Genomic DNA, 480764 nt, shown 5'->3' with positions numbered 1-480764 from the left:
GCTCTCGGGGGCTCGCTCACGTCCACAGTGAGCCGGGACGTCCCCGGCGAGTGCAGGGCCGTGTGGAGACGTCCGGCATCTCCAGGAAAGGTGTGGCGGCCTTTGAGACGGTGGGGAGGGTGTGCAGGAGGGTGGGTACTTGAGCCAGTCCGTGGTGTTTAAATAGGAGTTCGGCAAGGAGCGAGGCAAGGGAAGGACGTCGCCGTCGGAGGCAGCGTCAGGAGCGGAGGGTGGAGACTGAGAACAGGGGCCGCTCGGGCCAAGGCGGGCAGCTGTGAGGACACGGGAAGGCGGGGGTGGCGAGGGGGGTCGGTGGAAGGTGAGTCTAGACCAGCGGCTGGAGAGACCGGAGGGCCCCCCCCGTGTCCTGTGGAGAAGAGGGAGCTGTGGGGCACGTCCGGGGCTCCGCGCGTGGGTGGGATGGCCCCATGTCTGTTTGGAGGAAGACGGCCGCCGGCCAGGACCTGAATGAGAGTGACAGCCTGAGGCCGGCTCGCAGCGGTGCAGAGAGGCAGGGACGCCCCCCGTGGGTGCACGCGCCCAGTCTGAGCGGCAGGTGGCGCCGACCAAGCCCCGCCCCCGCCAGGTGGCCGGCTCCTGCCCCCAGAGCTCTCCTTGACCTGGTCCTGCCTAAGGAAGGGCTGGCACGGGCAGGAGACGGCCCCAGCTGCGGGGCTGGCCGGTCGTTGGACAAGACGACCCTGGGGTCCGAGGAGCCGCCCCTGGCGAGGTGAGGGGGGGCCCGCAGGGTGAAAGTCCCGCTCGACAAGCAGGGGGGCCGGGTCTGACCCCGGGTCGGCGAGAGCTGGAGTCGCTGCACGAGTATGTGGGACCCAGGGACGTCCAGGTGACCCAAGTGCCCGCCCAGACCCACCTTCCAGGGTGCCCCTCGCCCCGAATTGTCTCCCTGTGGTGTGGGGTGGGGCCGGTCCCGTCACAGATGGCGAAAGGGCCTTTCGTTCCATCCGTCTTAGGTGGAGGGGGGGGGTCTCGGCATGGCCGTAACCCTGTGTAACCCCACGCAGGAGCCGGGACAGAGCCTTCCCTGCCCCAACATGAGCCGTCCCCCCACCCCACCCCGGGCAGTCTGTCCCCCGGGGAGATTTGGTAAGTCCGCGTTGGCCGAGGCTCTTTCTCAGGTCTCGAACACAGGTCACGCCCCACTGGGTTGACGAAGGAACAGGAAGTGCCTCTTTAATTTCTTTTAAAGCTCAGCCAGAAGACCCCAGAGACGACTCAGGATACTCATCATGTGCGTTATAACTTGGGGTGGGGGGCGGGCGACACAAAGCCTCACCAGCGTAAATCAGGAGCCCAGCTCCTTAAGGGGAAGCAGGGAAGACGTTAGCTGGTGTCTGGGATCCAGAAATTTCATGATGGGAACTTCATCGATCTTATGATGAGTGGCTGTCTTTTCGTGCAAAGGGACCAACTGGTCAAGAAGGGGGGTGAGAGACACAGGAGGGGTGCCCACCCAGTGCAAGGGGTCAGGTACGCTCACCTCTTGACCTGGGAGGGGGCTGGTGCCAGCCAGCCCTGACCTCCCAGAGGGCTGGTCTGTCCTCGAGCTGTGCACAGGGGTGGGGGCGCACGGAGCTGAGGGCTGCCTGCTTCCTTCCCGGGGGGCGGCCAGCCTCACCCCTGGACACACAGACTGCCCTCCCGGGACCAGCCAGTTCCTGGAGATGGTGAAGGGCTCGCCCGCGAGCACGCTCTCACGTGCAGACCAAGCATTCTGGAGCCCAGCCCCCAACCGCCTCCATGTGGGGCCCCTACGCTCTGGGCCACCACCCCCTTCCCTGGTCCCCGCAGGACCTCTGCGGCCCAGAGCCTGCTGAAATCCCGGGCCTGTCCGTGCCGGCCCACCTGCTCCTTCCTGTGAACCCGGTTCTCCGGTCCCTGTGCCTCCTGACTGGCCCCGGTGCTGCCCCGTGTGGCCCTGCCGGTCGGCGGTCTCCGGTTTGAATTCTGCCTCGTTCTCTTCTTTCTTGGTGTCTGAAGTGCCATCTGGCTTGTCTCTGAGGGGGCCTCTCTCTGTGCCTCGCTCGTCGGTGGGTGGACATTAGAGGGCCGACTGGCGGCCGCGGCCGCAAAGGACTCTGGGGCCCGATGCTCCGAGCCCGACGCTGCTGCGCGTCTCCCGGGGCCGGACGGAGCAGAGCAGCGATGGGAAGGCCCGACGCTCCGGGTGGCGGTGCATCCTTCCCGAGTCCCTCCAGCCACGGGAGAAGCACCTCATCGGGCCTGACACATTCGGGCCCCGACCGGTTTTGTTGAACAGACTCTCCTGAGCACCTGGCCAGGCCGTCCTGGGCGCTGGGAGCACAGAAATGGGTTCGACCCGCTTCCACCCTGGGTCACAGCAGGCAGTGGCCGGCGGGGAGGGGGAGCAGGCCAACAGCCACGTCCTGCGCCCAAGACTGTTCTGGACACAGGGCGGGCGGGGGACGCGGACGGACCGTGAGGGTTCCCGCTCCCGTGGGGCTGAGCTTCCCGAGCGCAGCTTGGGCAACGATAAAAAACAAACAGAAACACTCAGCCTCGAAAAGTTCCAGCATTCGGGCCGAGGGAAGCCAGGCCGCAGGCCGTAAGGCAGGAACGAGGGGCCGTCACGGGAGAGGGCAGGGCGGGCGCGGCGGGAGCACAGACCACGCGGGACCCTCAAGCCCAGGGGAGGTGGGGCAGCTCGGTGCTTTCGGCTGCGGGTCAGAGGGGACACAGTCCAGCTTTGGTGACTGGGTCCCCGAGCAGGAGGTGGGGCGGTCAGCACCCCGTCCCCGTCAAGGAGCCCAAGCCTGTGTGCAGGCACAGCTGCGCCCGTGGAAGGGAAGGCCCGGTCCTCCCCACAAGTGCTCCAGGGGTGACGTCTCTGAGCTGTGGCCGTTGCGGCCACCATGGGGTCCACCCTGTGCAGACAGAGCAAGGCTCCCCTGAAGAGGGGCTCAGGGAGGAGGCAAATGCTGAATGGAGGAAAGGGGGTGCTGCTGGGTTGGGGGGCTGGGCTGGGGGCGTGCAGGGGGGCGGGGGCAACCAGCAGAGGCTGCTTCGGACGGAAAGGAGTTTCCCGGTGGGGCTGGAAGGCCCTGGAGGGTTCCAGGCAGGGAAGGGAAGTGTTTCAAGGCTCTGACGACTACACCAGGCAGAACTGGCCACGGGAGGTGGCCGAGGCCACAGGGAGGCCAGCCGGACGCACGCACGACCACGCCTTGTCCCCCAGCTCCTCCCCACCGGCAGGCCCCTCAGGTGGGCGTCCCCCACATTGCAGGGTCGGCCCGTCTTCTCGGGGAGGCTGAGGGTCCCCACGACTGCCGTATGTAAGCTTCGCGCTGCGATGGGAGTAAAGTCATGGGAACTGGATGCAGCTGGATGCCAGGCTGGGGGTCCTGGGGCACTGGAGGGGGCATTTCAGGGGGCCCAGGGGTTCCGGGGCGCCCAGGCGGGGGGTGTCAGGGGTCCCGGGGGGCCCAGGGCGGGGTGTGTCAGGGGTCGCGGGGGGCCATGGTGGGGGGGGTCAGGGGGGCCAGGGGATGTCAGGGGTCCTGGGGGGGCCGGGGGTGTCAGGGGCACCAAGGGGTGTCAGGGGTCCAGGGACACCTGGGCGGGGGTTGTCAGGGGTCCCGGGGGGCTGGGGGGGTGTCAGGGGTCCTGGGGGGCCCGGGGGTGTCAGGGACACCAGGGGGTGTCAGGGGTCCAGGGACACCTGGGCGGGGGTTGTCAGGGGTCCCGGGGGGCTGGGGGGGTGTCAGGGGTCCTGGGGAGCCCCAGGGTGTCAGGGGCACCAGGGGGTGTCAGGAGTCCAGGGACACCTGGGCAGGGGTTGTCAGGGGTCCTGGGGGCCCAGGGGTGTCTGGGGCACCAGGAGGTGTCAGGGGTCCTGGGGGGCCGTGGAGCAGGAGTGCGGGTAGAGGAGGCAGCAGGAAGCAGCAGACCGGGCAGCCAGCCCCATCTTCCTTCCCCCACCTCCTCCGCCTACCCCGCCCACGTCTGTCAAGCCGATCTAGACTCTGGATCTAGAATGTTCCACGGCGTGTGTCAACTACGCACCTCCCGAGACACTGTCCTTCCCATTTCTGGCGGTGGGCACGGGACTCGCTGTCCCCAGTAGGACCTCTTCTCCCCACGGGAGCCTCGGCCTCCATATCCCACCAGGCTTGAGGGCACCTTGGGGAGCGACCATCGGCACCCACGAAACGGTAGAAGGCGCCAGAGTGGCAGGGCCTCACCCCTTCCCTCCCGCCTTCTGACCCAGGACCCTGCTCCATCGACCCTGCCTGTCGTGGCTGGCCTGCCCCGCGTTCCCCCCCTTCCTCCCTTCATCTCAGAAGCGGTGCTCCCGGGGCGACCCGGGGACCCCTCTGTACCCGGTGCCATACAGGTGTGTGTCCCCCCCCCGCCCCGCCCCAGTGCCCAGGTGAGCTGCTGCCTCAAGCCACGTGCATGTGGCTCTCCTTTCGCGTCCCTCTGCGTGACCCCGACAGGATGAGCAAGAAAACCGGCAAAGCTGCGGCTCCCGCGCCTGTTCCTAAACGCGTCCCCGGGGCTGGGGGCTCACTCGGGGCAGGCTCTGGGCCACCCGCTTCTGGACCTTAGCCGCCTGGTGTGGGGCTCGGCCCGGAGAAGCCGTTCAGAAACACGGGTGTGACAGCGGTGCCTCCACCACCATGGCCAATGGTGACAATGACAGCCACACCCGTCCCTCACTTGCCTCATGCACCAGAGGGACGGGGCGCGGCCTGTCCTGCAGCCCCTGAAGCTTTGGACGAGCTGAAACCACGTTCTTTCCCGACAGACGCTCCTGGGCCCCGAGGATTCATTCATTCGCGCCTCTCATTCATTCCCCCGAGGAATCATTGATTCACTCAAGGAATCATTCACTCACGCCTCTCATTGATTCCCCCGAAGAATCATTCATTCACTCACGCCTCTCATTGATTCCCCCCAGGAATCATTCATTCACGCCTCTCATTCATGCCCCGTTTGGTGAGCACCCACTGCCTTTGGGCAGCGCAGACTCACGAGGAGCAAGGCTCAGGAGTCCCGGCCTCACTGCTCCCCGGGCCCAGCGACCCGGGTCGACTGGGCAGGCCTAGCGCTTCGGGTCGCTAGACCAAAGCGGAGGTCGCGGGAGCCCGCTGAGTGGCCGGCATCTCGTCCCGCAGCCGCCCGGGTTTCGGGCAGATGCGCGGGGACCGTTGACTTCTTGCTCTGCTTCATCTCCGCGTTTATTCAGGTGATCGATGCTCCCACGGCCCTTTCCCCCTCGCCGGTCCCCTGCCGTCAGAGCGCTCGCCGTCGAGCCCCCTCGGCTGACACGAGAGCGGGGTGGTTCCTTCTCGGAAGGCACGTACACCTGCGGCCTCGAACGTTCCCAGATCCCGGACGTTGTCCAAGTTCCTTGACAAATGAAAGCCAGCTGGGCCGAGCCGCGGCCGGACCCTTGGCGACGCCGAGCCCCCCGTCTCTCTGGTCCCCCGGACCTTCTGCCTGCGAGCGACGCGCGAGGGAGGAGCCTCAGCCCCCCTGCAAGCGTTCTGTCCATTCCGTCCTTACCCTTCCAGTCCAGAAACGTGTGCGGAATCTGCACGCTTGGGCTTTTTCAGCTCAGTCTGTGTGGACCAACGGCCCCCCGACCCCAGAGCGCTCGCAGGGTCTCTTTCGGGTCTCTTCCTCTCTCCGTCCCCGTGCCTTTATTTTTCAGACCCCCGCCCCGCCCCCTCAGGGGTCGCCGCTCCCTTCGCTGAGAGCTCTGACCCACATTATTTTCCACACGAACCTGCTCGTGTGCCCTGCTCTACGCCCCCTCCCGCCCAGCCTGCCCACTTCTGTCCGGCTTCCGAGAAGGGATATTTGCTTGCGTGTTTACACCCAGGCACAACGCACGCGGTTTCTAAAATTTCCTCCAGCTTCCTTTATAGGCTCATCCGGAAAATATGCCTTTTCTCTGCATCCACAGGCCAGCCTTCCAACCGCCTTGGGCCAGGGGGCTGTCCACCTGCCCCTCCCCCGTCTGTGCCTGCTTTCTGTTCCAGGTACTTAGCCTTGAGGGAGGAGCGCCCTCCAGACCAAGCGTTTTCCGGAGCCCCGGCTGCCCTGCTGCGTTCCATGACCCCCAGGATTGAGGCAGGGTCCCCTCTGATCCCACATTCTGGTGTTGACGCTGCAAGACGAGCGTTGACTTCTGCCTCACCATCAGCCTGCTGTGGTTGCTCTTTGTCTCCAGTGTAGGGGCAAACAGTGGCCCTGACTCTGGCTAGGGGTGAGGGTAGGGGAGCATGTGACTCAAGACCAACACCGTGAGCTACAGGGGTTCCCTCCAGGATGGCCATGTAACCTGATCAGCACCTCTAGACTTCATGAGATGAAGGTGCCAAGTCTGGAGCTACTGCAGCCATTTTGTGACCCGAGGACAATGATGTGTATGTCCCTAACACCTGAGCGGCGGAAAGTGGTTGGGAGAAAGGGAGCCACGCCGGAAGTTTTCCACGTAACTCTGTGACTCAAATCGCCAGGGGAGCCTCCTCGCTGCTAGAAATTTTACCAACTTCCTCAGCAAATCCACTTCCTCCCTCTCCCGGATGACGATTTCACACCTTCTCCTGTTTCCCTGACCCCTTTTCCTGCCTCATTTGTCATTCCCTGGAAACACAGTGCAGTTGGAAGAGAAGCTCTAAACCCAGGTGCTTCTGTGCCTCCCTGTTCCCGCCCGGTGCAGGCCCTCTGCTCGCACTTGGGCACTGGTCCTGAGGTATGACCGCAGAGAGGCAGTCCCTTCTCTCCTGACACACCGTCCCTCTCCCCTCCTCCATTTGCTCATTCCCATCCGCACCTCTTCAGGAAGCCGTCCCCCATCGTCACTTTGCACACAGCTGCTGTCCCCCCTCTCCACTGAGTCCCAAGAAAATTCTAGAAACATTACTATATACACTGGCTTTAGTGCCTCGCCTTTGGTGACTTCCTGGACACGTTCATCCTCACGTGGCCCGGAAGCCCCCTGCCTGGCCGCCTCCCCGGCCGTGCTCTGCCCTCACCCACCAACCTCCTCTGTAGGAGCTGTGTGGTCACAGGGGGGCTGGCGGCTCCTAGGGACGCTCACTGGGGACCTGACGTGGTTTCTGGGCGCCTTGCTGCCCTCGACTGTGGGACGGGGCTGCTGCTGGCGGCTGGCTTTGCGAAACTGCACGAAAAGTGCCTCAGCGGACTTGGCACGTGGCAGAGACTAAATGGGAGCTGTCGTCATTATTGCGGTCACCTTGTCCTCCTCACCGCCGTGCTGGCAGGCACCGCCTCCTCAGCCAGGACACTGTTGGATCGTGACCACAGCTGAGCGTTTGGGCCACAGTCGTGTCGGCTGCACACGGCGTGAATGATCGTGTTTTCCCAGCAGCGGGCCAGGGCGCGTTCTAGAACGAGCGAGGAAGGGCCGTCTGCCGAACCCGGGAACCGTGTGTGACCAATTATGACGCTACGGGGATGCCAGCGGGTCACGGGCACGCGTCAGGACAGCGCCCGGGCCGGCGCACTCAGCGCCTGGAACTGGCGACTCTGAGCTCCCTGGGCTCCAAAAGCCACCGAGCCTCACGGGCAGCAGCTCGTTCCAACAGCGAGGCGCCTGGGGAGCCAACGGGTCGCGGCCCAGGAGAGGCGGGGACCGTGCCCGGCGTTTGAGCCACCCGCTGCCAGCCAGCGGGAACCAACGGCGCTTGGCGATCGTTGCGGCAAACTGAGGCTCGCGGGGCGTTTGCGCGTCTAAGGCCTGTCTGGACCTGCAGGGGCGGCTGTGCGGCTGCCGGGGCCCCTCCCCCACCACATAAGCAGGCAGTGTCGTGGGAACCGAACTCCTGGTGGGCGGCTGAGCAGGTGAGCTCCTGCCCTGGCCGCCCCGTCCCGGCGCCCGCAGCCCGATCCCAGGGCCACGGCCGCGGAGAGGGTGCCCTGTCTTCCAGCGCCCATGACGCCCGGGTGTGCGAGCTCCCGGTGTTTGAGGCACCTGCTCCGGGGCAAAGCCAGGGAGTCGGGCTGTCGGCTCCCACCTGTCCCCATGCTCTGTCGGCCGGACACGGCTTCAGGCTCGCCTCCTTCTGGAAACGGGGTGCGAGCACGTGGCAAATGTGCAGGGGCCTGTATGGAAGCTCGGCGTGGAAGAGAGAAGGGAAGCAAGAGTTTTCCCAAGACCTCACGGCTGAAGGTCCCAAGCAGCTGTGGACACGCCGGGGGCCGGCCTCCTGGCCCCTCAGAGACAAGCCAGGTGGCACTTCCGAGATCAAGAGATGGTTGGGGCGTCTGGGGGCCTCGGTCATTTGAGCGGCCACCTCGGCTCAGGTCACGATCTCGCGGTCCGTGGGTTCGAGCCCCGCGTCGGGCTCTGTGCTGCCCGCTCGGAACCTGGAGCCTGTGTGGGACTCCGTGTCTCCCCCTCTCCTGCCCCTCCCCCACTCACACTCTAGCTCTCAAAAATGAATGTAAAAAAAATTAAAACAAAAAAAAGAGAGAGAGACACAGCGGGCCCAGGACTGTGCTGTGTTGCACTGTCAGCCTCCTGGCCCTCAACCTCCCGGGGCCTCCGCTCCTCATCTGGCAAATGGGCTGATGCTTCCGGGCCCTTCCGCTAGCCATGAAAGCTGCATGCAAGGACCTTACAAGCTGCTGGGGAGGATCGTTGCTTTGCAGGTGACATGTTCCTGATCCAGTGACCCTGAAGGTTAACGTCATTGCCACCTGCTCCCAGCGTTAGGAACTGCTCCTGGTCCCACTCCCAGGGGCCTGGAGACCACAGTCCGAGCGGCCTGCCTGTGTGTACATGTCAGAGTTGAATAATCGCTTCATAATAAGGCAAAAGCTGATTATATTCATTTAATCTCTGTTAAAAGCATCACAAGTGATTTATTGATTTTTAAAAAGGAAAAATAAGAAAGGATTTTTCGCATCTTTGTTATGTGCATATACCAAGTGTGGGCATAGCCCGGTCGAATGGAGCGTTAGCTGCCCACCGCAGACCACACCTTACCCCCAGGTGCCTGTACAGCAGATTCGTAGAACCTCAGATGTATAACCAGACGATCCATAGCCCTACATGTTGATCTATATGGTCATGGGGATGGAGAAGTAGAAGGTTATCTCAGATGCCACCTAATTCCCAGGCTCTCGGGTCCACACACTCAAAATACTCTTAATAGAAACAATAACGTAAAATACGAGAGAAACACCAATAACTAAAGGGGGAGAAGAATCCCTACCCAAACAGCAGAGAGAATGAAGTTGAGTGGTCAAGGAAGGTCAAAGGGGTGGTCACCTGCAGGCACTGGTGAGCTGGGGTGGGGGAGGGGCACTGTGTCCAGGGGACTCATGCTGACCGTGACCTTGGCTCTGGATGGTGCCGACAGGTGTCTGACCCTGTGTGATGCTCATGGGGCAGGCTGGGTGGGGGTGGACGGCAGGACACAGGGCTCCCTAAGGTGTCTTTGAAGACTGCAAACAGGCTGGGGGGTGGCAAAGGTCCAGAGAGTGCCAGCCGGGGATCCCACGCCGACCTCCCCAGCGACGCGTCCCCCGGTCTCTGGGCCCCAGCCCTTCCCCAAGGAGGGTCTTAAGAACAACTTGCAGGGTGACCTCTGGAGGGGGCCCAGGAGCCCCAGCTGGTGAGTGGCGGCCCGGGGAGAGGGACTCCACCACCTGGCGTGTGACACACAGTGACCCCTTCCTCCTCGCGGCCTCAGAGTCCCTATTTGTGACACGCAAACACTGAGGGACTCCTGTGCGCTGGGGGCTGTTGCGGGCACGAGGGTTTGTCCCTGGGTCTCCCCTCCTGCAGGCCTTTGTAAGGGAAGTGAGTTAATGCCCCCCAGGCTTCATTCTGGACTCACCAGCAGCCAGTGAGCTCCCAGGCTGAGCTCCGGTGTTCCCCATCGCCTAGGGGGAGACCCTGAGCCCTGCCTGGGAGGGGAAAGTGGGGGGGAGGGAGGGGGGGAAGAAGAGGAGGGGAGGAGGGAGGGAGGAGAAAGGGAGAGGGAGGAGGGAGGGAGGGGAGAGGAGGAGGGGGGCGGAAGGGGGGAGGGAGGAGACTACTGACTTCGGGGTTCAAGGCAAAAGGTGAACACCTCCCCCCTGTATATTCACAAGTGTAGACTTAGGCTAGCGTCCCTGATTCTAGGCGTCTGTGAGTGAGTGGACTCACTGTGCACCGGGGTGCAGAGGGCTAGTCCCTGGGGCACCTCTGCTACTGTCTTGCTGTGTGACCGTGGGAAAGTCACCCCTGTCTGGGCCTCAATTTCTCCAACTTCAAAATGAGGGGCACGCTCCTGGACGGCCCTTCCAGTTCCGCCATCCGAAGCCTCTTCTGGTCCCCGGCTCCTACCCGGGTTCCCCCAACTGTAAGGGGGCGCCGGGCCCTTGGTGCTTCTCCAGGCGGTGCCCCAGGGGGAGGAGGAGACCCCAGCGGGTGGGCGGGGAGCCCGGGGAGCGTGCCACCTGCTGGCCGGCTGCAGAAGTGCAGGCCCGGGCTCCGGGGGCAAAGCCGTCAGAGCACCTGTCCCTCTGGAACCCCGGCACTAAAAGAAGGGTCCCGAGAAGGGGGCTCTGACAAAGCAACCCAGACGGCTACTGCCTGACCACAGAGTACAAAGTTGAACAGCCCCCGACCCCCAGAACGCAAACAGCTACCTAAAGAGGTATTTACATTATCTGCAGTTTAAAAAGAGGCGGACGGCGGGAGGCACGGAGGGCTGTGTTGGGAGGGCCCGGGGCAGGGGTGGGGTCTGGGTCACAGTCCACTTTCTGGACTCTGCAGGGCGGCCCCCGCCGAGGGAGGCCATGCAGGTAGGAGCCGCCCTCCCATGGGTATTGAAGAAGAAAGAGGGGCTCCGGGGCCCCCCGTGCGGGGACAGGGGCCCACGGTGCAGGGTGACCGGCGGCCCCGGCAGGCGCACCTCCCCGTCCCCAGGGCGGCCGGGCCTGGGCTGGGGCCACGGGCTGTGGCGCAGCGGGGGCAGCCACGCGCGGCCCGGGGACAGAGAAGTGCCCGGTCGGGCCGGGGGCGGCGGGTGGCGCCGTGCGCCTGGTGTCCAGGGGGGTCGGGGGTCAGGCCCCCGTGCGTCTCGCGGGCTGGGCGGGCGTGAGCTGAGGAGAGGGGGCATCTGTCGCTGGACGAGGTGGCGCTTCCGCAGGCCTCTGAGGGGACGCGGGTCCCAGCACCGGTGCCCTCCGGGGATGAGACGGCGCAGAGGAGAGTGTCCGGGGCGCGGGCCTCGGGGGACATCAGCTCACCAGGTAGCTGTGCATCTCTCGGGAGTTGATGCTCAGGACCACGCCGGAGTGATTCCCTAGGAAACGGACACGGCCGCCCGTGAGCACGCCCCCGCCTCGCCCCCGCCACAGGGGGCGACGGGGACCCTGCGTGTGGTCTCAGCAGCGCCGCGAGGCCAACGTGCGGTGGGCGTCCCGCGGTTCCTGGAGTCGTGCGGGTGGTGCCGTGCGGGGCAGTGGGGGGAGGGGAGGGGGTCTTTCCGTCTCCTGGGTGCGCGACAGGGTGGGCTCTCCCGGTGCCGGTGCCGTACCGAGCGGCGGGCCCCGGCAGGGGAGGCCAAGGCCACGCGCGTCGCGCCCACTGACCTGCGACAGGGCGGCCGGCGTGCGGCAGCAGGGGGATGCGGGAGGGACTGCGCCCCCTCCCGGCAACGGGCGCTGCAGGGCGCGGCGTGAGCGGCAGGAGAGAGAAGGGGCGCGGTGACATCAGAACGCGGGTCTGGGTGGGGGACGGGGGAGGGCTCTGTGGGGAGGGGGGAGGAGGGTTCTGTGGAGGGGGAGGGTTCTGTGGGGGGAGGGGGAGGGCTCTGCGGGGAGGGGGAGGAAGGTTCTGTGGGGGGAGGGTTCTGTGGAGGGGGGAGGGTTCTGTGGGTGGAGGGGGAGGGTTTTGCGGGGGGAGGGTTCTGTGGGGGGAAGGGCAGGGCTCTGCGGGGTGGGAGGGGGGAGGTTTGTGGGGGGAGGGGGAGGGCTCTGTAGGGGGAGGGTTCTGCAGGCGGGGGGGGGGGTGGGTTCTATGGGGTAGGGGGGAGGGGTCTGTGGGGAGCGAGGGGGAGGTCTGTGCAGGGGGAGGGGGAGGGTTTTTTGGGCGGGGAGGTGGGAGGGCTCTGCAGGGGGAGGATACTGCGGGCGGGGGGGAGGGTTCTATGAGGGGAGGGGGGAGGGCTCTGCGTGGGGGCTGCATCAGGAGACGGAGGCCCCGCCCGGTTGGAGCGAGGAGGGGACAGCCCTGGCGTTGCCCGCAAGCCACCTTCCCCCACGTCCTTGTCCGGTGCTCGGGGAGAGCGCGGCCGACGGCTCTGCGGCACCTGCCGGGCTGGGGCTCCCCGGGCCCACCAGCCGGACTCGTGGGTGAGACCCTCATCGAGGCCCGTCCCCTTGTGGCCTTGCTTTTGCCACATGTCATGTGTCACAGCGTCTCAACGCCGCCCTTCGAAGACCGCCTGGGGGTTACGTGGGGAAATGCACCTGGCGCATACTAAGCGCTCCCTCAAAATGACCTGTTAGTTTTATGCTCTGGATTGTTCTTCGGGACCTTGGCGGTAAACACACGCCACGGGCCGGAGAACAGGGCTCGATCTTCCCAGGACACCCACGCCCTCCACCCGAGCTTGGGAAGACCCCCGTGGGCTCCCAGACTGCGCAGCTGCCGCTGTCACACCGGGTTGTGAGGTCACCTGCATGGGGGGGGGGGGAGGGCGGGCTATGTGGGAGGCAGCGTGGAGCCCCCGTGGAGCCCCTAGCAGGGGAGACACCTGTGGAGGGGTCCCTGAGGAGGCACAGGAGAGCACCCCAGCCTGGGGGCTGCGGTGGGGGGAGGGGAGGGCACAGGCTGGGGAGCCGCATAGCCGGGCTGGAATTTGGTTCTCAGCTAAGCGACCGCTCAGAATCTCAGCTTTTTTGTCTGCCTCACCGAGGTCCCTCAGCCCGGCCGGGCTCAGGACCCAGAGCTGTCACCACGTCCCAGGAGGGGGCGGAGGCACCACCCTCGGGGAGCACAGATGGGGGGGGAGATGACTGGCCGTCCCGCAGCAGGGACCCTGCCGAGGTTGGGGGACGGACAAAGGTGGGGTGGCCTCCCCGGCCGCTCTAGGGAGAAACTGAAGGACGCGGGCTCTGGGGTCTGGCCGGCCTGGGTTTGGAGTCGAAGTCGGCCACCTGGGTTCTGTGCCGCCTGCGTGAATGACTTCACCCCTCGACCCCCGAACAAGTGACACACTGGTTTCCACCTGTCCCAGCTCTGAGGGCAGGACAGACACAGAGAGGGAGACAACGGACCAAGAGTACTGACAATCCGTGGCGGCAGTGACACCCTCAGGGCGTCTTCCGTGCCGCTGTGCTCCGGCTGCTGGCCTGGGGGACGTGGGGGCCGGCCACCGAGAGTCGGGGCGCAGACAGGAACTGCCCTCCTGGGGGACGTGGGTGAGAAGCATGAGCGCCGACGGCCGTGCACGTGGGCAGCGGCCGGGGGTGACAGGACTGCCCGCCAGGCACGGTCAGCAGCCAGTGAGACCACAGCGACCAGAGCACTTTGTCCGCTGTGAAGCGCGGTGCACAGGTGGTTACGTCCGTGTGCGTGAGGCTCACGAAGTCCTCAATCCTCGTTTCCAGCGAACAGGACGGCTGGGAGCACCGGGAGCAGAGCTTCCCCGCGCAAATAGCCCCCCCCCACCAGGGGGCGCCGGACGGGGCGCTCAGGCGTTGCCAGATGTGGTGGCCGCTGTCCCCAGGCCGCCGATTTAATCTCCGGTCATCCCCTCCTCAGATGGAGGGGACAGAGGGCCACCGCCTGCCTGGCCCTGGGTCCCGAGTGCCTGGTGGCCCGAGGCCGCCAGGCAGGGACCCACAGGAAGGGGGGGGGGAAGGTGGGTTTTTGGGACGGGTGTTACCTAGAGTCTGTGAGTCGAGATCATCATCTATAAATTCCTCACCCTGGATGACGCTCTGGACGCCTTGGCTGTGGCTCACGGGGCTCGTCATTTCTTGCTCCTTCTCATTGTGCATCTGGGCGTACACGGTCCTGCCGGGGCGTTTCCTGTGGGGCAGAGGTGGGGCTCGGGGTGCCGCGCAGGCCATCTGCCCCCCCCGGAAGCCCCCAGACGGCTGCGCCCCAGACCACTCCCGCGTGTGGTGCGGACAGGGCTCCTGGATCTCGTCCCTTGCCCCATGTCTGCTCCAAACCACCTCCTCCAGCAAGCCCTCTGTCCTGTGAGGTCTGCCGCCCTGGATTTCCCTCTGCCCCGGGGCACGGGTGCTCGCGGTCTGTCTCCCCTGGTACCTAGACTGAGATCACATTGCAGGAAGGGGGTATTTTACTGTCCTGTGTTTCCCAGTCACCCGGCATCTCCGGGAGACCAGCGTCCTGGGCTCTGACTGGGTTGGTGAGACACGCTTTCCCGTGAGACACAGGCTGCCGACCTGGCTCTGAGAGGCACCTGCTGAGTCCTGCCGGGGTCCCAGGACCGTGTTGTCTCGATTTCCTGTGCCTCTGGGGCCGGAGGGAGAGGAGACCGTGGGCACAGCCCCCTCTGCCTCAGCTGGGCACCCCTCTGGGCCAGCCTCCTTCCCGTTCGATACCTCGTTAGCCTGAGCGAAACCAGGAGGAGCCCGCGGTCCCCCGGGAAGAGCAGGCTTTCTCGGACGCCGCTCCCCAAGCCCTGCCCGTTCTTCAGGGACAATCGGATGGCAGGTGACCTTCAGGCCTCTGGGCTGGGCCAGACCACGTGGACAGTTCTGCCCACCGAGGGCGGATAAAGGTGGCACGTGTCATCTCCAGGCTGAAACACTTACGGGATGGCTTGGTCCCTCCAGAACTCTCTTCCCTCTGCTGTGCCTCCGGCTTCTCGAAATGGCCCTGCCCCTGAGCCACTACGGGAGGCCAGCCCCTCCCAGCCCCAGGGGACAGCCCGAGTGAGGAGTCAGCCTCTGGCGGCTGTGAGCCCCTGAGCCGTGGGGCTGCTTGTTACGGCAGCCGAGCCCAGCCCACGCTGACTGCTACGCCGCCGGGAACGGAGCCAGCTCCCCGGACCCGCACGTACCGTGTCGGACCCTCGGGCCTCAGGACCCGAGAGGCATTTCTCTGCTGCCTGGCACCAGTCTGTCTCGCCTTCCCTGCAGGGCCTGGTGCTCCGGGAGTGGCCACCCGCCCCCTAACCGTGCTCTACTGTTTCCAAGGCAACCCCGGGCTCGTGATCAGTTCAGGAACAGTCCTCAGGGTGCCAGGCAGTGGACCGTCACTCCCTCCCTCCCCCGTTTGGGGCACCTTCTGGGCCCACTCGGGTCCTCCCCTTCTGCCTCCTCCCACCCCCTCCTCCGGGTCCAGCTGTTTGTGGAGCTGCTCTCTGGCCCTCAGGGGCGTCCGAGGAACACAGTTCAGGAGGCCGGAATTCTGTCCCTTCCATGGCCTTGACCCACCAACCCTGCCCTGGACAAAGTCCAAACGACCCCCCGCATCCGTGCTGACGTCCAAGGGGAAAGAAATGGGTGGGGATGTGCCCAGCCGCTGGCCTCTGGCACAGCTCCGGCTCAGAGAGGTGCCTCACCTGCCATCCCTGCAGCCTGACACTCATCCCCCCACCCCTGCAGCGTGACACTCATCCCCCCACCCCCCTGCAGCCTGACACTCATCCCCCCACCCCCCCCCCCCGCAGCCTGACACTCATCCCCCCACCCCTGCAGCCTGACACTCATCCCCACCCTCCCCACTCCCCCCAGGCTCCGGCCTCCCTTCGTGGGGTGGGGCATCTCAGCTAACTGCCTGGGGACCAGAGAAGGGCACACAGGAACACACCTGCAGGGGCTGCCCCTCCCCCTCCTCCCCTCCCTTCCTCCTCTTCCTCCTCCTTCTCCCCTCTTTCTCCCCCTCTTCCCCTCCCCTCCTCTCCTCTCCTTCTCTTCTTTTCCTCCTCCCCTTTCCCTACCCCCTCCTTCTCAGTCCCCTTTCATAAATGAGGAAGCCAAGGCAGGCCCTGAGGGGAAGCCCAGGAGAATGGCCCCTGCCTCAGTGCTGGGCCGCCCTGCAGTCTGGACAGGGCCTTGCACTCAGGGTGAAGTTTGCTCCAGGATGGACACCCAGACGTGGCTGGAAGTCTCTGCTTTTTCCTTTAATCTCTGCAAATACACAGGACACCGGGTCCCCACCCCACACGTGTGCGGCAGAGGGGGGCTGGCAGGACACCCGCTCTTCACACCCTTGGGAGAACCAGCATGCCCATTCCACAGATCTGGAAGTCGAGGCTCTGAGCGAGTCCTACCTGGCACGGCCACACCGCTGTGGCCCGTCTTTGGGGGAACTGAAGTGTTGCAGCACTTGGCACAGCATGGGGCAGTGAGAACGGAGTGTGCAGGGAGAGCAGGGACGCCCTTTAACGGGGGGGGGGGGGTGGGGGGTGGGACTGGGAGGCAGCCCTGTGTGCCTCCAGGTAAACATCAGGCCCCCTCCTGGCTGAGCCTCGGGGATCAGCCTGGTACCCGTGTGGACTGTGGGCCTGGGGCCAGCACCACGGACCTCGGACACCTGGCATCGGGAGGGGAAGACGGCAGAGCTTTGAGGCCGAGAACACTCTTGTAACGGAAGTCACGGGACCCCCGCCTCGATAAGAATACAGTCAGCAGCTCTCTGCCTGGCCCACGATCACACCATGGAGGCCAGGGGTGTGTGACCTGCCTCTTAAGGCGCCAAGCGCATCTGTCATGCACCTGACGACTGCTCAGGGGGGCCCAGGAGGGGCCTTGGCCAGCAAGGGGGCCCTTCTGCCCCGGCCCGGGGGAGGGCCTGGAGTTACATTCCCTGGGGCTTTGCCGGTACCTGCTTTAGCCTGACTCTGTTTGGGGTGGGGAGGGGCCCTGCCTTTGGCCCCAGAAATCCTGGTCTCAGAGGCCACTTCCTAGCTGTGACAAATCCCACTTTCAGAGTGGCTGTGGGTGTCAGGCCATGTCACCCAGGCTGAGGGGAGGGAGCAGACAGGGAGGAGGTGGGGTTCCTGACCCCGGCACCGGGCAGAGGGTTGTGTCCTTCGTCCAAGAGAGGCTTTTTGGGGCAAGGATCTCGAGTTTGATTTGAACTTGAGGTGCCAGCGGGGGGACACCCAGGTGGACCTGTCCACCAGAAACCAGTGCCTCTACAAGCATAGACACCAAGAAAGGCCACAGCCTGGCTCCTGTTCTAGCCTCTCTGCTCAGCAAGTTCCTACTTTTCCTTCAGGATCCCCACTCAGAAATCCCCTCCTTAGGGAAGTCCTCCCAGATTCTCCAGACCAGCTCAGGTCCCTGTTACACACTCTCAGAGCGCCTCAGGCCACCCATTCGGTTGGGACTGATAAACAGTTGGGACTGTTCGATTGGAACAATAAAGCTGGGGACCCACACAGAGGAGTGGGGTGCACATATGGTCACCACTTAAAAGACCAACCAAAGGAGCTGGGAGGGGTCTGGAGATGGGTGAGTGGGGCCCAGGGCCTGGGGGAAAGATGGGGTTGGAGGAGGGACCCTTGGCCTCACAGGAGCACGAAGGGAAGGGTCAGCATGTCTTGGACTGTCCCGAAGGGCGACCCTGAGGCCGCTGGACCTGAGCCATCAAGACAGGAGAAGCAGTGAGGTCACAACTCGAAGCCGCCTTTTGAAGAATGAGTCTGGTGACACGTCTGGTTCATTTTGCTCATTCTCAGGTCCAGGATCCGGGGAAGTTCAGCTTCACCAGCCCCTCCAGGGCGGCCTGGAGCCCCAGCATGGTGGGTTATTAAACCCATTTTACAGATGGGGCCCACAGGGGACGAGAGTCCCCGCAGTCCCCACTGAGGACTGCATACTATGCTTACAACCCCTCCTGGCCTCAGCAGAGCCCCCCGCCAGCTCCCGCCCTCTCCTCGCTGGGGCGCTGGGGCGCTGGGGGCAGGGATGGTGAGCGCGGGAGGAAGTCTGGGCCAGCCCGGCTCAGATCCCCCTCCTCTGTTCACCAGCTGTGTGGCCCTGGGCACACTACACGACCTCTCTGAGCCTGGATCTCCTCATCTGTGAAATGGGCGGGGCCTCCCTCCACGTGAGATAAGGCTGGGATGTCAGCAGACAGGAGGTGGGGGTGGAAGATGGTCGTGGGGCTGTGAGCCGCTGGCCGCCTCCCCGCCTCCCGGGACCGCGGCCGTTTGGAACCTGGAGCCCGTCTGGCCTCTCGCCCTCCCCGCCGCAGCCCATCGAGGATCCTGCCAGAAAGCCGCTGCCCGATGCCCGACCTCACGCCCGGCCTGCCAGAGCGGCCGGCCGGGTGGCCTTGCCTTTTGAACTTGTAGAGGATGAACACGCCCACCGCGAAGAGTCCGATGACCACGAGGACCGCCACGGCCCAGTAGCCGCCACCGCCTCCCAGCCTCTGAGAATCTGTAAGGAGAGCAGTGGTGCTCAGTGGGGACCCACCGTCCCCCACCCTGGCCTCCTCGGCTGGAAGACGTGGTCTGGCAGGTGCTCCCGGTGTGGCTGAGTGGCGTGGGCAGGCGTCGGGGCAACCCCGGCCCCAGGTCCCCCGCCGGGCTCCTGCTGTGTGCGCGAGGGCCCCGGACCCTCCTTCTGGAAGGCGGACCGAATCGCTGGCGGGCGGTCAACCTGCCACGTTTCGCGATGGGCCCCGTGTCTCTACAGGGCAGAGGGAAGCTCTTCACTTCTGCAAAGATTCTTTCCCAAACAGGAAAGGACACACGCGTGACCGGAGAGGACGGTCCCATGTGGGGGCGGGGACCCTAAATGTCCATGTCAGTTAAAGCCAGGGCTGTATGTGCCGCATCTGCGGACAGAGCAAGGCCCTTGGGTCTGACTCCCCCTGCCTTGGGTTGTAATTGGAGGCGACTGTCCAGCCAGGAGGAGCTGGTGGGTGACTGGGGGGTCCTCTGCCCCCAGTCCCCGGAGTAATAGTGTCGCCTGAGGGGGTTGCACACCCCCTCGATCCTGCAGGGGCGAGCACGGGCCAGGCCAAAGGAAGCCCCCTGCTTCTCACCTGTGTCTGTGTCCCTCATGGCCACCAGGATCCGGACCCCACCTCGCAGGAGGAAGCTGATCTTCTGTGCCTTCAGCACCTGCTGGATGGCCATGAGTCTCTGAAAGCAAGAAGAGGAGAGTGAGAGGGTCCTCTGGAAGCCACCGGAGGGAGCGGGAGAGCTGGGCAGACATCTGCTCTGACCCTCCAGAGCCACAGGGTTGCCGGGGGGGGGGGGGGGGGGGGGCGGCACTCAGCTTCTTTGGGTCTCAGTTTCCTCATCTGTAAAATGGGAATACTTGCCAGCTTGCACTGAGAACCTACAGAGGGGCACGAAGGTGACCGAGCTGGGGCCTGACCACTCTCGTTCTCGTTGGGGCCATAGACTGTGGTAAAGTTGGGGAGCCCAGGAGGCCCCCAGACCTGGCAGTGGTCAGGGAGGGCTTCCCAGAGGAGGAAGACCAAGACGAGAACAAAATGGGGACAGGACAGGTGACCTGGGCCAGGGAGTGACCGCACCCCTGACGGAGAGCAACCCCAGGAAGTGATGTTGCTGGATCATGGGGTGGGGGGCGGCTGGCCTCTTGGAAAATGAGGGGGAGTTTTCCTGGTGTTCAGAAGGGGACCAGCTGCCCCATGTGGCTGCCCAGGTGTCATTCCTCTGCACAGGTGGGTGTGCAGGTGCTGGGGAAGGGGGCCTCCCACAGGATGGTGGTCCCTGGGGCTCCCCTTCCCAGGGTGCCCAGGATGCCTTGGGTGCCAGACATTCTGGGGGCCAAACTCGGCCTCCACGAACAGCAGCTTGGCACCCGGTGTTCCCTGGGAATGCGGGGTCTGCGTCTGGGACTCTGCTGCAAGAGTCAATGCCTCCGGCCCCGTGCCTGGCACACGGCAAGGGCCAGGCGGATGCTGTGCGGTGATGGGTCCCTAGGATTTTTCACCATCCTCAGGCACACGGTTTACCCTCAGCTCAGGACAAGGGGGGTGACAGTTCCCCCATGTCCCTCCCCATCTCCTTCCAAATCTCTCCTGAGCGCCCACATCTGACTCCTGCAGGATCTGCCCATCTGCTCTCCACCTCGAGGGCCGGGGTGGGCGGGGGGTGCTGTGGGCCCGAGTGAGGGAGGTCCCCGAGGCCCACCGCGCCTTCCCCAAGCTGTGTGGAGCCCCTGTGGTTAGCTACCTGTCTGAGAAATGGGTACAGTCACTCTCAATCCTCTGCTGTCCCACCCCCCAGAGACACGGCAGGGGCCGGGGGCTTGGCAGGCCGGGGAGCCCTCAGGTGCCGATGCGGATGCCCTTTGGGAAACGCTGTGGGCCAGGCCCCAACAGTCACGTCTAACCAGGAGGCAGCGTGGGAGTGGTGTGGAGCAGCCACAGTGACATGGGACTCCCTGTCCTCTCCGTGGTCCTGACGGTGCCCCCCGCCGAGACCCACTTCCCTCGTCTGTAAAATGAGACGCTATCAGCCGCCCACAGGGCTGTGCTGTGCCCCGCTCAGCGCTGGTCAGTCTTTCCAGACGGCCTCCAGGGGCATCTGTCTCACGACCAGTCCAGAGGGGGGTGGGGCTTCTGATTCTCTTTTTTTTGTCTTGAGATAACATTTGCTTTCTTCAAGCGTACAAATCGGCACTTTTTAGGGTACTTATGGTCATGTAGTTATCACCGCTGTCTGACTCCAGAACATTCTCATCATCCCCAAAGGAAACCCGTGCCTGCCAGCCGTCTGCACCCCCCGCACCTCCCCAGCCTCTGGCAGCCGGAGCCTGCTTTCCGCCTCTGTGCGCCTGCCCCTTCCGGACATTTCCATCAACGCAGGCATCCAGCAGGCGGCCTCGGTGATGACCGGCTGCTTCCCCTGCGCGTCCCGTCTGCCGGGCCCATCCCAGGGGCAGCAGGTGTCAGATCAGACCCGCATCCCTTTTGACGGCTGCATAAGACTCCATTGTGTGGACGTCTGGCTCGTGGCCACTCTGGGGCTGCTGTGAACACCTGTGTGCCTGTGCGTGTGGACGAGCATTTCCGGTCCTGCGCACGCGCCTCAGGGGCCGTGCCCGACGCTGACCCTGCCTAACCTTCTGGGGACCTGCTGGTCGGCTCGGTACAGGGCTGTGCTTATAGTGCCCTGGGTCCGATTTCCGCTCTCCCCCTCCACCCGAGTTTCGGTCTGTTTGGGGAAGCGTTACAGCCACCCCAGGCACCCCAGTGGCTTCAATTTATCCCTGGGTCCCCATCCTGTGCCCGCCACACGGCAGGTCTTCTGTCTGCCCAGATGAGGGCTATTCTCTGGAAGCTGTCCCATGCAGTGAGGACATTGGCTAAGTGGATGGGCGCTGATTTCCACTCTGTCCCGAGACCCACACCCTGGGTGCTCAGGCCAGTGTGACCAGCTCTGGCCACCGGAATGTCCCCCTGGGGGGTGGTCCCACCCCAGTGCCCTTGTGCCCTGCCATTCCCCAACACAGTGACCTTGGAGGCCACCGGAGTCCCAAGGGTGCGGCCACGGAGGGAGCAGAGCCGGCCACCTGCGTCAGGCAGTGATTGGTGAGATCACTGGTGATCTGGTGAGTGACTGGTGGGCCTCTACGTGACAAAGAGCCCCCGAGACTCTGTGCTTGCTGTGACTTACCACCAAACCCTGGGCACTAGGCCACCAAACCCTTGGCGGTGCAGGGAGAACCTGGGTCCAGCGGCCTCAGGAGATACCTTGTCACTTGTGAGATTCCTCTTCCTCGCGGGCCCGGGAGGGGGCAGGAGCACGTTCAGGTCGGCCACGGTGGGCAGCCCCGGCTTTACAACGGTCACCAGCAGCTCCTCGGGGACGCTGGTCTCCTGCAGGGACACGGACAAGCCCCCCTGAGCCGCCTGTCTTCTCTGTCCCCTGCCATGCTCTGGGGCCCCCAGGAACACCCTCTCTCTCCTCTTGGCCTGTCCAAGTCCTGGCCACCTGTCCTTCGAGCTAGTCCTGAGCCTCGCACCCCACAGGGATGGCCCCCGAGCCTGGTAGCCCCCTGACAGTGGCCTCCCCCAGGCCAGGCCTGCTACCTCCAGATCATTCCTCACACTGAGGGTGAGCAGAGCCCTCTCTGGCTAAGCTCCTCCCAGGCGTCAGGGCTCCTGACCAAATAGTTCCTCCAACCCACAAAGCTCAGCCTCCACGGGTCCCTCTGCCTCCTGAAAATCCCACTCTGTGCACTTCTATCTGGCAAACTCCTATTCAGCCTTCAACACCCAGGACAGTATCACCAGCATTATTAACTGGTTGAGGAGAGGCACAGCCAGAGTGGGCCTCAGCCTGTGACAGCCTTGGATGACTGTGGGGGGCTGGTCTTTCCTTCACTGAGGGACCAAGGGCCCTGAGTGGCCTAGGCCCACCCTGGGGCACCGCCTCGGTCTGCTGTCTGTGGGCTCCCCAGGGGCAGCAATCACATGGATTCTCTCTGGCTCCAGCCTCCGGCCCAGAATAGAAACTCCGTGAATAAATGAATATCATACTAAGGAGCTTCTGGGCCATCAGAGGACAGTGACTGTGTCCTGTGCAAACAGCTGGTGCTCACTCGATGTGCATGGAGGACGTCGGCCTGCCCCTCCCCGGTGAGCTGGCGCTCCAGCTGCCTGTCCCGCAGAGCCAGGGCAGCGGGCCCTAGCTGTCCCCGGAGCACCGGGCAGACAGCCTGAAGACCAGGTCACCGGGTCAGCTCCACCCGCCCCGCCCCACCCCGCCCCTCCCTCGGTGCTCTGGGGCCCCGCCCCTCCGAGGCGCCCGCAGGTGCTGGGGAGGCTCTGGGGGGGTGGGCTGGGGCACCTTGGAGAGCAGCCGGGTCACCAGCAGGCCGACGTCCTCTCTCCACTCAGGGGTGTTGGGGTTGTGCACATCCAGATCCGTGGAAAACCACAGAGGCACTACCTGAAATTGGTCTGAAAAGTGGCAGAGACGGGCGAGCTGGTCAGTCCTGGGCAGCAAGGCTCCGCCCTCCGGCAGGAGGCCACGCACCCTGGATAGTCCAGGACTGCCCTGGCTTCAGATCCCGTGGGCCGCTTTGGAAAACAAGAGTCCTTCCTGTGCCAGCCACCGCCCGGGGCAGGGCCCACCTCACTGACTGGCACCTAATAACGAACATTAAAACCCCTGTGCCCACCGGGGAGGGAGGGCCCGGCACGCGCCAAGCCTGCCCTATGAGCTCCGCCCCGTTCACTCACAAGGATGGCTACACCCCATTGGGTCGGGCTCCCTTCCCCCGGGGATCCATGGACTTCAAGGGCACTGGTCTCCCCACCAGAGTAAGAGTCCCTTGAGGGCAGAGGTCCCACCTTCTCTTTCTCTCCCATTTGCCAGGGTCCCCAACCCAGAGGCCCACTCTGGAGCCCCGTGCAGGTGGTTGTGAGAGGAGCTCGCTGTAGTCTCTCCAGGTTCCTCCTGAGCCCCATGAAGGAAGGAGGCTTTGTTGGGGCTATGCGGCCCAAGGGACAAGCGCTTTGTGAACTGGGAACCCAGCAGCTTACGGCAGGGGAGGCAGTGACTATTTCAAAGCCCTGGGCTCAGGACCCTGTGCACATGTGTTTGCGAATGGAGGAACAGCCAAAGGCAGGCCCACTAAATATTTAACTGATGGCTGCTGTCCATAGGAGAGGCTGTTGGTAAGCAAAATGAGGTTTTATCAGTGTGATGACAAGGGCAATAGTACCCTGGGAGGGGGGCTCTCTTCCATTTTTAGGATTAATCTCCTATTGTAAATGTCTCCCATGAGGGACTTGGGGCCCCCAGTGAGTGGGATCCAGAATGGGAGTCTCAGTAAAGGCTATGTTAGGGGTCCTCTTACTTTAAACTAGAATCATGTGACAAGGGGGCAGGAGAGGTCAGGCTGCTGGGAGGCTGGCAGACCCGGTGATCCCGATAAGTCGGTCACTCAGCCACGTCCTCTTTCTGTGCCGTGTGAGGCCCATGAGGGCCACTGGACACAAAGACTCGTCTGTGTTCATTTTACAGATGGGGAAACTGAGGCCAGGGAAGCTGGGGAGCGTCAGAGCTGTGTTCACCGGCTCCTCTCCCTAGCCTGCGCTGCCCTGCATAACCAGATGCCACACAAACCCAGCGCTCCCGAGAAGGGCGAGACGTGCCTCCCGTCCCTGGGGAGGGGGCTCACCCAGCACGCGGACCACCTTGGAGTCCTGCAGCACCGAGTTTCCGCAGGCGGCCTGCACAGTCACACGCACGTCCCCCGTGTCTGCAAACCGCGTGGTCACAGAGTTCTCCAGGGAGAGCAAGGGCTGCGGGGACCACGAGCACGGTCAGGGCAGGTCCATGCGGGAGAGCCTGCCCCACAACCCGCCCGCTGCCCAGGGCCTCACCCAGAACGTTCACTCTCCCCCGCTCTGGTCGGGACATGGGGGCAGCAGGGGGGGACACGGGGAGGGCCCCCCCAGAGGCACCAGCTCTAAGTCAGGGCAGCCTGGACCCAGTCTCCTAGGGGCCCCTTCCTTCCAGACCTGCTCACAGGGCTGGGCTGGGAGTAGCGGAGTTGGGATTTGAACCCGGAGCTCGGCGCCCTCCTCAACCCCACCCCCCATTCCAGGGAAACGCGATCTGGGGCCTACGGCTCCTCCCGCCCGGCTTCTGTGTCTGGGCCTTCAGCGCTGTTGGGGTCTTTCTGCCTGGGGTGCAGGGCTAAGCTTACTGAATGAGGGAAGGATGCCCCTCTTGAGGTCTCGAGGGCTCCCAGGCTAAGGTGGGCAGCCCTGCCCGCAGAGACCCTCCAGCCCTCCTACCAGCGACTGTCTGTGGCTCCCCACTGCTTACGGGGTACAACCCAGGGCTCTGGGGAAGGCTTCTGAGATCAGGTCCGGCCCCCGTGACCCCCTCCTCCATGAAGCCTTCCCTGACTACACCCAACGCCCAGACTAGAAACGGCCTGATCTTCTGGAGCTCGCAACACCTCACCGGCCCCCTTCCTGTGATGCGTATCACAACTCGGGTCACCTGTCGTGTTCACACCTCTCTCCCCAGGAAAAGGCAGTGTCTGGTCCACTTTATCCGGCGTCCGCCACACTTAGACTCAGCCAAACACGAGCAGGTGCTCGGGAAGAAAGGCTGGTGGGTGCTCACCTCAAGTCCACCATGTGTCCCTTGGTGGGACACCCTGTGTCCTTCTGCCCAGGCCCCGGGGCACTGCCCGGCCCCACTCTCACCCAGGTGCAAGCCTGTGGGTCCCGGGGCCAGCGCACCTGCAGGCTGTGGCCGATCCACCAGTAGAAGACGGTGAGGTTGGGGTTCAGGGGCAGCAGCACGGCTGTGAGGTTCACCTCCTGGTTGAGGCCGACGACAGGAAGCACTTCGAGGTGCAGGGCCTGCAGGGGGGCTGCGGGGTCCGGGGAAAGGCCGGGGTTAGACGGCGTCAGGGCACTGGCATTTCAGAGGCTGCCTACTGGGCACTGTCACCATCACCTTCGTCACTTCCACCAGCATCATCACCAAACCCACCGTGGCACGGAGCACCCGGGGTGTGGACCTGAGCCCAGCCTGCCCGTCTCCCTGCCCCTCGGCCTGCCATCCTGAGGACTGGGGTCCTAGAGCAGGCCCGAGGGTCTCCCTGCATTCCCCCCAGGACCCGGGGCCCTCTGCCCCGGGGAGGGACTCTTGGCCTCAAAGGGGCGACGGACTTACAGTTGACCTGGACAAAGAGCACCGCCTCGTCGTGCCCCGCCACGTTCTCTGCCCTGACAGACACGCGGTAGACGCCGGGGCTCTCGTAGCGGTGCCGGATGGGCTCCTCGGTCGACGTGAGGTTCACGTACACGGCCTTGAAGCCATCCCCGAGGTCCACCTGGTACTTGGTGGTCAGGACATCACCCTGCGGGAGAGACCACGAGGCCACTCAGGGGCGGCCGTAACGCGGACGGGCCAGCAGCGGGTCTACTCACTCCTTCCCTCGCTCCTTTCCTCACACGCCGTGGGCCCGGGCCCCCAGGCACCTGCCTGCCCCGGGGACCTCCGGCCTGGCGTTCCGGCTGAGGAGGGCAGGCGCGGCCCGGAGCTGTAGAGACGCAGGAGCGTGGGAGCAGGGCGGCGGGCCCGGCGGGCAAGGGACACCCACTGAGGCCTGAGCCAGGGGCCGGATGGATCTCAGGGCAACGGCCAGAAAGATCCTCTGCACGAAGGCTCCTCAGGGGCCTCCCAGCAAATTCGGGAAACGTTTTCCCTTCTCTGATGCCGAGCGCCGCAGTTCTGGGGTGTTTCTTTGATCTTGTTCTCCGTGGAGCAAGCACGCAGCTCGGACGCACAGGGTCCGTGCAGCACGGAGCTCCCTGCACCTGCTGTCCCTTCCCGGTGTTTGAGCCGCTGGGGGTCGTCTGACGGTCTCCGCTCGGGACTGGGGGTGCCAGTCCCCACAGAACCACAGCTTCCTTACCAAGGCATGGGAAATCCAGCGGAAAAAACCCTGATTTTCTCCAGTTCATAGCGAGAAAGCGTTCTTGCATTCTGTCTCATGCCCACTCCCCTCCCTCCCCTGCCTGCCTCCCCATTCCTGCAGGAACACCCTGAAAACCTTGTCCCGGTGACCAAGAACGACAATTAGCACTGGCCATGTACGAACCTCTCATTTTACGCCAGCCAAGCCCTTAAACTTACAGAGACCTTTCATATAAATTCCTTTTGTTTCACTTTCTCCACAAATACAGTCACTGGCTTGAACAGCATCCACCCCCTCAAGTCCACGCCCCCTCCCCCCCCCCCCCCCCCCAGGAACTCAGAGCTTGGCCTTATTTGGAAACAGGGTCTTTGCAGAAGCCATTAAAATGAGGTCATGCTGGGGTAGGACGGGCCCCATCCAGTGGCCGTGTCTTTTCAAGAAGAGGTGGGGGTTTTGGGACACAGAAGAGACATCATGTGGTGACAGGGCAGAGACTGCAGGGACTCAGTCATGAGCCAAGGGACACCGGCACCCAAGAAAGTGACGAGACAGGGAAGAATCCCTCCCCGGAGTCTCCAGCGGGAGCCAGGCTCTGCTAACACCTTAAATCAGACTTCTAGCCTCCAAAACTGAGAGAGAGGCATGTGCTGTCTTACATTTGCAGCACATGGTCACTTGTGACAATGGCCCGGGGACCTTACTCACATGCTGTTCTATTGTCCCCACATGCTGGGCTGGAACCTGGAGGGTCAGGCCGGCTCACTGTTCAGTGCTCCCCGTGGACAGGCGGCCTCACGGGGACGAGGGGAGCGGGGTCTCCAGCCCACCTTGGCCTCTGTGCCCGCAGCCTGCAAGCCAGGCGCACCTTGGACTGGACCCGGCCTGTGGCTTCGAGGATGCGGGCGCTGCATCCCGCCTTGGGACCCCGCGTTCCTGTCCTTGGGCCACCCGCCAGGCTAATGCACATTGAACTACTCAAACATTTTACTCGGTTAAGAGGACTTGCCGTCTTTCCCCCTGATGAGAAGGGAGTCCAGCCTCAGTGCCGGCAAATAGGAAACACAAGGGCAGAGAGGAGCTGGGCCACCGTAACCCCGCCCCCTGCACCTGCTGTGTCTCCTGTGCTCCTGCTTTTGTGTGCTGCTGAGCATGTTAGGAAGAGGGGACGGTGGGTTCAGAGGCAGCCCCCAGTTCCCACGCAGCGAAAGGACCCGCACAGACCCCGTGTGCCCCGTGCCACACGCCCAGGGCCAACACCCGCTGGAACCACAATCTCACACCCGGGACACAGACACGGTCGCAGCCGGGGTGCAGAGCCACCCAGCCGCCACGGGCACCACCAGCAGCCCCACCCGCTCCCTGGTGGCCACTCATCTGTCCCCCGTCTCTGCAATCTTGTCCTTTCCAGAAGGTCCTATAAAGGGAGTCAGGCAGCACGGAGTCCCTGGGATTGGCTTTTCTCAGCGTAATTCTCTGGAGACTCACCCAGGTGGTGACGCGTGTCAGTGACCTGCTCCCTGTCACCGGGGAGTCGTGTTCCACGCCGTGGCTGCACCACTGTTCGACCAGACGCCCCCTGGAGGACACCTGGGCGTTTCCGGTTTCTGGCTCCCGTGCGGTAAGGCCGCCGGGACTCCCGTGGGCGGGCTCTGCGTGAACACGAGTCTGCGCGTCCCGGGGCAGACGCCGGGTGCGGAGTCACGCGGTGGTGGCTTGTTCTGCTTGGTCAGAAACTGCCAGACTGCTGTCCGCTGCTCTGGTCCCATCACCACCCCCCTCCGCCAAGGCCACGTGTGAGGGGTCCCGTGTCTCCGCGTCCCCGCCAGCCCTTATGCTGCCACTCTCGCAGGTGCGTCGTGACGAGAGGGCCTCCGCCGGTTTTCCAACCGCGGTGTCGTTTTCTTCCCGGTACCGGCCCCGGCCGGATGTGAGCTGTGTGAGTATTTTCCCCGGAACGTACTTCTCGTTTTCTTTACAGGGTCTTTCACGGAGCAAGAGCGTTGCCTCCCGCCCGGGTCCGGTGTGCCCGATTTCGTCTACGGAAGGTGCTTTCCGCGTCCGCTCCGCCTACACGTGGCCCAGCCCTCGGTGTGGACGCCTTCCATCTTCTTCTTAAAGGATTGGAAGTTTTCTGGCTTCCGTTGACTTCTGCCGTCCGTCCTGAGTGGATCTGGTATCAGCTGTGAGGTTCTGGCCGGGGCTCGTTTTTATGGGCGGTTCATCGGCCGGGCACCGTCCTCCCCTCCGCGGGGATGTTTCTCCGCCTGTGGCACAATCAGCTGTGCATTTCCGTGCGGGTCTGTTTCCGGGTCCTCCATCAGCCCTTGTTGTTAATTCTTACTTACGTGTGGAACTTGGCCCCCGCCCCGGATGGAGCTATTTCCACCCGCAGCTCGGCCCGTGCACGAGGATGGCCGGGTGTGACTTGTGCGTGTCAGTGTGTAAATGCATCGGCGTGAGACGTGTGAGTGCTACACTGCGCATGTGTGCACGTGCAGGAGCGTGTCCACCGTGACCCGAGCTCCCACGCCTCCCCCGCGGCCTCTTCCGGCCGGGGGTGTGCACAGAGAGGCCTCTCTTACAGGAACACCTTCTGGTCACCCCCCTCACCTCCAGCCACCCTAGCCCTCGGGGTTGGGACACTGGTGCAGTGGGGCTCACAGGCTCGTCCTGTCCCGAGAATCCACTGATGTGACAAAGCTGTGAGACTGAAGGCTCTAGGGGGCAGCAGATGGCCATTTTTCCCGGCCGGCTGTGCTGGGACTTAGGCAGCAGGTGGGTCCCCCTCCGAGGGTCCTGGGACCCCACCTGGGGAGGGGACACCATCCTCCTGCCACGCCAAGATGCTGCCCTGACAGATGCCCGCTCCCCACCCCGGGGCCGCCCCCGGGGCCCCAAGTGTGAATCTCAGGGCCAGGCCCATCAACACAGGGACTGGAAACAGGCGGGACACGGGGTCCCCAGGCCCGGCCCAGGTCTGGGGGCCACAGACCAGATGCTGTCCATGCAGAGCCCCCTGGCCTGGGACCCAGTGCCAGCTCTGTCACTTGTCACTGTGTGGCTTCGGGCGAGTCACCGCACCTCTCTGAGCCAGGGTTCCCCGATCTACCAATCAGGTGACTGTGCACCCGTGAGCCTGGGCACATGGGCACTCACACATACAGCTCTGTGTCCTCTGGCCTCGGTTTCCCTGTTTGTATGAGACCAGAGTTACTGGTTTCCAACACCAAGGACCTCTGTCATCCTCACGGACCGCACCCTGGCACCGTTATTGTGGAGGGCGTGTTAATAAAGCGCGAACAGTTATAAAGCTGAACTTGCTTCATCTGTTCATCAGAGATCCCAACGCCCAACGGAGTGGTGTGGGCAGACGGCTTGGGCTCCTGGGGTGGCCTCCCTCCAGGGGGAACAGCCTTGTCCTCTGTGCTTTCCTGTTGTTCGGAATGTCCTGCATGTTGGTAAGTCTTTGTGATTTCTGGTTTTGAATGTTCTACAGTGAGTTTGTTACCTGTCTAATCACAAGAATTAAGCATGCTATATATTCTTTTTAAAAGGCCAGAAGAAAATACAAAACTTAACAGTTGTTACCTTGGGGGCAACAGGAGTTTTGGTGATATTTATATTCTTGACATTTTAGGTGTTTTTCAAATGTTCTACAATGAGCATAAATTCTTTTTAAAATCAGAATACAGGGGCGCCTGGGTGGTTCAGTCAGTTAAGCATCTGACTTCAGCTCTGATCATGATCTCATAGTTTGTGGGTTCGAGTCCCGTATCGGGCTCTGTGCTGGCAGCTCAGAGCCTGGAGCCTGCTTCCGATTCTGTGTCTCCCTCTCTCAGCCCCTCCGTGCTGCCGCCCTGTCTCTCTCTCTCAAAAGTAAATAAAAATTAACAAAATGGAAAAAAAATCAGAGGAATGCATAACACTTGTACTAAAGAAAAAAAAAAAGAAAGTAGGAGACTGGGAGGGAATTTACATATGTGTATGTATTATATAAATTTAAATCTATATCCGTCTATCATCCGTCATCTACCTATAGGCTTAATCTTTGGTTCCGGGATTATAAATAATAATTTTGTTTAACTTCCCGCGTTTCTTAAGATTTCAGATGAACTAAATCAATATCCTTAGAGGTTTCAAAACTTGCTGTCCAGGGGCGCCTGGGTGGCTCAGCAAGGTTACACATCTGACTCTGGGATTTGGCTCAGGCGATGATCTGGCCGTTTGTGGGTTCGAGCCCTGCGTCGGGCTCTGTGCTGGCAGCGGGGAACCTGCTTGGGACTCTCTCCCTCTCTCTGTGCCCCTCCCCTGCTTACTCTCTCTCAAAATAAACTTAAAAAACTGCTGCCCACAGGGGCGAATACATCTTGTAAGCAAGAATCCAGTAAGGCGTGCACGGAAGTGTCCCCGCCACTGTGCAGGCGGCACGGAGACCCCTCCCCCATACCCTACTCCACCGCCCCCTGGGGATCGTGGAGGGGATTCCTCCTTTGGACGCTGGACTGGGCCCGGGGAAGGGACTTCCGGTCCACTCAGCTCCCCGGCTTGGAAAAAACCGGCTGGAGGCAGAGGAGACGCCCACGCACGCCCGCCCGCCCCCTGCTCGCCTGGCGGAAGCTGCCCTCTGCGGGGACAGCGCGCGGCTCACCTGCTCCTGCCGCACCACGAACAGGACGTCCTCTCCCGGCCGCACGGCCACCGCGTCGCCGCGGATGCTGACCCGCAGGCCCCGGGGCGGCGTGAGCGGGCACTGCAGCGGCGCCGGGCTCTGCCGCGGGTCCACGCCGCCCTCGCACACATTGGACACCACCTTGCGGTACCTGCGGCCGGAGGGAGGGTCAGGGTCTGGGCCGCCCGGCGGGGGAGGGCACGGGCCCCACAGCCCGGCCGGGACTGGCTGGTGGCGAGCCGTGGCTCCTCTGGCGGCCTCCTCCCGGCCCCACCGAGAGCCACCGCTAACCCCTGTCATCGCTGCCCCGGGTGGGAGCTGAGAAGCCAGGCTCAGGGTGGGGTGACCAGGGCCTGCCTCCCTCGATGGCTGCTTCCGTGTCTGGTCACGGTGCTTCCGACGACCCCAGCGCCTGCTCTCGCTGTGGCCGAGGGTGCGACTGGGGCCTTGCTGAGAATCGGGCCACCGGACGCCCCCCGCTCCTTCGCGCCATGCATCTGCCGCAGAAGGGTTCCCCTCCCATGGCCTGGCCCTTGCCAAGTGGGGGAGACGGATCGCCTCCCGCATCGCGGTTACATCGCCACTGGCAAGCTCTGGGAGTGGGTCCCTGAGAGAGGCTTTCAGCTGAAATCAGGAGGGTAAGCAGGAGAGGGAAGGGCATCTGGGCAGCGAGGCCAGCAGGGGCAAAGGTCCTGTGGTAGGTGGTTGGAGCCAGAGTGGGGAGCGGGGCTGGGAGGAGGCTGGAAAGGAGTTGGGGGGGCAGAGACCCATGGGCTCTGGTAAACCTTTTAGGAGACCCTGGGAAAACCACGGCAGGGGTGGCATCATCTGACTTGCTGATGTGAAACTCCCTCAGGCCACACCCGGACTCGGGGACCCTAAAACTAGCATTATTGCCAAAGTGCCTGGATATGCCCACCCCCCTGGGTCTGGCGGCCCCTCCTGCCCCCACAGCTCAGCCACTGAGCACACATTCAGAGGTTTATCATGCAAAACACACTGGAGTAATTTAGAAGAAACTACACTCTAAGATCTACCCACACCCAGCACCTTACTGCCCAGAGTGCAGCCCTTCACCCTTGATGTGGGACCTGGCGCTGACCCTTCAGACAGGAGTCTCTGCTTGCCAAACCCTAGTGGGTGCACCAGAGAGGCTGGCACTGCGGGAGGGAGGGAAGGAAGGGATGTGGACAGGTGAATGGACGGGGGAAGGACGGAAGGATGGAAGGACGGATGGATGGGTGGGTGGAGGGATGATGGCTACATGGCCGGACGGATGGACGGATGGTGGAGTTTATGCCGCTGAGGCCAAAGCTTGCAACTTCCAGTCCTGCTTCCTCACGGTCTGTCCTGTCCCTCCCCCTCCCCCAAGGGTCCTACCGGGGATTGTCTGTTAAGTCCACTGAGGTTCTCTTCCCGCTCACGACTTCCTCAAAGGGAAACAGAGTGTCTTGGGGCCTCCCAACCTGCGGGTCTGTCGTTTCACGTGCCTGTCACTTCTGTTCTCAGTTCAGAGCCAGCTCAAAGCACACTCTCTCCCTGATGCTGCCCCACGTGGGCTCAGATCGGACACCCTGCGGGGTTGGTGCCCGGGTTGAAGTCTCGGGAGCCCAGCAAATAGGACAGCCTCAGCCGACTTCTCTTTCTGTGGCTCTGCCCCGGGGAGCGACGCGGAGAGGCCCGGGCCACACTCACCCGAGGCTGCTGGTGTAGGTCTGGCCCAGAACACAGTCATCTGGCGGGGACAGGGGGTTAAACCAGAAGTTGGCAAAACACTTGTTGGCATCAGACCCCGCGGAGGGAGAGCGCTCAAATCCGTAGTCGCTGGAGGAGGAGAGAACAGCAGTCAGGAGGCAGGCCCGGGAGGGGATGGGAGCCAGTTTGGGGGTGGGGACCTCACAGCAAGGGCCTGCTATGCACCCATTTGTCGGGACACACAGGCAAGTCCATACAGCCCTGTCCAGCCTGCAAACAGTTACGTTCCAGGTGAGAAGAGATGCAGAGGGGATTCTGGGAACTCATAAGAGAACACTGAGCCCAGCGTGGGTGTCCTGGAGGGCTGCCTGGAGGAGGTGCACTGAATCTCAAAGAAAGAGCAGCAGAGCAGTGGACAGGCAGGGAAAGAGAGGGGAGGGGCACCACACAGGGGGCCCCTCCAATGCTGGTGCAGGGAGGTACAGGGCCAGGTGGCCAGCACGCAAGGGGGAGCTGGAGGGCAAGGGGTAAGGACGGCCAGGGAGGCAGACGATGGGCCTGAAGCTTTGTGAACCAGATTCCGGAAGTCGGAGAAGGGTTGGGTGGGCGCCGCTCGCCCCCGGGATGCCCTCCCCTATTCCTGGCATCCCCTCCCACCTGTGAGCGGGCCACGGCGGTGGTTGTGCACACGTGCCCGTGAGTTCTTTAACGCCCTTCCGTGACGCCGCTGGACTGAGTCTTGGCTCTAACGCACGGAATAAGGCGGCAGGAGGAGCATGACTCAGACCCGCGCTGGGTGGCGGTGGCTGCCACCGCGTGAAGCTGCTTAGGACGCCCGAGAGGCCCGTGTCGGGTGCGGTCCTCACCAGAGGAAGTCTGACTCCCGGCACCGGCACACCCGGGCCTCCAGCGCAGACGTGAAGCTCTTCCCCTTGACGCACCAGGACGTGGGCTTTCTCTTCCGGAAACTTCTCTGCTGGCCCATGATGCAGCGGTCACCCTGCAGCGGGAGCGCGGCATAAGGAGCTGGCCGAGAGGGGCCGACCGCTCTCCATTATCTGGGGCTGCTGATCTTGTCCTTCCCCGAAAATAGCTGATTCTCAACCCCCGGGCGGCCACCAAGGCAGTGTCCCCTTTCACAGATGGGGAAACCGAGGCCCAGAAGGGCAAGTGGCGTGGCTGAGGTCAAGCTGGGGCAGCCTCCCTCCCATCCCAACCCACAAGCATCCACTGAGCCCCCACAGCGTACAAGCTCCCCCTGGGGTCACAGGGCGGCTGGAGACCAGGAGAGCAGGCGTCTGTTGAGTTTCTCTGTGTCCCCGCCTCCCCACCCCCGGCCCTCGTGGTGCACGCCCGGTGCAGGAGCTCGGAGGAGCCACGGCCCTCAGGGCACAGGTGGACACACAGCCAGTCCTCAGCCTGTCCTCCCAACAGGCGCCGCCCCCTCCCTGCGACGGGCAGGGTGACGTGGCAGGTGCGGGAGCCGCCCATGCTGAAACCCCGAGCTTCCCCGTCACGCCTCGGGCAGCACAACCTGGTCTGGGCTGCAGGGGCCGTTTCCAGCCCTCATTTATTTCACCTAGTGCGACTATCCCATTATTTGGTCTAGAAACATTTGCGTGCTTGAGATTACGGGGTGGGGCTGCCCCATGCCCCAGTGGGGCGTTGGGTGACACATGGTGCAGGCACTGTGCTGCCCTCCCATCTTACGACGGCTCCCGGATCCCAAGCGCACGGGCTCCGCAGTGGGGCCGGGGCCTGCGGTACCCCTGAGCCCGGCTGCAGACCCAAGCCCGGAGCAGCCCGGGCCCCACGAGGCGGCCGGAGAACCCGGCAGAAGGACTGGACGTCCGGGGCCGCCGGGGTTCTGGGAAGCCGTCCGGCAGGTCAGGTTCCCGGGGCCGTGCCGGCGGGGCGTATGGCCGGGCGGAGGGGGCCCTCCCCGCCTGCGCCCCGGCCCACCTTCAGGTCGCTGAGGTGCCAGGAGCCGTAGTCATCCTCGCTGCACTGTCTGGAGAACAAGGGCCGAAAGTCCACCTTGACGAGCTCCCAGTCTGAGCGGAAGCTGATGTGGCCGAAGACGCTGGCGAGGGAGGAGGAGGGAGCGGAGGGAAATCACCTGAGCCGCCCGGCCCGACTCGCGACTCGCGACTCGCGGTGCAAGCCACCTCCCCCCCCTCCCGCCCCGGCTGGGCCTTCGGGGGGGGGGGGGGGGGCAGAGTCCCGGAGCCCCGCCCCCCACCCGCACCGCGCCCAGCCGGAAGCGGGCATGTGGTCCTGGCCTTGGTATCCCCACCCACCCCCGTCCCGCATCGTCTGTGGCTCCCGGGTTGCATGCGTGGGGGTCGTCCCACACGCCCCCCCCCCCCCCCGCCAATAACCCAGGAAGTGGGTGCGTTGTGAGGACCCCTGGCTCCCAGCAGCCACCGGGCCCTTCCATAGCCTCCCACGGTCCTTGCTTGTGCGCTGCAGAATGACGGGAGGTCAGGTGGCTGTGGCGGTGCGTGCCCTGCCTCCGTCAGCCTCACCGTGCAGGGGGCGGGGGGGGGGGGGGTCTGTGCCCCAGACCCCAGCTCTACAGAACCGGCCACAGGCTGTTTTTCCAGGCACTGCCGGAAATCCGGAGCGAGGAGTCCGCACGCCGACTCACAGCAGCAGGGTGGGAAGGACCTCAGCCTTGTGCTCATCTCCCGCCCACCACGTGGCCCCAGCCTTGGCGAGCGGAGGAAGCAGGGCAGGGAGCACCCTGGATGCTCTCTGGAGGCCAGACCTTCACGGGGCACCCATGATGTGCTGGGGGCTCCATATATGCTGTCTGGTCTAATCCTCGCCACAGCCTTGTGAGAGGAGTTCACTCCTGTTTTCCAGAAAGGGAGACTGAGGCGCAGAGAGGTTGAGTAACTTGCCCAAGGTCACCCAGCCCGTTTGGGCCATTTCCTCTCCCTCAGCACTCAGGAGTCATCTGCTGAGTACCTACTGTGTACCCGAATCCCTCTGTCTTTGCAAAGGCTGCTATTTCAGGGGCTTCCCTGTAATACCCCACACTTGGGCTCCAAATGCCACCACAGAAGAGGGGGCCCAGCCTGCACGTCCTTGATCCTTCTCTAGTCCAGCCTGCAGCATTTGGGACATATTACCAGAGGTCGAGCACCCGGGTGGGGGAGGTGATATGCCCTGTTGGACTCAGTCCCCTTCCATACGTGCTGACAGGGACCGGATACTTGGGGAATGTCAATCATGATCTGAAAGGATGCTAATCCCACTCCAGAATGGCAGAGGGGAAATGTGTGGGAGTGTTTTCTTGGGCACATGACGGCTGGCTCTGAATGTCCGAGGCTGATATTTGAAGAAGGGCTTTGCTTTCACAGGGCGGCTCTGATCCAGGCCTGGGTTCATGCCCCGTTTCCTACGTCTGTGACCTTGGGCAGGTTCACTCCCTCTGTACCCCATCCTCCTTGGCTTTAAAACGGGGACGGCGGCCCCGGCCTTTTCAGGATTGACGGTAGGTTAGCAATGGTTTGTGCAGGGCGCTGGCACATAGTAGGAGCTACACACGCACACGCAGCGATTTCTCTGCTCCCCAAGACAGTCCCACGAAGTAGACAACTATTATCTTCATCTTACGGATGAAACTCCCGCCTCTCCAGGCTGGTTCAGGGGCCTCCTCCGGTGTTCAAGGTCCCTGAGCCTCCCTCTGTCCCGGCCTTGACCTTCCCCTGTGGTCAGTCCCCTGGTCTCCTGTCTCCCAAACAAAGCCTGCCTGGCGGGTTACTTAAACAGACTCAGTAGGGAGATAATCTCTTTAAGGGAGAACCTCCCACTAACGAAGGGACAGGACAGCCCGGCAGGCCTGGGTGGGGCGGGCGGCAGTGTGCTTTCCGGGCAACTTCCCGCCAGCTTAGGCCTGAGGCTGGGGGCTCATCTGCACGGGCCTCTCTGGGGTGTTCAGAAGCGTGTGTGCCTGGCCTGTCGCAGCCAGGGGAAGAGCCGATGAGGTCGCAGCAGCGTGGGGGCCCCACCGTGAGCTGGGAGGGCAGACGGGAGTGTGAGCTGTTAATTAACTAACCAGATGCTTCCAGGGAGTCCAGCCAGGGCATCGCTCCCAGGCAGTAAATCCGTGCCTGCCACTGGGCGCACGGCCACCGCGGGCTGAGCGGGCAGGGGAGGGGTCAGGCCGCTGGGCGCTGTCCTGGCCGGGCCTGTCTGCTCCAGGAACGATGGAGCCAGGGCAGGGCCGGTCCCGATCATGACGTGGGAAGGCACTGCTCCTGCTCAGCCCACAGCTCATCCTCCAGCCTGTGACTTAGCCATCCCGTCCCAGTTCAAGGTCAGCTGCTCCCAAACGCCCAAGACGCAGCTGGAGCCCTGTGCGGCCCTTCCCCACCCCCACCCCCGGCTGGCCCTGGTAAGCCAGCCTCCGTCCCACCGGTGAGGACGTGTGCCGCTCTTCTGTTTGGTCTGCCCACCGGACCACCAGCTCCGGGGGTCCTCGGGGTCCTCGGTGCCCGGGACAGCGGGCGGCACGTTGCAGATCATGCTGGAGTGACCACGGAAGGGCTGGCCTACGTGGCCTCTGTGGTGTGGAGCCAGGTGGGCCTGGTCAGCGGGGGGAGGCGCTGTCCCTTCCCCTGCCTGTCCCTGTCCCCTGCCCCGCCTTGGGGAAGTCTCCACCCAGTCCACTGGGGAGAAAGAGGCAAGAGCTAGGGAGGCTGACCGCAGAGACTGGTGCTCACGGCCCAGGCACCCCGGCCCCGAGCCAAGCAGGGAAGCGTGTGGGGCCCTAACCAGCTTCCACGAACGAGGGCTGCAAACAACGAAGCCTGGAAGCCACAAGTGGGAAGTTTTGGTGTCTGCAGGGTGGGGCTCCGCCACAGGCTCTGGGGGAGGGTCTTTCCTGCCTCTTCCGGCCTGGCAGTCCTGGGGTTGTGGCCTCCAGTCTCCACCTCCCGGTCACACTCTCCCTGCGTGTCTGTCGGCATCCCTCCCCTCGTTATAAGGTCGTGGGGTTAGGGCCCCCCCAGCCCCCAACTACTGCACCGTGACCTCGTCCCAGCCGATCACATCTGCCAAGACCCCATGTCCAAAGAAAGTCACAGGTGTTGGGTAGATGTGCATTTTGGGGACCCTTGGTCTCCCCAGTACAGGCGTCATCAATACAAGGCAAGAAGAGGGCACAGAGCCCTGCTGTGTTGCCCCAAGTGCGGCCAGGCACACGTAGGAAGGAGGGAGCTGGTAGAAATGCAGTGTGCCAGGCCCTGGCCCGGCCTGTGGGTCAGCTCTGCCTGAACGAGCCCCCGAGAGGTCAGCTGCCCAGGAAGGAGCCTTCCAGGGCCCGACCCCACTTTCCCCGGTGTCTGGGTGGGAGCAGTCAGGCCCTGGGCACCTGTTTCAGGCCCAGCCTCTCAGATCCCAACAGGGATCAGGGTGCCTAGTGCAGCGTTTGGCCTGGAGTGGGGTGAGCTCTCCCTGTGGCCTCAAGGCCCAGCCTGACCCGGGCCCCGGCCTGGCCCTGCCCCGCATGGGCCCGTCTGGGCGTCAGGTCAGCTCCGCACAGCGTGCCTCTGAGCCCTTCCAGGTGCCAAGAGTTCATGATAATGATGATGGAGGACAGGAGGAGGGGGAGGGGGAGAAGGAGGAGGGGGAGGAAGAGGAAGGGAAGGAGGGACAAGAGGGGGAGGAGGAAGAGGGGAGAAGGGGGAGGAGGAGGGGAGGAAGAAGAGGGAGGAGGGGGAGGAGGAAGGAGGAGAGGGGAGGAGGGGGAGGAGGGAGGGGGAGGAGGGAAGGGGGAGGAGGGAGGGGGAGGAGGGAGAAGGGGGGAAGAGAAGGGGGAGGAGGGTGAGGAGGAAGGGGGGGAGGAGGAGGAGGAGGAGGAGGAAGGGGGAGAGGGGAGGAGGAGGGGTGGGGACAGGAGGGGGGGAGGAGGAAGGGGGAGGAGGGAGGAGGAGGGGAGAGGAAGAAGGGGGAGGAAGAAGAGGGAGGAGGGGGAGGAGGAAGAGGAGGGAGGAGGGGGAGGAGGGAGGGGGAGGAGGGGGGAGGGAGGAGGAGGAGGGAGGGGGAGGTGGGTGGAGGCGGGACAAGAGCGGGAGGAAGAAGGGGTGGGGAGGAGGAGGAGGGGAGGAAGAAGAGGGAGGGGGGAGGAGGAAGGGGAGGAGGGAGGAAGAGGGGAGGAAGAAGAGGGAGGAGGGGAGGAGGAAGGGGAGGTGGGAGGGGGAGGAGGGAGGGGGAGGAGGGAGGGGAGGGGGGTGGAGGCGGGCAAGAGGGGAGGAGGAGGGAGGGAGGAGGAGGAGGGAGGGGGAGGTGGGTGGAGGCGGGACAAGAGCGGGAGGAAGAAGGGGTGGGGAGGAGGAGGAGGGGAGGAAGAGAGGGAGGGGGAGGAGGGAGGAAGAGGGAGGAGAAGAGGGAGGAGGGGGAGGAGGAAGGGGGAGGAAGGGGGAGGAGGGGGAGGGGGGGAGGGGAGGTGGAGGGGGAGGGGGCGTGGAGGCGGACAAGAGCGGGAGGAGGAAGGGGTGGGGAGGAGGAGGAGGGGAGGAAGAAGAGGGAGGGGGGAGGAGGAAGGGGGAGGAGGGAGGAAGAGGGGAGGAAGAAGAGGGAGGAGGGGGAGGAGGAAGGGGGAGGTGGGAGGGGGAGGGGGAGGAGGGAGGGGGAGGGGGCGTGGAGGCGGGACAAGAGCGGGAGGAGGAAGGGGTGGGAGGAGGAGGAGGGAGGGGGAGGGGGGTGGAGGCGGGACAAGAGGGGGAGGAGGAAGGGGTGGGGAGGAGGAGGGTAGCTCCCGAGGCAGCGTGGGGCAGGTGGCCCAGAACCGGCCCTTGACTGGCTTCAAAGCCTCACCAGCCAGGCGATCCTGGGCAGGTGGTGCACGTCCCCTGTGATGACAGGAGCAGTGGACGGCGAGAGACCAGGAGGCAGGTGTGAGGGTGGAGGTGGGCGTGAGGAGGCCAGGGAGGGGGTGGGGGGGCCGGCGTCGAACGCGCCTCGGAGCAGCAAGGTCCCCCGGGGGCCGGCTGGGACCCGCCCGCCCCCTGCCGTGGGCACTCACGTCATGACCAGCGTCTCGTCCCCCGGCTCGCTCAGGAGCCCGTCCACAAACACGGAGGTGCTGGTGAAGTTGTGCGCGCTCCAGGTGAGGCCCTCGTCCACACTGAACCTGTCAGGACAAGGGGCGTCACCCAGCAGGCGGGCGGGCGGGAGCGAGCGCTCGCGGGGGCCAGGCCCAGCTGCCCTGCTGGATCCAGCCCTGCCTGAGCCCAGGGGCCGGTGCTGCCCAGCCGAGGGGGCCGGGAGAAGAGGTCCGGGCCGCTCCTGCACCCCTTCCCGGGGGCACAGCGGCCGCCCGCCGGCACCAGGCAGCACCCGCATCTCCTTAGTAACACTACAGCTAAGGTGTTCTGGGCGTGCCTCCTGGGTACACTGCAGCTGCTTTTCAGCCCCTGGATTGCAGTCGTCTGGGCTTGGAGCATCCAGGTCGGTCCCCACCCCCACCCCTGGCGCCTGAGCCCAGCCCAGGCGTTGCCGGGCCAGGGACAGGGGCGTACTGCCTCCCAACTCATCATATCACGGTGCCACCTGCTTGCAATGCAGAAAACTGTTTTTCAGACTAAAGTGATACTGGCTTCCGAGCAGCTCCCCCAGCTCTGCCTTCTCTGCCTTCTCTGCCTGCTGAGTCCAGAGTTCACACCTGCCCTCCTTTCCCCACAACTGCCCCTTAGATGTCAGAAGCCCATCCAAACCTGTTCTCACCTGGACACATGCTGCCGGCTTCCTTGCCTGGCCCTGCCTCCTCCACGGGACTAACTCTTGTTGATGCTTGAAAGTCACCTCCTCTGGGAAGCCCTCCTTGCTCCCCCAGGCCGGGATGGGGGCCTCCTCCGGGCCCCTAAGCCCCAAGTCTTCCTCTGCCCCGCCCCCCCCCCCCCCCCCCCCGCTGCGGACCCTACTGTGCTGCCATTCCCGGTTTCTTTGTGTCCCCAGGCCCAGCCAGGAGCAGCTCCCAGCTGGAGGAACCCCACCCACCCTGCAATGCCCCCTCCCCGAGCTGGGCCCCCATGGCATTACTTGAGGATCTTCAAGGGGATGGAGGTGTCCTTGATGGCTGCGATCACGCCACCGTGGTCCAGGTAGAGGACGTGGTGCTCCTCCTCGAACACCTGCAGAGAGGCAGGCCACGCTCTGAGGGTGGGTCACTCTCTGGGGGCAGAGGTGTCCCCACGCAGCCCCAGGAAGCTGGCCCAGCGCTCCCCGTGTGCCCCGGGCCCCCCCCGCCCATGCTCTCCGGCACCCCCCAGACTCAGTGCGCATGGCCTGAACGAACAAGCGTGGCAGTTTCTAGACCACTGACGCGAGAGATTAAGTTGCAGATAAACGCACAGGAAGCCGGCCCTCTGCAGGGAAAGCTCACGCACCTGTACGGGGACCGCGTGAAGGCAGGAAAGAAATCACGGAAGTCAGCAGAGCGTTTAGGACACGTAAACCCCAATTTGACATTGAGACTCAGCTCAAGGGACTCCTGGGTGGCTCAGTCAGCTAAGCGTCCGACTTCGGCTCAGGTCATGATCTCGCGGTCCGTGGGTTCTAGCCCCACATCGGGCTCTGTGCTGACAGCTCGGAGCCTGGAGCCTGCTTCGGATTCTGTGTCTCCCTCTGTCTCTGCCCCTCCCCTGCTCATTCTCTCTGTCTGTCTCTCTCTCAAAAATAAATGAAACATTAAAGAAAAAAATTTTTTTGAAAAAGACTCAGCTCAAATGCTGCCTCCTCCAGGAAGCCCTCCCTGAAGCCAGGCCGGGTGGGGAGTGCCTCTGGGCCCACAGCCTCAGCACCAACTACACTATTTGTCATTGTCTCCTCCAGCCAGGGAGCTCCGCCCAGGCAGGGCCTGCCTCTGAGTCATCTTTGTGGCCCTTGGGGCTCAGCTCAGAGCTGGGGGCGGAGCTTGTGTGGGGGATGGATGACCGAATGAATGAATGAATGAATGAATAAGAGAGTGAATGAATGAGTGGCCACTACGTCTTCAGGTGACAAAAGGCCTAGCGCCCTGGACAGTGTTCACACAGGAGGAGATAACCCTGGTGGCCCTGGGATCGGGGTCCCATTTCGCAGATGAGGAAGCTGAGGCCTGGGGTGGGGCAGGTGTGGCTGCTGAGTCAGGCCAGGTCGCAAAGGGCCTGCGCTAGATCTTCTGTGAGCACAGAATCCAAACGGCGAGCAAGGGTCTGGACCCCCTCTGGCATCCCCTGCCCCGTCACTCACCCTGCACCTCTCCCAGAAGTGGCCCCAACACCGAGCCCACTCACCTCCCACCCCGTCGGCCGTCAGGACCTGTGGTTCTGTGGCGGGAGGGCAGGGAAGTCGGGGGGAGTCGGGAAAGAGCCGGGACCCCCCACCCCTCCCCAGCCCCTCACCTGGGCCAGCCCGCTCCTCCGTGCCAGCTGCCCAGGGTCTCAGTGAGACCTTGGCGAGGGGGCTGGCCACGCCTCCCGCCCACGCATGCAGCTTGGGGATTGCGGACGCTTCTCCTGGGCTGGGGGAGGGCAGGGCCGAGCCGGTGGTGTTACGACCCACTCAGTGCCTGGTGAGGCCGGAACAGGCGGGGCTCAGCCGGCCCCTCGGTCCCGCGGCTGCACCTGCTCTGGCCTGGGCAGACAGACCTGGAAAACTCCCTGACTCGTGGAGGGAACGTTCTAGGACAAATGAGCGCGTAGGAACCGGGGAACCGCCCAAAGAGCATTGACAGCGCCTTCTTCCCGCCCCTCCATCTTGAGTCTTTCCTCACGTGAAGGCTGGATTTTCCCAGACCCGGCAGGACGCGGTGGGGACGATGCAGAGAAGATGCCCCACACGTCAGGAATGTAAAATTTTACCAGAACCTTCCAGTGGCCCGCCACGGCCTTTAGAATCCCTCCCAAACCCTTTCATGGCCTCCAGGCCTCTGCAGGAGATGCCCCTGCCTACGTTCTCCTGCCCCCACACATCAGCCACCCTGGCTGCCTTTCCCTGAACACACCACAGGCCCTTTGCACGTGCTGTCCCCCTGGTCTACGAAACCCTTCCCCAGATATTTTCACCTTCTCCACAGTCCTGCCGGTGTTTCCCATTGCTCATAGGAGTTCCTTAGGAAACACTCCGGCTTGAATAAAGAAGAAAGGCCCCTTGCAAGAAATGGTGGGAAGTTAGCAGATGAACCCCAGAGCCCGCGCTCTCTCCCCTACTTCACGTCTGCAGCCGGAGGATGTCAGGCCAGGCAAAATGACCCAGAGAAGGGGAACCTACAGGGCCAGGCGTGGGTGAGCCCCTCCCTGCCGGTGACGGTTGCCACCCATCAGGGGCCTCTAGGACGCCGGCGGGCACCTTGCACGAGCGAGGCGGGCCAGGCGGGGGCCGGCTCCAAGCGCTCTGCCGAAACGTGGGCCAGCTTTTCCAGGAGAGCCCGGAGAGGGGGCTGGGTGTCTATGAACTAGTTTTTAAACACGTGTGCAGGTGGCGTGGGGGAGGGGGATGAGGACGGGCGCGGGGTGGTGGCCACGGTGGCCCCTGCTGTGCATCCAGGGTCCCGTTAGTGGCAGCCACGCTCAGAGGTCATCTTCCCAACTTCCAAAGAGGGGCCAGAGGTTCAGAGACACCCGGTGGCTTGTCTGGCGAATCCAGGGTAGACCCCGGGTCTCGGACCCAGGCCCCACCTTGACTCAGTCCACGGCCTCCTGTCTCCATGAGCGGGACACCCGCAGTGGGAGGGCAGGCTGTGTTTTGTGTGCAACGAGGCTGCAGGCTGGAGTGGGGGCTCACAGCACTAACTTGGGTGCTCCGCGGACGCGCCCCTGCCAGGCACCCTCCCTGGACTCACAGTCCCCACCCCCCCCACAGGGGTCAAAGGAGTAGGTGCGCCTGGGTTCCTCAATCTTAACGGTGCTTGGGATAAGTGTGCTGCTGGAGGCCACATTAACAGAGGTAGAGTTTCCTGGATGAGGGAGGGGACGGTCTGCGGATTTTAGGATACCGTGCGGAAGAAACATTTATACTTTTCCACCCCAACTGTTCACTCATCCAGCAGATCCAGTGTTTCAGGTCTCCTCTGTTTGGGTGCTGGGGTCCAGGGGTAGGGATGACAGTCTGGGCCTGGGACGCCCTCTCACTCGGTACTCAGCCCGCGTTCTGCCACCGCAGGGGTGGGTCCCGGGCAAGGTTTCTGGACTCATCCGGTGCAGGTCTGAGTCAGTGGGTGCTCCCGGGTGCGCCCGGGAGTGTGTGAGTGTCGCTTGGGCTAATCCGAGGGGGGCCGGGGCATCGTGGGGGGTGTGCAGGAGGTTCGAGAGAGCCGCGCGTCCGGGGGGCAGAGGCCCCTGAGCCGGGCTGGGCAGTGAGGGCACACGTGTCAGCAGTGGGCGGGACTTCCTCCTGCAGACGGCGGCGAGGCACCGGAGGCTTAGTCGGGGAGGCTTACGAGCAGGGCGATGGCAACACGTTTCCCTTTCGCAGCTTCCCGGGGGTGCTGGGGGGCGACGGACCAGAGGGGCAGAGGCCCAGCCCAGGAAAATGAATTCCCAAGCAGCCGGGCTCCTCCTCCAGGAGAGAGTAAGCTCCCCGTCCCGGGGAATATGCAAGGAGAAGCCAGCCTCCTCGCCGCGTGGGGACCCCTGAGCTGCCAGTCCCACGCCTAACGCATCTGTCTCCCCCAAGGCACTGCTCCTGATGCTTTGAACTTGCAGAGGCCTCTGCCCGTGCGGCGGGAACCCTCATTCCTGCTCTACTGGGGGCCAAATTCACTTTTCTCCGGGGTGATAAGGCTGTGGAGCGGGGGCATGTGGTGCAATGAAACCATCACGGGTGGGTCCTCAGAGCCTGACTGTCCCAGAGCGGGAGGCACTCGCGGGCCCACCCGCTGATGCATGTGCACACCCAGCCAGTGGCTCCTCCCTGGATGACATTCCCCACGCCCCCCCACCCCCAAGATGGGGCGCCTCCCAGCTATCGCAGGGGACCCCCAGAGTGTCTCCATTCCCATCAGCTTGGGACTCTGCAAGAGGGGGCTCCAGGGTCCAACCCTCCCCAGTGGGGTCGTAGGGTTTTGGAGCTCCCGGTGCTATGGTTCTCTGTGCCTTGATCAGCTCCCAGGCAGCAGGGCTGGGGTTGGGGGGGGGGGGCAGGCGGTCTCTGGTCCCCATCTTCCCTGCCTCCCCACACCCCAGACTCAGAGGGCCCTCTTTGGACGTCTTCTGGTTGTTGTTTCGCTTTTCTACATCCTCGGGAACTTGTGTTTTGAAAAGGTTATGTCCATTAAGCAGCTATACATGCCGTCATTTGTAATTCATATTCCGAGAGTTCTCTTCCCAGACGCATCTTATTACATCCTTGACCACGTGCCTGCGCTGAGCGGTGCCCTCTGTGACTGTCACAGCCCGTCCCCCGCCACCTCCCACCCCACCGTGAACCCCAAGCCCAGAGGGTCTCTCCTCCTCCGCACACGTGGGCGCCCCCCCCCCCCCCGCCGCTGCACCAGAATCAACATTCTCCCGTCCGATTCCCGCATTCCCAAGTGTGGAGTCTCAGCACATTGCTGAATGAATGACAGTGGCCACCATGAATATCTTGCAGTCAGTTTCTATGAAATTTGAGCACCTTGTCTGTTTCACCCTAACGGGGTGCATGTTTCTGTAATAAATGGACGGAAGGTGACCTTTAAGAAAGTTTAGGCATCTTTCACTAGTTTTGGTGAAATAGAAATATTATAACTAAGTCTCTTTTGCCCTTTTCAAAATTCCTTGTTTCTTGCATATTCTGAAAAATGTCAGGGCCTTGCACTAAGGCTGTAGGTAAACTGGGTACCTTGGGGAGTAAAGCATTTGTCCCGAGTGTTACCTGGGGGAGGGGCCGCAAGAGGGGCCTCAGGCACGCAAACCCTGCCCTGAAACAGAGCTTCGGACACGGTCTGGGAGGGTAGATGCACACAGAAGTTCGGTGCATTTTCTTACGTGTTTAATGCAGGGACCGTCACTCCGTGGAGTCGGCTGGACCCGGTGAGGCCTTTTGTGCGGGAAGCAAACAGCTGGTGTAGAGGCACATAGGCCTCTCCCGGGCCGGAGCCTCGGCCCTGCACTGAGCCTCCTGGCTGCACTGCCCCTGCCCGGAGCCCCTGGGACCAGCAGCCCGCCCGCCCTCGCCGTCTCAGCTCTCCAGACTGGGAATGTCAGCTCCAGGTAGGCCCTGCACAAGGGCACAGGGGAGCCCTGGCAGGTCCCACCATTTCCTGCATTACTGCTGCCTCGAACCATCACCCTGGATGCCTCCCAGGCCGCCCCCCCAGCCCAGACTCAGCCAGGCTCCCCCAAACCTGCCCCTCCCCCATATTCTCCTTCTCTTCTACGTCTCTGCCGTCCGCCCAACAGCCGCCCCTGCCAGGAACCTGGAGATCACCCCCCATTCTTGGCCCCTGGGCTCCCAGAAGAGCTCAGCCCCAGCCCCCGAGACCCCACGTGGCTTCCTGCCTGGACAGCACCTCCAGCCCTGTCCCCAGCCTTTATTCCACTGCTCAGACCCCCACGGCGATGGTCTGCCCGCGTGAAGGTGCGTGTCAGGTCTGTGACTTCCCAGCAATGGTCTGTGCAGCAGGTACAGCACTTGCTAAATGGAGCTCTGTGTCCAGCCGGTCAGGCTGGCTGGAAGGCCACTCCTCTGTGTGTCTCAGAACTCCTCTGGGGTGGGGGGCAGAGATCCGGCACATCGGGGGGGGGGGGGCGTCTCCGTGGAATGGGGGTGGAATGTGCCAGGCCTCCACATCCTTACCTGCCGCCAGGTGTGCCCACAGTCAGACGTGATGTACATCTCCTCCTTATACTCCACCAGCTGCGAGCCCAGGTTACCTGGTCCGGAACAGGGGCAAGGTCGCCCTTGGGGTCAGCCAGCCTTATCAAGGTCTGTGCCCAGACAAATCCCCCTGCGAGAGTTACGTGTGCCCCGGGTCTACCTCTCTCACACCCAAAGCCACCCAAAGAGAGGGTGTGCCCCTCTCTGCACTCTCCCTACACTGACCTGCCTGTGGAACCTCTATGCTTGGGCCCTGGATCCCAGTCTGTGCAGTGAAGGATTCGCTTTGCCCAAAGCCAGCCAGCCTCAGAGCTCCAGCAGGGCCCGGGTGCAGGCGGGACCCAGGCACTCGAGGCGTCCAAAGGATTGAGTGTACAAGAATACGTGTGGGCTGCTGATCAGGGACCAGCAAAAAGCACGTGCTCCAGGTGGGCCGGCATGGGGTCGGGGTGGCCCCCGACCGGCTTTAAGTTGGGGCAGGGCACAGCTGGGTTTGCATCTGGAGACAGCCCCTCGGGGGTCTGGCTGCAGGGGCGACCAGAAGTCCGGCAGCGTGGGGCAGTACAGGTGAGAGGCACGGTAGGCACAGAGGAGGTGCTCATTAAATATCTGTTGAGTGGACGTTTGGAGGGTGATGTGAAGGGGCCACCAAACCAACTGGGCCGCCAGGAGGTCCCCCTTGGCCGTGGTTCACGTGAGCCCAGTACCAGGCTGGCTGATGGGTCACCACCCTCAAGGCCCTCTACAGGCTCAGACTGAATCCTGGGGTGGTGCCACAGTGGGAAGACACCCCACTCAGTGTCCACGCCAACCCCAGCTTACAGATGAGGAAACGGTCCAAATGGGCTCCCACGGAGGGAATGGTATCCACCTCACAAAGCACAGGTGCCAGGAAGGTCATGGCGGCCTCTGGGCTGAGCCCAGTCTGCCCCAGACAGTCCCTTGGGAAGGGCTGGAATGAGCAGATTTTCCAATGAGCTGGAGCTGGCAGGCCTCCGCTCTGCCCCTGTGGTCTTGGCAGGGACCAGGGGTGACAGCCCCCAAGACGATGGGGACCTGAGGTGATGCTGAAGCCCTTTTGGACTCCTGCCTGGAGCCCCAGAGGCCCTTGCCCTGGGTGACTCATACGTCACTCTCAATTTGCAGCATTATTTACGGGGCACTCTCGGGACTATCTCTTCCAGAGTCAAGGACAGATGTCAGTGGAAAATTCCAAAGGGAATGGGTTGTCTTCGGATGAGTGAAAGTGAGTCCCAACCAGAGTGGTGAGGGGTTGTTTGCTTGCTATCTTTCCTGAGGTCCAACCAAGCACCAATGCATCCGTCCAACCATCCGTCCATCCATCATCCATCCATCTGTCCGTCATCCATCCATCTGTCCATCTATCCATCATTGATCAACCAACTGATTGATCCATCCAACCATCCATCCATCATCTGTCCATCATCCATCCATCCCTCCACCCATCCATCCATCATCCTGTCTGTCCATCCGTCCATCCATCATCCATCCACCCATCTGTCCATCATCCACCTGTCCATTCACCCATCCATCATCCCTCCATCCTCACATTTCTCTTCTTCACCAATTCCACTCACTCTTCCATCCCTGCACTTATCCGACAGCATTTCTGGCCACCTGCTGTCTGTCGAGCCTTGTGCAGAGCTGAGGGAGGTCCGAGATGAATGAACCATGGCCCCTGCTCCCAGAGAGCTCTCAATCCAGCAGGGGAAGAAGCATGCCCTGCAACCGTAGGCTGAGCCAGGATATCTAGAAGCCCGAGGGATTGTAAGAGCAGACAGGGGACGGCTGATGGACCCGGGAAGGAAGGAGACTCCTGAAGGCAGTGACCTCCGAGCTGTGCCCGGAGAGACAAATGTGCTCTGCCCAAGGGAGGAGGAAAGGCCGTGCCAGGTGTTGGGGATGCCTGGTCGGCAGCGTGGAGGCGGGAAGGGGCACGACGAGGGAGGAGCAGAGGGGCAGGTGCCGAACCCCGTGTCCTCCCCCGTCTGGCAAACGAACGGTGCTGAGAAATGGCCACGGGATGAGTGAAACGAGCCAGCTAGACAGATGAGCGGGATGACGGGGGTATTATCTCCGCTGCATTCCGGATGCCAACAGGCGCGCTGGGACGCACGCATCGCACACGGAGCCGCGGTGAATGTGGCCGTGCCAGCACTACTCAGCAGGCGAACCCCCGTCTGTAATTTCGGCTGTGCACGTGTCTGTCTTTCAAGGGACGCTGTCTGCTTTCCATGCTCCGTCTACCAGAGCTTTCAGGCTGCCAGTCACCTAACAGACACCGGGGACAAATAAAGGGACATTCACGGAATGTGTCCCCAGGCTGTCAGCGCAGAAGGGCCTGCAGAATCCCGGAGGCGGTGCCCTCATTTTACAGGTGGGGAAACTGAGGTCCAGGGATGTGACTAAGAGAGAGGCAGGGAGGTCGGGAGGGAGGGAGGCTGCCTTGGGCCACCCTCCTCGGGCGTGGCCGGTTGGTTCCCGGTGACACACCTCCAGATCCTCACTGCTTTCTTGGGCAGCCAGGAAGCTCATTCCGGGTTTTTGAGGCCTTTGAGCCACAGATACATTTAGAATTGTGCCTTTTGTATTTTGGTCAGGAATTTGGGGATTCAGCCAATCAGGACAGTGCTTTTGAGGGGCTGGGAGGCAGGAGTGCCCTGGGGGCTTCCCCTCCCGTAAGGAGCCTGGGTTGGCTTCCTGAGTGACACCCAGCAACCTGGAGCTTCCTGGGAGGAGGGAGTGGGGAGTGACCTCTCAGGGCTGGTGCAGCGGTTAAGAGCTCAGTGCCTGGGTGGAGGAAAGGCCTGTCCAGGACAGCTGCCAGCATGAAGAACATTCCCTCATTTTCCCTTCCTTCCTATCAGTGGTACCCAGGGCTCCCACCCCCATGGGAGCCGGCGGGAGCAGGCAGGGCTGTCCCAGCGCTGGGTGCCGGAGGGCACATAACCCTGCACATTACAAGGAAAATATGATGCCAGCCATTACCTGGCAATACACGTTCGAAACGCATGCTTTCCATTTTGAAAGAACTCAAATAATCCTTATTTTAGGCCTTGTTCTATCAGTGCACTTGTACACATCCCCGAAGGAGGCTCTGGTTTATGGGTGTAGACAGGCACGTGCCCAGTCTATGCTTTGATTTTTTTCCTCATGTTAGTTGCATGGGTCTCTCTCCCCGACTAAACTAGAACCTTCTTCAGGGATCAATACATGTCAGCCATGACACAAATCATTCTCCCATCCATCCATCCATTTATCCATCCATCCATTTATCCATCTATCCATCCATCCATCCATCCATCCATCCATCCATTTATCCATCCACCCATTCATCCTTCCATCCACACATGCATCCATCCATCCTTCTGTTGATCCACTCACCATTCTGTGATCAGTCCTATCTGGCCATCTAACTGTCCACTCTTTCCTCCATCCACCTATTCATTCACCCATCCTCCATGGCTCACCCGTCCCATCCTTCAGTTGGCCATCCATCCATCCATTTTCCCACACAGCAGCACGTATCTCGTGCCCACTGTGGGCCATGTGTTCACCCCCTGGGCTGTGCCATGATTGCTGAGCTTCCTGGAGACCCTGCCCCCTGCCCCCAACAGTCACACCAAGGACCCAGGCCCATGGCCATCCAGGTCTACCCGTGAGAGCGTCCCTCAGGCAGTGATGGCTCCTCCTACCTGCGCCCATGATGAGGCCGGGGGCAGTGTCTTTGGTGTGCACGGTGCCCGACACGTAGGGGTTGTCTGCCCATCGCAGGTGCAGGTGGAGGTGGCAGTCCGGCTGCAAGGGAGGGAAGGGAGCCAAAGTCAGCACTTGGGTGGGAGAAGTGTTCCGAGGAAAGGTAGGGTTGAGGCTTATCAGGTGGGAAGGCAGGGCCAGGAGCATTTCAGAGGAGGGGATGGAGGGCAGGAAGGAGGCTCTGAGGCTGATCAGTGGGTGGAGACCAGCAGGTCCGGGTTGGCCCGGCTTGTGGATGAAGCCAGTCAGGCTTCTCCAGGGGAGGGTTCTCCCAGCACGAGAGCACTCCCAACACGCAGTGGGCATTCCCACGTGTGGTGCCAGGTCATGGAATGTGACTCCTGGAGCCTGCTCAGCCCATGGCCACATCCATCCATCCATCCACCCATCCATCCATCCATCCTCCATCCATCTATCCATCCATCCATCCATCTGTCCATCCACCATCTATCCATCCGTCCATCCATCCATCCTCCATCCATCTATCCATCTGTCCACCCATCCATCTACCCATCCATCCATCCATTCATCTATCCATCCACCCATCCATCCATCCCCACCCACATCCATCCATCCATCTATCCAAACACCCATCCACCATCCATCCATTCATCCATCCATCCATCATCTGTCCATCTGTCCATCACCCACCATCCATCCATCCCCACCCACATCCATCCATCCATCTATCCATACACCCATCCATCATCCATCCATTCATCCATCCATCCATCATCTGTCCATCTGTCCATCACCCACCATCCATCCATCCCCACCCACATCCATCCATCCACCCATCCATTCATTCATCTGTCCATCCAGCATCTATCTATCCATCCATCCATCCATCCATCCATCCTCCATCCATCTATCCATCTGTCCATCCATCCATCCACCCATCTGTCCATCCACCATCTATCCATCCATCCATCCACCCATCCATCCATCCCCACCCACATTCATCCATCCATCCATCCATCCATCCATCCATCCATCCCTTCATCCATCCATCCATCCACCCACCCATCCATCCATTCATCCATCCACCCATCCACCCATCCACCATCCATCCATCCATCCATCATCTGTCCATCTGTCCATCACCCACCATCCATCCATCCCCACCCACATCCATCCATCTACCCATCCATCCATTCATCCATCCATCCATCCATCCATCCCCACCCACATCCATCCATCCATCTATCCAAACACCCATCCACCATCCATCCATTCATCCATCCATCCATCATCTGTCCATCTGTCCATCACCCACCATCCATCCATCCCCACCCACATCCATCCATCCACCCATCCATTCATTCATCTGTCCATCCAGCATCTATCTATCCATCCATCCATCCATCCATCCTCCATCCATCTATCCATCTGTCCATCCATCCATCCACCCATCCATTCATTCATCTGTCCATCCACTATCTATCCATCCATCCATCCACCCATCCATCCATCCCCACCCACATTCATCCATCCATCCATCCATCCATCCCCACCCACATCCATCCATTCATCCATCCACCCATCCACCATCCATCCATCATCTGTCCATCTGTCCATCACCCACCATCCATCCATCCCCACCCACATCCATCCATCTACCCATCCATCCATTCATCCATCCATCCATCCATCCATCCCCACCCACATCCATCCATCCATCTATCCAAACACCCATCCACCATCCATCCATTCATCCATCCATCCATCATCTGTCCATCTGTCCATCACCCACCATCCATCCATCCCCACCCACATCCATCCATCCACCCATCCATTCATTCATCTGTCCATCCACCATCTATCTATCCATCCTCCGTCCATCCATCCCCACCCACATCCATCCATCCATCCATCCATCCCTTCATCCATCCATCCATCCACCCATCCACCATCCATCCATCATCTGTCCATCTGTCCATCATCCACCATCCATCCATCCATCCATCCATCCATCCCCACCCACATCCATCCATCCATCCATCCAGAGCCACAGTAGCCCAGGCACCAGATAATGGCTGTAACACACCCTCAGCCCTGTGCCTTCTGTGAAGAGCCCACTGGCAAGCATCAGTGGGCACCCTGAGGGCGGCCCTGGGGGGTGCCCTGGCTGGAGGGGCAGGAAAACCCGTTGTAATAATAATTTCAGTGGCAACTCCCATCGGCTGACAGCTGCCTCTGTTGCCAGCACCAAGCTTAGCACCACATGAGATGCGGGTCACTGACACTCTCCACATCCCCCACTCCCATCCCCATTTCACCAGTGGGGAAACTGAGGCAGAGAGCATTGAAGCAACACACCCAAGGGCAGTGGTGGAGCTGGGGCGACGACCCACGCTGCTTGGATCCAGTGTCCACACTCTGAGCCTGCATTGTCTCCCCAGGGTCACTGAGCCAGGAGCCTCCCAGAAGTAGGAGCAGGAACAGACCCCTTACCCTCTCCTGTCTGCTGGCCGCCTGCACCCCAGCTCACCCCTGGGCGGGACTGGGGGTCTGGGGAGAACAGACAAGCCGAGAAGGATGTGCTCCGTGGACTGTGGCCTCCCTGAGTCTCCCCAGGCCACAGAGGCTCAAGGCCGCACTCTTGCCCACAGACCTCTGGCAGCCCCATGACAGAATACAGAGCCACAGGACAAGGTCCCAGGTCTCTGCATAGCACCCTCCAGGGCGCCAGAGGCTGCAACGGGCAGTGACTTAGCCACGCACCAGGGGTTGCCTGCACAGAGGCCTCCGACATCAGTTTCCTCTCTCATCCCTCTCGAAAGCTGAGAGGTGACAGGGTCTGGGGTCTAGCCGGCTGAGCCGACCTTGACACACAGGAGACGGAGGAGGAGGGCCACCAGAGCTCCCGTCACACATCAGACCTCAAATGGGTTCTTGGGTTAAAGACTCGGGCGGCAACCTTCCTGGAGTCCCCAGTTTGGGCATTCCACAGACCTGGAATATGTGGGACCATAGGAGGGGCTGGGTTTTGAGTCCTCGTACCCCCTGAAAGCTGTGTGACTCTGGAAAAAGTGCTCAGTGTCTCTGAGTCTCCGTTTCTCTACTTCACAGGATTACTGGATTAACACAGCACAGCTTTTGGAGAGAACGTCGGGGTCCAGCTCTCCCCCTGGACAAGGTTTCGCTTAATTGCTTACTTATAAGAAAAGTAATCGTTTCTTTGGCCTTCTTTATTTCCTAGAAAAATCTCCAGTTTAGAAATACCGCGGAACTGAGCACTCAGGGATCCAAATTCTAATTTAGACACCGCTAACTGGGACTACATCACCCCACCTGCTGACCTCTGTCTGAGATGCTTCGTCTCATCCTTGTATGTTTTGGGGCACTTTCTTCTGGCCACGGACTGAGCACATTTTAGATTATCCTAAGTTAAAAGTGAAACGCCGACCCGGGTCAGGTGGCACCAGGTGGCAGCCCCAGGGCCCGGTCCAGTTGGGACCAGGCTCCCTTGTCTTTGCTGGGCCCTTAAAGATGTGTGAGCTGTGCCACAGGCAGCGTGATCATTCGTGTGAGATGCCCAGGCCAGGGGTCTATGGAGACAGGAAGCAGACCAGCGGCGGCCAGGGGCTGGGCTTGGGCAGGGGGGGCGAGGGGTGGGGACGGGGTCCTCTCTGGGGCGACATTGCTCTAGAATGGGCTGTGGTGACGGCCGCGCGTCTCTGTGAGTAGACAGAAAACCCCTGACCCGTGTACTTTAAGTGGGTGAACCGTATGGTGTGTGAGTCATTTGTCCCCAAAGCTGTAAAAAAGAACAAAGAGAAAGGTGACGAGTTGAGCGCAGGCCCCTCCCCTCTGCAGAAGTCCACTTTTGTAGCGGATCTGGTGCTGGCGTCCCTCCCGACGGAGACCCGGGGGCCCACGCTGAAGGTGAGCGCAAGTCAGAGTCAATGGAGGAGAGCCCCGTGCCGTCCAGGAGCGCGGGGGAATGGGTCGAACGGACGATCCGCCCCCCTCACACCAGTGTGGTAAGACTTTCCCAGTTCGAGTTTCCCCCTGACTCCTTGTGCCTGAAGAGCAGACTGGTGAGGGGGTATGGTGAGACCACTCAGTTCTCTCCCCCTCCCCATCTGGTGACCAGACACACGGGGCAGGGACATTCCTGCGACATCTGCAGGCAGGGCGGCTCCCAGGGGGAGAAGAGAGTTCTAGGTCAGAAGAAAAAGGTGTTTCCAACGTCACTCATCATCAGGGAAGGACAAATCAAAACCACACTGAGATACCACCTCGCACCTGTCAGAACGGCTAACATGAACAACTGAGGCAACAACAGATGTTGGCGAGGATGCGGAGAGAGAGGATCTCTCTTGCACTGCTGGTGGGAATGCAAGCTGGTGCAGCCGCTCTGGAAAACAGTATGGAGGGTCCTCAAAACACTAAAAACAGAACTACCCTACGACCCAGCAATTGCACTACTAGGCATTTATCCACGGGATACAGGTGTGCTGTTTCGAAGGGACACGTGCACCCCCATGTTGATAGCAGCACCATCGACAATAGCCAAAGTATGGAAAGAGCCCAAATGTCCATCGATGGATGAATGGATAAGGAAGATGTGGTACATATATATACAACAGAGTATTACTTGGCAATGAAAAAGGATGAAATCTTGCCATTTGCAACTACGTGGATGGAACTGGAGGGTATTATGCTCAGCGAAATTAGTCAGAGAAAGACAAATATCATATGGCCTCACTCATGTGAAGACTTTAAGAGACAAAACAGATGAACGTAAGGGAAGGGAAGCAAAAATAATCTAAAAACAGGGAGGGGGACAAAACAGAAGAGACTCATAAACATGGAGAACAAACTGAGGGTTATGGGAGGGGTCGGGGGAGGGGGAGGGGCTAAATGTGCGAGGGGCACCGAAGAGGGCACTTTTGGGGATGGGCACTGGGTGTTATACGTAGGGGATGAATTGTTGGGTTCTGCTCCTGAAATCATTATTGCACTATATGCTAACTGGGATGTAACTTAAAAAGAAATAATAATAGTACTAATAAAATTAAATTAAAAAAAGGAAGAAGAAAAAGGAGCCTCACCAGGGACGTGGCAGAGAAGGGGAAGTAGCCCGAGGTTCCCCGGTGGGCCAGGAGGGCCTCCCCGGGCTGCCACCAGGCCTGCCCACATCCCCAGAGGCACTGTGCACACAATATCACCGTGTGCAGGGAGCAGAGCACGGCAGAGGCACCGTCTCGGAGAAGCCGGCTGCCTCTCCTGCCCGCCAGCCGAGTACCCTGGAGGCTGGGTACTTGTCTGGGCCTAAAGGGGGACACTCCTCGGGGTTCCGTGTGGTCAGCTGTGGCCTACAGGATGCTGGCAGGTGCAGGAAGAGCTGGGGTCCCCTTCGGAGCCCCGGAGGGCCTGCCGATGAATGTCTTTCAGCCGGTCCTGGAGCTGCTGTGTGTGTGGGGGGCTCTGCTCGTGTCCGACAGCTTGAGACAAGGCCTTACAACAGCCCTCCAGCCGCGTCTGGACTGAGCTGATGGAGGGCTGGGTGGGCGGGGCGAGGCAGAACCGTGGGGGGCCGACCCCGGGGCGCTCAGACACCCTGAGGTCAGAGAGGGGCCGGGGCGGGAGACTCCAAGGGGAGGCTGGTGTCACAGGAGTCCCGTTCTGCTGAATGTCCCGTCCTGGGGGAGGTGGGCCCGGGTGCCCGCGGGAGCTTGGGTGGGTGTGAGGCGGGCCACGCAGGGAGGCCCATGGGGACCCCCGGCTCCCCATTCTCAGCGCCTTTCGTGACTCGGCCCCAGGTCTGAGAAGGGCTGCAAACCTACTGGGCTTTCATTCTGAATTAAGGTGTGAGCAGATTCAAAACTCCTCCAAATAGGCGTTCTCTGGAAACAGATCTGATCGTGCCATCCCTCTGCGTAAGGGGTCCCCGTCCCGGCAGGGAAACCTTCCCCGCGGAGCCCTGGGATGGCCCCGGGGGGGGGGGGGTTGAGACCCAGAGTTAGGACAAATCACACACGTGTCAGGGTCCCTATGATGACTCTTTCACGGCATCTACGCTAAGATTGTCAGGGAAAATGCCCGGTTACTGCTATTTCTGGGTGGTACGGTTACGGCTGTTCCTCGTCCCTCTGTTCACACATCTCACGAAGGTGATCTCCTGGCCACGCTGTGCAGCCGCAGATGAGACTCTATTCTTGGCAAAAACTTGCTTTGACGGATTAATATGGCTTAACTGTGCTGATGATGACAACACAGAAATGAGCCCTTCACGGCAATCCTGTCTCAGAAGAGTTTGCACAAGCGGCAGGGAATGCATCTTCCACACGGGTCCCAGGGGCTATTCTGCTCCCGTACCAGCGGGGAGGGCGTCGTCGGGGGCTGAGCGCAGGAGGTGAAGGGCAGCCTAGGCCTGGGCTCACGGGACGTCCCCGCCAGGCTGAGGCTGCTGCCCCGGGGGACCTCGGGAGTCAGCGTCCCCAGGTAGAGGAAGGAACCGATTCTCCCTGGGCTGTGTCCACACCATGGCCGGTGGGGCGGGGGGCCTACCATATTCAGAGGCCCTGCAGAGATCTGGACAGGATGGGTTTGGGGTGTTGATGTCTTCTAAACAGAATGTGTCTTCAAACAGGATGTGTTTGGGGTGTTCTGTCTTCTAAACAGAACAGGGGCGCCAGGGTGGCTCAGTCGGTTTGAGCGTCTGACTCTTGATTTCAGCTCAGGTCATGATCCCAGGGTCATGGGATAGAGCCCCGCAGTGCTGGGGGATCTGTGCTGAATACAGAGCCTTCTTAAGATTCCTTCTCTCTTTCTCTGTCTTTCTCTCTCTCTGCACCTCTGCTCCTCTCCCCTGCTTATGCTCTCTCTCTCTTCAAAAAGAATAATCATCAAACACCCAGAAATGCACCTTACACATAGTAGGTACCCATTTATCTTTGTTGAAAGAATATCCTTGTAAAATAGACACTGTCATTCTTTCTGTGCAGAGAGGACAGAGCTACAGAAGGGCTCGGGCACCCCCGGAGCGCAGTCCCTACCTGCAAAGGACCTACAGTCAAGGCCAGGGGAAGACAGAGGAGCAAGTATGCCCAGTGGAGGCTTCTCAGTGGAGGGAGTATCTGGGCAGGGTTTTCAAGTGTCAATAGGGTTTGCTGGACGAAGAAAAGGAAGAAGGCATTCCAGGCTACAGGACGGCGTGGGAAGGGGGGCAGTCCAAAAAGGATGGGATGTGCTCTGCCTCTCCAGCCTGCTCCCCACCAGAGACCGTGCATTGTTCTCTCTCGTCCTCCCCACGAGGCCCAGGCACCGATTTTTATCATCTTGTTTCCTTTTTCACCAGAGGCACCGACTGACAGAGGCACCTGGCCGGAGGCTGCAGCCCTGTGCTGCTCTAACTCCAGACCGCTCCCCACTCCCCCGCTGGGGAAGGCCCGGGTGCGGGTGGCGGTGGTGAGCTCCCCAGGGAGCGAGGAGAGGCAAGTCTGCGAGGCGCCGAGCAGCCCGTCTCTCAGGCCAGGCCCCCGTAGCACACCATCTGTCCAGCCTCAGAGACACGGGCCTGCGTGCTGCCCGTATCTCCCGGTGGCCAAGCGGGACAGCCTCCGCTGGCATTCACGGGACGGGCACCCCTGGGACAGCAGGACCGGGCTGGAGCTCACGACATCTGGGCGGTGGCCCCGGCCCACCCCCACCGGGGGTGCGCTCCCCGGTCCTACGTGCCGGCCTGTCTACTCAGCAGGTGTCTGCTCACTTTCCTGCACCTCGGCCACGGCCATGAGAGTGTGCCGGGGCCGGTCCCGGGAGGAGGAGGCCAGATACAGGGAGCAGACCACCCCTGAAATCAACCAACCCCCACATTTGTGAGGGGGCCCTGCCAAGGAGCACAGAGCGCGTGGCTGAGCCCAGCCCGGAGCTGAAGAATGCAGGATTGTCGCTGGCCGCTTGTTACGCAGCCATGTGGCGCTAAGTGCTGACTGATGCATCTTCCGTCTCCAACCTCCAGCTAAGCCTCCAGTAAAGCAAGGGGCTCCCCTGGCCCCTCTCCGCGACGCCCAGAGAAGCCCGTGGTTCCCGTCTCTCAGACGGGGCCCTCCCCGGGACGCCCAGGGCCCCTTCAGGGACGACTTGTGCCCACCCCGAGGAGGGTGTGGGACGGGAGAGGGACTCACAGGCTCACAGTTGGTTGGTTTTCCGTTCATGTCTGTGCTGGGTGGCCTCAAGCGGTCCCAGTCGCGGCCCTTGTTGTAGGTTATAAGTGTCACCACCTTCCCATTGGTTTTTTGGTTTGCCAGGAAGACTCCTTTCACCCCTCGGACCTGGGACAGCAAAACGAGAAAAGTCATGAACACCTGCCCGGAGCCCTCTGACAACAGAGCGTCCACCGTGCGCCAGCCTCTCGCCGAGAGCTCTGCCCGCGGGGCCTCACTTCTCACCCACAGCTGAGGCTGACCGGGCACGCTCCGGAGGTGAGGGGGGCCCAGGGGGCAAGGACCCAAGACCGTGGCCCGAGCTTCGACCGGAAGCCAGTTCTGTCCGACCCCAAAGCCTGGCTGCTTCCCAGCCCCGGACACCAGCCATCAGACAGTGAGCAGAGCTTGGGTCTTACCACACCTGTGTGTCACTGTCACCCCATCTCCACCCCAGAGCTCCTGATTCGGAGCCCTGCCTCTCTCCCACTGGGCCCGCAGGGCCTGGGCCAATGCCCCTGCTCTGGGCATTCCCCCGGCCTCCCTCTGCTCAGCCCCACACGGAAATGCCAGGGGGTGAGGATGGGGGTCTGTGCTCAGCCCTCCCGCCCCGGCCAGGGGCTCCAGTTCCCCTTGTCCCCTTTCTCAGAGTCTCCAGAGAGCCCATGCACTGGCCCAGACACACCCAACAGTCGGCTACTGATTTGGCCCATAAGGAAGGTCAAATATCAGTAATCACCTACAGTCAGTCTCCTGGCCGCACAGAGACGGCCTCTCCCCAAAAGTTCCTTGCACACGGGGTCTCGGCCCACGGCTACGGAGACCCCACACCCCGGCCCGGCGGGGTTCCTTGGAGCCTCCCGTGTGCCTGGGGCTGTTTCTGCCCATACGTGTGCAGGACATCGGTCTTTCTCAAGGCAAGCCTGAGAAAACGGAGCCTCGGGGAGGCCGAGGAATACATTTATGTTGCAGTCACGACACACAGTTAGTGCGCGTCTTGTCTGTGGCGGGAGCTCGGTGTGAACCCCCCACAATCCCCAGGGTCGGCGCTCCCCCACCCCAGTGCACAGGCCCACCAGGTGCCCCACGCGTGGGGAGGACACAGGAGGAACGACAGACGAGCGAGTGGCGGATGCACCTCCCGCCCCTGCTGTGAGAGTGACACAGGCTGAGGGGCTCAAAATAACTTCATCAGGTCTCGGTTGTGGAGGTCGGAAGTCCAACACGCGTCTCCCTGGGCTAACGTCAAGGTGGCGGTGTGGCCGGGCTGGCTCCTCCCGGAGGCTCTGGGTGAGAATCAAGAATCGTGTCCGGGCTTTTCCCGCTTCCGGACGTCCCTGCTCTCCGCCTCCAGAGCTGGCGGTGCGGCGTCCCTGCGGCCTGCACCCACGATCACACGGGTCTCTCTGACCCTCCTCTTCCGTGCCCCCTTTTTGGGGACCCTTGTGATCGCAGCCCCACCAACCTTAACTGCCCCTGTGCCTTGCGTGTCCGCTGCTCGTGGCGAGACGGGTGTCCGGCCCTCGTTCCACAGACGAAGCTTCGGGGCCGGCTCTCCTGCAGCGGGGGCCCAGGGCGTGCGGACCACAGCCCCTTCTCCCGCACACGGTGCCGGCTCTCTGCCTCCCGGAGGCCCAGTGCTGTGTGCAGAGGCCTCCCCCAACACCCTGAGGGCAGATCGCACGCGGACCTGGCCAGCGCTGGCTTGCTTCCTTCTGGAATCTCTCTGTCCTATCCCGCTGGTCTCCACGAGAATGCCCAGCAGTAAACAGCACGGAAACCTCACGTCCCCAAGACGGCAGATGGCAGGGCCGGGCCGGGCCCGCCCCAGGCTGGGTCTGAACAGACCAGCACCGGCTCCCAAAAGCGACGTGTCCACACCTGCGCCCTCTTCCGGGAACGACTCACTCCCGGGGTGGCTGTAAGGACCCACCACAAACAGGGGGGCTTAACCTAACAGAAATCTGTTCCCCCACTGTCTGGAAGCCGGAAGCCCAAAACCGAGGTGTGGGAGGGGCTGCGCTCCCTCCAGAGCCTCCAGGGGAGGACCTTCCCTTGTCCCTTCCAGCTTCTGGTGGCTCCCGGTGCCCCGGGCTTGTGTCCACATCTCTTCAACCTCTTCCCTGTCTTCACGTTGTCGCCTTTCTGGGCCCGTATCTCCTCTTCTGTCCCCAAAGGACATTCGTCACCGGATCTGGGGCCCAGCTGGACAATCCAGTGTGGTCTCGTCTCAAGGGCCTTCACTCAATGACAGCTGCAAAGACCCCTTTTCTAGATGGGGTCTCGGTCACACGTTCCAGGGACTGACATGGCCATATAGTTTTGGGGTCCCCATTCAGCCCGCTACAAATGGCTGCCCCCCCAACTATGGGCAGGGCTCTTCAGGGACAGGGATAAGACTGGGATCCCCTGAACCCCGTTCCTAGCCCAGCACAGAGACACCTTGGGACGGGACAGGCCATGGAGCGTGCCCCTGTCTGTGGCCCCCTGGCCCTGGTCGCCCTCCCCCTGCCACCGTCACTCGTGCTCTCTCCCCCAGCCGGCTGGGATGTGCAGCAGCTGTGAAGACGCCTTGCAGAACCGGGTCTGGGGGGAGCCCAGCGGCCTCCCTGGAGGCTCTGCAGGGGAGGGGCCTGGGGGGGGGGGGCTCCTGCAAGTAGCTTCTAGCAAGTGGCAGTGGGCCTGGGCTGTGTTCCTCTGAGTCCTCTAGTGGGGATGTGAACCCTGACGAATGATTACAGTCATTACTTTCTCGGGGAAAATGGTTCCGTGCTGCTTGCTAACAGCTCAGAGGTGAATGCTGAGCCTTGGGTCTCTCTGGGAGGCCGCTTCCCAGGCCGAGAAACCCGACTGCCTGCCCCAGGCTCCCGCTGGCTCGCTGGCTCGAAGCGGGGACGCCCTCAGCCCTGCAGGCCTGGCAGGCCCACCGTCCAGCAGTTACTGTAATTGGGGCACTTCTCACGGGCGGGGGCTCCCCGAGGGCAAGGAAAGGAGGGAGAGCGAGAAGGTGAAAGACGGAGCAAGGGCGTGCTAGCTAGGAGTTTGGGACCAAGCGTGGGTGGACAGGCCCGGGCTGGTTCCGGATTCCTTGCTGATTCCCGGGTCTGTGCGGGCAGGTCGCTGACCTTCTCTGAGCTTCGGGCTCCTGACCTGGAAATGGGCTGAGTGACCCCCTGCCCAGCTCCGGTGTGGACTAGAGCAGAGGAGGGGACCGGCCGTGAGAGGCCGTCCAGGCGGGGAACAGCGTGACTGACGTCTGTGGCATCCAGGCACAGAATGCGATAGTGCAGGGTTGAGGCCCCCCACGTGGGAGCCAGGAGCCCCCGCTCAGAGCCTCCGATCGGCCTCGGTGTCAGGGGACAGCAAGTGCAGGGGGAGACAGCTGAGGAGAGACCCGAGGGAGTGCACAGGGGGAGAGGCAGGGAGGCGGGGATGCTCGGGGGCTGAGAGGGAGCAGGAGTCCCAGGATCTGTCCCTCAGGCCAAACCCCGCCCTGCATGGGCGCCCGCCGGGAATGGCTTTACGGACGGCGGCCTGCGATTGCGTCCGTGATGAGAACCACGAACGCTGTTCCCCAATCAGCAAAATATCCCTCCCCAAAGCATCCTTCTTCTCTGTTAGGAGACCTGTATTACAAAGAAGTCATACCCCATTATTGGATTTTTAATTTCATCAGAAAGAGTAAGTCTGTCTCCTGCTCTAAACGCACCTACGTAGCATCTTCCTGGCCTGCGAAGCCTCAAATATCTGGTGCTTTACACTTTGCAGATATATCTGCAGACCTGAGATAGAGCATTAGTGATGGGGTGGGAGTAGGAGGGAAAAAGAGGGGAGGGGAGATGAGGGGAGGGAGGGGAGGGGAGAGGGGAGGGGGAGGGGAGAGGAGAGGGGGAGGGGAAGGGGAGAGGAAGAGAGGGGAGGGGAGAGGAGGGGAGATGAGAGGAGGGGAGGGGAGGAGAGAAGAGAGGGGGAGGGGGCGGAGTGGAGGGGAGGGGAGGGGAGAGGACGGGAGGGGAGAGGAGGGGAGGGGAGGAGAGAAGAGAGAAGGGGAGAGGAGGGAAGGGGAGGGGAGGGAAGGGGAGGGGAGGGAAGGGGAGAGAAGTGGAGAGGAGAGGGGGGAGAGAAGGGGAGGGGAGAGGAGGGGAGGGAAGTGGAGAGGAGAGGAGGGAGGGGAGTTGGAGGGGAAGGTAGGGGAGAGGAGGGAAGAAGAGTGGAGGAGACGGGAGGGGAGGGGAGGGAAAAGAGGGGAGGGGAGGGAAGAGAAGGGGAGGGGAGGGGAGAGGAGGGGAGGGGAGGGAACGAGGATGGGGTGACAACTAACACCCAGCGCCCCCGGGTCCCGCCCTGGCGCCCACCTCGAGGATGTCGATGAGCACGCTGTCCTCGGCCTGCCGGGAGCTGCGCACGTCCTCCAGGACGAGCGAGTAGTGCACGCCGCGCGTGTCCGACTGGTACAGGTTGTAGGTGTCCGTCTGGTGCCACTCCTGAACTGCCACAAACACCTGGCTCTCGTCCGTGCTGATGATCTGCAGATCCTGGGGACGCGGCGGGGGAGAGCGCAGGTCAGCGGTGCAGAGGGGAGGTGGGTGTGTGGGAGTTAGCCTGAGGGAAGGGCAGGTCTGGGGTGCCGGGCATGGCTCTCTGGGAGCCATGCCGACCTAGGCCTCCAACCTGCTGCTGCCCTCAGCTCTGTGACCTTGGTCCGCCCCCGGGTCTCCGTCTTCCCACCTGCAAAATGGGGGTGATGTTCCAGCCCTCCGGACTGGCTCGTGGGAGGGATGCCCACAGGGGGGCTGTCTGCCCGTCTCTCCCTGCCATGCACGCTTGCACCCCCAGACGTCGGGAAGCACCCCGAGGGGTCACCTCTGCGAGGCAGGGGATGGGCCTCCCCTCCCCCAGGCCCATCCTGAGGGTCGGACCAGTCATCCGTTGGTTCCTTCACTCAGCACATGTTCACAAGGCGCCGTTCATAAGGACCATAAGGTGCTGGTCCAGGCACTCGGGCTCAGCGGGGAGCCACGGGCGGGCTCTGCCCTCGGGAACACTCCCCCCTGCAGTGGGAGGACTGGGTTAAGTCACTCCCCAGTCCTCTCGAGGCTCAGCTCCAGGTTTTACAATTCAGAAGCAAAACAAAACCCACTGACGTAAGAAGGAAGAGAAAGGGACCCAGGGCCACCCTTGGCTCCGCTTTTCTTCTCTCTCCCGGCCAGCGCCCAGTCCTGCGTGGGAGCCCCGTGAAAAGGGCCATTTCAAAGCCATAACAAGCTTTTACTCCCCGGCGGGTGCCGTTCCTTCCCTTTTATCACTCTGACTTTCATTACCCTGCTGGCAGTGCGGCTGCCCGGCTCTGCCGACGGGCGGATGAGGCCGGGTGAGGCCAGCCAGCTCCTGCAGAGGCGAGGCCGACCCCTCCGCCCCCGCCCAGTTTGGGGGTACACTTCTCTCTACGCCTTCTCATCTGCTATCAGGGCCGGCATAGACAGAGGAAGCTGGTTTCTCTAAGAACGGACGGAGTCCCTGTTCGTCCACGGTAGACGTGGCCTCCAGTGAGAGACAAGATCTGGCCGCCCGGGGTAGGACGCAGGGCTGATGGCCCCCTGCCTGCCCTCCCCACGCAGCCCCCGAGAAGGGGCTTTGCAGAAAGGGGAGGCAGCGCTGTGAAGCATCGGGAGGTCCCCGGCAGCATGAGCTGGGGCCCTTTGTCTACACCGGAAATCTAACACGCGGAAATGACTGGAACCAAGAAGCTCGTCACCAGGCAGGGAGCGTCCGTGACACGGGACAGTAGGGTGGCGGGGCACAGGGACGGACACACGCAGGACCCGGCACTACAAGCAAGTGGACTGCTGCTCCCGCCTCCTGCCTCCCTTCCCCCATCTGTCGGCTCGCGGCCACAGGCCGAGCTGCACTGTGTCCACGGGGTTTGCGCAATCCGCCGCCCCAGTGGGGAAGGTGTTCCACGGGCCAGCGCTGCTGGGCCGTGCTCAGGCGGTGCCGGTGGCGATCACGTGGTAAGCGACCGACATCTGCTGTGGCATTAATCCCAACCTCGTCTCCTCTGCACCTGGGTAAGCGCATTTGGGGGAATGCTTACTATGATCTGGGAAACAAAGAAAAACGTAGGAAGTGGCCAGAAGTTGCCAGCAATGCCGTCCCTAGAGAGACCTGATCCCACCATTTAAAAATGTTCACTTTGGGGTGCCTGGGGGGCTCAGTCGGTTGAGCGTCCGACTTCGGCTCGGGTCATGATCTCACAGTTTGTGAGTTCGAGTCCCGCGTCAGGCTCTGTGCTGACAGCTCGGAGCCTGGAGCCCGCTTCGGATTCTGAGTCTCCCTCTCTCTGCCCCTTCCCCAGCTCACACTCTGTCTCTCTGTCAAAAATAAACATTTACAAAAATTTTTAAACAAAAATAAAAACGTTCACTTTCAGGCCTTTTCCCACGTGTGATTCATAGATTTTTCTTCCCACGTGCAGTGTGCAGCTCTTTCACCTTATACGGGGAGATTTCCCTCCGTCATTCGAATTAAGCATACACACTTTTTGATGACGGCATATTATCGTCATTGTGGGCGTACCATGTTTCACCGAAGCATTTCCCCACTGGCGAGCCATTGGCGTCTCCAACATTATGTGCAGGACAGTCGTCAACATCCCTAGACATGGGTCTCCGCCTCTCGGATCACATCCTGAACATAAATTCTAAGGGGAAATTGTTGCATTGGAGAGTAGGAACGTTTTTAAAGCTCTTACACACGTTCCATGACGGTCTGAGAGTTTATACGAATTCCTTCCCCACCGGCCTGGCTAAAAGGATGCTCGTTTCACGCCATGCATGCCGATATTGAGAATGGTCTTTTAAAAAAATCTTTGCTGATTAGAGACTATGAAAAAAGACCAGAGAGAAGAGATAAAAAAAAATATGCAGTGTTTGCTCACATCTGGATTTATGTTATTCTATCTCTGAAAAGAAAAGTTAGGAGCCAGAGAGACATGTGTTGACTCCATTTTCAAAAAAAGGACGCGAAAAACAATCAGTTCTATGTACACATCTGTAGACGTGTTTGTAGATACATGTAGATGTGTCTGTCTCTGTATTTGTACGGCCTGGAGAGAGACGTGGAAGGAAATACCAAAGTCGCCAATATTTGTTACCGGGTAGAATTAGGCTTGGTTGCATGTGACAGAAACTAGAAAAGAAAAGTTGGTTCAAACAAGCCAGCTCCTTCCTCCCCCATGTAAAAAAGTCTGCAGGTGCATGGTCTGTTATGGAAGTTCTAACATGTCACCAGGGACAGAGGCTCCTCCTGGGTCATCATCCTGCTGTCCCACGACATGGCCCTCGTCCTCATGGTTCGCGATGATGGTCAGAGTTGCGGCCATGCGAGCAGCAGGAAGGAGGAAGGAAAGAGGGAGACAGAGGCTTGCCTTTAGAGGGGGGCTCTGAGAAGTCTCCCACGGCAACCCCACTTCCGTATGTGGCGGCCAGACGTTAGAGACGTGACCACGTGTTCGCTGCAAGGGGAGCTGGGAAATGTGGTCTTGTGCTGGGAAGCAATGTACCAGCTAAAAGTGGGGGGTTGTTAAAGCAGAGGCTCAGGGGAAGAATGGATACTGAGAAGTCTCTACGGGTTATACACCTGTTACCTTGAGGGACAAAGAGGCAAGACTGTCGTGGAAACAGGGAATGGGGAGGCCAGAAGGTAGAAACAGCATATATGCCTGTAGTGTTTCTTTAAATGGCTTCCCTGCCCCCTCTCGGTCCCCTGTCCTTCTGGGACACCCACACACATACGTTGGTCACTTGCTGCTGTCCCACTGGTGTGCCTTTCCTCAACCCATCTTCCTCCCTCTCCCTCAGACTCCGTAACGTCAACGGTCCTACCTGGGAGTCTTCCTTCTGTCTGTTCAAACCTCCCTCCAAGCCACCTCGTGAATTTTGCATTTCCAATGTTGTCCCTCCTAGCCACAGAATTTATTTTTGGTTCCTTTTCATGTTTTCTATTTCTTGGTTATTTCTATTTTGCTCATTTTTACATTGTTTCCTTGACCCGCTTCATGGTTTCCCTCTCTTTGAGCGTCTTTGGGACAATTGTATTAAAGTCTTTGTCTGGTAGGTTTGCCATCTGGTTTCTCAGGGACAGCTTCTGTCGCTTTCTCCTTTGATCGGATCGTACGTTTCTTATGCCTTGTAATTTGTTGTTGTTGAAAACTGGACACTGGAAATTAATAATGTGGTAACTCTGGAAACCAGATTCTCTCCCTTCCTTGGGTTTGGTTTTCTGTTTCTGTACCAGGGATCTGTCGGAGCTAAAAAGTTAAGCTCTTCTCAGATCTTTTGTGAGGCTAAGCCATTCCCCTGGGGCATGCATGGTGACTTTTGTAAACTCCAACAGGCGTGTGGTTGCGTGTGAGTGTCGTAGTCCCTAAATCTCTGCTCCCAAAAGGGGACAAGAGGGGACACAGAAGAGGGTGGGGGCTGGAAGCAGGCTCTGGCCCGCTGCTGGCTGCAGTGACGGCTTCCCACCAGGATGCTGCAGCTCCGTGATGAGAAGCAGCCATCAACTCCCAGCACAGACCCCCAGGATTGGGAGAACGGGGTCCCCATGGCCATCCTGGCTCCCAGTGTCCACGCTGCTCACGCGAGCCCTGCCACGAGGCTGCGGCGGGCGGGGTGGGGGGCTGCTATCACGGAAGAGCCAAAATTGCAGAAATGAGCCCGGATTCACTATCCACACGGTCGCCTGGACGCTGCAAGCCTCCGAACAGACCCCAGAGTTCCAACGCAGCTGCACCACGAGACGCCCCAGGAGCCACCGTCGCCCAAGTGGGAAGACGCAGGGCTGGTGCTTCCGGCCCCTCCCCCAGCCCCCGTGGCCTTCGTTCTTACGCTTCACGCTTTCATTTTATTTTATAAAGGTTATTACAAATAAAAGGATATTTTACTTGGAAGTAAATTTGCATTTGCTTTATGCTTATGAAAGGTTGCACATAACTGATGGTCTTTTGGATTTCTCTCCTCTTGTCTGTTTACAGCCTTTGTCTATTTATTTTTTCTGTTAAGGAAGGTGGTATTTTTTTTTTTTTTAATCATTACAAGTAAATAATTCAAGCAAAGGGTGCTGGCACGCCTAATCAAGCCTGGTCGTCTTTTGTAGTTTCGCAGGCAGGTGAAAGGAGAGTCGTGTGGTACGAGTCACGCCGTTTAAAGTACAAGGAATGTGGAACGAAGGGACACGACACAAAGAATCTGGCCGAGCTCTGTTGAAACCGGTCTATTCCGACTTTGCCAGTGGCAAGGTGGAACCTTTTAGGAAGCAGCCCAGCGACACCAATATTTAAATCCGTTGTCTAGAAGTTCTTCTTAGACTTGAACTTGAGAAAATAAAGATGTACCCGCAGGCACAATAGGTAAGCATTGCCGCCTTGTTGGAAACGACCAAGGGCCCAACCACAGAAATCTGGCTTAAACGAGGTACGGTCTCCTCCAGGGGCAGAGTTCTACAGTCACTGACAGTGGGTCTCCGGCACCATCCCGGGAAAATGTTCATGATATCACATCGGCTGTACACGGAATGCCTGCTCTGATTCAGCTACGCGAAAGTCACTGGGGCATGTGGCCAAGGACTGTAAGAAGAACCAAACAGGGGACAGGGGACAGGATGGGGGACAGGGATGGGGGGCGGGGACCGGGGAAGGGGGACTGGCACAGGGGCTGGGTAACCGGGGAGGGAGCCTCCTCTCTGCTCTAATTTCCATTGTCTTCCTGATGTTTCTACAGCAATTAAAGGGGGGGGGGGAGAAATGGAGTTGGTTTGAGGGGAGGAAACAGACAGGAGCTACAAATGCATCATGAAACAACACAATCTGATTAGGAAATTCCACTGGCCGGTTCTACAGATCGTTGGTGGGAAACCCTGGGGTCTGGTTGCACCCCTGAGTTTGGTGAAGAGGAAACAGCCCTGCTGTCTGTCTGGGCAAAGTGCTCCAAGATGATATGAGGTCTTGACCCCGCGGGGCGCCAGGGGGGCAGGGAGTGCTCCCTGAGGGCAGCCCAGGTCACCCATCATCCTCAACCGCCTGTCACCGGGTCCCGCGCACGGCCCCGAGACAGCGTAGTCAGTGCCCGTGCAAAAGCCACGATGCGAATGGGCGCCTGGTCTCCCCTTGAAACCGATCGCACGGGGGCATGTACGCGTCGCATTTCTGCCGCCCACTTGGGATGCGAGGGCCGTGTCTCCCATCACAGCCTCGTGATTCTTTCCAACGGCCCCCTTTTCCCACAGAAATGGGGAAGAAGGAAGCTAGCAGGTAACGTTACCTTTAAGGTCCTGCGGGGGGACATGAGGACCCCACTGACGACTTTGAGAAACAGGCACTTCATCACCCCCACCCCCTCCCCGGGCAGGCAAGGACTCCGAGGTCCAGGAGGCGCAGCCAGAGCTCAAGGTCACGGAGGTCATGACTTGTGGCGTAGGCTGAGAACTCCTTCACACGTGGCCTGGTTGCTGGTCCAGCCACCCCCGGCCCCGGAGAGGGTCAGAAACCGCCCACAGTCCCAGTGTCACAGGGGAGCAGCGAGGGGCCGGGCATCCACCTAACCCCTCCTTGCCTGCTGTCCCCCTCCCCAACTCCAGGGCACAGGGCCACGACACAGGAGGCTTCTGATGCTGCTGCAGTCCCGGGGGAGGAGGGAGGAAGAGCCTCAGAAGCTGAAAAGGCCCCCTCACTCCCCAGGGACGACACCAACCAACCCATCTGCCCTTAATGAAACCATTAGCCTTTCATTTACGGACTCAGCGAAGCCTGGAGTTAATCTGTGCAACTTGCTCCTTTTCGCTCTTTCTTTTCTTTTCTATTTCCCCCCTTTTCTTTTATCAAGGAGAAGTTTGAAAAAGTTTTCTTATAGCTTAAAAAAAACCCATCTATTTTTCTCATTCATGGCTCAGGAGAGGTGTTCTGGTGCCCCGCGCAGCAAAGCACAGGTGCGGAGGACTTTACAGCAACGCACAGCCCCCAGAGCAAAGATCTCGTCTCCTCACCATCCTCTGCCTTAAGCCAGGCTCCCTCCTGCCCCAGGGCCTTTGCACAAGCCCAGCCCTCCACCTGTGCAGCTTTCCCATGACCTTTAGACTTCAGAGGAAATGTCCCCTCAGGGAAGTCCCCCCACTTCCTCACCCTCTGGAGGCAGGCCTCACAGGGCAGAGCACAGCCTGCAACTATGTTGGACATTTGCCTGTTTCCTCTCTGAAAACCCCACGAGAGCAGGAACTGGGGTATCTGTTCCACAGCTGTAGCATCAGATCCCAGCTTATACTTGATGCTCAATAAATACGCGTGGGAGAGCGGCTGCTCCAGTCTGCGCTTCTAAATTATAAGCACCGAGGATAGAGGTCTGCGAAGCGGGCCATCCGATGTCCTCTGGAGGGAGATGTGGCATGAGGCTGGTCTCAGACTCACAGGGACCTGGGTTGAGACCAGCTTCGGTTTCTTACTAGCTGTGTGACCTCAGACAGGTTACTGAGCCTCTCTGAATGTCAACCAGAGATTTGAAATGGGATGGGAATACCACCAGCGGGGGGGTGGGGGGGCACGGTGGAGTCTGGCCCTGAGGCAGGGCTGGGGGGGCAGGGTCTAGGCCGCCCCCACCCCCCTCCCTGCCTGCCCAGCAAAGGGGAAGGAAGTGGCATTAATTGAGCACCCGTAGGCATACCAGGCGGCTGGAATGCAGAGGTGAGTAGAGCAGAAACTGCCCCGTGCCTGCAAACCCCGGATGAAAGGAGGAGATGGGTGTGGGGGATCCCCAGCTCCCTGAGGTCGGAAGGAGGCCCTAAGACCGGATGGAGCTGGGCGCACGTGAGTCCGGAGCGGACAGCGTGTGAGGAGAGTGGCTGCGGGAGGCACAGCCGCACTGGCAGACGGGGCAGCGCGGGTTGGGACCTGGCCACGGGGCCGGGCGCGGGGGACCCCTCTTACCTGTGGCAGCGCGTACTTTGGAAGCTTCATCAGGACAAACTCGTTGCGACGGTAAGAGACGTAATATTTGGTCCGGTTTGTTGCGGTGGCCTAACGGGACGGAAGAAGACAAACCCAGGGAGCCTTTGCAGTCAAGCCGGGCCACGAGCGGAAGAGTGGGACGCTCTAAATCGCGCGTCAGCTGGCGAGAACGCCCCGTGACTTTGCTCACACCTGCTCTGCGCGAGATGGAAAGACTCGTCCTCATCCTTCAAAGCCCGACCCCCAACGTCCACCCTCTGGGACGTCTTCTCCACCTCCGTCTGTGAGAACCAACCTCTGTCCCCACGCTCTCCCAGCACCCGTTTCCCAAATCCAAGCGACGGAAGGTGGAAGGGGTTCTTTGGCCCAGAACTCCTCTTCGGGAGGGTGCGCGGAGGGCCACCGGGGGGAGGACGAGACTGGCCAAAGGCGAGCTCAAGCCACGAAAGACGACCAGCGAAGCGCGAGGCATGAGCCGCGGAATAGGAGGCAACGCTCGCCGAGGCCGCCCGCTCACGGTGCTCGTTTCCGTCTCGAAGATGAGAAAACCGAGGCACAGAGGTAGTGAGTTGTCTTCCGTGGGAGACGACAGGAGAGCCAGGAAAGGAGAGGCTCTCTAGGGGATGGGGCAAGGAGAAGAGTGGGGGGGGGGTGGGGAGAGGGGCAGGGGGGCAGCCGCCGGACGAGGGCAGAGGGCGGTGGCCGGGGGGACGATGGGTGACATCTACGTCTCACCGTATGTGCGTGCCTGTGGGTGTGCACCCACGCACGTGTGTGAGTGTGAACGTGTGACCCCCCCGGGTGTGTTCACCGTGTGCATGCACGTGGGGGGGTGTCTTCTATGTCTGAGTGAGCACGAGTTGTGTGTGTGTGTGTGTGTGTGTGTGTGTGTGTGCAGGTGTACGTACATGGCAATGCAGGTCACCGCTTAGGAGCATAGGCCACCATGTGTCACTGGCCGGGCTCGAATGCCAGCCCCACCATCTGTAAACCAGGTGGCCTTGGGAGAGTTTTTTTGAGCCTCGGTTTCCCCGCTATAAATGAGGAGGACAGTATCAGAAACTACGCGATGGGGCAGTCATGGGGAGCAGGATCTGGGAAGCATGTGGGGTGGCCCCAAGGCCCCAGGAGGACTCAAAGAGCTACTGGAATTATTATTACTAATCAACAAACTGTAATAGGCTCACAATGTGCAAAGCATCATGACTACAAGGATGAAGAGATTTCTGTAGACAATTCTATCCTGAGGGCAAGGGACTGTGCGGTCTGCGGTGGTCTGGCCCTCAGGGCCCCCAGAGCAGGGAGTATTGGGATGGGGGACGCGTGGAGGTCCTGGGAGCTGAGAGAGAGAGTGTCCTGGGGTGGGAGAGGCCAGGCAGACTTCCTGGAGGAGGAGATAGCACTCTGCTTCCTCAGAAAGAAGAGCCAAGCAGCCCAGAGACAGACCTGCTTAGCAGGTGGGGGAGGACTCTGGAGAGAGTGGCTGAGAGAGGTCGGTGCCCCTTCTCAGAGCCCCGTCTGCCAGCCGCTGAGCTCCCCCGATGGAGCAGAAGGCAGGGCCGGGCTTGGCAGCCCTCTTGGCCTCGAGAAGTTCAGGTTCACTGGGGAGCCCTGTGGGCAGATGCTCAGCCAGCCAGGGCGGGCCAGGCCCATTTCTGCCAGGAGCTGGTGGTGAAGACAGTGGGGTCTTCTGGGGCCCTGGTGCAGAAAGAAGGAGGCCTGCAAACATGGTGACCTTCCTCATCCACCGGCCACGGGGGGAGGGGGCTTGTGGGGCGGGCAGAACCACCAGTATCCCTGAGATGTGAATGCGACTTTTAACCCAGGGAACAGAACACACTAGACACAGCCACATCCTTCATACAGGAGTCTGCCCCCCGCCCCCCGGGTGCCACAGCGTTTCTTCCCCAAATGGCGGGTCACCGGCCACATCCAGCAGGCCCTCTCCCCACGTGAACGCAGCTGGCATCCGTCCCAGGCCTCCAGGCGGCCAGGACCTGTCACGCCCATTTTATGGGTCAGCAAGTAGAGGCTCAGCGGTGGAATGATGGCTCTTCCCAAAGCCAGCCGTGGCACCATTAGGTTCAGACCCCCACCTGTCTGTCCCCTGCAAAGGAACCAGCACCAAGAGCTGCTCAGCACCTCCAGGGGGGACCCAGGAAGCGGACTTTCAGGTTCATCACGTACTTTGTTGGTGGTGAGGGCTGGTGGGAGGGGCCGCCAGGCACCTGCCGGGTCCTCTGAGGACCAAGAAGGCAGGGAAGAGAGTACAGCAGGGGAGGCAGGACTAGCTCAAACCCGCCCAAGATCAGTCTGCAGGGGAGCAGCGTCCCCGCGACCTCCAAGTTGGGGGTTAAGGCAGCTTTTCTGGGCAGCTTTGGAGAAAGATGGGAACCAGAGCAGGACAGGACGGGAGGCGGATGGAAGTCTGCGGCCCCTGATGGCCCGAGCAGGCGCTGGGGGCCGCCAGTGCTCATGGGGCAGGGTGTGCCCCTGTCCCACATCGACAGTGTCACCGGTCACTGGTCAGACCAGGCCACCATGACCGTGAGGAATGGAGACCAAGCCCCAGCTGCAGTCCCGTCCGAGCTCAGGCAGAGCGAACCCCAGGGATGAGCAGGTGCCCCGACTGTGGTGAGCGGGGACTGCTTCTCCCACCTTCCATGTGGCCTGGTGGAGCCCCGCTCCTTACAGATCAGATTTATCCATACGCTCGTGCGCAGCAAGCCCCTGTGTCCTTGTGTGGACGAGGCAGCTGCGGTGAGGGAACGTCCCCGAGACAGGGCAAAGAGGAGGCTGAGTGCGGAGGGAGCCTTGGCATTTATGTCGTGGGGTCCCAGGGGGCAGGACAGGGGCTACCAGATGAGAGTAAAGCCAACGCTTTGTGCCAGAATGAACTTTCTAAAGATCTGAGCTACCCAGGAGGGGGACGGGCTGGTTTTGAAGGAGTGAGCTCCTCATCAGGAGAAGGAATCAAGAAGCGGTATGATCGGTTATTCACTGGAGTTTCTGAATGGTCAGACCACATGGTTCTTAAGGGTGGTCCCAGCCGTGACCTGAGAACCCACCTGTACGGGCAATGACCAGACAGCCCCTATAAGTCCCAAAGTCAGTGGAACCAACAGGAGCAAACTGGGCTTGGGCTCGGGGCCCCCGAGCCGTGGGAGGTTGCTGACGGGCAGGGGCGGGGAGGGGCAGGGAGCAGCATCCCTGCCTCAAGGCTGTGGCTTTGTGGGGCCCTGGTGGGGGGTGCCAGCAGCACGCGGTGAATGAAGTAGCCTCGGAAGGAAAAGAGCCATTTTCTCGCCTCCCGTCCGAGCGACTGTATCTCCCCCAGCGTGGCTGACACTCCATGCCACCTGCTGCCCGTTGGCAGAGGCCCAGCCGCAGCCTTACCTTAAAGAAGATGTAGTCGTCCTGCACGGTCAGAGAACTGTGGTCAATGCGGCCTGGGAACAAAGCCGTCAGCGTCTTGTCGGAGCAGCTGTGGATCTGACAGGTGACATAGCGAAACCCTGCGGGAGATAAGAGCCAGCACTCGGCGCAGGAAACCTCAAACTCCCAGACTCTTGCCGAAGGGCGCGTCAGACACAGCCTCAGACGCGATGCAACGCCGACCCGTTCTTGGCGCCGTCGGATAGCACGGCTGCGGGTTTGGCTTGCGGGTCTGAGTCTCAGGGGGCCCGTCCTGTGGCTGCACCTGCCGCTGAGAGGTGGCCCCTTACGCCTGGCGCGCTTTGCATCCTCCAGACTGTGCTGTTGTGGCCCCATCTTACGGAGGAGGAAACTGAGGCAGAGAGGGAGGTTGGGGAACGTGTCTAAAGCTGGGCCACCCGGCCTGCCGCCAGCTTCTCGTAAGGGACGAGCCACGCCTGCTCCTCTGGGGGGTCGTCTACAGACGCTTTCATGCCACAGTGGCAGAAAACCCGAGGGCCGCCGAGCTGACCCCTGATGGGGAATGTCCGCTGACCCCGGGCTAAAGTCGTGCGGGCGGGTGAGTGCCCACCTTCTGCTCACTGCTTCATGCCATAGTGCACCCCCAACTTAAGTGTCCTAGCCTGCTTCTGTCTCCCTGGGAGAAAGACCTCAGACTGGCCCAGACAGAGAGCCCCAGCCCAGGGGCCTGCGCTGGGCAGGTGCACTCACCCACAGAAGGGCAGCACGGGGCCACGGTGGGCACCCACAGCGCCCATCGTGGCACCGGCCCCCTCCTGCCCCCGGAGCCTCCCCTACCTAAACAGGGGTGCGTGTGGGTGGGACTCAAGTGTCCTTTCTTCCCCTAACCTCAGGCGAACGCTTTCCTCCCTTCGCAAATGCTTACGGTCAGGCAAAATCGAACGCGCACTTTGCCAGGCGGCTGCTGTTTTTATTCCGCATCCTGTTTTCCCAGGGTTTGGGGGTCCCGCGAAGTGGTGCAGGGGGGCCCGAGCCTATGCCGGAGGCGCTCTTTGTTCCAACTTGCGGGGCAGGAGCAGGGTTTAACCGCGGACACCAAAGTGGAGCCCACGAGGGCGTTCCGGGTCATCAGCGCCTTTGGGGCACATCCTGCCACGGCCCTGGTGGCTGGACAGCGTGGACAGGGCCGAGGGGCCGGGCTCGGGGCCAGGAAGACCCCATGCCCGCCTCAGCAGCGGGGTGAACTGGGTTATAGTTGCTCTGCTCCAGCAGAGGTGAGGATTAATGCCAGCCTCCAAGAGTGGGTGGGGGCCCAGGGAGACAGCGGCACAAGGGGGACCCACAGTCAGCCACGGCTGTGCCACTGCCCACCCGCTGCTGAATCCCGTCCACGTCCCCGCCAAATGGGCTGGTCGCTCCCTGCGGGTGGCACTGGATTATTTCCTATCCTGGACTCGCCTGCTGGACACGCGGTGGGAACACTCACCCGGGTCTGACTCGAAGTCACCTCCCAGCTCACACCCCCGTTCTCAGGCTCACACCCTCACCCACTCACCCACTCGCACACCCACTCACTCACAGTGGCCCTGCAGCTGCCCTGGCCGGTGGCATTTGACCATGTGCTTATTCACTCGGCAGATCCGCTGGGGACACAGAGGCGAATCAATCACACCCACCCGGTCCCCACAGAGCTGTGACGGCAGCCCAGGCCCCGAGAAGGTGGCCGGCAGGGAAGGTGGTCCAAGGACAGTAAGAACCCCAAGATGGAGAAATGTGGTCGAATGCTCCCAGTAGGGGCGGGGCCAGTGGGGGGGGGGCCAGCTGGCAAGGCGAGACTGGGGAGTGACCCCCTGGTAGGGGCGGGGCCTGCTGGCAAGGCGAGCCTGGGGAGTGACCTCCTGGTAGGGGCGGGGCCAGCTGGCAAGTTGAGCCTGGGGAGTGACCCCCTGGTAGGGGCGGGGCCAGCTGGCAAGGCGAGCCTGGGGAGTGACCCCCTAGTTCAGACAGGGTGGGTAACGACTAGGGGAGGGACCAGGAGGTCCGGGTGCCATGCCACCGAGCTTGGCTTACTGGACTCTAATGGGGCTCGGAGGCTGGGGCGTGGGTGCCAGGGTCAGGTGGGGGTGGGGGGACACACGTGGTCTTCAGTGGAGGGGACGCCACTCAGGTGACACCAGTTCTGGGGAGTCAGTGGTTGGCTGCTGGGCCAAGGGTTCTCCCTCTCCCCTGGGAGGGCAGGTCGTGGGAAATCATCTCCATGTGACAATGGTGCCCCTCGTCGGGATGCTGGCCTGTCCCTCCTCCCCGCTGCAGGCAGGGCTATCCTGAGAGACAACCACCCCCGTGGCGGGTCAGTCCCCGTGTCACCCTAAGTGAGGCCCGGGGTGTTTTCGGATTTGGGGGTAGAGCATGGTGGGAGCCTGTGACCTTGTGCGTGTGAGCAGCCGGGAACCCCTCTGGGCTTTGTTCTGGGGAAGCCTGACCCCGATCCAGGAAAGAGCTGAGGGTTCGGAAGAGGTTAAGGGACTCAGCAGCGGCTCTGTCCACATCCACCAAGTGCTCGCTCATGACGTCCCGCACTGAGCCCCACATGGGCACTGACCCATTTCACAGACGAGGACACCGAGGGGCCGGGAGGAGAGGGAACGTCCCCGGGGTCATGCCGCTGGCACATGGCGGGCTGGGAGTGGACACCAGTGCTTCTGTTCTCAGCCGGGACTCTCTGTGGCCCGGCTCTGAATCTGCCCCCCGCCCCCACTCCCTGCCGTGTGTCCTACCCAGGGAGCTCCACTGCGTGGCCCTCGCCAGCTCCCACGCCTGTTACACGTGAACCTGTGAGGTCCCCACTCCAAGGGAAACCGGGCAGGAGGGACTCAAGGGCCCCAGCGCCCAGGGGAATGTGGTCGGAGCAGCGACAGGCACTGGGGCGGCGCCCTCTCCACTCTCCTCCCCTCCTTGCTGCTCGGGCCCCATGGCTGGTACAACGTGGACAGCTTCTGTGCTGTCCCCAACCAGGCAAAGGGCAGGGCCGTGGCTTGTTCACCTCTGTGTCCCCAGCAGGGTCAGCACCGGCCTGACCCACAGGGGACTCAAGTACGTGTTGAATAAAGGTCCTCTTGGCTCTGATGTTCCAGAATACCCCATGGTTCTAGAATCTTCCATACTTCTACGGCCAGTGCTCCTCCCTCAGGAGCACAGAGGATCGTTCCCAGAGCATGCAAGGCCCCCGGGGCGCCCTCTGACATGAAGCCGGCTGGGCCGGGCGGCCAGGCCCCTGCCCCACTAAACGGGGATGCTATCGGAAGCCCCCACCTGGCCTCAGCACTCAGCAACGCCAGAGGGGGCGCGCAGAGTGAGCAGGAAACACTCAGTGCTCAGAGGCCGGAACCAATCACCCTCTTAATAGACTTTCCCACTGGAGCAGAGCGCGTGGCTTCAATTTATCCCCAGCTGGAAAACAAGCACACTTAAAGTTACGCCACATCATAACATCTAGAGGTCGGCTGTGCAGGGCCCACCGAGGAACCGAGCAGGGCACACACCTGGTGCAGGCACATCCCCCCGCCCTCCCCTGGCCCCGACTTACCTCCTCCGAGGTCCTGGGTTTCCATGTGGACCAGGTCGGGGTCGGTGTCCACCCCAGACACAGCCCTGGAAGAGAGCGGGCTGGGGTTGGCGCTGGGAATGGGGACCCCAAGCCCCTCTCACGGTGCCTGCGTCAATCCCTGAACCCCAGGTAGCCATGTGGCCCCGGGGGCTGGGGCCACGCTTGCTCTGTGGTCCTCCCCCTGCTCCTGGGGAGGGAGCCAGAACCCAGGGTTCGCTAGGCATCCTTCTTTTTCAAGTACTCTTTGTAGCAGACTCTCCTTTACCAAAGACGCTCACGTTCCTTGTATCTGTGGTGTTGTTTTGTTTTGTTTTGATGATCAAAACCCCCCTAGGAGGCTGGGCAGGCCTTGGGAGCAGCAGGGGCCCGACGAGCTGACTCTAGCCGTTAGAGCACAGACGTCGGGCCAATACGACTATTAAAAATCCAGCCGCCAGAACGACCCTTCTCGTGGACACTCACCTTTCCCAGTGAGCAAAGTGAGAGTCAGCACAGGGAGTCCCTTCCCGCGGCCACTCCACCCAGCAGGCTGCCTTCCCTGTGGCCCCCTCTGGGCCACCGAGCTGTCCTCCGTGGAAGAAGCACTGGGTCTCCGGCAGCCCCTTCCCCAGCGCTGGTGAGCGCCACGCCCCCCCCCTCCAAGCTGGTCCCTTCCAGTTCCCAGCCTGCCTCCCAGCTCCAGGGTCCAGGGGTCCCCAGGTGCACAGGGAGAGTCCACAGAGGGTCTGAGGGCCAGGCACCCCACAGAGGCTCCGTGGCACAAGCCAGCGGGGCGTCCCCTGCAGTCCACTGATGTTGCAAACCATGGGCTCCAGCATCCGTCACTCTGCCCCTAAATACTATTTCAAGGTGAGGTTTGCTTTAGGCTTTTGTGCAGAGACCACTTGTGAGCTCGGAGGACCAAGGTCTCCTGCCCAACATTTCTCTCTCTTTTCTGAGTCAAGTGACGCTGTTCCCTTCTCCAGGGTCACCGACAGGTCCTCGGGCCCTCAGCCGGGCAGCTGGGATTTTAGCCTTACAAGCCTGCACCTGCAAAGTGCAGTAATGATAGCAGCTCATTCACGCTCTCCCTCCCTCCCTCCTTCATTCACCCCTCCCTCCCTCATTCACTCACTCACTGATTCATATCCTCCCTCCTTCATTCACTCACACTTATTCATTCATTCATTCCCTCACTCTTTCCCTCACTCATTTACTCACTCCTCACTGTCTCCCTCCCTCATTCATTCCCGTACATACTCATTCACTCATTCATTCATTCACTCACTCACTCCATCACTAATTCGGTCACTCACTCATTCACTCACTCACCAGCGCACCCCTGCACTGACTCACTCTCCTACTCAGTCTGTGAGTCCCACTCACTCACCTGCCTTCTCCACTGAGTGGCACCCCCACCACCCTCCCGTGCCCCCTGGCTCTCCCATTGGAGCACCCCATCCCCAAGCCCCAGGCCCTGGACCAGGCAAGGGCCCAGTGGGTTGAGGTCATGGGTTCTGGCGACCACGCGAGGCTGCATGCACGTCACCTCAGACACAGCCTGGCTCCCTGCAGGGAGGGCCAACCCTGTTTGTTGAGGTCCCCAAAACTGGTATGTGGGAAGGTCTTTGGTCCGCTGCCTAGAAACAGCAGCCATGTGAGATGACCCAGGGGCAGGCAGGTGCGTGGAGAATACCTCGGGGACACGGGGGGTTGGTCCGCACTCCTACGGACGTCACGGGAAGCCTAACGCAGACGGTTCCTGTAAACCGTCACAGGCGCCACACCAGGCCCGTGGCGGGAAGGGCTGTCTTCTCCCTTCTGCCTCCCTCCACCACAGAGGCCCTGCCGCCTGTCCCACCCCCCCGGGCAGGTGCCGAGCTGGCGGAGGAGGAAGGCTGAGACTTTGTGAGTCAGCTCGGGCCTGAGCAGAGAAGCAGACATGGGAAGTCCACGAAGCACAGCGGCCAACGGCATGGCCGCTGGCCGCAGGCGGAGGGCTCCTTGCCGGCAACGTGGTCCAGGACACGTGCCCTAGCCTCTCCGGGCCTCAGTTTCCCCCTCTGTCACGTGAGGGGAAGACAGTCAGGGTCTGTGTTCTCACTTGACACGATGGCGCATTCGGTCTGCTACCTGGTAGATGGTCAGCATCCACAACGTGGCAAGTCCACAACGTGGCTGCTACGACCTCGCTCCGCGGCCGCGGAGGCCACGGGGAGGGCAACACACAGGTGCCCATGGTGGGCGCAGGACTCAGCGGGCCTCCCGCCCCTGGACTGTGCCTGCCGGGGGCCCCACGGCCAAGCTGATGAGCTCGCTCGCCGGGTAGCCTCCCAAAGCATGAAGGGGTCCCAGCCTCAGACGGAAGGCGGGCGTCGGCCGTCCCGCTGTCGGTTCGAGGACAAAGCGCGTCTTAGAAATGCTGGCAAAACAGCATTCTTCTCGGCTTACGAGAGGGGGGGCTTCTGCCTGTCACCACATTCCGGGAAAGGTTCCTGGGCCCCAGCGGCCAAGCGTCTGGCCCGATTATCTCTCACGCATAACGGCTCAGAGCAATTTGAGAAACTTGTGGGAGAAATGATTTGATTTGCCTGAGATAATACCCTGTTTGAGTTAGCGCTAATTTACCGTGGGCACGTTTCCCTCCCCGTCCCGAGAGATCTCCCTGTGCCTGGCCTGGCCTGGGACAGATGGCGGGCCAGCACCCGCCATCCTGCAGACTTCCCAGGCCCTCCTGTTGGCAGATCCTGCCTCCTTGCCCCTCCCCACCCCCTGGGAGCCCCTGGGGCCAACAGTTCCCACCAGTGACGAGGCCGGTGCTTGATGTGGCCTCAGGCTTCCCAGGAAGGCACCGCGGGATGCCATGTGGCGGGAGCCGTGACCTCTCCCACCAGCAGAAGGCACGCATACCAGCCGGCAATATCCCAGAGTTAGAGACGCGGGCCTTTCGGCCACAAGTCAGGAAACTAGCTCCTTGCTGTGATTCGCATGAAGACAGGCAGACGCGGAGGAAGGGGGTGGAGGGCTGTTTCCACGGTGCTTCTCTGCTGGGGACACAGGACTGTGGCCCAGGAGGAGGCCTGTCCAATGGTTTGTTGTACACACGAGGTAAGAAAGGGAAAGGATAGGAGCGTGTGCACACGTACAGGTGCAAGAAACAGCAATTTGGTCGGAAGAACGCGCGTGCAACTGAACGTCTCCAGAGGTGGTTTGGGCAGGAGAATGGGTCACGGCCGCGGTTGGTGGGCAGGAAATGGGGCCCGGGGCCAGCGCTCTCACGGCCACTCCCTCGGCCGCCGACCCGCCCCGCCAGCAGGGGCTTGTCCCCCGTGGGCCTCACTCGCTCCACAGACTGCCATCAGTGCAACGAGACTAGAACATGAGACGAGAACGCTGCTCAGACTGATTGCTGAGCGGGGCCCCAAGAGACAACACCAGTGTGGGAGGGGAGCCCCAACATCTGACATCAGGCAGGGAGGGAGAGCAGGGCCCAGGCAGGCCAGGGAGGCTGCACTGGAGGGGGGCAGTCAGTCAGGGGCTGAGTTAGGACCTGGGGCAGGAGTGTGGGAGGAGGGGTGGTGAGGAGGGGAAAGGGGGGGCAGTAGTGTGGGGGGAAGGGAGGTGGGGAGGGGGAGAGTAGAGTAGGGGGAGCCGGTGGGGAGGAGAGACGAGGGGGCGGAGAAGAAGGGAGGGGGTTGGTGGGGAGGGCAGAGGAGAGAGGGAGGTGGGGATGGGAGGGGAGAGGGAGGGGAGGTAGGGAGGGAAGAGTGGGGGAGGGGAGGGGAGACAGGTGTGGTGGGGAAGGGGGGCCAGTGGGGAGAGGAGCGGGAGGGGAGGTGGGGAGGGGCGCACGGGTGACCTGAGGGCAGCAGGCCCAGACTCTCTGCCACGTCCCACAGGCCCCAGCAGGGCAGAAAGAGCACTCCGGAGGTCCCCCTGGAGGAGGAGGTCATGGCTGGGGTCAGAGGCAGGAGAAGGCGGGAGCCCCGAGCCGGGGGCTGTGGGGGGGCAAGGGGAGCACCGGTCGCAGGTGGGGGGCTCTCACCAGAACACGTGGTCTTTGGTCACTCGCTCCCGCAGCAATGTCCACTTCTTCCCCAGGTCAGATGACACGTAGAGCTTCAGGGCAGAGAAGAGAAACACAAGTCCGGTCATACTGTGAGGGATGAGCCTCTTCTGGGCCGGGGGCCCTCTGCCCTGGCCCGCGGATGCCCCGTGGGGGTCGGGAGGCCCGTCCAGCCCGGGCAGGCCCTGTGCTCACGTGGGGGCCCAGACCGAGCTCCGGAGGCCAAGGGTCGGGCACAGGGGCTCTGTGAAGAGGCCGTCTCAGCCCCTGCGCAGCTGGTAGGAACCAAGAGACCCTGGCCAGGCAGACGTCCCAGGGGAGGCGCACCTGAGCGTCGCTGGCCGGGAGGGACCTGGCAACATGCCACAGGAGCGGGAGGCCGGGACCCAGGGCAGTTTGGGAAGAAGGGGGCAGGGTCTGCAAAGGGCACACGGTGTGAAGGGGGTTCGTGCGGGCAGGAACAGCAGGGTCCCCTCTGCGCAGGCCGCCTGGGGTCTGCGGCCACGCCGGGGACACAGGGCCCGTGCTCACAAGGGCCCGTGCTTGGGCTTAACGCTATGCGGTCACCAACTTGAACTTCCTAATATACGTATCTTTGAATCTGAGTTTTGTAAGAGAAGCGCGATGAAACAGTGAGCTCGTGGGGGAGCTCAGAGCCCTGGCTCCCGCGCGGCCCTGCCTCCTGCCTCCTCCTGGGACAGGACCTGGGAGGCCTGAGCCTGGGCTGGGGAGGGTCCGGGTCAGGGCCCCCCCCCCCCCCGTGTGTGCCGAGTCCTAAGGCAGAGCCCAGGGAGCCCGGGAGGGTCCACACTCGCTCTGTGTCCCCCCGGGCACAGCGCAGTGTGATGGCAAATCGCTCATGAAAAGCACAGTGACAGACCACCTTCCCGACCCCCCTCCCCTCTGACAACCACCTGGGGGAAGAAAGGCACAGGAGAGGGAATGCTCAATGGGATGTGCACCTGGCGACAGGTGGCAGCCACTGGGGGGCACAGCCTAACACAGAGAGCGTCGTGGGATCCCTATGTTGCACACGAGAACCTGACGTAACATTGTGTGTCCACTACGGCTCAGTTCCCTAAACCCTCCGTGCCAGCGTGAGAAAGATGCAGAAGGGAGGAGGGTTTGTCCTGAGTTTTAAACATTTCTCATGTTGTACCGGCCCCTGCAGGGTACAGAGCCCACCAGGCCCCGGCTGGTAAGACGAGGCGCCGGGCAGGGCGGCGGGTGGTGGGGGGGGGGGGGCAGGTCCTGTCTGTCCCTTCCCCCTTTCTCCCGCCAGCAATGCCCCATGCCAGCTGCACCCCTGGCTCTGGGGTGAGAATAAACGCTAACACGGAGCTGGGACGCAGCTACAATGAAGGTCCCAGTGGGTCTTTCATTTCTGATTTTTCCAAGTTTTCTTTGCCAGCTTCCCCTGTGGGTGGGTCGGGTTCATGGGAACGCTAAAGCACCCATGCCATTCCTGAGAGGGGGGCGGGGCGGGAGGGTTTTGTATTTTTTTATTTGTTTCTAATGTTTATTTTTGAGAGAGAGAGAGAGAGAGAGACAGAGCACGAGCAGGGCAGGGGCAGGGAGAGGGAGACACAGAATCCGAAGCAGGTTCCAGGCTCCGAGCTGTCGGCACAGAGCCCGACCCACGAGCTGTGAGATCATGACCTGAGCAGAAGTTGGGCGCAGAGCTGACTGAGCCCCCCAGGCGCCCCGGGCCGGGAGGCTTTCAAGGGATCTCTGCACCCGTGAAGCAGGACAGACACGGAAATCCTACGTGACACACGTAGGCAAAGTGCATCGCAAAGGCAGGCCTGGGAGGGGACATTGTGCTTGTCACTCCCTGGCTGATGGGGCACGCTGTGCTTCAGGGGCGGAGACCTGGTTCCTGGTTCCCCTGAACCCTGCCTCTCAGTTGTGCCACCGTGTCACCTCCGTGCCTCAGTTTCCCCATCTATAAAATGACGCCCGCAGCTGCAACATTTTGCAGGGGGGAGTCTGTGACTTGGGAGGTCGTGGGGTCGTGGGGTCCAGTAACCCTGGTTCCCAATAGACTCCACAGTACACAGTTGTGTGACACCCCAAAACTTCCTAAACCTCGGTTCCCCACTTTCTAAAATGGCCACGTGAGTGATTTGCCCGGGGTTGGTCGCGGGCAGAAGCCGGGTTTGAATTCTCTGTGATTTGAACGCCCCTTCCTTCACTCCTCTGTACTCAAGACGTGTCCAGAATAAGTCAGTTAAGCAGAGCAATGTCACAGCCAGCCCTCAAAACGAAGGAAGGCTCAAGCGCGGCCCCAGTGTCTCCATCTGTAAAATGGGTCTAAAATGCCATGCTAACGGCAGCCGGAGCTGGAGCCCACATCTGCTGGCTTTCAGGGCTGGCCCAACACGTTCCGTGCCACGTGCTCCCCGTCTGACCCAGCCTGTCCCCATCAGGGCCCTAAGTTACGGAAGCGTAAGTGAGGCCACTGGTGTTACAACTGGTGTTCACGAAAGAAGGCTTTGTGGAACCTTCAAAGGGGAACTGGGGTTTATCCAGCATAAGCCCGGTGCCGTCCTCACCTGCGGCACGGTCGCAAGTCCATCCAGCCGTGCCTAGTGTCAATCCCCCGCCAGCTGCAGAGGCCGGGACCCCGGCCCCGTCCTCACCGACCCGTTGCCACGTGTGTGCTATCTCCTCCCCCCCGACTCATGGCTGCTGCACTCCTGCACCCTCTCCACCCCGTGGCCCCGCTGAGCCACCTCCGTGGCTTCCTGCGGGCGTCCTCCCTGCAGCCCTCAGCCCTCCCATCCTGCCCTGCTCCGTGACACAGCCACTGGGGTCTTTCCGGGACACACACCTGACCACATCACCCTCCTGCATCAGACCTCCCAGGGGATGCCACGCCCTGGGATAAAGCCCACACTCCTTGTACGGGCACTCAGGGCCCCTGGGCTGCCTGGCCTCCCTCTAGCTGTTGTCCCTGCCCATACATGCCCCTATACACCCCACAGCCCTGTCACACCCAGCTCCGAGCTCACGCACGACTGTGGTGCTGATGTGTCCCATGGGGTCCTCTGAGCATCCGTGCCTGCTGTTCCCTCTGGCTGGAATGCCCTTCCTTCCCCCAGTCAGTGTTCAAGACTCAGTCTAAAGTCACCTCTCGGTCAGGGTTTTGGCCAAGGTCACTTGTTTGGAGGCCCTGGGACTGCAGAAGCAGGCTCAGAACCCAGTCCATTAGGTGGAGGAGACTGCGTCAGGGCTCAGGGCCCAGGACCCAGAGAGAACTGGCCTTTACTGGACACCCCACTCTGGGGGTGGGGTGCCCCTGAGCGTGCCCCCTTGTGCTGTCACCCACCTGGCACCGGGGACCCTGGCACTTCCAATCATCTCCATCCAGAACCTTCCCACGCCTCCCAGTCCCCTTCCACCTCCACCGGGGGCCTCCTTGCCCCTGGCTTCTAGCAGACGCCCTACATCTGAGGCCACAGATTCAAGCCCCCTGTTCTGGATCCTTCCACCACGCCCGCAGCTACAGAAAAAAGGCCCAGGGGATCCCGCCTCAGTGCAAATGCTCTCTCCTCGCAAATACTCTCCCCGAACCTCAGCGTCCTGGGAGAAGATGCCCCACCTGAGGACGGCCGTCCCTGCCTGAGTCTCAAGGGCAGCCTCCTGTGACTCACAGCTTGTGAGCCCCATGATTAGAGCGACCATTGTCCCCTTTCTTAACACACGTGGGGGTTTTCTCTGTGAAGCGCCCTCCTCTGCTGTCACCGGCTTGAAGAAAACATCCAAGGCCACGAGATTTTGCTCTTTGAGGAGGACGCGCCTGTGAGCGTCCTGGGATGGGAGGGCCCCCAGAACAACCACAGACGGGGGTCTACACAGCAAAGCCTCATTCCCTCTCAGCCCTGGAGGCTGGGAGTCCAAGACCCAGGTGGGAAGCTCCCTGGTTCCCTCTGAGGCCTCCCTGTTCTCCCTGTGTCCTCACGCGGTCGTCCCCCTGTGCCCGTCTGTGTCCTGCTGCCCTGTCCTTATCAGGACACCTGCCATATTGTATCAGGTCCCACCCAGATGGCCTATTTTAACTTAAATATCCCTTTAAAAGTCCTGTCTCCAAACAAGGTCCCATCTGGGGGACGGGGGTGAGGACTTCCGCATACAGATTTGGAGGAGGACACAACCCAGCCCGTCAGGGAAGCCACTTTCGACCCCCTTGACCTCTGGGGTCCTCCTGGCCGCATCTGCGGGAGCTTCTCCGGATCCCCAGCCTCGCACTTGCGAAGAGAACTCCCGGCCTCTGAAACGCGGCCGCGTTACTTCCTGCTTTTCTGCTAGACCTTGTGCAGCTTGCTGGCACATACCCTGCCTCGCCCACCTCTCCCCCTGCGCCGCGCCAGGGACCTCATCCCCGCAGGGGCTGCCAAACTTTTCTGGAACGTTTCCAGAAAATACCTCTGGCTTTTCAGGCTGTGTGGCCTCTGTTGTAGCTACTCATCGCTGCCTTTGGGACAGGAAAGCAGCCAGAGAGGACATGTAGACGAACAGGTTGCCTGTGTTCCCCAAAGACTTTATTTACAAACACAGGTGCCGGGCCATCGTCTGCCGATGCCTGCTCTAGGGTCCGTGCTATGAAACTGTCACCTTAATATTTTAGAAAAAGGGCTTTTTGGAGAACGTTCGTTCCCCCGGAACGTAAGATGCCTTTGCTGATGACAGAGGTGAAGCCCAAAGAGGCAGGGAAGCCGCTGCAGGTCAGGCAGTGCTTGCTTCCAGTAGCAGCTGCCGTCTCGTGGGCCTGAGTGTGATACCCCAGTGGCTGAGGGGTCCCCCGAGAGGGATGACAGGCCACCTCTGGTCCCTTCCCTGGCCCATCTGAGCGACCAGGCCGGGGCCCCCACCTCCTGTCTCAATTTCCCCAGCGACAAACCGGGAGACAACTGCTCCTACCCTCAGACGGTGGGCGGCCACCAACGCCCGGGAGCCTGGTCAGCAAACCTCTGCATGAGCGGATGGCATTATCACCGCTATCCCCGCGGACGCACCGGCGTTTATGACGCCTGCCCCAGGACGTGACGGAGCCCATTCAATTTGCTCTCGTGGGAAGGGGTTGAGGACGCGCCTTCAATGGCCGCAGAAACAGAACACTCCCGCTTGATGAAAGACAGACGCCAGTAAATCAACAAGAAAAAACGCACCAGGGACATCCCGCTTGTTGCAGTAAATCCTGCACGGTGGTGTCCCCGTGGAACGGCTGATTTGCTTCTGGTCACTCAGCCAAGAAGGGAGCCGAGGTGGCTTACCAGAACGCATCCGCTGCCCTGACATGAACGTGATGTGCAAGGGAGTCAGAGCAGGGCAGAGGTGAAGGCAGGCGAGCTGGACGAGGTCAGGGGAAGGCCACTGCAGAAATGCGTGCCCATCGGTCTCACACGGTCGTTAGAGGGCTGCCCTCTGATCACCACCCGGCTCTCAGCGGTGGGCTGAGCGCGGTGGAAGGTGCCCAGCCTCCCTCCCTCCCTCGCTGCGGGGCGCCTCGCGGCACACAGGGTGCGGAGTGGGAATCCAACATTGCTCAGCATCCCTTGCAGCTAGAGTTCTGGGGCACAGGTGCACCCGTGGGACATTTGGAGGGTGAACGTGGCACGGGGGCGCTGTCTTGCCACCTAGGGCCACGCCTGTTGGCCGGCGAGGTCGCATCTGTCCTCAGCTGCCGGGGGGGCGGGGGAGGGCGGCTGTGATGGAGCCCGCAGCCGGTCCTGCCTTCCACGGTCCGTCACTGGCTCTGCGAAGGTCGCGAGGCAGCCGTGCCACAGCAGTGACGATTTCAGATGCGTGGGTCTCCACATCAGCTGTGTGTCCTCGACCTTGGTAAGTCCAGTGGGGCTCCTGGTCCCCCTACCCCGGCTTCCTGACATGTGAGGCAGAGGCCCCCCCCAGGGGGATAGCTCTGTGGCTCCCAGGAAGACCCCTAGGGGTCCAGCCTGGACCCCCGTGCCCCCCCCCAACAGTTTAGAGAGCACCCAGTTCCCCATGCCAAATCCTTCTTCTGCTTAAAATATGCTGCCCTGAGCCCTGTCGGACACAAGGGATCGGAGCACACAGGAACACACATCGACGTGTCAGATTCTCACCACTCACGAAATCAGAGAATCTGTTACTCAGAGAAGCCCGATTTCCACCCAATTCTGAAACCTGAGGCCAGGGAAGATGTGGGATGTTGGAGCCTGGAGCCCTGCAGGACGGCTCATCTGCTGACCCTCCCGTTGCTGGGCCCCCCCCCCCCGCCCGCCCCTCCCCCGCTGCCTTGACTGCCCTCCGCTTCAGCGCGGATAAATGCAAACCCGGTTCTCTGTGGCCGGAGGATTGCGGGTATTCATTGCAGTCATCTCTGCGGTTTTGAAGTTGCATTAAACGTAAATGTACCTTGAGATCCATTCCCTACACCTCTCTTCAGAACTCCTCCGCTAGGAAGGCTTCCCTGATTGATGGTCTAAGGTGACTTTTCTTCCCCACTAAAGTTCTAGAAGGCAGTCCCAGGCTCAGATTCATTTCTCACGGTGCTGGGAAACAGGAGGTTCTTGATGGGGAGCAGAATGAAACATAACAGTGGGTCTGTCACGTGTTAGAGGTGAGTGTCCGGGCTGTGCCTGTAAGCAGGTCCCAGAGACAAGCACAGGGAACCAGGAAAGTCAGTTTGGGAAGGGGCTGCCTGCCTGGCCCTCACATCCTTTGACCCCAGGCCCCCAGTGCAGGTGGTTGAGCCTTGAGAGAAACACCACTGCATCAGGCTCTCACCTACAAGGCTGTCTAGGCTCCAGATGAGGTGGCCCTAGACCGCCCCAAGTCACAATGTCCTGGCGAAGTGGGGGGGGGGGGGTGAAGGCAGCGGGGCAGGGCAGTCAGAGGGTGGAGGACAGCGAGTGCTGGAGGAAGCGGCAGGCGCCTGGGAGGAAAGGGGAAGGGAGGACACTGGAAGGAGCGTCTGGCTGTGTATCTGTCTGCAAGTCCTCGAGAGCGGAACACCAGCGCCCGGCCCTGCGGACGCTGACTTTGGCACGTGACCTGCTTTGGCCAATGGTGTGTGGGGAGGTGATATATTCCAAGGGAAAGCAGACACGTTAACGCTACCGTGGAGGTTCCCCCCACCCCCTGCCCCGGGGCTTCTGCCTTCCACCATGAGAACAGCATGTCCCCAGGTGACCTCAGGTCCCCGAATTAGAGATGTCCAGAGACCTGAACCCTACCATCAGCCAGGAGCATGTCTAGCCAATCCCAGCAGAGCCTGGTAGAACCCTAGCCAGCTCCCAGTCCCGGGAACAGGTGAAGAATGCTTGTCGCTGGGAGCCAATGAGGTTTGGGGCTGCGTGTTACTCAGCACAGCACCGGTCGATGCCTGATACACCAGCCTGATATACCAGGTCTGTCGGAATCAAGAGCCAGTGTTGTTCTACCACACCATCCTGCCTCTTAGAAGTCAGAGAGCTTTGAAAACCATAAAAACCTTGAAAAAAAAAAAAAAAAAGCCCAAGGCGCTATTGTCATTGTTATTAATTTCCTCAGATTCCTCATTCCTTTTATAACCACAGCTAAGCCATTTTTTGTCTCCTTTTTCTTTCCTTAGAGTCGCAGAAAAGAACCAAGGAAAATAACCCAAGATTTCAGCTCCATTAATTTTTCAGGGCACCATAAATTAAAGAGCAATTGCGATGCAGTCAATTTCTGCAGGAAAGTAAGTCTCCGTGATTGTGCTTTAGTCTAATTACATGGAGGGCTGAGTAATGCTATTAATACCCAGAAGCACACGCTGGCCTGAAGGAGGGTGCCGGGAGCAAGACGCAGCCCATGAGGCCAGGGAATTCGGGGATGCCAGTACGTGAGGACCAGACCTCGGCCAGGAGGCCACGGTCCTGTAGAGAGCCATGGCTCAGACCAGCCAGAAGTCTCCATTTGGAGGCCCTTGACCTGGGTGATCCCTAATGGAAAAAAATCCATCATTCACTCACTGATTGATCCAACCAACGGGCACCCGTCCATCTATCCACCCACCTCCACCATCAATCACCCCCAGCCCCACCCATCACCCACCCAGCCCTCCACCCATCCACCTCCATCAATGTCCCCCAGCCCCATCCATCACTCACCCACTCACCCATCCACCCATCCCTCCACCCATCCACCTCCATCAATGTCCCCCAGCCCCACCCAGCACCCACCCAGCCCTCCACCCATCCACCCATCCATCCACCCATCCATCTACCTCCACCATCAATGTCCCCCAACCCCACTCATCACCCACCCACCCATCCACCCACCCACCTCCATCAATGTCCCCCAGCCCCACCCATCACCCACCCAGCCCTCCATGCATCCACCTCCATCAATGTCCCCCAACCCCACCCAGCACCCACCCACCCTCCCACCCATCTGCATTTCAACATCCATCCATCCAATCAATGTTGTCAGCCAGGAACTTGAGACAAAATGGTGTAAAAACTAGGCACCGTCTCTGCCCTCGAGGAGCTTTACCCAGACAGCAATCAAATAATATCACAGATACACAGGCACGCTGCAATCAGCCCTGAGAAAAGAGGTGCACTGGCGCCTGGAGGCGTGTGGAGCAAGGGGGCCCAAGCAGGCCTGGGGGTTGTGGAGGAAGGTTCTGGAACGGATAGCTCCACTCCCATTTGCCTCCAGACTATGTTCTGCCCTTCTCCACTCTTCTCTGCCCTGGGGGCTGTGGCCTGTGTGGTGTCCACTGTCCAGCCTCACCCTGGCTGAGTTCCCGGTCCCGGGCCTGGCCTCCTCCTGGGCACCTGCCAGAGACTCTGGGGGCCTCACTTCCACAATGACAGGCTGAAAAATCCCCACACCTGTGAACGTGACCCTATAGAGCAAAGAAGGACTTGGCGGATGTGATTCAGTGAAGACCTTTAGATGGGAAGATTCTCCCGCATTACTTGGGGAGGGGCGGGGGGGGGCAGAGGGAGATTTCTCACATTTCTCAGATTTCTCTTTCTCTCTCTCTCTGTCTCTCCGAAAACACAGCAGACAGAGAGAGGAAGATGCTGCCTTTGAAGATGAGGGGTTCCTTCACAAGGCACCGAACGCCAGAAGCTGGGAAAGGCCAGGTTCCCCCCAGAGCCTCCAGAGGGAACAAGGCCCTGCACACACCTTGACTATGGCCCAGTGAAACTGACTTTGGACTTCTGGTCTCCAGGACTGTGGGAGGCCACACTCCTGCTGTTGTAAGCCATCAAGTCTGTGGTCATTAGCTACAGCCCTGACAGAAGCCAGTACTGGCCTTTGCTACTCTAGGGCTCCAGGGCTTTCCTTCCTCCACCGCTCTCGCCCTCTCCGGTGGCACCTTGTCCCCAGCCCTCAAGGACCTGGGGTGGGGGCCGATCCCTCCTGGCACCTGCCCTGAGTCTCTCCTACCCCCCTGGGCCTGGAAAGAGCCCTCCGCCACATTCCCCTCGATTGCCCCGGGAAGGTGCCCTTGGGTCCCTGTGGGGCCCTGGTGACACAGCCCCCGGAGGAGAGGACACGGAGACGGGATCTGAAGGATGCCCCACTTGCCTCGTGAAAGGGGACGAGCATCCCAGGCTGGCAGAAAGACCTGGAAAGGCCCAGCATGGGAGGGTGTGTGGAATGTTCTAGAAATGGAAGAAGCCTTATGGCTGGTACACTCAGAGGGGAGGCAGAGAGGGACAACCCTAATAATTACTTACTGCTTTTCCATCCTGTCTCACACACTTAACCTGCGCCAAGTGCACGTTTTACCTCCGCCCACTTGGTTCCCACGCAAGGCGGCCGAGCGCGGGGGCATCCAGACCACCCAGACCTCGGGGGGGACGGCTGCACTTGGCCACGACACCACCCACGCTCCAGCCCCGGCCTGCTCACCGTGCTCTCCTTGCTGTAGGCCAAAACCTTGTCCTCCTCCTTGGGGTGAAAAATCAGAGTTTCCACGGAGAAGGGGACGAGCTGCTTCTGGAAGGTGGCCCCCTCGTCCGTGCTAAGGAACAGGCTCTGGTCCCTGTCGCTGAGTGAGGAGCTCACCAGGACGACCTGAAACACAAAGCCGGGAAGACGTGAGGCCTCCCCGCTGCACACCGCGGAGGGCAGGGCGGGAAGCAGCCAGTGGCCAGCCCCTGCCCATTCGTGCTGAGCCGTCACTCATCCGCTCGTTCGTTCACCCGCTCAGCAGGTGTTCCCCAGCCCAGGGTGCCGGGCGGGCATCCTGGGGACGGTAAGGCCCCGACAGTGAGCCGGGGGTTTCCGCGGTAAATGATCCGTTCTGTGGGGGCAGCAAGAGACGAGCCAACACGTCACCCGTCGCGCGGGAAGTACCGTTCCCAGGCTGACCGGTGCCCCAAGGAGACAAAGCAGGTGCGGGGAGAGGCTGGCACAGGGCTGCCTACAGAAGCACAGAGCGGGACCGGGTCGGGGGTGGCCCAGGACAGCGTGCGCCGGGGAGCGGACCTCAGAGGTGAGGTGGCCAAGGGGAGACGGGCCTGGAGGGGTGGCCTCCTGGCAAATTCTGTGAGGCCCTAATTAGAGGGTGCCGCAGCGGGTGGAATGGCATCCCCTGGGAGGATGTGCCAGCCTAACCCTCACTGAGGACAGGCTCTTCACAGACATGATCGAGTTAAGCGCCTCAGGCCTGGAAACGACAGACAAGTGACCCACGGAGCGGACCCCGCCATCAGGTGCGTCCCCTCTGCAGGCGGCCGCTGTGGGTGGGGGTCCCACAGGGCCGTTCTCAGCTCCGCCTGGAGGGTCAGGAAAGCCACAGCCCCAAGGGGCGCATCCTGTTTTGGAAGCCGGCCTGTGGGGCCCTTTCTGGACTTGCCCACTTTTCTGCTCAGGTAAGTGCACAGGTATAAACCCTCCTGTGGGGTGTCCCATGTCTTACGGGAAGGTCAGGAGAGGCCAGCCCCGGGTGAGAACAGGTCGGACCTGCCGCCTACACTCAGGGGTCCACAGGAACCCTCAGAGACAGAAAAAAGGGGCACAGGGAGAGGCTTCCCTCCCCGCCCCCCCCTCCCCCAGGCCAGAGGGCATCGGCCAGGTGGGGGGCTGGGAAGGTGATGCGGGCACCTGGCCCTGGGAGCGGGTGGCCCCCCAGGCTACGTGGTCAGCCCCCCGCAGTGTGGATGAGCCCACCCTCTTCTGGTAGGTCCAGTCCCCACGGAGAAGCTGAGGGTTTTCCTATCCTCAGGCCTCACGGAAACTTCTGGGCTCCTCAGAGCCCCAAGGAGACTGCGAGCTCCGTGGCGGGGCCCCTCCTGGACCAGCCTCGCTCGCTGCCTCCTGCTTGTACCCTGGCCATGGCCAGGGCGGTCCACCCACCCGCAGCCACCCCACCTGCCCCCTCTGTTTCCCCCTCACCCCTGGGCCCGGCAGAGTCCCCTGCTTCAAGGCTGCAGGGGACCCGGTATTGGCCCATCAAAAGCTCACCACCCTTCCTGGAGGTAAGCTCTTCCCCCGTGTTCAGGCCTGTGGAGTCCACTGCTGCCCCCCTCCCCGCCCCCACCCCTGCAGGGCCTGTGAACCCCACACCCTTGTGAACGAATGAATGAGTGAATGGACAGACACCACGTGCTGGTGGAGTAGGGGGCTGGGGGCACACTCAACCGCAGACAGCCCAGTTCCAATCCCCTCTGTGACCTCAAGCAAGCTGACTTGCCCTCCTGTGCCTCATTCTCCTTGTCTGTAAAATGGGGCAGATAATCGGCCCCTGGCACCGGGCCAGACTGCAATGCAAGTCTAACACAGCTGTGACCAGACCGTCCTCATGAGAGCTCCAAGGGGCAGTTCTCACGTCTGCTTGGCTGGTGGGGAAGCTGAGGCACAGAGCAGGGTGCCGTGCTGGCAGGGGCTGGGACTAGCCTGGCCCAGATGAGCCCGGCTTTCCCGGGGGGAGGCTGTGGGGTGCTGAGCCCCCCCAGCATCCCTCTAGAAGATGATGAAACCCACGGGCATAAATGTCTCTACAAATGAGAATCCAGTGTGCTCTTTCCAGGGGAACCCCGAGGAGCTCTCCTGGGCCACAGCGCCCTCCTCCTGCCCCCCGCCAGCAAACGGAGGGTCTGAAGGAGGAGGGCAGGGCACTCCCGGAGCCTGGTCCCTCAGAGGCTGTGCTCCTGGAAGGTGGGGGAGGACGGGGTCGGAGGTGTCCCTCCTGGTGTGGTTTCTGCGCAGGAGAAGGGGAGGGGCTGGGAGCGGCTGGGGAGCCAGCGTCACGTAAACTGGTTCCGGGAAACGTTTCATGACAAGGGGGCTTAGACCCCCGTGGAAAGAAGGGGAGCACGGACTCAGCAGCAAGTACAATTCCTGTGGATTTCACACGGGCAAGACGGTAAGGAGGCGTGTTACGATTCTGTCCACGGTACGTGTAGTTGTGTCGGTGCACAGAAATTAGAACAGAGGTGTTATTATCCAACCGTAAGGAAACGGGACGACATGCACGGGTCTTGGGGGCGCCGTCTAAGGGAGGTGAGTCAGAGAAAGACAAATACTGCGTGACCTCACTTACAGGTGGAGTCTTAAACACGAAAACAAGGGCCGCCCGGGTGGCTCAGTCCATTAAGCGTCCGACCTCGGCTCAGGTCATGATCTCACAGTCTGTGAGTTCCAGTTCTGTGCTGACGGCTCAGAGCCTGGAGCCTGCTTCCGATTCTGTGTCTCCCTCTCTCTCTCTGTCCCTACCCTGCTGGTGCTCTGTCTCTCTCTCTCTCTCAAAGATAAATAAATATTAAAAATACTTTTTAAAAAATGAACTGAAAGAAATACAGGAGACTTTGACAGTGGTTGGTTTTAAGTGGTGGAGTTAAAAGGGCTTTTTTTTTTATTTTAAATAAAATTTTTAGTGTAGGATCGTTTTACATTTACAGAAAAGTTGCAAAGATAGTACAGAAGGTCCCGTCACGCCCCCGCCCGGTTTCCTCTGTTGGGATATCTCGCATCAGTATCAGACGTTTGTCACAGCTAAGGAATCAGCATCAGCATACATGTACCCTCTGAATGCCACACTGCATCCCACCAGTGTCCCCACGAATCGCTGTTCCCAGTCCAGGACACCATCCGGGACCCCACGCGACATTCAGTCCTCACGTCTCCCTGAGTTCCTCTGGGCCCTGACTTTCTCAGACTTTCTCCTGGTTTTTCATGACCTTGACAGTTTTGAGGGGTTCGGGTACTTTGCCGATTGCCTCTTAGATTTCAGCTTGTGTGCGCTTTCCTCGTGGTGTCACTGGGGTTACAGGTGTCTGGGAGGAAGGGCACAGAGGTGAGGACCATCCCTACCGCAGCGGGTCCAGAGTGCACGCCCTCGAGGGGGCCTATGGCCGCGGTGCTGGCCTCGCTGGCCGTGTGGTCACTGGAGACTGGAACTCATTCTCTCGCTGTGTCCACGCTGTCCCTTTGGAGGATGTCCCCAGGCACAGCCCACATCTGCAGGGGGAGGGCCGCTCCCTCTTTGAAGGCAGAGACTCGAGTTATGTGCATTCTGGTGAATTCTTCTGCTGGGAGACTGGTCTCTTCTCTCCCATTTGCTTATTCAAGCATCTATTTACATCACTATGAGCTCATGAATATTTATGTCAGACTCTGAGTTGTAATTCAATGCTGTTCTGTTATTTTCTTGCCCAACGGCTCCAGCTCTGGCTATTGGGAGCTCTTCTTGGCTCCCGGGCCTTTCTTGCCAGAAAACAGCCTGCTTCTACTTCTAAAGGTTCTGAGCTGCCCCTGGCCTCCCGGGATGCTTAGGAGGAGAGAAACAAATCACCCAGATCTCTCACCCTCTTCGTGGAGACGGCTCGGCTCATTTCAACATCCGCCCAAAGCCCGGGCCACACTCTGTGCCCCACCCCAGGGCAGCAGCCCACACGCCTGGCTCCCACGGGGCCAGGGAAGCCCAACTTCCACTCACTGAAGTGCTTTCTCGTGATGATCATTTCTAAATGTTCTTACAAGGCAACTATTTGCTTGTTTACCTCCCCGAGTAGGTCACGATCCTTGAGCTTAGGGAGAGCGACTTAACTCCTATCTTGTACTGTTAACGTGTAGCACAGGCTTGACAAGGTGCTGTCGGCTACCCATGCCTGATGGATGCGGAATGCGTGCATGAATGCATAAGTCCATCTCAATTTGTGGCTCCCAAGGAACTGTCTGTTTGCTTTTCTCCTTCAGGAGGAAAACATTCCTAGGGATATTTAAGAAGCCTGGAGACCCGACGTCATAAAAATTCTCATTCACTTATTTCCTTCCATTTTTCAAAGCTTCGCACATCAATGAAGGCTCGTTCGTACGTTCGTTCATTCATTCATCCATTCATTCTTTCTTCTGCAGAATCAAGCAAAGATTTAGGTATGCACAGGGCTTTGTGGCAGCAGAGCCGGGAGAACGTAGCATCCAGGTACAGGGCAAAAGGGAGGGCTTCCTGGAGGAGGTGATACCCAGATGTGCCTTCACAGTGGGACCACGACAACCCCAACCTCAACCCTGATAATTCAGAATCAGACTTTACAACTTCAAAATGAATCCACAAGGGATAACATTAAAACAGCTCCTTTGAAAATTTCTGAGCCCCTGGTTCTGGGCAATTCCAACAAAGCTGAATATTTCTCATTTAAGTTTGGTGTCCCTGCTTTGCAGGTGCCCCCAGCGTGAGTTTAGCCTGGTTGTATGATAGGACACATTTCCTCTCACTTGTCAAACACCTCCTCATCCGCGGAGGCTCATTTCAAACATCACCTCCTCCAGGAAGCCTTCCATGATACATATCCTCCAACAGAGTTACTCCAATCCCGCCTCTGCCCCTTCCTCCAGCGTCTTGTGCATTCATTTGCTCCACAGCCCAGCATTCCTAGCGTCCTTCTCTTTGGGAGCCCATCTTTCCATTCGGTCTGGGCCTGTGTCTTTGCCACTGTTCTACCTCCAGCCCAGAGCACAGGGCCTGGCACTGAGTGGGCGCCATGTTCCCAATAAGCGGGGGTTGGCGCTATCCCCGCACGAGTTAGGGCTCTGGGTACGGCCCACCCCTCCATCACAGCCCTGCCTGTGGCGGCACCAAGGTGGAGAAAAGAAAGGGAGGAAGCAGTTCTGGCCGGGGGCCCAGCAATCTGGATCGGGCGCTATTTTCAGCCTCAGAGTGGGACAAGTAAGCCAGGAAAGACGGGGGAAGAAAAAGTGCTGACAAGGAGAGGATCACTGGAGCAAAGAAAACAAATCAATTAGCATCGTGCAGCGTGGAGGCTGGCAAATTGCGCTTCCGAATTGGGAACCAGACTATTTTCCATGGTGTATTTTTACTGCTTTCTATTCCGGGGAAGCATATGGTACCTGCTCTAGGTTCTGGGGGCCCACGAGGCTGGGTATTTCAAAATCTGAGGCCACACGTTAGAGAGAAATATGGGACGGCCTCATCAGACTGGCGGCCGGCCCATTTGAGCGCGGGTCCCGGGACGGGCGGCATAATTTGCGGGGCCCAGGCAACGTGCAAATGGAGGGCTCCTTGTTCAAAAAGAATTAAGAATTTCGGGGCTCCTGGGTGGCTCAGTCGGTTGAGTCTCGGAGTCTTGGTTTCGGCTCAGGTTATGATCTCACAGTTCGTGAGATCGAGTCCCGTGTCGGGCTCTACACTGACAGTGTAGAGCCTGCTTGGGATTCTCTCTCCCTCTCTCTCTCTCTCTCTCTCTCTGTCCCTCCCCTGATAATGCTCTCCCTCTCTCTCCCTCTCCCTCTCTCTCTCTCTTCACATATAAATAAATACATATTTTTTTAAAACAGGAATTTTAAGACAGTGGCAGGTGAGAAACCAAGCACTAGGTCCTGTGACGGCCCAGGTGACACACACGCCAGAAGCCTGCCCCCATCACCCCAAAACTATCCAACTGATAAACTCGGGGACCCGTAGCCCCCGCATCACTGGAGCCTGCTAGGAGTGCAGAGTCTTGGCCCCACCCGGACCTGCTGGCCCAGACTGCATTTCCTCAACGTCCCTGGTGAGCCCCAAGCCCCCTCTGGATGGAGGCCTGCTTTACACAGTAGCTCCTGCTGTTCGTCAGCTCTGAGCCCACTGGCCGCGTGCCCCTCAGTGCGCTGGCCCACCCTGCTGCTGCTCCCCACCCAGTGACGATGACATACCAGCCTGCATCAGGCCCCGCCCCCGGGGTTCTGTCGCTCACGGCCCCACCCTCAGCCTCTGAGATGCTTCTCCGGGAGTGGAGAGAACACGGAAGCCGGCCCCAGGAATACAGCGAGCCCACAACGCGAGCCTGGGGGTCTGGGGGGTAGAGCAGACCCTGGAGGCACACGGAGCTGGGCTTCACGCCTCGGTTGCCCCCCTGAACTGTGCAGCCTCGGGAAAGCTGCTTCACCTCTCTGAGCTGCAGTGTCTTCCTCTATAAGATGAAGACAGGAATCCCACTGCAGAAGCGATCAGAAGAGAGGGTCCCTGGGGCACAGCCGGCACGCTGAACGTGCCGGAAGCAGGCCGTACGGGATAACGGGGTTTATTATGGCGGTGGGTTTTTTTTTTTAAAACAAGTTCACCAAGCACCATCCTGAGTCAGGGTCACGTTGTGGGGGCAGGTCACGGGTGGCGGTGACAGGGACAGGAAGCCTATGGCCCCCTGCACCGTGAGATCCCGGGACAGGGGCAGAGGGCAGAGAGGGTGCCCTGGAGGAATGACCCCTGTTGCTGGGGCGGGAGCAAGGGCACGGCCAGAGAGGCCAAGTGCCCTGTGGAGGTCCCACTGCCAGCCAGCGTCGTCCTCTCTCCCTACATTCCCCATCTGCACCAGTGGCACACATCCTGGCCAGTGACATGACTGCACCTGCCCAGGAAGTAGCAACAGACACTGGGGCTCCCGTCCCGGTGGACTTGGGAGGGTCTAGAGACACCTCCCGCCTTCAGGGGCTATCAGGAGTGGCTTCCAGAAGTCTGCAGGTCGGTCCAGGGCTGGGGGGATGGATTTCTGGCCATGTGAGGGGCAGGGTGAGGCAGGGAGGGGAGGGGGGCTTTCGGTTCCTCTTCATCCTTTTCTTCTCCCCCCACCCCCCCCCACCTCCAGGTCAGGAGACCCGCCTGAACCGGGGCCTGAAGACACCCTCCTGGGACCCTTCGCCCGGAGCCTGTGCCTCCCAGCCTGCCTGGCTCACCTCCTGCTCGCACCTGCTGGCCTGCCCCGCCCCCGGTGGGAACCGCGTGTGGCCCCGCCCTGCCCTGCTCAGGCCTCCAAGGCCAAGTCGCCTTCCCCGGTCCACGGCTTCCCACGGCAGGGTTTCCGGCCCATCTCCTCCAAAAGGTGGTGCCAGCGCCCCAGCCTGCCTCACAGCAAGGCTCTCGCAAATCACAGCTCTCAGTGCTCCGAGTTAAAAAAGGAAACAAACAGCATCCAGAAACTATTTCTTGCCTCTGCTACAGCTCCGTTTGAGTGTGCAACAGATCTCTGGTTTCCATTCAGAACTCCAACAGGGAGAGGATTTTTTATTTTAGCCTGCCCTTTCCCAAGCGCATGGCTAAAAGGGTCCCCGCCCCAGTCCCCGGGATCCGTGTCACCTGCGGTCACCTATTTAAAATCGCCCATCGCCCAGTCTATTCCTGGCCGGACAGCTGTGCCCAGCTGGGGGACACAGAACACTTGGCTTTGACTCCAGGAGAGGCAGGAAGCAGAGACAAATAGGTACGGCAGAGTCCTCGGGCCTTAAATTAGAAGCTGTGGAGAGCACCTTCTGCACGCGCGTGTGACTCACGAGGACGAAAATAACTGCCCACCCAGCGCCTCACTCTTGTGGTGCACGCATCCTGCTGGGACATTGACCACACACTCAGCACCCCCCCCCCCCCAGAGCGATCACTCCACACGATGCTTTCGGTTCGGGTGGCCACGAGCACAGAAGAGGTCACGGGAGCACCACTGCGCGCTGGCCCGGCCATCTCTGGGTTCCGTGGGAAAAATATAAGCGCTCCTCGTTATTTTTGTGCTTTCTTAAACCAGAGAGAGACGTTATTGGAAAAGCCACGGGTGACGTGAATTAATGGAGACGCCAGCCTGCACGATCGCGTCGCTGCTGGGGACCCTTCAGGGTCTCCTCTGCCCGTGCTCCCGAGTGCGGCATCCACGACGCTGCCCCATGACCTCGCCCTGTGGACCTCACGGTCACATGGCCCGAGGTCCAGCCATCCCAGACGGCCTCCCGTCCCCCAAACGCCCGCGGCAGCCTCACACTCAGCTTTAGAATGCCCTCGACTTTGCCCAGACACCCTTGGCTGTCTTCTCATCGACTGCAGTGAAGGCTGAAGCCTGGGGGGGGGGAAGCCTGGGGAAGGGGGGATCTCCCAGGGTCCGGAGATCGAGCCCTGCGTCGGGCTCTGCTTGGGATTCTCTCTCTCTGTCTCTCTGACCCTCTCCCCTGCTCACGTGCACACGCTCTCTAAAATAAAATCTTAAAATATTAATAAAGTTTCTTGGCAAACTATAAACTGGGGCAGAACTAAGATCGAGAGACCTCCTGACATTCGTTCTAAACACAGCTAGCTCCTGAGAGAAACGTGGAAAATGGCGAGGCTCCCCCTGGCGCTCGAGTCCACTCCACACACGCTTCTTGGGGGTTCGCGGCAAGCTGGGCAGACCAAGGCAGGGGGTGAGCGGCAGTGTCTGTGGGCTGTCCTACTCTGGGCGGGATGCCCACCCCCCACCTGCCCTGCACTCAGTGCAGGGAATTTGTGAGAACGTCTGGAGGAGAAGCATCCAGAGAAATACGCCCCGAGGCACCGAGGGGATGGGGGGAGGCACACATGGCTGATCCCTATTCGGCCTTCACTGATCCAGTTGAGGCACGTTTTCTGAGCACTGCGGCCTGTTAGGTGTGCAGGAGACGAAGTCACACAGGAAGGACGGAGCCCCCCTCCCGGGGGCCTTGCATCCCAGCGGAGGAGACAGGCGATGTTTCGGAGCTCGGGAAGTACTGTGAGAAGACGAAGCGGGGGTCACGGCGGCCAGTGAGCCCCGGTGTGCAGACACAGGTGTGGAAGCACGCACATGGGGCTCCCAGCCTTCCACGCGTGCGCGCACAGAAAGACACGCTTGTCTCTGCATGCACAGGCAGAAAGGATGACTAAAACAGCCCAGAAGGCTAAAAACACTGTTCAGTTCCAGCTGACGGGACTCTGGGTGTTTTTCTTTCTTTCGAGTGTGTTTCTGTCCCATCCTCAGCCTGTAAGGCACTCCTACCGTGGGAGAGGCGCTGAGCACCTGCCTGCAGGACGGGCCAGGACGTTTTAAGATGGGTATGTGCTCACTGCGTAGTCAGAGAAAACGATAAGTCGTATATTCTTGTGAAGACAGGAATTTGCTTGGGCATAAGAATAAGAATGTACAGGGGCGCCTGGGTGACCCCGTTGGGTAGGCGACCGACTTCGGCTCAGGTCACGATCTCGCGGTCCGTGGGTTCGAGCCCCGCGTCGGGCTCTGGGCCGACGGCTCGGAGCCTGGAGCCTGCTTCCGCTTCTGTGTCTCCCTCTCTCTCTGCCCCTCCCCCGCTCACGCTCTGTGTCTCTCTCTCTGTCTCTCTCTCAAAAGTAAATAAACATTTAACAAAAAATGTACATTCAGTTCTCTACTGAGTAGATAAGACAGGAAGAAAATTTTTAAAAATGAAGATTTCTAGATAATCTATGTACAGTTATTAATATTTTTAATTCAACTGTATTTCCTTCTCTCTTTTCATCTTTCCTTCCTTCCATCCATCCATTCATTCATCCGTCCCTCATCCATCCATCTTTCTAGGCAACCAATGTTCCTTCCTTCCTCCCTCCCTCCCTCCCTTCTTTCCTTCCTTCTGTCCTTCCTTCCTTCTTTCCTTCCTTCCTCCTTCCTTCCTTCCTTCCTCCTTCCTTCCTTCTTTCCTTCTTTCCTTCCTTCCTCCTTCCTTCCTTCCTTCCTTCCTTCCTTCTTTCTTCCTTCCTCCTCCCTTCTTTCCTTCCTCCTTCCTTCCTTCCTTCCTTCCTTCCTTCCTTCCTTCCTCCCTTCTTTCTTCCTTCCTTCCTCCTCCCTTCCTTCCTCCCTTCTTTCCTTCCTTTCTTCCTCCTCCCTTCTTTCTTCCTTCCTTCCTTCCTCCTCCCTTCCTTCCTCCCTTCTTTCCTTCCTTTCTTCCTCCTTCTTTCCTTCCTTCCTTCCACCCTCCCTTGCTCCCTCCTTCCATCATCTGTCCATCCACCCATCCATCTAGCCATCCCTCTACCACCAACCTAGCCATCTATCCAAATTTCCCCCCACTCCTCCCTCTTCGACCCATTCATCCTCCATCCATGAATCCATTGACAACTCCCTGCCAAGTGGATGTAAGTGCTCATGAGGAGGGGAACATTGTACACGTTGAGTCCAGTGCACGTTTTAGTCGCCTACTGCAATCATCACTGAACCCACCCTCCTTGGTGTGGGTACCAGTGGCTCATGGCTCCCCATCTTGTGTCGGCATAGACCTGAGATGCAGGGGTGGACCATAAGAGGGAAATCGCATTCACTGAGAACCTGCCATGTGCCTGGCCCTGCGCTAGGTGCTGGCACAGGGGTTCTCATGTTTTGGTCACAACAGCGACGAGGTGGGAGATGTTTTTTCTCTGTTCTACGGACAAAACCCAGCAGCATGGAGGGGACACTGACCCATGCGGGCCCACGGAGGCTGAGAGCCGTGGCATTGGCCCAGCTCTGCCTGACGCTAACTGCCTCGTCCTGCCTCTGAGTCAAGACTTGAACTGACAGGCATCCAACACGATTTGGTAAAACGTCCACGCAAACACAATCATGGAATGGATTTTCAGGCAAGGGCTGGTTCGGTTTTAATTACTGACCTGACAATCACTCAAATGCCAGGAAACATCCCCAAGAACATTTGTAAATTTAATGGAGAGGCAAACCTTTTCCCTTCGGCCAGAGGCTGACTCGGAATATCTTGTGGCTGATCGATAGTAACCAGATAAGGCAAACATATTTCAGGCCATAAAAAATAGCTCATCACCAATATTTTACAGCCTTGATTTATTAATACACTTGTCCGTAGCATCGTGAAATGAGAGGTCCCCCGCCGCCCCTCCCCCGTCATTATTGATGATCTCTGTTCTCTAAAGGGGCTTATGCTGAGGCTTTGGAGTAAAAACGGTTTAATTGTGTTTTGTTTGGTTGTCTGAAGATTGTCTTCAGACAAAGCTAAAAGCCTGCTTGCTTGGGCGGAGGGTGGCGGATGGCTAATTCTCCAGAGTGACTGTGTTCTGGAAGACTGTCTTTTATCAGGACGGCTGTATTAACCGTGTACGATTAGATCTGTGAGTAATTTGTGCATTTATCTGCCCCCTCACTGAACGGTAGGGAGCGAGAGAACGTATGTCAGTACCTGCTATGCCTTTTCAGCAGTGACTCGGGCAGCGTCCGGCTTTTGGAAACAACTGTGGGATCTCTCAAGGCTTGCTCTCCAAACGTTTGAGAACAGACACCAAGATATCCTTGCCACTGCTGGTTGAGTTGATGGAAACATCACACTAGCATCAACTAGAAGCCACTGTCATCCCTTTCCCTTGAGGTGAGGGGAAGGCCGAGGCCACGGTCATCGGTGTCAGGACTGCTGAGGTTCTGTGGTCACAGAATCAGGTAAACACAGAGCTGAAAGGCTTCCTCTGGGTGAGGAACCTGAATCCCCACCGGGATGAGATCCATCAAGGTCTTGTAGCTGGTATCACCTTGAATCATGGCTCACCTGAACGAGACGCTTCGTGTCACGCAGAGTAGGTGACAGCACTGTTCATAAGATGAGTGTACATAACATTTATTGAGCATTTATTGTATGCCAGGCACGACACTGAATGTGTTACATGTAGTTCGACAACCCTCTAGTGAGGTATTTACCTGCTTTCCTCCCTGCTGATGGATGAAGCAAGTGTGCCACACGGAGGGCAGTAACCTTCCCTGGGTGGGCAGCTGGAGCCAGGCTCTATCCAGGCTCTTCCTCGCACCTGCAGAGATGGGCAAGGGGCACAGAGTGCCCTTCCCACCACTGTTTACTCAGGCGCCCACGGAACCGATGTCAGCTCATGCCAGGGACAGAGCGAGGGCAGCCTCGTTGCCCTTGGCTTGATGGAGCCCACAGTCACCACAGTGGTGACACGACTGAGGAAGCACATAAAGGGGCATTTATGAACTCCAAGGGAGGTCCAACCATTCAATAATGGGGGGGATGTCTAGGAGGGCATTGGCAAGACCATGAACTCCAAAAAGGCACCCAACCACTCAACAATGGGGGGGGCTCTCTAGGAGGGCATTGGCAAGACCATGAACTCCAAGGGAGGCCCAACCATTCCACAATGGGGGATTCCTAGGAGGGCATTGGCAAGACCATGAACTCCAAGGGGGCCCAACCATTCAACAATGGGGGGCGGGTGTCTAGGAGGGCATTGGCAAGACCATGAACTCCAAGAGAGGCCCAACCATTCAACAATGGGGGGGGGATCCCTAGGAGGGCATTGGCAAGACCATGAACTCCAAGGGAGGCCCAACCATTCAACAACGGGGGCGTTGTCTAGGAGGGCATTGGCAAGACCAAAGAAACAGTGAGACAGGTCAGGTGCAGTGGGAGGATGAGGAGGCCACAGAGGCGGGGAGAGGGCTGCAGGCGGTGTAAAGAAGGTGACGGTGGCAGGACTGGGTGCCCAGTGGGTGAGGCAACCCTGAGTCTGAGGGTCTCTGGCTCTCGCCTGCAGCATTGAGATGAAAGCAGTGAAGCAAATGGACCCAGTGCCTCCCGCTGCTGGGGAAGAGCCTGAGGGCACAGGAGTGAGCAGGAGGGTGAGGAGAGGACCAGAGAGGACAGGGCAGGGAAGCCACGGGCCACTGGTAGTGGCATCAATGGTTAAGGGTGGGCACTGGTGTCCCCAGGTACCACTGATCATCAAAGGCGGGCATTGATGTCCCTGGGCGTCACTGATCATCAAAGCTGGGGGGCTGGTGTCTCCGGGTACCACGGATCATTAGAGGTCAGGGACAGGTGTCCCCGGGGAGGGATGGTGCCATTCTCCATCCCTTCTTTCTGTCCTCTTAGTCATGTGCCGTCAGTCGGCAGTGAGTCGTGTGGCTTCTACTCCTCAGGGTCAGGGAGTGGCCCTGGGGTCAGAACAGCCTCCCGAGCAGTAGGGGAACTGAACAAACACACAGCGATAATGGGAGAGGGGAGTACTCTCCTCTGTCCATTCCTTGTCACTGTTCCACCACAAGTGGATGACTATTTAATTAATGGTCTTGGGGAGACAGCTCCGGAGAATTCCCGAGGGGTCTCAGCGGTCGTGCGGAGACCGATGTGAACCGAGGCTCTGGCTTCCGGTGAGAACCATCTGTGCCGGTGCTTCCAGATGGAGCAGTATGAATAAGCTCCTGGCACGCAGGCTGCCGGGACCCCCCAACCACAGCACTCAAGGTGGAGGCTGGCCGCACGCCCTCCCACAGGCACAGATCAGAGGAGGTGGGGGGGCGAGAAGGAGGAGCGGGGCGGGTCCAGCCTCTTCCTGTCACTCAGGACACAGGGGCAGCCCCAAATAGGTGGCAGGCCATTTCAGAGCCTCCGGTGGCTGGGGTGCCGGCCAGACCAGCACAACTTTCTGATGCTGGATTGCTACAACAGTGTCCCTGCCCCTCTGCTTGGATGCCTCCAGTGATGGGGGGGCTCCCTACCTCACTGACCACGTGAGTGCTTCTCTTTATAAAAAAGCTCAGCCCTCCAAGGCACAGAAAAACGGGCTTTGGAATCCGGCAGACATACGCTGATTTCTGGCCATGCGCATACAGCAGTGTGGCCTTGAACCAGTTCCGTGGTCCTGGGAGGCTAGACCCCACCATTTGAGAAGGAGGGGGACACCATCCACCCTCCTGGCTCCCCGCTCTGGTCTCTCACTTCTACCAAGCCTCAGGTACAGTGGCAGGAGGAGGTCCCGGCAGCCTGGCGAGGAGGGCCGTGATCCCTGGCTCTCCTTGACGGCTGCTCAGTAGGCAGGCCCCCTCTTGGGAGCCAAGCTGGGTGAGAGGCTGCACCCTGGGGCAGGATGTGGGTCTCTCTGGGCCCTACTTGGACCAGGATGCCATGAAAATCCCACACCGTCCCCGAGTCACTGATTGACTGACTGATGACTCACAGGTCGCTGTGATGGTGTGCAGGTGTGACAGTGGGGTTTGTGCAAAACCCACCAGGCCGGGCAGTCATCATGGCAATGACACCGGTCGTGCTGGTGACAACAGCAAACGCAACAAACGCAACAAACGCAACAAATGCAACAAACGCAACAAACGCAACAAATGCAACAAACGTAACAAACGCAACAAATGCAACAAACGTAACAAAAGTAACACTAACAGTAACAGGATGGGGGGGGGCGGCTCACCCCGGGCAGACGCTGCTCCCAGTGCCTTGTGCGTGTTTGCTCACTGGCTCTTCCCGAGAGGCTCTTCCGTTGTTACCCCAACTTTCCTGAGAGGTGACCACCTCGCCCAGAGGTCTGTCAGCTCAGAGGAGGCCGAGCGGGTGATGGGGAGGCTCCAGGCCCCCAGCCAAGCAGCCCTTCTCTGATCTGATGTATTGATTGGGTTTCTGTATAAGATTTTGTTTGGCAAAAGGGTTTGATGTTGTCCAGTCACCATCCCCCCAACACACACACACACACACACACACACACACACACACACCCTGCATTTGGAGCAAGAACGTCAAAAGAAGGCTCTGGAGACCCGAAGAGAAATTCCCTCCACTCCTGATGCTCCCGTGGACCAAGTCAGCCTATGGGCCGGTTCTGAGCTGGGCAGACCGTCCAAATCCCCTCCAGGCCTGGCCACGCTGCCCAGGGCACACAGAACCCCACCTGCTAGAGGAGGTGCAGGTGCCTGAGGCTGACGGGGGACATGGGAGCCCCCTCCTGACACAGCCAGAGCTGGATGGGACCCAGATCTGGGTGCCTGTGCTATTCAAAGCCTGCCGCCTGCCACCTCCCCTCCGTGGACTGCCTCTTGGTGGTGAATTCGCCATGGGGAGCGGGGCAGACAGGCAGAGAGGAGAGGGACGGCTGGAGGTGGGCCACTCAGGGTGGTCTGGAATCTGCCGCGGGGAAGTCCTCCTGCCCAAGGAGCAGGAGAGCCGGGGACACTGGCCTGCCTGCTCAGGTGGGAGACCGCAACGGAGCAGTGGGAAGGGGGCCCTGCCGTGGGACCCTCAGTCCTGGTCCTTCCACTTACCCACCCCCCAGGCCAGCACGTCAGTTTCCAATCGGCAAGAAAAGGGCAAATAGCTCCTGCTGCTGCAATCAGCAGGCCAACCTACCGACACAAAGACAAGCCCGGCTTCGTCAGCAGCATCGAGCACTGGTGACTAAGGCCTGCCTTGAGGATGCTTTTGCCTCATGGCTGACACTGTGGGGAGTACCAGCCCCCTATACTGTGGGTGCCGGCCACCAATATCTCACAGCTGGCCCCTTCCCCAGAAAATTGCCCTCGGCTGACAGGAGACTCTCATCTGGGAAATTATACCCTCCCCTGGTGGTCCATAGACAGTGCTCGGTGGCAAGGGGGTGGGAAGGCTGGTCTCCTTGCCTCAAAGGGGCAGCTCTGGTTTGTGCTCCTGAAGTTGCTGCAGATCAGGCCTAGGTCTGACTCTGCCTGAGAGCACGTCCTTCCTCAGCTGCTTCTTCCCTCGGGTTCCTCCTGAGTGTTTACCCTCAGCCCATCAGCTGCACCAAATCCCTGCCTCAGGCTCTGCTTCTGAGGAACCTGACCTAAGGCTGCTTCCTTTTCTCAAAGCAGGCATCTCCCCAGTGGGGAGCTCCCAAAGAGCAGGGGCTCTGGCTGTCTCGGCCACTCTGTGTCCCCAGGGTCTGGCACGTGGCAGGTAGGACTCCCTAGTGCATGCTGTGGGAGTGGATGAGGACCCGCTATGAAAACCTGGCTGCATAAAGGGCTCAGAAAGCACTGGACACTAGCAGCCACACCAGGAGCCATGTCACATAATAAAGTAAAACTCTGTTCTCAGCAAAAGCCCAGGCCATTTGTCTCATATTTTTAAGACCAGGGAAAATAATAAATAGTGATGTTGTGGGAGGGGGGCTGATCTGGGAAAGCAAGTGATCCTGTATTGTTCTTCTCTAGCAGGATCAAAACTTTTAGCAGCAAAAGAGGTGCCACGGTTGAGAAACGCCCAGTGGTCCCCAGCCCAGGACACAGAAGAGGAAGGAGAGGGGCAGGAGCCGGCGAAAGACTCATACAGATGCTTGCGTGTCTGCGGTGGTGGGGGAAGGGCTGACAAAATCGGGCCAAGATCGCTTTTTATTGGTGCAACATGTGGACGCGCTTTAAATCACACATACGTACGCACGGTTGCACACATACATCAGCACATGTGCGTGCATGCTTACACACACACACACACACACACACACACACACAAGTACGTTCCTCACAGCAGCCCCTAACACCAGTGCATTCTGAGGGGTGAGTGTCAGCCCGAACCTTGTTCTTGGTGGAGTCTCTTGACCCCCTTAGGACAGTGGGCAGGGAACCCGCAGACTCGGTGGCTGGTGCACAGGGAGGGATGCCATCTAGTCCAAACGCCTTACTTTACTGTCCGGGACACTGGCATCCAAGGAGGGACAGCCAGCTCTCCACGGTCCACAGGCCCCAGGGGGCCGAGCCAGGACTCCTGGCCACCTAACGCTGATGCCAGGATGGGAGACCCTCCCCATAGGAGACTTTCCCTCCCGTCCCTGAGCAGGGACTGAAGAGATGGCCAGTCCAAGTGTGGTGTTGCCGGCCAGAAGGCTTCCGGGCTATTTTAAGAGAAGTGCCTGCTGGGAGGGCATTAGGACGGGGACTGGCTCACACCAGGTTGCTGACCGGGCACGAGGGCGGTGTGGTTGGGACACAGCGGCTCAGAACTTGATGTGAGGTCAAGAGTGACCTCCAGGCTTTCAGCCTGCCTGGGGTGTTACCTTCCTCTGGAGAGTTCTGAGTGCAGCATGATATGTCTGGGATGCCCCTTAGTCATGACATCCAGGTGTTGTGGGGACAGCAGGAGACCTGAGTGTGGAGTCGGGGACAGCAGGGTTGGCAGGTTAACTTGTGTGTGTCCGTGGTATGTGACACCGTGGGACTGGGTAGGGTCATGAAGAGAGGGGGAAACCGGAGGAATTGGTGAACATCCCATCTCCTCGGCTGTGAACCCTGAAGCAGAAGTCTGAGCTAAGAAGGTGAGGCAGAACAGACGGTCAGTGGGAGGCACAGAGTGAAAACGATTCTCTCCCCTTTACAGGTGAGGAAACTGAGCTCAAAAGATAGACTCATCCCCAGAAACACAGCCTGGGAGGGTGGAGCCAGATTTTGAGCTCAAGGTTCTTGATCTTGAACTTCAGAACTGGAGGTGTTGCTTAGAATACCCTTTCCTCTTACACATGGTCAACACCTATACATCTTTCAAAGGCCAACCCAAATGTCCCCTCTTCCATGAAATGCTTCCTGTTCCATTATGGTGACCAATCCCCCATCGCAGTCCCATTGAAGTTTACACACACCTTCACTTTGAACTTATTCTGCCATAGGAGAGTGGTTTGTGATCTAATTGGGCTGTGAACAACTTGAGGTCAGGGAATCTATCCTATTCCCACCCCAGCCAAATGCTTGCCCAGAAACTCAGCGTATGAGGAGCTGTATAAGGGCCTGTTGAATGGAAGGATAGATGATGGATGGAAGGATAGATGATGGATGGATGGAAGGATAGATGATGGATGGATGGAAGGATGGATGGATGGATGGATGGATGGATGGATGGGTTGACAGGTAGATAGAGAGGTGGATGTATGGATAGATGGGCATATAGGCAAATGGGTAGATGGATAGATGGGTGGATGGGAGGGTGGATGGATGGATGGATGGGGGATGGATGGATGGATGGATGGATGGGTTAACAGGTAGATAGAGAGGTGGATGTATGGATAGATGGACATAGGGGCAAATGGGTAGATGGATAGATGGATGGATGGATGGATGGATGGATGGATGGATGGATGTGTGTATATATGTAGATATGAATGGATATATGGATGGGTGGGCAGGTGTATGTGTGTATGAGGCAACCAACAGACAGGTAAATAAACAGATAAACGGCACGGCTGGGTGGTTGGATAGATGGATGGCAGGTAGGTATGGTGGAAAGACTGTAAGATTTGTAGTCAAAATATTCAGAACTTGGTCCTGGCCTCTCTTAGGAGCTGCCTGGCAGGCACCACAAGGTCCCTATTGCTGGACCCTGGGCTCATCACCTTTAGGGGTGACCAGCTGTCTAACTGCTGGGACCCTGCGAGGCTCACAAAGGCCATGAGAACAGTTTAGGGAGCACACAGGGCTGCGTACATGCAAGGCAGCCCCGGGGAGCTTGGCACAAAATGAGCCACTGTGGAGTTCTCTTTGCCAGAAATCACCTCCAAAACGGACACCGAAGGAACATAATTTCCACATGGCTGGCTTTAAAACCAAGTAATTAAGTGGTTTTACAGTCCGTTTTTAAAACAAGCTCTTTAAGTTATGAGTATAAAGCAGTGTCCCTATAATAGCCAAGTTGTTCTGTTTTGTGATTTCTATTGCAATGGATTTTATAATTAAGCAGAAAAGAAAATCTATCCAGGGCTGAGGCTACTTTCTTGAACTTATTTTTTTGGCCTAGTGGGACCTGTCCAACCCGCGGAGATGGGGCTTCCTTGGAACCTGGCCCAGGCAGGAGCCTTGTTGGGGTTCATGGGGTGGTGGGTGACTGATGATGCGGAGGGCAGCCCGGCTACGATGGAGGGACAGCCAGGGGCTCAGGCTGTGTGTGCGTGTGTGTGTGTGCATGTGTGTGTGTGCGGGTAGGCACGCATGGGGACTTTCAGAGGAGACATCCCAACCAGCCTGGACGGAGAGAGTGAAGGAAGCCTCTGGATGAAGGCTGTTCTCTGGTTGGGGCTGTTGTTGTGGGGCAGTGACCCTGGGGTCACCCAGCACACCTGACCTCACTTTGGAGGCCTGCTCCTGGAAGCTGGGGTCCAGCTGAAGGGAAGGCTGACAGAAAACACGGGATGCCTGCTTACATTTGAATTTATGATAAACAAGTAACCTTTTAGTATAGGTATTTCCCCCATGTTGTGCATTTTTCTGTATGTGTGCGATATTTGTGATATACTAAAAATAATTCGTGGCTTATGTGAAATTTAAATTTAACTGTCTTTTGTGTGTGTGTGTGCTCAATCTGGCAACCTTGTGAAGGACTTGAGCCACTGGGGTGGATGATACAGGCCTGCTGGTCACCTCTGGCCAGCCCTGAGGCCAGGAGTGGCCCTTCATCGCCTACAATGAGTGGTAAGCACCTGAAGTGGGTAATTTTGGGGATCTGTGGCAGCTCAGAGGAGTCACTGAGCCTCCCAAGGGTAGTTAAGGAGAGCTTCCTGGAGCAGGTGTCCTTGAAGGATGAATGAGTTAGTTGGGGAACGGTATTTTGGGACAAAGTTATCTCAGGTGCTGGAAAAGCAACATCAAGGCACAGGGACACTTGATTGGTATGTCAGGAGTGGGGCAGGGATATAACACCCTCCCTCTGAGATTGCCCAGGATGGAATAGGGCTGCTGTTGCCTGACCAAGGACTTTATGCACATTTAAAAAGGTAGAAGTAGCCCCCAGGGAAAGTGCCTTAAGGAATGGTTGGCCCCTTTATACCAGGAAAAAGATTCCCCTTCCTCCAGGCCAAGGCAGCCCACGTCAGAGCCCATAGCCTGGCAAGTAAATTTTAGCTCGATTCACCCTCAGCAAAGTGTCCTTGTGCAGTGCAAAGCCCGCCCAATTTGTGTGTGTGGTGGCCCGGATTTTAAGCCGCTGCGTCTCTTGCTCAGTGCTGTATCCCCAGAACCTACAGCACTGTCAGATTAATCTCTGATAAATCAGTGTTCAGTGGGGAGGGTGAATGGATGGATGGATGGATGGATGGAGAGAGGGATTGGTGGGTGATAGATGGGTGGATGGATGAATGGATGCATGGATGCATGGATGGATGGAAGGAAGGATGGATGGATGGATAGATAGATGGGTGGATGGATGGATGGATGGATGGTGGATGGATGGAGAGAGGGATTGGTGGGTGATAGATGGGTGGATGGATAGATGGATGGATGGGTGGATGTATTGGTGAGTGATGGATTGGAGGGTGATGGATGAATGGATGGATGAATGGTGAATGGATAGAGAGAGGGACTGGTGGGTGACAGATGGATGGGTGATGGATGTATGGATGGATGGGTGATGGATGGCTGGATGGATGGATGGATGGATGGATGGAGAGAGGGATGGATGGTTGAGTAGATGGGTGAATTTCAAGTTTCAGGGTGGCAGAGTCCAGACCCAGCATTCAGGGCCTCACGTCTGCGTGCTGAGTAGTAGCTTGTGCTAGGAAGTCAAGGAACGGGTATGGAATTGGAGGGACTCCCATTGTCCAGTGCCTGGGATATTTCCACAAGCAGTTTTCCTGAGGGCCCTTCCTATGAAATTATGTGGGATGCATGTGCCCCTTGGGTACCCTCAGAGTTATGGAGGTTTCGGGGCTGGACTGCCCCTTCGTTGGAGGACATGACTTCCCACCTTCCTTGAGTGGGAACATGTGGCCTCTAAGGGACAGCATGAGATTACTGGACTCGGGAGCCCCATGGAGCAGCTGTCCACTGCCTCCCCTTGTCCTCAATCCTCGCTGTTCTGTCTTATTCTTTGGGTTATTCAGGTCGCCTAAGAAGTCCCCTTGCATTTGTGTGTGTGTGCAGAGATGGGGCATCAATTAATACATTTTCCTCCGTCAAGTGGCGTAAAGATCTATTTCTCAGGAAGCTGGCCGAGCCTGGGATCCCCAATGCTTGTTCATTCATTTGACAAGCACTCCCTCTGCCCAGAATGCTAGACTCCCCTTCCAAGTGCAGTGACCCCACCGTCTCCAGGGCCGGCTGGCCCTGGGACCTGCCCTCCTGGTTGACAGAACCCATGGCTCCTCTCTGGGAGGGAGGGGTGGGAGGAAGGGCCTTGCCTTCGGGTACAGGGAGCACTGGCCTGAGAGCCCGTGCTGCTGGCCTCGGTCCTAGTCCAGCTGGGAGAACACCTCCCCGCTCCCCCTCCTCCCCTTGCCCATGCTTGTCCTCCTGCCTCTTCCCCCTGCCTCCCCTCCCTCTCCCCACCCCTAGAGTTACAGCTGTCTTTTTTTGCAGGTGCCTACGGTGGGGCAGGCCCTGTACCAGGGCTTAGCTTGTATTATCTCCCTCGTCCTGGCGGCTACCCGTGGGGCGGGATTAAACGGTATAATGGATGTGGAAGTCCACGGCAAATTGGAAATCGCTGTAGCGATGTGAAGGGTTATTACTGATAGCACTTTCTTCCAGAACACCGGGCCCTGGATGGAGAGCTGAAGTTGAGGCGGTGGCGGGGGGAGGGGCGGGGGTCCGGGTCCTGCAGGGACTCTCAGGAAGGGGGAGAGGACAGCACCGCAGGCCTGGGTCTCGGGAGGGCCCACGGGCTGCAGACGACAGCCTCCTCCCCGCCCGTGCGCACCTGCTGCAGACACAGGGGCTCAGGGGATGGGGAGAGGCCAGCCGCTCCCCTGACCCCACACTGGCTGGACAGGGTGGGGGCGGGCAGGGCAGCAGGGAGACGGTGAAGACAAGGCTTGGGGGCCCTAGGGATGTGCAGGAGGAGGGGCATCTCACCCTCACCTGAGAGAGCTGCCCCGTCCCGTCTCCACGCCCTCTCCCCTCCCAGGCCTGAGCCACCCCCCTTCACCCCAAGACCTCTGAGAAACCACACACACACCACACACACACACACGCAGGGCTGAGGCGGTGGGGTGGGGGAGTATGCGTGCCCTCTAAGGTCCCCTTCTCCCATAACCCCCACCGACACAGCTAACCGCATCCTCTGAACACATTCGATGTTCTGCACTTTCAGGGCTCGAGAGATTTCCGGAGAAGTCCCGACACGGAACTTCGGTTAGCCCACCTTGCCATAATTAGTCCGGGGGCCCCAAGGAGGCAGTCTAAGGAGAGGGCGAGAGTGGGCTAATCATCAGCCTCGGGTTGAAAACCAGGCCCGCGGATGACGACGGTCACAGATTTACTGGAGCTTTCGCCTCGAGCACAACAAGTAATGAAGGAAAATAAAATGCCAAGTTGCATTAGCCAAAAATAAAATACAAAGTCGGAGACAGACAGTGCTTGTCTTCGAGCCGACGGCGTCTGTCCAAACAGGCCGGTGGGGGGCATGACCAGCGATGCATAAGAGACATGGTCACCATGAGGGTGCCTGGCAGAGCCCCTCAAGCCAGCTCACCCCATCTACGTCCCCAAGCTTGTCCTGAGTGGACGGGGCAGCGACCTGACCGCTCTGGAGCCCATGCCCAACCCCACAGCTACTCTGGCCCTGACGCCTCCATTCCGGTCACGTACATGCTGCCCTGGGCCGAGGACCCACAGCAGGACATGCTCCCTGCCCTCCAGAAGCTCAGTGTATAGAAGAAGAAAAGCCCTTGCTTGATTGGGGCGCCTGGGGGGCTCAGTCGGTTAAGCGTCGGAGTCTTGATTGTGGCTCAGGTCATGATCTCACGGTTTGTGAGTTTGAGACCCACGTTGGGCTCTGCACTGAGCACAGAGGCCGCTTGGGATTCTCTGTCCCTCTCCCCCCTGCCCCTCCCCTGCTTGCTCTCTCTCTCTCTCTCTCTCTCTCTCTCTCAAAATAAATAAATATTTAAAAACACAGAAGCCCTTGATGACAAAGTGGGGCAAGGATGTGGTTGGAGAAGCAGCCACAGGGGTTGTGGGGTAGAGCCCGGAGGAGCAGGATCTGAGTCCACGGGCCACCATCAGAAGGGCTTTCTGGATGTAATGACAGCTGAGTTCAATGTGGAAGGCTGGGACCTCGCCAGGAGGGTCGGGGAGAGGGCAGGTGGGCAGGCAGGCGTGACTGGGGGCCTGCCAGTGTGAAGGTGCACGGGGCAGGTCGTGGCACGCGCAGGGCTAGAGGGACTCTGTGCCCAGGCTTCCAGCCTCCACGGGCCAACCATCACAGTTTACAAGAATATAAGGGGGGCCCACTAGCCTTTTATTTTTCCAAGGGATGTTGTTAAAAGAAAGCTACTATCCTTAACCACCAATTCACAGAAGAAAGGACAATTTCACAGCCCAACGTAGGAAGGACCCACCTTCGTATAAAATGCAGATTGTCCTGGGAGAGGCCACTGGGGGGCCTCAAAGGCCAGCTCCTGACCAAGTGTGGAGCCAAAGGGGAGGCTGAGAAAGGCCAGGGCCCCTGGGCTTGTGGCAGGGTGGAGATGTGGTCAGATCTGGTCCTGGATCAGGGCTGACATCTAGAGGGTGGGTTAGGGGCTGGGTTTTCTGGCCAAGGGGGCAAGGCTCCCACCCCGTCGTCTCTGTCTGCACCCAGAAGCGGGCGGGCTCGAGCCTTGACCCCTAATTGCACATGGGGACCTACATTGCCTTGAAATCCTGCCTGCTCCAAAATCCTGGTGACACAGGGTGGCCCAGAGCAGAGCCAAAGAGACTTTGTTGAAATCTCACATCCACCTGGGATGTGGTTCTTTGGGGGAAAGTCACTTCCTTCTTCAAGCCCCAATTCTGTCTGTGTGACGGGGATATGAATTCTTTGCACACGGAACTGTCGTTAAGGATGATGCAAGGTGGCTTCCGTAATGGCAGGTGTCCAGGAAATGCTCGGTACCAAGGCCGGAGGGGCAGGAGGGTGGAGGGGTGCTTTATGGAGGACAGTGACATGGGCTGAGCAGGGAGAGGGGGACAGAATTCCCCCAAGCGGCCTCTCCACCTCACCACGAGACACCTGCCTCCAGATCAGAGCACGTCCCCATGAACACGCACAAGGAGTTAGCGGCCTCAAATCCAAATGTTTAAGTGCTGGACAGAAGTTTTCTTTCCATTATTGAAAAGTCAACAGAAGACCCATAATGATACCAGAAACACAGATCGGTTTTGAGGCTGGCAACCCACGTCTTCCTAAGTGTCCATCTGTAGTCACACTATACGGTCAATTAAAATACCAAAGGTCAGGGGGCACCTGGGTGGCTCAGTTGGTTAGGCGTCCGGCTTTGGCTCGGGTCATGATTTCATGGGTTGGTGAGTTCGAGCCCCACGTCGGGCTCCGTGCCGACAGCTCAGAGCCTGGAGCCAACTTCGGATTCTGTCTCCCTCTCCGTCTGCCCCTCCCCCGCTTGCATCTGTCTCTCTCTCAAAAATAAATATTTAAAAAAATTTTAAATACCAAAGGTCAGGGGCGCCCGGGTGGCTCAGTAGTTGGGTGTCTGACTTCAGCTCGGGTCATGATCTCACGGGTTGGTGGGTTCGAGCCCCGCATCAGGCTGTGTGCTGACTGCTTGCTCGGAGCCTGGAGCCTGCTTCGGATTCTGTGTCTCCCTCCCTCTCTGCCCCTCCCCCACTCTCACTCTGTCTCTCAAACATGAATAAACGTTAAAAAAGATTTTTTTTCATAAAAAAATAAAATAAACTACAGAGGTCAGAGCTGTCAGCACAGCTTTCTGTTGGTGACCAAGTGGCAGGAAGGTTGATTCTGGTCTTGGGGGTCTTGGGCTCTGAGCTCAACACTCATGCAAGGGGAGAGTCAGTAGGAAGTGTAGGATTCACGAGGGGCCAAAGGGCAGAGACGGCCCCGGCCGCACCCCGTCTGTTCGGGAATGCAGTCAAGGGATCCCCAGCAGCCCCAGGGCCCCCCCCAACCTTTAACGGACAGTGTGACTGGAGACACCCACCATGTGCCAGCGAATGCTACACTTGGGGTCATCACTAACAGCTCTGTCCTTGCCTTCCTAGTGACACCGCCATGGGCTACGACACCCCCCTGCAAAAGAAAGGGCGGGGGGGGCCCAGATGCGGCCCGTCCAGCAGGACCCGAGGAGAGATCCGAGGCTAAAGAACCCATCTCCCCGTCCTGGAGAAAGTGCAGAGGCTCCACCTTCTTAGAACTCTGCCGCCTGGAAGAGGCATGCTGGAAAATTCCACCGGGGCAAACGAACCTTGCAGATCTGGGAAGCAACCAGTCCCCGCGAAAAGCCGCGAGCAAAGAGTCAGAATGAGATGCCAGAACGCCAGGGAACCCTCTTAACGCTTGGATTACAAGCCCTGGAGTCTCCAGGCCGCAGAGACGATCGTTTAATAAATAGTTAAAAAATGCAACCCACGGTCACACGGGCTTGAACGGGTCTCACCCCTGGCTGAAAGGACCCGAGCCTCTTCTCCAGCGGGGTCATAAAGAGCAGCGGGGTCTGTGATGTGAAGGGGGCCCTCGCCGGTCTAACTCCTGTCGCACACCTGAGTCGCCAGATCTTTCTACCTACGCGCTGAAGCCCAGCTGTGTAGAGTAAATTGTTACGAGAGGGGGCGGTGGCCGGAACGGTGGTGTGCGGGTCTGAGTTTGGCAGCCTGGGAGGAGGCGAGCCCTGCACCCCACTCACACGGCCAGGCCCGACCACCACTTCTCGCCAGAGCTCCCCGTCTCTGGCCCCGGGGCACCCCACTCCCCAGCCCGGGTGCCCCTCGTGTGTTCTTTCTGCACCTGAGTCTTGCTGGTACCGGCCCCCAGACCGTCCACACTGAGACCCCTCCCCGAGGGTTGTTCCTGGGCTTTTCAGGTGGTTCCATGGCCTCATCTGCTAGCAGCTGCCTCCCCACCCATGCGACCCAGCTGAGTCCCCCTCCCTGCCCCTCCCCTGACCTGGACCCCACCAGGACCCCACCAAGAAGCACATGTGCTTGCCAAATGCATGAGGAATGCAACTGAACGGGAGAACAGAGCAGATGTGAAATAACAAATCATCCAGAATTGTCCACCTGGGCAGACTCCGTTTCACTGGCAAGAGGGCAGACTAAACAACATTGAAATCCTTGCCACAGAAACAATAACACGGGAAGTTTCCTTAAAATGACAGCATGCCGCTCTCCACACCTTTTATCCTTTTCAAGAACTGGACTATGTGCACAATGCCCGGTGTTACGGCAGCCATTCTGGACTGTGAGGACGCCTGGGAACAGAAGCCACACAGAGTGAAACATAACGAAGACCCTCAGCCCTGCACTGACCACCTGACGTGTTGCTCATAAGAAAGAAACAAGCTAATAAACTTCTGTCTTAGCTAAGCCACTGTGGCTTGGGTTTTTTATGTGATTCATGGATGAAATGGACCCTTTTCTAACAGGAGATCTTGGCTCTCTGTCCTGATGACTGCATGAGGGCTAGGGGTCAGGGGACAAAGCCAAGAGAGGGAGTTTAACAGGAAGCCCTCAGCCTGAAGCTGGGGCCAGAGAGCTCCATGTTTGATGTGAGAACTGGAGATAAATCCACAGTGTAGACAGAAACCTGCCTACTTTTACCTTGCTCCTGGGACTAGGTGAAAAGTACACACACACACACACACACAAGCAAAATCATTGCCAGATGGATGAAAGTTTGCTAATTCAATGATAAAAGATTCAATTTACAAGAAAGATATAACAATAGGTAACGTTTTAATCTTGTAATGGAATAAAGCCCTACAGTAAACAAACCAAAGGTCAACAGACCTTCAAGCCAAAAAGTCACAAAGCTGCATTCGGTGTAGAAATCTGAATACACTTCTCTAGACAACAGTTAAGCAGACAAAACTCCGTTACAAGATAGAAGATGTGAACATCCAAGGGTATACCTGGGGCGTTCTTGCCAATAGAGAGCTGAAGAACACACGTTTTCTTCGGTGCTTGGGGGACGTTCAGGATAAACACCACACACTATGTCAAAGAGCCGGTTTCTACGGACTCAGGCAGGCCACGTTCACCTGTGTAGCTGGCAGAATAATGCCCCACCCGCACCCCCGACACCCCCCAAAGATGTCCATGCCCTAATCCTCAGTCCCTGTGACTATCTTACCCTAGATGGCCAAAGGGGCTTTGCAAATGTGATTAATTAAAGATCTTGGGATGAGAAATTATCCTGGAGTATCTGGTGGGCATCATGCAATCACAGGGTCCTTGCAAGAGGGAGGCGCGAAGGTCAGAGTGTGGGAGGGAGGCGTGGCGATGCAAACAAGGGAGGCGTGACAACGCAAACAAGGGGGCGTGGCGATGCACGCAAAGGAGGCGTGGCAATGCAAACACAGGTCCCAGTCAGATAGCTAGGCTGAGGGTGTTTTACTGCTCACCGCGCAGATGGAGAAGGGGCCACAGGCCAAGGCACGTTCTCCCCGAGAGCCTCCGTGAGGGGTGCAGCCCCACAGACACCCCGGTTTCAGCCCAGTGAAACCCATTTCAGGCTGCTGACCCCCGAACTGTAAGAGAACAGATTTCTGTTGTTCTAAGCCACCAACTTCGTACTAATTTGTCATGACAGCTACTGGAAGCCGGTACACCAGGCAATCAAGTTAGGACCGCATTAAAGAAAGGCCACACAAAACCCCTCCTACGTTTAAACATTCAGGAAACCTCACCCACCTCTCACCGTGGTTCTCAGATTGCCGGCTAAACTCTAGAGCGAAGCCCCCACTCCCCTTACGCCCTGCCTACGCCCTCTCTCGTCTCTCCCCAGGGATGCTCTGCTCCCAGGCTCTACCACGACCACAGCGAGAGGTACCAAACAGAAGGGTGAACAGAGGAGATGTGTGCGATCTGGGGGGGGCGGGGGCAGTCCGGAGGGAGCAGCAAGGGGGGCAACGGGATCCATGGCCTTGGGTAGCTTTGGTGCTTAGTGTGGGGTCTAGGGTTATCCAGTTCTCTACCTGGAGGCTGCAGCAGCACACCTGTCTCCCTGGGGACTCACAGCACCTCCCCAGGCGGGGCGGGGTGTTGAGATGCTGGGTGAGGGCGGTGCCGTGCTCAGATTCTCCCTGCTGCCTGCCCCCCCCCCCCCCCCGAGGGAGCCGACAGTCCTGCTCAGAGACTCAAGAGCTGCCAGGACCCGGGTGAGCCAGGCTCCCAGTCTCTGCAGAGCCCTGAGCATTGCTCTGCTGCCTTCCCGGAGGACCCTGGCTTCATTCTCACAGCCTGCAAGGGCACCGATGCCGCGCCCGTCAAAACCAATAAGCCCGCGGGCCCCCACGTCACAGGGGCTCCACGGGCCACGGCAACGACCGTAGCCGTGGGACCTAGTGCAGCTCGACATTAACTTGGCTTGGGGAGGACGCAGCCACCGTCCGCTCCCAAGGCAGTCGCGGTCTGGGCGGACCTGCAGTGGCTTCCACACACGGCTTCTGAGAAGTTTAAGAATATCTCGGAGAGTGGAAGAAACCATCGCAGAAGGTTTTCGTGAAGAAAGCTTAAGCAAGCTTGGCAGGAAACACGTTTTGGTGCCAGAAAAGCAGAAGCCAGGGGTATGAGCATTTGGGCCGCCTCTTGCCTTCTACCACGTGCTCCCCACCCCGCCAACAGCCGGCCCCTGTGCCTTGCCATATGTAGCGGGGCTCCCCGGCATGCCTATCTGGCACCCCATGTCTTCGGCTCGCCTGGGGTGCACCGGGCCTGGTTCAACCCCACCTGAGACACGGTCGCAACAGAGTGTGGAGAGCTGATCAGTCCCCAGATTGATCCGGGAGCTGCCGATGCAGAGGAAGGCTCTATGTGGTGCCCCTACTGGGGTCCCGCCGGGCTGGCTGCAGGGTGAGCCCCTTAGGAGCCCCCTGCACAGCCGCACAGCACTGCACCAGGGGCATGGATGAGCAAGGCGGAGCCCACACTGCGTGGCCTCTGGGGTGAGTGCACAGCTCTCCCTGTGGACCCCGTGGAACCTTCTTGATCCGAGTCAGGACAGTGGTGGCTGTGACCTGCTTTGAGTTGACAGTGTGGGACTTCACCTGAGCCCCGTGCTCTCAGAAACTCCAGAGGTTAAGTACCCCACCCTGTGCTCCAGCAAAGAGCTATGGCACGACGTCCCTGCCCTGTGGACTTAGACAAGCTGTGCCCGTGCCCCTGTTAACTTGCGTCAGGCCAGGCACGGACCTCCAGGTTCCCATTCTCTGCTCATAAAAGATTAGCCAAACTGGACCACACGGACGGCTGGACAAAATGCCGGTAGTGAGCCGGACCGATTTCAGTCGGGCCTTCCCCCCCCCCCCCCCCCCGCAACAGGCCCAACTGTGCCCAGCCCCGCGGTGGGCAAGAGCCCACTGCACAGCCCTCCTGAGAACCAGTGGGCACAAACCAGATGCCCCCTGCTCATGACCCATCCAGCCCTGCACCCTGTGTGCTCCTCCCTAAAGGAAACACCTTTCCCCTTACCTTTGAGACGCTCCGGATCTTACACTGAATTAACCCCCTCCTGATATGACAGCCCCTCCCCTGTTGTAACAAGTCCTCCCCGTGTAATAGCCCCTCCCCCATATTCATAGCCCCGCCCCTGTTGTAATAGCCCCTCCTCTATATTCATAGCCTCTCCCCGTAATAGCCCCGCCCATAGTAATAGCTCCTCCCCTGTTGTAATAGCCCCTCCCCCATTGTAGTAGCCCCTCCCATAGCAATAGCCCCTCCCCAATTGTTACAGCCCCTTTCCTGCTCTAACGACTCCTCCCCCTATGGTTATGGCTCCTCCTCTGCTACAACAGCCCCTCTTCTGTTGTCGTAGTCCCCACCTCTGTTGTAACAGCCCCTCTCTTATTGCAATAGCCTCCCCACCCCCGCAGTCATCTTCAAATCAAGCGTCTCCTTCCCCAGCCCTGACTTACTCTCCATCTGACACAGGAGTCAGTCCCAGGCACAGGGCAACAGTGCCTCCTTCTCCATGGGACGCTGCCTCGAGCCTCCCTGGGTTTCCCTGCGGGGATTTTCTAGAGTCAGAGCTGAGCCCCTACTCTCCTAAAATCCGCAGGGTGTCCCGTGAGCCCCTCACCCCCTGAACATGGTGGCCTGGGGGGGGTCTCTTCACTTGGCGGGGGAGTCCCCACACTCCACTACGTGCTGGCTGCCCGTGCCCGTCCGCTCAGCCGCCTGGGGTGGTGCATGACTGCAGGTGACTCCTGGTAGACTAGGGAGGGGGACCGCGATGGTGAGGGCCCTTCCAGGAGGGTGGAGGCAGGGGTTCCTTTCCAGGGTACCTTCTGAGAACAGGACCTCCCCTGCCCCAGCCCAAGGGGCTCTCAACCCAAGGGGCTCTGAACCCAAGGGGTTCAGCCTCTCCTTCACCGAAAGGTCTCAACGGAGGCAGATTGTGCCACGGAGGTGCTCCAGCAGCATGAGGCAGGTTCCTGGAAAGCTGGGCCGCGTGGGAGTGGACGGCCAAGACCCTGGCCCAGCGCTGGGCCTGGCGGGCGCTCAGCAAATGCCACTGGAGCCTGAGAGACCCCGATGGGGACACCGCCATCCCCAGTGAGCCGTGAGGTGCTGAGGCAAGCACGCGGCTCTCAGCCAATTTCCAGAAGAACGCGCATTCCTCCTAGAACATCCACTTAAAATGACATTAAAAAATTAACAAGCTGGTCTTGGAGCGGAGGAATGGGTTTCGGCACAGAAGGAGAGAAAAATCGGAAAAAAACGGGTTCTTCCAGCCCAATTTCCCTCATAATTGGGTGTCTTTTGAGCTGGCTAATTAAACAGCATTTTCCCCGAGTCAGAGAGCTGAGTCTTGGCACCGAGGGCGCTGTGCAGACGGCGTGTGACACACGGGTCTGGCGAGTCTCTATAAAAAGCGACCCGGGTCGCAAGCAGGCTGTCTGCACAGCAGCCGGAAGACCGCACTCCTCCCGGAGAGACGGTAACGGGCCTCCGCCTCACCCACCAAGCTGGCGGGGCCGCTCCCACCGGAACCCTCGCGAATCCCCTTCCCAAGCAGCAAGCAATCACGTCTGTGCACGTCCGTGCGAGGCTACAAGCCCACTCTTTAATAATCCTATTTCTGCTTAATCCCAAGTGGATTTGTTTTGTGTCTGCCAAGAGCAGTAGACCCACCCCACCCCCACCCCCCCCCGAAAAATCCAGCGTGTTGCCGGGTCACGTTTGCCAGCGGGAATGCTGCCTCAAGCCAATGAAAACCCTATTTGCAATCATGCGACCTTACTGAATAACTGGCCCGGTTTCTGCACCATGCCATGTGACGGGGAGGGGGCAGCTGCGGGGCGGGTCCAGGCTCCCCCACAGGCCCGGGGGGCGTAGATGCCAGGCTGTGACACCTGCGAGGGCGGGGACGGGCTGGCTGCCCCATCTTGTAAGAGCCAGGTAACAGCTGGCACCTAGTAGGTGTTGAGTAAACGCCCGCGAGCGCATGAATGCTACAATGAACGGAACCATATCTCAGCCGTGTAGAATGACCACCAGAGAGGGTGTCACAGAATCGTGGCAGCAAATTGGGACTGGGCACTTGGCAAGTGCCAGGCCTTAGGGCAAGGACGATCATGTAATGTGGATTGTAGGAAGCACCCATCTGGTCCTTGCCCCTTGTTCCTGGCACACGGCCACTAAAACCCCTGAAATCTCCAGAGGGATAGGAACGTCTTTTGTGTGCTACTGGGAGGACTGGGGGCTGGGGGCCCCGGGGCTTCAGGATGGGGCCGGTGGTCAGAAAGGCCAAGGCTGGGAGGCCCCACACCCTGATCTCCGGAGGGGAGAGGGACTGGAGCCTGAGTTGTGTTCTGTATATAATGAGCCAGTAACAGTAAGTGAAGCTGGCTCTTCCAGTTCTGTGAGTCGTTATAGCAAATTGCCAAACCTGGGGAGGGGAGGGGGGAGAGGAGAAGGAGGGAGAGGAGCCTGCCCCGTCACACAGTCTCGAAGAGGGCCCAGCATGCTGTCCTAGGAAGGTGTATTTCCTGCAGGCAGAAGTCAGTCCCATCCCACCCTGCTGATCGCTGATCTCTGATCTCTCGCCCGCCCCAGAGCCCACCCTGGAAGCGGGCAGGGCAGAAGCGTGTGAGGGGAGAAAGCCCGGCCTGGGGCCCTCAGGTCGACCAAGAAGTCTGCCTTCCTTGGGCCAGCCACGTGGCCAGGGCACCTGGGCAGAAGGAGGGACGGGCCTCCTTCATTCTGTGATCCCCGAAAATGCATTCCTGTCACCTCCCACTCAGGGCCACGTTCAGACAGCGCATCAGGAAGCAAACACGTACGACAGCCACCAAGGTCGACAAGCACACTTATTTTGTTTTTTTTTAAGAGACAGAGAGCACCACGCGAGAGCAAGCCGGGGGACGCAGAGAGAGAGGGAGAGAGGATCCCCGGCTGGCACCGTGCTGTCAGTGCAGAGCCCGATGTGGGGCTCAGTCCCACAAACCGTGAGATCGTGACCCGAGCCGAAATCAAGAGCTGGCCTCCCAGCCGACTGAGCCACCCAGGCGCCCCGAGCACCCTTGTTTTATACCCAGGAGGGAAACTGAGGCTCAGAGGCCGACACACACAGCCAGTAGGACAGCACTGGCATGGGGACCAGCACCCTTGATCTCGATAATCCAGCCCTTCTCATTCTTGTTTTATTTTCCTAGAGACCAGGGGCATTTTGAAGGCAGGAGTTGAGCGTCTTTTATTTTATCACTGGACCTCGCTTGGCTACGGGCAGACATGCTCCAGGGTAGCTGAAAAAAATGAACTAAAACCTGCCTCCAAGTGGACAGTGTCGGGAAGGATCTATGTATTTATTTCTTTTTAATGTTTATTTATTTTTGAAAGACAGAGACAGAGACAGAGACAGAGGAGTGTGAGGGAGTCACAGAATCCGAAGCAGGCTCCAGGCTCCGAGCCGTCGGCCCAGAGCCCGACGCGGGGCCCGAACTCACGCATCGCGAGATCGTGACCTGAGCGGAAGTCGGTCGCTCAACCGACTGAGCCGCCCAGGCGCCCCGGGAAGGATTTCAATAAATGCCCATTTCATTCCCGCAACAAGAGCGCTCTGGTTTACGAGCAGGGAGCCCCGAGCGGCCCTGTGTTCTGTGCAGGCTCCCAGGAGGCGCAGGGGAACACGGGGGTCTGTCTCGCCATAATGACACTGTCACTCACTCCAAATTGGGCGGTTTCCGTACGAGGAGTCACAACTGCCCAGCTCCAGCGCTCTGCTACTGATTGGCAATGACAGCATCTGCCAGTCGCTGCCCACGTCCGGTCTTGCTGTCCACTCTCCGCCTGGGGCCGTCATGCAGCGGTAGGTAACCAGAGCGGCCCCTCACTGGCATTGGCTTTGGAGTAGCATTTATCGAATGCCTACCAGGAGCCAGACATTTCGTTTGCCGGTCATTCATTCGTTCACTCACTCGTTCATTCACTCAACAAACCCTCACAACGTTACGAACTAGGGGTTATATTCTAGGAAGGGTACGCTGGGTCTTGGGCAAGTTCAGCTGCGGCCCCAGCACCCGGACACGTCGGCGGACCCCGGCTCGCGCATGCTGTGTGTCCGCGGCGGGCCGACGAAGGCTCGGCTCCACCCGGCCCCCAGGGATCCAGGCCAACGGGGCCTTCGCGCTCTGCAAGGCTTGGCTTTCCCAGCCGTTGAGACGGTGGGGAGAGGGAAGCTTCTCAGGGTCACTTCCTCTCCCAGGGGGCAGCACCTGCTGTAACGGGGCGGGGAGTGCATTCACCCGAGGAGCCGCCCGGAAAGGGCACCTGGGTGCGGGTAAGCACCATCGTCTTCTCCTGCTCAGAGAACTCAGACACCCAGGCTGGAGGAGACTCAGCTCACTGCCAGGGTCACAGGGCTGGTAAGCCAGCTGCGGAACAGGCCTGCGTGGCTCCAAATATACCAGCGAATTCCAGGAGAGCCTGTGCCTTTTTTTTTTTTTTTTTTTTTTAATACTAATGAGAGCGGCCGCGGCCTGATGAAAGCGGCCTGTTGGTAAAGCCCCCCAAAATAATGAACACGCAGGGCCGCTGTAAACAGCAGAGCCCTGGAGGAAATGAAAGGGGCTTTGTGGAGTGGCCTAAACCAGAGGGTGATCTTTTGAAACGTTGAAGGGAAAAAGCTCCAGGCTGCTCGCAGGGCTGGAAAGCCAGGCCGGCGTCCTGGTTGCTTTGCCAGTTTAAAGGGTTTTTTTATTCCTTACCCGCGGCCTGCTGGGCTTTTCTGAAATGGCCCCATATAATCCTTTGAGGTGCCTCAGATGTGCCCCAGAGGCTGACGCACAAGCACGGAGATGCGAAAATCGCGGCTCACATGGGCCCCAGATAAATAGGCAGGCCGAGGAAGAACAGGGCCCATCCCCTCCCTGCAGTGGGGGCCCCCCAGCGCCCCCGCACTGGCTCCGAGGCCTCCCTAGGCATCCATCGGGGCCACAAGGCTGCTTCAGGGAGCCCCGCGGGGTGGGGATGCGTTTTCTCCAAAGCTAACCCCACCCGGTGTCACCTTTAATCCTCAAGAGCCAGACTTCCAGAGGGTTCTGCAGGCGAGAGCCTGAGAGGGGGCGAGGGTCAGCCCCGCAGCGGGCCCCTGGGCCCAGGAGTCCCCGTTTAATGAACCAGGCTGCACTCGGGCCCCTCCTCCACCTCAAGAGCCAGCCGAGTTGCACAGCTCTGCTGTTTTCCCGCACTCAGGCTCCCTCTAACCAAAGCCTGGAAACAGTGTCTGCTTTTTGGGACCCACGTGGATTGGGCTGGGCCACGGGGATCACCGGGGATCATCCTTCTGCCACGTCGGGTAGCCTGTGTGCAGGCCCTGGGCTTAGCGCCTGGACCGCTCTGAGAGGCCGTGAGCCTTCCACGAGGGGCCCTACACACCGCATACAAATATGAAGCCGAACGCCAAGCTGAGCCGGGAAGCCAGTCCCCGGACCCCGGAGCCAGTGCTTTTCCTGGGCCGGCAGTACCTTTTGCTCACACCCCTGATTCACACCTCCCTGCCCTGAATTTCCACCAGGCCTCTCCGTCCAAGTTAGCAAATAACACAGAGAATCCAACTGGCAAGATTAAAGCACAGCTATGAATATGCATGACTTTGTTCAGCAATCAGCCCGAACCCTTTCCAGAAGAAGGGATCCGAGCATAATTTTCTGCCACATATTTAAATTCAAATTAGTCATTATTTAATGTTGGGACAAATCGCCCGAGAAGGTCATGTTTTCGGTGTAATGTTTTTTTCCTTAATAAGCGAGGCTGAGTCCCCCGCGTGGGACGCACGCCCCGATAACACCTTTCTTTCCCTTTTTCCGCTGATGCTGAAGACGTGACCCTGGAGGCAGCGGTGACCGCTGTCACTCCCGCTTTCTTGCATAAATGCTCCCCTACCCTGTTCCTCCGTGTCCCCCGCAGTGACACCATCCCTCCGCCTGGCTCACAAACGGATCGGCCGAATCTTCGCGGTTGTGGGGGTCCAGGTATCAGATGAATCCAGACGGTCCGAGTTCACGTCTCACTCTGCCATTTCCAAGCTGTGTGACCTCACTTTAGCCTCTCTGGGCCTCAGTTTCCTCATCTGTAGAAAGGGGGGTATAGTAGTTCCTACGACATAGGTCACTGAGTATTACTGCCTGCAAGGTGCTGAGAAGCATGCTTATGGCAAGGGCGCGTGCCCATGACAGTCCCCCGTTACTACCAACATGGCCGCTGCGGCTGTCATCGCCCATACAACAGCCTCCAGCACCACCCGCTCCGTCCTCACTTTCCAGGTTGTATTTCACCCCCGCCACTACAGTGGCCTCCTCACTGGCCCCCCGGATGGAATGCGTGCGGTGGCGGGGCGGGGGAGGGGGCTACGATCCCACCTAACCTGCCGGATGGTTCTGTCCCCCCCCCCCCCCCCGTCACGCACCAGGTGCACCAAGAGTCTCGCCATCTCCCAAACAGGCCACACGCTTAGCCCTCTGTGTCTTTGCACATGCTGTTCCCCAGGCCCACAATGCTTATCCACGTTGTTCTGAATTGCTAACAGCCTCTGGAAGACCAACTCAATTTCCACGTCCTCTGTGAAGTGTCCCAACCTGGGCTGAGTCAGCTGTCATCTCCTCCGTGCTTGGAGAGAAACATAAAAAGCAGAACAAAGAAGCCAAAATGCGAAAGTCCTGGCCACGCTGTTGTCTGAGCGTTCACCACACTGCACAGTGAGTGAATGAGTGAATGAATGAATGAATGAATGAACGAACCAACATGTGTCAGTCTCTGTGCCCACTCCCTCCTCCTCCAGGGCCAGACCCCAGGCTAGCTCTTCACTGAAGGCACGTCCGACCCCAGTTTTCCAAGATGGGAGATGAAATGCCTTCACAGGGACTTCTCTGCCCCGACGACGGTCGTGAGTCTGTGCACAAGGCAAGCCCGTGCAAATCCACAGACGAAGCCTCATTCTCACTGTCGTCGGCAGATTCCCAACTGGGTTTCCGGCTGGAGCTCCCTTTGCACCAAACCGACCCTGAATTCCCTGGAAAGCTGGTTCCTCGGGTGCTCCTCAAATGGGCAGCCGACCCCAGGCTCTGAGCCCAACAGCCCCGGAGACACGGAGAGATTTCCACACACTCAGAGTCTAAGTTAAAATATATCCTTTCCTCCCAATAATAATAATAGTAATAGTAAAACAACCCAGAGTTGGTTCAGCATGTTCAATCGGCCTAAAGAAACCCAAGGCCAGCTTCACCCCAGACATTTCTCGGCTCAAAGCCAGCTCCAGCATGACGGGTCGGCTGCTGAGAGAGGAGAAAGCGTGTTGGGGCCACAGGAGATGTTTTCACCAACAAGCCATTTTCTTCCTCAGGGAGGCACAGCTGGGTGGCAGTCCCCACTGGAATGCCTGTTCCGCCCCCTCCCTGGGGACCCTGGGACAGAGGACAAAGGATGCTGGGAGCTGTCAGATTGACAGAGAAACTCTGTCCCCAGGGGCTCTGACAAGTCCTGCAGAGCCACTGTTTACAGTTAAAGAAATTGGTTTTAAAGGGCGATAAAGTGTTCTATTGTTACAGAGAGGCGATCCATCTGTACGTTGTTGTTGCTACTGAGGTGACAAATTGATTCTTTAAAAAAAAACATCCCCGCACAGGCCCGGAGCTAGTCCTGCAGGCGGGAAGACAGCACTCCCTCAGCGCAGGCCAGCCCTGCTCCACGAAGCCAGTTGGGGGGACAGGCCCCTCCCTCGGCAGGAAGGGAGGCGCAGCGACAGTGATGGGAGGCAGACAAACACGTCAGAGCCCAGCCTGCATCTCACCCTGTCCTGTCCTGTCCTCCCACCACGAGCACCAGCCGTGAGCACCAGCGTGGGGCCCTCGTAGAGGTGACTCCAGGCAGTGTGGGTCTCTATGGAAACCCCACGCTCAACCTCCTGGGCCCTCATCAACCCCATCGACCAAACACCTGACCGCTTGTCAGCCTCATGTCTAATCCTGACCGTGATGCCCCAACAGAAGGAGAAGTCCTAAGTGCGGGCTCCCGTCTGTCTCGTCACTGCGCCCCCAGGTCGGGGCTGGCACGTTCACTTGGGGGGTAAATGACAAACCGACCCGGCCATGGTGGTGCCGGTGGGGGGAGACCCAAGCTTAGCCTGGGGTCGCAGAGCTGCTGAGCAGGTGGCAACAAGGCTGTGGCCCAAAAATGACCTGAAATCCCTCAACCCGCCGCCTCTTCTAACACAGACCGGCCCCAAGATCTGGAAACCCCGCACCTGAGGGCTCCCGGTTCACCATCTAAGCAAGACCAGACTCATTTCACTGATGTTCTACCGAGGGGTTGCTGCCTCTGTTTGCATACCCCTCAGGACGGGGAGCTCACTCCCACCCGGGACAGCCGTGCCCATCTCTGAATGTCGGCCGCTGCCAAGGTTGGTAGTCGTTCTTAATTTCCAGCCGGGCTCTGCTCCTCGACCCGCACGCGTCTGCCCTCGATTCCAGACAGACGCCCCGTAAGTCTGCGTCTGCCATTTACTGGCTGACCGAGGTGGGGAGAGTTAGTTGACATCCCTGGGCCTCGGTGTCCTCATCTTGTGACAGAGATAACAAGGGTGGCTGCCTTGCAGGGCCGTCCCAAGGACTGAACACGTTCCTGTAGGTGCTCAGAGCTGGGCCTAGGGACTGGCATCCGTCCCAGAGGCCCCGTATCACGCTGACATTCCTTCCTTGCCTCCAGGAAGGGTGTTCAGGTTCTTGAGAATAACGTATTTCCAAGGTATATGTCCTCAGAGGATTGAAAACACATGCTCCAAGGTGGGTGAGGAAGCCAGACACAGGGATTCCACAGGCAGATCCACAGAGAGAAGGATCCAGAAGGCGGCCAAGCTGGCGGGAGGCGGGCTGGGAGGGGTGGCTCATGGGTGCGGGCTCCTCTGGGGAGATGAGAATGTTCTGGCATGGAACAGAGGTGGGGGGTCCAAACACGGAAGGTGCTACGTGTCACTGAATTGTTCACTTTAAGACGTTTTATTTAATGTTATGCGAATGTCTCCTCCCTTGTACCAAAAAGGCTACCGCGTGGGGGGATGACGTTGACCTAAGTCTAGCCTTGTTTTCCGAGCAGAAGAAATACGTGATAGTTAGGGAACGGCAGAGGAAGAAGGCGAAGACGAAAATAAAAACGCGATGCATTCACACAGTTTACTTTTAGAAAATTAGGAGAGCAGGTTGACGTGCATGTGTTCGGCGGTCAGTTAGTCACGCGAGTTTGTTCCTGCCGTCTCCAACAGTCTTTGAAATCACCCCATTAAGCGCTGGAAGACGTTGCCCTCGTGTGGATGCGCTGCAAACCATTTAACGCGGCCTGTGTTTAGCTCCGTGGCGGCTTTGCGATCAGAGCCTGACAAAAGCCGTCCTGTGCGGGAGTCCCTGCTGCCCACGCCCTCTCTGCCTGCGCAGGACGCGGGCTGCTTCATCACCCACAGGGTGACCTACAAAGGAGGGAGGGAACAAAGAGCTGGCCACGGTCACCTGGGGGGTGGGGGAGGGCTGGAGGCTGAGGGCCGGGCGTGGTGGGTCCAGAGGGGTTGGAGGCAGGTAGGAGGGGTGGTCGGCAAGGCGGTCCGGGGAGGAGAGGAGCCCCCCCCCCCCAGCCGTGGAGTCCGTCAGTCCCTCCCCTCTGTTCTGACAAACCTGAGCCCCAGCCCCCGGGGTGGAGAAGCCTGAGAGGCCATTTTGCCAGCAGCAGGAGCAGGAGGGGGCAGTCAGTGTGGGCCTGGGTCTGCCGAACAGGCTGAAAAAGGGACCTCAAGTCCGTGCTGGGGACCCCAGGCAAGCCGCTCACTCGCCTGCCCTTTGTTGGATCTCCTGTCCCTCCACCGTCTGGGGGAAGGAGGAGAGTCCGACTCCGTGAGCACCTCTGGCTGAGCACCTCTGCTCTCCAAGGGCCGAAACGGCCCTGCTGAGTTTCACTTGCCGTTCGGGTTATTTTAGCTCCAAGGATGCTCTGGCCGGCGTTGGGGACATTAGCAGAAGAGCCAGGAGAGGGGTGGGGTGGGGCGCACACTGCAGATCTTCCACTGCGAGAATGACGGGGGGCCGTGGGGCTGTGAAGGAGGCCCTGCTGTGTGTGTGCGGGCGGTGGGGGTCCGCCCTTACGTCAGGTTGTGAGGAGGGATTCTCCGGATAACACTGCCGGTTTTGGCCTCGGAGAAGCTCCAGCTTCGTCCCGCAGCATTAGCTGATTTAGTCCCCGCCGCCGCGCTGGGAGGTGGGAACCGTCCTTCTCACCTTACAGATGCGGAAACAGGCACAGAGAGGCGAAGTGACCTGCCCGAGGCCACACAGCGGTGGGTGCGTGAGAGGCCACGGGGCTGCGATGCAGGGCCCTCGCTGCAGAGAACAGCAGAAGTCTGCAGAAAGGGGGCCAACTGTTGCATTTTGAGTAATTCTGGCACGCAAATCAGTTTATGGCTCGTTTCCAGTCTTCCCTGTGATGGGGAGAGGACGTTGTGTGTGAGGAAGGGCCTGGGGACTTTCTAATTGCCTGCAATTATCCGGAAAGGCACAACACAATAAGCACAGGGAGGGAAACAGGGAAGAGGCTGATCTGATTTTTCCTCCTTTTATTGCAGGGAAAAGTACGGGAACCGAGAAGGGCTCAAAACCTTGGCTTTGAGCCCCTGGTTGGCCACTTACCTAGCTGTGACTGTCTCTGAGCCTCTATCCCTTCATGGAGAAACGGCGACCAGAGGACGCCCAGCCCTGCCCTGCCCAGCTCCCGGGGTGGTTTTCAGAGCCTGGGCGCGCACGGGCCTCAGAACACGCCAAGACGTTTTCGGATTCAGAGGATTTTGTCCTTGAGGACAAGCAGGCCTGATTGGATTATTTTCCTTCACCTTCACATCCCGGGGCAGGCCTGGAGGCAACGTGGGCAGGTTTCATATGGTGGGAGCCTCCCACCAAGAAGCCCATTGTCCCCAGAGCATCCGTGCTCTCCCCGCCTGGGTTCTCCCACTTCCGGCGGCAGGGAGCCGGCGTCCCCCTGTTCCAGCAGCCGCTGTGTGCCCGCTCCTGCCCCAGGCTGCCCACCAGAGGCCTCGCCAGAGCGCTGACCGCCCTGATCCCGCCTGCACAAAGTGCTCTGTCCAGACCCTGCCCCCGCCTCCTGCGCTAGAGCCCCGTCCAGCCCACGGGTCCCATGGGCCGCATCAGCCTTTCCCAATCAGGGACAAAAGCTCCCCGTGAACATGTGACAGGGGCTGGGGGATCTGGTAAGCGACCACTGCAGCCTGGCAGGGGCGGATGGCACCCGAGGGGCAGGGCGTGCTGGGTGTGTGACTTGTCCTGACTTCTCTGAGACCAGAGCTGGAGGGCCTCATCAAGGAGACGGTCTGGCCGACACCACGTGACCGCACCAAATGCAGAGACATTCCTGCCAGGGCCATGAGGAGGGCAGGGCATCAGGGCTATGAAGACCCACCCCTCCCTCCTTCTGCTCTGGGTGATGCTCCTCTTTGCCCAACACAGGCACATAGAAAACTAGAAGAAAAAACCAGCATGGTGCCATGAATGGGCACAGCAGCCGAGTTGAAAGGAACATTACCCTCAGGACTCAGAGAAAGGCGCTCTCTCTGAAAAGGACTTAGCCCCGAAACCTGAAGAAAACGTAAGGAAACCTGTCGCTGGCACTCTCACGAGGATGTGAGAGGACACGGGCGTCCCGAGAGAAAGAGATGTGAGAGGCAGAGGTTACACACAGAGAAGGAATCGGGGATATGGCAGAAATCCCTCTGGAGCTTTCCCAGCGGGTAGCAGAAGACGACCAATAAGTAGAACTCACAGGAGGGGGAAGAAGAGTGGCCTCGGAGATGAGAGCACAGGGACCTAGCCTCAAAACGGCTAGATGTTCCCAAGGAGGGGGCACAAGTGCGACAGAGCGATGATCAGAGGCACAGAATGAAATCTGCACAGAAGCGGCCCAGCACGCCCCACACGGAGTCCCGTCCGCCCCGCCTGGTGCAGATGTCTACCGACAAGGAGAGAGAAAATCAGGCAGAACGGACCAACAACCTGACTGGCAGAAGGCACCTCCCTGATGCTAAACATTAGGCAAACAGAGCATCGCCTCCCAACAGTTTGAGAAGAAAGAGGGTGGCTCAGAAATTCTGGATACGGTCAGGGTGCGGTCCGACCGTGGGGGAGTCAGAAAATGATCCCAGGGGCGCCTGGGGGGCTCAGTCGGTGGAGTGTCCGACTCCGGCTCAGGTCACGATCTCACGGTCCGTGAGTTCGAGCCCCGCGTCGGGCTCGCTGCTGTCGGTGCAGAGCCCGCTTTGAAACTTCTGTTGCTCCCTCTCTCTCTGCTCCTCCCCTGCTCTCTCTCCGTCTCAAAATAAATAAACATTAAAAAAATAATAATAATTCATGAATGCAAGGCCAACACCCCCGGCCAGAAAAAACAGACTCTGTCCCCATTTCTACTACAGAAGCTTTCACTGTATTACCCTCACCCTCGTGCTCAAGACCAGCCTTTGAGGATGTATCCCAGCCAAGTGAGTGAAGAATTGTGACCACTAACCAAGAGCGGGACAGACGCATCCAACGGCGGCAAGAGGCCGGCGCGCGCAGGAGGCTACGACCGCAGCAGATGTGATTATAAACACTGAGCACGCTACAGCTCGCTCTCGAGCACAGAGACCTCGGATACGAGAGTAGTAATTTAATGCCCGCAGTCCATGAATTGTGTCTATGATACCCGGAGGAGGGAGGACACGCAGGACCCGGTCCACTGACGTTCCTGCTGCTGGCTCTGGAGGTCAGAAGCCCCGGGACGGCCGCAGACGGGAGCCAGGAGAAACGAACAAGTAGTACCCGAAGCAGAAGGGAGGGCCCCCTTTGTCTCCGGGAGCTGGGAGGGGGGCCAGGATGATGTTCCTCCTCTGACTGCTGTGACAGCAGTCTCCCCTCCCTCGCGCTGGCCCGGACCCTCCCTTAGAAGCCCGGTGGCTTTGAGGTGCCAGGCAGAAATGCAGACCACATGAGAGGTGACAATTCGGCCAAGTGTCGTTTTCCCCAAGGGAGCCCATGATGCCCCCACATCAGGAGGCGTTTTGCGGGGAGACCAAGAGCCTTCACTCCCATTGTGTCTGTTTCCTGCTCAAGAAAACACGGCCCGACGGGGACGTTACAGGCTTCAGTTTTATACGATTGTCTCAGATCTTGCCTTTCCTGCTTCCCTCTCTCCTTCTCATCCACCCCACAAAGCAATTGGAGGGCCTCTTACATATCAGGCCATGATGCTCTCATCGCCTCCCTGGTGGTGCGGGCATGCCGAGCAACCCACTGGCACCAACGTTCACAACAGGATATTTACCGCCACCTCCCTTCATGTTTTGCAACGTGCTGTCCTTATTTTGACATCCCCTAGTGCCTAGCATCAGCATCTATAAACAGAGCCCACATAATTAGGCTAATGACATCGATTTTCTCAGTTCAACTGGGTAATGGCAACGTTTATCCCACTTTGGAAATCTCACACAGTCTGTTGCGGGCTGCAGAATCATGATGCCCTTGGTACCCTGCCTGCGAGCCTACCCAGACTCAGATTTACTCCCCGTAGCCGAGCCCACTTTGGTTTCTCCCTGGGGTTGGGCAGAGGAGGCAAGGGCGTGACCGCCTTGGCTCCTTTTGGATCTACTGTGGAGGCAGCCACATTCTGTGTCGCGGGACTGGCAGGGGGACCGACCTGTCACACGGAAGAACCTGAACTGTCCCCATTTCTCTCTCTGTGCAACCGTGAGCACGTCCCTTATGACTTCCAGATCTCAGTTTTGCCTCCTGTAAGATGAGAGGGGCACCAGCGATCGTCTGAGCTCCTTTCTAGGACCAACTGCCCGTTAAGTATCTCCTTTAGCTCACTATGGCACAGAAGCCCTGTGTTCTCCATACTGTGTCTCAGCTCCCAAAGCACGAGCCCTGCTGGATACAGACACGGCTGCAGCGACTGGAGACCATGCCTCCAGGGTCCCTAAGTCTCCGTTTGATCTGCGCCCCCTCCGAGCCTGCACCGGGCACCCCCAGCATTCTCATTCTTGCCCATTCTCTTGTCGTTGGCAACCAGAAATTCACATTCCTTCTTATCAGCGACACTTATTGGCTACTGTTAACAACAACAGCTGATTCAACCGGCATTTACGGCACACCGGCTACATGACGGACACGATGTTAGGAGGTGGCACGTGGGGTGAAGCCAGAGATGTTGCTGTAACACAGCACTTGGCCGGGTCAGAGTCTGCAGACCACGTCCACAGACACTGTCTCAGTCCTGAGCGTCTAGCCTCTGGAACAGGTCTTCTGAATCCTATTTTACGGATGAAGAGACTAAGACAATGAGGGTAAGGGCTACACAGGAGACACAGCACAGCAGAGACTGAATCCAGGCCCTCCAGCCCCAGATCGCAGGCTCTCAGTGCTGTGCCGAGGCTGAAAGTGACATCAACCCCATTGGAGCTTCTGGGTGCAAAGAGACCTGACCTGGGGGTGAGGCCTGGGTTGTAGCCCCACTTGGTCATTGTGTGGTTAGGTGACCTGGGCAGACTGAGTCTCGGAGAACAGAGGGGCATTGGGATGTGTGACCCTCAGGGTCTCATCCGGAGCAAGCCACCCATGATGCCTGTCCTCTCTCCAAGGCACACTCTCTGGAGGCACCCCTCGTGTCATGGGAAAAGGAAGACTCTGAACACCAGAGGTGGGGTCGAAACGGTGAGGAGCAGGTGTGCTGGCCCTTTCTGCAAGCCCTGTACCTTCCCGCAAAGGAAGTTGCACCCAGGGCTGATCTGGGCAGAGCCCTCTGTGGGAACTGCCAGACTTGGTAAGTTTGCCAAGGTCCCCAGGAACCTGCAGGCAATCATCCTCATGTCAAAAAACGTGTATCGAGCACCTGCTAAGTGACAGGTGCTGGAGCCACAGCCCATCCACGCGCAACAATGAGCCCAGAGTGGATGGGGACCTGCCATTGGGGGGGGGGGAGGTGGGAGTGAGGCGGGATGAAGGTGGCAGTGATCTGCTGTGCCACTTTGACTGCATTTTGGCCCAAACCATGGCTGTCATTGTTAATAGAACTTCCTGGCCCAGGTAGTGGGTTTTCAGTGCACGGGGGCATTCGAGTAGAGGCTGCACGTTCCCCTGCTGGATGAGGCATGCTCATGGAGGGGGGCTGGAAGGCATCCACATTGCCCGAGGGTCCCCCAATCTCAGGCTTCTGTGATCCTTTCATTTTTAACAAATTTCTTTTTGACAATGGCTTCTAAAAGCCAGCTAGATGTCCAACTCCCTGGTGATGGGTACGTAAACTGTGATAGATACACGGTTTATTTAAACACTGTGTGTAAAAGCTGCAGGAGGCAGTGTGGTGCAATGGCAAGATCACGACCTTTGTCATCAGACACCCATGCATTCAAAACCATCTCTGCCCCTTACTGAGCTGTGTGATCTTGGGCAGCTTACTTAGCCTCTCTGAACTTCAGTTTCAACATCTGCAAAGTTGGAGATGAGAGCACTCTCATCTCAAAGTCCTCTTGCACATGAGAATTAATGTCTGAAATACCTTCATATTATGCTACGAACATATACGTCCCCAATAAATGGTAGCTAACTACAAAAATGGCTACATTATCGTTAACTGAATCACAGACTATTTGAAGCCATCAAAATGTTCACAAAGCATTCTTGCTAATGTGGGAGAATACTTCAGCGATGCAAATTAAGAGTATAAAAGTGTCTCAACTATGTAAGAAAAATCCATAGAAAAAAGACAAGGAAATACATCAGGACATTACAAGAGACCGTCTCTAGATGGCGGATATACAGATAGCACTATTTTTCAGTGTTTGGGCTCTCTATAGTTAGCAAGCATTACCATAGAGGTGGAATCCAGGACTCGGGGTCTGGGCAGGACTCTGGCAGCAGGAGTCCATAGTGGGCACAGGAAGGCCAGGCTGGAGCTCCCAAGGGCACCGACCAAGTGGCCAGAGAGGCTCATCTGGTCAGCACCACGGACAGCGCTCAGGGCGGCCAAGGTCCTGGTTTGCATGGGGGCTCCTGTCCTGTGGGGTTTTGGGGGTCACAAAACGACCACGTCCAGCTACTATCAGGCAGGTTCCTGTATCTTTAAAACTGGTTCTCCTCTACCTCAGATGTCACACCAGCCAAGAAGATGACAAACGCCTTGTTTCTTTAGGACAGGGTCTGCCCTGACTTGTTCTAACAAAGTTACAGTAACTTACGCCATCAGGCGAACAGCGGCCCATGCTGCCAGAATTCCTATTTCCTTGGACCCTTGTCGAACTGGATTCTTGTTGCTATCTCAGTTTTTGGCCCATGTAAGAAGCAAAGGAGGTATCTACTTGTTCGGTTTGCTTTTCATTAAGAGGCTGAACATCTTTTTTCCTATGCTTCATAAAATTTGTATCAGAATTTGCTATTTTTCTGTATGTTGTTTGCTAAGTGTCTTTTCCCTTTTTCCCTTAAAAAATTCTTCTTGGGGCACTTAGGTGGCTCAGTCGGTTGTGTCCAACTCTTGGTTTCAGTTCAGGTCATGATCTCAAGGTTCGTGGGTTTGAGCCCCACATCGGGCTCTGTGGTGACAGTGCAGAGCCTGCTTGGGATTCTCTCTCCCTCCCTCTCTTTCTGCCCCTCCCCTTCTCTCTCTCCCTCTCTCTCAAAAAAAAGATAAACATTAAAAAAATTCTCCTTGTAACTTTTTTTTTAAAGTTAAGTATATAGGAAAGCCAAAAGGCTTTTGTGTCAGACAGATCTGGGTTCAATTCTCAGGTCTAGCTGGAAATATTTGGGTACAACCCAACATATAGTTATTACTGTAACTTGGGAGTGGTCTCCCATCATTCTGCACCTCCTAAAATCGAGATTGGCCTTCTGGCCCACGCATCTCTAACTTCTGTACAATTCAGGAAGTTCTTCCTACTCAGGATCCAGGATTCCTACCCTTGGCATGCTTGGCTCTCTGTTCCAGACATGGTCCCAACCCTTCCCACATCTCCCCGAGCCCCACTGCTATGCGGGAGCATCTGCTGTTGCCCGAAATAGCTCCCAAACAGGTAGACAGCAAAGAGTGTCAGTTCCTCCCTGAGACTTCCTAGGGGAAAAATTTCAAACATCAAGAGATAATTTTGTAAAGAAGTAGGTTATTATGCAAAGCAATTTCTACCAGCTAAAAAAAGTATTGCTGGTCTATTTGTATAGAAAATGACAAGTTAATGTGCCATGAATTGGAAGGCTTTGCATTAAGCCTGGGCTTTGACTGCACAGCCAGCCGGGTGAACCGGTTTAACCAAACACCCATTTACGTACCTTCGTAAGCACACGCATCTGATCGCATGGTCCCTCCTCCTTGCCTCTTCTCACCCTCTTCGCTCTGTCTGGACTCACGCCAGTCTGCCCTCCCACAAACAAATTGCACCCAGCTCTTAACTATTAGCATTGCTGCTTCTCTTCCAGGAAACCCTCCTGGATCCTTACAGGTAGAAGAGATCTTTATTCACAATTTCCCGGCACTTTGTGTCTCTGGGTTCTGGGAATCCCAGACATCCATCGGTTTGTCTCCTCCACTAGAAGGCGAGCTCCCCAAGACAGGCCTCACTCACCTCTGCATACTCAGTGCTTCACACAAGCCCAGAGCAGAGCAGGTGCTCATCAAAGTGTGTCCTATTGAGGGGCCCCTGGGGGGATCAGGCGGTTAAGCGTCCGACTCTTGATTTCGGCTCAGATCATGATCTCACGGCTCCTGACTTCAAGCCCTGCATCAGGCTCTGCGCTGACCGTGCCCCTCCCCCACTTGGGATTCTCTCTTTTTCCCTCTCTCTGCCCCTCCCCCATGCATGCACACGTGAGCTTGTACATGTGCACTCTCTCTCTCTCTCAAAGTAAATAAATAAATAAACTTTTTTTCAAAAGTGCATTCTGTTGAGATCCAACATGACGTAGAAGACGTATTGAGAAGCATGGTCCATATCTTACTGGTCCCGGGGGCCTCAGGAATACGTGAGGCCATCCTAAAAGACAGTGGGATCTAAGAGGGCAGCCTGGGGAGCCCAAAAGAATCAAGACCAGTGTTCTAATTCTGGCTCCTCCACAGATAAGTTATGTGGGCAAAATGGGTTTCCTGGGTCTCAGCTTCCCCCGCTATCCCATGGGGCTAACAACGCCCACTCCCAGGTGTCGTGAGGACGTCGTGAAATTACATATGTATATGCGTGTGGGTGTGGAGGTGGCCTAGCCAAAGAGTGTGGAGTTTTCTATGCCCTTGGTGTATGGCCACTATTATAAAATTTTTTTAAAAATCATAATGCAAGTGAACAATAAAGACACCCATGCATCATCACTCGTGCGTGGGAAAAGTAAAGAAAGATAGAGGGAAGCTCCTCACTGAGGGAGCACGAACACACGTGATACAGTCTGGGGCCCAGGGGCACCCCTGGGGTGCAGGTGGGTTTGCATTCAGGGCAGCTGGGAAGGGGACATGTGGACACGTCCAGGCTTCAGAAGAACTGAAATCACAACCATTGAGTCATTCATTCATTCACTCGTTGCACCGTGGGAGAGATACAGAGACTTGTGTGTGGCTGGAACAGAAACCAGTCAGTCTCAAAGAGCCCTGATATCCGCCCGCAGCCAGACTTCAGAATCAGCAAGGAGTTAACTTAGGGGTGAGGTGGGCTCGTATCCAGGAAGCAGAGATGTCAGGGCTAACTCACCAACATTTCACAGAAAGCATAGAATCGAGTAGGATTCCAGGACTGGGGAAACCTGGAGACCAGATATTCTGATTGTTCCATTTTACAGATGGCGAAACTGAGTCCCAGAGAGCTTACACGCCTTGTCCAAAGTCATCAGTCACGGAGCTGGGACCCAGGTGGCTTCTGAGGGGTCCAGCGCTCTTTGTCAGCTTTGTGTGACCTGAGACACACTTCAGAGGTACAGGAACTAAACCCTCCCTGAGCATATAATCAAAACTAAGAAAACTCATCAACTGGCTCAGGCTTAGCAGGACAAATTGACCGGGAGGAATCATGGCAGATACTTTGGTTGTGATTCACAAGGGCAGACACGAGCTCCTGGCAGTTTAGTAGAAAAACTCTGAAAATACCTCAGATCATAGTCCTTTTCAAAGTGCTTTAGTGCTTTAGCCCTTACCTTGTCTGACCACTTGACTTCACCTGTCTGCCCGCCAGAAAGGTGGAAGAAATTGGAAGGCGCCATCCTTGAGGTATCCTGTCGCTTCCTCTTTCCCTTTCCTGCTCTGGACAAACCAAGATCTCCCACCCGCTGAAGTGCACGTCCTCGACTTAGTCTGCTTGCCACAGCCGCTGGGGTCTCTCCAGGGCAGAAAGCCAACTCCACCGGCCCCTGCCTCAGCCTCTCCTCGCTGGACTCCAACAGACAAGGCAAACGGGCTGCCAGACGAGCACATGGGTGAAATTTCATATGAATCCCCACAGCTCTCGGAAGACAGGTGCGATGAGCCCCATCCACAACCAGAGCTGAGTAGCTGCGGGCTCTCAGGTGGGCACCCACTCCCCTGGCACAGTCCCGGCCCGCACCACACCTGGGCCAGGTGTGGGCCAGCTCTGTGTACCCACACCCCCTGCCCAGCCCCCATAGCCTCTTGACTCTGCATCCTCCAGCTGTCCACAACAGTCTCAACGCCTTGCCTTGATGTTCTGGGACCTTCCTTTCTGACAGTAGCTCCATTTTCCCGATTCTGCGCTTTCTTTCCACCCTCCACCTCCATGCCTTGCAGATGTGCCTTCTGTCACTGCTTCCTAGATAACAGCTCTTGAAACATGAGTTTTTGGATCTTTTTCCAGCCAACTCCTATTTATCCCTCAACGCCCAGCAGAAATGTCACCTCCGAGGCCAGACACCCACAAGGGGAGCACAGCCCTTCCTCACTGACATAGCGCTCGGCACCCAGTAGGCACTCAACGGCTGTTCTTATCTGATTGGCTCTTTCCTACTGCCTTCTTTTGCTAAATACAAGGAGATGCTAATATTCGTTGTCTCTTAAAAAGGTCTTTAAAAAATGATTACTGGAAGTAAGCTCATATTTTTAGAATGAAATTACTCACTAATAGATCCCTACTGGCTTATTCTGTGTGTAGGCAACCAAATCCTCCCCACGACCCACGGGGCCAGGAAACGAGGTTTCCCTTTGCCACGACAGCATTTTGGCTGAGCGGGTGGCTTTGGGCAGAAGGGGGAGGCCGCTGGTGTGGAGCTCTCTGGCAACATCAATTCTGCTTTCTAGGGAGAATATTCTGACGCCGGAGTTCACCTCCGTCCTTTCAACTTGCCACATCCTGACACACAGCTGTGCACCAGTCATTAAAATCGTGTTTGTTCATTGAGATGTGACTCCCCCCTCAACCCAGAAATGTGACAGTCTTCAGTTCATCAATTCACGAACCAATGGAGCTTTTCAAAAAACTAATTTCTTAATTATGAACTCGGATCATTCATTTGTCAAATTACCGAACAGAAACAGAGACATCGAATAATTTATTCCTCATCCCCTCCCTAAACACCTCCCTGGTCAAACGCGGACTCCAGCTTGACTCCGCAAAGAAAAGGAAAAACAAGGGCGGCATGGATTCACCTTCCCAATTACTACGCGTAAACACTCGGGTTAATTCTGAGGCCTTGGACATCCAAGGAGCGAGAAGTGCACCATCCAATCTGGCGGAGGCTAGCTGAGCACCTGAAATGCACCAGAGAGACTGAGGAGCCACACTTTTAATTTAACTTAATTATAATTAAGTTCACTTTCATTGTAAAGACCATTTAATTCGCATATTGGAAAACTTAAGCATCTTTGGAACAACTTGGGCATGTGGGTCATCCACTCTCCCAACTGTAAATTTCATGCACTCTAAACATCGATCAAATACTTCCAATGATATTTTAGTGGCTTAGAAATTGAGATGTGCTGTGAGACCCAAATATAAACTGGATTTCAGAGATTTGGTATGAGAGTAGAGTGTAAAGGATCTCACTGGTAATTTTACTTCAATTATTTGTCGACACTGAAGGAGTTCAGAGCAAGTCTCCCCCAAACGTGCCTCTTTAGCATGCAGACTATTTTGAGCTGAAGGCAATCGAGACCCTGTGGGCTCAAGAGAAACGTTTTGCCCCTCCCTTAACTACCTAGAAGAATCTAAATTGAGGATTCTTCCCAGAATGAGAGTTATTACAGAGATAAACATATCTGAGGGACCCGTCTGTGTGGCAGGGCAAACATCAAATGACCAGACACCTGCCCCTTACTGCCCTGTGAATCGCCCTCCTCCCCTTTGCAACCCAGGGCCGCATCCTACTCCTTAGCTCAGGATGGCACAGATACCTTATTTTACCTTTCTGTCTTGGAGACTCTCATGTGTGAGGGGTTCCCAAATGTATAAAATTAAATTTGATTTTTTTTCTGTTAATCTGTCTCATGTCAACTTAATTCTTAGACCAGCCGGAAGAATCTTTGAAGGGTTGAGTAAATTTTTTCCTCCCCTACAGCCAGCCTGGAGCCCTGGCGTGCTGGGGGCCACTCACCCGGAAGCTGCTGCAGTAAAAACAGCCTGGACCTCTGACAGCTGGTAAAGGTAAGAACTACTACAGCAGACTCCTGGGTCTCTACCTGCAGAGTCCAGAGGAAGCGGCGTGGGGAGGGTCCTTTTCATCCTTTTTGAAATTTAGAGTAGTGGAAAATATTGATGGAACTAGCTCCTCGGGCTTAGTGACTCTAGTATTTGGTCTGAGTACTCACAGTTCTTATCCCTCCTTCCCCGCCCCCCCCAGAAATGGCCATTATTTCTGTCTGCTGTGTTGTTCTATGTCCTGAGAGCTCGGCTTTTTGGCCAGTGAGGACACTGTCTCTGGTCTGCCAGCCAGAGGATGTGTACTGGCACACATCTAATGGGCAGCCCAGACGGGCTATGGATCTGACGGTCTTCGTCCGACTGGGCCAGCTCTCAGGGGAGTTTGTCATAAGAGATCCTGGTCCATAAAAAGCTGTTGTCGTCTTTACCCTTCACTGTCAGTGCTGGAAAAATCCTATCCCGGGAGCACCTGCCCGGTGCCACAGATTAGCAGATCTGTGACTGGAGGCATCACATTTTCATCGGAGACCACAGCCACCTTACCACCTATGCAACAAAGTCCTTTGCTTCCTAAGACTGATTTTTGGGAAGGAACTTTTTGGGTCATGGGGGCTGTATCATCTGCACCCACTCCACGGACGCCACCTGCATCCATGGTAAAGATATATTCTAAGCCTGGAAGGTTACCTCCGGGTCATGCCATGAAAAGGCTTATTGATTTGAATCACTATTGACAGATCCCACTCATCAATGGCCAGACGACAGATCCTCTGAATTGGCCATATTTGAGAGAAGAAAAAAAGATTAGAGAGCTCTCGTCTTAAACCATTTATTGGCACCTGTAGAGAGACCAAATTAAAAAGAGGACACAAGGAAATATAATGACTACCCTGAGGGACTCCCTTAACACGATGAAAGAACAGAAATCAGACTTTGAACAAAAATGAAATTCAACATAAATTCCCCTACCCATACCCGGCCCCATATGCCTGTTTCGGTTTCCTTTTTTTTTTTTTTTTTTCTTACAAGATTTACAGAGAGCTCTGCAGCCTAGCCTCCAGGCCTAGCCCACATGGGTTACTCCTGTACATGCTGAAAGCCAGGAAGGGGCTTAGGGGAAACATGGGGACAGGCAGGAAGGCTCACAGTGCTGGGCTCTGTCATCAGGCTCCACCAACTTCTGGCCTTCCTATGCAATGTCCTTTGCAGATATATCCTAGATCCCTACCGAAAGAATACATTTCCCCGGGACAGCAGCAGATCTTGGCAGAAAGTTCTACCAAATTTAGAGAAGACTGAGAAAGACCATCTTCCTCCCTCCAGAGGAAATACATGACCAGAATTTCCCTTAGGCTTTCTTACACATGACCAGACGATGCCCAGGAGCCGACAGAAGGGGAAAATAAAATTTCACGATGCCCCTTCTTTTCCAAATCTAGACCCAATGGTGACTGATCCTTCCTTTCCCAGGGACAGCTATTGCCTTCCCGATGGTCTCACTTTGCATCCTGAGAACGTGGCTTGGTCTCTGCCTGCCTTGGACACGCAGGTTGCTGGCTCTTTCTTTTGGCTACCTTTGGGAATGACTCTGGATCTTGGGGAGGTGGCATCCTTGGGAAGGTCTCTCTTTGGGGACCTCTCCTATGCCCAAGGGGGAGGGAGGGGTTACTTAACACTGCTAGAATATTTACTGTTTGTCCCAGCTGAAAACGGGCAGGACATTTAGAATATATTTAAGTAGCTCTGTAGTTAAAAGTTGGCTAGATTAGAAGCTGATATTCAGAACCTGATAAGAGTTTTTTTTTAAGGCTTTCCCCCCCAAGTTAAAATTAGAGCTATGTACCCAGAAGGAAAAGAAGCAAATTGAAGATAATTGGGTGGGGAGATCAACCCACGATGTCATTTAAGTTTGTAACATAAGGGATTCCTTAATGGATTGAAGGCAACTGTCCTTATCTTACAAATCTTAGCAAAGCTAAAAGTACAGCCTCATAAATAATTCAAAGACCTTTAACCTGCCCTTTTTATCAATCCTCAAACCCTCCCTCCTTATCCCAAAAGACTTAAAAGTATTGTCCTTGGGAATCCAAAGCCCTTCTTGGAGAAACTTAGCTACTTTCTCTGTGCCTTTGTGATAGGGATTTTCTACTCACATCTTCTCTAGCACCTAGGAGCCATTCTTTGAAAAACAGACTTTATGGGGTGCCTGGGTGGTTCAGTCGGGTAAGTGTCTGACTTCAGCTCAGGTCATGATCTCACGGTTTGTGAGTTCGAGCCCCGCGTCTGGCTCTGTGCTGACAGCTCAGAGCCTGGTGCCTGCTTTGGATTATGTCTCCCCCTCTCTCTCTGCCCCTCCCCTGCTCTCTCTCTCTCTCTCTCTCTCTCTCTCTCTCAAATAAATAAACATTTACAAAATTGAAAAACAAACTTTAGGGAGAGATTTCTCATCAGACAAGAGAGACAGAGACAGACACAGGGAAAGAGGAAGTCTTTGGAAACTGGGCAAATGAACACAACTTATGCACATACATTAGAAAATACAAGATCTCTGCACCTGTTCATGTACGTCTACACCCATGTGTTGTGGGTGTGTGAGAGTTTCCTACTTCTGGGTTGCACTACCAAAATAATTTGTAAAAGAACTCTACAGAGTTGGTTTGGGACACGATCTTATACGGCTTGCCTGTTCTTAAGCTCTCAGAAATCATAAAAAATGAACCCAAATGTTCTCCAAGTTCATGTGATCTAGGATTAATCTTTAATAAATAAAACCTACTTGGAGCGTGTTGATGTAATGAAACAGGATGCCTTTAGAGTCCTTGGCATTAAATACAATCTTTTATGCTATTCAGCTTTATTCAGAGTAAGATAAGCTCTTGTTATGTCTGTTACAGGACCTGTCAGCAAGAAAGACAACTGAAGGCTACTGGTTAGCTCTTTAACACTTAATAAAATTTTCATGAGTGATCAAAACAAACCCGTTGAGAACGAGTATGTTGAATAGACACACATAAGATAAAAAAAAAAAAAAATCTTTAGGCAAATTTCTAAAAGTTTCCCCAAATCTTTTTGGTCACCTGAAACTTCGAATTTTGCTCTTAAGTTGATGATAAGTTAAATCCATTGAATATCCAGATCGATCCCACATAAGAGAAAATACAGAAACGTTCATTGCTAAAGAAGAATTTAAACCACCAGAAATCAAAAGGGAAACATCTCCGTGTGCAGAGAATGGGATGTGTGTTTCTGGTAGGAAAAGGTAGGAGGAATAAAAATGCATTTTGCTGTGGTTGAGGCAAAAGAAAGTAATTCTGTCCTAAAGTGAATCTGGTTATTTAAAAAGGGAAAAGACAGAACCAAGTTTGAATGCAAAACGGTTGTACAAGTCTTGTGGAAAAGGAATCTTTGGAAAGGGATTTCAGGCATGCTCAGGACTGGCGAAGACAGGAATTACTTTAATTAAGTCAATGAGCTTTAATCCCCAAAGTACACTGGGTGCAAGGCTCCTCCAAGGTTCCTCTGGAGGCTGTTCAATGTTCAGTCTGAAGATTCCTTATGAAAAGTTCCAGCAAAACAGATTTAAAAAGAGCCTGTGTGGTCGATCACCATTCTTGCTGCACTTACGCCAATCATCAGGCCAAGTTTGTTTCAAACCAGGCTTACTTTGCACACAAATTCGTCTTCATTTGGTTATCTTTGGTGGAAACGAGGGTGATTTTAGAGAGGAAAAACTGTCTCAATAACATACCGTTTTGGATACTAGAGGATCCTGGTTCTGAGGAATGGTCTCTGTGGGTTTGCTATTTGCCTATAAACTGGACTAGATCCTGAATTCCTCCGATCTTCTCAGACAACTTCCTATGACTCTCCAAACTAACATTTCCAATCCTCTCCCATCCCTTTGACTTGGAATCATGAGAACTGCCCTCTTCCCCAAGGCCCTGCAAACTGCAGCGAGGTGGCCTGATGTAAACTTGACAAGAATCGCTGTAACAGACGTGTTTAGACAACCTTCAGGCGTGTTGTGCGTGAGCCACTGAGAAAGACCACCAGGAATATTCAAACCGCAAACCATGAAAATCACCAGATGGCCACCGCCTGCCCTCCCTCCATCTGGGGATGCTTTGAGCCTGGCGTCCAGAAATCCCACCGGCAGCGGTCAAGATACTGGGTTTGGAACTTGCTCCATTAACCTGTGTTTTTCTTTGGTTTCCGTAGGAATACTTCTTATTAATTGCCTGACCGTACAATATAGGCCTCACTTTGGGAGCCCACCTGCAAAGCCGTTTCCTAAAATTAGTCACACCAGCTTGACTGACCTGCCCTATTCTCAGGACGGAGGCTGGTTAACAAGGTAAGCAGCAATCTACCAACTCAGCTTCTGGACCATGAAACTTCTTTAACATCCCAAAGGCTCAGCTGAAGGGGTTCAGAGCAAGTCTCCCCCAAACGTGCCTCTTTAGCACACGGACTATTTTGAGCTGAAGGCAATCAAGACCCTGTGGGCTCACAAGAAACATTTTGCCCCTCCCTTAACTACCTAGAAGAATCTAAATTGAGGCTCTTTCCCAGCATGAGAGTCATTACAGAGATAAACATATCTGAGGGACCCGTCTGTGTGGCAGGGCAAACATCAAATGACCAGACACCTGCCCCTTACTGCCCTGTGAATCGCCCTCCTCCCCTTTGCAACCCAGGGCCGCATCCTACTCCTTAGCTCAGGATGGCACAGATACCTTATTTTACCTTTCTGTCTTGGAGCCTCTTATGTGTGTGAGGTTCCTGAACGTATGAAGTTAAATTTGATTTTCTTCTGTTGATCTGTCTCATGTCAACTTAATTCTTAGACCAGATGGAAGAACCAGAATGATAGAGGAAAATGTTTCCTCCCCCACAATGTATTATTGCATTAAATAAAATATACTGTTGAGGGGCGCCTGGGTGGCTCAGTCGGTTAAGCACCCAACTTCAGCTCAGGTCATGATCTCACAGCTCGTGAGTTCGAGCCCCACATCAGGCTCATTGCTGTCAGTGCAGAGCCTGCTTCAGATGCTCTGTCCCACTCCCGCCCCATCCCTCCCCTGCTCACGTGCATGCTCGCTCTCTCTCTTTTTCTCTCTCTCCCCCTCCCTCTCAAAAATAAATAAACATTTAAATATATGTATATTTGGGCGTGGCTTTTAGGAAACTTGACATTATGTACGTGTTTACATGCTATTTCTACAGACTGAGCCAGCCTAGAACTTATGGGGAAAGCTGCATGAGGATCTTCTCACAGACACTTCATTTCACAAGAGGGTGACTATGGCAGACTTCAGGGGCCATTGCCCTCTCCTATGGTCTCCGTCTCTCCTGGTCCTCTTTCCCACGGTCACCCCCGCTATGGTCTCCTGCCACCAGCCCCAGCACGCTTACTGTGTGATGTCACAATGGAGAACCCTCATCTTCTGTGTCACCGCCACCTTCACTTGAAGGTCAGACCACAGGAACTGAAGCTTCTGGAATGGGCAAGGCAGGAGACTGAAGGCAGGAAAGGAGCCACCCACAGTCAGGTCAGTAGGTGGTGGTTTCTCCACTGGCGAAGGGGGTGATGTTCAGATGAGATGAGCCAGCAGACGTGAAAGCCTTTTAAGATTCACTCAAGACCTCGCTGAGGACAGCCAACCCCAGCACGGACATCTCCATGGATTCAGTCAAGGAAGCTACATGTTCTGCTGCCGATGTGGGCTGACCTTTAAGGGTCCTGCCCTGGGGGAGAAGGCTCACTCAGCTTCCTCGGTGAGTGGCCTGCTTCCCTCCCTCCCCCTTCCCTGTCCCTCTCTAATAAGCACAGCCCCATCTGCTGCCTGGCCAGCATTCTGTGTAACATGCATGTGTCAGAAACCAGAAGAACTGTCAGAGGACCAACTGCAGGGTGGAGGAGAGCAGACGTGCATCTCACTCTTAAAGACTCAAATACAAACAACTCCCCACTCTCTAAGCGAAGATGTGCATTTGGCTCTAAACACAGCAAGCTCACGCTGTCCTTCCCAGGGAGGGGCCCTCGTCTCACCCCATGTCTTCGATGGTGAAGCAGGTCATCAAGGTCACCGTGGGGAGAAGGGGGGCGCAGACACAGGACAGAGCCTGCCCCATGGGGCTCACACACAAGTAAGCTGATTTCCCAAAGCGACAGGTGCTTTGAAGAAAAGGAAGCAAAGGAAAAGAGAAGTCCTGGGGGAGAGGAGGTGTGCCATTTTGGACAGATTGGCCATGGAGGGAGGCCTGGGGGATCTCTGGGACAGAGTGACCTGGGAAGACAGGCTGGGGCAGTGGGAGTAAGGCTGGTGCTTCCCAGGAACAGCCAGGAAGCCGGCGGGACGCAGTGAGGGTGCAGAGCACGGCCTCAGGGGCCAGAAGAGCAGTTTGAAATCCATTCTCTGTGTGTGTTACCATGAAGAGGCCAAGAGTCTGCAGCCTGGCAGGGGCCCCGACTTGGAACCTCCTGTGGATGCTCTGTGTGAGGTTCCCTTTGTCCCTCAAATTCCTTGAAGCTGAGCAGGAGCTATTCGCTCTGAAAAGGGAGCAAACTGCCTTCACCCACTTACTGGCTAGATGGACACGGCACCTGCTGTGGCCAAGGTCTTGCCACTGTGACCTGCTGACATTCACCGGCCAAGGGGTGTCCCTGGAGCAGTTGCCTTTAGAAAGACAACACCCTTCAAGAAGAAACTTCTCTAATGGGAGGGGGCGTGGCCACCGAGATCTTGAGAACCTGCTGATGGGTGAGCCGGGAGTGTCTCAGAGGCAAGGTGTTTTCAAGAGCTGTTGAACTTGAACATGAATTATGAATTTCTCTGCTCCCAAAAGACACAAGTTCCAAATGGGAACTGGAGGCAGGCTGTTATCACATGTATGCTACTCGGCTTGTTTTCAAAAAGAGTCAACACATACAACTCGTCCCTTCCGATCAAGAGCTGCTCTAATAATAAGTGAGGAAATCCTTCCTTTCCCAAGTGATGTCGATTCTGGAGGCAGTACCCCGACAATGGATGTTTGGTGATATTTCCAGTGTTATGGCACGTGGGTCACTGACGAGATCTCTCAAATGTGCAGAACTTTAATTCTGGAATATAAAAACTTCTCGCTTGTTTTAAAATCTTCTAGGGGCACCCGGGTGGCTCCGTGGGTTAAGCGTCCGACTTCGGCTCAGGTCATGAGCTCACCCTTTGTGAGTTCGAGCCGACATCGGGCTCTGAGCTGACAGCTCAGAGCCTGGAGCCTGCTTCCATTCTGTGTCTCCCTCTCTCTCTGCCTCTCCCCTGCTTGCTCTCTGTCTCTCTCCCCCTCAAAAATAAATAAACATTAAAAAAAAAAAACCTTTTAAATCTTCTAAAGGGGTTCCATATGTGTTTTTAGCCCATTTGTTAAAAATATGAAAAATGCAGTACCTTTCGGTGAACTTGATGTTCAGCGGGAAACGTGGATGTGCACCCCTGCTCTGCTCCAGGGGAAACACCACTCAGCTGTCCCCGATGGAGGGACCGCTGCCCTTCTCACTGCCAGCTGTGAGGGAGGATGCCCCATCCCCTCTGCCTCCACCCATCCAGGCTGCAGTCACCAGACAGGCACGTATGGGGCCACTTAGGGCAAGCTCTGGGGACCAACCGTGGTCCAGACCAGCACAGACCCTGCTCTCGCGGAGCAAACGGGCTGGAGGAGGACACAGAAGACAGTCTTACTGACCCATCAAGAGACAGAGCGCCACGGTGGCCCATGAGAGCATGTAGGGCCCTGCATGCTGGTCAGGCCCAGAAGGCTGCCTGGAGGAGGCAGCTGGTTCTGAGAGGAGACCAGAATGCATGAGGAGGAGCTAAGAAAGGGGATGGGACAGGGCTCCTGGCCCCTGTGCAGGCCCGGCAGGTCAAGGCCAGCTGTAGAGCAGAGACCTGAGTTCCGGGGACGGGGTTGGGCGGGGGGGGGGGGGGGGGGGGGGGAGGGAGAGGATGAGGCTCTGAGGCCAAGGGGCTTGAGGCTTGAGGCCAGGGGGCAGCGGGGAGCATCGCAACGTTTCCACCCTGTGACATGTCACCACGTGAGGTGCACACCTCCGTGTCCCCCCTGCTGGTGCCCGTGCACCACCTGGGGCAACGAGTGAGCGGGCCCGGAAGCCTTCTCTCCGCAAAGAGCAATTGGGTGCAGACTCCATGACCACGCTGGGCTCAGTGGGGGCCAGGAAGCCCACTAGCTGGTCTTGTTAACAGGACACATCTGTCCCTTTCCAGGACCAATGATAATCGCCATTGTAAACAGAAATTTAATCATAATTTCATGCTGCGACATTCACTGGGGCCGAGGCTTTGAAGCAGCTGGCCTCACGGGCCATTTTCCTCATGATGTGTCCCACTGGCACGGACCCCCGGCAACGAGGGCTCCTTCCCTTCCCAGCCCCCCCTTACTCACATGGACCGCCCATTCCCTGTCACCTCCTTCTCCCCTTCCGGATCACACTGGACCCACTGATGGACCCACGTCTCCCTCCTCACCTGTCTCGGGGCCGAGCCCAGCTGCCCGCACAGGCCTGGCTGCAATCAGCAAACAGGATTGAGCGGAGGCTCCGGCCCAGCCTCCTCCCCGGACCTACCACACGGCTTCCCACCTCTGCTGGGCTGGCCTCCAGGGATGCCCTCCCCTAGTCCCCACCCAGCCTCCTCCTCCTCGGAGAAGCAAGTCTCCTCCTTCACAGTCCAGCTTAGAGGCTGTCTTTCGAGGCTCCTCCGGCCAGCAAAGACCTCTTCTCTTGTCTGCCTCTCCTGAAGCGGGGGCTGTGTCCGGGCCCCTCTGGGTCCACAGCCCACAGCCTGAGACCCAGAGGCAATGCAAGGAGCGCATTTGCCGAGAAACCAAACAAGGAAATGCTGCAAAGGCTCCTTGCCATTGTATCAGCTTCTTGAACAAACCCTGATGTCAAGGGGCGTCTGGGGCTGGGGGACTGGATAACCAGATGTGCTATTTTAATAAATACAGGATGCTCCAGCCGAGGAGATGGAGACGGGGTGGCCAGGTTCTCATTAAAGCTGCGTGCGGATTTCCACGGAGAGCAGTGCCCGGCCTTGCCTCTGAGATCTCTCCGGGCTGACTCGGGATGAAAAAGGGGTGGCCAGGAGCCGGGGACACTGCCCCTCCTCCCAGCCGGCACAACCACATTGCAGACGAACTCACTGCATTGTCTTCTCCGGATATAATACCTGTCAGGAATTTTGTTTCGGATCCCTGAGCCGTGCCCCACCCCCCTGCCCATATTTGAAGGCTGGAGTGTGGCTTCCAACATGCATGAAAACCTCCTGGAAGAAAGCTGGGGTCCGAGAGGTTTGGGGCCAAGGCACGGCCGGTGCAGCCTGTCACAGAGGGAGGGGCTAATAAGTCTGTGCCAAGAAACCACTTTGCGAGTCGAGGTCTCTGACTTGCCATCCCGACCCCCTCATCCCTGGGGCCTCAGGAAGGGGTGGCTGACCCACAGGGCAGTGGAATGTGGGGGACGTGGAAGGGCCCCCTGTCTTCCAGGTGGTGCGTCCCAGCCTGCACAGGGGGGTGGGTGTCAGGGGAGGGGAGGCTCGTGTCACTGATTGGTGATGAGCTGGGCCCTGTGGCAACCTCAGCGGCGGGTGGTTGAGGGTTCGGGTCTCAGAGCGCACCCGTGGCGCCTGGAGACAGTCCAGGGCTTCCGCACACGGTGGAGACAGACAGCGCCTGCCTGTCCCTGGGCTCCACCGGCCCCTGCTTCATGGGCCCATAAATTGGGGCTCCACAGAAGGCAGACTGCTCTCTCATCTGTTAACTGCCGTCCCCTCCACGGACGGGACGGGACGTCACAACCACAAACAATGGATGAGCCGCTCCCTCCGGCCACCCTTATCAATAACACTTCAGAGCAGGCAATTAGCAGTTAAAGCCAGGGCTGGATTTGGGGGCCCCTGGTCTCATCTTCTGCAGCAGCAGAAACAGGCTGTTTGGCCTTGTCCCTGCCCAGCAGGCCTGCAGACAAAGCGCTTCGTTCCGCTAACAGATGGTCCCCGTTGTCTTTAAAAGCTGCATCCGTCAGTGGGGAGCGGGAGGCTCCGGAGGGGCCGCATCCATCCAGCGGCTTGGAAAGGATGGTTTCCCGGGGCCCAGAGCAGTTTCAGGATGCCTCGCGGGTTTCAAGACCCTCTCCCTCCTGTATCACCTGTTCCCCACCCCTCCATGGCCTGGGGGCAGAGAGGGGAGTCCTTTGTCCCCCCCCCCCCACGGTGGGGGGGCGTGGGGGGAGGGCTTGAGGAAGTCCGAATGCCCTTGAAGAACCTTTAAGATCTCCACAAAATAAGGAGCATCACGTTTTTGTGTATGTAGGACACACGCATTTTACGAATGGGGCGATATATCTATCGCACGCGTCCACGCGTGATAGATGGAATACCGCATGCACGTGTACTCGCACGCACACGGGTAACGTGGACAGGGACGGACGGTAGAGAGTAAAAATACTTTTGTGAAACGGAACCGTACAACATGGGTTCTCTAAGCTCCAGCCTCACACCCAGCAGGAGGAGGCTCCCAGCCTGACAGCCACCCTGGGGCAGGGGGCTCTGAGGGCAGAGACTGGGGGTGTCCAGCCGAGGTCAAGCCTGGCAGCTCAGGTGACCGGATGGGTGGGTGGTAACGTCGCGTTCCGAGAGGGGGTCTGATGGGGAAGAGAGTGCTCTGGTCCCCCTCCCCCTGGAGGCGGGGGCAGGTGGGCTTTGTGGAACCCTCCCCCCCAGGAGGAACCCCACAGCTTTCACCCCTATGGGCACCGATGAACTACACCAGCCACTCTGGCAGAATCTCCCCCACCGACTACAGAGTGCCACGGTTCCCAGACTGTGGGCCAGGGCACCCCAGGGTGCCATCGTGAGCCGAGGCACTCGGTGGAATTCTTTTTTCCCCAAGGAGAACACGGTGATGTTCAACATGTTCTGAATTCCGCACAGATTTCCACCTTGGGTTGTTCACAGTTAATTTTTTTTTTAATGTCTATTTATTTATTTTAGAGAGCGGATGAGCGGGGGAGGGGCAGAGGGAGAGAGGGAGACAGACCCTGAAGCAGGTTCCAGGCTCCGAGCCGTCAGCACCGACCCCGACGCGGGGCTTGAACCCACGAATCGCGAGATCACGACCTGAGCCGAAGTCGGACGCTCAACCGACTGAGCCCCCCAGGCGCTCCTAAATAGGCCTTTCGGATATTGTTTCGTTTCGTTCGTTTCGGTCCGGGTGGGCCATGCCCCCAGGAACCCGTGCCCCTGGGTGAGACGCCCAGGACACTGTGAGCTGGGCGCCTGTGCTGGTGTGGGGGTCACGGTACTCCCTGCCACCCCAATCTTGGCCTTTGCTCTTGGTCCTTCACAGAGGAACCAAAGCTCTTGGGGGAAGCAGCTGATTCTGGAACCGGGCGGGGAATGTAGACGGTGAGCCCGGAGCGTCTTGTGACACCAGAAAGTGAGGAAGTGCTAAAAAGAAAATACAAACTACAGTGACGGGAGCGTGTCCCTGGGACAAGATCCAACCAAAAGAGCTCCGAGTGGCCAAAGCGGGAAGTATTGGAATGTAACCCAAAGGATAAAATAGTCATGCGTCCGTCCTCACATCAGTAGACGGCTGGACAAACAAATAAATGGAGGAGACGGCACAAATCGCTCGTGAAGAAGAATTCCAAATAATTTATGGACACCCTGCCCTCAAGGAAGGGGGGGGGCACAGCTCCCGTCTCCCTGAGGTGGGGGATACCCGAACGACTTCTTGCCAGACAGCACAGTATGGGAAAGGGGAATAAAAAGTAACTTCACAGTCGAGAACCCTGGGAAACACCACCTTGGCCAGGGGACCGCGGTCAACGTCACGGTGAGGGGTCACGTTCACAGCACGTCCTCCCGAGATGACGTGATGAGAAGGCCGCTTCACCTCTGTGGTCTCCCTCCCCCAAAGCCATGACCTCAGTCTAATCACAGGAAAAACATCAGATGAATCCTGAGGAACATTCTAGAAACACCTGACCGGCACTCTTCACACACATCAAGGTCACCAACAGCCAGAACGTCTGAGAACCACCGCATTCTAGGGGAGCCTAGGGAGACAGGACCACTGGGTGTCACGGGGTGTCCTGGAGGGGGCCCCGGAACGGAAGGTGGGCATTGGGGAAAAGCCGAGGAAGTCTGGGTACGGAATAGAGTTTAGTGAATAAGAACACGTCTGTGTCAGTTCCTTATCTGTGACAAATATTCCAAATTAATAACAGGAAGCTGGGTGGGAGGTGTCCAGGGGCTGTCTTTACAATTGCTCAATAAATCCAAAACCGTTTCGAAGTTGACAACTCTAGGAAGCAGCACACGTGAGAAATAGATGCGGGTGTTGAAGTGAGGGGCTCCACGTCCAGATAGAAGCTCTGGGACTTCCTCGCCGGGTGGCAGGGAAGTTAGCTCTCGCCCAATGTCCACGTGTGCCTCCGTCTCCCAGTCTCCCTCCAGGCACCGTGGGCCACGTGACCAGCTGCAGCTCCGTGGCTGAGCGAGAGCGGGCACGTCACCTCCTGACCAAAGGAGCAAGGAGCCAGGTGCCTCCCTGGAGACCGAGGGGCGTCCTCGAACTTCCCGAGGGAGAAATGACCTGCGGTGTGTTGAATGGACCATCGTGCTCACCACCACTGCGCCAACGCTGTCCTCTCCACGGCCACCACCGTCTTCTGATGAGATGGGGCCCACAGCCTGTACCCCGAGGGCGGGGCAAGCCTCCCCCCTGCCCATCAGCCCGGGAGGACGGTGGCATTTCCCGTCCGGGGTAGTCCAGGAAGCTGCTTTAAAATGCTTTTCTTCCCAGATGAGCTATTTATTTTTAAAATCGTGTCTCATCGACCCTCAGTCAGAGGAAACAAATGCACCTGAGCAAGTGTGCGTCCCCACAAGGGTGCGGAATCCGGAGATGTCCGGCGGCCCGGCTCTCCCTCCCTCCGAGCTGACGCCATCCCAGGGACAGGAGGAGGGGCATCGGAGGTGGGGAGGGAATTCATTGCCAAAGCTGGCCGGTGCTCCGCCTCTTGTCAGACGGAGCCGTGGGCCTTCCGGAAGGCCAGCCCCCGTGATTAAATGCAGGGACACACAAGCCTATCGATGTTGGGACCCAGAACAAGCTGGACAACTGCCAGGAAGTTGGGTATTTTCTCTTAACTATTGGGACCATTTGCTTCTTCCTTTTTTTCTTTTTTCTAGAATCCAACATTTGCAATACTTGCTGTAACAGTAACTGTGCTGGGGGGTTCCCCTCCACAAAGAGCTTCCTGGGGCCAGGCAGATTAAGGCAGGGTAGAGGCGGGTTCACACCTCCGCCGATGCCCCCCCCACTGCCCAGCCCCCCTCCCCCCGTGCACTCAGACAAGCCTCCTCGTCTCCCCGAAGTCTGACGTCCTCAGATGTGAAGTCAGAGCCACCACCCAGGACCCACGACAGCATGAGCAATGTGCCCAAATTCACACGCAGCCCTGAACCTACTACCTCAGAGCCAGACCTTATGGAGGGGGGGTGTCTTTGCAGAAGGGATCAGGTGGAAAGGGGGCCGTTAGGGTGGGCCCTGATCCCACAGGACAGGTGTCCTTATGAAAAGGGGACATCCGGACACGTGCGCACAGGGAGAAGGCTGTGTGAGGGCCAAGGCAGAACTGGGGGCTGTTTCTATAAGCCAGTAAGTGCCAGCACGGCAGCGTGGTGCAGAAGCTGGGGGGACGCGGGGAAGGTCCCTGCTCTACAGCTCCAGAGGGAGCCCGGCAGGATCGATTTCTGGTTGGTGGCGGTTTATGACAGAAGCCTCAGGACCCCAGGACAGGTTTCGACGGCAAGCCACCGGCCAGGTCCGCCGCCTTCCTTTTCTCCTGCCTTCCCCCTACCTCTTCCAGCTCCTGCCTGTCCCTTTCAGTCCCCTCCACCTCCTGCCTGTCCCTGGAGCTATGCCATGGGCAGGCAGTGCGGCAGGGGCGGGTGCTGCGGAAGACAGCAAGACGGGGACACAAGAAATGCTTGACCCCTTGTCTGGTGGTGCATTTAAGACCCTCCAGCCCGCCTCCCCTGGGGCCGGACGACACCCTCGTCGAGGGACAGAATCCAGGGAGGCAGCCCCCACAGTAGGCGGCAGAGAGAGGCTTCCTGGAGGAGGTGATGGGGGAGCCCCGGGGCTGGTGTTGGACATCTCCTGGTGACCAGCAGGGAGCCCAGAGAAAGACTCCCAGAGCCAGCGTCCAACTCGAGGGCAGGAAGAGAAAACAGAGGAGGCCCAGGCATCGTCTCCCTGATTCACCTCCCCCCTCCATCCCTGCCGTCCAGCCCTGGCCAAGAACAGCCCCTCTCCTCTCCGCAGGGGCCCAGGGAATGAGGCTACTCTGGCATCTCCTGCATGGCAGGGGCTGGGAGCTGAGGGAGCCACTGCCAACAGAGGCACGGAAGCAGGAGGTGACCCTGCCCCCATAGAGAGTATACCCCCCCACCCAGGGGAGCTGGATGAGAAAGACGGGGCAGGACCTGGGAACCGAAAACGGGGCCTTTGCTGGAAGGGTGAGCCACCTCGGGCTCAAGGAAGAGATGAGCCGGGAGATTCTGTCTCGAAACGGGGTTGATGGGAACAGGGTCCCGGGTCCCCGAGACCTTGCCCAGCGGCACGGGGCCAGGCAGAAGGAGGGGGCCAGAGGCCCAGGGGGGCTCAGTAGGACCACCTGTTGGGGCGGGAGCCAGGCGGAGGGGGCTGGTCTCCGTGGGTGACGTGGATGGAAAGCTGCCCCCTGCACACGACGGTCCGTGAACACGCAGCTCCCTGTCGCCCACACCTGCTCCTTCTCTCTCACACTCCCCGCGTGGCTCTGCCCAGCGGGCCTTCCCCACTCCTGTCTGGGGTTTCCTTCTCCGAGCCTTGCATGAACACAATGCCTCCGGCCCCCCTGCTTTGTGACCCACTAGGGGGCTCACGGAGCGGCCGTTCTGGGGTGTCCCCACGTGTCGAGGTGACCAACGAGGCCTTTTCGCGTCTGGCCTCCAGGGTCCCGCTGAGTCCCCTTGGGTGCGCCTCGCCTCTCTGAGCCTCGGCTTCCTCCTCTGCACGGCGGGGACACGACGTCACGGGGAGGCCAGGAGATGTGGGATGTGGCACCGACCGGGAGCATGCGCCGGGCCACGGAAGTGCGGGCACGCCTCTCCAGGAGGACCCCAGCGAGGGCTCTGCGCGTGGCACCTGGCTGTCAGCTCAGAGGCAGGGAGGTAACGGAGGGGCTGGGGCTTCCCGGGGAGGAAACGGCCGGCCGGCCGCGCTCACCTCCCCGGCTCCTGCCCGTGCCGGCCCGAGATGCAGCAGGGAGCTGGTGTGAGCACTTCGGAAGGCTGTGGTGCCGATGGCCTGGTGCTCCCCCAACGCTCTGATGAAGGATGCGTCCATTCACTCGCCCGGTATTTACCGAAAGCCTCCCGCATGCTGGGGACGGCCCTGTATCCCCCAGGCACAGCAACGCAAAAAGTCATCGTTCCCACCGCTCAAAAGCTAATAACCCACTAATACAAAACCAAGAGCACTTAAGGAAAGCATTTGCTGAGCACCGACTGTTTAAGGAACCACACCGTGTGAGTTTTCACGGTCTCCTCTCCTCTCAGCCTCGGGCTACCCAGGGAAGGAGACAGAATGATCTCCGTTTCGTAGATGGGCACACGGCCTCGGCCGTGGGACTTGGCAGTGTCCGGGCCTCAGCCAGACATTCGGAGGGCAGAGGCGGAGGCCGGGTGTGGGCTGCCCCACGGCCCACACCGCGCCCGGCCACAGCCTGGCCGCCAAGGTCTCAGAGGCGCAGGGGGACAACGGGGGTCTCGTTCCCCGCCAAGAAGCATCTTCCCTGTATTGTCCCCTGGCAGGCTACCTTGTGCTAACGCGAAAGCACTCGGAAAAAAAAGCAAGAGAGAAACACGTTATCAAATAAATTAACCTGACACTTTGTTTCATAAAGGAATTTCTAACAAGTACCATTTCACTGGAATTCGGTTGTTTACAGTTTAGCCAAATGGTTCCCACTTGCGTTGCTTAGCGATTGTCATAAAACAACCAGGCTGTCATATTGCCACAGTTACGTAAATGGCTGGACCGTTTTGGAGCCTGGAACACGGAAGTGCCCACAGGTAGACAGCACTGTTTATGGGTCTGCGCTCATGTGGGGACAGGGAATACATGTGCTCTGCGTAAGCTAGACCTTGTAGTACTGAGCCCCCCAGCCAAGCTCTGCATTCTAGGCAGTGAGTCTCCCGTCAGTGGGAGGATGTAACGGGAGGCAGATGGTGTCTGTCTCCCTTCCAACCCGGAGTTCTGGGGGGCGTGCTTCTCCTCTCAGTTGGCAGTGATGTCCATCTAACCGGAAGGGAAGGACCCAAGTTGCAGAGAAGATAATTCCCCAGAAGACTTTGCTCAGCCTGAGAGCAGGGAGACATTCTGGCCAGTGGGGAGCCGGTGCAGGGTAGACACAATGAGGGACAGGATGGGGGCCACCTCCCGTACCTGCTGTTGTAGCAGAATTGCCCCAGGCAGGTCACTTCCCCCCCTGAGACTGCGTGTCCTTGTTGAGAAAATGGAAATAAGGAGGAAGGCTCCACTAGGGACTGTTGTCCGTGGTGTTGACTGCTACATTCCCTAAGGGCAGGCCCTGACTCAGCAACTGTTTGCATAATCCCTGAAAAGAGGGATGAGAAGCAGCCCTGGGCGTCCAAGCCTGCCCTGCGTGGGCTCCCCTCTCTCTCCTCCCCACCCTGTAGTCTCATCCCTCACCCCCCGCCTCCACCAATGCAGAAGGAAGGGCACCCACCCACGGCGTCCTGTTACTCTAGACCAGAGTTGGCAAACTGCCATTTGCTGGATGGATCTTGCCCGTGGCCCATTCTGGCTGGGGAACTGACTAAGAATTCTTTTCACGTTTCTAAAGAGTTGTGTATTGGGTCAGATAGTGCCCCCTAAAGTTCATTTCTTTTCTGCATCCTGAGCATGTGATCTTATTTGGAGATCCGGTCTTTGCAACGGGACTGGTTAAGATGTGGTCACAATGGAGCAGGGTGGCTCTACTCCACCGGCTGGCTGTGTCCTTACGGGAACAGGCGAACGTGGACGCAGAGACACGCAGAGAAGCTGTGCGATGTCAGGGGCGGGGACTGAGAGACGTGGCCACAAGCCAGGGTTTGCTGACCCCGCCAGGAGCTGGAAGAGGCAGGGAGACTCTCCTGCTGGAGCCTTGAGGAAGAGAGCGTGCCTGATTTCAGACGCCTGACCTCCTCCCCAACACCATCAGGGGTGACCAAGCACTGTTAATAGTTAGTGACAATCGGCCAGAATCGATAGTTAACTCTAATTAATCGGTGATCATTCACTCGGTGCCTGCTCCCACGCTAGGTTGTCACTCCATGGGGCAGGGGCTCAGCCACCAGTACCCACCAGAGTGCCTCGTGCGGATCAGTTAAGTCCCGTAGGAACAGTTGTTGCGTGAAGGAGTGAATGAATGAATGAACCGAATTTCAAGAGCTCCGTGTGCGCGGTTCTAGCCCTGGGTTCCCGCCTGGCCTCAGATCCACGTGGCGCTCCAGCTCCGGGCCCCCGTGGTCCTATGTGACCACATCAAACCAGGGAGGGTTTGCACAAAATGGCATGAGGCCCCCACTCTGACCCAGGCCCCCACAAGGAGGAGCTGCCGTGGGCGCCCAGAGGAGGTGTTAGTGGACACGAGCTGTTACTTTGGGAGACGCCTGGGCCAGGGCTGGGGGCGGGGGTGCAGCTGGATCTGCCCAAGGCAATCGGGGGGCTTTGGGGACAAGCTGACATTCCACTGCTCATGGGGGGAGCAGGGAAGAAGGCAAGAGGTAGAAAGAGTCCGTGTTCAAGTGTAGGGACTGTCCCCCCACCGGCCGCCGCCCGTTAGTTACCACCCCCAACACCAACTCCGTCTTGCTTTCCGAAGCCACTAACTAGGATTCTCTACTTGCGTCTTGCACGGCAAACCTCAATTTCTCTATCAAAGCAGCGTTTTCACCCACACCAGCCTCCGTGGGTAGGGAAAAACGGTCCAACTCTCAGAGATTACCAACATGCTAATGGGCTCATTATCCCGTCGTAAAAGGACCCAGCTCCAGAGAAGAACGAAACGTGCAAACACTTCTCACCTCTGCAGCAGGCGCGGGCGGCACGGAAGATGACGGGGGCTGGGGACGGGGGTCGGTCTTGGGGGCACAGCGGTCGGTCGTGGCGGCCAGGCCACGCGTGCCCAGAGCTCCCTCGCCCCCGCCATGGGTCCTCAGTGTCCTTTGCACTTGGCTGCAAGTGCGGGAGAGCCCTGCCCCTGTGTTCTCTCCCTCGCTCTTCCCTAGGGGGCACTGGGAAAGCACGGCTGAAAGGTGGGAGGCTGGAGTCACCCGGCCAGGCCACCAGGGAGGGGAGACAAGCCCCCGTCTGACAACAGCAGAGGCGGTCTTCTTTCTTCCCACCCACCACCCTGCCTCCAGCCAAAGAATTCCCCAGAAATCACCTTCCAGGTGAAAATCGATGCCTCACTGTCTCCACCTCCATCCCGTTAATAATGGCATGTTCTTCGTGGCTCCTTGCACAAGGTGGATAAATAGAGACCGCCAAAGCCGGGACAGTCTGCCTGAGGCTCCCCACCCCGGCCATCGTGGATAGGGATGAGTGACACAGCACAAGCAGATCAATGCAGGTAATTACAAGCCATGCTGGTGGCTCGGTGGCCAGCATCTTTCCTGCTCAAAGCCGCAAGGACGGGAGCACCTGTCAGACTATTTCGTGTCCCTGGAAGTCCGGCCTCGGAAGCAGCCTCCCTGCCCTCGGCTCAGCGGGCACGTCCCCGACATACATCTAAAGGACCCTTCTGGTCAGTCGTGTACCTGTTCCCAGACAGAATGGCCGGGAACTAAGCCCCACCTCCGTAGCCCTCTGGGCCGCTGCGGCACGGCCACGGGCCATACCTCCTGACCACAGACGGTGATGGACGCTTGTGAGAGGGCACTGGGTACAAGCTGCTGGGCTAAGCCCTTGCGGGGCAGCCGGTCCGTCTCCCGTGACCGCCTGAAGGGAGGGGACTCGCGTCATCCGCATGTGATAGGCGAGGAGACTGAGGCACAGGACAGACAGGAGGTACCCAAGACCGCACAGCAGGCACGAACTCAGGACCCTCGTACTGAGCCACTCTCTGTGGCCCCTCAGCCCCAGCCAGAGGAGCTGCTCAGGGATCAGAGCGCCCGGTGCAGGTGGGGGTCGTCCAATCCAGGCCTCTGCTGACGCCATCATCGGGGCCCCTGCCTGTCCAAGAGTGCCCACCCCACCCCACCCCACCCCCAGGGCCTGGCCTCCACGAAGTCCTGCGTGGTTCCTCAGCGGCCAGGGCTCCAGCAACTTCTGGGCATGGCTGCCCTCTGTCTGTCCCTTCCAGGTCCCCACGTCACCGCTGGTCCCTACGGTGGCACAGGGCGTCTTCCAGACCGTCCACAGCCTCCTTCACTTTAATCCAGCTCCACACGGCCTGGCCAGGTCCTGGCTATCTCGCCGGAGCCAGGGATGAACCAGGCCTGGCCGGGTCTGTGCGGGGTTCATGGGGCTGCGGGAGGAGGCCTCTACAAAGACCATGGGAGCCTGGGGCACTGTGTGGGCACCGGGACCACAAGCCCTCCTGGAGAATGTCCTGCGAGCTGGGTTTGAAGGGCAGCGCCGAGGAGAAGGGGGGAGGCCCCTCCAGACAGAGGGAGCCTCTGCCTGGGAGAGTGAGGGCAGAGGGCAGGGCACTCCAGAGACCCCTTGGCCTTCAGTGTTACCGGAAAAGCGAAAGACAGAGGGATACATGGCTCAGATGTAGAGTGGCCAGGATAAGTGACATCGGGAGCTGAGGAGGAGCGACATTTAGTGGGTCAAGGCTGCAGGAGGGTGGGTCGGAGGAGCAGGGAAAAGGCCCTTGGGATTAGGCCATGGGGAGGGGCCAGCACAGCCCGCACAGGGACCTCAGGGGGTGGGCTCCAGGGCGGAAGCCAGAGGCCCCAGGACAGGCATCATTTGGCAGGGGAGTCTGAGCGGGCGTGCAAGCCGGCCTCCCGGGCAAGACCCGTAGCTGCCCAGCATGAGTGCCAGCCGGCAGGGTGGACAGCGGGCACAGGCTGGGCACCGCCCTTAGGTTAGCCCGTGCCCTCACAGCACTGTCAAATGCCCAGGGTCACGGCGCCAGGCCGGGGGAGCTGGGACCTCCCTGTGGCTCTCAGGCTCCTTCTCCTGTTGACTTACCTGGGGCTTCCTCAGCCTAAAGCGCTGGTTCTGCCTGGGGGTGGCCTGGCTCCCACGGGCACTGGCCATGTTTGGACACATCGTTGGAAGTCACGACTGCGGGGGCGGGGTGCTGTTGGCACCCAGAGTGCAGAAGCCAGGGATGCAGCCTACAGTGCACAGGAGAGCGCCCCCCCACACCACAGACCTGCACAGCCCCGAATGTCCACGACGTCACGGTGGAGAAAGCCTGGCACAAAGAAATCTGGTTCCCGAATGCACTTGCTCGTCTGTCCGTCTCCCGTTTCAGGGTTCCTGTCGCGTGGCCGGCTGACAAAGGAGGGACCACAGCGTCCAAGACGGCCCTGGGGAGGTGGTAGGCAGGCGCCGTCCTTCGCCAGCACCCACTCCGCACGGGCGGATGCAAGGACGGCATATTCCGGAGCCGGGTTGCGTGACTTCAAGCTCCTGGGCGTATCCATGCCCGGGAGGCCTCGGACGCTTGGCTTTGCTGTGGAGCTGATCTGGCCGGACCCCAGCCCCATTTCTCATGCTTTCCCGCGTCTACAGGAAAGTCCCTCCACCTCTCTGAGCCTCATTTTCCTCATCTGCAAAATGGGTGCCGTGCTGTGAAATGTGCTAATGGATACAAAGCGCTTAGAGCTCAGGACGAGGCGGACGGTGGCTGGTCTTTACCTGGATTCCAGCCTCCGTGTTCCCAGCGAGGTTATCGCGGGGGATGGGGGTGCCTCACACAGGCTGCCCCACCCCCCTCCAGCCTGTCCCCCCCCCCCCCGACGCCCACCGCGTCCCGCAGAGCATCTGAGGGACCCCGTGTGCGTTTCTCAGCAGCATCTGGAAAGCACACGGCTTCCAGTGGCTCATACGTAGGAGAACAGACCCCTCTTCAAGGTTCTTGACCCAGGAAAAGCGCTTGGTAAGTATTCGTCGGATGAACAGGTGATTATCCGTCCGATTACAGAATCTAGCCCAGAGCAGTTTATCCGACTCATAGTCTCCACACTTGGTGATTAATCTCCATCTACTTAATAAGTGTGATAAAGAGAACGAGCCCTCGCACGGCCTATAAAACCCAAAGAAGCATTCACAGCCTTTGCTACTCTTTCGTCATCTGGATCCCACGAGAGCCAGAATAGTGTCACCGGCCCCAATTTACAGATGAAGTCATGGAGGCTCAGAGACAGGAACACTTTGCGCCTCACCCCACCCCTCCCCCTGCACCCCTGCAAAGGGGCGATGAACCTGAGATCATTGTAAGAGGGAGGAAGAGAGAACGGCTCCCGGGCACTTTCTAGCAAAGGTGATCAATTAGTTATCGATTGGTTGGCTGGTTGGCCTGAATGAATGAACGGCTGTAAGGATATAAGTGAGAAGGTTAACATACAGTTTCAAGTCCCTGGGAGTCCTTTGGAAGCACGATTTACTTGTAAACCATTGGGAAGTCCGTGCCAGACGGTGCTTATCCGCTCGTGGGTCACCCCCCGCCATGCTGAGCCAGACCCACACAGAGCATCGCCCCCGGGGGCTGCCGAGCACCTTTCCCTCTGGTCCGCCTTCCACCGATCCTTCGCCCTCCCCATGCATTACCTGGGGCCCTCACCTGAGAAGCTTCTTACCCAATCCCTTCCCGCACAGACAAGGCGGATTAAACTGCCCCCTTCTCTGTGTCCCCAGGGGAAGCGTTTGCCTTGTGGCAACGGCCCTAGTTTGTGACATTTGCACACCTGTCTCCCCACTGAGCAGAGAGTGCCTGGGTCGTGTACCTGGCCCAGGTGGAACGGGAGGAAGGGTAGATGGAAGGGAGGGAACACAGGCAGGTGGCCGGATGGGTGGACGGGTAGACAGCACATTCTGGAGCCTCGCTGGCTGCATGTTTTCGAGCATATCTAGAGTTTTCTTGTCAGCACTGGGCCCGTGTCCTCTGCCTTTGCACAGCGTCTAGTTCAGCCCCCGTGAGTGACGGGACCAACACCCCTTCTCTTCCTGCTTCCGTGTGCCCTCGGCCAGAAGTCCTCTGTGCCCAGGTTCTAGCTGACAAGTGCAGCAGGATTGGGTGTGGCCCAGCCCCTCGTCTGAGCCCCTCACTCACGGGGCCACAAGCCTGAGCCCCACCGGGATGCCTCACGGCGCTCCGTCCCACAAACCCACTCTGCCCCCATCGCCTCCCCCTCCAGGGGGAGAGCCCCATTCTTCCTCCCCATTCCTGAAGGCCAACCATCACAGGGCAGACCTCTGTCACCCCTCACCTGGACGGCAGGGGGCCCCCGGCTGGATCCCCTCCCACCTCACCATGTAGACCTTCTGAAATACAACCCTTCATTCTCTGTCGGAACCCCTGTGCTAGCTTGCTTCCCATACCCCTCGGGAGTCAAACGTTAAGCTGTTAGTGGGGTGTGTGATACATGAGCTGTTTCCAGGACCCCCGACCCAGCCCCCCTGCGAATGACACTCTTTCTCATCTATTTCTTTTGCATATTCCCCACCAGGGCTCTGCCTCAGCTGCCTGCCACCACGCTGGCTTTCCGCACAAGCATCTCCGGCCCCTCGACCTTTGCACCTGCTGTCTCCTCCCCGCTCTTTCACCTACGCGACTCAGACTTTCAGACTTAGGCCGGAGTGCCACCTTTGCGGGGAGAATGTCCCACGACCCTCTCCCGGAGTGACTGGTAAGCTACGCGTTCCCCTAACGCCTGGTGCATTTCCTCTGCCCAATCTGTTTGGTGTGGTGGCATGTTTCCTCAGGGGACCGGGAGCGTGGATGGCATCTGTTTCGCCCCCCTCTCTATCTCCAACACTAAACAGTTGCTTGGGTGAGAGGAAACTGGGTGCCGCTCCCAAATGTCGATGCCGGGGGAAGATCGGCCCGGGCCCTGCTGGACAGACTGTGCTACGGACCTTCCTTCCCCACTTGACCACGCGGCTCGCGGAAGTGCGCAGGAGTCGTGCTGGGCCACCTTGGGAGCGGCCCCCGCCAGGAAGTGTCATCGGCATGCTGGCCATGCTAAGTCACTCGCAGACAATTTCGAAGCGGACTGAACCCAACCACTCCTTGGGAAAGCGGCCATTAAAGCGAGACAGTTTAATAGCGACCTCCTCACGCAGCCACAGGTTCTGGAAGGATCCGTCTCATGCAATTACCATCACTTTCATACACGGGGATGTTTACCCCAAAGAGGTCCTTGGAGGTCACCTGCGTGTATGAGATCCGAACTCAGGCTTCCTGGAGAGGCCCAACAAGGACGCCCACCTGGACGGAGCCTCTCCCCGCTTCCCTGAGTGCTTCGCCAAGGGAACTGCCATCTGAGCGGAGGGTTCCAGGCAGGCAAGGGCAGTGACGACTTCCGTGCATTTTCACCTGAGCCTCATGTCACAGCTCCCCGAAATCTCACCTCGTGTCCCTCGCACCTGTCCCCCACACCTGTCCCCCACACCCTCACACCAGCATGTTTATGTCGCCGTGCTTTCTTGGGCACCCCTGCCCTAGCTGCCCATCCTTCCTGCTTTCCTCTGCACGGCCAGCTCAGCCAGCAGCGTTTCTCTCAGCGACATGTCCCTCCTCCGGGTTTCCACGAGTCTCTGCAAATCCCTACATCAGCATTTAACTTAAAATCTTTGTGTCTCTGCCAGGTGTCCAAAGTGCCCTGGGGAATCCACAAGCCATGTATAAGCAGTCAAGTTGTTCTGCCTTCTCGTCAAAATTTGATCTCTGCCTTGTTGAAGAAATCCTTCCTTATAACGAGGTCATAAAACTATTTTCCGGCTTTGTCTCCTAAAAGTTGTGTGGCTTTGCCTTTCACACGTAAGTGTTTAATCCACCGGGAATAGAATGCTACGAGGTGGGGGACAGGGGTTCAGGCTCATTTGTCTTCAAGGGAGTCACCAGTTGCCCTGGTGCCATTTAAAAGGTCCCTCCCCTTCCCAGCGACCAGCCATGCCTGAAGTCCCCGCATGCATCTGGGTCTGTCTCCGGGCACTTGATTTGGTCCCGCTGGTCAGTCTGTCTTTGCAAAGTATGCCGATCAGCGTAATAATTCTTGCTGTGTTTCTGGTAGAGCAAAGCACCCAACACGTTCTTCAGTATTTTTCGTCCTTGCTCTTTGACACGAATTTTCAAATCAGCTCGTCAAGTTCAAACTGAAACAAAACAACCCCAATCCTACTGGTGTTGAAGGTAGAGAAATGCATTGTCTGCAGATCGATTTGAAAAGAATGGACTTCTCTGCCAAGTTGACTTCCTCACTCGCCCATTAACACAGTATGTTCTGCATTTACTGGCATCTCCTTAAATACGTCTCCATAACATTTAATGATTCTGTTTATTAAAAAAAGTGCCCTGGGGACCAGGCAGACATTTTCATCTTCCCACGTCCACATATTCTAAGTATTCTACCTCTAACCACTTCAAAGGTGTTTGCTAAATTTACCTTGGGACCTGGAACCTTAAATGACATATTTAGCACCAGAGTCACCGCCTAGGAAAACTACTCTTGGAGACGGGGTGGGACCAGGTGGGTCAGCGTGGAGAGGACGTGATGCGGGGGTTCCCTCTCATAACCCCTGAAATAACAGCATGCTGTCACCCACTCGTGTGCTCTCCAACTGCTGCATGGACCCACCCACTCACAGTGACAAACAGCCTTCATACTTTGTTCTGCAAAGCAGTCTGGGCTCAATGCGTTCAACCCTCCGGCATCGGGAGCATACAGCAGGTGAGAACCTCTGGGGTATTTTTTAACAGGGGCAATCCCTGTCTGGTGCCCACTGCCCGGTTCCTTCCTCTCCAGGACGTCGAGTGTTCCCCTCAGGACATCAGGGGCAAGAAGCGGACCTCTACTCTATGGTCATGAGTGGTTTGTGTCTAATACTTGTGACCCTATTCTAGAAACTTCCTTGCTGTTTCGTGTGCTTGTGTGTTTGGCCGCATGGCTCCAGTGCACAGGAATGAACCGAACGGGATTGAACGAAAGGTCATCCAAAGTTTCCTTAAAATGCTCTTTGACTTATATTTTTCCAACAAGGAACATAAAGTGCTCTCTTTGGACTTCCGTCTATGTGTAGAGAGGAGTCCAGAAGCTTCTTCCCCAGCTTCATCCGCCTCCGCCCTGTCTCTCAACATCATAGTCTTTATATTCACAGTAACCAACATTTCAAGGTGAGTTTTCCTTTCCAAAGAGTTGTTTTTGACCCGTGCATTTGGTTTCCATCCATTTTTCAACAACAACCCCTACTTAAGCTGCATCTGGGACACGCCTGCCCCCAGTCTTCCCCATCAGCCTCTGCGCCAGACCTTATCCTCCTCCCCAGCACCGAGCAAAATCCATTTCTCTGTTGCCACAACACCTTTTCAAGGCATTGTCCTTTCAAGACAGGTACCTGGCCATATAGATTGGGACGTGCTGCTTTCTGAAGATCCTCCCGCGTTCCTGGAAACGACAAACGGCAGCCGCGTTGGATGTAAAACTCCGAGATCCTACCTTCCCCACACTTGTGTGCAGACCCCAAAGTCTCCTTTATTATTTCGAAACGTGATACTGAAAACACGTCTGTACTGGCCTGACTCTTCTCCCTTTACAAATAGTTTTTCTTTTCTGAGATATATCACTAGCTCCTTTTCCCATCACGAGTAAAGAAAGAAAATCCAGAATGTGAGTTCGGCTTCCGGAGGGCCCCTCTGCCATCTGGTGAGCGGGGCCCGTTTTGACACTGGCTGTGGCTCGGCCGCCCCCGGTTCTGGTCTGGAATCGCCCGGGCTCTCGGGCGGGCTGGCTCCCTCTGTCTCCGGCCGGCACCTTCCTTCTCACCCACCCCGTCTGTGAGAACGCCCCGGGTTCGCCCTCACCCCATGGATGCACTGCCCCCGTGGTTCTGCCCTCTCCGGCTTCCACGGTGGCTTTCGGCCCTGTCGCCGACACTTCTGGGGTCTTGCACCTGTGCCGGGCCCCACCAGCCCCCTGCTGCTTCCCCTGTTCTCTCAGGGAGCTGTATTCCATCACTATCCCCTCCTTCCTCCTCGCCTCCTTCCTTCACCCGCTGCTGGGGGACCGCACACCTGTCTCCCCGCCCTATGGGCTGTAGGGACTAGGCATTTGAGAGTGGCTGGAGTGGGGAGAAAAGTCAGTTTGCTGCCCCTGGGAACAGGGTGCCTTCACGGAGATGTCCACCCCACCGGGTATTTCATGGATGGTCTTCCCGGCCCCTCGGGGGAGGCAGGGCTGCTGTCTCTCACGAGCCCCCCACCCGTGGGAAGTCTCCCTTCCCAGCATGGGCTCGGCCTCCGGCAGCTTATCTTTGCTCTGTTGTCACCGGGAACCCTGGGAGCCTTGGGGGCAGGGCTGACACCGGCGGGTCCCACAGGGGAGCCCTGTCCCGCGGCCCTCGCTGTCTGGGTCCCAGCACAGGAACCACCTGTGGCTCCGGAAAAACGCTGGTGCCCCGTGGCCCAGAGACACCGTCCTGGGAATCGTCATCTTCCAAGCAACGGCACGGAAAACCGGGTCAACTCTGAGGTCAGAAACCCAAGAGGCAAAGCTGCAGAGGACCCTTAGGGCGCCAGCTGCCCCCTCTCAAGTGGGTCCTCGCTCTCGGGGAGAGAAGGTGTTTACGCCCTTCCTAATGAGGGAGATGGCCACGTTTTATTAAAAGTGTGGCAGGATTGTGGAGGACACGGAATGGCTGATTTCTATGGGACAAATAACTATTTAATTGCTCTGTAATGACATGACAATTAGAATTCGGATCGTGGCCCTGTCCTTAGGTATCTGTTTATGGGCGCGCCTGCCACTGTTAGGAACGGCACGGGTTGTGAAGCGGGCAACTCTCACAATTACAGAGCACAATTACCCGTGTAATTATTCTCTTATACCCAAGTAATTACATGCCGGTATTATCTGTGTATTACAATTTATTCACATCCCTAATCACAGCCTCCTTCTGCAAACCGGGACCCGGCCAGGAGGCGCTCATCAGTTTTTTGAAAATGACATAAAAGTCATCTGATGAAAAGCTCAGCTTCCAGGCCGCCTGCGTTCACCGCCCCCCGGACGGAAGGCAAAGGGCTGGGCGAGGGGGCTGGGAAGCCACACCTGACACCGAGGTCACGAGGGCAAGCCCACCCAGCCGGGTCGTGAGGCCTGAGACACCACCTGTGGGCGCTGTCCCCACTCAGAGGGCTCCTTGCCACCGTGTTCCGTGGGCAGGGGCCTCTCTGCGTGCCGCCACCCTCGGGCCCAGCACGTGTGACCTCCCTGTGTCAGGACCACCCGGTTCTTCTCGTCTGTCTCCCCTTCTGGACTCGGAGCCTTGTGACGGCAGGACCCTCCAAGGGTCTTATTTCTATGGCTAGCACCAAGGGGTGAACGCCACACCAGAGGGGGTGCTTCTGTGCACCTGCCAAACCAGCCAGGAGGGACAGGCCCCGTGGAGATCCGGCCAGAGAACCCCAACTTATTACAAAGAAGGGTGGGGAGAGCACAAGTTTGTGCTCAATGACCCAGAGCAGCCATATCCAAGCTACTTTCCCTTAAGAACGGCAATCACATTTCTTGGGCGCTCGTCCAGCGTTTCTTTGCAAGGCAGGCAAAAAGCAATCAGTGGGGGTGACCACAGCTTCCAGGAACCAAGTGGCCGGAAAGAGAGGCCACGTCGCCGGTAGTCAACTGTTACTGCAACCCAAGAAGCACAACTTAGTAGATGCTCCACGCAGAAGAGGGGCAGCATGAACGCAGAGTGTGGTCGCGGGCTTGTGGTCCTGGGTGGAAACAACAGGCTGACACCCAGCCTGCAGCCGCGTCCCCACCGGGTGGCCCCGGCCGGGCCTCTTGTGGCACCAGCACCTCGGCCTGGACAAGCGAGGACCGCCTGCAGCCTAGGAGGCGCAGGCCAGACTTCTCGTGGTCCGCCAGGCAGGCACACGGGCCTCGCCAGGCTGCAAAAGGAAGCGGCCAGAAAAACGAATGAATGAATGAGTGAACGAGTGAATGAAAAAAGGAGGCGCCCAGAGACTCTGAGCAGCAGGGAGGGTAGCAAAGGCTCAGACCTCCTGATGGTTCATCAACGCCCCAACTCCGGGGTGGGGGGGGTCTCAGGTCTGTGGTCTTTGCTTCTCTGCAGACCCTCAAAGCCTCCTCGGGAGAAGGGGCGGGGGGGGGTGACATTGGCTGGGACCCTGCTGCGAGGTCCCTCTCCCCCCACGGTGCCCTGAAGTCTCAGAAGTGTTGGGGGCAGGTGACAGCAAGCTCCAGGAGTGGGGGTTGGTTTCCTATTACCGCTGTAACAAATTACCACAAGTTTATTGGCTTAAAACAACACTAACGCAGGGGCGCCTGGTGTGGTTTAGTCTGTTAAGCGTCCGACTTTGGCTCAGATCATGATTTCACCATTTGTGGGTTCGAGCCCTGCACAGGGCTCTGTGCTGACAGCTCAGAGCCTGGAGCCTGCTTCGGATTCTGTGTCTCCCTCTCTCTCTCTGTCCCTTCCCCACTTGTGCACGTTCTCTCTCTCTCTCTCTCTCTCTCTCTCTCTCTCTCTCACTCTCTCTCTCTCTCAAAAGTAAATAAACTGGGTGCCTGGGTGGCTCAGTCGGTTAAGCGGCCGTCTTCAGCTCAGGTCATGATCTCACAGTTAGTGAGTTCGAGCCCCGCGTCAGGCTCTGCGCTGATAGCTTGGAGCCTGGAGCCTGCTTCGGATTCTGTGTCTCCCTCTCTCTCTGCCCCTCCCCTGCTCTCTCTCTCTCTCTCTCTCTCTCTCTCTCTCAAAAATAAACATTAAAAAAATTAAAAAAAAAAAAACCAAACCAACCAAACAAAAAAACAGTAACGTGCTATCTTGCAGTCCTGGACGTCGGAGTCTGCAATGAATCTCACGAGTCTAAAATCAAAGTGTAGGCCGGGCCGGTTCCTTCCAGAAGCTCCAGGGGAGAATCTGTCCCCTTGTGTTTTCCAGCTCCTAGAGGTGCCTGCCTTCCTTGGCTGGTGGCCCCTCCTCTGTCTCCAGAGCGGGCAGTGCAACAACTTCGACTTTTCTCTCCCTTGCACCCTCCCACCTCCCTCTTTTAAGGAGCCCTGGGATCACACGGGATAGCCCAGGAGAAGCTCTCCATCTCAGGATCCCTAACTTCCTCCCATCTGTGCTGGTAACACGCACGGGTTCCGGGGCTCAGGACACGGAGGCCCTGCGTTATTCAGCCCACCGCAGTGCGTGAGCACCAACACAGCCCCCGAGCACCCAAGCCTCCTACCATCCGCCACGGTTCACAGAGGGGAGCAAAAGGCCCAGAGAGATCACACCACAGGCTCAGGGACACGCCGGCTAGTAAACCAGAGAGCTGGATTTGAACTAGGACACCTGGACCTCCCAAACCTGTCTCTGATTCACCACCACCCCGCTGTCCCGTCGACAGATGGACAAAGGCGCTCGGACACGTGGACGTTTTGCTTCCCCCGTGTGGTGATGGGTGTGCGATCACTCAGCACCCACCCCCCTTTATTTCCCTCTTATACAATATCCAACCCCCCTGGGCGGACAGTCCCGTTGCAACTACCCATCAAGATTCCTGCCTTCACAAGGGCAAGTTCAGGATCTGTCTGAGACACAAGGGTGGGCGTCACCGGGGTTCCTGTTCCAGCAGCCGTGCGGCTCGCAAGGTCCCTGCAGCCCCCCTGCTTCCTGCCCTTTGCCAACCGTCCTCTTGCTCCAGATTCTACCTGACAGTTTTCCAGTGAAGACCCCCTTGGCTGCTGCTGGCCTGCGGTGGTTTCTGTTGATGGCCACCAAAGCCCCTCGGCTGCAGCCCACCGTACTTTAACCGCAGCCACGTAAAGCGGTGGTGCTGGAGAATCCGGACTTCCTTTGGCAGGTGCGGAAGCCGAGGCCCAGGGAAAGTGCCATCCTCTCCAGACAGCCCAGCAAGCCAGGGCAGGGCGGGGCGGGGGCGGGGCCGGGGCGGGGCCGGGGGCGGGGCGAGGGGCGGGGGCGGGGCAGGGGCTGGCCCAGAAGGCAGGTCCCCATGGCCCCCAGGCCCGCTCGCCTTCCGTCCCTTACGACACAGTCCACAGCTGTTCACAGTGAGAGCATCACTGTGGTCGGGGATCCAACATTTTCAGCCTCGGCTGCTCAAAGTGCCAACAGACCCGCACAAGAAACACAAATGCGGCAGCTCCCCGTGGCTGTCAAAAAAGAGCGGCTGTGGCGCATTGCCTGCAGGCCCTCCCCAGCCCCGCGCAAACCGTGCCCCCGTGGATTGGTCTGTAGGGACGTGAGATTCATTCCTCTCCAGGAGCAAATACTGGAGTTCCTCTTGCTCTCCCCGAACCCATCCCGCCAACCTGGGCGGCTTCCACAAGCCCTGCGGCCGTGAGCTGATGAGGTAGGTTCTGGTCGACTCACAGCTGCCTGGGTGCAGAGCATCAGCTCCCTATGGCCCCACCTACTCCTTCAGGAAAGGAGTCCATGACCCCTGCCCAGCCGATGGGAGCCCTCCCTTGGATCTGCATAGGTCTGTGCAGCACCTATGGGGGGCCGGGGGGAGGACCCCACTCCTTCTGAGATCAGGAAGCATCGGGTGTGTCTGCGATTCCCAGAGGTCAGCTTTCCAGCCCAACAGCAAAAACGTGCCTGAGATTGAAGCCAAGACATAGGAGGGTCCAGCTGAGAGATGGGGGAAGAGACACTGTCCCGTGTCACCTGTAGAGGCCCTGGATCGAGCTGTGCCTGAAGGAAGCGTCCCCTGATCGTCACGGTGACGTGAGCCATCTGTTCCGCTTCCCGTCTGAGTGGTAGACGTTGCTTTTAATCCAAGGAGTCCTGGCTAACATAGCATGGGGTGTGAGGGTGGGTTTACTCAGTGGCTGGTTTGTCAAAGGTAGACAACTAGAACACAGAACATTAGAAATGGAAGGTAGGTGGAAGTAGGTGGTAAACCTACTTCCAACCAGACTAACGAACTCAGAGGGAGGTGAGGTGGCCTGTCCAGCCTCCCCACTGACCCATGTGAGTACAGGAGACAATACAGTCCCTTGACTTGTGGCCTCCTGGTATCTGACGATTTCTCCTGGTACAGCCATACCCCTTGGATGAGCCATAGGACTTGCCAAATTCCTGGATGCCAGGGTATTTGTAAGGGAGGGAAGGACAGGGCACGGCCAGCACCTTTTTTATTTATTGTTTTTAATTTGAGAGAGAGAGAGAGAGTACATGTGTGGGGGAGGGGGCAGAGGGGGAGAGACTCTTAAGCAGGCTCCACACTCATGGTGGAGCCCGACACAGGGCTTGATCCCACGACCCCAGGATCGTGACCTGAGCCAAACTCGAGAGTTGGATGCTTAACCAACTGAGCCACCCAGGCACCCCAGCACCTTTTTAAATTAAAGAATACAACCGCCAGAGTTCGGGCATAAACCAATGCTAAAAATATACATCCAAAGGACTTTCGGGGGCTTCCCTGCGTCTCCCTGTGTTTTCTCCGAACCCTCCAAAGAGCTAGGGCAGCAGGGTGGGTAGAAACCCTCGTCCGCCTGGGGGCCCAGCCCGGCCGCGCCTCCTGCACCACCCAGACCCTGGGAGCTACATCACGTCTCTGAGCCACAGGCAGCTCACGTGTAGGACGAGGACGCCTGTGGCACCCGGCTGCCCTGTGGGTTCAGTGGGTGGCGATCAGTGACATCGGTAACGATGCCATCGGGCACGGAGCCGGCAACGGCCCGGCGCCTGAATCCACACCCAGCACTGTGGACGGCACGTCTCATTCAGCCTTCACAGAAAGCCTGTGACGAAGGCACCCATTTACCAACAAGGCGGAGGGGCTCAGGAAATTTCCGGAGTCCCAGTTCTGCCTCGTGCCAGGACCCGCATCTTCCCCGTGACGCATGCGACCCGGAGCGGGTGGGACCTTCCACTCGGACCTCTGCCCGGTGGCGCTGTGGCCAGCACACGCCCGCCCCACTGTCCTCCGTCCAGACTCGGACACCACAGAGCCCCCTCCGTTCGCCAGAGAAGCCCTGCGCCCCCTGTGTTTTTCTGGCCGTGGGGGCAAAAAACAGCACGCTTGCCTCTTCTCCTAGTTCCGAGGTCTGAGTCCAAAATCAGTCTCACTGAGCTACAGTCAAGGTGCGGGCCTGGCTGAAGGTTCCGGGGGACAATCTGTCCCTTGTGGTTTCGTCTCAAGGCCACCTGCATCCCTGGCCCCCGGCGCCTTCCACGGGCACAGCCGGCAGTGGGGTATCTTTCCGGCCTCCCTCCCTCCCTCTCCCACCCACACCACCTACTCCTCCCGCCTCCCTCTTACAAGACCGCTGTGGCTACGCTGGGCCCACCGAGTGCTCAGGGACAGCTCCGGTGTCCACGTTCTCCACACACGTCTGCACAGGCCCCTCGGCGCATGAGGCAACACCCTGGCTCCCGGCTGTGATCTCTGGGGTGTGGTCTGCACACTGTCTTCAAAGGAGCGAATCCAGGGTCTCTCGCCCTCTGCGTTGCATCAGTTCCCTTGGCCCGAGGCCCAGGAGACCAGCTTTCTGCGAAGCTAGCCCCCTCTGTCTCCCCTCTCCCGCAACGAGCTATGGGCTGTAAGAGAGAGTCATTTGCCACGCATTAGCCGAACTGTCACAGGATCCACTCCATTTCTGAGACGAAAGCCTCCGTACATCAATAGGCCCAATTGAGCCATTTTTCTTCTGGACAGGAGAGGATGCCTGGTTCTCAAGGGGAATGGAGAGCATCGGTGATTGGGGGAAAAAGGCCCATTTAGCCCCGTGCCCGCCTCCCAGTCCCTGGCAGGGCTCCGCTGTCTGGCCGATCTTCCCGCCAGGCAGGGGCTCCCGTGCCTCACGAGTAACAGAGGGTCAGGCCCACCCTGAGTGCTGAGCCAAGGGAGGGGTGAGGCCTAGGGACAGCAGAGGTGTTCCAGGGGCCCCGGCTTCGTTCTAAGAGAGCTGGGGACACCGGGGATCAATGCCCTGCCCCATCTGCCTCCTCTTGCGTGCCGAGGCTGACCCAGAGTTCCAGAATTGGGAAAGAGGACAGGGAGGCCCGTCCCAGGCTGTGGGGGAGTGCCTTCTGAGAGCCCACCCAGGGAATCTCAGGAACACAGGGCTCTCCTGTCCTGCCAGCCCTGACCACTGCCCCGTGGCCACACCAGGGGACTCCTGGGTGTCTCCCCAGGGTGGGGTACATGGGGTGTCCCATCCCGGGCCCTTCACGCCCCACCCCCAGGTCAGCCACCTCCCCGGGGCCCCTCATCCCAGGCAATGGCACCCCACCAACCCACCGCTCATACCAGAAGGCTGGGGGCACCAGCTACCCACAAAAGTTCTTCTGACCCTGTCCCTGCCCCCTGCCACCATATCTCTGCCCACCCAGGCTCAGACTCACCATCTCTCACCTGATGATACCCCACAGGTGTCAGATTCACACAAAGAATGGGTCTACGCCCCGTGGCACATCCAGGGAGAGGTGCCCAATGGGCAGATTGGGTCCTTTCAGGGTCCCAGTCGTGTGCCAGGCACTGTGTCCTGTATGTCACATGCGTTGGCCCTGGACCAGCGGGGCAGGGTCTCTCTAATGCCCACACAGGGGCCAGGCTGAGTCACACATCATCTCACCCCACCCCCCAACCCAGCTGCATGAGGTGCACAATGTTAAAATCCCATGTCACACCTCAGAGAGGTGGGTGGTGGGGGGGATACTGGGATCCTAACCCCTCACAGCCTGGGTCTCCCCACTCTGTGCCCGGCCCCTTTCTCCTGACATTCTTCCACACTGCTGGGGCCTGGGAACAGGCAGCTGGCTGGCCAAAACAAAGAGAAACAAACAAAACTAACCCTTCGCTGCTGAGAACACTTTCAAACATGCAAACAGATTCCGGGCTTCCCCAGACCCTGGACACGGCATCTGGGGACCCTGCAGCAAGACTGATGTGGGGCTGCTGCTCTCCAACCTGCACCTGATTGGCCAGAGGTCACTCGCCAAGGTGCTTTCTGAGCATCGAAGAGGGTTTGCAGTGGCCATGTCCATGGGACCTGGGCTAACCTCAGCTCCCTCTAGAAGGCCCCAAATGAGGAAACAAGGCAGGTGTGGGCCAAAAGGTCAGTACTGGAGGGAGTGGAGGCAGGACTTCCACATCAGGGAGGGGCTTCCACACCAGGGAGGGGCGGGGCCTCCACACCAGGGAGGGGCGGGGCCTCCACACCACGGAGGGGCGGGGCCTCCACTCCAGAGAGGGGCAGGACCTCCACTCTAGAGAGGGGTGGGACTCCACACCAGGGAGGGGCGGGGCCTCCACTCTAGGGGGCGGGCCTCCACACTGGTTGGGGCTCAGGGCTAGAGACCTGGTAGGTTGACAGGGTAGTGGGGGGGGGGGAGCTCTGAGTGGAGGACAGAGGCAGCGAGAGAGCTCCTGGAGCCAAATCTGAGACGGATGCAAGAAAGGCTGACCGGTACAGGTACACCAGAAAAGACCCCCGGAGACAAGGGGTGACTTTTGTCCTTTCACACACCGTGACTGCCCGAGGAAGCAGACAAGGCCCAGGCTGTAGGAGACTGGGCCTCACCTCGGCCACAGCACGCAGGTGCACCAAGTGGGGCACAGGGGCCAGAGGCAGGCGGCCCTGTCTTTCCCGGTGAGAGCTCTGAGTCCAGAGAGCCTTGGCTGAAGGGCAGCCAGGGTTGGACTCGGCTCCCAGGCCCGCGCCCCCTCCTTTAGGTTTCCCTCCCACTGGAGGGCCACTTTTTTGGCCCCGAGGACAGGCTGTTCCACACGCAGGGGCTCAGAGGTGGCTTTGGCTGTGGAAAGTAGAAAGGGTCGCCTGGGCCTGGGGGCAAATCCTGAGTCGGGTCCCCCCTGCTGGGTGGCAGGTGTGTGGAACCTCGGACCTGTCTGGCCCTGGCCTCCCTGCACAGATCCTTACCTGGCTGAGCTGTCGCAAAGATTCAACAGAACACACGTGAAGCTCCTTATACCAAAGCTGACCCGTGAGGCTCCTCGGAACTCGGCGTTCTTTATCACCACCAGCACTGCCCCCACCGAGTGGATTGCTTCCGCTCTCAGACACTCGAGCTTCTTGACAACAAGATTTTGCTTTGCTTCATTTTTCTATCCTGAGTGAAATCCTGGCACATGGCAGTCCCTCGAAACGTCTCAGGTGAGGGAGCAGGTCGGACACACAGATGTACTTACTGATGGGGATCAATACTCGCTTCTCAAATCAGAGACCGTGTGCCCGGTGGGGACGGGGGCACGTGGTGGTGGCTGGGTCAGAGGTCTTGGTGCTTCACCTGGGAGCATTGTCCTGGGTCATCAGGTCGACAAAGGCTTTTCATGGAAAGTGGGCATGTGTGTCATTTCAGTTTTCAAACCAACACTCATGTATCATGGAATAAAATGAACATTCAGGTGAATCTTTAATACAAGCCACGACACTTGAAAGCAATCCCACGCCCCAACCAGCTCCCGCAGGCCATGTCTTGATATCTTCGGCCCACGGCCGTGGTGTTCTGTGGCCAAGTTAGAAATACACAGCTATCCAGAACTAAGGTGGGGATTGCAGACAGTAGGGAAGGCCCACAGGGGATGTTTGTGGACTGGGGGGGGGGGGGGCAGAGCCTCAGGTCATTGCCGTGACAGTGGTACAAGGTCCTACCCGTGGGCAGCAAGGCCAGGGAGCTCTGGTTTTACTGCAGGCAAGACAAAACTAAAAGGGAATTTATTTTGTGAGACAGGTTGCAAAGTGGTCTCTTAAGAAGCTATAAAGTGCTGCTTGGCCTGTAATTGGTGCTAAATGCACTCCTAATAGTATTCACATCTTCCTGCAAAGTCTATCCATTACCCTAACAGGAGAGGCAGCAGGCCCTACAAATAAGGGCCAGACCTTCTCCCAGATCAGACTCACTGGAGGACAAATCCTCTCTCCGCGGGAGGCTGACTTTAGCCCCCTTTCTGTTCCTCCCCACAAAACACAGCATGAGAGGTTGTGCCTCAGCCCTCTACTAGACCCTCAAGGTTCTAGAAGGTTAGTGTTGTCTTTCCAGTTCACCTCTGCAGCCCCCGTGTCCAGCAAGGGGCCCCCAGCGCACAGTAGGCGTGTAATGTGGATTTGTTGCCTACAAGATGGGAAGGACAAAAGGTCCTCTCTCCCCGGTAGCGAGCGCATGGCCTGGTGCACAGTAGGGCCTCGACCCACATCTGTCGAGTGGATGGGCGCTGGTGTTGGGAGGGAGCTTGGGGTCCCAGCTGAGGCACAGGATGAACCAAGCGGAGCCGGGGTTCCGCTCACGTATGTCTCCTTCCCCAGCTGCCATTCTCCCCCTGGGAGGAGAGCACAGGAGTCCAGAACATCCTGCAGGGTGCCTGGGGAGCTCAGGGTAAGACCGAGCGCCCCAGAGCGTCTAGACGACCCAGGCACAGAGAGACACTCGGTACCTTCGTTGCATCAGTGAAAGGGGAATACTCTGCCGCCTGCCGGCAGGATGAACTTGGACGAGTCTCCCAGCCTCCCCGAGCCCATTTTCTCATCGGGATAGTGGAGGTGACGATGTGAAGCCCCAAGTCGTGCGCCCCTCCCCACACATAAACGGGTGTGGCCGACATCTGGTTCTGACCCAGGGCCCGGCGCACCGGGAATGCTCACCGCGGTGTGGCCGCAGAATCAAGAAGCCATGAATGAAGGGACGAGTAATGCAGAGACAGAAGGAAGTTTGCTTTATACGCAGGAGAAATCTCTTTCCAGGAAGGGCACCGCCCCAGCCCCAGGCCCAACCCCCGCATCCACATCTCCTGATACGGCTGAGTGTTCAGGGCTGTGCCTACTTGGGATTGAGGTGAATAAAACACGGTGTCCACAAAGTGGCCTGCACAGTCTGCCCTCGGTTCCCTACGAGTCTCCTTTGGAAGCCTGAAGACCAGCCCGAGGCCCTCCCGATCTTTCCCTCTACCTTTGCCGGGAAGCCTCGCCTCCCCACTCCTTCCTGGTACGACCTCACATCAGTTTCTGCTGTAGCCGTGACTGTGGCTTTTCTCCTTCTCACATATTCAAACGCAAGTCAAACTGAGCCCCATGGAGGGCCCTCTCCTGCAGGGGCGGCTCTGGGGACACAGCACCACCGTGTTCCAGGCCCCGATCTAAGTCGTTCGTATGTATCGACTCATGTAATCCTCGTTCCCCTGTTACGAGCCTACTTGACAGATGAGGAAACTGAGGCAGGGACAGTGGAAATAACTGCCTGTGGCCCAGAGCACGGGCCTCTGGCTCCCTGCCTCCCAGACCCACGGTCACCTGGAGCCTCCAGTGGGTCGTGCCCTCCCAGAGAGCGGGATCTGTCCCCGGCCCCACCCAGTGCCAGTCCCACCTCTTTGGGCAGAGAAGCTGGCATTTCATTGCTTTGAAATGTTTATTTATTTTGAAGAAGAGAGCGAGCAGAGGGGAGGTGCGGGGGGGGGGGGGTGGGACAGAGCATCTGACGCAGGCTCTGCACTGTCAGCATAACTCAGGGCTCGAACCCATGAACCCCGAGATCGTGACCTGGGCCGAAGTCAGATGCCCAACCGACTGAGCCACCCAGGCACCCCGACATTTCATTTTCTAGACCCGGAGACTGGGGCTGCCTTGTTCCCTCCATGCAAAGAGGTGTGGGCAGGCCTGAGAAGGCAGTGGCCCTCTCCTGACACCTATCACAGACACCGACAGGGCCCTCACCCCCCAGGCCAGGCCTTGCTCCCTGATAGACACAGCTGACCACTGCCACCCCCATGGGAGTATCAGTCACCCCAGAACCAGCTCCTACCCTCACAGTCTCAGGTGGTTGGTAAGAGACTTACTAAGGACAATGGTCCTGGGACGCTTGCGTGGACTTTGCTTAAGCCAAGCCCTGTTCTGAGCACTTGGCAAATAGCACCTCATTTCATCCCATCAACCATACTGTGTAGACGCTGCTTTCACCCCCATTCCGCCAAGGAGAAACCGGGGAACCAGGTGGTTCAGAACTTGGGCAAGGTCCTGGGGCTGGTGGGCTGTGGGCTGGGCCCAGAGGCAGGCCCAGCCGCGACTCTCCAGCAGGAGAAGGAGAGGAGCCGACCGACCCCCAGGCCGCCCTCCTGCCCAGCCCTCACTGCTGTCCCTGCCCGCCTCCAAGGCGGACGCCCATCCCGTGGGTCTCGGGGTCTTTTGAAGCAGCTAGTGCATGCCTCAGTGGGCCCGTCAGCCCCTTCAGCCTGACCACAGTGGGGGTCAGCTCAGTCCTGAGGTATGTGGGGTACGTCTGCAGGTATCAGAGCGGGGACAGAAGCCGGAGCACTCTGTAAGCCTGGACCTGAATTTGGCTTCTCTGTCCAAGGTCCAGCAGGAAGCAGGGTCCATGCTTTCGAAGGCGGGGGGCATGGGCTTCCCTTGGGGGCCACGCGAAGGGGGCTGGGGAGGCTGATTCCATCCAGAGTGGATGTGGAGGGGCAGAGTGACGCCCCGGCCCCCCCTCCAGTCCACCCTCAAAACGAGACCCTGTGTGAGTCCCTATGGTGCCGTAACAAGTTACCACAACTGAGCAGCTTAAAACAACAGAAATTTATTCCCTCACAGTTCGGAGGGAGAAAATGCAAAACCAAGCTGTCAGCTGGCTGTGCTCCTATCTGGAGGCTCCAGGGGGAGAAGGCTTTCCTGGCCTTTTCCGGCCTCTCTAGAAGAGAAGGTGCCCCCGCTCTAGCCCCAGCCTCTGTCTGTGTCCCCATATCCTCTCTGACTCTGATGTGGGCCCTGTGATTACATTCTCCCACCAGGAGAATCGGGACAACCTCTCCAAATCCTTAACCACATCTGTGAAGTCTCTTTTGCCATGTAAGGTGACAGTCACAGGCCCGGGGAGGGGACACCTTTGGGAGCCATTGTGCAGCCCCTCCCCCCCACGGTGGCAATTGTGAACAGTCAGATATCTCCTCGATTGCTGCCTCCATTCACAGCCGAGACACCTGGGCTCAGCCCTCCCTGAGGTCCCCTCACTGGGGGATGTGGCAGAGCTGGACTGAGTTTGGGGACACCCCAGCCCAGGCACCATCCCCCAGGCTCCCCTGCAAACGCAGGGTGACCAGAGCAAGCCCAGGGAGGAGCCTGGGCTCTTCACACGCAGGCCCAGAGCAGGTGCAGCGGGGAGGTGCAGGTGCAGGGCAGCTGTGGGCATCATTCATTCACGGGGACCTGCTGCTGGCTGTGGCATTCATTCCACGCGGGTAATGTCGGCTGAGCCCCTGGGCCACCACAGCCCACCCACCCCCAGACCCTACCTTCCACCCCCACCGGCATTTCCAGGCTAAACATGCAAATCCTCAGACGACCCGTGCAGCCAGGGGGTCCTGTCTGTGTTAAAGACGCAGCCGTCCCCCTGCTGCTTTCCTGTCCCTGTGCTGCCTGCAGAAAAGTCTCGCCCGATCAGAGCGCTGACCAGTGCTCCACGAGCCTGTGTCACCTCCGGCCTGCCCCGAAGGCCCTGCCTAACCCAGAAGCCCCCTCACTGTACGTCCACCGCTACGTGCATCATCTCGCTAACCTTCCCGTCCACCCCCTTTACAGGCCAGGAAATTGAGGCTCTGAGGAGCCACGTCCCAGGCTGCCTTGTACAGGAGCAGAGCTGTCCTGCCCGGCCTCCCCGTAAAGGCCTCCCTGACCTCATGGCCTCAGAAACCCAGCTCTGGCCTTCCCTCACTGCTTCTGCTCTTTTCATTTCCAAAGGCGGGCACCGCCCGCGGGCCGGCCCTGGCACCTTCCTGGGTACCTAGGACCCTCCCGGCTGGTGACAGAGGATTTCCCGGGCTCTGCGCTGCTCTGACCTCTCCTTGAAAGTCACCAGAGCAACTGTCAGCGCCCACGGGTCAGCCTCACGCCGAACAACCACGGGGCTCTGGGTTCTAATCCCCGCTGTCACGATTCCCCTTTCCTGTGAGGAACCCAGTCTGTCCAACTGAGTCCCTTTCAGTGACACTCAGCTGCTTCTTGGGAAGCGGTCAAGCACATAGGGCCTCTCTGCCCGGAGCGTCCTCTGACCTCGTTCTGGGGCCCTACCTAACGTGGCCACAAAGCAGGCACAGGTGTGCAAATGGGTCCTGTCACAGAACCTGGTGGGGTGTCCCCGTTCCACAGCCGGGCGGGGGGCAGGCAGGAGACACACTCAGACCAAGAAAACCAGAAAGTGCATCTCAGATGACAGACCGAAGCCAAGTCAAAACCAAATAAACCAAACAACCAGCAGAGGAGGGGGACTGCTCACCACTGCCTTCCGACGACCCCACACCACGGAGAGATTCTTTCCCGGCTCCCCAGCGCCCACCACCCCCAGACGGACGCTGTCTGCAGAGCAGGGAGAAGGCAGACACATCCACACAGGTGCCCAAGCCTTTCTGCCAAGTCCCAGCTGGCCCTTTAGACACAGCCGTCCGAATGGATCACGGAGGAACCGGAAAGGGTGTCGTGGGAGAGGCGGTCACGTCGCACGCGGTGGCCGGGAGCCCGGCTGTGCCGACCGACCGGGCAGCCGTCCCGGTGTCCTCTTACCTTTCTCTTGTTCGTGGGGCAAATGTAGAAGTTGTCGATGACCGTGGTGACACCGGGCTGCAGGGTGAGCTTGGTGTAGGACGTCCCGAAGTCCGAGGACCTGGGGGGACAGGACGACAGACAGGTGTCAGCGAGGTGTCCCTCCAGCTGCAGGTTTATCCAGCCCGCGTGGGCGCAGCGCCCCAAGACAACCTCTCCTCCGGAGCAGGATGCCGCAGGTGACAAGGGAGGAGACTGGGCTCCCGCAGGGTCGCCGAGCACGCGCTCAGGTCTGGGAGCTGGGCGGGGAGTCGGTGAATGCCATCCAGACTCCCCACGGGTCGCCTCCTCCTTGGACTTCCGCAGTGATCTGCCCCGACCCTAAGTCTATCTTGGCCCGCTTGCTACACACGTGTCTCCACGTTCCTCACCGTGTGCTGAGGCCTCACAGGAGCCCGTCTGCTCCTCCGTTTCCCTCTCTGCACCCCGGGCTCCTCCGGGGAGCCACACCCCCCCCCCACCCCCACCCCCACTGACCACGCAGCCCGGAGACTGTGGGTGACAGCAGGCGGTGCCCGGGCTCCGGGAGCTGCTGGAAACCAGGCCCCAAGCCAAGCCCTGCATCGGCCGGCGAGCACCAGCACCACCACCGGCTCCACGCGGGGGACCAGCTGAACCACGGGCCGGCCCCTCCTCGCCTGTGCGCCCACTGTCCTGTCTGTGGAGTGACAGGTGCAGGGGAGAATGTGGCTCCCCACCGCGGCGAGACGGGGAGAGGTCACCAGGGCAATTTCACATCTGTTGCTTGGAAGCAACTGACACATCAGGACGTGGAATCGATTCCATGTCGAAGCTTAAAATCTCCGTGACCCTGAAACCCCATTAAAACGTGCTGCGGGTGGGGGCGCCTAGGGGGCTCAGTCGGTTGAGCGTCCGACTTCGGCTCAGGTCATGATCTCATGGTTTGTGAGTTCAGGCCCCGTGTCGGGCTCTGTGCTGACGGCTCGGAGCCTGGAGCCTGCTTCCGATTCTGTGTCTCCCTCTCTCTCTGCCCGTCCCCTGCCTGCTCTCTGTCTCTCAGAAATAAATAAATGTTAAAACAAAACAAAACAAAAAACCGTGCTGTGATTGTGAAGAAGGCCCGGCTGTGAGCTGGAGGCTCACAGGCCTCAGGGTCACAAGGTCCTTCCCAGACCAGGGCAGAGAGCAATCTCTGCCTCCTGAGTCCCAGGGGAGGCTGGTGGGGGCCAGTCCCCTCCGTGGGGCAGCCAGGAGGGGATCGGCTGAGCCCCTCCCTCCCTGCCCTTGGCCTCCCCGGGGAGGCCCTGCTGGAAGGGTGATTAGAGATGCACTTACTCTCAAAAAATCAGAGAATTGGTTTGCTTTGGGAAGCAGGGAGCCAGGGCCCCAGTAGCAGAGGATTGACCCAGAGACCCAGGAAATGCCAGTCTCCACAGAAACCAAACACCGTGTTTCCAGGCTGGATTCATGGAAACCTCTGAGCCTCATGACCCCTCTGCTCTCCTCCCAGCAAGCTGGGTCTAAGACCTGCCCATTGGCTCTGCCTCCCAGAAACCTTGCCATCCATCCACCCCTTCCCTCCATCCCCGACACACACCTGCCTCCGCCCAGCTGCCTCCCCAGGATCCAGACTCCTCCCCGTCCCCACCCAGGTCACAGGAGCCTGCTGACCCCTGCTCGCCCCAAGGCACCTGCTGGTGTGGGCTGCTGGGGGAGCGGGTCTAGTGAGGCAAGGGGAGGGGGTGCTAAACAGGAAACATAGCAGCAGCCGGTGTGATCCGGGCGGGAATGGGGGGTCAGTGGGACTGCGGTCTCAGAGGGGCAGGGAAGGCCCCTCGGACACGGTGATTTGGGGCAGAGGCAGGCAGGAAGGAAGAGAGTGCTTTGCGCCTGGCTGGGGGAAAGCCATTTGTAGCCGGCTAAGTAATGTCCCCCCAAAATTCACGTCCACCCAGAATCTGTGAATGCGACCTGATTTGCAAACAAGGCCTTTGCAGATGTAATTATGTTGAGGTCAAACTGGAGGAGGGCGGGTCCAGATCCAAGGATTGGTGTCATAAGAAGAGGGGAATCTGGACACACGGACACACAGACACACAGCCGAGGCCAGCAGGAGACAGCCTGAGCAGCGTCTGGCCCACATCGGACCCCACCTCTCCTACTGTGCATGGGGCCTGTCTCTTGCCAGGCCCCACGTATGCAGGGGGAGAGAAGGGAATTCATTGCCGTGGATAAGTCTGGGAAATAGAAAATGACTTGTCTCAGAGCCCAGCTGGTCAGTCGGGGCAGGCCAGAAGCTGGGACGTCAGCAACTGTAAACCTAATGCGGCCTCCTCCTGAAGTCGGTGCAGATCACACGGTCAGTGAGGACAGCGGTCACCGGGATCATCCAAGAATCCGCACCCCCAGGCATACAGCTAGTGTTCAATAAATGCTTACTGGATTCCTGTGGAGGCGCTCTGGTGTCAGAGCTGGAGGCTGTGTGACCTCTGGTGAGCAGGTTGCCCTCTCTGGGCAGCAAGGGTTTCCCAGGGAAACGTGGGGATTAGATGTGATCACGTCCCAGCACGGGCACCGGCCCTCGTGGCTCCACCCCCACGGGCCCTTTCCTCAGCTGCCCCCACGACCCCTGAACCCCTCCGTGCCAGGCCCTCCCCCAGGGTGACCTTCCTCCGCACTCTGCACCCCCACCCCCTCCAAGTCCTCCTCAAGCGCATCTGGGAACGCGGAGCCTGATTATTCCAATCTGCATTTATTCAAATTAAAAATAAAAACCCAGGCTCTGAAACCGGGCAAACAGAACAGGGCAGGCAAGCAGGCGCAGTTGGAAAGTCGCTCTTTGCAAATCGGCTGCTTAATTGCTGAGTGTTTGTACATATTCACTTTTTAAAAAATAATTTAATTGAGCCATTTTCATACTCTATAATTATTTCATTGGCAGGGACGTATGTTTGGCTCCCACCCCTCCCCGTGGTGCAGATGAGCCCCTGTCTCCCTCCCATCTCCCCCCGGAAGGCCACGGCAGGTGCGAAAGGTGGGGCCCGCCTTTGTGGCGGGGGCCCCTGCAGGGGCACGGCCTTGGGTGAGGCCTGGTCTCCGTGAGAGGCGGTTTCTTTATCTTTGAGTGACCGATGCGGGTCTGTAACGGGCTGATGACACAGCGGCAGAGACACCTGCGTGAGATTAGAGAGTGAGGAAAGCGAGCTGGAGGCAGGCTCAGGGTCATGGCCGTGGGGTCCCTGCGGACCTCCCCCTGGTGGAGGGTGCACTTGTGTGTGGACCCAGCTGTGTTCTCTAATGAGCACGATGCTGTGCGTACGTGCTGACGGCTAATCTGCGCAGGCGCACCCCAATGCCCGCCAGTCACTGTCGTGAGAGCGCAGACATCCTCTCCTGCCTCCACATTCCCATCAAGCAGGACGCGCTGCTAATGTGTGGTTCAGCGTTCAAGGGCTCCCGGGAGCGTCTCCCTTGTAACGAAAAAAGAGGGTCCGGGAGCCAGGCCTTGATCTCCCCAGAAACGCTGGCCGTGCAGGGAGGGCAGGGCCACTGCTGGTCGCTGGGTTAAGTTGCTCTGATGTAAAAACTTGCTTCACGTGGATCCCAGCAGCGGATGCTCTGCCCGGTCGGCCGCTCCGGGGTTCCCTGTATGCCGGCTCCCCACCCCCCCCCAACACGGGCCTATGTCTCCATCGCCACCTCTCCTCTTTTCTTTGACCTCGCTAGACCCACCCTGGGCTGAGAGGTTGCTGGAGCTGCACGGGCGCTGGGGACTGGCTCTCGTTCTGCACCGGTCAGGTGGCAGGGCATCCCGAGAAGACCCCTGTGGCCGGTCCAGACAGTCAGAATTACCACCTGCACTTTATACCTGGGGAAACTGAGGCCCAGCTAGGAAAGGGACGTGTCCAGAGTCTTACAGGGGTGCAGAGGCCTCCTTCACGGGCTCTCCCACTGGACGTTAGGGGTACGATCTCGCAGCTGAAGCGGTTCTGAGCTTTGGTCGGATTGCGGCCGTGCACGGCGTCTGTGACTGGGTGATGGGAAGGAACGGACTCTGAGCCGGCTTCACCCAGGGGCCGCTCTGGTTCTCGGCACTGACAGCTCACAGGACCCCTGGCGGGCTTTGATTTGCTGCCGGGTCTCATACACGGACACGGGATCAGCGGAAGAGAATTATGGCAATAAGGGGGGCACTTCCAGGGCTGGTCAAGTCATCCAGAAAAATCCAGGATGTGGCTCGAGATTCTGCATGTGAATTGGGGAGTCGGGGCCCTGCTAGGGGGGTGAGCTGAGGAAGAAAACAGCCCTGGCCCCAGGGGGAGCACAGCATGGTAGGGCGGGGAGCACCCGTGTTCGCCATGGCCGCTGGCGGGATCTGAAGAGCGGGGCCCCTCTGACGGAAGGGCCTGGGGGAGGGGGCGTCCAGGGAAACCACACGCTCAACACGCACTGGATGCCAGGTTCTGGGCGGACACACGGACTCAACTGACACAGGAAGACCATGCGAACGGGAGCATGCCTTCCCACTTTACAGACGGGGAAACCGAGGCTCAGAGAGTATGAAAGGATCGCTTAGCACTTAGCCACACAGTAACTACAGGAAACCCAGACTGTCCGCTGAGTGATGTCCCTGGAGGTGTTCACAGGGCACGGCACCCACTCCACGCGGCTGGACCTTCTGACTCCATTTCTCTTGCAGAGCCTGGCGGCCAACGCTCTCCAACGTGCGGGCAGTTGAACACGGACCGCAGCCCGTCCCACCCAGGAAGCTGCACCTCTGTTGCCCGCGGGTTTTCGCAGCAGCATTAACTCGAGCCCGCTGTGCATCAGCCCGGGCCGTATTCCCAGCCGGCCAAGAGGGAGGCGGGCAGGAGGGGGCTTGAGATTCTCCGCGTCTGAACTCACAGCGAGCAGGGTCCCATGGCCGCACGGGGCCAGAGCCCGCCTCTCCGAGCCTGTCCTCCAAGCTTGTCCCCCAACCAGCGCGTCCACTCGTGGTTCCCAGCCGCCTGCCGCGGCACTGGGGATGCCGTGTGCCCACAGGCGGCAGATCTTTCCGGAATGAAGCTGGGCCGGGCAAGGCCCGCTCCCAGACGCTGCCCCCGCCGCTCTACCAACACCTCAGGGATGGGAGTTGGTGCAGGGCCCGGGAGCCGATGACCCCGCGGGACAGCTCGCGCATCGCTTCTGCTCAAGCTGGCTCCTGGCCACCGCTGTTCGTCACGCCATAAAGGGGACCCATCCTTTCAAGTGAGTCCCTGCATTATCCTTAAAAATCCTGGTGTGAGTGAACGCCCTCAGTTCACGAGGTCCTTTCGACAAACGTCTCCCACGCACCTATTACGTGCAAGCTCTGTGCTGGGCACGGTGCACGGAAGCGGACGGGCAGGGATCTTGGGCAGCAGGCCGTGCCTCCAGGAGATGCTCTGTACCAGCTGCTCAGACCTCGAAATGATGCCACAGCACTGGGTCCCCAGGCACTGCCCCGTGGCCCGGGCCCATCCTCCTGCATGCCGTCCCCCTCAAGACCTCCTCACAGACCTGCGGCAAAGGGGCTAACAGATCCCATGGAGCCATAGAAGGTGCCAGAAGCCTGCACGGAGCTCTGAGGAGGTACGTGTGTGTGCTCTCACAGAAGCCTGTAAGTGTGCCTGTGGGGTCTGGGAGGCCTCGCAGAGAATCTGGGGGGCTGAAAGGGGAAGGACGAGGAAGGGGCACCCGATAAGGGGGAGTGGGGGCTGGCCGTCGGCCCTGAGCGCCGGCTGGGGGAGCTGGGTGCTCCGTGCAGAGGCAAGGAAGGAGTAGAGGCGACAGCGTGGCCGAGGCCCACAGCCTCACACAGCGGAGTCCGGGGGAAGCACCAATAACGCTCTGCAGTCCCCATCCAGGATGGGCCACCTGCGCCCCCAGGGTGAAGACACTCGGGGGCTCAGCTCATCTAATCACATCCCAGCCAGTGGCTCTCAGTGTGCAAACGAGAAACATGAGATACCAAGAGGTGAAGTCATCCGCCGGGGCTCAGAGAGGGCAAAGCCACAGGCTCTATGTGACTCGAGTTCTAAATGACGCCCACACCTTGTACCTCCTTCCTGCTCTATAGAAAGGAAGGGGACATAGGGGACACCATGGGTCTGGCTGGCTTTATTTCTGGAGGGTTTTTTTTTTCCTTTTAAAGTTTATTTATTTTCAGAGAGAGAGAGACAGAGAGAGTACGAGTGGGGGAAGGACAGAGACAGAGAGAGAGAGAGAGAGAGAAAGTCCCAAAAGCAGGCTCTGTGCCACCAGCACAGAGCCTGATGTGAGACTTGAACCCACAAGCCGTGATATGATCTGAGCCGACATCAACAGTCGGACACTTAACCGCCTGAGCCACCCAGGCGCCCCTATTTCTGGAGGTTTTAACACGGCGCAAGGCGGGACCTTTGCAATAGCTCTTTTACCAGCGGAGGAGGGGGCAGTCTTTAGAAGTGGGTTATGGCCATCGGGCTAAATGAGGCCCGTGTCCCTGGACGTGTCCCACGGGCGGGGCTCACCCGGCACACATTCCTGCTTTTACAGCCGTTCTGCAAGCCCTCAGCTGGGCACATGTCCGAAGGCCGAGGCGGGTGAGCGAGCCGGCCTAGCCCAGGCCGCAGGCTGGGAGAAGGCGGGGCCATCCGTGGCTGCAGGTGCAGGGGTGGGAGGTGTCAACTGCCTGGAAATCTCACAGGTGCAGGCAGAGGCCACCGCTGTAGCTGACCCCAGGTGTGGCTCACGGACCAGCAACCCAGGGACCAGACAGGACATCGCTGCGTCTTCAAGGTTAATTGAGGAAGTTGTTTCCGATGGGGCACTGGAGGGGCCTGGCTGGGTTTATGCCCGGGGGGAGGTGACGGTCTGATAGTCATGACCTGGTGGGCGTGTGGAGGGGCTGGTGGGGGGTGGTGGGCAGCGTGGGTCGCTCTGCATTTTGTCGGGACTGCCACAGGAGCACCTCGTATGAACGGGACAGGGTTGTCACTGGCCAGGAGCAGCCCTGCCCAAGGCCAGCCCTTCCTGCCAGTGCCCAGGGTGAAGCACACTGATGCATGCACTCCCCCAGGGAAGCGGCCGATTTGGGAGCGGGCCAAGCCCCTTTGAGGTCCAAAACTGTCATTTCAGACAGAAAACACCCAAACAGAATAAGACACACAATACCATGGAAAGACGTTGCTGCAGAACAGACAGTGTGGCCCCGAGGAGCCGTCCAGCCAGCAGCCGCCTTGTCCTGGAACGGGGTCAGTGGGGCCACGGTGAGAAAGCCCCAGCACGGTGGGGCTTACGCGAGCTGCTACGCCAGAGGTCCGGGCTTGGCTCTGGGGCTGGGCCAGGTTAGGCTACCCTTCTCACCTGAGTCTACCCTTTGGAAAATTCCAGAAGTTCACCAATCCACTTACAGTAACATTTCCCTCTTGATAGGCCTACACATCCTCCACTCTTCTCGGAATCATTTAAAGATAAGAGGACAATCTGGGGCGCATTGGTTAAGCGTCCGACTTCGGCTCAGGTCACGATCTCACGGTCTGTGAGTTCGAGCCCCACGTCGGGCTCTGTGCTGACAGCTCGGAGCCTGGAGCCCGCTTCGTATTCTGTGTCTCCCTCTCTCTCTGCTGCACCTCCGCTCCCTAGTGTTCTCTCTCTCTCTCTCTCTCTCTCTCTCTCTCTCTCTCTCTCAAAAATAAATAAACACACACAAAAAAGAAGATCCTGCTTCAACCATCGACTGGGCCCCTTCATCCCTCCATGCCCGTCCAGCCCTTGTCCGCATGTGATTATATTTACAGTATCGCAATTTCAGCATGCACACGACATTCGTTCTGATTTTAGCACGAGATGGTTGGCATTTCTGTTGGCCGTGTGGCATTTCCATCCAGGCCACGCAGCATTGCTGATGGGTCTTTCATTAGCCTGAACCTACGTTAGGCATTTCTACAAGCACTGAGTGATGCCCTGTGCTGTGCACCTTGGAAATGCACTTGTTCCCTGTGTACTGCCGTCCCCAGCCCTTCTGCCCTTCATAAACAACATCTTCACTACTTTAACCTCTGCTGGATTGTTCCCCAGGGTTACATCCCAAGAGCGGTGCTCTTCTGTGAAGTTCTGAGCTTCTGTGGCTCTTAAAAAATGTGTTTTTGGACCTGAGAACATCATACGACTCAATACCTTAAAAATGAGGGTCCTCACTTATTCTTAGGGGGTCCTGGCACAGAATGACAACACTTTTCTATGCCAATCCATCCGATTATAGAATCTGATGCCTCTACATTGAGTTTTCGAATGACTGGTGAGTATACCCAGTGTCTGCCACAGGCAGCCTGAATGACACATTAAGCATCAGCGGATGAGATCCGGGCGTTCTGGAAGCGAATTCCATTTCTGAATGCTACGAGGAATATTTTAATACAAAGTACAGAAATGAAGTAAGAAATAGACACAACACTCTCCATTTCAGTGAACGTCAAGGAATTTTGTAAGTCATGAAACTGGGGATATTGGGTTGAAAAACAAATTTTTATGGCAAAAAGTTCCTGGAAGGTAAACGAAGGCTGCTTCGATGGCAAAACTGAATAGCTGAACCCAGGGGCCAACAGACATCCGTTTCCAGACTGGGTCCCTGAAGACCCCTCTCTGGGCTGGGAGGGCTGACAGAGGGCCGGGAGGGCTGACGGTTGACAGACCGGGGCTAGCAGAACGCCTCCACCCTTGTCCGATTTTGGACCTCGGACAAGTCCGTCTCTATGTGAGACTGAAGTCGTCTGTGTTATCAGATGAGATAATAGGAATGGTGACAATAACTCATCATTCCTGAGGAAGGGCGGGTAGCACCCCTACGCGGTAAGGAAGGGTGGATAGCATCCCCACGAGGTAAGGACGAGGAGGAGACGAGACATAGAGCACGGAAGGAACAGAGGAGCTGAGTGTGGCCGCAGAGCCCGGCCCAGCCCCCAGCCCGTGAGCTCTGTGCCACCCCACGCGGCCCCCAGTCCTCGCCAGCAGCCGAGGATGGTGCAAGACGAGAGAGGCATCTCCAACCTGCACTCGCAACTCCAGCAGCGAGCAGGGTGCAGGGGGAGCAGGGACCCGCTGGAGAAGACCGAGGCTTCCTGTGAATCGGGAATTGTCTCCTCGAGGGCCGAGGGCTAGGGAGGGGCGTCTCCCGTCCCTTCCGGAAGCAGCTTCTTCCACATTCTGGGGCTCCTGGGGGGCCTGGCAGCATCATGTGCACCCGGGGACGGGCCTCCCAGCCAGCAGGAAGCTCTCTGGGCCCACATCACCCGTGTTCTCCAGCTGATCACACCTGCGGAGGGTGCTGGCCAGAGGCCCCCGTTCTCCAACCGGAGCGAGTTTCCTCTCCCCCACCAAACGATGCGAGTCTCCCTCCGGACGACCCCCACTGGGTCCCCACACCCTCGGGATGAATGCAGAGTCCCCGACAGCAGCAGACCAGTGGGAAGGCTGAGGAAGGCACACGGGGAGGGGTGTGTCAGCCCCCTGTCCGCACAGGGGGGAGGCAGGGCTGGGAAGAGAGCCAAGGTGAACTCAGGGCAGAGCCTCAAGAGGTGAAGGCACACATCGCCTGCTGGCCTCCCACCCTGCCACGCGGTCTCTTCGTCTGCACGCCTACGGCTGCCGGGACACCTGCCCCCACCGTGATGGACTTCCCATGACGCCCCTGACAGCCCCTCACAGGCCAGCACTGTGTCCGACCCGCTCTCCGGCCAGCCCCTCGCCCGAGGCCTGCGTGAAGCAGGGACCAGTGAATGCGGCTGAGTGAGTGCACAGACCAACCAACCACCCAGGCCTCACCCACACGCTGCTAGCCCTACGCAGGCTCTCGGCACTTGACCTCACTGTGGGAGCCAAGTGGGCCCTGAGGCCTCTCGGCAACCCCCCCCACCCCCCCACCCCCACCTCTCCCATGAAAAGGACATCGGCCCAGAGAAGGGCAGTCACTTCCTCAAAGTCACACAGCGGCCGAAGGGCCCAGGGAGCCACTTTGACTGAGATCTCCTGGCCCCGAGCAGAGCTTTTCTGTCCAGGAGACTCGCTGGAGGGCAGAGGTCACGACCCCTTCTCCCTCCTCCAACCTAGAAAATGAAACAGAACCAGACCCCTTATACCATGCAGTGCCAAAGACGTCTTGGAAACTCATCAGGAGACTGAAAACAGTACATAAAGGCTCATGCCTACAGGATGCGGGCCCTTTGCAGCAGTAGCCGCGTCTGTCTGTACCCACGAGGAGCCGGCAGGACAGACAGCCAGCCACACCCCTTCTTCCAGCTTATGGCGGAGGCAGCTCCGTGGCCACCTGGTCAACCCCGCCAGCCCACCGCACCAGGCGCCCCCGGGAGAGAACGGGCCGGGGGCCGAGGCCTTGGCTCTCCGAGGGTCCGCGGCGGACCCCCGGGGAGCTCTCCAGCCCCCTCCAGAGCCCCTTCTAGGCCAAGCAGGTGGCAAGCCCCGTGCCCAGCCCACCTCCTACAAGATGCCCCCACGCCTACAGCATTATTCCAAGTCTGCCGCGTGGTCAGGTGGAGGGGGTGTGGTTACAGGTTGAAACCACCGATGGCATGACCTTGAGCCGCTCGCTTGCCTTCTAGACCTCAGCTGTCCCTTCTGTACAGTGGGGACACACCTTCCACCCAGGGCCATCCAAGCGCTAACCGAAATGACAGACACGAATGAGCATCCCAGCATGGCGTCTGGCCCAGAGCGCCCCGACCGCCTCCCTCCTCCTTCCCCTCCGCGAAGCAGAAGGTGCTCGGCGGCTGTGCGAGGTTGGCCCAGTGGGTCTGGGCTGTGCGCACCCTCCGGAGAAAGGTTAGGCCCTTGACTGGCCCCTGGAAGGTCCCACCTGGGAAAGGTGGCTTTGCCGGCCCGAGGCCTCCGGCCAGCCAGCCAGTGCGTGCTAACGATGCGATTACGGTAGGGGTCTTGGGTCAGGCAGTATGGCTTTACTTCTGGAGGGGCTGGAGACGGCCACGGGGCTACATGGCCAGCCTCCGTAAAAGCCCTGGCACCCAAGCTCCCCTGCTTCTCAGTACTTCCTAGGTGTCGTCACATGTCATTCATTGCTTGAAGAGCTCAGCATGTCCCGGTGGCCCAGGCAATGCGGCCCACGCGTGGAGCCCATCTCTGGGCCTTTGCAGACAGGGACCGACTCCCCACTGCATCCCAGGCTCTGTTCAAATATCCATCACCGAGGAGGGCGTCCTGGGCCACCCACGCCCAGCTCTCTGCCCCTTAAGCCTGACTTCCAGCCGCACCATCGGTGCTCCCTGACGTCGTACGCGTATTTTGTCGATTTACCGCCTGGCTTCCCATCGAGAACATCAGCTCCTGGGAAGAGGGTGCTGGTATCGGTTACCCTCCACCCTGGGGAGCTGCACCACCTCCCCGCCCTGAAGACCCCACCTCTGGCAACTCCCTGCACTTCTGTGCCAGGTGAGGGCCAAGGTCAAGTTTCCTAAGGAAAGCCCCCTTGTGCCCTGTGCCTTCTGAAAGTCCTCTCCTCCCCACGCCCTGTGCAGCACCCTGGGCGTGGCGTGGTCCGGGCACCTGGGCTGTGAGCCAACCCCTGCAGCACCGTGGACGCGGCAAGACGCGGCCCCCACCCCTGTGCCCCCCGCCCCCCGCCCGAGCAGACAGTCGGTGAAAGTCTGTCACGAAACGACCCAGCGAGGCCCAAACCGTTTCTGCAACGGCACCGACAACAGCAAACACGTGGCAGGGAGCCGCCCGCAGCCCCAGCTTCCTGATGCGGTCTCTGGGTTCGGGCCGTCGCCCCGCCTGCACCCCACGAGCTCCCCGCAATAACTTCGTGCGCCTTGCTCTCCGGGCAGGAAAACCGAAGCAAGTGGAAGTTGGCAGGATATGCTCTCCAATGCTCAAGACTCCCCTTAGAGGGCTAAATAGTGACCAGATGCCTTAAAGCAGGGGACAGTCATGCGTCCCCGAGGCGGCGCACCAGTTAGCGGGCTCGCAGAACTGACTGCTCCCACCACAGGTCCGAGGGGCCGCGGGAGGCGGGCTGGGGGCGCTGCCGAGCGCCGGGTCCTGCCGCGATCCCCTCCTCGGGAGCGTGTGGCGGTCGGTCCCCATCCCACAGGCAGGGCCTGCCTCCCCCTCCCCTGTGTCACGGCGTCCCAGGCACACAGTGCTGCCGGTTTCTGCCTCGAACCGGCCCCGGGGACGCACGTGTCCTGGCTCCCCGAACTCCGGGCCACGCGAAGCCGTGTTCCCCCTCCTGGGGGCGGTTCCGCCATCCCAGCGGGGGAGGGGGGTCCTGCCGGTCGCTGGCCTGGTGGCTGCGACCGGACTCCCCCACGCCTGTGGCAGAAGCGTTTTTACAAGTCACGTAACAACCGCCTCTAGCACGGGTCCTATTTTTCCAACTTGTGCTCCCCACCGGGAAAACAGGATCCCGTGTCAGACACTGGGAAGCCAAAGCTCAGAGAGGTCCAGTGACTTGCTGAGAAGGCCCCAGCAAGGAGGTGAAGGGGCAGGTGGGCCCAGGTCTATAGATCCCACAGCCCGCGACCTTCCCGGTCTGTCTGCCCCAGCAAGGAGGTGAAGGGGCAGGTGGGCCCAGGTCTATAGATCCCACAGCCCGCGACCTCCCCGGTCTGTCTGCACGGGAAGCCTGGTTCTGGTCCTCGGCGTGGCTTCTGGGCCCAGGGGCGGTGCCAGGGGACTCTCCCACACCCTCTCGCCTCGCCTCGCCTGCAGCCCTTGCAGGGGCCGGAGAACCCTCGGTGGGACAGCTCCCGTGTGGGAAAAACGACTCCACCCCCAAGCTGGGGTTCTGGCCTTACAGAGATGTGGGGTCCCACACTTCCACTGGGGCTCCCAGAAGGACAGCCACACCCGCGTGAGTGCCCGTTGGTAGAGGACGGGGTCTTCTCCTCCGTGGGAGCGTGGAAGAGGCTAGCGACCACAGGCCTGAGTGGGACACGGAGGGGATGGGGGAGGGGGAGGGGAGGTCCTGCCCTTGGAAAGCCAGGGGGGCAGGTACGAAGATACCGGCAGAGGTGGGGTCTGATCCTGTGGATCCCCACTCTAGACCAGTGAGGGGCACCTTGTGGTATTCTAGGCTTGTTTCTGGCTGACCCCGCCCCCAGCCCTCTAGGGGCCCTTCCCACCCACTTCCCTCCACGAGTCTCCGTCCATCCATCCATCCGACCCTATTTCTGTCCACCGCCCACGCATCTGTCCATCCATCCGTCCATCCATTCATTCTTCCTTCTTTCCGTCCAACTCATATGCCGCACATTCCTGGGCACCTGCTGGGTGCCTGGCCCCGGGCTGGGCGCTGAGATGGGGTAACAGTGATGCTTCGGGGAGGCTCCAGCACCAGGAGCACAGGGGACGTTTGATGAGTGACTGACTGAGCCTTTCGGACGCCCTCTCAACTGCCCTGCCGGTGCATGCCATCACGTCTCCTGGATCCCAGGGCCCGCTACTGGGTTGATTCCAGAATGTGACTCAACTTCTATTTTAAAAACACCAGGATGGCACCGTGCTGTCCTTCACAGGAAGCATGTAAATGAATCCTCCACGGGAGGACCCTGTGTGTGTTCCCACAACAACCTTGCAAGGACCTGCTAATGGTGAACATGAACCGTTCGGGCCCCAGGGTGATGTCAGTATCCGTTTCCCTCCCCACGGAGGGGTATTCTTCCTGAGGACAGATTCTCAGCTGGAACCGGGCCAAGCCAAAGCTTGTCTGGATTTTCTGCGTCTGGGCATCCGGGGGTGCGGCCGACAGCTAAAGCCGGAGTTCCGGACAGAATGAAGGAAGGCTCAACTTTGCAACAACATGAAGAAACAGGCTGTTCGGGCTTTGGCCCAGCCCCCCGGAGCACTGGCAGGCCTCCGTGCGCACCTGCAGCCACGGTTACCGCGGTCCATCCCTTGGTCCCTCTGGGCGCGGACCTCTGGCTCTCTCTTTTTTTTTTTTAATGTTTATTTTTGAGACAGAGAGAGACAAAGCATGAACGGGGGAGGGTCAGAGAGAGAGGGAGACACAGAATCTGAAACAGGCTCCAGGCTCCGAGCGGTCAGCACAGAGCCCGACGTGGGGCTCGAACTCACGGACCGCGAGACTGTGACCTGGGCCAAAGTCGGCCGCTTAACCGACTGAGCCACCCAGGCGCCCCACCTCCGGCTCTCTTTACGCACCTCTAACTCTGTCTCTGTCTCTTTCTGTGTTGGTGTCTCTGCGTGTGTCCTTTCGTCACCTAAGTCTCTGAGAGTCCGTCCAGTGGCAGCTCTGAACGGTCTCTCTTGGGTCCATCTGTCTCTCTCCACGTGTCTGATTTTCTGTGTGAGCGATCCTGTCCTTCATCCACCCCCTCCCACCTTCCCCATTCCCTTTCTCCTGAGATCATCTCAAGAGTAGATGACCCATGATAGAAAGTTCTGGGGACAGGGTGTGGCCATCCCTCCTAAGCCACAGGGAAAGGAGGGGACCTGGCTCTGGCTTCACCCCTTCCTGGTGGGTAACCAGATGCCAGGGCTCCTGATCCAGGGAGCTGATGCCGTGGAGGGACAGTCAGATGATAAATGAATAGAAGAAACGTATATTGTCAGGGAGTGCAATGAATCGCAGAATAAGGAGCAAAATGGGGGTGGGGGGACACTGCTATTCCAGGCAGAGCGGCAAGATGCTCTCCCAGTGAGGTGACATTTGAACAGAGACTGAAACACACTGGGGAGTCAGTCCATGTGGGTGTCCAGAAACAAGAACAGCACATGCAAAGGCCCTGAGGTAGGACACCCAAGCTGCCTTTCCTGGGCAGGATGTTTATAGAACAGAACGCGGCTCCTCCCCAGCTTCCCCGCTCAGGGCCACTGGCTTCCAGCGATCTGGAATCGGACCGTTATCATGAAGCTAGGACGCTCAGCTCTCCACTTCAGCCGGTCTGGCCAACTTGGTGACTGGCAGGGCCAGGGGCCTTCCTGGGAGAAGGCAGCAGGAGGATGCCACACACACTCAGGAGCTGCTGACAGCTGGGGAGGGCAGGGGTAGCTGTCCTGTCTCGGGGCCTCAAGCAGGACTCTCCCAGACAGGACTCGGGAACGTTCAGTAGGGACGGCCTTGGCCTCCTTCCATCAGCTCAGGCTCCCCTGACATTCCCACACTGTGGCCGCAGGGGAACAGAAGGCCTTTTTGTCCACATCCGTTTCAGTCTGGGGCTGTGGCCACGGCAAGGCCGCGAAGCCATCCAGCCGCTGGCGGAAGCCCCACATTGTGAGACATCTGTGCGCTCGCTTCAAACCGCGCGCCCACGCTAATAAGGCAAATAAACACGGCATTTAAAGATCAGAGGCAGCACCACCGCAGCCTATTAAATTAAATTCACCGTCAAGGGTGAGAGAGAAGATAAACTGGGATTATGCTAGTCATGGCAATTCAAAGAAAGAAAGAAAGAAAGAAAGAAAGAAAGAAAGAAAGAAAGGAACATTTAGAGAGAGCCGTGATTTCACAGTCCCTGAAGCGGTGGTTCGGGAGGGCAGCTCGGCTCCCAGGGCTGGGCCCTCTTCCTGGGACAAAGCCTGTCCCCTGGGCCACACCCACCAGGCAAGGAGCCGCACAGGACCGCATAGAACCACGTAGAACTTTCTCTCTGGCGCCCAGTGGGGCCACTGTCAGGAAGGCAGGCACGGCTTCCCTGGCCTCCCCACGATGCCGGTCCTCGATCAGGCCTCCCCAGCCCCCTCTTCTTCCTGGGGCTCACCCCAGGTCTTTTTTTTTAATATAAATTTGTTTTAATTTTTGTCAGCATTTATTTACTTTTGACAGACAGTGAGAGACAGAGCATGAGCAGGGGAGGGGCAGAGAGAGAGGGAGACACAGAATCCTGAGCAGGCTCCAGGCTCCGAGCCGTCAGCCCAGAGCCCGACGCGGGGCTCGAAGCCACGATCCGTGAGATCCTGACCTGAGCTGAAGTCGGACACTTAACCTAGCCACCCAGCTGTCCCTCACCCCAGGTCTTTGTAGTTTCCCTCTTCCCACCTGGGAAATGGGTAGGGCAGGAAGCCCTCAGGGTCGCTCAAGGTCCCCCCGTTTGTGCAGTAAGAATGGACTTGAAAATGTTTTCCGTGCCCTGCCAGCCAGTCTCCCGCCCCCACCCCCCCACACACCCGTCCCCTGCCCCCTACTCTGCTCTGAGCCACGGGAGCCGGACCCCACAGGCCGCCTGTCCCAGGCCATCCGATGTCCTGCTGGGCTCTGCTGTGGCAGGCTCCGTGGGGGCTGGAGGAGGGGGAGAGAGAGAGAGAGAGAGAGAGAGGGAGAGAGAGAGGGTGGGGGAGAAGCTGGGGTACTTCTCCCTCTCCCTTCTGCTTCCTGTCCTGTCTCCAGCAGAAACCGAGTCGTCTCCCAGGCTCCAGCTCCTATCCAGCAGGCCCACCCCGACCCCGGCTCCTGCTGGGGGGCCTGGACCCCGAGCTGCAGGAAAGCCACCAATCCCTTCACCCCTTGGCTCTAGAGGCGGCAGTGAGGCCCTGAAGTCCGAATCCCTGGGATCAGGGTGCCTGGGAGGGCCCCTCGGCCTCACCCATCACTGCGCCGTGCTGACTTCCTGGCTGGGCTTTGACATCTGTTGCCCCCAAAGACAGGAACAGTGACCAACAACGTGTTATCGTATGGGTTCAGTGTGCTCACCGCAGCCCCTGGGTCCTTTGCCGCCCACACGAGTCTCTTCCCCAGGACACAGCTTCCCAATGACTCACTTCTCACCAGCCCAACTGATGTCAGCCCTTTCTTCCTTTTCAATGCTGTCTTCTTTCTACAATGTTCTCTGTCCTTTTTTTTTTTTTTTTTTTTTTTTTTATCAGTATTGAGTTTAAATCCGATCCTTTGGGCCTCTCCTCAGAGCTCAGATGCACAGGACAGCCCATTTTTTTCATGCAATGAAAATAGCTTTGTTGTTTTATTATATAAATCACATTTGTGTGCCGGAGAAACCCGAGCGATGGGTACATATACAACAAAGGAAGCGTAAAGAGTGTGAAATCCCACCACGCTGATGTTCTCACTCTTGTAGGTGCGTCAGTGAGGGGCGATGGTGACTCCCCTTATGCGCCCCTCCCTCCCCCTCCCTGCTTCTTTTCTACAAGTTTTACAAAATTCAGTCGCCCCTCCTGACCTCCACTCACAAAGCTTCCCTCCATCCACGTCCAGACAACCAACCCCCAACCAGACATCGCAGCGAGAATGCTTTCAGACTGTTCTCTGAGCTCACGTACACGCACACACACAGAGAGACCTCTGCACAGTAGTCTTATTTTTCCTATTGGTTTGTTTTGTTTCATATTAAGCAAGGTATTATTTCTTACCCTCCATCTTGCTTTTCTCACTTAATCCAATGTATCTCAACAAAGTGGGTGTAGAAGGAAGGTTCCTCAACGTAACAAAGGCCACACAGGACAAGTCCACAGCTAACACCACCCCCCGTGGTGAAACGCTGAAAGCTTTTCCTCCAAGATCAGGGACAAGACAAGAATGCCCAGTCTCAACACTGTTTTTCAACTTAGTATTGGAAATCGTAGCCATAGCAATTAGGCAAGATAAAGAAATAAAAGGCATCCAGGTTGGAAAAGAAGAAATAAACCTTTTGCTGTCCACAGAGAACACGATATATATAGAAAACCCTAAATACTGCATTAAAAAAAACCTGTTAAAACCAATAAAAGAATTCAGTAAAGCGGCAGGATATGAAATTGACACCCAAAAATCTGTGGCGTTTCTATCACTTATAAGGAACTATCAAAGAAATTAAGAAAATAATCCCATTTAGAATTGTGTCCAAAAGAAGAAAATGGGTAGGAATAAATTTAACCAACGAGATGTAAAGACCTGTGTATTAAAAACTTCAAGACATTAATGAAACAAATTGAGGAAGACACAAATGCATGGAAAGAGATTCCATGCTCACTGCCTGGAAGAATTAATATTGTTGAAATGTCCATGTTACCCAAAGCAATCTATGGATTCAATGCAATCCCTAGCCACATTCCAATGACACACTTCACAGAAATAGAACAGTCTTAAAATTTGTGAGCAAACACAAAAGACCCCGCATAACCAAAGCGAACTTGACAAAGAACAAAGCCGGAGGCATCACGCTCCCTGATTTTGATCTATATTACAAAGCTACACTAATTAAAACAATATGGCATCAGCACAAAAACAGACACATGGATCCATGGAACAGAATAGAGCCAGAAATAAGCCCATGCATGTATGGTCAGTAAGTTTACAACCAAGGAGGCAAGAATATACACTGGGGAGAGGACAGTCTCTTTGATCCATGGTGCAGGGAAAACTGGACAGCCACAGGCTGTTATAAAACGGGACCACTCTCACACCATGCAAAAAGCCAACTAAAAATCAATTAAAGACTTGAACGTAACACCTGACACCGTAAAACTCCTAACAGAAAACATGGTCAGTAGGCTCCTTGACATATTGTTGGCAATGATTGTTTTGAACCTGACACCAAAAGGAAGGAAGGAGGGAGGGAGGGAGAGAGGAAGGAAGGAGGAAGGAAGGAAAGAGGGAGGGAGGAAGGGAGGGAGGGAAGGAGGGAGGAAATGGAGGGAGGAAGAAAGGGAATGAGGGAAGGAGGGAGGGAGGGAGAAAGGGAAGGAGGAAGGGAGTGAGGGAAGGAGGGAAGGAAAAAGGGAGGGAGGGAGAGAGGGAAGGAGGAAGGGAGGGAGGGAGGGAGGGAAGGAGGAAGGGAGGGAGGGAGGGAGGGAACCCAAGGCTGAGGGTGTAGGAGAAATGTGTGAACTGCTTTATCTTGTTTCATTTTGTTCAAATAAATTGAATTTTTAAAGTAATACAACGTGGAAACCGCTCCAGGTTGACAGGCGGCATCCCTCTCGCCACTGCCCAAGCGTCCCTGGTGTGGGTTCACGTGCCCAAGGTGCCCTGTCCTCAGGCATCCGCTTTGCCCCCCGTTGCCCGGCGTGTTGGGGTCACAATCAGGCTGTAAAACATCCCGTGGGTGGAACCCTGAATCCTGCCGCGGGGGAGCCAGCAGCGAGGGCCGAGAAGGTTCCGTGTCCACTTCCCTCGGGGGACAGGCCAGCTGGCCCTCCTCCAGCTGCACCTGCTCCCTTTCCCGGGGCTCTCTCCGTCCTGGGTCCTCGGGGGCTGAGCACCTTCTCACCTGTTCACAGGTGCAGGGCCCTGCTCTTCTGGGAGCACCCACCCAGCTCCCCAGCTTTTCACATCCTGCTGCCCCCAACGTACAAGAGCTTTCCAGAAACACACCGGCGACACTTACTGGGTATTAATCCTGCCTTCGTCAGACGTGTGGCGTTCCTCGTCAGTCCCTTCTATCTGTTGGTTTTGGCTTAGAGCGTTTTCGCCTTACGCGCAGTTATGTTTCATACATCAAATGCGTCTACGCTTTCTCTTCCAGATTCTGGGTTTCCTGTCTGGCTGAAATGACTGTGTACATCCTCCCGACTTTTCTTACTATATTTGGGTTTCGTTCACTTCTATTTCCTCGACATACCTAACATTTTTTTGGCACAAGGCTTCAGCCCAGAGACCCAACGTCATCGTCTCCCCCGGTCCCGCACCAAAGACAGGGCATAAACTTTCTGTTTTCCACCGGAAGTACCAAATGATCGGGCCAACGGCCTCTTTTCCCCACTTTCTCGCTGTTAATTGTGTGATCTCTGTGCGCGTGGGTGTGTCGCCTGCGGTCTAACGCACGGCGCCCGCCCGCCTCATTGACAGACTATTTCCGAGGACAGCAGCGTCGCGGTAAGTTTTAAGCATTTCTAAACAAATTTCCTTTCTTTGATTCCTTTTTTCTATTTTTAGAAAATTTCGCCATTCCTGAGCAGCTCTCCTTACAGGAAGTTTAAGAGAATTTTATCCACCTTCATTTTTATACAGTAAAGCATCTACGTCTCTGGTTCAATCACCGTTGGCTCCGAAACGCCACAAACCTTGATTAAAGCAAAAATGCTCAGAAACACTTCATTCTAGCAGTCAGTACCTCCTGCCAATTACTATGGGGGATTCTTTCTTTTTTTAAAGTTCATTTGTTTACTTTGAAAGAGAAAGAGAGCTGGGGGAGGGGAAGAGAGAGGGGAACAGAGAGAATCCCAAGCAGGCTCCATGCTATCAGCACAGAGCCCAACGCGGGGCTCGGTGTCACCTCGTGACCTGACCCGAAATCGAGTCGGATGCTTAACTGACTGAGCCACCCCAGTGTCCCCACGGGGCGTTGTTTTGACTATTAGATGCTGGTTCATTCCCTGGCTCGACAAATCCAGTAAAAACTAACTACGCTTGGAGAAAATATTCCTCAACTCTTTACACATGTAGGTCAATACAGTCTGAGGTTGACAACACTTACCTAGACTGCTCTGTTTCCTGTGTTTGGTTTGTAACTGTGCGTTGGGAAATGAGCGTCTAGTTATCCCGCTAAGATCTGTTTCAGGCTGTGCTGCCTCCAGGAAGCCCTCCCTGACCACATCAAGTCCCAGACAAAGTTTACCGGGCTCCTACTCAATGCACACTTCGCACACTTTATAGATGTAATTCATGCCTCCCAAGAACCCCAACGAGGTCAGAAATAAGGACTCCCCCTTGAGAGACAGAAGCAGGGTGGCTCAAGGAGGACAAACGACCAGCCCGGGGCCACACAGCCAGATCCCGGATTCCTCCCACTATTCATCTTGCACAATGGAGTAAGGTCTCAGTAGCATTAGCTGATGCATGAGGATGATGGACGGACGGACGGACGGATGGATATAGAGAAGGCAATTCTGTCTGCAGCTACTGGAAACTTCTAAGCACAGAAACACAAATCCACTACCGTTGGGAGCAGGAGCTAATTCTCCCCCAGGGGGACCAATACAACCATGCCGTATGGAACTGGATGCCGCGTGCCTACCAAAGGCAACAGCCCCCACTGGTGCCATATTTAGGCCTCCATTTCCCACACGCTGTTTCCCGGCATTTGGGCAGTGGCTATCGGCAGTGCAGAGCCTGGGCTGTCCCACCGCCCTGCTGGCTTCCAGAAGCCTCTCCAGCGCCGGTGAATGCTTGCCTGGAGAGCAGGCCGCCACACAGCCGTTGACTTCGCCCGGCACCCTCACAACAAACATGCGAGTGAGGGGCCATTCTCCCTATTTCACAGATGGGGAAATAGAGGCTCAGCGGAGTCGGGGTGTCCAACGGTCCATGGAGGTTGACTCTGGCACTAGGTGAGCCCAGGTGACAGATGTGGGAGGACATCAGCAGGCCCGGGAGTCCACTGGGGCCAGGGGCTGACTTCGGGGACCAGCCCCAGGTGGCAGGGGAGGGTCTAGGCCAGGGGTGCCTACGGGGTCTGATCCACAGAGGGGGACCTCCTGAAACAAAGAGGCTAGGCTGGGGTCCAGCAGGGCCCCTCCTGTGTCGGGTGGACCAAGCTGTCCTCATGGACACATGGGGATGGCAAGGCCTGTCTCTTGGGGCTGATGAGACAACTCAGCAAGACCTTCAGCAGACAGGCCCCAGGCGGCCCAGTGCCTGGCACCCAACAGGTGAGAGACACATGACAGGTCTCACCTCCTTTTTCCCTCGAGGACCACCCCCTGCTGACACATTGGATCACCTACAGGCCACGTCAACACCCCTTTAAAATAAAGTACCACTTCCCACGGGGGCTGTCATGCCTTATCTTTAAATTAAGTAGATCACAACGAAAGGAAACCTGACCACCAATCCCTTGCCTTGAAGCTTCCACGGTGTTAGCCTTTCTCAGCACATTTGATTCATCCTGTTTCTGCCGTGGGACTCACAGTCTGATTCTGGTGTCTTCCTTCATTCCAGATTTCCATCTTTTTGAACCTGATTTACTCGGCTTTACAGGAGAGGGCCTGGGAGTTCAGTCCTTTGATGGTCTCTGGGGTGGAATTTGTCCACTTCTAGAAGGAGCTGTGCACAGTAGGTCTATGGGAGGCACTGCCACGGCCACCAGACGGCCCCTGTGCATCCCTTCTCAGCACTGGTGTCTCACAGCCCCTGGCAGTCGGGTCTCAGCCAGACCAGAGTAAGGAGGTGGCAAATCGTGACAGAAACATCATGGGTTCAGGCCCAGGGCGAAACGAAAATGCCGACCCCTTGTTCAAAACTTACTCAGGATCTCAAAATGGTTAACGGGACATCATTGAGCAAGCACTGACCCCTGCGGAGTGTGGGGCCCAGGTCACCAGCCCCGGGGCCAGCGGTCAGGTGGACGTGGGTTCAAATCCCAACAGGGCCACTTATTAACTGAATGATGCCAGCCGTTTCTGACCCCCCACCCCGAGTCTGGCTTCCCAGTTTATAAAACGAAGGGTACAGAAGGGTTCTGGAACGGATACCATCAAAGGAGCCGTGCATCACCCAGCAGACACCGAACACATCTCCGCGCCTTCTGCTCTGCGCCCCAGCAAGGTCGGGGGGCTGCAGAAGTGCTGAGCCGAGTGCCAGGTCCGCCTGAAAACGGTCTAGGTCCTTCCAGCAAAGGTATGTGGGTTTGAGTCATGTTCAAGGACGAACGCCGGAGCACGCATTTCAATGGCACGTGCAGATAGAAAGAGCCTCAAGCAGGAGCCAGGAGCCCCCACGTGGCATTGCCAGCCCCCTCCTGGTGGCTGAGCCGCAGGCCCACCTTAGGCTGTGCCCTGACAGGTGCACTGGAATGCCGCCCGCCCTCACCCCTGCACCTGCAGAGCAGTGAGACCACCTAGCAGGGCCCAGGGTGCGGCCTGGAGGCTTCGAGGCCAGAGGTAGAGACACAGCATATCCCCAAGTCCTCCCTGCTGCCCGGCCTGGGGACAGGTCCCACCCGGCAGAGCCAGACGGGGGGAGGGCGGCTGGCAAAGGGAGGTCTTTCTCTTCAGGGCCCCAGAAGGCGCCAGGGGCCTCGGAACCACCTCCTTTTGATGCCTCCAGCCCGTGGTTCTCAGAGAAGTTTAAAAAGAGAAACACTGCAAGGGGGGATCCGGGAGCCAGGGAGAGTCCCAGGCACGGCATGTGAACATCCATTCTGGGCCTGGGCTGGGCCTGGGGTCGCCACCACGGAACACAGGTCATTTCTATCTGTATCTGTACCTCCCTCGACCTCCACGTCCCTCCCCCACGGTGCCTGCCTCCGCAGTGCTCGTCCGCCTCCGTCTGTCCCTGTAACTCAGTCGGCACCTGCCGCCACCTGCCAAGGTTCAGGCAGGGACAGGTGCATCTATGTCGTCACGCACCCTGCACTGTACTCGCCTGCAGCCGCCGCCATGTCCCCTCAGCCCCCACCATACGCCCCCCCCCCCCCCCCGGCTTTCTCCATGTACCCCCGCCCCCACCGTACCCCTGCTACCCCACACCCACAGTTCCCTCCACCCCCACCGCGCCCTCCCGCCCCCATCGTACCCCTGCCCCCTCACCGCTCCCCCCGGCCCCCTGTACCCCTGCCTTCTCCATGTACCCCCGCCTTCTCCATGTACCCCCGCCCCCACCGTACCCCTGCTACCCCACCCCCACAGCTCCCTCCACCCCCACCACGCCCTCCCGCCCCCATCGTACCCCTGCCCCCCCACCGCTCCCCCCGCCCCCTACCGTCTCCATGTACCCCCGCCCCCACCGTACCCCTGCTACCCCACCCCCACAGCTCCCTCCACCCCCACTGCTCCCCCCGCCCCCACCATACCCCTGCCTCCCCACCACGCCCCCCGCCCCCACCGTACTCCTGCCTTCTTTCCCCCCCCCCCCCCCCCCCCCGCTGTCTCCACGTCCCCCCGCCCCCACCGTACCCCTGCCCCCGACCGCCTCTGCGTCCATCTTTCCCGCATGTGGTTGGGCTGAGGTACCTGTACTGACTAGATTTGAGTCAGGTTCCCGCTGATTTGATATTTCCAGGAGATAATAAATTTTGTACAAAAAACCCCTATCACCTCATTTCTACATAGATGGTCTTGCCACTCTGTGTAAACGGCCAGGAACCCCACGGCCACCAATTCGGGTGGTAACCCGAATGGGCAGTGTTTTTCCCATTCTGCGTTTGGATTTTCCCTCTACGAATTAATAACCTTCCTACTGGGGCTTCTGAAAACATGAGACACACACCACATGTCATACATACTATTTTGCTGTTACTTTTGATCTCCCAGCCCCTCCGAAGGGCCCGGGCTCCTACAGAGACGCGGGCCTGTGATCCAAAGGACAGGATGCACTGGTGCCTGGACCCCTTCGGCTGGGCTGTTGGCAGTGAACCCGGGAAGAGGGCGGGGCCTGCCCCGTAAAGGCTCTGAGAGGCGAAGGAGCCGCCAGATTCTTCAAAACAACGAGGCGGCATTGAAATAGGTCACACTTGCCACGGGTCACCGACCCCCTCGTGGTCTTACAGTATTCTTTTCTCCCCCAGCTGCTGAGGCCTTAGGGAAGCGTATCCACGGGCACGCCTGGGAGGGAAAGGCCGGCCGCCGTCTCCTGCCAGCGTGGCTGAGTGCAAAGGTCATACTGAGCCCGAGAGAACAGGACCCCACTTTCAATTCCAGCTGTGCCTCTCCCAGCCCCGTGGCCTTGGGCACGCGGCCTCCGCTCTCGGTGCGTCACAAGGACTCCTGGTCCTGAAGCGGTCACGGGCCAGAGGAGAGACAGGCCGTAGGTGGCAGTCGTGGGGAGGGGCGAGGTGACCGTGAGGGCCGGGAAAGGAGAGCAGCAGAGGCTACCTGGGGGAGGTGTGGGAGGACGGCTCCTTGTAATAAACAGCCGCGGCCTTTCTGGTCACACTCCTGAATATCCCCGTCCCCGCCTTGTGATGGCCTTCCTTCGCACCCACACAAACTATCCCTCTGAGAACAGAGGTCACAGCCCAGGGCTCAGAGCGATCAGCCCCCACGGGGCCCACCGCGACCACGGAATCCTGGTCCCCACCCGGGAGAAGTCGATCCCAGACAGAGGCGTTGGGTACCGTTGCCGAGCCCCGCGAGGCCTGGCTTCGGCCTCCCAAAACTTTTTCCCTGGTAAGACCCCCTGGTTCGAGCTGCACACACATCGTGTGTTTTGATGGACACGCAGAGCTCAAGGGCCAGAGACAGCCTAGAGGCCGTCCCCTCACTTCTGATGGCTCTGCCTGTGAGATGGGACCACGAGGGATGGAGCGAGGACATGCTCAGTGACTTGGGCCACACATCCGTCTTGGGTCCACAACTGGGAATCTGATTTCAGGCTCCTCAGGCACCGTGCTCACTGCTGGAACCCACGCCTCCTTCCGGGGAGATCAGGGGTGACTGTTCCCACAGTGTAATTACAGTGGAAATTAAGAAAATCACTAACCCTGCTGTCAGGTGCATAATTAATTTGAGAAACTTAATTGTGTCTTAGCGGGGGAGGATCTCCCTGGTCGGGACGTATGTTAAGAGAGAGGAAGAAGGGAAGATACGCTTCCCGATTCCTTCCGTCTCCAGGCACCGGGATGTTGTAAGAAGGGTCTTTGTCCCCCACTCTAGGTGGGTGTGGAGAACGCTCCTGCCCTGGGTGCGTTCTTGGGGCAGCAAAGCGGCTCATTTTCAGCCTGGCCACCAGGGCCAGCCCCGTGCCTTCACCACACAGCATGCCACACGCAAACCTCGCTCCCTGGGCGCTCTCAGCGTCGCCTCCTTCAGCAGACAGGGCTACCAGCTTGGAGGGAACCAGATGGTCACAAATGACCATCACGTCGTCACGGAGGTGTTGCTCCTTTTATCCCCCAGGAAAGATTAAGACCAGGACGATGAAGGGGAACAGTAACTAAGGAATCAGGACGGAGCCCGGCAAAGGTGCCGCGTGCCGTGTCAGGCCCGTGAGGTGTCAGGGTCAGGCTGCGGGAGCCCTGGTGGGGACACTGCGTGAGACCAGGTGTCACCTGTGAGGTCTGGAGCAGTGGGTGGTCTGGAGGGAAGGACCCCCACGGTCTCCTGGAGGAGGCGGGGCTCCCTGCTGAGTGCACGGGGAAGAGGGTGGTCTCTAGACTAAGTTGACCGAGTTCAGGGCAAGACCAAAGCCCCAGGCCAACAGCACGAGTGGGGCCAGATGGGCCCTGAGGGTTTGCTGTAGGGTTTCCTTCCGCCCAGGCTGCCCCAGGTCACTTCTGCTCCAGCCTCAACAGAGGCCCTCGGTGGTACGTGGGAGGTGGTGGGGTCCTCCCCCCTCTTCTCCATCGCTGCCCCCCATCACCTGGGTCTTTCCTGAGTTACCTACTGAGACAAGCAAGGACCCCCGCGTGGCCCGGAGGTCCTTCCTTCCTAGGGATCCCCCGGACGTGCCTCCCACCAGTCCGAGGCGGGGTCCCCAGAAGCGGACGAGGAGGAGGGAGTGGGAAGCTTCCTTGCAAGGTGATCCCAGGAGGCCTCTGCAGAAAAGCAGGGAGGTGGGGTGCGGGCAAGAGTGGTCAGGAGGAGTCAGGGCTGCGTCCAAGGGGCTCGGCCCTGCGGGGTCCCTGAGGTGACACAGCGCCCCCGGAGGCTGGGGCAGGGAGGCCTCTCAGGCCTCACCCTGGCACCCAGGTTGCCATGCTGTACTCCAGGGACGCCGCAGGGCAAGGCCCGGGGTCTGAGCGCGTCCCCGCTCCCAGCTCCTGTGGCTGCTCTGAGTTGATCAAGGCGGGGAGCGCGATGTGAACTCAGGCCCCGCTGCGTCCCAGACACCACACTCTGTCCACATTACGGCATTTCCTGCCCACGGTGACCGTGGAGGCCACTCTCCTCCTTTTCGAGACGAGGGAAGGAGGCTCAGAAACCAGCCGGGCAGCCGGCGCTCTGCGCACCACCGCCCCCCTCAGGCCCGGGTCCCCTGGGGGCAAGGCTCCGTCCCGCCCACCGCCCACCGGCCACCGTTAGGTGGGAAGTGAGGCGTGTCCCCCGCAGCTCCGTCTGCCGGCAGGGGAGGGGTGGGACCACTGCTCCGTGGCTCCCAGTTTCATCGGGAAGCGGAAGCACGTCCTCGGCACTGACTCACAGAGCCCGGCAGGGGACAGGACACCTGGTCGGCATGGGAGGGCTGGCAGGGAGCCCCCGGCCTCCACGTCCGTGACCCCGGACACATGCGCCTGCCCCCACCCAGCGGAAGTGCAGCCATCTGAAGTGGGGACAGAGGGGCCCGAACCGCAGCCGGCTGGAACCATGGAAGATGAAGCCCAGCGGAAAATCCCTCCTTAAAACTGCCCCGCCCCTGCGCACTTACCTGCCCTTCTCTCAAAGTCCCTGGTGGCCCTCGTTTCTGCATTTCACAGCAATACATTTTCCGGGAAGAACGTGGGATGGGGTCTTGGACCCCGCTGCCCCACTAGGCCATGACCTGGGCAAGTCGCTTCCTCAGTTTCCCCATCTGTGCAGGGGGGTCAAGGAGGCTCCCCAGTGAGGGCCCAGCACAGAGCAGGTGCTCGCATATAGTAGAGACGATGATCATAACCAGTGGAGAAATCCCTGCTATGGGGTTCTTTGGAGCTAGGACTTTTACGACCCTTGGCTGGGACCCAACCAGGCGATGGGTCTCCGAGGGGTCGGTGCTGCTGAGGACACAGGACAGCCTTGTCCTTCACTCGGGGTGTTGCCCAAGCCTGGCAAAGGCCGGAGCCTGGTGAGCCTCTGTCTCCTCGTCTGACAGTAATAGCTACCCCAGAGGGCCATGGGGAAGGGCTCGGACCTGGTGCGAGGCACACAGTGGGCCTTCCTTCATTGCCTTATCTCCATTCCTTAACATACCCACAGACCAAAGGAAAAGGGCATGGGTGGAGACGGGGGGTGGGGGGGAAGACAGTGGGGTGTGGGGCCCTCAAGCCCGAGGCCTCTGCCACTGAAACCAGCCATACAGCCCTCCTATCTCTCTTTACCACTCTGACCCTCAGTGTCTTCTTCTGCAGAATGGCCAATATCCACTCACAGCATTGCTGCTTAGAGTAAACCAGGTCCCACATAGGACGATAAGCACCCCAGCCCGGTTTCATCCTACTGTGTGCAGCCGTCGAACAAACCACACTGTAATTTTGCCCTCCTACTGTGTGCAGGCATCATACAAACCACACTGTAGAGCCCGGAGTAGTGTGGAGAGGCAGCTCTGGCCCCCCCCCCCCCCCGATGGAGCTGAGCTGTGTCCCCACCCCTGGTCAGCAGGTGCGGCTCCCCAGTGGCCCCTTCCACTCACGCCTCGCTCCCTTCTGGAGCTGTGGCCTCTTCAAACATGGTCCATGAATAATGGATCCCTGTTACAAATTTAGAAAACGTCCTTGCGCCCCACAACTTGGCCTTTTTCTTTATTTTTAATCATGCTGGTTTATGAGAAAACTAATCCCCTGAAAACACATTTTGCCCTCAACCGATTTCCTGACAACTAAATTCAAGTTGCTAATTGCACAGCCTCCATGCAGAGTGTCACTGGCTCGTCGCCCTGAGTGGGGGTTCAGGGAAGGGGTTGAGGGCCCCAGGAGCTTTCCAGAAAGTTCCAGTTCCTGGGGGTCGGGTGGTGTGATGGGAAGAGGCCTTGGAGTCAGACCCAGGTGGGGACCCTTCCTCCCCTGCTCCCCGGCAGCCCAGGCCCTTGTCTCCTTCTCTTCAGGTCCTTCATCCGAGCAACAGGGTGGACATTCTCGGCAGCACCCTGGAGAGTTCCGTGACGTGAGCATACACGGAGGAGTAGCGATGTCAGCACAAAGTGGACCCCATTGCTTCTGCCCCCCCTTCTCTTCCTGCAATGACAAGGGAAAGGCACCAGAAGAACCTTCCAGAACACTCTCCGGAAAGCTCCAAATTCCCTCCCCTGTCCACTCACTCTGGGACTTCGGCTCTGACCATACCTCACAAGCCCCTCAGAGTCTGGGCCCACTCCCTCTGCGGCCGCACCTGACACCTCCCTCCATCCGCGGGTCCCTGTTTCCTCCCTCACTCATGCAATGTCCCCTGGTGCTGCCGGGCCCAGGCAGGTGCTAAGGACACAGAAAAGGACAGACATGAAACGCCCAGTGAACAAGAAGGTGCCCAGAAAGTCGCAAAGCCCTGAGCCAGAAGGGCACCAACCAGCCCCCGTGGCTCCTCTCTCCCACCTCAAGCCCCACCCCCACTGACCCTTCATTAACGTAGGCCCTAGCCCGGCTCTTGTCCTGGCTGAGCACGAGGTTACACGGGTCCACGGCGCTCTGCAAGGTCAGGTGCTCTGGGTCAGTTCCCCACCCCCACCCCCCACCCGCAGACGGCCACCCACCTAGGCTCCCAGATTCTCCAGAACTAAGCCTGGCCTCTTGCCTCACCACGAGGGGCCCCACAGGAGAGCTCGTGGCCAGTGCTCAGGGCCGCTCCTGGCCTGGACGCTTTCCCCGGGGCAGCCCAGCAAATCAGGTCAGCGCTCAGTTCAGAACCCTGGACCTCACAACAGCCGTCTGGGTGAGGGTGGCTGTTCCCATTTAACGGATGAGGAAACTGAGGCCCAGAGAAAGTGGGGGAGCTGCCAAAGCGCCCATTTTAGAGATGACAAAACTGAGTCTCGGGGAAGTGAGACATGGGGTCATATCGTTGCTCTCTACTCGAAGCTGGTCCCGAGAAGCTTTGGGGCCTGAATCGAAGCAAGTCTGAGGAGAGTCCCAGCAGGCTGTGCCTGGTCCAGAGCCTCATCCGGCGCAAGCAAGGTCACGGTGCTGAGGCTGGGCTTCGGATGCAAGAGCCCACGGTCTCCACGCCAGCCTCCATTTCAAGACCAATGGGTCTGGCTCTGTCTCTTTCCTCACCCCTTCCTGTCCAGCCCAGCCCAGCACAGCACAGCCCAAGAGCCCAGCAGCAAACCCTGTATTAACCACTGCTCTCCTCTACCTGCCTCTGAGCAAACCCAAACCCGGGGACCCGGGCTGCAATCAGCAGCACCCGCAAAGCACTGTTGGCCTTCACCTCAACATGAAAGGGGATGAGCTGGACCCCAGAGCCCCGGGCCCAAAGCCTCCACGCCGTGCTGCCGAAGTAGGTCCCTTCAGTCGGCCAGTGCACTCAGATAGATGCAGCCTAAGGAAACCGTCCCAAAAAGAACAGCGAGGCCCGTGGTCCGAAGCTGTCCATTGCTATGCACCGAACACTTGTGTCCCCTCAAGTTTGCACGCTGTAACCCTGACCCCCGGGGTGACTGAAGGTTAGGAGGTGGGGCCTTTGGGAGGTGATAGGGTTAGAGGAGATCACAAGGGTGGGACCCCTCACTGGCATCGGTGGCCTTACGTGAAGAGACACCGGAAAGCTTGCTTCCCCTTCCCCTCTCTTGGCCACGTGAGCGCACGGCCAGGGGGTGGCCGTCTGCAAGCCAGGAGGAGGGCCCTCACCAGAACCCACCGGACGGCACCCTGACCTTGGACGGCACCCTGCCCTTGGACGTCCGGCCCCCAGAACAGTGAGTAAAGAAGTGCCTGTGGCTTTAGCCTCCGGTCTGTGTCGTTCTGACAGCCGCTGACACTAAGGGCTCACCGTAGGATAGTCGAAAGGAGCAAGAAAGCGGAAACAACCCCAATGTCAGACATCGGGGCGGGGAACTAGCTGGGCAGGTTCACGGGACGGGCCGCTCAGAGTGGGGTCGGTGAGGCCTGTCATCGCACGGAGAGCAGAGCCACCAAAGAAGCAGGACTCGAAAGTCCAGCCGGATGGCGGAGGATCCCAGCTACAGAAATAACTCATGGGTACACCTGTGCATGGGGACACAGACGTACGCATGTTGGTGGGGACTGGAGGTAAACACCAAGTGCTACCGAAAAGGGCTTGTGCCCCGTGGGAATGCACGTTACGCTTCACGGAGGGTACTATTTAAATTTCACACAAGGGGCATGTGTCACTCTTAAAAGGATAGAAAAGAAGTTTTTTTTTTTTAAAGAAGCTGCTTGGCCAGACTCACCCGACGGGGCAGTAACGTCTTCTGTACTTGTATGCACTCCCCAAACACTGTCCGTGTGCGCCCCACCCACCTGCCTGGGAAGGCTCTCTCCGGGAGCACACGACACCCCCCCAAGTGCAGCTCAGGGCCCCTCCTGAGGCCTGGAGTGCAGGGAGGGGTTCATCAGGCCACCTTGTCAGAGCTTTATCCTGTCTCACCGCTTTATCTTCCAGCTGGAGAACCTTCCAGGTACTTTTTTTCAGCCATTTCCTTCAGGCGTACTTGGGAGGGACCAGCCTCCCCGGGTTAGAGGCAAGGAAGGACTCAGGAGTTACGGTTTTACAGACCCAGAGGCACCCGGGGCAGGGCTAGCAGAAAGCAGGGCCCGGGGCCCCCTCCCGGTCCCCCCTCTGACAGCCCGATTCCCTGCCACGTGCAGCTGCTTCCACGGAGGCCGGAAGGCTAAGGGAGGCAGGGGACCCCACGCTCACCATATGTGGCCCGGAGCACCACGCTCACAAGTCCTGGGCGGTCCCTGCTCTGGGCCTGCCCACCACGAAGGAGCTGCCCCTGACCTTCGGGAACCCCGAGCCAGCCCTGCCTCCCCAGGTCACCCCGCCCTCACGGACAAACAGGATAATGGCGATAGGGTCGCCTGAAACGGGGGTTGTGAGAGCCGATGTGTGCTGTGCAGAAGGGCTCAGAGGAGGGAGCATGCGGCCTGCGGGCTTAATAAATGTTTAACAGACCCCAGCTGTTACTGTCATTCCCCTCCTTTTACAGATGCGAGCATGGAGGCTCAGAGAGGGTGTGATGTGCCCACGGTCACACAGCATCGGGAAGAGTCAAACGCAGATAGTTCTTAATCAGGGTGGTCCCTCTGCATTATCCAGTCGGCGAGCATGCAATGAGCACCTACTGTATGCCATCCCCTGTGCTGTGGTATCTGGGATGCCAGTGTGAGAAGTATAGCTGTTGCACCTGCCCTCGGGGTGGGGGTGGGGCGTGCTCGCTCAGTGCAGGAAGCTCTGTGACCCCGTGCAGAACTGCCATGAGAGCAGAGGTGAGGGTGCCCCACCCCAACACAGCTTCAGGGCCCCCCGGGGCCACAGAGGGCCTCTGGGGAATGCAGTATCTACACAGAAGACTGGAGCATGAGTACAAGTTACTCAAGTAAGAGGATGCAGGGAACAGCATGTGCCAAAGCCTGGAAGGGAAGGCAAGTGCCGTGTGCTCAGAGGATTTCAAGGAGGTTCAGAGTGGGGAGAACTCAGAATTGGGGGGGAGAGAGGAAGGAAACGGCTAGCGAGCTTGCAGGGAGGGATCTGGTTTATACCCCCAGGAGGGCCAAGGGAAACCAGCGAGAGCGTTCCGGGTCAGAACAGCAGCATGGTTAGGAGGGACTGAAGAGGCAGGATGGGCAGCGGGGACGCTGGTGAGAACAAGGCCAGCAACCTGTCCCCATGTCACTGGATCCCCCTGACCGAGGCGGGGCGCACTGGGTACGGAAGGAAGCCAGGCTCTGAGCCGGGTTCTCCCGGCTGCCGTGGCCTCTGAGGCTGGCCCCCCCACCAGTGGCGATCCTGAGCCACCAACACAGCCCGTTTCAAAGCCCAACGTGGGGAGTGTTCCTGTGAGCGAGCTCCGTGGCCCCCTTGGGGGGCAGCCCTGGGCCCTGCCGGTCCCACAAGGAGAGCTGAGTGAAGCCTCACGCCTACCCGGGGCTGGCTCTGCCATGCTGGCCAGAGGGACGCATTCTGGGGGCGCCACCCGGCCCTGAGCAGAGTCTGGGTCCCCACACAGTCAGGAGGCAAAGAGTCCACGAAGAGAAGAGCCCAGAAGGAAAATCAATAACCCAGTGTGGAGGCCCCCGGATCTTCCCGCAGAGTTCACTGCTGGAGGGCAGCCCTTCCCGGCCACAGCTCACCGCTCCCCTCCACTTGAAACCCCTCGCAACACTGCCTGTGCCGTCGACTCACCCGGCGGCCGGCCCTTCCCAGAGCCCCAGAACCCCTTCCCGAGCACCCCGAAAACAGGAACCATTAACTCACAAGCGTTTGCCCGATGAAGAAGGTGCTTGACTGGGGTTTGAGCAGGCATTTGTGTTTTCCAGAACACTTATGTCTGGGACATCGGAAATGGAGGGGTCAGGGGCGCCGGGGAGGGGGGGGTGCTCAGTGGGTTAAGCATCTGACTTGGGCTCAGGTCACCATCTCACATCGCAGTTGGTTAGTTCGAGCCCCGCGTCAGGCTCTGTGCTGACAGCTCGGAGCCTGGAGCCTGCTTTGGATTCTGTCTCCCTCTCTCTCTACCCCTCCCTCGCTCCCTCTCTCTCTCCCTCTCGCTCTCTCAAAAAATAAACATAAAAAGAGAGAAATGGAGGGTTCACCCAAATTCTGTGCATTTATTTTTAATTCAGAGACCTAGATTTTCATACACAGACGGCATTTTCAAACCTGAAATAACACACTTCCTATTGCCTTGTTGGCCTGGAATACCGGCTGGGGATCATTTAAAACACCAACATCGGGGCATCTGGGTGGCCTAGTCATTTAAACATCCAACTCTTGACTTAGTCTCAGGTCACGATCTTACGGTTCGTGGGTTCAAGCCCCGAGTCAGGTTCTGCACACTGACAGCACAGAGCCTTCTTGAGATTCTCTCTCCCTCTCTCTCTCTGCCCTCCCTCGCTTCCTCTATATATCTCTCTCAAAATAGATAAACAATAAAAAACTAAAGGAAAAAAAAGAAGTTAAAAAATAAAAATAAAACACCAGCATCAACCACAGGACATCTCTGTGGTCCAGGAGGCCAGCGACACATTGTGTGGATTATTTATCACCAAGGGGAAGGTGCTGTTTTGAGAAAGGATTCAACACACTTTTGAGACATTTCAAACCCATAACACTGCCCGGACAGCAGCAATGCTCGCCTGCCAAGCCCCCCGGAGATGAGGCGGGGAGCAGCTAGTGGTTTCGAGAAGGCAGTAGGGATTCTGCAGGCAGAAGTCACGAAGTCCATGTAGGGTGGCAGCGTGAGAGGGGGCGCAGGGAATTCAGGGAGGCGCTCAGAGGTGACCCCGGGCAACCCGCCCAGGCCGCCCTCCCCGACAGCTGCAGGAGAGTCAGGAACAGAGAGGGATCCAGAAAAAGCGCTCCCGGCTCCAACGTTTCAGGAGGCGGGGGCTCCCTCTCACTGTCTGCGCTTATCTGGTTCGCACCCGTGTCTCCAGCTGGACCGTCAGTCCCCAGAGGTGCCCCCAGCCCCGGATGGCAGCCAGGGTGCCCGAGATGGTTGCTGAAGGGACCAGTAAAAAGTGTAGGAGCACAAGACAGGAGCCACATCCGAGGACACAAGGCGGGCTGATCCGCACAGGAAGCTTTCGGCATCGAATTCTGTGCTCATTTCTGAAGCAGCTTTATAAACGAATGTGATACTGTGATTTATGTTAAAAAAGAATGGACATTTGGGTTTTGTCCCATTTCTGGCACAGAGCTCCAAAATCCCCAGAAATCCCTGAAGTGTCTTTTGTTATGTTAATGAGGCGACCCTGGGAAAGCGCCCCCCCCCACCCCAGGGTCGCAGAAAGGGGGGGGGGGCAGTGGAGTCGACTAGGTGAGGAGGTCAGACCCACCAGACGTCCAGGAAGGGGAGACACAGTGGAGACTGAGTTGAGTCGTCTAACCAGTTGTGCCTACGTAATAAAGCCTCCAGAAAGCTCCAAGGATGGGTCAGGTCAGAGGGCGTCCGGGTCGGTGAACTTGGAGGTGCAGGGGGCAGGTTCCTGGAGAGAGCGGGGAAGCCCCACCACTCCTCCCGGACCTGCCCTGTGCGTCTCTCCCGTCTGGCCTTTCCCCAGTTCCAGCCTATTATCGTAAGCCAGTAAGGAAGGAAGGAAGTAAAATGTTGCTCTGAGTTCCGGGAGCCACCCCAGTAAATGAGGGGACCCGGGGACGGATGATCGGAACCTTCAGTCCAGAGCTGGTAGGTCAGAAGCACAAAGTGACAGCTTGGCCTGAGCTCTTTCCCTGCAGGGCGTTCTGATGCTCTCCGCAGGGAGACGGGGTTGGAACCGATTAATCTGGAGGATACCCAGCTGGCACGGAGAATCGTGTGGCGTCGGGAAGGGACCCACACGCCGGATTTGGTATCACGACCCTAACTAACGTAAGGTCTCCCTTCCGGTGCCCGGGGGACTGGAGAACAGGTGTACTCCGCACTGATTACGCCCCTGAGGCTTCGCCATCGGGCGGCCAGGCGACACGTGTGCCTTGCCTCAGCTCTGCCGCTTTTTGTCCCTTCCCCACACCGAGCCTCGGGTTCCTCATCTGTAAAGGAAGGAGCCGTTCCTGTCCTGGTGAGTCGCAGGGGCTCACCCGTGGGGACCGGGGCCGGGAAGTCTGGCAAAGTGCTGTGTAGAGGAAGGGGTTTCCGGGAACACTGGGTGGAGGGTCTCCAGGGGGCAAGGACTGTACCCCGAGTAGGGCTGGGGGGCCATGCGGGTGGGGGGGGGGGCTTCTACACCCTAGGGGGCAGGGCGGGGCACAAAGCAGGACCCAGGAGGACACCTGCTCCTTCTTCTGGCCCGATTCCTCAAACTATGAGGCCGAAGCTGGCCGCGGGCCCCACTCAGGACCCCATGACCCACTTCGGATCCCTGCCTTTGCCAGCGGTGGGAGCCCTCTCAAAGACCACAGAGCTGTGGTACCACTGAGGGTCCTGGTGAGCTCTGGGGACCGCAGACACTCCCTGGGGGACAGCAAACCAGACTCTCAGCTGCAGAGGGCGGCCGGCCCACACACGGCCCCCCCCCCCCCCCCCGGCCCCTCCTGCGCCGATGGCCAATCACCACACCGTGGGCTGCGGGGACCGTCTTGATCTCAGAACACAGAGTCCAAGAACCAGAAGATCTGAATCATCTTAAATGCCAGACCCGCGGACTGTCCCCGCGCTAAACCGCCAGAGGCAGCCACGGGAAGGAAGCACTCTGCTTGCTGATGAGAGAGCCGCCCTGGCCTGGATTTCTTTCTCCTTTGTCCCTGGCTGGAATCGGGCTGTGCCTGATGTCTACAAAGAGAAATTTTAATAGAATCACGGCAAGCCTGGGAAATAATACCTTTCGCTATGACCCCTAATTAAGGTGCGGAGAGCCCACGGCCCAACCCCGGTGCTGTAGCTGCTGGGGCTTAATTGAGAGAAAGAGACACAAAGAGGCGGATGGCCAGGCCACATGCACGCCTGGGGGTGGTGCTGAGCCCCCTCCCAGGTGGCCCCGGGCACCGGTCCTGCTCGCCGTGGGAGCCTAGAGGAAGCCTGCATTAGCACGCAGTGTCCCTGCGGGCCGGTAATCCCCGGCAGCGGGCAGCCCAGCGGCCGGCTGACTACAGCTTGGTGTTCCCAGCACAGGCAACGAGAGAATGTTAACAGCTTCGTTTCCATAGTTCTCCGTGCAATTTAGAGCGTATCCAGCAAGCACCACTCCGGCGCTGATGCTGGAGGGGATTCTCAGGGCAGCCTGGACTGGGGGGGGGGGGGGATGGGCAGGGGTCCCAGGCTCCGGACTGTGCCCTGTGGCTCCCCGCTGTGGGTCCCGGCGAGGCCCCGCCCCTTCCCCCGTTTGGTGGGGACAGCTGGGCCCACAGCTGAAGGTCTTTCTGGTGACCGAGTGAGCACTGGAACACAGGGGAGAGGCCGGCCACGAAGAGAGAGCCTCAGGCTGTTCTCCAGAGAAGCTTCTGCGGCTGCTGCAGGGAGAGGTGGTGCGGGGGCCGGGGGGTGGGGCGTGGCCGGGCTCACGGAGGGGCTTTGTGCCCTCCAGGCTGGCCCTCGGGGAAGCGGGAGACTGGGGTGTGCCGGGTACCTGCCACCCAGCCCCTTCCTTTGGGGTTTGTAGCGGGTTACATAGTGACCCTCTGAAGGGCGTGTCCACATCCGAATCCCGGGAACCTACGAGTGCAAACTATCTGGGGAAAAGGTCTTGGCAGACGGAAGTGAAGCGTCCCGCATCGTCCGTGGGCCTCGGATCCCGAGACAAGTGTCCTTGTAAGAGACAAAAGAGGGGACACCGGCAGACACGGGGAGAAGGCCGTGCGACGGCAGAGCAGCGACAGAGGGCCTTGCCCCGCTGGCCCTGGGGCCCTGGAAGCTGGAAGAAACCAGGAAGGAGCCCTGCTGGGGCCTCAGGAGGGGGCGTGGCCTGAAACCCCTCGATTTCTGACTTCTGGCCTCCAGACTGTGACACACGGAATGAGCTGTTTTAAGCCCCCCCAGTTTGTGGTAACGTTTAGGGCAGCCCCAGGCCGGGGACACAGGGCTCAAAGTCGGCGGGGGCTTCTGGCTGGGCCGGGAGGGACAGAGGGTGAAGTGGCAGAGCTGAAGCCCAGCCCCAGTGCCACTGTGACAGAGAAGCAGAGGGGGCAGCCTCCCAGCCCTGGACGGGGCCGACACAGGCGCTCCAAAGCTGCGTGGATCCCTGGAGACCGAGGCCTAGGCAGCCTGTGGAGGGGTGGGGATGCTGAGCGCCAGGAAACACCGTGGGGGTGCACGCAGGGGTCAGGCAGGCCTCTCAGAGGAGTCTGTGCCCACAGGGAGGCGGAGAGGGGGGCGAGGGGGAGAGGGGAGACAGGTCCAGCCCAGGGACCCAAGCTCGCCCCGCAGGACTTTCCACTCTTGGGGTTCAGGAGCACGCCTGAAGTCCCATAACGAACCTCATCTTGCTTCAGCCAACCTGTGGCAGCTCCCGTGTTGCAACCTGCAGAGTTGCAAACTAGGACACCAGCCCGGCTGCATGATTCACACTGGGCTCTGCGTGCTCCCCAACGCTTCGGAACCGTGCGCAGGAGAGAGAGACGGGAGGGGTGCGGGTCGGGAAGGCGACATTCTGGTGTGGCCAGGACCTCAGGGCGGGGGTGGGTCTGCCTGCCTCCTGACCCCCAGTCCTCGGCATTCTAGGCGGCCATCCTGCTTGTCACGTGATTCCACGTGGTCCCTCCCCTGGGCCCTCGTGCCAGGACAGGCAAGGCCACTCGGGGCTCCTTCCCCCCCTCACTCCGCAGGGATGAGCACCCACGAGCCCAGGGCTCTCTCTCACACCCTCCCCTCCTTGGCCCAGATCTCAGTGCCCCTTAGCTGAACCGCTGCCCCCTCCCTGAGCCCCTGATGCCCACACCCTTCCACCCTGCCAGCTGGGGCTGCCCACCTGACCACCCCTGTGCTCCCAGCTCGAACACTCTCCCTCCACACCAGAATCAACTCCAGCTCCCTAGCCTGGAATGCAGGTCTCTCCTAACATGACCCGAACCTGACTTTCAGGCCTCAGCTCCTACGGCCGGCACCTCCACATCCAAACAACAGACCGACAGCCTCAACACCCACTGGCCCCATATTCCTAGCCTCCGCGTCCTTGCCCACGTTTTGGCTCCTGTCTCCAAAGACCGTAGCTTCCATGTTGGCCCGGAGAACTCCTACACATCCTCCAAAACCCTTCCCAAATGTCGCTTCCTCCACGCGGCTCTCTCTGAGGCCCCCTAGCACGTGAGCCCAGACAATAGCTATTGTTATTCTATCTGTGCTACATCTTAGCATAAAGCACAGCGACATTGCATGATTTCTCCACATCCCCTCAGCAGGCTGTGGACCCCTGGGGAGCAGAGGGTAAGTCTCTTGTCCGTGTCAGGGTTTCCAGGCCTCAGAGGCCCTGGAATGTTGGAGGAGCCCCAAAAGTGTTGTCTGAACTAAATGAAATTACTCCGTGCGCTCCTGCCCACACGGATAACTGTTTTGTTATCCCTGGGCTGGCTCTGAATTAGCTAATATAATCACTGCCTCAGCCGCCAACCCCCAGGACTCCGGGAAAGCAGCCGGGGGAGGAAGAGAAGATAAGGCCCAAAGCCCACAGCCTGGGTCCAGCACACCTTTCCCGGGAAGGTCTGTGCCCAGGGCAGAGCACTGGTTTGGGGGGCACCTCCCTGCCCACTGCCCCCCTCACCCCGAATCTGCTTCACCCCTGGTGGTAGTTTACCAGCTGCCCCTCCACTAACCCCCCCTGCCCAGGCACCGTGTGATAGGCTTACGCGGCCAAGGCGACGGGTGTCTTGATGCAGCGACATGATGCGGATCAGACCCAGTCCCCAAGGATATCAAACACTGGGTTCCAAGCAAGCCGACCCATGTCTGAGACGCCCTCACAGAGGCAGGGTGCCAGCTGGACTGCCAGGAGGGTGGTACGGCGCTCACCACATGACGCGACTGCGACCCTGTGACCCTGTAAGCCACTTGCACGCGGCCCCGTCCCAGCGCCCACGCAGGTGCACTGTGCAAATTCTCAGCGGGCCAACGCCATGGCTTCCTGACAAGGACGGGGTTGTGGGGGCCGATGTGGAGTGGGTGTCACGGAGGAAGACTGGGCCCGGTGGGCCTCACTGTCCGCCCTCACACCTGGATCAGGGGCCTGGCACCGGGGGACGGTCTTGGCTCACTGGCCCACCGCAGGAGGAGGCTGAGTTTCCAGAAGTGGAGGGTCCAGGGAGGAGGGTTCAGAGAGGAGGGTCCAGGGAGGGTCCAGGGGAGGGTCTGGGGGGGTCCAGGTCGGGGGGCCCAGGGAGGGTCCAAGGAGGGTCCAGGGAGGAGGGTCCAGGGAGGGTCCAGGGGGATCCAGGTTGGGGGGCCCAGGGAGGAGGTCCAGGGAGGGTCCAAGGAGGGTCCAGGGAGGAGGGTCCAGGGAGGGTCCAGGGAGGAGGGTCCAGGGAGGGTCCGGGGAGGGTCCAAGGCGGGTCCAGGGAGGAGGATCCGGGGAGGGTCCAGGGAGGAGGGTCCGGGGAGGGTCCAGGGAGGAGGGTCCAGGGAGGGTCCAGGGAGGAGGGTCCAGGGGGCGTCCAGGTAGGGTCCAGGGGAGGGGTCAAGGGGGGGGGGGTCCTTGCCACCTCTTCCAGCTTCTGGGTGCTCCCTGGTTTGTAGACTCATGGGTCCAATCTGCCTGCATTGTCACACGGCCTCTTCCTCTCTGTCCCCTCTGTGACCCTCCTCCTCTTAACAAGGACAAGAGTCGCTGGAATGGAGCCCACCTCATCTGAATTACATCTGTAGACACCCATTTCCAAATATGGTCCCATTTCAGAGATGTTGTGTGGGTGTGAATCTGGGGGGATGCTGTTCACCCCAGCACAACAAGCAAAGTGCATTCTTAGCAGGGAAGGAGGTCTGAATAGCGGCTGGCGACTGAGGAAGGAGACACAGGAGGAATCCAACAAGACCCCTCTCTCGTGTGGCTGAATGACACCTGTCACCTGTGGCCTCTGGCTGACATGCTGTCTTTATCACGCAGACCCTTCTTTTTTTGGATGGCCTCTAATACTCCCCTGGGTCTCCCCGCAAGGCCTCCACCCTACTCTCCCACAAAGGCTTAAGTGTCCCAACAGCAATTACCCAACTATTGGGGCTCAGAAGGACCCTCCCTAAGGTTGCAGAAAATCCCCTGAGCTGTGGCCCAAAGTTAACTTCCAAATATTGAATGAAACCTGGAGTCAGAATGCCTCTCCAGCGAGCTCGTGGGCAGGTCCTGGCCATGCAGGCTGGGATGACGGGCTGCCTCTCCCAGGCCCCCAGCCCCGGGCCCTCCAGGCCTTCCCTCTGCCCCTGACTCTGCTGACCCCCAGATCTCCCAGCTGACCTTCCCTGCTGCCCCAGCCCTCCCTGACCTCCCCCTAGGGTCCCTCAAGGCACCACTCACAGAACCCCACCCACCGCCCCACCTGCTCCCTCCCAGGACAGAGCACACCCCAGCTGGTGGCCATGTTTGTGCCCTCAGCTCCCCTGCCATGCTGTGAGGCCCCCGGGGGCATGGCGGGGAGGCCCCCCTGCAATGAAGAGCCCTGCGTGAATGAACTGTGCGCAGGTCAACGAGGGCTGTAGTCTTAGTCTCAGGGTGCGTTTTCCTGCCACAGACGTCCTTAGGGAAGTTCACGTGGGGCGTGGGGGTTAAAGAGGCTGGGGCTGGGGGCTCGGGCTTGGCTCACAGGATTTCCTCGGGCAGGAACACACAGAAAAGCGTCTTAGGGGCTGTTCACGGGGGAGGGCGGTGGGCCCCCTGGATGGCAGAGAAAAGGGACAGGAAGCAGAAGCTGGAGAAGCCCCCCAGGACATTAGCACCTCTCACCTCACCGCTGGGGCCTCTGTCTTTTCAGTTCTTCTTCCAAAGAGCCCCACGAAGCACCTGTCTACCCAGAAACAACAGTGCCTCCATTAACGGAATGTGGGAACTGGGGTCCAGCAGGGGCAGGGGACTCTGGCCGCTCACGATCCGAATGCCCGACCTGACAAAGGCTCAGAGGGTCAGCCCGAGCCTCAGGGGCCGCGAGTTGGTCTTCTGATCCAGGGGCAGGTGGGAAGCCAGCCACACTGGCACGGTCAGTGCCTTCCCCACGGCTGGATCACCAGTGGAATCACAAGCGTGACAATGGCCACGCATTTCTGAATGCCACCCTGCTACGCCCCAGCGTCGGCACTGGTCACACGCCATCCCATTCTGTCAGCATACCCTCCTGCCAAATGGGTCGTCGCCCCGCTTCAGCTGATGAGAAGAGAAGACACCGGCCATGCACAATGCGGCATGTGGCCTCAGAGCTTGGTGTCCCAGCTGGGGAGCGTCTGGGTCGGACGTGGGATGGGGCTGCCGCTGCCTTGTGCCTCCCCTTGGCACGTGCCTCGCGCCTGTTCCGTCTCCTGTCCCGCGATCATGGGGAGCGGGGCCCACAGAGCCCACGTGCTCCACGAGGGCACTCCCGTTCATTAACCACACACTTATCAGGCACCCACAATCGGGAAGCCCCGAGCAAAGCGCTGGGGTGCAGCGGTGACTGGGACAGACCCGCACACCCCCATGCACGGAGAGGCCCCAACAGCGGCCTGCTGTGGGCCCGGCCCTGTGCTCTCACCGGGAGAGACGGGTGATGCGCATCGGACACAACGAGACTCCAGGGTTCAGAAGGCGGCCGGTGCCACGGAGAAGAAAGGCCTAAGAGTTATGGGCCCTGAGGCAGCGGGGGCTGGGATGAAGAGGGGGACCCGGAAGGCCCCCCCGAGAGGGGACGTTTCAACACACACTTCAAGGAGGGGGAGTAAGTCAAACGGAACCGAGGGACGGGGCGCAGGCACCAAGAGGAAGCCATTCCTGAGGGCGTTTGTTGTTGTTGTCTTGAAAAGTTTACTTTTATTTATTTTGAGAGAGAGAGAGGGAGGGAGAGCGAGAGCAAGCAGGGGAGGGGCAGAGAGAGGGAGAGAGGGAATCCCAGGCAGGTTCCGCGCTGTCAGCACAGAGCCAGACGTGGGGCCCAAGCCCGTGAACTGCGAGATCATGACCTGACCTGGAATCAAGAGTCAGACGCTTGATCGACGGAGCCACCAGGCGCCCAGCATCCCTGAGTTTGTAACCATTTCTTTCTGTTTGCTAATCCCACTCGCTGCACCCTCACTACACGGTATGAAAAACTGTGTGGCTGGGGATGGGGCTCTCACAGCCCAGGAAGAGGGACACGGGTCCCAGGGAGCCTCACTCTGAAGGCCTTGGGCTCTCTCCAAGCTCCAGAACCATCTCATCCAGAGGCCACATCTCGTACCCACACCCGAGACTTGTACCCAAATACCAGTCGTGCCTCAGACCCAGCCAGCTGAAACCCCTGCCCAGGGCCCGGAGGGGACCCCGAGGGTCGTTTCTACTCTGTCACGGTCACTGATAGTGGCAAGGCCTCACGGTCGGGGTGTCGGAGCCCCAGCTATGTCCCTGGGTTCTGGGTGGCTAAAAAGGGACACTTTCGTGGCATCTTAGGGAATTTGGGGGCACCAAGAGAGCTCAGCAGTGCATTCCCCTGACTCAGATCTAAGACAGACTGTCAGAGCAGGCTCTTTGACAAAGACCTGTGCTTCCAGTAAGGAACACAGATGACAGGCAAACACCAGGATCAGGGAGGGACAAGGACACCAGGACAGGGGTGGCTCCCAGGCCCAAGGATCCAGAGTGTCGTTCCGATGAGGGATTTCAGATGTCGGGCCCTTGCCTGACTTTCTGTCCGAGCGGCATGAGAAGGGTTATGGCCAAGCTATTTTCCAAAGGCCTGGGCCACACCCTGAACCTCAGCCCCACCGTCTACGCAGGGGGCAGGTATGTGTGTGACCATGTGTGTGGGCATTTAGGGCCCTTTGTGACCTGATCCTATCTTGGGTTTCCAGCCTCATCCCATTGGGTTTCCTATCCTGTGATGCTACGATTTCCACCTACCAAGCTTCTAGAAAGTTCCATGGCATCCCCTAAAGCTTTGCATCTGCTGCTGCCTCTGCCTGGAGCACCTGTCACTCTAGTCCCACCTGACCCCGTGGGTTGGCCATTTTCTGGAGCTATCCCAGGCTGAGGCAAGCTCTCCCCACCACGTACCTCCCTGACATATCCGTCCTGCATTGGACATATGGTCCTTTTCTCTTTGTCAGTCACCCCACTGGCCTCTGGGCTGCTTGGGGACACACAGGTTCCCCTTGCACCTCGGCATCTCCAGCACGTGAACGTCACCCCAGGCTGTAGACTGCTGACCCATCCCTCACGTTCCAGTTAGCGCACGCCTACGTGCTGATGTTTCACGGGCAGGACGTTTGTTCTGAGAGCCGTTTCCACGTTTACTCAGTAGCACTCACGCTCCTAACGACGTTCCTCTTTTTGATCCTTTGATATTGAAGAATAATCGAAGTCCAGAACAAAGGCTGGCCAGCATCGCGAGCCTCAAGGTCTTAGTCTAGCAAATTCTGCCGCGTCCGGCTTACGAAGCCACACATGCCAGGGGCTCAGGCCAGTTCTGCAAAAGGAACCGACGAAGTAAAATACAGAACAGACAACACTGGTCTCGAGGATGGTTTTTCTCGTTAACACTCTGGCCCCACTCGGGTGTGGGTTCCTGTTCACAGTCCGAGCTGATGAAGTTTGGTTCAGTTCATCTCCCCGCCCCACCCCCTTCAATCAGGTTCCAGAGTGTGGGAGCCTCCTGGCGGCATGTTAACTGCAGGCCTGAGGAAGCCCCGTCCCCACGACTAGGCAGAGAGGCCTTCTTTTGTCTTTTAAGATTTTAATCTTTATTTATTTTTGAGAGAGAGACAGCACGTGAGCAGGGAAGGAGCAGAGAGAGGGAGACACAGAATCCCAAGCAGGCTCCAGGCTCCGAGCTGTCAGCACAGAGCCCGACGCGGGGCCTGAACTCACGAACGGTGAGATCATGACCTGAGCCGAAGTGGAACGCTCAGCCCACTGAGCCACCCAAGGCGCCCCAGGGAGGCCCTCTTAATGGGGCAGACAGGGCAATGAGGCCGCACCCTCTCCATGCAGCGCCCGGCATCCAGGCTGGGCTCGGTGTCCTTCTGTCGAACGTGGTGTGCAAGAAGGAGCTGTGTGTGTGTGTGGTGGGGGGGAGAGGTGGAGGGACGGTGGGGGACAGCATCCCTGCCCCCGTCCCTCAGCCTTCCTCACAGGCCCCTCCTGGAGGACAACCAACAAGCAACTGAGCTCAGCATCCGCGTTCTAGATCTTTCTCCATCTGGCCTGCCTCATGCTGCCTCTCCCCCAGCCAGCTGTGGGCTCTCTGGAGGCTCCATGCCCCCTCCTCCCCCTCAGGATGGGGAGACCACTGAGCTCAGCCCCCCTGCTCCTCTCCCCTTCCCCACCCAGCAAATTCCAGCCCGGCCACCACCACCACCTCCCAGCGCCCTCCCTGAACCTTCCCCCACCCAGCAGGCGAGGGAGGTCTTGCCACCAGCCCCGGGCCCTTCCCTCTGTCCCAGCGCCACCCATGAGTCTGTCTCTGTGACTGCAGCAGCCAGCACAGGATGGCCCCGGGGCGTAGGGCGAGCTTCCGGAGCATTCCCGTGTGCCCAAGCTACACGCTGGTGTCACAGCCACCCACAGTAGCATCACCCACCCCAGCTCCACAGATGAGGAAGCCACACTTCGAGGATACTAGGGGACAAGGACCCTTGGACGGATGCCCCAGCCTCTGGAGGCTCCAAGCTCAGGGAGGGACGGAGCTGTGATCACCTGGCCCTGGCCCAGCTTAAGCAACGTCAGCAAAGGCCACCCATCAGGGGCCATCCGGCCTGGGCACGTGGAATGGCTCAGTTCGCAAACGTCACCCGAGAAGCAAGACGCGTCTCTAGACCCAGAGGAAGGTGATGGGCTGCAACCCAGGTGACTGGCACCAGGACCTGCCTGGTCCACACACGCCCACCTCTCCGGGACAGCCTTCTGCCGGGAGCCGAATGCAGCGGAGGGGACCCTGTCCGTCTGTCCCTCCCCGCGGTTCCCAGCCAGCTTGCCGTGTGATGGTGGGGTGCACGCGGCCAGCGAGCCTCCCCGGGAGCCAGCCCACATCCTGTCATTCACAAGCGCCATTCACAACACACTGGGGCCCAGACGGCAGCTGTGGGCCCGGAGGCGTTTCTTATGAATTCGTAATGGAGCCCCCCACACTGTCGGGGCTCACAGGGGAAAGATACTCACAGGGGAGCACAGAGGCTCTCTCTTCATGAAGGGAGAAGGTGCTGGATTGCTCTGGAGAACCTGTACTTGTTCTGTGAATCCCCAAGACAACCAGCAGGTACAGGGGGTGAGTGGAGGGGAGGGGGTGGCGGAAAAGGAGGCCGATCGGACTCGCCACGGAGGTGGGCCTTTCTCTTCTGGGCTCATCTGCCCTGGGGGCCCGAGCCGGGGGCCACAAAATGATGCCCCCAGGTCTCCAGCCTTTGCCGCAGCTGTTTTTCTGCCTGGAAGTCTCTCCCCTTTGGTCCCTCCAGGCCTGGCGTCCGCCCTCGTAGGGCTCGGCTCATGAGGTGCCTCCGGGAAGAGGGCTCCCCGAACTGCCTCCAACAGCACCTTGGTGACCCCTGGCCTCCGCCACCCGCTTCCTAGCACTCCTCCTTCTGACATCGCATGTCTGCACACGCTACGTGTTTTCCGAGACCCCAGGAGGGGCCGCGCTCTGTCGTGGGCTCTGGGAACAGAGCAGGGGCCATCTGGATCAGCATCCAGTCTTTCTTGGCATATCGGCTTGTCTGTCTCCCACAGGGCACATGAGGTCCACGGGCTGGGGCTTTGTGCCCACGTGCCCGGTCCTGACACTCCTTCCATGGCTCCTCCCCAGCCTCAGGCTCCCCTGGGGGTCCCCGATCATAGTCTCCAGACCATGACCACAGCTCCCAGGATCGCTCTTCTGAAGCAGCCTATGGCTCCCCTCGGCCCCAGGGCACAGCCAACCTCCCCCAGCAGCCAGCCCCCCCCCCCCCCACAGAGGGCCAATGCGCCTGTCCAGCCTCACCCCACCTGCCCTCCTGTTCTCACTGTTCTCAGGACTCAGGACGGCCCCAAGTGCTCCTGCCTTCTCACTCACGCTCACGCTGTTCCTTCCACCGGGGATCCCCTTCCTGCAAACCTATCGAGACTGAACTCAAATGTTGCCTACCAGTGGTGACCTCTGAGACCCACACTGGGCAGAATGGCTTAAAAATATTCAACTGCCATTTAATCAGGACCTACAATAATCACATCGGCTCTGAATTCACCCATTCACCATGATAGACCATGATCTATCTGGCAGTCCTGGTCACAACCACTCTATGCCCATCAACTGATGTCTGCCCTTTCCCGGCCACAGCTATAAGCCCCTTAAGGGCTATGCCCTTAGACTCCCCTTAAACCCCAACAGCCCCCAGTCCAGGGGCCAGGATAGGGCACAAGTGCCAACAAACGGGATGCCCTAAGGGGGCTAGAATACAGGTGTCTTCTACCCATACTAGACCTTTTCTTCTTTGTTTTCTTCTCCTATAACAAGGCTGGGATGGAAAGTGGGTGGATGGGGGGGGGTGGGTAGGTGGGGGGATAGATGAAGGAAAGGATGGATGGATGAGTGCAAAGGTCGATGGATAGATACAGTAACTTGCTGTGTGACCCTGAGAAGGTGTCTTAGCCAATCTGAGCCCCATTTACTCATTTGGGGAAAAGAGGAGCTAAGGCTCAAGGGGCAGAAGGAATGTTTCTTCCTTGACCATGAACCTGCCTGGCAAGACTAGACTCCCTGGTCCCATGACTTCAGTACACTTCTCTCCCTCCTTTGTGACCTCTGACCTCCTCTTTTTTCTTGTCAATATGGCCGGATGGGAGAACCCAGTGTCTGAGAATAGCTGCCTCCCTCTTTCTGATGACAGATTCTGACTGTGCCAGTCATCTCACTTTCCCATGAGATGCCAGGTGGGAGATTGTTTTTAAACAGCCCTGTAATGAGAAAGAATGAACTCACTTGCAGGGTTCTCAGCCTTGGCTGCAGATTGGAGTTGCCCGGGGAGCTTTTAAATAGACACGGGGGCCCCAGTGTAATCCAATTTAATCAGAGTCTCTGGGCATGGGGTCCCAGCTCATGATTTTCACAGCACTCCAGGAGACCCATGAGCCACCAGGACTGGGGACCAGTCCAGTAGAGACCTAGAAGCACTTTGTGGTTGGAAGAGAGCGACAGACTCAATAGGTATTGTCAGGGCACGATCTTTCTGGATAAACAACGCTCTGTTTGGAGGTTCCGATCTGTCACTTCCTGCTCTCAGTCATCCAGGGAGCACAAAGGAAGAAAAAAGAATCAGGGTCTCCACCAAGCCACCATGGGCTCTCAGAGCACCCAATTTCTTAGAGAAATAATAGTTGTCCAGGAGATTAATCATATGATCCCTGTCTCTGTATTTTCAGTCCTTCTATGACCTTCGTTGTCATCACCATCAACATCAACATCATTGCCACGTCTGACATTCACGATCAAACTCTGTGCTAAGAGCTTTATGAGTGTTACTGATCTCTGCTCCCCTTTAGAGAACCGAAGTTTATTTTCCGTATTTGCCAAAGAGCACATTGTAGCTCAGAGAGGTTAAACAACGTGCCCAAGACCACACAGCCACCAGATGGTGACATGGAGATTCCAATGCAGGTCTGCCTGTCATTAGGCTTGCTGCTTTTAATAGGAAGGGGAAGGTAAACACAATGTCTAGACCCAAACTCCTACATGTCAGAGGACAGCCAGGAGGGAAGAGCCAGCCCCTCGGACAACCTGTCTCCCTCTCCGGTGATGGGGGCCCCTGGGCTTGAGCACCAAGGGTGAGGAGTTGCCCAGGAAGGCAGAAGGATGGCCATGCTCCAGGGCCACAGCAGCCAGGGTACCACGGTCTCCTTACCCAGGGTCCCGAGAGAAAAAGGAGCCCTCATCCGACTGGAGGCCTCAGGGAAAATTCCACCATCCCCTCCCAGGGCTCGTGTGGACAAAGGTGGCGATGCAGGGGGCCGTGGATGACGTGACACGTCGCTTGGCCACGTTTGGCGGCTTCTAACAGCAGCTCAGAGGCCCGGTCGATGCCCAGATGGCCTCCCAGACACTGAGGACTTCGCGTGACCTGCTGTGGCCGGGAGACCTACAGCTGCCAGGCGGCGGGACAGGAGCCCAGGGGGCCAGGGGCGGGGCCTCCACGTGGGGGCGGAGTAAGCCACGCCTCCGCACCAGCCCTCCAGACACCAACCCACGCGGCTGCCACTGACGCCCTCACACACAAGCCTCGTGAACCTCAAAAGGGAGAGGCCCCTGTGTCCTTCCCCGCCAGACACCTGTCCGGGCACACTGCACACACAGGTCGGGCAGCCGCGTCTGCCCTCCCAGGACCCCGCAGCACAGCCCCGACCCCGGGCCGCGGGTCAGGAATCACCCAGACCTGGTACCGGAAGTTTTCTGGAGTCGCCTCCTCCCTCCCCCCCATAACCAACGGGTTGGTCACCCCCTGGTTCTGCCTCCTAAACAGGTCACGAATCTCCCCTGCCTCCCGTCCCCTGGTCCCCATCCAGGCCTCGCGGAGCTCATCGTGATCCATGGTAACGGCCTCCTGCAAAACCCTTCGCTGCTACCCTCACCCCTCCAAGCTGTCATCCCCCGACGGCCAGGGGGATCTTACCCACACCATTCAGTAAATGGGTGGTGGGTGTGTCCCTAATCTGCTTTCGGATTCGTGTCCCTTTGCCCGGAAGAAGGCGCCCCATGCTGACAGTGGGTGTCTTCCGTTTGTAAAATTGGGGGCCACTTTTTAAAAATTTTCTGTGAAGCTGGTGCCCGCAGTCTACCTGTGTTCTCATCTCACCCCCCCCCCCCCCCCGCCACTGGCTGAATGCTCTCATACGTGTTGCTCGGCCTCTCTGAACCTCAGTCTCCCCATCTGCAAAATGGCAGCGATTCTAGAACCTTCCTTCCAAGGTTCCTGTGATGTGGACCTGAGACCACTGAATACATAAGTTTTCTACCCGACCCGATTGCTGCTTCTGTCTACAGAAAGTATACCTCAATCCTGCTTAAAAGTGCCTTGCTTAGAAGAAGGAATGGAGCCCTGCGAGTGGGATTATTCCCTTTTTCTACATTTTCTAGAATGACTGTGTGTGCTCATAAGGGAGGGAAAAAAACAACGTCATGAGTAGTGAAGGCATGTCTCTAACACAACCCCGTGGAGATGGCAGACGGGTCCCCATAAGCAACAAAATCAGCAGAAATGAGAAGAGGCCTCACCCCGGCCGCGCTCGGGCCCCGCGGGGCTCCTGAGTGAAGCCAGAATGCGGCACACTTTACATTGGAGAGAAACCTCCAGGAGTTGTAGTGTTCTGCTGAATTAAAAAGAAAAAGAGTGTCAGCAGCACAAAGGAAGATTGTATCCACTCAGATTAAATATTTATGCCTCGGGGACTCTTCGGGGCTAAATGTCTGCTGAGCAGAAGGGTCTCCGACTCACCGGCCGCCCACCACCCCCCTACCCCGGGGCTCCACGGACGACCCGTTCTCTCCCCCTGACTTCAGCACGGGGATGCTTGGCCTCCCTGCAAAAGTTAATAACTAGCTTCATTTCACCTTCCAAAGTCCTGCGAGGGGGAACTGCTTGTCCCTTTAGTGTGAGGTTAAGTAACCTGTCCAGGACCCCCAGAGCCCACGGCCAAGCCCCGGAGGGCTCCTGGACCTCAGCCCGGAGTGGAAGGGAGCCAGCCAGGTCCAGCAGCCTTTAGACAGGAGGCCCCAGCTGCCAACCTGTCCCCTTCCCCGTTCACGTTCCTTGGGCCCCCCTCCTCCCTCTGGGGCAGGCCCCGCTCCTGGGGTGTGGCCCCCACACACATCTGACAGTGCTGGGGCTCCGGAAAGTCCGAGCACAGAGGAAATTTAGGCTGGGCTCTCGGCTGGTTTCTCACGTCTCACTGATCTCAACGGGAACGGTCACAGTACATGTTTCTTGGGGTTCCAAGAGTGGGGGTCCCCTGGTCCTGCCCCCACCACTGCTGAATGCGTACAAACACCAACCCCAAAATTATCCCTTCCCGACGTACCACATGCCTCCCTAGATGATACATTGGACCGTGGCGCTCCTCTGCGTAAATCCCTTCCACGGCTCCCCTTGCCTTCAGGATCTGCCGGCGCTAGTAGGCGGGGCATTCGAGGCCTCTTACAGCTGTCTTCGACTTCTTTCTCCCCCCAACCCGTCCAGCCGACTCTGTGCCCACGTGCTGCATCCGTTTCCCTGAAAAGGACACAGCCCCTCAGGGTGCCCCTGAGCTCAGGCTGTGCCCTGTCCTACTGCCCTTTCCCCCAGTGGACTTTTAAAGTTTTACTTATTTATTTTGAAAGAGAGAGAGGGTAGGTGGGAGAGGGGCAGAGAGCGCGATTGAGAGAGAATCCTAAGCAGGCTCCACACTGTTAGCTCAGAGCTTTATGTGGGGCTCGAACCCCCGAGCCGGGAGATCCTGACTTGAGCCGAAACCAAGAGTCAGACGCTTAACCGACTAAGCCACTCAGGTGCCCCTCCCCACCAGTGAACGTCTATGCGTCCCTCAAGGACCAGTATGAAAGCAGCCACCTGTCCCACGCCCAGGGACCCTTCTCTGACTCCGCCCCCCCACCCCCGCACCCCGGCCCCTTAGCGGCTCACTGCTTGGTTGGGCAGCTTCCGCGAGCCGGATCCCCACACGAGGCTTTCGCAGGACAGTGCAGCTGTGTGGGTCTCTGGCCCCTCCGATCGTAGGGCTGTCGCATCCCCAGCCATCCGCCCACCCCTGGCCCAGAGTAGAGGCCCGACGCATGCTTCCGCAGCGAGTGATTGAAGGAATGAATACCGTGGCTCACAGTTGCTTCCCAAAGCCGAGTGGATGAGCCACTCTCGCCGCTCCTCGATTCCGTACCCAGGGCCGGCCCGCGTGGGCGCTCAGCGTTGCCCGTTTGGAATCACCGGCCTCCACGCCGAGGCTCCCAGGGTGACGACCGGGAAACCGACTTCAGGCCAGCCTGCCGCGCATCAGTACGCACGCTGGGAAGGGCTCCCGCTGCAGAGTTAATGGGGCCATTTGTATGCGCTGCTCTGTACTCCAGCGCAGGGTGCGAGCACCCCGCCACCGTCGCCCCAGATCGGCTCAACTCTCCTCCCCACGATTTCCAAATCCAATCGGCACAAATCACTCATCTAGTTTTTTTCCCAGAGTTCAACAACAAACTGCTTCGCCAGCCTCCAGTGTCTGTTGCTTTAATGGGACGTAGAGAACAGCAAGCAAGGCCTTTCACGAGCGGAGCCACTTTGTCCCCAGAGGCCCTCCAGCCAGCCTCCCCACCCCCACCCGCCATCCAGGGAGATGGAACAGATAAACACGCCTCCACTCCGGGAAGGAAACATTTGTGAAGCGCCCACTATGCGCTGGTGTCTTCTTTTTAAAACCCCCTTTGCGCACTTGGTCGAGCTGAGCGCCAGGGAAGCCAAGAGAAAGGCGCCCCTCCCCGCCCCCGCCCGAGTCAAACAGCCGGACTATGTGTAGGATTCAAAACCAGGTCTCTTGACATCAGGGCCCCGTTTCCTCCTCGTGAACAGACGACAAGCCAGCGCTATTAACGTGGGACTCAATGCAACAGAGGCCCATTCATTCCTCCACTCTCCATTCAGGAAGGCTCCCCAGCATGGTGGCCAGAGCTGGGCTTCGGGGCCAGGCTCACCGGCCCGGCACCCCGCCTCTGCCCCACCCTCCCTGGGTGACACACTGTCGGGGACCCGGTTTCCTCGCCTGTACAGTGAGGAGAAGGACCATGAACCGGCCCTAGAAGGACTGTCATAAGAAGAGAAGCTACAAGACAGCCCAGCCCCCAGGGAGCATCCGCACAAGCAGCCCACAGCTCCTCACCGGGTACCTTCTGTGAGCCATGCAGAGTGGGCACCACCCCCAGCAGGCCTCCGGGCTTTCATTTTCACCTTCTCTGTGCCAGACCCGGAACTGGTCCTGAGGTCGGGGCTCCGCCCCCGGAGAAGGCCACTCCGGAGACAGACCACAGCCACGCGTGTGCTGACAGTGGGTGCAGCCGCTACGGTGGAGCCATGAGCACCTGGAAGGCAGGGGCCACGATTCCGAGCCCACCGACACAAACGTTTCCAGAGTGTGAGCATGCTCCTCTTTTTATCTGGTTTCCTGTGCACGTGGGACCCCTCGGTATATGAGGCCACATCTGTTGCTGGTGGCAGTCCAGCCAGCCAGCCTGCAAGGACCAGGTAAACCCCTGACCTGCTCGCCCCTCAGCCTTCTGTGCCGGGTGACGTCCCCTCCCTCCGAAAGAGGACACAGGGCCAACCCCCGTCGGCTCCCACTCGGCGGGGCAGGGCGAGCCCAGGCGCGGCGCGTGTGAGGAAGGCGCACCAGGCTCAGAGCCCCCGCCACTTACCCAGATGCGTGACCCCAAGCCAGGTGCTTTGCCCCGCTCGCTGCCCTCACCTGTGCACGGGGAACCAGAACCCCCGCCCCTGTCTCCCGCGCAGAGAAGCTGACGATACAGATGGCCTTTCATAAACTATGAAGTGCGGTGCCCCAGCAACAGAATAACAAAAACGCTCGGTCCAAAACTGGGCCAAAGACTTGAATAGACATCTCTCGGAAGAGAACATACAGGTGGCCAAGGGACAGGTGAAAACGCGCTCGACATCCCTCACGATCAAGGAGGTGCAGATGGCAATCACAGGGAGGTACAGCTCACGCCTCTGGCCCAACGCCCACAGGAAAAGTCTAGAAAAGTCTAGGGCACCGTTCAGTGGGGAGACAATGAGGCGGTCTCACGAGGGGAAAGGTAATGGTGTCCCTCCCGGCAGGGACGGGTGGGGGCCAGGCCACTGACTTCTCTGTGTCCGCTGCACTTCACGGTGTGGACAGAACACGCAGGTGACCCTCGCTCATCCCGAGGGGCCAGAAGGCAACCCCCCCCCCCCCCGCAACCGGACACCCACGAGAGGCTCAGGAACACGGAGGACAGATGGTCATGGGCCTCCGTCCCCCAGGCTTACTCCAGGCCCTCCTTGCTCCCGGGCAGGGCAAATGGAAGGCTCAGGGAGAAGGGAGGACCCTGGGACGGGCCAGCCGAAGCCAGCCCACGGCTCCCTCGAGCCCCCCTGTGCTGGCTGTCGCTCCCCCTGCACTCAGATGTCACTGACCACACCCCCTACTCAGTGTCCTCGCCCGCACGACGGGATGGTGTAAGGACTGTCGTGTGAGGAGAAGTAGAGAGCCTGTTGCAGTGCCGACTGGGGAACACGCTGTCCCCGGCCTCCAGGGACCTCCACGCACCCCCATCCACGAGTCCACAATGCACTCTGGTGCAGCGACGGTCCCTGCGCTCAGCCAGAAGAAAGCGCGGTCCAGACCCGAGCGGGAAATCCTTGGCTCGTGCACAGCTGAGGCCGCGTTTGAACCCAGATGTCTGATCTGGAGCCCAGGGTCCCCACTGACCAATGCGGTGCCTCCCGCAGAGGTCACACAGTGACACCTGTGCCCGACTCCCAAGGAAGGGGGGCGAGGAACAGAGATCAAATACACTGGAAGAAACTTCTAAGCCCCCAGTGAACCCTCAGGATTACTGGTCCCCGGGCCCCAGCAGGAAGGGCAGGAAACGGAGCAGTGGGGACATTGCCTCCTTGTCTTGGGGGCCTGGCGTGGCCTCCATGAACTCAGGACCTGCAGTGGTCTGGTCACCCCTTCCCAGGCCACCGCTACCGTGCAGACAAGCAGCGGGCTCCCCCCAGGCTGGGACGCTCCAACGCCTTGCCACACTCAGACCCGGATCTCCGAACACCAGACAGCGAAAACCCACGATGGTGCAGCAGAGGTGCGTTGTCAGGGCACCTGGGCACGCGGCTGGCTCAGCGGGCCATGGTGAAGTGCCTGGGACCCAGTTAGGGTCTCCGAGGGTGGGTTTCCCCCCTGCCGATTACCAGGGCCGTGGCCTTGAGCACATCACCCAGCCGGCAGATGCGGCTCTAACAGCAGGGGGGTCGAGGGGACCGGATGAGAGCTTGGGCATCAGGGGCCAGCCCAGGGCCCAGCAGGTAGGAAGCACTCCCGAACGCTGGGCATTATCATCACGGCGCATTGGCTGTGGTCAGTCAGCTCCCGGCTGGAGCATAACGGTCCTGCTGTCACGGAGCCCCCCGGAGCAGGGGGACAACTGCCTGGCCAGCAGAGCAAGTGCAGGGGGCTTGAGAAGGGTGACCCCTGCGAGAGCGGGTGGCCATCCATCAGGGAAGCTTCCAGAGACGCCTGGGTGGCAATCGGAGGGGACTTGGAAGGGCAAACTGGAAGGGCCGGGATGCACAACCCGGCCAGGGCTGACCAGCAGGGGTGAGGACAGGCCGGGGCAGGTGAGGAGGGGCCCCAGGACCAGGCCGTGAGGGGTCCGGAATCCCCGGAGGGTCTGGCCACCATGCAGATCCAGGCACAGGTCTGGGTGGGGCTCCGTGGTGCACGCCTGGGGTCGTGGGAGCTTGGGCAGGTGAGCAGGGGTCAGAGGCCGGCAACTTTGACTCTGTCGCCGGGGGAGGACCGTGGGCCCCAGAAGAGACTGAGCAGCGGCGTCTCATTACCGGGTCTGCCCTCCCACCAACGGGTGGTCAACGTGACCTCCGGTGCGGAAACATGAGAGCTACGGTGCACACCCTCTCACACTTGAACGTGGCTGTTCTGAGCCCGGGTTTCTACCTGCCGCCCGGAGCACGAGTCAGCCCACGCTTCCTCCCTGGCGAGCGGACAAGCGTTGGTGTGGCCAGGCCAGGCCGGCCACCGTGGGTGGTGGGCGAGGCCCCGTGGGGAGGAGAGGGTCAGGTGCGGGGCAGAGAAGAGGGGCGTGGGGCAGGCTGTGGTTCTCGGGCTGGGGTCCTTCCTGCAGACACCGAGCGAGCCCTGCCTCAGTTGGGAACAAAGGCGGAGAACGACCACCTCAGGGAGGACCAGGGAATGGGGAATAAGTTGATGTGGGGAGAGGGCCGCACCCCGGAGGGAACCACTTCCTCAGGCCTGACCGCACCTGCCCTCTTTTCTTTCAACATCTCAGACAGAGCATCTGGAGGAAAATTCTGGCAAACCTCAGCTGGGCCTTCAGCCTGGGCGCTTCTGACACCCTCTGCGGGAGGTGGCGCAAAGGGAGAAGAATGCGGAAAGGTGGAGGGGGTGGGGGACAAAACCCCTAACAGAAACGCGGCGCCTTTTCTCAAACGCGGTGCCATGAAGAATTCGAATAACAAATGCAGCATGTGCACCAAATGCGCCGTCCCAGCCCTCGGGTCGCGGCCGCAGATGTCAAAATGCCTCACCAGGCTGGGCCACGACCGGGGGACACATCGGGTGACTCCCCAGATCTGAACATCCAGCCGAGTCCTCTTACATTTCCCGCCAAACTCCCACCCGCAGACGCTCATCTTGCCCAATCTCGATTTCGCGGCTCTCCGCAGCTAACGCGGACAAAGTGGTAGTTGTCCCCAGCGACGCGGAAGCGCACCGCGTGGCCCGAGCTGTCCAGGCTGCCGCAAAGGGGCTCTGGGTACCGGGGCCAATGGCGCTTGGTCAAGCCAAAGGGGAAAAGGCTATCATGTCACCCCCGTTATGGGTTACTCCATGCCGCACACTCAGGCCGCTTTCCCACCAGCGGGGAGCCCCCAAGATGGGGCTGGCGCCCAAATGTCGGGGCCTGAGACGTGCGCATGGGGGCCTCACGGCTGCCGGGCGCGGCCTGGGATCTGCTCTTGGTGGCAGGGGCGTCCCTGCAGAGGAGAACTCGGTGCACTGAGTACCCTAGAGCGCCCCGGGCTGTGCCTCATCCCATCTGGGGGGCCCGAGACTTTTTGGACCCACCGGGTGAGGGGGAAGGCAGGCCCCCCAAAACAAGTAGGATCCAGAGTGGTGGCACCACCCACCCAGCTGTGGGAGCCCCGGGGAGGGCACACCCCCTCCCCCCGCCCGGGCGGGTGGAAGGGAGGACAGAGGGCAGGCTCAGCCGAGAGAGCCCTTTCCTTCCACCTTCCTGCACGAGCGAGGGAGCCTCTCTGAGCCTCAGCTTCCCCTTCTGTGAAATGGGCATGATAACCGTGTATCTTACTTGTTTCTGAGGCCCAGCACAGTGCAGGCACACAGCACACCCACAGTAGATGTTTGTTGAATGAATCAACGAGCGTCGGAAGGACAGGAAAAGAGGCTCACGTCCAAATGAGCCTGGTTCGGGGGAAGGCTCTGAGAAAAGCCCCCGGAATCGCACAGCGGGCTCCCAAGGGTGTGGTTCTCATCAAAGATGGCAGGGGGCCCAAACCGGAGACGGATAGGAGAGCGCGTATATACTGGAAGGTTCCACAGAAGTGGAGCGTGTGAACCCGCTCTCAGCAGCACTGAAGGCTTCAGAGCACCTCCTAGGACCCCGAAGGCGTGTGCTGAGCGGAAAGGAAGCGCCTCATTTGCCTGACTCCATTCATTCGTCCGTTCATTCGTTCGTTCGTTCATTCACCTCACCAGTATCAGTGAGCACCTGCTACGGGCCGAACTGTGTGCCCCAAAATCCAGATGCTGAAGCCTCAACCCCAGCACCTCACATGTGCTTGTAACTACAGGTGAATGAGGTGCCTGGGGGCCCCGATGCACTGTGACCCGTGTCCTTCTAAGAAGAGACTGGCACACAGACACACACAGAGGGACACAGAGGGACACGGGGAAGGACAGCCGTCCACATGCCAAGGAGAGAGGCCTCTGAAGGCACGGATCTTGCCGACACCTTGGTCTTGGACCCCCAGCCTCCTGAATATGGGAAAATGGGCATCCGTGCCACGCGGCCCATGTGCTGTTACGGCAGCCGCAGGGAATTAGCACCTGACACTTAGGTGTCCAAGCCCAGACACGTGCCAGCTGCCTCTCAGGCAATCCTATGAGATGGGTCCTGCAGTTAGCCCATTTTGCAGCAGTGGAAACTGAGGCACAGAGCAGGGAATCCACCCGGTAGGCACTGGGAATAAAGAGACGGCCATGGCATTGCCCCTGCCCTCGAGGACCTCAGTGTGCGGTTCAGGGGTCCAGCACGTGCACAAGCAGCCGGCAGGGGCTCAGCGATGGGGTCAGAAACCGCACGGGCCGGGGCCCCTGTTTGGGCCGAGCCAGGAAACACATTTTAGCTCTTGACAGGCAGAGAGGAGGGGGGAGCCGAAGAACCTTCCGGATGGAGGCAACGCAGGAGCCGAGGCTTAGCGGTGCTGCGTGTGGAAAAGATGCGGGAGGGAACCCCAAAACTAAAGTCCTGGGGTCAACTGAGAAGGACCAGGTATGCGCTCACCCAAGAACTTCAGAGGCTCCCTTCCTTGTCTGCCGGAGGAAGGCGCTGCGGTGTCCCAGGGTCTCGGCTAGGCCTAGGCCACGATGCAGGGGAGGAGGGGTGGGTGCAAGGGTCAGAGTCGAGCAGGAGACGGAGGGGAAGGGAGGGGAGTGGGGGGCTCTATGCTGGCACCACGGTCCCTGCGGGGGAGGAGAGGAGGAGGACAGTGGAGCACAGTGTCAGAGCAGGCAGCGCCTTGCAAGCAGCTCCCTCCACAGGCTCCTCCAACTTAAGGGATGGGAGGCTCAGAGAGGCTGAGTCACCTACAGGAGGTCACACAGCATTTGGTGGCAGGGCCTTCTCACTGCTGCCTGGTGAACCTCTTCTCTCCTAAGGAAGGAGGGACCCCCAACGGCCCCCACACCATCTGCTCTGCCCCACTTGGGTATCTCTGGGACCTGGGACTCTTCCCTCCCTGATGCCCTGCCTCTACCCCCACCTCCAGGCCTGGAATGTTCTCAGGCCTCTGGGGAAGAATGGGTCCATCTCTGGTTAATGTCCCCACCCTTCAGTCCTTGCTGTCATGCTGCTGGCTCCTTGGGGAGAGTAAAAGGGGGTGGCCATGCATACCAGTCTGAGGGAGGAGTCCGGGGCCTGGGCAGAGGGGAAACCCAGACTGACGGCCTATCTGCAGATAAGGCCACCTAGGTGTCCAAGTGGGGGCCCTGGCATGAGGGCAAGATCCCCCCAGCTCTGGCAAGCTTTTTATGCACGGGGCGGGGGGGCAGGGGGGGCGGGTCCTTTTAAGTTTCGTGCACCTCAGTGCCGACCCGTTGCTGCCCCTTGGGAGCCTGCACTCCTGGGAAAACACCCCCGTGTCCCAATTCCTAGGACCCTGACAACCGTGACCATGAGAAGAACTGGTTTAAGCCGAACACAAAATCGAAACGGGCCACGCTGGCCGACCTTACCCCGGCCCTGGGAGAGCAGTTCCGCGGGCCCGTTTACAGAAGAGCACAGCGAGGCACAGAGGGACGCAGGACCTTGACCCAAGCCCCCAGGGCTGTTCAGAGAGGAGGGCAGGAGCAGAGAGGGTGGTCAGCACCCCCTGTCGACCGAGAGGTAAATAACCCCAAGCCTGGAGGCCTGCTGGGCTCCAGACCTGGCGGCCTCGCCTGTGAGGCGGGATCATGGCTTCGTTCGGCGAACGTGCCATGAGACCAGCCGTGCCAGTGCTATGTGGGCACTAGGGGAAAAGTCCGTTTCTCTCAGCCACCCCCTGTCCAGCCGGAGAGGCAGAAGGACTAAGGGCTCGGGGTTCTCTGGAGGCCACACGGGCTGCCAGGACCGGAGGCCACACGGATCGCCTGCTCCGTGGGGGGGACTCACAAGCACGGGGCTCTTAGGGGGCCCCACTTCTGTCCTCTCTGTCTCTCATGCTCTCTGTTCCATCTCCATCTCTCTGGCTGCCGCAGGCACACGTACACCCCACCCAGACACCGTACCCCCAGCAGGGCCTTTGGGCCGGGTGACAGACAGGCCCTCCCGTGACAGGCAGAGTGTGCACGCCCAGGCCGCCCACGGCCCAAGGTGCTGTGTGCTGCCTCCCTATCTCCATGGCCTGCGCTGGGGCCTCACCACCATCTGGGGTCCCTGCCGGGCCTCCCCACTGCCTGTGCAGCCTGGGCTCCGGGACCCACAAGGCTGCCCCGCACACCCCTGCTCCCAGTGCTTCCCACAGGCCTCACTGCCCCGGAGACAAAGCCCCGGCTCTCTGCGATGCCACTCCAGACCCCTCCTAACCTGGCCCGCGCCCACCAGCGCCCTCGTGCGCCTTTCACCCGTCCAGACCTCGGAGCGCGTGCCCATCTGTACGCCCGCAGCCCTACGCCACCCATGGGGGGTGCCGGGGGTGCTGAGGGCTGGGTGCCCTCACCGGCTTGCGCTCTCAGGGTGGGAGACAGACAGGCCTGCAAGCTGGGGGTTCCCAACACCCTGCCCTGGGCCAGCTCACAGCATGCCCTGTGGACACCTGCCAGAGGTAGAGGGGACGAGACCTGGCAACTACTCCCCTATGCCTCGTAGGGAAACTGAGGCCAGTGCAGGCAGTGGCTGGACGTCAGGGCTCCCAGCTGGTTTGCGGGGGGGCCTCCCAGCTGCCGGGCCGGGCCCCCCCCCTTCTGCTGAAGAGCCGGGTCTGAGCGGCAGGACACTTTGGTCACTCACACCCACGCGGACTCCCCCCGATCACTCATCGCTCACGCACGCGGTGGCTGATGACCTTGGGGAGGGATCAGGGAAACCACAGGGACCACGTCCGCCTGCACCACACCGGCGGGCCCTGCCTCAGCCGTGGGCAGAGGGTGACATCCGCTAATGTGTCACTGGGGAACCCAGTATCTCCAGGAAGACTTTCCTCCTGAGTCAGAGAAGACCCTCCCATCAAATCCCCCCAGACACATATGAGGAAACTGAGGCCCGGGGAGGGGGAGAGAGGCCTGACGTCATAGGAGCTGGAGCCCAGATCTCACACACACTGCGGGCTCTGTCCACATCCGTCACTAGAGACCCTGCAACACCACGAACGGAAAATGTACCCACCCTGTGTCCCGTGAGCCCCATTCTTTGGGCTATTTAAAGGGGGAGGGGGAAAGTGAACAGTATTTATTTGCTAGTGTTAAGGATCAAGAATTTCCAGACGTTTCCCCAGCTCCTGCCCATTGCTTGTGCCTGGCCCCAGGTTCCTTTCCAACCAACTGACTCCTGGGGGAGAGGGGGTGGCTCCCGTGGAGACCCCCGGGTGTGGGGGGATGTCTGGCTGGCAAAGGCCCGTGGGGAGGAGGCCACCGGATTCCTGGAAAACTGGAGCGATTTTCCAGGCCAAAGACCGCAGGAGGCGACCCAGAGTCACCCCCAAGAAGCCTGACCACGGGGCCAGCTGAGGAAGGGGAAGGAGGAGGAGGATGTCGGGGAGGCTCCAGGGGGCCCGGCACAGAGCCCGCCCCCGTGACCACCAGCGGCTCCACGAACAGATTCAACGTGTGAAGAAATGACGGCACGGAGCACTCGCCGAACCCCGTGCCTCACGCGTCACCCCTGGAGCCAAACTCCAGGCCGCAGGACCCCTGCCAGCTGGGAATCATCACCCATCTTACAGGCAGGGATCAGGCACAGCGCCGGGCAGTGACTCACCCCAGGTCACCCACAAGTAGGTGGCATTGCCAGCACGTGCGTGTGGCCAGTGGGCTCGGATTCCACCCTGTGCTACTGCAAAGGTGCCTGGGAGGGGGAAGGAGGGAGGGGAGGAGGGCAGGAGGGGAGGGAGGGACGGGCGGAAGGCAGGCAGGCGAAACCTCCCTTCGAGCACACGAACTCGAAGTCCACTCCTGTGCCGTGCCTGGCTGGCTCGGGGCCCTGGGGCACACGCTGGCCACACCTAGTGACTCGGGACATAGTCCCAGATCCCAGCCGCTGTTCCGACTCCGGGGGGAGGCAGGGGGCTCGCCAGAGGCACACCCGTTCACTGGACTGCGTGCACCGGGCGACGCCACAGGGATGTAGGCTGTGGGACAGGCTATAATAGCAAAAAGGTGGGGGGGGGGCAGGACACAAAGTGCCCCTCCGGCACTGTGGGTCATTCGTACAGTGGAGTTGCACCTGTCACTAGGGATTCATTCCATAAACACAACACAGCGGGGAAGAGTGCCTTCGCGGCACCGTTCGCGTAGACTTTAAGCACACGAGGGGCGCCTGGGTGGCTCAGTGGGTTAAGCATCCGCCTTCGGCTCAGGTCATGATCTCGTGATTTGTGAGTTGCAGCCCCGCGTCGGGTTCTGTGCTGACGGCTCGGAGCCTGGAGCCTGCTTCCGATCCTGTGTCTGCCTCTCTCTCTGCCCCCCTCCCCCCACTCTCTCTCTCTCTCTCTCTCTCTCAAAAATAAACATTAAAAAAATCTTTAAAAATAAATAAAAGTCCACCGTTTGTGGACACAGACAGACGTGCCGAGACCACGCAAACACGGGGGAGAATGGAATTCGTCAGTGTGAGGACCGACAGCATGGCAGGGAGGGGCGGGGCAGGGAGGGTGCAGGAGGTGCCTCTGCTGTATCTGTAACAGTTCGCTTCTTTCAAAAATCGTGAACACATATGCCAAACGACAACCTCTGTCTAATCTCCCAGGGTGTCTAGGGATCAGTTGCACTGTCTCCCCGGTTTCAATAGTTCCACAATCACAGCTTTTTGACCATCGTCCCTCTGGCAGGTGGCAGGAGCCGGGTCCGTGTCCTGGCCTGCCACCACCCCCCGCTGCAGAGCCCGAGGGCCCCAGATGCTCGCTCTGATTGCTGTGTTTTCAGGCCCACATTCCCTGGCCGCCTCCACTCTCGGGCGGCTCTGACGAGCGCACCGGGCCTCTGTGCTGCAGGCCCCAGGCCTGGCCGTGGCCGGGTTCAGCCCCAGGGCTCCCCGGCAGGCTGGGGGTGGGGGGACTCCCCCAAGGAAGTCCTGGCCCACCTCAGGCTGCCCCACCCAGGCACCTCCCCGGGGGTTCCCTCTCTGCCTCTCTCTCTCTCAGACCATACAGCGACTCTACTTGGGAAAAGCCAGCACCCACTTTCACAGAAGAAGCAACAGCTCCTCTAAGGGTCCCAGCAGCTCAAGAAGGCTATCCAGCCGCACACCCTCGAGGGGCTCCCACCTCCCTGGCCTCACCGCCGCACGGATGGCGGGACACTCTCACCACAGGGCCTTTACCCCTGCTGTGCTGCCCTGTGCTCCCCCCCGGGCACCCACTTTATCCAAGGGCACTCACGTCACCCTCCCAGAGGGGCATGCATTTCCCTCAGCTGCCCGAGCGCCCCCTCCCCACCCCGAGGTAGGCCTTAGCCTGCCTTCTCTCACTCCACAGACTCGTCTTCCCCTGGCATTAGAATGGTGACTTGGTACTTACTCATTCACGGTCTGTCCCCCAGAACAAAACATCCACTCCTTGTCTGTCTTCTTTCCTGCTGAGCCCCAGCTCACAGCAGGGACCACAAAAATAGGTGTGAGGTGAGCAGCTGTGTGAATCCCAACACAGCCAGGCAGCTCCGGCGGGTCCTGGGCAGGCGACAGGAGCATCACCCAGAAGAAGGACAGAGAGGAAGAGAGAGGCAGCCCCAGGAGTAGGGGTGAGGGAATGTCAGGCACGAATCCTGTGGAAGGGTCAGGATCAGGGTCAGAGCTAGGGACAGAGCTAGGGTCAGGGTCAGAGCTAGGGTCAGGGTCAGAGCTAGGGTCAGGGTCATAGTCAGGGTCAGTGTCAGAGTTAGGGTCATGGTCAGAGCTAGGGTCCAGAGCTAGGATCAGGGTCAGAGCTAGGGACAGAGCGAGGGTCAGGGTCAGAGGTAGGGTCAGGGTCAGAGTCAGAGCTAGGGTCAGGGTCAGAGCTAGGGTCAGAGCTAGAGTCAGAGCTAGGGTCAGGGTCAGAGGTGGGTCAGGTTCAGAGTCAGAGCTAGGGTCAGGGTCAGAGCTAGGGTCAGAGGTAGGGTCAGGGTCAGAGTCAGAGTTAGGGTCAGGGTCAGAGCTAGGGTCAGAGCTAGGGTCAGGGTCAGAGTTAGGGTCAGGGTCAGAGCTAGGGTCCAGAGCTAGGGTCAGGGTCAGAGCTAGGGTCAGGGTCATAGTCAGGGTCAGCATCAGAGTTAGGGTCACGGTCAGAGCTAGGGTCAGGGCTAGGGTCAGGGTCAGAGCTAGGGTCAGAGCTAGGGTCAGGGTCAGAGGTGGGTCAGGGTCAGAGCTAGGGTCAGGGTCAGAGGTAGGGTCAGAGTTAGGGTCAGGGTCAGAGGTAGGGTCAGGGTCAGAGTCAGAGTTAGGGTCAGGGTCAGAGCTAGGGTCAGAGCTAGGGTCAGGGTCAGAGTTAGGGTCAGGGTCAGAGCTAGGGTCAGAGCTAGGGTCAGGGTCAGAACTAGGGTCAGTGTCATAGTCAGGGTCAGCATCAGAGTTAGGGTCACGGTCAGAGCTAGGGTCAGGGCTAGGGTCAGGGTCAGAGCTAGGGTCAGAGCTAGGGTCAGGGTCAGAGGTGGGTCAGGGTCAGAGCTAGGGTCAGGGTCAGAGGTGGGTCAGGGTCAGAGGTAGGGTCAGGGTCAGAGGTAGGGTCAAGGTCAGAGGTAGGGTCAGAGCTAGGGTCAGGGTCATAGTCAGGGTCAGTGTCAGAGTAGGGTCACGGTCAGAGCTAGGGTCAGAGTTGGGGTCAGGGTCCATGCCCCAGCAATCCCTCCCCCAGCTGCCCATCCAACAAAAACACACATGCTGTCTGCCTTACGACGTGGCCCAGAATGGACAGAGCAGTGATATCTGAACAACACCAAAGTGGAAACTATCCATTGCCAGCCCACAGGGGAAAGATGGATCGTGGGACAGTCGCACAATGGAACACGGCCCAGCAGGGACGGCACAGGACAGCCACAGAGAGAGCAGGGACGGATCTCGCACTGGTGCATGAAAGCACGCTGCTGGGTCCCCGTCACATCAGGTTCAAAACCGGTGACCTGAGGCTATGGCAAAGACAATCGAAAGGCGTCTGCTCTGGTTGAAGAGCAAAATAGGAAGAAGTTCGGGGATGTTCCTCATCATCATGGGGCGTGGTTTACACGGTGGGCGTATTTGCCAAAATCCACTGAACTGCACCTAAAATGTGTGTATTCGTATGTGTAAATTTTATCCCAGTAGAATCAAGAGAAATATACACAAAGACAGAAGTCTAGTTGGCGGGTTTTGCTTCTCACAGTGGTACGAGTCAGCATTTCTGAAACTACTCCTTTCGTATTTTGGGGCTGAGCAAATGAGTAAATACATCTAGGATAACGGAAGCTAGGCTCCTCCCTGTCGAGCAGGAGAGTCATAAATACGGAAAGGGAGATATCTGCCCGCACTCCAACATGTTGGAAGCATCAGCACCAACTGATTCTTACAAAGACGTGGATGGATGAATGTCTGACTATGACACGCACATATGTGTCTACACATATATACGTGTTTGCTTCTGTATCTGTGAACATCTGCTTCTCTGTGTCCTTACGTATACATCCTTCTCCTCCCTCCTGCCTCCCTTCCCCCTGTCAGTAAGAGGTAAGGTTTGTGGCGCCTGGGTGGCTCAGTCGGTTGAGCGTCCGACTTCGGCTCAGGTCATGATCTCACGGTCCGTGAGTTCGAGCCCCGCGTCGGGCTCTGTGCTGACAGCTCGGAGCTCGGAGCCTGGAGCCTGTTTTGGATTCTGTGTCTCCCTCTCTCTGACCCTCCCCTGTTCATGCTCAGTCTCTGTCTCAAAAATAAATAAACGTTAAAAAAAAATTTAACATTATATCAAAAGAAAACATTACTGCTCCCCCCCCCCCCCAAAAGATGCGAGGCAACCAGAACTCAAATGTTGCCGAGGGCTGTGGGGACTGAAACGACCACTCTGGCAAACAGTCGGTACCTATGTGACATCTGCACGCTGACCCTGTAAAGTCCTGCTCCTCAATAAACCCAGCAGAGATAGGGGGGCGGGGGGAGCATGTGCATTCCAAGACCTGCAGAGTAATGTCTGTCCCTGCTGGCCCCAAACCGGACATGATGCAAACGTCCATGGAGGGCAGAACAGGTAAAGAACTTGTGTATTCACCCGATGGAATCCTGCAAGGAAATGGGAACAGCGACCCACAAGTCCACACAGCAATGGGGACGGATGTCAGACGCACCAGTGCAGCAAAGAAGCCAGACGCAAAATCGGCGGGTAGGGGTTCCGGGCGGGGCATGGGTGACCGGAAGGTGCACCGACGGCAGCTGGGAAGGGGTCTGGGCACTGACGGCTTTGCGGATCTTCACTGCACTGAACGCTTGGAATCTGTGCCCAGCGGGGGTGGTGAGTGGGTGGAAATCAGGCCAAAGACAGGCTGGCCCTGAAGCCGACTCAAGACGCCTGTGCACGCTCGCCCGGAGGTGCGGGGCCGTTGAGCGCTGCCTGAGAACCTTCGGGAGCAAGCCCACTGCCAAGTCCCTGCCCTGCCCCCTGCGCCTGGAGGCGGGAGCTGATGCCAGCGACGGGCTGAATTCCATGCCACGGAGACGGAGGTCCTGGCTTTGGGGCACAGGACCCGTGAGGGGTTTTCCAGCCAGAAGTCCGCAGCCACAGGCAAGGCTGGTGGGTGCCCACGGCTCGGGAGCATCTGCGCGGGGCCCCAGACACCTGCGTAGCGCACTTACCCGCTGCCAGCCACGGCTGGAGCCCCCGGCCCGCCAGCTGCCACCCTCTGAGGACAGCGTCTCCAAAGGGGCGGCCCCTCAACTTCTGGCCTCTGCCGATTCCCATGGTTCCCGTATGCCAGGGCAGCATCCGTCTGGTCACCGGGCTCCTGGGCGGGCACTGCCGGGTCCACCCTGTCCAGCTTGGCAGAGGTGGCCCCAGAGGAGCATGCGAGTCCCCGAGGGTCCCCAGGGCCCATCTCTGCAAAAACTACATCCTCCACTTTCTCTCCCCCACTGAGCAAACACTGACACTGGCCGTGCCGTCGCAGATCTGTGGGAGGACAGCCTTCTGGGACGGGCTGAAGGGACCCAGCCACCCGGCTCGCGTGGCTGACATGGACGGGGCCCGTTCCCCGAGGCAGCTGGAAGACCCGTGGGACCACAGACAGCGTCCTGTCCTTCTTCGGGAGCTGCTGTGATAGCCTGCCTCTGATCTCCCCGGGGACACTTCCTGGAACGTTGTCGCCGAGTGCAAGCCAGTGCTTGTCAACAGCCTCACAGACACGATGGACCCTGGGACCCTGTGCGGGATGTTTTGTGACTGTCACACCACTAAGAGCTAGCTTCCAGGCCCTGACCAGTGGGCCGTGGGCCTGAGCGTCTGGGGCAAGAGCCAGGCATCAGCCCTGACGTGTAGCCCCGTGGGGTGTGGCCACACAACCGTGACCTGCGGAGGTCCGTGCCCGCTAGAGCTCACCGGGGGGGGGCCCCTATCTCCTTGCAGCACACAGGGACCCTGTGAGGTGGGCGCTGCCCCCACCCCCATTTCGCAGACGGGAAAACCGAGGCTCTGGCTGGGAAGGAGCAGAACTGAGATTCTGACCCCGCAGAGCTAGGTCTTAACCGCACCGGGTGGCTTTGCCCTCGCCAGTGTCTCCGTGTGTGTTACCCCACCCCAGCCCACCGGCCCGGCCTCCGTCACCGCGACATCGCTACCAGGAAGACAAGCGTGCTGAGCCTGGGTGTCTGGATCCCTCGATGTTGGCGCCTGCTGATGGCAGTGGCCTCTGGTGCCCCTCCCGCCTCACTGGTGAGCACCCCAGCTGCGAACCAGGTGGGGTCCTGGCTGGAGTGAGCAGGGGCGAGGACAAAGAGCTGGCGAGGGTGGCCATCACGGGCAGGGGCCTGTGCCTCTTGTCGGACATATTGGGCGCAGGGGACTGGTGTCATCTACAGTCCCCATCACTCACAGGCCAGGGTTTCTCGACCTGGGGTCCCCAGGGGGGGCCCCAAGGATGCACGTGAAGCGTGAGTGTCTGTAACCTCTCTGGGGAGGAGGCTGGGCTTCGGCCGCATCTCCGAGAGGTGGCCGGGCTTCAGTCCTCTCGAGGCCTCTGCCCGCTGCAAGTACCTTCTCCCTGCACCCCAGACTCTCAGCCACGCTGCTAACAGGCAGAGGGGAAGCCTTGCCCTAATGAGAGCAAAGTGTGATAGCGCAGGGGTGTGGTGCGGCTGCCGGGGGTCGTGCCGCAGCTCGTCGGCCAGAGCCTCAGCTTTTTAATCTGTACAATAAGGGTGACCACACCTGCCTCCTGGGGGCATTAAGACAATTCCAGGAGATGTCCATGAACCTCTTCCCCCGCAGAGCCCAATCGGTCTGCTGGGACCAGCCAAGCCCAGCTCAGGGGGCCCCAGAGGAATCGAGCTGTGCAAGTCTTGAATAAACCCAAAGCATTCTCCAAATGCTGTTTGCTGTGTTTTCATTCTCGTGGAAGTCCTGGTCCACGAGCTGCTGTAACTCCTGCCCTCCTTCTGGCCCCACCCAGAGCTCCCCTCCCACGGGAAGCCCTCCCTGATGCTCTCAGTAGGATCCGGGAGCCTGCTGTGGTTTCTTCTCCCGCTGCGTTGTCACTGGGGCCTCCCTGGTACCACGAGCCCCCTGGGGACAGCCATGGGACACGGTCCCTGCTATGTCCGGGGCCTGGCACGGGGCTGGCGCACAGTAGGTGTTCGAACATTTGTGGGACACACGCGTGTGTGTGTTTCATACGAGGCCCAGCTGGGCGAGGCCCAGCAGGCACCTTCAGATGAATCCCCTGGAACAAGAGGAGCGTCCAGACCTGGGTTTGCAGGGACCCGAGTGGGTTCTTTTTTCCAAGAGGCCACACCGGAGCCCTAGCCATCGCCCTAGGGAGACAGGCATGCTTAGCCTGGTGCAGCATTTGCGAACTGCACAAAGCGAGGTATGCCTGTATTGCCACGTGCCCCACCCCAAGAACACTGGGCACCACCCCCCTCTGGTCTGCTGGGACGTGCGAGAAGGCTTCCCCAGGGACTGCCCCAGGTGGACACCCATGCCCCTGCCGGTGGGTGCTGGGCGCCCCTCCAGATGTCACTGTAAGTTAGAGGGACACCTACAGATGGTGACCCTCAGGCTTTCCCATCCCCGCTGGGGTGAGAAGGGTTTGGGGGAAGAAACGGGTTTGGATGCTTCCCATTTGAGACTCAGCACGGAAGCGATACATGGGCAGACGCTTTGAAGCAGATGTCAATACACCCGGGGTGCCCCCTCTTTTGCAAAGACGTAACTCCTACAATTTGGGGGCTCTCCTGGAAAATGCAGAAGAGCAGGGACAGCGGACAGCCACCTTCCCTTAGCGGGAACACGTGAGGCGTGGGCCCAGAGAAGGCACGTGAGAGACCCACACGGTCCAGTCTTTCCTTCTTCCTTGTCTCTTTCACCTCCAAGCGTGAAGTTCAAATAAGCTCCCTTATTCTGGGAAGGAAGCCAAGAAAAGCCTCCCCACCACACCTGAGTACAGCATGCCCCGGCAACAAGGACAGTGGCCACTTCCTACCCGCCCCATCAGGCACTGCCCCAAGAGCTCTGCTTGGCTTGACTCCTTACCCGCCATGACCACCATGAGGCAGGCATCGTTATTATTCCATTTCCTAGAGATACAAACAGAGGCCAGAGAGGTTCAGTAACCGGCCCAAGGTCACACAGCCGGCAGGCAACGGACCAGGAGTCCAGGGCAGGCAGGAGCGGGTCCCAGGGCCTGTGCTCCTGACCTTCTCACCTCCTGCACCCAAGAGGCCAGAGCTCAGGTCCTGACTCCACTGCTCTGTGGCCTCTGCCTCATTTTCTCCATTCTAAACAGGATGATCCCTACCTCCTGGGGTCCTCAACAGGGCTCAAGACCTCGTGTGGAGGGGACAGCTCAGTATGCACACCATCAGTGAGGGGCCTTTAAAAGTCCTCTCCCTTTCGACATCTCTCTTTCTGCGTTTCAAGCCTGCCTCTTAAAGTACGTTTCCACGGCTCTGCTTTATTTTTGCGAATCTTCCTCTTAAGACGCACCGTGATTTCTCGGTCTGATGTGGCCGATTAACCAGCTTTCCCTGGGTGAGCGTCTTAACCACTCTGCTGCTGTTTCCCAGTGCTTCCCTCCCCAAGTGCCTTTCAGATCGGGAAGCTGGGCTGGGTGCGCTGTCTGGCTGCCGGAACCAAGGCCCTGGGAGAGTGGCAGGGGCCCCTGGCCACGAGGCTGCAGACGAGGGGAGGGCATCGGGGAGCCGCTGGCTCAGCGGAGTGGAGATGGCCAGACCTCCCAGGTATAAAATATGGACCCTCCGTTCCTCCATAAATGAAAGCAAATTGGTTCTGCTTAATTCCAACTGCCTTCCCCGGCATGGTGTGCAAACGAGGAGCCTCCTGGCCTGGGCAAAGCCACGGCCCGATGGGCTGCGTCCGAGCACCCACAGCTCACAGCTGGCCTGGGCCTGGGTGTGCAAGGCACCTGCCGCGTCCCCAAGCAGCCAGGCAAGCAGAGCCCGGGCAAGCGCCTCTGGACCCTTCCCCACCACGGCGGTCAGCCGTCCAAGGCAGAATCATGCCCTCTCCTGAGTCACAGGCACGTCCCAGGAGCTGGGACCCCCCTCACCCCACTGCTGTCCCCACTCAGGCACTCTGGCCCATCCTGGCCCCGCAGAGGCAGGCACATCCTGGGGGCCAGAGGGCCAGGATGGTTCTTTCTGCTTCACTCCCAGCCGGGCATCAAACACTGGTGAGGAAGGGAGGCAGGAGACGCCCAGCCCAGCAGGCTCAGGACGTGCCAGACCTCTGCGGCCCAGACAGGGACAGCATCTTGCCTGAAGCCCTGAGCCCCAGCTTAGATTACACTTAGGGTCTGGCTCCAGTACAACGGATAGGGGTGGGGGGAAGCGGCCAGCCACGTTCGATCATTCAGAGACGTGCAGGGGCCTGAGCCCGCCCTGTGTAAGGCTTCACTCTTCCCTCAGCAAGTGGCCCCCGAAACAGTGCTGTGTGCACCCCACACCAATACAACCAGCCATCACCACCCTCGAGACTCAAGCTGTGCCAGAATTCCCCTCGGGACATCCAGAAGTCCCCAAACCCAGGCTCTAGCACAGAGGAGCTGTCCTGGAGGCAGCCAGGGTCAGCTAGTCATCCAACCCATCACATCAGGCCCAGAAACGGCCCCTTCCCACCGCTGCCACCACTGCGGCCTCCTTGTCTGCATGGCCCGGCTTCCATGCCCCCCCGGAAGGCGGCCCTCATCACCCCATTGCTCTGAAACACCCCAGATCCATCAAGACCCCCACTGTTACTAACAGGGGCCAAGCCGGACTCCACACGATGGGACCTTTGTGGAACAGAGTCTTGGAACCATGTAGGAGATCCGAAAGCATAGGCTTTGCACCCAGGTCCACTTGAATCAGGCTTTGCCACTCACAGCTGTGTGATCCTGGGTCAGTTACTTAATAACTCTGAGTCCTGGTTCCCCTTGCATATAACGTGGATAATAAAGGTCCCTCCTCCCGTGGGATCTGTCCAAGGATCAAGCGAAGTAACCATGTCGGAGCTTGTCCCTGTGCTAGGCACATTCAAGTGCAGAATACCTGTGTTATCCTATCGATTGGAGAACACCAACCCCCTCCCTCCGCTGACCCCCTGCAGCTTCCTGTAGCTCAGAGAACCCTGGAAACTTGGCCCAAGGCCCACCACCCAGAGGGAGCCCTTGAGAGCCCGAGTTCACCAGAGTGGCCAAAAAGAGCCTACTGGCCTATCCCCCATAAGCACCCGCCTGCTTCGTCCAACCTACATTAGGAGGTTCACTGGGAGAGTCTGATAGGCACGGGCACGGGGGGTGGTGGGGAAGAAAGAAAGGGAGAGAGGGCATCTTCCCCCCTCTGTCTGAAGCAGCTCTGAGTTTTCCCTCCAAAAGTGGCATCTACAACCTTTGAAACCGTGGTGCTTAATGACGGGCCCCCAAGAGCCTCCCTCGGCTGAGGGCTGTGTGCTGGGAAGGCTGCTTCCAGAGCTGGACGCACACCCCCGGCTGGGCGGGCCAGCGCAGCCACCCGGGCTTCTCCGCCTGGCTCGGGGCCACCAGCCAGCCCCAGGATCCAAGTATGTGCTCGCTGACTGTGGGAAAGTTGTCTCGGGTGGAGCAGGCCCCCGGCGCAGGGATTTCTTCCCAAGACAAACACAGGCCCTGGCACACAACTCCAGCTCCCTGACTGTCCCGTCGGGTCGCAGCTGAACGCAGCAGCCATGGGAGAATCCGACGTGTGATGCTTCCTGGAGGACCCGTGACGGGTAGCAAGGTGCGGAGGGACAAAAGCGCACCCTTGCCGCTCCCGAGTCCCGCGGGGGAAGAGCCAGGGGCCTGCCTCTGGAGGCGGGGGCCCCAAGCTCGACTGCAGCACTGGACCGCCTCTCCCGTGCACCTGTTTCCCTCCGTAACCAGAAGAGGCTGGGCTAGATGGAGGCCCAGTGCCAACAACCCAGGGCCCGGGGGTCGTGCACAGCGATGGAACCTGGGCCCTCCCACTGGTCAGCACGGTGGCCCTGGGACATCACAGCCTTCTGCCTCCCCGCCCCCTCCTTTCTCCCAGGCTCAGAACCCCAGGTTGCCGCTGGGAGATCCCAAAATTCGTCGATGCTGGCAGCTCAGGAACACCACCCTCAAGTCCCCGCTGGCCAAACAAAGCATGCCCGGAGGTTAGGCCTGACAGCAGGCTCCCAGCACATGATCTCTGCAGACCTCCTGTCTCCTCCCCAAGCCCGGGGGGCGCTGGACTCCCTCTGCATTCAGCCCCCAGTGCAGTGGGACAGGCCCCATCTTAGTCCCTGGGAGGGATCGGTGACTAAACCACCAGCAGAAAGCGGAGGGTGCGCTGGGCCGGCTTCTCGTTTAAACGTCACCAGCGCCTCCGGCAGGGGGCTTCCCTGCACGTTTTGTGGCAGCAAATGGCCACTGGGGCCTGTCCTGTGGGACTCCACGGCCGGCAAGGGACAGGGCTTGGGGGCATCCACTGAACTGGAAACACGAGGCTCTCGCGTCACCGTGCGGCTGCGGGCAACTTCAGTGTGGAAGAATCCCACACCCGGGAACGTGCAGGGAGCGGGAGACGGTCGCTCACGGCCTCCGGAATCCGGCCCGAGGAGGCCTCCACCTCCACCTGCCCACGCGGCCCCCAGGCTCCCCGAGCTGAGCCCACCAGGGTCTGTTCCACCCTCCCGCTGACCCCGCACCCAGGAGGGGTCCGGCGCCCCTGGTGGCTCCCAGGACGGAGAGCCTGGCCCAGCAGGAGGTGGTTAGAGCGGCCACCGGGGGGGTCTGAGGTCCCCCTACCCCGACTTCAGGGCTGGCTCCCACACCCTCCGGCCCGGCCGGGTGACCTTCCCGGGGCAAGTGGAGGCCTGCTGTGTGACGGGGTGTCGAGCAGACCTGCCAGGACCTGTAGGCTCAAAGCCCCTCCCGTGGCCCCCTGCCCCATAGTGACCGCAAAGCAGTGGCCCTTCGTCCTGCTCCTGCTGAGCACCCCTGGGAAAAGCCAGCCCTGCAGGGACAAATTCCTGCCACCACGAGGGGGTGCTACCAACATGCCGGGCCACTCTGGACAAGCCTCGGCATCTTTCCGAGCCTCCCAGGACCCACCTGACTCGGAGGGCTGCGTCGACCCGGAGTTCGCAGCCAAGAGGCAAAGCTCAGTGTCCACACTGGGCAGAGACAGTGCGGCCAGGAGAGCAGGCACATCAGACGTCCCCAGTGCTCGGGCCTGTATCTCCCGGGCTCTCTGGGCTTCCGCCCCGTGCTCCTGCTTCAGAGGGTTTGCGAAGGGGGCTGTGACCATCGTCTAGTGCTTGGAAGAGGAACAGAGGGCTCTCTGACACCTCAGGCCCCACCATCTCCTCCTCACAAATGGCCAGGAAGAAAGTGAGGGGCAGGGGACCAGCGGCCACCCGTGCCCAGCGTGTGGCGCATCTTCACGCCGGGGAAAAGCTGGCGACCTCCAGACCGCTCTGCTTGGCCGGGGGCATCCTCTCAGCCAGCTGGTCCCAGACCCCGGTTCCAGAAGCCTGGAGGGCCTGGGAATCTTCCTGAACCACGGTGGGCTGTCACCAGCTCACACAAGCTCACACTCGTTCACGCCAGCTCACACGAGGTCAGACCTGCTCACACTGGCTCATACTAGTTCACATCGGCTCCCACTGGCTCATGCAGGTTCACACCAGCTCACGCCGGCTCCTACCGGCTAGCTAGAGCCCGTGATGCACACGTCCTCCAAACTCCTCTCTAGCTTGAAGCTGGCCACAGTGGGAGAATTTGCACCACGGACACTGGTCAGAACTACACATTAGGGAGATTCTCTTGAGGTGCTGACTGTTACCCATTTACCAGCACACCCTCGTCCCTAAAGCCCCAGAATCTAAGACACTAAAGAAAGCCTCACACCCCTGAGAAGGCAGCTTGGGTCTCCCTAGCCATGACCCTGCCTGAAAACTGGGCACTGGTCCCAGGCAGGAAACAGACCTGTCCCCCCACCCCTCCCCAGCCCCGGAGCAGCTCACAGACCAGCCAGACAGAATGTCCAGCCTCTGCCCCCAACTCCACGGGCAGACCTCCTGTGTGCCAGGCACCGTTCTAGGCCTTGGGGCCAGAATGAGGCCCCAGACAAGGACATGGTCCTTCCGGCCCGTGCCTAGTGGGGTGCACAGACACACCCCAAATGAAGAAACGGTACCGAGGCTTGGGAAGGAAAACTTGATTAAAATAACAGCATTACAAACAATGCATGGACATCGCGAGAGGTTAGGAAAAACGCGACGCAGAGAAAGTAGCATGGGGAAAATTACATCTCACGGGCAGGGTTGCACGACACGGGGTCGTCAGGACGGTGGCTCTGAGGACGCGGTGCTGAGCTGACCCCTGACGAACCAGAGTCTGGCGTGGCATCCAGGTAGGGGCAACGGCAGCACCGACCGTCACCCGGGTGGGGACAGGAGATGGTGACAGAGCCCCCGGCCCCTCCAGGGCCAGGCCTATGGCACAGTCACTCAGCTGTCCCCGGTGCCCGGTGGAGAAAGTCGCTGGCTTGTGGCTTAGAGACCACATTTGCTGCACAAAGGGCCTCAAACCAAATTCAGTGACCCCAGCCCCCAGTGCCGTCCTCGAGGGCAGCTGTGCTGCCTGAGAAGGGTGGTGACGGTGACGCGGTCACATTCCCTGACGCTTCCAGTAAGCAAGGTGCCGGTTGTATACTTCCTCCCACCCAGGCAACACAGTTATCCCCATCTGGCAGATGCCGAGGTTAATAACCTGAGCTCAGAGAGGGGGAGTGACTTTCCCGGGGCCACACAGCTAATAAGACGGAGCCAGGGAGGGCTCCTCATGGCTCTGAAAAGCCTGTGCTCTCAGCCACCTGTCGCGCTGTCTTTAGAAGACAAGAAGCGACGAGGGAGCTGGGGGGTCTTTGGGGACGTGCGTGATGTGGCGCCACAGGGCGGGGTGGCGACAGGGGCCGCTCCCTCTGACACAGCAAAGCCCCCCCCCCACCATGCACCCTCAGCCAGCAGCCCGCACGGGGTCCCAGGCAGAACTGTCAATTCAAATACCTACCATGGAGGCAGGGGAAGGACGCAGGGTCCACAAGCCGCGCAAGAGAACCGGGAACGCGACCCGGGGCTCCGTGCGCGAGGACAAGAGTGGAACCTAACAGGAGCGAAGGTGACCACCAGCCCGGGCCCCGGGCGGCTGCCGGCTCCTCCTGCGGCGGATGGCGGGTGGCTCGGTGCCATCGCTCACGCCACATGGGCTCGGGCTGGCGGCTGCTACTGACAGGGCCTGAGAAGAGGCCGAGGGCCACACGGCCCCTGAGTCCCCCCGAAGCTGCCCCCTCCCAACAGCCACCGCTGCGTCTTCAAAAGCCACACCATCCAGTCTAGCGCCCGGGCCCTCGCTCCGCCTCCCCAGCAAGGCCCACACAGTCTTTGCAGCTACCCCGGTGTCTGTGGCCACGGAGTCCCCACGAGGGACCCCACTGTGGGAAGGCCCTCCCTGTGGAGTCCCGGATAGATCCTAGGTCCGGACCCTGCAGCGTCGCCTCCTTCCTGAGCCCTAGGGCGGCACCTGGCAGTCTGGAAACAGCCTTCAAGCCCTCCCTCAACCTCCTCTGCTCCAGACTGAGCCCCCTGTTGCCAAAAATGGCCACGGTGGCCCCCTCCTTGTAGCCACGCCTCTTTGCAAAGGTCCCCCCGTCAAGAGGCAGAGTGATTTCCCTCACCCTGCATGGAGGCTGGTCTTGTGACTTCCTTTGGGCCACAGAATGTGCAGAAGTGATGTTCTGCGATTCCCAGGCCTGCGTATGTCCACTCTTTCTCAAATCTCTGTCCTGCTTCCATGTGTGCAAGCCAGGGCTAGCCTGCTGCAGGATAATGGACAAGCGGCCTCCAGGACAGCCAGCCAAGCCCCAGAAGCAGGTCACCTAGAACCAGCCGCTAACTACAGACACACGAGTGAGTCCAGCCAAGAACAGAGGAGCCCATCTGAGTCCAGCCCGTATCATTGAGCCACAGAATCATAAACTAAATGAATGGGTGTCGTTTGAAGCCACTGATGTTGGGGATGTTTGTTACGCAGTGAAAGCTAACTGATATACACCACCCCTGCTCCTTCATTGGTTCATCCTGTAGAGGGTATGGTTTCCAGCTCCCCAAATTTCTAAGCTAGACTTCTTTGAGACATGACCTCCGTTTTAGAAGGTTCCTGATAGAATGGAGATAATGGCCTACGGGCCTCCACCTCCCTGCCTCCCTCCACGCCCTACCCTGCACTCAGTGTCCCCCCAGTCCCGCTTCTCAAATTCTCCCCACTCTCTCCCCTTTTCGGGGCTTGGCATGGATCACCACTCTGTCTGAAACACTCCCCCTGTTCATCAACGTGGGTTCACCCTGAACACTCAATCATGATGCATATGCCACTTCCTCCAGGAAGGCCGGGCTAACCCCTCACTCAGCTTTGCTCCCTCCCTGAGCACTCTCAGACCCTTCCTTCTTGGGGACAGCTCCTGTGTCACCTTATGGCATCACCTGGCCCTGGTCTGCCTCCCCGCCAGGACAGGAGCCCCGTGAGAGCAGAGGTCGTATCTCTCTCATTCCACTGAGTCCCCAGAGCCGAGGGGCATATCCAGGATGTGCTAAGGGCTCAGAAAAACTTGATTGAGGAGAGGGAAGGAGGCAGGAGGGAGGGGACAGCAGGGAGGAGTGACAATGTTTCAGAGTGGCAAGGGTTCCGGCCGATGGCACCAACTCATGTCCGATTATGTGACACCAGCTTCTTCCAGGGTCCTTTCCACCATCACATGCTTATCCCTGCACGTTCCTGCAGTATCGTCTGAAGATGTGCTGAGCACCAGAGCCCTTCAGAGGCTGCTCCCTTCATCCTCTCCCACCTGCCCTGGGGCACCTCTGCTGATCCCCTGTCACCCCAGTCTGGCTCAGGGGCCGCCCTCCGGCTCACTCCCCATTGAGCCAGAAGACGTCCTTCCCTCTCTGAATCCTCTAGGACTGCAGCAAGGCGCTCCTCCCCCCCCCTCCCCTGCTTCAGTAACGGCCACCCTCCTCAGCACAGCTCTGGGAAGAGACAGACCCATTTTACAGATGGGCAGACAGGTTCAGACATGGCGAGTGACTGGCCTAGCGTTGTTCATGAATGGCAGAGCTGGGACATCCAGAATTAGGGTGCCCATAATTCTCCCAAATATAACAAACATTAGTGCCTACCTCCCAACAAAGTAACGTGCGTGGCAAAATGGAAACAACTACGTCTTTGGAGCTCAGCAAACTTCAGGAAGAGAATTGTGCTCTGTCCTGCAGCTCCTTCCTTGTGGGTGAGGAAAACAGGGCTCAGAGAAATGGACTGAGTGTCCCTGGCACCGGCTAATAAACAGCAGAAGCGGAGAACCCCCTGGATGCCACACGGCCCCCAGCACATTCCCTGGATGCTGTTCGCCCCGTAAACGGGTTTATGACTCCATCCTTCAAAGCACATTCGAGCGAGGTTTATTACAGAATAGAAAACAAAGATAGTTTTCTCATATGTTTCCCACTCAGGGAGTTTTATTAAAATGCAATAAATCTCCAGGACAGAGCGTGATTTTAATGCAAAGGGCAGGGGGTCCATCTGTGTTCTTCTATAGACCACAGGGAAAGGCAGGGGGGAGGGGGAAGGAGCATAGGATCCGAGTGGGGGAAAGAATGGAACGCTCTGTGGCCGTGTGAGACTCCGTCCCTCCCAGGAGCTGGGACTCTGCCCTCAACGGGGTCCTGGAGGGCAAGGAGGCTTGAGGCTTTGGGGTGCCAAGGTCTTGTCACATACAACTTCTCCTTCTGCATTTTCCACTCCGCCAGCTGGCCTCCCCAAACCACGTGATTGCCTTCCCACCATCCCCGCCAATTCTGCAGCCATGTGCTCGATCTAATCCACAACCCCATGCATAGCTCCCCACTGCATAGAGGACAGAATCGGAGCCTCTTGTTAGGCACACAGGGCTCCTTGGTTCAACCTCACTGGGCTCACCAACCTAGTCTCCCACAGTCCTCTGAACACCCCCACAGGCTAGCCACCCCTAACATCTTGGGATTCCTCCCACCAGGCTGGTTCATGCCTCTGTGTTTCTGCAGGTAATGTTTCCCCTGTCTAGAATGCCTTTCCTGCCTGTCTGCCTAGAAAACTCCTATTCAGCCTTCAAAGCCCAGCTCAGATATCACCTCCTCTGAAATGCCCAGCTGCCCTCTCCTGTGGCTTCCTCAGCAGATGTTGGTTCCCCCGTCGGTCGTTTCCTCCCTAACAAGGCTGGTGTCTCATTCGTGGCCAACCCTAAGACCTGGCAAAGTGCTGGTACAAAGAGGATGCTCGAGAAACGCTTCCAGAATTTAATTATGGGAAAATGTGTCTTAGTATCTTATGTTCACCAGGATGGCCCAGTCAGGCTTTCAACTGAGCAGAGACACCGAGACAATCTGAGGGCCACCACCCCTGGTGCCCTGTGTGGGCAGTAGAATAATGGACCCCCCAGACACGCCCGCATCCCAGAGCCCAGAGCTTGAGCAAACACTACTTTACGGGCAAAACCGACTGTGCTGATGTGACCAATCGAGAACTTTGGGACAGGGACATCATCTCGGATTCTCCCAGCGAACCCCATCTAATTACATGGCTCCTTAAAACGTAGGACCCCCGTCCAGGCTACGGTCAGGGAAAGAGACGGCAAGACAAAAGATGGGCCAGAGAGAGGCCATGCTGCCGGCAGTGAGGACAGAGGAAGGGCCGCGAGCCGAGGCATGCCGGTGGCCTCTAGAGGCTACAAAAGCCCAGGATAAACGTTCTCCCCTAGAGTCTCAGGAAGCGAATGCTTGATTTTAGCCAGTGGGACCCACATCGGACTTCCGCCCTCCAGAACTCTATGGCAATAAATCTGTGTTGTTTAAAGCCACTATGTTTATGATACGTTGTTGCAGCAGCGAAAGACAATGGATGTATGCCATGCACCAGCCTCAGCCACTTACTGGGGGGCTCTCCCCCGCCCTGGGCATTTCCCAGCCTCTACATCATTCCCTTCCACCCCTACTACCTTCCTTCCCACCCCCTTCACCTACCCTTTGCAGCGTGGTGAACTCCTATTCATCCTTCAGAACCCGTTCCCAAGGCCTCAGCACGTCCCACAAGCCCACATCCCCTGAGGCTCAGCCACGCCTCACAGCGCTTTCACACGCCGTGGTCGGTGAGGTCCCAGACAGCAGATGTCTGTGTCCCATTCACTCTGAGTGCTTGAGGCCTAGAACAGTGCCTGGCACTATTGCAGGGCCTCGAGAAGCACCTGGGAAGTGTCGGGGCTGGGGGTGGTCAAGGTCAGAGGCCTCCGCCCACGCGTGGGGTCTGGAGGACAACAGTGCACCTTGTGACTTGCCTTACCTGCAGGTGCATTTGCACCGGGACAGCAGGCGGCCCTCCTGATGTTTCTGTCATTTCCTCTTGCCTACACGGTACTTTGGTCTCTCCCCTGTCCCAGTAGGACGGCCTCAGAGACAAACCTGCACACGTTCAAACGGGCGTCGAGGTCCCGACCCCCTGTAGTCCTACATGCGCGAAAGGAGGCCTGACCTTAAGAACTGATCCCACGAACGTCACCAGAGATGCGGGAACAACACACAGACAAGGCCTCTCACGGCGGCCTGCTTTACATCTTTACCTTTGGGGCAACTGGAAACAACACAGAGGTCTGAAAACGAGGATTTGGTTAAATAAATAGTACCTCCTTCAGCTGAGAGTTTATTATGCTGCTACTAAGAACAGCCGTTTTGAAAATATGCAGGAGCATAGGAAAATGTTTAATACATAATATTAAAGTAGGATCTCAAATTTATAGAACACGTATGTATTTGCATCTTGACAAGACTAGTGAGAACCCTCATCTCGAACGTTAACAGCCATGATCTCATAAGGTGGGTGGACACGGGATGGGACACGGGATTTATGCCTCACCTATCTTAGAACTTCCAAAGTTTCTATGATAATTTTCTTTAAATAAGATTTTTTTTTTTTTTAGCAAGAATTTTCTGGGGAGGAATTTAGCAACATCTTCATCAAGACGGTGCCATCACACGGCCTCCTGTTTGAGGGAACGTGAAGCGGCTACCACGGAACCCACGAGCAGAGCTCCATGGGCGGTGATCTTGCTCAGTGACCCCCGGGGCCTGTGTCCATGCCAGAGTTTCGGCCCGGCAAAGGGGACACAGGAGCCCTGATCCCAAGAGGAGGTGGGCAGCAGGCTGCGGGAGAGGGTCTGGGAGAGCCCAGCAGAGGCACCTGGCCTAGCCGGGATGGGACACCTGAGCACAGAGAGACAGGGCCGGGGAAGCAGGGCGGAGGCCTTGAGGGGGGCTGCCCCCAGGGAGGCCAGGTGGGGCGGCAATGGGGGCAGAGGGGGCTCTAAAGGGAGAATCTGCAAGTGTCCTGAGGGCCAAAGAGACGGCCCTTGGCTACATGCAGACCCAAGAATCAGATCAGGACCCAAAATTCACAGGCTGCCCTTCTCCACTGAGCACCTGTCCCCCATTTCTCAAAATCACAGCTGAGAGGGTCACAGGGACCGGAAGCCGCGCTGTGGGCTTGTACTAACGTGCAGGGTGGCTTACGCGGCCCGGCCCTCCGTCACCTCTGCTGGGAGAGCCCCACTCAGAACAAATCCTCCGCCGGGGGCAGTCGCTGCAGGGCCTTCCCAAAGAAGCTGGGGACCTGGGTACTTTCTGCTCACATCTGCTTTTTCCCTGGCCTCTCCGGCCGGCAGGAATGGAGTCAGAGGAGTGGGATACAGGAGAGGAAGGGAGGGAGGAAAGCAGGGGAACAAGAGCTGTGTGGGTGAGCCGGGATGGGAGGCCAGGGATGCCCTGAGGCCAGGGCAGGCCCCACCCAGGAAGCCAGACTAGTCTGGAAAAGACCAGAATGTTCCTGTCGCCTGCCAAAGCCACCTCTGTGTTTCCCCAACGCAGCCTCTGGTTGCAGAGAGACTGCTGGTAGGCGTTGTGCAGGAGTGACAGCACTCAGGGGGATGGGGAGGAGGACCATACGTGAGAACTCAGTGGCCTCGCCAACATGGGAGGCACCTTGCAGGGAGAGCCGTCCTGGGAGAAAAGGCACACCACGGTGGTGCCCGAGGACGGGATCCTTCTCCAGAAAGTCCTCCTTGACCACCAACTCCCTCCGCTCAACTGAGTGTGGGCGTCTCACGCTTCCCCGGTTCTCAGCTTCATCACAGTGCAGATTACACACCATGACCCCAGGTGTTTGCCTGTCTGGTCCCTTCACTCCACTGTGAGACTTGGGGGTCATTGACCATGCCTTACTCAAACCCAGAGCCTGGATGGTTGGATGTGAGGACAGGGGATTAGTAGACATGGGATGGATACATGGGGGGTACAGGGTGGATGGATGGATGGATGGATGGATGGATGGACAGATGGTGGATGGATGGATAGATGGATAGATGGGTCGATGGGTGGATGGGTGGATGGATGGATGGATAGACAGATAGGTGGATGGATGGATAGATGGGTGGATGGATGGATGGATGGATGGATGGAGAGAGGGATTGGTGGGTGATAGATGGGTGGATGGATAGATGGATGGATGAATGGATGGATGGATGCATGGATGGATGGAAGGAAGGATGGATGGATGGATAGATAGATGGGTGGATAGATGGGTGGGTGGATAGATGGGTGGATGGATAAATGGATGGATGGGTGGATGGGTGGATGGATGGATGGGTGATGGATGGGTGATGGATGGAAGGGTGGATGGATGGATGGATAGACAGATGGGTGGATGGATAGATGGATAGATGGATGGTGGCTGGATGGTGGATGGATGGATGGATGGATGGAGAGAGGGATTGGTGGGTGATAGATGGGTGGATGGATAGATGGATAGATGAATGGATGGATGGATGCATGGATGGATGGAAGGAAGGATGGATGGATGGATAGACAGATGGGTGGATAGATGGGTGGATGGATAGATGGATCGATGGGTGGATGGATGGATGGATAGATGGGTAGGTGGAAGGATGGATGGATGGGTGGTGCTGGGGGGTTGGTGGGTAGACAAGAGATAGATACATGGGGGGATGGAAAGATGGATGGATGAATGGATGGATGGATAGATGGATAGATGGATGGATGGGTGGATGGGTGGATGGATGGATGGATAGACAGGTGGATGGATGGATAGACGGGTGGATGGATAGATGGATGGATGGATGAATGGATGCATGGATGCATGGATGGATGGAAGGAAGGACGGATGGATGGATGGATAGATAGATGGGTGGATGGATGGATGGATGGATGGTGGATGGATGGATGGAGAGAGGGATTGGTGGGTGATAGATGGGTGGATGGATAGATGGATCGATGAGTAGAAGGATGGATGGATGGGTGGGTGTTGGGGGGTTGGTGGGTAGACAAGAGATAGATACATGGGGGATGGAAAGATGGATGGATGGATGGATGGATGGATGGATGGATGGGTGTTGGGAGTTTGGGGGGAGGGAGTGGATATGCAGGGGATGGATAGATTAATGGATGGAGGATAGACAAAAAGAAGGGGATGGATGGGTGAGTGACAGATGGTGGGAGAGAGGGAGAAAGCAAGGGAAGAGCCTAAGACAGGCCAAGGAAGGAGGAGGGATGTGCCACAGGCGGAGAAGACAGTCACCACCAGCTGGGAGGTGTCCTCAGGGTGTGTGGGACAGGGGAGCCAGGACCTGAGTGAGGGCAGAGGGAGGGAGAAGAGGCTTGGGGGCTGGGGACACTGAGGGATTGCCTCAAAAGTGCTTGACCTTTCAGCCACCCAGATCTTATTCCAGAGTATTTTACAGGCACCTCAAGGCCTAAGAGCTGACCTCATCAAACTGTTGATTCAAATCAAGTCAGCGCCTGTCTTGATCCCTATCTGCTCTGAGTCTTGATTAAATCAAACTCAGACCTCCACGGTGATGCTGAAGCACACACGGAGAGAGGCCGGCCAGGGAGGGACGGAAAGTCCCCCGGGGAGGAAGGAAGCAGGCCTAGCACCCACTAAGTGCCAAGCGTCCACAGGGATTAGCTGCCGTCCTCATCAGAACAGCCTGGGACGTCGGCACGGCCACAATCTTCTGCTCGGATTACACAGGAGAGGATGCGAGGCAGGGACGTCTCGGCCCCCGGACTCAGAGCATGACCTCTGCAGGGACACAGACCACCCAGAGCTCTGGCCCACGATTAGCCTACAGGTAAAGCCCATCGATGTCTAAGACGGTCTCTCTAAAATCCCCACTCTTTCCAGGCCGCCAAGGGGCAAAGCACTTCCTCTCTTTATAATTTTCCCACTGCGGACCGTGGCTATAAGCCCTCGGCACCACCCACCTAGAAGGACCTATCAGCGCAGCTGGTCTTTGTTGGCCCTGACGCTCAGGGCCCCAGGGGGCTGCCGTCAGCTCAGGAAGCGCACTGCACACAGTCTCTGTCCACCCGACCCTGGGACGGTGGAGCCGCGTGGACGTCCCCAGGCCTGGCCATTATCCACGTCTGCAGGGAAGGACCTTGATGATGCTTTGTACCAGTGCATGTCAAGAGGTCCTTGGGTGGCTGGGGTTCACTGCTCAAACTCCTGAGGCCCTGCCTTCACAACACAGAACGTGAAAAGTCTGTGCATTAAAAATGGAGAGGGAGCCGCCAGAGGGCCACGGAGCCAAATCTGATTTTAAATAGAATGGTGTAAATAACACAGTAACAGGATGGGTACACAGAAGTGATCTGAAAATCTCAAACATCAGCTCTACCAGAATACAAACTCTATAAAGCAGAGTTTCCCAAGGTTTGTTCCAAGGAAAACCCATCCCGAGAAATGCTCAGCAGAACAAAAATAAGAGAATATGTAAATATTAAAACGTAGAAGGAAAATAAAATGAAAACTAACTTAATTTTAATTTAAAATGAGATAACATTTACATAAAATCAAAACGAAAGATTACGGACTCAGAGGAGATAGAGAAATGCCACACAAGCTTTTCCGGGAGATGTGTGATGTGAGTTGGCATGGCAGGGACTCCCAAAGTCCTACTGCAAAGAAACGCGGGTGATTTTCAACCTCGGAATGTTCACCAGACTTCTATGACCACAAAACATGTATTTTCTGGAAACACGTACGACCTGTGTGACACTTCCAACTGTCAATCAGCAAACCCTGACTTCGCTCCTCTCCCGTCCCCTGTTGGTGTCGGGTTGGACCCCGCGAGTTGCTTTGGTCAACAGAACTCGAGCAAACGTGACGGAAGCGGAAGCTTTAAGTGTGCTTGTGGGGTTGGCTTGGTTCTTGAGCCGCAGGGTGGTGCCTGGGAAGAACCCGGCCCGATGGCCTCTGCCCCCTCAGCGTGGGTTCCAGAACAAATGCAGGTGGCCCAGGCCACGCTCTCCAGCTCGCAGCCTGAAGTAGGGCTCCCCGGCCACGCCCCGTCCAAGGAAGCCAGACCAGTCAACCCAGGGGTGTGAGCCTAAGTGCACGGTACACATCACCGAGTTTGGGGTGACTCATTCCACAGCATGATTGTCACCATAGCTGACTAATACACCATCCCACAGAAGTACCCTTTTAAGACTTGCACACAGGTAAGACAAGCAGGTAAATCCCAGGGGAGGAAACGTGAATAGTCAACCAACAAAGGACAGTATGTTCGACCTCACGAGGAATCACAGAACTGCGAAATTAAACAAGAGGGGGCTACACTCTCACCTCTGCTCGAGTACAGACATACGAAGTGACAACTCAGAGACGCGGGCGTCACTCCACAGACAGGCTGGCAGCAGGGAGAGAAGAAGGAAGCTGGAGACTCACGTGTGGGCGCTCGCTGCAGCCCTGGTGGGAATCACAAAATGCGGGGGATAAAACTCCTTGTGCTCCCACGACAGGGGACACGTAAGTCAACCAGATGATACGTGCCACGTGCAGAAATCACCAAAACCGAGGTGGGAGCACAAATCAAATTACAGAAGGTGAAATGACACCACTTCACCCATTTTTTAAAAAATTTTTTAAATGTTTATTCATTTTTGAGAGAGAGAGAGAGAGAGCAGGGGAGGGGCAGAGAGAGAGAGGGAGACACAGAGTCGGAAGCAGGCTCCAGGCTAGGAGCCATCAGCACAGAGCCCGACATGGGGCTCGAACTCACGAACTGTGAGATCATGACCTGAGCCGAAGTCGGATGCTTAACCGACGGAACCACCCAGGCGCCCCTGTAACAGGACATTTCTTGAAGAGGAGAAATCCCAGACAGGAAAAAATTAACATCTATTACAGCCAGGGAATTGGTCTTGGGCTAGCCTAGGCTCTGTTATGATAACAGCTAAAGCCCTAAATTTCAGTGGCTCCCCAGCCACTGGCCCCCAAACTTAATCAGATGACCCCAAAATAACTACAAGGGAGGCTGGGGAAGGAAGGAAACGCTTGGATTATTTGGTGAGCACTAGATTAGACTGTCTCTGACACATGGTACCCAGTACATTCTACAATTCATGTATACATTAAAGACTTCATGATTAAATTCAAGATAGGAGAAAGAGAATCACTCCACAAAAGGGAGGGGATGCCAGCAAGGCACTCTGGGAGAAGACCTGAGACCCACGCCCACCCCCAGTATTCCCGAGATTTCCCCTGTGGAAGGTCCTGCCCAAGGTCATATGTGCCAGGGGAAAGGTAGGGCTGGTGTGGCTCTCATACCGGCTCAGTGATGGCACAGGCACAACGCCAAGTGGGCTATGGGACTGAGGCTGCCATGCTCAGTGTGAGGATGCAGGCAGTCCCAGCAGAGAGAGGTGGGGTAGGGAAAGGTGGGCCAAGGTCCACTTTCTCCCCAGCGTGGGGATGCCCCCAGTCCCCTCGTGCTCCAGTTGACAGCATCAGAGCCAACTCTGTGTTCCTGGCCCCCACCCCATCCCCTAGGACGGCCTCATAGGTGTAAAGGGTTCTCTAGGTCACGTGAGCATCTCCTAAGAACCATGTCGCCATCCATCCATCCACCCGTCCACCCATCATGTGTCCATCCATCCATCCATCCATCATGTGTCCATCCATCCATCCATCCATCCACCCATCATGTGCCCATCCATCCATCCATCATGTGTCCATCCATCCATCCATCATGTTTCCATCCACCCATCCATCATGTGTCCATCCATCCATCCATCCATCCATACATCCAATGTCCAGCCTGTGGCAGATCTGTGATGGGTTCTGGGCATCCAGTGATCACCAAGGTGGACCTGACTGGTCTCCATCCCCAATAAGTACATGTTCTGGGTGGGGCGAAGGGGGATAAACCATACCCAAGAACTCCCACAGTCAAGGAGAGATACAATAAAGAATGCCTGGGGGCTACTTACACTGAGAGGAGGGGTGTCCTCTTTGAAGAAAAGAGGTTTATACTGAGACTAAGTGTCCACAGGGGCCAGTACCTGAGGGTCAATGCCGAGCGCATTCCAGGCAGGTGGCCCCAACAGGCACAGCCCCCTTACAGGGACCAAGCTGGGCATGGTGGAGGCTCAGGCAGCAGTCTGGCTGGACGCTGAGCGGCAAGAGGGGCTGGGCTGCGGAGTGGGGTAGGACCCGGCACCGTGGCTTTTATCCAGGTCCCTGGGGAAGCCCCGGCAGGAAGCTAAGCCTCACTCCTAAGCAGCCAAACCCCTGGCTCCTCCAAGTGTGGTCTCTGGACCAGCCCCGATGGCAGCATGTGGCCACCTGTTAGAAATGCAGACCAGGAGACCCGAGTGACCGTTGAAGCCAGAAAGGCAATGCCAGAAAGACCCCTCCTGGGTCTGCTCTCACCTGGGGGGGCTCCTGGGGGGGGTCTCCACACTGAGTCTGCATCTTCCAAGGCATGGCCCGAGCGGCAGTAGTTTTGAAGAGATTTCCAAGTGACCCTTACCTACCTCCTCCCACCGAGGACCCATTTTCTACTATCTGCATGTGGCTCAAACCTCGATGGCTTGCAGCTACTTTCCTGACGGCGTTTGTGAGGCAGCCGAGCCTCACCGGCCGTTTGGGATTCAGCGGTGGTGACACCAAATGGGCCTCCCAAGACCCAGCCCAGGCTGGACACCGGAGCCGTGCCTGCCGTAGCCCAGACCAGGCCAAATGCGGGCCCAGGTCGGGCACAGACATCGGGCGATGCTGAGGCCCCCAGCTGACCCCGGAATGAGCCAGGGCCCTGCTACTCCAAGTGTGCTCAGTGGGCCAGCAATCCGAGCATCGCTAGGGGCTTCTTAACAATGCGGAGCCCCGGGCCCCACCCCCGACCCAGGAATCAGAATCTGAATTTTAACAAGACCCCCTCCCCCCTGAGGCTCTTCTTCAGGATGTGGATTTTCAACCAGGGACAAAATTGCCCTCAAGGGGCAAACACTGGTTCTCGAAGGGTGCGAAGGATCTTACGTTTTTGTGTACAAGGCGCAGGTCACATTGAACTTCAACAGAAATACAGTCGTGGGCGGAGGGGCACCTAGGAGAACAGTGTCTCAAAGGCTTCCGGCAGGGAACGGGGCCGATCAAGCGGACAGTTGAGGGTCCCAGCTCCAGGCCGCGGGGGCCCGGGCAGCACCAGCCGGGGACTTTGCCTCCAATCTGTATCAGGGGTGCCCGTTCGTCCCTTTGCCTGCGAGTGGTCTCAATTTTCCAATGGATAATGCAGTGTCCTGGGAACCCCCGAAGGGTTGCCCCTGGGAACCTGGAGGGACAGCCCTGCACCAGGGGAAGAACCAGGCGACATCCTCCTGCAGGCAGGGTGTGGGGGCACAGGAGCATTTACAGATCACGTCCATATTAATTCCAAACGCTCTTTATCTTTACCTCGCAACCGCTATGGCCCCACCGTGGAATAGATACAAGTTGCACATCCACTCTCAGAGGGACCGTGCGTGCCCACGCTCTTCTATACTTGCCCCTACAGCCTCTGGCTCTGCCCACTGGATCCCCCACCCCTACACCTGGACAAGGAGGGCGGGATGCACAGGTATCAGTCTTGGGAAGCCACCAGGGGACAAGGGAGCAGGGCAAGACTGTTGGGCGTGTGTGCATCTCAAGTCCCTGGGGCCTTGCAGGGGCGAGGCTTGGAGGGGCGGTGAGGGGCAGCGGGGGAGGAGCTGGGAAGGGGCTACAGGACCCCACCAAGGATGAAGAGGCAGCAAGGGAACACAGGTGAGGATGGAGAGGGGGCGACAGGGGCAAGAGCCATTTAGGAAGTCAGATCCGGGCAGTGCAGCCCAGGGGCGAGGACCGTGCAGTGAGCTGAATGACACAGCCAAGCAGATGTGTCCACGACCTACCTCCAGAGTCTGTGCACGGCCTTATTTGGAAAAGGGGTGGTTGTGGATGTCATTAAGTCAGAGCTCTAGAGATGAGATCACCCCGGATCACCTGGGTGGACCCTGAATCCAACAATAAGTGTCCTCATAAGGCACACACACAGGGCAGACACACATAGAAGAGGCCGTCTGAAGCCAAAGCTGGGGGCAGTGACTGGCATGTCCCCCCACCCCCACCCCAGGAGCTGGAAGAGGCGTGAAGGATCCTGGGGGAGCCCGGCCCCACCCACACCTTGATCTCAGACTCTAGCCCCCAGGGCCATGAGAGAGCAAATTCCTGTTGCTTTAAAGTCCCTACTTTTTGTCCTTCGTTCCAGCAGCCCCAGGACATTCGCACAGACTGGACATCGGGCAAGCGTCAGGCAGGCTGGTCTGGGTGAGTGTGTTCCTCCTGCTGCCATCAGCCCTGGGAACCCAAGATGGGAGGTGCCCGCACAGGATCGGCTCTGAAACCAACTGGAGGCTCTCTGGAGGGTGGGGGGCAGCCTCGCTCCCTCCCGGTGCCCCTTCCCCAGAGTGGAGGGCACGGCCCCACCCTGAAGACCGGACGGGGTGACAGGGGGCCCCTGAAACGCAGGACAATTAAAAATGCACTCGGCTTATGTTTCAGAGAGCCATTTCCAGAATGTAAATACCATACCTGTCCTTAAAAATGGACTCACGGGGACCGCACAGGAGAACCCTGGGGAGGCTCAGGGCGTGTCCACCGAGTGAGTCTCTAATCCGCGTGATCCAGGCACGGGCTCTGTCAGCCCCCATCCACGTGGGCCTTGACCAGCAGACGGAGGCGGGGTGGCATCCCCACGCAAGACCAGTGGCAACCTTTCCACTTCTAAAGACACTCACGCAGGTGCCAAGGTAGAGGGGACATGGGCTGAAAATGCTCGCAAGAGGAAAACGTGATTGGCAGTCGAACACAGACGCTGCTCATGCTCCCCGGGAACCAAAGGGACTCAAACGGGAGCGGTCGCTGGGGCCTAGACGGCGCGGGCCAGAGTGCCGCCCGCTCGGGGGGGGGGGCCCGCAGCGGGCCGGCCAGCCATCCGCTCACTCTCCGGTTCGGTCGTTACCCCCCGGGCTTCTGCCCAGAGAACAGAAGGATGAAGGACAACCACACGCCTACATTTTTTTTACGGCAGCAGCGTGGCCCCGTGTCAGAACGAACCCACCAAGGGCTAGTCCGCGGCCACAGGAAACGTGATGCGGACACGTTTCCAACCTCGAGAAACTGGAAACAGATGCGTGAAGAAAGGAGAACGCAGAACTTTCTTCCACGTCTGACTATATACATACGTCCGCGAGAGAAAGATACACAGAGGATGTGATGGCTCCACGCCGGAAGCAACGGGTGGGGCTGGGGTGATCCTTCCTGACATGACTAACGCCTTTGCGTGTATTTTTAATAAAGGAGAGGAAATGCCTGCACAGAGACAGTGATGAGAAAGAACATGGAGAATTGGTCTGTTGATCTGCTTCGGAGAAAAACTAAATCGAGACCGTGTACCGTTCTGGGGACCTTTCGTGTCACCTCGCCGGGCCCTCATGCTCTCCCAGGCAGAGACAGAGCGGACAGAGCCCCCCCTGCTGGAGCAGCCCTGAGGTGGGCGGTTGGCCTCCCTCTCGGCTGCTGTAGCCACGTCTGAAGAATCGGGAGTCTGGAGCCCTTCAGCAAAAATTCCCGGCCCCCGTGCCACGGGGTGGCCCAAATCCACCCGTCCCCACCACATCCCCCATAAGGGTGGGCAGCAAGCCCTACGTATACCCCACAGCTCTGTCCTGTGGGCACAGATAGCAGCGGGAAGGACTGTTCCAGCAACATTTATGACCTCCCGTTTCCGAGCGCAGCCCACGGAGATGCTGGAGGGAGCGAGGGAAACCGGGCATTCCGGATGGTCAGCGAGTGCGGCCGGTGCAGGGAGAGCCCGCCCGCCCGTCAGGACGCGGCTGGTGTGCAGCATTTGGGGCCAGCGAGGCGGCTACTCTGGGATGCTGCCCAGAATTCAAGGCCAAGAGAAGAGCCAGGTGCCCCTGTTCACTCTGCAGCCCCGGGGGGACCTCCTTGGACCATCCACCTAGCAGGAGACAACGCCTTCCATGGGCCAGCCCGTCCCAGGGCCTCGCCCTGAAACCCTCAGAGGGCCGCAGTGAGAGGTGGCGGGAGCTTTAGCGCTCACGCCATGGTCCACTCTCATCCCCAATGCCGAGCTGCCTCCCCGCCACACTGAGCGGGACTTTTGAAAGCAAGCCTCGGACCTCTCCTCGGGGGTGAGCTGCTTCAAGGCACAAGACGAAATGACGAGGGGGAGTGTGGCAGAAAAACAGCTGTCCTCTTTGTAGGATGCTGACCCCTCTCCCTGAGGCCGACAGAAGGACTGGGGGGCGGGCTGGGTGGGGGGGGGGGGTCTGCAGGGCGAACCCGCGAATCCACGGCCGGGAGGAGCCGGCTAGGAAAGGCTCTCTGGCTGCAGGGGTAAGAAAAACGCAGGGCAGTACGAGTGGTTTGCTTGCTCCCCAGGCTTGGTCCCATCAGCACCGCCGGGGACCAACCCGGCTGCCCCAAGACGCCCCCATTCCTTATACAAGAAGGAAAGGACCCAGCTGGAGGTACTATTTCAACACCTTCCCGGAGCATCACGGAAATCCCCCAGCAAGAACCAACAGAATGAATCATCAAGCCTCTGCCCCAGAAGCAAAGCCAAGAGCCAAAAATAAATCAACTCAAGGGGGCTGCACACATACAGGAGTCCTGAGGAGCGGGCAGAGGTGTTTTTTTTATGGATTTCAAATAGAAAAAAATGAATTAATTGGTGCTTGAGAAACACACCTTGAAAAACAAAACGGTCCAGCACACCCAGGGAACGTGGGAGTGGCGAGCAGCGCGTGGAGGAAACACAATCGTGGCCCGGGGACAGCTTTTGAGACGACAGCCCCAGCCGCCCGGGAGCCTCCCCTCCCCCTCCCTGGGTGAGCAGGTGTAAATATTGAAGATGATAGTAACCGAAATGATTTCTCCAAAACCTCCTTCTCTCCCACCTCATTTAAAACATCAAAGGGGCTGCTTAATGTTCTTGGACTGAGTTCACATCTCACATAGAAAGAGATATCCCCCGTCGCCAGTGGGTTATTTATTTACCAAGCTCTTCGGCTGAGCCAGGAAGAAAGAAAAACGTCTGAACAATGAGGATAATCGGCATACTTGGTGGACTCCAGAAGCCTCTCGTCTGAAGTTCAGGGCGTGAGCGGAGGGAATGTGTGCACTGACCTGAATTCAAAATGCAGACCCTCTTCCTCGGGGAGGAAAAAAAGGCAGGGGGAGGGGGAGGGGGAGGGGAAAAACAGAAAGAAAAGAGAGCGAAGGAGCTTTCTAAAGGGCCGTCTTTTCTCCGGCGCTGTTTGTGCCCACTGCCGAAACCCGCCGTCGCTTTCCACCGTGTCCTACGTGCATTTTGTAGCCAAAGAAAAGTTGCGAGGCCGCCAACCCACAGGGCTGCTCCAGCTGGGCGTCTGGATCTCAGCCCTCAGTCTCGGGAGTAGTGTGGGTGCACAAGGAGAGAGGCCCGCCCTCGGCTTGACTTACCGCCACAGAGAACTTTCCAGAACCTTCCCCATGTCGGCGTGGTAATACTTCGTCAGGATCAAGATCACCTGTGGTGGCAACAGAGAGACAAAGGCAGAAATCAGCCAGTTTCGAGGCTCTGAAAGAGGGGTGTGGGGACGTTCCCTGACCCAGTACACATCAGGGGCCCGGGTCTTGCTGTCGGCTTCCCAGGAGGCCCCAGCCAGCCTGCACACAAGGCCGGTGTCCGCCCTGACACCTCCCAACCTCCCTCCGTCCTCAGAGTGACTTTGGGACCATCCTGCCAGGGCCACCAGGTAGCTGGCACTCAGCAGGAAAAATTCTTAAAAATTGTTTTCATGTTCGTTGATTTTTGAGACGGAGAGAGAGAGATGGGGCGTGAGCGGAGGAGGGGCAGAGAGAGAGGGAGACACGGAATCCGAAGCAGGCACAGAGCCCGACGCGGGGCCCGAACCCACGAGCCGGGAGATCGTGACCTGAGCCGAAGTCAGATGCCTAACCGACTGAGCCACCCAGGCGCCCCTCAGCGGGAAAACTTCAAAGTCGGCCCCAGACAATCTCAAACCATGGTCAGAGGGTCAGCCGAGCTAGTGTCCCAGAGTGCCGGGCAGAGGACGCGTTTGACAAGGCTTCGGGAGATGGGGCCTCGTCCCCACCAGGGCCTTCGAGAACACCTGCTGGGGCCGCCCCAACACACGGGCAGGCAGGGGCCTCTGCCCCTCTCCTCCCAGTGCTGGAGGATGCCGGAACCAGCGGAGGGCTGGGGAAGGCGCACGAGGGCGGCCGAGGCGGCAGGCGGCCCGTACATCATCGACGGGGCACACGCTGCTTCGCGGCCCCTCAACTGTCATCACGCGCGTGGGCGCCCCCCGCCCCGACGAGACCGTGTCCCCTCACCCCCGTGCAGGAAAGGGAACTGTTAGGTAACAACAAAAATAAACGTGCTCAGAAGCACCCGAAAGTTCCTCCAGACGCACGGACGGATGGACCACCACAGAAAGGAAGTGAGAACTGGCCTGCCTGGTAGGAAAAGCACCTTGTCCCCAGCGACTTCGCTGGCCAGTGCATTTTCCCACACATCACCTTTCATTTCGCTCGCTGCGAGTCTCTATTAGCTGCTCCCGGTTGCCATGGGAACCGGGGGGGGGGCCTGGGGACCCCCCCCCCCCACCGGCTCCCAGCAGAGCCGTTAGCCCGGTTAATCTGGGGTCACCACACTGGCCGGCTCCGGGTTTGGTTCCTTCCCGCCCCGCACGGCCTCCTCTGTGTTAGGGACGTGGCTGCCCCAGACACCGTCTGGCTGAGCTTCCCCTGCCCGGCGATGAAAGCAGGGAAGGTAGGAGGAGGGGGTGCCAGCCGGGACGGGACGGCGCACATTCTGGAGGCAGCACTGATCAAACGCAGACCGGAGGCCTCGGCGGCGGGGGCGCGACGGCCCCGCCTCTCGCTCAGGAACAAAGCCACCTTCCCCTGCCAGGCGCTCGGGCTGCCGGAGACGGAGACGAGCGGGAATCCTCTGAAGACCCGGGGAGGCGGGCAGAGTGACAGGGCCTGGACAAGCAGGAGACAAGCGTATTTTTAACCTATTGATTTATATTTTATAGCCTCGCCTCTCCCGGAGGGGATTTCGAGGAGCCAGAGCGTGACAGCTGGAAGGGACCTCAAAGTCTGCTTCATCCAGCCCATCCAGGGTGAAATCCTTAAGCCAACATCCTCATCAAGCCCCAGCTAGCTGAGCTCTGCCCGCACACCTCGGAGGGTGGGGAGCTCACGCCCCAGCACGGCGTTCGGACCCCTCCCGGATGGGTCTCTCCACTCACACCCACCCGCTTCGTTCTGAGCGCCAGCCCCACCGGGCCTCTGCACGGGCTGTTCCTCATGCTGGGACCTTCTTCCCGCCCCCACTCCTGACACCTTGGGTGTCTCCCAGACCCCTCCTCTGGTTCAGTGCCCCCCACACCCTCCCAGACCCTGCACTCTCCCCTCCAGCACGGCTCACGGGGTCTCTTTCGAACATTGGACGATGAGCCCTTTGGGGGAGGGGACTGTGTCTCGTCTTATGTCCCAGCACTGGGCACGGCACCTGCTGTCTAACACGACTAAGGCAATGAAGCCAGGGGAGGCGAGGGCCCTGGGTGAGGGTCTCCTCCCCTGCTCTGGCCCCCCTCTGCCATCAAGAGCACACACCGTCTACCCTTCGTGCGATGGACAGAATCTTTCTGCTGGCACCACCTTAACCCACGGGAGGTTTGGGCTCCGGAGGCCAGGGCCGGGGGCCATCCTTGCCTGGCGCTGAGACAAGGAGCCACCCAAGAGGGGTCAGCCCTGGGGGAGCCCGGCAGGCACCCCTCTCTCTGCGGCGGGCAGCGGAAGGCGGCCTCTGCTTTGGGGTCAGCCCCTCCGAGCCCCAGGGAACTGAGGTTCCCTACAGTGAGGAAGAGACACCCAGCTCCCTCCGTGGGGGGTGAGGGTGCCGGAGCCAGCAGCCACGCTCTGGCCCACGCTCGCTGGCATCCGCTTGTCCCCTGGGCAGCAGGGACAACCCCTGGGTTGACTCGGCTCGTGCACATCAACCCTCTTTTCACCCGGGACCCACGTGCAGCTCCTGTCATTATCCCCACCTGCAGGCGAAGGAACTGAAACAGAGGGAGCCTAGGGGTGCCCGGGTGGCTCGGTCGATTGGGTGTCCTACTCTTGATTTCTGCTCAGGTCATGATCTCACGGGTTTGTGGTTCGAGCCCCACGTCAGGCTCTGCACTGACAGTGCTTGGGATACTCTTCCTCTCTCTCAAAATAAACAAACTTTTAAAAAGGGAAAAAAAAGGGAGACCCAGGTGGCTCAGTTGGTTAAGCATCCGACTTCAGCTCGGGTCATGATCTCATGGTTCACGAGTTCCAGCCCCGCGTCTGGCTCTGTGCTGACAGCTCAGAGCTTGGAACCTGCTTCCGATTCTGTGTCTCCCTCTCTCTCTGCCCCTCCCCAGCTCACGCTCTCTCTCTCTCTCTCTCTCTCTCTCTCAAAAATAAATAAACATTAAAAAATTTAATCAAAAAGGAAAAAAAAGAAAACAGAGCGAGCTTAAACGCTGCGGGAAAGCATACAGCACCCAGCACCCCAGCAGGTTCTGAACCGCCGAGCTGAGGTTGGGTCTCCACCGTCCGCTCTGCTGATACTGTCCCGCGATTCTCACACGTGCTTGAGCAAGGGCCCCACGTTTTCATTACTTTTTGAAAGTCGTTTCAAAGAACTGAAAAGTATGGCACGCCCTTCTGGGGGTCCCAGCTAACAGCTTTGGAAATGAAATATGCCAGGAACCATCTTCCAGTGGCTGGTATGTTAGCACAGCTCTGGCGTGCTTTGATCTGGGCGGGAGACGAATCTGGAAGGGCACTGGGGCTTCTGCGTCCCAGCCTTCGCCAACGGTCTCCTCCCGCCCCGAGGTTGCCGGAGCCCCCCGCCCGCACGACTCCTTCCGGACAGTCAGAAATGCCCCGATGAGGATTGAGAGCCACGCCTGCCCAAGGAAGGACAGACCCCGCAGGTCCTAGGTCACCCTGTGTCTCCTCTTTTCACTCCTGGCCCCCCCGGCCCTGGAGGTAGGCGGGCTTCGCCCTGACTCCCCAGATACACCGTCACCCAGGTCTAGCCAGCCGTGACCCCGGTGAGAGAAGCCAAGCTCTCTGGGCTTCCCAGACCTGCCTGTCCTCGATGCTGCTGTCTGTAGGTTCCACCACCGAAGGGACGTGGTCCACTTGGCTCCACCCTGAACTCCCAGGACTCAGCACAGAACGAAAGCTCACAGTATTTGTTGAGTGAATGAAGGAACAAGTCAGAGAGTAAATGAATAAATACTCCTTCCCAGAAGCAGATCCGGAGAGGACACCGAATCGGTCCTTCGGGCCACTGTCACTGCCCACAAGTCCCTGCTGCCTAGGGTTCCCTCCCGAGCCCACTGCCTGGGCCACCCTCTCCTGACCCAGGAAACACCACCCAAGGGTGCAGAACATGGCCCGTTCTGGAGGCCCCCAGCGACAGCCATCCATCCCTCAAGGGACAAGCTCGGGACCCCCGGTGGGGTGAGCCCACCCCCGTCCCAGTGACGGTGCCCACGAGGTGGCCCCAACTGGGCAGCCAGGGCCAGTGGGATGTCGTGCGACCCAAGCAGCCCCCCAGGGCCCCCCGTTCAGAAAGACCTGTGCTCGGTTTCATGCTGTGCTGTCACTGTCTTGAAATTCTTAAAGAAGTTTCAACGAGGGGCGTGTTTTCGCTACGCATTGGACCCCGTGAACAGCGGAGCTGGGCCTGAGGCAGGTGCCCACCCCTCTGACGTCCCCAAGTTTGAATCCCCCTCCAGCCCCTCGAGGTGCTGGAAAGAGAGTATCTGCCTGACCCCCAGTTCCACCAAGATGGTGAACCCCGTCTCCCGAGTCAGGGAGACAGGGAGCCAGGCCAAGGTGGGGGCTGGAAGGAGGCAGCAGATTTAATGGTGGAACCCATGGGAACCTGGGACAGCTTCCAATGCCTGCCTTTAGAAATGGAGGAACAGATTCAGAGAAGGGAAGGGGGGTCCAGCAGGGATAGGCCTGGTGCCCAGAGATCCCCAGCCAGGGCCCAGGGCCAGCTCCCACTGGCCCCGGGCACTATTCCAGGGACGGGAGCGGTGGCCTCACCAGCCTGCTCCTCCACTGAGAGGCAGCCGAGGGCTCTGTCCCCAGGAAGGAAAAGAAACCGTGATGTCCACACTCAGTCCGTGCAGAGACCCTCGGTGGGCAGAGGAGCCCCCACCCAGGCCCCGAGCAGCCTGCCTCCTGCCCAGGCCACAAGCCAATTCAAGACCCAGATAGTGAGTCTCTGCCCCCAGGATGCCCGACATGCCCTTCTGTCCCCCAGTGAGCCTACAAAATCCACTTAGAAATGAGGCGCTGGGTCTGTACCTCAAAGCTCCAGAGAGGGGATTGTGGAAACAGCCCTGCGGTTGGAGCCACCAGCCGAGGACCCTGAAGTGGCATCAGGGGTCCGCCCCTGTGGCCGAGGCTGGCTCGGGGAGGTCTCGGCGCCCAGGGCGCACGGAGGCCCACAGCACCAAAACAAACACCGCCACCTGCAAATGTGCTCGCCGCGCTGTTCACATCGTCTTTCATCAGGTGCCCCCGCACAGCTGGCACGCTTCTCGGATGGAATAAAACCAAACAAGGAGGGTGTGGCGGCATCGGGACGACCCCGGCCCTCTGAGCCTCTGTCTCCTCCTCTGTGAAATGGAGCGGATTCGGGTGCGACCTCACAAGGCTGCCGGGGGAGGGGGCGATGCCCATCCACGCGAGCCTATGCCTGAAATCAGAGCACAGAGGCCCGGGGGCGAGGCCCTCTCTCCCTGAGCGGCCACTGGCACGTTTCTAGGTCAGCTATTTCTGTTTCCTGGGGTGTGAGTCACAACAGCGGGGCCGACAGGACGCCCTGGAGGGACCCGCAGAACACTAGGCCTCTTCCCGCGGTCGGCACGCAGCCGGGCCCCACGGGCAGTGCAGTGACGAGCGCAGACACGAGCCCTTCCCGAGCGCGGCCCGCGGAGTGGGGAGCCTCCTGAACAGCCGCCCGGCCCGCGTGGGCTTCGCGGAACCCTCCCCGCGCCCAGAACCCGCGGCGCTCAGCACTGTCACCTCCCATGGGCATCTCGGGACTAGAAGCACGCAGATCACCTCCGGTTGGAGGTCCCAAGCCTTTCAAGGAGCCAGTGGGAAAGGATTTTGAAGCAGCCTTATATCTGTGTGCCTTCCAAGGGCTCAAGGATACTCCCCCAAAAATAACAAATACTCAGCACAATTCAGGAGTCAATCAATCGCACACACACACACACACACACACACACACACAGCAGCAGCAAGAATTCAGCATCAGCTGCCAACTCGGAAATGAACTTCTCATCAGAAAAAGGGAAAATGCAGAGGTGGCCCATGAGGGTCAGGCCTCCGAGGCCCCAGAAGGCGCCCCTGCCCACTGATGTCCCCCAGGCCAGTCGGGACAGGGCCGGCCCATAGCACGGTGAGTCGAGGTTCTCACTGCTCACAGTGGGGCCTGGGACCAGCCGTGCACACTTCGCACGAGCCCCTGGAAACGCAGAACCTGGGTGAGGCCCCACCCCAGACCTGCTGACTCAGAATCTGTGTTTTTAATGTCGACGTTTCAGAAACCACACTGGCGGATCCCCGGGTCCCTATCCGCTCACCCCCATCAGAAGCTGAATTTCCTTCTAGCACGCAAGAGGGCCCCATTCTCTCCAACCTCATGCAGCTGTTAACCAACAACACACACCACCCTCAGGCACACACTCACCACCGTGAATTTCAGTCACCCCAGGGCCTTTGTACATGCTGGTTCCTGCACCTCTGCCTTCCTCCCGCCCCTCTACTCTGCCTCCCTTCTGCTCATTCTTAAAGCCACCTCCCCCCTGAAACCTCCCCCAGAGGCTGTGGGCTCCAGGAGGGCAGGAACCAAGGCCACCTCTATCAGCACCTTCTCCCGAGCCTAGCCAAGTGCCAGCACATAGTGACAGTCTGATAAATAACTTCCCAGTGAATGAATCAGTGGCTAACTGGCTCCAAAAAGCCAGGAATGACTCCTGGTGTGGCTCTCCCCGTTCCCACCCCACCTGTCCACTTTCACAGGTGCAAAAGTTGACGCGGGAACGTGTACAACATTTTATCATCGCAGAACACCAGAACATGTGGGTTTAGAAGCCCACCGAGGGCTGAGGCCCAGAGGGAGGAAGGTTCCAGACCAGACCGGGGGCACCTGCAGAATGCCACTCCTGGCTCTCTGCACCACGACGCACTGCCTCCTGGCGGGAGAGATGCTGAGGCCAGGAAGGAGGTCAGGGCCTCTCGGCATGTGCCAACTGTGCCCATTACACAGATGAGCAAACTGAGGAACCAAGAGATAAAACAATGGCTCCAAGAGCATACAGCTAGCCCTTCGATGTGGGAACACGGAGAACAAACGAGGCCTCAAGTGTTAGAAAGAGAAAAGGGAGGTCGGGAAAGAAGGCAGAGAATAAGATGTTTTGTGGTGACTTCAAGTATTCATCCAACGAACAGTCTTTTTTGCCCTATACGGCAGGCGTGAGGGTCCACAGAGAGGAAGCCGCCAGGGTCCCAGCAGCCACAGGCACGCTGTCCCCTGATCTCATCAGATGATGGCATTCCGCCTGCACACAGGCCTCCAGGATGCTCCAGAGAGCACCATGAAGGCGTGTTTCATGGTCTAGGAACGCGTGTTCACACGCAGAAAGGGTGGAAGGCTATGCAGGGATCGTACGACCTCAGGAGAGGCTGGGACATACACCCACACACGCCAAGGGACGCTCCTGTCCTGAGCTGTGTGCCAAGGCACCCTCCTGGGTGTGCCCTTGTGGGGGCCGGTCCAGCCACACAGCTTACATCCCGTTCCAAAAGGGACAAGATTCTCAGAGAGGCCCCAAGAGGAGAGGCCTCCCGGCTGCGGACTCACCAGCCCTGAGGGTGGTCACACCCGCTGCTTGGGCGAACCCTCCGTTCCTGGAATCTCCGTTCACTCGTCTAAAAAAGCGAGGAAAAGTCCCCGCGCCATTCTTGGACTGGAAGGTGAAGGCGTGACAGGCAGCAGGTCCCAACAGACTTTAAAACCTGTAAAGTGTTCTCCCAGGGGAAGGGGTTGATTACCAAAGTCACTGGGGGGGGGGGGGGCGGGGATCACTTCTATTCCATTACCGAAAAGAAAAACCACCCGAACAGTCACAGGGATTTGGGAACTTGACCAGTTTGTCCTCTGCAAGGAAAAGAGCTCTGTGGATGCACCTGTTCTCAGGAGACGCCCCCCTGGGTCCAGAGGGACAGGGCACAGCCTACTTAAATGGAATGAGGATGGGGCTCCTGGGGGGCTCAGTCGGTTGAGCACCAACTTCAGCTCAGGTCATGATCTCGCCGTCCGTGAGTTCAGGCCCCGCATCGGGCTCTGTGCCGACAGCTCGGAGCCTGGAGCCTGCTTCGGATTCTGTGTCTCCCTCTCTCTGCCCCTCCCCTGCTCGTGCTCTGTCTCTCTCTGTCTCTCTCTCTCCCTCAGAAATAAACATTTAAAAAAATTTTAACGGAATGAGGTCCGTGATCTGGCCCTACCGAGAGGTCGTGACTCTCAGCACAGGCTCGTCAGTCACGCAAAGATCCCACGCTGGACAAGGAGGCCGATTTGCAGCCAGCAGTGAGACAGGGTGAGGGACATTGGGATGACTTCCCTCCCGTGGCGGCCTGGCCAGGGCACGTCTGTGAGATGGCAGCTTGCTGGCTGGCCTTGGTGTGAGGCCTGCGGGCTTTGAGTCTCGGGCCCTGAGCCCCAGTGTCCTCATCTGTCCTACGGGAGAGACACAGCCAACAGCAGGGATGACCCTGGGGTCACATCTTCAGGATGGAGACCTCCCACCAGACAAGCCACGATGGGCCCTGAGGTCAGTCTCCACCTGCATTTGGAAGGATGCCAGTCCGGGGTAGGCAGAGCTGGCTCACGAAGGAGCCTCTTTCCAGGACCCGGGACACGCGGCCGGTGGCTGCATAAAGGACACACCCTCGGTGAAGCTAACGCATGACGAGTAACAAAACCACAGCCCGCCGACCCCTTGGCCTGGCCTTCCCGCTCCTGGGGAGCTAGTCTATCGACGTCCTTGTGTGTACGGGGTGATGGATGCCCCAAGTTCTGTCCTTCGACGCGGTAACAGCCCGAGAGCGGAAATTAACCAGCTCGTCCAGCAACAGGCCGCATACACAGCCTGCAGCCCAGCCACCCTCGGGAACACCACACGGCTGGACTCCAGAGGCCTGGCGAGCCGCAGAGGGCGCAGACGGGGCTCCAGCGTGGCGCGCTCGGTAGAAGGAGCCACGTGCAGGGCAGCCCCGTGTCACTTCTTGTGAACCAAAGGGAGGGGTCAGCACCCCTGAACCGAAGAGGAGGGGACTCCCTGCGGACCCACAATGCCGGCCTTCCCTTCAAGCAGCAGGCGGTGGCTGGTCCACACCCCACTTCCCCGGCCCCCCGGGAGGGCAGCGAGGCTCAGCTCTGGGCACCTTTGCCCAAGAGGCCTCCTCTACAAAGAAATCTATTCCCGTTAAGGAACTGATTCTGCATTTATCTACCAGGGAGAGGAATCCTGCGTCTCTCTGACAGAGACCCCCCCGGGGGAGGGGAAGGAAACCTGCTGGGCTCAGAAAGCCACGTGGCCGGTGCGGGCTCTCCAAGGGCCAGGCTTTGGTCCGTCCCAGTGCCATCCTGTAGACACCAAGGGCAGGCCGGCGGCCCAGCCTCATTCACTCCTGCCCCCCACCCCGGGAGCCTCACCCCCTCTCCTCTATGGACTAGAGGAGCCTCCGTCATTCTCTAAGCTGGCGGGATTCCCCACAGGCCCCGGAAGCTCCCGGAAGGTTCTCATGCCCAAGTGGGCCAAGCAAGTCCGTGTCAAATTTGCTGCTAGCATGAGGCACTTCCCCCAACACCGTCTTCTGCAGGGCGCAGAGCCTGGCTCCCGCCACTTGCCAGACCCCTCCTCCTGGTGCGGCGCCCCGGCCCCCCTCCCCAGGCCCCTCCGCAGAGCCTGGAGGACTTCGCGAGGGACGACTATGTGCCGGGAGTCTGGAGGGCCTCGTCTGAATCCCGGCTCTGCGGCACATGAGCTGTGCAGTCGGCTTAATCTCTGGGCGCCTCGGTTTCCTCATCGATGACACAGGGATGATGACGCAGGCTTCCAGGGCTGGAGAGGACACGAGTTCGATGTGTCCGCGGTGAGCGCGCCGCTCAGGGTTAGGGTCGCGGTTTGGGAGCGCTCATGAGACATGTACGTGAGAAACACAGTGGGAGGCCGCCTAGGTGAGATGTCGCTGTGGGTACTCGTGTCCTGAGAAGCTTGTTCAACCTACGGACTCGGGACCCCAGGCACACCTCTCCACCACTTGGGGGTCCTCCTTACGGGGTCAGCCTAGATGCCGCCTCCTCCAGAAAGCCTTCCAGGATTTCCCCGGGCTAAGCTGCCAGCATCTGATTACACACACTTTCCCTGCAGCAGGCATGAGCTCACGCGTTACGAGTTTGGGGCTGGGCCCCTTCCCCTCACCACCCGCTGCGCCCCCGGGCCCAGCACCAGAACGAGGCCCCAGAATGGCAGGGGAAGGCGCACGACCTTGGAGCTGGCTCAGCGTTGAGTGTGAACCCCCACACACCGTGTGATGTGTCCCCCCGCTTGGGCTAGCGTCACCTCCTTGTCTGGAACGCCGGCGGATAACGGCCACACATCCCCGAGAGGCAAGGATCATAAACTATGCTAATGTGTTCAAAGGGCCTGGCACCCTGCCTGACGCTGAGGAGGGCCTGACAAATGACTGTCCTGTCCCTCCTCCACGACTCGGGTGACGGCCAGGCTGAGGCAGTTGGCTGGAGACAAACAGGCCTGGCCGCCCTGAGTGACGCCGTGTCACGCTCCGGGTCCCCCTGGGCCCTAGTAGGACCCGTTTCTCCCACAGAGCCGTGACCCCCATCGGGCTGTTCTGCCGGGACCGCCATGGCCCTGGAGCCCCCCCCCCATATGACAGGAGGCCCTGCCCGGGTGTCCCCAGGTCGTGGGGACCAGAAATGGGCTGGGATGTAAGAACCCAAAGAGGTTGTGGGAAGTAAGAAGGAACATCTCACGAGAACCACAGCCTTGAACCCATGACCCTGCCCCCCTAGGGGCCACGGCCCTTTCTCCCTGGGAGAGGCCGGCCAGTAAGGTGCAGTGTCCCTAGATGGGTCGGGGGCATTCTCTTCGTTCCTGTGGTGTCCACGCTGGTGGGACAATTGGTGCCCAGAGCAGCTGAGCTAGAGACGTCCACAGAGGCATGTCGCCAAAGCCCCATCCCTTCGCCCAGCTGGCCTCGGCCTCCCCTGGCAGGTGTGGCTTTGAGGCCAAGTCCTGGCCCCCAGAATCCACAGGCCGGGGCAGGAGCACCGTGTGTCACTCTGTCCTGGCCCTGCGTCACGAGCCTTCCAGACATTGTGTCGTGTAATCCTCCCAACAGCCCTGGTCCCTGGGAGCCATCCCGTCCCCATTTTGCAGATGAGGAACGCGGAGGCACACGGAGGGAGGTTATCTGCCTCAGGTCACGGAGCTCAGATGTGGCAGGGCCGGTGTGCTTCAGGGGACTGGCCAGGGTGGGGGGGGAGCGGAAAGACCTTCACCCCGTGCACCCCAGTTTAGTACGACACAGCGTGGGGCTGCATCCCGGGAGCCAGACCCCCGCCCCAGCTCTGGCCTCCAGAGGTGCCCACGGCCGCCTCCCCTCACAGCCGGCTGGCAGCCGGCATACTCAAATCCGGCGGGCTGTCCTTGGCCTTGGCGGGTCCCGCCCCAGGGCCAGTCTGCGGCACCCCTCCCCTGCCGTGCGCTCGCTGCGACCGACCATCCATCCTGCTTGGCCCGGGATGCTCTGCGGTTCTAATTTGAGCCCTCGGCCTGGCCGAATGTCACCACTCCTCCGAGAGCCCTCGTCCAGCCAAGTGACTTATTCATAAGGACTCGGAACCATGGCACACACTGACCGACTCCCAGGAGCGGGCAGGGTTCGGAGAAGGAAGGAGCGGACACATACGGGGACGCGGGGCTCCATCGGGCGTGATGGACAGCCGCGCACCTTGGACAGGCCCCGCCCACTCTGCACCCCTCGACCCCGCTGTCCCTCCACTCGCCCTGCAGCTTGCTGTTCCCGGGACACCCTTGGCCTCGTCCGTCCTCCTCTCATCGGGCACATCCTCCCTCCTAGAGGGATTCGCCTCAGGCACGCCTGTCTGGGGAGACTTCCGGAACCCGCTGCCCACCTCCGGTGAAGGCTGGTGCCCCCCTGGGGTCCCCACAGCCCCTGGATGTGGTGAGGTGAACGCTGTCCCCCAAAGTTGGTCCACCTGGAACCTCAGAATGAATGTGACCTTATTTGGGAAAGGCGCCTTTGAAGACGAAATTAAACCTCAAGCTGAGCTCATCCTGGCGTGGTCCTACACCCAGTGACAAGTGTCCCCACAATGAGGGGAGGGTGGTACAGGGGGAGGGGGCCAAAGGAAGATGGAGACGAGACCGGGTCACGTGTCTCCGAGTCCCTGAACGCCAAGGACTGCCAGAAGCCGGGCGAGAGGCCTGGGGCAGATTCTGCCTGAGATGTCCTCCCCGGTCCCCGCCCTGCTACACGGCCAAGCCGGCTTCTGGGAGCACCTCAGAGTCCACCCCCCGGGCTCCCGACCCCGCCACTCTCCTCCGCTCTGCCTCCACGGGGGACACCGCCTGTCTTCGTCTTTGCCGTGGGTCGAATCGCAGCTCCCCAAAAGGGGCTGAAGCCTGAACCCCTGGTACCTGTGAACGCGGCCTCAGAGGCCATTGAGGGGACCATTCTCCCTCACAGGGAGCCAGCCTGTGGCACCTCACTCCAGGACTTCCGGTCTCCAGAGCTGTGAGGTGCTAAGACAGGCACGTGCCCATTCTCCAGATGAGGACACCGAGGCTCAGCCTGCCCGAGGTGACCCAGCCGGGAACTGGTAGGGCTGGGGTCTCCACCGGGGGGGCCCACCTGACTCCACAGTTAGGTGCCCTTCTGCCGCCCCGGACGGAAGGAGGGATGGGGAGGCCCCCAGGGGCAGCGGGGCTGCTGCCTCCGAAAGCACTGAGTCCCGCCCTGGCTGTGCCAGCTCAGACAAGTGACAGCCCAGCGCCCCCATCCATCAGGCACCTCGCACAGGCACCAAACCTAACGTTTAAAAAAAAGGGAGTTGAGACGTAAGCTTCGAAAGGGCCCCTATAAATCAAAATCAGTCAGCAGAAAATAAATGGAGAACGTTGCTGATCGGTGGAAAGTGGCATTTTACATGTAAGCCATTTACGGGATGATGTGTATGTTAACCGATGGGTCTTAGTACACTTTCCCAGCCCGCCGTCCTTTGAAAATACGATTTACTCTCTATTTCTAACAACCCGATTGGATTTTAATCTCCCCTATTGCTCCCTTCTAGGTCGCTGTAGAGAAAACGACCGATAGACTGACAAGGTTCTTAGGCACTCGTTCGTTCGTTCGTTCGTTCGTTCGTTGGTTCGCTCACTTCTGCCGTTGCCGTTCCGAACAACACTCTTGCGTTTCTACCTGGCGGACTGTTTGTGGCGATAAAATGTCATCGGAAACGCGGCGATGCTGGTACATCTTCTCTCAACGTAGAAAGTGCCCGGGGTGTCTCTGGAGTTGGGTGGAAACGGCCGGTCCTCGTTTTAAAACAGAAATCCCTCCCCAGGCAGGGCTCCAACGCTCGGCCCCTCCTCCCCGCCAGCCCCCAGCCGGAGAACCATATGTTCGATCCTTCCAAGAATTTCTCCTTGGAAATGATGCTGTCACGTCAGAACAGAGGTGCCTGGAACAAAGGAAGTGGGGGGGGTAGGAGGGGAGCCCTTGACCTCATCCGTCTGGGAACGTCGAGATTTGGGCCACAGCAGCCCCCCGAAAATGTCGCTTGGCTTTAAGGGGAGCAGGGAGGCCGGTCACCCCCAAAGGCCTGTCTCAGGAAAGCAGGGGGCCTGCGGGGCCAGTTACCAGCTTGGAGAGCGGCCACTTGGGGCCCATCTGAGCTCTGCAAAGACTGATTTATCCCCCCGAGAAAGCTGGTGGGAGAGACCGGCAAGGAAACCCGGTCCCTGTTTCTGGAGCCCGCCCCTCTCAGCCATCTGGGGTGCAAAATGGCTTGTGGGGGCCTGAGGCGCTTCGGCATTTCATGGGCCACTTCCTCCGTAAAAAAATATTAACAGTTATATTTTATGGCTGCGTTGGTATAAAGAAGATTGGATCCGTACTCTATATCAAAACATTTCCTTGACCTAAAAACTTGCCTTTTCTTCTTCTGATTTTAAAGGAAATTAAAACATTTTTGCGGGTGCCTACACGTCCCGGGGGCCCTGGCACGGAGCCCTGAGTCTGCAGGAGACGCAGCCTCGCGGCCTCCCCAGCAGCCCGCCTCCTCCCCTCCCTCAGCCCGGCCGCACTCGCCCCTGCTCGCCTGGCCTGCGGCCTGGCCCCCCAAGTCCCCCCTTACCTGCCGTTCTTCCACGCAGATGGATCCCAATACCCCTCCCGCACCCAGCACCCGGACACGTCCCCTGGTGCAGACCCTGTGAAGAATCCCAGGAAACCCGCAAACGTATAGGCGCATTGGCAGACTTTTCCACCCCACCTCAGGGTTTACAGACCAGCCTGGGACCCAACCGGTCTGTGGGGCCAATAAGCCATTCCCATTCCCCCGGCAGGGTAGGAGGAAACGCAGGTCAAGCTCATCCCGGTGGGACTGCCAGGCTTGGGTCCTCTCCAGAGGGGTCCTCTCCAGTCTCTGGGCCTCTCTAGGCCATTCAACCTGGATTCAGGACGGGAGGCAGCGCTCGGGAACTCACTTTACAACTTCAGACGTGTGAGGAGCATAAGGCCCACCCCCAGGCACCAGCACCACGGTGTCTCCTGCCCCACCAGGCGCCCTCACTGGCCGTCAAGACCTGGGGACCTCGACCCCCACCCCCCACCCCCTACCCAGCTCTCCCCACTCCTCGCCCTGAAATTCCTCCCCCGACCCCACGAGTGACACCACCTGCCCCCGGGGGCCTCCGGAGCACTCAGAGCCCCTCCTACGTCAGGCCTTCCCCATGACTCGGCAACCCCTAGCTGGGGCCACGTTCTTCCCTGTAACCCTGACTCCTCATTCACCTGCTGCTTTCCCCCCGGAGACCCCTCCAGGGCCAGCTGGGGGCCTGGCACCCACGTGTCTGCCATGGGGAGGGGCTGCTGCGGTGGAGGGGGCCCGTCCCCATCATCACCGCCGACCATGTCACATCTTGCCTCCTCCGATGACTCACAGCCGGGGTCTGTCTCCTCGGCGCCCAAGCTCCCTGGAACACGAGGGCTGGGCACCCGCCTCCCCAACACCTAGTGCACAGGAGGTCCTCAGGCCACAGGCCAGAATTTGTGCACCGGAGTCATGCTGTCACTGCAGAGGAGGGCAGGAATGACCCTGACCCTCCCAAGGGACATCCGGGGAGGCTTGGAAGTCGACGTGTCTGCTGCTCTGGGACAGAGGACGGGGGAGGAGGAGAGAGGGGAGGGGGAGAGGGGGGAGGAGGAGAGGGAGGGGGAGGGGGAGGAGGAGAGGGAGGGGAGGAAGTGGAAGAGGGAGAGAAGGGGGAGGAGGGGGAGGGGGAAGGAAGGGGGATGGGGAGGGGGAGGGGAGGGGGAAGGGGAAGGGAGGGGGAGGAGGAGGGGAGGGGAGGGAGGGGAGGGAGGGGGAGAAGAGGCAAGGGGAGGAGGAGGGGAGGGGGAGGAGGGGGAGGGGAGGGGGAGGAAGTGGAAGAAGGAGAGAAGGAGAGGAGGAGGAGGGGGAGAAGAGGGAGGGGAAGAAAGAGGGGAGGGGGAGGAGAGAGGGAGAGGGAGGTGAGGCAGGGGGAGGGGGAGGGGAGGGGAGGGAGGGGGAGGAGAGGGAGGGGAGGGGGAGGGAAGGGGGAGGAGAGGGAGGGGAGGGGGAGGAAGTGGAAGAAGGAGAGAAGGAGAGGAGGGGGAGGGGGAGAAGAGGGAGGGGAAGAAAGACGGGAGGGGGAGGAAGAGAAGGGGGAGGAGGAGAGGAGGGAGGAGGAGGGGGAAGGAGGGGGGAGGAGGAAAGAGGAGAGGAGAAGGGAGAGGAAGAGGGGTAGGAGAGGAGGGGGGAGGGGGGAGAGAAGGGGAAAGGGGAAGAGGAGGAGGAAGAGAGGAATAGGAGGAGGGAGAAAGGAGGGAGAGAAGGAGGAGGGGGGGAGGAGGAGAGGGAGGAGAGGGAGGAAGGGAGGGGGAGGAGAGGGAGGAGGAGAGGGGGAGGAGAGGGGGGAGGGGGAGGAGAGGGAGGGGGAGGAAGGGGAAGAGGGAGAGAAGGAGGAGGAGGGGAGGGGGAGGAGGGGAGGGGGAGGAAGTGGAAGAGGGAGAGAAGGAGGAGGGGGAGAGGAGGGGAGGGGGAGGAGAGGGGGGAGGGGGAAGAGAGGGAAGAGGGGAGGGGGAGCAGAAGGGGGAGGGGGAGGAGAGGGAGGGGGAGGAAGTGGAAGAGGGAGAGAAGGAGGAGGGGGGAGGAGAGGAGGGGGAGGCGAGGGGGGAGGGGGAAGAGAGGGAAGAGGGGAGGGGGAGCAGAAGGGGGAGGGGGAGGAGAGGGAGGGGGAGGAAGTGGAAGAGGGAGAGAAGGAGGAGGGGGGAGGAGAGGAGGGGGAGGCGAGGGGGGAGGGGGAAGAGAGGGAAGAGGGGAGGGGGAGCAGAAGGGGGAGGGGGAGGAGGGGAGGGGGAGGAGAGGGGGGAGGGGGAGGAGAGGGAGGGGGAGGAAGTGGAAGAGGGAGAGAAGGAGGAGGGGGAGAGGAGGGGAGGGGGAGGAGAGGGGGGAGGGGGAAGAGAGGGAAGAGGGGAGGGGGAGCAGAAGGGGGAGGGAGAGGAGGGGAGGGGGAGGAGAGGGAGGGGGAGGAAGGGGAAGAGGAAGAGAAGGAGGAGGAGGGGAGGGGGAGGAGGGGAGGGGGAGGAAGTGGAAGAGGGAGAGAAGGAGGAGGGGGAGAGGAGGGGAGGGGGAGGAGAGGGGGGAGGGGAAGAGAGGGAAGAGGGGAGGGGGAGCAGAAGGGGGAGGGGGAGGAGGGGAGGGGGAGGAGAGGGGGGAAGGGGAGGAGAGGGAGGGGGAGGAGGGGGAGAGGAAGCAGGGTGGCTTTGGGAAAGGGCTTTCTGCAGAAGGGCTCTTTTACGTGCAGCTGCCATGGTGGAGCCCTCGATGTCACCTCCTAGGAAAGGCTGGCCTCCGATGCCACGCAGCCTTGGGCACAGCCTGCTCCCCTGGGGACTCATGTCCCAGCCGGGTGCTCTGGGTGTCTGTCCCGAAGACCTGTGTCAGACCCTCTCCGCAGGGCTCCCAGGTCCATGGTCATCCTCTCCAAACAGGGCCAGGAACCACTGTCAGGTCAGCAGCCAAACAGCTCGAGAAACGCGGTGTCCATCGCTCTGGGCCCCGCTGTAGCATCTGCACCAGAATCGCCCATCAAGAGGCTACGTTACTGGTTTCCTAAATCAATTCGCTTCCTTCACTTAAACAGGAAACTTCGCATGGTTTCCGCAAACGGAAAGCGGGCATCACTTACCCCGAAGTCGTACGAGGGGCAGCAGGAGGAAACCAGTTCATTCTCTCCTGCCGCACACACGCAGTCTGCCTAAGACCAGCGAGCCGAGGGCCTGGGGCCTGCCCTCGCTTTGTTAAAGGGACCCACAGAGCATGTCAGGCATGCTCACCACCGGTCAGGCTGCTGTCCTTATTGTCAAGCGTGGAAGAAGATGGAAACAACATCGGCAGCCCTCCATGCCCCTGGGGTCACCGGCCGCTCCTGTCCTGGCCCCTCGGGGCCCCTGGGGTCACCGGCCGCTCCTGTCCTGGCCCCTCCATGCCCCTGGGGTCACCGGCCGCTCCTGTCCTGGCCCCTCGGGGCCTCTGGGGTCACCGGCCGCTCCTGTCCTGGCCCCTCGGGGCCCCTGGGGTCACCGGCCGCTCCTGTCCTGGCCCCTCCATGCCCCTGGGGTCACCGGCCGCTCCTGTCCTGGCCCCTCGGGGCCCCTGGGGTCACCGGCCGCTCCTGTCCTGGCCCCTCGGGGCCCCTGGGGTCACCGGCCGCTCCTGTCCTGGCCCCTCCATGCCCCTGGGGTCACCGGCCGCTCCTGTCCTGGCCCCTCGGGGCCCCTGGGGTCACCGGCCGCTCCTGTCCTGGCCCCTCCATGCCCCTGGGGTCACCGGCCGCTCCTGTCCTGGCCCCTCGGGGCCTCTGGGGTCACCGGCCGCTCCTGTCCTGGCCCCTCGGGGCCCCTGGGGTCACCGGCCGCTCCTGTCCTGGCCCCTCCATGCCCCTGGGGTCACCGGCCGCTCCTGTCCTGGCCCCTCCATGCCCCTGGGGTCACCGGCCGCTCCTGTCCTGGCCCCTCGGGGCCCCTGGGGTCACCGGCCGCTCCTGTCCTGGCCCCTCCATGCCCCTGGGGTCACCGGCCGCTCCTGTCCTGGCCCCTCGGGGCCTCTGGGGTCACCGGCCGCTCCTGTCCTGGCCCCTCGGGGCCCCTGGGGTCACCGGCCGCTCCTGTCCTGGCCCCTCCATGCCCCTGGGGTCACCGGCCGCTCCTGTCCTGGCCCCTCGGGGCCCCTGGGGTCACCGGCCGCTCCTGTCCTGGCCCCTCGGGGCCCCTGGGGTCACCGGCCGCTCCTGTCCTGGCCCCTCCATGCCCCTGGGGTCACCGGCCGCTCCTGTCCTGGCCCCTCGGGGCCCCTGGGGTCACCGGCCGCTCCTGTCCTGGCCCCTCGGGGCCCCTGGGGTCACCGGCCGCTCCTGTCCTGGCCCCTCCATGCCCCTGGGGTCACCGGCCGCTCCTGTCCTGGCCCCTCGGGGCCCCTGGGGTCACTGGCCGCTCCTGTCCTGGCCCCTCGGGGCCCCTAGGGTCACCGGCCACTCTTGTCCTGGCCCCTCCCTAGGAGCAGAAGTGCCACACTTTGGAAAACATCCAGCTGCTCTGAATGCAGAACACCCCACCTCAGCTTCCTTCCCAACCCCCAACAACAACCCAGGAATCCAGTGACAGGGAGCTCACTACCTCACAAATGCAACTCCAACACGATCGGAAGCATCAGTGAGATTGTCGAAAGGTCTCAGCAACTCCAGCTTCTGTACAAAACCCAGCTGACGACGAAAGCCCAGCCCCTCCCTGTGGATGCTATTTCTATAAAGCCTAAAAGCCACGGGGCTCACAGCCAAGATCCATATACATGGGCAGCAATTGTCCTCAAATAGAGCCAGGCTTACGTGGGGCTCAGGTTAAGCCCTGGATCCCAGGCAAGTGTTAAGTCATCTTTGAGATCGGTGACCGTGGCCTCCGCAGGCTCTGATCTGGGCTTTCCGACACAGAAGCAGCCGTGACTGCGGCCGCCTTGGGAAGACTGTGCCCTGGAGGGGGTTCTCCCGGTGACATCTCCAGAAACCGCTTCCCTGAGCATTCTCAGAGGCTGGCGCCTCTTCTGGAAGTGGCCATTGGGAGCCATCTTTGGGGACCTGTGACATGTGTGCCTGTCCCCGGCGGGCGGCGGGACCCGGCCCGGAAAGAGGCCAGTCATCACAGCCATGCTGTGAACGTCTGAATGAAGCACTTTCAGAAAGGCGCTTTAAAAATAACATTTGGCGATTTCTAAAAAGCAGATTTCTGCAGCTGCCGTCACCGTGTTTTCTAACCACACCACCATCTGGGGCAGGGGGGGACTTCCTGGAGATCTTCTTGTGAATCTGACAAAGCGACATATTCTCAGGGAGTCCCTCATGCCTGCTTAGAAAGAGTCCAAAAGGTCTCAGGGTCTGGGGGGTTCAGCCTCGCCTTCCAAAGCCCCCCGCGTGTATAGCCGAACCTGGCTCCCTGAGTCCGTCCCAGCTCCGCCTGGTGGGACCACACAGCCTGTGTCGCCCCCCGTGGCCACGCTGCAGACCCAGCAGCAAGCTGACGGCCCTTCCCCCGCCCAAGGTCGCATCACCCAGCCCCCGCTGACCTTGTCCAAACCAGTAAAGCAAGGGGTAAACCGTAGACCATGGGCAATTTCTGGAAGAATCCTTATTTTTACAGCTAGTCCATGTGGAAAGTTGCCCGTTCTTGGATCTGCTCCTCCAACCTGGCATCCTCGGCCACCACCCGCCTCCAGGCACGGGTTCCAGGGGGCAAGAGGATTCTTCTGTTTAAATGTGTGTGCCTCACACACCGATGGCACCAGGTCAAAGACAGGCTGTGTGCGCTGCTGGGGAATTGAGGGGGATCGGCCAAGAGGCTCCCCTTTGCAGCCTGTCTCACCCAAAGGCAGTTAGAAATCCCAAGAAGCAGGGGCAGCCAGCTGGCTCGGTCAGTTGAGTGACCAACTCTTGATTTTGGCTCATCATCTCATGGTTCATGGGATCGAGCCCCGTGTCTGACTCCTCACTGACAGCACAGAGCCTGCTTGGGATTCTCTGTCTCCCTCTCTCTGCCCCTCCCCCACCTCAAAATAAATAAATCGACACTAGAAAAAAAAACAATTCATCTGTATCCATGGTGAACAATGGGGCGAGACGAGATATACGACCCATCCTCTGAGATCGTCACAGAACAAGCCCGCGCTTGGGTCAGACAGACCTGGGTTAATTGTCAGCCGCCAGGGACCATCTGAGTGGGCCATGGGACCGACAGCAACTTGGCAATGACATGGGCAAAGCCTGGCACACAGGTGTTCTCCTGGCGGTAGGGAGGGAGGCACCCCATAAGGTGCTTTAAATTATCCCAGCAGAGCCCTGCAATGACAAACATTGGCCGGGAGGGAAGTGCCTGCGTAAATTTTAACAGAGGTGCTAGTTTTCTTCAAGGTTACTCTCATCAACCAAATTGGTTGCACTTTCATGGCCATGAAGAGTCCCCATCTTTGCGCATTTGTATTTGATGTAAATACACCTGTAATAAATAAACATGACCCTGACTGCCCTGAAGATTTCATGCTGGCCTAAGAAATCATAGCTTAAAGCAGAGGAGAAAAAATATATCTATCCTTCATCCTGAAAACGGGGGCCCATCTGTCCCTCGTTGGAGAGAAGAAGATGGCGGGAGGGCTGGATTCCTGGACACAAAATAACAAGATCTCCGTTTTTGAAATCTCTGTACGGAAGCTCTCCCCAGGGTGAAGTCGCTGCGAGTCGCTCCAAAGGACCAGGATGGGAATGATTTTTGCTGGTACCCAAGCATATGGCTGAACTGCACCCTCAGTACATCAGACAGGATGCTCCCTTCACCGGAGCAACTTGTTCTAAAACAGACCTGTCAACGCTGGCTCCACATGTAAACTCCCCAAGCCAGTTTAGCTAAATCACACACTTGGCATTTCATTACCAGCTGCGGCGGAGGGCATCCTGCCGTCCTGGGTGAAGGAGCGCCCCGCGGCCATCACGTCAGGCTGAAAACAGCCCCGTCTCCATCAACTTGACAAAGACAAAAAAAGTGAATTAAGAGTGCTGTCTAAAATTAACAGTGATTGAAAGTTAATGATGGCGCAAATTTGGCAGAACTATTTCAACACGCATCACGACGTGGCCCTGGCTTTCAGATGGGACGCCGGCGTGATCAATGCCTGTCCAGATCCAGCTGAGACCACAGCCGTCCCCCTTTCCTCCAGAATCAGACCCTTGGCAGATGGCCTGACCTGTCACTCCCCCGTCTCTGTCCCCGGTTCTGGGGCTGGGCTAACACATCTGCTTGTCAACCTTCAGAGCTCATCTCGGCGCTGTTTACTTCTAATAACAAGCCGGGAAGCGATGCCTGTTGGGCGAACGTTTGCATAAACTGTAGCGAAACCATCTACGTCAATCAGGAAACACAAAGCACTGCGGGGGGGGGGGGGGGGGGGAGGGGGGGGGGGGGGGGGGGGAAGACAAACGATGATCTGGGAAAATACGACACAATATTACATGAAAAAAATATTTGAAATTCTATATAGAGCAGGTCCTCCCCTCCAGACGACAATGAAAATCTATGTGTATTTATTTCTTCCATGAGACCACAGAGGTTTTTCTTTTTTAATTTTTTAGTGTTTATTTCTGAGAGAGAGAGAGGGACAGAGCATGAGCGGGGGAGGTGCAGCGAGAGAGGGAGACCCAGAATCCGAAGTGGGCTCCAGGCTCCGAGCTGTCAGCACAGAGCCCGATGCGGGGCTTGAACTCACAAACCGCGAGATCATGACCTGAGCCGAAGTCGGACGCTCAACCGACTGAGCCACCCAGGCGCCCCGAGAGTACAGAGCTTTTGAGGCCAACAACCATGAGTCACACCCACACTCGTACCCCGGCCCGGGGTAGGGCCAGCATCCCACGGGTAAGCAGCAAATGCCTGATACACTAACTTGGAATGGTTCCCGTCGACTCTTCTGTTGTAACTGTTAAAAAGTTTATACACACGTGTGTACATACAAACCCGCACAGACACGGACAGATCACAGACACACAGACACATGTGCAGGAAACCAACCAGACAGAAACTGTCTGAATATAAAAACAGGCTGTACAGGCTGTTTTCTTTCCTCTTTGGCACACTGGTTGATTTTTCTGTAACAAGAATGTTTTATGTTTACAAGCTCGGGGGGAAATTCTACGACAAAAGAGGTCATGTGTGTTCCAGCTGCACGCAGTCAGAGCTCCGTCCAGATGGGCTTTAAGGTGTGCAGACACGCAGCTAGCCGTCCTCAACCGCACTCCTACTACGTGCCCCGTGTCTTCTTGTGCTGAATCTCGTAATCACCCGGCTTAGGTGTTTACATCCCGGCGCTGATCCAGAACTTTCTAAGTTAGAAGCATTCACCTGGTTTGATCTCCAGAACAAGCCTGTGATCAGGGACAGTTACATCTTCCAGCCGAGGCTCAGGGAAGTCCCGTAACTCGTGCACAGTTGATTGGCGGACAAAGATGGGAGACGGGCATGCACGAGACAGCGGAAGGGCCAGGCCTAGCGACACGAACCAGACACGTTTGTTCCTGCCCAACCCCCTGCAGACACCCTGTGATTCTCGCCGTTATTCCTGAGGGTTCTTGGGCGGGTGGGGGTCCATTACGGCATGGCACAAGCTACCTGCTGTGTGGGTTTTGTTCTTGCTTGTGGGCTGGCCACTATTCCCAGTCCCATGAGGCTGGCCTGGTCTGGTTCTGCGCGGCCCGGCCTGAATGGAGACGCTCCTCCCGGCAAACCCAGGTCGCGGGGGCGGGCCTCCCACTCATGCTCACCATTACAGGTCACAGCAACAGGACACATTTGAGGCAAGGATTCCCGCTGGCCGGCCCGGCCAAGCCCCCGCTTGGGAAACCCCTCGGCAGTGCCCTAGGATAATAGCTCACAGAACTGGCCTTGGTGCTCCTGGAATTTTCCATTTATCACCTTAGTTAGACACTGATCTATATGCCCTATACGCTTATTTGATAAGTCTGCATCCCACACTTGACTCAGGAGTTAGAAAAGGCACAGACATTCCATCTGAAGCTGAGTTTCCCCTTAATCAGAGTAGTGAGCTCCCCATCACTAGGGGTGAGCAAGCAGCGGGGGATGAGCTGGTTGGAGTGTTGCAGGGGATTCATGGAAGCCCGAGCTGGACAAGGCAGCCTCGTGGGCCCCGACTCTTCTCACGCGCCACAAATTACCCAGCACATTCCCTTTCCTCATCACTATTCCGGGAGCCCTAAGGACGGGTGCATTTAGCCAGACGTGGCTTTTTGAGGACCACCCCGTTCCAATCCAGACTGGGGATTTGTCAACTGATCGGCCACAAAATCCCAAGCGAACACAGGAGTCCTCGCCGCAAAGGTGAGCCCTGGGTGGGTTTTCCCAGTTCAAGCCCTTTCCCACCCTTGTGTACTGTCACCCAGGCAGAGATGCAGGCAGGGGCGCAAAGTGGCTGCAGAGTGGGGGTGACACCGCAGGACTTGAGCCTGTGTCCCCATCGGGGACGTGTCACTGAGCTGCAGGGACCACCTCCGAGTACTTCCTGCAAATGCGTGGGCTTCTCAGTGGGTAGAGGGGCCTCGGCCCTTGACAGCCACCAAGATGGCGGCCGCGGCCTCCGTGGGCCCTGGGCTCTGCAGGAGCAGAAGTGAGTTTGGCCAGATGGTGTGAAAACAGCAGTAGAAAGCGGGCGGGTCAAGCCGCTTCGTCTGGAAACCCACGCCCGGGGCTCTGGGAGGCACCCCACTGCTACTGCCTACATGGCAACCAGTTGGTATTGCAATGGAAGGATCCGGGCGCCACGAGCCTGCCGCATTCAGACCTGGAGCCGGTGAGAGCTCACTATCCTCTGCTGTCTCCCCGCCCGCTCTCTCACACCACCCATCTTCATGAGCCAACTCCAACTCCAGCCTTCTCCCAAGAAAGTCCCCCTGACCTCTTTCTACTCCTTTAAAACTAATCATTATGGTGTTTTCGACAAATGGTGCTGAACCGATAGGACATTTGCAAAGACACAGAAAACAAAACCAAACCTCAACCCTTACCTCACACCATAGACAAAAGTCAACTCAAAATGGATCCTGGACCTAAATGCAAACCCTAAATCTATAACAATTCTTGAATAAAACAGAAAACAAAATCTCTGTGACTTTTGGTCAAAGATTCTTAGATAAGACATAAAAGAACAGACCCTAAAAATATAGATAGATAGATAGATAGATAGATACCTAGATAGATAAAATAGACTTCACAAATATTAACAACTTACACCCGAATGACCCTGGTAATAAATGGAAAAGGCAAATCATGGAGTAGAAGAAAATGTTTGCAAATTACACTTCCGACAAAGAATTTGAATCCGGCCATAAAAAGGGCTCCAGCAACTTGATAATACAAAGAGAAACGAGGCAATAAAAAATAGCCAAAAACGTTGAACATTCACTTTACCAAAGAGAAGATATGGATGGCAAAGAAACACATGAAAAGATGCTCAATATTAGTTTTTAGGGAAATGCAAATTAAATCACAAAGAGACATGGCCACCCTCTTATGTGAACGGCTAAAATTTTAAAGCTGACAATCCCAAGTGTTGGCAAGGACGTGGAACCACCGGGACCCTGGCGCCTTCGCGGGAGGGATGCCATTTTGCTCAAAAGCGGAACATCCACTATCATAAGATCCAGCCTATCCCACTCCCAGGCATCCATTCAAGAGAAACGTAAACACGCATCCACACAAGGACAGCGCGCCGACCTTCATCTTCCCTGGGGAAATGACAGCACGCACCGATTGTCACCGAGAGGCACATGTGGCAGGAACGCAGGACGGAAAATCAACAGGAGAAGCCAGAAGGGCACCGGGGGCGGATACGGTGCAGACATTCTCCTGGGCGGGCCCCAGAGGCCAGGGGGGCAGTGGTTCTCAAACAGGAGGCATCTGGCAACGTCTGGGGATTGTTTTTTGATCGCCACTACCCGGCATCTAGCGGGAAGAGGTCCAGGGGCTGGTAAACGCCCTGCGGTGCGCCGGCTGGCCCCCACAAGGTGACAACGGCAGAATGATCCGGTCCAAAAAGTCAGCAACGGCCAAGGTTGGGAACCTCCCCCCACCCCCGCCGGCTAGGGCGCAGGATGGCTTCTTAAAAGAAAGATGGGTGACGGCTCACTCAGCAGCTGTCATACCTAATGTGCTTTTACGTCCATCCCTGTGCTGGGCTCTCCTGCTCAGCCACCAGCCTTCTCCGAAGCTCTGCAAAGTAGACTTTATTTGAAAGATGAGGAAACGGAGGCTCAGACACTGGCGGGCAGCTACCGAGTGACGGGCCGGGACGAGGACCCACGGCGAGCTGACAGCACCCATGCACTTCCCATGGCCCCGGGAGGGGGGGTGTCTGTGGGCAGGTGATCGTCCGACCAGCTCCGTTCATCCACAGGTGACTCAAATCTACAGCTGCAGAGCCCATGAGGCACCACGGGAATTCCAGGTCACCGATGCCGGCCTCTCAGGGGGCGCCAGCTCCTCTCTGAGCACGGCAATCCTCGGCCCCGGGAGAAGGAAATAACCAGGCACCAACTCGATTCATTTCTTCCCCACCAGATCATAAATGAATCGAGTCCTATCAAGACTCCGGAATCAGGAAGCAGAAGGCAGAGTGCAAGACCTAAGTATGAAATAATGAATTTATAATCCCTCTGAAGAGCAGTCAGAATGGGAAACTGACATCGCCATGGAAACCAGGGAAGTGTCCTGAGGTTCTCAAGGAGGACGCTGGGGAGCACGTTAGATGTGCTCCAAGTTGGAAACAGTGAGTGATCAGCCCCAACGCGGGCCACAGGTGGCCCGCTGGGTTGGGACCTGCACGGCCTCAGATTCCGGGTGGGAACAGACAGCCTCTCCAAACCCGGGATGGGGGCCCCTGCACCCTCAGAATCTGCGGTTGGTATGCATGTGGGAGCCCTCTGCAAACCTCCCTAGAAATGCAATGAAGAGTCCGAGGGGGGACACTGTGGCCCCCCGGACAAATAGCCCCCATGCCCTGAGTCTGCGCAAGCAAACACCCAGCTCCTACTTGTGCTGGAGAAACCTGGTCCCTGCCCTGCCCACAGAGCCAGGAGGGAGAAAGACAGGATCGTATCTGTGCCAGGAGGCCAGGGGAGGCCTGTGGGGTCCGACCAGCGTCCAGTGCAGGTTCCTGGAGGCTTGAAGCAACAGCCGAAGCTGCTTAGGAGACACCGTGGGGTCCGTGCCCTCAGGGAGGTGGGGGGGGTCCGTGCCCGCAGGTGGGCCCGGAAGAAAGAACAAAGCACAAGACGATAAGCAGGAAGGTGACAGGCCAGTGAGTGCCAGGCAGGGACTCACCTGCGTGAAGAGCCCAGGGCAGAAAAGCCACAACCCGAGGGTTTCAGCCAGAAGGGCCACAGCCATGCGACTGCCTATTGGAAACGTTTGCTAGTGTTGATGTGTAATTTTTCTTCTTTTTTAAATTTTTTAACGTTCATTTATTTTTGAGAGAGAGAGAGAGAGAGACAGAGTGCCAGCAGGGGAGGGGCAGAGAGAGAGGGAGACACAGAATCGGAAGCAGGCTCCAGGCTCCAAGCTGTCAGCATACAGCTGGACACAGGGCTCGAACCCATGAACCATGAGATCATGACCTGACCTGAAGTCAGATGCTTAACTGACTGAGCCACCCAGGCGCCCCAATGTGTAATTTTTCAATGATACATTTGTCAGCCAAACTGCCAAGGACCCTAATTTTAAATCGTTCTACTGGAGTTGTTAATTGTATTCTCAGCTTTGTTACAATTAAGTGTCGAGAATCCTAACGACAAAGGTCCCAGATGGGCGGGCCTGTCCTCTGCCTTCTCCTCCTCACACAGTGCCAGCCTGCACACACAGGGCAGGTAACTCAGGGGCCCAACACCCCTCCTGCTCTGCCCAGGCTCAGACGTCGAAACACAAGGAAAAACCCTGCCGAAATCCTGAGTGTTTCCGGGCCCTTCAGGTGCTGTGAACACAGCTCTGGCTGGAGGTCAGGGGCTCCCAGCCCAGCTCCGGGATTAGAAGCTGGGCCCCTCATGGCCAACGTGTTCCCCGGCCCTTTCCCGGGGGTTGAGGGGATGATCGGAAAGGAGGTCCCACCTGAACGTCCTGGGAACTGGCACAGGCCGGGGACAAGACACTTCACACGTGAGCAGAACATCTGGGCTGCCGCTGCTCAGGCCGGGCGAGCTGAGGCTCTCCTCACGTGACCCCAGCGCTTCTGTGGGTTATCGGTATTGCCACGATTAGCCCAACTTTACAGAAGAGGAAACTGAGGTTCAGAGAGGGCGGTTAACTTACCCAAGGTCACACAGCTCCCGTGCCTCCTTGCCTTCCAGAGCGGAGGGGCCAGAAACACGGGAAGGGGGCGACAGTGCTGGACTCCTACCCGGGAACAGCATGTGCAAATGCCCGCAAAGTGTGTGAACGCTGACGTGTGTGAGGAGCCGGGGGCTGCCCTGGGTGCACACGTCGGCCAGAGGCTGCAGGTGAGCTGCTAAGAGCCACAAGGGCAGATCTGTTCCTTGGGGGCAGAAACCGCAAAGCAAACCAGACCTGGGGGCAGAGGGCAGGCAGCCCAGGGGCTGAGGAAGAGAAGCACAGGGGGCCCCTGTCTCTCAAAGCCCCCCACTGAGCCCACCTTTCGGGTCCCTGTCGCTCTACCCGAGCTCTCCATCCCCAGAACATCTAGAAAGATGTTGGAGGCAGACCCCGCCTCCTCCTCGTCAAGCCTCTTGGTTCAGTAAACAAACGCTGCGCGCTCTGTGCCTCAGTTTCCCCATCTGTGAACCGAGGCAACTGTGAGGAGGGGACGCAGACTCGGGACACACAGCTCGCGGTGGGCACTTACTTAAGGATTGCATTTCGTCATGCACTCGGCCAGTTTCACCCTCACAAGCTGCCTCCAGGAGACCAGAGTCACGTGTTTCAAACCACCTGGGGGACATGGCTTGGCCCATCAGGGACCAGGGGGTCCTCGAGAGGGGGCCGCCTTCCTAGGGGCTGCACCCGGGGGTGTGAGCAGGACCGAGCCCTGAAGGTGAGTCTGAAAGCTCGGCCCCAGCTTGTGGAAAGGGCCCCCTCCCCCCCACGTGGGGCAGGGGACACGGAATCGGGGTGGGCAGAGCCAGGGCTCCAGCTCACAAGCCCTTTGTAGAAAGAGGGCTCCGGTGGTATTTAAGCCGCTCTCCAAGTCCTAAAGGCTTCGTGCAGCCCAGAGCGCAGGATTTAGGGCCAAAGGCGGCTCAGCCATTCAGAGCAGAGCTGAAAATCCAGCCGCCGCACAGCCCGGGCTTTGTGGGCAGGCGGCAGGTGGGGGGGTGGGGGGCGTCTCTGAGTGGCTTGCACCCTGGAGCTGGGATTTGGGGTCAGGTTTGGGCCCCTGCCAAAGCCTGCATTATGCCTGGAGAATGCTCTTTTCAAATCGTCTCTTTTTGTTTTCCCACTCCCCCAAATTTATGTAAAAATAAACCGCGTGAATTCAATGCGGGCTTTCAGGGCCCCTTAATGAGCAATTTCCTAGTGAGTGTCAGAGCTGCGGGGGACCCCGGGCTGGTGGCTCACAGCTGCTCTGCCTGAGCCACGGGGAGTTGGGCCAGCTCCGAGGACACACCCTGTCCGCTGTCACTGGGACAGACGCCCCAACAAAGGTCAGTATTTAATGCTCCCGACAACCAGGCAGCCAGCACAGGTGCTCCCATTTCCCAGAGGAGGGACTTGAGGCTCAGAGACGTTCGGGAACTTGTACGAGGTCACACAGCTAGCAAGTGGCAGAGCAGAAACTCAAGCCTGTCGGAGTCCATCGCTCTGGACCACAGCGCTATGCTTGACGGTGAATCTGCCATTTCTGCATTCTGGCCACGGTGCTCTGGACATACTGAAGATTATGGACGCCCCTCTTAAAGGGTGACCTCACCTGACCAGTATTCAAGGTGCGGTTGGGTCACTGCAAAGTACGACAGACTATCACCTCCGTTGCGTGGACCCTATACTTCTGTTAATGCAGCCTGAGGTGGTGGTGTCGTTGCCAGGTAGTGTCACACGGTCCCCCATGGGGAGCCTGTACCCCACGGAGACCCTGGGGTCCTCCTCACACCTGCTGCTGCTAGGAAAGGGCTGGTACCTGCTTCTGGGGCGGCTGGTTTAGGAATCTCGATGCACAAGTCACACCCATCCCTGAAAGACTGCCTCTGTGACTCAAGTCCCTCTAGCCGGGTCAGGCCCTGCCAGTAACCTGCCCACGAACTCAAGCTAGGTCCTCCCCTCGTCTCCCAATGGCCTGGGCCATGGTTTCGTCAGCTGAGTGGCTGCCCAACCGTGGCCAGTAAATGCTGGGAGAAGCAATGAAGGAGTAAAGCAACGTTTTCGTCCAACAACAAAATCCTGAGGATGGCATTGGGGACGCAGCAGGAAACAAATAGCTCCCTGCCCCTGAGGAGCTGGCCTTCTCCAAGGAGGTGGGCAAGAAGCACAGCCCATTCATGGCGGCAACCTGTGCGGATGCCTGGGTAAGTGGCACAGACCTTGTCTCAGAGACAGGGAGGGGAGGGGAGGGGAGGGGAGGGGAGGGTGGGGAGGGAGAGGAGGGGGAAGGGGAGGGAGAGGAGAGGAGGAGAGGGGAGGGAGGGAGGGGAGGGAGAGGAGGGAAAGGGGAGGGAGAGGAGACAGGAGGGAGAGGAGAGGAGGGGAGGGGAGAGGAGGAAAGGAAGAAGAGGAGGGTGGGGAGGAAGAGGAGGGGGAAGGGGAGAGAGGGAGAGGAGGGGGAGGGGAGGGGAGGGAGAGGGGAGGGAGGGGAGGTAAAGGAGGGGAGGGGATGGAGGGGGGGAGGGGAAGAAGAGGGGGGAAGGGGAGGGAAGGAGAGGAGGGGAGGGGAAGACTGGGGAAGGGAAGGGAGAGGAGGGGAGAGGAGGAAAGGGAGGGAAGGGGATGGAGGGAGGGAGAAGAGAGGAGGGGAGAGGAGGGGAGGGCAAAGAGGGAGGGGAGAAGAGGGGAGGGGAGGACGTGAAGAAGGAGACAAAGAACACAAGGAAGGCTCCCGCCTTTCCTTCCACATCAGGGGACAGAAGACGCCCAGGAGGACGGGGTACAGGGACGCTCAGAGCAGCCCCCCCAGGCCCATCCCTCTGCACCTGCCCCCGGCACAGCCGTGTGTGGCTGTGATGAAGAGTGTCATCAGGACAAGGGACAGAGCCCACTTCTTGTACCTACAGACGCCAGCTCCGAGCAGGGGTGGGGCAGGCCGGGCATCGGCACCTCTGGTCCCTGCCAAGTGAGGCCGACTCGGGGGCGGCCGTGAATGTACCTGACACTCGGCACAGAAGGTGACGGGTCCTCTCTCCTGGGGGACCCTGGAGAAAGAGCACCCGTGCCGTCCGTTATCATCAGCGAGGGCCGGCTGCAGGTCAGCAGTGGGCACTCAGGGGTTTCCCATCACCGCCCGGGGAGGCCAGGGGCTCCGCACCGACCAACACGCGCCTGGGTGGCGGGCCATGGCAGGGGCAGCGTCTCTCAGCACCTGCCAACCAAAGGGACGCTGCTCGTCCGCTTCCTACATCAGGGCTCCGTCTGGGATCCTTTTTGGAGACACGGGGCTGGGCCTCAACACCATCTCAAAGGCCGCTGACCACCGCTCCCACGAAGGAACCCATGAGGGCAGCGGATGTCCCCGGCCGGACCGCCACCCACTCAGGTGCCCCCAACAAAGGCCCCTGACGCACACCCACCCCCAGCCACCGCCAGCTCCCGTAGAGACTCTACTCCCCCTTCCCTCCCCTTCCCTCCAGCCGGTGGTGGTCCTGCCTGGCCCTCTGGGAGCACCTCTGGGTGGCGGGGGGGGGGGGTGCTGTTGCTGGAGTCTGTGTCGGCAGGAGCATCAAACCAAAGTCCGCAGTCGTTAGCATTCACCCTGCTCCTCTTTTCTTTCCCAGCCATCGTGGGAAGGTCAGTTTAACACGAGCCCCGCAGCTGCCTGCAGCGGCCCGGCCCCCCCGGCCCCCCATCACCCCCGCCTCCACGCGGGGGCCTCGCCTCTTGTTTCGGAGCGAGGCAAGCAGCTTCTATTTTTTCCTTTATAAACGAATGTTATTCATAATCACTGGCTCCCCGGGATCGTAATGAGAGAGGCGGGCGGGCTGAGCGGCGACGGCCGTCGGGCCGCGATCCTGGCTCTGCCCACGGCTGCGCCCGGCCCGGCTGCCACCGTGCGCCCGAGGAGGCGCTGCTAATTTGGGCGACGGCCGTCGGCGGGCGAGGCCGCTCAGTCCAGATCAGACCCCACCGCCCTGCCTCCCGCTTCTTGGCAAGAGGCCACGGGAAGCGGGCAGCGGCCATCAGAGTCGCGGGCTCATTGGCAAAGTCATGGCGTTGACGGCACCCCCGTGGGGAAACGTGCAGGCCGTCACTGTTTCTCAAATCCGCGTGGCATCCACGTGGCGCCATCAGGCACCACGAGCTCACCTGCACGTTACGTACGGCGTCGTACGTAAAATAAGGGGGCCGCTGACGGCCAACGTGGGGGGCAGAGCGGGACAGGCTGGGGCCCCTTGAAGGGTCCGACAAAATCTCGAAGGAGGAAGGGAGGAGGCCTTCCCGAGAGCTCCGGGCTCCGTGCACGGATGGCTCGGCTGGGACCACCCGAGAGGGGACGCGAAAACAGAAACCGGGACGGGGCCACGATCTGTGCACTGTCTCCAAGCTAGAGGATGTTTAACATCCCGGAGGGCAAGAAGAAGGGGCCCTGAGAGGACAAGGAACAAGCAGGGCCCCCTGGGGCCCCAACTCGGTCGGCCCGGCACCAAGGCCTTCCAGCAGAAGAGGGGGCAGGAAGCAAGGACTCTGGAGAACACGGGACGCACCCCGATGCCATGACAGAGGAGCCACGGTGAGCCACGTCAGGAAGAGAGAGACGCGCATCTGTAAGCCGCCACTCGCCCAGGCTCACGGAAGGCTCCCCCGTCCACCCTGAGGTAGGTGAGGTTGGACCCACGTCACAGATGGGGAAACTGAGTCTTGGGGCTCTCGGTCCCAAATCAAGTGCTCTGGGGCGTCTTACTGGTTCTGGCTGGTTTTGGGGGCCAGGTCACACCCTTCCAGGGAGTTTGGGGGGCTGCTAAAGCCCAGAGAGGGGTGAACGTCCGTCCCCGTTTCTTAAAACAAAGAGGAAACATCTGAATCCAGAAAGAACAAAAATAATGGAATGAGCTCTGGAGCTGTTCAAGAGATAATCAGTGGGCGCCAATACGGCTCCAAGAATATACCATGCCCTCTGAAGCGTGTCAGGGGACCACGGGCTGAGTGGCTGTCAGCGTCCGTGGCATCAGATGCCCGTGGAACCACATCCACAGAACCTGCTCGCGGCCTGAGCCGTGGCCACAGAGGCACAGATCTGTGTTCACGTCTCTGTCATCTTTGTCTACCGTGTGGCACCTTGCACAACACGAGTGTTCCAGAAAAATCCACGAAACCAAGTATTCACTGTGGATTCCTGGCCACGTGGCCCAGAGGACCCTGTATCTGCCACTCTGCGGTCCGAGGCAGGACCCCAAACGAACACAGTGTAAGTGACTCAGCAGGCAGGGGCGCTGAAGCCACACACACCTGAGCTCTCATTCCAGCTCCGTCCCCTAATTCACTGGCTCACTCATCCGTCCATCGCTTAGTAGCTGGGTGACCTTGGGGAAACCCCTTAACATCTCTGAGCCTCAAATTCCCCAACTTCACAAGGAGACAACGAAATCACCTAGGACAGGGACTGGCATATTCTAGGCCCTGGAATCTTCTTAATGTTTATTTATCTATTTTGAGAGAGAGAAAGAGAGCTGGGGAGGGGGAGAGAGAGAGAGAGAGAGAGAGAGAGAGAACCCCAAGCAGGCTCCACACTGTCAGCGCAGAGCTGAGCATGGGGCTCAGACCCACAAACCGTGAGATCATGACCTGAACCAAAACCAAGAGTCAGACAATTAACTGACTGAGCCCCCCAGGCGTCCCTTGGCCCTGGGAGCTTTTTAATCTCTTCTCTGTTTGCTATTTTTCTAACCCACAAACGGTTCATGAGACGCCGGCTTGCTGTGAGGCTTCAGACAGCACAGTCTGGCCCAGTCCTGACGGCCACCCAGGGGGGCTGCCCCCAGCCCTAACATATCGAGCCTGGAGAAGCTTTGCCTATAGTGTTGCTGGACACGTCAGGTGTGATACATCTCAGTGTCCCATTGTCTGACACCTTCCACCCAATGGTGCCCCTGCAGGAGTCCCTCCCTGCACGTGGTCCCCTGAGCAACCAGAGACTGCTGCATCTCTCCTACATGGCAGCTCACACCCACTGGAAACACGCGGCCCTCTGGATGTGGGACAGCTCTTTATGTCACAGGCCCCGCCACGCTGTCCCCATGGGCCGTCCGTCGGGTCTCGGGAGGATGCAGAGGGCCTGTGCCCGCCATCAGAGGGCCCTCGGGGGCTCCTCCCCTGCAGGCAGGCAGGAGCTATAGCTCTACACGATGCTATGGACCGGTCCCCGCGCCAGCCAAGGGCCAAGGCACCATGCCACGGCCTTGTCGTGGATGTGAGAACCGGTCAGTCATCAGCCAGTCTGAGAGGCCACTCCCTGGGGCACCCGGAGGGAAGGGAATAGGCCTGGTGGGACCGCCCCTGGGGACCCTTGTGGGCTGGGCTTGCCCTCTGCAGGTGTGTGGGGGGGAGGGTGCAGGGGAGGGGGAGGATGGAAGCAGCCAGGGAGGGGCGGCCAAGGCCAGCAAGCCTGCACGCTGTCCTGGGGGGAAGGACGCAGGTGTCTCTGCGGGGGGGGGGAGCCGCCCTGGGATGGACAGCCTCACAGGGTGGGGGTGGGGGGCGCGCCGCACAGGACCACCCGGGAGAAAGGCCTCGAATCCTTCTCCCGCTGCTGTCCTGCTGTGAAACTCGGGCCAGGTCACCTCACCTCTCTGAGCCTGTTCCCTCATCTGCAAAGTGGAAATCACATAACGATGAGGCAGAGAAAATAATGCTCTGTATTCTGCCGAGCAAACAGGAGGCAGATCAGTGGTATTCAATATTCAGTGGTAAGAATATTAAAAAGATAATTAACCACCTCCTGGGGCATTAGTTATAAAATCACGCCCGTGGTCGTCGTCATACGCCGGCCGCCGTAGCTCTCAGAACAACAGCTACCGTTGCTCGTGCTCGGCTGTGGTTGTGGTTTTTCTGGCTCCTTTCCCAGCGATATCGACATCAGCAGACCCTCCCTGCCTGGCCTCCATCGTCTCCTACAGCGCTGTCCCTTGGGGACACCACCTTGACCTCAGAAGAGCTGCCTCTCGGCCGAGGCTGGTCCCTCTGCGGCCTATCTGTATTCTTCAGGTTAAAGTGCTATTTATTCTCAGTGCTGTTGACCTGATTTTAATCCCAGCTACATTAATGCCTGCAGCCACCAAATGGAATACATTCAGTGGAAAAATAAATTCACTCGCACAGAACGACGCTCTAACAGCAGCTGGCAAAGGTCAACGACGGAATGCATTTTCCGGCAGCTGTTGGGATCTCCAGCACAGGGCTTTAGAAGCTCGATGGGTCCTTCGGATGCGGGAGCATAGATGAGGGGCTCAGCCTGGGTATTTTTAAATCCTCCCGTGGCCCCTGCGTACACAAAGCCAATTAAACAAACAGCGGCGTTCCTGAGCACACTTCCTGAGCAGTTTTTCCTAAAAATAAATTACCTGGCATTGCAGAGCCTGGTGTTCGTGGTGCCAGCAACTGTCAGATAAAATATCTCGGGGGGGGGGGGGCGGGGCGGGGAGGCTCCAACATGTGCATTTGTAAAAGGGGCCTCTTCCATGAGATGCACTGAACCTGAGCCTGGCTCCCCGGTTCTCCAAGCCCAGCCAGGGGCACGGGGCTGTTGTCATCAGTGACACGACCTCCATGCGCCCCCAGTGCCAGCTCGTATGACCCCCACCCCCACGGGTGAGGGGTATGGGACCTCCAGGGATGCAGCAAGAAGCCTCCAGAAGGTTCTGTGACGCGCTGGAGGTCAGCCGGCTGTGACGTGGGTTGGCTAGGATCTGAACCCAGATCTGTCGGACCTCAGACCCTGTGTGTCTTCAGCCGGTGCCCAGAGGTCACCGACAGGGATGCATCGCGTGGGTCTGTGATGGTGCCCGGCGTGGCTGGGACTTCCAGGATTTCACGAGGGTCCAAGAGTATCTGGCACTTTTTAAACGTTGGTGACTGTGATGGGTCGAAACCCATGTGGAAGTCCTGACCTCCTCCCGGGAACCTCAGAATGTGACTTCATGTGGCCATAGGGTCACTGCATAGGGGGCGATGGGAGCGGGTGCAAAAGTGCTTTCGGGGCTCCTGGGGGGCTCAGTCGGTCGAGCACCCGACTTCGGCTCGGGTCATGATCTCACAGCTCATGAGTTCGAGCCCCGCGTGGGGCTCTGGGCTGACAGCTCGGAGCCTGGAGCCTGCTTCCGATTCTGTGTTTCCTTGTCTCTCTGCCCCTCCCCCACTCATGCTCTGTCTCTCTCTCTCTCTCTCTCTCAAAATAATAAACATTAAAGAAAACTTCGTCTCTGGGGCCCTTCCTAAGAGAATACACGAGTGAGTGTGCATGTTGTATCTTCTCCTGACCTGCCCAGGGAACCCGAGCCTGCTCACGCCCCTCCTTGGGAACGTGAGATCACACTGGGCCACAGGGCTCCCTCGCACAGAAGGAGGCTTGTGTGTAAGTGCACAGCATCCCAAGAGGCCCGCCTGGAAATGATCCCCAACCGGAGGAACCGCATGCTGCTGGCTAGTCTTCACCTGAAGCCGCTGCTTTCAGAAAGCAGTGAACACAGAGCCCCCCACCCCACCCACAAAGGAAGCGCGGGCCCGGGAGAGGGCCCACAGGGGCTGGGATTTCAAAGAGGAATCCGCCCCGTCCCCCAGCCGCGCCTGGAGCTGAGTGGCCAGCGCCAAACGCCAAAATTAAACCCCTCCTCCGGAACCAAGAAAGAATTTTTATTTCCATCTTCCCCCAACAGAGCCGTGCTGTCTCACGCAATCTCTGACCCGATAAGTCACCTTGCAGGGGACGAAATTATCGCTCAATTAGCACTGTTGAGATTAGAGATTATTAGCACCTTAGGTGTGTAATTAGCACCTCCTCAAACTCAGTCCTCAGCCAGCGTCCCACCCCCAGGGCGCGGCTGGAGCCAGGGCCCTCCAGCCAACAGCTCTCAGCCCAAGTTTGAGACAAGCTTCCAGGATGTGTGAGTCTGTTATCTGCTCTCTCCCCTCACCAGACAATCCACATTTTCACAGCTGGGATTAGGAACCGATAGTCATGCCAATACGGTCATATTTTACCGTTTTTAATCAGGTTCTTCAAATAAAACAGCGAAGGATGAGCCCTGAAGCAGGTTTGAGGGGGCACCTTCCCAGGGGTGCTCAAGGAGTCCCAGGGGCAGGCAGGCAGAGACACACGGCCGGCCGGGAGCACCCACGCGGAGCCCACAGGCGAACGCGCGAGGTCGCGGACAGAGGGCGCTCGGCAGCGACCTCTGCACCAGCCGCGGCTCCAGCCAGATCCTGGGGTAAATGAACCTGGGCCAATCAGCAGGACGAGACCGGAGGCACCTTCGGAAATGCTGGGATTGTTCTTTCACGGATTCATTCATTTATTCAGCAAATATTCGCGAGGGACCACTATGCGACAGGAGCCATATCAGTCCCCAACAGCGTAGCTCTGAACCACGCGATCCCTCCCCTTGTGGATTTTTCATTACAGGGTGCAAAGAAGGGGCTGCCACGGACCAGATGTTTGTGTCCCCCTAAAATTCCTATCCTGAAGCCTTAACCTACAATGTGAGAGCGCAGGAGGTGGGGCCTCTGGGGGGCGGGGGGATGAGGTCATGAAGGCGGGGCCCCCATGATGGGATTCATGTCCTTCTAAGAAGAGGAAGGGAGGGGCGCCTGGGTGGTTCCACCGGTTAAACATCCCACTCTTGGTTTTCGGCTCAGGTCCCGATCTCACGGTTTGTGAGTTCGAGCCCCACATCGGGCTCTGCGCTGACGGCAGGGAGCCTGCTTGGGATTCCCTCTCTCTACCTGTCTCTCCGTTCCTCCCCCGCTTGCTTTCCCCGCTTGCTTTCTCCGTCTCTACGTCTCCTTTCAGCCCTCCCGCCTCCAGCACTGCAAGAAATCAATGTCTGTTGCTTAAGCTCCAGGTCTGTGTGATATTTTGTTAGAGCAGCTGGAGCCGACAGCGAACGGGGCCTGAAAGAAAACAAACCAAATAAAGAAGCAGTATGTCCTGTGTCAGATGGTGATAAGCCACGGGGGAAAATAGAGCCGAGAAAAGGAGAGCTCCCTGGTGGGTGAGCAGCCCCAAGGGCCACAGGGCAGGCCCGCTTTGGGTTGTCTGAGAAGAAAGGAATTCTCCATAGAGGTGGCAATCAGAACCTGCAGAAAGGAGCCGGCCCTGTGAAGACTAGTTCCAAGCAGAAGAAAGGCAGTGCAAAGACCCTGGGGCAGCAACAAGCTCAGGCACCTCGGTGGACAGAACGAAGGCCAGAGTGGCCAGGGCCAAGAAACCAGGGGAGGGTGGAAGAGAGTGGGATCAGACAGTGGGTGGGGCATGGGGGGATCCCGGCAAAGGAAGATTTGCCTCCTGTCACCTGGTCTACGGCTCAGCCAGGAAGCCCCCAAACCCCGGGATTTCTTGATCCACCCCCTGCCTTCACCAGGCAAGAACTGACCGGCAGCAAAGAAATACAAGGTATTCACCACAGGCCATTTCCTTTTCCCCCGGACTGACAACTAGACCACATTTCCAGCCCCCTTGAAGTGAAGTTGAGCCCTGACGTGCTCCATGAAGTGCTCCATGCACGAGGGCACGGCCCTGGTCTCCTAGCTGCTATCCCTTTGATGCTTCGCTCCCTCGTTTCAAACCTCCACATGCCTGTGCTCCCCCCTTCCCACCCACGCAGGGGAAATGAAGGACCCCACGGCCAGCGGAAAGGGCAGGGCCACAAGGCACGGGAGCCCGGGGCCCCCAGGTCACAGCCCACAGCCCCACCTCCAGAACCACCTAGTTTGGCTGCCGCATGAGCAAAAAAATAAGCACTTATAGTGCTAAGTCATGAAGTTGGGTGGCATTTTTGTTATAGCAGTGAACCTCCTCGGGCTGACACGGATTGTGGAGCAGAGGTATTTGTCCAAAGATGTTCCGAGGCTGCTCTAAGCCCGAGGGATGCATCCTGAGGCCGAGGGAGGGCTGGGGACACCATAAGCCAGAGGGGCACGAAGTGGTTAACTGGAAGATGGGTCTGGAGAGGAGGGGGGGGAGCGAGGAGGGCCTTGTGGGGCTGGTTCCTGGTTTCTCCAAATGAGCCCAGGGTCCCTTCCCAATTCCAGAATTACACCAACAAATAAAAACATCGCTAGCTGGACCGATAAATAGAACAGATTGAGCGTTGTCAGTAAAGTGTGGGTTGTGTTTGTGTTTTTCTAATCACTTGATATTGTTTGGAAACACAAGATGAGGTTTGGATAAGCAGAGCATCGATAAAAGCCACATCACATCATACGAAATCAAAGATGTGCCAGAAACCACCCCGATCACATGAACAGAGTGGATCGGAACAGAGCGGATCGGTGCCGGGCCAATTCACGAGGTCAAATCCCGTCTCCACCTCCTCTGGAGCTGAGATTTCCCACACCGGCCCCTGGTGCAGCCGGCTGTGTGAGGACCCGCCCCGCCCCCACCCTGGCTTCCCAGCCGTGTCTGCCCCCTCTCCCCCAGCCACCGAGGTCCTTCACCCACCAGCTCACTCCATTTTCAACCCATGTTAGGCCCACTTTCTTATTTGATCGGTGCCTGTTTCCTCGCTGCTCCGTTTGTAAAAATGCCCCCGGTGCCCCTGCGGAGGCTACGTGAATAGAAATCAGGTCTTGCTTTATCACGGGCGAGATGGCTAAGGTTTACCCTCCAATCAAGACACGCGTGTGGCCTCTGGCCGCCTCCCCTCGCCCCGGGGCGGCTGAGCTCTCTCGCTCTGCTGTCCGGCCCTGTCCTGTCCGGCCACTGCAGCCTGGGCTGGAGGCAGGCAAGCTTTTGTCCTCTGGTGCCTGAGTTGCTCTGGACACAGGACAGGCCGTGCAGGATCAGGGCTTGGCCCAAGGTCATCGCAATGTCACAGGGCGGGGCCTATGCAGAGACTAACACAGAACAAGGGGCCTCAACTCATGCCACTAATGGGGTGCAAAGCCAGTGCCTGGAACCGTGTTTTCAGCTGGACGCTCGAAGCCGTACATTCCAGAAGTGGACGGAGAGGGCCACGGTTCCAGTAAGACCCGTGTGTACAGCAGGGAGAGCGGGTGCTTCCGCGCCACTATGATCGGCTTCCCTGGGTTTTCGAGACGGATCTTTGAAATCGCTAGGCCTCCCCAAGAAGAACCTCACCAGCCACTGGGCCTCTGTGCTAATAAAAAAAATTCATTACCCAAAGTTCCACTAAAACGACAGAGGGGGCCGGACTTTAACTGCCCAAAGCAGAGCAAACAGTAAGCCCACTTCCTGCCCGCAGCCCCCAGCCAGCCCGCAGGCACCCCCCAGTCCCGCCCGCAGGGCCCATAGCACAGCGGGGCCGCCCTCCCACAGCTGTCCCGGGGACTTGGTCTCAGCAGTACGATCGGGGCGGGGTGAGGAAGTCTCAGGGTGGCACCCAGACAGGGATCCTGGAGAGGAGCCAGCACCAGAACCCTGCATGATTTACTGGGCAGGGTCTCGTGCGGGACAACAATGGCCATGACAGAACCCAAGGCACACGCTCCCCTCCAGGTCCCTCCGGATCCTGAGCACAGGCATCTACACCCGCGGCTCCGGGTGGATTTACCCGGCCCTCCTCGGATCACACTACGGGCAGAGCTCCCTCTGGGGAAACCCTTGAGTCCCGGCCCCTGTGTGGCCAGCACCTGCCATGAGACGCCATGAGCTGGTGGTCACCCCGGGCACTCCCCCACGCCCCCCTCCAACGCACCTGCGGGAACTTCCCTGCTCCAATGACCCAGATGACCACCTTGGCCACCACCCTCTGGGCCCCTCGCTCCCTGCTCCCACCTAGCACGGTGGCCCCGCCCCCTGCACCCCACTGCTGACGAGGGCTCTCATCCCAGGAGCTGTCACTCCACAGGAGCCGGTAAAGAACTCAAGAATCAGAGAGGCACAGCTTTCGACGCGCGCGTTGGAGCCAGAGACCCTGCCTCCCCGAGCCTCGGTCTCCCAATCTGGAAAAGGACGTCACACGGGGATTCCTTCCCTGCCTCTGCCCGGGTGGTTGGAAGCCGCCCGGGAACCATGGTTACAAGGTTCAGCCTACAGGGTGATCAGCCCTGTGCCTACCCCCAGATGACAAAGGCTGGCACTTCACCAAAGTTCTATCTGCGAAACACGCAGAATCCGTGGCCCGCGAGGCTGTCCGTCCCGGCCCTCTCTGTCGACAGATCCCTCAGGCTGGCCTTCCCGACACTCGGGCTGGGGCAGGTGTGAGTCCTGGGGGCTCACCTGTCCCAGCCTCACGAATGCTCACGCAGCCTTCTGCTCCCCCCCCCTCCCCAGAGCCCGCCAGACACCTGCGGGCAGCCCAGCCCCCTGGCTTTCTCCCCTGAGACTAGACCCAAGCAAACGGTCCTCCCAGCACACCCCCTCCCCAGCTCACAATAGAAGAGACAGCGGCGTGCAGAAAAAGCACCAGAATCAGGCTCGGGGGGCTAGGGTGAGCCCCGGCCCCACCCCAAACCTGCTCGGAGGCCCTGGTGAAGGCCCACGACATCCCACATTCACGTCCCCATTTGCAACACCGAGCAGCTGGACCAGATCATTGCTTCATTCATTCAAACAAACTAGCATCCGTCCAAGTCCTGCGCTACGCTTGGAGCTTCTGTGCCCAGTTCTGGGGACAAAGACATACATAGGACCCAGCCCAGGCCCCGGGAGCATTCAGAGCCTGGCGAGGGAGACAGAGCTGGGCAAAACATTTCACGGTTCAGAGTGGTCAGGACTGTGACATGTGGATGCACAGGAGAGTTCAAAAAGCCAAGAAGGAAGAACAACCAACGCCACCTGACTTGTCCATCACTGTGTACCCAGCACCTCGCACGGGGCGGGCTCAGTAAACGCTCGGTGTGTGGCTGGGTGGGTGGCTGGGTGGGAGAGTGGATGCCTGGATGGATGGATGGGGGTATGAGGGGGGGGGGTGGATGGGTGGGTGGGAGAGAGGAAAGGAGAGAGGACAGACGGAAGGTGAGCAGGTAGGGAGGATGCACAGGGAGCTCTGTGACATCTCAGAGGAGTGTGAACTGTCCCTTCCTCTGTGGCCCCCAGAAGCTCACTCAGCAAGGGCCTGGCCGAGAGAGCTATTGTCTGGGACCCACTTAACAAGATAAGCTGGAGGCCAAAGGAAAGAAGAGAGAGAGAATGAGGAGGGAGAGAGGCAGAGGGACAGGAAGGATGGAGGAAGCAGAGCCCCACACATGATGGAGGGCGGACAGCACAGAGACGAAAGGAAGCGGGGAGGGGGAAGGCGCCGGCTGTGTGCGTGGGGGGGGGGGAGGGGGGCAAGGGCGAGGGGATGGGGACAGCACGGGCATGACTGACCCGATGATAACCCAGGACGCCCGGCTGATGGCCGGGTCACGTGCTGAGCAGGCCACAGGCGACCGTGAGCTCAGTGAGACAGCACCCCGACTTGTCAATGCCTTGGACACACACACTCTGATCACAGGGGCCCCAGAGCCGCTGCCCCCAGTGCTCCCGTCAGTGCTCCCGGCCACACCCCAGACACCACGGCAAGGGAAATGTGCACCCGTGGGCCCTGGCATTCAGAGCGGCACAAGGGACAGAAGCTGTAAAGAGCCAACACGGACGAAGGCGGCCGACCCCTGGGATAGTCTCCAAAGTGAGCCCGACTCCAGCAGGGAGACCGGTGATTACGGCTGGAATTAACAGCAGTGAGGTCTTCAGCACGGGTTTAAAACACAATTGTGACCGAAGGTCCTGAGTCAGTCTCATAAAACACAATTGTGACCCACAGTATTTTATCGCTAAGACAGGAGAGCAGGGATTCTGCGTGGCCGTGGCAAAAGTCTCTGCAGCCCGGCCGTCCCTCTGGTCCCGGCCACGGTACAGGACCCGCCCCGCCTGCCTCTGGCGGGGGTGGGGGGGGGGGGCCGGCCTTCAGGTACCCACCTGTCAGCCTTGGGGTCCCCCCCAGCTCCACACACTCATGGATCCCAGCCGCACCCTGGCGCTGAGCTGGCTGCTGGAACCTAGGCCGCCAGCGCCCGCCACCCCCATCAGGCTTGCAGTGCCCAGTAGGGACGGTGACAACCCAATGCCCAGGGACGCAATTGCCAAGCGAGGGCATCTGACACCTTCCCTACCAACCCCACCTAAGCGTTCCCCTCGTTGTCCGTGAATCGTTAAGCTCTTTCCTTCAAGTTGATCGCTTTAAATTACTGAATCTCGATCGTAATGAGAAGTCACCCGGTTGGCCCGGCAACAGCCCCGTGGGGCAGGCGTGTCCCCTAATGGTTGCCCTGTAAACAACACAGCCCCAACACCTTCAAGGAGGTGTCTTCCAGGCTGCGGATGGTCCGCTGGCTTCCGGGAAATTCCCTCGGAGTGGGATTCTTCAGTCACAGAGCAAGTGCGCTTCTTACAACAAGACAGACCCTGTCGGTCTACGACGCAGCAGGAAAAGACCCTTCTTGCACTTTCGCCAGTACGAGGCACCGTTCCTGGTTCCGGTGCTCACCACCCCGTTTTTTAATATTTCTTGGTGCCGGTCGGGGCCCAATGTAGAGTCGAGTCCCAGGCCCTGCAGGGGGGACTGAAGTTGGCCTAGGACAGGGCACGCCGGGGAGCAGGAGGTCAGCGTCCACCCCTCCAGGCAGCGCACTGCTGCTGACCTCAGAGCGACGCTCGCTCAGGGGGTTGAAGGAACCCCCAGGGCAAGTCCAACCTGCCAGCCGCGGCCCACGTACAAGGACCACCGAGGACCGCCACCCAAAGGCCGGACCCAGATGCAGATGTGTTTCAGGAGCCGCCCTTGGAGTGACCCTCACGTCCATCTGGTCGGTCTGGGGCCTATTCAGCTGGGACAAGAGCCTGCCTTCTGAATCCCACCTGCCACCCGCCTTCCAAATGCTCCTCTGCTATGTCCTCCTGCCACCAGGTCGATGGAATCAGTCCCCAGCCTCACCCAGCCACAGGGAACCAGCTGCTGTCCCCAGGAAGCCCGACGCCTCGACTCAGCACCCTGCTGTCCACTCAGGGGCCAGCTCCCTCCTCCGGCATCATGAAGCCTGGCCTGCCCCCTGGCCAGCCCCCTCCTGGACCCGCAGGGTCTGCTCCTGTCCCGTCGTTACCACACCCTCCACACCTCAGTCCTGCACATCCACAGTCTTCGCTGCCCTCCCTTCCCTCCCCTCCCCAGCGAGGCCGCAGCCCCCAAACCCAGCCCAGAGCCCCGGACGAAGCAAGGGCAGAGGACATGCTCACGAGGCAAGGAGGGACGGACGCGGGAGACGCTGCCAGGGCATCCAAGGAAACGATGGGGTGTTTATAAAATGCGTGTGGGGAGGGCAGAGGGACTCGCTGTGGGTTCGCAGAGGCCCCATCGGAGGCGTTAAAAGGGGAAATGCCGAGGCACTGTCGCCGGGGCAGGGTGGCCCTCGGCACAGTGGGAGTGTCAGAGCGTTAGAGGGAGCAGGCTGGAGCCCAGATCCCAGCATCTCCGCCCAGCTGCCCCGCGCCTGGCCTCAGCCTCCTCGCGCCCCCGCCACCCGGAAAGCTTGCGATGAGGGCCCGGCACGGACTGTGTTTCCAGCACCCGGCTCGGGACCTGGCACGTGAGGCAGCGTCCACGAAACCGGGGTCCCCCTTTGGAGTCCCGCGCATAAGGGAGGCAGTGTCTCCCCGTCGTCCGTCTAGAACCAAGGAGACCCCAGGTGGGTTTTCCCACAACGTGAGGCCCCTCGTAGGATGAGAGCTCCCCTTCTCGAGGCGAAAAGGCAGAGGAGACAACCGGTAAAAACAGGGGACTGAAATCCGACCCCCGCTAGCCCGTGTGGCGTTGGCCCAGTTGCCCAGCATCTGGAAACCTCAGCGACCCCTCCTGCGAAGTGGGGGTTGGTGGCGGAAGCCAGGCTGTCGGGAGAGCAGAATAAATGAACGCATGATGGGCATCTAGTAACAGTGCCTGACGTGTCACAGGAACGCAGGAAATACGAGTTGTTTTTATTATTCCTCACGTTCACGGAAGCCTTCCTCACACAATTTGCTTTCTCTGAATGAACTCCAGCTTCCTGATGCCCGCGAGAAAGCCAGCAGCACTGGAAGAATGAGGTGCCTGAAGGACGGGCACTTAAGGGTGAGTAATTTGCCCAGGAAGCCCCCAGGAGCACCAGGAAGGCATCCACACGGTGGCTCAATTCGCGCCAGCAACTCGGGCTCCTTGGCCCTGTACAAAGGACTCTAGAGTCAATGAACTCCATCTCCGCGGCTTAATCTGAGTATATCGTTAGCCAGCTGCAGAAACCATCCGCATGTCAGTTGTCGGGTCTGTGGCTGCCTCTGCCTGTTCATTTCACAGGATTCACAAAAAGTTGTCCTTTTGAACTAGCATGGTTTCCGGGTGTTGATCGCAAGCCTATTAGCACAGACACTGTAATAATGAATTGAAATTTACATCGTGTGTAATCTCATTAATTTTGCGATCATATCAGGTTTGACAGTTTTAATGCATTACTAAGGGAAAATCGTCTAATACATGACATTAAAGATCTTATCAAGGTTAATTTGCCTTAAAGTGTAGTTACTACATAATTTTTCATTCTCCATTTTAGATGCTGTGGTTTAAACACATGGTGCTTTGATCTGGGAGGAAGTGTCCACAAACACCCACAGAGTCCAAGAGACATTCCTCATCTCTCAGAGGAAAAGGGAGGGGTGGAAATAAACATGGGATTGGGAACCACTCAGATGAATTTTTCAGCTCTGCTCTAACGTACTGTGTGGCCTTGGGCAAAATGCTGAACCTCCCTGGGCCCTGAGTTCCTCATCTGCAAAGGGGTTTGGGAACCTCACTGGATTGTCGTGAGTTTGAAACAGGTATATAGATGGTCCAGTAGAATGCCTGGCACATAGTAGGTGCTTTTTATTCGTATTCACAATCCCATCCCCAAGAGCTGGCACGAGGTCTGGCACAAGGGAAATCCACCAGAAATGGATCCAGGGTTGCCAAGGACACCACATGTGAAGAATCGGATGGACGACACCAACAGATAAGCCAATTCCAAATCAAATCCAAAGAGTGGGGGAAATTGGGGCACATGCCCCACATCAGACAGGTGATCCTGAGTGGTCCCAAACAGGGAGAGACGTGGAGGAGGTGTCAGGACATTTCCCTCAGGTCAAAGTCTTATCCTAACTCAATTCTATTCAAGAAGCATTTATGCAGCACCTAGCTGGGCTGGGTCATTGCTGTCCACAGGCACTAAATTTTTTTCCAATGTTTATAGGTAAAGACAGTGCTGCATGACAGGAATAATAATAACTAATATTAATCTAATATTCCTCACAGGATCTTATTCATTCAGCCAACAAATATTTGCAGAGCACCTACTACTCTGTGCAAGCTCTGTGTTAGGTGCTGGGTGTGATGAGCTGAGTAGGCTTGACATGATCCCTGTTCTTATAGAACTTTCAAGCAGTTATAATCTAGTTTGATAAACGTTATGATGGGAAAAATACAAGAAGTCATAGGAAACCATGACAAGGGAAACTAATGCCACCTGAGATCTGGGAAGACCTCCCTGGAGAAGGGACATTGAAGTGAAGCCGAGGGAAGAGAAGGAGAGTCAATCCTTCTGGAAGATGTAACAGGCACAAACGTATATGCACCTAACAACACAGCCCCGAAATACATAAAGCAAAACTGACAAAATTGAGTAGAAAAAAGACAATTCAACAATTACAGTTGGGAGATTTCAATGTCCCACTCTCAATAAGGGTTGGAACCACTATACAGAAGATCAGTTAAGGACACAGATGACCTGAGTGGCATTATCAACCAACTTGACCTAACTGACATTGATAGAGCCCTCCACCTAACAGCAACAGAAAACACATTGTTTTTCAGGGCACAAGGAACATTCTCCAGGATAGATCACATGCTAGGCTTTAAAATAAGTCTCAACAAGTATAAAAGGGTTGAAACCATACAAAATATGTTCCACAACAGAACTAACTTAGAGATCACAACAGAGAGAAATTTGGAAAATTCTCAAATATTTGAAAAATAGTGCATTTCTAAATAACCTATGGATCAAAGAAAGAAATCACAAGGGAAATCAGAAAGGGACATGAACTGAATGAAAAGGAAACACAACATATCATAATATATGGGATGCAGCTAATGCAGTGGAAGAGGGGGAAATTTATAGCTCTAAATGCTTTTATTAGAAAGGAAGGAAAACCTAAAATCATCTAAGCCCCACCTCAAGAAGCTAGAAAAAGAAGAGCATATCAAACCCAAAGTAACTCGAAGGAAGGAAATTATAAGGATCAGAGCAGAAATAAATAAAATAGAGGCCAGAAAAACAATAGAGAAAAATCAATTAAATCAGAAAGTGGTTCTTTGAGAAAAAGAAATGATAAACCTTCAGCTAGACTGGCCTTGAACAAAGAGAAAGAGTTGGCCAAGAAAAAGATAGCAGGACAGAGCTGAAGGAAGAAGGAGAAAGAAAGTATTCCGGGCAGAGGGACCAACCACAGTGAAAGCCCAGGGACAAGAGGATGGGGATATGAAGGCACTCCAGAAACTCGAGCATGGGGTCGGGGGAAAGCTGATTCTGCCGCTGCGTGAGGGTCACCAACGATCTTATGCTCTGCCAGGGTGCTGGGGCTCCACGTGTAGAGCAACAAGCCACCACTTGAAGGTTTTAAGCAGAAAACAAACACCATGGTCAGAGGTTTTTAGGGTCATCGCATCTCACAGAGGGGACCCTGAGACTTGGACTTGCTAAGGCCATGCAGCACTGCTGGAGCAGCACCCAGGTGTTCCACCAAATCATCTTGGACAGCACTGGAGGGACAGCAGGGAGACCCCCACATCGCCATCGGTCACTGGGGGCTGCCGTAAACTGACGGGATCACTGGCAAAGCTCAGTCAGTGCCTTCCAACAAACATAACAGAGAGAGTACGTTAAGGCTCTGCTGTCCTGACGTCATATCTGATCTACGCTCTCTAGACTTTCTATGGGTCTTACGAGTGCCCCACGACTCAATCTTTCCTGCACCACACGTCGTGAAGTTTTCAAAACAGACGCCAAGCAGAAATAAATACCACAGACTCTGCTCTTTGGGACAAGATTTTCCCCTGAAAATCAGGCTCCCACATGGTATGAGTGACATTTTTATCACAGGACAAAATCCCCGCCCATCCCCACCAAATCCATTCAAATCCCCGAAGGAAAGTCACAGGGCACAGCACGCTCTCCCTGCCAGAGACACGACAGAGAGCAAGCGGGGCCTCCCCAGGTCCCCACGAGCTGAGAGTTGTTTGGAGGGCCCTGAGAAGGGGGGCCGCATGCTGTCCGCCTCCCACAGTGTCCAGTGTCAGGGGGTTGGGGGGTCTGGGTGGCCCCAGAGCTGGAAGGCACAGCTTCCAAACCCTCCAACCCCTGCCCCAGAATCCTGCCCCCCCTCCAATTCCACTGGGCATCTCATGATAGGAATCCTGAATCAGTTCATGAGGATAAATGATGAGTCAGGACGTGGTGGGGGGGGGGGGATCCAGGCGTACGTGGAAGGGGGTTTGTTAGCTTGGCCATTTTGGCCTCATTTCCAAACCCAAACCTGTTCACCCAACTTCCCATACAGCATGGTGCCTCCTCCTTACCTGCGACCTGGTCTGGAAAACTCGCTATTCAAAGGCACATTTCTGCCCTCACCTCATACGTCCCCCCACCTCCTGCCCATTGAGGGGCAAGGAGCACCTGTCTCGGCCAACATCTCCTTGCCTGCTGCCCCAGAATAGCATGCTGACCCTCCTCCTTCCAGCTACTGTGCGGTAAAAGCCCAGAGGTGCTGAGCAGGTTGCACAGCTTTCCTCAATTTCTAGAACGTTCCACGGGATAAGCACCCCCCCCTCCCTGGGGGGGGGGGGCCTGTGGCTCTCCTCATCCTGTGTCTCCTGGAGGATGCTCAACATCTGCTCTGAGGACCCGATGACTTAGGACTCAGCACGGAGGGCCCCCTGAGACCTCAGATCCCAGGCATGTGGTGAAATCCACACGACCATAGACCAGAGCAGCTCTCTTTCTTTATGTGCGTGGACAGAGCAGGGCAGGGGGTGTCAGGACCCCACGTCCAAACCGCACCGCCCCCAACACTCTACTCACGGGCCCGGGGAAATGAACACTGCGGGTGTCTGTCCTGGGGCCTTGCTACATCCATCACCACCTGGGAAAGACACATCATGCCCATATACGCTATGGAGGGCCACTAAGAGGATCCTGGCACGGCCACCTCCCTGCTGTGGGCCTTGGGCCTTCCACTGAACCTGGAAACCTCAGCATCCCCCCAAGGAGACCTGTCTACACCTCGTGGGACACGGGTGTGATAAGGCAGGTGCTTTGTAAGCGGAGAGCAGCCCTCACTGGGTACTTACTCTGCGCTGTGTGTCAGCTCACCAAATCCTCCAGATGCCCTGATGGTACTACAGGTATCAGCCCTATTTTCCAGATGGGGAAATTGAGGCAGTCAGGTGAAGAAACGTACCTAGGGTCACCCAGATGGAAATGGCCGCGCTGGACTTTGACACTGGAACCTGAGCCCTCAATCACTGTGCTTTGCCGCCCGTCACTTATGTAGGTCAAGTCCTCGTGCAGAAGAAGCAAGGAGTCGAGAAGGAAACACTCACCGACACCCTTCATCTGCCAGACACAGGGCTATGCAGGCCGTGTGGCATTACCCCTGCCCGCTGTTGGGACCACCACGTCTACCTGACATAGGCAGAGGCTAAGGCTGTGACGTGGCACCTGCTTTGTCTAGCGTCACTCAGCTGAGCACAAAGTCCCTACGCACCCTGCTGCAAAGTCCCAAGTGCCCTCCTGCGGCATCCGCCGGCCCACCGCCCACTCAGGAGCCGCGGGTCTTCTGGATCCCTCGGGGCCACCATTAGCCAGTCCGCTAAGTTCCTATCACACCTGAGCACGTCTGCAACGGAACCATCAGACGTGGTTCGCGCCTGGCACTGTCGTATTAGCTGCGTGAGCCCGGGTCCCACTTTGGGCTTCCTCAACTTCAGTGTCACGGTGTCCTAAGGGCACGGGCATGTGGCCGGAAGGGCCTGGGAGGACAGCATTCTGTCCCCGGGCCCACCTTCCCTTTCGCACACCTGTCCTCGGCATCCGCCCCGAGCTGAGCAGAGACCTTGGCAGGCACCCAGGAAGCAGGTGCCCGTGGCTTCAAGGTAACTGCCTCTTCTCTCTGCCTTGGCCACTGCAATTTACAACCGGAGATACCAAATTAGCCGGGTCTCCCTGCTCACAGCTCTGAGGGTTAACGACCATCACAATTACTGCCCACGTCAGCGGCCAATTACCCCGCTCGGACCACTCTTCAAGGCAGACGAGTGTTCGGGAAACTCTACGGGGCACACTTCGTTTCCCTGGCCTCAGAAACCCCAAAGGGAGGCATCTGGGCAAGGGGGGGCCGAGAATAGTCTCGCACAGCCCGCCCTGGGTGCTCGGCTCAGGAATCCCAAGGGAGCAGGCCCCGCGATCCCCTGTGGGAAGCGGGGCACCTCGTGGCCAAAACGTGGCCCCTCTACATGGGCCCCCCACACTGCCTCTCAGCTCTCGTTTGCCGGAGGACAACAGAAGAAACGGAAGTCGCTCCTCCCGGCTGGATGGATCAAGGGCCGGCTACAGGATGTGTGAGGCCAAACGCAAAATGAATCAGGGCTCCTGGTTCAAAAAGGATGAGAAAGTCAAGGCAGCAGCAGCAGCAATGAAAGCAAACGTGGGGCCCCCTGAGCTCAGGGCCCCATCTGCACCCCATGGGCAGCCCCGACAGGGGATCAGGAAGTAGTCCCTCGAGGCCGGGTCACCTAGAGCAAAAGGTTTGGGTCACAGTGCTTTGGCCCACCTGGGGTGGCCCTGCCCGTACCCAAGCCTGAGAAAGTATTAAAAATCAGTGGAAGATGCTTAGGGGCATGGAACAGGGATGGGAGGGGCCTGTGGCGAGGGACAGGCCCCTCGGTCCGCGACCCCGAGGAAGCCTTCCACGGACAGTGGGACAGGAGAGAGCAGCCCAGGGCGTCGGCCTGCCATCGGCCCCATGAGAGCGGTGAGCCCTCTGCTCCCAGCACAAGGTTGGCCGGGCACACAATCCATGCACAGAGGAGCCCCTCCAGCCCAGCTGGATGGAGACCCCCTTGTCCTTTCCTTCCCTGTCCCTCCTCAGCCCTGGGACCCCAGCTCTGCCCCAGCTCAGGTCCTTGCAGGCCCCACAGAAGGGAATCTCACCCCCGCTCCCGCTGCTTGGCGACCGTGTGCAGGGGCAGTGAGAGAGCCCGTGTGAGGACCAGGGGAGGCCAGGCGCCCGCCAGCAGGACTGGTAGTTTGAGCAGATGTCCCTAGGCCGCTCAGCACCTTCCGGCCGTTTTCCCTGCAGGGCCACACTGCCAGCCTGGGCCCTGCCCCTGCACGGTCGGGCCGTGCTGGGAATCTCTACCCAGCTGCTCTCGGGGTTCGGCTGCCCAGACCCGAGCCGGGGGGCCCGTGTCAGAGGGGCCAGGACACCCAGGAGACCCCTCCGTGGATCCTTTGTTTCTCAGTTTGAAAATGACTTTCCAGCCCTGAAAGCAGCTCCTTCCAAAGAGAGGGGTGGTGTTTGAGCCAGAGGGCTCTGGGCTTCTGTCCTGAGGCCACGTGGGAGGGGTGGGGGCCTTCGCCCTGGCCAAAGACTTGTCCCCGGGGCCTCGCTGAGCTTCACGGGGTCAGAAGCCACACCGACACATGGCCCGCCCTGGGTCCCAGGCTCACCTGGGAAGAGCTGGGCTGGCCTCTCACTTTCGGGGAGGCTGAGCCATCATGCGTGTGACTGGGGACGCCCCCCACACAGGCTCCCCGTCAGGCCTGCTGGGCCCAGCTCCAAACACGAAGGACGCACACGCCCGCCTTACAGACCGTGAACCCAGCACGCTCCTTCCCCAAGAGTCATCAGGGAGGCTGACGGCAAAAGGCGTGCCCTCCGCGTGAGGAGCGTGGGAAGCTTCCTCACGGTTTCGCGGACCCCCAGCCACCCCCGCGAGAGGGAGGGCAGTACTTTCCCAAAGCCTTCCAGCACCCACCCCTCCGGCCAGTGTGTCCCCCTCCCCTCCTTGGGGCTTCACCCTCCATGGGACCCAATGCCCGAGGGCAGAAGCCACATGCCCCACCATGCCCAGGGCGGGGTGGGTATACAGCAGGAGCTAACAAAGGCCCGCGAGCCCGCTGATGACCAGGCCTGAGAGCCCCTAGCAGATGACAATGCCCACAGTCACACAGAGGAGACCGGCCCCAGCTCAGCTGCTGACCTGGGACAAGCCACCAAACGCCTCCGAGTTCGTTTAAAGAAAAAAGCTCCACCACAGGTGCCGAAAGGTGGGAACAACCCAAATGTCCATCAACAGATGAACGGATAAACCTCGTGCTCTCTGTCCGTGCCGCGGAAGGGGACTCCGCCAGGGCGAGACAGGACGCACGGACACGCACAACAGGGTGACCCCCGAACACGCGATGCCGAGGAAAGGCCGGGCACAGAAGGACACAGGTAGGACCCCACGCACATGAAATGCCCAGAATGGGCTGATTCTGGAGACAGCTGCCCCGTGGTTGTTGGGCTCTGGGACGAAGGGCATTCCGTCCACTCGGGCTGCTAAACTAACCAGCACCAGACCAAGTGCCCCAAACAACAGACGTGTATTTGCTCACAGCTCTGGAAGGTGGAAATGCCTGAGTGAGACCCAGATGTGTGCAGACGGGGTTCTCAGTGAGGACGTTCCTCCTGGCTCGCGGAGATGGCGTCTCGCTGGGATCCCACATGAGCCAGAGAGACGGGGCTCTGGTGTCTCTTTCCTCTTCTGATGAGGGCACTGATGCCATCATGGGGGGTCCCACCCAAAGACCTCATCCAAACCTCACCGTTCCCAAAGGCCCCACCCCCCAAATACCCTTCCGCTGGAGGTTAGGGCTTCAACGTAGGGATTTGGGGGGTGGGGAGGACACAATTCAATCCACAGCAAGGGGGACCGGGGAGTGGTTGCTTAATGGGTACAGGTTTCCTTCTGGGGAGATGGGAATGTTTTGGAACTAGAGACAGGTAGTGGTTGCCCAACACTGTGAACTCACCAAATGCCACCGAACTGTCCCCTTCAAAACGGTCAATCGTACTTTATGTGAACTGCGGCGCAGTAAGGTTAACTGCGTCGTGCGTGGGAAGCGCAGGGAACAGGGCTGGCTCACGATCGAGCCCTGTTGCTCCAACGTCAGAGAATGGCCATCCATTCAACCAGCATGCATATACTGAGCACCAGCTGTATGCCAGGCCCTCTTGCAGAAGGATCAAGTGGGCAGAAAAATGAACTCTATCTCCAGGAAGCTCGGAACCCAGCTGGAAAGACAAAACAGGTCCACAAATAGCCACCATGAGAAGAAGGGCAAAATGCTGTGGGAGTTCAGGGCAGGGAGAGTCACTTCTAATCTGCAGGATCAGGAAGACTTCCTGGAGGAGGTGCCTCGTACAGAGAGAGGGGGTAAGGACACTCCAGGAGAAGGACCACCTGTGCAAAGGTCCAGAGGCTAGAACAAAGCAGTCTATGTGGAAGAATTCACCGGCTTCCCACAGACGTTCCCAGGGGTCAACCCCATGCCGCTGACATGTCTCCATCCAGCAAACATTTCCCTTGCACAGGCCGCACACAGGGCCAGGAGCCAAGGACTCAACCCAACAGTCGACAAGACCATCCTCCCGAGCTGCGCATTACTTCCCTTTCTGAGAAGTGGGAAACTCCCTCCTCACTCCTCCCAGTTCCTTTGTTGCTCATGGCTATGGACTGCAGGCAAGGTTTGTTCCAGCTGCTCTGACCATACCGTAGGGATGAAGGTAGCGATTGGCCAGCTCTTCGGGGGACAGGGTTCGGGAGTGAGGGAGGAGCAACTCCTCTCGGCCGCCGACCTCAAACCACATCGTCCCCATCACCTTTACCAATCATAAAGCCGTCATCTGATGTAATGTTTGCCTCCTGTGTCCTAGTTCTCCACTGGCCCCGAGCTCCGGATGGGAAGGGGGTATATGGCTGGATGCCCGGGACCACACGTTCCTGTCGATCGCCACAGTCACCTTTTCTTGTCTGGCTTCTGGCCCCACTACTGGCTCCGAGTTGGATGGACAGGCTCGGGGAGTTGGCACCCTCAGCGCTGGAGGGAAAGGTGCGACGTGCCCGAGAACAAGGCCGCAGAAGAAGAGTCAGACCCGTTTCTTTGGAAAGAGTTTGCCTTCGGGCCCAGCAGCACATAAGGAGGCCCCCGGTGAGACCGAGCAGATTGACAAAAGCCACGTAGGAGACACGTCCTGAGGAGGAAGCCCGTATGTTTCTGTGCAGACGCGCCGAAATCCGGGTTCTCTCACCAACCCCAGGAGACACAGAAGCTCCGCCCGGCTCGGCGACCGTCCCTGTCTGCCCATCTTGCCTCCTGAGAAGTGCTCGGTCCCAGACAAACGCCCTCACCGCAGCCCAGCCTCCCCCAGCTGCGCGGATGCCGGGCCGCACCTTCACACCGCACAGGAGGCTGCGCCGTGCGGGGCTGGGTCGGAGGCCGGCTTGTGCTCTCGCCAACGAGGAGGCCTTGGGCATTGCAGACCGGCTTCCCCCAGCCTTAGTTTCCACATTTGTCCAGGGAACATACGGAAACCCGTCTCACAGGCCCGGCAGGCCCGGCATGGCGCCCAGGGCCTGTGCAAAGGGCCCTTGGTAAGTGGCCAGCCCAGCAGGCAGCCCAGTGGGTCCCCTGGCCCTGTGCTGGCCTCGCACACGGGGCGCCTCCTGTCCTCTCCTGGCCACCCTGGTCTGTCTCCAGCCACTGCTCCGTGGCCCTGCCCTGCTTCCCCGCCCCCCATCTTGTTACCCACTGCTGTCCACACTGACGGCCGGGTTGGAATGCAGACTGTGTTCTCTGTAGAACGGGGATAACCCTCCCTCTCTGGCGAGTCGCGGTGAGAAGCAGCCACAGCGCTCAGTGATCGCTGGCTGGTGCTCGGCCTCTGCTCGGGGTGGGGCCTCCCTGAGACGCTCTGCTCTAGACCCCTGGGCTTTGGGAGATGTTCACCTCAAGACTTCCCAACCCCCAGACTTGCAAATGGAGATGTCTGAGCTCGTTCTCGATTTCTCCCCGTTAGGGGTTCCACTGTGTCCCCCCGACAAATAGGAGTGAATTCCTAACAGGTCTCCTATTAGACCCCCAGCCCCTGGTCCCACAGAATGGGAGACAAGGTCTTACCAAGGTTAATCAGGTTCAAGTGAGGCCATTAGGGTGGCCCCGTGCCAACATAACTGGCGTCCTAGTGAACGGGGGGACCTTGGAGACAAACACACAGGGCGACACCAGATGCAGACGGAGGCAGAGATGGTGTGACGCTTCTATGAGCCAAGGGACACCAAGGTTGCCGCTCGGGGACAGGCCGGCGACAGGTTCGCCCTCACAGCCTCAGAGGGAACCAGCCCTGCCGAGACACTGACCTTGGGCTTCTGCCTCCAGACCCATGCAGCGGATGTCTGTTGTGTAAACCACCCCATCTGTGGAGCTTTGTTACACGGATACACTCCAGCCACGCTCTGGTCCAGGGTCGGTCGGCGTTCCTGGGTCACGTGACAGCTTCCCCGCCACCTCCTCGCCCACGGGATGCCGCTTTTCGGAGAGGACATCCGCAGAGACCAGGCGGCGCGGGCGTGAGCGGGGGGGGGGGGGTGGGGGGCTGGGTTTGCTCCCCAGTGGTCGGAACCCTCCTCCAGCCCCCAGCCCCACGCGGCCCACGGCCCACGTCCAGGCCACAGCAAGTGACCGAAGGCCCCCAGGGTCGTGCCCGACACATCCAATTCACCAAAGGTAAACGTGCCGCTCCATGAACTTCCAGACGGGACAAGGGGCTGGCCGGTGGGGGGGGCGGCAGGTGCCCCTGGCGGACCCCACCCTGCAGAAAGCCCGCCAGGCTTGGCCGGGACCGGGCGCGTTTACGGTGGAGACACAGCTCCCAGCGCGTATCGGCTGCGGGGTCCCGCACGAGCCACGCGGCTTCGGAGGGGCTGCCGCCCCCCTCCCGCACCCCCCCCCACCCCCCGCTTCTCGTTCTGCTCACAGGAGCCTTCCCAGCCCGGAGAAGCGGCCCCAGACGGGCCGAGAGGGCCAGAGGAGTTGTGACCAATTACAGCAGCCGTCTGGCGTTCTGCCACTCGGGATTAATTAAATGGCTTCCAACTGTGATGGAGGCGGCACATACAATATTTCAAAATTAATTTTTAAAGAATAAATGAGGTCATTAACATTTTATGTGCTAACTGAGGGAGGGGGACTGCGGGGAGAGGGCGGGGACCAGGAGTTCCAGAGCCTCCCATCTGGCCCCACCTGGGTCCTGCTGGTGACCTGGCCTCAGTTTTCCAACCAGTACAGACGGACTTGGAACAGACAACCTTAGTCCGTGAGTTCTGTGGAGCACAGGTTAGACAGCCCAGCAGGCTCTTCCTTCTTTCCTTCTTTCTTTCCTTCCTTCCTTCCTTCCTTCCTTCCTTCCTTCCTTCCTTCTTTCCTTCCTTCCTCCCTTCCTTCCTTCTTTCCTTCCTTCCTTCTTTCCTTTCTTCCTCCCTTCCTTCTTTCCTCCCTCCCTCTCTCCTTCCTTTGTTCCTTTCTTCCTCCTCCCTCCCTCTCTCCTTCCTTCCTTCCTTCCTTCCTTCCTTCCTTCCTCCCTTCCTTCCTTCTTCCTCCCTTCCTTCTTTCCTTCCTTTCTTCCTTCCTTTCTTCCTTCCTTCCTTCCTCCTTTCCTTCCTCCCTTCCTGCCTCCCTTCCTTCCTTCTTTCCTCCTTTCCTTCCTTCCTTCTTTCTTTCCTTCCTTCCTTCTTTCCTTCTTTCCTTCCTTCTTTCCTTCCTTCCTTCTTTCCTTCCTTCCTTCTTTCCTTTCTTCCTCCCTTCCTTCTTTCCTCCCTCCCTCTCTCCTTCCTTTGTTCCTTTCTTCCTCCTCCCTCCCTCTCTCCTTCCTTTGTTCCTTTCTTCCTCCTCCCTCCCTCTCTCCTTCCTTCCTTCCTTCCTTCCTTCTTTCCTTCCTTCTTCCTTCCTTCCTTCCTTCTTCCTTCCTTCCTTTTTTCCTTCCTTCCTCCCTTCCTCCCTTCTTTCCTCCCTTCCTTCCTTCCTTCTTCCTTCCTTCCTCCCTTCCTCCCTTCCTCCCTTCCTCCTTTCCTTCCTTCCTTCCTTCCTTCCTTCTTTCCTTCCTTCCTTCCTTCCTCCTTCCTTCCTTCCTTCCTTCCTTCCTTCCTTCCTTCTTTCCTCCCTCCCTTCCTTCCTTCTTTCCTCCTTTCCTTCCTTCCTTCCTTCCTTCCTTCCTTCCTTCCTTCCTTCCCTCTTTCCTTCCTTCCTTCCTTCTTCCTTCCTTCTTCCTTCCTTCCTTCCTTCTTTCCTTCCTTCCTTCTTTCCTTCCTTCCTTCTTTCCTTCCTTTCTTCCTTCCTTCCTTCCTTCCTTCCTTTCCTTCCTTCCCTTCCCTTCTTCCCTCCTTCCTTCCTTACCTCCCTGCCTCCTTCCTTTCCTTCCTTCCTCCCTCCCTCCCTTCCTTTCCTTCCTTCCTCCCTCCCTCCCTTCCCTTCCTTCCTTCCTTCGTTCCTTCCTTCCTTCATTCCTTCCTTCTTTCTTTCCTTCCTTCTTTCCTTCTTTCCTTCCTTCCTTCCTTCCTTCCTTCCTTCCTTCCTTCTTTCCTCCCTCCATTCCTTCCTTCTTTCCTCCTTTCCTTCCTTCCTTCCTTCCTTCCCTCTTTCCTTCCTTCCTTCCTTCTTCCTTCTTCCTTCCTTCTTCCTTCCTTCCTTCCTTCCTTCTTTCCTTCCTTCCTTCCTTCTTTCCTTCCTTCCTTCTTTCCTTCCTTTCTTCCTTCCTTCCTTCCTTTCCTTCCTTCCCTTCCCTTCTTCCCTCCTTCCTTCCTTACCTCCCTGCCTCCTTCCTTTCCTTCCTTCCTCCCTCCCTCCCTTCCTTTCCTTCCTTCCTCCCTCCCTCCCTTCCCTTCCTTCCTTCCTTCGTTCCTTCCTTCCTTCATTCCTTCCTTCTTTCCTTCCTTCCTTCCTTCCTTCCTTCCTTCTACACATATAGTGTCCCTGCCACATGCCAGGCTCTGTGCTATAGCTAGTGACTCAAAACCCAGCAGGGACCCAATTACAAGGTGATGGGAAGGCACAGACAGCGGCAGGACACCTGCAGGGACCCCAAAAACATGATCCCACAAGTGGGCAGTGGGCTCAGGAAGTGAACCCTGACCTTATAGGGGAAGGAAAGGTGTTTCTGGCAGGGGAGCAGCACTAGCACAAATGCAGATACGGCTGCTCTGGACACGCAGAGGAGCCCAGGGTGACCGGAGGGGAGGACGGGGGGAGAGGCTGCGAGGCCAGCTCACAGGCGGCCACACAGACCCTGCTCAGGGACGTGGACGTCAGCACACGTACTGGCTGACGGCACCGGCATCCCTCATCCTCTATCTGCTTTTCCACCTTGGCAGAAAGCCTGCCAGGCTTGGCAGGGACTGGGCGTGTTTACCGTGGAGACACAGAGTTCCATCCTCCACATCACAGCCAGGGTGCAAAGCTGGCCCTGTCGCTGTCTCCAAAGCCCCATCCCCACTGGCCAGCTGCCTGACCTCCTGCTGAGTCCTCCAAAGAGCCAGGTTCCCTCTTACCACAGGATCTTTGCACTGGCAATTCCTGCTGCCTAGAACACTCCCTCCCAACTCGGTTCAGACCACCAATTATCCTCCTGGATGGTGTTGCTGGCCCTTCCCACAGGTCCAGCACAGAGCACACATTTAATACATTCTCATGAGTGAATGAATGTAGGAGTGAATGAATTCATTAGCTCTAAAGTCCCTCTGTCCCCAGCGCCCTGAGACTCTAAGGTGGGATGTCTTCAGGCTGGGAGGGAAGGCCCGACACGGGCCCCAATATGTAGAACTATATCTGGTCAGACTAAACCAGTCCCCTCTTCTTAGCCATGAGTACTTATTACACTCCTACTGTATGCCCAGCCCCCCGACACATATCATCTCAATAAATCCTTGTTACTGTGCTACGTCGTTAAGAGTGATGATTCCCGTTTCTCAAATGGAAACACGGGGTTCAGGGGAGCCTGGCAATGAGTCCAGTGTCCAGGGCCTTCTGTCCCCAACCCCATGCCTTTTCTGGCTCGGCCAGCTCAACCCTGAGCCCAAAGTGCAAAGTTCCACGGAGCTCTGGAACTTGCCACACACCTCGGGTTTCGGAACAGCCCTGGGGCATGGCTGGCTGGCGCTGCTCTTGGCCTTCCCCAAAGATCCAGGAGGAAGTGCCATAGCTGAGAAATCCAACCTCGGGAACAAGAGCCCTTTATCCACCTGCTGGTCTGGATCTTCCCAGCCTGGGACAAGGCCCTGCAACCCATTCCCACCCTGTGCTGATGGACCGCAAGAATGAGGGGTTCCTTCAGTGGGAGAACAACATGAACTGGGAGGTGGGCTTAACCCCCTTGGGAGAGCCTCCCCACCCCGTCAGTGCCAATGAGGGTCACTGAACTCCCTGCAGGAGCCACCTCTCTGTCACCTCTCTTCTGTCAACAGAGCAGGGAATTCACAAAAAGCTGGGTGGGGTCTCAAGCTGTTGTAGTCTCTTCCTGGCGGGGAGCATCCTCTTCAGACCTGGAGGACTTTTGAGCTTCAGAGGCTTGCTGTCCACTCCGAGGTTACAGCACAGATTGGGACATGAGCAGGCGACTGTCACCCCTCTAAGACCCTGGGCTGAAACGTGGACCCACCGCCCGGCCCCGTGGGAAACTCACCTCATCAGTTACCCGAGCCTCACCGGCCCTGCCTTGCAAATGAGGCAGCCAGGCGCACCGCCAGCCCGGCCAGCAGGGGGCAGAGCTGAGACGCGAGCCAGGTCCCCGAGGCCGCCAGGGCCCCACCCCCACCCCCTCCCTCGTCCTGAGCCCCTTCCCCAGGCCCGGCACCCCCCTGGCAGCAGACAAGTCGCTCCGCCCACGCCCACCCGGCTGGGAAACCCCCCTGCCTCTCGGCCTCCTCGTGTGTGCGCCGTGGGCTGACACCAAGCCCGGAGTCCAGGCAGGACTAAGGAGCCACAGGGGCTGCTGTGCTCAGGTGGATGGTTGCTGATCGACAGTTCTGGAAACTCCGCCTCTGCCCGCCTGGGGGGAAAGACACAGTTGCTGTCCAGAACCGCCAGCCTCCCATGTGCGGAAGACGACAGACATGTGAGAACAGGAGGGAGGCCCAGGGAGGGCAGCTCTGGGCAGGTTGGGGTCTGAGGGGGCCTGGAGGAGGAATTTCCGTCACGTGCTCTGGTTTTCTACAAAACGATTAGGTTATCAAAGCATCCCCCTCCTTAAATTCCTGTCCCTCCCCAGGGAAGGTGCAGAATAAAAACACGTTGCTTTCTTTTTCTCTCCCACGCTAAGTGGAGATCCGTACAAAGACGACTGTTGGGACTTCCGGGGGTAGAACTCCAGAGCACGGAGATGTGGGGGAGGGGGCCTGCACAAGAATTTCCAGGAATTTTGGAATTTCGAGCAGGAACTTGACCCGACCTTGGCACCTCCTGCCAGCCCCAGGCGGGGTGCTGCAGGATCAGAGCCCAAAAGGCGTGGGTGCCTTTCCGTGGAAAACCCTCCACGAGGTTCCCGCTGCCGCCCCATCACGTGCAAAGCCCCTGGCCTGGCAGATTGCACCTCAGGCCACCTCCTGAGCCTTACTTCCCTCGCCCAGCACCCCCTGCTCCTAGCCTCCAGCCACAGAGCACTTCTCTCTGTTCCCGGAAAATGCCTGATGCTCTGACCCACGTTATTCTCTCTGCCAGGAATTCCCAGCCCCGCCAGCTGCACCGGCCAAGGCCCACTCATCCTACAAAGCCTGCTCAAACGTCACCTCTTCCGTGAAGCCTTCCTCAGAGCGCCCTGAAGAACAAGTCCCTCCCGCCGCGTGCCCCGGGGCCCTCTGTCTGTGCCACCATCGCTGCCCGATCATAGCGGGTCTGTCCCTGCCTCGTCTCCCGCAACAGACGGTGAACTCCAAGGTGGCAGGCACACGTCCAACGCCACTCTGTGTCCCCAGGGCCTTGGGCATATCTCAGCTCTGAACCCCTTACTGTGGCCCTAGGCCATGTGGCCCTCCTGCAAAAATCCCCAAGGTCCTGGCTGAGCCCAGGACTCCTGTGCATCTGCTAAGGGCTTCGGATTACCCCCAAATAAAGGTTCAGCCATGAGACTGTCACCCACTCACCCATCTACCATCCATCCATCCGCCCGCCCATCCATCCATCCTTCTTCTTTCCATCCATTCACCGACCCATCCTTCCATCCATCCATCCATCCATCATCCACCCATTCACCACCCATTCACCCACCCTACTCATCAACCCATCCATCCATCTATCCATCCATTCACCCACCCATCTGTCATTCATCCACCCATCCATCCATCCACCCATCCATTCACCCAACCATACATACATACATACACCCATCCACTCATCCATCCATTCATCTATCCATCCATCCGTCATCCACCCATTCACCCACCCCACTCATCGACCCATCCATCCATCCATCCACCCATCCATTCACCACCCACCCATCCATTCACTGACCCATCCTTCCATCCATCCAGCCATCCATCCATCTGTCATCCACCCATTCACCACCCATTCACCCACCCTACTCATCAACCCATCCATCCATCTATCCATCCATTCACCCACCCATCTGTCATTCATCCATCCATCCATCCATCCATCCACCCATCCATTCACCACCCACCCATCCATTCACCCAACCATACATACATACATACACCCATCCATCCATCCATCCGTCATCCACCCACTCACCACCCATTCACCCACCCCACTCATCGACCCACCCATCCATCCATCCACCCATCCATTCACCCACCCATCTGTCATCCACCCATCCATCCACCCATCCACTCACCCAACCACCCATCCATCCATGAACCCACCCATCCTTCCATCCACCACATACCTATCCATTCATCAACAAATGTTTCTTGAACACGAACTATGTGCCAAGCCCTGTGCTAGGCCCAAGGACACAACAAACACGACATCCCAGGCCCTCACGGATCTCACAGCCTTGAGCATTTGACAGACACCAAACAAGGAAGTCAGAGTGTGATGAGAGTCTGGTGGAATCTGGTGAATTAGGAGCAGGAGTCACAGTTGGCCAAGGGAAAGGGAAGGAAGGGGTTCCAGATGAAGGAGCCAGCATACAGCGCAGAGCAAGGCTGAGCATGAGCGGAACCCCCGAGTGGCTGCCACAGGGTTGTCGGGGGAGCAGGGCTGGGTCTGGCACGTGGACAGCAAGACAGCTTGGACACAACATTTAAGGACAGCTTCACTCTCGGGGGCCATCCAAGTGAGGACCTGCTTAAATTTTGTGCCCTGGATGCCTCGGCCTGGTCAGGCGCTAGGTGGGGGGAGTGATAGGAATAAGGTAATGGGGGAGGGGGGTCTCAAACCTCAGTCCAAAGATAGTAGGGAGCCACAGAAGGTGCTGGAGCTGGACCGTGTCCCGTCACCTGTGGTTTTAGGACACTCCCTGGCTGTGTGGAGGCCGGAGCAAAGGGGCAGAGATATAGGGGACAGGGAAGCAAGGATCAGTCCTGCCGTGTCCCCTCCTGAGGTGTGGAGCTGGCCCCTCTGTGAGTGTCTAGTGGAGAAACGGGGTCTCCTCGGCCCTTCCCCCAGCCCGACGCAGCAAGGAGAAATGTTTTGACAGCAAGAAACACTGACCGCAAGATACAACCTCATGTTGGAGGCATTTCATCCATAAGCTGCTTCCTTATCGCTTTCAGATGGTCCGAAATAGCGGGCACGGAGCCATCTGTGGGGAAGCCTGGGCCGCAGGACGCGGGCTGAGGCGGGGGGAGGACTGAATCCGGGTCTCAGGAAAGCGTGGGCACACGGTCAGGGGCCTGGTCAGTCCCTGGGCAGGGTGGGGGCCTGTGGGGCCCTGGCCCCCCTCTGAGCCTCAGTGTCCCCATGTTGAACGCAGAGGCCAGAGCAAGAGGCCTCCAGGCTCAGCCCCTACCACGTGCCAGTCCGGGGAGAGCCTCCCACCCAGACACGGGTCCCAGCAGCCCCCACAACGGCGCAGAGGAGGACGTCCCACCCTGAGCTGGGGCACCAGCCTGCTTTTGGAGGCCTGGCAACTCAGGAGAGCACACAGAAACTCACTTAACACCTTCAGCAACCGAACGGGTAACTGGAGAGGGGCCCGCAGGCAGCTGGCAGGCTGGGTGATCTCCTTGGGTGTCAGAAGAACAAGCAGAAGGGGAAGGGGGACTCCGATATTCCAGTCGCTCCAGCCCAGGGGGCAGAGGGAGCCCACGCCCGATCCAGAAGCAGGGTACTCGCCTGGCCGCTCCTTCGAAAGCCAAAGCAGGTTGGAGGTGGGAGCCCCTGGTGGGGGTCCTTGGGTTGGGGGGAGGGGGGAGACGGGAGTCAGGCTGCCCTCCTGTCCGCTCGGCCTTGGCCAGCCCCATCCCCTCTGCTTCCTGTCCTGGCCTGACGACCACGGTTGACAAGAGCGTGACGAGAACCACTTCCCTAGCACTGCTGTGAGCTGCATGTTTTCCACGCGGAGCATGTCACCCCGGCCCTCAGCGCCACGTTGCCACCCACGTGTCACTCTTTCCCTGTTGGATGCAGAAGCTTCATCTGGCCCACGGGCCACGTGCAGTAAAAAGCAGAGTGGGGACTTGAACCCAGTGCAGCAGAACCCAAAGCTCCCGGTGTCCAGCGGCCGGGGCCCTGTGCTCGGGCGAAGGCAGAGGTTCTGAGTCCACGGGCAACCAGGAGGGGGAGGGGCCGTGTCTGTGACCGCGTGTTCCCCTAGTGGTGCCAGCCCCACCCCTGGTACGACTCCTCCACCTGCCTCCCTCTGCTCGGGCCCCACAAGTGGGCTGAGCTTTAAATCCTTCCTTCCAGCGGGCTCTCCCCACTGTCTGTCTAGACCTTTTGTGGGTGGCGGTCTGCCCTCGAGGGGCCCAAAGCCACGTTCCACCACTACATCACAGATTGCGCCTCCCAGGCCCGGGCCAGAGGGCAGGTGGGAAGCCAGCTTCTCGAGGCTCCTCAGCGCCCCGCTTGAATCCAGGCGGAGGCAGGTTGAGCGAGAGAGCTGGCTGTGACCCTCTCCGCGTGGACAACAGCATTCCACTTGGAAAACAGACACCGTCGCGGGGGCCGGCGGGCGCCCATAAGGTGCTGCTTCGTGGGGAGCTGCTGAAACGTCCGGACCGAGCCGCCAGGGCTGGGGCCACGTCCAGCAGGCACTCTGGTCACCCGGGGCCTGGCTGCGAGATGCCCCCCAGATCAGCATGACAGGTCTTTCCTGAGAACCTGCTGTGTGCCGAGTACTGACGGAGCCAGAGAAAGGTGCTGTCCCCGTAACAAGGAAGAATGGGGCAAAACAGGTGCCTGGAGCCTAGTAGGTGCTCACTAAGCACCAGCTCCCCTCTCTCTCCTTCTGAGCCATGATTAGCCTGTGCATGTTCGTTCACAAGTAGGCCGCATCCCCCCAGCTCCCCCTCCCCAGGAAGGAGACTGGCTGCCCACCTGGGGCAGCAGTGACCCCCTAGGACGGCCCGGTGCAGGGTGGATGCTGGAGACGGGTCTGCATCCCAGCCCCCACCCTTCCTGTGAGATCTTGCCGAATCATTCCCCTCCTGGAGCCTCAGTGTCCCCATCTGTCACTCGGGGCTCCTGACACCCGCCCAGCAGGGGTCTGGAGGTTCACTCCAGTGAAGTGAAGGACGCACGCCCTTGACCCCTCTGCCTTTCCCTCACAGAGCTCATTGGGCTGCTTCGCTGGTCTCCTGGGAGCTTGTTAGGAATAGAGTCTTGACTTCACCAGGGTCCACTAAATCAGAACCTGCATTTTAACAAGATCCCAGGGGGCCGTGGGCGTATTAAGATCTGAAAAGCGCTGCTTTAGAGGATCTTAAAGGTGGGCCCTCCCCTCCCACGCCCTGCTTGATTTTTAAACCAATCCTGGACTTGCTCCCAAGCCCCTTCCTCCCACCTGGGTTTGGACGGTGGCCTCTACCAGGGTCTCTCAAGAGCCCCCAGCCCCCACCTCTCTCACCTGTGGATCCTGTCACTCTGCAGCTTCACAAAGGCACACACTGCAGATGCCAACAGGCAGCCTGGGACCCAGTGGACATTCCTAACTGCAGCTCTGAGCGGCCAGGACCCAGCACCACCCCTCCATCCCTGGGCCTCGAAGAATAAGACCCCGGCCCACTCCTGTCCTGCCCGGAGAACCTTCGAACCCAAGGCCCAGAGAGTGTGATAGGGCTCGTGTCACACGAGTCCCACGCTGACCCCCGGCAGTCTCCAGAACAAGAAGAAGGGACCCAGAGCAGTCCCGGGGGGGTGAGGGGCCCCCTCCTCCCCTGGCCTCCCCCTGCCCTCCCCCTGCCCCTGGACCACAGTAAGCACGGAGTCTCTTGGGCCTTGGCATAAACGTGGCGGGGGAACCTTGGGAGGGCCTGGGCAAGCACCCCAGCATGCCAGGGACTTGCCAGGAGGCCTCTGGAACCTCCCTTCCTTCTGAGTCTCGGTTCCTCCATAATATGGTCAAGGTGAAATCTGTCTCAGGGCAGGGGGGAGGCCCCAGGCGGTGTGGCGCACAGAAGGCGGTTGGCGGCCTCTCTTCGTATCCAAATCCTACGTTCTATCTCCAAATTTCTAAATTCGGGGGGGTGGGGGTGCGCCACACCAAGTGGAAAGGGCTAACCCACGTCCTGTCCCCCGGGGGAGAACACGGACGCCCGTACAGCCGCCCCGACCTGGAAATGGCCAAGAGGCTCCTTGTGGTCAGCTGACTCGTGTCCCCCAAAAGATAGCCACATCAACCCCCAAAGCGTCAACGGGTAGCCTTAACGTCGCAAAAGCAAAGTGTACGGACGGCCTCGGGGGGAGGATCGTGCTGTCCGGGGTTATCAGGTGGGCCCTGAGCCAGCCACAGTTGTCCCAACAACGTCAGGCAGAGGGAGGTTTGTGTACCGAGGGCGGGGGAGTGGGGGCGCGGGGGGCCAGCACGTGTGACAGGAAGCAGGTTCAGGAGCAAAGGAACACAGACACTCCAGAAGCTGGAAAAGGCCAGGAAAGAAGGAGCCAGCCCTGCAACCACTCGGGTCCAGACCCGTTAGACTCATGTCAGACTCCGGCCTCCAGAACTAACCGCAGGAGAACAGATTCGTGCTGTTTTCAGCCACTACCCTCGCGGCCGTTTGTTAGAGCAGAAACAGGAAACGTCACGCTCCTCTCCAGAAACGAGTCTGGCAGGAGAATTGGCTGGAAGGTTTTCGCTAAAGCAAGCCTGGTGTGAACTGGGCTCTCCCACAGGCTGAGCCCCGATGGCTGCTGTTCAGGGCAGGGGTCCTGGGTCCAGGGACTCGGGTGACCCCTCAGCTGCATGTGTGATCGGCAGTGCAGATACTGAGGGTCCCTCCCGAGGCTCACGGAGCCGGAGGGAGCTGTCCTCCGTGGGCCCGAGCACTTTCCTTTCAACATCTGGCTCTGCCTAAAGCCGCTGGGGCTCCCACAAGCTGCGGGCCCACGCGGGTCTCCCAGGTAAGCCGAGCGTTGACTCCACTCTCCCTGCATGGACAGACAGACAGACTGCCCTCAGAACCCAGGCCCTGCCCACGGCGGAGTTCTGTGGGTCTCTCAAAACCTCTGTTCAGTGACAGCGTTTGACGTGGTGCCCCTGCCCGGGAGGGCTCTGAGCCACAAGACTTGGAAGGAGTCCCCAGTTCCTTCCCAGAGCTGGGACACAAGCCCAGAAGAGTTCCAAGCCTGTGACTTGAGGAGCACACACCCCAGCTGACCACCGCTGTTGGCCCAGGGTGGTCCATGTGGGGCCACCTGGGGCCCTGCCCTGAGCTGACCGGTGTGCCTGGTGAGCAGGGCTGCTGGACACAGAATGCTCATTCTCAGGCTGGAAGGGCCCATAGAGATGAGCTGCCTGCCACCTGCTAGGTCCCTAAGGCAGAGCACATAAGGTGCTCAAAAAAGCCAAATCCAGACTCTTGCCCAGGACCAGTCCTTGTCAGCCCAGGAGGATCACTCACTGAATGGACCCAAACGAATCCAAGCCTCGATCCCACGGGGAAAGCAATTTAACCTCTCAGAGCCTCAGTCTCTTCATCTGTCGAATGGGAATGATCATACACCTGCCTCCTAGGGTGGCCAAGAGGATTCGGTGGTGAGCCTATGTCAAAAGCCTACCCTGATGCCCGGCACAGAGTGGACGCTCCCCCTCTGAGGATGGAGAGAAGAAGGAGCCAGAGGGAGACAAGCCCAATGGGCAGGGCCCTCGGGGTGCCTGGGAAAGGAAGGGGGCTTCGTGGAGAAAGCCACATTGAGGCCGAGCCTTGAAGGGCAGGAAGGGTTGTGAGGGGCCAACCTGGGAGAGAAGGCACCCCAGGAGGAATGCACGGACAGAGATGTGGAGGAGACAATCCGGGGGCCACAGGAGCAGCTGGGCCCGGGCCAGGGTGCTGATGAGGGGTGCTACCTGGAGTCAGCTGACCAGCATCCCCCACGACTCCTGTGCACCCAGAACCTCAGAACGTGCCCTTATTTGGAAAAAGGACCTTTGTACGTGTAATCGAGGTAAGATGAGGCCACATGGATTTGGGGGGCCCCTCATCCAATGACAGGCATCTCAGAAAAGGAAGGAGAGGGGGTTGGGGCACAGGGACACGCCGGGAAGAAAGCCTTGATGAAGTCACAAGACAACGCACACCGAGCGTGGCCGGGAGCCACCCGAAGGTGCGGAGACAAGGCAGATTCTCTCCCAGAGCCGCAGAGGGAACCCAGGCTAGAATACCTGCGTCCCCGACTTCCGGCCTCCGCACCTGCGGAAGAAGGAATCGTGCTGGCGTAAGCGCCCGGCTGTGGCGCCTGGAGACGCAGCCCTAGGAAACCCCGCAGGCCCACCAGCTCTCCAGTGGGCCAGGTCAGAACAGGGACAGGGGACTGCTGGCCCCACGTCGTGGTGACGGAACCCTTGCCAAGCAGCTGCGGGCAGCGCGGGGGCCCGCAGGCCCCTGGACCACGGGGGCCGGGGGACAGCAGGAAGGCCACCGCATCCTGACTGCCCGCCACCCGCCTATCAATGGGGCCCTTCAGAGCGAGGGGGTGCTGGCCCCGCGCCAGCCCCTCCCTGCCCCCCAGTGCCCTGCCCCTCTACCTCCGTGGACAGCACTTCCTGCAGCCGGACACTGGGCCCGCGGAAGCACGGCTGGCCCCTGGCCAGGCTAGGGGGACGGCACTTCAGCCCCCCTCCTGTCCTGAGCTTGGAGGGCGACAAGGACAGCAGACTGTCACCACTGCAGGCTTCTGGCTCCTGTGCAGCCACAACAGCTAAGCGCTGAGAAGCGCCTGGTGGAGAAAAATGAGTGAGGCTGGGCTCAGGCAGAGGGGCGCGGAGGGTGACGGCCAGGGGTCCCCACAGCCGAGGGGCCCTGGACCCCAGTCCCCTCCCCCGTGGACTGGGAGAACAATCCCTCCCCCCAGGGTTTCTAGGAATAGAAGAGACAGCATGCATTCGGGGGCCTCCCTCTTTTTCCTCCATGTGCCTCAGTGTCTTTACTTGCAAAGCCCAAGTGGAGGGGACGGGATGATGGCCCCAGGGTTCCCGTCCAGCTTTCAGCTCCAGAAGTCACAAGCTCACACACACTATGTAGCTGGACTCCTGGCTCCAGAAGGCGGATGCCATGTGCTAAGAAGCGTGAGTCTGTGTTTGGGGCCGAACGTGTGCCCTGGGAGCCCCAAACCCGGCCACTCAGAGCATGTGGACTCTCAACCTGGGGCCAGTCGTGTCTGGCAAAGGTCTGACCCCTCACTCAGACCCAGGGAAGGGGCAGTGGTGACCAAAGGCACAGGGACACAGGAGTGACTGTGGACACCTGACTCTGAAGCCTTGAATGCTGGACACATAGTTCCGGGAGCCCCAGGGCCCGGCATGGCGCCTGCACCCCGTTCCTCAGCCCCCCCACTACCCCCTTCACCAGAGGCAGAGTGTAGACATCATCCACATCCACCTGCACCGTGTCTCAGAGCCGGGGCGCGTAGGGCTGGGCCGGGAGGGCCCCTCTGAGCCTCGGTGCCCCTCAGGTGGCTGACCGCAGCTCCAAACGGACCTGGACAAAGACACTGGGGTTCAGCCTGAGAGAAAAGGCTGCACGGGGTTGGTCTATGCAGCGATTTCGGCAGTGGTGTTTCACACTCAGGCCTGGGGAGGGGAAGGAAAATCAAGGGCCATCAACTCTGGGCCTGCAGCCTCATGACAATGGGCTCCCCCGATGTCCCCCCGGCAAGTGAGGAAGCTGAGACGGGGGGGTCTCTGCCCAGGGTCTGCTCAAGAAGCACTCTGTGGAACTGACCCCGATACCCCCCTGCTCAAGACCCCTGTGACGGACGCCACGGCCTGCAGGACAAGAGCCCCTTGTCTTACGTCCTCCTAACCCGACCCTAACATTCCTGGGCCTTCCAGCCCCCGCTGTTTATCTTATGATTCAAACTCTGCTCCAAAAGCTCCAGAACAGCCCGTCATCACCTGCCTCTGAGCCTCTGCCAGTGCTGAGCCCTCTATCCAGAACACCCTTCCCTGCTTCCCCATCCCATGAAATCCACTTGGCTGTCAAAGAACACCCCCTCTGAGAAGCACTCCCTGTCACTCTCATGCCCTCTACTCAGGGGCTCTGGGCCTCCCCCTCCCCCCCACCCCCACGGTAAGCCCTCTGAAGGTAGCACCTGGCACCCAGTAGTTGCTCAGTAGATGCTTGCAAAATGATGAGTGACCTATCCACATCTCTGTACCAGAGGAGCAGGGAAGGCCTGGGGGGAAGCCCAGAGTTCAGCCTGGGAGGGAACTCCGCAGTCACACCATCTATGGCCGTCTGGTCCCCCAACCAGAGGAGGAAGGTGCCTAAAAATGCCCTGCCAAGTTTGCATGCCCCCAGGGACGGGGAGCACACCCTCTCCAGGAAAGCCTGGCCCACAGCCATACAGTTAAGGCTGAAATCCTTGCTCAATGGAGCTGTCCCCCAGCCCTACCTCCACTTTCGGGGCGCCCAGCAGAGGCCCCTTGGGAGTCCTACAGATTTGTGGGGCCACCAGGATCCCCTGGATGTCTCCTCTCCGAGATACGGATAACCAGCCTTCTTCCTCCAGCAATTCCCTCCTGCCTGCTCTCTTCCTTTCGTTCATTCTCTCGCTCACTCATTGATTCATTCACTCATTCATCTGTTCTTTCACTTCCTGGGCGCCGGGTACCACTGGAAGGTCTTCGCCCACATCATCTCATTTAAACCTCGCGCTGACCAGCCGCAAGTCCCATTTTACAGTCGGACACACTGAGGCCCGTGGAGGTGAAATGGGCTGCCCGCTAGTAGGTGCTGGAGCCACACGTGAAGGGCACGCGACCCCCATCTCACCCCCGCCCCACACCCCTCCCCACCCAGTGCCTCTACCGGCCTCCGACTGAGGGAGGGGCCCAGGGAGGAGGGCCCCTGCCAGGTCCCCACCCTGGGCCTGCTCCTGTGTAAGTGCAGCTAACGCCAGCCCCACCCGGCGGGCTCGCAGAGGGAGGGGGGAGGGAGGAGAGAGGATTCGAGATCCCACTTGTCACGGGCTTGCCCTGCGGCTCTGAGCGGACATCCTTGCCTGACAGCTGGGCGGGCTGGTGGCGGAGGCTGTCAGCCCTCCCGTCCCCACCCCGCCAGCCCCCCCCCAACATTGGAGCCTGGGGGCTCCTGCCATAGGCCTGTGGGAGGGATTTTCAGCCCTTCTCACCCCCCCCCCATGTACTTCTGAATCCCTCCCCGCTCTGCAGCCCTGCCTCAGCTCCCTGCAGCCACCTGCTTCACCCCGACCACCCACGTGATAGGCCATCACTGCAGAGACACCCGGGTGGGAGAGGGAGCGGAGCAAAACCCAAAGCCATCTTGCCGGGGACTCTGCCGAGGCAGCCTGGCTTAGTGGAAAGAGAATGGGCTTTAGAGCCAGACTGCCTGGGTTTGAATCCCAGCCCCGCCACCAGCTGGCTGTGGGGTCCGGGTGCCCACCTCTCTGAGCTCGGAGTACATGTCCATAAAACAGGAGATTCCTGCGGGAGAAACTGCACACCAGGAGGGGGTGAGCCTCAGAGGACGGGACCTCGGCAGAGCACGTGGCATACAGGGTCGGTCCCTGTCCCCCCCCCCCCCCGCCCCCACGCAAGGTTGTGGTGTGTACCTATGTCAAGAGTGCAGCCCTTCCAACAACAACCTAGGCTACAAGATGCTTTCCCGTCTCCTCGAGCTTTATAAACATTGCCCCCCGGGCTCCCATGAGAACAGAGCTGTGCTCCTATCTTTGAGATGGTGAGACTGGAATGGAACTCTGAGAGAACACGAACCTGGAAGCAGCAGACCGGGATGGACACCAGGAGGGACACTGGCAACACGCCTTCTCACGGCTACCGGGACGCCATCCGGCCCCTCAACCCGAGACTGAGCTCTTACCAGCCCTGTTTCTCTTCCGTGGAGCTGGGCGCGGCCACCCCTACAAGCAGCTCCCCGAGACCCGCCGGGCCTCCCCGACACTCACCTGCCTTCAGCTGCAGGGCCACGCAGGTGGGACTCTGACCCAGCCTCCTCAAAGTCAAGGACTGTATCTTAATCCCTTAGGCCAGCAATGCAATTCTTTACCAAGCTGCCTTCAGGAGGCCCACAGGCTACATTTCACTCAGTCCCTGGACCTAAAGAAATCTGTGACTCCCTTGAACTGCCACCTTGATTCATCTATGGGCCCAGGACTGTTGTCCCTAATCCCGTTTCCCTTTTCACTTTGGCTGCTAGGATGGTCATCTTACATGTAGCTTAATTCTCTTCTTACCGTGAAGTGCCCTTCATATTAATTCCCTCAACGATTAGTTATTTTAGTTAAGTGTGAAAATACATACTTTAAATCCCCTAAAGCCATTTGTGGAACGAGGCAGTTACGAACGTATAAACAACATTCGACATCACTGCTAAGTGACCACTGTGTAATAATGCAAAATGTATAGACTTTTCCTACCTGTTACAATGCCTGGCAAATGCAGTTATGGGAACTAGAAATACCACAACATTATGAAAAAAAAAAAAAAAAAAAAAAGAGGGGGCTCCTCAAGGATAGGGAAGATTTCAGGAGCAGCTAAACCCTTGGCCTTAGGGTGGAGTGGGGGTGGGAGGCAGGCACCAGGCTGCAGCCGGCCAGCCCTCTCCAAGCCCGGGGTGCTCTCTGCAGAGGGCACCCTGGGTTCCGGGATTCCAGCCCCTCCTTTCCATACCTTATCTGAAAGTCAGAACGGCACCTCCCGCGTCTGAATCCAGATGGTCTGCAAGGTTCCATGCTCAGTGGAGGACGTGGGGAGCCCCCTGTGACTTTTGAGGGGCTGGACAAGCAGCAGGGGGGAGTCACTGCCTCTCTCAGGGCACCCCTGCCCCTCCTGCATTTCCAGCTTCTTCCGCACATTAGTCATTCGGCGACGTTTGTGCAGCGGGGCCTCGTGGGCACAGCTCCGCACCCTGGCAAAGCTTGAGGTGAACCAGACACGGGTCTTCTTCCCCAGAGAAGCCCAGGGCGCAGTGGGGAGCCTGGCACATCACAGACACAGACCGAGAGAGTGAGGAGGGCAGGGGCAGGGGCAAGGGCAGGGCCGCACGGAGCCGGGAGCAGCTGGGCGGAAAGAGGGAGGGAAGGGAACACGTCTCATCCACAGGGAACAGCGTGAGCCGGGGCCAAGGGCAGGAGGGTGTGATGGGGCACAGGGACAGCACGACGGGGAGCGGCAGAGGGCTGGCCAGGCCGGGCCGCTCCACCAAACACGAGCTTTGTTCCGTAAGCAACAGAGAGCCACGCTTTAGGCAGACAAACGATGTGGTCAGAGTTCCTCCCCGTTGTGGCCAGTTATAAAAGGCCCGGCCTCGCGGGCTCGCCTCGCAAAGCCCCCTGTACGGCCCCGCCCTCTGCAGGGCCCAGCACCTTCTCTGCTCCCCGCGTCCCCCTCCTGGGCTGCCCTGCGGCCCGCCAGTGTCCAGTACCCCCTCCACCCTCACTGTCCCCTCTGCTCCCACTCCTAAGCCTGTGCACTCACGTCGGTCTCTGCCCGTGAGGACAAGTGTCGGGTCTCGGGGCCCTGGCCATCGGATCCCGCCCCCTCCGTACCGCACAGCCCGCTCGGCGCCCGGCCTGTCTGATGGCATAGACACTTCGTGCCCCACGGCTCAGGGAGGAAACGGCCTGTTTCTTGGGAGAAACTCACGAGGAAGGGGCCAAGGGGCCCCAACTGCTTTGTCATTTTCACCGAGAGCAAATAGAGGTCAAAAGGGCGGCCGTGTGAAACGTGCATCAATTGTCACCACTCCCACACGAGACCCCATAGAACCCTCCTCACGCTCGGGCTCACCCTGGCCCTGGACAGACACGTTCCCCCTGCCTGGCCTGGAATGTTCTTCCCCTGTACCTCCTGGCTCTTCTCCTCCCGCTCTGGGGCACTTGCGGCCGCCTGAAATTACCGGTTGACAGACTTATCTACTTCTTTATGGTCCCCTTCCCGTGTTGCAGTGTCAGCCCTGTGAACACAGGACTTTGCTTTGTTCACCATTATGCAAGAACGCTACGTACCAGGCACTTTCTTTAAGTGATTAGGTAAACTGAGCTAGGGGACGTCAGCGCCACCCGGGATGGGGTGCTCATGCTGGCCATCCCAACCCGACCTCCTCCAGCCTTCTGTGGGCACGTGACGGTGACACAGGGGCCCCATCTCCACGGTGCTCAGGGTAACTCTGGCCAACATCATCAAAGAGTCATGAGGCCCTGCCCTTCCATCCGGAAACAGCGGCTCATCCAAACGTGCAGATGTGTTTGCGTTTCTAAATCCCTGGTGAGTAGCCGTCTGGCGAGCGTCAGCCGCCACCCCGGCCATCTGGCAGCAGACTCGGAAAGCCGTGTCCTCTAAATAAACTGTCAAATGGGAATCTTCCCAGCAGGTGATATCACACGCCCCAGGCGGAGGTGAAAAAGCTGGGCTTCTCCATGTTCATTGTTTCCAGGCATCAGTAAAAAGCTCTCTCTTCTAGGGGGATCCAGCGTCCACCCCTAAAACCACAGTTCTGGATGGCACAGGGCACAGGAGCCCCTGTGCTACAGACCACGCAAGCCGAAGAAGAATCACGAAAGGTGGGATCTTCCTCTAGCCACCACTAGTATGGAAAGGAGCGCTCCCTGGAGGGAGTTTCCTAAAAATCTCCAGTTTTAACCATTGGGGGTAGAAATCCTCTTTGAAGTAACACATATATTTCCCTATTTTTTTAATGTTTGTTTGTTTTTGGGAGAAAGAGAGAGAGTGTGTGTGTGTGTGTGTGTGTGTGTGTGAGAGAGAGAGAGAGAGAGAGAGAGAGAGAGAGCAAGTGGGGAAGGAGCAAACAGAGAGGGAGACACAGAATCCGAAGCAGGATCCAGGCTCTGAGCTGTCAGCACAGAGCCCGACGGGGGGCTCGCACTCACAAACTGTGAGATCATGACCTGAGCTGAAGCCGGACGCTCAACCGACTGAGCCACCCAGGCATCATCTCATATTTCCCTATCATTTTAAGAAGGGATCACTCAGTATCTGACTCCACAAAGTCAACCATCTGTAAGAACCAGGAAGATAACGTTAAGGAGAAGCATGGTAGGGGTGAAGCTTTAGTACGGGGCCTGCAGCCAAGTGGAGAGAATACCCCCTTCCCCCTGCCAACCGAAGGCAGGGTAGCCACTAGTCCATGCAAGATGAATGCTGGAAGGTGGCAACATAAGACCAGGGTTACCAAAAGTTTGATTTTGCAAAAGAAGCTAGAATTCAGATTTTTATATTAAACTTCATTACTTTTAAATGCTGGAAAATGCCATGTGAGCCACGTAAGACAAGTCAGGGGTCTAATTTGATCTTTCAACAATAAAACCCAAACCGAGCTCAATTCATAGGAGGACCAAACACTCCACACTAGCAGCCTGATAAAAGAGGAGGACAGCCTGTTTCCAGGCGTAATACTATTTACTGCCAGGCTTCACACAATGTCTAGTAATCAATCAAAAATTACAAGACACATTGAAAAGAACAACAACAACATAACCCAGACGGTGTATGAAAAGGCGCGGACTGTGGTCCACCCACACAATGGAACACCACCCAGCCACAAAACAAACAACCGATAAGAGCTACAATGCGGACAAATTTCAAGTGCTTTGTGCTAAGTGAGAAAAGCCAGACTCGAAAGGTTACAGACTATGATCATACCTATAATCGTGTAGTCACTTACAAGGCCTTCTGGAAGAGGCAACAGTATAGAGACAAAACCAGTCGTTGTCAGGGGCTGCAGGAACGAAGAAGGCTGGCTGCCAAGGGGACACAAGGGAATTTGGGGGACAATAGATTGTTCTAGGTCCTGATGGCAGTGGTGCTGATATGACCAGACGCGTGTTGAAATTCATAGCACTGCACACCTAAAAGGGTTCACTGTACGAAATGTAAATTCTATCTGAATAAACCTGGAGGGAAAAAAGAACAGTCAGGCCATGGATGAGGGGCTCTGTTAGAAACAGTTTAATAATCACACCCACTGAGTAAGTACCAATTACGCACCAGTTACTGAACTAATGGTTCATCTTGTCTCCTCGCAACCTAAAGGGAAGATTCCATCAACATTTTATAGACCGAACCAGGCACTGAAAAGACAAGAGGAGTTGTCGGAGCCGACCTGGCAGTCAGCGGGAGAACTAGGGCCTTCCAGGCATGTCTGACTCCCCAGCGTGCATTCAGGGGAGCCAAGGCCAAGCCCTAGACCTTGAAATGTGAGGTCTGTGGGCCCCTGAGGGCAGGCTGGGCTTCCCCACTGAGCCTCCAGCACCAGCAATGCCTTGCTCCCATTGAAGGCCATACACCAAACAGCCCCATTTAGCACCAGCACCTTGGGACCAGATGACCACAGTACAGAATCTCAGCCGCATACTAGGTGGCCGGATGGCCCTCAGTGACCTACCTCCCTTAGCCTCAGTTTCCCTATCTATAACACGTAGACAGCACCTACTGCCAGGATCGCCTAAGGACCCAAAAACAAAAAACAAACACAAAACTGTATAACCAAAATGAACAGCCAGTGTGTGGCACATAGTAGGTGCTCAGTGAATGTGGTTATGGTTCCTGCTGCTATCAAATCTAGCCTGGCACCAGCCTCTGTCCTCCCATATCCTTCACACCAGTCTGGACACAGCTCTGAACCCGTATCCATTGTTCCTGCCCCCGAGCCTTCGTCAAAACTTTCTTCCACTCAGCATGCCACCCCACCAGCCTTCTCCACTTTTATGTACACTTCAAGGCCGGCTCAACCAGCACCTTCTCTCCTGGCCGACACCCAGCTCCACAAATAAGACCAAGGAAGGGAGGGGGCAGCGTGGTGGGTGGGAGGTGACCTTACCCTTCACACCCAGTGGGCCAACCGTGGGAGCAGAAAGTGAACCCCGGGCTCCAAAATCCTGACATAGGGCTCTGCGCTGCCTTCACCAAGACCACCGGGCTCCTACGTACATGCTCAGAACCCTAGAAACCTTAAACCCCAAGCAAGGACTACACCATGAAACCCGCCCCCACCCCTGGGGTCAGGGCCTTGGGAGGCAGGCCATGGAGGGAGAGTCAGCCTGCCCGTGAGACCAGAGCCAGGTCCGACACCATGTGCTTGTGGGAGATGCTCCCCACCCCAGCTCCTAGCAGCTCGGGGACAAGAGAAAGGGAGCTGGACAGGGCCCCAGAGATCTGGGTTTGAATCCTGCCTCTGCCGCTCCAGCTGGGGACCCAGCATGCATGGCAGGCCATCTCGGGGATGTTCTGTCCTGTGTGCAACGTGGGGAGCTGCTTGCAGAGTTAAGGTGGTAGGAAGGAGGAGCGTTAGCACACAAAACTACCTGAACGCCTTCCTGACCCCTAGGCTCGTGACCCACTGCCTGGCCGTCCACTTCCTGTCCCCACCTGCCCTCATGCCCTGCCCTGCCTGTCCACCCCACTCCTTCCAGAGTCTCCCTCTTAGGCACTTATGCAACAGACTGTGTATTTATGATGCTTGTCTGCTGACTGCCTGCCTCCCCACTCCCAGAACATCAGCTCCAGGAGGGCTGGGTTTTCCCGATTAACCGCCTGCTGCGTGCCCAGAGCCGAGCAGAGTCTGGCACGTAGTAGGCGTCCCATACATACTTGCTGAATAAATGGCTGGTCTTCCAACTTCTGTATTTGGATTCACTGATTGGGCATTTATGCCAACCTGGGCTTCCGAGCTTTGTACAGACACAAAAATTCCAAATACTTGACGCCCAAGGCCCTAAAACATTGAAGACTGGGACAGGGACATGAGGGTTAATTTCCCATAAGGGCTGAGACAGGAGAGAAGCCGCAGGACGGCGCGAGTCATGCTAGATGGCCATGACCTTTCATCCTGAGCAGTAGCACCTCCGGAGTCAATTACCCCAGACAGGCGAGCCGCGTGCAGTCTTGCGTGTTTGCAAACTTAGAAATAACGGCCCCTCCCCGCCGGGCCAGGAGGAGAGGCTCCCGCCAGGCTGATGCCAGCCAGACAGCTCGTTCTGGGTCGGTGGGCAGATCAGGTGTGGCGGAGAACCCCATCTCCGCCAGGTCCCCGGGGCCTCCACCTTCCGCGAGGCAAAGGCGTGTGAATCCATCTATGGCGTTTACAGGGCACCAGAAGCTGTCCTGAAGCCGAGATGGCTCTCCTGCACTCAGGGAGCGCCCACCTGCACCATCCGGGCTCCAACCAGGTGCCAGGGCCCTCCCTCTCCTTACCCACGTTCCCATGATGGCACATGAGAAGGGGAGGAAAGGCTCCGGACCCACCCAAAGGAGGTCCCGCCCTCCCGGCAGTGTCCAGCCTGATCGGCCAGGCCATCGTGGACTCAGGAGTGGGCGGGGGTGGAGGGCGGCAGGCTGGAGCCTGGGACAGTGGGCTCCAGTCTAGGCTCCCCTGCTCACTGGCTGGGTAGCCTTGGGCAAGTGACTCAACCTTTCTGAGCCTCGGTTTCTCCCGTGGAGAAAGGAGACAACCATGGTAAAGATCCTAGAAGACAGGCCGGGGCAGAGTTAGGGAGCTGCCCCTGCCAGGTCCCACTTTGGTCACAGGTAAACTGCTGTTCTGGCCCAGGAGTCACGTGAGAGCCTGGCCTGGAGGGGCCCTGATGCTACAACAAAGTGTCACAGACCCGGGGCTTCAACAACAGACGTGGACTGTCTCCTGACTCTGGGGTCCCAAAGCCCAAGACCCAGGTGTGAGCGGGGAGCTGGTTCCCTCAGGCCTCCCTCCTTGGCTTGAAGACGTTCGCCCCCTCCCTGTGTCCCCAAGCCACTTGTGTGTGTCCTGCTCTCTTCTCCTACGGACGCCCGCCAGACTGGATCAGGGCCACCCAAATGGCTTCACGTTATCTTAATGACCTCCATGAAGACCTGATGGTCACATAAGACCACATTCGGAGGAACTGGGCTCAGGGCTCCCACCAATGGTCGGGGGGGGTGGGGGGTGGTCACCACTCAGCCCGTATATGCCCCGAGTTTCTGTACATCCGTTTAATCAGCTGAACCGTGGTGGGTGGGTGGCGTGGGTGGTCCCACGACTTTTGAGAGCCCCGCCTCGCCCTCACAACGTGGCACCCGGGGAACCTGCAAGCCACTACCTTCCAGCAGGCTTAAGACAAACAGGAGAGTTGAGCCCGCCGCCCCCCACCCCTGCCTTCCCGGAAGTCCTAACCCTGGGCCCTGGAAAATGGGGTGATCATGCACCGCCCCTACCGTGTGTCTGGGAGACAGCCCCAAAGAGGCACCCCGCGCAGGGGAAGATGAGGGCTAACGCAGAGGGGGCCGCAGGGACGCTGCCGTGCCCCGGAGGAAGAAGTGACAACCCGGCTGGGGCAGAGGAACGGGCCTGTGTGGACGCGCTGCGGCCACGCCCCCCGCACCAGCCCCACCCAGGCGGGGACCAGGGCCTGCGCCTGCGCAGACACCAGCTGTGTGAGCACGCCCAGCCTTCCCAGCATTCCGCTCTCCGCACCCCCAAGCGTGAGAACCGTGTGCTGTGCCAGCCCGGCCCCCGCCAACTCCTCACTCATCGCTGTGACCTCACTTCAGAGGCCCCTCCTCCAGCCCCCACGCACCGGGCACGCTGTACGTTACGACTGCCCCAAGCGGCTGTCGTTTCCGGGTCCCCGGTCCCCAGCACCGGGCCAGGCACATAGTAAGTGCGTTGATATTTGTCGAATGAGCAAGTCGATCTGTAAACATTGCTTCCCACGGGCACGGGGGATCCCCGAAGCTTTGCTCTGGTGGCCCTAAGGGTCTGTGAATCGGTGGCTGCGTGGGGAGAGTGACAAGGGGTCTCCGTGCAACCTCCCGACTCCTGGGGGCTCTCCTGAAGGGCTCGTGGAAGTCTGTGTACTTCGGGGGGAGTCGGTTCTAGTGATGAAAAAGCAAGCCTGAGATATCCAAACGCCCTCATCCAAGGCCTCAGGAGTCTGGCAGGTGGTGGGAGGGGGCGCTCAGGGGCCCCTGGGGTCCTGCCCCTCTCCTGGAGGAGGTGGGTGCCTCTCTTACTCAGCTGTGATCCCCCCCACGGAGGCGATGGGACTTCCACCAACGTGTTTGAAATGAATGGCTGGAAACCGTACAAGAAAGAGCACTGCCGCTTGGTTCGCATTTATTTCTTGTACGAACAGAATATTCTGTGCTCTCCCATAATTCACCCCGTCATCCTCAATAGCTAAATACAAGAGTTAACATTTTGTAAGCTAAGCACTTTGTATTCCTGATCTCATTTAATCCATGTAAAAACTTAGGAAGGTTGGACACCTTGTCCAGGGTCATGTTGCAAGAACCGGTCAGGCCAATCCTTCCAGAGCAGTTCCTAGGTACCGTCCTAAGCCATTAGTTTATAGTCGCACATTTACCCCAGGCATGATGTGCTCAGGGCTGCAGCTACACCGGCATAGAGTAGGTGCTCAACAAGCAACAAGAGCTGACCCAATGAACACTTCTGTGTTTTTTTCACATACTTAACACTGGAGATACTTGATAAGTATTTATTGTTTGGGTGGGTGCAAGAATGAAGGAATGAAGGAAAGGAGGAAGGGAGGACGGAGGGATGGAAAGATGACTGATGGAAGGAAGGATGGATGAAAGAGTAGAAGGATAGATAGATGATGGCTGGATGGACAGATGGGTGGATGATGGAAGAATGGATGGAAAGAAGGATGGATAAAGTTATGGGTAGATGGGTGGGTAGGGGATGGGCGGATGGATGCATGGATGCGTGGGTAGGGGATGGGCAGATGGATGGGTGGATGGATGGGCAGATGGGTGGATGGATGAATAGATGAAAGGATGGGTGGAAGGAAGGATGGATAAAGTTATGGGTAGATGGGTGGGTAGGGGATGGGCGGATGGATGGATGGATGCATGGATGCGTGGGTAAGGGATGGGCAGATGGATGGGTGGGTGGATGGGCAGATGGGTGGATGGATGAGTAGATGGAAGGATGGGTGGAAGGAAGGATGGATAAAGTTATGGGTAGATGGGTGGGTAGGGGACGGGCGGATGGATGGATGGATGGATGGGCAGATGGGTGGATGGATGAGTAGATGGAAGGATGGGTGGAAGGAAGGATGAATAAAGTTATGGGTAGATGGGTGGGTAGGGGATGGGCAGATGGATGGGTGGATGGATGGGCAGATGGGTGGATGGATGAATAGATTAAAGGATGGGTGGAAGGAAGGATGGATAAAGTTATGGGTAGATGGGTGGGTAGGGGATGGGTGGATAGATGGATGGATGGATGGGCAGATGGGTGGATGGATGAGTAGATGGAAGGATGGGTGGAAGGAAGGATGAAGTAATGGATAGATGGGAAGATGGACAGATGAATGAATGGATGGACAGGACCCCTCCTCAGTGCTGGGGAAGACAGTGAGGTGAAGACACAAAGCCTGCAGTAAGTTGTCGAGTACAGAAGCTATGGACGTGAATGGCCAGAGCAGAGGACAGAAGCAGCTGTGGGTCTAAGGGAGGGGAAGGGCCTTCAGAAGCGAGAGAGAGTCCCTTCCACTGTGGAGAAGGAAAGGCTCCATGGAAAGAAGGAAAGGCGGCATTTGGACTGACCTGTGAATGGGACAGCTAGGGAAGGGTCCTCCTGGAAGGAAGGAGGGCACGAGCAAAGTGACCGGGTGGGAGAGAGGCAATCGATGTGCCACCTTGGATTCACCCACTGCATCTGGCTCCCTCCCCAGACCACGAGCTCCTGCAGGTCAAGAGCCAGCATGTCCCCCTCTCCGGCCGCAGCACCAGCACTGGCCCGACCCTGGGCAGGCGGGCAGTCACTACTTCCTGCCTTCGCTGACTCCGTTCGTGCTCCACGACCCTTTGGCCAGAGCCCAGAATGTGGTAACGTGAAGAAAAATAGAAGCAAGTAGGTCTTCAGCACCAACTACACACCAGACGCCCGGCACGCGTGATCTCAGTAACCCCGGAAACTGTCTGGTCATGGTCACAGATGGGGAGATTGACCTGCCCAGGGTCACACAGCCAGGGGCCGGCAGAGAGCGGGATCGAGCCCAGGCAGCTGGCTGGAAGCCCTGACCTTCTACATCAGGGGCAGGAGAGGAATAAGGAGACAGGGTAATGGTAAGACCCCGGGCAGGAGCCCACACACTTGGCCTTCACACCTGCCCCTGTGCAGCACACAGTCCATTTACAAGATCCCGGGGACCCCGCTCTCCACTTCACATTTCTTAACGATCAGTCAAGATGCATGAAGAAAATCCACAATTCTCCAGGGATGCTGGAGGGAGGGGACATGCCTGGTGCCTCCCCTCACCCCACAGGCTGGCTCAGCAGCCGTCAGCCCATCACCCCGCAGTGGCTGTATGAAGGCATCTATCCGACTCCAGGCAAAAAAAAAAAAAAAAGAGAGAGAGAGAAAGAAAGAAAAAAAAGTCACTGTGACGCAAGAGGGCCAGCCTCACCGGGGAAGGATGGGGGCTCTGAGGTTTCTGGCTTCCACATTAGATTCTGGAATCTTCCTGGATAAAACCCCAGCTGCTACCCATGTGTCCCCCAAATGTCACTCCTTCCTTCCTTGAGTGCGCGCTGGGTGGGGTCTGGAGGAGGTGAGGATGCTGCCGTCCTGCTCTCAAGGGGGTGTCCTAGTCCAGTGGAGCCATCACGGCAAAAACGCCACCACTGGGGCTCACGCTACAAGCACTTGTGTCTCACAGTCCCGGAGGCAAAGTCCACCATCAAGGAGCCGGCAGATTCAGCATCCAGTGAGGGTCTGATTCCTCGTGGATGGCCCTCCTCCGGCTGCGTCCTCCCACAGTGGCGGGGTGGGGGGCTCTCTGGGGCCTCTTGTATGAGGGTGAGGGCGCTAATCCCATTCGCAGGGTTCCACCCTCATGACCTGAGCGCCTCCTAGAGGCCCTGCCTTTTCATGCCATCACGGTGGGGGCTAGGGCATCATTCACCAAGATTCATCAAACGTGAATTTGGGGGGAGGGGGGCCAGTGACAAGTCAGAGACCCACAGCTGGCCTCAGTGATTTGTGTGCGGAGAGCTGTGTGGACTCATCCCTGGGGACGCAGGGAGGACCCAGCGAGGTGGGGGGGAGGACATCCCACAGAGAAGACACTGCTGGACCCCGGTCGGAAACACCTGCTGGGGTTTGCCGGCTAGAAGAGGAAGACAAGGGGATCAGGGCTAAGGGAACGGCACGGGGGCAACTTCCGGGGAGCTCAGGGGCTGAGGAGGGACGCCCCAGACTCTGGGAAGCCACTGAAGGCTTTGGAGCAAAGGAGTGACATCTCAGACCCACCTTCCCATCTTGGCAACGTTGTTCCAGGACGGCGTGAACGTCAGGGCAGACTAGCGGCCGCAAAGGCGGTGGTGAGGCTGCTCCAAACAAACGGACGAGAAGAGCACGCGTGTTTCCAGAAGAGAGGCCAAGTACAGGCCAGTTTTGTGTGCTGCCCTTCCGTGACCCCGGGCTTGGGCCACAGCGGTCTTTTTGTCTGTCTTCACGCCTCACCTCCTTCCCTTTCCTCTCTGTCTTAACCTCACTGTCCCCCCGGCCTAGGAGCCCCTCTCCCCACCCTCCCCAGCAGGTGCACCCAGGGCATCCGCTCTTCTGTCTGCTTCCCCCCAGCACACCCCTCGGGCAACACTAACCAGGCAGCCTGGCGTCTGTACCTCCCACTACAGGGCCCGTTTCCTCCCTGAAGAATGACTGTCTTGACACCATATGTTTTCACTCTTAGGTGGATCCTGAGAAACTTAACAGAAGACCGTGGGGGAGGGGAAGGGAAAAAAAAAAGAGAGGGAGGGAGGCAAACCATAAGGGACTCTTAAAAACTGAGAATAAACTGAGGGTTGGTGGGGGGTGGGGGGGAGGGGAAAGTGGGTGATGGGCATTGAGAAGGGCACCTGTTGGGATGAGCACTGGGTGTTGTATGGAAACCAATCTGACAATAAATTTCATATTTAAAAAGAAAAAAAGAATGGCTGTGTCTTCTCCGTCTTTGTACCCCCGGGCCTGGCACACAGGAGGTGCCTGACGATCCCTCTAACACCTGAATGAACGATGTCTGGACGTGCCACCCAGATCGTGCCCCCTGCTATATTTATCTGCATCTGTCACCTTTATACCCCGCTGTCTTTCCACGCACTGGTGCTGGAAGGGTGCGCTGGAAATTTAATCCGTCACCAACGAAGCTCTTCTTTCGGGAAATTGACCGTCCTGTCCTCCCACAGTCCAGGCCCAGTGTACGGCAGGGATCCACAAATAGAGTGGCCTGGCCACCACAGCTCCCTGGGAGGTGGCCCCAAGGCCCCTGGAGCCCTGGTTGCCTCCACCCAGCCGCACATCCCGTTGACGAGGCCTGGTCGGCAGCCCCTGGGCCCAGCTGTGCCGGGCACCAACTGCTCAGCCGACTGTGACCGTGGTTCAGCCCAGAGGCCTGGACACTGGGGACCGTCCGTGGGTGCTGGGGGTCTCATGATGCCGATGACACTGAGCACACTTCGCCTTACAGAAAAGGGGCTTCTGACCTGCAGAGGGGCCAGCTCAGGAGGCCAGGGGCTTCGGACTGAGGCCGATAGCCAACCAGGGGCTCTGACTTTGCCCCGTGGGGCCTCCAGGCAGCCCAGAGTGCCTGGTGCACAGGAGGGTGTCTGTTCCACAGATCTCTGTTCAGTGGGACAGTCGTCACCCCCACAGACGCAGGGGGCACCCTGCGTGGGCTGAGCACCCACTCCATGCCCTGCCTGGATTAGCTCATGTGATCCTTAGAGTATCTGCACGGTCTTCATATCGTGATCTCAGTTTCTGGAGACTGTGGCTCAGAAACGGAAAGCCACCTGGCCAGGGCATGTGCAGCCAAGAAGAGGCTGTCGCAAGCCTGGCTTCAGGCACCGTATCCCTTTCCCGCAGCTCTCGGGCCCGAGCACCGCGAACTGTGGGCTTACAACGACTGAAACTTCTTCTCTCACGGTCTGGAGGCCAGAAGTCCCAGATCAAGGTGTTCACAGGGACGGGCTCCTTCCCGCCTCTTCCAGCTCCTGGGGCTCTAGGTGTCCCCGGGCTTGCGGCCAGTCCTCCCTCTTGCTCTGTCCTCGTGTGGCCTCCGCCCTATGTCTGTGTCCAAATCCCCCTCTTTTATGGAAGGACACCATCACTGGATTAGGGCCACCCTGACCAGCATGACCTCCTATTAACTAGATGACATCTAGGAGGCCCTATTTCTAAGTGAGGTCACATACACAGGTTCCAGGTGGACACGAATCTGGGGGGAACGCCGTTCACCCCCACTCAGGCCGACTCCAAACCCATGCTGCCTCTTCCCCTACGCCTTGAGCCCCTGCACAAACGCTACGCCTTCACTTCCCGGCGAGGGGGGCAGAGACAGCCCTGCTCCAGTTTTGGACTGCTCGTGTGGAAAACAGAAGCATCGCCGTGGCCGCTGAGCTCATTTCAGTCATGCTTGACGAACTCCCCACAAAGATTTTCCGTCTGTTCCCTCCCAGAGCTCAGCTCCAAAGGCTGCCTTTCCAGAGTTCGTACGGGCTCATACGGAGCGCTGGCGCCTCTCGGTGGCATCCACGTCCGCCCAGGGCATCTGGAACCTTCCGGAACATCTGGAGGGGAGGCACCCGGCTGGGGAGGAAGCAGCTCAATCTGTCATTCTCGAGGTGCACCTCACCACCACAGCCGGGCCAGCTCCGTGAGGTCACGTGGGATCCAAGCCGAGGCCTCTGGCCGGCCCTTCTGCAGCCCCCGGAGTCCCTCAAACAGATCCAGGGCTTTGGGGTAAATTCGGGAGCCCCTTTACCCCAGACACATACGCCCAATTCCAGCAAGTTCTTCTTGGGTGCACCCCATCCACCAGGCCAAGGGCTGCAGCAGTGACGGGCAGGGGAGGGGCTTCTTGACAGATGGGGACCCTCTCCTCATAACCCTCTCCACAAACACCCTCCATCATAGCACAGACGAGAGCACGAGCTCCAGGCATGGTGGCCCCCCACGCTGGGGACCCTAACACCCAAGAAAGAAAGCCGGGGTCTTGCTAACAGCTGAGGCAAGTACAGAAGTGAAAAGAAGGAGGCAGGAGAAGAAAGGACTTAAGGGACCAGAGGAGAGAAGGGCGGAGGGTGTCTGAGGGGTCATCCTTCCACATCCCAGGGAAAATCCTCGTGGGCACCCCAGCTCTGGCGGTGTGGACCCAAAGTCCACAGGCCAGAGTGGGAATTTGTCAGGTATCCCACAGAGTACTGTTCAGAATGGGAGCGTGAGGACAGGATTTCTTAGCTATGCCACCAAAAAGTACAACGCATAAAAGAGAAAACTGACAAATTGCACCCCATCAGAATTAAATCCTTCTCCTCCTCAAAAGACGCTGAAGGCAATCAAACGGCAGGCGGAAGACTAGGAGAAAACACGTGCAAATCATAAAAATGAGTATGGTCCTGCATATATAAAGAGCTCCACAACCCAATAACAATCACAAAAGCAACGACTTAAAAAAAATGGACAAAGGATTCTAATAGACACTTCCCCAAAGAAGACAGATTTAGAGATAGCAAATCAGCCTAAAGAGATGTGGGACGTCAGGGGTCACCAGGGAAACGCAAACCCAAACCACTGTGAGGTACCACCGACACCTGTCCAAACGGCTAGAATTAAAGAGACAGACCACACCAAGTGCTGGCGAGGAGCAGGGAGCGGGATTTGTTTTCACTGTTGGTGAAAGTGTCAAAAGGTACAGTCTGGCAGTGTTTTCAAAAGTTAAACATGAGGGGCGCCTGGGTGGCTCCGTCGGTTAAGCGTCCGACTTCAGCTCAGGTCACGATGTCGCGGTTCGTGAGTTCGAGCCCCGCATTGGGCTCTGGGCTGACAGCTCGGAACCTGGAGCCCGCTTCGGATTCTGTGTCTCCCTCTCTCTCTGCCCCATCCCTGCTCGTTCTCTCCTCTCTCTCTCTCTCTCTCTTAAAAATAAACATTTTAAAAATGTTTAAAGGACCAAACTGTTGATCGACAGGTGACAACACGGGTTCATCTCAACACCCTCTGCCGGGTAAGAGTGCAGATGACAGAGAACATGCTGTGCGATGTCACTTACATAAAAGTCAAGGAAAATCTCTGCTGTACAGTGACAACAGCCACGACCACCTGGGCAGCGTGTGGGGGGCTGTGGGAGAAGGGGCCTCAAGGGGACACAGGAAGGAGTGGGGGGATAAATGTGTTCTCCCTTCTGGTGACGGCTTCTCGGGGATTCACGTCGGTCAAAACTTAGCAGACTGTACCCTTTAAATACGTACAATTAATTGCAAGTCAGTTATACCTCAATAAAGCCTGTTTCCAGCGGCCTAAGGCTGGCGTACGGCCCCAGCTCGTGCTGAGCGGTTTACTAAAGGATACACTGCGCAGCATTAAAGATTCAGGGGAGCGATTCACCTCTCTCCGTACATTGCCAAGCCTCCCGTTAAAAGTCTGTCTTTGCAGCCTGAGGTCTTCCCAGATCAGGCAGGGCAAACTCATGTCAAAGGTCGAGGCCGTGGAGAAGCCCTCCCCCGGCCCTCCCCCCCACCAGCTGTGTCTGCCCCCTCTGCCCCTGACCTGGTGTGAATTTGCAGGAAGTCCAGGGGTCCCACGGGCCACATCTCTGTGTTTCTGGAATTAGACTCTGCTCCAGTCCAACCAGGGTCCTAGTCCGATGGTTCCCAAACCACTCTTAGAATGAAATCTTTTGCAAAAGCTAACTTACAAGATCGGGTAGAAGCTGTGCCTGGTTGGCATGCAAGTTTACGGAGTAAATTCTGTTTTTCAAGCCAACCGAGATGGTTGCCCCAACGCACATGCATCTCTGAGCCCGCCTGCAGCACCCCCACCCCAGGGCTGCCTCCATATTTGGGAGAAATCCTGCTCCGGGGGGGAAGCCGCTCCGAGAGCCCCACACAGGCCTGGAATCTCCACTCTCTTTGCAGAGCAACACATTCACAGGGGCTCAGACCCGCACACCAATGGCAGCAGGGAGGAGCGCTTACGCGGTCCCCACACAAACCAGGCAGCCTGTGCGCATATGTCTTCATTAGCATTTACTCAAACAGCTAAACTGAAATTCGAACCCAGTGTCGGTGGCCCCTGAAGTCCCCTCAGGGAACTGCAAGCCTCAGGACCCACGTGTCATCTGCAGATCCCAGTTGGTGATGGGCAGCGAAGGCCTGGAAGGGAGTGCCTTCCCCCGGGACCTGCCACATGTCCTGGCAGCAGGAACAGGAACCCGGCCTTAGAAGGGGGCCAGGGCCCCTGCCTCAGCCAAGCAGACCCCCACCTCCTCCAGGAGGCCAGGTTCAAAGCTCAGTCGGTCGCTTAGCGTGTGACCTCGGACGACTGATTTCACCTCTCTGTGACTCAGTTTCCTCGTCTCTAAGATGGGGATGAGACAGCACCGACTCCAGTGAGTCATGGAGATTAAATGTGACACTCCAGGCACACTGCTGAGCCGAGGCTGGCCAGGGGCGGGGCTGGAGAGCTGTTAGCTGTGCATGCCCTCCCCCCCCCTCCCCCCCCATCCCTCTGGCCCCTGGCCTCCCGCTGTCACCCCTGTGGCCCCCTGCTCCTCCGATGCCATTCTCCCCAGCCCTGAGTTCCCCAAATCCCCACTCCCTCAACCTTCTCTAAGGAGCCTTCCCAGCTTCATAGGGTAGAAAATCCATACGTTCTGAATTCGAATCCCACCGTTTCCTAGCTCTGTGATCTCGGTCAACTCAGCCACCGCCCCAGAGCGCCGGTCCCTCCTCTGCCCTCGGGAGGGGACATCCCCGGCTTGCAGGGCTGCTCCACAGAGGACACAGGCAGCGCCACAGCCGCCTGCCTGGCGCCCAGCAAGCCGTGGACCCAGGCCGCGCTCGCGGGTCATCTCTCCCAGCCTCCGCCCCTCTCCCCTCCATGGAGCCCCACAAGCGGCTGGTTCTCTGCCTCCCCGGGAGCCCAGCTCAGAGCCCAGAGGAGAGAAGGTGCATCGTAACCGGTGAGCGGACAGAATAATTCCTATTGCCTTGTAGCCCCATCCCAGAAAAACTTTAGAAAGGCGCAAATATCTCAAAGTCACTTAGCAGCAGGCCAAGGCCACGTGCCTATGCGGGAGACTCGGTTCATGCCCCGGTTTCAAATGCCTCAGAAAAAGAGCCCCACGTCTCCGTTCCCTGGAGTCAGTGTGAAGTCCAAGCTGGCTTCCGTCCAGAGCATCGTACCAGGAAGATGCTGGACCTTTGGCTGCTAGGAGGATCAAAGCTCCCGTGTGGCATTCAGGGGCACAGAAAGCACCCTGAACCCAAGTCCCCTGTTGCCAGGACATGAGCCCTGAAGTCCATCACCCACACGCCTCCAGTTTGCTGTGTGACCTGAGACACGTCACTTGACCTCTCTGGGACTGCTTCCACGTTCGCACGCAGGAGATAAGCACCCACAGTCCAAGGGAGGCCGTGGCCGTGCACCAAAGCGCACACACACGGTGCTCTAGACCCTACCGACCGACGGCGATCCATGGTGCTAGACCCAGACACGCACAATCCGGCGTGCGGGGGTCAGGCGGAGGAGGGTTGTAGATCGAGGGAGGCTTCACCAGGGGCTGCAACTCACCAGCGTCCCAGGGAACAGGCTAGACTGATGTCGTGCTGGCAACCCAAGAACAGAGTGGGCTCCCACGAGGGCCAGCCTGGTGCACGGCACGCAGAGAGCCCAGGCCCGCCCCTGGCTTTGGCTTCCACACCCGCAGGCGCACGGGGCTCGGCCTCGCGAACCCCACATGTGTGGGGCAGAAGGGCCCCCAGCTGCCCGTGGTGCCCCCTAGAAATGAGCAGGAATTGCTGACCGCAGGGGAAACACCCAGACAGAGCCTGAGTCCGGCACAGAGAAGGGGAGAGGTGAGGTGGGGCCGGGGGGTCCCCAGTGCTCGCCTCTAACCTGGGGTGGGGAGCACTGAGCCCCTGAGGACTTCGAGCAGGCGGGCAGGCAGGGCCAGAGTCCAGGAAGAGGCCTGAGTGGAGGTGCGCGAGAGAGACCAGAGGGGACCCGGACCCCCCGACTTGCTTGAACCCTAACTGCACCAGCTGCATGACCAGAGGGGCCAGAGGGGACCCGGAGATGGCTGTGGATAAAGAAAAAAGGCACAGCCCTCTCCCCAGTACATGGTGCACACGCGGGCACGCCCACACGGTGCACACTTCCCCCTGCCCCTGCAGCCCCCCGCTGACACTGTTCTCGCCTGCGGTTTCCAGAACAGCTGTCAGCACCCTCCCTCGGCCGCTCCCTCCAAGGAAGACGCGCAAACAGGGACAGCCGGCGCTGGGGGAGAGAGGAGGAGAAAGCCCGGCGGTGTGAGGCCCAGACAGGCTCAGCCTGGCGGGGCCGGGGCAGGCCCTTGGCCCCCAGGCCTCCGATTCGGCATCTGTAACACAAGACCGCGCTGCCCCCGCCCTGGGCTTAGCACAGGAGTCGTCTGGGAGAATGGACAGGAAGTTGTGCACATCCAAGTAGCTGCCTTCTTCTTTTCTGGATGAATTAGTTACGGAAAAAAAAAAAAAAAAAAAAAAAAAACAACGTCCAGGCTGCCTAGAAGTGAAGGAGAAGAGTCATGCATGGAATCTTCCGGAATCCCCTCCCAGGCGGGGCCTGCGAGTGTCCTTCTCGGGCACAGGGCTGCCTTTGTCTGGCTCTGAAAGTGGTTTGGGGAGGGCAGGGGAGAGGAGGGAAGGGGGCTGCAGGGTTGACGCGGCCTGGGACTTGGCCAGGCCTGGCCTCTCTGCCCCTTCCTGGGAATCTGGGCTCAGGCACGGAGCCTCACCCACCTCCAAACCCCCCAAACACAGGAGGTCCCCCAAGAACTGGGCCTCAAGAGAGCCAGTGGACAGTGTGAAGCTTCACATTCTCCCAGGCACCGAAACAGCTCTGATCTCCCAGGAGGTGCAGGCTGAGGACACCTCCCCTTCTGTGTCAAAGGTCTGACTCCTGTGCCGGCAGGTCTCCTGGCCCAGCCGCGCCCCCCCCCCCCACCTCCAGGGTCCCCTACAAGTTCTCCTGCCCGTGGGCACTTGCTGCTTGCCAGTGTGCCCACAGCCCTCAAGGGTCAGGGCCACCAGCGGGCCTCTGAGCAGCAGGACATATCACACCAAGAGAGACCCCCTGCAGGAATGACCCCGGCCTGGGCCCAGGCCAGCACAGAACATGTCTTAGCCACCTTCCCCAGCACGAGCCTTTGGGAACTCAAGGTGACTCCCACACAGCCCCCCAGCCCCTGAGAGCCCCCTCCTGAGGGCTGGGAGCCTCCGTCCTTGGAAAGTTCCTTAATTTTTTTTTTTAATGTTTATTTTTGAGAGAGAGAGAGAGAGAGAAAGCACAAGCGAGCACAAGCAGGGGAGGGGCAGAGAGAGAGGGAGACACAGAATCTGAAACAGGCTCCAGGCTCTGAGCTGTCAGCACAGAGCCCGATGCAGGGCTCGAACCCACGAACCACAAGATCATGACCTGAGCTGAAGTCAGACTCTTAACTGACTGAGCCACCCAGCCGCCCCCCCTTTTTTTATTTTTCAATTTTATAGAGTGGAGTAAGGGGGAGAGGGAGAGAAAGAATCTTAAGCAGGTTCCACGTTCAGAGTGGAGCTCGACACGGGGCTCGATCCCACAACCCCAGGCTCATGACTTGGGCCAAAATTAAGAGTCAGATGCTCAACCCACTGAGTCACCCAAACACCCCTCCTTGAGCGCTCTGAAATGACAGTGACAGATGCCCCCATCCGGCCTTTCTGTTGTGAACCTGCCTGGCTCCGACCATATCATCTCCAGAAATGAACACAGCGGTCATAGCACATCCCTACTCCCTGAGGCCACCCTTCCTGCCCTCCTCTCCCCTTCCCCTGCTTCCAGCACTCTCCCTCAGGGTCGCCTCACCACCGGGCCACCTGCTCCGGAAGGGCTCAGCCCATGGACGCCTTTGCACGCTTCTGCACACCTCACTTCTGGCATCCACCACATGGCAGTGAGAAGGACCCCAGGACCTGCGGGGAGGTGGCACCTGGGGCCCCGAACCACCTGCGGAAGCGACCGAACACCAGCCATTCACAGGAACAGGAAGGGAGCTGTCTCCTGCTAAGTCCCTGAGGCGCGGGGGCGTAGTGACCGCTTTCCCTAACAAATTGCAGCCCTCCTCCTGGTCCACCCCCTGCTGTGTGACTGCAGGGACCAGAGGAAGGGAAGCAGGAAGCAGGAAGCCAGAGCCCCAGGCAGCTGAGCGCCGTGTGTGAAGACTGGCCCCGTGTCTATTTTCAGAACTGGCCAAGCATCTCTCCTTAGCAGGACTGTATTCCATCAGAAGGGTGTGCTGAGGGAAAAAAAGATCTAAGTGGGAATGGGACCAAGAAAGAGGAGTGGGTTATTGTGAGTAAAGGAGCACCTGCCTGCTGCCCCTCCCCGCGGGGCGCCCTGATCCCCGCCAGAAGCACCCCCAGGGGCAGGAGCCCCAGGGCCCCGGCAGGAAGCTGCGTTCTGACTGCAGAAGTTTGTAACATTCTGCTTCACCGTGCTTCTCCTTTAAGCAGAGGTCCTGTGAGTTTTGCAGCTGGAGTCCTCTGCCGAGGGCTGTCCCCTGCATCCAGGCCGTGTCCTGCCCTGCCCTGCCCTGCCCTCACCCCTGTCCCTGCTCCCTCCCAGGCTCACACTGTCTACGCTGCCCAAGCCCGGGCTCTTGGAAGAAGACAAGCAGGCCGAGAGGGGACCGGCCTGGACGGGACGCTCCCGCTGTGTCACCAATTCCACCGTCCCGGAGGGCAGCGGTGACGCCGTGTTGCAAGCCAGCCCGAGACGGGTCTGCTCAACCAGCACGCTGGCTGGATGGGAGAGAGGAAGGCCACCCGGCCACCCACCCATCTCCCACCTCTTCTCTGCCCATTCTCCCACCCGGGGCCCCCGAAACAGGTGCCAAGTAGCTGTTTGTGAGCCGATGCAGGAGGGAGCAGAGGGAAGGTGGACAGCGGGACCTGCCGGGCTCCTAACAGGAAAGGAAGTCAAGCTGGGGTGTCCCGCTCTGGGCTGCAACCTATCTCCAGCCCGGGGACCATGCCTGGCACACAGTAGGTGCCTCATACGTCTATGGGGATTGATTGATTGATTGATTGAAGCCTTGGAAAAGAAACTGATCCTTGGTTTTCCATCCGTAAACTGAGCCTGACAACCACAACGACCTCCTAGAGTCCTGAGGGCACCCGTGAATCCAGGCGGGGGCAGAACCGGCTCGGCGGGCACCCAGCTGCAGGGCCCTCCCTGGCCCTCCTGCCTCTGGCCTCCTCCCCTCAGGACACTCTGAGCAAACACAGCAAACGCCACTGTCACCCGCCTAGATGCTAAGCTCCGTGGCAGCCGGACAGAGGCCTGTCTGAGGTCTGTGCCCAGCACTCTGGCTGGTCTGAGACGGTGCTTTCCTTCATCCGTGGCTCAGCAGATGATGGCCAAGCCCTGTCTTCGCGTGGGCCCCGTCCGTCCACGGCCAGAGGAAACAGAGCAGGTGGCGGGAGACTCACGGGCTGAACAGATACTCAGACATCAGGACAAGAGACCCTCGGTTCCCAGAAGAGTTTGTAGGGCACTGGGGCCACCCCAGACACGGAGTTGAACTCTTCCTTAATAAAGTCTCGTTAAACTTGTCAGTGGAGATTACCCCAGCTTAGATTTAAAACAAAACAAACAAAACAAAACAAAATGGGCTCCTGGTGGGGGGCTCAGTCGGCTGAGCGTCCAACTCCGGCTCGGGTCACGATCTCGTGGTCCGTGAGTTCGAGCCCCGCGTCGGGCTCTGTGCTGACAGCTCGGAGCCTGGAGCCTGCTTCGGATTCTGTGTCTCCCTCGTCCTCTCTCAAAAATAAGTAAAAGTAAAAAATAAAAAAACCAACAACAGATAAAGAGGAGAAGCGGCCCACAGAATCCGCTCGCATTCTGGTCGCCAGTTCACACCTACCGCATTTCAAGAACCGGGAAGCCGTGCAGAGGAAGTGAGGCCACGGAAGACACGCAGGGAGATGCGGCCTTCCTCTGGGACGAGACAGAACCGGAGGCCACACGAAAGAAGCGCCCCCACGAGGCGTCCTCGTCGCCGACAGATACGACCTATTAATGACTCCCTGAAGCCCGAGTTCCCGACACAATTAAAAAGGTGCTGTAAGGTACTTAATGAAGTTGGGAACGCCTCATTGATTGGGATATTGTGTGTCCCTGGGGAATTCGCTTCCCGCGCTGTGACTGTCTTCCCCCTGACCCCGTGCCTGCTCCTTTTTTTTGCAAAGGTCCTCCGGGGGCACTAATTCTGAAACATCAAATTAGATTTGCTTTTTATTACCCTGTCTGAGCTCTGTTTTGCCCACATGCAGAAGCAGCCCGGAGTGCCTGCCTGCCATCTGCGACATTAACATTCCATCATGGACCTGGCGCCCCAGGCTCTCAGAGACCCTGGACCACAGGCCTAAAGGTGAAGTCGCTGCTTGGTGGGGTGGGGGAGGGGCTCACAAACCTAACCAATTAACGCACGATTGGGGAACCTCTGACGTGCTCATCAGATGATATTCTGATGTTTATTGGCACAATAAAATGCTATTCAATATCCTGATTCTAGTGTTTAAAAGGATACAAGCAGACACGCACGCATATAGTCAGTCACACACACAATGCATATTTATTGATTACCTACTACGTGCCAGATACTGTTCTAGAAGCTGGGGATAAAAAGGGCAAAAGAGCTTACTTACACTGACTCAGGGAGGCCGGCAGTAAACAAATGAGTAGCTAGAATACATGCTATAACCTACTTTGGTAAATGGCCTGGAGAAAAATAAAACCAAGCAGGCGCAGAGAGCGTGTGGGGTGGGCCTGGGTTGCAATTTTAAATAAGATGGTCAGGGGAACCTTGCTGAGAAGTGACAGCGGTGCACAGCCGGGCGGGGGTGGTAGAGAGCAGACATTTTGTGAAATGGTAAGTGCAAAGGCCCTGGGGTAGGGGCGTGGTAGGCAAGGAGGTCTGTGTGCTGGAGCGAGCTGTAATAGGAGAGGAGGCAGGGAAAGGGGGTGGTGAGACCATGACTGACCCCCAGACGCATCCTCGTAAGCCTGCCCCATAAATACTGGGCACACAGGACGTTACCTGCAGTGGTGCCATGGAGATGAGACCAGAGGCAAGAAACAGTAAACAAAATCGTGTCATTAAGTGCTGAGCCGGGAAAGATGGGCCGCAGGTGTACATGGTTGGCCTGCCCACCCACTGTCTCAAATGGGCCACAGAAGCCACCGCAGGGGAGGGGGAGGGAGCAGTGATGGAAGGAGAGGACAGGTCTCACAGCCACCTACACGGAGCTGTCTACTGGGTTTGTCCGAGAAAGAGTCGGCAGGAAAAACGATCCTAGGCGTTAACCACATCCTTCCAGATCAGCGAGAACACGATCCCGAAACACGCGCATGGTGACAAAGCATCTGGGAGACCAGCCCAGCTAAGAACCGCGTATCTTCCCCTGATTGCGGTGGTTTCAGGAAACACGCTCTCCTCTGGGGCTGTGAGGCCCCCAACGCTCAGAATGGGCAGTGGAGGCGGCTGAGGGGGCTTCCGCCAGCCCCGGCATCTCAGGTGACAGCATAGGCCCCCAAGTCCCAGACCCAGGCCTCTCGAACCTAAAGACCAGCTACAGAGAACGAGAATGCGGAGTGATACTGAGCCAAGGCCCCGTCACAAGTTCACTCATTCACGAGTTCACGCAGGATTCTCAGTAGTTCTGTCTCTGCAGGGGGCAGTGCTCACGCCCCGCGAGCGTGGACCGAAGATGTGCACTTGGCACTTGCTCCCTGACTCCCCACCAGACTCTGAGCTCCACTAGGGCCCGGTCTCTCCGTTTTGACCCCTGCTGTATTTTCCATGCCCACCACGGAGTCGGTGCTAAACAAACATCTGTGGGATGAATGAATGAGGTGAGCAACAGGACAGGGGATGCCCAGCTCTGGGCTACGCTGTGGGACCCAGAGGCGAACCAGACCATGCCTGCCCCCAGAGACAGAAGGACACGGGGCTGGGCAGAGCGAAAAACAGAGGGACCATACCAGCCGGGGTGGCACCAGCCAGGGAAGGTTCCCCAGGAAGGCGATGCCAAAATGAGTCCTGCAGAGAGAGGAGGGGCCGGCTCCGCCGGGGAAGTGGGGAGCATGTTGCCTGAGAAGGACATCTGGACAGAGGGAGCCACCTGTGCAAAGGCACTGAGGCACACAGGAGCACAGCGGGTTCAGGCAATGAGATCTTGCGGAAGCCACGGCGGGGGGCGGAGGAGGTGTGGGGGGGGGGGGTGGTGGCCAGACGGACCAGTGCGAGGCTCTTCCCCGTTGAGTGGGTGGAGGCCGCATGCCAGGTCCGTGCGGGAGGCAGCAAGGAAGCTGGCAGGGGGTGGGCCAGGGAGGGTCCCCTCGGGCATGTCCATGTGGTGGTCTAGGGCATGGATGCTGGCCCACCTGGATTCAAAGGCTGGCAAGTTAGCTCCCTTCTTTGTGCCCCGGGTCCTCACCCATCAACAGGCGTGGTGCCAGCACCCACTCGAGAGGTCAGAGTTAACATGGGTGCAGCAGCTAGAACAGGGCCCGCGTCGGCACTGAGATGCTGCCACGGAAATGACTTCGTTCTCAGGAGTCAGAGGCGGGGGCCTCACTTCCAGGAGGATCTCAGCAGCGTTTAAGGGAGAGTGACGCCAAGAGACAGGAAGGAAGCGAGGAAGCCCTTCTCTCCATGCCCCGGGGCAGCAGACTCACAGAAACCCCTTTCTCTCTCCCCATGCTGTAAATCCTAGCCCCCAGCTCTCAGACTCTGCTGGGTCCCCAGGAAAGGCGCCCCCACTTTCCACCCAGAAGGCTTCCTGCCATATTCCTTGAGGAGGACCCTGTCCTCCCTCCAGGGCTCCCACTCCTGGGCCCCCTCCTCCAGGAAGCTCTCCGGGCAGTGACTACGCCCTCACTGTCCACTCACCACAAGAGTCCACTCAGCTGCGACTCGACCAGCTTATCAGTGGCTCGAAGGGCAGGGCAGTGCCCCTCCCGGGTCTCAGTCCCTGGGCCCAGTGGAGGGCACGTGGATCTATCTTGTCCTGATTCTGCCAGCTTGTAGCTGTCTTCTCGGCCCCAGCGAGAACGGCCAGTTCCGTCGGACTCCTTCCCTTCCAGCTCAGAGGGCGGCCAAGTCAGGCAGGGCTGGTGTCTGGGGACTCTGGGAGGAGGACAAGTCAAGGTCAACGCCAGAGCTCTGGCTTGTGCACCTGGCTGGACAGCGGGACGGGACCCTGGAGAGCTCAGAGATGCGTGTGCCTGGAGCTCCGGGCTGCAGCAATGGGCCGGGGGAGGACGCGAGTGCTGCAGGGAGGGGTGGGAGCCTGGCCCACGCATCCTGTCCCTCCTGGCCTCAGATGCTAAGACAACCAGGAGAAGTCACAGCCTTTCAGAACCAAGACTCTCAGTTCCCTTCCCTTATACCTTTAAGAAGAAAAAAAAACAACACAAAATCAACCGGGTAGAAAATTCTCCAGGATCTAACATGCGCTCACTTCATAGACAGACGTGTGGGTGCTTTTGCCCTGTTTTAAAAAGAAGGGAAAAAAGTTATCTCCAGCTGTTCTTTGATGCTCCAGACCAGATGGTCTCAGAGAGATTTATTCGGGCCGCTCAATCCATACCAAGAGGCACTTAGCATTGCAGAGAGGGAGAGCCGGCTCAAGGGGAGACAGCAGCACCCAGCTGATTGGGGTCCGGGGCCCCCGGCTGCCGTTCTGCAGGCCACGCCTGGTTAGCGGCCATGATGCCTCATTAGGGCACAGCCTGGCCCCCGCTCACCAGCCTCCCAGCAGCCCCCCAACCCTGGGCCAGGCCGCCCACTTTGCAAACCGCCAGACTGAATTCCCACAGCCCTGCTGATGCCCCCTCTCTCTCCTCTCGTCTGCCTACCTCCCCTGCACGCCTCACCACCATATGTGCCCGGCCGGGGAGCCGGGGGGCCCGGAGGGGCCGGCGGGGGCCAGGGTGCCCCTCTTGTGAGGTCTCCCGCTAACGCCACTCTGATCCCACAACTGCACCACCCTGCGGCGTGGGCCACTCTCGACAGCCTTCCCACGGGGCCCTTCCCAGAGGCGGATAAACTGCGTGAAGAGAGACGGGCTTCAGCAACTGGATCCAGACTGGTTCCTCCAGAGTCTACACAGCAGGGCCCCAGATGCACGGCACGGGTCCAAACGGCGTGGGGAGGCCAGGGTCAGGGCCTGGGCATCTCCAGCTCACAAAGCTTTGCATCTGGCCCCAGCTGCATCTGTGGTTAATGACGACATGGCCCCTGTTCCCTGTCGCTCCAGTGAGCTGGCCTCCCTCCCCCTTCCTCCTTGTCTGTGATACGGGCAGTGCGGACGCCGAGGCTGGAGATCACCCCGGCTGTCGCCGTCCACCACGGGACCAAGTGACCTACGGCCTTTGTGGCCACCAATGGCTCTGAGAAATACCCCCCACTAAGAACCCAGCTCCACAACTGCCAGGGTGGCCTCCTGGCCAGGCCACTGATCCATCAGGAACCCGGGGAAGGCTCTGGCCGGCCTCCCCAGAAAAGTCTGCGTCGTTGCCCACGATTTCAAGCAAGGCATCACCCAAGAAGCCAGATGGAGACCCGGGAAGAGACCAGCCTAACCCTCTCGCCTCCCGTGACACCCCCTCCACCCTTCCTGGCTCATCCCTGCCGGGGCCCCCCCTAAAGTCTCAGCCAGCATGGGCCGAGCCCAGAGTTTGAATATGGGATGTCCCCAAACTGCCCCTTCCTGGCACAGGCCCATCCTGGCCCCCGAGAGCCCCTGCACGCACGCGTGTGTGGGTGCCGTTGTGCTCATCCAAGGTCCATTCCCCTCCGGTTGCCAGCCCTCCAGCTTCGGGGGGCCACACGGCCCTCTGTGGGAGGGCAGACCAGTAGAGGAGATTCCTCAGGCCCAGGAAGCAAGCTTAAGACATCTGGGCACAGAATTGCAGGGTCCCAGTATCCAGAGTGTGGCCTGGGTTGGGAGGAGTGGGCTGTAGGGCGCCAGCTCCGGGGGGGCTCATTCCCTTGGCCCCACAGACTCTCTGGGCCTCAAGGCAGGCCATGGGCGAAGGAAAGCCAGAGCTGGGTCCTCTGAAGTGCGGGGCTAGGCCAGGGCCCCCAAGCAGCATTAGGGGTCCTCAGCCTGGGCCTAAGTCTGGGGCAGGCTATGCTCTTACGGTCACGCTGGATATGTCCACTCCCCTTCCACGGTGTCTCTTCCGTCACTGGGCCTCACCACTGAGCCTAACCTTCCGGGAGCCTCAGACATGGGCCTAGGAAAATGCCCCGTGAACACCAGGGAGGAAGAGACCTTGAACCATGTAATACGATTCCCGCCCAACACCCAGCCCGGGGCAGTGACCTGCCCGGGGGGGCCCCCAGGGCCGCTGGTGGGGGGCCGAGGGGGGCAGCAGGCGCAGGGCCAGGCTCCTCGTTCTGGAGCCAGAGTTCCCACCCGGCAGATCCCGGGGAGGGGCCGGCCCGGCCGGGCATACACAAAAGTGGCATTCATGCAGGGAGCTGGGCTGCAGCCTGATGACAGGACAGGGGCCGAGGACGGCCTGGCTTCTGCTTCCAGCCCGGCTTGGGGGGCCATTCCCCGATGGCTCTCACGGCCAGTGGGTGCCACATGGCACTCAGCGTGACGGGCACTGGGGATGTCTGGCGACTCAGGGCCTCCGCCCTCCAGGATGCATGTATGAGAAACTCCAGAGGCCCAGAGGGGGGGCCCACACAGGCATCCAAGGAGGTGGAGACGGCCCCCCAGGGCAGCAGACCAGCTGACCAGAGCAGGGGAGGCCAGCAGAAAAGAGTGGAGCAGGGGCACCCTGGATGGTCATCTGCACCTGTGAATGAATCCAGAAGTCTGGCTAGGGAGTGGCCACCCAGCTGGTCCCGGGCACCGGGGCCGCGAGGCCAGGCATGTGGACTTACCCAGCGGGGGCCGAGAGGCGAAAGCCTGTCTCCGACAGACGGGCTACCAAGGCCACCACGGGCACACAGAAGGCTGTCCTTCTAGAAAGTTAGCTGTTTTCCGTGCTGGCCTGCAGGAGGGGGCCTGCCCCTGGCCTCGTGTTTATAGATACTAACTCGTCCACCCCTCCCACAGTCAAGTGGCTGTGATACTGATTCCCATTTGACAGGTGGGCAAACTGAGACTCAGAGAAAGTCATCTGCCCAAGGTCCACACTCCTCAGTGCGGAGAGGGGGCCGCTCTGGGTTCCAGGGTGGGGCTCCCACCTCAGGATCTTTGAAGAAGAGGCTACCGGGGAGCCCGATCGTGGCTCATAAATCCCCACTAACGCACTGTGCTCCCTGCCCACAGGCTCCCCACTGACACCATTCGAGAGACAGAAATAGTGTCTGCCCGAGAACAGAGGCTGCTGGCCCCTACAGGCCCTGAGAGCAGGGGGTGGGCTGGCCTTTCCCCGGGGGGTCAGGGGGATGGGGGCACATGGGAGGGAACACCCCGCCCCCGGAAGGCAGGGCCACGGGGTCAGCCAGCAGGTGTCGCTGCAGCCGCAGGGCTGGGTGCTGGGTTCCAATTCCCCCGCAGGTGCCATCCCCCTGGGGCTCAGACCGACCTCAGGGACCCCCACCCCGCGACTCATTTCTCCATCTGCAAGCTGGGAACTGCGCTGGCCACAGAGGGCGGGTCATCTTGGCCTTGGTCCTGACAGAGCACCCGCTGTGTGCTGGGCACCCTGTACCGTCATCCCAGCCTGTCCTACCACAACCCAGTTTGGGAGGCGCGAGGAGGCCCATTTGACAGGCGAGGAAGCTGAGGCTCAGTCCCGGGTAGTGTTCATCTGAATGGGGGAAGGGGGTGCCACGTCCCACAGCCACCATAATAAACAAGGGCGACCGCAGCGTCCCGTCCGGGGGCAGGGAACACGGCTGCTCTCCGGGTGTCCCCGTGCGCATGGCCAGAGCCCGCAGCCCCTCACTCGAGGACACCCACAGATGCCCGCCAAGGGCTCCCGGGGCCTCGCCACCGCCCCCCGCGGCTGGGCCTCTGGCCCCGGACTGCCCCACCCCCACTGCCAAGGCAACGTGGCGCCCAGCCAGGGGCTATTCATCCTCAGACAAAGCCCCAGAGCCAACCGCCCGGCCAGCCGCCCCGGCTCAGGTTGCCGCCCGCAGCGGACCTGGCTGGGAGTCTGATTATTCATGGAAATCAGGCCTCCGCCATGTTCCTGGGCTGCAGTGGGGCTGCCTTCACAATCGCCTCATTGTGTGGGTGGCCATAATGGAGTCTCCGGAGGGGAAGGGGGCAGGGGGGGGGGGGGAGGGGGAGGCAGAGCAGGAGGGGAGGGGGGAGCGGGGGAGGGGCACGGGGGGAGGGGGAGAGAGAGGCGAGGACCAGGAGGAGGAGGAGGGGTTGGACGTGGAGGAAGCAGCAGGAGGGGAAAGGAGAGAGAGGAGGGGGGAGCAAGCAGGAGCCCCCCACCCCCACCCCACGCTGGCCGAGGGTGGCGGACGGGCCACCAGCAAAGCCGCTCCCTGCGCGCTGTCCGAGGCCACGCTGATGATCCGCAGGTCTTCGTCCTCCCCCCCCCCCAGAGCCTCGGTGGTACATCCGGGGTCTCCGACCTGGGGGGCTGGGGGGTGGGAGACCCGGTGCCCCGCCCTGCCCGGGCTTCTGCGCAAGCAGCGTGGTCCCTCCCGGGCGGCTCACAATCAAAAGCCAAAACGACTTCACGCAGCCAGAAAGCCCAAAGAACCCAAGTGATTTTAGAGGATAAGAAACAGAGAAACAGGGTGACGGTTGATTTTTTTTTTTTTTTTTAATGAACGTCTGAGGAATGAAATTCAATCAGGCCAGATGGCCTTTGACACCCGCAGGTGACTTCCGAGACCCCTCTGCCCAGAAACCGTGGACGGCTCTCTGGCACCCAGAGGACAAAATCCCACCCCCGACCTGGCATTCAGGGCTGTCAAACTCTGGTCTTAACCCCCCTCCCAGCTCTGGGATGGAAAGACCCTCCATCCCTTCGCCTCCCAGCCCCTGTCCTGGCCGCCCCAGGGGACACCCCAGGTCAGTTCTTGGACTCGTCACTGCCCCATATCCACAGAGACTGCAGCCTCTGCAAGAAACCCCTACCCCACAGCTGCCCCCTCAGTCCTTGGCTCATGTGCTCAGCATCCAGACCAGCCCCCGCCCCCGCCGCACGGGATCTTAGCTGTCACATACCAGTGACGCACTGACGTCCCTGTGTGTCACGCTCAGAACTTCTTGGTTAGTGAGAATTTAAATTAACCCCAGCCAACCTCCCTCAACCGCCGCGTGCATTTGGCTCGGGCCTGACGAGCCTGATGGGAAGGCAGAACTCTGCACTAGGGCCCTGGAGAGTTCCAGAAAGCATGAACAAAAACAAAATGGTAAATTAGCAGGAATAATGAAGATACGCGGAACGCCTTTGGAAGGAAGTAAACGTCCCAGCGGGCCGGGCTGTGCCACATGTGACCTCCTCGAGAAGGCTCAGCCCGGTGAGACCTAACCAGAAAGTACCCACGGCACTCCGTGGGAGACACCTGTTGGAGACGAGCCAGCGCAGGGGTGCCCTGCCTGTCCTCCGCCAAAGAAAGCAATCGCGGGTGGCCTTCGGGAGCACCACTCGCTGACCCACACCGCCGTGGAACCCCTTCCGACGGCTCACGTGAGGCACCTGTTACCCCAGCAGAGACCCCGAAAGCAAGAGGTCAGCGTTGCACAGACCCAAAAACACATTCACCCCCTTGATGAGAGGCTCACTCCTAAGGGAAGAATCCTAAACTCCAAAAACAGCTCATGAAGAACTGAAAATAACCAACTGCAAAGGAGCAGTGGGATAAATTTTGGAACATCTGCTCGGTGGTAGCAGTTTAGGCCACTATTAAAAAGAGCATGTAGGGGCCCCTGGGGGGCTCGGTCGGTTGAGGGTCCGGCTTCGGCTCAGGTCACGGTCTCACGGTCTGCGAGTTCGAGCCCCGCATCGGGCTCTGTGCTGACAGCTCGGAGCCCGGAGCCCGCTTCCGATTCTGTGTCTCCCTCTCTCTCTCTGCCCCTAACCCACTCCCATTCTGTCTGTCTCTGTCTCTCTCAAAAATAAAAAAAAAAAAAAAAGAGCACGTACCAGGGACACCTGGGCGGCTCAGTTGGCTGAGCATCCGACTCTTGATTTCGGCTCAGGTCGTGATCCCAGGGTCGTAGGATCGAGCTCTGAGTCGGGCTCTGTGCTGAGTGTGGAGCCTGCTTGGGATTCTCTCTCCCCCTCTCTCTGCCCCTCTCCCCTACTCACGTATGCTCTCTCTCTCCCCTCCCCTCTCTCTAAAATTAAAAAACAAAAACAAAACAAAAAAACCTGTATGTCCGAGGGCCGTGGGAGAACATGAAAATGCGCGTGACGAAACACTACGTAAGAAATACATCAAGACACAACTGCGTGCGGTCAGGAGAATCTCACCCACCCTTTTCAAGGTCACAGACTCCTAAGCAGAAAAAAAGACATAAGGGAAATTCACCAAAGATGCCCAGACAGGGATTATCCCCTGCCCTAACCATGGCAATCCTGCTTTCTGCTCTTCTGTATTTTCCAATGAGCACACTCTCGTTTTTCTTTTTTAATTAATAAGTGTCTTCTGGAAAAAAAAATAATAATAATTCAGCACGTTGCCAAACTTCACGGCCGGGCACGGGCCCTTCACCAACCTCGCCTTCCTCGACGGCAACAGGACCCCTTCTCCAGGAAGAACGGGAGACCACCAACCCAGGACCCCCGTCTGCACCCCGCCCCAACAAGCCCAGGCAGCCCTGAGGACTCAGCTGGCAACAGACACATGTCACCGACATCCCAAACACCTCCCGTCACGGCTAGCGGCCCTCAGGCCTCTCCTTTCACTGGCTGCTGGGGATGTTAACAGAGGAAGTACGGAGGACCTGGACTGATGCTTATGCACATCCGGGAGACACATGGGCCCCCTGCCAGGCCCAGTGAGCCTGCCTGTCGCCGAGGCCTGATATCTGGCCCTCTGGGTTCTTCTTGGCCCCGGGCTCCCAGGTGCTGGTGTGACCAACCACAGGCAAGGTGGCGAGCGCTGCCCCCCCCTCCCGCCTCCCGCCCCTTCCCTTGGCCCTGCGGAAGCATGTAAGGTCAGGTGGCCTGGCCCTCTCTGGGCACGAGGCCTCCGAAAACCCGCGTGGCCTTCCTCCCCGCACAGCGGCTCCCGAGCGAGACTATAAAGTCGGAACTCAACGCAGAATTCTCTGGGCTCTGGGGAGAGTCACGTGCAAGGGCGTGTGATGGGGTTGGGGACACGGGACTTTGAGAGCGACACAGCCCCTTCCTGGGTTCAGCTCACCGAGCACGCTCGCTCACATGGGGGAGCCTCCACGGCCCCCCAGGAGAGATGCTGGCCTGGGTCCCTATGATCCCAGGCCCTCGACCCCCACCCGACATTTCTCCCCCAGGAAGGGCACCACTACGTACCCGGCATTCAGCCAGAAATAGGAGTTGCTCTGGAAGCCTCCTCCTTCGTCAGTCCCAGGGATTGTCTGCCCCGCCCACATGTCCCCCAACCCCGGGCCCCCAGCCTGTCCCCAGCCCCAGCACTGGCCAGACAGCAGTGGCCGCCTCACGCACAGGGCTCGAGCCCCCTCTCAGGTTCCAATTTACCGGTCCTGCATCTGGCGGCCAGGGGGGTCTTATGAGAAGCAAGGCTGATCATACGCCCTCTCCTGTCTTCCTCTGTTTCCGCTCAAAACCCTCTCACCGGCTACGGGGGCCTCGTGCTCTGCCTGTCCCTTCTCCTGCCCCGTCTGGGCATATGCCCTGCTATGTGTTCCAGAGCCTCTGCCTTCAACCGCCATGCTCACTCGCACCTCAGGACCTTTGCACATGCTGCCCGTCTGTCTGGAACACTCCTCCAACCTTCACTCGGCCGTCTCCTGTCCGGCCCTGGGACCTGGGCTCAGAGAGGCTGTCCTTGGCCGGCAGGTGAAATGCTCTCCCAGTAACAGGGAGCAGGGCTCACTGTTGGTATAATTAAGTCACTAAGCATGAAATTAGATCCTTAATGCCAGTGTCCCCTGCCAAGCAGGCTACACCTTCCTTGCTCCTTCCTTATCATCTCCTCGGCACCGCCGGGCTCAGAGCAGGCCTCGACTTTCCCTCAGGGAGACATGCTCACACACACAGACATGCATGCACACTCACACACGTGTGCACCCGTGTACGAGGACATGGAAGGAACACAGGCTGGGGGGCCACAGACCTGGGCTCAGGTCTCCATCCTCCCACTGCGTCACCGTGGTTCTCAGCACATCCTTCTCCTTTCCGGGCCTCAACTTCCCCATCTGGGCAATGGGCGTCCGAGCCAGCAGACCCTTCTGGGCCTCCCAGCTGTCAGCGATGCTAGCAAGTCGGCACACGCACGGCACTCGGGGGCCTCAGTGGTCCCAGGAGGACACATCCTGCCCCCAGGAGCTTAGGCAACGGCGGCCCCTGGAAGTGGGCACAGGGGGGCCGGCCAAGCAGGCAGCCACGGAGAAGTCCTAGTGAGGAGAGCCCACTGACCCACGGGGTGAGTGCTGCTCGACGCCCCCTCGCACAGATGAGGAAACTGAGTCTTGCTCTCCGGCCCTGGCCCCTCTGCCCCCCAGAGACAGGAGAACAGGAAGGCGGGTCAGAGGTCACACAGATCGGAGGAAATGAAGGGAGGACTTTGCCGGCCGGTGTGGAGAAGAGGCCAGAAGAAATCCCGGCGGTGAGAAACGAGCCACGCAGGCGGTGACGGGGGCTGTGCGAGCCCTGGCAGGGTCAGGTGACAGCCCGCAGCCCTGAGCGCCCCAGGCGAGAGTGGGACACCTGGGGACAGGGGCTCCCGGGACAGGGGCTCCTTCCCTCCTGTCCAAACGGCTGAGGTGACGGCTGCGAGGCAGCAGAGCGCACGACGGGAGAGGTCACGGTCACTCCCCACCCCCCCGGACAGCCACGTACGTGGTCGCTGTCTCGACACAGCGAGGCGTGTTTGTGACGGCAGCTGGCATCCGTGTCCTCACAACAGCTTTGCCACGCAGAGACTATGACCTCTGCTGCACGCGTGGGGAAACTGAGGCTCAGAGAGGCTAGTCCCGCGGTATGCCTGGCCATCCTTGCCCCGCCATCTGGGTGGGGGAACGGACGATACTGTCGGGAGTAGGATCCAGTTTGGAGACAGCAGAGCCTCCCCGCCGCGCTGTCCGCGACGCTGGCACGGCTTGTGGCCCGGAGCCGCCAGCGTTCGCACATCGAGGGCTGTCGCCGCGAGCCCCGCGCCACGCCGGGAACGAGCAATCGGGGCGGGACCGCTCCAGCCTGGCCAAAAGTCCTTTGTCAGCAGAGTGTGACACGCCCCATCCCACACCCCCAAACCGGAAAGGCCTGGAAGGGAGGGAAAGGCCAAGGTGTCGACGGCGGTGGCCTCGGTGAATCGGGCCCAGAGGACGGCCACCTGCTTCTCCCTGAGGCCGGACCTCACGGCCTTCCCACAGCGAGCAGCTACGTTTTTCACGGCGGCAGGAAACTATAGACATTTTCCTAAGTGTGCAGTCACGGGAGGGGGGCATTCTGGGGGGGGGGGGGGTAAGTGTTCCAGCTCACGCCCTGGGTCTGCAGGTCTGTGGTCGTGCTAATCTCACTCCCCGGGACAGCTGGGCTCCCCGGTAATTCCCACCAAATCCAGACAACCCGGGTCACGATGCTGGGCCACCGCGGAGTCGACCGGCCGCCCCCCGGGGTCAGCCATCAGCTGCCCAGCTCCAGCCGCTCGCCCCCACCCCTGTGCGCTGCCCTCCCCCTGCCCTCCCAGGAGCCCAGCCGCCAACTCCAAAGGCTGCTCTCCCAGCAACTGGAAGAGGACTCTTGTCCCTTCCCCGCTGCAGTCAGGGTGAGGAATACGGTAACTTAAGCCCTTTGCAGGGGGGAGCACAGCAGGCCCCGCATCTGGGCAGGACGGCCGTGCCTCGATTTCCATCTCTATTCGGGACGTACAAATAGCCTCTGTTTGTTCTCCGCACCTGCCTTCTGCAGCTCACAGCTTTTATCCTTGAAGTGCTGCTGATAACAGACTCTGAAAAATGCTAATACTGGAGGAAACTCCCCGCAGAGTTATAATGAACAGCTTTACATAAATCGTGATATTTTACTAATGTCCCAGGTCTGGGAGGGCTTTATTAACTGCGGCTCAGTCTTTTTGGCAGCTGCTGCTGATCTGCGTTGCTGACTTCAATGAATTCAATTCATCAAACGTGTACTGAGTGCCCACTAGGCATCCGGCACTGTTCCAGGTGTGGGGGGCACACTTCGTTCTCAACAAATATTTACCGAGCACCCTCTCAGTGGTAGGCACTGAACAACAGCGGGGAGGAGGGCCAGGCCTCGTCTGCAGGGCACTGAAGACAGCTAGATGGGCTGCAAGCTGCGCACTTGGAAGGCTTCCTGGAGGAGGAAACACCAGGCCAAATCCCAAGGGGAAGCAGGCCAAAGAGAGGAGAGGATGCGTGTTCCAGGCAGAGACCCGCATCAGCAAAGACCAGAACGGACGGAACCTCACGGGTGTCCAGAGCATTGCAGAATCAGGTTACTTTGATTGCTGATCCTGAAACCACGCCAAATCTCCAGAAATACTCCCCAAACCTCATCTGGTTCCGTGGATAGAAGACACTGGTTTGTCTCCCACACTGGATGGATGGTGTTTTCCCATTGTTAGCCCCTCCATAAAGTCTAACCTTAGTGCCGAGCCCAGAGGGCAAAAGTCTAACTGTCCGTCACTCAGGGCAGCACAGGGCTCCCTGGAACCCGAGGGGAAAAGGGAAAGCTTCCTGGAGGAGGCGGCCCTTGGGCTGGGCAGCAGCTGCCTTCAGCAAGAAGGGTCCATGCTAACAACTCTGCGACAGACTGAACTGTATGTCTCCCCAAAATTCACGTGTGGAAGCCCTAACCCCCCATGTGACTGTACAAAGCTATTAAGGTTGAGAGAAGTCAGTGCGGGGGCCGGGGGGCTGGACCAGTAGGGCTGTACCTTTATAAGAAGCGAGATCTCTGTCTGCCATGAGAGCACCCGGAAAAGTGTCTGCGGGTCAGGAAGACGCCCTGCTGGCACCTTGATCTTGGACTTCCCGCCCCCTCGCTGTCAGAAGCGCGCGTCCGTATTGTAAGCCACCCAGTGTGCGATGTTCTGTCACAGCAGCCCCAGCCGAACAGGGCGGCCCCTCACCTCCTCTGCCCCTGATGTCTCCAGAACAAAAGGAGTCTCTCCAGGGAGGGGCCACAGTGAGGGGCAATGAGGGCAGACCCCCCCGCTCGCCGCGGAGGGGGCGCCTCCCGGGGCTGGAGGCAGAAGGTTCAAGTTCTCACGGCCCAGTGGCCTTTCCCTTCAGGTGCTCATCTGGAGAACGTGGGCGACGATGCGGGCTGATTCATCGAGCTTTTCCGCGGATTAACTCGTTAATTAATCTACTGCTCTTGTGAATTTTTAAGCACCACATCAGAACCCCAGGGACCGCTGTCTGAAATCATCAGGTGGAGCCGAACGGCATGAATTGGTCTTTATAAAGGCCCCCCGCCTCCCTGAGCTGGGTCAGCGAGCCGCCAGCCTCCTCTCCTCCTCTCCACGTCCAGAGCAGCTAAACAAAGACACCAGGAAAGGCTCAGGAAGGGGATCTGGTCGGGCTTTCCCACAGCCAGTTTAAACCCTTGCCTCCAAAACCGGTCTCAAACACAGCGGAAGAGGCGGCCTGACCGTCAAAGCGAAAACGCCCGTAAATAAATCTACTGTGTCCTTCGCCGTTTTATTCCTGAAGACAGGAAGACCGCATACCGACCTCTTCCTGCAGCACGGGATCAATACTCCTGAATTCCTAAGAAGCTGCTTTTTTCCCCTCTCAGTCAAGTGTCAAATTAAAGACAGTCAATACTAGTATATTGTACTGTCTTTCTTAAAAAAATTTAAAAAAAAAAGGACAAATAATCTATCGCACGAACTCTACACCTGCAAAATCTGACGTTCTCTCCAGAGGCTGGCAGAAAGCAGTCTGCACGAGCTAAGTGCCACGTGGACGTGAATTGGGGGCTCCCGTACCGCTGTTTTCTCCGGAAGGAGGAAAGGCTCATGTCTCCCCACCTGTCCGTGGACAGTGTGCCCCACCCCCGCCCCCAATCACCATCTTCTAGCCAGGAAATGTGTGCAGATGAAGTCCACGCTGAGACCCAGCACGGCAGCACAGGCAGCCGAGGACCCAGAGGAGAGAAGGGAAGGCTTCCCGGAAGAGGTGGCTCTCAGGCTGAGCCACAGCTGCCTCCAGCAAGAAGGGCTCGCCTCCTCCGGAGGCCCCAAACTCCTCTCCCTGCACCCCGATGGACCAGGCTGTCCTCAGTGGACCTGCTTCCAGCCTCCAAGTTCACCTCCCCAAGCCTGTCCAGAATATTCTGCCCTCACAGCCGTGCATGGCTCCAGAAGCCTAAAAAGCAACACCCAAGCGTCTGCGGCCTGGGACCCGAGGCCCCTCCCAGCCCGCCTAAATGATCACCTGCCCTGCCCAGGCCTGCGCTGCTCTGGTCAGCTGGGGCCCGTGGGCGTGTGCCAGGCCGGAGGCAAGAGACCGAGTATGAGTCCCAAGTCTGGGAGCTGTGCACCGGTGAGCGAGCCCCTCTCGGGGCCCGAGTCCTCCACCAATCAAATGCGGGGCTGGCCTGGGACCAACAGGCGGCCACGCCCCCGTCTGGCCCTGGCACCTGACCCAGCTCCAGGCCAGGCCCGCCTGCCACCCTTGGTCCAGCCCAGACGCGCAGGCCCTCGGGAGGAAAGGCAGACGGCCCAGCCCAAACGTCAGGCCTCTCGGGTTGTTCTCCAGGATGAATCTTTTCTCCGGCAGCCCCTTCCTCCGCTGGGCCCACCTTGCTGGCCGGGCCCGAGGGGGTGGGCTGCCCCCCCTTGTGCCCGGCCTCTGGCACAGGCTGTTTCTGCTGCACGCACGGGCCTGTCCTCTCCTGCAGAGTCCCCCTGCCTCCCCCCGCCGGGACAAGACTCCACAGACAAGGCTGAGGGTCTGAGACTGTTTGCGAGCTCACCTGGTGGGGGAGGGGCCGGAGGATGGAAGGACGGGAAAACCCACCCAGGACGGGTGCCAGGAGGATGGGTGGGGACGGTGGGGGGAGGGAGGGGCAGCTGGCTCCCGGTGGGGCCTGTCACAGCACCGGGACCCCCAGCCCTGGGTCCTGGAAGCACCACCCACGGCCCCCACGCTCCTAAATCGGGGCTGTGCTGCACGTCTGAGCAATTCACCACCTCAGCGGGAGAATCTTTAATTTGTTCTCAGCTTCGCTTTAACAGCCAGTGGCCCACATGCTCCCAGTCCCCTTGGGACTCGGCAGCCCTGAGCCAGACCAAACGAAAAAGGGATTTGAGTCCGGAAGGGTCTGCTGGAGGCCTGGCCTCCCATGAGGAAGGAGGGCCGGAGGCCCCCCCGCCCCCCCCGGGTGATACCCCCTCACCCCCAGCCCCACCCCTACCTCCACCAACCAGCAGGCGCTTCACCCCTCCCCCCACTTGGCCGGCTGTCAGGACCTGGAGCGTTGGCTGCAAAGCACACAGAAAGCACCAGAAAGGGAGGGACGGCTCCCTCTCCCCGCCAGGCCCTCCGCGGAGCCCCTGCAGGGTGTGTGAGCTGGTGCAATGGTGTGGTGGCCGAGTGGTGGCCCCCAAAAGAGACGTCCGCATCAAACACCAGACCCTGCAGCATGACCTTATTTGGACACAGCATCTTTCGTGTTCGGGGCTCCTGGGGGGCTCAGTCGGTTGAGCGTCCGACTCAGGTCATGATCTCGTGGTTTGTGAGTTCGAGCCCCGCGTCAGGTTCTGTGCCGACAGCTCGGAGCCTGGAACCCGCTTCGGATTCTGCGTCTCCCTCTCTCTCTGCCCCTCCCCTGCTCACGCTCTGTCTGTCTGTCTCTCTCTCTCAAAAATAAACATTAAAAAAACAAATTTTTTTTTAACGTCTTGGATGTTAGATGTTAAGGATGTCGAGGTGAGATTATCCTGGATCATCCAGGTGGGCCCTAAACCCGACAACAAGGATCTCGTAAGAGACACGGCGGAGGGGACAGAGGGCAGATGGAAAAGGCGGCCACGGGCCCGGGAGCGCCAGGTGCTGGAAGAGGGCAGAAGCACCCTCCCTGGAAGCCTCCGGAGGGAAGGCGGCCCTGCCCACACCTTGGTTTTGGACTCTGGCCTCCAGTCTGTGGGGGAATCCACTTTTGTTGTTTTAAGCCACCGAGTTTGTGCTGATGGGTCACGGCAGCCCCCTAAGCCGACACAGCCGGGAACCAGAAGACCTGGGTTCGAAAACCATCGCTGCCACCAACACGCTGCGTGATCTCACGAGGCGTGGCGCTCTCGGGACTTCAGATTCTGCATTCTGTCCTTCCAGCTCTGTGTCAAAACCTGTCCCTCCCTCCCCACCACGAGATGAAATGACACGTCGAGCTTGCCCCCAAGGCCATTCAGTGAGAAATCCCGAGTTCCCACACGGTGCCAGCCATACCGTCCCGCCCCTTCCAGCTAATAGCCCCTCTCCACTGCCCTCTACGGCTAACCCAGAACAGAGGCGTCTCCACTGCCTTCCTCCCCAAGCCGCTCATCGAGCATTTGTACTCTGACTCCTTATGACCCGCAGCTGCCTTACATCATATCACACATGTTCTCGCCCGTTACCATCTCCCCCTCCAGACCACGAAGTCCAGACGTTCGAGGACCTTGTCTCATCGATCACTCAGCGCACACCCACCTGGGTGTGACCCCAAACCGCCACCTGCTGCGGGACGAGCCCGCCAGGGATGGTGTTTTCTCTCTCTCTGCCTGGTTTCCTCATCTGTCTACCGGGGACCAAAACACCTCCGACCGGGGGGGCCTGAGGCCACCGACGTCACTGGCACCGCGCCCGGACCGGCACCACTGCTCTTAACCGCCAGCTCGTGCCCGGGCTCGCCTCGTAATTAGCGGGGGAGCCGAGAACAGATTCACAGACTCCGGCTGCCTCGGTGATCCCTGTTACGCAAAGCCACATCCTCATTAAGGCAAAACAGTAGACCAAGCTCTTAGCATTCAGAAGTAACAAGGTATTATATGGGCTTATGCGTCCCAACTTGTATATTTTCCCCCAAGTACCAGAGCAGGATCTACTTTTTATTTTTTTTTTCATTTTCATTTATTTTTCAGAGAGACAGAGACAGCAAGCAGGGGAGAGGCAGAGGGAGAGGGAGACACAGCATCCGCAGCGGGCTCCAGGCTCCGAGCTGTCGGCACAGAGCCTGACGCGGGGCTCGAACTCACAGACGGCTAGATCATGACTGAGCCGAAGGTGGACGCTTAACCGACTGAGCCCCCCCCAGGCGCACCCTGGAGTAGGATCTACTTTTTAAAGGGGTGGAGGGGGAGACTCTGTTTCATGTATGTGTCCATAGTGCTGGCAAAGCTCTAAGCCCTCTAGAAAGGGCTTGAATAACTCTATGTTGATATTTAAACATGCACTGGCAGCCAGAGGCCTCCCAGGCCAGAGGTGGATGTGGTAGCAACCTTCGGTGATCTCATGGCCCCGTCTGCAACATCGCCCTCCATCTGTGGGCCGTCCGCCCGGCCTGGGCACGGAGCCATGAAGGTGGCCGGGCAAGAGGGTGCCGAATGATGTGGGGGACTGAGCAGTGAAACCAGACTCTGATGAGAACGAGTGTGGAGCAAAGGAGGGTTCCCCTCCCGACAGGAGCTCCTGGGCACGGCCAGCTGTCCCTGTACCGAGCAAGGAGGCGCCATCAGGGCCTGGGGTTCTAGAAGGTTCCATGCAGCCCGCAGCAGGTGCCGGCCTCCAAGTCTTGGGTCCCCCAGGATGGGGCTCCTCTGCCTTGACTTCTGGGAGGTAAGGGAGTAAGAAGGAACCAAATCCCCACCCCCAGGAGCAGACGGCACCCCCACCTGAGTCCGCCCGATTAGCACGCTGGAGGATGGAGGCCGGCAGAGCCAGACAAGCGGGCAGAGGGCAGAGGAGCCCACAGGATCCTTCCCAGCAGAATAACCTGCCAGGGACCCGCTGCTGCCGTCACCATCGGCCACTCGCCCGCCCGTGCAGGTGGCTTGGCGGGGGCTCCCAATTCTCCAGGCGTGAAACAAGCCCGCGTGTCGGTGGCAGGGAGGGGTTGCTTATTTGCTCTAGAAGGAGAACAAGACAACCAGACCCACAGGCAGCCAGGAGGCCGAGGGGAAGAGGGACAAGGCAGGAGGGAGGGACGACGCTTCCCGGGGTGGGGGGGCAGCTGGCGGGTTCAGACCTTCGAGATCAGCGATGCCCGAACGCCAACCAAGGAGCCACAAAGCAATCAGAGAGGTTTGCAAACATGTCCCCGGCACTCGGCTGACCAGCAGAGACAGGCTGGCACGCACGCCCCCCCCCCCCCCCCCCGCCTGAAGACATAATGCTTTGCCACCAAAACAGCAGTCCTGCTCAGGAGCAGGGCCCCCGGCTGGCAGGAGACGGACCCCCACGCTCCGATCCCGTCAGCCTGACGCACAAGCAGGAAGAGTTCTGGGCGGCGCGTGGGGCTCCGACGGCGGCCGGTCACTCTCCGCTGGCTGTCGCCGCGTGTGTCTCCTTTTCAGGGCCGTGTGGGGACTTCGGAGACATTCCGCACGGGCCCGGGGGGCGGGCGGTTCCACTACCGCCGAACCATTTAGGCTCTTGCACGGGGCTCTTTGAGACGCGGGAGGAAAGGGCCTGGACTATTTAGAGGTTGATGAATTTACGACGCCCAGTGCATGCACCAGGCGCCGGGCTGAGCGCTGTATTTGAGTTAAATCATTCACTCCTCCCACAATGGCGGGCAGCGGGCACCTGTCATCTCTGCGTGTTCCAGAAGGGGACGCCGAGGCATCCAGCTGGTAACTGAATCAGGTGGGACTGGGTCATGGCCCCTGTGCCCCTAACACGCTCCAAGATGCTTCCACACGCACTGCCCCATCCAGGCAGGTCCCACCATCACACCCAACACTGGCCCTCCCAGAATGGCCAGCAGTTTCCACACACACACACACACACACACACACACTCTGGACTTCAGCTCAGGTCATGATCTCACGGTTCTTGGGTTCGAGCCCCGCGTCGGGCTCTGTGCTGACCGCCCGGAGCCTGAAGCCTGCTTCAGATTCTGTGTCTCCCTCTCTCTCTGCCCTTCCTCTGCTCATGCTCTGTCTCTCTCTCTCTCTCTCTCTCTCTCAAAAATAATTAGACATTTAAAAAAATAATAAATAAATAATAAGAGAATAAAGTCACTCCTTCTGGTGCCCCTGAGTGGCTCATTCGGTTAAGTATTTGACTCTTGATCTCAGCTCAGGTCATGATCTCACGGTTCACGGGTTAGAGCCCTGCATCAGGCTCTGTATTGACAGCACGGAGCCTGCTTGGGATTCTCTCTCCCTTCTCTCTCTGCCCCTCCCCTGCTCATGTGCGTGCACACACACACACACACACACACTCTCTCTCTCTCTCTCAAAATAAATAAACTTAAAAAAAAAAAAAAAGAAGGATGTCACTCTTTCAGATTAACTCTGGGAATGCCAACCACAGTTCCAGAAGCCTGGAATTTTCCAAAAGCCACTCTGGTCCAGTCCCCCGTGCTCACTTCCAGAGACCAGTCATTTTGAAGGATGTGTTTTCACTACTTGAGAGCCCAGTGTCACACTCCCTCTTCCTAAAGGGGCACAGAAATTAGAAAATGTCCCCGTGCACAGCAAGTTCCTATTCTCCTGTTCTCCGCGATTACACTGCAGCAGGAGGTGTGGCCAGCACACCGTCTTCGCCCTTTAACTGAGGTTTGACACGTGCACCCCTAGGGAAAGTGAGATACCCCCAACACGGAGGCAAGAGCCTGAATTCCAGACCCACAACCTCACAGCACATAAACGCTGCAAAGGTGCCAGCGGCTGCAGCAGACCTGAGTCCAGCCAGTTTTCAGAAAGAAAGGACTGAGGTGTGTGTAGGTTAGGGACATCCGGGCGTGCAGACGTCACCACGGTGATTAAACCCTCGAGCTGAAGGTTACAAAAACGCAACACGGCATACTAATCGGGTGGGGACAGGGACCCAGAAATAGATTTAAAACAAAAATTTTTTTTTAACATTTATTTATTTTTTGAGAGACAGAGAGAGACAGAGCACGAGCAGGGGAGGAGCAGAGAGAGGGAGACACAGAATCCGAAGCAGGTCAGCACGGAGCCCGACTCAGGACTCGAATCCATGAATCACGAGATCATGACCTGAGCCGATGAGATCGTGACCTGAGTCAAAGTCAGTTGCTTAACCAGCTGAGCCACCCGGAAATAGACTTTTAAACCAAAGCTTTATGTTGAGTTTCTACATTAACCATAAATACCAATGTTACCACAACAGGGTTTTCAGTGCACAGAACACTCCCTTCGTCCGTTTCTCCGAGTGCAGCGGGTCCGTATCCGCAGACAAGGGATCCCTCAACATCCCTTCTGCCCTCCCTTCCGTGTCTCCCTGTGATGCGGGGCTGGACAGCTAACACCCACGCCTCCTGTGCCGTACGGAGCCGAATGCCTCCTCGCCCCTTAACGATGCAAAGAACGGTGCCCTTGAACTGGCTGCCTTGGTTTGGGACGGAGCCACTCGGGTGAAGTGAGTTTGGAGATTAAGCCAGCATTCCGGGTAGTGGCCGAATGGACCGTGGACTGAGGGATGTGGCCCAGGCCTCAGCTTGCTCGCAGCCAACTGGGGAGGGGGGGTGGCGTGTTCTAGAACCTTCACCTTGGAAACCCAAGCTTCAGCCTGCTGTTCAAGCCTTTCCGTGGTTCTTGAGAGCAGGCAATTCCTGTTAGAGCCCCTTGCACGTCAGCCAGCCAGAGGGCTGTCCTTTCTCTGTAGCGGCATCCTGACTGATCTATTTTGTTTGAAAAGAGGGAGACTTTGGAGGCAGGGCAAACGCCGGACTGATCTGTGTGCTCTCGTCCGTCCCCGGTGAGGACAGCTGCCCCAGGAACGTGAACGCAGCCTGCCCGGGGGGCCATCGATGCTGCCCGTGGAAGGGGGTGGCGGGGGGAGTCGGTGGATCCACGAACCAGATGTATTCGGGAACCTCGAACATCACGAAGCCAGACTGTGCCCCGTTGAAAACATTATCCAGCAGACGGACGAGGCCCGCGGGAAGGGAGGGCCCGGGGGACCCTGGGTGGCTGGCGCCCCTTGGAAATCGCCTTCCTGGCGAGCAGCCACCCCCCCTTCTCTCTCTCAAAATAGAAGCAAAGCCAGCGTGCTGCCTGAGAAGTTTGTGATGATGAAGACCCCGTCATGCTCAGGGTATTAATTCCCAACCAGATAAACACCGGTATTGGCAAAGCACTTAGACTCCGGGCTGCTCGGGGAGGGAGGGCTGCTGCGGAGGCAGCCGGGGTGCGGGTGAAGGCGCCGCGCACGCACCCGGGAGAGGCCTGGCCAGGCTGCCCGCCCAGAGCGCCCGGCGGGAGCCGGCCCCACCTCTTCCGCACAGCCTGCAGGGGACCGAACCACCCGGTGGGGAGCTTCCCGGGACGGGCCGTGCAGCTGCAGACTGGCCCAGGGCATGGCACGTCTGCACCTCTTCAGGAGCCAGACCGGCCGCGATCCCCACCGAGACACTAGTCCAAGCCACCGTGTGGGTAGCTGGTGCCTCTGCCGGGGGGCCAAGGAGCGTGAGGGCCCTAAGTCTGCAGGGGACAGAGGCCCCAGTGCGAATGAAAACGACCTAGGGCGTGAAGGCAGACTCCTAAAGTGCTCCATAAGTTCATGGAAGTTTCTAGAGCAGCTATGGGGCCCTGCGGGTGCAGTGGGGCACAATGGCTGCCTGCAGTCATTTCCTGCCCTTAACACTTGCTTCCTGGTGACCTTGGGCAAAGCAGTTTAAATCAGTCTCCTGGCCTCAGTGTCCTCATCCCCGAAATAGGGACGGTGCTAGACTCTCGGGGCTGGGTGGGTGCTCAGGCCCGCCGGACTCTTCCAGAGAGCCCCGTAGATCAAAGAACAAACCTCTCCGGAGAGAGGAATCTCAGAGAACAGGCTCCTTCAGGACAGGATTGATTCACCGGCCCCAGGAGGCCGAGGGCATCAGAGAGCGGCCGGCAGGCCAGGCCCAGCACCCGGGGTGGTCAGCAGGCTGCCTGTGGGGAGCGGCGAGGGGACAGTTTTCTTTCCGGAAGCTCTGAGCCGGGAGCTGGAGGGAGCAGAGTCTGGAACACAGACTCCTCCAGATTCAACATCACCACCTCTCCCCCAACCTGCAAGCAAATCAAGTTTCTGCGGGCAGATCATGAGGGCTCGGTGCACCCCAGAAATTCCAAAGCCCAAAGGGCATTTCGGGTCCCTAAAGCTCCACGCGCTCCTGGGGCTCCCGGTCACCTTTGGGGGCTATTTTCCTCGCCTTCTTTGTTTAGAATGTGTCTATCCGCCAGGCAGGGCTGTGCCCACGTAAGTACCAGGACACGGAAACCTCTGGCTCTAAAGCTTCTCCTCCGGCACAGAATGTCTGCATGTACGAGCAAGTGCAGCCCCCCCTCCCGCCCCCGCCACCTTCTCTGCCTCTCCTTCCCCGAGTCTCCTGTCCCGTCTCCTGTCTCAGGGCAGCCAAATCAGAGCTGAGCTTTGGGCAGCAAAGGAAGGTCTCCCCCGGCCCACACACCGACCACTGACCCACCCCTGCCCACCCCACACACGGCCAGGCCTCGGGGGACAGAGAGAACTTCCACAAAGAGACGCCAGCTGAGCCGGGTCTGGGCAGAAGCCGTTAGCACAAATGAGGCGTTTAAAGGCCCAAAGCGGGTGCCGGGCGGTGGCCGCTCCAGTCTGGGCAGTGCAGCCCAGTGGCCGTGGGACACAGAGACGCGGGGCTTCCCTTCCAAGCCCGGTCCCACCGCTCGCAGGCGGGGTGGCCTGTGGAAGGATATTTCACCTCTCTGTGCCTCCGTTTCCCCTCCGGACTGTTCTAAGAATTAAACACATCCACACACATCGACGCTTACGACGATGTCTGGCACACCGCGGACGGAAGCTCCTCTCCGCCGATGGTGCTGGAGAGAAAGTCCCGAGGGGACGTGGACGGCGAGACCAGCCTTTGGGGCACCTTCTCAGCCACATCCAGGAGCCCGGACTCCATCCGGCAGTCAGGGGGCTCGAAGGTTCCAAGCAGGGAAGGGGTTTGAGGAAGCTACGTGGGTGCAGAGCAAGTTCTGTGGGTGAGGACCAGGCCCGTCTGAGTCCCGCTGTGTCTCCAGGGGCCCGCAGGAAAGAAGGCATCCCCAGACGCAGAGGCCTCGTCCACGTCAGGGCGAAGGAGCTGGCATGCGGCAGATGGCTTTGAGGAAGGCGGAGTCAGACGCGACCGGTTCGGGGGACGGAGAGTGACAGACAGAACATACACCCCCTTCGCGGGTCGCAAAGACTCTTGGCACTGAGGGGAGCTAAGGGCTCACCCTCACCCACGTCCACCGGCCAGGCAGCACGAGAGGGCCCGGGCCTTCCGTGTTCCAGAGCCTTCCACCCTTCTGCACCTCGAAGCCAGGGACGGCAGCAGCAGACGTTCCCGTGCCCTAGGACGTCTCAGCCGCACTCCAGAAAGTTCTCCCCCTGGCCCGGCACGGTGGGGCCTGCCTCTGGGGCGTGACAGCAACTGGAGGAGTCACTGCTCAGCACATGCTCGATTCATGGCAGAAACTCCCTCCTTTATGTGGAAAGAGCGAACGCACCCTCGCCTGACCTCGCGCTCTCCAAACCGTGCTTTGTGCACCTGTGCGGATGCTCTGGCTCTTGCGTTCTTGTATTGGGGTGCCCGATGCAAGTCTGACGAGTGAGTGAATAAACGAGACCGGACAGGAGAAGCCCCGTGTATGTCGTGGAGACGCCACCACATCCACACCAAAGCCGACGCCCCTGCATCACGGGAGAACCTCTTCGGCCGCTCACTCGGAGCCCATTGATTCACACTTTGCTCACAACACCAGTAAGTTCAGCCATCGAGGCTTCCAGAACATCCATAAAGGAGCCTCTCCACCCAGGCCAGTCACCCCGACAGCATCGCAGAGCAGAGCCGGGTGACCCCAGCAGCGTGCCTAACACAAGCTAGCTGTTCGGTACACGACTGGTGATGAATTCACTGCTCGGCTCTGTTTGGATTCATTTGACCTGAAAGTGCCCTTCGATCTGACCCATCTGCAGAATCCGTCGTTGTGACGTTCCCAGCCTCCTTCACGAGGACCTGAGCCACAGAGAAACACGAGCATCCTATCCGCAGTGATCTGTTTCCAGGGCACCTGCTGGACGCCAGGCTCCACTGCCCACCTAATGCTCACCATGGCCCACAGACTGAGCCCCTGATCCCCCCATTACAGATGAGGGATGGCAGGACAACTTGGCAGCCGACAAAGATGCCCCTGTGACTCCCAGAAAATCGCAGGACACATTTTGGAAAAACTCTAATCAAAAATCATAGAAAGAGAAAAAGAAGAAAGAAAGAAAGAAAGAAAGAAAGAAAGAAAGAAAGAAAGAAAGAAAAGGAGGGAGCGAAGGAAGAAAGAAAATGAAGAGAAAAGAAAAGAAAAAAAGAAAGAAAGAAAGAAAGAAAAGGACTGAGGGAAGGAAGAAAGAGAAAGAAAAAGAAAAGAAGAAAAAAGAAAAAAGGAGGGAGGGAAGAGAAAGAGAGAGAAAGAAAGAGAGAGAAAGAAACAAAGAAAGAAACAAAGGAGGGAGGGAAGAAAAAGAAAGAAAGAAAGGAGGAAAGAAAGAAAGAAAGAACAAACGGAAGGAAGGAGGGAGGGAAGGAAGAAAGAGAAAGAGAAAGAAAAGAAGAAAAAAGAAAAGAAATAAAGAAAGAAAGGAGGGAGGGAAGAGAAAGAAAGAAAGAAACAAAGAGACAGAAAAAAAGAAAGAAAAAGAAAGAAAGAAAGAAAGAAAGAAAGAAAGAAAAGGAGGGAGGGAAGGAAGAAAGAAATGGAAAGAAAGAAAAAGAAGAGAAAAGAAAAGAAAGAAAAAGAAAAGAAAAGAAAGAAAGGGAGGGAAGAAAAAGAAAAAAGGAAGGAAGGAAGGAAGGAAGGAAGGAAGGAAGGAAGGAAGGAAGGAAGAAGAGAAAAGAAAGACTTCGGCTCGGCTCAGGTCATGATCTCGTGGTTCATGGGTTCAAGCCCCACGCCGGGCTCTGGCTGACAGCTCAGAGCCTGCAGCCTGCTTTGGACTCTGTGTCTACCTCTCTCCCTGCCCCTCCCCTGCTCACACTCTGTCTCTCCCTCTCTCAGAAATAAGTGAATATTAAAAATGATTTTTAAAATATTAAAAAAAAAAAAAAAGAAGGCCAACTGAGCGGAAAGTGGGTGCCAGGAAGGGAGGGGAGGGGGGTGGAAGGTCGCGGAGGGAAGAATGTCAAGGGGCAGCAGAGGAAGAGTGACTTTTGTCGGACACTTGGGGTGCAGGACGTGAAAACGCGGGGTGTGAGGGCGGGGGGCTCTGCGCTGCCTGGGAGCAGTCCGTGGTTGGCCAGGCAGCGTAGACGGGGCGCTCCCTCTGCTCCCCTCCCCAGGCACCAAGCCCACTTGTGACCAAGCGCCCGGGGGCACTCAACATGTCCAACCTTCCCAAGCAGCCTGGGAAGGAGCCTCTGCGCCCAGGCTCCCTCCGCAGGCAGGGCACCGAGGTTCAGAACGGCTGGGGCCGTGCCCAAAGCCCGACAGCTTTCCAGTGACAGAGCTGGGGCCTGTCCCAAGATGCACACGTTGTCAACCCTTTGACGCACGGCCACCCGCGCAAACCTGAATGAACCAGGGGCAGCCTTACTCTCAGCCAGGTGCCAGAGAGCACAGTTTGGCGGGAGGGCTCCGCCACCCCCAGCCCCCGGGTCTCGCCGGGTGGCTTCTGAGGTTCTCAGAGCCCCTGGCTTTGCCCCTCCACCACGCATGCGGTCCTGGCTTTTCCCTGCAGGACCCTGCAGGGGTGGGTGGAGGGAGGGGGTCTCTGCTGACCCCGCCACTTACGGGAAGCCCTCTCCTCTCCACAGAGCACGGTCAGGGTCAACACCGCATTTAGTCTTCCCATTTCACAGGCGGGGAAGGGGCGAGGCCAGGAGGCTAGGTGGGGACCCGACTGCCCTGTCAGATCACCAAGGTGTCACCAGAGGGTGACGGTCGGTACCGGAGGCTTGGCTCGCCTCTCGGTACAGATGCCGAGACACGGGGCTGAGCACAAGGCGTCCCGCTGGTGCCCCCCAGCATCACCCCACCCTCTGCAGGCTGCTTACTGGACACACTGGAGTCTCAGAGGCGCGTCCCACACTGCCCCCCCCCCGGGGTCCCCAGAGGGACCGAGCCCCAGGCGCCCACAGGGCCCAGCCTGGCAGTGCGCACCACGGATGCGGCCCTCATCTCAACTCTCATTCCCGAAAACAAGAGATGCATGCTCCGATCCTTGTCTCGGGGTGTTTCTGGGGGAACCAAACCCACATGGGGGAAAACGGGCAGGGACGGGGGGCTCAGCTGGGTTTCCATGTGGGTCGCTGAGGCAGGGGAGGGCAGGGCAGGGCAGAAAAGGAGTTGGGCTCCTTGCCTGCAGCAGACCGAGGGCCCCGATTCTTCCTCCCCCCATCCACCTGCCGGCCTTTCACGGACAGGCCACAGCTCCGACCCGGCAACATTGTCGATTCCTCTTTGTTTTCGGCCTCGCGTGTCTCCATCTGGCGTGTGTCTTCCTAAATGCCCCGAAGGGATGCTGGGGGATGACGTGGGGAGCTGCTAGCCAGACGCTGCTTGAAACCTGTCCCCCCTCCACCCCCGAAAGCTCGGCTCCTCAAAGCCATCAAGGCACGCCAGGAACACGGCTCGTCCCGCACCCCCCGGATGGGAGCCCGCTGCCTCCCCCCTCCCCCCGTGGCTCTGCTCCGCGTGGCGCCCCTCCACCCCTGCACTCTGCAACCCCGGAGAGCCTGGGCCCGCAGAGGAAGGTGGAACAGCATGGCTCTGGAAACTTCTGCAGGCATCTATTGAGCAAACATTCCTTCCCGCCTCCACGGGGGTTCACGCTCACGCCCCGAAGCACAGGATCTGCCCGCGACTGTTACAGGCTGCTTGGCCGCGGGTGGTGTCGCTGCATCTTCGACTGCCCATGCCCCGGAAATCCCCGAGCCCCACTTCCCACTGCGGGGGGGGGGCTGCCCAGCTCCTCCCCGGGAGACGCTTCCCAGGACGGCTGTCTGGAATGCGCCGGGAGGTTTCGCGGGAGGAAGACGCCTGCTTGCACACACGCTGAGTGATTTACGGCACGTCCTGGCCTGTTTGCTTTGGTTCTCCAGAGCAGAGATTTGACTGCATTCACGAAGAGAAACTGGCACGCTATCGCATAAATCTGCCCATCCCATTATCACCATAGCTCACTGATTCCAAGACCTGTGATTTTTTTTTTTTTTCATGTTCTAACATCTTCGAAACTGGAGTATGGCTTAAAATCAATGACATTCCTTAGTGGTGAACAGAATGATGAGGCCACGTGGAACACACCTAAGAGAGTTTCTGGGGGATGAAATACCGGGTCTGAAATTGTTACGAACAGCAAGGCGAAGGCCACACCTCCTTTTATCGCTGGCGCCCTGCCTCTCCCCTTCCAGACCTACTCACCCGCAGGCTTTCAATATCATCTCACGGTGACGCGCGGAGTCCTTTAGAGTAGACTCGCACTGGCGACAAGAAATGGGGCTTCACGGTTAATAAAAGGGAGGGGAGGCGCGCTGGTAAATCATCAAGGCGCCCGCCCTCCCCCAGCCCCCTCCACGTGTCCTCAGGCACGCACCTGCTCACGCATGCGTGCACACAGGCATCCCACGTGCTCAACTCCCCAGAGACCTCCCCGTCGCCTCTAGGGAAGGTCACGACTCCTCAGCAAACACGCGGAGCCCATCACCCTCCCTGGCCCCCCTCTGCATCCTCGCCCACCCAGACCCTTCCCCCTCTGCAGGGGTTTGGCTTGTGGTCGTCGTGCAAACGCCCAGTTCCCTCGGCAAGAACCCTGCTTAACTCTCCCACGTGCCTGCCCCGTGCGTAGCACCGTGTGGGGCACAGGCATGAATGAATGAATGAATGAATGCCAGAGAGGATATCATTACTGCGAACAGGCCTTGGTCCCCGGGCCCCCCGAAAGGCCAGCCGAGCTGGGAGCGTCGGTGCCGAGGGGCTGGGTCTCCAAGCACGCCCTTCAGGCCCCAGCGGGGTACGCGGCTCAAACCCGCAGCCCAGTCCTGATGTCCTTTCAGTCCTGAGGTTTCCTCCCACCCGTCCGACGTCTAGAGCTACGCTTCACGAAAGGAAAACGAACTCTCTGCTGTCTTCACCTCCGCGACAGTGGCTTTCAGGGGGGCTGCCAGATCTCTGAAGCATCTTTTTTTTAGTGGGAAGGCACATGGTAATTTTAGGCTAAGCGTTCTGAGCCGTTCTCAGTTCTCTGAGCAGTGAGAATTAGTCCCTGGATGTGACTCTGAAAACATGTGACTTTGCAAGGCTGAGGGGGGGCCCGCGAATACAGGGGCAGGACCACCGAGCTCCAGCCGCAGGGAGGGAAGGACGGGACACCAGGCCCACACAGTAGTCCTGTGGCCTCACGCGGTGAGGATGGAGGGCCTGGACAGGTGGCTTCTCATCATCCTCCTGCGGGAGTCTGGAATGAACCCGCTCAGCTCACCTAGAGGTGAACGCGGCAGGAGCCGGGGTTATTTCTGGAAGAGGGTGGGTTCGTTGAGCTCCCACCCACGCCAGTGCTCTCCAGCACCCACGCAGCCTGCCACGCCACTTGCAGGTGGAACCCTGAACACCACAGATGTCCCTGGATGAGACTGAGATTTAAAATCCACATTACGGGGGCTCCTGGGTGGCCCAGTCCGTCGAGCGTCCGACTTCGGCTCAGATCGTGACCTCATTGCTCATGGGTTCCAGTCCTGCATCGGGCTCTGTGCTGACAGTTCAGAGCCTGCTTGGGATTCTGTGTCTCCCTCTCTCTGTTCCTCCCCTGCACGCACTCTGTCTCTGTTTCTCTCTCAAAAACAAATAGACGTTAAAAACAATAATAAATAAATAATGAGAGAATAAAGTCACTCTTTCTGGTGCCCCTGGGTGGCTCAGTCGGTTAAGTGTCCGACTTTGGCTCGGGTCACGGTCTCACTATTTGTGAGTTTAAGCCCCACATCGAGCTCTGTGCGGACAGCCGGGTGCCCGGAGCCTGCTTCGGATTCTGCGTCTCCCTCTCTCTCTCTGCCCCTTCCTTGCTCGCGTGCTCTTTCTCTCTCTCAACAATAAATAAGCATAAAAAAAACTTTTGTAAATGAAATCCACATTATATTAGTTTCCTGTGGCTGCCATACAAATCACTACAAACTGGGTGGCTTAGAAAAACACTTCTTTTCCTCACAGATCTGGAGGCCGGAAGTCTGAAATGAGTATCACGGGGCTGAAATCCAGGTGTGGGCAGGGCTGGGTCCTTCTGGAGGCTCTGAGGGAGGCTCCGTTCCAGGCCCCCGTCTGCTTCTGGGGGCTCCCGGCCCCCTTGGTGTTTCTTGGCATCTGGACGCACCCCTCCCGTCTCTGCTCACCCTCACCTGGCCTTCCCCCTCTGCCGGTCGGTGTCCCAGATCTCCCTCCTACCTCACGTGAGAACACCGGCCACGGGATTCGGGGCCCCTCTAAATCCAGGAGGACCTCATCCCGAAACCCTTGACTCAGCACTTCTGCAAAGACCCTCTTTCCAAAGAAGCTCACGTTCGTAGGGACCAGGGGTTAGTGTGGACCCATCTCACCGGAGGGGCCACCCTCCAACCTACAATGCCCAGCAGGCCGGCGTGCCCCGGGCCCTTGTCAACACTGGGCAGCTACTCCCCGCCCCCCCCCACACACACCCAAGGGACTCCAGGCCCCTTGCACAATCCCCGAATCTCCCAGTGGTACTGGCTACTTGTCTGTGTCACCGACTGAGGATCTTCTTCAGAGAACGATGCTGCCAGCACCCTGATATCGCCCGGGCTTTGCCCAGCTCCACGGGGCCAGTGGGCTTGGGGCTCTCACCGGGCCTTCCCGGGGCCTAGCAGAGGCCGATGCCGAATCGTCTGCCGGCGGAGCTTCTGGACCTGACCGCCCACCTGGCCACGCCCCCGCCTCCCCTCCCCCAGCCTCCCTGCCAGGCCAGGCCTCCCCGTCCCCCTGGCACTGCACTCGCCCCTCCTGGAGCCCGAGTGAGTCCTGCCACCTCTCCTTCCCTCCCGCTCAGTGACGCCCCCACCCCCCACCCCGCATCCTAACCACCCAGGCGACCAGCCTCTTCCGCCTCTCTTCCCCAGCTGGCCTTCATCTCAGCAGTGACCTCCCACCCCCACGCCCCAGGCTGTGGTCTCCTACAGGCCCTTCCTCACGCTGACTGACCCCCCCTCTCTGGGATGCCCACCGGCTTGCTACCTGCTGCACAGGTTTTAACACACAGCCCCAGCATCACCTCCTCCCGGAAGTCCTCCTTGATTCTTCCCCAACACCCAGACCGGGCTGGCCCCTCCTTCCTGCTCCCTCAGCTTCCTTCGCTGGCAGCCAGGTCACCAGGCGCGTGCCATCAGGGAGACCCCAAGGACAGCAGGGGGCCTCATGGGCCGCACGGCCCCAAGGATGGGCAGCAACGGGGTGCCTGACACGGGCCCCCAGCGATGCTGTTGCCACTGACGGGAACGCCTGACTCCAATGCCCGACGGCGGTGCGGGCGGGGTGTGACCAACAGGCAAACAGAAGCTGTCTATTGGAACAAGGTAAAGCCTCCTCCCCGAGAAATAACACCGGAAGAATAAGGAAATTTAAAGGGTTCCGGGCAGGGCGGGGAGGGGGAGGGTGTGTCTGGGTGGCTCAGCCCATTGGGCATCCGACTCTTGATTTCAGCTCAGGTCACGATCTCATGGTTCATGAGACCGAGCCCCATGTCACGTTCTGTGCTGGCAGCATGGAGCCTGCTTGGGATTCTCTCTCTCTCTGTCTCTCTCAAAACAAATAAACATTTTTTACCCAGGAGGCGGCATCTGAGTGTTAACGGAGCGAATGAGAGAAGGCCCGCAGTCGGGCTGCCGCCGAAGGAGAGAAGACGGAGGGCCTCACGTTCGGGCAGGAATCGTGTTTCCACGTCATCTCTAGACGCACCCCAGGGGAGGATGTGCGAGGATACTGAGACAGCTCAGAGCGCAGGGCGGCCAGGGTGGGGGACAAAGGGTTCTTGTAAGAAGGACGGGGTAGGAGGAGGGATGCCTCTGTCTCCCGGTTCATTCACAGCTGGTCCCAGAATCGAAGCCAGACCTCGGACAGGAAGGCCCTCAGACGCTTCGGCCGAGGGGCCCAGAGCCCTCCCCGACTCCCACTGAGGAACCGAGAGCCAGCCCCCCGCCCAGGCCAGGCCCCCAGCTCCTCCTCCGCCCCGGCCCCCCCCCCCAACCGCCTCCGGCAAAGGAGTGACACACAGACTGGGTCCCCCGCACCAGGCCGTGTGGCAGGGAGTGGGGGCGAGGGTAAGGAGGGCTCTGTTTCCACCACAGCAGCCTGGGCCCCCGTCCTGGGCTGAACTGGGGAAGTGCAAAGAGTAGAACCAGCCCCACCCCCGGGGGAGGCAGCGAGGCCCCCAGATGAGTGAGTGGCCCCCAAAGCAACAAAAGTCCTAGTACCCAGACCCTGCAAGGTCGCCTCATTTGCAAAGAGTGCCTGCAGAAATGATTAAGCGTCTCAAGGTGAGGTCACCCTGGATGCCCCGGCTGGACCCCCCCAGATCTAGAAACAAGTGTCCTCATAAGAGACCCACAGAGGAGAAGACTGAGGAAGGTCACACAGAGTCGGAGGCACTGGTTAGGGCAGTGCGGCCACAAGCCCGGAGCGCCTGAGCGCCAGGAGCTGGGGGAGGCAAGGAGGACCCTCCCCTGGAGCGTCAGAGGGAGCACGCACCCCCCACCCCTGGTTCCCTCTCTGGGCTCCAGCCTGATAGTAAACGTCCACCGTGCTCGGCCCTGCGTTGGCATTTGTTGCGGGAGCCCCAGGGGCGGGGACAGGGACCCGGGGCAGGGATGCTGCAGAGAGCCACAGCAGGCTGAGCATTTGAGGAAGGGGCGAATCAGGAGGGACCCTGGCGTGGGAGAGCAAGACGGAAGCGGACCCCGGAGTGGCCAGCACCGGGAGGTTGGGCTCCCCCTGTGGTCCCGGGGCCTCCTGTCCCAGCAGGCAACAGGGCCTGGCGGGCTGCACCCCGGGGGCGCTGAAGGGAAGCAAGTTGCAGAAAGCGGCCAGCCTCCTGAGGCCAGCTTGCCGTGCGGGGAAGGGGTCCTACTGCCCCTGCCCCCAGCCTGCTCCCCACCCCGGATGTCCGCGTGCCGGGAGCCTCCAGCCTCCCTTCCGACACGGGAGGAGATCGACGCCCTGGACCAAGCGTGTCACACGAGAACTGTGCCCCTGCGCCCTCTGTAAACACAGAATGTGCCCACTTCCCAGGAAGCCATTTGTGCACGGTGTCAGCACAAGACACAGCCAAGGACCAGAGGTGAAGACGGAGGGGGACAGGGGACAGTCCCAGGGGCTCGTACACCCCCACCTGCAAACTCTCACACCCACGCCCCTGGACCGGCACGTGGCAGGGGCCACTCATCCAAGCCCCTCACTTCCCAGATGGGCAGAAGGGCATCGATCTGGGCACCGGGGAGCCTCAGGGCACGGGCAGCACAGGGAGCCAGAGCGTCCCCCATCTTTCCACCCACTCGCAAAGCAGTGTGGTCTTGAAGGTCATGCCCAGCACCTCCCTTCTGGGCAGAGGGCTCACTGGCCCTCCTCCAGGTCCGACAGCCTCCACCCAGCCCCTTTACCCCGGCCTCCCCCATGACCCAGCTTCCCCAAGGAGCCTACACGCGGCCTGCCACATCCCGGGTCCTCAGGAATGAATGAGCACACAAGTACATGAAGGAAGTGCCTGCCACCCCCCTGGCACCCCTGGTCAGCAGTGCAAATGAGAAAGGATGAGGCCGGACAGGCTCTGCGAATGTCCTGTATCCACATCCAGGGGCATCTTGACCATGAGGCCCTTCATCCAGCCCTGGAGGGACGGAGGGAGGGAGAGAGGAAGAAAGGAAACAAGGGAAGGAAGGAAGGAAGGAAGGAAGGAAGGAAGGAAGGAAGGAAGGAAGGAGAGAAGGAGGGAGAGAGGAAGAAAGGAAAGGAGGGAAGGAAAGAAGGAAGGAAGGAAGGAAGGAAGGAAGGAAGGAAGGAAGGAAGGAGAGAAGGAGGGAGAGAGGAAGAAAGGAAAGGAGGGAAGGAAGGAAGGAAGGAAGGAAGGAAGGAAGGAAGGAAGGAAGGAGAGAAGGAGGGAGAGAGGAAGAAAGGAAAGGAGGGAAGGAAGGAAGGAAGGAAGGAAGGAAGGAAGGAAGGAAGGATGGAGGGAGGAAGAAGTGTCAGCATCTTTCACTCTTGGCAAAGATGGACAACAGAGGTCTCAAAAGGAAGAGTGCTTCTTGGAGGAGGCGGCCTGCAGCTGCGCCCCGAATGCAGGGCACAGACGGGCTGGGTGCAGAGGGGAAGGTACGGTCTGATCCCGCATCTCTGCCGGGGCTCTTCGATACCACCTTCCCACTGCATTAACACCATTTTTATAAAGCTAATTCCCTCACACACACCTCCACTCCCGGGACACCTATATATCTCGCTCGCATCTATTTTGTACACACATAAAATGTAGTTATCAATATTGTTTGTGGGGTTTTTTTCCTGGGATGGAATGCAAATTGCCTCTCATACATAATGCAAATCCTTCAATCCACACAAATCAAATGAAAAGGACCTTGGTTGGCTGGTTCATCAATTTCGTTACAATGTCAGGACTGGCGCAGGGCCGCGTCCGTGGGGACGCTGGCTCGGACACAGCCTCTGCTCCGTCTGTCACCACCAGGAATGCTGCTATAAAGGCAGGTTCAATGGGTGCTTTCTTCCCTTCATGATTTCCCAACCCAGTGTCTCGGGCAGTTTGCTGAGGAGTCTGATTCCTGATCCGCTGTAATTGAATAATCAATTGCTCCTTCCTTAATAGCTGAATTTATTAAATGCAGAATATATACAGCTGATCACTCAAGGAACTAATTTGCAAGTCAGAGCTTTTGAGGGATTGTTTAAAGAGAAGGTCCATATGTTTCATAAATCTGGGATGTGGGGAAAGGAGGGAGACCAGCAAGACAGGGAAATAAATTTTTCTGGCGTGATTTGCATTCAATAAATATAATCTCGTGCCTTGGCTGTGGCGGCCGTGGCGGACAAGTGGTGCGTTTCCGGATGAAGCACACGGTCTGCCTGGGCCAGAGCGAGGTGTGGTACATCATGGCCCCCACAGAGCCCCGTCCGAGCTGCCCTGGGACTCAGCTCCTCCCGTCTTAGGAACCTCCAAATTCCACTTGAAGTCGTCTGCGTGGGAAATGCCAGCACCCACGGCCTTCAAGGGCCGGACCAAATGCCCGCCTTAAAAATGTAACGTTAGGGGCGCCTGGGTGGCTCAGTCGGTTCAGCGTCCGACTTCGGCTCAGGTCATGATCTCACGGTCCGTGGGTTCGAGTCCCGCGCCAGGCTCTGGGCTGACGGCTCAGAGCCTGGAGCCTGCTTCCGATTCTGTGTCTCCCTCTCTCTCTGCTCCTCCCCCGTTCATGCTCTGTCTCTCTCTGTCTCAAAAATAAATAAACGTTAAAAAAAAAAAAATTAAAAAAAATGTAATGTTAGACAACACAGCGGGTCACATTTGCCAATTATGTGAAATTAGAAGGTGACAGAATGCAAGAGAACCCCCAGCTGGTCCCAGCACCTGTCACGGTGCCATGCAGAGGGCCATGGGCAATGAAGGGACGTTAGGCCGCTCTTCTGGAAGTTGGCTTTACCCAAATACGGTGCTGACAGATGTTAATAGGTGCCCCAAGGTAAACACACAAACAAAGCAGAGTTCCATGACCAAATAAGTTTGGGAACACTCTGTTAATCAATTTCTTTACTACAGGACTTGTCAGAGCCTTTCAATGCTGCCAGGCAAGCTGAGGCTACGAGACACCCCTCCAGCCTCTCCTCTTCCCTTCCCCAACCCGGAACACTACCTGTTAGGAGACTCCAGACCCACTGCTCCCCGGATCTCGGCTTAGGGAATATGGCTGGAGCTGGAAATCACCAGGGATCCACCTCGTGATGGCCTCTCCTTTCTGCGTGGGCCACAACCAATGCCGGGCAAGCGGTCAGCACTGGCCGATTCCAAGCACAACGCGAGCTCTCCGAGGAGGAAGGCACCAATGGCCGGGCCAAGCCAGGAAGCCCTCCCGGGCCCTGGGGGCAGGTCTGGGCAGCACACGGCTGACGTGAGCTTGGGGTTGGGGGACGTCACACGTGAGGCCAGCCTCTCCGGAGGGTGGGAAGTGCCCACGCTCATAAATCCTGGTAAACCCTCGAAGGGCACAGAAATGAACAGTCAGCCCAGGGCTCCTCCGTTGCGAAGGTCATGCTCTGGATCAAGCAAGGGAGCCCCATCAGGGCCGGCCTGGCCGGGACCCTGCCAACCCCACGGCCTCCTCCGTGGCATTCCTGGTGTGAGGGGTGCCAGACAAGCTCAGGGGCAGTGACCACACTCACAGTGACCCCACTGTGAGCAGGGCTGGGATGGGGGAGGGAGGCAGAGAGACAGGGGCTGTGGAAGCTCAGAGGTGGGGCCTGACCCAGGCATGTAACCCAGGGAGGCCCTGCTGAAATGCCACCTCCTCTGCCTGGCCCCACTCCCTCCACCACCCTGTCTCCTCCCTCTGAGCGGGAGTGACCTCCCCTAAACCCTCCTGATTCTCCCTCTCTGTACCTCTCTTCGGGGTCAGAGTGCTTTTCTGTCTGGTTTGGGGTTGCCATATTGGTGCATTGCCTCTAGAACAGCCCATGAGCATTCTGGGTGGTCATCAGCCTAGCACCCAGCCACCCACTTATCCATCCATCCACCCACCCACCCATCCATCCACCCATCCATCTATCTATCCACCCACCCATCCATCCATCCATCCACCCACCCATCCACTCATTCCACAAACACCTGCGGAAAACCCGCTGGGCTGGGACACAGTGGTGAAAGTCAAGCAGGCATGGGTGACATAGTTTCCTACCCTTGCTCCTTCCGTCCTCACCCCAGGGGCAGGATCTCTGATCCTTTTCACAGAAGTGGACCGCGGGACCCAGAGAGGTGGAACTCCACCTGTCAGCCCTCAGGGTGCAAGTGGAAGGTTTGTTGAGTGACTGCTGCACCAGCCCATCAGTCAATCCACTGACGGATCAGTCAAGGCAATCGGTTCCTTATAACTCTGGGAAGTGGGGCCTGGAGCCTCAGAGAGGAGGGCCGGGACGGAGGGAGGCACCTCCATGACCCGTGTGTGACAGAGCTCACACAGCCCTCCCAGAGCAGCCGTACAGAGGAAGAAAGCCAAGCTCCCGTGGGGCAGCCAGCTGCGAGGTCCTGGGGCAACCAGAGAGGTGACCCCTCTCCCCAACTCTTGGGGAGGGGCGGGAGGGGGCTGGGAGGCAGCAGCAATGAGCACAGATGGGGGTCTTCTGCTTTTCCTCCAAACAGCCCTCAACCCCCATCAGCCCCAGCCGGGGCCCTCAGGGAAACCCTTGTCCCACCCGACGGGCTGGGTAGCACAACGGTGACCACGCAGGTTTGGGAGGCATCTCCACCCGGGAGCAAATCTCTGCCCCATCCTCAACGATTCGGAAGCTGGCTGTTCCTGAGTCGTGGGTCCCCGTCTGCAAAATGGGGAAGAGACTATAAAGCCCAAGGGGGCATGAGGGTTGCAGGAGAGGACCGCCGGGAACACTCCAGATGTGGTGGGACAGGGACGCATACGAACCCCTCCTCAGATGCCCCGGGGCTCTTGGAGCACCTCCCGGGGACCAAGGGATCAGCCTGGAGGACGGACGGGCCTGGGCGGGGCACCGGGGGCGAGAGGGCTCCAGGGACGGGCAGCGCGGGACCAATGCCCCATCTTCTCCCTGCTCCGCGGGCCAGAAACGGGGGCAGGTAGGCAAGCATAGCCCCCTCCAGGGCATGGAGCAGGGCGGAGGAGGGCCAGAGGGTCCGGGGTGGGCAGGCAGGGACAGTGACTCCCATAAAGCAGAGATGACCAAAACCTCACAGGAGCCCCCAGCGTATCCAGCCCTTATTATCACCTCCTGGGGCAGGTGACAGACCCGAAGATCGGGATGGGGGGGACGGGCAGGGGGCTAAGAGACCTGTCCGAGGACACACTCCCTCACTGCCAGTGAGGGCAGGACACCAACACAGGCCTCCCTGACCCAAAGGGCCGCTCTCTGGACAGTGCTGAGCCGCCCAGCTGCCTCCCCGCTCTTTCACGCAAGGTTCCTGCTGGTGGGGACTCCAGGCCCGGGGCACGCGGGCCTGACCTCCGGATTCGTCCATGGGCTAGGTTACTGCCACGTGTGAGGGAACAGGGAGCTCACTCCTTTACATGAACGCACCTCTCTTGTCCTCTGGCCGGCTGCCGGGCCCCCAGGCCTGGAAGGATCGTGGCCAATGATGTGCACATTTCGTAATACCCAGCCCACAGGCCCCAGATGCTAGAATACCAAAACCCGCTGTGTTCCAGAGGGACTGAGAAATTCCCACCGAACTTCTCAAATCACCAGCAAATGCCCCAGGGCCATAAATTAATGGCGACACCGTGAGATGGGTGACAGACCCAGCTGTCTCCATGGCACCCACGACACCCAGGTGTGCGGAACGCCAGAATGAGTGGCCGGGGCGGGTGCCCACACTCTGCCGGGGAATGCTGAGTGGCAGGGTGACACGTGGGCACCCGCCAGGGACTAGCACCAAGCAAGGCTGACAAGGATCCCCTAGGTGAGGACACAGCACAGGCAGGGCTCTTCCTGATCCCCCTGCCCAGCTGCAGGTGCAGAGCCCTGGGAGGAAGCATCTGCCCGACCCGGAGGCCTCGGTGCCCACCACACGGAGGGCCGACTGGCCCCCTGGACATAACCATGGCCTCAGAACCAGATGGGGTTCAAAACTCAGCTCGGCCACTTGCTCGCTGTGTGACTTGAGGCAAGTTACTTAGCCTCTCTGTGCCTCGGTTTCCCCCATCTGTGCCCACGGGCATATATAATGGCACCTGCCCCACTGAGATGGTGCGAAGACGAAGCGAGTCTGTTTGCCGTAAGGCCTGGCCCACATTATCAAGGGGTGTTAGCCATCAGCAGTATCTTGCCCCCCAGCCTCTTGTAATCACAAGCGAGGCAGAAAGAAGTCTGCTAGAAAGATGCCGTTGCTGGCGGTTCTCAGCCAGGACCAGGCATCCGCCAGCGTGGCATGCTTCCAGAGCAACAATCCTCAGCTTTCGCACTACTCACTTTCGACGTGGATAGTTCCTTGTTGTGGGGGGGCACGGTCAGATATTCAGGGGCACCCCTGGCCTCCGCACACTGGATGCCAGAAGCACCCCACTCCGCGCAATGACCGAAAACCACCCGCGATCGAGAACCCCCTCCCTGATGTAGGTGGAAGAGGGACCTGTGTGTCTGTCTTCTGGGGGACAGAGGGAAGGGCAGGGAGGAGGGGGAGAGGAGGAGGGGAAGGGAGAGGGAGAGGGGAAGGGAGAGGGGGACGGAGAGGAGGAGGGGGAGAGGGTGAGAGGAGGAGAGGGGAAGGGGGAGGGGGAGAGGAGGGAAAGAGGGGGAGAGGAGGAAGGGGAGGGAGAGAAGGAGGAAGAGAGGAGAGAGGAGGGAGAGAGAAGGAGAGGAAGAGGATGTGGGGAGGAAGGGAGGGAGGAGTGGGAGAAGAGGGAGGAGGGAGAGAGAAGGGGAGGAAGAGAAGGAGGGGGAGGGAGGGGGGGAGAGGAGGAGGGGGAGAGGAGGAGGGGGAGAGGAGGAGGGGGAGAGGAGGAGAGGAAGCGAGAGGGCGATGGAGAGGAGGAGGGGGAGAGGGAGAGGAGGGGGAGAGGAGGGAAAGAGAGGGAGAGGAGGAAGGGGAGGGAGAGAAGGAGGAGATGAGAGAGGAGGGAGAGAGAAGGGGAGGAAGAGGAGGAGGGGGAGGAGAGGGAGAGGGGAAGGGAGAGGGGGACGGAGAGGAGGAGGGGGAGAGGGTGAGAGGAGGAGAGGGGAAGGGGGAGGGGGAGAGGAGGGAAAGAGGGGGAGAGGAGGAAGGGGAGGGAGAGAAGGAGGAAGAGAGGAGAGAGGAGGGAGAGAGAAGGAGAGGAAGAGGATGTGGGGAGGAAGGGAGAGAGGAGTGGGAGAAGAGGGAGGAGGGAGAGAGAAGGGGAGGAAGAGAAGGAGGGGGAGGGAGGGGGGGAGAGGAGGAGGGGGAGAGGAGGAGGGGGAGAGGAGGAGAGGAAGCGAGAGGGCGATGGAGAGGAGGAGGGGGAGAGGGAGAGAGGAGGGGGAGAGGAGGGAAAGAGAGGGAGAGGAGGAAGGGGAGGGAGAGAAGGAGGAGATGAGAGAGGAGGGAGAGAGAAGGGGAGGAAGAGGAGGAGGGGGAGGGAGGGAGGAGGGGGAGAGAGAAGGGGAAGGGGAGGAGGGAGGAGGGGGGAGAGGAAGAAAAGAGAAGGGGGAACGGAAGAAGGGAGAGGGGGAGAGGAATGGAGGAGGGACAGAGGAGGAAAGGGAGAGAGAGGAAGAAGGGGAGAGGAGGAGGGAGAGAGAAGGAGGAAGAAGGGGGAACAGAGGAAGGAGATAGGGAGGGGATATCTGCCAGGACTACATTTCCATTCTCAAAGGCCAAGTTCTCATCGTGTGGCCATTCTTTGGCCGGGGAGGGGGGAGTTCTCTGGTGGGGATGTGAAGGACTCTGATGTGGAGGGCACTTGGCTTTGCCCTCGGACCAAGCATGGAAGGGATTGATCTGGGTGTCTTGCCTTATATAAACCGTTTATGTTAGCACAATTTTAAATTCATAGGAATGTTGCAAAGACAGCTGGGAAATTCCCATACACCCCACCCCAGTGTCCCGTTAACATCTTACACCCCAGGGTGTATTCATCACCACTAATAAAGCAAGACAGATACCTTAATATTCACGAAAGCCCACACTTGGTTTGATCTCCACGACTTCCCCTAATGTCCCCTCCCTGCCCAGGAGCCCGCCCAGGACATCACGTGACGCTTTGTCCGCCCGTCTCCCGGCTCCTCGGGGCTGGGACGGTTCCTCAGACTTGCCGTGTTGTGACGATTTCTGCAAGGAGTCCCGGCCAGGGGTTGTGTGCGAGGTCCCTCGGCCGGGACTCGTCTGATCGTCTCCCGTGCTTACACGGGGATCGCGGGTCCCCGGGAGGAAGACCGGGGTGGTGGAGTGCCCTCTCCTCGCGTCCCGTCAAGGGCACCCGCCGTCACCGGGATGCTGACCTTGACCCCCCAGCCGCGGCCGGGTTTGCCGGGCTTCCCCACTGCACGGCCCCCTCCCCGCCGTCCTGCACTGCGCTCTTAGAGGGAGGTCACGGCACTCAGTGCCCACCTGAGGACTGGGGAGGGGGGCCCCCCTCCTTGGACAAGGAGAAGCATCTACATACATCACTGGGGATTCTGCCCATGTAGGTTTGCCTCTTACCTGGTCTGGGTGTTTATGAGCTGAGTCCCTCAGGATGACCAGCCTGACCGAGTATCAACCCACTGCGCCCCACACCAGTGACCCCGAGTCACTCCTGACGAGGACAGAACAACGCACAGCGGCTGAGCCACCTGGGGAAGAAATCGGACCCCGGGGCACCTGGGGGGCTCAGTCGGTTGAGCATCTGACTTCGGCTCAGGTCACAATCTTGTGGTTCGTGAGTTCGAGCCCCATGTTGGGCTCTGTGCTGACAGCTTGGAGCCTGCTGGGGATTGTGTGTGTGTGTGTGTGTGTGTGTGTGTGTGTGTCCCTCCCCTACTCGCATTCTCTCTCTCTCTCTCTCTCTCTCAATAACAAACATTAAAAAAAGAAAGAAGTTGGACATCATGACCCTCAGCCATAGCCCAGCACTGTCCATGCCCTCTGACCCCAACTGTCCCTGCCCCCCTGTCCACGCCCTGCTGTGGCACCTGTCACATCGTCTGGGAGGGAGCTGGTGGTGTCCTCACCCAGAGTCCCCACCAAATGGGAACTCGCTCCTGCTTCCCCCGGTTTCCTCAGCCTCCAGCGCTCAGTGGGGGCTCAGCACACGCCCAGGGAATAAAGGAATTCAGGAAAGGTGGTCTTTGCGAGCCCCAAGGTCCGGGGCTCCTGCAGGCAAAGGGTCCTCTCCTCCGTAGCTCGTCCGGCCCAGCTCTGGAAGGTGCTCCAGACCGCTGGGGAGGACTGGACAGCCCAGGGCCACTGCCCGTGCCAATGGAACGTACCAGTTCCAGGGGGCAGCACACAGGGCCCTCACCCCCCAGAGCAGTCCCTCCGCAGCCCAAGGCCCACACGTCTTCGGCTCGCCTGTGGGCAGGGTCCCCGGGGGCAGGCAGTAGGATTTGGGGGTGGTAATGAGAGTAGCTGGGGAAAGCTCACAGAGCAGGAAGGTCATGGGCTTTGCTGTTTAAATGCTTAATTATAGTCAGGACCCCCTCAGTCTTCCAGGTGCCTCTGGGGCTCGGAAAAAACCCAGCCACGGGGGTCTGAGCCCAGCTGGCTGAGTCCAGGCAGCACAGGGGGCCCACGCTGGGATCCCCCCCCGCCCCGAATGCTGGCGTGAAAGTGGGCCCAGCCACCCCCTATCGAGGCTCCATCTGGGAAACGGATAAAAATGGCCCAGGATCTGCTGGGGGGGATTTTCCGTTCCGCTGTCTCCAAAATTGCAAACTGAAATGCTGTAACTACTTTGGGTTGCCCCCCCTTGAAGCAGCAGGCTGGCTGGCGGTTCGTGTCTATCGTGAAGCTTAGAAGACTTATCTAGTTGGGGTTTAGTGGGAGCAGGGCCATCCGTTCCTGCAGGGACCCCCGTTTGTGCCTGTCGTCGGTGCGATCATGAATCCCCCCCTCCCGCCGTCACCCCGTCCTTTCTCAGAAGTGTCCCGGTCCAGCCGGCCTGCTGTGCGGTCACTGCACTTCACGAACATGGGAGCAACAGAGACACTGGGGGAAATATTTAGAGCCCTGGGGTTTGCTTTTTCAAAAGTAAAAATCAATTTTATTGGTGTTTTCATTCTAAAAGCAGTACATGTTCAGCGAAAAAGCTCCCCCAAGGGAGGACTATTTTCCAAAGGAAGGGGGGGTGACGAATGCCCTCCTGACCCAGACCCACAGGTGCCTGCACCCCGAGCCACAGCGCCCTTGGTCCCCGCCCCGCCCCCCAGGCCTTCCGGCGTGCTTCCTGTCTCCCAGATCCTTGAGCTGCCCACCGTTTCCTACCTCAGGGCCTTTGCCGAGCAGTGCCCTCTGCCTGGAAGGCCCTTGTCCCTCCGGCCCTGCGGCCTCAGGCCTCACCTGGCCCCCCCCAAGCCCCCACCCCCAGCCGCCCCACCTGACCCACCCCCACCTCCCCCAGAGAGGTTCTCAAACAGGCCCAGCACCTCTCAAACGAACTCACAGCACATTCCCAGGTGATGCCAACGCCACTTTGAGAACCACGGCCTGGAAAGCTTTCCCGCTCCCTCCCCACCTCCATCCCAAAACAGAGGAGGCCCCGTGATGGGGCTCAAGGCCCCGCACCCCTCCACTCTGCCAGACCCCAGCAGCAGCTCGGGCTCTGTGTGGCCCGGGTTGTGCCTTTTCAGGACCAGGCATGGTGCCGGGCACTGGGCGGGGGGAGGGGGGGGGTCAGCAAATACCCGCAGACCCGAGCAGGTACCGTGACAGTACTTCTCAGCACGGTTCCACGAGGATGGACCAGGGGTGACAGGAAGGGTCCTGCCCTCACAGGAGACAGAGCGTTCAGTTGAAATAAGCAGTTTCTTTACAGGACTGCTCAGGGCCTTCAGTGGCCAGCGGACCCTGAATATCTCAAAGGGGCCACAGGACACAACCCCCACACGTGCGTGAGCAAGGATCCCGTTTGACAAAGAGCAGCTGGCGGGATTCTCGTCCCAAGGAACCCTGTGCTTGCAGGGCTCAGGGTACACATTCAACTCACTCACGCACACTCTCACACACTCTGACACGCACAGAAACACAATTTTACCTAAAAGAACAAAGCTGTCCCAGCTGCCGAGGACCAGCAGCACCCCAGGCGTGTTCCCAGCACAGAGACCCCCCCCCCCCCACCTCCGGGCTGCATCAGAGCATATCCCCTGGGGGGTCAGTTTCACCACCGGAAACAATTACGACAAGTGTATTCTTCTAGGTGTATGTTTGGTCACCGGCCCAATTATCGGTGCTGCTTTCTCAAGAACTCCGTGACACTGACAAGTTCTGACCTCGGACGGGTGGCGGGTCGGGACACGAACCCATCACACCAGGTGCTCTGCAGGCCTGGGTTCCTAAAGCTCACCGCTGAGCCTCACCGCGTCCCTGGGCCCCAACACTGTGTGCAGAACCTCGAGAGGGGATCCTCAAGGGAACTTGGGGCCCCCAGCGAGGAAGGCTCGCCCTGCGCCTGCCCCCAGTTCCCCTCCGCCACCCGGCCACCAGCTGGGCCACAGACAACAGTGAGGGGGGACAATGTTCTCGGCTTCACAGGCCCCACCGTGCCCGAGAACCAGGCTGGCCGTGCCGTCTGTCAGCTCAGGGAAACGGGTCCCCAGAGGGTGCGTGCCCCCCACCCCGTCCTTGCCCTCCTCATCAGCGGCTGGCTGCGGAAGCAGCCAGGGGGGACCTTCCCGGATGCGTTCAGGCTTAGGGGGGCTTATACCGGGCTCACGACCGGAGCCCAGGCCCGGAGCCCGGGCGCACACAGCCTCGGGGGCCTCGGAGGCTTGGCAACAGGCTAATCTGCACACCTGTCCCCCAAACCTTTCCCGTTGCACACATGGGAAACTGAGGCCCAAATGTCTCACGACGTGAGGGGCATCACGGCCGCATCCCTATAGGGCCTACTACAGAGACTTCCACCTGCCAGGGGCCCATCGACGCCAGCCGGCTGGCCCTCCCTGTGGCCCCAGTGCCCACACCCTCCACAGGGGCTCGAGAGGTGGTCATCTCTGGTGAGCCAGCAACTGGACAAGGCAAAGTCCTTGTCCCCCAACCCACCCTCTATACTGTTAACATAGGTGTGCACGCTTCTTTAAAAAAACAACAATAACAACACTGGTTTATTCAATTCCCTAGGAAAATTTTAGGATGACTTTTCACAGAACAAATTCCTGCACTTAGCAGATCCCAGAGACAGAGCAAGAGAAAAGGACAGAGTTCAGAACACATTGTTTGAGCCCCTGGATCAAGCCACGCCTGAAGCTGGTCTTCTATCCCTGTAATCTTCCATCGTATAAAATCACACGTACCTTTTTTTTTCTTATGCTAGTTCCAACTGGACTTCTGTCATCTGAAAACGATAGGATATTCCCCTAATGTACCCATTTCACAGACGAAGAAACTGGGGCCTAAAGAGCTCTGTCTCACCCCCCTTCCCCCCCCCCCCCCCCGGTCACTTAGCCTTTCGGTTAGCAGGAACAAGGACCCTGCGCGACCCTGCCCCAGCGTCCTCACCAGTATTCCGCACCACCCGCGGTGGCCGGCTCTCAGCCAAGCAGCCAGCCTGCCCCGGTGCCATGCCGGTTCGGGCAACAAGTCCACATTAAAAGGCCCCGTTCTTTTTGCCCTCAGGGAAAGCCTGAACTCCTCTTATTAGGAGGCCGAGCAAAAGGAAACCGTGTTCTTGCCAGACACACGTCAACTTCGAAACAGCCCAACTACAGATGCGACGACACCGTGCCCAGATGTTTCTTGGCCTTGCCTCTGTATATACCCTGACACCACACACCCCTCAAAATACATGAAAGACCTCGGGCCGGCTGCTTCCTTCTGTCTGTATTTCATACACAAATATCCCCAACATCTGCCTCCCGGCCAGGGACACCTGCAAAATATCAGGGGACATTTGGAAGATAATTATTCCATGGGTTCCAAAGATACGTCTCGGGGACATAAATCTTGGGAAGTCTCTATGGAAACCCGCAAAAATGCGTGTTGTTTTTATTAACACTCACAACAAAATGTCTCTGGAATCAGCCGGCTTCCTTGAAACGGCACCAGAAGAACCAGCGTGGTTCCCATTAAAGCGGATCTGTGGGGGTTTTTTAATTACGGATGGAGCAGCTACAGAAAAGAAACCTTCAAAGTCAGGGAGGCCCAGGTGATGGGGTAATTGCTGGGTTAGAACAGACCTTCACCCCCTTTCTTATATAAGACGCGTTCTTGCCTGAGCCTGCCGAGGGCCGCCCTGCGCACGGGGGCCCTGCTCGGGGACGTGCAGGAGACCTGTCAGGTGGTTAATGCAGCTCTTACCGGAGAGGAGGGATCTGAAGGCTCCAGAATCTTGTCGTTGTTTACACACATCTCACTGCAGCGGGAAGGGAGTCCTGGGTTCGAATCCGGATCCCCCCACCCGCTCCCTGCGAGGCCCTGAGCAAGACACTTCCCCTCCCCACCTTCACTTCCTCACCCGTAAAATGGGAACATAGCAGCACCTGTCTCCCAGGATCCCTCGAGGCTTCGAGGAGCTGAAGAGCCCTTGCGGGAGCCTCTGGGACACGGTCAGCTTTCACAAACGGTGGCTGAAGGGTATCAGGGATGACCACAGACTCACATCCCTCCCGTCAAGAGGCAGGAGTTCTGTGCCCTCCTCTGAACCCCGGCCGGTCTGTGACTTCTCTGACCAGGGGGTACGGCGGACGTGACCCCGCGCTGGCGTCTGGTCCAGGTCTCAGAAGGCCGGCGGCTTCCACTGTTGGTGTGGAGGGAGCTCGCACCGCACGCAGAGAGCGAGGCACCGGTCAGCCCCACGCCCGTCCAGCCGGTCCGGCCCGGGAGGCGAGAAGCCGTCGTCCCCGACGTCCAGCCCAGCCGAGCCTTGAGACGACTCTGGCCCCAGCACCCTCTGACTGCAGGCAAGCAGGAACCCGCGCGACCGTGAGCGATGCTCTAAGCTTCAAGCCCCTAAGCCTCGGACGGCTCGTCACTGCGGCGTTATCCCAATATCCTAATAAACCCCCTCCTCCCACACCCCGCTCCCAACGCGACTGCCAGCAAAACCCAAGGGACCCAAGAAGTCGGGGAAGAGGGGCCGTCAAGCCTCCAGCCCCCTGGTGGAGAGGCGGCCCTCAGGGCCTCCCCCACCCAACCCCGCCACTCCACGGCCTGGCCTGACGCTGGCCGCCAGGGAGACTCTCCATCCCTGTCACTTCCGCCGTCTCTGCAGGGGACGAGGTGGTTTTGCCAAACTCTGACTGAAGCGTGAGGCTTCAAATGTTATAAATATCACGGAAGAATTATCTGCCCGGAAAGAGGAATCAAATTAAATAAAGGACGGGGGCCTCTGAAAGTCAACTGGTCGAGTCCAGGCCTCTGCTAGATGAGAAAACAGGACGGGACAAGCCAGGTGTCCGCCCGGGGCCACACAGCTAGCGACGCTGATCGTGGCCACCACTTACGAGATGCCACCTGCCTGCCTGGCACCCTGGACTGGCGTCTTTCATTGTCACGCGAAATCGCTGAGGAAAGGTCACCGCTTTTGCACGGGCGTGGAACTGAAGGCCCAGAGCGGTCAAGTAACGTGCACAAGGTCCCACAGCTGGGCCACAACACCTGCTGCTGGGACTGTGAAGCCTGCAGAGCCCCACTCTGGCCTGTATGTCACCCGGATGAGGCTCGGGCTGCAAGCTCACCGGAGGGCATGGGGTGCTCCCCAACCAGCAGAAACTCCTCCGCGCACTGCCTCCCGTCCAGCCCTACGGCGGCCCGCGCGGTCCCAGCGTCGCCCCCACTTACACACAGCCTCCTGGGCTCGGGGAGGCTCAGGACCCTGCAGCCACTGACAGAGAGCTGGCGTTGGAGCCCGGGCCTGGGGGCGCCTCTCCCTGAGCCCGTGGCCCCCAACTACACGGAAGCTGGGGCTCAGTAGCCAGGTCTCCCGACACCCCTGCACGGGCTCCCCCTTCCTTACGAGGCCTCTTCATGTGGCACAGGGACTGAGCAGTTCACTCTTAGGTGACTGGGGTGGGGGCCCGCGGATACAGGACGCAATCGTGTCCCCCTGGAATACGGCAGGTTCTGGTTCCGAGAATAAGAGCCGTCAACAGCGCGTACGAGGCACTCTCTCAGGCCGCCGTCCTCGACCCCTCGGCAGTCCGGCGGGGGGGGGGGGGTCCCCGCTGACGTCACGGGCACCTCCAACTTTAAGATGAGGACGCTGAGGCCCAGCAGAGGAGGAATGCTGGCCGTGACCCCTGGCCGGCCGTAGGGGGCAAGGCCAGTCCTCGGCCCGGACCTGGCACCCGGGCCTCTGGGCCTTGGCTTGTCTGTCCGCACAGAGAGACGGCGGCCTCGCCGGCCCCCCACACTCTCTCTGCTCACGCCCCAAATCCCCCACAGAAAACAGATAGGAAGCATCTCCGTGAAGACTAAGGAACTGGCTTCCTCGTTCCTTTTTCCGACGCTGTTGAGGGCCGGCCAAACAACCCCAGCGCTTCGCGGGTGGAATGGTTCTCATCGCATTTTAAAGGAACGTTTCGGTGCAAATATCGCATTGTTTATTCATTACCATAATTTTCTTTTCTAAGTATTCCACTGAAAATCAGATCATGGATTTCATTACCCAGAAACACTAAAGCTCCCCGTAAACGCAAAAAGCACTGAGACAGAGAAGTCTGCTTAGGTGTGTAATTCTTACTCAGCCACAGCGGGCTCCGTGGGGAGAGACCGGCAGGAGGAAGCCTTCATGCTTCCACGTCCGGGCCACACAGCCCCCCACGGCTGAACCCCGCTGGCCCGGCGCCTTCAAGACAAGTGCGAACCGAACTGGGGGCGGGGCGGGCACGCCGCCCCCCTTGCTGGACATCCCCGGCTTTCGGAGCAAGGTTCTTGCCAGGGTTTGCTCGGCACACGCGTCCTGGGCGCCGGCTACGTGGCTCCGCGTCCCGTGGAGAAGGCAGGGATGGGGGCGACCAGAGCAGGCTCCCTGGAGCAAGAGGGCAGAGCCTGGAGGGGTGGGGGGTCCTGCCTGCGGGACGGTGGGGTAGGAGGTGGAAGGAATGCCAGATGCTCACTGTGGTGGCCTCGGGGGCGCTCAGTGTGCAAGCCCCACACGCCCACGCTGGAGGCACAGGGTGGCACCACATCTCTCAGAGGGAGGCAAGGCGCCCCCCCTGCCCTGAGGAGCCCTGGCCCGCCTATGCACAGCCCTGTCCCCAGGCACCAACACCTTGGCATCAGGCCACTGATGGGGCCCGCGGACTCACTTTCTAATGACACCCCAGAGGGACCCAGAAGTACTTGGAGTAGCAGAGAGGAGCAGAAAAGAGCAGGGTGCTACCCGTGACCCTTGACCACTGGACCCTGAAATCTAGGGACTGGACACAAGAATGCAGGTGAGAGGACAGGAAGGGGTGGGGATTTCCTGAACTGATGTGGCCAGGGGCCTGGAACACAGATCCGGGTGTGTGCGCGTGCTGGGGCACCGGGGACTCTGGCTGCGGAACCTTCCGGCACGTTATCTCGGCATTTTCCGCACGGCTGTGGCTGCTATCTGGATTCGCCCAGGACTCACACTACACGGTGTGGAACCCTAAAAATGGAGTTTCGGGGAGTCGTCGACCCCAGGGATTCGGCACAAACCCCTGACTGACAGAGCCAGGCAGGAGGTAACGTGCGTGTCGGCCGCGAGGTCCGAGGTCCATGTTCCATCCGCCCGCTGGAGCCTCCCAGCCCGTGTCTAGAAAAGTCAGGCTGGGTCGGTGCCCTGGGCCTCTAACACCACCTCTAGGGGAGTCCCCTCACTCCATCAGGGCTCGCCTCCCTCCTCCGTGACACGGGACAGGGACACCGCCACCCGGCCCCTCTGGGCAGGTGCCTGCCTGCCGGCTGTCGGGAGGTGCGTCCACCTCCCGGGTCACACGGCACGAAGGCAGAACACTGCACTTCTCAGAGCATGCACACGCACCATCCACTGTGGCCGTCACCCCCTCTGCCGGACAAAGCGGGAGTCCCAGATGCAGCAGGACTCGAACCCTGGTCTCTCGGACCCTGAGGGTGGCCTCTCTCTCCGTGGCATCGCTGGACTCTCCTGGAACCCTGATACTGAGGATCCCTGGGGGCAGACCGGAAGCAAGGCTGACTGTGGCCAAACTGGGCCTCAGTGTCCTGCCTTCGACAGGCCCAGGGCCCTGGCGGTGTCGCCCAGGGACACGGGTCTCCCCAGTAGTCAGAAGTCACAAACTGGGGCCCACAGGCCAACTTGGACCCACCGCTGGCTTATGTTTGGCCAATACAAGGTCTTAACGTGTTACATTTGGGTTTGAAATCTTCGGGCAGGGCCTGTTCTGTCCAGTTTGGCCCCTCCCCTCCCCTCGAGCCCATCACTGAGTCTCATCACCCGCCTGGCCCCTGCCAGCATCTCATGGGCGAGGGCTCTAGTCCTTCAGGAGCCGGGGAACCAGGAGGCCACAGCGCCACTGCAGCTGGCCGAAGCGCCTTTCTCCCTAATGTGCTGCTGGGTGGTTTCACTTTGCACTTATCGCTCAGGGGACAGGGAGGTCCCTCTGTATCCTCTACACATCTTCCAGGCCAGGGAAGACACCCTGACCATGTCCTGAGTTCAAGTCCTGGCTCTACCACTTACCATTTGCAAGTTTCAGCAAGTGGGCCTCGGTTTCCACATCTGTAAAATGGGCACAGCACTAGTTCCTGTTGCTTTAAGCTGCTATGAAAATAAATGAGCCCGTGCTTCTGTTGTTCCTAGATTCGCACTTGGCACAGAGGAAGTACCAGGTAAGCGTCCTCTGACCCTCTGGTGTTTGTGGTGATACCGCACCGGGACGCATGTCCCAGCAGAGCAGGGTCTTTGTACCTCGCACCTCGGGATCTCAGGAAGGCCTCTGTGGTTGCCCCAGCCCTTCCTGACGTCCATGTAATCTGGACTGTGTGACCCTGACTTGGGGCCTCACCTCTTAGCGCCTCAGCCTCTCCGTCAGTAAGTGGGGGGGGTATATCTCTTCTCCCGGAGCAGCCTGAGGACTAGATGAGATGTTACGTCAATGTTTACGGGCCTGTGCTGAGCTTACAAGTGGGAATCAGAGCACGTTTCCCGGGTGACTTTCCAAAGTCTTTGTTAAAAAAAAGAGTCGGTTTATAATGAGGAACTTGGAGCCCCCCGCGCCCCTTTGAGCCCCCAATGGCTTGCCAGGAATGTCTCAGGGAGGTCCTTGGTCTTGGTCAAGGCCAAGAGGCTCAACCACACCTGGGCGAGAACAGCAGGGCCTGAGGTCAAGGCTGGGCTCTGAGCCTTTGCTCAGCATCTTCCCCAGCCCTGGTGGGCACCAGAGACTCAGAGCCAGGCTGGCCAGCCCATGCCGGGCACCAGGGACTCAGGACCAGGCTGAGCAGCCCATGATGCAGAGGCATCTGGTCCACTTCCTGCCACCCCACTGGCGCTCTCAAAAACACATCAGAGTCTCTTGAACTCATTATCCTCCTCGATTATAGTCTCCCAGGTCCCTGTAACAGGTTCCATATATGGTTGGGCCCTGTGCCGGGGAGCTCAGTGGGCACTGCTCCGGCCCCCCGACTTCCAGAATGAGTCGCGGATTTCTAGAGCAGACTGGACGCCCTCCAGAGACAGCACCCTCTCCAGGCCACCCGCCTCGGATCGCTCGGCCCACCAAGCTCCAGGGTTCCCCCAGAGGCAGAGAAAGCCTGAGCCTCATCTTTTTTTGCTGCCAAATGTGTAACCCAGTGGTCTTTGGATGCGTCCTCCGGGCAACTGAAGGAAAACATCCATGGGAGACGCCATCGCAGGAAGCCGGGGGCTCACTACTCTCTGGGATTTGAGGACACCCTCAGAAAGGAGGGCTTGGGAGCCCACAGGGGCTGTGGGCTGCAGGCAGACGGTGAGGTCACCCCAAAATTCCCTGAGCTCCTAGGGGGCCCTAAGGGATTCCCCATCTCAAAGATGGGTCGCTTCCAACCAGAATCCCAGCCCCAGGCCTGGCCCCGGGGCCCCGTGGCCTCCTCCCCGGCACCTTCCATGCGTCCCCACACGGCTGCCTGGCTCAGAGCCGGTCCTCTGGCCTCCACACAGCTCCCAGGCCTCTCTCGACCCCACAGGCTGGCGCCCGGACCCTCCCACCCGTGAGACCGCTATCCCACACCCTCCTGTGCCCGGAAAATGCTGGAGCCCACGTGCAGGCCACACACAGGCTGCCGGTTCCTGTTGAACTGACAGGGGTTGCGAATGGTTTCTGAAAGGCAAGAAGAGAACATTCTGGGCCACCCTTTGCCCAGTTTCAGATGGGAAAGTCTGTGCGGTCTCCGAGTAAGTGCCTTTCGGGGATCTGAACTAAGCGGCTTTGTACACATCATCCGTGACAGTGAAAGCGGGACGCTGTCACACAGCCACGGTGGCAATAACCACTACTAACAGTCGGCTCATTATTTATCGACTACCTGCCGAGCGCACGCTCTGGGTGCCGAACGCCGCCAGCCCCACCGCGTACATCACCTCCCTTAGCCCTCGGCACCGGGAGCCGCTGTGACCGACGGTGACAGGGGACTCGCTGTCTCTGAGCATCCGTTTCCACATCTGTAAAGTCGAGGGGTCCTGACCCGGGCCCCCTCCCCCCGCCCTGGCTAGGACATCCGTCTCCACCCAGCACAGGGTCAGCCGCTCAGGCCAGCCCGGCACCTCCGAGTACTTGCGTCCCACCTGCTCTGGGCACGGCGTCGGGAGGGGGGGGGATACCGCCAATCACCACCACAACAGCGGCCCCCGCTGTTTGCAGCCAGGCGCTCAGGCACGCTGCGCGCGTGCGAAACCCTCTCCACAACTGAGGGGAGCTGCTGACACCCTTCCCGCTTTCCAGATGGAGAAACAGAGGCTCGGGGGGTAAACCGAGGCCCCGCATGGGGGGAGAGCCACAGCTGAATCCAGGTCTTTCTGAGTCCAAAGCCTGAGTTATTTCAGAGGGAAACGACATCAGACAGAGATCACGATGGCTCTACACCCAAAATCTCACATCAGTCCCCAATCGGGTGCTGGAGGAGCCCCAGGCCCCCTTAGAACGCTTATTACTGCGTCCTAAGGGGCCAGAAGAGACGCGATTCCAGGCTCCTGCAGAATTCCAGAGGGAGGGGGTCAGGTCCAGCCTCCTGCCCTGATTCCCACCGTCCACACCTCTTTGCATGCTCCGGGGCCCCCCTGCATCCCTGTCCACACCGGCTGGAGCCTGAGTTCCCTGGGGCCCAGGGCAACAGCCATCTTGGGCTCCCGCGGCTGCCTCCTCCCCTCCCCCACTTCCCACCCAGTTGGCCAAGAAGGAGCCACTTCCCACTGGCTGGGCTCGGTGTCCCCGGACCTGCTGACTTGCATATTAAGGCACACGGGTTCCCCCACCAACATTCTGGAAACCTTCCGCTCGGCAGAACAAAATCGGCCGGAGGGGCCCGTTTGGGCTGCAAGTGCATCTCCTAATTGCCTAAAAAGGATCTCCCCTCATTGTTTCAGCAAGGGTTTGGAGGGGGCCGAGCGGGAGTGGGTGGGCCTTCCCGGGGCCCACAGTCCCGGGCGGGGGGCTCGCTGGGGCCCTGGGTGCTCAGAACCAGGGATACGGTGCCGAGGCCTGACCGCGCTGTGCCTGCGTCATGCCTTTCTCCCCGCCTCCGAGAACGCAGGGGCCTGAAAACGGCCTTGGGAGGCCTGCTGGGCAGCCTGCACTTGACATGCAGCAGCAGGCGGCCTGCCGGGGGCCGGGGAGAACCCCGCCAGGACGGCGTGCCAAGTGTGGAATGTCATCAGCTCCGAGGGGAACAGCGTGGTGTTGAGGCAGACGGGCCGGCGGCAGGGAGAGACCAGGCGGCCGCGTCCAGTCTTCACGCACGCATCTCGAGAATGATCTTGGAGATGAATCACGGTGTGGGTTAGCGCCTGGGCTTAGAAAAACACTCATTCCCCCCCCAGACTCGCTCCTCTGCGGCGGTGCTGGGGTTTCAGCCAAGCTGGGGCCTCGCAGGCTCCGGTGGAGAGCTGGCGGGAGGTGGGGGAGGCCAGGTGCCCGGGGCGGGGGGCGATGTGGGGGGAGGGGGCGGGAGGACGGCGTCCCTCATTCCTGGCACAGCCGCCCTCTTCCCAGGTGCTTCGGAAACGGGAACTCTCCCTTCTGCTCTGGGCGGGAAAGGCAGGAGCCGGTCAGGGATAGAGGCCGAGAGGCCAGAGGTGAGCCAGCAGGGCAGGGAGGTGACGAATCAACCCCGAAGAAAGAGGAGTGTTTTCCTCCCGGCCCACCGGGTCCACCCCAGCCCCCAGAAGCCCATCGCACAGTCCGCTTCCTGTGCGCCCGTGAAAGGGGAGTGAGTCAGAAGAGGGGAGAGCATGTGGGAGGCCTGGGCCTGCTACTCTGGGGGTGCTAACGCAGCAGGCTTCCCGCTGTCCTTACTGAGGCCCCACCTGCCTGATGGCATCTGTGAGCTTGGATGTCCAGAGGGTTCCCACCACCCGAACTGATAAGAGCGGCTCACGGGGCCTCAGCTCTGTGCACAGACAGTGTGCTCTGTGCTGGCACCCACCTTCCTCCTGGGAGTCGGAAGTTTTGGAAAGTTCCGGGCAGAAGGGACCCATGTGGCCAGCCCCCAGCAAATACCTGGGACACCAAGTCTCAGTGGGCTTTCCTGGGGGGCATTTCACGTGGTGTTATAACCAGATGTGACCACTCCAGGAGATGACCCTGGGAACCCACAGCCGCCTTTCTCCAGACTCCACCCCACGCACCTCTTCCCTTTGCGTTGTGGCCTTCCCTGCAGTAAATCCAGAACAGGACTACGTGCCCAGGCCCACGAGTCATCCTAGGGAGCCACCAAACCTCGGTGGAGGGGGGGGTGGTCTCGGAGACCCTTTCTCTGGACCCTACTCCCCCAGGTAGACCTAGCAAGTGGGGGGGACGGCTGGGGTTTCCTTCCTCCTGGCCCCACCTTCGCCCAAATCCAAGACCTACATGCAAAATCTGGCTTCTGCCAATTTCTACAGCTCAGGCCACCCGGCCAATATTTTCCAGGCACCGGGATGTGGGGGTGACACTCGGCTGGGCACACAGACACATTCACAGCTACGTCTGGGACCAGGTCCACCAAGTGCCACCTGACATTCTGGGGGGGAAAAACAAGAAGTGGAATCTGGAGTGGGGAGGGGGAGGCATTGTGTCTGGGTGGCCAGGGAAAGCCTTTTACAAGAGTAGGCATTTGCACTGGGTCTTGAAGTAGGAGTAGGCTTTAGAAATCAGGGTGGAGGGGGCAAAATTCATCCCGGGAGAGAGAGCAAAGGATGGGGAAGCCCAATTGGCTGGCTGGGGTGGAGAGGAAAGCCAGACCAGGGCCAGCGGGTCAGGACAATGCACGATGAGCTGAAGGTTCAGGGGTTGATTCAGAAGGCAATGGAGCCTCCAAGGGTCCAGAGCAGAGCATCCAGACAACCCTCATTCAGCCATTTCCTCAAGGACAAGCCTGACTCTGGCTCCCCATAGAGGGTGGGCGGAGAACCTGGCTGAACCAATATGGCGGCCAGGCGGGTCTGGCTCCCCATAGAGGGTGGGTGGAGAGCCTGGCTCAACCAATATGGCGGCCAGGCGGGTCTGGGAGGCTAAAGCCCAACAGGAGATATAGCCACCGAGAGAGACATCCCCAGTAGGTAACCTCCTCATCGACCGAAGTGGCAGTCCCTCCCTTGTGCCTCTGCTGTTAAGCTGCACTGGGCTACAGCCAGAGAGTCTCTGGCCACGTTTGCGTGCCCGTCACCTGGCACGGAGAAGACGCTTGGCTTCTGTCAACTGAAGGACCAAACAGCCAAGGGTGAGCATCCCAAAATAACCGATGTGGCCCACACACTCAGAAAGACCTCCATCCACCTCTCCGCCCCTCACGGCACTCCCGGCAAAGGCGCCCTGGAGTATTCAGACGGGTGCATCCCAGTGACGAACGGAGGACAAAATAAAGCCAGAGCAAGTGAGGAAACAGTAGGAGGCAGCACCAAGGGCTGTGACTTTCAGACTCTCTAGCAAATCGCCTCCTCTGATCAGACCTCTCACGCCAGCAAAGGCAGGGAAGGAGGTGTCTGGGTGGTCACCGCCGTGGCCCCAGAGCCGTCACGGTGTCTGATGTACAAGACGGGCTCGCAAAACGTGTGTTGACTGCAACACCGAGTGCGTGACCGGTACAGGGCCCAGCCCCTCGCTCCCATGTCGAGGTGAGGAAAGTGAGTATGAACGCAGCCTGGCCCAGGACCACCCAGAGAGTTCGTGGTAGACCAGACGACATTCTGAGCCGGCCTCCCCGGCCACTGTCTGGTACCTTCTCCACAGTGCCGACCAGGGTCCCGGGGGGACATGGAGAACGACAAGGCCTGGACAGAGGGGAGAAGCTAGAACCTTACAAAAGTGCGTGCTCTCGGCCCACCGGCCAAGCTCCCACGGGCCCCCCCACCTGCCTCACGGCAGGACCTCTAGAATGATCTTTGAGGCTGACAAGCAAAAGGCAAGGGACGGCAAGGGTGGGCACTCAGAGGTCCGTGAGGGGTCACTCTGCCTCCCTGGTTCCAGCCACAGTAAATAGTAAACACAGCCAGAACTGTCGCCCCCATCACATCAAAGAAGAGAGGTGACGTGGGGCCGTTCTACAAGGAGCCACGGTCCCAGGCTGCAGACTTAGCAAATGAGACTACAGACCCACTGTTGGATTTCAGATAAACAACAGATTACTCGGATCGTTTCTCAGAAGAAGTATGTCCCAGGCAACACTTGAATGTGAAGTTCAGACACACAGCAGATAATCTTTAGTATAAGTATATCCCAAATGCTACCTGGGCCACACTTCGATTACAAAAAAGCATTCGTTGTTTACTTGACATTAACATTTCGCTGAGCATCCTGTATTTTACCCGGCGACCCCAACCGAGGTCAATCTGCCGGCCACTGTCCACAGGGCCGCACACGGTCACCATCCTGACCATCCTCCCTGCCTCGGCAGGAGAAGTCTATCAGTCATAGCTTCGGGATTCTAACAGGACCCAGGCTGAGAAGGTAAGGCCGCTTCAAAGGTCAGGGCCTTCGTCACGCACCGTGGTCCAGCCCCAGAGAAAGCAGCAGGACAGAGCAGGGGCAGGGCTCGGTGCTTCCGACCTCTGCTCCGCTCTGACCTCGAGAACCAGGAAGGGAGCAGTGATCTGGCAGAATCAGGAGCAGATAATCGCTTCTAATTACCATCACTCCAGCCTCTGTGCTCCCCAGCAAATTAGAGTATATCTTTCATTGCAGCTGACACCCTGGATGGCGTCGCGTTGGGCATGAAACAAATTATGAATCCCCAGGAAGGGCTCCTCACGGTAATTTGCTGGTAAAACATTTTTGCAGAAGTAAAACCTGATTAGAAGGAACGGCTCCTCCAGAGCAGGGGAAATGTTGGTGCTGCTGTTGGGGCCCCAGTGCTGGGGCCCAGGGCCCAGGGCCAGGGACGCAGAAGCCTACCGTCCCGCCAAGAACGACAATGCATGGACATGCCTAAATACACTCAGTCTGCACACCCAGTGCTTTGCTCTTGGCTTTACCTCGAGCTCACCGTGACGTCCCCCTCCTGCACCGCTCGCCACAACCCTACGGCACTGGGATCCTTCTCACAGCCCACCTGTCCAGGCCCCACACCCGGGAGGGGCTGGAGCTAAAGTCAGAACCCACTCCCACAGCGAGGAGACCAGGCTCCTTTCTCAACGTGCATCCTGCCCACAGGTGAGGCAACCAATATGGCGGCCCTTGGGCCCAATGACCCAAGAAAGAGCGTCTGTCTTCCCAAAGCAGTCCAACGAGGCGGATTAAGGGAGCGTCAGGCCGTTAACCATCTCTGACAAATTCTTAGCCTTTTACCTTCAAAGACAAAGAAATCAAAGAGTTGCTTCTTTTCTTTTTTATTCCCTTTGCTAACATCCAAAAGGGCAAAGCGGTCTTTTGAGGACTTCTCATCCAGAACCTCTGCTTTCTACTTCATAGGAAGGACGTGGCACGCAGACGGCTCAACCAGCTTCCGCCACCCCCACCCCTGTGCATGCGTGCACGCGCTCACACCCACCCCCACGCACACACAGTCCCCCTCACTCCCAAGAGCGGCCAAGCTGTTCCGTGCCGACAGCGCCCCTCTGTGCCCAGTGGAAGGGCTTCTGACCTGACGCCTCTCCAAGCCCAGCCATCTCCCTACCCAAGGGCCTGAGAAATCTAACAGCGGCACAGGCCACAGACCCACACTTATTTTTTTAATTTTTTAATGTTTATTTATTTTTCAGAGAGAGAGAGAGAGAGAGAGAGCACGAGCATGAGAGAGAGGGGCGGACACAGAATTTGAAGCAGAATCCAGGCTCTGAGCTGTCAGCACAGAGCCCAGCACGGGGCTCAAACCCACAAACCGTGAGAGTGTGACCTCAACTGAAGTCGGACGCCGAACCGACAGAGCCACCCAGGCGCCCCCAGACCTACGTTTTTAAACAGGATGGGCTCAGTCTGGATATGGTAACAGCACTGGTAACACCTAAAGCCTTCTGTGGTACCCAGGCGTCCCCTTCAGACCCCTCGCAAAGCCCCCTTCTACCGCCGTGGCCTCCTCTAATTAAATCTGGATTTTTTCCTCAAGCACCAGCTTCCAAAATTGATAAAATTGTTGTTTATTCTTTTGAGCGCATCTGGCTCATTGAAAGTCATATTACAGTCATTTCATTCTGCCTCTGCAAACATAGCCTCCTCGCTCCCACCACGAGTTAAAACGAACCCTGTCTCTCTCTTGCCAGCTCATCTGAAAGAGCATCGTTTCCGAAAGAAACTGCACGTCACGTTCTAGATGACAGACATTCAACAACACCCTCAGTCCGCGATCCATTAGTGTCTTTAAAACTTCTGAACGTTCTGGCGTCCTGTTCTGTTACGTGTTTGTTCTCTAATTTAGAAGTAAAAGAGACCAAAAAAAAAAAAAAAAATCACATTTCAGATGGATCGCGACACAAATCTGAGCGAAACACAGCTCTACGAAACGTTCACAAGGCAGCACATAGAGGAATAAGGGGACAAAGCCCCCTCCCTCGGACCCAGCGCTCTTCGGGTGCCAAAGAGCTTTCTTAACGCAGGATCTGATGTGAACTCCCGCAGCAGCCCCCGGCCAGGCGTTCCCATCCCCACTTTACAGACAGGACAATAGAGGCTCGGAGAGAACGAGACACAGGACTGAAGTCTCCAGGACGAGGAGCCTGCGGTGTATAGCCGGTGCTGAAATCAAAGGCTGAATAAATCATTGAATACGTGAAAGAGACAATTATCAAAATGCCAGAGTCGGACGCGGGGGGGTTCACGCCAGCTGCTCCCATGAGGGAACCCTGTTGAGACAGACATGGGTGGGGTCCTCTCTGAGGATGACCAGGGTCGCTGCTGATGCCTGAGGGTCAGCAGGTGCCCCCTTCTAGGGTGGCTCGGTCGGTGGAGCATCCGACTGACTGTCAGTTTCAGCTCAGGCCGCGTTCTCACGGTTCGTGAGTTCAAGACCAGTGCAGGGCTGGCTCTGCACGGACAGTGGGGAGCCTGCTTGGGATTCTCCCTCTCTCTCTCTCTCCCTCTCTGCCCCTCCTCTGCTCACTCTCTCTCAAAATAAATAAACCATAAAAACATTTAAAAAAAAAAAAAAAAAGGAGGTGGTGTCCCTTCTGAAGGAGAGTTCTGTACACGTGGCCGGAAAGCCAGCGGAAGGACGCGGACTTTCTCCGATAACAAGATAAAAACTGTTTTAAGCAGGAACCCCTGGATGACGAGCTTTCACCGGATTCTGAAAAGACCATCTATTTTCATTGCGATCAATGTTGTTAACGTTGGATTTCCTACAGAAGAAAATGAAAACGGCCCACGTTACCTGCCGCCTGTCAGAAACTTCACATTCCGTTTCCGTTCTCGGCTGGACTCGAGGCCCCAGCTCCTCCCACGCCTGCACCAATGGCTAAAAATAGCCACCACGACCAAGGGGACAGCCGCCGACGGCAGAACCAGAGCCCGGCCGGCTCGCCCCAGGGGAGCCGGCCCACTGTCCCCAGACCTGGGGCCTCCAGCTAGAAAACACCGCTGCCTCTCACTCTGGGGGAACGTGAGACCACGTGAAACAAGCCTCCAGTGACCAGCTGAGGACACGGGTGCCCCCTCGCCCACTTCTGGCCCTCCACCCCACCGCCTCCCAGCCTCCTCTCCTACCAACAGACTCTGCTGGGCCTTGCGTGTCAGACACACCGACACGCTCCTGCCTCAGGGCCTTTGCCCTTGCTTCCTGCCTGGGCTGCTGGGCCCCAGATGCTCACGTGGCTCGGTCCCCCGATTCCCTCACAGGACTTCTCAAGAGCCACCTCTGTCCTCTGGCCACTGCCCTAAAGTGTCAGCCACCTCCGTCTCCAGACACTTCCTCCTTCCCCACCCACTGCACAGCGTCCCACAGGTGGATGTGTCTGAACGTGCACAGGGACGTTCGCTCATCTGTGCGCGTACGGCAAGCCTCTTCTCCACTAGGATGTCGGGAGAAGGGGTTCCACGTATTTCGTCCCCTGCTTTACCGCTACAGCGCCTGGAATGGCGCCCGCGCACCACAGTGCCCGGTAAACACTTGGGAATGCGCGCACGCTCTTTCGGGGCTTGGCAACACTCACAGGAGATGTGTCACAGGGGCTCCCGCCGGTCTGCGCGTCAACCCCTGGCACGGCCACACGACGGCTCGGGGCCCACCTGCCTTGAGAATCTGCCCTTGGGATCCGGACAGGAGGGGTCTCTCACCTTGGCAGCAAATCCAAGGGGCTCCGCCCACTGAGTGCTCACGAGTACGGCCCTGACAGACCCCAAGGGGCACAGTCTCTCCCTGCCCCCAACCAGGACCTGGCCTCACAACAGCCACTCGGGCAGCCAGCAGGGACCCGATGGTCTGGGGGCTCGCCCAAGGGCTCACCGCCGCCCTCCTCGGAAGCTGAGCCCTCGGGGGCCCAGTTACCCAAGCACACCTCTCGTCTTCCCGATGAGGGGCTCCCATGCACCCCACCCTGGGTTCACAGCACCGGAGTCTTCTCTGGGCCCCTCCCCCCAGCTCTCCAGGCCGACCTCTCCCTGCTCCGGCACATTCCAGACCTCCTCCGTGCTGTTCCTGCTGCCTGGGGTGCACCGTCTCCTGAGGGCTTGGGGGGGGGGGGAGTCTCCCCTCACCTCGGGGGGCGGGGGGCTGGGACCACACCTATCTCTGGCCTGTTCATCTCCACCACAGAGCAGTGCTGAAGTGCAAGTCACGCACCAGACTCCCGCGTTCAGATCCCAGCCTTGCTGCTCTCCGGACGGGGAGCCTCAGGCGAGATCTACCCCCCCCAGGTCCTCAGTTTCCCCACGTGCACACAGCTGACCGCAACGGTAGTGCCGATCCCACGGCGTCGTCATGCGGATGAACTGATCTGGCGCTTACCGCCGCAGCAACCCCCACCCCTCCGCCCCACCGGGCCCTACCATGGCCACACAGCCGTGTCCCCGTGGGACCCAACGCTCCCCAGGGGCAGAGACGTTGACAGCCTTGCCCCGGCCTGCCCCCGACGCCCAGCCCCCACCCCCACTGGTGCTGACAGTCCTCCATTAAGTGCGATTGAGCTGAGTCCCTGCCTCCAGATGGGGGGGGGGGGGGGGCCCATAGCGACCCCCCGGCAGGACGAAGGAAGGGCCGGCTTCGGCTCGGCGTGGGGCCTGCCACCGAAATGGCAGCAGCTGGCGTGGGCAGGGCCCCCCACCCCCATTATGCACAGCCCCGCTGCCGAGGGCTCGGATTGAAATGTCGGAGCTGAGCGGGAGTCTAAAGGTCACGGACCACGAGGCTTGGCAGGGAAGCAAATTAAGAGCTCGGGACCAGAACCCCGGGGGGCTGTAGAGATGATGAAAAGAATAAATCCGCCATCCCGGGCTGCCGCGGGGAGTGACATAATGAAGCCGGCACGCCACGCCCGGCTCACTGAGCAGGGCTCTCGGGTGCCAGGGCGCCAGCCAGGCTGCGGGGCCCCAGGGGCCTGGACGGCACCTGCAGAGGATCTCACCCGGAACAGGCAGTGCGCTCGCTCAGACCTCCGCAGCCTCTGCCGGGACACCCCTCTCCACACTGTGCTCCGGGGCCGGGCGGGACGGTGATCCCTCCCGCCGCCCTCTCCAAAGGCCGCACGAATCACGGCTTCCCAGATTTAAGCCGCCTGCCCGTCCCGGGGTCTGGTCAGGGTCCGGAAGGGCCAAACGTCCTCATGTCTAACAGAGCTGGCTGAGGCAGACCCTGTGAATAGTGGGGCTGCATAAAACCAGCCCCACGTGCCTCGGCTGCCCGTGATCCAGTCCGAGCCCCTCTCCGGCATCACGCCCCACCCCAAGAGCCCTGCGTGCCCACGCTCCGCCTGCCTAGGTCTCTCCCCATCCCCAGGGCACCACACGTCGCCCATGCCATTCCCTCGGCCTGCAGCACCTTCTCTGCTGACGACCCAGACTATGGGAGTCATGCCCACCCTAAAGGTGGAAAGGCCACCTCCCCCATGAAGCCTTCAGATCCTCTCCCACTAGAAGGAATGAAGCTCTCCATCTTCTGTGTCCCCACCAGATGCTGGCTGGCCACTTTTGCAAGATGATTCACTACCTGCATGGTCACTTTGGGCCTTTCTCCTTCATTAGGCCATCCTGGACACCTGGACATCCCCAGTGCACAATACAGTACAGGGGTTCCGTAAATGCTTCCTGAGTGAGTGAACAGAGAAGTGGGTGGATGTATGAATGAAGGAACATGAGAACAGATAGAGAAGAGATGGATGGATGCATGAATGGATGGATGAGTGGATGGATGAATGACAGAGGGATGGATAGATGGATCGATAAACAGGTGGATGATGGATGGACAGAAGGACAAATGGTTAGATGGACCGATATTGGATGAATGCATGGATAGATGTTGAATAGAGGATGAATGGATGGATGATGGATGGGTGGATGGGTGAGTGGATGGATGGATGAGTGGGTGGGTGGATGGGTACATGGAGGGGTGATGGATGGAGGGATGGATGGATGGATGGTGGTCGGATAGATAGATGGATGGGTGGGTGGATGGAGGGATGGATGGGTGGATGGAAGGATGGGTGGATTGTGGATAGAGGATGTATGAATGAATGATGGATGGATGGATGGATGGATGGATGGATGGATTTTGGATAGAGGATGGATGGATGATAGATGGATGGGTGGGTGGATGGATGGATGAGTGGGTGGGTGGATGGATGAGTGGGTGGGTGGATGGGTACATGGAGGGGTGATGGATGGAGGGATGGATGGATGGATGGTGGTCAGATAGATAGATGGATGGGTGGGTGGATGGAGGGATGAGTGGGTGGGTGGATGGATGAGTGGGTGGGTGGATAGATGAGTGGGTAGGTGGATGGATGAGTGGGTGGGTGGATGGATGAGTGGGTGGGTGGATGGGTACATGGAGGGGTGATGGATGGAGGGATGGATGGATGGATGGTGGTCGGATAGATAGATGGATGGGTGGGTGGATGGAGGGATGGATGGGTGGATGGAAGGATGGGTGGATTGTGGATAGAGGATGGATGGATGATAGATGGATGGGTGGGTGGATGGATGGATGAGTGGGTGGGTGGATGGATGAGTGGGTGGGTGGATGGGTACATGGAGGGGAGATGGATGGAGGGATGGATGGATGGATGGATGGTGGTCGGATAGATAGATGGATGGGTGGGTGGATAGAGGAATGGATGGGTGGATGGAAGGATGGATGGATGGATGGATTTTGGATAGAGGATGGATGGATGATGGATGGATGGGTGGGTGGATGGATGAGTGGGTGGGTGGATGGGTAGATGGATGGGTGATAGATGGAGGGATGGAGGGATGGGTGGATGGATGGATGGTGGGTGGATAGATAGATGGATGGGTGGGTGGATGGAGGGATGGATGGATTTTGGATAGAGGATGGGTGGATGATAGATGGATGGACAGATGGATAGATGTTGGATAGATGGAGGGAGGGAGGACAGGTAGGTAGGTGGATAGAGGACTAGACGAATGAAGCAGGTGTCTGTTTCCTTCCTACAGGAGCATGATGACACTGTTCCTGCCCTAAGTCATCACACACTTGAGCATGAGAACATCATGTAAATTTAATGCTCGCAGCCTTGGCAGAAGCTCTTAGTACATTTCTCGGCCCTCGAGTGACCAGCAGCTGCCCTCTGTGCCCTGAAGATAAGCCAAGTAAGGCTTGGTTTGGATTATGACAGGAGGAACTCTGAGCAAGTTATGAGAAAAGGAACTTACAGACATCAATGCTGGGAGGTGGTGACCTTCCCCACCAGGGACCTTCTCTGGGAAGAAAGGCCAATTCTTTTTTTCTTTTCTTTTTTTAGAAAGAGAGAGAGAGGACAGGGAGGAGGAGCAGAGGGAAAGAGAAAGAGAGAGTCCCAAACAGGCTCCATGTTCAGCATAGAGCCTGACATGGGGCTCAATCCCACGACCCTGGGATCATGACCTGGGCTGAAATCAAGAGTCAGACAGATGCTCTACCGACAGAGCCACCCAGGCGCCCCAGAAAGGCCAAGTCTAACAAGATGGCAGCTGTCTTTCTAGAAAGGCTCTAGAGCCACTTGGGTAAGAGGGTGGATACCTTGAGGCCCTTCTGGTTCCGAGACAGGGGGTGGGGGGAGGTGGGGCAGCTAACAGATCACTTCAGCCAGGTGTCAGGGAAATCTTTAGGGAGTCAGGCACTGCAGGGTGGGAAGGCTTTTGCTGTGTGAGAATAAGGAGAAGCAGAGCATATTCTGGAGAAAGAAAGCAGTGCAAGAAAACAGGGCCATCCTGGGAGGAGAGGCTCTGAGCAGGACAAAACACCCCCGATGCTCAGAAAGCAAAAGGGACATCCCACAGGCAGAGCCAGCACGGGTCTAGAAGTCGAAAGGGACAGAACTATGGGAGCCACAGGGCCTACGGAGCTCTGACACAGACAAGGCCACAGCGAGGGGCAGGCCTCACCTCAGAGCCCACTCAGGGGCCAAGGGCAGGCAGGCAGCCTGGACTGCAGGCACGGGTCGTTCCAGCCCTGACCTGACCAGCAGTATCCACGAGGGGAACTAGCAGCCTGACGAGTGTGTGCAGGGGCCATGGGACCCTCCCTTGTTCTGGTGGTCGTCATGACCCCTGGCACTAAGCAGGGCAGTGTTTTCAATGTCTAGAACTCTGGTGACAGCCCTGTGCAGTGGGGACTGTCACCCCACCCTAAAGACGAGAGAAGGGAAAATGCAAGCCACGGGCCCCAGTTACAGAACGAGTACGTGATAGAGAGTCTGAGCTGGTTCTGGGCTGCCACTGGTCTCCGAGTCAGGGGCTCCCCACAGCACCTGCACCCAGCTGGTGGCTGAGCGTGTCCCCCCTAAATTCACGTGTCGGAGCCCTGACCCTCAGCCCCTCAGAACATGACTGTATTTGGAGATGGGGCCTTTAAAGTGGTAATTAAGGTACATGAGGTCACACATGTGGGTCCTTATCCGATCTGACCGGTGTCCCATAGCAAGAGGACATGGACACACACAGGGATGACCACATGAGGACACGGGGAGAAGACAGCCATCTACACACCACAGAAGGAGGCCTCTGCCCACACCGGGATGCCAGACTTCCCTCCTCCAGGCCCAGGAGGGAAAACATGGAGGGTGCAAGGCCGCAGACAGTGGCACTGGGTTACAGCTGCCCCAGCAAACTAATAAATATCACCCCTCCTCTCCCCCACCTGGCAGTCTCCAATGCCCCCTGTCACCCTGTTTCCCTGCAGGACTGGGGCCCCCAGAAAAAGAGAAAATGAAACTATCACACCCCCCCCACTCGCCCCACCCACAGAGCCATGGGTCCCTCCAGGAGCTTGGGCAAATCCCTGCACCAGCAGGTTCTGGAAGACAAGACAAGAGCCCACGGCGGCAAAAGGGTAGTTAAGGCCCTCTGCATGGGGACACGGGCGGGGTTCTGTCAGCTGCAGAGGCCCCGGGGAAAGAGTCAGGACAGAGAAGAAAGTGGCGGGGGCAGGGGCGGGGGGGGGTGGGGGGAGGGTGGGGGGGTGGGGAGCTGCCGGGAAGTCCCACACCTGTGGCCATACCGCCAAGAGGGGCACCCAGCCACAGCACGTCTGCAGGGGGTGACAGTGTCCTCTACCCCCCCTTGCTCTCCAGTGGCCCACTTCCCTGTCAAGACACCTCCAAAAGTGAGGTTTTCTAGAGAAATCGAGAACCAAGTGGAGTTTTTATTTTAATTTTTTAATATTTATCTTTATGAGGTATTTTGAGAGAGAGAGACAGAGAGGAAGGAGCAGAGAGGCAGGGAGAGAGAGAATCCCAAGCAGGCTCCCACCGTCAGCACAGAGCCCGACGTGGGACTCGAACGCACGAGCTGTGAGATCACGACCTGAGCTGAAGTCGGGACGCTTAACCCGCTGAGTCACCCCCGGCGTCCCTCACCATGGAGATTTTCAAACACGGCCCCAAATCATCCCGCGAGATGGCCTAGGTCCCCTCCCCTGAAATCTGGACAGGCTTCTGACGGATTGTTGGTATAAATGACCCGGCGAGACCCCTAAGGCTGTGTTCCCAATGCTGAGGCCACCGTGCCTGGAGGGGCTTGGAACACGGGAGAGGAACACGGGAGAAGCCCCACTGTCCTGGACCACCACAGATGGCGGTGTGCCCCGTCTCTGCCCCCTCCCGGGACCAGACCCAGCACATGCAAGGTCCCCCCCCCCCGACCCCAGATGACTCCCATGCTGGCCGGGCCACATCCAAGAACAAGCAGAAAGAGGTTCAAGGAGACAATGCAACATACACCCTGTCTCCTTCCAATTCAGCAGACCGTGGTCACGGCCCATTCTGGGCTGAGAGCAGTGTCAGGTGTGGGGCACACGAAGATGAAGACACCTGGGTCCCACCGTCCAGCGTCCCCCAGCCTGACAGGCTAGACGCAGGTGGGTGGGGCCGACCCGTGATGAAAATGTGTCTGCAGCAAAGCACCAGTGTGAGCAGTCAGTATGAGCAACTCTGGCTGAGGCAATCAGGAAAGGCTTCACGGAGGAGGCAATAATTTTAGTAGGGTTTCAAAGGATGAACAGGAGTCTGCCAACGTATTTCGTATAATTGGATCATATTCTCCTTCTCTCCCTGCCTCCTTCTCTTTGAATCATTTTAAGGAACGTAGCACAGCACTCAAACACCATTCCCCATAAGGTGGAGGGAAGACTGGTCTCTTTACCATCATTTAGAGGAAACCTCAAAGCAAAGAGGTCAAACGTCTTGCCCGAGATAGAGATGCCACTGATGAAGTCAACACGTAAAGAAGCTCAGGGCCCTGGGATCTGCCCATCTGGCCCCCTCAGGTTGGGGGACGGGATCGGAGCCTCAGGACCGTCCTGAAGGGGAAGTGGGGGTGGAGGGGACGATCCCCAGTCCCCCCGCCCCCATTTCACCCCTCTGCCTCCCCCAGCCAGGACCACCACGATCGATCACCAAGTGTGAGCGGAGGAAATGGATCGAAGCCAAACACCGGAAAGTAAGGATTCTCAGGCCAGCTTCCCTCCTCACACCCCACCCCACTCACCACAAAATATTAAAGCTAATTGCATGTTCCTGTTTGCGGCCTTAATGGTGCACTTGCCTTCACACTCGAGGCTCAAGGAGGCAGATGTAGAGGAGAAGATTAGACATCGGCAGACCTGCCTTCCCAGCCAGGCTCCCGGGGCCGCCCCTGGGGCTGAACCCCCGCAAGGTGAGGAACCATCTGGCCACAGCCTGGCTTCGCAGGAGCTTCCGGCCTCCCAGCAGGTGGGGCTGAATCAGCTTCCTGCTGGCGGTACCTGGGCCCCCCCAACCCCCCCACGGCTCTCCCCACCAGCCCAGGGGGTCCCACCTCCTGCGGCATCCACACTCTCTTTGCACGGCTGTCCTAATCTGCTGAAACGATGAATAACGAGATCAAACAGCCCTCGGGTTCCCGCTCTGTGCTCACAGGCATCAGTAATCCCATTGAACAGATAAGAAAGCAGAGGCCCGGGGAAGTTCCCCGCCACACATGCGGCTTAAGAACACGGACTCCACGGACTCATAAATGCGGAGAATGGACGGAGGGCTGATGGCGGAGGCGGGGAGGAAAAAATGGGTGATGGGCGTCGAGGAGGGCACTTGGGATGACCACTGGGTGGTGTATGTAAGTGATGAGTCATGGGAATCTACTCTCGAGGCCAAGGGCACACTCTATGTTAGCTAACTGGGCGATAAATTCTACTTTTAAAAAATCATTAAAAAAATTAATTAAAAAAAAAAGAACGTGACTCCAGAGTGAGGTGGCCGCGGTCAAATTCCAGGGCTGGCCACCGAGCTGTGTGACCTGCTGCAAGTTACTTAACCTCTCTGTGCCTCGGCTCTTCTATCTGCAAACTGAGTGAGAACAGTATACCTGCCTCGGGACCCAATGAGTTCGTGGAGCCCTCGCCCAGGCCTGTGGCAACAAAGCGCTGGGTGCTTGTGTGCTGGGGGTGGACGAGGAGAACCCCGCTCCGCCTCGGGACGCCCCACGTCCCTCCACCTGCGGACACCCCGCTTTCCGGCCCCCCTCTGGTGGGGTCCTCTCCTCCCTGCCCAAAGACCCTCCAGGGAGGATCAGCTAAACCTTCGCTGTAACAAGCCTTTCGAGCCGCTGCCCGGGGTCGAAGGGCCCGTCCCGCCAGAGGCCACACCTGGAGTCTCACACCCGGCAGCCCAGCCCGCCTGCCAGGCTGCCACCGCGTCCCTGCTCCCCCACGGGCAGGCACGCAGCTACGGGGGGTGGGAGCAGGGGTCCCGCGTTCCCGCCCGCCCCTTCCCTGCTGCCAAACCGAGTTGAGTTGTCCACGGAAACCAGGGGCCCACGCAGGGGAAGCCTCGGGTCCCAGGGAACCACGGTCGCCCCAGGACACTGGCATGATGACGCCTGCCCGAGCCTGTGCCTGTTTAGGGGGAGGCGGGGGGCCTGGAACCCCGGCCCCTGAAGTCCAAGTCACTCCTGAGTCAGCCCCGTGGCCCCGCTGACCACGACACTCAGAAAGCTTCCAAACACCAGAGAAAACAGCGTGAAGGCTCAGCGGGGCAAGCAATAAAAGGCTTAGTTAAGCAGAGACTCCTGGGTTTCTGTTTTAACCTTTCAGCAAAACCCTGGCAAGGATGCGGGCAGGAGGAAGGCCACCACAGCTGCCGTGAGATCACAGAAGCCTCTCCGGGCTTCGTTCCCTGCGGAATGGCCTCTTAACACACACAGGCCGCAGCCCCAACAGCTTCGTCCACACCCGGAAGCCGTGCAGATCGAGGCCCCAGGAGCCAGAGGCAGGAGTCTGCAGGCCGTGCCCATGTGAGGTTCCCCACTCCGCCCATCCCCTGGGGGGACCACTCAGCTCCCCCCACCCCCCCCAGACAAAGCTTCTGCCTGCTTTCCAGGCACTGGGACTTCGCACCCAGCATTCCAGAGCGGGCCACAGGCCACGCACACATCCTCCAGAAAGTCCTTCCAAGCCCAGCCCTTCCTGGGAAGGGCCCACGTAATGCCTGCACTCGTCAATCACACGCTAGGCATGCTGTGGTTCTGGGATGCACGGTGGATCTTTCTGGAAGACGTCCACATAACTAGTATGTTGGAGGTTCCTGACTTTTGACCTGGTGGCTCCCTCTCGGCAAATTTGTCCTAGAAAACCATCAGATACACGGACAGAGTTACATCAGAGGGCGCCCATTTGGTTAATGCGTGAAAATGTAATCATTTATAGTAAAAAACGAGCATCCTTCCAGGGGTACGATTGGAAAATGGTAAATGAAGGTACAGTCACCCCTAGTTTCTTTCTTTAATGTTTATTTTTGAGAGAGACAGAGGCAGAGACAGAGAGAGCAAGCGGGCAGGGGCAGAGAGTCGGGGGGGAGGCAGAGGATCTGAAACGGGCTCCAGGCTCTGAGCTGTCAGCACAGAGCCCGACGCGGGGCTCAAACTCGTGAATCGTGAGATCACGACCTGAGCCAAAATCGGACGTTCAACCAACTGAGCCACCCAGACGCCCCCAGTCACCTCTAAAAGGACTTTCACCAACGTAGGACAACGCTTGCCACTTAATGTTAGTTGCACCGAGAGCTCCAAACTCCAAAGCACGGTTCTCATCCTCACACAGAAGCAACACGGGAAGGGAATGACCAGAAGGTTAGACGCTTACCTCCGAAATAGGGGATTATTGGTAACGGTGGTTTTCTTTTTTCTTAGACCTTTCTTCTGGCAAGGTCAAAAACGAGCATGGGTTCCGTCCTGAATCAGAACACACGCGGTCTTTGTGTCTGGCCCTCCGTGAGCGCCACGGTCTCAACGCCCATCCATGTGGCGGCGTGTGTGAGCGATTCCTTCCTTTTTATGACCCAACAGTATTCCTCTGTGTGGACATAAGCCGTGCTGCTTCTCCATTCACTGGCTGATAGGCATCGGGGTTGCCGCACTTTGGGAAATTACGAATAACGTTGCCACAGACATCGGCGTGCAAGGGTGTGGGGGGACAGAGGTATTCCTTTCCCTGGGGTGCGCACATCGCAGGAGGGACGTGGCTGGGTCACGTGGCACTGCCCTCCCTTCTGTCCCGCACACGTGCCACACTCATTCCCGGCTCAGACCCGCAATGCCTCCCCCAGGTCTTGCCTGGCAATTTGCTCAAGCATCCCTGACCTGCCCCCAACCCCCATCACCTGCAGGTCATTCCTTGTTTGAGGTTCTCCGTAGCACTTAGCACTGTCTGAATTGATTTAGCTGTTTTTTTAGGCTTTGTGTCCCTCTCTCCTGCTAAAGTACACGCTCCATGAAGGCAGTAATGATGGTCGCCATCACCTAGCACAGGGCCGGAGGCTCAGAGGATACTTAACACAGACGTGCTTAATCAAGTCAGATTAATCTGACGTGCTTAATTAATCTGACATGTCTCAGGCCACACAGCCTGAGACAGGACTCTCGCACGGAGGCGCAGATCACACGAGCCTGGGGAGCTCATTCAACACGCAGACGCCAGGCCCACCCCGCTAACCCCCACCCAGGACACCCGAGGTAGGTTGCAGCCTGCCTTCCTACCAAGCTCCCCCAGGAAGAGTCTGAGATACACAAAGTTTGGGCGTAACTCTTCAAGGATATCAGTTCAGCAGCTCAGAGGAAACCAAAAAGGTGGTAACATGTGCCCATAAGGGCCTGCAGACATCTGGTCGACCCCGGGGGTGCACCCAGCTCTGCGGCGTGAAAGAGAAAGTCAGTGTGATCAGACGCGTAAGTGGGCGCCCCCATCGAGCTGACACATTTGCCCACGTAAGTAATTATGATTTATTGAACGGCATTCTGCTTATTAAAGCCTTCTTCTCTCTCCCTTCCTCTCTCTCTCTCTCTCTCTCTCTCTGACAAATCACTGGGGCATTACTCTGTTTTGAAAAATCATTCCTTTTTTTAAAAAAACTGTGTGGGTGCTGCTTAATTAATCATTTACTTTCTACAGCAACTTGGAAACATAAAAGAAATTAAATGTGCAGTGTGCTGAAACGATTTGTCGGAAATTTCACGCCAACCCACCCCCTAAATCACTTCCCCCAGCATCCAAACGTGCGCTTGGGAAGGAGCCTGATAACAGAGCAGATCCGGGCTCCGGGAAGGCCATAGGAGCACATGACGCGAGTGTCTGCACAGGGATGCCCCAGACTGGGGGGGGGGGCCTCCACTGGGCCCTCTCCTCCTGAGCCGGACAGCAGCCCACCCCTTGCCGAAATCAGTCCCTTCCGAAGAGTCCCTTCCCGGGAAGGGCTGGGCTTGGGAAGGGCTTTTTGGAGGTTCTGTGGCTTGGCCTGTGGCCCGTGGCCCACTCTGGAATGGCGGTGGCCGGGGGGGGGGGGGGGGGGGTGCTGCTTGTGCGAAGTCTTAACGGCCGGAACGTAGACACCGAGTAGGTATTTCCAGAACATCGATCTGAAGGGACACCAGCGTCTCGGCCTGCCTGGGACGTGTCTCCCCACATGCACTGCGAGGCCCCGGATGGCGTTTCACGGACTCAAACACGGGCAGACGCGTTCTGCATCAGAGAGGAGCCGTGACATTTCTATCAGGATTAATATTCACACGATTAAAGGGTTGCCTTCTCGACCTTTACCATCGTGTCCCCACTGGTTTCGGAGATTTGGAAACACACACAGAGTCTGGAATCAACCTTCAGTTAAATACGGACAAGGTATGAAATCATTTTTAAATTCCCCAATCTCATATTTCCATCCCACGCACCGAGCAGCAAAATAGTAGAAAGAATACGCGTTATGTTTAACAAGGGACAGCATTTTAAAAGTCTTCAATCTCTTGAGAGAGGAATTATTTCAGTGGGCTGAAACCGGTATCTATAATTAATATCCATGAAAAGTTGAACCCAAGGAAAAAAACTTTTCCAGGCTAAAAATCCTCATGCGATTTCTAGGTAATTAACAGTTTGGTCTCCACCACGGTAAAAATAGGCTTCGCCCTGAAACTAATTTCCTTTCTGGCTACCAAGGCCATTCTTGCAGGGAGGGAGGAGAAGAAAGCTTTTAGAATCCATTTACGGAGTGCAAATAGGAGGCGAGGCAGGGCCAAACGGGAGGTGAACCCGCCAGGCACCATTAGAAGCCGGGGATCTCCTTGTTCAGATTTCCTTAATTGTTTAATCCGACCTCCTGCCTCAGCCAAGTCGTACGGCTCACAAACCTGCAAAGATGACTTCTGCTCCTGGGGGGCCCTCCTGGGGGCCCAGGGGCTCGGCCGTGCCCGCCATTCGCACACGTGCAGGTGGGGAGGCCAGGCCTCCAAGAGATGCCACGGTCCGCCCGACATCACTCAGCTAACCAGCGGGACGGGCGGGCCGGGGGCCCTGTTCGCCACGACCCCAGCTCAGCTTAGCTGTCCCCTCTGCAGGGCCCTCAGCCCTCCCCAAATCCCTCAAGCCTCACCATCGTAAAACCTGTGACCGTCGAAAAGCCTGCCCCCCCACCGCATCCCCTGTGAGCCCTGCCTACGTCCTCCAGGCTCCTGCAGGCAGAAGCACCCCCCCCCCCCCGCCGCCAACAACAACCCTCCCTCATGGCTTCTTTCCTTGCACAGGATGCAGCTGTTGGGCGCTCTTCCTTCTCGTTCATTTATGCTGTCACACGTGCCCATGCACAACTCAGTAACAGGTCACCTATGAGCAGAAGCCACAGGCCCTGGGCAATTTTCTCAGGGGTGTGCAGAGCTCCCCTCCCCTCCCCTCCCCTCCCCTCCCCCCCCCCGGGGAGCCACCTTCCATTTGCACCTGATCAGTAGACATTTACTGATTTCGTATCGTTCGAAGTTGGCCGAATTTTGCCTCCAAGCGAAATAAAAACCTTTGTCTTAAGTAAAAGCACGCAGACTCTGCCGCATGGCACCCCCCATACAGGTCTACAGACAGAAGGATGGGCCCAGAGGCCCAGCATCAGGCAACCTGGTTAGACGTGCTCGAAAAAGAGCTTTCCTCTCATTTATCTGCGACTCAAGTATGGACGCCTCCATTCACCCGTCCGTTCCACAGACGTTCACTGACACTCGCTGTACCTGAGGGCCACGGTGTGAGCAAGGCTGCGGGGTCCTCTGGGCCCCAGGGCAGGTGTCCTGGGAAGATGATGGAGGGCAGAATATCATGCACATCATGGTGGGGCCAAAGCAGGGGAGGCCCATGGTTAGGAGTCCGCGCTGGAAGGTTCCAGGCCAGGTAGAGACGGTTCCAGGTGCAAAAGCCAGAGACAGACGGGGACGGGGGGACCTGAGAACAGGTGGCCAGGTCTGCCGCACAAGGGCCAGGGGAGGCCCATGGGAGAGGAGGGCAGTGGCAGCTAACACCAGCCCCAAAAGATGCCCCTGAACCCAGAAACTGTGCACATGTTATCTTACAAGGGACTTGGCAGGTGCTGCTGAGAACCTTGCGTTGGGAGGTTGTCCTGGATGATCGGGATGGGCCTGTAGAATTCCAGGTCCTATGAGAGGGAGGCAGAAGGAGGTGTGACCCAGAGGGCCGTGTGACCCGGAGGGCCCTGTGACCAAAGCAGAGCTCAGTGGGGGGGGGGGGGGGGGGGGGGGAGAGGGTGGCCATGCGCCAAAGAACACCAGACACAGTCAGAGTCATGGAGATTTGACCACAGAGCAGAGGCCATGGGACACAAGGAAGAGGCCACCAGCCAAGGAGTATGGGCACCTCCAGAAGCTGAGAAACCCAAGGGATCAGATCCCCTCCCCGCCTGGAGCCTCCAGAAGGAACCAGCCCTGCTGACACCCTACCTGCAGCCCAGTGACACTGACCTTGGACTTGTGACCCCGAGAACCATAAGAGAATATACCTGTGTTCTCAGCCACCAGGTGTGTGGCTCTCCCGTTACAGCAGCCACAAGAGACATGGCCTTGAGCAAAGGGCCCCAGCCATAGACCCCGGCCCTCTGTCCCCCACCCACCACCAGCCACCAGACAGACCCGTCCTGGGCGGGGTGGTTTCCCCTGCGTGGCCGAAGCCTCCCTCACCCCTGCTTTCCAGTGTCTGCCATCAAGTGCAGGCAAAGCCTGGCCCCTCAGCAGGACCTCACCCCTCCCTACTCTCGGAGCAGAACAGACTCGCAGCCCAGAAACCCAAGCAGCAAAGACAGGCGTCCTCACATCCACCAGACAACCCGCTCCGCCTGGGGCAGCATCGTCTTCTCACTGCAACCCCAGCGCGGTGCTGACCTCAGCCACTCTCAGCAGCGACCAGACACCCTGGAATGTGCTGTCTCAGCAAGGGGTGAGCCTCCCATCCCTGGAGGGATCCCAAGCACCCTGGAAATGCTGAGACCCTGCGAGTCTATCCCAGGACTCCTCCTCAGCAAGATTCCGCTCACAGTAGGTGCCCACGTGAACGAATGAATGAATGAGTCCACACAAGAGCCTTCCCACCCGACAGCTGTCTTCTTGGCAGAGGAGCCGTGAGCAGGGGCTGGCTCCCTTCTCCGAAGACCAGAGGAGACCATCTGTGACTCACCTTCCCCTGCGGCTGCTTCCAGACACCCAGGGTGGGTTGGAGACCCCAAAACAAAGACAGGCAGCCAACTCCCAAGAGGGAACAGGAGCGCGGGTGGCCCCCGGCTCGCTCCCTAGACGGAACTTCCCAGCTTGGGTAGGAATGTGAAATAAGAGCCCCAGAAGCCCGCGCCAGCCACCCCAACTCCTGAGATCACAGCCAGGGCTGGCTCGGGCGTCAGACAGCCTTTCCCAGGGTCAGAGGCCCCAGGCTCTCGGGGGTCTCCATCCGGAAAGGGCGCAGGCCTGAGAGTACGCAGACCCCGCTCTGCCACTCACAGCTCTGGAGTCTGTTCCAACCGCTCAACCTCCCCAGGCCTCGGTTGATCCATCTGCAAAATGGGGCCGCCAGGCTCAAAGATTCCTCTCAACACCCGCATTAGGTGATTTCACTCAGTGGCTCTTGACTTCTCTGGGATGAGACTCTGGTGGCACACCCAAAGGCCCTGAAAGACGGAGATCACCGCTAACGGACAAGACCACTGGAGCCTCTGTCTCCAGGCCAGGACAACCGTGCTGTTTGGACCCCATTTCTCTGACTGCGTTCGGTCCACGTCACCATCAGGTGCGGCCGCCTCCAGCCCTGCTCAGGCCGTCCTGTGGCTCGGGTCCAGGGCTCTAAGGCCTCTGCTGGGTGATGTCCACCTCCCCTGGCATTTCACCCCACGACCTGTCACCGCAAAGCTCCGGCCACCGGCCTCGCCACAGTGAATCCACGGGGCGGGCATTGTGCCCGATGACGCATCCCACACAGGATTGTCACAGGCCACGGGTCAGAGGCAGTGGGGGCCTCTTTCACTCATGAGCTCTGTGGAGAGGACATGGCCCCAGGCAGGGCTCAGCGGCCTTGGCCGGCCAGGCTTGGGGCTTCAGCAGACAGTAAACCATAAAAAGCGAGGTGAGAGAGGCTGTCTCAGCCTTGCCCATGTGAACGGAGACAGCTCTGTCACCTTTTCCGGTGGATATCACAGTGCCCAGAACAGACCCCTCTAGGAGTCCCGGCTTTGGGGGGTGGGGACATCATTCACGACGCTGGGTGTTCTCCCGAGGTGGGAAGGAGGGCCCTCTGCCGACAAAGCCAGTCGAGACCCAAGGCTGCAGCTCGGCCCCTTCCAGAGCTTCCCCACCTGCCCTCTGTAGGGTCCCACCCAGAACTGCTCCCCCTGAGTCTCAGGCTGTGTGGGTCGAGGGTTGGGCTCGGGGTCTCAGCCTGGCACTCAGCATTTCAGCCCTCTGGCCGGGGTGAGGGGTGCAGGGCGGGCACGAGGGCCCTGGTAAGCGCCGGCAGCCTCGGTCTCCCACAGAGCCACGACCCGAGTGGGCTGTCGGAGAAGGAGGCGACCACACGGGGAAGCAGAGCCCAGAGGCAGAGCCGGAGACAGAGGGACCGTGCCTGGTGCGGGCGTTAGGGCCCCTGGAGCCACAAGTCAGCACCCTGGGCTTCCCGTGAGCCTACGAGTCTCCTTTTTCACTTAAGCTTCTTGAAGTCAGGTTACTAGGACTCGGAATCAAGAATCCTGCCTAACACACGCCCTTCCGTGCACAGCATCATGGGCGCTACGGGGAAAGACAGGAAGCAGGGACACGAACCCTCACAGAACCTTAAAGCTAAGCAGGAAGGTCTGACCAGTCAGCCGGAACAGTCAGGGGGGATCACATGGTGTGGACAGTCCGTCCCAGCAGGGGCCAGTACGAGAAGAGTCCCCTGGGCGGCCAAGGGGTAGCAGGCAAAGACCTGAACGCTGTCACCCCTGGGTCCCCGCACCCTGCCCCCCCCACCCCCCGCTCTGCCTTCGACCTCCTCCTCGGAGGTATGGGGGAGGGGGGACAGGACCTCCAGGCGGGGAAGCCATGGAGATTCAGGCCTCCGCACACAGAAGGCCGGGAACGTCCTTGACGGAATTATGCAGAAACAGACACCCTTCACTATCCACTTGAACCATGAAAGAGACGTGCCATTATCCTTTCTTCCAGGCGCAAGGAAGGGACTAAGGATTAGCCAACAGACTCTTAGCCACTCACCTCGCCCCTCCACCCCGTCGCACTGCCTCCTTCTCAATGGCCCGGTGGGTGGGACGTTGTGCATTCTGTGGAATTTCAAGAGGACGACCCACAGATCCACGCCTTTAAGTAGGCACCACAACAACCTGGGGAAGTGACTGACCTGGCAGCACCTACAGGCTTCTAGGCTCTTCCTCCCATTCCCAAGCCACCTGGATGCCCTCCCTCCCTCCTCTCCTTTCCCCACTGCCACCTCTGGGAAGCTCTCCAAGATTTCTCCAGGTGGGGAGACTCGGGGGAAAGGTTTGCTCCGTGCAGTACGAGGCAACCCAGAATTTACTCGCTGGAGAAAAGAAACGCAGACCCGAGAAATGTTTCCGCACAGGTGAGTCTGCGGCCCCGACTCAGCCCTGCTGTAAACTTCCGGGCCTGCGGGAGAGACAGGAGCTCCCAGAAGAGTCCTGCGGGCACCGAGGTGTTGGCAGAGGGCTGACCACAGCCCCCCACCCGGTGCCCCAAAATGCCGACGTGGTCAGCAGGCGGCGGGTCCTAGGGCCCCCTTCCTGGAATAGACGGGCCCTGGGTGCCAGGCCTGGCGACCAGCGTTTGCTCGAAGTGTCTCAACACAGAGCCGTGACAGCGTGACGAGGCGGGCACCGTGACCCCCGTCTAACAGGGGGACTCGCCTAGGAGAGGACAGGCAGCCCCAAGCACTACAGCCACCTTCCCGGGCACCCCTTCGAGGTCCAGAGCAGGACAGGAGTCCCCGGCAATGGAGAAGTCACTGGATAAGCACCCAGGAAGACGGGCCAGCCGGGAAGCTCTCCCTGAGCACCCCCTGCCACATGCAGCCCTGCAGTACCCCAACAGACCTCCGGGGAAATGCCACCCTCCTCCAGGACACCGTCCCTCACCACCGACCCACACGTGCCCTTGCTTCCCCCTCCCCACTTAGGGACCCCCTCACCATGCATCCCTCCCACCCGTTCCTGCCCTGTGTCCCCAGCTCACCATCTCCCCCCCTCACTGGGCAGGGACTATGCTGTGTCCCCAGGTCGTCATCTGTCCCCTTCTCTGGGCAGGGACTATGCTGTGTCCCCAGGTCATCTGTCCCCCTCTGTGGGAAGGGACCAGGCTGTGGCCCCGGGTCATCATCTGTCCCCCTCTCTGGGCAGGGACCAGGCTTCGTTCGGCCACCTCACCCCACCCACCTGGCACAGGTACGGCCCGGACAGGCTCTCAATTCCTTGCTGTTGAAGCAGCGAATCAACCATTCCAAAACCGCTCTCTCAAACGCCCTGTACGGGAAGTACAAATTCAGGCCGAGCCCCACGGGTGTCAATAAAACTCTCAGATTCGAATGAGCGGGGGGTCATCCTGGCACTCTGCCTTCCTCCCCTCACGCTGGAAACAAAGTCTGCTGGCTTTGGCATCGTGGTGAGCTTAGGGATCCAGCAAATCCCAGACTGGAAATGATCCCAAACTCACGCATCCGTGCTCACATGCCAGCCGGGGGTGAGGCTCGGCCGCCACTCTCAGGGGGCTCCACGACTCCGAACATACAGCCGACCTGGGCCGAGCCCGGGGCCTGTCTCAGCCCCGCGAGCCGGGCTCACAGCTGACCCCACTCTCTCTAGGGCAGCCGCTGGCCCGCTGCTCTGCCCGGGCTCAGCAGACACCCCCTGCACCCCAGACAACACCCCAGGGTGGGCCAGCCAAGCCCAGAGCTGGGAAGGGGTTAGAAGCCCTGGAGAAGGAGGCCAGTGAGGTCCAGGGTGAGGGAACGTGTCCCTGAAGGATGGGGCAGTGCGGCAGGGGTGAGGAGGGGCACCCTGAGCAGAAGTCGGTGACAGCGCCCAGCCCAGCCCTTTCCGTGTGCTGACCCTCTGCCCACAACAAGGTCAGGGACAGCCTCATCACCGCTTAAGGATGAGAAAGACAAAATTCCGTGAGGTGAGCAGCCGGCCGGGGTCACTCGGCCAGGAGGCAGCAGGGCAGAGGGGACACCCCAGGGGAGGGCCATGGCCTGAAGAGGGCCTGAGTGTGTTCGGGCAGGTGGGGGCCATGGGGCAGGTGGGGGCCAGGCCGTCGGAGTTGGAGGGAAGGCGGGGGGACAGGTAGGCCCAGCCCCCACCCTGCCCTTCCCAAGCCTGGGCAGGTGGGCCAGGTGGGTCCACACAGCCGCCCGGCCTCTCAGAGCCTCCCCGTGCTCACGAGACCCTAGCCCGGGGCTTGGCCGCCAGCTCATCTATGGGACTAGAGAGAGGCCACCGATGAGCAGGGGGACGAGGTGATTCATCCCCACAAAAATTCCAAGGACGCTGGCTTGAGATCAAGCCCAGCCCCTGGGTCTTGCTGGGCCCCAGAAGGACGCAGAGATGACAAACCTCTTGGGCCGCGGGGACTCAGGAGGAATAACGCACACGAGGGCACTGTGAGAGTCACAGGCTCTCAACAGGTGGGGCTCCTGCCCCTGGCAAGTGACAGGTGCCTCACCCAGCCTGGGACGCGTGCTGGGAGGCCAGCGAGCCTGGAGGCCAGCGGCCAGCCTCTGACGGCTGGGTCAGGAGAGTGGCAGCCTGGGTGCAAAGTGAGCAGGGTGGGTGGGCACATGGCAACGGCTAGAGAGCCTTGTCCCAGGGTGGGGGCCTCTGGGTACTCACAGGATGTGAGCGTACCCATCCCCGGAGCCACTGCACCGCCCCCCAGCCGCCCTCCCCCAGCCGCCATATTCCCACGGCTGGCGTCCTTGCCCGTGTGCCCCTGTGAGGCTGAGAGCCAGGCTGGGCAGGGGGTTTCTGCTTCTCTGGTCCTGTAAGCCTAGAACAAAGCCTGGCACACGGGGAGGGGGCCCAGAAAATGTGTCTGCAGGAGAGAGACGGGGGCAGAAGGCAGAAGACCAGCTGTGCCCCCAGCCCCGGCCTGCCAAGGCCCTGCCCTGACCCTAACTCCCTGAGAGGCCATCTGCAAATGTCCCAGAAGGCAGGACTCTCCTATGGCCTGGAGTGCTGAGGGCAATTTGCTTCCTTCTCAACACGCGGCGCGGACGGCCCCCGGCACCCCCTTCCCCCTCAGCTCAGAGGCCAAGGTGGCCAGCACCAGACTGTGGCAGATCCCCCTTCTCCACACCCCAGAGGAGAGAGGCGGCCGGGCCAGGCAGACAGGGACAAGGCCGCCTCGGTGTCCGGGGATCCTCCTTCTGGCTTCGGCTGTGCCCCAGAGGATGCTGGGGACTGTCCAGGGCCGGCCAGGACGGGGACGGGAAGCAAAGGCATCTTAGGGAAGGGGGCCCGAGGCTCCCTTCAGCTAGACCAGCGGGTTTCGGATTTCCTTGTGCCACCCAGGCCTCTGGCCGCCCGGGGTGGGATGGACAGGAAGCCTTGATCTGAAGAGGCGAGCATTCCAGGCAATAATTCACATCACGAAACTTGTGAAAAACCGGCCGTCGTCAAGAAATACTCTCTCATCTGCTGCGCAGACGCTCGGAGCCGAGTGTTGCGTGAACACCGCTGGGCTTTGCTGTGCTGTACTCCCCGTCCAGGGAGTCGTAGCCGCGCAAACTCCCGCAGGCTGCCGGCTGGGGAGCTGGCGGCTCAGTGAGCTCCGGGGCCATGGGACCAGGCGTGGGGACATGGCCCTCCAGCCTGCACTCCGGGCTCTCCTCCTGCGCCCCAGGGCAAGGGCGGCTCCTGACAGCCCCTGTGGGGACAAGGACACGGAGGCCCAGAGAGGCCGGCGGACCCTCCTCCCCAGCCCAGGCCCCATCGTAAGGGGGGGTTGATGGCACCCCAGTCGGCCCCCAAAGACGGCACCTTCTTGAAGGTGAGCCACGATGCAGAAGGAGGGTGACGTGGACAGAGGCCACTCCTCCAGGAGGCCACTCCAAGGGGCCGCTGGGCATGGGGCTGCCGGCAGATGACCAGACCCTGCGGGACCGTGAGAAGGACGCTTCCTCACGAGCCGGTGCCACCCCTCCGGGACGACCTCGCTGGTGGCAGTGCCTCAGCCCACCCAGTTGTCTGTCTTTGTCTGAAAGCTCAGCAAGCCATCTCAGGGCGGGGGCGGGGACGGGGGGTTGGGGGGGGAGGGGGGAGGTGTCTCCTATAAGTGAAATGAGGCTGGAAACGGGCGAGCTATCGAAGAGCCCCAGCTTCGTTTTGGAACAGGTGTTTTCGCACCGCTGAGTGCTCTGCCTCCCGGTCGAAGGGCAAAGGGCAAAGGCCAGAGGGGTGGCGGTGCTGTGGCCTGGCCGCACAGCCACCACCACGAGTCAGAAGCTTCTGGATGGCTCTGGTCTCTGGCAGGAGATCTCTCCATCTCTCCGGGGAACCAACATGACCCTCCCCGCTCTGTAGTTGCTTCAAAGAGCAGGCTGGACAGGGAGCCACACTCTGTCATTCTCCGGCCGTGCGAGCGACAGGGGGCGATGCTCTGGGCCTTCCCAGACCCCCAGCGGACAGGGAGGTGGGGCTGGAAGTGAGCTCTGCAGCCCTTCAGGACCCATGGCCACCTCCTATCCTACCCGAATGTTGCACGAATACTGCTAGGCTTTGCTGTGCTGTACTTGAGCGGGCGTCCAGGGAAATATAGGCACACCTCACTGAACACCTACTTACTGCCTACTGAGCACCTACTAGGCACACCAGGCTCTGGGGGACAGCAGAGATCAGGCAGACAAAAGCCCCCACTGGGAGGCCTGCGGGGCCAAGGAGGGGAGCCTAGGGGACACAGTGCACGGGGAGCAGGGGCTGAGGTGTGGGGGCGACAGGGAAGAGAAATCATGCCCGTGGGGTCCGTCTGTCCCCTCTCTTCCCACGGGCCACGTCCCACCTCGCATTACCGTCATTTCTACACGCATACGAGTCTCTGCCTTCTGCTGGCTCCTGTTGATGTGTCAGTAAAGTATTTCGCTTCAGTATTTTGATAACTCTATATTCACAGAATCGGTTTCCTTTTAGTCCCGTATGTTTTATCTTACGCTCATTATAAAAACATCCTGACAAGGTTCCATGGGCTTCTCTGGACTTGGGGTGGGTGAGCCCACGGCACAGAGAGAGCTAGGAACCCCCATGGCGGGTTGGGACGTCCCTGGGGCCAGGAGACCTCGCAGGGTGCGTCTGGGGCGGGGGGTGCACCTCGAATCACAGAGGAAGAAGTGTTACGGGATTCAGACACCCAGAGGCCCCATTCGACGGTCAAAGGATAAATGAGAAAATAAGCCTGGATGGGGTTAAGTGGTATTGACAGGAATAAATTGAGAAAAACATGAGATTTTTTATGGAGTGCTTTATTTTTTACAGAGGCAAAATTGAATTACTTAACTGGTCAATGAGGCAGTCAATAGGGAAAAGCCCCTAAAAGCAGGGAGGAAGGGAAACGAGCTTGAACTTGGAATGCACACGCTGCCAGCCGGAGGAAATGCGGCCGCCCCTGCCCCGCGTCTCCCCGGAGAGCCTCTCTTCCACCCTCGGCCGGGCATCAGACCAACCAGCCTCCTTCTGACTTTGCAACGCGGGCAGACCTGGGTTTCCCGGGCTCTGAGCAACCACCCCTCCCTTGGGTCACCGCCAGAACCCGGGATTATCGGAAGAAAACAGAAACAAAAGGCGTGCCCTCACACAGTCTCACCGCCGGGTCCTCTCTCCACGCGGGATCGCCTCTGACGCTGTCGGTATTTCTCCTGCAAAACCACGGGCGGTGGATTTCTTTGGGGACAGCAACCCTGCCACTAACTGGCAAGCCGGCCAAACTCAAGGCTGACACGAGAGCAATTTCTGCGGTAGCCGAGACCTCAGGCTCAACCGGAAAATCAACATGGGATTCCCACATGACTCAGCAGTCCTGCTTCCGGACACACGCCCAAAGGAAGTGCAAGCAGGTATCTGTTCACCCATGTTCACAGCGGCAGGATCCACAACAGCCATGAGAGGAACATCTCAAGTGTCCGTGGACGGACGGGTGAGTAAAGAAGACGTGGTCCATCCAGACAACAGAACATTACTCAGCCTTAAAAAGGAAAGGCATTCTGACACCTGGTACCACGCGGATGAACCTCAAGGACACTGTGCTCAGTGAAATAAGCCCGTCACAAAAGGAGCCTTATGTATAATTCCACTTACACGAGGTCCCCAGGGAAGTCAAACTCGTAGAGACAGAAAGGAGAATGGTGGATGGGAGCCAGGGCTGGGGGCAGGGGACACGGGGAGTTCGTGTTTAATTTTTTTTAATGTTTACTTATTTTTGAGAGAGGGAGGCAGAGTGTGAGTGGGGGAGGGGCAGAGAGAGAGGGAGACACAGAATCCGAAGCAGGCTCCGGGCTCCGAGCCGTCAGCACAGAGCCTGATGCGGGGCTCAAACCCACGAACCTGAGATCGTGACCTGAGCCGAAGACGGATGCTTAACCGACTGAGCCACCCAGGAGCCCCTGGGACGTAGTGTGGAATAACGGGACAGAGTTTCCATTTGACGGACAAGTTCCGGAGATGGATGGATTGTACGTTGCTTGTATTCATCACAATTCCAAACTAGCAACAAAAGACAAAGAAAAACACTTCTTGCACTACATTAAAAAACACTCAGGCTTGGGGCGCCTGGGTGGCTCAGTCGGTTGAGCGGCCGACTTCGGCTCAGGTCATGATCTCACGGTCTGTGAGTTCGAGCCCCGCGTCGGGCTCTGGGCTGATGGCTCGGAGCCTGGAGCCTGCTTCCGATTCTGTGTCTCCCTCTCTCTCTGCCCCTTCCCCGTTCATGCTCTGTCTCTCTCTGTGTCAAAAATAAATAAATGTTAAAAAAAATTTTTTTTAATTAAAAATAAATAAATAAATAAATAAATAAATAAATAAAAATTAAAAAAAAAACACTTAGGCTTAAGAGTGAAAGAAGTCAAGTCCCAACGAGGACCCCATGTGAGCCCTGTGGCTTCGGACAACCCACGCTGCCGTGAACCTCACGTTTCTTATCCGTAGAGTGAACGTCATCACCGTGTGGATCTTGCGGGACCGTTTCCAGGGGTAACGCCTGCGAGGCATCCGGTACGGTAACGGGCGTAATAAATGGGGACCGAGCTTATTAACTTTCATTATTACTCGTCAGGAGTGCTCTGTAAATGACGAGGAATTGTTTTTACGAGATCAAGTGACATCAGAAAGGAGGAGCTTCCAGCTGACCCCAGCCCACGAACGCCAGCTCCCAGCCCAGGCCAGCGAGATAACTACCTCCGCGTCTTGACGCTTCGGAAAATAGATCCACGGTGCAGAAGCCTCATAAAGAACCCTTTCTGAATTAAAATTGATCTGAATAGGAGCAGCCACACTCGGCCGGGCTCTTTTCTTCCTTTAATTTGAACTTAATTTATCTCCGAGCATCAGGAAATGGCACCGTGCGAGAGACATGCCCTGTCGAAGACAAGGCGAGCTCAACATTGCAGGAAATTATCTGCGTTTGCAAGAAAATTACTGAGGAAGGAGAGGGGTGTTATTTTAAGATCTTCGAGGTGGTGTGAGAAGAAACTAATTAAAAGATTGTAATTTTCTGTGCAAATACAGTAACCGACTGCTACAGAAATGCAAAATGAGATGGAACTTTTCTACCTCCCAAGAGCATCATCTGACTTTTCCTTTTTCCTTCGGTCCTCCTGTGAAAGCTCACATTCAAGTCCCTCTATTAATTTTTTAAGACCGCAAACGGAACTTAATCAGGATAAAAATGACGGGCACAAGCCACGTTGTGTGGTGTGGCCCCGAGCCACACGGCTTCAGTTAAAAAGACTTTGCTGCATGGGGCGCCGGGGTGGCTACGTCGGTTGAGCGCCCGACTTAGCTCAGGTCAGGACCTCACGGTTCATGAGTTCGAGCCCCACGTCGGGCTCTGTACCGACAGCTCAGAGCCTGGAGCCTGCTTCCGATTCTGTGACTCCCTCTCGCTCTGTCCCTCTCCCCCTCGCGCTCTCTTTCTCTCAAAAATAAATAAGCGTTTAAAAAAAAATTAAAAAAAAAAAAAAAAGACTTTGCTGCCGCCCTCTGTGGGTGCGTGTCAGAGGTTGAACACAAGCCTCAGAGTCCCCTGCAGAAGCCGGAGCAGGTCAGGGCCCGCGTGCACCTGTGCCCACCTGCCGGGGACCAGCCAGCACAGGGCAACCCCAACCCCCGCCATCCACTTCCGCGGCACTGGGACCGGGCGGCCCACGGGTCCGGGAAAGTGTCACGTCTCACGTTTATGTGGCATGGCCTCTATGCGCGGAACCCCAGCTTTCACAGGATTCCCACGGCAAGAGCAGGCTGCGAACGGTTCTGCGCATAAGCCTTCAACCCCTCAAACGCAGTGGTCAACCCGGCCAACCGGGCCGGCCCAGCCTCAGGAACCGGGCTCCCCTGTTCCCCGGGGCTTCTGAACACGGGGAAGGCAGCAGCAACAGTGGGCAGCCGGGCGTCTCGGGTCGTCGGCGTCCCTGTGTGCTCCTCGAAGCACCCACACGATCTCCAGGCGCTGGGAGGGGGTGGCTGAAATAAGCCGTTGGTAGGAATCTATAAATAGCTAGGTCTTTGGAGGCTAAAGAGGGAAAGAGAGGGCGCCCCCAAACACGAGGCCATTTTCAATCTCTTCGTCAGGGTCCTCCTAGATGGAAGGAGGCACGGGGATGTTCGGTATTACCCAAGCCCGTTTTCCAACCGCCCCAACCCCGCGCTCCCTGGCCACGTCCTCCAGGGTCTGAGCCTGCCTCCGACAAATATAATAAATAAAAATTAAAAGCAACAGCAACCCTTCACAAGGCCTGTGCGCCGGGCGGCGTGCTTCTCTGAAGGGACGTGCGGAAGGGGGGAGTTAATTTACGACCTCTTTAAAATACTCTCAGGAACCCTCGCACAACTACAAATTAAATAGCCACTTTATTAAAGTACGAGTGGATTTGTGCACCGGGTTCGGGAACTTTATTAATGGGGCTGTTTATCTGCCTTCAAGCCAGGCTGCTTGACTGACGGATGTCCTCTCTGCGTCCCAGTGTTCCAGGCTTTTCAGGCCCCCGTGCCTCTCCTCGGGCCTCCGTATTCCCACCCTCTCACTCTCCACCTCAGCCCAGGGGACAGTGACTCTGCTGGTCCTTCAGAGCCACCTCACTACCACCTCCTCCAGGAAGTCCTCCCTGACCTCCTCAGAGCAGGTTTTCACGGCGCCAGGATGCCCTGCGATGAATTCCCGTCCAGAGCAAACATCTCACCAGGACAGGGGCCGTGTTTGACCTTGCCCCTCACTGTATCCCGTAACTGTCCAGAGAAAGCAGCTGATTTAAGGGCTAATATGAAGCCTCTTTTCACCTGGGGCTCTCCAACTCATGGGGTCTCTCCCCACACAGCAAGAAGGCAGAAGACCCCAGGTCCCCCTGGGCCACCCCGGGCAAAGGGCGGGTGTCTCCCTATGGATGCAATGGCTCTGCTTACCCCGTGCATATATCTCCGTTTACCGTCACCTGTCCTAACACAGGCTTCCCTCCCTCTCTCCTTGTTCTCAGCCCAGACACCAGGCCCACGGTCCCTGACGGGTTTGTCCAGCCCTCATCCTGACAGCAAACGTGACAGGCCTTCAGCACGGGTCACCGTGTCCCTTGACCTCGGTCTGCCTCGGCCTCTCCCTAGGTGGCCGCTGGTCACCCTTGGTGATGGCTGCCACGACAGAGAAGTACTTCATCTGGGCAGATGCCCACCATCGACACGCTGACCAGCCACAGCCCAGCTCCCCCGTGAGCCAGAACTCTCTCTCCAATCCGGTCCCCACCCCGAAACGCCGGGAGGCCCCGCACTGTGGTGGCCTGCAATTCCAAAGCATCACGTGGAACGTTCAGCAGACTCGACCATAAGACCCTGTGCCACGGGGCCACCAAACTCACCTCCAAGAACGCAATGGAGCCTCAGCACGAAACCACAGCCATCGGATACGAGACTACACGTCAGCTTTGTCTCGGGACTTGGACCCGTTCGTCCAAGAACCACAAGTGCTGCATGACGAGGCCTTTATGGTGTCTGTGCGCCGGAGGCCGGCCAGGAGCCGGGAAGCCAACGGAGCAGGGGGCAGCCACGTCCCGTCCGTCCCCAGCTGGAAACCTCTCTCACGGGCAGTCCTCTCTCCCACCGCCCCTCCAGGGTCCGGCCCAGGCCTCAGTATCGCAGCGGCCTCCTCGAAGAGCCTCCATCCAGAGGCCTCACCTCCGAGGCCCCTCAGCAGCCCCATCGACAGGCTGCGGAAACTCAGACGGGACCCCGACCTCGTTTCCTGAGCGCTTGCTGGGGGCCTGGCTCTTGTGCAAACAGCGCGGGGATTACCTACCTGCACGGCAAGCCGCGAGCCTTCACACCCCAGCCCCAAGACGGCGAGGCCCAGGGCAGCCGGTCTGCCCAAGGTCTCCGAGCCAGGAAGGATCCGGCCAGCTACAAACCCAGGCCGGCAGCTCTGAGGCCTGCACGTCGATCGCCACCACCGTCTGCGTGATGAGCCAGACCGGCCCCGTCTCTACGAAAGCACACGGACGCCCGAGAGGAGAGAAGGCAGGAGTGGGGGGCACCCCGTGGAAGGAACTTGGATCACCCACAGCTTCGACCTTCCCTGGGCACCACCACCAGCAACCGGCTTGTCTGCCTGGAGGGCCGGGCTCTTGTCTGGAGCCCAGCCACGATGGGAGGGAGCCTAAGCCATAATTCTGCCTGATTCCGTCTGAGGTCAGAGCTCTGTAGAAAGAACAAAGCGTATGTGGTGGAATCCAGCTCTTGGGGGATATGAAAAGGGAATTTTCAAGTCATCTCTTGGACAGCCTAGCTGTTCCAATTAGCATACACTCTTTTCAGCCTTTCTAAATAAAAGCTGTTAACCTTAAAAAGCAAAAACCACCACCCCGCACTGCCATGTTGGGCTCTCCAGCCCCACGGTCCGGTCCACTAGGAGCTGACGTCGACTTTGTTTTTCCAAACCTCTTCCCTCTGATTTGTCTCCCTACACAACGCATTCACGGTCCCTCCTCACAACATACGCACACCTTTAAATTCCCACCTCCCAGAGCTTGCCCACGCTGTTCCTCCCTGCTGGAAGGTTCTTCTCCATCTCCCATATGCTTCCCCTACTCATTCTTTAGGCCCGCCCTGACACCACCTCCTCCATGCAGCCTCCCCTGATTTCTCCACCAGGGAAGATGGTACTCATCCCTTATAGTCTAGCTTTGATGTCCCACCCTTCTCTCCCACTGTACCACTCTGAGCTCCACTGCATGAAAGTCAGAGAATGAAAAGGTGAGGGAGGCCCCTTCCCTGCTGCTATGAGCTGAACTGTGTCCCTTCCAAAAAATGCATATGAGAAAAGTCCTGACCCCCAATACCTCTGACCATACCCGTATTTGCAGAAAGGGTCTTTAAAAAGGTTAAAATCAAGTTAAAATGAGGTCCCTAGGGCAGGCCCTAATCCAACCTGACCGGGGTCCTTATAAGAAGAGGAGATCAGGACACAGACACAGAGGGACAGCCATGGGAGGACACAGGGAGAAGAGGGCCATCTACACGCCCCGGAGGGAGACCTGAGAGGAGGCCAACCTGTCCACGCCTGGATCCCAGCCTCCCAGCCTCCCAGTCTGTGAGGAGATACACTTTGGTCATTTAAGCTGCCCGGTCTGTGGTGCTTTGATACGGGAACCCTAGCATGTAACACACCTGCCCTCAAGGAACTTGACATCTGGCAAGTTGTCACGGCCCAATTCACGCCCCCGAAAGCTCCATTTGTCTGATTTGGAGCCCTGGCTCTCGGGGTGTAAAATACACACATATACCAGGTTCCTCAAGACTCTGGAACAGAGAAGGTGGATAACAGGTTCAGAATTACCTTTGCACACGACTCCCCTCGACATCCCCAGCCCTGTAGACACAGCATGGAGCGAATGTGGAAAACGAGAGGGGGACGGAAGGGGAGGGAGGGAGGTGCTGATCGGCTCGTAAACGTGACACCCCTGAACAACCCAGATCTGGTTGCACGAAGCTCACGTTCAAGGGAATTAATGCATCAAAGCGGAAGTTCAAGGGCGGCGAGGGAAGGCACGCAGGTGAGCTAGGCTTAAAATAAGCAACCTAAGCACGCGATTTTCACCTTCAAATCGCACCTCCGCCTCTGAGGGCGGCTCCAGGGAAGCGACACCCGGAAGCGTGTGTGCAAAGCCCATCCTGGATCCCTCAAAGGTGATGCCCAGTGGTTTCAACGAAAGATGAATTTCACACATAACAATTTGTTTCTGCAGCTCAACAGACAGAAAGGCAGTGTTTGAACTCCCAAGCAAGTCTGCTTCCCTATCTATCTCCATGGGAGCAGGAAGAAATCAGGCCGTGGGAAGGAAAACGCACACATGTTCCCAGTGCTCAGCGACCGAGGGCTGGTCTCTTGCATCCTGTGACTCCTTCTTGCAGATGCTCTAAGATACTATTTCCAAAAGTCTCGCCCTCTCAGCAAATGCATTTTTTTTTTAATTTTGAAAACATGTTCTCTGCTCAGGTGGGCCACATCTGCAAAATGCACTTTCTTGGGTCTCGCCACGCGGACAAATTAAGTGAAATGAAAGACTCCACTCAGCAAATTGGCCTCAAGTTAGTGTCTTCCCTCCTGTAGCCCTAAAAGGTGGCGCCTTCGAGCAGAGGTAAAACCAAGCACAGCATCCCGGCTAAAACCTTTGGCCCCACAGCTGCCAGCAAAGCACGTTCCCCAGAACCCTCGTGTGCCCAGAAGACAAGGCCACGCGTGCAGCGTGCACTGAGCGCTGAGAAAGTAACAATTAGAAAAACGTCTTCGGGGCACCTGGGTGGCTCAGTTGGTTAAGCGTCCGACTTCAACTCAGGTCACGATCTCGCGGTCCGTGGGTTCGAGCCCCGCGTCGGGCTCTGGGCTGATGGCTCAGAGCCTGGAGCCTGTTTCGGATTCTGTGTCTCCCCCTCTCTCTGCCCCTCCCCCGTTCATGCTCTGTCTCTCTCTGTCTCAAAAATAAACGTTAAAAAAAAAGAAAAACGTCTTCATTTACTACCGGGAGCAGCTTCACTCCCCTCCTGAGCACTCCCCAGACAAGGTGAAACTCTTAAGGCATCACCCGTCCCCCAAGCCAGAAGATGATCTGCTTTTTCGGGGAGAACTCAGTCTGCCTCAACGTCCCATTCCAGAGGATGGGTGAGCGGGAGACGCGACGCAGGAGTGAGAAGGTACTTGTGCCAAATGCCTGGGTCAACATTCCAGCGCTGTGTGCCTTCTCTCTCTACCCCACAGTCAACAACACTTGACAGAATAAGATACTTCTGGCTTCCGCCTCTGAAGTGTCCGCTGAGTGCCAGGCTCTGCCCTGCTTTCTGCACGCTATCTATCCCTGCCCTCCCCTTTCCAGGGGGCCAGAGGAGAGACGCACCCTTCGAAGCTCCTGTCTGCTTCTGGACCTCCTGTCCCCACCAAAGAGAAGCCAGATCCCACCCCCCCCCCCATCCCAAGTCCCCTCTCCAGGTATTCTCCGGCCACCAGCCAGGATACAAGCCACGCAGTTGCAAAGCAGTCACTCAACTCAGCCACTGTCTGCAGGGAGCAAACCCGGGGGGGGCTCCTCTGATGCCCCCCCAGCCCCGCCCCAGTGCCGCAGCCCCGCTGACCCAAGCTCCCTCCTCGCTCCCTCCAAGGAAGAGCCCTCTGGCTCTACAGTCCGGATGGCATGGGTGGGCTGGGTGCCGGTCCCACTTTGAAGGCTGGTCTCCACCTCTCAGTGCCCCTCTCTCCCTTCTTCCACCCCCACCTCCCCCACCCCACGAAGCGAAAATGACCAAGGGACGGAACAGGCAGCTTGTTCGACCACCTCAGCAGGTGGGGTGGGGGGCTTGGCTGGGAGAGTCTGGCTCCACGGGATGACCTTAGATGTTCACTTCCTCCTTGTGCTGTTGGTTCGCAGCCAGTCCCTAAGTTACAGCATACAGCACAGGGGACAAAGTTTGTTCACCAGTGACCCCTCTGTCAAGATTCAGACAGGGAAGGCCTCCTAGGGAGCACCTGCCCCCCACCCCCACTCAGTCGGCACCCTGAGCGCCCCCTGCTGGTATCTAGAGAGTAACTCACACCCCCACCCCCACCACCCCCCAAAGCTTCTAGTCTGATTGGAGGTGGCAGAAAGGACCCAAGTCTAGAGACCAGGTGTCTTCGCCTGTGCAGCAAAGCAGGGGGTCAAAGTGCCCCCAGCCCTTGATACACCCCCTTCCTGGGTAGGGAAGCACATAGATCCCCACCCCTCCACTCCTAAAGCATGCAGGGGCCCTGGCCCAAAGCTGCCTCCCCAGAACTTAGGAGAGCAGCAGCGGTCAAGGAGAGGAGCTGGGGAGGGGTAGCCACGGCGGGGGGGGGGGGGGGGGGCGACCAGAGCGAACAGCGATGGAGGGGAGTAAGCGGAGTCCCATCTCTACCCCACGCACAACCAGTTGGCCAACAGCTGCCACCTCCCTGCACGCTTCCGAAACTGGAGATGATCAAGTAGGGCTGCTGGGAGGTGACCCATGCGTGACCATTGGTCATCTGCCCAGGGTAAAAGCGAGGCCAAGGCAGCCCGCAGGGAGGAACGGGAGGGCATCCCCACACCCCCGCAGGCGACACACACACACACACACACAAAACAAGGACCGGCCGCGGTCCGGAGGAGTAGGAACCACAGCGCTGCGCTGGAGGAAGTAGGCGCCGAGGACCCTAAGAGATGTGGCGAGGTCGGGGGGAGCCCAACTTCCAGAGCGGCAGGGAAGGTGGAGGGAGGCCAGGGAGTTTGCGGGCGCGGGTGGAGAGCGCGGCGCCCAACTCCGTGGGTACGCAGATCCCTGCGCTTCCAGATGTAGCCCCGGTCACGTTAGTGGAATCCGGAGCGGGGGGAGGGGGTGGGGAGGGCGTCCCAGAATCAGACGCCGAGCTAACCGGGGAAATCCTGGAGCCCCCGGAGCGAGCTCCGGGATAGACCACGAGCGAAGTCCCGGACAGACCAGGGCGGAGAGGGTCCCGCAGCCAAAATCCCAGAACGCAACGCTGAGCAGACCGGGTGGAGTCAGAGCGGTCGAGGCGCAACACCGAGTGAAGGTGGTCCTAAAGGACCGAGGTGACCAGCGCCCCGAAGCCTCGGGAGACACCCCCTCCCGCGTAACCTGGGCTCTGGAAGCTCCTAGGGGCGCCTCCGAGGTGGCTCGGGTCCTGGAAATCTGTCAGGCGGGGCGCGCACATTATCTGGGGACCTCTCTCCCCCCAAGGAACCGGTGGCCAGAGTCCAGTAGGGGCGCCGCCGCGGAGGTGACTCGCGTCCCCAAGTCGCCCAGAACGCCCGGGGTGACCCCGGGGCCGTCCGGAAGTGCGGGCTCGAGGTGGCCGGGGCAGGGGCCGCGGGGGGCGCGCGGAGGTCACTTACGCTGCTGTTCTCGCCCGTCCAGTGCACCATCGCCTGGTTGTGCGTCGCGTCCCCCTTGAGCACGAACGATGTGCTGATGAGCGAGACCTGCGCCCGAGAAGCCGCTCCGGCCACGGGCGCCGCCCGCGCCCGGCGCCCCTGGCCCGCGGCGGGGGCGCCGTCCTCGCCGGGACCCGGCGCTGGACCGAGCCCCGGGGCGCCGGGCTCCGCGCCGCGCGCCTGCCGGTCTTCGCCGCCGCCCGGCGGCGCGCGCCCCGCAGGCGGGCTCGGCGGCGCCCGGGTCAGCACCGCGCGGGGACCCAGGCGCCCGGGCTCGGGGGAGCGCCCCGCCGCCCCGCAGGCGGCCAGCAGCAGCAGCAGCAGCAGGAGCGGCCGCGAGCGCGGCGAGCGCGGCGGCGGCGGCGGCGGCGGCGGCGGGGCCCCGGGGCTCGGGGCTCGGGCAGCGGGGCCCTTCGGGGCGCGCGGGGGCCCCCGGTGCGCCATGGTCGCCGAGGGGCGGCGGCGGGGCGGCGCGGGCGAGGGAGACCGCGGCCGGGAGAGCGGGAGGGCGCTGGGGAGCGCGAGCGAGAGCGCAGAGAAAGGAGCCGGCGAGGGGAGGGAGCCGGCGGGAGGAGGGGACTCGCGGCTCCGCCGCCGCCGCCGCCGCCGCCCGCGCAGCCGAGGGCGCACCGCCACCTGCCGGCCGACCCCGCGCCGGCCGAGCGAGCGCCAACCGCTCAAGGGCCTGGGCAGAGGTCCCGGGAGCGCCGAGCCCCAGAGCCCTTTCCTTCCTTCCTCGGCCCTTCCGGGCGCCTTCCCTCCTCTCTGCCCTCTTTCCTTCCTCCCTCCCTTTCTTCCTGAACTTACTGAGCGCCTACTCTGGGCCAGCCACGGTTCCAGGCACCGGGGGGGCACAGGGGTGAACAACAGCCAGGCGCCAGGCCCTGGAGCCGGTGGTCCGCCCAGGGAGACAGACCTCACCCGTGCCAACACCTTGACAGACCAAGTCACAGAGAGCCACAACGAGGACAGAGCGGAAGTGGTGAGGAGTTCTGCGGGGGCCTCTAAAGAGGTGGCAGTGTAGACAGAACCTAGAGGACTTTCTAGGCACTGCAAAGGCCCTGTGGCTGCCGGGACACAACCTACTCCTGGGCAGCCACGCCTGTGCCTTAGGCTTTGGGACGTCCTGGCAGGGCAAGGCTGTGCTCCAAGCCCAGGAGCCACCAAGGGGGCAGCCCCGAACATGAGGACAGACACCTGGGTGTGGAAGCACTTAGAGGGGGTGTGGGGGGGTGCGAGGTCCCATCCAGGGCAGAGCCTGCCGGGCGGAAGCGAAGAGTGGGGAAACTGAGGCTCAGCACACAGGAAGTCGCCGCCCAAGATCATGGGCTGCTTTAGACAGACTGAGTACCCACCTTGAGTACCCTCCACGTGCTACATACAACTTGGCCTCACGAAAATATGGAGTCCGGGTGCCGGAGAGTCTCTGAGGGGAGGCCAGCTTTGCAGCCTCTGCGGGGCCAGGGGCCAGCCTGCCTCCACCCCTCCCCCAGAGGCCTCTGCGTCAGGTAAAAATCCTCAGGGGTCTCTGTCACTCTTGCCTCCCAGCCGGGTCTCTTTGGTCCAGAGCGGGGGAGAGACAGCAAGGGAGACAGAGAGGGAGCCTAACGGGGCAGGGGAGCAAAGCCTCAAACACCTGGGAAAGAGAGAGGGGGTGCAGGTTCCCTCCAGCCTCCAAGAGCAGCAGCGCTCAGCACTGTCTTCTGCTGTCTTCCCCCAGGCGGAAGTCCTATCCAGTAACAGATAGCGTCCCAGGGGCTCACGCTGTCTGTGCCCAGGCTGGGGGGGCCAGATGTCTAAGAAGTCTCCCCCCTTGGAATGTGCCCTCGCCCTCCCCTCCATGGTGTAAATTCCCAACCTGACAGATTCTAAATCTCAGGCTCAGGCCCCGGGTGGGGACGGGAAGCAGGAGCCATCGGCTGTGGGAACATGTGGTCTCGCACAGGGAGCAGGGAAGAGCAGAAGGGGTCGGTGCAGGGCTGAGGGAGGCGAGACAGGCAAACAGGGGCCTAGGAAGAGGCTTACAAACAAAGCACGCTGCGGACAGGGGCCGGCAGTCAAGAAAAGAGGTGGGTGGTGTCCCGGGTTAGACGGTTCCCGGGGAGCCCTTCCCGACACCCTGGTCTCCACTCCCCTCCCCAGCCGTAATGTGAAGGTGGGGGCCGCACAGGCTCTGAGCTTCTCCCCTTGTCTGTCTGCTTGTTTTAGTAGAAGAGCCCCTAAGCATTGTCCCCAAGAAAAGTTGACTGTGACAAATGACTGAGCACCTACTCCATGTTGGACACTTTCCCAGGGACCCAGTGCATCCTGGGGAAGAAGACAGGGTGGGGGTGGGGGAAGGGGAGGAACCTGCTCTCGGGGACAAGGGGCGACATTGCAGGTAATTGTATATAATTCCCAGAAGCAGGCTGTGGGGCACATGTGATGGTCCCCTTTCCACAGCTGAGGAAATAGACTCCAGGCAGTGATTGCCAAGTTCACCGAGCCAGAGCGTGTCAGGCTCCAGACTCCAGCCCCGGCTTTCTGGCCCCAGGGCAGCCTTCCTTCCCCCATCCCGCGTAACTTGTGGTCTGCGTGCCGGGTTCACGGGTACATTAACCACTTGGAGGCAGAGACGAAGCCTCTCGGCCAGGGGCACATCAGCACCACCACCCGGGCTCAAACTGAGGCCCACGTTATTGGTGACTTGGTTAAAGTCCTCGAGGAAGTGGGGGGAGGCCCCAGGCCTGAAATGCAGGCAGGCTGGCGGATGCCTCCCCGGTGCTTTTTCCAGAACAGTCGGCTGGTTGACTCTGCCCCGATAAGGCTGCAACGCTTTCAAAAGAGCGGGACTGATTCACCCCTTCTCCGAATCCAAAGCTCAGAGACGTGGGAATCCCCAAGGTCACGCAGCTCGCACACACTGCTGGACACGGGGACACAGTGATGGCGGAGACAGAGAAGTACCCCTGCGCTGGTGAGGAGCCCCTGTCCTAACGCGGAAAGTTCTTTTCAGACAGTAGTAAGTACCCAGGAGAAAATGCGGCAGTCAGCACACGGAGATGAAGGGGTCACTAAGGGGCCGGGGAACTTTGAGCGGAGAAGGAGCCAGCCACGGGCAAGGTGGGAAGAGCTGGGGGGCAGGGCGGAGCATGAGAGCCACCGTCCAGGCTCAGGGAGGAAGGCAGCCAGCTTCATTTGTATTCGCAGACTGGTACCAAGTCGCTGGGGGCTTTTAAGCAGGGGAGTAAGACCAGAGACATTTCAGAGCCATCTGTCCCCCTGTGAGGACACTACAGGAAGCTAGCTCCCTAGGAGGCCCCTGTCCAGAGTCCAGAGAAGCCTTGGTGGCTGGGCCCGGGGAAGGTGGCAGGGGACTTGCGGGGGACGGAGGAAAGCCCGCACCCAGCACCTGCTCGCCCTGTGCTCACCCTCATTAGTGACCAACTCGGGGACCCCGGGGGCTTCGGTGCAGGAGAAAGACATGGGGACGGGCGGCAAGGAAGGGCGGCAGGTTGTAGTCAGGCATCCTGTCTGACATCCCGACGGGGAGAAGTCTCGGGAGACCGCGGGGACAGTGTCTGCGGCGCCGCAGCGGTGGACGTGCGCTCAGCCGGCGTGGGCGTGAAGGGCCACGGAAGCACCACGTGTCACCCCGAGACCCTGAGACGTCCTGAGACGGGGAAGCAGCCCTCGCCATCTCCCTCACCGCCTCCTGGTTCCCAGCTCCGCGCGGGGCACTGGGCTCCAGACCCGATCACACCCGGCCGCTGCTCCTGGGAGGGGGGAGGCGGGTGCCTCAGAGACGCTTGGCCCCCTCGGGAAGGGGAAGAGCCGTCAGGGGCCGAGGGAAGAAGGCTGGTCTTCAACCGATCCTTCAGGAAACAGGAACGAACATAATCAAGACTATAAGCTGTTGGTAGGGCGCCTGGGTGGCGCAGTCGGTTAAGCGTCCGACTTCAGCCAGGTCACGATCTCGTGGTCCGTGAGTTCCAGCCCCGCGTCAGGCTCTGGGCTGATGGCTCGGAGCCTGGAGCCTGTTTCGGATTCTGTGTCTCCCTCTCTCTCTGCCCCTCCCCCGTTCATGCTCTGTCTCTCTCTGTCCCAAAAATAAATAAACGTTGAAAAAAAAAATTTTAAAGACTATAAGCTGTTGGGCCTACTCTGGCAGAGCATTGTTCTAGAAGAAAGATCTCGTTGAACCTCCTATCTACCTAGTACCTATATAGCGCCTACATAGAGGGCGTTCCCTTCTCCCTGACCTGGGGTTCAGCAATCTATCCGAAGGGTTCCAAGGCCCACGTCCCCATGTGCCAGTGGGGTGTCCTAAGTGACACGCCTCACCTCTCTGTTTCTGTAGTTGCCTCACCAGCACGACCCCGACCCCCTGGTTCTCTGTGTCATCCCAGGACCAGCAGCGTCGGCATTATTGGGAACCGGTTACAGATGCCGATTCCCAGGCCCCCCCCAGACCCACCGAACCGGAAACTCTGGGATGGGGCCGAGGGATCTGTGTTCTAATGTGTCCCCTGCTGGTTCTGACACGTCCCGCAAGTTTGAGAGCCACCGTGCTGACCCAGCGGTTCAAGGCCTGGGCTCCGCGTGGGAATCACCTGGGGGAACTTCAGACAAATGCCAACGATCTCTTGACCTGAGAGGGTAGAGGATTCACGAAAAAACAGACGCCAGGTGCCTGGCACATGGCTGGACCCACTAGACGGTGCTTATCCTGAGAGGTGAGTGGGGGCCCCACTGAGCCCCGGTCCAAACCCTTCAGCTTCAAGATCCAGACTGATTCCTCCTGCCATTGCAATGCGTCCCCTTCAAAAAGGAGCAGAAAGACTTCTTCTCTCCAAGTTTCAATCAGACCACTTACTCATTAAAAGGCTCAGGTTTTTTTTTTAATTATTGAAGGTCTCTAGTGATAGTATTTTAATTTATCTTTATAAATGTGACAGAGCTCAGCTTGGGCAACTACCCGCACGGGCCTGATTCAGAGACGGTCCAGGGACCCATGGGCAATGCTCTTGGGAACACTTGGGGACCCAGCAGGAAGGAGACTGAGGAGACAGGCTGTTGGGGTGCCAGGTTCTACAGAGGGGAGCCCCTCCCCTGCGCTGTGCTCCCAGCCGCCCCTGGCCTGGCCTCCAGCAAAACTAAGAAGTCTGCACCTGCTTGGGGGGGGGGGGGTGCCAGGTGAGGAGAGGAAGCTGCAGGGGTGGGGGGAAGAAGCCAGGTCAGGAAGGGAGGGCTTCCAGGTGGAGGGGGGAGCTGCCAGGGGCAGGGGGCAGAAATAAGCCGCAGGGTGGCGAGTTGGGGGGTGGGGAGGGGAGCTGCCCCATTTGGGGGGGCTGCGGTGCCTTGCAGAAACGTCTCCTAATGACTTTCAGCAAATGACAAGGGGTTGAGGTGAGGGCTTTCAGAAAGATCGAGCACAGCCATCCCATTATCAAGTTGTCAAGGACGCCTGGACGGGACTTTAACTCAGGCCAGGAACAGAAGTCTGACCCGGAGATTGAAGGGAAACGAGTCCAGACGGAGAAGGAAGGAAAGGCCCCACAGGGAGACAGGGATCTGGCTGCTCCAATCCCAACAGAGAAGGGAGACGGGGGCGGGGGCGGGGGGGGGGGGAGCTGGCAGCTCTTTGGGCAGCTGGGGTGGTGGTTGTGGGTGCCTCTTGGTGGAGGCAGGGATCTCTTTGCCCAGGGGCACCACCGCTGTGGGCCAGCCAAGCCCCTGGTGTGTGAGAAGCCAAGCAAGCAAGAGCCCAGAGCCCAGCAGAGACCAGGGTGACAACCGTTTTCAGCCATCCGGGCTCCTCTTTCTCGTAGACGCATAGATACCGCAGTGCGACAGGTGTGTTTCCTTCTTCTGTTCATCAAGTGTTTGCTGAGCACCTACTCTGCGCCTGGCTCCAGGCCCCAGGGAGACAGCAGGAAACAAACCAGACAATCTCCGGAAGGATAAACAGGTGGAGAAAAGAGAAGGGCGCTCCTGGCAGAGAGGCCAGCGTGGGTAATGACCTGGGGGAGGGCACTGCGGAGGACAGCGGAGGATCCGGACCAAGAGCTTCGGGGTGGCAGGGCGCAGGGTAGGGTGGGCAGGGCGAGTGAGAGCGGGGGCTTCCTGGTCCCTCCATGGGGACCGGGTGATGACCAGAACCAGGGGCTGGCCCCAGGGAGGTCAGCCATAGCACACTGCTCCCCAGCTCTCCGTGTGCATGCATAAAGCACCATGGGGATGGAGAGTGGGGCAGCGACCAGCTCTGACCAGTGCAGGGGCCACCCCTTCTTACTGGGTTGCAGCGTGGCTTAAAAGTGCACCCTCAGCTCCCCGTAGCGTGACGGTACCTCATCATCTAATGGGCGCCAGGGAAGGCCCCAGAAAGTGGCCCCCGGGCGCCCAGGGAATAGGGGTTTCCCCATCAGTCTGTAGGGGCAAGAGCCCACTGTGGTCATTCTGGCGGGCAGGGTAGAGGAGAGGAGGGCTGGCCTGCGGAGGAAACGCACAACCAGCCAGAAAGCACCCTTGGGGTTCCCAGGAGCTGGGAAAGACGGCAGAGGCCAGGAGTCTTTCCCCTGAAGCCAAGTGCACAGGCCTGGGCCCAGTAGGAGGCCAGGAAATGCGGGAAGGGACAAAAGAAGGGAGGGAAGGAGGCTTGCAGCAGCTGCTCTGGGGGCCCACTTCTCAGACTGGCCCTCGTCGTCCCCCGTCCCCCACGCACCATACGAGGGGCCTCCCATGTGCGCAGTGTTTTGGGGGCACCGTTATCCCGACTTTAGAAGCAAGGCATCTGAGGCCCAGAGAGGCTAAGTGAACTGCCCTGGAGCGCACAGCTAGAGAGTGGCGATCTCCAGCACAGGGCGCTGCTGGTCACGTTTCAGAAGTGGCTGCAGGGCCGTCAACAGTGCCCGCCTCAGAGGCGGTGCTGGAAAGCACCCGCCAGAGTGTGGTGAGTGCTTGGTGGGGGGAGAGGAGCTCACGGTGGTGGCCGCGAGCCAGGTGGGGGCCTGAACTCTGGTCCCGGCCCTGCGGGTCACTGCAGAAGTCACTGCTTTCACTCTGAGCCTCAGTCTCCTCGGGGTCACTGAGAACGGCCGTGGCACCTGTGAACAGGTTGTCGTGCAGGTGAAGGAGTGTCTGTAGGACGCTCAGAAGAAGCATCTGGAAGGCGGTGGCTATTTTCTTCTGTTGTTGCAGGAAGAAGGTCTTCACGTGGGACAGTGACAGACAACCCACAGGAGGTCCGTCCGCATGACCACGCCTCACCCATCGATGCGGCGATGGTCCATGGCCGTCCCCGGGGAAGTCCCCCCCAGTCCCCCAAGTGCTCTGGCCAGGGCGCAGCGTGGACCCTCCCTAGGGAAGATGCTCCCAGTCCCCCAAGTGCCCTCCGGCCGGGGCGCAGTATGGATCGTCCCCGGGGAAGTCCCCCCCAGTCCCCCAAGTGTCCTCCAGCCGGGGCGCATTGTGGACTGTCCCTGGTGAAGTCCCCCCCCCCCAGGCCCCCAAGTGCCCTGGCTGGGGCGCAGTGTGGACTATCCCTAGGGAAGACCCTCCCAGTCCCCTAAGTGCCCCCACCCCGGGGCGCAGTGTGTCTGCATTCGCAGGGCAAAGGCCGGGAGCAGCAGGTGCTGGCAGGCAGGTGGCCTGACGGGAGGCGCGGTCCTCTGCCAGCGGCCCAGCCCCCCCCCGCAGTTCTGTTCTTCCATTGTCAGCCTGGCCACCCGCCAGCTGCGTGCTCCGGGCCTCAGTCTCCCCATCTGTGACGCGAGGGCATAGATAACATGACAACTTCCCCAGGACATGAGCCCCACGAGGTGCCCCCCAGATGCTCACGTGCAGTTTGCGATGTGGGGCTGGTCACACCTCTCAGAGTCACGTGCTATTTGCATTTAACAACGTTCGGGTTTGACTAATTCCGCTCCCCCCCCCCCAACTTTTTGACCCTGCGGTCCTTCCCTCCCGCTTTGCCTGCATAACACCCAGAGGACACAGGCTGCTCTGGAATTATGCGCTGAGGACGGCGGAAGGAAGAAAGGAGAATTTATTCTGCCTGAGGTGTTGGCGAAGAGAAAAATACATTTGGGCGGGAGTTGAATGACGAGCTGGGACCCAGACGAAGTAAAACAGACTGCAGCATCTGCAAGGCACAAAAGACCGAGGGGCACGGTGCGCACGGGGAGGGACAAGCGGCCTGGCCAGGCAGGACGGACTGTAAGACTTGGGGGGGAAGCCAGGCTGGTGCCCTCTTCCAAGGTGACAGAGACCCTTCCGGGGCTTTCAAGAGAAGGAACGGCATGATCAGATCTGTGTTTGTGAATGGCAATGCTGGCAGCTCCTGAGAGCCGGAGCTCGGGAGAGAGACCGGGCCAGCGGAGGTCATGGTGTGGGTCTGGGTGAGAGACGGCAGGTTGTGAGCAGACGCGGTGGGGAGGAGGAAACGCAGGCGGGCCCCTCCCGTGCGAGGCGACACACGGAATCCAAAGAGACTCAGAGGCGCCTGGGAGAACATTGATGTCACTCCATAGTTAGGGAACAAATTTGAAGATGGCTGCTCAACTCTGGACACGTTGTCTCCAGGGTGCCTGTGGGACATCCTGGAGATATCAGCCAAGCGAGGCTAGGCTGGGCTGCCGTGATAAATGAAGCCCAAATCTCGGTGGGGAAACCCAAGAAAGGGGCACTGCATTCATTCACAAAGTCTGATGCAGGTCAGGCGCCTCCTTTCCGACTTCTATCTCCGCCCTCTGGAACCTCTAGCCTGCAAGGTCACTGTGACAGAAGAGAGAGCCGGAGAACACACAGAATATTTCCTGGGGTTGGGCCTGGAGGTCACCCCACTATCACTCACATCCCATCGGCCAGAGTCCGGGTTCATGGCCTGACCTTCCTGTAGGGAGGCTGGCAAACGCAGGAGCCCAGGGACATTTGGTGAGCCCTCCTCATCACTGGCACGCTGGCAGGAAGGTTCTAGAGGCCTTTGGAAATGGTGCCTGGGAGAGGATCAGGGCTGGAGACAAGATTTGGACATGACTATCGAATGAGATCACCCAAGGGGAAAAAATAGAGGAGGACGAGAGAAAGACGAGATTTTAAAAATTCCATGAATCCCTCTGGGGTTGTATTTAGGAATTCCCAGAGGAAGACTCAAGATACAGTCCAAAATCTCATTTCCAAATATCCAATTATTTGTTGTGTGGACAAAGCATCCAGATTCTTTCCTGAATTCTTCAGTTCCCATATGGCTCCTTGGAATCACACAGGCAGCCGCAAGCAGCTGGCAAGTGTCTTAAGCCGTGCTGTTTCTGCTACATTCCGCCACATTCCCTCTGTGTCAGGCCAAGGGCTTCAGGGTCATACATTCGTCTAGAGGAGTTGTTTTTAGAGCCATCCACTTCACTAAATATTTTGAAAGAGAACTCACAGTAAGCTTGCCTTTGAGATTCATTCCAGAAATGAAACTTTTTGCTACCAAACCGTTGAATATGACAATTGATATTTTCTATTTAAATGCTTTACACACTTAAAACTCTTCCAGAAATAAAAATTTTCCACAAATTATACTTGGTTGAAATCACGGTTTGAAGGGTTTCAGCTCGGAAGTTAATTAAAACTCATTGTTTTCCCTGGAAAGGGGAACTGCCTTAATTAAGACTAACAGAGAAGTGTGGGATATTTCTTCAAAATGGATCTTGCAAGGTCCTTTCCTGAGGCTAGTGCCGCCACTCTGAGACTACAAGGATCGTGACACTGGGGTCATGTCACCTCTCGTTCTCTACTTATCCTCACAGCACAGCACAGTGCTGGGCACACAGTAAGCACTTAATAAATATTGGATGGATGGATGGATGGATGGATGGATGGGAGGGAAGGAGGGAGGGAGGGAGAAAGGAAGGAAGGAAGAGGATGGATGCATGGGTGGATGGACCACAGGAAGGACAGAAGGATGGAAGGATGGAAGGAAGGAAGGAAGGTGGATGGATGATGGATGGATGGATGGATGGACCAAAGGAAGGAAGGAAGGAAGGAAGGAAGGAAGGAAGGAAGGAAGATGGATGATGGATGGATGGGCGGATGGATGGACCAAAGGAAGGACAGAAGGAAGGAAAGAAGGAAGGATGGATGATGGATGGATGGATGATGGGTGGATGGATAGATGGATGGACCAAAGGAAGGACAGAAGGAAGGAAGGAAGGAAGGAAGGAAGGAAGGAAGGTGGATGGATGATGGATGGATGGATGGATGGACCAAAGGAAGGAAAGAAGGAAGGAAGGAAGGAAGGAAGGAAGGAAGGAAGGAAGGAAGATGGATGATGGATGGATGAACGGATGGATGGACCAAAGGAAGGACAGAAGGAAGGAAGGAAGGAAAGAAGGAAGGAAGGAAGGAAGGTGGATGATGGATGGATGGATGGACCAAAGGAAGGACAGAAGGAAGGAAGGAAGGAAGGAAGGAAGGAAGGAAGGAAGGAAGGAAGGAAGATAGATGGATGATGGATGAATGGATGGATGATAGATGGATGGGTGGATGGATGGATGGACCAAAGGAAGGAAGGAATGAAAGAAGGAAGGAAGCAAGGAAGGAAGGGAGGAAGATGGATGGATGATAGATGAATGGATGGATGCATGGACCAAAGGAAGGGCAGAAGGAAGGAAGGGCGGAACGAAGGAAGGGAGGGAGGGAGGGAGGGAGGGAGATGGATGGATCTGTCACATTGAAAACTCCTAGGGATTCAGACTTCTAAATGACAACCACTGAAGCAATTTGGCAGAAGGGAAAGAGCACTGAGTTGGGAGTCAGCAGGGCCAGGTTCCAGTGTCAGCTTTCCACTGACTGAGCTTCAAGAACTTGGGAAAATCCCTTTCCCCATGGGCACCGCCATTTTCCTCCTCGGCTAAATGAATCTCGTCCATCCCAACCAACCTTCACATCCTCACATACGGCGACTTCTCCCCTACCTCCGACCCTGCCCTCCGACCACCCTCAGCTCTGCCCCACGTTTCCAGTCACAAGTGCACTCCAGGGAGGCAGAACTTCGACTTGTAGCCAGGTGAAGAGGTCGGCAAATGCTCCTCCCAAAAGCCAATTATGAAACCGCGCAAATTGACGAAAACAGCCATTTCCACACGCTGGAAATCATCCAAGAACAGGCAACCATCGAAGCAGTGTCCGTCCTTCAAGCAGTGTCCGTCCTTGAAGACTGCTGCACTTCAGGTAGGAACCGTGAGCGTCTGCACCACGCGGGCCCCAGGCTCGTCCCTTAGCACCCTCCCAGCTGGGAAGGCCGAGGCTCTGCGGGGAGGGGTGGCCATGGGCACAGCAGCTGCAGTGCCAGGGGTAAAGGGACTCGCTCAGTTTGGAGCAATGGGTGGCATCCACGCCTACCAGCAGCGACAGTGGAAATGACTGGCCCGGAGGCCGTACAGAATGGCTGAGGCTGTGTGCCCCTGGGAAGGGCCCAAGCCAGCCACAGACTTCTGACTGACCCTAGGGCCATCTGTGTGGACAGAGGAAGTATGAACAGCCCAGTGAAAAGCAAAAGCCAGGCAGACCTGAAAATGCCTACATTTTGAACGTGCTCCTCTGCCCACACAAAGGTCTTTGATCGAGGATAGAAGGTTTACTAACTCATGGTGTTTGAGAATACTTCTGATCAAATACTGGCCGATCTCTAAGTGAGGCAGACACGGGTTCAAAGGCCATAAATTTAAAAACAACAACAACAGGGGCACCTGGGGGGCTCAGTCGGTTGAGCTTCCGACTCCAGCTCAGGTCATGATCTCACAGTCCGTGAGTTCGAGCCCCGCGTCGGGCTCTGTGCTGACAGCTCAGAGCCTGGAGCCTGCTTCGGATTCTGGGTCTGCCTCTCTCTCCGACCCTCCCCCGTTCATGCTCTGTCTCTCTCTGTCTCAAAAATAAATAAACATTTAAAAAAAATTTTTTTTTAATAAAAATAACGACAGCAACAACAGCAGCAGCTACATACAGCGAGGGAGATAGATTTCAAAGACTTAGCCCAGGTAAGTTACTCACAAAAACAAACAAATGAATAAGCAAAAATCAGAAATAACCTGTGGAAGAAAATAAAAACCCGGGGGCACCTGGGTGGCTCAGTCGGTTAAGCATCCGAACTCAGCTCAGGTCATGAGCTCACAGCTTGTGAGTTTCAGCCCCATGTTGGACTCTCTGCTGTCAGCACAGAGCCCACTTTGGATCCTCTGCCCCTCCCCCCTCTCAAACATAAATAAACATTTTGTACAATTTTTAAAAAAGAAAAGAAAAATCCAGACTTGATGCAATTTACTGCTAAAATGTCCAGTTTTTTTTAACTTTTTAAAAACTGTTTATTGGGGCGCCTGGGTGGCTCGGTCGGTTAAGCGTCCAGCTTCGGCTCAGGTCATGATCTCACGGTCCGTGAGTTCGAGCCCCGCGTTGGGCTCTGTGCTGACAGCTCAGAGCCTGGAGCCTGTTTCAGATTCTGTGTCTCCCTCTCTCTCTGCCCCTCCCCTGTTCATGCTCTGTCTCTCTCTGTCTCAAAAATAAATAAACGTTAAAAAACATTTTAAAAAAATAAAAATAAAAAAGGTTTATTTATTTTTTATTTATTTTCAAGAGAGAGACCTCAAGAGGGGAAGGGGAAAAGAGAGAGGAGGACACAGGATCTGAAGCAGGCTCTGTACTGACTGCAGAGAGCCCAACAAGGGGCTCGAACTCACGAAGTGTGAGATCGTGACCCGAGATGAAGTCAGACGCTTAACCGAATGAGCTACTCAGGCGCCCCTAAAATGTCCAGTTTTTAACAACCAGAAAAAGTGAGAAATGCAAAGAAACAGGAGAATATTACCTAGAGTCAAGGACAAAAAAAAAGAGCAGTCTTCAGTCTCCAGAGATCCCCAGAAGTTGGACTTGATAGTGAAAGACTTCAAAGCAGCTGATATATATATAGTGTATAATATATATATACTATATATATATACAGTGTATATATAGTCAAAGAATTAAAGGAAAGTATGACAATAATAAATCAACAAAAATGGAAAAGAAATAATGTATCAAATGGAAAGTCTGGAGTTAAAGAATGCAACCATGAGGAAAGTTCACCGGAGAGGCTCAGTTGCAGACTTGACATGGCAGAAGAATCCATGAACTTGAAGACAGAGTAATGAAAATTATCCAATATCAAGAACCGAGAGAAAAAAAATGATTGAACAAAAATGAACAGCGCCTCAGAGGTGTGAAGAATAACATCAAACACAACAATATGTGTGATGTGAGTCCTGAAAGAGAGATAGAAAGGGGCTAAATAAAAAACTTGAGGGGCGCCTGGGTGGCTCAGTCGGTTAAACGTCCAACTTCGGCTCAGCTCATGATCTCATGGTCCGTGAGTTCCAGCCCCACTTTGGGCTTTGTACTGACAGCTCAGAGCCCAGAGCCTGCTTCCAATTCTGTGTCTCCCTCTCTCTCTGCCCCTCCCCCACTCACACTCTGTCTCTCAAAAATGAATATATATTTTAAAAAAGCAAAAAAAAAAACTTTGGCCAAAAATGTTTCCAGATCAATGAAAATCTTTAACCTAAATATCCAAGAAACTCAAAAAGTCCCAAGTAGGTTAAATACAAAGAGATATACGCCTACAAACATCATAATCAAACCATAGAAAGACAAAGAGGAAATCATGAAAGAAGCAAGAGAAAACCAACTCTTCGTGTACCAAGGAGCAACATATTAACAGGTAGCTTTTCATCAAAAAAAAAAAAAAAACAAAGCAGAAGGTAGTGGAATGACATGTTCGAAGTGCTAAATGGATCAAAACGGCAAATTAAAAACTCTATATCCAGCAAAACTATCCTCCAAAACTGAAGGTGAAATAAAGACGTTCCCAGATAAACAAAGATTGATAATTTATCGATAGCAAACCTGGCTTGTGAGAAATACTAAAGGAAGTCCATTAGGCTGAAAGCAGCTGGCACCAGACGACAACTTAAACCCACAAGAAGAAATAAAGCAGAAATGGTAACTATGAGCGTTAACATAAAATACTCTATAAATACATTTTCCTTATATTTTCAATTCTCCAAAAGACGTAAGCAGTCAAGGGGCACCTGGGTGGCTCAGTTGGTTAAGCATCCAACTCTTGATTTTGGCTCGGGTCATGATCTCACAGTCTTGAGATCGAGCCCCACCTCGGGCTCTGCTTGAGATTCTCAAGATTCTCTCTCTCTCTCTCTTTCCTTCTCTCTCTTTCCCCTCTGCCCCTCCCCCCCAACAAAGGAAGCTAGTGGTAATCTGAGGTGGATTCAAATAAGCGAAAATGCATTTTTGCAGTCCCTAGAATAACCACTAAGAAAATAATTCACAGTATATGTTTTTTAAAAAGGGGGGATTAAAAGGGGCCACTAAAAACATTTATTAACACAAAGGGAAGCAGTAAAAGAGAAGCAGAAGGACCAGACAGAACAACGAGAAAAATTCAGGAGACATGGGGAAAACAGTACAATGGAAAATGTCAATATCATGTAAACGAAGTTTTAATTTAATTAAGGTAAATTAATTTATCTAATTCAACTTGTCGTTAAATGTGAATAGTCTAAGCACTCGGATCAAAAGGAAGAAATGGGCAGACTGGGCAAGTAAGATGTGAATACACACCATCTACAAGAGACAAATCTCCGATTCAGAGACGCGAGCAGGTTGGGCGTAACGGGATGGAACAAAGGACACCCTGCGAAAACGATCACCATGGGAGAGCCAGGAGAGACCACCTTAGTATCAAACGAAGCAAATGTTAAGACAGGAACTCTTCCCAGAGGCAAAGAGGGCCATTGCCCAACGATAAGGGCGTCAACACATTGGGCAAATATAAAAATTACAAATACACACACTCCTCATAACAGAGCCAAAATACAAGAAAAGCAAAAACCAACAGAATTAAAAGGAGAAACAGACAATTCAACAATAGCATCAGAAGCCGTTGACACGCCACTCCTGGCGACTTCTAGAACAAGACTGGTGATTTTTTCAAATCCCAAAGATTCAGGAGACTGGAGGACATTACTGACCACACGGGGTAAGGGACCTGGTGACTTCGGGACATGCCTTCCTTCCAAGCACGTGTGGATCACTCTCCAGGACACGGCGTGGGCCAGGCCATAAAATGAGCGTCAATAAATGTAGAAAGACTGAATTCACAAACAGCACAATCTCTGACCACGACGGAATTCAATTAGATAGTAACCACAGAAAGACCTGTGAAAACCCAAAATATTTTCAAGTCGTGCCACACGCTTGTAAGTCACTCAAGGGTCAAGAAGAAATCACAAGAGAACTAGAGAATATTTCAAAGCAGATAAAAATCCCCACCACGTATGAAAACGCGTGTCATGCAGCTGACACAGCGCTTAGCGGGAAGCTGAGAACTTCGAATGCCTAAGTCAGAAAAAAGAATGGTCTTGAATAATCTGTGCTTCCAACCAAAGAAGCCAGAAGAGGAAGAGTACACTAAGCCCAAAGCAAGCTGAAGAAAGCAAATAAGAAAGATGAGCCCATACATTAGCGAGATAGAAAACAGAAAAGCAACAGCGGAAATCGATGAAACCAAAAAGCTGGTTCTTTAAAAAAGTAATTTGACAAGCTTTTAGCTAGACAGAAAAAGCACCAGAGAAACAGAAATTACTGAAATCAAGCATGAAAAAGGCGCCATCATCACCAATCATCCTCAACTTTAAGATTGTAAAGGAATACCACGACATTCCTAGAAATCCTAGCATCGTGGCTCAGGTCATAATCTCACAGTTCGTGGGTTGAAGCCCCACATCAGGCTCCGTGCTGACAGCCTGGAGCCTGGAGCTGCTTCGGGTGTCTCTCTCTCTCTCTCTCTGCCCCTCGCTCGTTGGCGCTCTCTCTGAAAAATAAACGTTAAAATTCAAAATGAAGACATCAAACTATGTTTAGTCACAGATGGCATGATCCTTTACGTAGAAAATCCCCAGAGATGCTCAAAAACACTATTGGAACTGACAAACAAGTTTAACAGGGCTGCACGATGTAAGATCGATATACGAAAAATCAATTATATTTCTATATACTAGCAACAAAAATCTAAAAATGACATTAAGATAATAATCTCATTCACAATAGCATTGGAAAGAGTAAAACGCTTAGAAATCAATTTACCAGGGGCGCCTGGGTGGCTCAGTTGGTTGAGCGTCCAACTTCGGCTCAGGTCATAACCTCACGGTTCACAGAGACTGAGCCTCGCATCGGGCTCTGTCTGTGCTGACGGCTCGGAGCCTGGAGCCTGCTTCGATTCCGTGTCTCCCTCTCTCTCTGTCCCTCCCCAGCTTGCACTCTGTCTCTCTCTCTCTCTCTCTCAAAAATAAACCTTAAAATTTTTTTTAATTAAAAAAAAGAAAAAAAAGAAATTTAACAGAAGAGGTACAAGACCTACACTGAAGTCTACCAACGCGGCCACAGGAAATTAAAGATGATGTAAATGAATGCAGGAACATTCCCTGTTTGTGGATTGCAAGACGCAATACTGTCAAGATGACCCTTCTCCACAAATCGATCTACAAGGTGAATGTGATCCCTACCAAAATCTCATCGGGCTTTTTTGTAGAAATTTGCCAGCTGATCCTAAATTTTATACGGAAATGCCAAAGACCCAGAATTGCCCAAACAACGTTTTAAAAGAAGAACAAAGTTGGAAGACATACACCACCCGATCTCGACTTACGGCTGAGCTTCAGTAATCCAGACAGTTAGGCCTTCATGGAAAGACAGACGTATAGACCAATGGAAAAGAATGAAAAGTCCAGAAACAAAGTCTTACGGTCAAGGGTAATTGATTGTTAACAAGGCACCAAGACAATTCAATAGGGTGAAGGAAAGAGATCAGAATATATAAACAACTCTTAAAACTTAAGAAGAGTTGGAGGGCCCCTGGGTGGCTTAGTCAGTTAAGGGACTGACTCTTGATTTCTGCTCAGGTGATAATCTCACAGTTCGTGAGTTTGAGCCCTGCATGGGGGTCTGTGCTGGTAGCATGGAGCCTGTTTGGGATTCTCTCTCTCTCTCTCTCTCTCTCTCTCTCTCTGTCCCTACCCTGATCATTCTCTCTCCCTCTCTCTCTCTCTCTCTCTCTCTCTCTGCCCCTACCCTGATCATTCTCTCTCCCTCTCTCTCTCTCTCTCTCTCTCTCTGCCCCTACCCTGATCATTCTCTCTCCCTCTCTCTCTCTCTCTCTCTCTCTCTGCCCCTACGCTAATCATTCTCTCTCCCTCTCTCTCTCTCTCTCTCTCTCTCTCTCTCTCAATAAATAAATAAACATTTAAAACTTTTTCTTAAAAAAAAAAGAGAAAGACTGGGCTAGAAAAAAGCAATTAAAAAATGGGCAAAAGGATTGAACCAGACCTTCCACCAAAAGAAGGTGGACAAGTGGCTATCGAGCGCGTGAAAGGCTGTGCAACACCTTTGGTCACCGGGGAGATGCAAATCAGAGCCACAGTGACAGACTGCTGTGGGCCCACTCAAGTGTCCACAACAAAGGACAGATGGAAGGGACAAAGAGCCAGAACTGCCCACACCGCTGTAGGAATGTCCAGTGGCACGGCCACTCTGGGGAAGAAAAAGGTGATGGTTTCCGGAAAAGTTAACATGTGCTCTGCACCACACTCAACGTCCTGGAGCCTCAGTGTCCTCGTCGCTAAGATGGGCACAGCATAAGAGTGCCCACTTCGCGGAAAACCACACATTGCCAGAAACCCCCAGAAGCTGGGAGAGACGCCCGGACACGTTGCCCCTTCAGAGCCTCCGGAAGGAGCCAGCCCCTGATCTTGGACTCCTGGCCTCCATAACTTCCTGTTTCTCTAAGCCACCCAGCTTGTGGTCACTTGAAATGGCAGCCACAGAAAACTCACCCAGCGTCCACACCCCATTTACTGCACCAGCACAGGGCTGGCCCCTTCCAGATAACCCAGAAGCGTGGTGGAGTCCAGACCTCCTTGCCTGTCGGATTCGTCATCCGGAGCCCCTCCCTGACACGCTCAGAGCTGTCCCAGCGAGGACTGGTTTCATCTTTTCTAGAAACTCTGAGGTCGCCCCAGCGATCTGCGGACTCTCTCTGCCCTTCTTCACGGCAAGTGTCTCGCCATGTTTAGAGCAAGAGGCTCTCAAGGAGAATGAGTCAGTCCCCTGGGATTCAATCCAGAAGCCAAATGTCCTGGTAAGTAGTGGGGAGAGGGTGGGAAAGGACTTGAAAACAGTGGTGACACAAGGGGGCTTTGGGAGGGGAACGCGCTCTTTCTTGCTGTGGGGGCAGAAACCCTGGCTAATACCATAGAACCACCACGGTGGGTCCTTTCTGCACCTCGTCTGATCACTTGTTGGGGAGCCCGCCTTGTGCTCACCTTGCCAATTCCCTGTTCCTCCCGGCATCTTGTCAGGCCCCTCAGGCCTCGATGGTTCCACCTGCTAAATGTCAAGAAACTCTGCCCCTTTGCCGGGAGGGACGGCTTCCCCCGCTGTCTGTCTACATCATGCTTGCCGGACTCGGGAAGAGTCCCGCCATCAGCGGGTCACCGGCCAACACGCGCCTGACAAGTGACGGGGGCCCCGCATTCAGACAGGATGGCGGTGGTGAGGGACCACCGTGTACGTGGTCAGCTGCCCTAGATCCCAGGGCCGCACCACAAAGCCCCACAAACCAGAGGCGTAAAACATTCTCTCTCACTTGTAGGGGCCAGAAGTCCACACCGAGGGGCTGGCAGGGAGGCCCTTCTGAGAGCTCTGGCGGGGAACCCGTTTCCCATCTATCTCTGACCTCGGCTTTCGACCTCGAGTCTCTCTCTCGGGCCTCCTGTCTCCCTCCCGTGTGGCCACGCCTGGGTAATACACAGCCACCTTCACCTCCCCACCCGGCCACCCCTCGCTCCTTGCTCTCCCCTAACTTCCTGGAGCCCGGTCCCCTCTGCCAGGACTCCCTCCCTCCCTCCTCCGGCCACCCTCCCGCCCACGCCCTGCAGCTCTGCGTCAGGGACAGCTGTCCACGCTCAGAACAGAAAGATTCGAACACTGGCCAATCTCTTCTTCGCCAGGCGGCTTTGAAGGAGGCACTGAACATCTCAGAACCTCTATCCCAGTGTCTCAACGATGAGTCTCACACTCCCTGCGGTGCCCACTGTGGAGGGGAAACTCACCTCTCTCCAGCCCCTTCTTAGCCACCAGTTAGTCAGGGTACAGGCAGGCGACTGGGCCACGTGGACAGGTGAGCCCGGGACATCAAAAGCCGTGCACATCTGCCTGTGGCTCGTGCTGTCCAGGCGGTGCGTGGGCAAATGGCCCGTGACTTGGTTTCCCCAGATCCGTTTGCCTCCAGGGACCAGCCACAAGGGTGGTGAGCCCAAGACTTGCACTCAAGAGTAAGAAGGACCCACAGGGGCGTAGACTCTGAGGTGCACGCAATACCCCAGCGTTGACAAGTGTCCCACGTCCCCGTGCTGGGCATTCATGCCACGGCAATAAAGTGGGTATGGCGCCCTCAGAGCCCCGAGAGGAGGAGAGGGCTTGGCAAGTCCGGAATCGTGCATTTCTGGATCCCGGACCGCTCAACGGCCTCACAACCCAAGTACTGTTACTCCTGACACCCACCCAATAGGCTGTTGGGGGACTGAGCGCGACGGGGGGGGGGGGGGGGGCTCTTCAGGGAGCACAGCTGAAGTGCAGAAGCATAACGGACCGAGCGGCCATCGAGGGACGGACGGACAAGCGAAATGTGGAAACGCCACACGA

At 58.7% G+C, this 480764-nt stretch overlaps 2 protein-coding genes and 1 long non-coding RNA gene across 4 annotated transcripts; 1 reads left to right on the top strand and 2 right to left on the bottom strand.

Moving 5' to 3' along the window:
- Nucleotides 1-8840: 8840 nt before the first annotated feature.
- On the bottom strand, nt 8841-461438 carry SORCS2 (sortilin related VPS10 domain containing receptor 2). The gene is made up of 27 exons (XM_053217627.1): nt 460956-461438; nt 274946-275013; nt 183360-183459; nt 91396-91560; nt 81496-81569; nt 77451-77515; nt 73865-73983; nt 70448-70537; nt 62829-63008; nt 58456-58602; nt 50257-50359; nt 46520-46596; nt 40802-40893; nt 39786-39893; nt 34712-34832; nt 33616-33749; nt 32750-32878; nt 31034-31205; nt 25638-25824; nt 25199-25332; nt 24121-24244; nt 22782-22894; nt 21683-21808; nt 18998-19097; nt 18285-18387; nt 13947-14050; nt 8841-11315 (listed from the first exon to the last, which is right to left on the bottom strand). Exons 1-27 carry the CDS (start codon nt 461436-461438, stop codon nt 11251-11253), a joined length of 3483 nt encoding a protein of 1160 aa, XP_053073602.1. The 3' UTR covers nt 8841-11250.
- On the bottom strand, nt 10757-11251 carry LOC128314289 (putative uncharacterized protein MGC34800). The gene has a single exon (XM_053216184.1). It carries the CDS (start codon nt 11249-11251, stop codon nt 10757-10759), a length of 495 nt encoding a protein of 164 aa, XP_053072159.1.
- Nucleotides 461439-461657: 219 nt separating the features above from the next.
- On the top strand, nt 461658-468655 carry LOC113603881 (uncharacterized). Of its 2 annotated transcripts, none has more exons than XR_008296438.1 (4): nt 461658-461976; nt 463768-463950; nt 466805-466944; nt 468174-468655. It is a non-coding gene; the product is annotated as an uncharacterized LOC113603881 (long non-coding RNA). The 2 variants fall into 2 exon arrangements; XR_003425657.2 differs by having other exon boundaries at nt 463854-463950; nt 468174-468654.
- Nucleotides 468656-480764: the final 12109 nt, after the last annotated feature.

The sequence above is a fragment of the Acinonyx jubatus genome, chromosome B1 (assembly GCF_027475565.1).
Source record: "Acinonyx jubatus isolate Ajub_Pintada_27869175 chromosome B1, VMU_Ajub_asm_v1.0, whole genome shotgun sequence".
Classification (NCBI taxonomy): domain Eukaryota; kingdom Metazoa; phylum Chordata; class Mammalia; order Carnivora; family Felidae; genus Acinonyx; species Acinonyx jubatus.
Note: the sequence above shows the minus strand (reverse complement) of the source record. Positions and strands in the feature narration are given on the sequence as shown.

What these genes read in the sequence shown, in the direction of transcription:
- LOC128314289 (XM_053216184.1), bottom strand. Translation starts at nt 11,251, where the DNA reads ATGTCCCCCGAGGCCCGCGCCCCGGACACTCTCCTCTGCGCCGTCTCA.
- SORCS2 (XM_053217627.1), bottom strand. Translation starts at nt 461,438, where the DNA reads ATGGCGCACCGGGGGCCCCCGCGCGCCCCGAAGGGCCCCGCTGCCCGA. An exon ending in TCGTGGTGCGGCAGGAGCAG is followed by an intron (nt 25,825 to 31,033) that starts GTGAGCCGCGCG and finishes TCTCTCCCGCAG; the next exon opens with GGTGATGTCCTGACCACCAA. An exon ending in TGACCCGGCTGCTCTCCAAG is followed by an intron (nt 21,809 to 22,781) that starts GTGCCCCAGCCC and finishes GTGTCCCTGCAG; the next exon opens with GAGACCAGCGTCCCCGAGGA.